The sequence below is a fragment of the Motacilla alba genome, chromosome 1 (assembly GCF_015832195.1).
Source record: "Motacilla alba alba isolate MOTALB_02 chromosome 1, Motacilla_alba_V1.0_pri, whole genome shotgun sequence".
NCBI classification, from domain to species: Eukaryota; Metazoa; Chordata; class Aves; order Passeriformes; family Motacillidae; genus Motacilla; species Motacilla alba.
Genome location: NC_052016.1, coordinates 30,758,299 through 31,307,801, shown reverse-complemented (window position 1 = coordinate 31,307,801; position 549,503 = coordinate 30,758,299). Strand labels below are relative to the sequence as shown.

At 43.7% G+C, this 549,503-nt stretch overlaps 18 protein-coding genes across 56 annotated transcripts; 7 read left to right on the top strand and 11 right to left on the bottom strand.

The window, feature by feature from the left end:
- Nucleotides 1-39,856: 39,856 nt before the first annotated feature.
- DRD3 (dopamine receptor D3) lies at nt 39,857-54,405 on the top strand. 4 transcript variants are annotated; one of them, XM_038156052.1, is made up of 8 exons: nt 39,857-40,120; nt 42,024-42,109; nt 42,374-42,665; nt 47,644-47,756; nt 48,973-49,115; nt 50,159-50,355; nt 51,235-51,580; nt 52,412-54,405. In XM_038156052.1, the coding sequence occupies exons 3-8, from the start codon at nt 42,384-42,386 to the stop codon at nt 52,606-52,608; spliced, it is 1,278 nt and encodes a 425-aa protein (XP_038011980.1). In that variant the 5' UTR covers nt 39,857-40,120; nt 42,024-42,109; nt 42,374-42,383; the 3' UTR covers nt 52,609-54,405. The 4 variants fall into 4 exon arrangements, with proteins under 4 accessions (XP_038011980.1, XP_038011997.1, XP_038011969.1 ...); XM_038156069.1 differs by having other exon boundaries at nt 42,024-42,113; nt 42,374-42,599; XM_038156041.1 differs by having other exon boundaries at nt 42,024-42,113.
- A 7,792-nt stretch (nt 54,406-62,197) lies between these two features.
- Nucleotides 62,198-75,910, bottom strand: QTRT2 (queuine tRNA-ribosyltransferase accessory subunit 2). Its single transcript, XM_038155172.1, has 8 exons — nt 75,610-75,910; nt 74,140-74,195; nt 72,813-72,889; nt 69,924-70,133; nt 68,779-68,978; nt 66,121-66,272; nt 64,551-64,668; nt 62,198-63,507 (listed from the first exon to the last, which is right to left on the bottom strand). The coding sequence occupies exons 1-8, from the start codon at nt 75,804-75,806 to the stop codon at nt 63,246-63,248; spliced, it is 1,272 nt and encodes a 423-aa protein (XP_038011100.1). The 5' UTR covers nt 75,807-75,910; the 3' UTR covers nt 62,198-63,245.
- On the top strand, nt 75,904-98,082 carry CCDC191 (coiled-coil domain containing 191). Of its 3 annotated transcripts, XM_038154206.1 has the most exons (16): nt 75,904-76,036; nt 78,130-78,271; nt 81,230-81,358; nt 82,283-82,461; nt 82,971-83,194; nt 83,996-84,143; nt 86,022-86,212; nt 86,940-87,186; nt 88,515-88,969; nt 89,481-89,575; nt 91,124-91,206; nt 92,253-92,354; nt 93,390-93,533; nt 94,600-94,752; nt 95,139-95,293; nt 96,771-98,082. In XM_038154206.1, the coding sequence occupies exons 1-16, from the start codon at nt 75,938-75,940 to the stop codon at nt 96,901-96,903; spliced, it is 2,679 nt and encodes an 892-aa protein (XP_038010134.1). In that variant the 5' UTR covers nt 75,904-75,937; the 3' UTR covers nt 96,904-98,082. The 3 variants fall into 3 exon arrangements, with proteins under 3 accessions (XP_038010134.1, XP_038010221.1, XP_038010300.1); XM_038154293.1 differs by lacking the exon at nt 75,904-76,036 and having other exon boundaries at nt 78,139-78,271; nt 81,235-81,358; XM_038154372.1 differs by lacking the exon at nt 75,904-76,036 and having other exon boundaries at nt 78,243-78,271; nt 81,230-81,341.
- A 3,048-nt stretch (nt 98,083-101,130) lies between these two features.
- Nucleotides 101,131-109,422, bottom strand: ZDHHC23 (zinc finger DHHC-type palmitoyltransferase 23). Of its 2 annotated transcripts, XR_005259153.1 has the most exons (5): nt 108,381-109,422; nt 107,472-108,167; nt 106,598-106,765; nt 104,730-105,786; nt 101,131-101,810 (listed from the first exon to the last, which is right to left on the bottom strand). XR_005259153.1 is itself a non-coding variant. In XM_038155296.1 (4 exons), exons 1-4 carry the CDS (start codon nt 108,485-108,487, stop codon nt 105,519-105,521), a joined length of 1,239 nt encoding a protein of 412 aa, XP_038011224.1. In that variant the 5' UTR covers nt 108,488-109,422; the 3' UTR covers nt 101,131-105,518. The 2 variants fall into 2 exon arrangements, 1 of the variants encoding a protein (XP_038011224.1); XM_038155296.1 differs by having other exon boundaries at nt 101,131-105,786.
- Nucleotides 109,423-109,573: 151 nt separating this feature from the next.
- Nucleotides 109,574-161,498, bottom strand: GRAMD1C (GRAM domain containing 1C). 8 transcript variants are annotated; one of them, XM_038154468.1, is made up of 18 exons: nt 161,210-161,498; nt 159,691-159,819; nt 143,568-143,652; nt 140,749-140,852; nt 138,863-138,958; nt 137,636-137,716; nt 131,152-131,270; nt 129,816-129,936; nt 125,876-126,035; nt 119,318-119,464; nt 118,419-118,537; nt 117,171-117,313; nt 115,510-115,613; nt 114,638-114,817; nt 113,083-113,140; nt 112,469-112,579; nt 111,527-111,632; nt 109,574-109,784 (listed from the first exon to the last, which is right to left on the bottom strand). In XM_038154468.1, the coding sequence occupies exons 1-18, from the start codon at nt 161,282-161,284 to the stop codon at nt 109,707-109,709; spliced, it is 2,016 nt and encodes a 671-aa protein (XP_038010396.1). In that variant the 5' UTR covers nt 161,285-161,498; the 3' UTR covers nt 109,574-109,706. The 8 variants fall into 8 exon arrangements, with proteins under 8 accessions (XP_038010396.1, XP_038010479.1, XP_038010900.1 ...); XM_038154551.1 differs by having other exon boundaries at nt 109,630-109,784; nt 119,318-119,461; XM_038154972.1 differs by having other exon boundaries at nt 109,630-109,784; nt 161,125-161,250.
- Nucleotides 161,499-161,711: 213 nt separating this feature from the next.
- Nucleotides 161,712-171,745, top strand: LOC119708713. 3 transcript variants are annotated; one of them, XM_038155555.1, is made up of 5 exons: nt 161,712-161,941; nt 164,250-164,351; nt 168,188-168,631; nt 170,192-170,333; nt 171,381-171,744. In XM_038155555.1, exons 2-5 carry the CDS (start codon nt 164,258-164,260, stop codon nt 171,388-171,390), a joined length of 690 nt encoding a protein of 229 aa, XP_038011483.1. In that variant the 5' UTR covers nt 161,712-161,941; nt 164,250-164,257; the 3' UTR covers nt 171,391-171,744. The 3 variants fall into 3 exon arrangements, 2 of the variants coding, with proteins under 2 accessions (XP_038011483.1, XP_038011403.1); XM_038155475.1 differs by lacking the exon at nt 161,712-161,941 and having other exon boundaries at nt 164,185-164,351; nt 171,386-171,745; XR_005259218.1 differs by lacking the exons at nt 161,712-161,941; nt 168,188-168,631 and having other exon boundaries at nt 164,185-164,351; nt 171,381-171,745.
- A 2,730-nt stretch (nt 171,746-174,475) lies between these two features.
- On the bottom strand, nt 174,476-204,464 carry LOC119702412. Of its 4 annotated transcripts, none has more exons than XM_038140456.1 (8): nt 200,875-204,464; nt 194,705-194,788; nt 189,132-191,255; nt 188,891-189,041; nt 185,556-185,829; nt 182,271-182,436; nt 177,773-177,879; nt 174,476-174,730 (listed from the first exon to the last, which is right to left on the bottom strand). In XM_038140456.1, exons 3-8 carry the CDS (start codon nt 189,182-189,184, stop codon nt 174,567-174,569), a joined length of 915 nt encoding a protein of 304 aa, XP_037996384.1. In that variant the 5' UTR covers nt 189,185-191,255; nt 194,705-194,788; nt 200,875-204,464; the 3' UTR covers nt 174,476-174,566. The 4 variants fall into 4 exon arrangements, with proteins under 4 accessions (XP_037996384.1, XP_037996395.1, XP_037996405.1 ...); XM_038140467.1 differs by having other exon boundaries at nt 189,132-190,965; XM_038140477.1 differs by lacking the exon at nt 194,705-194,788.
- A 144-nt stretch (nt 204,465-204,608) lies between these two features.
- Nucleotides 204,609-212,777, bottom strand: CLDND1 (claudin domain containing 1). 4 transcript variants are annotated; one of them, XM_038140501.1, is made up of 6 exons: nt 212,728-212,777; nt 212,153-212,329; nt 207,956-208,250; nt 206,644-206,751; nt 206,116-206,253; nt 204,609-206,022 (listed from the first exon to the last, which is right to left on the bottom strand). In XM_038140501.1, the coding sequence occupies exons 3-6, from the start codon at nt 208,242-208,244 to the stop codon at nt 205,802-205,804; spliced, it is 756 nt and encodes a 251-aa protein (XP_037996429.1). In that variant the 5' UTR covers nt 208,245-208,250; nt 212,153-212,329; nt 212,728-212,777; the 3' UTR covers nt 204,609-205,801. The 4 variants fall into 4 exon arrangements, with proteins under 4 accessions (XP_037996429.1, XP_037996458.1, XP_037996438.1 ...); XM_038140530.1 differs by having other exon boundaries at nt 208,147-208,250; XM_038140510.1 differs by having other exon boundaries at nt 212,700-212,761.
- A 7,335-nt stretch (nt 212,778-220,112) lies between these two features.
- GPR15 (G protein-coupled receptor 15) lies at nt 220,113-222,114 on the top strand. 2 transcript variants are annotated; one of them, XM_038138950.1, is made up of 2 exons: nt 220,113-221,029; nt 221,208-222,114. In XM_038138950.1, the coding sequence occupies exons 1-2, from the start codon at nt 220,151-220,153 to the stop codon at nt 221,385-221,387; spliced, it is 1,059 nt and encodes a 352-aa protein (XP_037994878.1). In that variant the 5' UTR covers nt 220,113-220,150; the 3' UTR covers nt 221,388-222,114. The 2 variants fall into 2 exon arrangements, with proteins under 2 accessions (XP_037994878.1, XP_037994870.1); XM_038138942.1 differs by having other exon boundaries at nt 220,113-221,395.
- An 11,821-nt stretch (nt 222,115-233,935) lies between these two features.
- On the bottom strand, nt 233,936-235,481 carry LOC119706202 (apovitellenin-1-like). Its single transcript, XM_038149482.1, has 3 exons — nt 235,388-235,481; nt 234,858-235,017; nt 233,936-234,223 (listed from the first exon to the last, which is right to left on the bottom strand). The coding sequence occupies exons 1-3, from the start codon at nt 235,446-235,448 to the stop codon at nt 234,124-234,126; spliced, it is 321 nt and encodes a 106-aa protein (XP_038005410.1). The 5' UTR covers nt 235,449-235,481; the 3' UTR covers nt 233,936-234,123.
- Nucleotides 235,482-238,768: 3,287 nt separating this feature from the next.
- Nucleotides 238,769-256,875, bottom strand: ILDR1 (immunoglobulin like domain containing receptor 1). The gene is made up of 8 exons (XM_038136986.1): nt 256,753-256,875; nt 253,685-253,855; nt 251,183-251,332; nt 250,434-250,553; nt 250,142-250,288; nt 245,702-245,833; nt 243,886-244,691; nt 238,769-242,829 (listed from the first exon to the last, which is right to left on the bottom strand). Exons 1-8 carry the CDS (start codon nt 256,805-256,807, stop codon nt 242,788-242,790), a joined length of 1,623 nt encoding a protein of 540 aa, XP_037992914.1. The 5' UTR covers nt 256,808-256,875; the 3' UTR covers nt 238,769-242,787.
- A 430-nt stretch (nt 256,876-257,305) lies between these two features.
- Nucleotides 257,306-301,399, top strand: CFAP44 (cilia and flagella associated protein 44). Of its 5 annotated transcripts, none has more exons than XM_038136857.1 (34): nt 257,306-257,773; nt 262,452-262,519; nt 264,239-264,410; nt 265,443-265,605; nt 266,609-266,711; nt 267,028-267,244; nt 268,671-268,785; nt 269,301-269,465; nt 270,558-270,713; nt 271,327-271,374; nt 272,156-272,255; nt 273,489-273,583; nt 275,245-275,451; nt 276,409-276,519; nt 278,156-278,308; nt 280,057-280,275; nt 280,725-280,867; nt 281,738-282,008; nt 283,924-283,979; nt 284,397-284,559; nt 284,894-285,024; nt 285,957-286,171; nt 286,561-286,726; nt 288,620-288,797; nt 289,843-290,328; nt 291,765-291,968; nt 292,397-292,592; nt 293,586-293,696; nt 295,187-295,317; nt 296,430-296,546; nt 297,113-297,314; nt 298,014-298,174; nt 298,950-299,084; nt 299,599-301,399. In XM_038136857.1, the coding sequence occupies exons 2-34, from the start codon at nt 262,477-262,479 to the stop codon at nt 299,731-299,733; spliced, it is 5,268 nt and encodes a 1,755-aa protein (XP_037992785.1). In that variant the 5' UTR covers nt 257,306-257,773; nt 262,452-262,476; the 3' UTR covers nt 299,734-301,399. The 5 variants fall into 5 exon arrangements, with proteins under 5 accessions (XP_037992785.1, XP_037992776.1, XP_037992795.1 ...); XM_038136848.1 differs by having other exon boundaries at nt 257,306-257,814; XM_038136888.1 differs by lacking the exons at nt 257,306-257,773; nt 262,452-262,519; nt 265,443-265,605; nt 266,609-266,711 and adding an exon at nt 264,650-264,905 and having other exon boundaries at nt 264,289-264,410.
- A 149-nt stretch (nt 301,400-301,548) lies between these two features.
- BOC (BOC cell adhesion associated, oncogene regulated) lies at nt 301,549-357,460 on the bottom strand. Of its 8 annotated transcripts, none has more exons than XM_038136953.1 (20): nt 357,023-357,460; nt 325,779-325,946; nt 325,136-325,414; nt 315,999-316,145; nt 315,562-315,705; nt 314,842-315,135; nt 313,428-313,700; nt 312,573-312,871; nt 309,703-309,865; nt 308,940-309,050; nt 307,957-308,034; nt 307,554-307,760; nt 306,549-306,730; nt 305,322-305,427; nt 305,015-305,137; nt 304,184-304,405; nt 303,572-303,798; nt 302,907-302,986; nt 302,100-302,293; nt 301,549-301,765 (listed from the first exon to the last, which is right to left on the bottom strand). In XM_038136953.1, exons 2-20 carry the CDS (start codon nt 325,861-325,863, stop codon nt 301,581-301,583), a joined length of 3,399 nt encoding a protein of 1,132 aa, XP_037992881.1. In that variant the 5' UTR covers nt 325,864-325,946; nt 357,023-357,460; the 3' UTR covers nt 301,549-301,580. The 8 variants fall into 8 exon arrangements, with proteins under 8 accessions (XP_037992881.1, XP_037992851.1, XP_037992830.1 ...); XM_038136923.1 differs by lacking the exon at nt 357,023-357,460 and adding an exon at nt 356,332-357,011; XM_038136902.1 differs by lacking the exon at nt 357,023-357,460 and adding an exon at nt 341,814-354,092.
- Nucleotides 357,461-402,372: 44,912 nt separating this feature from the next.
- On the bottom strand, nt 402,373-442,204 carry LOC119702863 (protein spire homolog 1-like). Of its 3 annotated transcripts, none has more exons than XM_038141515.1 (16): nt 442,073-442,204; nt 440,415-440,446; nt 439,802-439,966; nt 438,922-439,047; nt 438,570-438,635; nt 435,509-435,670; nt 433,223-433,291; nt 432,613-432,748; nt 432,048-432,172; nt 429,657-429,762; nt 428,959-429,107; nt 427,738-427,869; nt 426,350-426,414; nt 425,466-425,493; nt 424,909-425,051; nt 402,373-402,976 (listed from the first exon to the last, which is right to left on the bottom strand). In XM_038141515.1, exons 3-16 carry the CDS (start codon nt 439,859-439,861, stop codon nt 402,904-402,906), a joined length of 1,440 nt encoding a protein of 479 aa, XP_037997443.1. In that variant the 5' UTR covers nt 439,862-439,966; nt 440,415-440,446; nt 442,073-442,204; the 3' UTR covers nt 402,373-402,903. The 3 variants fall into 3 exon arrangements, with proteins under 3 accessions (XP_037997443.1, XP_037997432.1, XP_037997450.1); XM_038141504.1 differs by lacking the exon at nt 402,373-402,976 and adding an exon at nt 422,681-423,760; XM_038141522.1 differs by lacking the exons at nt 402,373-402,976; nt 442,073-442,204 and adding an exon at nt 441,276-442,056 and having other exon boundaries at nt 424,918-425,493.
- Nucleotides 442,205-442,622: 418 nt separating this feature from the next.
- On the top strand, nt 442,623-448,734 carry NEPRO (nucleolus and neural progenitor protein). The gene is made up of 9 exons (XM_038141491.1): nt 442,623-442,888; nt 443,047-443,201; nt 443,965-444,041; nt 444,149-444,280; nt 444,641-444,718; nt 445,570-445,931; nt 446,601-446,662; nt 447,118-447,368; nt 447,846-448,734. The coding sequence occupies exons 1-9, from the start codon at nt 442,735-442,737 to the stop codon at nt 448,234-448,236; spliced, it is 1,662 nt and encodes a 553-aa protein (XP_037997419.1). The 5' UTR covers nt 442,623-442,734; the 3' UTR covers nt 448,237-448,734.
- Nucleotides 448,735-448,871: 137 nt separating this feature from the next.
- Nucleotides 448,872-451,174, bottom strand: TAF13 (TATA-box binding protein associated factor 13). Its single transcript, XM_038141554.1, has 4 exons — nt 451,119-451,174; nt 450,916-450,994; nt 450,348-450,445; nt 448,872-449,516 (listed from the first exon to the last, which is right to left on the bottom strand). The coding sequence occupies exons 1-4, from the start codon at nt 451,143-451,145 to the stop codon at nt 449,346-449,348; spliced, it is 375 nt and encodes a 124-aa protein (XP_037997482.1). The 5' UTR covers nt 451,146-451,174; the 3' UTR covers nt 448,872-449,345.
- Nucleotides 448,880-458,124, bottom strand: GTPBP8 (GTP binding protein 8 (putative)). 2 transcript variants are annotated; one of them, XM_038141542.1, is made up of 10 exons: nt 457,776-458,124; nt 457,363-457,461; nt 456,755-456,885; nt 456,307-456,406; nt 455,777-455,895; nt 455,226-455,349; nt 451,119-454,641; nt 450,916-450,994; nt 450,348-450,445; nt 448,880-449,516 (listed from the first exon to the last, which is right to left on the bottom strand). In XM_038141542.1, exons 1-6 carry the CDS (start codon nt 458,067-458,069, stop codon nt 455,265-455,267), a joined length of 828 nt encoding a protein of 275 aa, XP_037997470.1. In that variant the 5' UTR covers nt 458,070-458,124; the 3' UTR covers nt 448,880-449,516; nt 450,348-450,445; nt 450,916-450,994; nt 451,119-454,641; nt 455,226-455,264. The 2 variants fall into 2 exon arrangements, with proteins under 2 accessions (XP_037997470.1, XP_037997463.1); XM_038141535.1 differs by having other exon boundaries at nt 451,119-454,539; nt 457,776-458,123.
- Nucleotides 458,125-486,698: 28,574 nt separating this feature from the next.
- CD200R1 (CD200 receptor 1) lies at nt 486,699-504,511 on the top strand. Of its 3 annotated transcripts, none has more exons than XM_038150918.1 (7): nt 486,699-487,136; nt 490,044-490,144; nt 498,026-498,340; nt 499,068-499,322; nt 500,115-500,220; nt 501,143-501,194; nt 502,479-504,511. In XM_038150918.1, exons 3-7 carry the CDS (start codon nt 498,049-498,051, stop codon nt 502,599-502,601), a joined length of 828 nt encoding a protein of 275 aa, XP_038006846.1. In that variant the 5' UTR covers nt 486,699-487,136; nt 490,044-490,144; nt 498,026-498,048; the 3' UTR covers nt 502,602-504,511. The 3 variants fall into 3 exon arrangements, with proteins under 3 accessions (XP_038006846.1, XP_038006856.1, XP_038006841.1); XM_038150928.1 differs by having other exon boundaries at nt 486,699-488,520; XM_038150913.1 differs by lacking the exon at nt 490,044-490,144 and having other exon boundaries at nt 486,702-487,136.
- Nucleotides 504,512-549,503: the final 44,992 nt, after the last annotated feature.

Sequence of the window (549,503 nt, the reverse complement as noted above, 5' to 3'; positions counted from 1 at the left end):
CAATGAACACCTTTCCCAGCACTTGACAATCCTGCTGACAGAAACCAAATGCAGGTAGAAAGGCCTTGCAGAGGGGCAGGTGCTGAAAATTCCAAGTGTCTGCACCATGGCCAGTAAGACAGAAAAGTGTATGGAGGTGGCCTGATGCTGGATACATGTCCACAGGGGCTGGTTCGGGCCATGCCAAGTCAGTGTTTTTGCTGCTGTTCACCTTATTTGTCATGCAAGAAGTAATAAGCTCTCAGCTAGTTTCCTTTAAAGCTACTTAGTGATCCAGTTCATTTCAGCCAGAGCAAAGGAGCCCCCATATTTTCACAGATCACTAAGCTGGAAAATGAGAAAGTTTTAGGTATGTGCATATTCTTCAAACTGATAAAACAAAAATGTGGGTTATGCCTTCTCTAGCATAAAACAGAGAAATTTGGTCCACAAGGGACACAACCTGTTTGAAAGAGAGGAACACTTAACTGTCTTAGACCTATTGTTATAAAGCAACACAAGGGGGAATCTTTGTTTTGTTTTTCTGAGAACATATGTAAATGAGAAACAAGATGTGTTAGGTATTAGTGTATATCCATCTAATTATCCCCAGTGCTGATAACTAATCAATTATATTAGTGCCTCTAAGAGTAGAGAAAATATTATGCTTTCATTGTTGTTATTTCTGCTCCCCCTCTGCTATAGATCAGGAGTACCTAAGGTGGAAAGAGCAGTTACACAAATGAGAAATTTTGGTGAACAAACAAATTATTTCCAGGATACTGTTAGATAATTTTAATTTTAAAATTATGTTCCTAGTGAAAAATGCAAAGTTAAATATTAATCTATATTTTTTCATTATATATTTAGCAGTGTTGCTGATTTTTTTGTATTTTAGCCTCTGCAGTAGCATTTGACTCACAAGCATTAAGAGAGAGTCCCAAGATAGAAGAAGCAGAGATTACTGATGTACTGTGAAGAAGATTGAAAAGTAAATTGAACCCATAATGTGCTTTAATTCGCTATTCATGCTGCAACTAAACTCAACTAAAGAGTTTCTAGGTTTATTTTAAAATAAAAGGAGTCAAATATATTCTGCACAACCTTCTCGCAAAGTGATATCAGGAGAAAAGTAAGACATGGTTTTTAAATGCCAATTTCCCCTAGAATTATTCATTAATAGCTTTTAAAATAAAAGAGGCAGGTCAAGATAAGCAGAACTCTGATATTCTAACACAATTCTTCATGTTACACATGATCATAGTTTCCACTACCAGACTTAAGTGAACTTCACTGGCTTTCCCCAAAGTCAGTGAACTGAGATTTTTGTGCACAGCTGCATATGCCCAAAGAAAGTCTTTATGGTTCCCATAGGAAAAGGAGAATCGCACTGAAGTAAGCAAACAATCATAGAACCATAGAATCATTAATGTTGGAAAAGGCCTCTGAGATCATCGAGTCCAATCGTTAACCCAGCTCTGCTAAGCTCACCACTCAACCATGTCCCCAAGTGCCAAATCCACACGTGTTTTGAATGCTTCCAGGGCAGTGATTCCACCACTTCTCTGGGCAGCCTGTTCCAGTTTTACCTCCCGTTTAGTCAAGAAATTTTTCCTAATATCTAATTTATCCTTCCCCTGGTACAACTTCTGGCCGTATCCTCTCATCCTGTCACTTGTTTCCTGGGAGAAGAGACTTATCCCCACCTGGCTACAGTCTCCTTTCAGGTAGTTTTAGAGAGTGATGAGGTTCCCCTTCAACCCCCTTTTTCCCAGATCCCTCTGTGGAGCCTCCAAATACTTTGTTAACTGTATTTTTACACCCCAGTTTACACATTTGTCGTCAACTATTTTTCAAAAAGCAAAGAACATTAAGATACTTCCTTGGACACCACAGCCTTGAGTACACCAGAGCCTCATAGACAATTGCTTTAAAACAGAAATACATCTGAGCAGTATGAAATGTGTTTATGTTTGGTATCTATAGCAAAGTTTAATCTAAAATGTTCCCTTCTTACAAAAAATGTCATGTTTTCCTCTTTGAAAGGGTAGGGAAGAAGGAATGTTAGTGAGGCATAGTGGTCTCTTCATATTGCATGGTGCTTTTCTGCTGTTTCTGACCATCAGTTACAGCTCCAAGTCTGTTCCACTTCCAAAGTGATCTCCTTTTGATTGGTTGGTAGGCATCAGCTCCTTGTAAAACACTGGAGGGTAAGTGCTCTTCCTAAATCAAATTAATAATATGGGGGCATGACTATGGGATTTGACTCTAGCCTCTCCAATGCCACTGAAATTCATGAAAGAAAATCCAGTGAAAAGCTACTTTCAAGGGACAAATTCTGTTCTGAATTTCCATCAGCGCGACCTATACTGGCACTTTTGGGATTGCATGCGTGTCACTGCAGATAAATATAGCCCCTTTGGATAGTTTAGCTATGATTCCTTTTAAGAAAAGCATATTCTAAAAATATCCTTTGCTGCATCAGTAGCATTAACACAAACAAAAGAGCTACCAATATCCCATCACTTGTGAGAACTTCTATCCAGTTCAGCCCAAAGGGGCATTCTTGTTTTAAATCCTCATGCACACTTTATTGGGACTTGAGCCCTCTTTGAGCTGCAAAATTTCCTTCACAGCCATGCAGCCACACCGCAGGCATCCCTCATAAAAGCTGTCTGTCACATTGGGCTTAGGTATTACAGTACCCCGTATGCTCTCATGAGTTCCCCACTGGAGCCTCTCCTGTTGGAAAATCTGGTACCACTGTAAGAAAGTGTTGCTTGCTCTAGGTGTTTTCCAGACAGAACTGCAGACTACTACAGTGTTCAGTCTTCCTACTGTAGACTTGTTGGTGATTTTTTTGCCAAGTTCACAGTAGCACTTGAGGAATGTGCAGAGCTCAGTTAGGTATTTGTGCTCCCCTGTCTGTTTCTGCAGTGTCCTGTTCCTACAAAACAGGCAGGTATCTTTCTGAGATATTTTTCCTACAAAATGGACAGATACCTTTCTGAGATCTATATGTTAAATAGGAACCTTTTCTATTTCACTTTGCTGCTTCTTTTTTTGCCACCTGGATATTGCCATATTCTTCATTAAACCATATAAAGCCCCCTAGAAGTTCAGCCCTCATGTTGAATATATACTTGATTAGAGAGTATCATCGCATTCAAGAAACAGGATTACATTCACCCAACTGCCCAACTTTCTTTTAATTTTTCCCATTTAGTCCTTTACTTTCATTTGTCACGTAGGCTATTGGTATCTATGGGATCTTTGAGTAAAATCACATTAAATTGCCTGTCTATGTGTGTGTGTGTGTGCATGCATGCAGTTGTGTCTGAGTGTGCATGTGGATGTGTGCATGTGCAAGGAGAGCCAGTTACCTGTTCCTGGCTTTACAGACAGCCTGTTAATTGAGTGTGTGGACATGCATGGTTTTGATGCAGGGAAGGCTTTAGATGAAACAAGGATTACAGCATTACATGTGGAGCATTGGCACATGACCAATAAAAAGCAGGTATACTACTTATACACTATATATGCACACATATATTCATAAAAACTAATCTGTTAACCAGATGCTCTTGGTTGGGTGTTTGCCCAAATTAGATGTTTGCCCTCATTAAAAATGTGACACCCAAATTTGGTCCAGGATATTTTTGTGAGTATCCATTCCGAAGGGAAGGCTGAAGTGTGCCTCCCAGAGCCTTATGTGGTCTTTCAGCTACCAAATAAATAAAACAGTCCCTCTCAGCAGGCTTCACTAGCAGAGAGAGGTATCCATGGGGGATGACAGCCCTGGAACAATACTGTTGAGTTCAGTCACTCATTTCCATTGAATTTCAACATGTTTACCTGACAAAGGAATAAAATCCAAGCAAAATAACCTGCCTTAAAAAGAGTTTTCTCCCTTAAAAAGAGCAGTAAAAAATTATCAAGCCTTTAAATAGTTAGCAGTACAATACATTGATAGGCTCTAAAATATTCCAGGTCTGGAGATTTTAGCTTCCAAAGCACCATGTCAAACAGCTCTTTCCCCACCTCAGGTACTCTGAAACATATTGATTGAGTAATCCATTCCAAATGTGCAGTCACTAACAAATAACAAGTAACGTTCTCTCCCTTGGTCTTTGCCAAAATATTTTCAGGATCATGGTTAGTGTGTCTAGATCAGTAGATATTCAGGAGTAGAAGAAATTGGTCAGTAAGATTATTCAGTATGTAATCCATGAGAGCTGCAGGATTTCTAGAACTCATTTTGCACCCATTTAGTTAGTGGGATGAATATGTTTAACTACAGCTGCCTATTTTGGTATCATGCTAGCCCTGAAAGCAGCATTTTATTCTTTTAAGTCTTTTGCCTGACTAGGGGATTTTCCTTGTTCCAGAAAGAGTAATTAGAGATTTAGTGGGATACTTTTTTTCTTTCATTTTCAGTCATAAAAATGTGAGTAAATATTCTTCTTAGATTGGTGGCATATCCCTTCCCCTTTTGAATAAGACTATAATGCAACATTTTTGACTGGTTGATTTTGGGGTGAGATTTTTATTTTGGTTTGGGGTTTTCCTTTGGTTAAATGTACATTGTCTCTCTATAGTCAAAATGTCTGTGATTGTAACAGTATGTATTTCTTTTACTGGAGAAAATAGACTTTTTGGTTTTTGTTAACAGTACTAGTGACTTTGTGGAAAATGACAAGTTGCTATTTAGACCTGCTTAGTTAAGTACAGTACACTACAATACAGTATTTCTGAAAGCTAGAACATACAGTACAGTACACAATATATATAGCAATTCTATATCAATATATATACATAGTATAATCATTTAACTTTTGCATCTGCCTATGATCATAGAAAAATAATTTTTCACATGTATCATTCACAACCCAATCAACTGCTGCAGCTATTTGAAGCATTTACCAATAACTATTACAGCTCTATTGTGCTTTTTCATATTATTGGCTTCTTTATTGTCTTTACAAGCATTTTTTCAGGCTTTTTTAAAATCTCTGTGTAGTAAGATGTAGAAAAGTAATTTTTTTTAAGAAAAGGTAAAACAGTATTAGGCTCTACAAAAAAATTAGAGATTGTTCCCTGCTACCCTTTCATATCAAAAGAACAATTAATCAAGACAAATATCTATTAGCTCTATTCTAAGATGTCCTGTTATTTCATTTCTAAAAGTATATGTCAGACTTTTCCTCTTCCATTCCTAGCCTTGGAGAAAGATGCTAAAAGTGGTCTTTCACTCCTTTGAAATAATGTTCCTTTAAAATTTTAAGATTTCCTAAAACTATCCTCTGCACTAGGGTGGGGTAGAAGAAACATTGTTCTCTGTATAGTTACACAGAATGTGGCCAGGGATTAAATAAGAAATACCTCCATCCATGACTATTAATATGTTCCAATTGGATCCTTATTTATCCACTTGATGACCCCTTTTTCAAAGGAAAACCACCTCTGAAAGTTTTCATTTCAGTTCATAAGTTCTTCTAGCTGTATGTTCCCTTTACCATATTCATAGTACATTCCTGTTGGTTTTGAATTTTGGGTCAGTCCCACTGGACTTCAGTTGTCACCACAGAACTGCTGAAAAAGATGTCACCAGGGATATGTCAACATCTAGATCCAAAAGCCCAGAAACAGCTGATTGACACCCAAGCCTCATGACTTTGGGTGTCCTTTCTGTACTCTCACCTTGCAACAGATGACCCAGGCAGCAAGCCTTGGTTCAAAATTAGTAAGAGTGCAAACTTATGAGAGTATGGAAATTTATCTTGGCTTTTCTAATTCAAGTACATCTAATTCAGCTGACGTTCATTCCTTTGGTGAATAACATATCACTCCTTAATAAAAACATTCAAAATCAAGTGGATGAGTGTTGTGGAGGAGGTATTAATTTTGTCTCCTTTCTATTAACTGTGAAGACTAGAGGAAGAAATGAGGAAGGAAATGAGAGATGGTCACCTCAGTTACAAACCATTTTCACTGACAATGAGCAAATCTGTGTCACTGCAAATCAATAAAGTTATTTTGGAGTAAGAAGAGAGGGAAAGAGTTACCTATGCCACAGCTTGGGATATTAAAATGAGAACTTCAAGAATGGGAATTATCAAGTGTCAGCGTTCCTAACAGTCTCCTGTCATCTGCCATTTAAGTGTACGTGGAGGCCACTACCACATTCTTTTTCTTTCTAGTTGCAGTTTAAAAGTTACGGTCTTCCAGCGTGATTTCTAAGTCTGGCTTTCCTCTACTCTTTGTATACCCATTTGCAAGGAAAGGAGGAGACTATCCTCTCAATATTAGTTATGCAAGTAACAGAACTAGATTATTATGTGAATGATGGGCTTTGTCCCATTAAGCCAAACAGGTGCCATTTCCCAAATTAATACCAGTTAGCTGCTGCAACAGAGTGCTGATTCAGTGGTCCACATTTTCTGACTATGTTCTTTGCCTTTTCCTTTGACAGAATGCTGAATCATACATATTTTTGTAGAGAGTGTTCTCACTTGACTGAGAATACCAGATCATTTAAATGGCTGCATACCCATTCCACACTTGCCCTGCTAATCCTTTGTAAGGTTCAGTAATTCATTTAGCATAAATACTAGTTTAATGTGTTTCTTGATTTAATTTCTTTGTTGCCTTTTCTTTTTCCTAATGCTTTTTTAAAGACCTCAATTCATTTTGCATGTTATACAGTTTACAGTTTATATTTTTAGGCTAAGAAGTGGTTTTACAAACAGGATGGTACCAAACAGGTAGATTATCCACACTAGAGATTTACTTTTAGAATGCAGTGTGTACAGATACAATTGCCTAAGGGAAAGTGAAACTAACAAAATAATCAGCTGGTGAACACTATTTTAACATATCTTCTACATAAAGGACAGTCAGTCATTTGTGATTCCAGAAATCTTGGTTTTTTTGAACATGTATCTTTTCTTTTTTGTTCTGTGAAGAAATACTCATCTTGAGAATTGTAGTATTTTAAAAAACTCATTTCATATGTGCATATTTTCTGCTTTTCTAAGGAGAAAGAAAACAGGAGATGGTATCAGTTTTACAGTTCTAAAGATTCTTGAATTGGCGACTTTCCTTGAAGAATATAAACATCAAGGGAAGACTCTGTCCAAATATTAGCTTTATTCTAGTATATGGTTTTCATTATTACTTTCATTTTCCATCTCCTCGTTGACCAAGTAGACTTCCAGGGCTAATGCAAGCAATGGTCTCACGTTTCAGTGGTCGGCAGCATTTATATTTAGCTCCTTTTTGCACTTCTTTTCTGTTTTGTATAGCTTTTGAGGAACACAACAGTTGAAGTAGGTAACACTGTCACCACGAGAGGGAGAGCCTTGTACTAAGAGCATGTTACTCTATGCTACTGTGCTGGGACAGAAAGAGATTTTAAAGTTCTTTGCTGCAAAGTTAAGTAAGAGCGGAGTTGCCCACTTTGGGGATGTTTGCACCAAAGACAGGGGGCCTCGCAGGAGAGGGAGAGGCTTGAACTCCATACAAGGGACTTGCTCTTCATTTGTTCCACTTAGAGGAAAAGACTGAATCTCCAGTATCTACTGCTGCTCTTTTTTTTTTTTTTTTAAGTATGAATAACTTGTAAACAATTTATAGTTCCTATTTATTGGTGAAAGAATTGTCACCACATTTATTGGAGTCAGAACTACTTCTTCACAAGTATCTTCAACAAGCTTCATTGTCTTTCGGGGTGTCCTGTTTCTTTTGTCCTAATGCCAGGATGTAGATTGGACTGCTGTGAAACTCATAGGAGTCCTTTAAATCTGAAATTTATTCCAAATTTTGTATGTTCTGAACAATCGTTCCCTAGATCCTTGCTCCAAAGTTCAGGTTCAAAGAAATTCTCCTAATTAGTTAAATTGAAAAATTGGTGGTTTCCCATTCACTCCACCCATAATGAGCTTTTGTTTGTCAAACAAAATTTAAAAAGGCTGCTCAGTTCAGGCAGGACATACTGTATGACTTTGCTTGCCAGCAGTGAGGTAAATGCTTAATCCTGAAAACTAATTGGACCAATATTCTGTGGGCCAAATTCTGCAGGCAGGACTCGCATGCCCTTTTGTTGACTTGAGTCCATTTTCTCTGACAAAGTATATGTAGTCCTACAGAAAGCTGTAGTCCTGAAAAATAGTTTCATGTACATTATTTAAGATGCCACAGAACTGTTACCCAAAATTTATCCTGTTTCTGCCCAAAATTTTTACTCCTCATGAAACTGACTCAAGATTTGATTTCACACTACCAGGCAGATTTTACCTGTGTTAAGGGCTATGCTATTACATAGTCTCATAGTCTCTCCTTCTTGCTGGGAGACTTAATTCAGAAAAGTCCTACAGAGCATGACAGTTCCTTCCCTTTATACAGGGCTTGGAACCTGCTTTCTTCATAGAGTCCTAAGTAGCTTTGAGTCTATCTTTGGGTTTGATTGGTGATTATATGTTTATTTTAAGTAATTAAATAGTGAGCCACAACAGGTAATGCAGATACATGATTCATAGCAATCCCTTTTCCCTAATTTACACCCTTGATGTGTCACTTTTCTATTGCCAGAACAGTGTAAAAGCATTTGGGTATTGGATATTTGGAGTTGATTCCAGGTTTCTGACTGCTTTACCCAGAATTGCTCTGGCCACACCAATGCTGTTATGGTAGTCACATATTTATGTGGGTAAAGTAAATTTGTTTCTTTATAATATCTGATTATGTAACTGCAAATTCAGACTATACATTAAACTTTTTGGTAGACTTTTTAAAAGTGCTACTGCATTGGGTGTGCAGGAGGATAGATAGCGTGAACAGCATTTCCACAAAAAGGTAGGACCCCCTTGAAGTGCATGCAGCTGAACAGCAAAAAAACTCATTGCTTCTGATTATTGTGGCTAAATTGAAGTTTGTAGACTTTACAGAACAGCTGGCAAGTGTTACTAATTTTGTGTCCCATGTATGCTTGGGCATGGGTTGCACCACTGTAGCTCTGCACCCAGAGACAGTGGGTTCAGATGCTGTCCCTTTGCAATGCCTAGTGATTCCATTATGTGCTCTTTATTTTTCATGATAGGCTCATTGGTAAAGATAAACAGCAAAAGTTCTTGCAGCCTGGCATTTTTCTGGTTTAGAGGTAGATATTCAGGATCCCTGCACCCCTATTTAGGTTATTTCTCTTAGGTTATTTCCTTGTTTCTATGCATGTGGATGAAACAGTTGCCTGGAGGGAAGGATGCGGTATCCTTGCAAGAGAAAGAAAATTGAGAAAATTGCTTCTTGGTTGTAATTTGGTGTATCTGTTGGTATTTGCTTTTGTTTACATTCTGGGGGGGGCTGCCATCTTCAACAAGGGACTGGGAGCGAGGGAAGAGGCAGAAGGTTAGAGGAAGCATGTCCTTGAGCCCAGATGAAGCATCATGCAGTATTCCTCCATATACTGAGCAATTACAATGAGATTAGTATAGCAGCAGCAGCATTGCCCTGTTGTGTTCCATTTTCCATACATTTCCCTTTCTTGCTCCTCCTTCCCTGTTATGGCCTCTTACACTGTTTTAGTGGTTCCCCACACTCCTTTCCTGTAATTACAAGGGTTTGATGGAGGCTCTTGTGGCTGTCCAAATTGAAGTTATAACCTCCAAACTGGTGAACACCCCAAAGTCTTTGCTGTGTTTTCCCAAGTGATATCTTAAAGAGTGGCAACCTCTGGCAGATGTGAGTTGTTTTTGTTTTTTTTTTAAAGAGATAGATAGGCTAGGGGAGGTATGATCTGACTGGGATTCAGTAACCTGCTCACCTTTGTAATTGGTGAGCTTTATTTTGTTCTCCTTTTAAGTTTTCATTTTGCCTAGATGGGCTGTGAAAAAAATACTTTATATATATAGCTATATATGTATATATATATATCTCCCCAAGTATTTGCAGGATGGAGTAAGGAGTTGTTCATTTACGTGTGTGCCTACGTGAGCAGGAGAAAACTGAAGTTAGTGTTGATCTGTCCAATTGTTTTAGGGTGGCCACAGAAAGCTGCCACTTTGAAAAGCTGATTGCACTACAGAACCTGAGCTTGGGCACTGTTAAAATAGGGACTGTGTATTTGGAACAGGGAAGCTTTTTTGGTTTTTTTACCCACACACATGCTCTTTGCAAGGTGTACCCTTGCAAAGTTTGCATCAGACAACTCTGTGTAAAACCACTACTGACCTTTTTTTGCTGTATCCATTTAGCTCGCTCTCCTTTCTGCAGCCCCCAAACAATAGCTTGTCTCCTTTCTGATTTCTGTCATTTGACTTTGTTTTTGATAAATGTCCTATCTGTTAATGAGATCTCCACATTGACTGGGAGGAGAGAAAACAAGGCATGTGAAAGTGTGGCTGGGAGACTGCAAATCCCCCTTTGTTTAGGGGCATTCATATACTTTTACTGAGAGCTGATTTCTTGGGGGCCAGGTGGGGTGGGGAGGGAGTTTGTGCTTTTTTGGTCTGGATAAGGCTTTTTATTTTTGCACTACGTATGACTGCACTGCACTGCATTGCACTACTGAAATGTATTTACATGTGGTGGGATTGGAAGGGGCCAATTAAGCAGGAAGGGAGAAGAGAAAGGGATAGGCACGGAAAACAGGATATACCATGAACCTCACCAGGTTGAAAGAGAAGTGAGGTTACCTTAATTTTAAGCAACTAGTCAGACACTGAGACAGCTGTATTGGATACCTTCTGTTAAAATAAATAAATAAAGCACTATAATAGAAACTGAAGAGGCATCACAAGTTTCTTGGTGCAACAGATCTTTTCTCCCCTTTTTATAGAGTGTTCTTTGGGGCTGTGAGAAAGTGAAGAGAACTGCTCATTGTGTAAACTAGCATTAGGCTTCACCATAAAGACACAAATTCCCAGTTCCAATGTCCAAACTTGGATTGTTGGATAGAATCTCTTCCAGAGGTTTCACTATGATTAGCATCCCTTCAGTAAAAGCAGGATCTCTCAGCTCAAGAAGGGAACTCACAAAGCAGACTTTATCAAAGGGGAAGATCACTGAAATAAAGCACGTCTTTCCGAGGCTGTTATGGGAACAGTGCAATAAACAGTCATTCTGAACAGTCAATTACAGGTGTTCCAGTCAAGCCTTTGGGGTAGAGGAAGCAGGAGGGACATTTGGGCAAAAAAAAAGGTGGTGTGGAATTCAGTACATACTGAAATACTCCTGCTTAGACAAAGGTGCTGCCTAGCATTTTAAGTTCTTCTCTCTGATTTCTCTCCTTAAACAGAGAGTCTAGCATTGTGAAGGCTTTCAGCTGGAACCAAATGGAATCCTAAATTGGAAAGTATTTTTACAGTCAAGATGCATGTTGCCTTATGCCTTGGTCATTAATTTTGTAGCAAGCATACTATGAGAAAAATGAAAACAGTAGCAATGTGCAGCAAGATCCATCTCTGCTGTAGCTCTTTGTGATCTATAAACCCTCAAAAGTTTGTGTTGAATCTCTTCAATAAGACTATAATTGCAACTTTAGCCAGACGGTAAAACAGGATCCTGAAAAGCGTTCTGTAGAGAAACTGGGAGAAGAAAGTAAAACATGAGTTCATCTGCTTTGGTCCTGTAGCGGAGGGATCGCCTGCCTAATCTACCACAGGGTTTCATGGACAAAAAAGGAGATTCCTAAGAAAAGAATTGCTAAGAAAAGGCTAGAGTAATCGAGGGACTAGAAATCTATTAATGCCCTGAATTTCAGCTTAGATTTGAAACTAAGGTATTTTGGCTTCATTGGTACCAAGACATGTAGTACAGACCTTTCACAGACTGCACAATGCAAAGCAGACTGCTGCTCAGTCTCTTGGGCTGCCTCGTTTGACAAAAGTGTCAAGAACTAGAGAAGGAGTGGTATGCAAGAGGCAGGTGTTGGGTGGGAAGGAACAAGTCTAGAACCAGGAGAGACTTTGGAGTTAAGGATGTGTTGTTCTGGTGAGCTTTGAGATTTCCACTCTTAGATTCCAGCCATCCTGGCTTGAAAGGACTGGAAGAGAAGAACTGGAGATACGCCCTGATGTACTGCTAGATTAACTACTGAATGACTCTTCCCTTGAAAGCAAGCAGGACAGTGGAACATGCAGCCTGTTTCTTTGCCATCTGCAGGAACCCTCTAAGATGAAAACCACTGGAAGGTCAACTTCCAGTAATGAGTCAGTGGATGCCCAACAAAAGCACAGTTCATTTGAGAGCGAGCATAATACAGAGGCAGGAGACCACCTTCATTTTGTAAAGTGGCATTTGCTTCCATCAGAGTAGTGACAGCTACAGAGCTGTTATATGGGAGGAAATGAAGTCTGTCTGCTGAAGTTAATTCATGTGATGAGCCAATACTCCAGTTTTTTGCTTAGGTGAGTTTTTCTTTGTTTCCTTGTTTAAAGCAGGTGAATTTATTGCTACTGTCAGAGTGGATTTGCATTGTTAAAGAGGAGTAGTGGACTGCTCCAAAAAAAAAAAAAAGTGAAGCTGAGGGTTTACTGAGCCTGCTGTGTCCAGAGTGCCTTTCCTGCTGTGGTAAAATAAAGAACTTCTGTAGGTTGAGCTGTTCCAGCTGACTGATTGCTGCATATTCCTCCCTTGTGGTGTGACCTGATGGCAACCATATTTGGACAAGGAGAGGAACACTGCATGTTTGCAATGCTGTGATAAGATGCCATTTGCACTAGTTTTTTTAAAAGTACTGCAACCTGAAGAAATGGGCTTTGAGCCATGCTCCAAATCTGGGTTTGAATTCAGCCTATTTAAACCTGATTCCAGCTGACTCAGTTTCAACAGAACTGTCTAATCCATGTAAACAGGAACCAAACCATTTTTTAAAAACCAAATTCTAGCTTATGTTCCCACTCGGTTACAGTGCTCAACCACACCAGTTCCTGGGCATAAGTGTGATTGTATAGTTTCAATGGCTTTTAAGAAAGTTGTTCCTTTTTACATGGTCAGTTTGAAACTAGCTTAACTGGAACTACATTTAAATATAGCACAAACTCATTTCTTTTTGTTCAGCATGGTACTATAGCCCCATGTAGACAGTGCTTGACGGAGAAACCAAGGATAACTTGAGGTTTATTTTAAGAAGCCAAAACATATGTTGCTTACTAGAGATGCCGCATAATTTAATGCCCTATTTTTCTCCAGATGGAGAAACATTAACTTCCGTAATTTTCCTCCATTTATCATCCTGCTTCATTGTTGCACCTTTTCTCCCAAACGAAAATCCCTTTGGCAAGTGGGCTAGATCCAAAACATAACTTCCCTGTACTGTTTGATCATCTTGTTTCTGTATGTTCCTTTCCTCAACATTGACAAGCACTACTGAGGATCAGCTTGAGTTTTTGCTGGGACTGTGGCATAGTTACGGTTCAAGAAAACACTAGTGATATTTTCAGCATTATGTTAATTTCAGATCTTACCCTTGAGGAAAATGTTACGTTTCAGAAGTTCCACAGAAAAAAGAAAATGCCAGGATTCAGGATGGAGCTTCAGCCACAGTGCTGTAGCCAAATTGGTAGGGAATGCATTTTTGGTGGCTGGTGATGCTGACATTTACAAAAGTAATTCAAAAGCAGCAGAGAACATATGCTTTCTTATTCCTTGCTGAACAAAGATAATTTATACTAATGGAATGATCCCAGGGTAACCTGTCAGTGTTCATCAGTTTTCCCTTAATGGAGGAGGCTAAGCAACTGTCACATCACCTTAGAGAGTCTGAGTTTGCTTCAGAACTGCTCCCCAATGACCTGCTAGCCAGGTGCCCTCTCTCACTGATCCTGGTATCCCATTGGCTGAGGATTTGTCACATCAGCCAAGGTGACCAAGAGATACACTTGTCCTCACCTAGGAGCCTTTTACCTTTTCTCTTCCTTTTGGATTTCTGTCAAACCAGGATTAGTGCATTTAGTGGTGAAGTAGATGTCAGGTTAGCTGTTGCTCCAGATGACAGGAATGGCAAAGCCACATGGCAACTGAGCTACTATTGTCCTCAAGGATATTGGTAAACGTGAAAGACCAGGCTCTAGTTGGTGGTGTAGTTGTAAACCTACATCTTCTGCTGCTTGCCCCTCCAAACTTGTTTTGCTCAGCAATGCTGTTGCCCTCAAATATGCTTTGTGTGTGAAAAACTGAATGCAGTTGTTCTGTTGTCTGTCTTCTTTCTTCTGCATCATGGATGTGGCACCAACTTACTCTCACAACAAGCTTGAGTTTTGTTTTGCTGTTGTTATTAATATGTAATTCTACTGTAGACCAAAAAATATGAAAAGGAAAAAAATCAGTTTCAAGACATAAAATACCAGTGAGTGAAAGGTAAAAAATTTAGGAAGTGAAGGTGTGAGAGAAGCAGTGGTTAACTGTGTTAAGTTAGAAATCTCAGAATAGCCTTACATATTTCTTAACCAATGCTTACCAATCATCCGGTAGTGGGGTTAGATAGCTTTCTTGGCTCATTCGTACCTGTATCCTAATATATATATATGAATAATTTTTTTAAATTTTTGTTTCTTTGGTATTGCTATTGCACATCATGTTGTCTTTTATAATGCCTGATTTTTATTGTATTGTACTTTATCAGTCTGTTTTGGTTTTGTTTCCTTTTGAAGGATGGGAAAGTAATGTTTCCTTTTTGTTTTGAATTTATGAAAAAAAAATGCACTGGAAGTAAACATAAACACATTTTGCCATTTGAAAAAAGGAAAACACAGCCACGCAGTGGAAAAGGCTAAGAAAAAGCTCCCTCTTCCTTCTTGTGATGGAAGCATCCTTTAAAAAATATGCTAGAAAGAAAACAATCTCAGAAGAAGAGAGAAGCCTTTTTGATCCTAGCTCTGCCATCTGGAGTATTCTAGCACAGTGTTCTGCAGGGTTGGGCTCCTACATGGCCAACAGGCATAAAATCCAGAACCACATGGGTCAAATTCATCCCTGGTGCAAGCAGATGTTATTGCAATGAAGTCAAAAGAGGTACACAGAGGATGGATTTAGCCACATGTGTGCCAATATAGCTGCCTTCCCCAGAGTACCCAACTCCCCACTGCTAGAGTTTATTGCTGTCAAAACAGTTTATCTTTTGGCTGTGTTAATTGCATAATATCCCTTGAATATTTTTCAAGGTAGGCAAAACACTTTCCCACTGAATAAATCAGTTCTGGATGCACCTTGGTGTGACACTTTTTGCCTACCAGCTTTCAGCTGTTACCCATTCCCAGCCGTGAACTGATGTGATCTATCTCTGGCTTGCCTTTGCCAGAAAAATGGACTTGACTATTAAGCATAGTAAAACCTTTGCATATTTAACTACTATGATCCAGAAATGGCCCTTGCACTTTTAAGGCATATGGAAACATCCTCTCTGTCTTTCAAAATGGAAAGAGTTCTTTGCAAGTGAAACGCCACGTGTGTGCACACACCCACGTGCGGTCCCTGGGCTCCTGACCTCAAATTCTTCCTGGACCTTTCTGTGCCCGGCAGTGTCCTGTCTCTGTAGTGTGTGGTCATTTGAGTACAGCAGGGCAAAGACTTGTGTTGAGATGAATTCAAAAAGCATACATTTTAAAAGACAGATGATTTTCCTGTTATGCCAGCATCTTTGAATCCCCATATCAGCTAATGGGTTTCCCTAACCTGACGACTTTCAATCAGTTGTTGAAACATTGGCTCTCTGTGTTTTGTTTTCTAAGGAGGAAATGTAGGGTGGGGAGAATAATGAGGTGTTGTTTGTAACTTCACAGTCCTGATAGTTGGTTTTTATCTTCCATATTTTATGCAAAAACAGACATTATAAGTCAATAAATAATCGTGCCCTAGGTTGAAAGTTAAGTGTTCAGGAAAGGAAAAAAATGGTTGGCGTTTTTCTACATTTTTGTGAAGACTCTTTTAGAAAGGAAGGGTACATATTTTTGTTGTGTAGTATTTTCTATTTTTGAATGCATTTTCTTGGTACAAGACTGTTTTGTGGATTTTTTTCTTTTTGGTGAACGCATTATTTAAAAAAAAAAAAAAAAAAAAGAAAAGAAAGAAAAAACTAATTGAAAAGTTTGCCCTTAAGGATATGCTGCAATTTTGAGGTTTAACATGAAAAAACATTCAAGGCATGTTAAAAGTTGGGGAATTGTATTGTTGGGAGTTTTTTTGTAATTGTTACAAGAAGAAGTTTGTAGCCACTGCTGTTTATTTTGTTTCAGATGAGTAAGTAAAGGGATTGTTCTTGTGTTATTCTTTTTTAAAAAAAATTATTTATGAAATGTCACAAACACTGGACTGTGAGTTTGTAGGGAAGCATTTTACCACCCTGTGTCTTCATAGAGCTGTTGGTGATCCTACTTCTCATTACTCTGCCTTATGATCTCCTGAGCAACTTTGGAAGGGGATGGCAGGAGGGGGAGAGAGAAACTGAATGCATTTTTGACTTAGAGAGTTGGGGGAAAATTAGGAAATGGTGTTTTGGAATTCTAAACCTGGACCATCAGCTCTACTCCTTCTCCCATCTACCACAGGAATGAGAAAGGCTTGCAGTCACTGGAGGAGACAGAAAACTTATGGTACCTGGATGTGGCAGTGTGCAACGGAAAAGTGACTGAGAGACATGATGCTCATAATGACCTCTGTAAATGACATCTGTTTCTCAGTCAACAACTCCTTTGGTTTGCCCTCATCCTGCTAGTGGCTTTTGTGAACAACTCACCAACCCCACTGAAACCATGAGGTTGGTTTGCATTTTCCATCAAGCCTTCTTGGGCACCCCAGCAGTGGGAGTGACCAGCAGGGAACACTACTCTGTTTGATCACTGGTCTGGATTTGAGGAGGAGTAGAGGCTGAGGGTGACCAAAGAGATGTGCCATGTTCTCAGTGTTTGAAGAACAGGCTTAAAATACTAAAGCAGTGCTCCAGGTGTTCATGGGACTGGAGAAAAGGGAAAGAGGAAGACACCAACAGCCATAACAGAAACTGGAGATATGTAACTGGGCTACATTTGAGACCAACCAGACTCTTTTCCTTCCTAGACAATAATGCAGCCAAATCTTGAGACTGTCAAGCAGACAGAAAGCTGAATGTGGCCTTCATTTTTCCTGCCTTTCCTTTTTATTCTCCCACTTCCTTTGCCCTGAGATTTCTTCTCAGTGAGCACCTGCTCCACTGAGCACTTTTTTGTCCTCCACCTAAACTGCCCTTGCTTTCAAAATGTGAGTTCAGTCAGGACTGAGTAAAATCATGTGCCTTCTTTTCCCCCTTTTGTAATTATACCAGCCTCCTCCCCTTGCCCAACTTACACGTATGAGAGACAACAGGAGGAGGCTCTTTAGAAGTGCTACTTGTGTATAGGTGTCCAACAAAACAGTAAGGTGGTGGTGAGAGGACGGGAAGCTTGGAGATACTATGAGCTCCTTTCCCTTTCTACACGTAGCAGGTCTTCCCAAGGAGACACCCACCACCACCACCTCCTCAGACACTCCTCTCTCCTACAGTGCAGCCGTAGTGAGCACATGGTGGCTCTTCTCTCCCATTTCAATCCTAGCTTTGTGAAGCACTCACTCAATTTCAATTCATGCCGTTTTCAAGCAGTCACATTGACAAGACAAATGCAGTTTGTGGCCTTATCAAGATGACTTAAACCACTAAAAGAAAAAAAAGGCAACTCATTTCCCTCCCAAGGTTTGTGTCACTTCTAAAAACCCAGTCCACAGCAGTTTAGACTCCTTTAATCTCAGTCCATTTTGATGACGGTGGCTAAAGTGACTAGCCTAGAACTTAAATGCTGGGCTGTCTGATCTCACGTTTTCTTTGCTATTACCCCTACTGTCTGCTTGCTTTTCTCATTTTCAACCATACTCTGCTTAATGAGGCAGCCTAGCCTTTGGTGAAAGGTGAGAAGAGCCAGTGGGATTCTGGCACAGGGAAGGTAGTTCATGGACATTTTAGCAAGAGCAGGATATATTAGCTGCCACAGCAAATGCACATTATGATGGGCTGACTGCAGTGTTTTCAGGGCAAATGAACCACCCAGTTACTGGACCTTGTTCCCAGGTCAGAACCATGGAGAGAAAAGAGCATGTTGGCACAATGGAAAGGCGGCTGACAATCCACAGCTGCTCATAAGCAAAGACAGGGACCCAAATGCCACCCAGCTTCTCTGCACACTTGCCCACTGCACAGTCAGTGTCCCTGACTCCACAGAGGAGCCAAATTTGCTGGAGAAGCTTTTCTGATTGTAAGAATCAATGCAAAGCAGCCCCTGTGAGGTGTCTTGTTTGTCTGGCAGGCAAGGCCAAGAGTGGGTGCTCACCTGTGCTGTTTCCCTGCAGAGCAGGAAGCTCCATGCAGGCTTTTTTGGAGCTTGCCCTTCTAGAAATCCACCTCCAAAACCTGTAGCACCTGGGTGTTAGAATGAAAAACCCCTCAATTGCTTCCATAAATGATCCAGTAAATGTAAATATTCTGGATGGGGTACTGGAAGTTTATTTTTAGGCTCAGCTCTAAAGCCTGGGAGGAGCAGCATGGGAATGGTGTTGTTATTCCCCCTCTCCCAATTAACAAGTCTGCATGTGTGCACATGCATCCAAGAGAAAGGGTGCATTCCTACCCATCTTTGGTGCTGATGGACTTAAAATATTTGTCCAAAGCCTACATTTGACACATTTAGATAACACAAGAATAGACTCTTAACACATGCAATATTTCCCCCCAGAAAAGGAAAGTGGGGAGAAGAGCAGTGTGGGCAGTTGGGATTGTTAGGGTTGGATTATTTTGCATCTTTTGTAAAACTGTAATTTTAACAGTGCCTTATTCCTAATAGATGCTGGCACTTGGGACACACACACACGATAAAAGTCAGAACTAGGGAGAGTCAGATGGGTACATCCATAAGACAGAGGTCATTAATCATCATAAAGGAAGCTGTATTGGGAATGACACGGCTGTGTCAGAATTGGAAACAGTTCAAATATTCAACCGCTAAAGCAATTTCCCTTCCACCACCTCCTGCCTTCCCTCCTTGCCAGTGGTGCTGCCCAAGAATAGCTGCCTTCACTGAGGCCTGTCACTGCCCCATTTGCTTTTGGCATTGTCAAGTCCAAGGAGTTTTGCATGGTCATGCTTTTCACTGCAGTCATTTTCCATGGGGTATGTGAATGCCAGTTATTTTGCTTTAAATGCACTTTAAAAAAATCAAATCAAAGCTCCAGACTGTTTCAAATACATAGGGGAAGACAGTGCATATGTGTTTGAACCCAGTTGACTTTATCTCCAGTTCCAATGTACTCCATGCAATGTGTATGTATAGAACAATGTGTATGCATACCAACACACATCAACCTTAAATATCAGCAGACTAACCTTTCTCCTTAAGCTCATGAAACTAGATGCTACACAAACACAGCAGCAGCAGAGGAATTATGGTTTGGCTCTTGAAACAGATCACAAAAAATAAAAACAAATACTTGGTCCTTTCTGTATGTTCAATAATTACAGAAGGAATTGGGTTGTAACCAGAATAAAAAGGAACGGTGCTAAATGAATGAATGGGCAAAAAAAAAAAAAAAAAGAAAGAAAAACAAAAACTCAGCCCAATAACACAGTTAGACTTTTATGCTAATTCACACATTGGGTTGGTTTGGTTGTTTTTGGGTTTTTTTTGTTTATATGAAAATAAAATTGCATCTAAACTAAACTACCACAAAGATAACAACTAAACAACAAAGCAAGCAAACAAAAATGCATCCTGCCCTGAAGAAGTGCTTATTTGTGAAGGATGTTAGAAATCTCAAAACTCTCGGCCTTGCTCTCACGTACCACATGCTCAATCAGTCCTTTTTTTAAAATGTCTGAAACTGAAAAAAAAAAAAAGGAAAAAAAAGGAAAAAAAAAAACCTTTTTGAAGCACCTTATGTGGCTTCCCATTCCAGGAGTGGGAGCTGCCTTTTTTTCTTTGAGCACCTTACTGATGTGTTAATGCTATCTGCTGTCTTTTTGTTCCCCGTGGGTCGAGTGGCTGCTGTGAGCAGGGCAGGGCGGTGCGGGGGCCGGGGGTGCTGCTGAGCGCTGCACAGGCACACCCGAGCGCATCCATCCGCATTCCCATTGCTCGCGGTGCTGGCTGGGACCCAGGCAGAAATTTCTCGGTTGATCTTTGCTCTGTGGTGTGGATGAGACCTAAACGGTGGAGGGGAGAGCACATGCTCTTGTGTGCGGATGTAAAAAGTAAAAACTGGACATTTTCTTCTTGGGGCCAAAGGAATTCCCAGCAGACAAGATGGGAGATGCTGAGTGAATGGGAAACTGCAGCCAGGCCTAAATTCTAAAGTCTTTGTACAGGCAACCAGTGACACTGACCTCGGGCACTATCCTGCCAAGGTGGAGACTTCAGGATTTGGCTGCAGCTGGCCGAGGTCCCCATGCAGGACCTGGCTCTCTGCCCGTGTGATGAGACAGCCACCCACCTGCACAGCCCTGCACGCACCGCTGTGCGCACACACACATCCCCCACAACTGTACAGGCATCTCTCCAGAAACACGGTTTGTGATGATGTGAAGAGCAGGTCGAAAGTTTTGAGGGGTTAAGTTCCTTTTTTTTCTCTCATTATACTCTGTAAATGGTATGTCAGTTATCAAAAACAAACAAATAGAAAATTGTTTAAAAAAAAAAATACCTTGCATACGCCTTTTCTATCAAGTGCTTTAAAATATAGAATAAATACACACATCCTGCCAGTTTTTTCTTACAGTGAGAGTATCCTTACCTGCCATTTAATATTAGCCTCGTATTTTTCTCACGTATATTTACCTGTGACTTGTATTTGTTATTTAAAACAGGAAAAAAAATAAAAAAAGAAAATTAACTGTAGCGCTTCATTATACTATATTATTATTATTATTATTATTATTGTGACATTTTGGAATACTGTGAAGTTTTATCTCTTGCATATACTTTATACGGAAGTATTACGCCTTAAAAAAAATACGGAAATAAATTTTACAAGGTTTCTGTTTTGTGTGGAAGAGTAATTGATGTTGCTAAGAATGATGTTTGTTTTTTGTTTTTGTTTTTTTTAATGTTACCAGCACTTTTTTTGTAAGTTTCACTTTCTGAGGTATTGTACAAGTTCACACTGTTTGTGAAGTTTGAATATGAAGGAATAATTAAAAAAAAAAGACAAAAGAATGTGGCAGGTGTCTTTGTGCATTTCTTTGTCTATGGAGAACATGGAAGGCGGATGGCAAGTGTCCTGTGGATTTCTCTTAGCTCTGATGGGGCATGGCAGGAGTCCTGCTGGCACCTGTCTGCAGGGTCAGCCACAAACATTGCTGTGTTGGGATCACTGTCAGGGCTGAACATGTTGGGGCCACATGCCTGACAGTCTGGGGTTCTGGTGTCCAAGATACTGCTTAGAGATAAAATCAGAGACTTTCCCTTCTTCTGATTTTTAGCAGTTCTGCACCAAGTCTGTGAATGCAGGACATTCCACTTGCTCAGCCCTTGCCAGCCCCCTCAGTACCAGAAGTGTGTTCTGCTGGTCAGTTCAGGCCCTGAAAGAGCAAAGTGCTCCTTGGGAGCAGTGGGATCCACACTCACTTTAAGGGGTCCCATGTGCCTTGGATTTCCACTTCCCAACAATGACTAGTCCTCAATCTTCCAGTTTCAATATTTTCCTTTCATCTATCACTGCAGCAAGTGCATTTTCAAGAAGTTACAGCAAAAGTGATGGGTGATGTGAAAACCAGGGTACAGACACTGCCAAGCTCGGGCTGCTGAGGCTGAGAATGAGCACTGTTGCACAAACCAGAACTGAAAATGCAGCTGAATGCTTTCTCACTTCCCAAACAGTGCTCCCACTTAATCCAAACCGTGTTGGATCCAGAAAAGCCCCTAAATTTGTTTCTAGGTCATATACTACAAACAGTTAGGTTTACTTTCGGATAATCAGTTTTGTGCTTGGAGCAGAGTGAGACCCCTGAGATGAGACCACAGTACCCTCCATTAGCTCTTTCTCCCTGTGCAAATTAAAACCAAATTTGGCTTTTTGTTTCCTGCAATGATCTTCTTCATTTTCCATAATGGATGAAGGACAACTATCCCAACAGTCCTCTGACCCATGAGTGTTAGAAGGGAAAGGATCCTCTCCCTTGGGAGAAACCATGTTGGATAAACTGTTGCATGAACAGCTACAAGGGAAGTTTTACCATGGAACTAAAATGCTGTTTGTCATCCCCATTAGCAGAAAAACCAAGTTAGCAGATGTCTAAGTCCTCACGCTTCCCTCTGAGTCACACGGGCAAATGCACAAAAATCAACTCTGGATACCGAGGTTTGCTGGGCCACAAGTGTCACAAGTCACAGCCTTCCCAGACACGTCCCCTGTGTGTCCCTGGCAGTGGCCACCCTGGGAGGGCTGAGACATCAAGAACCTGGGCTCAGTCCTACCTGAGCTCTTAGCTGAGAGACCTTGCTGTCACCTTTATTTGTGACAGACCTGGGAGGAGCCAGAGAGGCCCAGGTACAACTCGATCTAGAACAACAGGGCTGATCTCACGTTCACACAATGTTTGTTCCCTGTCAGCCTCACCTTCCTCCCTCTTCACCAAACCAGCTCATTTTTGTGGCAGTGTCCCCACTACTGACCAGAGTTTTGGGGAGTTTGGGAGATGGGCTGGTATGACCACACCAAGGGTCTTACTGTCTCAGGAGGAGGTTTGGGAAGGGAACTCAGCAGAGGAGTAAGAAGAAAATGGAGCAGAGGTGATGTGGGATGTGTCTCTATCCCAACCCCATAGGCTGGAGTGCTCCTTAGTGGTGTCACACACAGTCCATGAGGGAGAAGCTCCTACATGAAACCTGTCGCCACTCAAGGAAGAAATAAAGTCTCCCAGACTGTACCTTCCCATTTGGCCTGCAAGGGAGAGGTTGCTCCCCTGTGGCTTCTCTGTGGGACAGGGTCAATGCAGCTGTAGGATATTCCAGCACACTTAGACACACAAGATAAGCCTAGAATGAGAATCCTGACATGAACCTCTCCTCAGAATCACACCTGTAGTAGCTGGGAGTGGGAAAGCTGGGAAAATGCCTAGAAATAGGCTTCTGGGGAGCCACTGCATGTCCTCAGTAAACACTTAGAAGGATGCAAAACATCTCACATGGACACTTATGGGCATGCACATGCAGACATTCATTTCTGCCATCAAAGAGAGGTTCCCCCAGGGGACCCTGAGTCATCGCCTCAGCTCAGCCCTCTTGGGGACTTGGATCTCACACCCCAGATTGTATCTGAAGATGCAGTTGAACAAAGAAGCACAGCATTAGTGTGGGTTCAATACCATCCTTCAGAGTTGCTAAGGTCAGAAACGTCTGGCCAGGAGACATTTGTTTTAGTTTGAAATGCTCAACTAAGAGCCTGCTGGCAGGGCTTAGCTCCAGCTGTTCGTGAAGAGCTGGGATGGCAAGGTGCCAGTCCAGGGAGAGCAGCCGTGACTTGGGTGTGTTCAGCCAGGGTCGGTTCCTTGGCCCAGCCTGTGATGCTGGGTCTGCACCAGTTGTCCCCCAGCACAGTAAGAGCCAGGTGGCTACGTGGTCTCCTCACCTCACCATGCACTTCACTCAGAGGCAGGTGGCAAACAGTGAGCCCTATTAGTGAGCCCTATCCTTGAGTTATTTCTTGATTTTAATAATCTGAGATGGGCTGGGCTGTGGCCAGAGCTCTCCCTTACCTGCTGAACGACACAGTAGCCTGAATCTATCAGCAGTTCATATACTCCCTCTACAGACTGCAAAAATGTCAAAGGAAGTGCAGGATCACTTCCTCAAGCTGAACACGGTCCCAAGTGTGCTCCTTGCAGGCCTTTCCCCCAACCCTCGGGCTCCTTGCAGCCATGGAACTGGGCAGTGGGTGTTATTTGCAGTGGCAGCATCCATTCTTGAAACCTCAGTTCCCCGTGAGTGCCTGGCACCAGGCATGGCTTGATGGCACCAGCCACATGCAGGCCGCTCCATGCAGGCCTCTCTGTGCAGTCCCCTCCAAGCAGGCCGCTCCATGCAGGCCTTTATGCCCAGGCACACGACAGAAGGGATGGATGGCTCAGGGTGTTGAAACGCAAGGGCTGTACACCCAGCCACGTGATGAGGCTGGGGCCATGACAAAGAATCCCCCAGAGTCACCATAAGCAGCCAAGAGCCTTTCCCAGCCCACCAGCAGGGAGGTGAAGCTGCACTGTAGCTGGCAGAGAGGGCTGAGCTCTGTCAAGATCAATCTTAAGTTGCTGCTGTCGTTTTTTTCCTAAAGACCCCTCATTGCAAGAGTCAATAGCTAAATTGCCCACGCAGGAAAAAGATTAATCCTATTAATGTACAAGTGTTTACAACATTAAGAAAGAAATGCAAGAGCTATGGTACCACTCCCAAATCAGGATTTTCAGGAATGCATATTTAAAGCTTCACACCTGCATATCTCAGAGTATAGAAAACTAAACTTTTTTCTTTTCTTTTTTTTTTAAACAAAAGAACAGGAAACTCAAATTTTCTTGGACCAACATTCTCATAGAACTAGAAATGCCTCCTTGTGCCAAAACAAGGATGAATAATCCCCGTAGGAAAATGTGGAATGTGCAAGTAATTTTTATTAAACCTGCCACTTTTTTTAAGTGCTGATAAAAAAATTATATTAAATTACAGTCAAATTTCATTAAAAATAGCTTGTTTTTTTTTTCAGGAGGGCTGCACTCCTAATGTTCCTAGAAGATACCCATGGGATGCAGAACAGTTGCAAACAGTACCTCTGATTTCTGGAGCCCACACAGATTTATGAAGTGCCGCAAGGCCAGGTCCATGGGGATGATTCTGTGACTCTACCATAGCTCTGTTTCAAAGGAGGCAAAACATCTACACAGCTTCTCAGAGCTGAGCTCCAACCCCTTCTGAAAGTGGGATGTAGCTGCTTTTGCCTTGCTTGTCATTGCTTTCCTGCAATTTTCCTTGGCTGACCTATTCACTGGTGAGTCTGTGCACTGAAACCCAAGGCACAGTAGGAGAATGAGGTATCATTTCACAAATCTACAAAAAATGTGATTTCCTTCAGGAGACACAGGAGGATGCCCTTACACAACTGTATGGAGAGAGACCAAAAAAATATTGCCATCAGTGCCCCCACTGCACATTTTTTTGAGGATCAGACATATACCCTGTGGGCCTGGTGAAGTGGGGTTGACTATGCTTCAAGGCCTTGGCATAGGTGCTTCCTTTAGTAATGATCACTATCCTCCTCATCATCATCATCAGTGACGACTCTGTGACTCTCATACAAACATTCTGCGATGTATCCTGCAGACCAAGTCATTACATAAGAAGGAAGACATAAATATCATTAATCCAAGGAATTAAGAGTATCTGTAGAAACTCAGCTGTACCAAGAAAAGCTCTCTATGCCTTACAAACCAACAGACAAGGGGCTCCTTACCCACATGCACCCCACTATGGGCTTCAAACTCAAACGTGGGTGGAGAAAAGTATTCAGCTCACATGGCCTCTTGTGCCATTAGAAAATTGTAGGCAACAACATTTTAGCACCTCTTTCACCCAGGGACTGTCCTTGTAGCACAGCACTGACGAACCTCTCTCCAAAGCATGGCTGAGCCTTTGCCCAGTTTTAAATTCCCTGGCTGTTTCACAGGGACTTCATGCCAGGCTTTTCTGCCCAAGCCAGAAGAAATGCATGATAAAAGCACTGGCAATATTGCTGACCACAGTCCCAACTCTCTCATCTTGTCTCATTAAAATAAGCAAGCGAAGAAGAATCCTGCTATTCAGACAGATTCTATTTTCCATATAGCCACACTGTCCATCATCAGTTAGCCTGATGAATAAGGCAGAGCCAGCTGTTAGCAAAAGACTAAAAACAAAGCAATCAAAGGAAAGAAAACAAACAAACAATAAAACAACAGGAGCCAAACTTCCCCAGACAACAGCACAACCCTCCTTTTTTTTTTTTTTTTTTTTTTTTTTTTTTTTTTTTTTTTTTTTTTTTGCATGATTTTGAGGGCCTGTTGCACTAAGGGATGGACTGAGTGATAAAATCAACTTGTCCCCACTGCAGATGAACGGCAGCATTTCAGACAAATCCCAGGATTCCTCATTCCCTGTCTGAACCCCAGGAAAGCCATCATAACCCAGCACCCTCCTAGAACCATACCTGGACCAGCATGCATGGAGGTGCTGGTCACACACCAGCACAGCCCCCTTGGCAGAAGCAGCCAGGCCACTATGCCACCAAGCCATGAAAGCAACAAGTGATAGCTCTCACAATTCCCACTCCAGCAGACAAGGCTACAACAGAGAGAATTTAGGAAATTATTTTTAAAACTATTCTCTGAAATAAGTATAAACAAGCATGCTACCGACCTGCAGTCGGCTGCATCTGTCTGCAAATGCATTTCTAGTCCCCAGTTTAGCAGTTACAGGGAGGGAGACAAACCCTCCTCTATCCCCTGTGGTGGAAATAAGCCATAAGGAGATCACTCTGATGTTTTGCTGGGGAAGGAATAGTGGAGAAGCATCTGCAAGATCATTGCTTTAATGATGGTGGGAGGAAGAAAGTCTCTCAGCCCAACAGATCCTCATGCTCTGAAATTTATGACCTGCCACCCCATGTCACAAAGCTCTGGGTTTTGTGGCACCTCTATGCCCACCCCAGCTCCCAGCAGAGAGCAGCTCTGCAGTCCACAGGAGTTCAGCCTTCCCCAGGGATTTGGGCAGCAGTTGCTTTGCCTTCGCCTAAGTCCTAGCCCTATCAAGCTGGCAAGGCACTTCTAAAGTTTTCAGTTTCTTCTGTTTTCTTGGGTCTTGAAATTCCCTCAAAGCTTTACAGAAGAAAAGTTGTTAGCATGTCTCTGCTCAGTCAGTCACAATCTGAGCCCTGAACACTCGTGGCAGCCCTGCCCAAGGCCTGTGCTTTGAGTCCTGCCTGGAAAGGCTTGCTCCAGGCTGCCCGAGAGCAGCTCTTCCAAACTTTCAGGGAGTGACCACTGCCTTGCAGGATGGGCTTGCCAGCTGGGAGTTCTCCAACATCAGTCAAATTACATTTTTTCTTCACTCCAATTCTCAGTCTACATCTCCTTTTATGCATTCACCCCTTCATGCTGTCAAACAAGCTCCAGGACAGGAGTTTGAACAAAGCCATGACAGGGCCTCCTTTGGTCCTGACAGCAAATGCAGCTTGTGCTGCTCACACCTCTCACCACCTCCTTCTCCAGGCTTAACAGAGCCAAAACTTCACGTGCTATTAATTTTCCTGCTCTTAATTTTTTATCTCTTGCTTACACAAGCTCCTTGTAAAGCCAGACAGTCTTGCCTTCAAGGGAATTTACATTCCAGCACACTGAGGTCAACATCTTGACTTCAGGGCTGCTTTTGGCTTCAAGGACTACCCGTGGCTTTCACAAGCCATGGTGTGATGGCTCAGGGCTAAGGTGTCCCAAGTGCCCCTTCGCTCAGAACTGCATTAGCAACTTGAGCTAACCATAAATACAGGCTGCTAAGTTCACAATCTCATGCATGAAAGGAACTTCAAGTCCTTTAAATCCTGTTTCTTCTCCCTAGGTTTTAGATGACAACTACCTGAATCCATATATTTTCTCACCCACTCCTTTTCATCAGACATTTCTTTGGTCCATTTTCAATCTGTTTACATAGCTTTTGGGAAGATATTTTAGTGGCTGTGTTCCATCACAGTGCCCAGGCTTATTTGGGTTTATGTCTTTGGACAGTCTCCAAAGGACTTCATTCAAGCGGCTTAATTAGTAACCATTAATAAAATGTATAAACAGCTGCTTAGGAGAAAATCAGATCATAAGCCCAAGTATTTTAACAAGGCTGTTAGTCTGCAATTATATGTGAGACAGAAAAGTGTTATGAAACCGTCCTGCACCAGCCTGGAGTAATGTCTGAATAAACACCAAAGAAACTTAGGTGCTGGCATTCTCCTAAGCTCCTGGCACTGATGGTGGTACTGCAGAGCTGCTGCTCATCTTGGTGCCCTCTGCACCTTCTCTCTCTTGAGTGTCTGGAGGTAGGGTGTGTGCAGGGACTCAAGGGTTGCAAGCACACATTTGTCAGCTACATGAATGGCTCATAAGCCATGGACCCTGTGAGGCCTGATCTTGAAAGCATTCCTCTAAAAAATATGACTGAGTATGCTTTGGAGAGGACTCTTTGGGAAAGACCACCAAGACATACCTCTCTTTTTGCACCTACTCTCGAACTATCCTCCAGCCATAACAGCTATAGACCTATCTGGCCAGCCAATGAGAGTGATCTTCATTTGATGCGCATGTTGAACTCAGAGCTTTAATTCCCAAGTTGCTCACTTGATGTATGTGCTGGTTGGAGGTCTGGTGAGAGCCAGCAGCTTCCTCTTCCAGCAAAAAACCCAACAGGGCAGCAGCAAAGAGCCATGAGTTCATGGGGCAAGCTCCATCTAGAGCCAACTGGTGTGGCAAAGTCCAGCCTCATATGCAACCCTATCCCAGACAGGACCAAAGCACCAGCACCTCTTCCTGACAGCAACAGGGATGGGTCAGCAGCTTCTGCATGGCAGCATCCCATTTTGCCCCTGGAGGAGCCTCTCCTGAACCTAACATATATTTGTTATCTTTATCAACTACATCTCTGTGGTTTCTAAAAGTTTGTGGTGAATTCTCTAAAGTAATATCTCCCCTTTTCTTACAAATCCATGTCAGCAAGTGACAGGAGACCACCCCTCACTCCTATGCACCAAAGCATGTATTTCCTTTACTGCAAATGTCCTTAGTGCTTGAAATAATTTAAACTTTCCCGCTAATATGTTGACATACTTTCAGAATCTGTAGGGAAGCATAAAGATAGCAAGAACTTTTATGGAAATATTTAGGATCCCAAGGAAGGCTCAGACAAGAAATTAATTACTGTGCTCGGCCCACAGTGACAAGCACTGACCCATTGAGACTTAAGTAGCTGGCAAGCAGGATGAGTAAGGGCAGTTTAATTCTCTCCTGCCCCTCCCAGAATGAAGAACAGTCTTGCACCAGTGCTGCAATAAACTGTGGACATTCAGAAATTTCATAGTCTTTTATTTTATTGAAGGAATAGCTCATGTGAAACTTCCATTGTGGGGGAAAAAAATTGAAAAAATGAAAAAAAACCACCCAAGAAATAAAGCCCTGAGGTTACTGCCAGGCTTCTACTCTGGCATAGAGTAGGGACCTTGCTGAGCCCGGGTGTGACAGTCCCAGGGTGGGCTGCAGGACACCCCATGGCCTCCCAGCCTAGCTGTGCCCCAGGTCTCCTGCACAGCTGCAGAGCGATGGTGTGACACAGTGTGAAGGAGCTCTGACCCCTCCCAGAAGGCACACTGGAACAAACTCAGACACAGACACTTCTAATGAGGGACTGAGATGATTAATGTTCTGCATTGAAAGAGAAAAGGTTAGAAAAACAACTAGTTCTCTCATTGCATTTAGTGACTTGCCTGACTTTTTGGGATATATTTATAGTTAACCAATGTTGGAGCTTTTTTCCTGCGTATCGGAAAGTTTCCTTCCTTTGACTAACACATTCATCCCATAAATGCAAAGCTGCTCCAGGCAAACACACTACAGCTAGTCCACATCTCACTTGAATAGTAACATAAGCACAAGGCAACAGGGCAGGCATTGAGAAGCATTAATAGCATTTTGTGTCTCTCCTATGCCAAAGGCAAAACCACACAGAACTAGCATTTTTATTTCTTTTTTTCTGCCTTTTGGAGTGAAACTGTAATCACCCTACTCCAGAGCAGGAATTTAAACTGGACATGGGACTTCAGCTTGGGGAACTAGATGATCTTTAAGGTCCCTTCCAACCCTTCTATGATTTTAGGACTGCCTGGGAGGCCTGGCTGTTCTGCAGTCTGCTGGAGAAAGCCAAGTGGACAAGCCTGTGGGATGAGCAGCACCTGAAATGCTCTTCAGGCCCTTCATGTTACAAGAGGGGGCTGGGTCTGAAAGCACCAAAAAAGCTTGAGGTTATGTCGGCCACCAGAGACCAACCACAGGGAAAGTTTGTGAGCAGCTGCTGCACTGCATCTTCTCTACTCCCCAGGTGAGGGAGGAGACCCGGCACCGACTAGCCGACACAGCTGGCAGCGGGGGGGAACTCTCCAGATGCGCCTGGGCATCCAGAGGGCGCCTCGACTGGACGTGCGAGGGCAGCTACAGGCAGAGAAAGGAAAAGAGTGGACTCCACTCGGGGGTACAATCCAGAATTTATTCCAAAGGATCCAACCCGGCGAAGACAAAAAGGGGAGGGGTTACATGGGATTATAAAGGGTGAAGAAGGATGGGGTGTGGCTAACAAAACATCCAATGAGAGCTAAACAGGGGTGTCAACAAGAACTTGAAGGATGACAAAAGGAACCCATGAAAACATGTTGTGGGAGAGGCCCCAGCCCCTGAACCAATCACCAGGCAACCTGTGGGGAATGTTCTGGAAGAAAAGGAAAGGCCACCTGGTGATGGACAGGGGTCCGGGGGAGGGGTTGGGAAATTGATAGAATACAAATTGGGACAAACCAACAAAGGGGGACAGGTGGGAAAGGAAACTTGGGCAGAGCCAACCAGAGGGGGGAAACGAGAATACACATTAAATTCAGAGCACATCACAACAAGTAGCCAGACCAGCACAGGACCATGAATTATGGGATGTACTGGTTTTGACTGGGGTGCCGTTAATTTTCTCCACAGTAGCTAGTATGGAACTGGATTTTAGATTTGTGCTGGAAACAGTGTTGCTAGCACTGGATGCTTAAATTATTGCTGAGCAGCTCTTACACAGAGTTAAGGCGTTTCCCGCTTCTCACACTGCCCCACCAGGGAGTGGGCTGGGAGGGGACACAGCTGGGACAGGTCACCCCAAGTAACCACAGGGATGTTCCAGGCCACACTGCATCATGCTCAGCATATAAAGCCAGAGGAAGAAGGAGGAAGCAGTGCCATTAGGAGTCATAGTGTTCGTCTTCCCAAAATATGTGAGGGATCCCTGTTTTCCTGGGGATTACTGAACACCTGCCTGGCCATGGGGAGTAGTGAATTAATCCCTTGTTTTTGCTTTGCTTGCATATGCAGCATTTGCACTGCCTATGAAACTGTCTTTATCTCAACCCAGGAGTTTTCTTGCTGTTTTTTCTTCTGATTCTTTCCCCATTCCACTGGAGGGAAGAGAGTGAATGGCTGTGTGGGATTTAGTTTAGGCTGGGTTGAACCATAACACAGCAGTGAAAAAAAGACCCCTAACCACAGTCCAGGGATGACCTCTTGAGAGCTGTGCATAGAGAGCCCATTCCTGAGAAAGCCTCTCTTCAAGGATATTCAGTGGTATTAATCTTCCCTCATAAAAAGACAGTGAAATTAAAAGGGAAAACATTCAGCACTGACAAAGATTGTTTTCTAAACACCATCAATATCCTGTGTGAGTCACTGCCACACCGTTATCGTTGCCACCAAGAAGGTAGATATTGATTTTTTTTTTTTAATGTGATGTTTATATGAGTCAGAAGACTGTACACAGCTGTGTTAGACAGGGAAACCAGTGCAGGATACCTCTTTCTTTCCTTGGGGCATTGGTCATGAACAGGATTAGGAACCTCTTCTGTAATGCTGCATTTTCTGAGTTGCCCCTCTTGCTGAGATACAGGGGTGGTCACCGTGCTCCCACCCAAAGGGCAGGGGTTTGCTCTAGAGCAGCTGCCAGGATACAGCAGAGGTTGTTCCTGGGAGCACAGCCCTCATGTGGGGCCAGGCTGCTTAGACCCTCCTGGTGTCCCAGGCTGTCCACAGGCTGTGGGACTGGGCTGCTCAGACCCTCCCAGTGTCCCGGTTTGCAGCCATGTGCTGCAGATTTGTTCACCACCACCAGGACTAAGCAGAGGCACTGCTCCAAGAGGGAATGGGATGCTTGTCTAGGGCCACCCTCTGCTGTGGGATACAATCCAGCCTTGCCACTGGCAGGAGGGATAAAAACAGGAGGTTGTATCAAACACCAGAGAGCACCTGCTACATGGAAAATCTCTTTTCAAATACATTCCCAGAGCCATTGTGCATCCGTTCTCACTCTGAGCAGCAACACCTTGTCCCCTCACATCCCACAGACAGCCTTGAGGGCTGTCATCACTGCTTTGTGCCCTGTGTCATCACCCCATGTGCCCTGTGACAGCCTTCTGGGCTCCCCATCTCCCTTGCCACCAGCAGGAAGAAAGTCTCTGCCACTCTAGCTGCAGTCATGCCTTAGTGTAGGAGTTGCCTGTGTAGTGGGAAAGAGGTTCCTCTTACTCCCGGTATGCTCAGTGCCCAGCTCAGGATGGTGCTCATCTCAGCTGGCTCTCCTGGATGCTGAAATAATCCAAGTGATCTGTCCTGCTACTGCACAGGAGCTCAGCAGGGCCCATAGACCCTCGGGGCTGGTCAGAGCACTCAGTCCCCAAACCTGCTCGAGAGCTGTTACCCGTATGGGCAACCTCAGCTCTGAGTCGGGACACATCAAACTAAGCCCTCCCCAAGAAGAAGAGAGCTCCTCCTGCAGGAATTCCTTGACAAATTCTGAGTATGAGCTCTAAACCACAGGAGATTTCAATTTCAAGAAGCAGAGTTTCAACAAAGGCATTTTGTTCCCCAGTGTTCTAGTTCCAGTTTAACACTTCTGAAAATGTTCTGCAGGAATCAGACCACTGGCATGGAAAGTTGCTATGTGCAGAATAATTAAAAGGAGTGAAGAAGAAGGTCATACCTTTTGCAGTGGTGTTGGGCAAACCAGCAGTAAGTGCTGCTGCAGGAGGAGGACAGTGAAAGTATTACAGGCTTTCAGATGTTTGAAAGAATATCTGTTATTTATCAGTTCTAGCAAGCCAGATGCTCTGGGCTCTTGGCTTTCAGGCATTTTCCATGGTGAGATATTCCTTCAGAAAACCTCTTTGTTCCTCTTCACCAGACACCAGCCACAAGGAAACACTCCACGGCTCCAACGAGCTCTGGTGGCCCAGCTACCATGGCACCACAGCCCTGGGCCCACCGTACTCACTCCACAACTAAGCCCTGGCCCCAAAGTTGAAAATAACTGCACACAGGAAGTTCTGATTTCTGGCTTTCAGAGGCTTGGCTTAATAGAAATAAATAAATTAGCCGGGAGCAACATAACACTTGTGCAACTGCGAGTGCACTGCAGATGACTCTGATGAAGCTGTTGTTTGCTTCCTCAGGAAAAAGCACTTAGTGTGAGGTTTTAAAACCTGAGCAGCATGTAAATGGCAGTGAGACAGGAAGATGCTATTCTGAGCAACACCTTACATTGCTACGCATCTTCTAGTGCACTCCAGGGATGCAGGGGAGAAAACCAGGGAGGCAGCAGCAGTTCTCAACATTTTCTGTCCCAGCAGACAGCCCAGAATAGAGGTTGGCATTGAACAGTTCACAAAAAAACATAGGAAAAGCAAAGTTCACTGAGGCACGTAGATGAGTAACACTCAGGGCAGGTACTTGAGGGGGTGAAGGAAAGAAAGGGGAGGTCTGGAGGAGGTAAGACTTTAAGGCAGACAGAAAGCAGAAAAAGTTCAGTTCACAGCCAAGGAAATGCATAAATGCTGCTTCCACCCCAATTTTCACTTGATATCACTTCATGGTGTGTCTGTATATAGCAGCTGAAGTATCTCTGAAAGCTGTCATGAAGAGTACCAGAATGCAGCCTAATTTCTTGTCTTACTATTGGGGCTATAATTTTGTCGGCCTTGCCTCAGCTCAGCATTCTAGTGCTTATTAGTAAAACTGGTTGAGATGCTTTTAGCTTCATTGCTCTTTGAAGAAAACATGACTTGTGCAATTGAACTATCTCAATCATACTGTAGAGAAAACTTTGAGCCCAGTGACCCAAGTCCGATGGGGGGAGTAGCAGCAAACCTAAAGAGGATGACATTACTCCAAGCCCCATGCAAACCAGCAGCATGAGGAAGAAAAAGGCAGCAGCCCAGGCTCTGGGAACAACAATTTCTGCTGTCTTTCTTAAAATAGAAACTAAATCTCCTGGAGTGTTCTTGCACTAGTCATGGGTCATGCCTCCAGGCTAGAAAGTCAAAATTTTGGCAGAGGCAACACTCTTGAGTGAGACTTAAGTGCTTGGTGTGTGTTGTGGGATACACAAGCATCTCAGTCAGAGACAATTAGGACTGTCCAAGTCCATTTAGGAAGCTTTGGGTCTCCCCAGTGAGCATCCTCCCCAGGGACACAGATGTCTGCTGCTCAGTCACACCACCGCTGGAAAAGGAGAGGTGGCCAATGCCACTGCCTGGTGAGAACAGTCTGTGGGATGACAACACTGACAAACAAAGTGAAAGGTAACTCTGGGTTACCTTTCTGTCACTCATGGGCCAGAGGCCAATGAGTGACAGGAGGGAGCCACAAACACCCCTTTCATCTCACCTGCATGCCCATGTGTGCACACAGCCTCTCGCCTCAGACAGAAAGAGAGCATTAAAGATGTGAGGTGAGATGAGCGTATTCCTGTCACCAGCTGTGAGAACACCCCTGAGCCAGACAGCCAGGTTGGAGCAGGAACCCCAGATGTACAATAAAAAGCATCAGTACTGATGATGCCAAGACCACAAAAGCCCTTCAGGATAGAGGTAGTGGGAGGGAAGAAGAGGGGCACGAACACAACAGAAGGAGCTGATGCTGCAGCAGACTGTTGCTAAGGAGGGATCCTGTTTCCTGAGGATCCTCAGGCTGAGGCAGTGGGGAGAAATGGGGGAATGAAGGGCACTGGCTTGAGAACATAATAGAGTGTTAGCATTTAGGTTTGGCTTGTAGAACCTACCTCCTCCTATTCAAGTTGAGCAGCTGTTCCCACAACCAGCCTTGCTTCCAGGGTGCTTTGCTCCCTTCCAGGAGTGCAGAGGTGTCCTGTGCAGAAGGAAAAGAACACCCCCCCTCACTGCTCCCAGAGGTGTCCGTGCCAGCTGCTGAACCATAACCAGCCTCTCTGAGATTTAGGGCCACTTTGATGAATGACTTTACAAGCCCAGCTACTGAAGGGCTGTGCCTCACGAGAGGGCATGGCGAGAGCTCCAGCAGCACAGTTCCTCACAGAGCAGACAGGATCATTTTCTGGGGAAGGAAGGAGGGACAGAGGTATTGACAGCCCTGCTGCTCCACATGGCTTCTTGGCATGAAAATATGAATGGGTTCCTCCAAAAATCATAAGGGCACTTTTGAAAATTGATGCCCTTTTTCTCACATGGATGTTTTTCCTCTCTTATCTCCTGAAACTGCTTCATCTGGATAAGCCCCTTGGGCTCCCTGGGCATGGTGCAGTGTGAAGATTGTGGGGAGGTACCCCAAGGTGAGGTATGGCATTATGGTCCTCTGGCCCACTCCACAGCCCTTCCTCTGTCAGACATCCCTGCAGAAGTCACCCTCATCACTTGAAAACCCCCATCTCCCCTCCTCATGAGCAAGATCAATTGCCCAGTACTGATGCCGAAGAAAATGGTGGCAGGATCCATCCTTCCGGTGACACGCTGCAAAACTTGTGTTCTAACATGACCAAAATTTAATTAAAGCAAAACAGGACCAAAACAGTAATTTTAGAGAGGAATTTGGCAGGATGCTGGCTTTATCCAGTCAGCCTGCTTTATGGGATATGATGCCTAAAGTCACAATTCTGCCAGATAGAGAGAGCTCCTCTAAATGAGATTATGCCTGAGGTAAAGCAGGAGGACTTGGTTCTGAAAGTCCCAGTCTAATACCTAACCAGCAGATGAGAGAGTTCTTACGCTAACACCCACCCTTGGAGTCAGAATGTTTGCTGTAGAAAATCCATTGCAGATGTGATTTGCACGGCAAAAACTCCCTGTGGACTAAACCCACATCTCTGTGGGCTGTGCAGGTTTGGGATGCGCCACCTTTTTTCATACTGCTGGCAGAGGGGACAGGGAAGGTAAAAGCTGGACAGAAGGAAATCAATATCAGCAGGATCTGAATCTCACACGAATCTTATCTGACATGAGATGTGGTAGCTTCTCCGAGGAGTCTGTACTGATGCTGCAAGCTGCTGTGCACAGATAATCCTGAAGCTGAGTTCCATTTTGGCCACCACAGTGAAAACAGGGGAGTTTTGTAAAAAATTTAAAGCTACTGAGGCCAAGCAGGCATATCCTGCTTAGATGGTATGGGTATGAATTAAAGTTTTGTTGGAAGTTTGCAGGCTTTACCAGCCAAAAAGGTCCTGTTTACTTCACATCCAGCAGGCAAAGTTATTTTCATGTCAGTGTAGGATAAGGCAGCTTGGCAAGAGTACCCAGGAGGTGTCTAGTCCAGCATCCTGCTCCAAACAGGGTCAGCCATGAGGTCAAATTAGGGCTTTATATAGTCAGGTATTGAAAAACCCCATGGATACAGAATATTTTAACAATACTCTCATGAGGGCACCCTGGCTTGCAGGAAGTAGGATGGAGGATTTATTCCACCTGAGTGACACATTTTAGACACTGCACCTCAAATACTGGCTGTAGTGACAGCAACTGTGGTGTGAAATCACAATAAATACAATTTTCAAACAATCCTTTAAGCTGCAGGAGCGGAGGGCATAGCAACCCACCCAGAGATGGCAAAGTGAAGAGTGAGGAGCTTAGGAATCAGCATTAGTAGGGAAGGACAAACAGGTTTGGGAACTGGACAGGATGCTGAGACTGTTGCTGGAAACCAAAGGAAGAAACATGAGCAGGCTGGAGAGATGCACAAGGGAACAGGAGTGCACAAACCCTCACTGGACAAAGAGCACAGAGGAACATCAGGACTGATGGGCAAGGAGGTGGGGAAATATTAAGAGGGAATGCTGGCATTTATCCAAGTTATTTGACATTTTTACCTAAGAGCTGGAGGGCACATAGGACTGAAAAAGAGAATTAAGCAGTTGGTGCTGGAGGTGAGCGCAAAGAAACAGGCTAGGAATTAACCAGGTTTGGGAACTACAGCACATCTCCCCTTTCTGCACACGGGACAGAAAGCCTGTGAAAGGGCAGGAGAAACAGGAGGTTCAGCCATGCCTGTTGGCATATTCTTTCATTTTGACATTGTAACAACTTAGTACTGACCTGTTTCTCTGCTCTGCTCCAGTGATATCATGATGTGACAACCGAGGCCTGCAACATGTCCAATGTTTAACAAGGGCAAATATACACCACACACTTGATTTTGGGGTAGGAAGAAGGAGAGAATTTTATGAGAGAGACATTGCACTAACTACTGTATTAAAGAAATTGTACTGTTAATAAAACCCACTGAAAATATCACAATCTAGATTGCTTATGCAATTTTAATTCAGCCTTGCCTCTGTGTGTGGGGCAATCTAGTCTAAATTAAATGATCACAAAGATTATTATCTTGCTCCACAAGACCTCTACTGCAAAGCAGACACAAGAAAGTCATTAAGTCCATTCCCCAAAGAGCTTCTAGTCTTGGGAAAACCAGACAAGGGGGTGTGAAGGGAAGGAGGTGGGAAGGGAGTACTTAGGATAATGAGCTTCTACAGAACAGAAGCATTTACAACTAGATTATTTTTCGAGAATTACATTTGGACAAGAGAAGTTTCCATGAACACCCTGTAGAAGCCTTCTAGTGCCTAAAGGGGCCTACAAGGAAGATGGAGCCAGACTTTTTTTTACAAGGGCACTTAGTGACAGGACAAGGAGGAATGGCTTTACACTGAAAGAGGGTAGGTTTAGATTAGATATTAGGAAGACATTGTAAGGGTCATGAGGCACTGGAACAGGTTGTCCCAGAAAGCTGTGAATGACCCATCCCTGGAAGTGTTCAAGATTGTAACTAGATGAGTGTTAAGGTCTCTCCAACCCAAACCAGTCTATGATTCTGTGAGTCTATGATTTTTTTTTTTCCTGGAGTCAGAGTAATATTAAGAAATTAGATAAAAATAATTAAAAGCAAGAAACAAGTTTCAGAAGGAAGACACAACTAGGGGATCCACTGGCACACAAGGCAAGGCAAACTGAAAGTTTCAGCACTGGAAGGTAAAAATGTGAAGCAAAACAATGGTGATTTTGCATCTCCCTTACTTTCAAGGAGGGCCAGGCAGTGTCTCTTCATCGATCTGTGGTTAGCTGCTGCATCAAACAGCTGACAGCAGAAAGGCCTGTTGCTGTCCCATCACGCTAGAGCCAGTGTGAGCACTTTGCCAGCCACACTCCTTTGGGAATTGCCCACAAACAAACTGCATTTAAAAACTGCTAAAATGAAGTTAAAATGCCTCCAACTCTCTGCCAGCCCCTCTGTGAGGAGTCATGCTCACTGGGCATCCGCACCCAGCCTGTGACTCACACAGCCCTTGCCAGTCAGGACGAGCATCACGGTGTGTGCTTTCCCCTCCAACTTTAACCACACAAGTGTGGCTGTGTTGGACACTTTCCAAGCTCACAGCCAAAAAGCCTCTGTTGGACGTGCGTAGGAGGACTTCCCCTCTTCCTTGACTGCCCCAGGCACCGCTAGCGAGTGCATTTCCCCAAAAGAGAGCAGTATGGTTCAGCTGACAGCAGAAGTTTGACTGTACAAATCTAATGTAAGCACGGTAAATGTAGTCCATGTCAGACTGCGTTTGGGGGCTCCCAAGGGAACAAAGGGGCTGGAAAGCCCTTCACGGGTCATTTGGTCTCATAGACTGTAGACCAACAGCTATATCCTCCAGCAGGACACGTGTGAATGTGTCACCCTAGGGACTGGGCAGTGACTCATCACACTCCTCCAGTGCCATCCACAGCCATGGGGCAGTCACAGCCTTGGACAAAGGCCAGTGGTGCTGATTAGTCCCATCAAAGCCTGTAGGGGCACTTTCACCATCCCCAGCCAGTCTAAAGATGGTACTCTCACCCCTTGAACATGATGGGTATGAGGGCTTTCTACAGCACCTCTCCCTCCTACCACTCTCACCCACAAAGAGCTTAACCTGCAAAGCTGCAGGCAGGAGAGATGATCCAGGAAGCTCAAATCCCAACACATAATTTTGAAGTAAATTCTTAAAAATAGGTAGATAACCTCTGCTCTCCACAGGATCTCCTCTTTTCCTTGCCCACACACAAGGCAGCTGGTGGCCACTCTGAATTGTGGGTGCATAAAGAGGAAGGACACTTTGTCTCCTCCTGCTAGGGCCACAGGTCATACCTGCAGTGAAGGGAAAACTCAGCCCTGCTGCTGAGCTTCCTGCAAGCCCCATTTGCTGTGCCAGAGTGGGTGGTGGGCACAATCCAACCTCAAGAGAGAAGATCCACTGGCCTCACTCATACCCCAGTGACTACAGTCTGAGGAGAACTGTACCTCAGAAGACTTGATCTCAGACCTCAAGGGAAGCCACATCACAGAGATGCGGCAGGGTTTCTAGCCATGGCCTGGCTATTCGTGCTGTGCCTACTGTCAGTGGTCCCTGGAGAAGGATGCTTCCCAATATTAGTCTCCTTTCCAACTTCCTCCTCGCTTACCCGCACTCCTTCATCTCAGGTTTAAGGTAGTTTATTTAAAGATACATATTTTTTAAACCTCTTCCTTCTTAAAATCATATCTGCCTTGATAGTTTTTTTTCAACTGTTTGTTCTTTTGTTTTTGCTTTTTTTTTAAGCGACAACTTTCTGTCTGCTGGGCAAGCAGCTCCGGCCAAGGCATCTCCCCGCGCTCGGCCGCAGCACCAGCGCCCCGGGCTCCCAGCTCCCCGCTTCGCCTCCAGGCAGGAGCAGCTCCATCCCTCAGCAAAGCACGCCCTTGCTGCGGACCCCGCCGCCAAACTTCGCCCAGACGCCTTCCGCCGCGCCCCTTTGGCAGAAGGGCAACCTCTCGGGCCCCTGAGGAGAGCACCAGGAGCGCAGCCCGGGCCCCGCTGCCCCCTCGCCGGGCACCGCGGGGTCCTGGGGCAGGGGGCGGGCGGGAGGAGGTGGCCAGCCCGGTCCCGCCCCGCGGCTCCGCGCCGGGAAGGCGGCGGGAGGCAGCGGGTCGGGCCGGGAGTCAACGGGACCGGGGACCAGGACCGAGTTCTGCTCGGCGGCGGCACGGCCCGACGGGCCGGGGGTAAGTCCTGATTGCTGCCTCCCGCTCCCCCCCCGCCCGGTGCCGGCAGTCCCTTTTCCCGCAGCTCTGCGCCTCCCTCCCTGCCCGGTTTTCCCTAGCCCCCGGCCTCCCGCGGCATCGCCGGGGCACACGGCAGCCGGGCCCGGGGGCACCACGGGGAGCGGCGCAGCTCCCGCTGCTCCTCGGGTGCGGGAGCAGCGGAACAGCGGGAGCGGAGCAGCACCCGCAGCTGGAGACGAACCCAAAGCCACCGCCACACCTGGACCCCACAACCCTTTCCCTCACCTGGACCTGCCATGCGGGCCGGGACAGGCACCCGGACCGCTCCGAAGGGGAGACCCACGGGAAGAGCGTCCCTTTCCCCCCGCTTTCCCCTCCCCCTGCTCTTCCCCACGGCTGCGACCCTTGTCCCCATGGCAGTTTGTCACCCCTTTAGCCGGGGTAGTGGGTGTCCTGCCACCCCTCTTTGAGGGTATCCAGGTACACTGGTACGTGCCTGGATTGGCAGCACCTTGGCCTGGTGTGGAGTGAGCAGGACTGGGTGGTTGGGGTTGGGGGGGGTGTGTTGAGCAAAGTCCAGGGATGAGGGATCTTTCAGGGCTGGGAGGGATCTTGGCAGGGAAGACTGACTGGGGTGAGAGTCAGAAATAGTGCTCATGAATATAAGAAACAGAAGACAAGACGGGAAACCCACAGCCAAACTGTGTGTTGAGATGCCTTACGCCTTCTGGTTATGTATATTATTGGTGATGTTTTGTTCATTCCCTGTTCTGGCCTTGCTTATCACCTAGGCAGCTCTTTTTTCCAGCACTACAGTACCAGCCTTTCCTGGCTCCAGATAATACAGAATTCCCAGAGTGGGAACTGTGTCTGTGCAAGGGACACAGTAAAATGAATCCTGTCTTTGGGTGGCTGCAGCTCAACTGTTTTATGAACAGTCCTGGACCCAGCAGCAGCACTCATGCTACAAGAGATCTTCGTGATCCAGTGGAAAGTTTAACTTCTTTGTCAGGGTCAGGCAGAAGAAAGATAGAGGAGGCAAGCACAAGCCTTAAGAGATTGTTTCACTCCTGTTCTGAGTGATCTGTGTTCACTCAGAAGACATGGGGAAGTTCAGTTTCCATCTTATTCAATCCTTGTCCTCTCCCAGTTACAAAGCATCAGGGGAGAGTCGCAACAGTTTTAGGGATGAGTATATTCCAAGGGCCTGGAGCAATTTATACCCATTGCACAGCTGTGCATCACAGATGCTGCTGTTCAAGGGGTGAGGTGAAACAGAGTAATATTTATACTACTGGTATTGCAATGTTTTGTCCTTGCTTTTCATACCTGTCATACTGATGATGAGTTCAGCAACAGGAGCAGTAGGAAAGGAAAAAGAAGATACAAGCCATTAAATGTCATGGAACAACCTCGGTACAGCAGCTTTCATATTTCTGGAAAAAGATCCTCCTCTTAAATCAAGGAAGGGTAGGTTACTGAGAAAAGACTTGAATCTGTTGTAAGAAAAAGAAATGCGGAGCACTCTGCAAGCATCTTCCCATTATTTCATCCCAAACATCAAGCTGGTTTGCTTTTTAGCACAGGAAGCATATCTTCTGTCCAGGCATGGAAAACACAGAGCACCCTATGGATGGAATGGGAAGAGCACCAGCAGTCAACCCTTTACAAGGCAGGCAGGGCTTGGGACATGCTGCAGGAAAGGAGGAATTCTGCAGGTGGTGCTTGCTGCCAGGCTGCCAAGCACTTTAATGTGTGAAGTTATTGAAGACATTTTTTGATAAGAGAAAGAAGAGGATACTTCCCAGAAGAAAAGATACAAGTTCCAAATTTTGGCCAAGTCCTAGTATGTTTGGGCAGCTGTTCTGGGTCTTGTTCATCATTTCAAATTGTTGTCTTTCAGGCTGCACTCTTGCCCAGCTGACTTGTACTGTGGTGTGACTTTGGTGCTTCTCAAAACCATTGCCCACTTTTCAAACAGCTGCATTGGTAGGTAAGATCCACCTTTCACATGCACACAGGAGGTGAAGTCTTGCATTCTTCTCTTGGTTTAGATTCAGTGAAGAACAGAACAGGCCAAGCAAGTCTTTAAGCAACGCTCTGCCTGTATATGAGCAGAAAAAATACCTTTCTGATTGGCTTGAAGGAGAATTCATACAGAAAGTATAAAAATCATACCAATACCCACAGGGGGTACTGTTTTCCACAGTCATTGCAGAGCTCTGATTTTCTGTCCTTTCTTTCTCTTTGCAGTGGCAGCCCCATGGCCCTCTTCACCAGAGCGGGCAGCCATTTTAACGCAACAGACCCCATTCCCTGTGGGGCAAACAGCACCACAGAGCCTGAGCTGCCCCAGTCACACGCCTACTATGCCCTCTGCTACTGCATCCTGATTCTGGCCATCATCTTTGGGAACGTGCTGGTCTGCTTGGCTGTGCTGAGGGAACGCACCTTGCAAACCACAACCAACTACCTTGTGGTGAGTCTGGCAGTGGCAGATTTGCTGGTGGCTACTTTGGTGATGCCATGGATGGTGTACTTGGAGGTGAGTACCTCTCAGGAATGATCAGCAGAATTTAACCACACCACTGCATGCGTGTTCCTAATGAAGGCGGTAGCAACGTTTAGACTGACCCGTGTGGAACAGCCCTGGAGCTGTCCTGCAGGCTGTGTACTGCTTGGGTGTGCTACATGGCATTATTAAAAAAAAAAGGTATAAGAGTGTGTGTGTGTGTGTGTGTGGGAAGCCATCCCAGCAAGATAGAATTAGACTCTTCAGTTTGATTGCAACTAAAAAATATTAAAAGTCAAGTTTTATTTCAGCCTGGAATAGTCTATCAGCTCAAGTGCATTCCAATCCTTAATGAAATCACATTATGCTTTGCTTTAGAAAATACTTGGCACTCACTCTTGCTGTGGACAGGGTGGGACTGAGGCACATCTGTGGAGCAGCCTCTGCCCCATACAATGCCTTGGTCATGATTTGTGAGCACAACATTAGGTCCATTTCCTAGTTGTGTTTGTAGACCCATTCAAGACTAATTTCCATCTGTGGAGCTTGGATAATCAAAGCAGCTGCTGCAAAAGTCATCCAAACAACAAAGAAAAGAACTCATATACATCCCAAACCAAAACTACCAATCCTAGCATTACACAGGACTTCCTATAGAACTGGGCTGTAGGACTCCAGCAAGACTAAGATTTAAAAAACAGTCCAGAAACCCCCAAAGTTTTTTCAATATTTGCTGCTGTTTATGGATCAGTGATGCCATCAATGAAGCAGAAATGGCATCATGCTTCTATACACCATGAGCTTGGAAATTGCCAAAATACCATTCAGTCCCTAAAACTCTGTAGAATACCTATTCATCTACTGAAGGTTTGCCAAACCAGACTTCAGAACTGGCCCTTATTTATGGAGAAGCTTAAGGTGGATGAATGCCTCAGATTTAAATGCTGCTTGTGAAGTTTGTGCTTTACACTCAATTTTTAGAGTCATCAGTGTTCATGAAATATGTTATTTTATCAGTCATGCAAACCAGAACTGTCTCTTTCTGAGAAATCTTTTAGGAAGGCTGTGACAAAGCAGCAACAGGAACATTTTATAGCCTCAAAATCTAATCTCCTCTTAAGGAGGTTTCTGGCACAGAAGTGCTATTCAGCAGTGTGTCTAGCAGTCTTTTTGGGGGCCAACATGTAGGTCTGACACACCAATACTGCTGCCCTCTTCTTTACTGATCCCTGTGCTGTGGCTGCTGAAGCTCACCAAGTTTTCCAGGACAGTGGCATCAGGGTATCCCCCCCACTGGAGTTTGAGGGCATTAAACACCATCATGCCATGTAGTCATTGCGTGTAGATGGAGGAGGACATGCAGAAGCATGGCTGGGAACACCCTCCTCAGTCTTCTCACAACATCCAGTTCTATCTCCAAAGGGGCAGAAAGCTTCAGGAGAATGTTGTCACAGAGATCTAATCTGCTGAGACTGTGTGGGAGTCACACTGTCTCCTCATCTTGTCTCACACAGTAGCAGGAGACCTAAGCTGCTCTGTGAGCTCCAGGAGCTGTACTGGACTGGTGTCAGAGGGAGGACAGAGCTGAGTTACTGCAGCTCAGCAGTCCTGACCACACGAGTGCTCTCTGTACTCCCACTGTGCAAACCCATGAGCAGCCATCTCACGGCTGCAGGAGCTAGCAGCAGCCCCAAGCATCAGCTCTCAAGCACAAAACCCTTCAGGGAGCCTGCTCAGATGCACCACTACTTTCATGCCTGCCATTTCCTGGTGCAGCTTGGTTTCCTACTTTCCCATCCATGTGCTCCTCAATGCAGCATCACCATTCGTATCTGAATTGTGGAGATTCGGTTGTTTATTTTAAGAATTCAGGAGAGTGGTGGATAAGCTTAAGTTTAAAAAGTAATCATTGGGCATTCATAAACTGGAAAGCTTCTTATAGAGTCTGGAAGTTAAAAATAATAACACCACAATTCTGTAGATAAAGCAGACTAGTTGTCCAGGAAGATAAGGTGAAAACCTGATCTGAATAGTCTGTAGGGATCTTGAGCATTGTGTTTGATAGAGCCAGGATTTCACCCGGGATACTCTTCTGCTCTTCTGCTGCATAATCACTGAGTGGTAATGAGAGATTGTATCAGCTCATCTCTCTGTGGTTTGCTCTCATCAGCTGTAAGAGATTAATATTTGACCATCCACCTCACCGAGGCAGATGTGAGGATTCATTAAATTAATACCTGGGATATCCTTTGAGATTCCTGGACAAAAAGCACCAGAGGGATAAAGAAGAAGTACCCTGCCAGCACATAAAAACCAGGAATGCAGACTAGCAGGTTCTAGCTGTTGTAGCAAAGATGATTAGAACAGAGCAATAAAAGGAAGAGCAGAAATAGATTTTTAAAAATTTTGAACTAGGCATATAATAAAAAGGCTTCTTTTAATTGTTAAATTCTGGAATAAATTCTGGGTTCGTATACCCCACAGGTAAATATTAACTACTTCACCAACTCCAGCAGAGCCACTCCCCATTTCAGAAGTGGCAGGTGGACTGAGAACAGGTTTTCAGCCCAAATATTTTGATCTATCAAGCATCTTCTTACACGAGCTACAGTCTAGTATGCACGTGGTATGATCTGATAGCGTCATCCTGAGAGGGCTCACTTCTGAGCCATCCCCACCAAAACCTTCTTCAGTTTTAATGGTTCACATTCTTGAGCTCAGCATTTTAACATGCTCAGGACCTTGGAAACTCCCTCAGTTAAGTGCTTGTTCATCTGCTGTGTTAGCAGCAGCTGGCTTTCATGTGAACACCTGCCACTGGCTTGGTGAAATATTCTTCATACTCCACAGCTCACACAGAAACTGCATTGCTTTTTACCTCAAACTGCAGAAACATCCCTTACTGGGTCCCATTGCAAAGGCTTCCAGCAATTTTTAAATATATTTTGAGGTGGTCAAGCAGATCTCAAAATCTGAAACTAAAGTAAAACCAGTGTAGTGTTTCTTTCGGAGCTGAACCCACCTATTAAGGTCCCTAATCTCAGATGGACAGCCTTCAGACTGCATGTCTTGTAGCTCACCTAACTGTGTAGAAAATCTCAATGGTTTTGGTTTGACTTTTCCCCCTTCACTTACTTTTTAATAAGAAAACAAAGGAGCACCACCATTATGAAGAGAACTGGAGAAGAAAGCACAGTTCCCTTCTGCATTCTGCAAGCCAGTTCCCATTTCCCTCCCCTGCATTCATTCAGGGTCAGAGGGTCTAATGGAAGACTGCTTCATTCAATACCTGATTTCTGAAATGTAGCAGCTGGGTCCAGCAGAGAACACTCTAAAGACACAGCTCACCTCAGCAAGTTTCTGTGCCCATGTGTGGGAATGCTGCCACTATCAAAACCATTTTCATTTCTCAGGATTATTTCTTAAACAATTCTCACAGAATGAATTTTGTATTTGTACAAGTGCTTTTCTCTGCAGGGTGCTGCGTCCTTCCTAGGCATCAACACTTGCAGGGTTGGCCCACGGCCTGAGAAGCCAAGCTTACTTGTGGCACCCTCTCCAGTATGGTCTGGGATGGGTATTTTTGAACGGGTTTTGAAAAGCTCCAAGGATGGATCCTGCACAGACTTACCAAGCAACTGGCTCCACTGTCCCTTTAGTCAGGAAAGTAACCTTCATAACCAGTTTGCACCTTTCTTCCAGCTCATTCCTGTTGCCTCTTGTCCTCCCACCACACCACTGCTGTGAAAAACCCAGCTCCATCTTCTTAGCAACTTGCCTTCAGCCTTTTCAATAACCTCCCACTAGGCACCAGAGAGCTGTTAGTCTCCCACCCCTCAAAGCCATCTCTTTTCCAGACTGAAAAAGTCCTGCTCCCTTAGCTGGTCCTCAGAGCTGCCCCGGCCCCTGTGGATTGTTTTGGTGGCTCTCCACTGGACTCAGTCCTGTTTATCAATGTTTTTTCCTCTACTGATGCCTCAAAACCAGGTGCAGTATTCCAGATGTTGTCTAAATATGAGCAGAGAGACCAGAAACTAGTGGCAGTTTCTGACTGCTTCCCAGGACCCAGCTGAAACAGCAGGATCTACAGGGCTGAAGGCTAAAATCCAGGCTCTCTCCCAAGCATGGACTTTCCCCCTTTTTTCTCTCCTACTCCCCCATTCAGCACAGGACTGGGTTTGTTTGCAGCTGAACAAGGAGGCAGCCTGCCCTCCATCTCCTTCAAGGAGTGGGCACTGAGGCAGACCACCTCTCCCAGAATCAGGCTGTCATCCCAACCCCAAGGACAGCAGGGCCACACAGTGCTTGGAACATGCTTGTCAATCAGAAAGGTCGTTGTCAAGAACTTGGTGCCTGCTCCAAAACCCACTTCTCTCCATCGCTAAGACTGGCTGCGGCTGAGCTTTCACAACCACACACTTCAGATTAAAAATGCAAAACAACCAGAACAGCTTGGTAGCAACTCAAGCCCCTTTATCTGAGTAGCCTGTGAGATCTCACTCAGATCTAATAATCAAAATCTGTAACTGAGATAAGAATTCAAATAAGGTTTTTGAGAAGCCTCAGTCTCAGATCTCAGTTTCATACATAAATGCAAAAAATTTGCAGCACTTTTCCAGCTCGCTGCCTGCAAGAGCACTCTGGCAGCTAAGCTGAGAAAGACTTTCAGCCCTTAGATTTTCTCAGATAATCATTAATCAAAGCATAAATACAGTGATAGCAAATTTAAATCAATTTTTCATGCTAGGCCTTGAGTGAAGGGATAGCTGCTGTTTCTTCTCCCTGCCTCCCTCTGCAAGAGCACATAAAGGATTGAAATTTAACTGAGGCTCCTTCTTCACAACCTACTGCTGTGTTATCTTGCACACAACACAGTTGCCTCAGTTTCCCTCTGCACATCACTGTTGAGCTCCTCCAGCTGCTGAGATACTTGGAGGAGAGCAGCTCCTCACACATAACTTGTCAGGACCTGGTGCAGAGCAAGGCTGACAGTTTTGTGTCACTGTTGCAGGTGACCGGAGGTGTCTGGATGTTCAGCCGTATCTGTTGTGATATCTTCGTCACCATGGATGTAATGATGTGCACAGCCAGCATTCTGAACCTCTGTGCCATCAGCATTGACAGGTGAGACACAGCAGCATGCAGGGGGACAGCCTGGATAGGGGGGTCGGCCCTGTGCCCCAGTGGGGCAGGGACAAAGAAGTGGGGTGAGCACAGACAGCATCGGTGTCCTCAGGACAACAAACCCCTGAAGGTCTGTTCCTGCCACTACTGCTGTTAATGTGGCTCTGCTCACATTGTGCAAGAAGAGGTCTGCACTGGAGGGCAGGGAGACACAAGCAATAAAACATACCCAGTAGATGGTCAACCAGATCCTCATGCTTTTTAAAGACAGGAACCATAATTGGTCATCCAACTCCCACTGAGTGTCAAAGAGGGTTTCTCCTTCTGGAGATCTCACTCATGAAGCTTTAACAAGCAAAATCCTGCCATATTCACAGAGAGAGATGAAGATTATTGCTGTGTAATCTCGAGCTTTGCTCTGGTTTTCTGCATTTTAAGACTGAGCCTATTTTAAGCAGTGCTGAGGGCTGGGAGCCAAAACATTGGCACATGTGATCCTACTGGGACCAAGGAATGAGAGAAGGGAAAAATACTGCGTGCTGTACCTTTGTAATGTGCAGTTCAAGGATAATAATGCAAGGCAGCTCTCAGTGCTGCTTTGGTCTGGTGTTCCTCCATGGGAATCTGTATCCCCATTTCAGTTTGGCTCTGTCTGCAAGACACAGCCCCCAGGCTCTCCTAAAGATGAGATTCCTGTGCCTTCCAAATCCTTGCCCTGCTGAGCTGCATCTCCTGGGGCACCCCAGCAACTGAAGGTCCTTGACAACCTGCCCCCGGGCAACCCTCTGCCAGTCAGGCTAACACCAGACCAGGCAGCTGAGACAGAGTTTAGTACTTTATGGTTACTCCAGAGAGTGCTCTTTCATAGCAGTGCCCATATAACTCTAGGTCCTTGAGGGTTAGTGATTTCCTGGGGTTTCTTGATCCATCTGGTAGCCCAAACCTTGTGGCTTCGCATGCTGTGAATTCTGCTGAGCGTTTCTCTGCACTGCTGCCAACTAACTCTGATTTCCTCTGTTCCTCCCCCCAATGCCCCAATTACCATTTCTACAAATTGCTGATCCCATCATCTGATTTTCTCTACTTTCCTCTTCTATTTCTTTACCACATTCACCATCATGTTCCCTGTGCTGCTTTCACTTCTCCTTTTAAAAACCTGGTCCTTTCCCTCCCTCCTTCCTCTGTCTCCTCTTCCCGGAGCTGGTTTGGTCTGCAGATACACCGCAGTGGTGAAACCAGTTCAGTACCAGTACAGCACTGGGCAGAGCTCCTGCAGGAGAGTCTCTCTCATGATTGTGATAGTCTGGATGCTGGCATTTGCAGTGTCATGCCCTCTCCTCTTTGGCTTCAATACTACAGGTAGGTGATATCCTGAACAATAGCACGCAGGAGGGGTTGGCAGTGGAGCTGCCCTGTGTATGTTCAGGTCATTTAACATGGGTCCTGCAGATACGCCAAGTTACAGGAAATTTTAAGGAATTGAAAACCACACTATGAAGGGAGAGAAAAATCCCCGTGTGCTCTTGTCTACAAACTTGCCATTTGCTCGGGCAGACGCTGACTGTCGCTCTAAAGGGCAAATCTGCCTGCTCTACTGCCAAATCAATGCCCATCAAGGTGTCCAGATCTTCAGATTCCCATCACATAATCACTTTGAGCACACAGATCAAAATGTGCAGCACATACAGTACACACACACACACACACACTCTTAATGACATCTTGCCGATATCAACAGGTTCAGAAGCACAGTTTCAACTCTGATACAGAACACATTTCTAAACAGCAAGGATTGCATATTAGCATTGCTTGTTGGAGACCTCCTTCCTATCCAACTGGCTGTCTGCTTCCTTAACTACTCCCTTAAGGGGGGCAAACAATTTGGCCTCCACCTTGGAAGTAGGTTGGTCTTTTTCCTTTCCCTTAACTAGGGCAACACAATCTCCCTGGAGGAAGAGGAGCAGGGGAGCGTTCCTTCCCACTGAGCCACAGGCAGAAGTTTCTGCTCCCCATCCATCCTCTGCAGTGCTTAAGGCATGAAAGGGATGGGAGTGGGAATTTCTGCTGCCCCCCTCTGCCTGGTTCAGACAGATAAGAGTGAATGCACACTTTGCATCTAGACAGCTCAGGAACAGGAGAAAGGGTGGGAATAGACATGAGAGAAGAGAACAGAGCTGTTGGCCAGAAAAGCAGGCAGATGCATGCTGGCTAGTGCTAGATGGCCCTGTGTTGGGTTCATTTTAAGCATCACTTAGGTAATTGGGTAAGCCAGAGCATAATCTGCACTCCATAGACTGCCTTTGCCCCCAGCCACTTTTTGTCTCCCTTTGCCAACACACCAGAGCCTCCTTGTACTAAACTGAAATCAGCTCAGCCACTCATCTCTCTCTTCTCCTCCTCAGGGGATCCCAGTGTCTGTTCCATATCCAACCCTAATTTTGTCATCTACTCCTCTTTGGTGTCCTTCTACCTCCCCTTCATGGTGACCCTGCTGCTCTATGTCCGGATTTACCTCGTGCTCAGACAGAGGCAAAAGAAGCGAACCCTCAGCCGGCAGGGCAGCCAGAACGCCAGCACCAAACCGTGTTATGCACACCAAGTAAGAGCCACATGAACCCAGTAGGACCTGTCAAAAAGGAGAGGAATACATCATCTCTTCTCCCCAAAGGGTTAAAACACAGAACAGAAAGCATAAGGAGGGACATGACATGTTTTCACCCTATCCCTTGCTCATAAACCATATTTGTGGTGCAGAAGCTCCAGTTAAATCCTTTTCAGACCCCAAGAAAGAGGATATTCCCTGTGTATCTCTGCCCTCTAGAAGTGGCAAGTAGAAAAGAGCACAGCCTACTTCAGAATTTCTTCAGAGCAGGGTTTTTTCAGCCATGCATAAGTCTTCATTTTTTGCATAATTTCTTCATTTATTGATTTTAATGTCTTCATTTATTGATTTTTCCTCTAAGAAGCTTCACTCTCAGGGCTTCACAGGCTTTAACATCTGTTATTAAAATAAAAAACCCTCTTCATCTGACAGACTTTAGAGGTCAAAATACTCATGGTGTATGCAACATTTGTTCCACTGACCTTTCTAGATGAAATATCTGCAACCATAGGAACCAGCACAACAGTTTGAAAGGAATTACCTGGTCATGCATATCCACTCCTTTTACCCATTTTTGCACAGTGAAGCTACATTAAAAGCGTGGGGATGCTGAGGGGAGCAGGGCCAACACAAAAATACAGATGGGAGCTTAGCAGAGCAGGTATTCTTGCTCTTACTGTTCTCGTGCTTCTCCTTAGTGGGATGGAGGCAAAGTGTTGTCAACTGCTGGTTAACCCCCAGGTCAGTGCAGAGGACATGGTGCAATGTGAGAGGCAAGTGAGGCTAAGGACAACTCCTACAACTTCCCTCATCATCCTCTGGCCCAATGAGCAGTCTGGATGGTTTCCAGATCCTCTGTGGCATCATCTTTTGCAGGCACATATGGAGAGGAAAGCTTTGCCAAACAGATGCCAAGGCACCTTTTCCCCCTGTCTCTCGCTCAAATGCACAGACCAGGAGATATCTACAAAAAGGAGGTTGCTCGCTGTCTTCAGCTTGCAGCGGTACCGAAGCTTCTGCCACGAGGCATCCCTCACCAAGGCACCAGGGACTACCCAAACCAGCAGGTGGGAAGAGAGGAGGAGGAGCACGAAGCCAGCAGTGGAGGTACGGAGGCTCAGCAATGGTAGAACCATTAGCAGCTTGAGGTTGGCCCAGCAGCAGCCCCGACTGATCCAGCTGCGGGAGAGAAAGGCTACACAAATGCTGGCAATTGTCCTGGGTGAGTGAGAGCCATTCTGCCTGTGGGGTGCAAGGGGTGATGGTTTGGGACTTCCAGGAGCACAGAATCTCCTAATACAATATGGAGACTAAAAAAAGAAATACAAGCTGGGCCTTAGCTTCAGCTGTTACTGTTTCACAAACTCAGGAGAGACAGTAGTGGGACATTTAGGGATCTAGAGTAATGCTCCCAGATGTTGAGAGCCATGTACGTTAGTGTTTTATTTACTATATTTTGTTACCTTGTGTTTAAAATCAGTGGCCAACAAGCCCTACTAGAGGGAGCAACAGCCAATACCTTTGCTTTTCATTTTCCTTTGTTTTACTATTACAAGGCTGGAACAATCCTAAGTTTCCATACATGCAGAACCTCTTAATTCTGATTACAGAAGGGGAAACTGAGGCAAGGAGCTGCAGAGGAACCAGTTCATACAGTTAGGTAGAGAAGCCAGGAGTCTGGTGTGCCTGCGACCTGCTGTGGTCCCCAGATGCACTGCTCCCCCCCATTAACTCAGTAGTAGCATGGAAATAAAGCAGCCCTCATTCTAACTGATTAAAGCAGCTGAGGCTTTGCCTCAAAGTTGTGGCTATTTGCTTTTGTCTGTCATCAGACCACTTCTGAAGCCCCATACATTCACAAAGCTGGTCCCAAGGAACCCAAGTTTTTGTCAAATCCCTCTGTGTCAGGAATAAATGTGGCCTTCAGTGTTTGTGAAATACAGAAACATGGAAATAGTGAGGGGCTAGAGGGAGAGGTCACCAGTGCAGGCCCCTTTCCAAATACTTGCTGCTCTAAACTCACGGATTGTTTTCTGCCTCTCTCTAAACCCAGGGGCATTCATTGTCTGCTGGCTGCCCTTCTTCTTGATTCACATCCTCAATGCCCACTGCCCATCCTGCCACGTGCCTCCAGGGCTTTACAGTGCCAGCACCTGGCTCGGGTACGTCAACAGTGCCCTCAACCCCATCATCTACACAACCTTCAACACTGACTTCCGCAAAGCCTTCCTCAAGATGCTGTGCTGCTGACTGTGGGGCCACAGCGGGCTGCACGGATCTGCAACAGCCCCCTGGGAGGAGAAGAAGACAGGGACGAGCCAGTGAGTCCCTCAGTGCTGGACACAGCCTTGGGTGTGCAGCACATCAGCCACCACAGTGCATCACTCCTGGGAGCTGACAGGCTTGTAGGGCACATGCGACCCAAACGTAGATGGCATCCCTCATCTCTGCTGCCTGCATGCTGGAAATGCATTTGCCCTCGCACAGCTGGAATCTCAGCCTGCAGAAGGCACACAGCAGCCCTAGTAAGAGGACAGAACTTGACTTCTTTGATAAGGATCCTGATCTCTTCAGTCAGGAGCCAAGAGTGAAAATTGGACAAGGAAACTTAGAAAAGGAGCACTGATGGAGAAATAATTTTCCTGTTGTTTCCATCAAAAGGTTTGCCTGTAAAACTGGGTCAGTCTAAGTGCTTAAGAAAATCGCCCTAGTTGCAAATGAAATCTTCCCTTGTGCTGCCAGCTTGTATTTTACTGTTCCTTGCAAGGTAGAGAGGTGGCTGCTCTCCCTCTGGTAGGGTCCCCTCTCCTCCTGACCCAAGGACCAGTAATAGATTGGCCACTACTTAACTACCACACACCCCAGTGATCTACTGGGTCCACCAAGAGAACAAGGCTCTTGTTAGCTGCCGTAGATTCAAACCTGTTTTTTCAGCTGTTTGCATGCACCCTGTCTCAAAACTTGTTCACTTGATCTCCTTGGAACCAGTGTTCACATGTGCTCCTGTCCTGACAGGAGCACTGCTAGATTTGGGGTTTTGTACCACCTGGCTGCTACAATAACTCCAGTTACAGCCCATACCTGGGGGAGGGCTGTTTCACAACATTCATCCCAGTAAGAAGGGATGTTTGCCTTGGGATCTGCCCCAGGACTCTCCCTGACACCCCTTTCCAATACTCTTGTCATCACATATGGCATCTGTATATCCCAGCATCCAGGAGCTGGCCAAATACAGCCTGGCCATGGTCTCCTTTCCTAGCAGTATTTCACAAAGCCATCTCCAGTATTTCCTGGATGAAAAAACCAGACAAGTTCTGATGTACTGTAACCTGGTCTCGTGTCAGAGCATTCTAATGCTCTTCCCCTCATATAGACAAACCTGGCATGGGCCAGAGAGCCTCAGCTTGGTTCTCCCATTTTGCTCCCTTGCTGTACTGGATCAGAGGCTTCAGCTCTCACTGCTAGGACTTGGCTTAGTTGTGCTGTCAGCCATGCTCGTTTGATAGCTTTGGGCATAACTCTGTGTGCTGCTCCTGCCTGTGTCCATGCCACAGCTTCTCCATCTGGTAAGGGCTTCCTTTCGTTCCTAATATGAAGCCAAAGCCATAGTTCTCTGCCTCCAGAGCACGTACCAGAGCTCTAGTTGCTGCTTTGGTTTGTCTGGGTTTTGGGAAGAGGATCTTGTGGAGAGCATGTGTCATTTGCCTGGGCAGGTGCCCTCCATACTGCATTGTAACTGCCTTAACGCAATAAAACACAAGTGTAATTGGAAGTTTTGGTATCTTTGTGATTAATGTACCTCCTTCCATAAGCCTTTTGTCATCTGTAGCCCTCTTAACACTTTCCCTGTAAAAAATTATCATCCACCTGGACACCTGCAAGAAGTCTTTATTATTACTTGCATTTTCCTTGGGAAAGAAATCAAAGGCTGCTTTAAGCACTTCCAGCAGATGAATTCTGGAAATACAGTCACTTAGTTTCCCAGCTACGCCAGGCAGACATGCAGTAGTGTTACTCCATCTGCTCAAAGATGCTGGATAGCATGGGAGGCACTCAGCACACAGGATGGAGGAGGTATGAATCGAGTGAAGCAACTCATGGACAGATTGTCACTCAAGTAATTCTGATTAAGATGCTTCATAACAGAGATCACCAGTCCAGTTGCTTTATATAACAATTGTCAGAAAGAAGGAAATGAAAATAAAGATCTTTTAAAGGATGACTAGGTCCAATTCAAGACCTGGCCTAGCATCTCTCAGGGATCAGTTTGATCTTACTTGAATTTGAACCAGTTCTTCAAGGAGTGATCCCCAGGATGATTCAGGATAGAGGTAAGAACAGGAGGTGTGGCAGAAAACTAAGCAGCATTTTGGTGTCCACACAGCTATAAGGGATGGGGAAAATTCTGTTTCTAAACATATGGTCCTTTCTTTACTAAGATCTGAACTACCAGATCACATAACTGACTAGGGACAAAAGAAATTAAAAAAAAAAAAAAAAGGACAGCACAAAACCCTCACACAATTACAAAAACTCAACTTGGAACCAAAACAATCTCTGTCTCCTCCTCCCTCAAGTGCTGCTTGAGCACCATGCCCAGTTTTCCTCTGTCAATATGAACATAGGTGATCCCATAGAAAATGCCAAGGAACAGAAGCAATTAAAGGCACAAGCAGTTGATGCCTCTCCACCCTCTCTAGCAAGCCAGAGAGATTGCTGAGGACCCCTCCAAGACACACCTTCACTCGTTATTTACAGCAGAGTAATCTGCATTCCCCTTTTCCAGGTGCTCAATGTCTCCTACTAAGCTTAATTTTCTACATTTTCCTCCTTGGTGTTTTGTTTTCCCTGACTCCACAACTGTCTGGGAGAGGTGAGCTGTGACGCTGTGCTCTGCGTTCTGTGAGGACTCATTTACATGCTGATATTCGCATTAGAAGAGCCTTTGGATAATGCAGAAACCACCTCGGAGGGAGCTCGGAGGCAGCCACAGGTGGCTGTGGCATCAGGGCTGGGCAGACGTACAGATGCAGCATGGGGCCCTGCAGGGTGTGCTCACCTCCCTCCTGCCCCACCAGGCAGCTGCAATGGAGCACCTCAGGTCCCCTGTGCTGGAAGACATTTGTAAACGAGAGAACAGCCAGGACGCAGCTCCACCGCGGCTGAGGAGAGTTAAGACCCTTTGGAGATGAACGAGAGCTGGCAACACACACTGGGAAGATCAGCCCTGCTCCCCTACAAGGTACAAGGCAGCCATCCAAGTGCTGCCTGTCTAGACTCATTTACAGCGCACCTGAGAAATGGACTGAAAAACACCGTTTATCCCCTGCATCCGCCAGCTCACAGAGCCATGGGCTGTGGCTCAGCTGCAGGAACTCAGATGAATGAGCCACTGAGCCCACATATCCCACAGTCTGCTATTCCACTTGGGGCTCCCCATTTGTGACAGGTGTGCCAAGTGTTGCAAGTGTTAAACTTTGGGTCTAGGACCAAAAACACGGGTTACCCAAGTTACTAAAATCCTAAATGCTACCAGACACTGAACTGAAGCCACCCAGAGTTAAACCCAAAAGTTACTGAATTTTACACTGCAAAATACAAAGAAACCATAAAACACTCTACCTTGTCAGAGGCACAACAGGCACCAGATCATGCAAAAATCTTTAAGCAGAAGAGTGCAAAGGTCCACGGGGCGGAAGATAAAACAATGTTTCATGAGAAAAAAGCAGATTCCTGGAAAGGCAAGGAATTTATGGAGGAGGTAGGTTTCACCTGCCATCAAAGACCAATGGTCTGCAGGTGACACTGCTCAGTGAGTATTCTGCAGTACCTTGCAGCAGCTGTTGGACATGTTGTTTTAACAGTCCCAGCTGCAGATATTAAAATCCACATTTGCCAAACTACAAGGACAAAGCAAAGCCTTGCAGAAAAATTTCACTTCTCCAGGTAACCCTCCTTAGGTCTCTTAGGGGCTGGCCTGGCCGGGCCAGATACTCAGCTAAGCTTAGCTGGACTCCACTGTGGGGCTAAGCACAGGGAGCTTCTCCCTTGGAAGAGAAGGGAGTGCACCTGGAGTCTGCTTCTCTGAGGGGGATTGGAGTGGCAGGGGGTTCTCTGGTCCCAGCTGGGGCCAGCACAACCTGCTCAGGATGGCAGCTCCCCTGAAAGACAGAGCTTGGCTGCAACTTATTGCTGTTTCTGATATTTTCCGAAGAACGTCTAATCAATGCCAGCATTTCAAGGCAGGATCAACAGCCTGCAGGCTGCTGATATGGTGACACTCGGAAAACTACAAAGAGGAATTGTGGACAACCCAGAGGACAGCAGTAGCAATCTGATTAGTTTCAGCTAAGTGTGTGATGATTTGGTCACAAAGTGACAGATCCTGGCTGTCAAATACACCTGCAAATACACCTGGCTCATCTAAGAAGAATGGGCTCATCAGTTCTTTCTCTAACCAATGCAAGTATCCCAAATCTGCATGAACCTTTGAATGAGCCACTGAAGTGAGTTTTTCCTTATCTAATGATAATAATTAATTCTTATGACATAACAACGTCATCTCCTGGCAGTATTTTGCCACCTGACCTTCTGCCTTATGAGCAAAGGAAGGCTCACAAGACTGCAGGAATTTCAAGGTATAAGGGATTCAAAACTATACTTCTTCAAAGTCAGCATCAGCTGCTATGTACCTCTTGCTGAATGACATTGAACAGGATGTAGAAGATGCATCCCAGACAAATGCTGCCTTTCAATCTCCTGATCCAGTTATTCTCTGTTACTCCCCAGATAGTCAATCTTAAGACATAACAGTGACCTTTCTTGTTATGCCTTCCTGACATCACTCATGCCACCTTTCCTTGGCTCCTTACTGCCTCAAGTGTCAGATCAGGAGCCTACCAGCTCTGATGCCAACCACACCTTTCTTCAAAAGGGATACATTTTCTCTGAGGCCCAGGCCAGGAATTCTCCTGAGCTTCCTTCGTGATTCTGGGAGTGAATCTCTTCCTACCAGACACTGGTGTCATCCCTGAATGCCTCTGGAAATGTGAGGCAAAGAAAATCCCTGGGGCCAAAGAAGAAAATGAACATAATTAAAAATTAATTTCAGTATAATGATTTAAGCATCTCAGTGAAACAAGCATCGGGCTTGTTTTATCTTTGGTGATGTGGGGAAGACCTTTCTGGCTTCCTGCCCTGGGGACTCCTGTCAGTTTTAATAAGTTTTACTGCACAGCTGTGAGCATGGCAAATTGAATAGCCCAAATAAAGACAACTTTTCACCAGACAGAAGCACAAATACTGAGGGAATCACATTTCTTTCTGCCATTCCATGTCATGGCAGAAGGGCTGTGGTACTGGTGGACTGCTCACCTTGCTCTGCCTCAGGTGAGAGGCAGCAGCACTTCTGTGTCTCTGTGGGGGTGAGGTCAAGGGACGTGAGCAGAGGGTTGATGCTACAGGACTCCCTTGAATATTGGTGATGGCACTGGCTGTGGGCAACAGGGGAGCCAGGTACCAGAGTTGAGTCCAGCACTAAGTACCTCTGTCAGCCTCAGCTCTGAAGGCTACTAGCATTACTCTGTGGCCTTTTGCCTTTTTGCAGCCATTGCTGACTTCCCTGAACCACAACAGAGTGCTTCTTCCTCCTCAAGATGTGCACTAAACAAGGCATGGAAAAAGGCACGTGCCAGTGGCTTTTGCAACTTGATGTTGGCATTGCTACCCACGGACATACTGCACAGCTCCCACTCCTTTTTTTTGCTTGCCTTGCCAAATCCTAATCATCCTGTTTGCCTATGTTCCTTCCTCCCAGATGCTCCATCTCCTGTTCCTTTCTTGAAGAGGCTGCATCTCTTTAAAGGCTTCGGCTTCCTGCCAGTCTGTTCTCTCATCCCAGTTCCCTCAGCTTTGTCTGAGGAAAGCATCTGGCTTTCCTGAGGGCTGGTTTCTTTAGCGGTTTTTCAGCACATAGTACCACTGATGTTGGCATTATTTTGTAGATGGTTCCATTCTGGCCCAGCAAGGGCAGTATAAAAAAGCTCAAGACAGATTTGTAGCCTCTGCTGACTTCCTGCAAGATGCTGGCTGCATCAATACCTCCCCTGATTACCTCATCAAAAGGCAAACCAGATGTTCTCCTGTGGAAGGAGGGAGCAGTCAGCACAAAGCATTTCTACAAAGCCACCTTCTTGTCATGCATTGCAACACATCCACCAGCTCAGAAAGGCAGCTAGCTCAAGAGCATAAGGTGTCACACATAGAGCACAGCAATGGGTCCAGGAACTCTGGCCAAAGGACCTTGGAACTCTCCTTTCTTTGTGAAAGTCTGCACTGGGCCATTGCATATAAGGGCCATAGTTTTTTGGTCTTTTCTCGATCAGCACCCTGCAAATCAATCAACTCTGTGTATGGGAAGTAAGATACATCTTGTCCTGCAGAGCCTCTGGTATGAACCACTGTCATTGCCTCTCCCAGTGCACTGGCCTCTCCCTTGAGCAGGGAAATGCTTTACACAGTAGCAGAAGCATAGGGAAGACAGAAGGCTGGTTAATCCTGAGCTGTCTGGCAGATCCAAATGCCTTTATTTATAATTATTTTACCTTTGGTCCTCACTAAACAGATTCCTAGATTTTCAGGCTTTAGAAGCTTGAAATAATCCTGGTTAACCACCTAACCCCTTCTCATCCAAAACTGCTTCACGAAGAGCTCTGCAAGATGTCCATATACACAAATAGCTGAGAACAGAGCAGGCTTTCTCCAAAGATTTTGTAATGATGGGCAGTAAGCAAGGCCAGGAGCTGAAGGAGCTCTGTCAGCATGACAGAGCATCCCACTGTGTTGGACCTTCACATGACTAATGTAATTGAAACATACAGACAACAGATGTAGACTTAACCAAGCAGTTCATAATCATCTCATTGTGAGGCAGGAAAGGAGTTGCTTTTCCAAGTCAATATCTTCCCAGGGAGGAGACCGTGTACTGTGACAGACACCGTTCACATTAGCAACATCAACAGGGAAGCAAGAACATTTTGCTGCACCATTTTTGTGCCAGGACCAATTTTACCAGTCTAGATCCAACTTCTTGAAGTGACTTAAATTAATTCTCTTTTTGTTTGAGAAGTCCTATTTTGCCTACAGAATGTGCATAAGAAAGGATGGTAATGTGCTTGAACATCTTTAAGGAGTGCTACATTACCAGAAAAAGATGAGGTCCCTAGCGAATTATGTAGATCACTCCAGAGTACTACAAATAAACCATTAAACTGGCCTGCACCACCATCTGTTTCATGCTTGCCTTCCACATCACAGAGGAAACAGCTCTGACATTACTGAGAGAACGGTTTAAACATTTTATTGGAGCCCTTTGTCTGCCACCTCAGGTTGCGAATCAAAAACCAACAGGGTTTGGGATGAAGAAAAAATAAAGCTACTCAATGCTTAAAAGCACCTCTGAAACACACTTGGAACTAAATTTTCTATGCACAAAAATCCCATGATCTGAAAACCCGCTGGACCTTATAGATGTAGAAATAAATTGAACACCCTGCTGGAACATTTCCAGTCTTGGACAGCTCCTGTGATCCTGCAGAGCCATAGAGGAGCAGACCTAGAAACTGTCAAGAGAAGGCTGGATGTACACTGTGTGTGTCTTGGACTCTGTCCCAGTGATTTACAGGATGGGGTGGATAAACAGTGGCAGGGGGAGAAATTACAATCCTGAGGGAAAGAAGACTTTTTTGTAATAAGACAATTTGATTTTTTTTTCTTAATACACTTCAAAGCATACCTTTGAAAATGCTACATTAAAATAGCTCTGGAAGGAGGAAGTTACTGAGCAGAATACTGATGAAGTGGTCAGAAAGACATAGGCCTTAATATGAGGCCCTGACAGTTATTCTCATCAGCGTGAAAGGTTTTGCTTTATTAAGGGGAAGATTACACTAAAGGTTGCTAAGGAAAAGATATTCAAAGGCCTAATATTTTTTTAACACACGATCTCTTTTGTATTCTGTTCTGCTCTTTTATATTCTGCCCTTTGGGGATGGATGGCAGTCAAGGATGTTTTTGCAGTCTTCTGTGCTTAGTGAAGTTAATTTAGCACAGACATTTTTCCACTCCTTATTAATTTCAATTTTCACTTCTCCATGGAAAGTTTAGCTTTCTTCATGCAGTTTTCATCCCCATATTAGGGCAAGAATTCTGGTTTTGAAAGAAATTAAGATCTCTGCCTGGAAATAAATTTTAAAACTTTCCAAGTTAGCATGAAAAATGTTGCTGATTTTTTACAGTGTGAACTAAGAGGACTGATATGTTGAGAAGTTGTATACATACAACACATCAAGATGGTTTCAGAGTTAGTGATGTTTGCGTTTGTTAGATACTGAATGATGTAGCTGGTCAAATTCTGCCCAGTATAAAACAGTTTACTTTGTGCAGCCGTGGTACACAGGTGCACACACATAAAAGCTAACCCAAGAACTGTAACAGGAAAGCCTAATGTGTAGTACTGGGAAAAAAAACATAACACAGCAGTATGGAAGGACTGGAAAGCCAGAAGAGAAGGTTTATTGAGAATAGCATGTTACTGGCACTTAGCTTAGCAGGCCACTAAGATCCCAGTACAGCTATTTCCATCTCCTGAGGACATCCAGGCTGGGAGATAAAGAAAAATTAACAAATCCAAATGATTCACAGAAGTGGGGCAGGATGGGGAAACTGAGTGATCACAAGTAGCTCCCAAAAGGTATAGAACAGCAATTCCAAAACTAGCAGTAAGGTTACCAACCTAAGAAGTATGCAGGAAATGTGAGGAGGACACAACCACCTGCACCCCTCGTCCCGTGTGTCATCACAGAGCATCCATGACTGATCTGTTAGACACAACCATCCTGGTGCCCAAGTGCTGGGCTGACTCAGGCATTTCCGTGATTCAGTATGTTGATACAGGAGTGTCGGTGAATGAGAGGTTTCAAAACCTGTCCCCCGCCAAAAGATTCTGCACAGGCACTTGAAACATTGTAGAAAACAGGCACTGCAGAAACAAGCATTGCAAGGTCCCATGCACTACCACTGCATTCCTCTTGAAAGAAACATAAACCATTTTTGTTCCATTAGAATTCCTGCCCTTTAAGTTAGGCAGACCTTCTACCTCACACTGTATACCCAGGACACCATATCCAAGTTTCCCAGTGCTGCATCAATTTTAACCACAAAATACTACCTGGAGTGAGGACACTAATTCTGTATTTTATGTCGTTTCTGTGACTGAATCATTCTCTGTAATCTGTCTGAAGACAACAGAAGAACAGTATTTGCACCATTTCTTTAGGATTCTGTGGAACAGAAGTGTCGTTAGTGCAACAGAGTGAGTAAGGCTGGAACGGTAAAAAGGACTATGACAACGTTGTGTAGCTGCCCAAAGAGACAGGGAAACTAAAAACCCCTTATACTCTTTGGTAAAGTCATTCTGATGGGAGGTATTAAAATCTTAAAATATTGCAGAAATTGTGAAGAGCAAACTACAGATTAATCCTTAATGGCTTTAAGGCCATGAAGTGTAGTATTTTTTCAAGCCTAATTAAGGTAGTAGTTACCTTACCTCTTCTTATGGGGAGAAGTTACCTCTTATGGGGTGAAGGACAGGCAGCTGTATTCAACGCTCTCAAGTCTATTATGACATTCTTTTGAAGCAAATTACTTGGAAACCTGCTTCATGACAGGATACTCCTAGATAATGTCCTCCATCAGGCTGCTAGGTCAAGTTTCAGGAGGTATCTTCTTGAGTTCAAACTCTTTGGTACACCACCTCTGTCACACATTGAGGAGCCAGTGAAACAAATAATACATGTATTTTATTGTTGCTTTGAAATATAAAACAATTAAATCCATGATTCCACAGTACAGGGCAGTAAAAAAAAACCCAACTGGATAAGAGGAATGTAACACAATTAAGTCATATTCTAAAACAAGGACCCACCAGAATGTTTTCTCCAAGTCCTTTCCTATGACACTTCCCCTCCATAGCTCCATCTCACAGCGACATTTGTGTAGCCTGCTCTGTGACCAGTGCTAGGGTGGCTGGAAAGAATGGTATAGACATTGTCACCCACGCGCTAACACGAGAAGTTAAGAAAAAAAGCCCTACAGCAGGACATGGATTAAACACTTTCTTTTCTGTCTGGCTCTAATGTTACTGAATGGGACCCCTGAGGCAGGGATGTTCAAGGCCAGGCTGAGGTGGCAGACTTCTTCCAGGCCCAGAGAACATTCTTCACTGCAGGTGGCCTGAGAGAGAAGTACACACATAGTCCCTTGTGCCACTGGACACAGCAGCACTTCCAGTCAGTTCTTTCCAGGGACACAGATACTGGCAATGGCTACAAGGACAGTAAGTTAAGACTGAGGTGGGATTTCTTACTAAGGGGATACGTGATGAGAGACTAAGACACCACTAGGTTTTTCTAGAAAAATAATTACTCTTGGGTATGGAACAAGAGTCCCAAGCAGCTGCTGAGTCTCCAGGCAGCTGGATTAAGTATATGCCCTGCTTTATCCTCAATCACAAGTTCAATTACTCTGTCCTTGCACATGAGAAATCAACAGTGAGTATCTGAAAACAAACCCATCCATACTGCTCTTACTGGTGAACTATCCAGGCTCTTCCAGCCACCAAGAATGCACCAAGCCAATTAAACAAAAGAGGCGTTTGAACGAGATCATCCTTCCCCACCAGGAAGTGAGATCTCCTTCAAACGTCTCCTTCAGGTCCCTCCAGGGAGGAAAAAAAGGCATTTTAAAGGCATTTTACTATTGACAGCCCCAGGTGATACAGTCCCACTGGATGAGGATGCAGCCTGCAGCCTCCTTTGTCCTCTCTGAGCTCACTGTCTCAGTGTGGCACTTGCCGGGCCTTGCAGTGCCTGCCTGAAGACAAGCTCCTTGAGTTGGTCCAGTTTACTGTCCCTCAAGGCATCCCGAATGGCACTGAAGAAACCAAAGTAGTGCTGGAAGTTGTGCATCATGAGCAGGACACCAGCCAGCAGCTCATTGGTCACCAGGAGGTGATGGACGTAGGCACGAGTGTGCCTCTGACAGCAGTAACAGCTGCATCCTTCCAGCAAAGGACCAAAATCATCGTGGTACCTAAGGAAGAAGCAATGTTGGGTAACATCAGAGCTAAAGAGACCCATCCAAGCAATAAAGAGTTCCCCTGTAACCACCTGGCCCTTTGCAGGGACCTAAGCCTTAAAGTCCTGAGGTCCTTAATCCAGATTTGCTGACAACTCATACCAGCACCACTGGCACAAAGGACATCAGATATCAGAGGTGGTTTGGGTTGGAAGGGACCTTAAAGATCAGGTAACTCCCACACCCTGCCATGGTGTGGGACCATAGCTGCTGAAAACCCCAGGCCTCCTCATGCCAGAACTCACTTCGGAGCCCAAAGGCCATACATTTAAGTCAGAATAACTCCAACTACATCACAGCTAACAGCAGAGGCCCCATCTGTGCCTTCCCTGCCACAAAAGCTGCAGTGCAAGACAGCTATCACACAATTTATGAAGGAGAAAGCCACCAAAACCACAGATTTACTAATCCCACTATTCACAGAACAGTATTCGAGATGCACCATTTCAGACAGAGAGCAAAGCAACACAATTGTCCACTCAGACAGACTGGGAGTAGCTGTGACAAAGAGAAGGAAAGACAAGTGGTAACAATGGCCAAAGTTTTTGTGAAGTCTCCAGAAATGGCAGAACTGCTCTGCAGCTGCCCAAACTGAGTCAGAGAGTAGAGGGTCTCCATAGTTTAAATAAAATCTAGTATCTCAAGACAACCCAAGTTAGATGTGGAAGAACAAAGTGATTCCCAGACCACCTTTGTGAATCTATGGTCTTTGAGCTGAGACATAATTATAACTACAGAATGTTTGCTGAATAAATGATCAGAAAACCCCCGGCTCTAGGTCAGGCAAAAGACAGCACTTTCAGAGCTAGGCTATTGCCTGATAAAAAGCCAGAATGCTTGTCCAACACTATCTGCTCATTGTCCAGAAGTACTCTCTTCAACTTCATGTTTTATGAAGTCTCTCGTCCAGCTGCTGACCAGTTGCAAATAAATACAGAGGACTAAAGCATCACATTTAGTCATACAGCTGCAGGTACCCTTCTCACAAACTCACGTACTTTTTATCCTTCAGCGATATCTCAAATGGTGTCATTTCTGGGTCAGCTTTGAAGACTTCCTCCTGGTCTTCTTGAGCACCATTCTTCTCCAGGTCCTGGATCCCATTTTGTGTTAAAACTGATTAAATTAAAAAGACAACAGCCTTAGAGCAAGAGAAGAGCAAGGGTAGTGACCTTACAGAAGATACTTCCACTTTCTTGCCAGCTGAAAACTCCTGCCACAAGTTTCCACCTCTTTTTTCTAGAAAGCAGATATTTTACTTTAATTGCTCTAGGTTAGTTTTAGATGATCAAAACAGCAAGAGACAAGTGAAAACTTATCAACTAGAACTAATCAAAAGTTAGAGCTGAAACAACAGTATAACTTTTTGCTGCTCTACTGAGCTGAATTCTTTATAAAATGTCAAAAGTATTTTGACTGAACTGCATGCTGAATAGAATGCAATCACCTGAACAAATGGATTTTATTGAGATTTTGTTAGAGTAGACAGGCAACTCATCTGGATTCAGTCATTCTACTTTCCATGCTGTGATCATTCAGGGATTTAGACGCCTCTTGCTTTTTTTTTTAAAAAAAAACCCTGGAATCAAAAGAGGCCAGTAGTACTAATTCAGAAGAGGTGGGTCAACATCTGCCTTCTCAGCATCTATCTGAAAAATAAAGAATCATCCCATGTTTTTATAGGTTTGCATTTTTGAGTTTGTTCTTAAGGAGAAGGAGACGTATCTTGAAATAACAATATTACTGTTTGCATAATCCATGCTTACTGTGTTTAAAACAGACACGGGACAAAACCACTACCATTACCCAGAGCCTTAAAATTTAAGAATAAAGTAAGACAAGAGAAAGAACAACAAACAAAGAAATGGGTTAAAAAATAGCAGCCAGCATGAAGAAACAAGATGTTCTGCTCTATTTAACTGGCTCTGAATTATCCAGTCATGAAAAGTCACTCGGTTCTACCCAAGAGAAAAAATGTGAAACATTTCCCTATATTAAAAACATTTAATAGGCCAAAGCAAAACAGCTGTTTGAAACACATTTGATAAGTGCTTTAATAGGTGATACACATTCCCGTCTCACAGTATAATGAACAGAGCATTTTGGTTTTGATATAAACCTATGAATGCAAGGACAGAAAGGAAAACTGCCCAAATAAATGGGAGACTTCTGACAGCTAGAAAAAAGAACTTAAAAAAAATTACAACAGACACATAATGATTAAATCCTGGAGATCGCTTAATAGGTCCAGCCTTCACTGCTAATGGTAACAGAAAATTTGCCAACAGTGTCAAACTAAAACCCCTCTATTCAGGAGGTGTTTAAGAAATATTTAATCATCATATTTTGGCTAATGAGACATTCAGAGTCCTCCAGCTGTACTCAACAGATATCACACCAAAGCACCCTGCCTTCAAAAGCAACATGTGGTAGTGGAATCCCAGGTTTTCCAGTGGTCACTGCACTTACTTCAGGAATGAAGCCCTCAAATACAGATTGCTCCCAAGTATTAATTATGCTTACCACAATATTAAATGCAAAATCTATAACAACCATCAAGAAGCCTACCTGTTGCTTCAGGATCTGGATGGCAGTCGTAACTGAAAACCAAGGCACAGCCTCTCTCCGTCACTTGGAAGGGGAAGAAGCTCTCAAAAATGTCCACTCCCCTTTCAATGCACTCAAGCACCTCATCTGGTTTGCCTACACCATGAATGATTCTGTAGAAGACACACAGGAAGAAAAACAGACAATATTCTGAGTAGAAGCAAACAGGTACCTCAAGGAAAAGACCTCCAGGTCATGTGCAGCACATGTAGCTTATCTCTGCAACTGGTAACAGTCATCACTCAGAATTCCGTGTGCTTCCGCTTTCCCACCTCCCACATATCCACTACATAACAGGCTTTTGATTATTTTCCCTTTGGAAGACAGCAAAAATTCCTCATTTACTGTGGAAAAACCCCATTCTGTTCATTGTGTTTGAAGCGATTTGTATGTGATTTCTTTCCCATACACATAAATACCATTAGATTCATAACATCTGTGCCATAGAACAGATATCTTCCTTAACCATGTTTGTGACCCAATGAACTACCAATTCCCAGACACATGGACCCTTTTGCTTGTTAGCTGTTTAAAAAGAGTCTTAATAGAGACAGCAGTAGATGGCTGGTCAAAGATACAAGTCCTTCAGGTGACAGACACATCCTATAGCACTTGGAAAACTGCCTGGGGGAGAACACACTAATAAAAAACATTGTTAGAAAGAGGAAACCTCCTTGCTTTAATCTTCCCTTCTCCTTACACCCTATCTTCTCAAATTATTTTACCCAAGAACGTGGGCTGTAACATCTCCTGAGACATGGCATTAAGAGCCAGGAAGAGCCTGGCTGGATTGCCATCAGTGGTAATAGAGATCCTGCTGACAGCCAAATTTAGTTGGCAGCTTCACCGAGGGTGGGTGAAGTGTAAGAGAGTAGAGCAGTGTCTGCTCTCCTGCAGGTGCACAGGCTGAAAGCAGTAAAAGTTAATGTAGGGCAATGAGCTAAACAGATAATTAGGAAAATACACAGGGGCTGATAAATGAAGTAACAAGGTGCCATTTTTAGTCACTTTTCTAAGTACTCCAATTAAATTGATGAGCACAGAATGAGGAGAAAAGTTTACAGCATGAGTGTTTTATGTTTCAGGTTCCCATGACAGGGAGAAAATGAAATGCAAAAGTCAAAACAGTAGCTCTGCATATATGATCAAAGCCTTGCTGAAACTCATCTCTGCACAGGTAAGGACAAATATTTGTTCTTGCAAGGGTTCCTATGCTATTGGAAAGGAAAACAAATTTTATCAAGTGACTTCAGCCCCTTTAGGAACATGAAAGGATTCTTTATAAAGAGTACACTCATAAGATCATTTTACAATCACACAAAAAGCAGCCACTTCTTCAGTGAAGCACAAAAAGCGTTTGTTTTCGAGAGAATTTCATGCTGGGGTATAACAGAGATGGAGAACAACTTCTCCAACCAGAATGGCAAGGGTGATTCAGGAGCAAGGACTGCCTGAAATTCATGAGAGGTACTTCCAAGACCTGCTGGGGCTAACCAGCTCTCTTCCTATCAAGAGGTCAGAAACACTTGTCTTAACAAGACAAGCAACCTATTTGATGGATGAGGCAGATGCACAGGTAGACACTGAGGTTAGCGGAGCAGATTGGACTCTAATGCTCCCAGGGGATCTTTTAAGTAGCTCAACCACACAGGATAGCAACAACACAGCAAGCCTCCTAATTGTCAGGAAAATTCCAACCCCAGGCACCCCTAAGCAAGAACAAGCTACAATACCAGACACAGTGCTCTTGCATTTAATTTCCTTTTAAACACCATTAGGTCAGAGGAGGGAAGCAGGAACACAATGGGGCCTCAGTCATTCTCTTCAGGAAATGATGAAAAAAGCAACCATATTATTTCTGTAGCAGTTGCTCTGGTAAGAACAATCCAGTGAGCTCAAACCAATAAAGAAACCCCTACATTTCCGAACCACTAGCAAATATTAGCACACATTTTCAAGAAGTCTTTAGTTACTGTAAGTCAGTTATAAGGATTAAGAAAGCTGCCACTCCTGTCCAGTCCTTGGCATGAGTCTGACAGGCACAGCTAACAACTCAGATATGCAATAAGCCCCACACCGTCCAAGAAGAGAATACTACTGTTCTGGGCCAGCCTGTACCACCCTGGGTAGTGCACAGGCTCAGTGCCTCGGGTACTAGGACAGAGCTGGCTACCAAGATTGTGTAGCAAGCACTGGCTGGTTCTGCCAGCACCCCTCTCTGCCATCTGCCAGTTCAGGACAGAGAGAACTGGAAACATGACACTTTTACTGAGAAGAAGTCTCTGTAAAATACCTTGATAATAACATTTTTGTTCAAGATGAACTTCAAGTAAACCATGATCTCCAAATGCAAGTAACCCTGATATATCCTACCTGTAACTCTTCCTAAAAACTTTTCCTCAAACCCACAGTATGAGCAAAGCCTGGTGTCAGTTGCAGCTAAAAACTGAAACAAGTGTTGAAGACTGCAGCCTGACAATGGTAAAATTTATGCAGTCAGACACACAGAGAGCTATGCAATACAATGATTATTTCCTACAGAGAAACTGCACAGCAGCCTGTAGATGCTCCTCATAATAGGACAGATGGATTTCTTGGGATGTTGCCCACACAACTTACCTTGGTTTATCCTCTGGCAGCTCTGCTGTGACAGAAGCTATCAGTTTCAACTTGGTCTCCTTGGCCATGACACTTCCCTGGAAGCCATCTAGCAGAAAGCCACCCACGGGCCGCTTGGCAGTCTCCCTGGCTGATCTGAGCCTCTCTTCCAAGATATCTCCACCTTCAACTGCCCCAAACATTACACTTCCTTGTAGTTCCTGTCCCAGGAGAAAGCTGCAAGTGTTAGAGCATGCTCTGCCAAAGACATGAAAGACATCTCACAGCCCAGACTTCAGATGCCTGCTACTTAAGCCCCACATTCCCAGGAACTTGCCAGAGCCATGGGGTTTCATCTCACGCAAGACTATTCCCCACACAACACTGTGAAGTCCATGTGTCAGAAATGGGACTAGTAGAGACAAGATTCTGCTCCTTGCATTGACACTAACTCACTGAGAATTTTGATGCCATTCTTCCCACCTCCCTATACAAGGCAATAACCACACACCATCTTTGTACATGGCTTTTTATGAATGGGGATCTCAGCAATGGATGTGTTAGTGCAAAATAAAAAGCAGGTGCCATTATCCTGGCTCTCAGACACCTGATGTCACAGGGAAATCCCTTTCAGGAGATCCAAACACTAACTCCTGTCACCTGTTTTCCTTTGTAGTGCAGACTCAGATAGTATGTCTCCTTTCACTAAAAGGGAGGGAAGTTTCAAAGCTGCTGGAAGAAATAAAGAATAGCACTTAGTAATTCTATCAAATCCTCTCTCACCTGGAACCAAGGGGACTTCAGAGCAAAAAGATGGGTTTTCTTGAGCTGAATAAGAAGATACCACTTTGCCAATGCATCTAATAATAAGGTAAGTGAAAGAAATGCATCACAACCCAAATGCAGAAAGAAAAATCCTAAAATTCAGTTCTCCTCAATGAGTAGAGATGAGGGGTGATCCTGGTGCAGAAGATAATTTACTAAAGGAAGGAAAGAAGGAAAACTCACTGTGCTACTGGTTATACCCACTCTGGACTGTAAGCTGGGCATTCTCTGATATTCATGTGACACAACTTCCTACTACAATTTCCTGGGGCTGGTCCAGGATGCAGCAGAGACCAAGAAGCACTTGCAGTGATATTGCCTCAGTATCTTGGGGACCTTACCGGTGATTTTTCTTGCAGCTGAAGGCATATATCCAAGAAGGAAAGTGACCTATCCACAGACTTCTTGGCTCTTTTTCTGCCAGCTTCCCCAGAAATGGTGTCTCCATCAGAGATGCACTGGAACCAGTCTGGCTGGATGGCCCGCTGGATGTCCATGAACTTGGAAGCCGTCATCTCCACGCGTCCTGAGCTTCCCCACAGGGAGACCGTCTGTACAGGAAGAACAGGGATGAATAGCAGTTGCAAAGGACAACAGATCTTCAGGGTGAAAGGAGAGAAGGAATTGGTCTAGTGAAACACCAACTACTGAAATGATAGCTCATTAGATAAATTCCCCTGGAGCACGTCTCAGATAATCAGCTGCACTTGGCACAATGAATGAAAGGAGATAAATGACTGAACTGGAATTTCTATGATACTCTTTGATGAAACCATCCCACTCAACACTGACTTCTTCATATTTAAGAATCAAAGATAGAGCAGCTAGCCTCTCATTACACAAATTAGTGGCAGAATTGGGAAAAAAAAAAAGCTTGAATTACCACCAAACTTGTTTTCAAGTAAGCAAAAGCGTATAAAAAGCAGCAAAGGCTGCAGTGGCAAATACAACTTGCTAGTTTTCTGTACAAAATGCAAACCCAAGAAACTTTCTCTTCTGAGCACTTAAATCACACAACGCACGTGAATGTATGCATTTATATAAACCATGCAGTCTGGGAAGAATACAAAAGCTTGTTAAGCATTCAATCTTAGAACCCCATGTTATTTTAGGTCCCAAATCCAGCAACTCTAGAAGGCACTGAAATACCCAAACCAAGTCGATGTAAGGAATGGTTCATTAGGATTTCATACACAATCTTCCCTGTCTCTTCACATGCTTCCAATCATGCCAGCACACCTAGGACCCCATCTTACATCACTACTCTGTGGTACCTTCAAAAGAATTTATAGCAAGACAAAAGCACGTGGACAGGGAGGTTTTCTTACCTGAACACCTAGCAGATGTCACCATTCAATTCACTAAACATTCAGACTCATAAAATGTTCATATTTTAGCCTATTTTGCAGAATCTGTAATTAACCTGTGAGTGCAGCTTGACCATTGCTTTGGTTGTATTATTGTTAGGCTTGTGAAACTGCTGCTCCAAAACTTTAAAGGAGTATTCAAGTAGGTTAAGTAAAGGGCTTGAGCCCTTTGGAAGTCAGCTCTTTTCATCTGCAATTCTGTTCATGCCTTTTTAAATGAGAAAGGGTTTTCAGCTGTCAGAAACAGCATATAGCTTGGAGTGTTATGGGCACTTTTTGGGGCCTGAGGGTATAAACGCATTCTCCTAGCCTGTGCCAGACAGACAGATTAAGCAGAGCAGCTCTCATGTATACATGTATACTAATTTGCAAATTGAATTTCATCAGCAGATGCAAAAAATATGAGCAGAAGCTTTTTTTTTTTTTCCTTTGGTCTGGTCCCCACAAAGACCCAAAAGGACTGCACAAGTATACCACGTGCCTGTTGTCCATCCATCCATCCTGATTACTGCTGGCCTTATCAGTCAATTTCACCAAATTTGAATAAAACCAGAAGTCTCCAAAGCAATAAAATTATTTCCATATTTCCAATTTAAAAAAAGAGCAACTCCAAATGGAGTTCCAAAATTTGCGTCTACAGAGTAACTGAAACACAGCAGCTGTGTGTTTTTCTGCAGCAGCATGTTGTTCAGACAGTACCCACTGCCTCTTACTATGAGAGCATCAAGGAACAGCTGGTGAAGGCATGCAGAGGAAACTCAGAGCTGTCTGAGCCAAAGGGCAGAGTGTAATCACATCTAGTTACCTTCATTCTGTTCTCGAGAGGAAAAGAGAGGAAAAAAGCTGCTTTAATAAATAAAATAGCCATGCAGCTTAGAGAGCTGAGCATTATCCTGTGATTATTTAAATCCAGCCAGTGCCAGGCTTTCTGGCACAGAGCTTTCTGTCCCTTTGCTTTCAAAAAGCTTTTATAAATATTTGTCAGCATAGATCCAGCTGTGGAAGGCCTTACAACAAGGTGACAGATATCTTGACCAGCGTATTTAAAAAAACAAAAAAACTTCTGAATCACACTCCCAACACCCAGGTTTAGACTGCTGCTCTCACCTCAAAGCTGCACAACAGTGAGACAAGCTTCAGGTAATTCCTGCCCTGCAGAGAGACAGGACTCAGCCTGGATCCCAGCAGCAAGGAATATACATTGATAGCTGTCTGGCAGGAGTTATCCTCCATCACTCAGTGACCTTTCACCAAAAGTGGCCATACCCAAACAGCCCTTGGGACTGATGTATCTGAGCAGGTGCCAGGAGCTTCAGCATGAAGCTGTGTCAGGCAGCAGGCAGTGTGTGGATTTCACAGCAGCGTGTGTGCCTGTGGGGTGGAATATGCAAATGTCTGCAACTATGCACCCCTGGATTGCTGAGCCACCATCCTGCAAAAATGCTGATGTCCTTCCCCTTTGTGGGCCTGTAGCAGGCTGTATGTAAATACACATACAGGGGTTCAGATTTACTGCTTATCAGTGGCATAAGCACAAGCCTGTACAGCAAATATGCCAAAACACAGGTATTTTCTTTTACTGCCATTTAAACCACAACAGCATGGTAGTCCAGAGCTCTCCTTTCTACCTGAATTGCCACTTAACTGCTCAGGAACCATTCAGGAAACATGCTGCCAAGTAAGAACATGTACAGCTTCATTTAGTTGGAGGTATGAGCATGTAAAAGACAATCCTCTTTGTGCAAAGATTTATTTTGCTAATCTTATGGCTATCTGAGCACACCAACAAAGATGAAGAGAGGATTGGCAGATTTCTTTTGGGAACTTTAGGTGAAGCCTTTCAAGTCTTCATAGCTACTGTACCTTGTTAGTGTTGTAGCCAGAGGGGCAGGAAGTGACTGGGTCATGAAGGGAGCAGTAGAGCACAGCATCTGGCATACCTGAAAAGAGAGAGACAGATCCAGAGCAGAGTTTCATGAACCAAAGCAAAGCTAAGGCAAAGATGTGGCTTGCAGATCTGCGAAAAGGAACGGGGTATTGTCCCCCACACAAATACATCCATTCTGACAAAGAAGATACTGTTCATCTATCTGTCAGCACCAAAGAAGACAGACTTCTTCCTCAGCTTTACTAACTGCCTGGAGAAGAGTGCAGCAGCAGGACAAAGCATGAAACAACCCTCTTTGGTTCTGCAGCCTACATAGCTGCTTTGGGATTTATTTGTTACTTCTTGATTAATACTCCACCTATTAAAATTTTCCAGACCCAACAGCCGACTCGCTTGGCCACTCAACTGAAAACTGATACGTTGGAGACACCTGACACAATCCAAACTAGCAACAATCCCAAACCTAGAACTTTTAAGGAAGGACAAGGTAGAATCATAGAATGGTTTGCCTTGGAAGGGACCTTAGAGATCATGCCTCATGGGCAGGGACACCTTCTACTAGACCATGTTGCTCAAAGCCCTATCCAACCTGGCCTTGAACATTTCCAGGGATGGGATAGTCACAACTTCTTTGAGCAACTTGAGTGGCTCACCACCCTCACAAGAGTGAGAATAGAAGAGTTAGAGAACATATCAACTACACAAATGAGAAATTTATCATCCCTGCTGGAGGTTTCAAATGTCAGAGAGCTGGACAGTGTGTCTCCATGCTCTCTTCAGAGATAGTCACTGAAACTGGTAAAGCCTCCAGAAAGTTCCAGACAAAGACATTTTTAAATTTTTCTTGAAGGAGTAAATTGCTCCAAACAGGTGTGATTTATTGAAATTCGGGTGCAAACTTCCTTTGAAAAGACAAACCATAATTTTTTTTATACATCATGAAATGCAAGTCCCAAATTTTCATGTGCTTTTTAAAAAACTAAAACAAACAAAACAAGCATAGTAGGCAATAGCAGGCAACTCTTTTTTTTCCTTGCAAAATATGCTAGATTCCATACACAAACAACTGTCTGCAATTTATAGAAATTACAGACACATTATCACTCTGTAGCCTGATCGAAGGATTTTTGGCCATACTAGTGACAACATACAATTTTAAGTCTTCCTTAGTGCCACTTTGAGTGAGAAAATCCCTAAATGTGCAAAGCCTACATATTTCTGCCTACTATACTACCTGAACATGCTCTAGTGGGATCCACCTGCATCATGTCTCAGATATACAAGCAAATACTTGTACTTTACCCATAAATTTTGCAGCTCCTTCTTTAAACTCTTCCAGGACATCATGAATTTCTGCCCTGCAATCCAGATATAGGAACACATTAACTAAGCAGACAACTGTCTAGAGAGATTGGTGGTTTCATAACTAAGGCTTTTTTCCCCATACTTATGCTTTGTCTGACACTGAGCTGGTATTTGCCATCCAGCTGTCAGGCAGTGAAGCAGGGACAGATGGAATGAAATGCCAGAGTCACAGAGCTCTAGAATCACAGCTCACAACCTGGGGCGCTTATAATTCTGTGGCAAAAATGTAAAGCTTTCACGTGCACCGACCAGGGACCACTGACTTGATGGAGAGCATGAAGCTATACTGTGACTTTTTGGGGAGCATCGCTAATGTGTACACATCACTCAACAACTGCACAAGCTTTACCATGTTAATCTTTCCTTTCAGTTGCAACTTAACTAGTTTTGAGAGTTACTTGCTGCTCCAGTTTTACATTAAATATCTTCAGGTATGGAGTACTGTTGTGATGCACTAGATTGTTATTTGGATGCTGCACTGGGTGTTGTGTTATACAAATGTTTCCCCCCTTTTCTCAGATGGCGTATCCCTCAGATTCACCTGAGGTCTTGTACCTGTGGTCTTGTCCCTTGAAGCCCCTCCCTTCGCCCCTCCCCACTGGTGTGGCCTTCTGTCCCCGCCTCCCATTCCGCGGGTATAAATGTCCCTTGAGTTGGGCGTTCGCTCTCTCTTCTTCACCTGGAAACCCTACGATGCAGATGTCCCCTTCCAGCTAATAAACAGGACATCAGAACCACGTGGAGAAAGAGCGCTTCTCGTCCTTTACTTCGTCCATGTAGGATCCGTGCGGGCGTAAATCCCAAGCTAGCCGGGGGATTTACAGCCCGAAACCCACGGGTTCCTTCAGAGTACCTACCACCTCTCTGGGCAACCTGGTCCAGTGTTTCACCACCCTCATTACAAGAGATACCCTCTTACAGTTTAAACCCATTACTACTAATCCTACCACAACAGGCTCTGTTAAAAATCTGTCCCCATCTGTCCTATAATCCCCCTTTAGGTACCAGAAGCCTGGTAAAAGGTCTCCCTGGACCCTTCTCTTCTCCAGGCTGAACACCCTCGAATCTCTCTGCCATTGTTACAGGAACGATGCTCCAGCCCTCTGAGCATCTTTGTGGTGCTCCAAAGGACCTGGTCTAACAGGCCCCCATCCTTCTCACGGTGCTGGCTCCAGTGCTGGATGCAGCACTCCCGGTGGGGTGTTAGTAAAGCAGAGGGGCAGAATCACCTCCCTAGCCCTGCTACCCACCTCAGGAAGATGACTGTGAAGTCACCACTATGCGTTTGGCCTAAACACGCTAAAAATCACTCAGCCCTCCAGCTCCCTTCCCCTCACCCTTCCTACCCCGCCCTGCACCTCCCTCGGATGGGCAAGCAGGGGCCCCCGGCCCGGGCGCGGTACTCACAGGGCGGGCAGGGCGATGTGCGCCACGCCGGGCACGCCGCGCACCTCCCGCAGCGTGTCGTGGGTGAGGTGCGGCGCCGCGCCAGTCCGCGTGTACAGCAGGCAGCCGGGCAGCGCCAGCGTGCCGGCCCCGCCGCGGCCCAGCCCCGCCAGCGAGCCCAGCCGCCCGCCGCCCGCACCGAGCAGCTTCAGCCTCATCCTCGCCCCGCGGCGCCGGCGAGGGACGCGGGGAATGGGGAAGCGGAGAACGCGGGCCGCCCCTTCCCGCTCCGACCCCCGCCGGGCGTCATCAGCGGGCGCCGGCGGGCGGGCTCCGCCCTTCCGTTGCCATGGCCGAGAGGGGCGGGCGGCGGACGGCGGTTCCCGGCTCGGCCATGGCCCTGTCGGGGCAGCGGCTGGGGCCTCCCCGCGGCCAGCGCCTCCCGCAGGTAATGGGGCACGGCGGGGGGAGCGCGGTCCGCTCGCCTCAGCGGCGCGGGGGCCGCCGGGGGCGGGACGCTTCCCTGCGATCCCGCTTCCTTGGGGTCGCGGGCAGTTGGCACGGCAGGGTCAGGATCACGGATGAGGCTGCCCAGGGCCGTGCGGCCTGCCGGCGGGTGGGAAATCTGCGCTGAACTCGAGCGAAAGGCGCTGAAGCTGGCATTGTGCACCTTGGGTTCAGAAAGAGGCACGGGAGGTTGGAACGCTGTTGTTTCCCTTAGTCCCTGCCGAGGTTTGGGTAGCTTGGAACAATGGGCCAAGGCTGAATAACTTGCGCAGTGGCATTCAGGATCAGGTTAGACGGGGCTCTGAGTAACCTGAGGTGGTTGAAGATCACAGAATCATTAAGGTTGGAAAAGAGCTCTAAGACCATTGAGTCCAGCCATTAATTCAGCCCCACCGTGTTTACCACCAAACTATGACCCGAAGTGCCACATCCACAGGTGGTTCGAACACTTCCAGAGATGGTGACTCAACCTCTTTCCTGGGCAGCCTGTTCCAATGCCTGGTCTCCCTTTCAGTGAGGAGATTTTTCCTAATATCCAATCTAAATATCCCTAACAAAACTTGAGGCTATTCCCCCTTATCCTGTCACTTGTTACCTGGGAGGAGAGACCAACCCCCACCTGGCTACATCCTCCTTTCAGGTGGTTGTAGAGAGTGACAAGTTCACCCCTGAGCCTCCATTTCTCCACACTAAACAATCCCAGTTCCCTCAGCTGCTCCTCTAGACCTTTTGGAAGCTTTGACTTCTGAATACACACCTCAGTGTCTTTCCTGCATTTAGGGATCCAAAAGTGAACATACGACTCAAGGCAGCCTGACCAGTGCTGAGTACAGGGGAACAATCACTGCCCTGGTCCTACTGGCCACGATATTGCTGATACTGGCCAGGATGTCATTGGCCTTCCTGGCCACCTGAGCACACTGCTGGCTCATGTTTAGCTGCTGTCAGCCAGCCCCCCAGCTCCTTTTCTGCCAGGCAGCTTTCCAGCCACTCTTCCGTCACCCTGTGGTGCTGCTTGGTGTTGTGACCCCAGTGCAGGACCTGGCCCTTGACCTTGTTGAACTTCATGCAATTGGTCTCAGCCCATCAGTCCAGCCTGTCCAGACCTTCTGCAGAGCCTTCCTGCCCTCAAGTAGAGCAACATTCCCATCCAACTTGGTGTTATCAAAGATGTCCCTGCTCATGCTAGGGAGGCTGGACTATATGACCTGTAAAGGTACCTTCTAAGCCAGACTCTTTAACTGTTTGGATAAGGTGTTTTGTTGCTATGCATAAAACTCAACACAAAAACTTGCTGTTGAGGAGTGCTGCAGGTTTTTTGGTCAATTAATACAAGAGATTTACTCCAAAGTACTGTGTCCTGCACCTGCAACCACCTGACATCAAACAAAATGAATTCTATAAATAAAATGAATTTTAATAAAATAAATGAAATAAAATGAATTTGTTTTGCTTCCTTGGGCACACCCAGGCTCTCAACATTCAGCCTGCTTCTTGTGGCAGGTAGGAGTGTGTATCTGCTTCCTCAGGCAGTATCCTGGGTCTCTGGCAGCAGCATAGAGGGAAGGAGTTCAGAAATCTGGACTGTCTGGGGCACAAGTGTTACTTGTGAAAAGACAGTGACACGTCAGGACCATTAATATTTCAGAAAGATGAATATGGGACAGGTGTTTTCTCAGCCTGGCTATGACAAAAAGCTGATATCAAATTTCATATTTGCTGGTTGCTGGGCACTAGCTCAGTAAGTCTCCATCCAGCCCCCAGGGGCTGGGTGTTTCTATGCTCTCTGTGTTCTCTGTTCTCCAGTCTCTGTGTTTGGCACTAATTGCCAAATGAGTGTTAATTGCCTAATGACTTCTAAGTCCAGTTTATGCAATCAAGCAGTTGTAGAAATGCATTTCCAAAACAATCTATTCCTTTATAACAGCCTTGTTTTTATGTTACATTCCCATGGATGTTTGCTCTCTGGAGGAAAAATGTGGATACAGGAAGTGTAAAAATGAATATCCTTAGAAATGTTTTCTTTAATTTAAGAGAGTGGACCGAGCCTCTGAGTATGCTGTCTCTGAAGCTTTTTCCCTTCAAAAGTCAAGGTGTCCACAGAGGCCTTGGGGTCCTGTGACAAGTTTGGAAACTGCAGAACGGCTGCAAGTTCATCGTGAGGCCTGTGAGGAAGGTGAGGTAAAATTCTGCTTGCCACAAGATGCCTAAAATGAATTGTTCTTGATCCAGCTTTGTGGTTCTGACCTGAACAGGCTCTTGCAAAGCTTGAGTTCACAACAAACAGCTGATAGTAAGATGTCTTTCATCTAATGGAGAAAGGCATAAGAAGGATCAGTTGCTGGAGTTCAAGGCAGATCTTAAATGGCATACCTGAGAGAAGGATAAACTCTCTGTGTCCTGGAGATACCAGGTCAAGACAAGGGTAAGAACTGCCCTTGAAGATACACTGTATGGTCAAAACCAAGTTAGTGCGCTAGAGGAAACCAGGTGAAATCACCTGACATATTTATGATAGCAGATTAGTTGTGGAAATGGAGTTGCTCTGTGTAAATTTCACATCTGTGAATAACAGTGTGGTTTTGTTTTGATTCCCATGCAAAATTTTCCATTGTAGTTACTTAAATAAATATTTATTTTGTAAAGCCTGCAGCCAAAAGTGCTTGCTGAAGTTTAAAAGTAAAGCTGTGGTAGGTTTAAAAAACAAAAAGGAGGGAGATTATCACCCATCAGTGCTAGAAATATGTCTGCAGTGTAAAAAGCTGATGGAAGAGAGTATTTCAAAAACTGAGTTAACCATTCTTTTAAGAATCAAAAGCCAGCGTCACAGAACAAGATGATGACACATCTTAACAGCATCCACTTCAATCCAGGAAGTCAGCTTTTTCACTTGTAATCATCAAGGGTTCAGCTAACAGCATGGAATACACTTACCTGCTTACAGTGCCCTGTCTGAATGCATTACACAGCCAATGGCTCCAAAGGAGCTGTCTTTGCTGTGGTGAAGAGCCTTGTCTTTTCTTTGGTGGAAAGGTTGCTTGCTTTCCTCATGTTTCTTTATTATTTTTGTTTGCCATTTTCTGCTAGGATTTTCCTTTTTATAGCTACCAGTTCCTCAGAATTGTTCCTAACTCAACTGAAATTCTTTTACCTGGAATCCATTATTACAATACTTCGTGGTAGTAACTACACAAAGCTGACTTTGTAAAGACTTTTACTCTAGTTACAAGAAGATCACAAATCCCAGTGAAAAAATAACCCTTCCCCAAGTGGCAAGTTGTTTTCTGCTGTTCTTTCTGTTATCAGATATATTTCCCTGTCCCTGATCTGGCTGGAGAGATTATGAAAGAGAATAAAAGTGATTTGAAGGACAACAAACATTAGATTTATGTTTTCTTCAAAAAACTCACAATTTTCAAACAAAGTTTGAAACAAAGTCTGAAAAAGGCTTTATTGCCTTAGAAATACCTGGGAGTATCTTCACTGTGTGTTACGAGTGCATGTGAGGAGCAGCTGCTTGCTCCTGTCCATTGACTGTATGTCTTACCCTGTGTTATGACTCCTGCTGGAGTGAATGGCTGCTGGGATCCCGGCTCTTTGTCCATCCTCACCGCATGGATGGCTGAGGATGGTTCTGCTTCTCATGGGGCTGCTCCTGATGCCTTGCAGTTTGCCCTGTGTCCTGCTTCAGGAGCAGCTTGACCACCCATGCAGCAAGGCCAGCTGGTTTGTTGAGGCAGCAGACACATGAGCTGACCTTGCTTTTGAGAAGAAATTCTGAAAAAGGATTTTTTTCATTTTTCCATGGAAAAGAATGGAGATGCAAACAGTCCATTGAAGGACTTCATACCCAGTTGTTCATTAGGCATTTGAGCTTGCTGAGGAGTACCACATCCATCATGAGTGCATTCCTGTAGCTGCAGTCTTAACTCTGAGTCCCAGGTGAAGTTTGCCACCTGACGGATTTGTCATTAGACTCACCAGTTGCTTCTGTGGTACTTGCAAAGGGTGAACCTGTACACATGAAGCAAAAGTTTGTCCAAACAGTGGTTCTTTTGAATTTAGCATATGACAGCCTTGGCTGCTGTCCTGGTTCAGGGCAAATTTGGGAGAGAACCCCCAAAGGGGCTCCTCTAGAAAAGCAGATTCAATTGGGCCCTCTCCCCAACCGGTTCAGGAGAAAATACCTCCTTGGAGAAAAGTGAAAAAAAACCTGTTTATTAAACAATAAGACCTAAAAAATATTAAACAATAAAACCTCTTGCTGCTCCAAATGAGATGACAAACTCAGAACAGTCCCCTCCCCAGGTTGCAGCTCAGCTCACTCAGTCTCTTAGCAGTCCCTCCAGCGCTGGAAATGCCACGGCCCAGGCCCAGCAGGCCACAGGTGTGAGCTGCCGGTGCTCTTCTGGGTGTTCGGTCCAGAGCAGGTTTAAAGAGGTCCAAAGAAAAGGAGAAAAAAAACACAGTCCAGGGAACTTCTTTGCCTCAGCTAGCTAAAACTAAGTAAAACAAAGAAGAGCTCTGTCCTGTTGTCTGTCCATCTGCAGACAACACAGTCCAGGAGAAGAAATGTGGAGGAGTCAGTGCAGTGTCTGAAAACAAACTCCACGCTTCTTCTCTCTCCCCACTTCACTCTCTGGAACAAGTCTTAACGGTGCAAAACTTATTATTCAGCATAAACAGAACAAGATGACTGGGTATAAAAGCATCATATAGTCAACCCAGGACAGCTGCATATGTGGAAACCATCTAGGTGTCTGCAAGTGCAGTGGTAAAACATATGAAAGCTATCTAAATTATGTATTACATCATGTGAATTCCATCTCCTTGATAAATGCTAGAAAATAATCACAAGTGATCTAAATGCCTGCAGAATCATAGTTAAATGAGATGGAGAAGAGTTAATTTCTGATATACATGACAGGGAAAACGTTTGCCACCTTCTCTTCCTGTTCTTTTACAGATCAAGAAGATGAGAGCAGAACTATTAGCTTTATTCCATTTCCTGTTGCAGATCAGGTTTCAGTCATTCCTAGCATGTGATATAACTATCCCAACTATTGCTAGTTTACGCTTAGCCATATGGGTTTTTTTAAGCAAGTGAAGTCATCAGTCTCTTTCTTCATGGTAGCCCAGGAGCTGCTCAATAACTGGATGAAATCCCAACTGCAACTGGAGCTGAGCAGTGGAGAAGAGGAAGTTGACTCTGTCCTTCAAGAAGAGCCTTCTGCAGCCCCTCCAAAGTATGAGCACTTTGATGGTGAGAGCACTGCAAAGCAGGTCCTGGTTTCCTCTCTGAGGCTGTGCTGGGGAAGGAGATCAGGTGTTGCTGCAGGCCCCCAGCTGGGTAATAATTAATATTGACTCCATGATTCCAGAAAGGCTGATCAGTCACTTTATTCTACTATACTATATTATACTATACTTATTGAGAAGCTCGTAACCCTTACAGACAGTCCGATACCGCTTTGACCTTATTGGTCAATCCCCCCAAACACCATCCAGTGTTCAATTAAGAAATCGCCCTTTGGTAAACAATCTCCATAACACATTCCACATGTGCACAACAGGTGCAGCAAGTGGAGATAAGAATTGTTTCTCATTCTTTTCTCTCATCTTCTCACAGCCTTCCCCAGGAAAATGCCTGGGGAAGTCATCTGTTGCTCTCTGTGGCCAGAGAGCTGCTGCCACAGTCAGGCCTTAGGGTTTGTCTGAAAGATTGAAAGGTAACAGTTGTTTTGAGGTCAGGACAGCGGACTCAGTAGAAACAAGACTAAATGCGATGATTTTGTCCCCCAGATCTTTACAGCATCTTGCTGTAGGGCTGCATAAATAGGATAAAATGGCTGCATAAACATTCAATGTCTACCATAGTAAAAGAGATTTTTTTTTCTTTTGTGAATAGGTATTTTTGTGGCCTGTCAAGTTTATACAGCCATTTGAGATGCTCAGAGGCAAGACAGTAAAAAGTGGATGAAATGTTGTTACTGCTCTAGCATGTTCAGTGGGAGACTGATTAAGACTCTGGGGATAAATGGACTGCAGTCAGTGTGTCTGCATTCGTCAAAAATGCATTCACAGTCTGGGGAAGTGATCCCTTTAATTACATTAGGCTTTGTGATCTGAGACAGAAGGGTTTATTCATTTCAGACTAGCCTGAGATAATCTGAATTTCTCATTTCAGACTTGTGCAGCTATCTGGAATATGAAATGGAAAGGTCCTCTGTCCAGAAATACCTCCAGCATCTTTTGCAGAGTGAAGCTGTGAAGTGTGGGATAGCGAAACATCTTAGACTTGAGGAGATTAAGGAAAAAAACAAACTTGCAGATCCACGAATAATCATGGAGCTCAGACACAAGCAGGTGAGCAGGCAAGGCAGCCCAGTTAAAAGGAATAAGGTGGAGGATTATAGGATTAGAGTAAATGCTCAGTGATATCTCCTCAGTATTCTCTCAGAGTCTGCAATAATCTCTGACTTGGAAGCAACTACTCAAAGATACTCTTTCACAGTTCAGCTGAAACTTCACTGCATTTCCATGTGCATATCAGCCATTCAGCAGTAGCTTGCATAGTCAGCTTTCACTAAAACTGTTCAGGTTTCCCCCCTTTTTCTGAAGACTGACAGGAAGAGCTGCCACAGCCGTCAGTTCTGAGTTTGCTCCCATTAAGGAATATTGATGTAATTTCACTCTCTAGCATGGCGTGTTTAGCTGGTCAAGAGCACAGTCTCTCCAGTCAGCACTTGCTACAGATAAGGTTTCTTGCTTAATGTGAAAGGTGGATTGTGTCCCACCCTAGCAGTGTACAGTGAACTTCAAATTCTTCGACCTTTGGTGTTTGCTTTGACTTTTGCCAATTTTCTCCTGCCCAGGTGAAAGAAAACCGAATGAGGCATCAGAAGGCTTTAGAGCTTCAGAGACAAGAAGAGTCCCTGAAGAAAGCAATTCTGTCTGAGGCCAGGCTCCAAGCACAGGAGGAAGACAGAAGGAAAGCCATGCAGGCTAAGAAGGAGGAAGAGGAGATCCAGAGGGAAATAGTGAGGCTGAGAAAGGAAATGGCTGAGAAGAAGTACACCGTGGCAAAAGTTTGGAGAATGTAAGGAAGGGTGTGAGGGATGTGTAGATATGAAAACGACTTATAATGTTCTTTTGTTAAATATAAGAGCAGTGGTGATCCCTAACAAAACAGCTGTTGCTGACTTTGAACTCTCCCAAAACCTTTTGTTTTGGGAGTCCTCTGTTACCAACATCTGTGGTAAAGTTTTTCATGAGTGGGAAGGTGTGCTAAGGATAGTGGTATCCTCCCTTCAGCCATTATTACAGTATGTGCACTGTATCACAAAATAGCAGTTTGTTTGCACCACTGTGCATTCTCTCCATCAACTCAGTGGCTAAATCCAATCTTGTTAGCATCTAATGCCTCATGAATGCCAGTACACAGAAAAAAATAAAAGAAAAAAGTCTGTGTTGAAAGTCTAGCCCTTGCAGTACTTTCCCTACTATGAGAGAATAAAGAGCATTCTTGGCTGAGAATTCTGCAGAAACATTATTTTTTTTTCTTCTGCTGAGCTTGGATTGTCACAGAAATGTCCCTTATAGGGATGCCATTTATTTACCTAGGCAGCCCTGATATCCTAAATATTTTTATACAAATGCTTTAATGAAATATTTACTGACATCATTTACTATTTTCTTCTGCCTTCTATGTTAAGAAAATGCACGGACTGTGTAATCTCTGGGACCCCAAACCATTACAGAGGTGGTTTTTAAGAAGGCCAAGTTAAAATAAACAGCAAATTTCTAAGCTGTAGAGGTGGTTCTCTTACAATTGGTCAAAAAGAGAAGGTATTAGATTGAGTATCATGATATTAGATCTGTGTGTTTGTTCACTTTGCAGGGAGGGGAAGAGACAAGAAAAAACTCAGAAGCTGCCAATGCAGGAGGTGTCTGCTGTGTCACCACCCCTAAAGACAGAAGAGCAAGGAGAGGAGAAACAGAGAAAGACTCAGGAGTTGCTGCGCAGGATTCACACCAGTAAGCAGAGAGTGAGCATCATCTTTCTTTATCTGAGACTCTGAGCTACCTGCCTTTGACTACCATTTGCAAACCTGAAGTAAAAAGTCCTGGTTATACAGAATTTTTTACTTTTTCAAAGACTTCCTGATACCAGGAAAGTAGGAAAGCAGGGCCAAAAGTGTCTTACAAGACTAGGAGCAAGAAATCCTGAGGTGCTCACCCCACTGAGCCTGTGCCTGAAGTGTATTCAGTGGGACATTTCACTTAGAAATGGCTCTCAGGACAGATGAGACCATAAAGGCTTCTGCAATCAAGAAATAAGGAGATTTATACAAAGGAAGAAATGAAGTCAGATTTATTTTCCCTCAAGGAAATGAAGTGAGATTTATTTTCCCTCAAGGAGGGAAATAAAAGGGGGAAATGGCAGAAAAAAGGCCTGAGAAGCCCTTATTGTGTGCATGGGAAGACATTTTAAAGATTGCCTTGCACACTCTAGTTCAGGAGCAGGGAAAGGAAAGAGAAGTGCTGGAGCCTGGGATGAATTTTGAGCAGTGGCTCAGAGAGTTGATGCATGCCAGCACATCCACAGTAACAGGTTCCTCAAGGATCCCTTCCACTCGGTGCAGTAGGATATTGCTGTGTTACTGCAATAGCTCTTTTGATGCAAACCAACTTAAATAATTCCTAGTAGGAACCCCTTTGTTTCACCTTCATTATTCTGATACCATGGTCAGCTCTGGGTTAAATGTGTATCAAATATTCATAACCAAAGAGTGATCTTTTAGTACTGAATAATTTTGTATTATCTCAGCAGTCTCAGCACAGGAAATAAATTTCCTGACTGCAGGTATGAATGCCATCCATTCCATAATATTTTTAATTAATAGAGCAGTCATCATCGTTGATGTCTATATATCTGCATCTAGGGTTTTTTTCTGCAGAAGAATCCTGTAGATTTTATGGTGATTCTCAGCTCAATCCATCTGCCCATCTGCTGGATTTGGGCTTGGCTGCTATTTAGCAGTACACAACCTCTCTCCAGCACAATCTTAAGCTGTGAAGATAAGCCTGAATGAAACCACAGAACAATTCAGGATTGGCATAATGTAAGAAGACATAGCTTGGCTGAGCTAAGCAATAGTGACATTTTGATTACTTTCCTAAAACAGAAAGAAACAGCTAATGCATTGACTTTTTTGTAAGTCTCCATTTGAAGACTTCAGCGAGAGAGGAATGCAATTAACAAAAGGCACTGTGACAAAAGGGGAACAGCAGAGTCCTGTAAGTTGACCCACTTGGAGGATCAAAATGAACAGTGTCTGCAGTGACATGACTAGAATTATGGGGTAGATTAGACAGCAAATTGCTGCTCTGTACAACGTAAATTACTCCCAAAGGCAGCAAGTCTAATTACACAATAGGGGAAAGGTTTGGCTTCCTGCTGGAACGAGGATGAGCTGAGGCCATGTCATAAATTCACTCTAGAAAATGTCTTGATTTTTGTCTAAGCTTATTTGGTTTTTTTTTAAGCAGCACTTATTCACAGATGTGTTCTTACCTGTAGCATCTTAGAAATTTTCTAGATTTGAAGATATTTTCCGTGTCTCTAGAAATTTTATGTTCCTCACCCATTTCATTCCTTTATATTTGGTGAACTAAGTGCATTTCACTCCAAAGTACAGAGCCCCTTGATACGATGTCTCTTTCTAGACCCTTTCTGCTTTTTGTAGAAAACCTGCACATGCTCTGCAATACTTTTCTTTTTAATGCTTGAGATAGTTGTTGAAAATGAGGATTCTAAAAAGAATCTCAAAAAGGAAAACCAGAACAGACAAAGGGCAGAGAGGATCAGTATTTGTGTGACAGGCTGTATCTTGCTCATTGGTTTTTGAAACTCTCCCATGCAGTGCTTGCAGCGACATTTCTCTGCTTGGCTGAAAGTCATTCTGGAGCATAGAATTAAAATGGGAAAAGCCAGAGCCCTTGCTGACTGGAGATGCCAGCTGAAGGCCCTTCGAGCTTGGAGAAACTATACTTGGGCCCAGAAAGTAGAGCAGGAGACAGAGCAATTGGAAGTTCATCTCCAAGATCAAAACAGGTAGTGACCCTTTACTGTGGAATTCCTCCTACTGCAGGCATACTTGGGCAGAGCAGTGATCAGGGACTGTAAAAGGAGCGTGTCAGTTATCCAGCAGGAGGGAAACAGCAGCTTTTTGAGAAAATTGCTGCATTGCCTGCTGTCTGCCAGAGGCACTGTAGCACAGATGAAAAGGAGGACAGATATAAACAAGAGCTTTAGCACTTTCCAGCAAGCCTGCATCTCAGTCTCTGTAGGCATCTTTCCTAGAAAACTCACCCTGGCTTGCTCTGAACTCCAGAGAATCTGAGTTACCAAATTTATTCCTGATTAATATATTTGCTGTTTCAATAGATGTATAGCAGAGATGATTTTGGCCAGTGCCTTTCACTAAGGAGGCTGTTGGATTAATTCCCTATCATCCAGAGAAAATACTTCACAGGTGTCTGGCAGGCTGCAGTGATGAGACACTGTCACTTCCCCCTACACTGCTGGCCAGGGAATATGATACCTCTTTTGCAGCTGTCCTGCATCCCAGAGATGCCAAGGAAATTGCAAAGTGTGAACTAGTGAAACTTAATTCAGAATAGCAGACATCCTTTCTGCCCTCCAACTCCTCCTTGGAGGAGCTCTGTACAACTTCACAGGTCCTTCAGAGTTAAGCAGCAAAAAGACTCAGGAAGTGATGTGGCTTTGTGCCTGGGCAGAAGCCTCATTTCTGCCATAACACAAACACTTTCTCATTCAGGAAAACCCAACTGGCTGTGGAGCACAACCAGCGACACCTCCTGCGCTGCTGCTTTCTGGCCTGGCAGTGCTGGAGCCGAGCGGAGACGGAAAAGCGAGAGCTGCAGATGAAGACGGAGCAGACAAAGAGAAAGATGCAACAGCTGCTGGAGGCTGTATCACGGGGGACAGGTGGGGACAGGCCACTGGAGGTTAACAAGCCTGGGACAGCAGAAGTAAACCATCATCAAGATTTACAGCAAGACAAGGTAAATCCTTCTCATATCGTTTTGCCTATTGGCACAGCAGTACCCTTAGAAAGTACTTACTTTATGCAGTCTGAAATAAAGAGTACATTGTCCCAGAGGAAAGCTTTTTTCCCGGGATGACCCCCAAATACCTGCCTGCAACTGTTCAAGAGAGAAGTCTAAAAATCAGAGGCAAATGTGAAGGACAATGGATGTGTTTTAAAAATAATCTCTAGTGCTGCCAAAGAACAACCCTTCATGTACTCTGAGTCGCAATGAGCATCCCACCCCCAGATCACTTTTACTGAGAGATTAGTTACATCTTTGATGCCAGTTTAGACTTAAAAATAATTACTCGACTGCATGACAAGAGATACTTTTCATGCCAGTGCAGTTTTCCTGCTTTTAACTATGGGGGAAAAAAAAAAGTTGTCACTGGCTGTTTCAGGATAACGCACATCACAGGGAGGTAAGAAAAGAGAATCAGAGGTTGCTTCCTTAAATTGTCATTTGTCAGGTTGGATCCCCATCTTCTGTCTATAAAACCTGTACCACATCAGTGCTCTTATGTCAGTATTAGAGCTCAAACGCACATATTACAGGTCAAGCTTTCTGTTTGCTTAAGTGTAAGCAAATGTTGATTTTTTTTTCAGTGCTAATACTATCCTAGTAGGCCTGTATTTTTCTTCTGCTGTACTGGTAAAATTTGTGCACAAGGAATGAGACTGAATTTAGGGTTTGACCTTGGAATCAGAAAGCAGACCTTATAGCTGATGCCTTCTCAGAGAATGACCATGTGTCAGAAAGGTGGAGCCTCATTCCCCACTGTGCACGTGTTTTGTGCTAACATTTATCAAAGCTGGAAAAGAGGCATGAGGAAGCAGGACCTTGTAGACTTCTCTTCCATTTAAAAGGGGACTGTTCAGTAGATCAGCTGTGTAGATCACTTCAACTGTTTGTTTTTAAATTTATTCTCCATCTGAGCTCTGAACAGGGACAACACAGTCCAAAGGGGAGTGTGCTAATTCCTGAGAAATGAGCTATCCTAAGATGTGCTCCCTAACAAAATAGTCAGGATGTAATCCTACTAAAGCTCTTGTCTAATCGGGATTTCTTCCTCCTGGTGAAATGGCACACAGTTTCTTAAGAGTTCTTTCCCACAGCCTCACTTTGTCCATAATGGGGCCCCTCTGACCTGACTGGATAAGAATTGCATAGCTGAGATTACGCTACTTCTCAGGCATCTCACTAGATTTGCATTTAAAAAAACCATTTTGCAGGAAGGGCAGAAAAGTGTTTGGTTTTAATCAATGCCAATTTTTCCTCATTTCTTTTTGTTTTTTCCCTAGCCAACTGAAACTTGCCTCATACAGAAAGAGCCTGATCAGACCAGAGACCAGTCTTGTTGGGATATTTTTCACACATCTCATTTCTGCAGAAACCACAAATTTGCCTGGGAGATTACTATTAAACATGCAGCCTTGAGTGCCCAGGACCAGGCTATGTACAGGAATCAAATAGCCACAGTCCTCCAGCAGTTTCACACACCCAGTCCAAAGACATCACCTGCTTATGGTAGTCGTTTTGAGCACCGTCATGCCTTCCAGCAATGTGTGATTGAGGACCAGAGGCAGCAGCTTCAGAAACAGCAAGAGCTGATCCTTAAACTGCAGGAAAATCAGAAGCTGAGCAGAGATAAAGAAGAGGGAACACAAGCTATGGCTGTAAACCAGATGTTTAACAGTTCTGTTTCTCAAACAAGGGAGAAAAAAGAATCCAGATGCAAGAATACAACCCCTTTGAGGTATACACCCTCCATAAAGCAGGGTCAGTTAGTCATTCTCACTCAAGTTGAGCCAGAATTTGCCAGGCACACTTCAGTCATGCTAGTGCTATCTGCTGTTCCTCTCAGCTATGACTTAGCCTCAAAGGAAGTATCAGACTGGCCACAGTTCTCTGTCCTTCTCCCTCCCTGCACTGGCTCAACATCAGGTGATCCATGCAGGATCTACTTAGAAACAGCAACACCAGTGTCACCCATAGTAGCTGCAGGGATCTGTTTAGTTATGGGAAAAAAAAAAAAAAAAAAAAAAAAAAAAAGAGCATCATCCTCCATTATTTCAGACCATACAAGAGCCCTGGAACTCAGTTCCTTTGCAAGGGTGCATCATCAGTCCCATTTCAAGGAAAAGAAAAGTGTATCAGGGATAATGCAGCACAATGGGGAACAGAAACTACAAGGCCATAGGTGGTAGGTGTGAGACATAGTTTGACCACATTCGCTGAAGAATTTCCATACTCTTTTTCTTTCATAGCCCACCTGATTCTCATGGGCCAGAAAACACAAGGGCAGCAGTGCAAGGCAGGAGGCCTTCCAGCCGGCTGACCTCACCTCATTCCATACTGAAAGGTATTGTCCTAGATAGCAAATTACCATTCCAGACCACTTCTCTCAACAGCTTGTATGGAAATATCTGTCTTTGCCTCAACTTTGCTGCTTGATGATACAGTGCAAGTAAAATTCTGCACTTCCTCTTGCAGTCTGATGAGTGCTGTGAGAGGAGAGGGTGAGTTGTTTTCCTGTTAGTCAAGCATCTGTAAAACCCCTGACACAATGCAAACCCCTCATGCCCACACTTAGTACACTGTTTTGGCAGTAGTTGCAACACCTGTGGTTGCCTCTGCTGTGACAAGACTCAGAGAAGCTGTACAGGGGTTTTTTGCCATCAGGCTCATTCCCTTTGTTATGCATCCAAGTAACACTTAAACTAGCCCATCATTTTCATCCAACTTTGACAGAGGTGTTGAAATTTCTGAGGGAATTAAGTGCCTAGCCAAGGTTTTGTGAGACAACAATAACCAGGCTGAGGAAAGAACTCCAGATCCCTGCCTTTTGTAAGATATCTCCCTTCTCTGGCCACACTGGCACACAATAAACATGCAATATAGCCTTTTCATCAGTATACTAGAATCAGGGTTCTGTTTCATCCCTAGGTCAAGTTCTTCTGTATCAATGCAGGCTAGTGACACACTGCATGAAAGGTTTTCTGGAATATGATCATTGTGATGTTTCAATAGTTTGGAATCAGCAGACCTTTTTGGCCATGACAGTTGGGCATTAATAGTTGTCTTTCACTACCTGTGTTCATATCCAATGCTACCTACTCCAAGCCATTGTTCACCCTGATTTGCCTGAACTCTGTACACCTTACAGACAGAAAACGTATTTTTCAGAGCATTCAAGTAGTTGTGTTTAAAGATCCCAAAAATATTCAGTGAAGAAATTATCACTGAACAGTTTTCCCTTGGCCGAGAATCCTGGGACAGGTGAGAGGAGAAAAGAATCTGAGGAAACATACTGTGGTCAAAACACTTCAATGCCTTCCAGTTATTGATTGTTCCAGCTTTGTTTGCGCAAACACAGGTTCCCAACTCCTCTGCATGTTCTGTGTGTAACACCTTTGCTGATGGACAGCAAGATTCCATTGCAATTTATCTTCCAAAAGAAGCATTAAGCAGTAGTTTCTTACTAGTGTGACCAAGTACCTATATGTCCCTGTGACAGTGATGCTACCATGAAATTGCTTTTCAATAAGCTGTTAGAGCTTACTGGAGACCTCAGAGCAATTGCTGCTAAATCATGTGCCCTGAGCCTCAGGCAAGGCGGGGAGGGACAAACCCTCTGAACACCATTCTTTATAACTGAGCCTTGTGGTTGTGACTGTCAACCAAGGAGGGTGGAGAGAATGTAATTGCTGTGGTCCTGAGTCATCTCACAAAAATTTATAGATCCCTTGTTCATGACACTGCCAGCTGCAAGGGCCAGCAGGAAGTCCCTTTGTGCTGGCATTGCCAGGCAGTGGGGGCCTGGCTTAGAGTGATGCATCCTTGTTCACCAAACTTCTGCCATTACACCATAGGTCATTTCCACTAAACCTTATGTCCTTTGTTTCTGTAGGGATGGAGGAGAGAGCAATTCAGCGGGCAGAACAGAAGAAGAAAATAGAAGAAGCCAAACAACGAAAAGCAGAGGAAAAACTGGTAAGGGAAGCAGAAAATTAAATAAAGTATCTTTCACATCATTCCAGTTACAAGAAATGCTGATTTAACCCCAAAGTCAGGGACTGAGACAAGGCCCTTTATCCAAAGCAGGAGTTTTATGACTTGTGAAAAAGCAAATATCCATCACATATCAAAAGAAGTAATTACTGCTGTTTTTGCAGCACCAGCCCTCCTGTAGCATAGACAGATACTTCATCTTGAAGTTGCAGTTCTAGAAACAGCCTCCCTTACCACCCTCCAACACTTTTTTTCACACCTGCCTCATGACTGTAGCTTGTCTTTGCTGAGAATGGTAAGGGTGGAAGTGCACACAGAGATCCACTTGATGGGACCTGGCAATGGCGGGGTTCTCCTCCCTGCCTTTCCTCTCTGGTCACATGCAGCTTGAGGACATGCACTTTCACCTAGTAAAAATCTACATCTTTCTGGCAAATCTCTGCTGAAGAGGGAAGATACTGATAATGTTTGTATAGTTAATATACAAATTCTGTGATACACATACAACAGAGGAGCCTTCTTCAAGTCAGGGTATTAAACTGTTACTGAAAATATTGCTAGTAAATTGCATTAGGATTAAAAAGTGTGATCTTCAGTGTCTGGGGAAAGAAATGTTTGGGTACCTGTAATGCTGCTTTGCATGTGGAAATGAAACTTGAGAGCAGAGCCTAGGGATTCAGAACTTACTTCAGTAATCAAGTTCTCAATAAATGACTTGGTGTATGGTTTACATTTTTTTCAAGAAAGAGTGGACAAATACTATAACTTAGGGCAAAGAAGGATATACATGTACATACATAGAAAGAGAGATAGGTAAATATATATCTAGGCAGTAAAAAGGACAGCCATTCCTCTCTGTCTTTTCACAGTTCACTCTTGAGCACATATCATGTCTAGTATGTGAAACTTCACCTGCTGAAGTTTCAGGTGCTGGTCAACATTAGAGGAATACTAGGAAAGTTTAAAAATCTGTATTCATGGAAAAGGTCACATGAAACAAATTGAATTTCACCTTTCTCCACTTCAAGGCCCAGCTGAAGGCTGAAGAGGAAGCACGACAGAGGAAGGAAGCTGAGGAAAAGGAAGCACAGCGGGAAAAACGCCGGGAGGAGAGAAGGCAGCAGAAGCTGGTGACCAAATGCCTCACCTGTTTCTTCCCCTTTAGCAGGGATAGGGAAGAAGATCCAATACCCACTGGTACTCAGTCAGCAGCCAGAGTAATGTGAACTGAAGGTCTTCATTGTTAGAGCAGAGTTCCACAGCACAGCACCTGCAATACAGACTCACAGACTGCCCTCTTTCTGGCAGTGTGAGGGGAAGGGCTGTGTCCCAAATGTGCTATGAAGTACATGCTGTCTGACTCCTCAGCAGGACTAGAGGCCCCAGCTGCAGGACATTCTCTGCTGAAATACAGCCACATAAGCCCCTCACAGTGGCAGCATGTTCAGTCTACTCTCAGATTCCTTCCACTCTTGTCACCCCTCTAAATGTATGCAGTGATACCAGTCACAAACATGATTCAGAAGTAAACGAGCCTGACAGTTATATCAAGGGCACCTTTTCCTCTTGGAGCTAACCTAGAAATAGCTGCACTTCATTACTGTTACTTGGAAATGAGTTGTCCTAATAACCCAAATAGCCCATTTGAAATCCTACAGGAATTCAACCTACAACTACTGTTCTACTTGGACTGAGTGTTTTAGAACATTTGACCTTCATTTCTGAGTATCAGTCAAAAGTAGTGTTAGACAGTTATGAAATACCCACATCCCTCCCCTGCTGTTTAGGCCAGATTAAGTGGCAGGGTCCATGCATATAGTCAGAATCATTTTTGGACATGTTTTGGACATAAAAGAAGGTTCCTGCTACATCAGCACTTGTGGTAGCCACAGGTGACATGTCTGTTACAGTAACTTTAAACTGCAGTGCTGATACACAGCCCAAGGGAGTGTCCAGGAATACCATCATCTCCCAGGAGAAGACGGATGCTTTAGGACCCAGATTCTACTGCATGGAGTCATGTCTGGTCTGCAGTGCTAAAGCCGATGCAGATCCCTAATTCCTGTAAAGTCAGAACCTCCACCTCCAATATGATAATCTATTGCCATTGCTTAATATGCTCTTCATCCTGAGGGAATTAAAACTACTGCTTTTTGTATTTGCAGAAAGAACTGGAGAAGCAGAGAAGGCAGGAGAAAGAGCAGCAGCTCCAGAAAAAGGCTAGAGATCACTATGAGAAGGTTCTTCTCAGAAAGCTGGGAATAGTGCCATGGAAAAGGCTGAGGGAGCAAGCCAAGAAAAACCTAGTGGTAAGTGCTAAGGGTAAAGGAAATGACTGGTGCCATAGGAGGAAGGGAAAAAGTAGATGCAGCACTTAGCAGAAGCCTTAATAGGCTCTTAGGCCAGGTAGAGATGGAAAAAGCAAAATTCTCCCTGCATACTCTGCCTTATATTAGTTTTTAAATCACCCTGTCTGACAATAATAATGAAAAGCCATTAAAGACCTGCAGGGATAGCATCCCCATTTATAGCTGATTAAACAGTATTAAACAGCAAAAAGAAAAAATTGAAGTCATATGACATGCGCCTGCCAGTTTTCTTACTCCACAGCAAAGCTTATCAGTGAGATACCGCCAAGCAACTTTAGCTGCAGGAGTTAACCCCAGCCTATCATCAGGGCTTTCACTCTTTATGAAGTTGCTGGTACAGAGTTGGCCACTGCTAGTGGCAGTACACTACAGGTGATAGTCCAAAAATCTATTCTATCCTGACTCTGAGTGCAGAACAGCAAGTGGCAGCTTCCAAGACCTCAATGCAGGAGTATTGCTAAAGAAACAATTCCTCATATGACTGAGCCAGCATCCCTTATCAGGGAGAGACTGACAACACTCAGCTGTATCCTGAAGATCCAGCCAGAACCCAGGGCTAAGTTGGAAAGCTTCCATTTAAGTCACTGGAACTGGAGCTACTCACAGTGCTTGTCCAAATGCACACAGACCTCCAGCTGGGAAGAAGTAGATGGATACAAGCTGTTCCATATGTCCACCCTGCTGGTCAGCATTATGGACAGGCTTGGACTAAACTGTTACAGGCCATGCCTCTGCCCCATTCACAATCAGTTAATCTGAGCATCTCATTCAAAAGGGTATTCTCTACAAGTGATGCAGCAGTGGCCTCGTAGAGAGACTGGTCTTCTTCCTTATGCTGACCCCTCTTTGTGGGATCCTCTAAGTTATTCCAGCTGTCAGAAATCTGGATTTGGGTGGCCCCAAAAAAGCTGAGATAATTTTCTAGTGCATCCAATTTTCTGTGGCTTTATACTTAGGTAGTCACCAGTTCAGGTAACCAGCCGCTGTCTCTGCTGTCTTCACACAGGTGGCACAAAGGCACCACATCTTGGGCCTGCAGAGGAAATGCCTGATGACTTGGCTGCAGGATGCCCAGCAGAGTCTCAGGGAGAAGATATCTCAGGCTGAGGACTTCTATTCCCATATGTTACTGAGATGGGGCTTCAGGAACTGGCTAAAGGTTGGCCTGCACCACAGTGGAGAAACAATACCAAGAGAACTGGCTGCTGCCACACCTTCCTGTAACCACAGTGCCAATTCACTCACCTGTAGTACAATCTTTGCCAAGTTATGCCATCTCCCCATTCCAGCAACATTATTCCCTTTTCAAAGACCTTCTCTCAGCTTCTCACTCTCCATCACTCTCTTCCATATAGAATTTTCTCTTACACACTGCTCCTCCACTGTCTACTGTCTCACCCTGCTCCCTGTTGATTTTCCTCCACTCCTGTGCCCACCACCCTTCACTGCCACAGTCTCAGCACCGTTTTATTTATTGGGCCAGAGGTTGGGAGAGAAAAGAAGAAAAAAAGCCATTCTCACCTGTTTCTTTGTCCTCCTCCCCAGTACAAGGATTATCTCTCTGCTCAGGAGGAGAGAGCGAGTACCTTCCACACAGTCTGCCTCATGAGGAAGTGCTTCTGGGCATGGTTTGATCATATCATGGATGAAAAAAGGGCCTTATGGGAGAGGCTGAAGATTGCTGCTGAACACAGTAACAAGTGAGTTACTTACTAGCAGTTCTTTTTACTTTAGTTTCATATACTCTGTAGATTATTTTGGGGACTGCTTTTTGACAGGTCAGCTTGTCCCTAGGAACACATGGAACTGGTTCTATACTGCTGGTGATTTGCTTTTGTGATATGCACAGACAGCATCAGAAGTTTATGCTAAGTTTCCATGCAGCCTGGAAAAGAAAGTGTAATGGCACCCTTCACAGGACTTCTGAATCTGAAAAAAGAGAATACAGTGAAAGTTTAAGTAAGGATAAGAAGCTGAAACTTTCTAAGCTGATTAGCAGATCTGGCCATGAGGCTTCTGCTAAAACCTGCCTCAGGAAAATCTTTAAGTACAATTATAGCAAGCCAAATGATTGTGTAGGAATTACATAGTATTTTTTTGTCCATAGCAGATGATTTAGTTCACAAATCCAAAGTTGATCAACTAGAAATCCTACTTAAGGAGTCTTTACATTTATGCCATCACCAGCCTGACTTGGCAGCAAAAACTAGAGCAGTCAGTTCTACCAATCATGACTGGAGCTGGACATACCCAGTCCACTCCTTGTCCCCTAAAATGCATTCTAGCAGGAAGAAAAAACTATTGTCAAAGTTCAGCAGAAAACAGAAGTCTGTTCACCTGCCTCATCATGGAAGCATGGTAGCTGCATGCAGTCATGAATAGTCTGTGCCTGTGCACAGCCCCAACAGGATCTGCAGCACCTTAGAGGAAGAATGAAATTAAATTCACCTCTTATGTAGTAGAGCAAACCTGTTCTAGCTTGCTGTGTCAGTAAGGTCTGAATTGTGCACAGTTTCTAATTAACAAGCCAGCAAATTGGAGGAACCAGGGGAAAGTCAGACCCAGGAAGAGACTGGATTCATTCTATATATGACCTCCTATTAAGAGCATAATCACCTGACATTCTTCTTTATGTCTTTCTTGACTTGCAAAAGGCAGTTCGGACTTTGCCATAACAAACTCTTCTTTAGACAGGACTGTGGTTCCCTATTGCCTGTATGGGAACCCAGGGCAAGGGCACCTTTGATGGGGTGATTAAAATCAGGAAGAATTGGAGCCCAGCTGCCTGCACTCCCAAGGGGTTGGTTTGGACCAAATGAGCCTGCATTTTTCTTAAAGAAACTTCTTTCAGAGGCCCTGTCTATTCTTCAGAAAACCTTTTTCATCTTTAGAGTGTTAAGCAAACACCAGCTAATGAATCCTGTCAGAGAGAGCAGAATTCTTGGTGGAAAGGAATAGAAAAGGGCAATATGTTATTTTTCCCCAGCATAATTGACATTTCAATGAAATGGTCTGCATGTAGATGTTTAGTATTAAAGCCCCGACTAACAGCAAAAAGGACAAATCTTCAAGATCTGAATTTCCCCTTCAAACAGAAGTTCTCTTTTGATTGCCAGTTATGTCATGTACACATCTGCATGTTGTCACTTTGTTCCTTGTGTCCATAATTTCTTTCAGGAGAATTACACTGAATGCATTCAAGGCATGGAGGCAGTACCCATTACTGATGAAAAAGGAAAGGGAAAGAGAAGAAAGAAGAAACCAGCTACGCAGGAGAGTAGCTGAAATTCTCCCCAACTTCCAAACATGACAGAAGAGAGTCAGATGAGATGGGAAGGAGACAACAAGACCAGTTCAGTTCAGTGCTATCTCCCTGCTGACTGAAACAAGTCCAGGGTGAAGGCTTACAAAGTACAGAGGATCTTAGAGCCAAAGGGAGCTCCTTGTAGTCACTGTTGTAAACAAAGCAGGGGTGGAAACTTATCTGACAGTTCCATGTTGCACTTCATGGACTTAGTCCTTTTAAGCCTCTGTAGGGGTGTCTTGGCTGGTGGTTATGAAGCCCAGATAACCAAAGTGTAGCATAGGGTGTCTTTGAGGCCAAGGCCATTTCCATATGCAGAGCTAGCTGCAGCAATGACATTAATCCTCCTCCATCCAAGGAAGCACAGAACTGAACTGCACCTCTTTTTGCCTAAGCAGTAACCTGGTGCTTTTCTGTTGGCAGTACTCTGCAGGGTGACAGCTTGTCCAGAGGGCAGACAGACCTGACTGTCAGCTGACCCCTAACTACTGCTGTGAACTTGGCCTCCCAGAACACAGTTTCTAGCCAACTGTGCCAGGAAAGTTTGAATGGGAGGGGGAAAGGGAAGAGTTGTTTATGCAAACCATATTTGCTAATGATCCAGATCACATAATTGCATACGGAAAGTCTAAAACCTGAGTTCTTTTGCAAGAGGCTGCCTTGTTTGCCCACTGGCCAGTTCACAAGCACAGTGCTTTGATTTTGGTACCAAGCAGTGATCCCAAGTTTATGGGCCTCAAATGTCATTTAAACACTTCCCAAGCTGTTAAATATTTCAGGGTGTATTGTGCAAGTCTGTCTGGGCTGTTTCACTTGATCAGTACTTCAAAGAAAAAAAGACAAAACTCCAAGAAAAAGGCAGATTGTAGCTTTTACAGAAGGTAAAGCTGACATGATTAAAATGGAAGTTTCATACTACTGTTTAACCTTAACCTGATGCATAATGCAGACAGGGTAGTGCCATTCAGGTACACTATGTTTTAGTAACAACATAAGGCAGGAAGCTGGAATCATTTCCCTCTCACAGCAAGGTAGGCAAAGCTCTCCAGAAACATTTGGCAGTACAGGAAGTACTTGAGTAACACTAGAATTCTAGACAACCGTTTACTGTTGTAACAGTAACAAATCATTAATAAAACCCATATATGCACTGAAAGTTTCCAATAAACCCAAATCTGAAATTAATACAACCGAGCTGTTGGTGCAGATTGTGTCAAGCCAATTGAATGGCACTGGACAAAAGGCCAGAGCCAGGGACCTAGACCAGCATAAAGTGCTGCAGACGAAGTGGCATAGGATAGGGTGGATGCCCAAGCACAGCAGCACACTCCAGAGCTTTAGCATCAGGAATTTGTCCATGTGCACACAGGGATGTGGCCAGAAAATGGACCCTGCCCACAAAGCCAGGGTGCACCTGTTGGTGCAGGTCTAAAGACAGCTGTCACTCGCAGGTACCTCCCACAGCTCTCCTCTGCAACACCCAAACATTTCCCATCTCCCACAGGCACGGTGCAGACCCAACCAGCAGCAGGTCAGAAGAGCGTGTTCTCCAAGTGCTGGGAGCTGAAGGTGCCTGCATGGAGCGTGGGCAAGCTCAGACCATCTGGCTGCATTAAGAGGCAGATTGTGAGAGAAGCACAAGCTGGGAGAGGCTGGATAACACATGTAGCAGGGAAAAGCAGGGAGCGTTTTTTGCAGAGGACTGAGCCAAACAGGCAGGGAGGTGGGGCTGAGCTCCTGAAGTAATGCCCCAGTGCGGCCAGCAACCACGCTTGGTTCTAACAGCAATCCACTTCCTCTTGGGACATTCTTTCCCATTGGAAGTCTCTGCCATGTAGTGCCCAACAAGCTCCTGGAACTCCTGAACCAGCCCTTATACTCCCATTTTTCTGCTGGAATCTTCCTCTCTACTGGGGCTATACAATGAACACAGCAAGGGAGGCCTCTGGCCCACCCTCCACCTGGATTTACAGTGTAAGGACAATAGTGACCCAGAGGACAAAAGGTGAGAGAGAGAAAGCATCTCCACCTGGAGAGAAGGCAGCATTCTAGCCAGCCAGAGACCAGGACATGCTGCAGCTGTAAGGGGAGGAACAGGAGTTTGTAGCAGTAGAGTGGATGTGCCCATATGCAGCCTGGAATTGACCCTGGTATCAGGCTGGGCATGTATTGAATTTACATCTTGCACAGCTAAAAAGGTGCCTCAAACCACCGGCTTCTCAGGGGTGTATCCAGTTTACTAAACTGCAGATCCTTTCCCCAACAATGCATATTTTGTCCTCAAAGCCCACAGCTCCCACTCATCTCAGTGCCCACTCACCCTCCATGAAAATGCTGCTGCTTATGTGGGGCTTTGTTGCCTCCAAATAACTTGAAGTACTGTCAACACTTTGGAAACTGTCCTTTGCTTCCAATACTCTTACCTTCCAGGGTTTCCTTCTATTCCTAGTAGCTTTGAAAGATTCTCCTGACAAGATGCTCTTTGGTTGGACAGTTGAAGCAGCAAGACGCCAAAAAGAAGATCAGGAGCTGTGCTTTGACAGCCCTGGCCTACTGTCAGTGCAAGCACAGAGCTAAAGCCTCAGCTAGATGCAGCTGAGGGATAGGGAAAATGTTCAGGGATCAGGCAAATTCATACTGAACATGGTCTAAATCAACAGGGACATGAGAAGCCCCTTGACTTCCCTATCAATGCACACTTGACTGAAACAACTCATACCTCCTTGGCAGAAGCCAGGCTGTGCCAGATGATGCACAGGACACCCCTAAAGTCCCTGGCACAATGTTGGCGTTTTGCAAATTTAGGCTCCCACAGCAGGGAGAGCTTGTCAGACCAAGGAAACTGCTTCAGCCTGCAGTTGTGCCAGAGCATTCCTCCTGCTCCAACATTTGGCTAGATGCAGATGTCAGTGCCTGAATGCTGGTCATCAGCCCACACTCACAGCTCAGGCACACTCCTGCCTGTCAGCTCCTTGCTTTTCTTAGCAAGAGAGGGAGGTGGCTGCATAGCCAGGCTTTCATTCTCCTGCACAGGGGTGGGGGGAGAACTTTTACTGCAGTACAACAGCAAATACAGAATCTTGAAGTGATTGCAAACTCCCCATCCTCTACCAACACTCCTGTCCCTACAGCATTTTAACAGACTTTCCCAAAAACCTTAACCACAGAAATACCTTCTCATTAAATTTGTACACCAGTCACTTCCAAGTCCCTCAGACCCTGCACAAACTGGATCTGAAAGGGTGCCTGAAATATTAAACAATTTCCTCTCCTCCCCCCAGGCAGGGAGGAACAATAGTTAGCTGGCAAGGGGTCCATGGACCACTGCAGGGTGATCCACAGCCCACATATATGCAGACTTGTTATCCATTACAGGCACCTGCCCCAGCACTGGACCTTGGCCTTTCCAGCACAGAAGCTGCCATTCCAGGCATGGCCCTGCTCTGCAGGGCCAGCATAGCAAGCCACAGTAGGGGAAAAAATAAAAGGGAGAGACAGAAGTTTGTGTCCCCATCAACAGCACTGGTGTTGGGTGCCAAGTCTGACAACCTTCTGCAAACACCAGTCTCATCCAATTAAAACCCTACTGGAAGGTCCTTGTTGTCAGCAGTGCAGAGTTCTCTTCAAACAAACAGCTGAACAGCAGACAGAAGTCCACACAGGCAAATCAAAGGGGAGCTCTGGAACAATCAAAGGCACCTGTGAGTCTAGTCATTGAAAGTTATCCTGACTTTCAGCAGCAGTCCCAAGATACGAACAGAATTAAAGGTTACATCTCTTCCCACTATCTACAAGGAGAATATCCTATGTCATTTCCAAATATGGCTTAGAAAAGAGTTTAAAGCAAGAGATTGTTCTTTTTTGGGGTTCTGGGTGTATTACATGGGCAGGTGTCAGAGGGTAAGCAAAACACAGGATAAAAAGGCCAGGAACGTGCTCAGATACTGATAATGCATTGCTCGTAGGATAAATTGCTACCATTCAAATTGCTACCGTGAGGGAGTGTCTCTAGGATGCCGAGAACTGCCAGCAGGTCTCTCATCTCACTACCAACAAACCCAAAGGTCAACCTTTGCAGAACTGGAAGAACATTTGTTTCCCAAGTTTTCCTTAGCCGTTTGCTCCCTTATTGCCAAGTCCAGCTCTCAGCTGAATGGCCATGAGACAGTGGCAGCTTTTGATCATTCAGCTTGCCTGAATGCGTCGGCATAAATCAACAGGCCACTCCACAGATCATTTCCATTAATTTATTTTGATTCACTTGATACCCCTTTGGAAACACTGAACATGATGCAAAATGGACATAAACATACACATATCAATCTCTTGAAAAAAGCTCACAAATATTTCACAAAATTTCTTCCTAAAGCTCAGATTTAAAAAAATACCTTGCACTTTCTTCCAGAGCCCATCACGCTTCACATTATCAGTAGAGGAATTCCATAAAGACAAGATCTGGGAAGGCTCAATTCCCACATTTCACAAAGAACCTCACCTGTCTACAAACAGATTTTTGCTGCAGGACCCTCCTGGTAGTGGCAAAAAAAAAGTCTTAGGTAACTGTAGAATTTTTCACTGAAAGGAATACAGGAAAACACATCCATAATCACACATGCTTCCTGCCCTAATGAGGCAATATACATTCATATAGGAGGAAAAAACCAAGCACATTATTAAGACATTAGGCAGTGAGGCAGTATCCATTTTATCTTCAGAAGAAATTTTACAGCAAATGGTTTCATTAAGACACTTGAAAGCAACCTACTTTGAAGGGAAAAAAAGCACCATCATAGCATAAAGGCTGAAATGTGATTAGGAGTCACAAGCAGCACCAGCTCAGGCTCACCAATGACTTCTGTCATTTGAGGACAAGTTAAATGGAGAAACAGTTGACGTGGGGACCTGTGACTCGCCTACAAAAAAAGCACAATGCAGGAAGACACGGTTAAAGAGTGCCAAGCCACTTACAGGGTGTATCTAATGGTGCACTGTTCCCACTATGGACACCAAACAGTGGGGTGATGGTATTTGGACAGGAAGAGTGTAACACTACAACACCAGCAAAACCAGAACCCTGGACCCCTAAGAGCTGCCTGGTCTGCAGAAGTCCACACTATTTGTGAAACAGCAAATGCCTCTTAAAAGGTCATGGGTAAAGCAAGATAAACTAACTTTCCAAGTCTGGGTGGAAAAACATCAAGGCTGGCTATTACCAAAATCCTTCCTTGCTGTTGATCAGCTTTAGGTCCTCTCTTCACACACAGAAAAAAAATGTTCAAGAGCCAGCAGGGTACTGTTTTCTGCACTGCCAGGCATACAGCTTTACAGGTGAGACACTGGTCCTTGCCTGAAGGCCACACACAACCCACAAGTCCCCTGTCACATGCAGGCTGCTCCCACTGCTCCAACCCCCAGGCAGCATGGATCTAGGCAGCTACTAACACAGGGAGCCAAATGACTAACTCTGTATGCCTAGATTTTAACATTTTTCTACCAGCATGGTCAGTACCAAGCTCAGCAGGAAACAGCAAATAAACTGTTCCTGAACACACCAGATCACAACAGCTTGCCCTTGCAATAACTGGAAAGGAAGCATTACCCTCCAAGGGTTTCCTAATTCTCAGGATGTTAAAAGGAAGTTCCCACGTATGCATCTGAAGGGATTGAAACTCTTCCGCCCATTTAGATGCCTTTGAAATGTCCCGTTATTTTATGCTTCTCATCTCCCAACGCATTCATAAAGCAAATCCTATCAGGAAGAAGAGGTAAACCAATTCCATGCCATTAAAGAAACAGTCACCACTACTATGCAGATCACAGCCACCTGAACTCCTGTTCACTGAGGAACCAGCACTGCATTTTCCTCCTGAAAGGAGGAAAGAAACTCCATCCTTGCAATCCTTTAGTGCCCTGAATGGTTTCAGTTCCCCCTGGAGCCAGTGCAAAAAATGAAATTTACTTTAGCACTTTGCCCCCACTGTACTGGAGCATGTTTGACCAAGGTATGGAATGGTTACATTAGTCTCACGTCCTTTGTTCCCAGTCTGCACTCCAAATACCACACTGCCTGGGAGAACAGCCTAGAGAGAGTCTCGGTGTAAGCAGTTCAGATGAAACCTCCCACTCACTAAGAGACAAGGGACAAGGCTACAGTGACAGACAGGGGCTGCAAACGTGAAACCAATCTCTGCCTGTGCGACCAAGTGAGCAGTGAGCGCTGCCAGGGAAGCGCCCTGTGATCTGCTCTGCTTTCTCCCAGCCAGGAGTAGCAGGACTCGGAGAAATTACTCATCTCAAACGTGCAAAAGCTCCCAGAGCTTGTTCAGCCTGCGGGTGCATGACTGATGCCTGTGCATGCAGCACACACGGACAGACAAATTGGCTGTCTCCACTGCAGGGGTTCATTTAGCCCAAGAGGTAGGTCCTTCTGCCTTTATATTCCTCAGTGCCAGCAGGGTAAGATCTAAGAAGATCCTGCTAGCCCACAGCATCCTTATCTCCAGGGTTGCCAAGCTTGACATCATCTCAGCAAGCATCACAATATACATCTGTGCCATGGAAACATTTACAGACAACTCAAGTGGAAGCAACTTTGTCTCAATTTGAACTCCCAGGATCAGTCTTCAAGCCCTAAACAGAAGGTCATAAAGGAACACTTTGCACAGTCCAGCTGCGTACTTTTTTATTCACATTAGGGTCAAGAAAGTGGTCGGAACCTTCTACTGTGCTTGGTTAGAGATAGGAAACAAAAAAGCTGTCCCTTTACCTCCTTATAAAGAACTACTTACTGGATGAAAAGGGGAAAGAAATAGGGGAAATTCAGTAACTGTATAGCCACATTCCAAATGCAGCTGCTCCTCAATTATCTGCTGGTTATAAAATGTGCCACTTGAGGAAACCAAACAGTGCAAAGAGCAACACAGTCTTTACCTTAAACTGGGACATATCATGAGGACCACTCACAAAAAATATGGCAGGGATCCCAACGGACAGCCCCGACCCTGCATTCTTTTGGCACCATGCACCATCCATTTATTCTTCAAAGCTACTACACAGCGGCACAGTGAATGTGCATCACTTGCTCAACATCCCCCAGCTGTCTGCCATGCCCATGCACTCAGTGGCAGGCATGACCCACGCACACTGCACACATCTGAAAACACCACAGCTAGGACAAAGCTCTCTATCTCTGCTTTTGCACCTTAGGCCCAACCTGTAATTCTTGTGCCATGGTCCCCAGCTCTTCCAGCCAGACTTTTCCTATTACTGCAGGGCCAACAGCATACATAAAGGGTTTAAAACAAAAAACCACAAAAAATCCCACCCATGAAATCCAGAAACCATCGCCATCAAAACGTTGTTATTTTGGCTGAAGCTCGAGTCCAGGCCATAATACAGTTGCAGTCTGATGAGGAAAAAATTGCAGTCTTGCAGAGCACATTTTAACAGGTTCATTTACCTGCCAGTACAGGTCACCTATCCCAAAACCAAACACCTCCAACACATCCTCCACCTCTTCCTATGTACCTTAGGGTTAATCTGTTCCTTGGTTTCTTGGCTTGAGAAATCAGATCTACAGTCAGGCAGCTCCACAGTAACCAGGTTGAGAGGAGACAAGATCACTGTGCTAACAGCAACACAACCAAGATGCTACCTACCAAACATGCTGCTAGCAGAATTGCCTACGCTCCCACAGACTCTCTTCTCCCATAGACATAGGATGAAGGTAATTTCCATAAAGCTACAGTAATACCAGACAGACAGCACTCTTGTTTTGCCCTCAAAGTTCACTGTCACATGTTGCTACAAAACTCCTTACTCTGTGTATTTACCTGCTGTCACATGTCATAACCCATAATCAGAGCAGAAACACTTTGAAGGAGATGAGCAAAGCCTTCAAACCAATACAGCTTGCAGAAAGAACAGTGGAATCTTTTTTCACTCATTTAGACAGACAGGGATGGAATAACAACTTTAGGGGTCAAGAGGTGAAGGGATCTTGCAAAGTCCAACAGGAACATAGCTCACGTAGGCACTTAATAGAAGCATGTACACAGCTGGATGGAATCAGAGATAGTAAAAATAAATAAATGCACCAGAGAGGAGAGCACTGACCAGTGACTGCCTAGACAGTCTTTTTTAGCCAAAGAGCCCAGTTTCTGCAGGGGTCCATCTGTTATCTGCATCCAAAGTTCACTCTTCTGACATCTCCAAAATGCCACATGTAGGCACAAACCCAGGGATTTCTTAACCTTTGCAGGTACCAGTGCACTCTGAAGCCCAGCAGCAGGTTCCTCCTGATGCCAGTATTCACATCTAAGGAAAACTCAAGTTCTCAAAACCTTGTGCTCTTCTTGCTGTTTCCCATGGTGGAAAAAGGCAGCAGGCTCCTCCTCTCCCCACCTGCACATATGGCTTACTGCTTTCTGCATCCTATTGCTGGCTGACAACATGTGAAGAACCATTCCACCGGGGAAAACATCTGCTGTTGTCAGTAAGGGGATATCCCACATAATGACCACGAGGAAAGGTTGTGTGAGGAATCCTGGTGGGAGGGGCTTCTCCCCTGCTAAACAAAGTCAGCGAGCCATGACACTATGCCATCTGCAGAAAGAGGGTTGTCACACGATGTCCTCAGCAGAGCGCTGTGGAGGAGTAGACCCCAGGCTCAGGAAATGGCTCCAGTTGCATAGGAGTCCCCTGTTATACTGGCCAGTGTCTATCACTAAGCCGCCCAGCAGTCTGCGCCCAGTGTTGTCCCGCAGAGCCAGCCGAGCTTCCCTCTCAGTCACATTGTAGCTGATGTTCAACAGCTGGATAAGGAGGATGTATCCCATGCCAGCTGTTACAATGGCACAGTACCATACACAGGTGAACGACAGAGCAGAGCTGGCAGCAAGGAAAAAGATGGGAAGGAAGCCATTTAGTACAGGAGCAGCTGCTTTAAAGTGACTTTCCCTGGTAATCACTATCCTTTCAAATCCCTGTCTACATCTGCCACAGTGATCTCACTTTGCTGCTTTCATCAGATAATCCTTAAAGGCTTTCTCAAAATTAAAGCTTCAGGGTTTACTTAATGAGAGCTTTTACTGCTAGCAGAGCTACTCTTACACATTGCTGTCACACAACCTAGCTCTTTACTCTTTGTGTTGCAATAGTGCTCAGGCCTTATTTAAGGGCCCCAGGATGCTCTTACTCTACAGGTCATGAGATGGAGTAGAGGAAGGAAGAGTCGCTTGAGTCCTAGCAGTACTCTGCCCATCAGTGGTAGTGCTGGTCTCTGAACTCATGTCCAATAGCTCCCACCACCTTCCCTGACAGAGCATGTTCTAGGCAGATAGCCTGGAGGACATTCACTAGATAAATAGTAAGGAATGAGAGGGAGAGAGAACATGTGGATTCCATGCTGTCAGACCATTAAATGCATCAGGGAGGGCATACATATTTAAAAGCACATCTATACATAACACAATAAATACTTCAAATGCTAGCTCCTTCAACTTTCTCTACATAAACAGCGAGCTCTCTCCAAGTCTCAGGCTGCCCACCTTGGTGAAAGCAGAAACATGTCTTTGCTTTCCAGAGTTTTTTAGGGAACACTTTGTGATCAGGTCTGACAACCAGCAGAACAAGGAACAGGAGCTAAGCTGCCTGTGCAAACCTGCTCCCACTGCAGCTCTCTCCCAGACAGACATCTCACCTGTAGTCAGAATAGGCCCCGGGGCAGTAGAACAGTGCCACAAATGGACTTCGGCCCCTACAGATGGTGTGCAGGGCCAAGATAATCCCATACACAGAGGTGAGCATGAAGAAGGAGAGTGCAAGGATGAAAGCTTGATGGTTCTGCTCCCCTACACAGCTGTTAATCCTCCAAAAGGAAAGAAAAGATTACTTTGCTTAAAAAAAGAAAAGAAACTGTCTTCTATTTCTTCTCCCCCCCCCAGCTGTCAGAGAACCTGATTTCCAAGGTGCTTCCAGTCGACACAGGCTAAGAACTTTGAAAAATGTTCAAAGAAGCTTTATAACTTTATATAGAAAGGTTACAAACAGAAGACAATAGACCTGGAGGGTAACAGCAGCAGACTGTTTGCATCATTTTTTTAGTAGGGGCAGAGTATCCTTTGCTGAGATACATTTCACCCTACTGCCCCCTTGGTTCCAGCACCACAGGAACACCCAAAAGGTACCTTTGGTCCCCCTTGCCCCAAGAGACCGCTAATGCAACTTAACTGCAGGATTGCTAGTGCTCTACAGACCAAGTCTAAAGAAAAAAACCAAATCCAAGAAAACCCACAGCAAAAACAGTTCCAAACTGATGAAAAACAGTAGAGAAGTAAAAGCAATTCTGAAGTATGCTGTAGAAGCTTTCAGCTCAGCTCAACCCTCTTAGAGTAAACAGAATAACTGTTCTTTTAAAGAGTAAATACAAAGCTTTTTGTATTTAAAGAGTGTCATATGGTCTTGCACATAGCAAAAGCAACTCTATTTGCCAGGGACTGTAAAAAAGAAGCTTACTTTAAAAAGGAGGGAACTCAGAGAGAGAACACAGGGAGCCTCAGCCATGCAAAACCTACCAGACACAGTGATGGTCCAGTCTCCTCACGCACCTGCCACAAAGCCGGCAGTGCCCTGCTCGGGCTGGCCTGACCAGCTGGCATTTAGTGCACCAGTCCTTTTTCACACCTGCTGGCTGCTCAGCTGACATCCTGCAATAACCTTTAGCCTCCCCATTCACAGCACGACTGCTGGCAGCACCTGAGATGCCATGGAGCCCACTGGAACTCCCTCTAATACTCTTGTTGTGCAAACCCTGATGCGATGGCTTCTCATTGCCTGCTGGGATGGGAAGGTAGCCAGGGTCCTTCTTGGCTCGAGACAGGGCTGCAAGCATAAGAATTAACCCGCACGTGAGAGTGACCACTTGGGAATGCTCCACGTGGCCCCGGGGAACCACCTCACGGAGAAACACATAGTACATATATCCCAAGGAGAAGAGCCCCAGGCTCAAGAAGAACAGAGTCCGTTCCTTCCTCCGGTGGGTGAGGTAGTAATACCACAGCACCACAACGGGGAGGGACGTCAGGATGATGAGCCCCAGCAGGAAGTGCAGGGCGGCAACGTGGAGGAAGACGGGCAGCAGGACGAGCGGCGGCACGAGGCTGACGTTGATCTTCACGGCTCCGGAGAACCAGGGGACCCGCAGCCGGTCCGCGATGGTGTCGGCGATCCTCTCCAGCGCTCCCGGGGGCAGAGATTTGCACGTCAGCCACCTGCGAGCGCGGGGAGCACAGCGCCGGCTGGCACCGGGACAGCCGCCCTCCCGCCCTGTCCCGCTCCCACCGCCTCCCCTTTCCCTCTCGCCCGACGAGTTTCCCAGGAAGCGGGGCACGGCACCTCCGCCCTCAGGGTGGCAGACCCGCGGGGACGCCGCCGCCTGAAGGGTGTCCCGCAGTCGGCGGCCCCGGGGGTCGCGGAGCCGGTACCTGTCGCAGCCGTCGTCCAGCTCCTCGCAGTCGCAGCAGCACGCCGCCAGGTGGTTGCGCCGGCCGCGCCGGTCCACGTACTCGCAGCAACAGAGCGGCTCCTCCATCGCCGCCGCCCGCCCCGTCCCTCCCGCGGGGCCGGGAGCGGCTCCCGCCGCCGCCTCAGGTGCCCCGCGCGCGCCGCCGCACCCGCCCCACGGCCCCGCCCCCGCCGCAGCGCCCGCCCGCCATTGGCCGCGCGCGCCCCGAGGTGTGCGGGGGGCGGCGCCCCCGCGCGGACCGTCCACCTGACGGCGGCGCGCGCCAATGGGCGCGCGGGGGGCGGCGCCGCCGTCACGCGGAGGCACCTGTCTTAAAGGGGCAGCGCAACAGGTGGCGGCCGCGGAGGGCGGCGCCGCCGGCCCGGTCCGCCCCCGCTCGCCGGGGTTGGACACGGAGCCGGGGAAAGCTACCCTCCGCACACCTCTACACCGACCCTGCACCCCCTCCCTACCCCACACCTGTGTCTGCACCACTGCTCGACAAACTGTGCACCGCCCGAGCCAGCGCTGCCCTCCAAACACGGCCCACGCTCGAGGGAGGGAGCCCTTGCATTTTCGGGGATTTTCTTTCTGTATTCATCTTTCCCTCAACCTGCTTGGAAAACGCTTGAAGCACATGAAAAGGAGTTTCATCATCAGTGGGCACACCACGATGAAGCACAGCCCTTGATGGAGGGAAAACACCGAGGGCTGAAATTTCTCTAGGAGAGCTGGAAACATATGGCAGAAGGCAGCCTGCCAAAGCTTGCAGTATGCAAGAGATATCAAACCCTTTCCTGTTAATTAGTCTTAGGCATATTCATCCTTAAGATGGTGACTTGTTTTACAAGGTCCCCATGGCTAAAAAAAAACCTATAAAGATCCTGTGACTGTGAATCCACTAACAGTCTTTTTTCTCCAAAACACTCTTCACTGACCGTCATTTCCTACATTGACATAAAAAGCTGCAATTTTGTAAGAGACAAACCCAGTTCTCTGCTGAGGGTGTTTTTCCCCCTCTGAAATGTTCAGATCCATTCACCAGCAGTACAACTGCCCTCACTCACTCACCCCGGGATGGATCCAAGAGCACTGTTTGGAATTGAGACTCCCGAGGGAAGAAGGCTGGCAGGAGAGACAAGACTGCCAAGCTATGGCAATGCAGAACCCGACTTACTTCTTCCACAAACCTTTTATTCTGTGCAACAGTAAAGAGTCCAGAGGAGACAGTTACAGTCCCTACCCCACAAGTCCTCACACACACATCTGTTCTTCTAATGCCTTGAATGAAAAGCTGATGTGGCTGTTAACTCTCAGTCTTGCTGCTCTGTGTCCTGTTCAAGTGGTCAAAGCTTCTTTGGAGCATGGAAAGGGAAATCTTCAGCTGTGAAGATACAATCCACCCCCCCCACCAATTACTTAAGTCAGTTTTCTGCATAAGTAAGAGATATCAGGAAAAAAAGTCTCCCTCCTCCTTTTCTTTTAAAGACTTCATGTGATTTCCTCCTCCCTGTTTCCATAAACAGTTGGCTTACTGTGCTCTCCTAACAGCTACACTGTGTAGAGTTTATAAATACTAACAGTCCAGGATGATAAAGTCTTAACACCTCATCAGACAACAGCACAGAAGATAAACCACCCCACTCATTTTCAGTCACAGATAATGTTCAGTGCAAATACTCCAAGTAACATAGCAGCACAACATGAATTTTCTTTTACTACCTGGCCCTTCTAGTGCATTTTGGTGCACAAAACATGTTTAGATTATTGACAACCCTCAGAAAACACAAGGTATCAAGCATTAAGATGTGTTGGGACTTCCAGACAAAAAGTGTTATTCTGGATGAAAAAGGTGGGTAAATTCTCACTTTTCTTTTTTTGCACTGTGTTCAAGAAGCGCTTAACACTTCAGAATTAGGAATTGTTTGGATAGTAAGCAGAGAAAATAAAAATGGCAAGAAAACCAGAAAATTTCATCTCCGAAGTGAAACTTCCAGCACTCAGGCTTTTTCAAGTTGTGATCAAAGTGGTTAATTAATAGATTAATAGCAGTTGTGCCTGCAGAGACACCTCTAAACGAGGAGTGTAAGAAATGGCTTCTTTTTCCAACTACTTTAGTTGAGAAAATTCACATGGGCACTTACATGGAAGAACAAAGAGCAAACAATAGAGAAAGGTATATGTGAACTCCCCTTCAGCTTTCCTAAACTAATAATTTATTCCATCACATTTCAAGATATATTAAATGAAGTTAAAATCAGAACATTCCTGAGTAGTAAGTAAAAACTAAAATATGAATTTACTGTCTTTCAGGTACTGAGTTGAAATTTCAGCCTAGGGATTGTAAGGATTTAACAGTCATGGACTTCAGGATCAGAGAGACACAACAGTATTCAACATATTTCTTTTTTTTCCTCTGTGTGTGTGTGTGTGTGTGTCTGTAGTATACAAGAGCATGAAATCTTAAGTTACTGTGAAGGAGGATTATCTTCTATGGAGCCTCTCAGAAACATATGGTCTGCAGAAATACTTTATTTTTCACTAGAGATTAGGTGGCCCCTTGATACCAACGCTAAATGAAGCTCTTGCCAATATCTAGAAGAGTAGTGGGGAGCAAATGCCAGGATAAATCTGAATAAAGAAATTCCATAATAAGATGGGAAAACACTCCACAAATCTTAGTAAGTGTTCTTAGAAAAGGGAATCTGTTTTGAAATACTCCAGTCTTTGCTTTGTCATGATTCAGAACTGCATTAACACATCTCTTAAGCGCTTGACAAGTTTAAGAAAATCAACATGGGTACTTACATCTTAGTCAAATAAAAAATCCCAAACCAAGAAAAAACCAAAACAACAAACCCACCCACAAACAAACAAATAAACCAACCCAAACAAAAAACAAACAACAACAACAAAAAAACCCAACCCTCCAAGAAACAAATTCAAAACCAAAGCAACCCAAAACATCAGCACTGCCTGTTAACTAAACTCACTTAACTAACTGGGGCAAAATAGATCAAGAAAACTTTATCTAGCACCAGACCACATCAAGCTATGATAACATAAGGGAGTAAACTTGAGTTGTTGAGAAACAAGAACATCACCAGGAAAGATTTTCAGACGTACCTGCTCAAGCATTTCGATTGAATCTCTTAAAACTCCCTTCACACGTTTAACCTGTTCCTTATCATATTGAGGTATCTCCTCTTTTGATACCATTTCTGGGGATATGCTGAAAAAGATTGAGATTATATCAGAATCATGAAACATGCACCTCAATGCCTTTTTAAAAGCAACTGTTCTCTGCCACCATTGCTCTGCCATTGCTAAGAGCATCCTCTTACAAAAGCCACATACAAAGCTGCCTGCAGTTGAATTCCAATACCCGTTTTCTTGAAGCTAGTACCTCAGACCTTTGCAGGCAACAGCCACCAAGAAAAAACTCTGCTCACATTATGTTTACAATATTAAGGCCCACGCTTCAGGGAGCAAGATCCTTCTTGGGAAGAAAGTCACTCCAACCAGTTCAGAGACTGTCACTGTGGCAGACCCCCACACCCCTTCCAGACTCAAAATGAGGATATGGTTTTTAACTTTTTTGTTGATACTGCATTCAAGAGGAAGCAACAGTTTTCTGTGTCTGAGTACAAAAGGCAGCTAATATGGAAGTTTGTGAAGGAGAGGAGATTCAGGAGACTCACAGAGAGAAGCTAAAAAGCTAAATGAATCTTTAACATTCCATTTGAGAACATGCTGGTTCACACAGGATGAACACTTCAGTTCTGTGATCAGCACTATGATATTCACAGAAGATGAGTCACAGCAGGCTGATAAATGCAAACTAAGTTTAACATTTCTCCCAAAACAGCTTGTCAAAGAAGAAATTTATTACTTCAAGATGCAGTCAGACATGTCACTGGATTTCAGCATAGACCACAGAAGTACAGCAAGCCCCAGCCACTTCTGAAAACTTACCACTCAATTTCATTGTTCATAATTTATTTCTTTAGATCAGATTCTCACATAAGCTGAAGAAGAAAGCAAGCAAAGACTGTGAACTCAACTTACTTCAAAGAGCTTTCCTCCTGAAGCTGGACATGATAAAGGGACTGAGCTGCATGCTCTATCTTTGAGAGTTTGAGGAACAGTGTTATATTCAGCAAGACCAAGAGTAGCAAACTGTAGATAGAAGAGAACAAAAATCAAGTTTTGCAACAATTTCAGTTGCAATGCTACAAATGCAAGATCATGGCTAAAGACAGCTAAGGAAACAGAATCCTCCCAGCATTGTGGGAGAAAAAAGGTGTGGGGAAGCACTATACAGAAAATTAGTATCTATCCAAACAATTCCTAGCAGATACCATTAAGGTGGGTAAAAGCAAAAAAATAACAACAGTATCTCTTCTTGGAACTTTTAAAATTAGGAATGAGTAGATTCTAGACTTTATTTTTTAATGGGATCAGACCTAAGTAAACTTGTACGGTAGACTAGTTTGACAAGTCAGTATTTTCATCCCATATGTCATTTCCAAGTCAATTCATTCCTCTTTTATACCCACATGTTCCACTCAAATTAGTTTATCATGCTACATGCAATCTTAACATGCAAATGAGGAACAAATACAGATAAAAACCAAGACGAGCTTGAGTCAAGCAACACTTTAATGCAAGTGAGTACTTACAAGACACTCATTACTACAATGATGGTGGTGGTCCTACTTACTGCATCTCTTTTCCTTCCTATAGGGCATGGAAGAGAAGGAGGTTAAAAAGTGCTAAAGAATATTCCTAAAGGATGTCTGCAGATAGACCATGTCATTGCCTGGTGCTTCACACAGAATAGCTCAACTTCTGATGGAAAAAAAAAAAACAGGTCGTCTAGGTGCACAGGATCACCTCTAACATTCACCAAGGCATTTTTGCAATCATCTCTGAGAAGCTGGCTGAAAAGTCAGGCTCTTCCATCAGAATTCCCCCTACCCACTGTGCTGGGGAGAACACAATACTGGGGCATGGTCACATTAAACCTGAATAGCCTGAGAAGGTTGAAGTCCATCCATTACTAACACGCATATGTGCTGCTAGTCACACACAGCAGAGACAGGCTGCAAAGTGGCTCTCTCCTGCTTGTGCTCCTGCTCACAATTCATCTTTCTGACAAACAGTATCAGTCACATTTTCCTGTAACTTGTCCCATCCTTACTGGCTTAGTTTATCTATTGTCCTGAAAACAGCCTTTCAAGAGGCTACCTGCTATTCGGCAGGCAACAGGGATCAGACACTGAGGGACAGAGTGTACCTGTTCTCTCCAAAGCAAGCACCTATCACTGTGGGCACACTGATCTTTAAACATAATTAATTTTGCACATCCTGCCCTGCACAAAAAACATACATAAAAGCTGTAGTGCACACAGAGGTATGCTCATCTGAAAAGGTGGAGCAACAGTAGCACAATTAAGTAATTAGGAAGCAATTTCACGTAGGTAAAGAGTCCTTTACACATGCTCTTGATCCAAATATTCTCTCAGTGCTATCTATACCCAGTGTTGTCTCCCTCTTCAGGGAAGTGTACTTGCTCTCACCTCACTGTTTACAATTCAACTTCTGTCACAGAATCCACCATTCCCTGGTGCAAACTAGTGCACAGATGTTCCTCATCTCCCTAGGTGAAACTAATATTGCCAAGTCTGTCATGCCTAAGAGCAGTAGAACTGCAAGAAATGCTTCAGTGACCCAGAAATTACAGAAGCATATGGGAAACAGGCTTCTTAACATTAAAAATCAATAACCAAAACTGATATGACAGGGCCAAGAGGCAAGTGGCAACGTTCAATCAACTCATGATCTATGTGTGCAATTATTTGAAGAAAAAAATAAATATTTCAGAAACTTTACAAGAATTGGGGTTTTTTTTCCTGTTCCAATCTCATTTTCAAACCTTTGCAGATACAGAGCAGTATTTAATATTTTGGTTGATCTTTGTTTGTTTTAAAACTGAAGGTGATATTAGGTGACTTAATAGGATATAAGGTGACTTAATTTCATGAACTCATGATAAAAGTGATCATGCATGCTCCAAATATACTTTATGCAAGCTTGAAGAAGCTTGAACTTGTTAAAGCATTTGCTATCACACACAAGAGAAATATATACACAAGTGCTACTCTTGCACTATTTTAAGAGTTATGCTTTCTTGAACATACCTTTTGGAAAACACTTGATATAAAAGATTCCTACCTATTAAGCTGCCCTGGGACTCTACTCCCATGTCACCAGAGGAATGTTGGGAAGAGCGTTTGGGAAGGGATTCTGCCAAACCCCGGTGTAAAGTGCGTCGCCTACGTCTCAGAGCAAGTAATTTCCCAGAGTCTTCTATGGATTGATTAATTGCATATTCCTCCATTAGGAGATCTGATTCTGCAGTGGAAAAAAAAAATAAGGTTACCAAACTGCCAAAAAGAAAGCTGAAGACAAATTATGAGATATTCAAGGTGCAAGTGAGAGGAACAAGCATACTTTTCAATACATGAACTTAAAGCAGAGAATTGGCAAACTACACTCCCTGACTTCCACCCCTGTTCTGTTTTCTAGAGGGCACTTGGAACACTCTGCCGAGGGGGTGCACGCTCAGCCCAGGCAGGATTGTTCAATGCTATGCCAGACAGCAGTTGGAAGAGCATTGCCTGACACTGTTAGACTGAGGCTAAAAATTGAGTTAGACTGTGAGCCTGCAGCAGTGGCTGGCCAGGCTGTGAATAGACATTCATGGAGCCTGCCAAGTGCCACTGCTTCTCTTCTCATATGCACAGTAAAGGAAATTCTTAGAGATAAGCACATGCAGCTGAGAATAACAGCTTTCCTGCTGCTCCTCATGTTTCCTTCTGAAAGCCATTACAGCCAGGTATACAAGAGCCTCTTGTTAGACACAAGGCTTCTTTCATACCCTGGAACTGGCAGATGCACTGATGACAGGAAGTTCTGTCTTTAAGACTGCTTAGGTGTTGCCTTTTTTTCAAGCCATTCTTCGAGGAGCCAGGTTTGACAGACAAAAAAAACATACACAGCAAAGGTAGGCTCCTTACTCCAGCACAAAGAAGAAAATGCCTCACCAAGTTGTTTGAAGTTTTCCTGTATTCCTCCCCAGGTATTCTTCTCAATTACAGACTTGACAAGACCCCAAGGCTGTTTTTTGTACTTCACTTCTGCAGAAACCCTAGAAAACAGAATGCAATAATGGAAAAGTGCTCTTCTAGGTGGCACAGTGAAAGCAGAAATCTCTTATCAGAAGCAGCCTCTAGCTTACATCTAAAATCTGCAATACCAAATGGAACTGGCATCGCTCTTCAGCTGGGCAGCACTTTCAATGAAAAAAATGCAAGAGACAGACAGTGGCAAAGACAACATCTCTAGCTAAAGCATCAAAATCTAAGTGCCAAATTATAGGAAACATTTTGGAATGTTTTCCTTCAGGCTCAGACTACCAGATGATTTCTACCCTCTAAAGCATTCTCATTTTAACACACATTTAAAACAGGATTCAGGCTTCCAGATAATAAAGTCATGATTTTTACTTTGTATGTGTACACATGATATATTACATGGGCACTACAATAGCAGAAAGTGAAATTCTTCATCACAACTCAAGTGCTCACATCCTACCCTGAGTAGACAGAAATTAAAATCTGTCTTTCCATGAGCCTGACAGAGGGGAAAATGACATTCCTACTGTGCATTCCTTGCATTCCTCAGGTAAAGCTAATCAATACTGCTTCCAGAATAAAAATTAATTGGACCAGAATCCTTCAAAGGCATGCTTCTAACTGAGTGAATCCCACAGCTATTCATAAAGGACAAAGTCATTGATTTCAGTAAAGAAGACTGACCATCCCAGAACACACTTTTTTCAACTTTTTAAGTAATCTTCCAAATCAATGTAAGCCCACTGTGTATATGGTATAACAAAATAACTCCTTTCAAATAGTTTCTGAGCCATTTTAAACACAGTTTAGTAAGGCTAGCTGTAACATCACCATGTGCCTTCTGTTCTGTACACATATACTCTGTGCACCCAAGTTTTTGCTCTTATCCTAGGGCTGTCGCATGTCTCAGAAAAAACAAGTCTAGGTCTCAAAGAAGAACAGTGATTCACTCAAAAAAAAAAATCCAAAGCAGTCTTTCAAGGACCTTCCTTCCCTTCTCCCACTAGAGAGGGAGTTTTCAGTAGCCTAAGACTAGCCAGAATAGAATCCAGGCTTGCTAACCTTTCTTGAGTACTGAATAAGTTTGAGAAGAAAGCTCTTACTAAAGACAGCACCACTTACAATGTTTTCAACAAATGGGAGAGGAAATTCCATATCTAGACAGAGTTCACTTGAGTACCCTCCTTGCAAAATTAATTACATTCTATCTTCCCTGCACATTCCTGTGAAATCATTCTGCTCTACAGGCCCTTAGCAAGGATGTCTGGGAAACATTCTAATAAAACATCTCACTTTTTTCCAATTTCTCCCACTCACACAGCTGCACTCAAAAACACAAGGCTGGTCAAGACCCAGTTCAGTCTTGGAGAGGAGTTCTGTACCTCAGAGTCAACATCTCAGTTAATTTCTCACTGCATTAATGAGATCCAAGCACAGCATACATGTGACAAGAAATAAACTAAACTTATTTTTCAGAAGAGAACCCAACATTCTCTGTGCCGCTGGCAAATCTCAACTGAGAACATCCCTGCCTTGGCTTCTGCCCTCCCCCGTGCACCACGCAGGCTCACCGTAACCGGCACTTGTGACTAGACGTGCGGCTGATGCAGTATCTGTTCACAGTGTAGAAATAATCATGGTAGGGGACGTCATGGGTCAGGACCTCAGCATCTACCTGGTAAGACTGACCTTTCTGGCTCTGCTTATGGAGGATCTATCAAAAAAGAAAATAAAATTAAGAAGGTATACTAATGGTACAGAAATTTCCCCCGCCCCCTTTCAGTCTGAATTCCTTAGGCTGGATCAACCAGCTCCAAGTGAACTCAAGGAGAGAGAAAGCCTGAAGAACCACTATAAAAAACAGTTAAGAATATCAAGTATAGGTGGGGTGGGAGAAGAGAAGATGCCTCCTGCTAGAGACAACATCAGCAGCATCAGGACTTCCCCACTGCCCCCTCAAGTACCAGATACAAGGGTTGGCCACTGCCTCATGACCACAGCTTTTCTTTGAGACCTTTCCCAAAGCAGAACTACAAAGGGTTGAGATTGGAAGGCACCTCGGGTGCTTGTCTTGTGCAAGAACTCGGGCAGGACTATCTAGAGCTGGTTGCCTAGGTCCACGTATAGGTGGCTTTCCAATACCTCCAAGGAAGGAGGTACCACAACCTCTATGAACAACCTGCTTAGTTCCACTGCTTAGTCACCCTCACAGTGAAAAAGTGTTTCCTGATGTTCAGAAAGAATAATCTGTGTTTCAGTTTGTGTCCATCACCTCTGGTCCTGTCACTGGGCACCACTGAAATCTGTGGCCTTTGATGGCAAGGACCTGACTCAGAATTTTTTGCACCCTCCTTCAGATGCTTCTATAAATTTTAAGATGCTTCTGAGTCTTCTCTTCTCTGGGCTGAACATTTCCACCTCTCAGCCATTTCTCACATGGGATAATCCAGTCCTTTCATCATCTTAGCGGCCCTTTGTTAGGCTCTTCACCTCTCATACTGCGGAGTCCAGAAGTGGACACTGAAAGCCTTTAATTGCACCTTTCCAAGAGATTCCTAAGAGATGTTAATACTTTTCCCCACGAGTTTCATGGGAGTTTACAGCCATCTGTAAAGGTAGAAAGCCTCTCTCATTTAATAAGCATTGGTTCAGTAATGGTGAGAGACACAGCAAACCACCTGAGAGATGCTTTGTTTAAACTGCAGATGCACATTCAGTTCGCTGAACTTTAATCCACAGTCAGAACTCTGACAGACCACAGAGCTGATCTGTCCCTTGCTTTAAAGGACACCAGACAGACACACACATGCACACAGTACCTGCTTTTCCGTTGCAGTTGTGAACTTCCCACAAAGTGGATTGTTAATCGTTACAGTGTACGTCAAAGTCCTCAACTGATTGCCATTGGAGTCTCTATTCCAAGGGGTTGATACAGCATCTAGATGAGAAGTAATGCAAGATCTCACATAAAAATTACCTGTCTTATCAATGTCTTAACAGTTTGAGAAGAGGAGTAGGGGGAAAGACAGAAAACTGGTTCAAATTAATTGTGGGATTTTTCCAGGAAAAAACATACCCATGTAGTCTGCTAATAAACAAATGTGAGGCTCTGGATAGCTGAGCCTGAATCTACTGACACAGGGTCGACAAAAGAGTAAGCAATTAAATGAAAATATGTCATTTCCCATTTGCTTAGAGTTGAATAGATTCACTTAGCATTATCAAAAGCTTTTGCCACATTGCCTTCCCAGCTGACACTGAATAAATATTACCCTTTTTGACTTGATTTTTTTTGTTCTTACGGTCCCAGTGAATAAAATTTACTCATCCAGAAAATTAAAGCCTGTGAGTATCATTTAGGAGGATGCAGGGATTTTTGCCTGTGTACCAGCCATACAAATTTCACTATTTCTGGGACACAATGTAATCAGAAATACCCCACAGAATGCATCAACTTAATAACCTACTCAAAATTCAGGCATTAAGGTGCAGTTTTGTGGTGCACTGAAATGAGGTTTTCACTCCAAAACGTGCATACCTAGGGAAACAATAGTCTAGCTTTAAATATTCTCTCTCATAGTGAACCTTGAAAGATTAAAAATTCTTCTAAAGCAAGGAAAAACTTCAAAAAAATTCAACTTAGCTCTATTTAGCAATTCTCAGAGGTAAAAATTTTCAGGGTAGCTTGTAACAGACAGAAGGGAAAAGAGTTTATTACCTACTATACTCCTGGAATTAAGAAACCGCTGCATGAAGTGAGAATTGGTGAAAAGGATTTCAAACATCTTGTCAGCAGTGATGTGGAAAACTCTGTTTATAAAAAGTCTCCCATAGAGATCATTGTCAGAGACAGTCTCCTTCACTGCTAAGAAAGACAGAGATCAGGTTAAGAACAGTATTATGCATAACCTTGATAGCATTCTAGGTTTTATTACAGCTTAAATCTTTCTTAAGCTTGCATCAGCATTTGTTTCTCGCTCTCAGAAACCCAGTGAGGATAGCAGCAAATGATTTGGTAGGTAGGTTGCTTTCAGGAACAAAGTCCAAAGCTGATTTTTACATACACAGCACTACCACCAGTTCCCTGTGCAAATTGATAAATTAACAGCAAAAGGTACCATCTTTAATTTTGCCTTCATTATTCTACTAATCCTGCAAGAAACACTGGGGAAAGAAAGTTAGCATAATTTTCATCAATATGTGTGTCTATTGTACAAAAGACAAGAAAGAAGGACACTAAATCCATAACAGTTTTCTTCTTATGGCTGGTTTCAGAATTCTACTTTTAACAGCTGTAATACTGGTAATGCCCACAGTCTAAGGGACCAGGTAGACTTCCAAATAGTTCTTCCCTCCATACCTACTGAACAGGAACACAAGGGATACCCTGCTCCATTTTGCAGTTCCCAAAAACGCATGGAGAGGCTCAAATGCCATAATCTATTTCAAAGCCACCGAGCACCCCAGCGGCATTCTGTGGCTGCAGCACTGATCTTTGCTATTTCTGCTTCTTGGTGGTTGCTGGTATGACTCAGCTTTGTGGTTTTCTCAGCCATGCTTGCAAGAGATAAGGGATAGAACTATAATCCTGGAGGGCAAGCAGGTTCCTGTGCCAATCCCAACTCAATCTTCTTAGGGTTTAAAAACAAGTCAATCTTAAACTATAATTACCAGCAAGACAAACAAGCCCCCCCAGCACCACACATCATTTAAATGAAACATGCAGCCCAAAAGCAAATCTCGCAGCAGACTGACACAAGTCAGGATAGCCAACCTTTCAACTGATACAAATGAATGCTCAGGGCTAGGAAAGGTCAGTGCCAGCCACAAATGCAAAGGGAGCCTGAATATCACGCCGTAGTTCACAAGCTGCCTGCAGGCTAAGGTTACAGCACTTAAAACATTAGTGGCTTGGTAGCAGTCAGTATTGATAAGGCAAATGCACCAACTGAACAACCACAGCAGTCCCCAAGGAAACCCAGTTCTGACCGAGCAGACTGCCTTCTCTAGTGCTGTTCCTAGCCTTCCAGAACATCTGCCTCCAAAAAAGCTCTCCTTGATCTCATCAGGCTTCAAAGTAGCACCCCAAAAGTGAAGCACGAGTGCTGTATTTTTATGCTTGCACAAGAGGTTGACTTCCTCTCTATGCCGTGCTCTGCTTATGCAATTGTAATTCCACACAATTATAAGATGGACATAAAGTAAACACACATTTCAAGAGGCCTATTTAACCAGTCAATACGCAGTCATTACATGCAGAATATGAATTCTGCTGTGCTGAAACATTCTGCAGGAAGCCAGAAATTCAACCTAAGTTTTCAGCTTATGCTCACTGTATTTTCTCTCCTAGCTGAATCTAACTCTAACAAAAGGCAGGCCAAGTGACCTGTAAGTTTGACCTAATTTACCATGACCTCAGCATTACAGATCTGTCCTTTCAGAGTGCACTCCCCAAATCCTCTCTTTTGCTAAGAGACAGGAAGTTTCAGATACTGATGCTGACATCCCCCCCTCCCTACTGTGCATCAGCTAGCACAGTATCAGCTACCAGGCAATTCAAACCTAGTTACTGTGGTTGAGTTTTACTTAGCTGAATGCTGACATGCCCAAGGAATCTGCTACCACTTTAAAAAAAAATAAAGACACCCAGATACATGATCAAGCCACCAGATAAGCATCAGATCAGCTTTGTCAGCTATTTGTATATGTCTTAGCAAACACAAGATAACACAAGTTACCTGTGCCCCAGTGAGCCTGAGCTAAACAACTCAACTTCACGTTCACCTGAAATGCCTGAGGATAGCTACTATTCTTCTGCTGATGCAAGGTAATTTGGTAAGCCAGGGCAACTCGTGATATGTACAAAGCCTATGCTTTATTACCTTAAGGTCCAGATCTTGCTACCAAGCTCTATTACTCAGAGTCTGTCCTCTTTCTAGTGAGTCTGAACAAAAAGCACCCACAGGTCTATACAAAATGTCCCCTAAGCTAATTTACCTATACTAGCTCCATATGATCATGTCTCTACTAAGGAATAGTCAGCGAAGTGCCAAGCGCATGAGTATCTACTGAGAAATAGGTTTTCTACTTACAATCCTTCTCAGCTCTTGGAAGAAACAAAGGGGGTTTTTAAAATGATGTTAGCACACACAGCAGTAATTTTCAGAAAATCCAAGCTAAACCTGGGTTTACGTATCAGGCCCATCCGCTACTTTAGATGATGTTTAGATGTTTAGATGATGTTTAGATTCAAACAGCTGTTCTCCAGAAAAACTGTAAACTTTTTGGACAATGGGTCTGGAAGGTGCATGTATGCATAAATGCTGCGAGTTCCACATCTGTAGAACCAAGTAGCAGGATACACCAAGAGCTTGACAAGGTTCAAGTCACTTCCATCTGGGCTTCTCAAAATTTATCTGTAGAAATCCTAGATGAAGCAGTGAGCACAACCAGTAGCATAGCAATGAATAAGTGTACACTTTATACACTTGTAATTTGAACAGACTAGGCAGCCTTAACCATTTATCTCTGCTACAAGTAAAGATGCATGTTTGTCTACTGTTTCATTTCACACAGGTAAATTTGCCTTTGTTTTTCCCAACGGTAGGACAACACAAAGCATTTTACCTAAGACTGGCTTTGAATGCTCTTTTTCAGAAAATGTTTTGTGCAAATACAGAGATATCAGTTTAACTTCTTCACTTTCAGTACTGTTCTAACCCCTCAGCAGCATACAATTATCAACACTAACTTTCTTAACCTGAATACATTTATAGCTGAATTGGAGCGTGTGCTAAAAGAACATGAGATTATTCTGACTTTAGGTAAGGATCCCTAGGGATCCAAAAACACAGAAGTAAACATATTGCCCAGAGTGTTCTGGTTCAGCCTAACGACAGCAGATCTAGTCCCTCCCCCACTACTGGCTCTGCACTTCCTAAGGTCATTTTCATCACTGAAAGGCAAGCTGTGAAATACTGTTTGAATATAATACCGTTATGCAGCAGAGATGGCAGAGGTATAAGACATCTGCAGTGCAAAAAAAGAGACAGAAAATGCAGGGGGGAAGGGGCAGTAAGAAAACCACTGTTATTAAAATTCCCCTCAACAACAGCAAAAAACTTAACACATACCACAAGCAAATTAAGAAAGCTGAACTGTAAAGAGCAGAGGCTATCAAACAAATTAGTAAGAAGGCTGATTTTTCCACTCCACAGAGTTGGGGGAGGATCAGGATTTTTAAAAAGTATGTATGCAAATCTCGGCACTGTTGAACATTTCTATATCGCTGGGGATGGAGAAAAATTACAGGCTGCATGAAAGATATGTAGGTAGAAGCTTTTAACCAAATTCACGCGAAATCAAGTGAATAAAACCAATTCCTAGAAGTGAACATGTTCCAGACATCATCTGTTTAAAGACTGGTTAATACTGCTGGTACATTTTCAGAGAACTCTCCTATACTTTAAGTACAGAATTATCTTGGGGAGCTACTAAGTAAGTATTGTCACAATGCTCGCTTTTTCCAGTTCAAAAGATAAAAAATTTCCACCACTTTTTGCTTTCAGGTAACCTAAACATATATCCTCCAAACACCAAAGTAAATATTTTTTTTCAACAAAATAATGCATATCCAAAATTTTGTACTGGGGGAAGAGGGAGACAACTAACACAGGGCTGAACCTAATTTCAACTGTCCTGTATTTTAAACACTCTATGCCCTATATACCACTATCTGCAAGCAGTCAAGCCTCTGCTGTGCCCATCTTGCAGCTCCACAGTGCAGGCAGTTATGCTCTCCTGCAGATCACACATATAAGGTGGTTATTAGTACACACAGAAACAACACAGTAAGTCTGTCATGTTACACAAGGAGAACAGAAATTTGTGATCTCCCTGTATACAACAGAGCCTTCTAGCAGAAAATACCGTTCTCCCTATATCCTGCTTCCCCCTTCTTTCTTTGAAGTATTTGATGTTGCTGAACATGGTCATGAAAAACAAACAAACTATCCTATATACTAACAAGTCTTGAGGAAATTATAAAAATCTCTTGGCCCTGTGTTGGAAACATGTATTCTATGCTTGAACTAAAATCTGTTTTCTGAAATTCAGAATTCAGGCCACAGATATTAATGCTTAGCTTAGCCAAAAGTTTGTCATGGCTCAGGATTTATACTCTGATTTATGAAACTGGACAAAAACACCAAGATGCAGGTCAATAGGCCAGTGGTGCACAGAGGGATGCAGACCCCCCATCCCCAAGGTGAGAACTGCTTAGGACAAGGGAATTATTGTTGTGAAGAACAGTCTTGAGCTTGCCCCTCACCTTATTCGCCAGGACACCTCCATGGGCAGCCTGAGTATGAGCCAGAGGACACAAGAGAAATTAATCGCATGGGTAAACCTTTGCCATGTAGGAAAACTAGTTTCATTTGCGTGAAGGAATTCACCTTGTAAGAGTGTGGGGCAACTGCAACAGAAAACAGACAGAAACAGAAGAAAAAAAATTCTAAGCATGAAAATTCTGAGAGAAAAGATTAATGTTGTGAGTCTAGAAAATCCTGCTCCGAATAAAAAAAGACTAGTCTTGGGGAAGCAAAGAGAAATAAGAAAGGTGGCATGAAGTCAGTTGTCTTTTTATTAAAGAGACATCTCCAGTTTAATATACTCTGTTTATTCAACATCACTAATGCAGACATGACAGGGAATATTTACTGCTACTGTTTAGGCAACTAGCAGCAGGAAAGAAAACAGAAATACTTTTTAATCAGTTTAACTGGAGACCTTTGCCATAAAAAATAAAATCCAGAGACAGAAGAGAGATGTAGTAATAGAAAAATAGGAAAGCTGCAAAATATCTAAAACATCCAAAGGCCAGAACTTTCTGCTGCTCTAAGAGATACACCTGTGAAAGAGTAAATTAATTTGTGAAACTTAAGTGTGTAGGAGGTATGGCATAAACAACAGCCTCTTTAAGTAGGTATATTCACAAAAATGACAATGCCTGGCACGCATTGAGAGTTGAATCTGAACTCAAGCCAACACAGAAGGAGTATAGGGGAGCAACAGCAAAGTTAATTGAATATAACCATAACCCCAGGCAAAAATCACAACTTGGAGGCAGACAACTCAGTCCGTAACTCTGAAAGCTTTCCTGCACACCTCAATAATCCCCCTGTAATGACACCTGCAAACAACTTCAGTTGTCAACTCTGAAGCGACAAGACACAAAATTTCTCAGTGAGATTAAGAACTGCCTTCAATTAACTAAACTGTTATATTCCTGCCGATAAGTGATGAAGTAAGTTCTCTTTGCACATGAAAGAAATATACAGCTGCTACTGAGCACAGTACTACTGTTGCGGTTTTCTGTCTTTTTTTTCTCACCATGATACAACCTTGGAACCAATACAGGCTGTGCGCACTTCATTTTAAAGGTATTTACAGAATCCAAAATTCAGATATCACAGAATATCCACCAAAGTTCAATGAGCTGCCCGAACAACTACAGCCCTTTAGCACAGAAAACTTACCCAGGGTAAGTGAAAATCTCACCATAGAAAGTGAGAACTTGTCAGGGGCTACTGTGGGACCACAGGATAAGCACCCACAAATCTCAGCACAAGTCTGTCATTAAGGTACCTGCGCTTCTTCTATCTTGTACTGGGTAATGAGCTATGAGGTTGGAATATTAGGATCCATTAAGATACTGTTAGCACAGAGAGTGAAAGCCGCTGCAAGATATCCATTAAAGTTTTTCATCTTCAGATCAGATTCAGAATATGCACACTACTCTCCTGAAACCCTGGGTTTTCAGTAAGTTCCTCAGCTTACTCCACCAGTAACAATGAAGCCCATAAGCCTTAAGAAAGTGTAAGTGCAAAGAAGGGGGTTGGGGGAATCTTTTAGAAACTTAAGTACAGCCTGAAATGTTTCCCCTCAGTTTCCAAGAAATACAAACACAGGAAAGAAACATCTTTGAAATTAGCACCACCCCACTGTCAAGAAACTTTTCGTTTAAGCTGTTGGCAACTCTCTACCCACCAAAAGAGAGAGAGAAAGAAAACCACAATTTCTTTGTTTTCATTCTAAACACCCAACAACTTTTTTTCCCCCACAGAAACGAAGATAAAAAAAATGATTTGTTGCAATTCTGTGAAACAAATAAGCAAACAAGCTTCATAAGATCAGAAAGTTCTCTAACTTTCTCTACAAGTGAGATGGAACACCAAAGTCATGTTGTCTTACAGATCTCAACTGTTAAGAGATTTACCTTCTTCACTATCTGAAGCACTGCTCTTCCCTGGAAGATTTTCATTTTCATTAAGATCCAAGGACTTTTCTAAAGACCTGCTCCTAACTAGCTTAGCAGGTTTTCTTTCTGAAGATGGAAGAGGACTCTTTATTTGCTTCTCACTTGAGGACTCCTCCACCTGAAACAACCAACAGCAGAAAAAATATCAGCAATCACAGACCATTAAAAATAAAAAAAAGTTACTATAAGAGAAGACAGCCATACAAAGTAAGCCACAAGTTCTATCTCCTCAATTACCACACAGTCAAGCACTAATTTCCCTCTTGTTCCTCTACCCCAGCCAACCTCTTTTCCCTTTATATTTTACTAAACTCTGGTAACAGGAAACAGACTTATTTGTATGTACTGTTGGTACAAAGAGCTCCCTTTAATGGGACAGTCCTCTTGCACCCATCTGCACAGTTTGCGCCCCTTCCCTGCTTCAACATTAGCATTTATAAACTCATTAACCTTACACAGGTTTACTTCACATTCATCAGGTTAGTTTTTCCTAACAGTTTAGCAAGGGTTCAACAAGCCAGAGGGGAAGCACAATGAAACAGGCAGGGTGCCCTGCTTTCAGCAAGATTAGATTACCCCAATTAGATATTTGAAAAGTTCTTATTTTGTAGGACACCATCACACTTTGAAAAAAGAAGTTTTAAAATACTGTCTAGAGCCATCCTACTCATAAAATATTACTTCTCACAAACAAAACAGTGGAGTACCACTTGCCGTCTCCAATATGTAAGCAAGAAGGAAATCCCTCTGAACACCAGTCACTGAATCAGTGATGCAGCTCTTAACCTTAAACAAGAACTGTCACCTAAGCATGTATGCCATTGCACACTTAAAGAAGTAATTATCCAGGGAAACTGTGTGGACAAAGTTTGTGTATCTAAAAATGCCACCCAAAAAGTTTGGCTACCAGCTTTGAATCAGTTTTCATTCTAAACCTCTCCTCAAGGCCGCGCTGCCACCAGAGGAACACCTGGGATCAAGAGCAGCACAGCCCCGGAAGAGCAGTGCGTGGACCATAGTAAACATGATCAGGCCTCCTCAACTGAGTTGGTCTGACTCATCTGCAAAGCCATCATCCCTAAAGAGTATCCAGCATTGACTCAAGAAAGCAAAAGCATCCACTACTTTAATAGTCATCATGTACTTCCTGTACTTCTTGGATTTTTTAAATAATAAAAACCTGTTATTTTTCTTGCGCAACCAAGGCCTATTAGGTGGTGGGTGGCTGGAAAACAGAGACAGGCATAAATCTGACTGCATTATAAGCAGACAAAAGTACTCCTTTGGGGGTCAAAAAATTATAAGGGAAGACTGAATCAGAAAAACACATCAGTTAACAAATGCTCCTATTGAGAGAAGCGGCCATGTAAGTTATACCCAGTCACATAATAGGATCTAGGACAGAACCAACATTAAATGTCAAAATACCAAAACCGACGAAGTCCAAAAGGAGCTAGTTGCGACAGAACAGCCTAAAACTGACACACTGATCCAGCACAAACCCAAGGAACTGTCATAGCATTTTGACAGCAATCACGATCTAGTGAAGCAAGGTTGCCACCAGCAGCATAAGAGCAGCCCACTACGCCATGAGCAGAGCAGGGAAACCAGGCTCAAGTCATAGGACAAAAGCAACAGCTCCTAGAAAAAAAAAAAGCTTTTCATGTTGTCATGGAAGAAGAGATTCAAGCTGGAGCTTTTGTAATAACTGATTGAGTTTAACACAAATTTCATGGGGTTTTGGGTTGGTTTGCATTTTTTTCACACTAAAGAGTAAAGATTTTAAGATCTGTCAGCCGGAATTAAAGATGCATAATTTATTCCTGATTGTACATTTATCTCCTGAGCTAGTCCAGTAGTGCTAAGCTCTGTGCCTAGGGCTTTTTGGTTTTCAGCCTGTGAACAGCAAGATCTGGGACTGGAAAGCCTCCCTATAGGAGGAGGAGGGAAGATAATGGTTGCAAAAACAGGCAACAAGGTGGCTCCCACATTCACATGTACTGAGAGGGCAGATAAGCCACATAAACTTGAGTCAATCAACTACAGACAGCCATTAACAATATTTTGCTCAAGATGGGCCAAATACTAGACCCAACCCCTCCACTATTCAGATCTTCCTGATCTGATGAGAGCTTTGGGCCTTACTTTGTCTACCAGAGCAGTAAAGGGGAATTTAAGCCTGCTTCGCTCCAGTCTTTGGAAGGTGGTTAAGTGCGCTTGTGTCATCACTGTGATGACCTCTGATAAATACATTCAAGCACTACTGCCTCCCCCTACAGCCCTTGAGGTTCTACAAAATATGCTGCAATCCTGGGGCTGTGGCGAGAACATGGATATTCTTGAGTAATGCCTAGTGACACATACAGCTAAACAATATCATTGTGCATTTTACCTATCCTGAAACAGTAAACAGTTTAGTTACATATTTATTAAGACCGCACTTTCACACTATAATTAAAAGACTCTTCAGAGGCAGTTTACTCAAGGCAGAAGACTGGTATTTTTGCAGACCAAATCCCCACACATTCCTCCTTACCAAAATGACATATTAGATTTAGCACCTGCAAGAGACATCTCAGGGTGTGGCTTCTTTTCCAGGCACAGCAATTATCTTTAAATGGCTTGTTCTTGTGCAAATAAGATTTACAAGTGCAAACTAAGGCTACCTGTGTAGATTTTTAGTTATCCCAAACTCCAAATTCCAGCAGCACCCTCAGTCCTCTCAGGCCTCCCCTACAACTCTCCAAAAATCTTGTTTTATACTGCTAGGGTTTCCGTGAGGAGTACCCATCACTCAAGCAACTATGCTTTTAACATCTGAGAAACACCAATATTGTTTGCTGTATATGAGTCTCTAGCCATTAACTTGGCTTTTGGCAAAACTATTTAAATCTTACTTAACCTCCACATCAGTTTTAGCAAGTGACAAAAGCCAGAAGATTTAAAGGATAGGGTAGTAAAAACTATTAAAATCATCTCCTTTCTTCCTCCACCACATTCTCCTAAGCAAAACTGGCAATTAAGTGAAGCTTAATGTCCAGCCCTAGTGAAGCTTATAAAAAATGCATTAGCAGTTTATTTTAATTTCCAAGACCTTTGGAATACCTAATAACCAAGAGAAAATATCTGCAACTTTTTAGGAGTACAGCTGCACACAGGAGCCCCAGTGCTAGGCACTGTGCCCATCTTATATCACTACTAATGCACTTGCTGCTCACACTAGCCAAATACATTCACAAATTCATACAACATGAGCGAACACGAGTGATGCATTCATGCTCGTTAGTTGTACTAATCCAAGGCATCAAGGTCAAGGTAAAATTCATCCTTATAATAGCAAGTGGGGGGGCTTTCCCCTTCCTTCTGAAGCATTAAAAAAGGTTTCACATATTCACAACAGCAGACTAACTGACCATTGAAGGCAAGAAAGACAAAGTGTAACTACCCTTTAATATTATTGTATCTCCTATACATAAGGCTTATAAGAGGAGATATCTTTTTAAATGACAAATAAGCACAAGCAAGAAAGCATTGGAAGTGAAAAAGGCATTTCCAAAAGCACTTGGATAAAACACAAATATGGTCCCTTTGGGAACTGGATAAGAAAAACCAAGAAATTTTGTTTTTAAAGGAAAAACAAAAAAACAGACCAGGGAATAAACCTCAGCATTGCAGCCAGGCTGTGCAGCTAATTCATGACAGAGCACTGCTGAAGCTCATAGGAGCAATATTCTCTTACACAGAATTTTGCTCATTTTCAAATTTAACAAACATTCTTGACTTCTCAAAGACTTCTTTGGAAGTTACAATCTCCATTCATCCTACGATTACAGACATACACGTTAAGCACATAAGCTTATCAGTTACAAACAGCATGAAAGGCTGTGTCAGCACTTACTCCTGGCAACATGTGTCTGTTGAGTGACTCTCCTTCTGTTTGTAGTGTGGGCTCACGAACTAAACCAATCATTTTGGATAGTTTTTCATCCCTTTCTCCAGAATCATCACAAATGCTGGATCTGTCCAAAGCAAAAAAGGAAGATATCTTTGGAGATCTAAGCACTGAGAAATCTGAGAAAGTGTCTCATGGGATTGTTCAATTGAAAACACGGCTGTTCAGATAACATTGAAAACTACCAAGTCATTCTTCCCACACACAGCTCATTAATATGAAGCCATCCTTCTCATTTCAGCCACCTCTCAGAACATTCAGCTTCTGATCATAAGGTTAATAAAACCAAGGAAGTGAGTGCTGTGAGAAATGAGAAAACATACAGCTTATAACTAATTTGGAAAGAAAAAGCGTTAAGAAAGTGTCAGAAATTATTTTTTTCTGGCATCGCTTATTCCAAAGTTGCAAAGTTGTGACTTTCTAACAGAAAAAAACCCAAAACGTAACAAAAAAAAAAACCCCAAAAGACCCAAGCAAGCCTAAAATAGAAACCAAACCAATCAAAAAAAGAAAAAAACCCAAAAATATTTAATAGAATATCTTTTGAAGTCTGTAATGAACTCAAGACATTTTTCTCACAAACATACTCAGATAACACAGGATTGAAGGGACAAATTACATTGTTCAGTTTTGTGTAGTCATGCTTATTTACACAGAGATATGTAAAGTGCTGTTATTAGACTGACACTGGCAGGTCATAAATCAGTACACATTTGTTCAAAAAAATCAAGGAAACTCTTTCAAAAAACCCACATCATTATTATTACAACTATTCCAGCTTGTTATATTATTATTCCTGTTTCTTAATTCAAGCTGAGGATAATATAAAAATAAGCTAAGACATCACATATCAGGAGAACAAGGCAAAACAAGTATTTCAGTCTCTACAGAGGAGGGGAAGAAAGAGTCTGAACCATAATATAGCTCCATTCTATGCAAACCTTCCAAACTGTTGAAGGGCATAAAGGTGCTGACTAGGCACCATCATGTGAGAAGGCTGCTATTTAGGCTACCCTATGCTGGTCCCAAGCACTTCTAGGGAGAACAAGGTCTTCCTCTCTCCTCTTCTAAGGGGCCTCAGCTACACTGCTACTATTTTAGCAAATTCACACAGTTAAGTTCTTGTGCACACTCAATCTATGCAGTTCAGACCTTGGCATCCTTTTACTACAGGCTCAACCATTCTGGTAAGGCTAGAGCAGCTCTTTAGAAACTGAGTTTCTAAGAAAGCGGGCACTGCTTCTCCCCAGGTGTTTCAGTAGGCTGTACAGCTCCTCCTTACCGAGACTGCCCGTTGTCCTCTGACGATGAGTGGAAGCTCTCCATCTCCTCGCTGTTCAGGCCCAGCTCAGAGCCATAGCTCTGGTGTACCAGCTGCCAGAATTCCTGCTTGGTCAGCCTCTGAAACAAAGCAGGCTAGTCAAGAACCACAGTATGGAACAGTAAGCCACTGGAGGAAAAACTGCAACAAGTTTGTATTACGCCACAGCCTTTAACCTCAATTCTGACAAGGACCGAAAGCATGCAGATATCATGTTCCGAGATTGGGTTTCAGCATTTTGGGCAACTGTACTCCTGTCTACTCCACAGTCCCATAGCTGTTCAACCAACAATACCAGGCATAAGAAAAATCATCATTGTAAGAAAACACAAACTGGTAGTCACTACTTGCTTCTTCACATGTCACCAATATTTTCACAGATACCTTCAAGGTACCTCCCTCTTGAACTTCACTTGATATGGCACAAGGTAAGTAATTACCTTTTTGATTCTGCACAAACTGCTTAATAGATACCCACCTGTTTCCTGAGGATGCTCAGAGTACTTTACAAATTGTAGGAGGCTAGCATTTCAGTCACTACACTAGTGCTCGGGTCAGCCAACTGTCCACTTTGCCAAGGTGGGACAGGAGGTCCTCACTTTGTACCACCAGCATCCTCTTTATGAAAAGTAGTTGCTTTTCTTCAGAATTACCGTGACTGAGGACTAGCTAAGTCTTCTCCTTCTCTACAATATCTCTATCCTATTCCACGAATTTCCACACCTGCCAAGACATATTTAAGTTCTCTTAAATTGTCAGGAAAGCTTGGAGGTGAAAGTAGTATGACACACTCATATCTGCAAAGTAAGCAGTGAGTTTCAAAGTCCACCTTGGCTGTAAAGAGCTGGGGGGGGGGGGGGGGGGGGGGGGGAGGGAAGAGAAAGAAAGGAAATAGAAAGTTTTGGTATTTAACAGAGCTCAGAGAGCAATACTAGCGGTCTTAAAACAGGAAACACCACACTGGAAAACGTGCCTCAACCACCATCCATATTGATCAAGGGAACAGGACTGCTAATGAGGCAGTAACACAATTAGTGCTTACTATATGCATGAAATGATGACATTAAATACCCATGCATTATTTAAAAGGCCTTTAAATGATCTCTCCACCCGCTTGCTTCATCTGTAGAGTGTTACTTACACTACCTGCAATTTTAGACAGGCACGGAGCAGGTGACCCGCACTCAACATGTAAATGCGCGCCCGCAGCCACTCCGGCGCTCCCAGGGCTGCCGGCGCTCCCCGCGCCCCGTCCCTCTCCGCGACCCACCTGGCGCGTCCCGCGGGGCAGCGCCGCTCCCGGGACAGCCCCGCTCCCGCCGGGAGCCGCCACCGTCGCGCTCCCACTTCCTGCTGGGCGGCGCCGCCAGGGCCGCCCTCCCGCCCGCGCCGGGGCCGGGGCCGGGGCCGGGGCAGCGCCTTCCCGGGCTGCCGCCGCCGGCCCGGGCGGGACAGAGCCAATCTCGGCCGTCGCCGCCGGGCCGGGCCCCACGGGGATCCCGCGGCCCCCTCGCCCCCGCTGCGAGATCCCCGCGCTGCATCGCATCGCACGGGAGCCACTGCCCCCGAGGGCCGGAACAAATAGCCCAACTCGGGAGACGAGGAAGGGTTTTTTCCTCGGGTATTTTCCAGCACAACACGGTTTCGGGCTTTTCAGAAAGCAGCTGGCAACAAGCACCCTATTGGCAGAGATCAGTTTCAAGGTATTTAATCCTAGCGAGGGCAAAGTAAACATTAAAACACAAAACACACAGCTATAAAGCAAGGGTCATAGCAGCTAATGCCAGCCTCCCTCTGCACGGGGGTTTCTTCTACAGAGCGATGCAGTGCTGAAACACATGCATCCACTTACAGCTTGCCTTACTTTCTCCAGGCATTCTGTCTTCTGAAGCAATAAACTCATAACCACAAAAAACTACCGACAGCTGTTCTTATTAAATGGCCAAAACCAGGGGTGGGCATTACATGGTTTCAAAATATGATTGAGGTGAATGTTTAGCTAAGCACACCTTCCAACTATGAATCAAAGGACAGAAATAAAGCCATTTTCATTTCTGTTGCCCAGTACTGCCAGTGCCTTGATTTCCAGTCATAATGGCACAGACCTAACATTGCTAATTGAATTCACTGGTATGTTCTGTCTATGGGCAAATCAGTCTGCCCTTTTACAGTCAGCTCAATAGTTCAAGGAAAGCAGAGCAGCTTTTCAGCTTCCATAAAGGAATCTATAAAGCTGTTTCCTGTTGTTTTGTAAAAGCAATGTTACCAACTTCTGCTTCTAAAACAGGATTCTTCCACTCTGCTCAATTATTCCTAGCTCAGCTAGATATAGTAAGTTCTTAATGGTCACAAGCCAAGACCAAATGAGACTTGCTTTATTGTATCAGAAAGAGTTCTGAAAACAAAGAAGGGCATAAATTTTCTGCGTCAGACTTCTGCTTCAGAGAGGATGCCTTAGAGAAGCTCTGAAATTAATGTTTAGATTTTGCCTTTCAAGGGCAAAATCTAAACATTAATTACTTTGCCCATTCAAGGTAATGGTCTACACTGCGTTTTTCCTCAGTTCTCTTTGTACACAAAAACAAAGGCTACAAGAAGCAGCTGGGATACACTTTTGTCTTTTCAAGCAGAGCAGAGATCATCAGTACTTTGCTTCATGCCACACAAAGCAGAGTCATGGCACAAGCAATAGTACAGAGTACCACCGACGGAAGCAAAGCTGATGATTTTTACCCTCTATGGACAAATGCAGGAATAAGAACAAGACCTGCCATACAGGTTGACTGAAGAGACAACCCTCACCATACACCACACTTCTGCCAGGCAACTGTGATACAGAACTCTGTTTGCAGAACAGGGGAGGGAAACAGCGAACTCTCCCTCTGATCACCTAAACATGAAGCTCAGAATCAAACCAAGTCTTCTTTTGTCTCTTAAATTAATCTTGTTGTACGCAAAGGTGCAAATAAACATCTCTCTTTTCACAACCTTCCCCGAGAAACTGCTGGGGAAGACAGAACTGCTGTCCTGGGAGATGTTTGCCACAAGAAGCCCAGGTGATCAGAAATTCTGGTCCCTTCTCACACCTCTAGACTTACCTCCTACAATGTCTCTGGAGACAGGTGCAAATCTCTACCCAGCAAAGCATAAGAAGAACAATAGGAAAATAAATCCAACTCTAAGGTAGAGGACTCATGAGAATTGAGACTGATTAAGTTAAGATCTTGTTCCATTAGAAATAAGGAGCACTGTTTGTTTGGGATTTGAATGACCTGCCTAATTACATTTTAATTTGTTCCTTCTCCCTTAAACTTGAGGGATATTTGACACCTGTAAGGTTTAGGAAAATAAAGCAAAACTCTGAATGGCACTGCTCTTATTGTCAATAGCAGCCATGAATAAATTCGTTGTACCAGTCTGGAAAGCCCACTGCAAAATAGGATTTTTGTCTGATTTTAGAAACTGAAGTATTATTGAAAGCTGCAGTGGATGTGGAAGCAGATATCTGTTTTATCAAGACTGGTGTCATGTCTCTTCCAGACCTGCATTAATGATTCCTTATTTTCCATGATGCTGGGTCATTTAAAACACAATGGCAAGGTAAAAGCCTATAAGACTCACTCTGCACATGTTTTGCAACAGGGACAGGAAAAAAAATAAAGTGGAATTTTCCTTCAAAGAAAAAAGTCTTTGCATGGATATTTAAAGAATAAAAAGCCTAAGAAAGACCTATGTTAAGAAGAAAGTACCCACTGATTTGCAGAGGAACTAAAGTTGAAGGGTACCAAACACACGATAGTGTATTCTGAGCAAGGTCTGATAAAGTTATAAAGCTACAAAATTGTAACTGAACTAAAGGGGACTAGGAGTCCTATCAGAGTAGTGGTGCGAAGCTGGGGGAAAGCATCTTGATGGATGAAGTAAGTTTGGGCAGAGAACAGCATGTAACCTTTTGCTGGTTCTCTTGCACAGTGCAAGTCACTTCTAACAGAAAGGCAGACTTGTCAAAGGACTACTTGTTCAACCACCTAGGACATGCAATATTTGGGAGGTACAAGGCAGAATGGCCACCAGATGGAGACCTGGGAAAGGGTATGAGGCTGGCCCCACCGACAAGTTCTGCAGGTGGTGAAAGCTTAAGGTGTATCAGGTAAAGCAGACAGGTCATTCCTCAGAGGTGAGACTTCACAGCACAAAATCTATGCCCAGAAGTGCTGAAGAGGCCAGTGCTGAAATTTACTTCTGCACAACCATGATTTGAAGAAAATGTAATTCCAGTCCCCTGGATCCAAATCCTGAAAATTGGGGATTATTCACTGTTCGGTGCTGCAAACCAACACTGTGACACGTATAGTAACATTTATACTTCTGATGACAACTTTATTTCATAATTTAACTGTTGGATGTCATCTCCAAGTCTAGCAGATGTACTCCAGAATATAAACAAGCTATTCACAAGCTTCAAAACATTTAGCTATTGGCAGAGGAAACATTAAAGCCAGCTCCTTTTGGAACAGATTCCAGTGTGAGATTTGTTTTTTGTCAAAAGCCTTACAAATTCTGATGGCATCCCTTTGATCACTGAAGCCAGGAACACCAAACTCCACATATTCAGGCACTGCATAACATGGCAGGGCCTCAGGTATATGGGACATTTTCCAAATGTATGCTGTTCCTGACATTGGAGTGGTGGGAAGAAAACAGCAAAAGTGCTTGAAAACACCAAGGGCTCTCTTTTAGTATTAGTTCAGTAGACAGCTGCCATTCTAGTAGTGTCAGTGGATCCAGCTCCAGCAACTTCAGTTTCTACTTTCAACTCCACAGTCCCCCTCTATTGCTTTATCTAGTAAAGAGTATCATAAAGAAGGCTGACAGCTGTCTCAAACACATTCTAGCAGAGAATCAGAAGTGATTACTACGTTTCAGAAGTAGGAGCTCAACCTAACAGAAATCCTGTTTCAATAATAGTTCAAATCATACTACATTAAAAAGCCCTACATACATCTCATGACCATGCTCCATTTTACAACTGAGAACCCCAAGCAGAAACTCTCATAAACAGATTTCTCTTTTAACATACTGCAGGTAAGGATGAAAGCAAGCTAACAGCAAGATTTGATAGAAATAATAAGGATAGTTCCCAAGCTATTCTAATGCACTGGTTCCTAAAACCTGCTGGCTTAATTAATCTCATCTTGCATGCAGTCCATGACTCCTGCTTTCTTATCTATCCTTTAGCTACTGCTCTCAAGTGAAAAATTGATCCTAATGTGACACTCATTTCAGTGTCAGAGAAGAAATAAACAAGAAAAACTAATACTAAAAAGTAAAAAGCTTGTTACCTCTGTTCCAGCCCTAGGATAGGTTTGCCTGAATGTCCATACATTGACCCTCCAGCACCACAAACTAATCAACTGAATAACAGTAAGTGCCATTTCTGACAAACTCTGCACAATGAAAGAAAGCAAGGTTACTTCCAGTTCCAAGGTTACATTCCAGTCAAAAGGTGATGAAATACATTGTAGCTGGATTCAAGACAATTAAATAGTATTTGATTTGAGGGACAAGAGATTTGCAAGAAACACTGGTTTTGCCTTAAATAGCACTTCCCTTTATTTTCAGCACTTTTTTTTACAAAAAGTGCCTCTAGACTGCCCTAAAATTCATCCAACAAAACGAAAAAAGCGTAGCTACTGTATATAAGTAGTACAACAACTTTAAACTTTTTATCATTGCAGTGTTATATATGGATATTTCAGTGTGTAATTGCAACTGAATTGAAATATTTAAACAATGAGAGACATTAACAGGAAGGAATTGGTTTACAAAAACTGTCTTTTTTACCAAAAAAATTGTCTTATGTGTCTTTCATGATGTTCTGCAAACGTGTCAATCTATTTTTAGAAAGATTAGCTTAAGTATCCGCAAATTGCATTACAAATCAAGCCAACTAGCCAAAATTGCCAAAATACACCTCCATATCATACAGCCTGCCTTTGTTGCATTTATTCAAGGTCAGCAGAGTTGTAATGAGTGGGTTGGCAAAGGTTCGGCTAACTTATCTGAGAAGGAGTTTTGGCCTTTTTTCCTTGACGTTTTCACTGAGACTTTTTAATCACAAATTAGGCAAAGAAAATGTGAAGCAAATCCATATCAATTTAGTAACACATGCTTGAGCTCATAGTGAAGAGAACCATGCAACCTATATGCAAAGACAAAATGCTCCTTCAACAGCAGAATTGTAGGTGGCAGTCTGAGAAGGAAAAGATGAGAATTTCGTCTGTGATCTGAAGTGCAAGGAACCAAAGCATAACATCAGATTAGAATTCTAAGTCAGAAAGGAAAAGCCAGCTTCTAGTCTCTTATTCTCCAGAGGCACATCTGTCTACATTAGAAAAAGTTTATTTGGCTGCTTAACCACAGGTACTGTTGCGGACAAACTTACCTTATCCAGCAACACATTCTGCCACAAACGGAAGATACTGAGGTAGCTTCTGTCTCTTGCACTGAATGACGTGAAGAAAAACTGCAGAAGAAAACAAGGTAAAACATAAGCTCATGTGTGGCTATTTTCAGGAATCCCAGAATGCTTCTTTGTATCTTGAATATCCCAAGGTCATCAATAACAGCTTGCCTCATTTCACATTCAACAAACCTGGGGTCATATTCCTCAGGTTCCACAGTTTGCATCACTTTCAGTGATGATTTTCCCCAATGTCCACACCGTAAATGAAGATGCTGTTCTGGCCATGTGACTACCCTTGGTATAAAGGAAGAGCTCCTCCTCAACATAAACATACTTAAATTTTTCCCACAGAAGGTTGAACAAATCGGAAACACATATGCCGGTTTCTTACAGGCCACAGCTATTTCCATTCTTCTGCCACATAAGCCTTTTACAAACATTTTCACACCAGAAGATGTGAAATTAAAATAATTAAAATAGGAGATCAAATTATATGCATAATTTCAAGTATTAAAATCTTTCCCATTGGGAAGTTGGGGTTTTTTTAGCAAAGAGGTCTATCTTCCTTGTCAATGAAAGTTAATACTGGATGAATTGAGAGGGAACAGCCAAATATGATGAATCACAGTTGCTTCCCAAAGAACAGCTCCAGGTTCACTGTGGAAAGTGCTGTTCTTTGCCAAGAATTATTATTTTCAAGGCATTTACAGAAGAACTAATCACAAAGTATATTACGCATAAGACTCTGCATCATGCTTTTCAGTTTTTCAAATACACACTCAAAAACTTCATTTCCCAGCACATGTTCTGGGGTAAATTTCTCCATTACTCAAAACCCATGACATCACAGTCTTTTGTTTTCAGTAGTTTTCTTCAAGGAGTACTTGAAATCCAGTGACTTTGATATTTTTCCAGTATGAAGAATACACATTCTGAATTCATGCTTTGAATTAGTTTTCCTTTGAATAGGTGAGACAAACTTTTACTTTCTGTTTACTGTATCAATACCACTAAGGGATTCTGCAGTCAAACTGAAGATGAATTATCAAGCAAACATGCACAGGGACCAAATCTAAGTCTGCCTTCTAATCCCAATCACATTTAAACATTTGACAGGGAAGTTACTTATTCAAATATAGACTAGAATAAGTGCTGTGTTCAGGACTCTATCATTTAGCAAGAATATATTTAAAAACAGATTTTTACCTTCTCTCCTTTTGTTGCTATTTGTATGGCATTTGGAATGAGACGAGCAGTCTTCTCCTTTGTCATGAAAGTTATATCCTTCAAAGCAATAGAAATCTAAGCAGAAACACATTTAATAAGACCTATTAAAAATAACTTATGACTAAAAAGTTAGAAGTTACAGAACATGCAAGAAGAAATCAAACTAACCCCAAACCCTGGGATGCAATTCAGATGAGATCACAAAGGCAATTACTGTCTCCACTTGCTGCTTTAACAGCAAGCATTTCAAAGTAGAAGCTGAGGTGACTTAAGAGTCATCACCTCTTCTTTCACATTAGGACTAGGGAAGTCAGTGGTTCTTTCTGCTTTTCTTCCATTCCTCCAGTCACTATCCCAACCAAACACAAATCACAGATCTGAAAGTCAATCCCAATCAGAATGCTATACATAAAGCAGGACATAGATGAGAAAGATCTGGTAAAAGACTATCTCACAAAGGTTTACAATATAGTCCATTTTCAAAATTTTATTTGCAGTCTAGTCACTGCAAGAAATTCTTCCTGCCTAGGCATGTTTGACTTGTATATTAGTAGTTGAAATTTTTCTGTTTAGAAGAACATGGTCTGACTGGCTGCAAGAAGCAATTTCCTTCCAGCCTACCCCACCTCTCCTCTTGAATATAAGGCTGTACTGCCATTCAGCATAGAGAAAGGAGGAACATACAGCTCTAACTTTGTTTTTTCCGGTGTGAGCAGGAAGTTCTCCACTTACTCCCTCTCTCTTTACAACAACAGAGCCTGCTAATGAGGTCCCAAACTTGGCTCTACCATTTGTAGCTGATGAGCTCAGATTGCCTAAAGGTTTGCTGAAGATATCACCCTGCTAGACAGGCAGAAACAGGTTACCAGGATGTATGCTGTTTTGAATTAAAAAGAACCTAAATCAGTCTTTGAACAGTTTATATATTCAAGGGTATAATTCCAATGGGTTTATTTTTTAATTAATTTCACATCTAAAATAAGACATACTCAATCATCAAATCCATCTGATGAAATTAAATTTGGTTTTCAGTTAAGTATTTCTACAGCCCCTCACAGGCTTAAATACACAAGCTATTTGTCGTTTGTCCTGTGTATTTCAGAGCACTCAAATGTGAGATACTGATTTAAGTTATGAGCAGTCTCATAGTTCACAGAATATTTTGACATGTCCATCTTCTGTTTGCTAGGTCATCTTCCTTTTCTTATTCACTGCTTCATGCAAGTTCTACAGCAGATGCAACAACTGCATCTGAATGAACAAATTTAAACTCATTAACCTAATCTGACAGAAATAAAGGGCCAACATATCACAAATACCTACCTTTGCTTGTACTGCTCAAAAGCCACAGACCCCAATATGAGTCTCACAATATGAGAACTTGCGGAAGTCATTTATCAATTTCCTTCAGCTATTCTTGGATGCTGATACTTACATGTAAGGCTATGTCAAGTAAGTTTTAATGCAGGAGAGTTCTTGAATAGGGCAACACCACATACCATGTCATGCCCCAGGACTTACAGTAGGAGGTTATGCGTTACATTCCTTTATAGGACAATTTTGCATGGTAAGGAAAGGCAAATTGTCATTATCAGAAATGTAAAAAACCAGCTTCAGCACAATTCCTAAACTTCTTATGCTGAATGACAGACTGAACAGGCTTACTTCAGCATTCAGATGCCTCCATTGCTACTTTTATTTTACATATTGGATTTGAATTTCCACTCAGAGATGCAGGCTCTTTCTTCACAGCCCAGAGTTACTAGCATGAGATTGACAGGATGAGATATGAGAGACTCTAATGCTATATCCTGATAGGATAGGACATGGAAAAGGTGGGATTCAAGTGAGCTAAGAGATCTTACTGTGGTCTCCCATCGGAAAATGTTGCTGTGGAAGCAGAGCCAGTTTTCAGAGAGATACAAGCGTCCTTGCAGCAGGATATCCTTCTGGAGCGCACAGGCGTAATCTGTGTACGGAGAGCAAGAGCAAGTTACTCACCCACTGACTACAGCAGAGCTAACCCAAACCTGTTAACTAAAGTGAAATGGGGTATTACAATACAATAAAAAGCCATTTTTTCACTTTTAACAAAGGCAAACTTGTACTGGCTTGCATCCAGACCATTGCCCTGGGAACAACCCAAAGCCACAGCTGATGGCTTGTCCTCACATCCATGTGAGGACAGCATTCCATCTATCAATCTCTGTGCACTATCTTACGTTTTCAGAGAAGAGGTGTCAGGCAAGACCAGAAGTACATGGGAGAAGTATTCATTAGTTAAACTTCAAAGCATCTAAACAACAGAATACACAAACATTTTATAGTACAACAGATTATACTGTCAACTCCTACGTAACAGTAGTTCATATGTTGCAGCAAGATAATAGTTTTCTACTAAACAGATCCTATCACTAGCTAAAACTATCTGCGGAGTGAGACACTAAGAGGCAGATTGAAGCTATCCAATTCTTGAGGCAGGGGGTATTTCCTGAAGTTGACTATCATTTTTATTATTCTGTCTCTGATTGAAACACCCCTATTGAGAAATAGATTTCATCTACGATGTAATTATCCATCATCAGATACCTGCTAATTAAGAACAAGAGCAGAGGATTTAGTTACATTTCTTAAAAATCTCAGAGCTTTCCCAGTTTCAGAGCCTGAAGATTCAAACAAAAGGAATTTTCAGAAGAACTCTGCTAGATAATTAAGATGGACCTCTTTTGGGAGGTCCAACTTAAAGAAGGCTACCTGATGTACATAAAATATGCAGAATGAATGTATTGATGCAATATATATTAGTGATTTTACCCTTAGAGGTATCTAACAGCTTTATATCTGGTATTGTCTGAGCCAGAATTTTGATTTTGTGTACTACAACAACATAAAAAATACAGTTCTTGTTCATATATCAAGAAGTTCAGGAGTCCCCAACATCCTAACTTCAAGCTAAATCTGCACTTACAGAAACTTTTATTATGACTTTTTAAATTCTCTAGCATTTTCCTCCTCAAATATCAAGTGGAAATAAATTTTCTTGTAAAAGAAGGAGGCATGTATACAAGTCCTTGGAGATGTAACTACAAATAGAACTACGGAAGCTTAAATCTAAAGAACTAAGTGCATGTTTGAGAACTGTCAGATACCAAAATGCTGACAGAGGAAGGCAACAGGAGTTTGAAGTTAAGGACTTGAGAAGAGTATTACTAAGAAGCTTGCATCTGACTTCTGTGTTTTTTAGGAGAGGGATTCGGACCTACAAAGGTCATCACTGGGCAACTGACAAACAATCCCACTCTAACCTACCTACACAAAAGAGAATATGAAACAAACAGAAGAGATTAGAATTTCTCCTTTGAAGTTTTCAGAACCAGTAACTTAGTATGTTGCTTTAAGCTCCCATTTAGACAGTCTAAGTAATTCCTTTCATTTTAAGAAAATATTACTTTATATAATATTTATATACAGTGCTTATTACAGTGGAATAGTTGCATATCTTTAACAGATGATTTAAAAACAGAAGCAGTAACAATTCTTTTAATGAACAGCAGCAAGCAGTGGCTTCTTGGAGCACTGTAAAGCCTGTACCAAGTTTCTTTACACCAAGCAAAGGAAGAGCTCCTTGCTTGGAGGATGCAAAAAGTCCTTTCAAGGAAACACTGCTTTTTATGGGGTAAAAGAAATTTATATGAAAGTAGTGGCTTTGCTTCTTATGGAACAGATTGAGATTAACCCATTACTAAATCTTTCTCTAAATCCTATGCAGTCTCTTTGGAACTGTGCTTCAGAGTTTGTTCCACAGCTTTCTGCATCAATCCAGTGAAAGGAGAAACATCAAAACAATGCTTTGAAGTAATATCCTTTCCTTCTGTTTTATGTCCCTACTGAAGTATTTTAAAAATCCATAAGGTATTTCAGAGGATAACTGCCTCTTGAGGCTGGAAAAAGACACAGGGATTTAAATGCTTCAGAGCTGCTGCTTGCATACTCCAAGCATACACTAAACAGCCTCTCAATATTCACTTCCTTAAAAATTGCATAAAATGAAAGATGAACTTGAAACAGTCACAATGCCACTTTTGTATGAAAATAGACAGTGTATTTGTTACATAAATACAACACAGAGAGGTGATAAAGAAGGGAATAAGGTGCATCACTATGCAAAGGAGGTACAGTTACATGCTTGACTTCTTTGGATTCTGCAGTGGAGTGAAACAGAGCTGGAAAAGGAATATTTCAGTGCTGAGAAAAGTTATGCATTGTAGTTTGATATTCTCTGACACCTGCTTCTTTCCTCTCCCATTAATCTGAAAAATAGTCTTGTAAATTACAACCACCCACGTGTCATTCTGTCCCAGGAGTCACATGAATCAAGGTGCTTTGGGCAAGGGTATTAGCTCCAGGGAGCAAGAGGAAAGCTTTTTCTAAGGATGATCTACCTAGTTAACAGTGTCTCAGAAACTTAATCCCTTTTTTTTTTTTCCCACTGCCTGCTTTGTGGGAAGAGAGGAGTATGGACCTGGCTTTCCTTGAAGGTATTTCATGCTAGTTCAAAGACAGGAGAATAGGGAGTTATCACATGTAGTCAGAATTTGCCATAAAAACACAAAATACTTTGACATGACTGCAATCTGAAGTCACCAAACAGAAGACAAGGACTTTTGCTGTGATTACTTCTTACCTACTATGAGTCTCTCTGAGTCTGGCAGATGAGAAAACTGTCTCTTGAACTCCTCACTTCTATATTTGTAAGTAGAACTTGAGAGCTGCAATAAAGAACAGTAAAAGGTTATGCAAACAGATTTATTTTCAGCCATCAACTGTCTTCATACTAGATGTGTAATTTTATCTTGCAGAACAAATGAACCTCAGAAGAGCAATAAAGAATAGGTGGTATCTAAATGTGATCATCACTGTAACTTTATGCTTACTTATGTAAGAGTATTTATTTGGCATGGACCAAACTATTCCCTGTATCAGGCCAGATGCCAGTCACAAGGCATTACAGTGCTATGATAGCAACCTGCTCCACCCATAAGGGGATGAGAGCCCTTCTGGGATTAAATATTCTAGCACTAAGTGAAAAGGCAGCAAGGCCACAACACAGAGGTGACAGAAAAAAAATCAAGCCCTCGGGGAGGCCAATAGACCAAAAGGACCCAACAGAGAACATCAATGCCTACTTGGAGTACCACTTCAGGAATACTACAATGCACTGGATTTTTCAACAGTTGCTGTAACTAGACCTGTAGGAACAAAGGTAATAGTTTCTTCCAGTAACAGTGAATAGCAGCATCACCACCACTACTTGATTTTCTGTCACGTTCTACAGTTCACCCCATTTTAAAGAGATCACTGTCTATGATTTTCTTAAGATTCAAATTGGGCAGTAAACTCACAGCAAAGAGGACTATCCTGATGGACTTTAACTCATTACTCCTATAAACAAACATGTCTGCTCCTATTCAAATGAAGAGTTTGAGCACATTCTCCAGAAAATATTCTGCATAGAAGTCCTACTATTCATTTTCAGTTGTAAGAGGATCTTTTTTTTTTTCTTAACAGATATTGGACACTCATTTTAGAGGCAGTCTTAACTAAATGCTGTATAAGGCCATGACTCAGCTGGACTAAAACTATTACAAGAAGAAATCACTTTTAAGTGTTCCTAGAACCAGGTATAAATATATTACAAAAGCCTCTCTCACACTTCTTTTTTATTTTAACCTTTCTAAAGATCTTAAGCACATGGATGCTATTTTCTCCTTGAGTGCCTGTATTCAAAACTTGACATTCACCATTAAACCCATCTCCACCTTAAGATTAGTTGCTATTTATATTTAGGATGGGGGAAGAAGGAAGAAAGGAGGCAAAGAACCACTTTTGACTGTATGACCTTACTTTTGACACACTCCCGCAGCACGTTAGTTGGCCACTACCCTTTCTCTATGTTAGTGCTTGTCCAAAAAACCTCAGGACAAAACCAGATTTATCTTCAGCTTGATGGCCTTTTAATAAACTAGAACAAATACAGTGCTCCCACCTCCTCAAGATTCCCATATTTTGCTCTTTTTCACTGAGGATATTCCTGCTTCTTGCAGTTCAAAAGTTCCCTGAACACCACCCTACACTTAGATCTTAAAATTGTCTGGCATTTCATACTTGAGAACTGAGCTCCTAGGCCACAAGAAGTGCAAGTTGAAGTGCAACCTCAAAGTCAAGTGTTTAAGGGCATGTAACACATGAGAGAGCAAAGCTGCTCTGACACAGATCAGCTTCTTAAAAATAAGTCAATTTACCTTCTACTACAATGAATAAAAGAAAGCCTGTATGTTTGACCTCTGTTTGAGTACATATTTGCTGTCCACTGATATTCTGAGCATTGTAATGCAAAAAGGCAGCAAGGGATGGAGACAGAAAATACAGCCACCCCTCCCCTTTTGAGAAAAGTATACATGAAAGGTTTGGGTGTACCTAAACAGGAATATGTTAGATGTGTCTCCTCTAAACTGTAGTGCCTCCAGTTATATTTCAGTTAGTTCTGTGATTATAAAAACAATAATTGGAAAGTATGTATTCTGCTGAAGTAGGTGGGCTATGGTTTCTTGGCTTGCAACATCCAGCCCTGAAATGCACACTTTTAATTGATCATCCAAAAAAGGCATCCAATTTCTGCACTGCTTTGAAGAAATCTAGTTCTTTGCAATTACTCTGGAAAGAGACATAGGGAAAAATGAAAAATTAACTCACACCTGTCAAGTTTCCACCTGTAGTTCCAGAGTCCCTATGGTTTACACACAGTCCTACCTCAGCTGACTGAAGTCTGCGCTTGTATTGCCAATGCTGGCATACCAGGAATAAAAGAATTGTTTTGCCATGAGAGGAAAACGCAAGTCACAATTTGTGAAATCACGATTTAGGAAGCAATGCTTTTAAGGAGAAATGTAGTTTCTAAAACATGATGTATACGAGAGAGAAGAGCTACAATGAAGTTCAGCATCTTTGTGGTTATAAGACAAAAGGAATCAAAGAAAATAGGAGCATCACAGTGTCACAGACATATTGATGTTAGTGCCTGAATCAGCCAGTTCAACAGCTCCAAGAATCCAGACTCAGGATACTGAGTTTTACTTAGAACTGAAATTTTTCTAGAGCATAAAACCTGATACAGCTTGTCTTAGAAACCTTTGCTGGCATTTAAAAGCCTAGTCATGAGTGACTGGACTCTAAGAAAACCTTATTAATGGTAGATTTCTACTGAGCTCTTAGGACACTTAGGCAGACTGCTCTGAATCCTTATCTAATCAGCAGAAAAATGTGAGCACACTGAAACTTTTGAACCTTATCTTTTCCCTACTTTGCATGAAAACTAGCTCCGTTAAATATGTACTTTTTACCTACTCAGTAGGTGGCTTGGAGATTGAGAAGAGATCCCTCAACAGACTTGGGAAACAAGAGGGGCAATTTTAACACTATTGGCAATTTCAATTTCCTTAAAGTGAAGAAAACAAGACATTTCTATGAATACAGCATCTCTCCTAATCTCTACTATAATGTCCAACATGTGGCAGCATTTGAAGCAGGTTGCCACCTCTGAGTTACAAAATCTAGCACCAAAATAAAAAGAGGAAAGGCATAAAACAGCCTGTAGCATGGCACCCACAAGATGAAAACACCAACTTTTTTTTAATACATGCACATTTCTAAGTTTAAGTGTAAATCATCAGGCAAACATTTGGCCTGATGATAATCTTAGGCATTTATGGTTGTGCTATACTTAATCACCAAGGAAATTATTAAGTGCAGCCAACAACTTATTAGCATTTTTCATCTGAAGCCACAAAATATACCAGAAACCTGTAAAATAGCATAAACCATTTTCAGTGACAACCAGAAAGTTATACAGAAGACAGTTATATAAGAACCAGATATTGGAGACATATAACCAAATGATTCTCATACATTGTTTGGAAATTGACGGTTCAACTATATAAAATCATGTTCCAGAAAAAAAATATGTAAACTTAAATAGAATTAAGCTGAGTTATTTATAGGATAGAAGCCTGTTAAGAAACCAGATTCCCTTCACATTTACATATTCCAACTGCAGCCACTGCAAACAATTTGAGCCATTTAGCAAACTGCAGAGGAAAATTAAGCAACAGCTTTTCCCAGGAATACAACAAAAATCCTAATCATTAGAAAATTCTTTGATTGCAGATATCACTAAGCATGCAAATAAGCAATCAACTTCAGCAGAATGGTGTGCACATTTTTTAACAATCACTAATGACGGCAATAATTCTGCATTTTTTGTGAGTGTTTTCCCTTTGTTTTGAGACACCACAAAACCCAGGTAACCTGACAATTTGCATTCTACAGTTGTGACACGCAGCTATGAATTCAACAGCTAAGATCACAGGTAAGTTGAACTTATCACTAGGGTAATAACTCTCATATCACCTAATTTCAAGAGATGCCTCCCTCTGAGCTTCAGTCTCAGTATCAGTTATCACCACAGGCTCAGGGTCCCAGAATAAAACAAGCCTATAAGCAAGCTGCCCAAACTACCATTTCTTTTATGCTCAGAAGCCTCACTTAACCATCAAAATATGGCCCATGGAACTTAAAGCTTTGCTCCTCTGTCTAACAACATGGAAATCCAAGCCACTAACTCTAAACCCCAAATAAAAGATCACCTGACTGTTCCCCAAAGACCTGTACTTTCCTATAAAGTCTCTAGACATGGTCAAAACAAATTTGGAGGTATTAGTAAGGTTAAGATAAAAGTACATTTTAACCTTACATTAGTATATTAAAACAAACATTATGTATTCTGGCAAAAGCTGTAGCGTTTCCACTGAATAACAATTTCTTCCCTATTCAAATTCATATAAAACCCTTCTTATCATCAGGAGAAAGAAAAAGAACACAACACCCAGTCAGAGAGAAGTCTGGATTTTATACAAGACTCCTCTATACTGCAAATGTTCTTTAAACTTCCCTGATTAGATAAAAATAAGGGAAGTAAAAGTAGGGGAAAATATCAACCCAAAACCTACCAAAAAAAAAAGCAAACCACCAAAAAAAAAAAAAAAAAAAAACCCACACAAAAAAAACCAAAAACAAACAAAAAAAAGAACCAAAAAGAACCTAAATAAAACATACTAAAATCCCACTTTCAGTGAGATTAAAGCCTCATTAGGGGAGATGAGAACCAAGTTAACAGCCCTGAATAAAAGCCTCATTTAACAATATAAGGCAGACCAACTTGAGACTTCACATACTGCAAGACATATTCAGGCAGACTCCCTTATTAACACAAGAACACTTCCTATGAGGTGATCTCTCACCTGTAAAAGGTGCCAGATCTCACAAGCCTTTCCATCACAGAAATGTTGATCCCACTGCAGCTATTTCTTCAGTCCACCAAAGTTCATTAATCATACAATCTAATCTATAATACACAAGCCACAGTTCTCTGGCTTTAAAAGTAGAGCTGAAATGACCAAAGTTCTCTTTGAAACAAATAAAATATATATTTTGTCTTTTTAATTTAAAAGTTAGTCTGGATGGAAAAAATCCATCCTACCTATGGATAGTTCTTCTGATAGTATATTTGGTTAACTTTATCTTTACTTTGTGAATAATTTTTTGGATTGTAAGCAAGTTACTCCGTATCTCCTTCTGAGGCAGGGATTAAGCTTCTCAAACCTATCAGCAAAAAGACTGTTCTTTTTCAGACTTATTCTTCCAGCTTTTCTGAATTCTCTCATTTTCAGTGTCCTTCTTGAAAGCTAGATATAGCATTGCAGGAGTTACCGCAAACGTAAATCTGAATCACAGATTGCATTTAGGCACAGAAGCACAGTGAAAAGCTCACATCCATATGACTACCAGTCTGCCTTATCTTTTTGCAGTTACAGGGCACAGTTTCCCACTTCTCTTGACACCAAGCACTAAGCTGTATGTTAGAAGTGTCAGACTTCTTCAGTTCACCTTGGGACACATAAACAGTCCAGATCCACTCTGTTACAGTGACGTATTTTCACTAAGCACTTATTGACAAAAAATCACAAAAAAAACCTGTTTAGGAACAATTTTCAATCACTGAGTACTCAAAAGCTTTATTAGCAGCGATTTATGTTCTTTTCTCTCTTGAAGGACAAAAGCATTTAATTTACACAGGGAAAGAACCATTCACAGCACCATGACATTACTTGGGTGACTTACTGTACACTTTGTTCACTTTTGTTGGTTTTGGGAGGGGTGTTGTGTGTGTTTGGGAGTTTTTGATTGTTGTTTTTTTTTAATAAGGAGATATTTGATCACATCTGCTTATCCACACAGTTGTATTTAATTGATAGGTCATGAGAGGCATATCAACCCATAAAAAAAAAAATAGGAAAAGTAACCAAGCAACTGTTGCCAGGGTTTGCTCAGCCACTGTATTCCTTAGGAGCCTGCTTTCCAGAAGTTCCCATGCTCTCAAGGAAATGTGAACAAGCTCCTAGTCACAGTGGGAGGGGGAAATGTTTGGGGAGCTACAGCTATTTTCCTTACATTCGTTATATCCTTTTTTTCCTTCACCCTTACCTGTGGAGAGGGGAGTCTCATAAGCACAGGGCCACTGGCAGGCACAGTGCTGTGCACTAAAGCCATTATGTTCCCACTCCTGTGGTCCAGCCCCCCCTCTTCTTTGTGGAAGCTGAAGGAGAAAGGAACTCTTAACATTTCCTAGTGACTGAGCAGAAAAACAACAGCATTCTCCTTCAGTGGCACCCAGAAGAACTTTGGTGAAATTACGTCTTTCTTCTGTTGGAAATAAGGTATGTATAATTTAAAGAAAGGGATCAGGTCACTGGCAAATACTCCAGGTCACTGGCAAATACTCCAGCTACTGTATCTTCCAGGGGTTGGTTTGGTTGGGGGTGAGGAAAGTTGGGGTAAATAGGGGAGTGAGGGGTGGTAGTTGTGTTTTTTTAAGCCTACGAGACCCCATAAACAAGGCTGAAGACAGAGTCCCTAGTTCTCCCAAAATGAGTGTTACTATTAACTAGTTCTCACAAGTTCTCACACAGGCAGGAACACTGAATGTGTTAGGCAGATTATGATTTACCACTAACACCAGGAGCTTCCAAAAATCCACAGAGAAAGAAACTCCTCAGAACTAAACTCCTCAGAGAAACTCCTCAGAACTAAACTCCTCAGAACTATTTCATTATGGAGAGCTGCTGAAATATTGGACGCCCTCTCAGAAAACATTAACACCCAGTGTCAAGAAAGTGACTGAATGAGGTGCTTCTGAAAGGAAGACTATTTCCATTTATTTTGTAGACTGGGTATAGCACATCAAAGCACTGTGTCCCACAGGAGTAGCCCAGCTCTCACCAAGTGAGATGGTCATCAGTCTCACCAAGCCAGCATTGACCTGGCACGTGATGAAAGCCTGTTTTCCTGAAAAGCAGTTCTGGTCAACTACTGACCAGGGAGACCTGATCACAAGTGTTTCCCCATGTACAAAATAAACTTGGCTGAGCTGGAATACTGCTCACAGAAGGCCTGGTCATTTCCCACACCTCACCAGTCACAGTGTTCTTCCAAGAGTAGGAATGAAGGTCTTATGCTTGAACTTCACCTATAGAAGTATGAATATCAAAACACGGTGGAGTATGGCTTGAAAAACAGCCTAGAAAATCCACAACCAAAAGTTGTTACAATTATGATTTTGACAGACAAGAAAATTAACCATCCTATGAAATACTATGCTGCTACCATCAGGTTATATAATTATAACAAAGGTAACATTTTTGTGAAGAATTTTAAAATCTGGCATCCTTCCCAAGAAGAAAATTAAAAGACTTAGAGCTGAAAATATAAAGGTATTTCTTCAGAGAACTTTGAGTTGGAAAACCAGTTAGAGATTACATTCTTCATGTAACGAAAATGGAAAAAAAATCCAAAAGAAATTTAAAAAAACCCCCCCCCAAAAAAAAAAAACCCCAGAAAAACCAACAAAACAACAAAAAAACAAATGACCCAACAAACCAAAACAGTAGACCAGACCAGGAAGAATTTTGTAACAGAGTATTTCAATTTACAACATGTGAGGAACTCTCACAAATTTCTTCAAGGTCACACCAGAATTAGCTCATTTTCTTCATTTCACTAAAATAGGGTACAGCTGAAGGTGCTTGGGAAACAAACTGATAACCTTCTTATCAATTATAAGAAAGCCTTCTGCCATTACTAGTACTATATATTTTTCCTGAAAAACAAGACCTTGGATTGAGAATATCCTCTGCTTATTCTGAAGCAATGGTTCTGTAGTATTCAGTACTTTTTTTTCTGCAAGTATTTTAAAGCATTTTAACAGCAAAGCCAATGTGCTTTCATAACAACTCTGATTTGGAGATAAAAATCTCAAGCTTGCCACAGTACAGTGCAGAGCAAAGCGCATGCTCCATTTCAGAATAAAATTGGCTGAGGCATAAAGCTAATGTAAAGTCAAAAGACACACACCCCCTACACATACCTCCTCTAGCTGCCTGCAGCCTGTCCCAAACCATACAAATCCCTGGCCAAAGTCTCTACAGCTCCCCCCTCTCTCACCCACTTGCTCAGAGCTGGTGCTGGCCACCCTCCAGCTGTGCTAGCTAGCGTTCTGCCAGCCTTGGCTTGTATGCTGGCTTGGAAAAGAGGCTGAAACACCCCAGCCTTGCAGAACAGGCACACAAGTGCTGCAGCAACTGGGCAAAGAAAACATATGCAGGGGTGACATTTAAGAACTGCCCAGCTCCAATCTAAAACCACCATCCCCAAAACTGATTTTGGGAAGCAGACTGCAGTAGCATAAATCACTTCAAATTCACAGAAGTCCCAAAGGGAATAGCAGAGGAAAAGTACTATCACCAGGGAAACACCAGCTTGGAAAGAAGCCCTAAATGCCTAGCACCCCTCCTCTCTGCATCGCTGAAGGCTACAATCCATGAACCAGCATGAAGAGTACATCTGGACCTGGCAGCTCAGCATGTAGACAAATCTACTCTCACACAAAACTCAGCCACTGTCCCCTGTTTTAAGTCAAGCCCTTACTGAGACATCTTCTCAGGCTGAGGTTCAGAGCAGGAGCTCAGAACATAAGGGTATGCTTCATGTACACCCAAATTCCCCAAAATGGGTACACTACCAGCCACCCAGAGCTCAGCTCTCCAAAGGCACTTTGAGGCAAGGGACACAGGGTTCTGCATGCCCAACAGATCTCTGCCTGCTCTAAGAAGGGGACAGCAGCCATGAACCTATTCTGCTTTCTTTACACTGGCTCTCTCTTTCCACCTGCCTTACCTGTCTGCTACATTTCCAACACTAACTACATGGAGCCAGCAGCAAAGAAGAGAGCCCTCTCCCAGCACAGCCCTACTGAGGAAACTGACAGAAGAAATAGAAAAATGCTTGTCAAGGCATTCTAATCACTCTGATTTAAATCTGAAAGTCTGAAAGGAGAGGATAATGGAACAAAAAGAGGCTGTATTTAAAGTCATTTTGCAGACCCAGCTGCTGGCTAGGATAAGTAGCTGTCTCTGTGCACCTAGCTGGGTGGTGGCTTTGGAGGACATGAAGTTCTGCTGTCAAGATCAGCTACATATGTAAATAGCAGGAACTGGTTTCACCAGAAAAACAAGGTAACTCTTCTGCTTTCCGAAAGCAAAGACAGGATATATCATGGGGAATCTTCCTGTTCTGAAAGAGCAGCAAAATATTGGGAAGTATGTCCATATAAAAAAAAAAACATTCACTGGCAATTTATTTCCATCAGAAAGCCAGTGAGAGGATTCAAAGTGATCTCAGAAAGGCCTCACCAGAGCCTGGGTACCAGTGTGACTCAGGTCTCAAAAACAGTATTAGCACAGACTGTTTTAAGTGCATTTCCTGTTTATAAGATAACACTATCTGCAGCTGATTGAACACCTGCATGCGGACATTTGCAATTAGCAATGAGGCTGATTATTTCAGTTTCAAATATAATTATTTATATAACTGCCACCAAGCACCTCTGAGTTTGGATGAAACAAACACTTAGATTTTAAACATGAAAATTAAGTTCAAGAGCTTTGGACACTTCCATGGAAAAACATCTTCCTCAGTTCTGAATTAGAAATTAAAACTGCTTTTAAGAGCCAAGGTGTCCCAATCTCAGATTTATTCAGTATCCTCATCAACACCTCACTAGCTGGCAATAACATTTTTGAACCTGGTAGTAAAACCATTCCTATAATGCCCCTGACCAGAAACCACATCTCATGTTGCCTCCCCAGAACTAGCACAAGCCAAGTTCACAAGGTTCTTAACTGCCGAACTCCTTCTCATTTTAGAGGAAAATTGTGGATCTGTATCTACTTTCTTGACTTCATAAATGCAGCATTCAAGCATTCTATTTTAGTAATTTTGTCTACCCCATGAAGATTTAACAAAAAGGAAAAGGGTAAATCAAAATATAACCACAAAGTCCTGTGATGCACCAACTTCTAAAACACACTTAATACAAATAAACCAAGTGTGTTTGGATGAACTCTGCACTACCTTAACATTTAATTGTACTTGAAGTGAGTTTGTCATCCTCCAGCACAAAGTTACCCTTTAGCTCAAGTCAATCTGTCTACTCCCCAGGCTAATTTTGAGTCTTGTAACTATGTTGTCCAGGTTTCAACAGCCATAAGTGTACTAAGTATTATGATGCAATGGCAATTAAAAGCCCAATCAAGATTATTTCCTTTTGGATAACAAAATACATTCCCTTCTGAACAGCAGTTTAATCTGATTTACATTTGTTTTTATAGCACATGTATGAAACAAGCAGCCAATGTTACTGGTTAAGAACATCTGTATTTTCACCTGATCTTTCACTGCAGGCTGCCCAAGTAATATAAAAAAAAGTTCAAACTGCCTGTTTTTAGACTTATATGATCCATTTAATACACACAGGGAAAATCCAGATGTTTTCAGGGTGATGAAAAATGCCTTATACAATAAAGAAGCTACAAGACATAACTTCTCGACTCATCTTCCTTACCTGCAACAAAGCCCCACCAAGATTATTTGATGCCAAAGTGGCCAAATACAGAAGCAAATAAACAGCACCCTTCAGCTGAACATTTCCCTCCTTACCCTGCCAGTAAAATCTCTCTCTGTAACTGCATCTCTGATCTATATTTAAGTTTAGTAGCAGTGCCCAAACAAGGATCAGAAAACATCGTGAAGGAAACAATCACCATGGTAGTAATTCCCCTTGGTGCCATTTAGTTTTCAGCAACTCATACAAGGAGAAATAAATACTTTCAATCAGGACTACAGTGAAAACCTGAAGGAGCATATTAAACCACAACACTACATAGATAATAACGCAGTAGTGACTGTGGCCAGTCACATAAACTGCTCTGCTATAAATTGCTCTGGTCATCTCATTAAGCCTGCCAGTAGCACTACTGCACTTGAAATTCCATGGACAGTGGCACTTACCAAGCAATTGCCCCAAAACTTCTCCTGGCTGCTGCTAATGACTTTATATACCACAAAACAATCATATCCTGCACAGTTTTATCTACCTGTCTCCTTTCCTCTCCTTACACACGAGTGGTTCACCAGTGGCAGACCTGAAAAAGACAGTGCTACACCACTACCAGTTTGAATACAAGCTGTAATACATTACAGAAATACAAGCTGTAAAAGAACAGCTAAGGCCAAAAATAAAATTTTTAAAAAATCTTTTTTCCATCTCCTAGAGTTGACTTTTGAAGCTCTCATTCTGCTTAGGATCTTCCCTTTCATTAAAAGGATGTCACTATTTGAACTCCATGCAGGTTTCCTGAACCATGTTGCCTTTCTAATGGTTTTTCTCCCCGTGGCTAGAAAAAATAAGTACATCAAACAAATCTGAAGTATTTTTTTTTCTGACCTTTTATACTTGATCTTCAGGTTTTAGACTAATTTGTATGTGTATAGTAATAATTAATGTTATATAGAACTACCTACTGCTGCAGCTGTCAAAAGCTTATTTTGACAGGGCACCACTGGCAGTCTTTGCTTAGAACTAGTCAAAATTTTATGTCAACCAGATCTACCTCAGTGCTAAGTCTGGAGCTGAATCAACAGCACTAAAGACATTCCCAGCATGAAAAGAAAGGAGAAAACCCCTTTAGCCTCATGACCCCTGTTCAAGGGTTGGTTAGAACTGCAGTCTATCTTCCTACCAGGTTTAAACACTGCTGCTGTATAATCAGGGCTATCACAGGGCTGAAAAAAGGTACCTGGAATCTGGCAATTCCAGGCAGGTAAACAAACAACATGCCAGTCCTACAACTACAGCAAAAGCTGTTTGTACTAAAGCTAGGGCATTTTAAAAAACCAAACCAAATAAACAAAAGCCCAACCAACAAAACACCAAAATGCAGCATTAATGTGCTTAAAGGCTTTTATTCTCTTTGTAAACCTACAACAATTAATTTCACCAATTCTCAACCTCCTTAGTAGACTGCTTCATACCAGAAAATAAAAAGGAGACCAAAAATCCTCCTCCAATGTCAAGAGAATTGAGGTGTCTCCTCCACATCCCAAACATTTGGAGGCACAGATAAGAAGAAACAACATACCAAGTATATAACATAAGAGAGAGCTACTGTCACAAGGCCTTAAATATCAGCCCCCAAAAGAATTATCACTTCAACCAGCCCAGTAAGCCATTCCAAGAGTGGTGTGAGTCTTCAGAGAAAAGTGGAAGAAGGATTCAAACAACTACAGATACAATAAATATTTCATTTAACCCTACCAGTCCTGGGCCCCAAAGTGCCTCAATTTGTATCTGTGCTTCAGTAAGTTGTCTTCCAAATTGTGATACATATCTGCATCCCTCCTTGTGCAGGTTTGAGTCATATATGCTTGCTGTATTCTTGCCATACATACTGTCACACACTCACAGACTAGTTCTTTCTTGTAGAAATCAGATCCATGCTTGTAAAAATTCAAAATATTTTCTCCATCTTGTGCAACCTCAGTTGCTTTCATATTATGAAAAGCATAAGGCTTATTTTCACCGTATCAATTATTTGCTTCTATTTTCAATTTCCTTCAAACTGACCAACTCTTTAAACTGGCATCCAACTTACACTCCAATCAACTGCCCTTTTAAGCCTTTTTTATTATCTTCTTTCCAACACTTCCTTGACATCTCACATTTTCAAGTTCTTAAAGAAGCCTCCCAGATACAAGCAATTTTCTGAGATGCCCATTTGATTTCCACCTACCTTTTCATTCCAACGAAAGGACTTACTTTTTTGGGTTTTTTTTCCCATGGGCATTCTTCTTACTGTGGAGATACATGAACTTTCTTTGACTGTTCATTAATACAAACTAGAGTTCCCAGACACAACACCCTCACTTTTGATGCAACAATCCTTTTCATTAGCTTCCTCATTTACCTTTACCTTCTTCACTATGGTAGGAAAATACTTAAGGCTTTCACAGGTTTCTTCTTGCAAGAATATTAAACCGAACCTTATTTCAGTATGAAAGGCATAAAAAAGGATAAAAAGGTGAATTCAGAATCCTGAGATAGGGCTTCCAGATATAACATAATTTCCAATCATCTTTGACTTTCATCATATATTTGCAGTGGCCAAAACTAGGACTATTTAATCAACTGGATATAAAAGCTTTACAGTTTCCAGCGGAGAGAAAAAGCCTCGAGATTAAGTTTGTAAGCAATCTTTTTTTCTTCTTCCAGTGAGTTTACAGAAGTCCAGCTTTGTCAACCTCCAGGTGGGGGGGGGGGGGGGGGGGAACCCAAAAACAAAAACCAAATATCCCATGACACACCATCAACCCTAAAAATAGCAGTCAGTAAGTCAGTAATACGATCAGTTTAAGAATTGCTTACAGTAACAGAGAAAACTAATTATTTCTCAAAATTATCCAATAAAGATATCCAAAGTGTTATTTTTTTAAGAGATAAGAAAAATTCCACATAGCAGGATACTCTTCTTCCCTCCCTGATAATTTTTCGGCTACCCTTCCTTCTCCCCACTCACCATAGCCAGGAGATTGTGTCCCAGAGGCTGCCAGCCCTAGCCTGCTGCTAATTACATGTGCTCACAGCACCTATTGAGCATTCATGATAGCTGGCCTGACTTCCAGAGGCATGGCACAACTGCCTACTCCCACTCAATCCATGAAAAATTGAAGTCAAACCAGTCAGGCTGTAACATCCACATTTGGTTTCTATCATCGGCAAAACAAGAGTACATCACCCTCAGAAGCAATGAACCCTTGGAGCAATCCTAAGTTGCTGGAAACATGCAGCCTCTCCAAGCAAATAACCCTGGCAACAAAGCTGATCCCCGGATGCTACCAGAGGCTAGTTCTGCTGTTGTAGCAATCCTCCATTCTACTGACTCAAGAGTGGGAACGACCATAACAGGTTCAACCATAACCTGCCACAGGACACTAAGATCACCTTGGTCAAATGTTAGTGACACATACTTCACACACTGCAACAGGCTGCCTTCCATGCTGTCACCTACACATTTACTATGACTCAGAGTTCAAGGAGATTTAATAATTTGGTTTAATAGTCAGCAGCTGATCATCAACCATGCAAGTTATTGAAAGATTTTCTGTCAAAAGCAAGGAGAGATGCCAATGACATAACATTTTAAATGGAATTAATTAATTTTCACCTCAAATTTGTGACTTCCTGGTTCTTGCTGCTTTACAATTCAGTTGCCTTGAGGCTGAGAAAATAAGCACCATGGCTTCCTGCAACCAGACTGGCACAGGCTTTTAAAACTAATCAGCGACAGACAGTAAGGCTACATTTCCAGCCACAGCATTATCTTACAAGAGGGAAGTATTTGTGCAATTACTTTGTTTTAACTGCAAGGTCATGTTTGCAGAACCAGATAAACACCAACATCAAACACATATTAAGGTCTTGGAGTATAAATCAGACAGAAGATAATCATTTAATCATAGTGAAAAACACCTCACACAGCAGCTGCCACCGCACTGAAGGATCCCACTCTCCTGAAGTTACAGGCACACACTACTACAGGAAGCAAAGTGGCACTGTGAGGACACATAATATCCTGCACTGTGCAGGCTCAAAGTTCTGTACAAAGAAATTTCAAGCCTTCAGCATGTGTCTCAAACCTAACAGTGCAAAGCCAATAGCACATCTACATTCTCTATATAGAATACTCTAATAACTTTATTTTAAATCACCAGGCCTATCAAGGAAACACTGAGTTGTTAACTGCAGGTCCAACAACCCAACACCAAGACCTGAACAAGTTTATTCCTGGCACAAAACACCACCTGCATTAGTGATTGTATACAAACTATCGAGCTTAGTTTACACAATCTAATTTGCCACCTAAAAAGAACATAGCTGGCAGTTGCAATGTCTGCACAGCATGACTTCCTATCGACTCAAGTAGAGACACACAGTTGGGCACAGGCAGGACAGCCCTGGATCATCCTTGTCTCTGTAGGGATTGTGAAGAAAATACTGAACACCCGAAGAACTCACTCTAGCAACACAAGTCTATGACCTGCTGTGATTTTATTAGTCTTCCCATTTCCACTGGCTCCAGATTACTACTGCGTTTTTAAGAGTACACATGGATTTGGAGGGGATTTATCCTATGGCCTGAGATGCAAAAACAGATGTCCTGACCATTGGGACATCTGCTTGTCAAGAGGAGTGATGAAAACATACAAGCTAGATTTATAAACAAGGAGTTTGAAAATCTGATCCCCTGCTTCTGCTCACAGCTCTGCCATGGACTCCTCCTGGCCTTCACTACTTACTCAATCTTTCACCTGCTAGGCACACAATGAACACTGTGATGACCTCATCCGAAGGACACAGTGGACCAGATGATGTTGAAGCACACAGATGTACTGAGGACACCTGATACAGAACCTGAGTCAGATTGCCTTCCTCACAGCTCTGGCACTCTATGTCTCCCACAAGATCAGCTGTTACCCTGCCTGTGGTTCCATGCACACGTGGTCTCCTTCCCTATCCATGGGAAGTAACAATCCATGCACCAAATTAACAGCAAAACACACACTCCAAGTCTACACACACACACATTCGCCTTCTCTCAAGGCATTTAAAAAATCTACCAAAAGAAAAGTACTGAAATAGGCACTTATTATTTATTACACACTCTGCTTTCAGTCAGGCATTTCCCCAGAAAGGAAAAAAAATTGAAATACTTATTTTCTGCCTTTTTTATTCACAAAGCCAATTTTTACAGAAAACACAGGAAGTTTATTTACTCTTGTGGAAAACAAATGTGTTTATTTGACAAAAACTAACACTAGGAATGCAATTCAGAACCACCAACCACCACCAAGAATCAAAATTCAGCCCTTATGCTTAAAAAGCATCAGAGCATCAAAAATGTATTTCTATAGGCATAAGAAACACTGGATGGGTTCATGCCAGGACCTGGGAGATAGGACTGAGCACAGAAGCCACAAGATCTGTCACTAACTTGATCTGAGACATCAGATAAACAACTTCACCCCTCTCTCAGTCTCACCTTACACTTCAGTAAGCCAGTAATGATAAAATTACCTGCCTCACTACATGGGTGGAGAACACTTTAGTAATTCATGACTACAAAGCAACATGAGAACTGTGGCTATAAAGCTTGTACATACACACACATATGTAAATTACAATAGACATGTATTATATTTATAAATTAAAACCAAGTTAGCAGAGAGCTCAATCACATTACCCAAAAGCTCCAGTCAGCACTCCAGCTATACGGAGCAGGACCCTGCATTTTCTCTGTGCATGAATTAAGAGTCTCTTCTGAATCAGCAAGTAGCTGGTTAATAAGACCATGATCCACTTCATGAACTTCCTGTGAACAAAGAAGTAAGGTATGTAATCCAGCAGTGGTGAAGAAAGGTGAAACAAGATGGATAGTCCATTTAACAACTGTATATTAAATGAAACTTGATGTGGTAGTTTCACCAAGGTGAGTGGCATGGAAATACTTCCATTGACAGCTTTTTCATTGGTTGTATTTTGTTCCCCCTAGACCTCACTATATTTAATTATATTTTACTTTTTTATCAAAATATTTTATTTCCAGCGCAGCCCCCCCCAACTTGCATGCTGAAGCTGCACAGATACTTAGAACTCAAATAATATCAACACAAGACATCGGTGCTAACCACATCTCAGCAGCACTGGTGCCCAGCACGTCTCAGGAACTTGTGAGACCTTTGAGAACTTGAGAAAGGTCATACAGCATTTTTACCTGACATATACTATTATAATACTGATAAATCAAGTGTTTATACTTACTGTTACTTACACTATAAATTGTACATAAATGCAAACACTTCAGAGACAAATAATTCAACTCATATCACTTACTATTAAGATAATAAGCAGCACTCTTTTCTAATTCTGTAGCACTCTCTATTATTATCAGTATTCTTCGCTTTGGAAGTCAGTTTTACTTTATGAAGGGAAACTGTGCCACAGAATGTCACTTGTGCCATCCCAGCCAGCAAACGGTACAAAACCAGCCCAGGGCCCTAACCAGTAACCCCGCGCGTACTACCGGATCCGCCGGGATGAGGTAACGCTGGGTTTCAACTCCAAACCAACTCAGAACGAGACGGTGTTGGGCCACTCCCGGCAAGCGCGGGGTGCGCACCCCCACCCAGCGCTGCCGGGGCCGCGGCCCGGGCTGGGGACAGGCTGCGGAGGGGACGGCGGGGCGAGGCAAAGGCACAGACACTGTGCCTCCGAGCTACACGGTACGAGAGCAGAGCTGCCCCCGGGGCGCTTTTCCACGCGAACACCCGCACTCGCTGCAACCTCCACCAGTTGCTGCCCGCCCGCTCCTCCGCACCAAAACGCTGGGATTCAGCGGCTGCGTGGCAACCCCGCGGCCGCCTCCCCGCTGGCTCTCCCGGAAGCCCAGACCTCCCCACGGCGACCCCGCGGGGCGTTCGCCGCCGCCGCCGCCTCATCGGGGCGCCCCGAGGGCCACCCTGCCCCCGGCCCCGCCTCGGCCCAAAAACTCTGGGGAGGTGGGTGGGGACGGCGGAGCTTCCCAGCGCTGCCCGCGGGGCCGCCCCGCCGCCGCCCGTCCGGGGCCCGCCCGTGCGGCTGCCCAGAAAGAGAGCGGGGTTGCCGCCCCCACACCTACCTGGGTGGCCCTCCGCTAGCCCGGGGGGGCGGGGGCCGGGAGCACTGAGCCCGCCGGAGGGGCGGGTGGGGAGCGCGGAGCTTACCATGGAGGGGGGCGAGGGCCGCGTGGCGCCCGCCAGTTGCCTACGCGGGGCGCACGGCGGGGCCGTGGCCGCCATTTAAAGGGGCCGCCGCCGGCCCGCGGCGGAAGGAGGTTACCGGGGGCGAGCGGCGCCGCTGCTTCCGAGAAGGGGGAGCCGTCATGGGGGGCGGAGAGCGCTACGGCGCCTCCGATGCCCTCCTCGTCCGGCCGTGGCAGCCCCTCTGCGGCTTCCGCAAGGGTTAACTGCGGAGCCTCCGAGCCGGTGGAAAGTTTAAGGGCTGTAGTAGGAAAAAACTCCCGGCTGCGGGGGGGCGGGGGCGGCGTTCGCTGCCTGTTGCCCGAGGGAGAGCCCCGTGCCCGCCGCCCTCCGTCAGCGCAGCCGGTTAAACAGCGCCCGGGCAGTGAAACGGCTCCCAAATCCCGAGTTTGTGGAATTCGACGGGAAACACTGCCGAGAGGCCGCTCCGGGGGCACTCCTAGGGGGAGAGGGGGAAAGGCTGGCTGGGGGCGGAGCGGAGGATGAGGTGACATAAAGGAAGTCAGTGAGGGGGCTTTCATCCCAGGAAACCCTGGGTCTCATTTTTGAAGCTGCTGAGCAGCGCCGAATGGTTTCTGCCCCAAGCTCTGAGCGCCCGGAGGGCTCTTCAAATCAGGGGACTCAACCAGGGCGACGATGGTTTGCAGATTTGCACCCTCAGCTCACCTCACAGGAGAAAGAAGAGCTTTGTATGAGGTGCAAAGAAATCACATTGCTAGGTGTGGATGGATGGATGGATGGATGGATGGATGGATGGATGGATGGATGGATGGATGGATGGATGGATGGATGGATAAAGCATGGATAAAGCATGGATGGGTAACGCTGTTGTGTCAATACTACTACCTTCTGTTGTCCCCTTTCTGTCTTCCTCGGGAAATGTGTGGAGGCTCCCTTTGCACGTCTCAGGGCACTGTAATACCTGCTCGCTGCTACATTAGAAAATGTGCCTGAAGTCTCTGGGGGTGACACCCCATCCCAGCTGTTGGCCCAGACAGGACAGTGTTAATGCAAGCAACTGCAAATCTCAAAAATTTACAAGAGAGTGTAAAAAAGAATGTGTGGTTTGTTTTATTTTTGTTCCTTGCTTTCTTGATTTGCGCCTGAAACTTGAATTTTGGGGGCTTTTTTTCAACAACACTCAGGATACCGGTTTATTTTTCTTTTTGTCCAAAAATTGAATCATACTGGGTTATTCAAGTGGGAGAAACTCCACATTCAGCTAGTGGCTGAACAGCAACACTAACCATCAGAACAGCAACACTAACCAACCTCCTTTGTATTCCCTCAGTTAAAAGCTGGCTGACCTGGCACTTTGGCTCAGGCATGACCTACTTAATGGAGAATTCACAAGAGAATTGCTAGTTCCGGATGACATGAACATAAATAGCATTTGCAGGAGCAGTGGTGGTATGTCCATGACAACACACTTGAAGGGTTTTTTTGAAGCATACCAAGTACTTGGGTTTAAATCAGGTGGTGTTTTGTTTGCCTTTGGTTCAGATCCATCTTTGTGCGCTGACTCCTCTGACACGCAGTTGCAATCAGCACTCTAAACCAGTATCTCAGTCCAAAATCCTCTTGATCTGCCAGGTGCCTTCGACTCTACTGGTTATTCCCTCATCAAACTCTTCATTGTTTTTGACTCCTCTGACTTTTCCTTTCATGGATATTTTGGCTTTGCTCACTAACACTTTGGCAGTATTTCCTTCAGAAGACTCTCACAAACTTCCGTCTTCCTTTTGAAGTGCTCTGCTGCTCTGCACTTGGTCCCAGTTCCCTTCCTAATATGATTCCTGCCTGGTAATCACAGGCCTTCCCATTCTCCCAAGCCATTTCAGAGAAGTATTTATCTCCTAGGTTCTTTTAACCATACTCCCTCTAGCCTATCCTGCTTTTGCTGCTTCCGCTGCTTTGGGATCTGCACACCAAAGCTAAAGTGACAACTGGTGACTCCAGGAATGGGCTGTTCTTCTTAACATTGTTTGGTCAGCCAAATTTTGTGAATCAATTATGGGTTCTTTTTGCTTTCAAATGCAAAGAAAAGCAGAAATACTTATGCCTCTCTCAGCTGCACTGTGCTTTAAGAGTTATGGAATTGAGTCTTTACTGGATACTCAAGCACAATTCCATTACCTGGAGAGTTTTGAATATATGGAAGATCATTAGATAAAGTATGCCATAATCCCTAATCCTGCAGTTGAGGGAAGAGGTGTCAGACAGATTGTGACAGAAGCCCATGCTTGGTACAGGCATAGTACGGCTGGTAGGGCTGGGTGGTACAGGTGAGGCTTGGAGCTGCTGTAGCTCCTCTCACAGGGTCCTGCTCTGTGTGGGCCCTCTATAAACACAGACTAATTCAGAGCACACCTGTTGGTTTTGCAGATAAGCTGCCCTCTCCAGCAGTTTCCCCCTCCACCCAAGTTGCATAGACAAGCTCTACTTAAGTATAAGTGGAGTTTAAGGTAGTCAACTTTTGATGAAAAAGGATTTGTTCTGCACTAAAAAAACACTTTGGGGAATACACTTAACCTGTAAACCCCATGTGCACATAGCCACAAAGATACTGAGTTCCTGAAGTTTCCTTTTGTGGTGCTTTAGGGTGGTAATGTGGTGCATTAGAGTCTGGCTGTTCAGAAAATTAAGCCAATGCTCTTTGTGTTCTCACCATCACTGGGGAGGGGTTCAGCAGAAGAGAGGTCTCCTCTGGAGTATCTGGATATTCTATACTCAGCCCAAAGTTGTGGTTTATACAAGCCAAAAGCGAAAAACAATGAATTATCTTCCCTCTGCTCTCAGGGCATTTTCAACATGTTCTCAGAGAGACATCAGAACAGCCACTGGAGAAGTAATTGTTGTCACTTGCAATGTGGCTCTCATCCAGGGAGCGAGCAGAGCACTGTGAGCTCAAAGCTGTGGTAACTTTAGTAAGTGTGACATTCACTAGGCAGGATGTGAGGTCCTGTTGCTATAATACACACATATTTTCTACCTGTACTACCAGAGGGAGAGATGGCAAGGCCATGTACTTCAGCAACCATGAGCCAGCACATTGGGAAACTCTATAGATCTGCAGTCTCTTCATTCATCTTCTTCTTGGTGGTGGGTGAGTATTAAACCACCTTCCTTAATTAGAAGAAATACAGGTTGTTCTTGGAAGCTTGGCTTGAGAAGTTCTCTTTATTTTCACAATGCGACTTTCAACTGAGAGCTTACTCAGGGTGCAGGGAAGCTGTATTTAGTGTTGTGCATTGCATTAAAACATACTTTTGTCTTTAGATACATTCCTGTTTATCTAATATAAATGTTCAGAAAGACTGTATTTGCCTGTCTTTTCCCAGATGTGTCTCATCATTCCTAGAAGCTTCATTTCTACTTTGTTTCTCTGATATATTAGCCACCAGTTATTGTCACAAGGTAGTTATTCATATCCATTAGTGAGAGCCAACCTCAGCCCAGGGCAAAAGTCATATAAATTAAAAACAGCAATGTACAGTCATTGATCACTTAATCATAGATGTCTGAGAGCTGAATACAGCTTGTAAAGCACCTTCATGGCACCAGCATGGTATGAGTGTGAAGCTGAGATCTAAAGCACACAAAACCATCTGAAAGACAATAATTTCATCAGCAGAGGATTTTTTTTGAGTTGGAAATTGAGCCCTATTGCCCTCAACCCCTCCTCCAGCTGCTGAGCATGAATGTAGGAGAGGAGGCTAAACTGGAAAGGTAGAATTCTGCACTGACCCCCACACACAGTTGTGGTTCACCCATGCTGTTGGCAGCTGGCAGAAGAAGCTTGCAGGGCTGTTCGGATTTACTGCGGGCCCCAAAGACTTAAGTGAGGCTCCAGGACAGGAAGAGAATGCAGACGAATTTTATTCTTTCCTTTTGTCACCCCAGCACCTCTAGCCTGCCTTGCGTATTTCTCACTTACAGGTCTGATATGGCCCTATATGGGGAAGTATCGACCTGCAGGCTGGATGAAGGGGAGGCTGAGGGCTTTAGTAGGTGCCCTATTAGTACTGCCAAATGCGGAGCACATTGCCACATTGCAGGGAGTCCCTGAGAGCTTTCTGCCCCCGTGGCTGAAAACTGGACGTGAACTAAGGACTTCATATGACAGTGACCTATTAGATCATCTAATCGTTTGTCCAGGTCTAGACAAGATCATCCATGCTGTATTTCTCTGTACCCTGTTTAGCTCAAGTGCTTTCACGACAAAGCCTTGTATTCCTCTCCATGGGCTTGAGCCCCACAGCCCTCATGACAAGGGAGCTACACATCACTCTGCTAATGAAGCACTTGACTTTAAAAGAGCTTTGAAGCAGAGTCAGCAAAGCATTTGGCACAGTATCCTGCCAGATGCCAAAACGATAAGGGCATTGTGTAATTGAATACCAGTGAACTAATATGTTCCAGTCTTGCAGCCTTAAAAAAGAAAAAGAAAGAAAAGAAAGGCAGAAAAATAGAGGCAGTGCTGTGACCTTCTCAGTGAAACCCCCAAAGAGAGCTGGGACAAAACAAGATAGCCTACTCCTCTCCTGTTTTAATTTTCCTCATTAAACTCTCTCTCCTAATTAACTCTCCTAATTAAGTTACATGATTTGTATTGAATAAAAGATGTGGAAATAAAACAGATGACAGATGACAATTATTATATCATGACTATTATTTCATGATAGGAGAGGTGTATAAAACTCATGATGAACAGAGGCAACATCAAAGCACATTGTTCCTACTTAGTTACATTCTCTATGCCACTGTCTGTGTAAAAAGTATCTTTTGCATCATTAAAAGAAATAAAAATTACAGTTGTGTTACAGGGGTGCATATGTCAAGACTGGAATACTTCTAGCAAAGAAGAAATTTTGTGGCCATTCTTTGAAAACAACATAGCAGTAGCACACACTAGCTAAAGCAGCAGTTATCCTGTAGAGAAAATTATTAATAAACTGAGATTTTAAAAGAGTACCCATTATGAAACTGCTCAAATTCACTCTAATAAATAACCAGATAGATCACTTCAGAATATTTTATGCACAAAAACTGTAATATGTCAAGCTCTGTCAGTTATTTCAATTATACTTTATATTTCCTCAACATATCTTGTCAAGATACTTCAGCTTTTATGACTGCTGCCTCAATACACATATCTAACTGGGCAGGGAAGATCTGGACCTCACATTTCCTCAAGAAGCTCCAGTGAGCTCATTAGTAAGATTACATATGAACAGAAGGATAATATCTCACCCAGTACCTTTAATAAGAACTACTAAATATAGGGGACCAGATTCAAAACTATGTTTGGGTACCTAATTCTCGAGCATCCATTTCCTATGGGTTGGTGCTTCAGTTCTAAGGCAAAAATTTTCCTTTTGAGGAAAAAGCACAGAGGCCAAACAGTTCGTAAAGTGTTTCACATTCTCTGTTGTTGCCTAGTTTCACAGCCAGTTTTTAGTTCCTGTATTTTTGCATCCATGAGTTCTCTCTTTTTTCATACATAAACTGGAAGCTGTATACCCTAGCCTTTTGTAAGGTTCCCAGAACAACAGGGCCGTGCTGGCTGACAGAAATCTTCTACTCCCATATGAGTCATAAATAATAATAACTATGAATACAGCTGTGATTTTTGTGTACAAGCATGCCTGGAGGAGCCGTTCGAGTAACTCTCAAACTGATCATAAAGGGGTTTGGTTTTTCATTGCCTCGAGACATTTGTCCCTGAGCAGAGAGTGTCTATTGTCATTGTGATGCTTTACCAGACCCACACAATAGCGTTTCAGACTCTGTGGGTGGCAATGAACGACTCAAGACAATGGAAAATCAAGACCTTCACTCTGTGAAGTGTCTGCAGTCCTTGAGAGGACACCAACTCGCTCAAAGGGAGACTATTTCAATTGAAGAAAATAAAACAGAAGAGCCTTTTCCAAAAATTGGTCCGAACTCTTTCTTGGCAAAAGCTTATTTCTGGGTTTACTTTTCCTTCTTTTTGAGACAGCAACTATTCCTCTCATTTTCTGTGCCCAGGCTTGTTTCCAGAAATGGGATCCACTCTCACTACTCTTAGCTCAAGGATATGATACTATGATTAGCACCTGAGTATACCAAGGCAGGTTGAAATGTCTGCTACAGATATGTTCATGTTTTTCTAACAAAGGTTGGCTGGAGACAGTCCCTTCAGAGAGAGTAGCTGTCACCCTCAGCTTCAGTATGGGCATAAGGCTGATGTTCTGTTCCCCAGACTGCTGATGGGATCTGCTAGGGGTTCAGTCTCTGGTAATGGAGATTCTTCCCATGATTTCAAGATTTCCTGTGCTGTAACTGAAAGTGCATGCCAAAAATTTTAAGAATCACATTAGGTTTTGGGATGTGGGGAGTTGCAGTAGATGCACACTTATTCACTATACTTTCCAAAATAGAATTGCCAGTGCATAACTGTACATGCATTTTTTGCTTTGCCTCAAAAACAGTTGAAGCAGGACCATCAGGCCCTGAGACTTTTCAGGGTGGGAAGAAAGAGGTTAGTGTTGCAGATGGAAATGGGACCGACTGGACTCTAAATTTCATCCAAAGCCATTAAACAATGGCAATAATCTTCCTTTCTCTGGTATGGCAGTAGAAAGGAGCTGATATTCTTTGCTGAAGAAAAAATTGTTCTTTGAATAAAGCTGATATAGCTTTATTCTTCCTTTCTCTCTTCCTTTCTCTGGTATGGCAGTAGAAAGGAGCTGATATTCAGGAAAAGACCTGTCAGTACACAAGAAAGAAGCAGGAATCTAAGCAGGAACTAGGAAGAAAATCCCTATCATCATAACAGTGACTGCCCTCACGTGCTAATTCCAGGAGCCATTTTTTGTGTTGGTTAGAGGTCAGGAGCAGCAGGAACATTTATCATCCTATCACACTCAGCTGTCCTCTTCTCTCTCTTCCCTGGTACAGATGTAGGAGTTACTGGTGGAGGTACAAACAAGGAGAATGCAGCAGCTGTGATTCATGTAGCAGCACAGCCTTTGTTGTTGACACGTGAGCCTTGGAACCTTTTGGTGACTCAAACACCAGCCAAGGAGAAAGCCAAAGAGGGTGAAACTGTGGTCTTGAACTGTCATCTTAACAGTCCACAGTATCCCTTCCTGACTGACCTGATGGTGAAGTGGTACAAAGAAGATGAAAAGGGGCAGATGGACCTGCTAGAAAAGAATGTGACCATCCTGCCAAATAACTCCAGGATCTTCATGAGTGGAGACTTGTCCCAAGGGGATGTTTCCCTGGTTATCCTCAATGTGACAACCAATGACCATGGCATTTATTTCTGTGAGGTTACACTTCCGGATGGGAAGGTGGTGACAGGAGATGGCACAAAGCTCAGGATCAGGAGGGCTCTGGGTAATACTTGGAGCTATTTACTTTTTTTCTCCTTGTTTTTCCTCCAAAGCTGGTCTGCACACTGGTAGAAAGACAGAAGTTGCCCTGTTTGGCCTCTGGCAGTAAGGGCCTGGTGTCATGGAGTGTAATTGCCCTACAGTATTTTTCATTATTTTTGTAAGGCCAGCTTAAATACATTAGCTTGTCTCTATAAACAATCACAGGTATTATTATGAGGAGCATTTACACCACAAAAAGAAGGAGTAATGTTATCCATAAAAGTAAAGTCACTGCAGAGAATTAAGCAGTCAGACAAGTTCCCCTTGTGTCACAGTTCTGGCAGAGCACCCATGAGTGACAGGTGACAAGATACCATCTCAAGGAACAGCTCTAGACCTCTTTTCTTTTGATGTTATTTCTCTCCAACCCACTAACTTGCATAGTCATTCCTTAACTCTGAATGACATAAGTAATCCCACGATAACCACGAGGATCATATGTAATATGATTGTTATATAATTTCTGATTAACTTCATTCAGATTAAAGTAGCATTAGAAGTGCCATGCTGTGTTTTCTTAGCCTCACAGATACACACTAGGCATATTAAGTAAAGAGGTAACTTGCTATGTCTGTAGCAGGTGGAAATGAAAAACTTTCCTTTTATGTAGGCTAAATAGATTCCAGTCCCAAAAAGTCAACACATTAGAAGGGTTATTATTTTATTATCTAATTAACAAAAAATGCTTCCTTCTGTGTCAAGAGTACGTTATGCAGGTGCCATTATCCTCTTTTTCATCACCAAAGCTTCTATCTCACTAAGATTCACTAAGCCTTTGGCCTCTTGAGCCCAATTTAGTAATTTTTATAACACTACTCAGTTTAAACTGTAACACTAAAGCAAGCAAACTGTACCCCTCTGCAAGGGCTTTGGTCATGTGTCTAATGAGGTCTCCTGTTGGCTTGATCTCATAGTCTTGGTAGCACAGGTTACTCTTGAAATGTCTGCACTCTGGCCAGCATAATTGCCTTTCTGTGTTCCTGAGATGACGAAATGTATAATTTCAGCACTATGCCATCTCTGTCATGAAAGAGTCCCGAGAGCAACCAGTCAAAGAAAGGACTCCAGTGGAGCTCTCTCTGCTCTCTGGTGCTGTCTCCCTTGGAAGTAGATAGGCAGACCAATGGTTTTCCTGAAGTTGTCAGAATAATTTTTTTCCTTTCAAAAATAAAGTATACAGGCCTGAGTCCCATTAACTCAAGCAGCAGCTTCTTTTACCATCCCATAGTGTCTAGCCATTGAGGGAGATTTCTGGGGTGATGGGGCTGCCCTGTCTCTAAAGTACCAGATAGCATAGCAGCTTAAGAATGCTGCTTAGGAGTTCCTACACAGGAATTAAAAAAAAAAATCAGTTGCTCTGTAGTGCAAGTCACTCTTCCATGTAGAAGGGATTTCATGTCAGACAAGACATCAACATGATCATAGTAAGCAGCTTCCTCTGCAGCCACTGCAGAAAAGATGCTGGCTGCATTGCATATACTTGTCTGGAAAACATCTCTCTCTGCCTTCCTTTCTCTCCCAGGCTTGTTTGGTATAGAAGAATCCATTGGAACAATCATTGGGATTGTGGCAGCTGGTATTGGAGGCATAGTGGTTCTGATCGTTGTTTTAACCCCACAGCTGAGGAAGTGCATCCTCTGCATGAGACAGGAGTCTCACCAAAGGTACCTGTGTTTTAACTGAAAGACAAATTAGACATTTACTTACCTCTGGTCAGAAGTGGGATCTGGTTCAGAAAATAGGCAGTGTGAAGGAAACTCTAACAGAGCTGGCTCTATGTTCCATCACTTTTTCAAATAGTTTTTTGTTTATGTTGGGTAGAGCTCTACTAATGGGCCTAATGAGCTACCTATAAAGAGAATAATAGGATCTTCTTCAATTGCCACTTTGGACTAAGAATTTTTCAATGAGATGCTGCAGCTTCTTTTAACAAAGACCAAGGACTCATTCAGTTCTTTTATGTTTATACTGAAGGATGGTTCTTCCTCCTGCCAATTTCATGCTTACATCTGTATTCTTGCAATGCTTGTGTACAGAAAGCCTATGATGGCTTAGGTGTGTGAGGTGTCGTTTCTAAACCCCTACTCAAAGTTCTATCTTCTATTAGATCAGCTGATAACGTTGGGGAAACCAGACATTTTCACCATACATGAGGCAAAGAAATGCCCCAATAAGAGGCTGATGTACCCAAAAGCTCGCCTACTTTTTTCTGTTCTGTCAACTGGTCTAATTTGAGGAGACTGACACTGCATTTTGAAACAAGTTTAGTTCCCATTTTGAGCAACCCAAGATGTGGTATGCGTTTCAGAGCGAGCTCAGCTGACTTTTTGCATTCATTGAGGAGACGTGTGATTTGCACCTCTTCTACTGGCGCTCAAAAATCTTGCTCAGCCTGATAAAAAAATCTCGCTGAAGGGCTGAAGGAAGAACTGCTCCGGCAGTTCACTGGAGCGCTGCTGCCACCTCATGGACAGCGTAGTGGGGACAGGGACACCCCAGCTCTGCCGCTCTCTCCGGGAGGAACTTCCAGCTCTCGCTGGGAAGCGCACTCCCTTCCATGGGTTGATGCTGCCCACACAGCATCATCCCTCTACAAACGCTCTACGTTAAGAGTTCACAACTTCTTCTTTTGCCAGAAAGCCTCGGAGGAGTTTATTTTGTTGTCTTGACTGTGTAGCTCACTCATTCTCTCTCCTTTCCTTCTTGCTCAGCATAGCTTGAGGTACAGCATTACAGGAGTCGCTGGGATATGCAAAGCCTGCAGGTGGAACAACTTCTGATGCCCCATAAGCAAAAAAATGGAGTTCTAGCTGGAATAAAAGCCTTTGCCTCTACATGTTGACTTTGTCATTTTTCTATTTGTTAGCAAGCTTCTTTTTCCTGTATCTTTGTCAGCCACAGTGACATATTTACCATCCTCCTGCAGCAAGAAGCAAAGCAGCGTTTTGTGAAGAAATTCATATTATTGCCTGCAAAAACTCCACTTAGTTTGGCCACATATCTCTGAATTTAGACTCTGGTGAGGCACCCTGGGTCTCTTTGGGCCATTGATTCTTATTTTAAAGATGCAGTTCAAAGTTTGTCAGCTGAGTTTCACCAGACAAAAGGAGCTCAGACTACCCAGGTAGTCTGGCTATTTCATACCCAGGTGCTCCAAGGTGGCCATGTAGTGCTAGCACCTACCCGAAGAAATCAAAAGCATTGCTTCTGGGGATGCAGGAGTGGCTCCCACCTGTCTGTGCCTCCTGCCAAAGAGGCTCTTGTCCTGGTGGGTTGTCCAGCCTAAACAAAGATGCAAAGAGAGCCCAGTGGTACATAGCTGCTCCTGGCTGAAAGAATGGGATTTTGGTTTCTCCTGCCAGAAAGAAATGTAGTGTTTGAATATAAGCCTCTAATACTCTTTAAAAAAAAAAAAAAAAAAGAGAGAGAGAGATTAAAGATTTGCTTGACATGACTGATGTTCTGCACAACCTGTTTCCTGATGTGACAATAATTGATTCCCAGACAGTCAGTGACTGGGGCACATGCCAATATAGGAGACTGTGGTAATCACATATCCTCTGAACAGAGAGAGAATTTTCTCCCAGGATTTTCCTGAGAAGCTGTGAGAAAGCTCAGAGAAATTATCTTCACTTTCTGCACCTGTTGTTGTGCACATGTGAAATGTGTTAGGGAGATTGTTTACCAAAGAGTGATTTCCTAATTGGACTCTGGTCATGGTGTTTTGATTCATTGACCAGTTGGATCCACATGTGTATTGGACTGTCTGGCAAGGACGATGGGTTTTTCCTATGGTATAGTATGGTATAGCTTAATAAAGCATTTGTTCATCCTTCTGCAATCATCGAGTCAATGCACATTATTCCTGCATCGGGTCCGCCGCTGCTACTATAGGAGACCATCTTCTACATGTATCAGAGAGCAGTGTATCAGCTCTGAAGCCTGTGGAGCAGTGAGTATATTCTTTTGGAAAGTGTGGGTATGTCTCTAGTTAGCAGAAGTCAGAAATCCTTGCTGACCTTGCAACTGCAATAGCCCAGCATAACTCTGCTTACCCTTGAACACAACTCAGAAGTGTCTCTAGTGCTGTGATGCAGGAGAATGAGGGATAAGACAACTGGGTTCTAAGCAGCCTGGTCTGGTTAAAGGTGTCCCTGCCCATTGCACAGGGATTGAAACTAAACGATCTTTAAAGGCTCCTTCCAACCCAAACTACCCTATGAGTCTATGATTCAAAAAAAAAAAACCAAAAACAAAACAAGTGCTATTTGGTGACAGGAGATGTGTTCCCACTGCACCACAGACCAAACCCTCTGTTTCTGCAAAAGCAGATCTTGATCATGATCAGAGCAGGATCTTTCCTTTGCTTCCTCATATATGTTACATGTCACAGAATCACAGGCTGGGTAAGGTTGGAAGGGGCACAGTGGATCATCTGGTCCAACCTCACTGCTCAAGCAGGGTCATTCCAGAGCGCATGCCACAGGATTGTGTCCAGACAGGTCTGGAATATCTCCAGTGAGGGACACTCCACAAACTCTCTGAGCAACCTGTTCCAGTGCTTGGTCACCTGCACAGTAAAGAAGTTGTTCCTCCTGTTCAGGTGGAGCTCCTTGTCTATCAGTTTCTACCCAATGCCTTCTTGTTCCATTGCTTGGCACCACGGAGCAGGGCCTGACACCCTCCCTGCAGTTGTTCATAGACACAGATGAGGTCCCCTCTCAGTCATCTCTTCTCAAGGCTGAACAGACCCAGCTCCCTCAGCCTGTCCTCATAAGAGAGATACTCCATGTCGGAATCCAGAACATCCCTCTGGGTGTCCTGGATGGCCAGAGCCGCTGGCAGAGGGCTCTGAGACCCTGGCATGCAGCCAAAGACACACGTGGGGTTTTGATCTTAGCCCGTGGAGCAAATTACCAACTCTATGAAGAATTACAAGCCAAACACACAAGTTTAGATAGCATAATAGAGATAATCACGAAGTGAAGGGTAGGATTTTTGAGTGCTGTACAGGGGGCTTTTAAGCCTTGTATGCAGGGGTCCAAGTTTTGTACATGGGGGTCAGGGGATTCTAAGATGGAGGGATTTGGGTGTGCCCTGTCCTCTTTCTTTCTCCTTCCTAACCTCCATGTCTTTGGTGATGTTGGCACTCACAGATTGGTCTAGAGTAGAAAGTCACTTTTCAATATAGATAGTAGGCATTGGGGAAAAAGTATAAACATGTAACACGTAATATATGATATAAAAGATGGCACCAGCCCCCTGGGAGGGCAGTGTGCCTTTGTCTGACCTGCTGAACGGGCCACAGCAGTTCAGGAGAAGAATCTTTTAGATAACCAAAAATAAACTACCTTGAGAACAGACAACAGAAGACTACTGAGTCTTTCTTCGAAGGCACAGGTTGGAGGAGGGACTTTTCCATCTTTTGGGGTCACCCCAATCCAGGGGTGAAACCCCACAACTCCAGACCTTTAATCACTTTTGTCACCTGTTGTTTCTCCAACAGGTGTCAGGGTAGTTAAAGTCCCCTACCAGAACCAGGACCTGTGACTGTGAGGCTACTTCAAGCTGCCTGTAGAAGACCTCATGCACTTTCTCCTGTTCAGGTAGCCTGTAGCAAACACCCACAACAGTGTTACCTCTGTTAGTCTGCCCTTTTTTTCTAACCCATGAGATCTTGACTTGCTTGCTGTCCACCCAAAGGCAGAGCTCCATACATTCCAAGTGTGTCTCACAGAGAGGGAAACTCCACCACTGCACCTTTTTGCTGTCTCTCCTCCCCATAAATCTTGGACTGATAGAAATTCTCTCACACCATTGTTAGATCTGGAAAATGAGGAAAAATTTTATTCCACCACCTTCAAGTTCAAATTGTTCGAAGAAAGGTCCTAAAAAGACTATTCTGGCCCTCCATATCTGACATGGCAGGTGGGATGAGTCTGTCCACATAAAAAGTCTGGCCAGAGGATGAAGTGAGGATTGTATGGGGCTGCTCCCCAGCACTTGGCTGCTTCTTGGTCACACAGGCACACCATTTTTTCACATCGGTCTGTCAGGTTATCTGCAAAAGAAAATGTGAGCTGAGGATGAGAGGTTCTGTATCAAAGGCAAGAAACAGTTTTAGGAGGAAAAATCCCCTAAAAGAGCAGCCCTTAGGGATCAAAGTCTGTGGCAGCAGGATCAACATGTTGTGTTGTGGGTGGATTTGACCCTCCCCTGCCCTCTCTGTCAACAGGTCTGACCTTGACTGTGATAAAGAGCATCAGAAATTAGCAGCTAAATGTAGATTGGCGATGCTTATAAAAATCTGCTCAGCACAGAGCAATCCCTGCTTCTAGAACTGTGTGAACTATGAGGGTTTACTTCAGTAGTCAAATCTAAAAAGGAAAATTATTTAATCTTAGCCTGAGGTAAAATATTCCAGTGTTCCTCAGTCAGTGAATTTCCTTTCTAACTCCTCCCTCTGCAAAACAGACTGATTTCAAAAGAAAAAAACACTACTTTGAAAGAAAGAGCCTCCCAGAGGGATGTTCAGAAACTTGAGGGCATCAGAGCACCCACCAGGCATCCTTCACTCTTGCTTTATCAATTACTGCTGTCTCTCTCTGATCACAGCAGAGGAGCCAAGGAGCTTTGCAGCACCAGGTACCTGATTTTTATGAGCTAGCAGCTAACAAAGTGATCAAAGTCATACATGGAACTATACAGAATGCAAAATATATGACTACATGACCATATATAACATCAAAGCCACTAGCTTAGAAGGCTGCATTGCAAATGACTGAGTTTGGGTTAATGAGCCTCATCCCACCTATAGGTGGTTTAAATGCAGTTGTTGGGCTAATATTATTTTAAAGCACAGGGCCTTGCTTATTTGAGGCTGCTACCATGGGTTATCTAACAGCCACAAAACCCTGCACTAGGCAAAGTTTAATGTGCCAGTGCGCATGGGCTTCACTCCAAAACCAATTGGAATGAGTATAGGAATTTTTCCAGATTTCACTGGACTTTGATGGATCAACCCTGTATCTGAAAAATAAGAAAAGCCCTAGTTTCCTAAGCTGTTTGGAATAATCATGTATTTACTGCTAAAAGTGTTTTAAGGATCAATGAGGACTTGAGGCCAGTCTTCTCTTAGCTACCAGTCTTGCCTGATACTCTCCTTGCCCCTCTGCTCCTTGAGCTCTTCCTATGCTGTGCCAGCAACTGTTCATCAAATGTGAGTACAAAATCTGGCTTTGTAACATTCATTCAAGAGGAATGATTTTTTTGACCAGGCTTCACAACTAACAGCCTTTTCTATATTCCAGATATCTCTTGAATGGAATTGGCCTACAGGTGATGGCATATCTAGACTGAAGAATATGGTTTTGCCAGTTCTTTTCATTCCATGAACAAAATTACCTAATGGTAGCAAAAAGAGGAAAAATACCAAGTAAAATGAGTTTCTGTTTATTTTACATGAAAATGTCTGTATTCATGGTACAGTGTCCGGCAGTAGGCATCTAATTCCTGTTGCATTGAAATGACAGTGCAAACAGTTCTGCTTCTGACACTTCTGGACATCATTACCCTGAGCTCAGCAAGCATGCCTGGAAATTTAATTCTTCATCTCTTTTGTTTGAATGGGATCAGACATTACACCTTCACATCCCAGTAAGACCTGCTGTGCTGTAGCCTGGGGTAGGAAATTTGCCTTCAAAACACATTTCTATTGTTCCTCCTCACCAGGGACATCAGGGGGAATGTAGCCTGCATAGGGCTTGTGGAGAACAGTTGATGGATGCATCAGGTCTTCCCTGGACATCAGTTAAGGAATTAATGAAATTTGTTTAACTCATGCTTGTTGGCCAAGTCAGAGCAACTGCAGCCTGCTGGACTCCTATGTCCACTCCCATGGACTGAATGATACATCTCATATCTGCAGCTTGGATTGTTCCTTCACATCAAAGAGAAACAGGACTTTTTCCCTGTAAAATGACTAGCAGAAAATAGGAGTCAGCTATGGAAATATGCCAGGAAGGAGAGCAGTTGTACATTAAAGCAACACATTCCTTTGCCAGGACTTTGTATTTACTAGATTGTTCTGGAACTTGGAAAAGAGCAACTGCAGATGTGCTGTGCCCCATCCCCTATCTGCTGGCAGATCTTCAGCTGCTGGTGAGGCTGAGGATTGCACCAGTAAAATATGGTTTTCTGATAAGGTAGAAATAGTCTTTTAATATTCTAGCAAATAACTTTGATGATTATGGGGATAAGTTTTACCCTCACAATTTATTTTCGAACTTTCAAAGTCTTCTACAATGGATTTTACTACCAGGAGCTTTCTGGAGACTTAGAAAGACAAGTGACAAATTTGAAGACTCAAGTCATCTGGTGTATGTCAAAACAAACTGTGTGAGACACTGACGGGCTGTGACTGTGCAATTCAAACCCTCTTGACTGGGTACCAGCTGTAGAGCTGAGCACAGCCCACACTTGCTGTCTGCCTGAAGCACTTGAGAGCATTTGATTCCGCATGGTTCCAAATCCCTGCTGGAACCTCAAGACTTCAGGCTGGAGCCCCACACAGGGCAGAGGTGCAGGCTGGCATCCTATTTAACCTGTCTTGCAGCCATGCTAAATAGCCTGGCTCTTCTCTAGCAGTGCTTAAGGGTAGAAAAAAAGTGGACAGTCCTGCTGGAGGGAGGGCCAGAACTGCAATGGAAAGAACACCCCTCAAGACCCACAGCTGTAGGAAGAGGCACGCTTAATACCAGTGAGCAGAAAGTCTCCACAGAGAGTCATCTGCATCTCTGCCAAACTAAGATGGCTTGAGGGCTCCATCGCCCCCAGTCCTGCTCTTCAGCCTGGGTGGATCTCAGGTTACCTGGAGTGGGCTGTGCTGGGGCTCCAGCTTTCCTCCCAGCTCCTGGCAAGGAACAGGCAGGGAGCTTGGAAGAGAATGGACATTGCCTAAAGCAGCTTTGAAACAAGCTTGGAAAACACAAACCTGCCTCTGGAGCCCCCAAAGCTCTTTGGTCAGCCTGCTGCTGCCAGAAGAGGGAGGGAAGGAGGGAGGGAGGGAGGGAAACCCACGTGGCAGGATCCAGCCTTTCCTTACCGCACCGTACAGTGTTCTGCTCACACTCCCACTGGTAGCGCTGCACCTTGGGGTTGCAGCCTTCCTTCTCTGCCGTGTCATAGCAGCAGTCATGCCTGTGGCAGCACCTGGGAGACATAAAAAGAGAGAGTATGGGTGTCCTCCTGCATCCTCCCTGTTGGCACACACTCCAGGGGTGCTTTGCTCACACCCAGCTCTTGACAGCAATGTTCACCCCAGCCTGTCAGTAAATCATCTGTTGATGGTCCAAGTATCCTGGCATCTCTGGGAAAGCTCGCTTGTCTCAGGAGCTCATTAATGCCATATTTGCTGCCATGACCACTGTGCTTCTTCCTCTGAGCTTTTGCCCACATGAAAGCATGTGTGGTCAAGATATGGTAATCTGGCTGAAAGTGTTCCTATAAGTTGTACTATTGTGGCTCACTGGTTTAGGCTTAAACCCATCCCAAAACTTGGTATTGGGATGTTTCTTGCCTTCCTTAGTATCACCAAGAAGCTTAGTCTCTTCAGTTCACCTGCCATGTGCTCCTTGGCCCATAAATATTTTGAGGGCAGGCTACAAATTAATCAGTCTCAATGGTGAAATTCGTATGAGTTAACTTAAGAACCTTAAAAACCATCTACATCTAAGGCATTCACCTATCTTCCCTCTATGCACATCTGCACCACAGTTCACATTTTCATGCTGCAGAGATCTAACACAGGGTGAAAAGTATCAGATTTGAAAAGTACAGTTGTGTTTCACTGACCATAGAGGGAATGAGGATGAATAGCTCAGTTGATGACATCTGTCCCATGGACTAGTCAGTGAGATCATTCTCACTGTAAATTACTTCTGAATTTATGGAAAACTTGACCTCGCTTGAATTTTATTCTCATAGTTTAGAGATTCAAATTCCACCAAGAAAAGATTCAGCACTTAGAGAGGTTCTCTGCTGAATAACAAAAGTTGTTTCAGTTGTTTCAGTTGTTTCTGACCTTTGATGGAAGGTCAGACGCTGGAGCCAGAGAGCAGTGATCTCCTGTATTTCCAGAAGACATCCCTGCAAGAACTGTGACTCTACAGAGAAACCACTCTACTAACTGGGAAAAATTGAGGCAGGCTGATTTTACATAAAAAACCCTGAAGATGCAGCGAAGCCTAATCCATCCTCAGGGGACTGACAAGTAGCAAAGCAGGCCCATCACTAGTGTCTCATGTATGGGACACAGAGCACCAGAGGCTGTGGTGGAGGGGAGGGCCAGCTATAGAAACCAAAGGTTTGTGAGGTCTGGGGAGTGAGTCAGTAGCCAAATTGGTAAAGTTGGTGTGAGTGATGGGGGAGTACGGGGAAGAAGAACAATGTGAAGATGGACGAGCAAAGGGAGGTGTTAAGACCCTCTGTGCCAAGGGAAAGAAATTGCTCTTTATGAAGAGCCAGAGGGAGCAAAGAGAGGTAGGAGAAGTGAGGACAGATACTGTAGGGGGCAAAAGATGCTCTATGAATCAGGCAAGGACAAGCAAATGAGCCCTGAATTGGCACAAGCAAATGGTGTTCTAGCTAGCTGTGAGAACTCGCTGCTCCTTATCTGGCTTGGCAAAACTAGGGGAAGTTGCATAAACTCTGCAGAACCACAGGATTTGGGGCACAATTCTGCTTCTCCTCACGGCAGTTCCTCCTGATGGTCCCCACAGCTGCAACAGGGTGACAGGTAGCTTACTCCAACACAAAGCAAGAAGACTGTTGGCTCCTATTTTACAAACATCTGAAAGAACTGTCAAGGAATGAAGACTAAGGAATGCTATTGTTGTCCTTTGCCACCTTCAGATGGTCCCCTCCCGTCTGGAAATGTCCTTTGCAGTACCTGGGTCAGAGTGGTGCTAAGCTTTTAATGACCTGCTAACATTCGGTTACACCAACACAAACAGCGGCAGCCAACACCATGGCAGAGCACTGGTCATCAGCGGTGGCAAACAAACACAACTCTGTCACCTGAGCAGTCAACAAGCTGCTCTTCGCGACTGAGCTACGAGACAGCCCTAATGGCTGCAAACAGCTCCGACTGGTCCGCAGGGATCAGCTGGCCAGACCCCTGCTGTTGAGCAAATGCCAATAAGGGAAGAATTTGTCACGTTGTGTTTGTCACATCAACAGCACCATCATTGCTGTGTGTCTTTTCCTTTTGCTTTAACCTTGCAATAGAGGAGAAATCTTACTCTTCCTTACGAGATGGCCAGGATTTAACAGCTGGATGCAATGATCTCAGAGATCTTTTTCAGCCTTAACGATCCTGTGACTTGGATGAGTCATAGATGCACCCTGCCTTTCATGGTGTTTTCAGGGAAGTGCTGAGCACCCTTAGGTCCTACTTTACAACATAGGTGCTGCAGCAATCCAGGGGAACAGAAAGGAGAAGGAGAAACAAATCGACTGACTCTATGTGGAAGACGTGTCATTATGCCTTGAAGTGATGGAACTGTGAGAGTGGAACAAAAGGGGAAAGGTAATTTGTGACAACACCACATCAAAGGCAGTATGTGGAATAAACCTTATAAAAGGATTACCCACTCAATGGCTTTTTGTTTCTTTTTCACATAAAAGAGAGGTGCTTAGAAGCACTCTAGCCCTGTCTAGACAGATTGACTGAATTACACATAAGAAAATTACTCCTTTTGCAAGGGTCTCTGTAAAAAACCTAGAAGGTCAAGGAGGTGGATAATTTTCAAACAGTATTTGTCACTCACAGCCAGTAGTTTTGCCACTCTTTTTTTTTAGAATGGCAAATAGGGAAAATAATGTGGTCATTTTGACAGATGCGGGGTACTCAACCACACTAATCATTGCGGTAGTTCTTAGTAACATATATCAATATTTCTCTAGTAAACAGAAAATGGGATTTTTTAGGCCTAAATCTAGTGTGGCATTGCTGATTCTCCCTAGCTAAGAACCTAAATAAAACTCATAACTTTTTCTACAGCAGCCAAGCATTGCAGCTAAGGAATAATAATGAAGGCACTTAGAGGATCAAGCTTCCCTTTTACAAACAATCTCATATTTTGAGGCATTTTCATTTGCAAAGTCTCATTTTCTGCCTTTAGGATAAAATCCTAAAATACTCCGTGCAATTTAAACAGCAGCAGAAACACTGGCTGGTGAACACGTGGCTGTATTTTACTCTCTCTTTTTCAGGGGTGATGACTTACTTGAATCTCCCAGAGTCACATAAATTTGGATGTCACTCAGCCTCTATAGAAAACAACTTTTAAGTCACTGCTCAACACTTCAATAAAAGCAGTGCTCCAAATTAGTGAAGTCATGTTTTACTTTCAAGGCTTTATTATGAAATTTGTTAAAGGATAACAAAAATAATTCAACACCCTACATACACTGCTGTAGATAAGCACTGTGATAAGCAGGTCAAGAGATAATACTGCAGTTACTCATAATTTGTGAGGCCCATATTGACTGTTTCATAAATGAAATATTTCACAGAAAAATAAAGGGACATGATGAGAGGGCTTTAGGAGTGAAACATCTCGCTGCATTAATGAAGACAGCTCCATTAGTCTTAAGGGACAGACAACTTCTCGTTCATGCCCACAGAGATCTTTAACTTTGACTTTTTTTCTTCCTTCACTCCTCCCCTGCCCATTTTTTCTGTCATTCTAATTTAGCAAAATCTGGTTTTGTAGCAACCTGCAATGTCTCCAGCAGAAGGTATTCTGGAAAGCTCAGTTTCCTTCCCAGCGAGCTGCAGACTACCTTCACCCTGCTAAAAGCAGAGCTTGCTGGTAGCACCTGGTCTGCTGACTGTAGATAGACTTGTGTGCTTTGACTTTGATATTTCAAACCTGCCAAGACTGCAAATACCAGGCTCAGAGCAACAAGTGTCCACTATCCTCAGCTTTACTCTCATTTACTCTCTTTATGCTCATTGCACAGTACAGGAAAGAAGCTGATTGCGTGCAATACCTCCAACACTTGTCAGGAATAACAAGCCAAATATCTTTCCCACTTGCAAAGAAAAGAGGAAATAACACCATGCTCTCCCGTATTGTTCTGCCTTGATTCAGTGGGAACTAACAGCCAAGGAAGGCAACAGGTTGGATTACTCCTTGCAACTACACAGATTTCTTCAAGAGGATAAACAGTGATATTTCCATCACTTCCATTTTAAGGACCTAGGTGAAATAACACTCCTTTCGTCAGGCAGGGTGTGCTCTCTATGAAAAAAACGAACGGCTATTTAAAAAAATTACATCCTGGTTTCTCCTTTGCCCTCTAGCCCACATATTAGAAGGTCCTAAGAGCTTTGGTGTCATCCAGAAGGAGGTTAAGCCCTCATTCAAATCCCAAGTGATACATGGGTCATCACTCCCAAATCCCCAGTATGTTCATATATACTAAGTTCCCTGCCCACAAGGCAGCAAATGGGTCAGTAGAGTCACAGTAGCACAAACAGAGAAAAGCAGGGAGATCTGCACTGCTTCTGGACACATAGCTGAGGTTTCTCTTACCAGTCTGTTTTATCTTTAGGCCAACCTCGTCCTCCCAGTCCGCAGTAGCACCCATAGCCAATATATGCCAAGGGACTCCGTCCCGTGCCACACGTTATGGCTCCAGCCAGTTCAATGATTCCTCGAGTGTGCAGTGAATGGGACTTTCCCAGAGCACCTTTCCAAACTGCAAAGACAGGACACAGTTACACACAAGGATGAAACATGCCTGCTACTGATTTTCCTACAGTCCTTAAAGGGAGATGGTTTTGATTTTGACTGGTTGGGTGGGTGCAGCCCTGACAATCTAACTAGTCATGACATTCAGCTGGCCAAAAGGTACTCTGCAGGGAGCTCTGCCACTGTCTGGGATAATCAAAAGGTGAATGCAGAAATGCCCAAGCATGCTATTTCTTCCATAGGAGCTCAATTCAAGTGGGACTTACTAGTTCTGGCGTACTAGAGTGTCATTGAGGCTGTGTCATTGCACGCAGGAGCAGTGTGTGTGGTCTTGCTCATCACAGAGCCCAAGCTGTTAAGCTTTGCAGGGTCTGTGCCAGCACCATGGAGGGTCACCTGGGCTTCACTGTGTCCCAGAGCTCCCAAACCTGGGACAGTTTTCCAGCTATGCTATGGTCCTGACTGGGACATGAAGCAGCAGAGTACATCCAGGCAACCAGACCTAACCAGGACTCTGTGGAAAGAAATGAAGTTTCTGTGTTGCTCAAGATCTCTTACATTATCCAAGTTTCCCTATTATTCAGGAACTTTTAACCCATTTTCCAGGTGGCAAAATATATGGATAGTCCTATTAATCTGCACAGAGGGACAGCTACACACCCCCGAGCCTGCAGAGTACATACTTTGTCGGGGACAAAGTGCCTCCATTAGCCAAGATGTGTGTATATAACCGCTTTCTCTTGAGACTCTGGAAGTGCTGACAACACTTGTATCCCCTTCCGTTATTATGTTCCACCTAAGTTGTAACAGGTGGGCCGCACTTATTTGGGGAAAGAAGAAGGAAGGAGCTCTGTGTCAGCTGGAGTGTGTGGATGGCCACCCAAACCAGTCTGGAGGATTTGAGTTACAAGTCTTTCAAACAGTCTCGTGATTTCACATGTTAATTTGGAACTTTTTTAGAAGCCACAGGTCAGTCTTGCAGTAACTGTTATGGAAACCAAGAGTACCCTGCCCCTAATACTCAAACCACTGTGATGCTCAGTCGCAAATGTTGCTGCTTATCGCGCTGTAGTGACAAACAGGAGCATTTCATGCCTGGATTTACTGTGAAGGACCAAATGCACTTTGCACTGCTCTATCGGTAGGATCAAAATCCAGCCCGAAAGCCTTACCCATCTGCTCATCCCATCCATGCACAGCTGCTCCAAAATCAAACAAGGGCTATCCAGCATGCTTGGACGGAGAGGGAGGTGACTCCTGGGAGCTGGGAACTTCAGATGGCCACTGAAGTTGCTTTGCCACCTGCCCCTGGCTATTGCAGCACGCTTGACCTCTTCAAAGTGTTGTGCAAACACGGGCTAATTAATCCTCTAAACCACCCAAGGACTCAATACTATTATTAAAACAGTTGCTTTCCTTTTAAAACCTAGACTCTAATCCCCCTGCTTGGGCCTCTTCCCGCATCTCCTGGGCTAGCTTGCCCTCTGAGCCCAATCCAAATGCCAGTGAAGAAAAGGAGGGTCTCTTCCCATGAAGGACAAGGCAGGGCTTTGCTCCCTCTCCCAGCCCGACCCCCCAGTAGGAGCGGGTGTGACCATTTTCACCCCAGGAATCCACACCTCAGGCTGTCCAGCATAGACTCAGTCTGCTTCCTGGGGCATTCCTCAGGGATTAAATGCACATTCCTGAAAAAGTAAGCGCTGCTCAGCTAAACACTACTTGAGTGTTCAGGTTTCATGCTAAAAACACATTGGATGGGTTTTATTGAGAACTAGAGATCACTTATTTTCCTTGTCTAAACAGCAAGGCTCCAGAGTTAGAAGGGGGCTTAGCTCTCAGGGGAAATCACAAGTAGTGAGCTGCTTTGGATTTGGGGGTATAAATCATAATTTTTCAACCTGTTGCAGTTCGCTGACCCTGAAAATATTCCAGTGGAGACAAAAACTTCTTTGTAGGCATCCCAGCCTTCTGACAAACGGCTTGAATTCTTTTTTAGCTGTCTTTCACTGGCCTCTTAAGCCAGGACTGCTGGGCTTGGCCTGTTGGCCACTGGCTGAAAATGGTTGAGGCTGCTCTAAGGTAACTGTACCTCACCCAGAAGAAAAAAGGCCATTCTTCTTTTGGGGATATCTCTGGAGATCAAGGAACTGTAATTACAGTGCAGTGTTGCTATGAAAGTGGAGAGAATGCCCCAAAGGAAATTGAGTCCAAAAGACTCAATTGGTGTGCTTAGGGCTGCATGTTCTGCAAGAGGCATCCAGGCAGCCTCCGATGTTCCTGTTCTTTGAAAGCTGTCTGGGTTTTGAGCCAGCAGTGTGCTGCTGCAGCTGAGAGGTCAGCCCCAGCAAGTACATTTTTAATATTCAGGTGCACAGCTAATAACTTGACCAAGAACTGAAATGGCTTTCTCTATGCTAGGCAGCCAAGCCAACACAGCCAGGAAAGCCTTGAAAAAGTCTGAGTCTCCACAGCAGCCTGCTCCTAGCCAAGTGTCCCATTAGCAGCATGTCCAATCATTAGTTAAACTACTAATGGAACACCTTAGAGGAGAACATACCTACAGAGAGGTGAGCAGAGGTGAATCTGACAACTTAGCACTATTTCCTGCTTTAACTGGCAGCCTTTGCTGTAAATGAAGGCAGGAGGTTGTTTTTTTCTTTTAAAACTCTACTGCAGGTATAACCTCAGATGTGCCAGTTTGGTGTTTTGTTGCCTTTGTCTGTAGGGGCTTTATGTTAGCGGCCATTATGGCTTTTATAAACAGAATTTTTAAAAATTATTTTAAATTCAGATGTGTTAAAAACTGCTCATTCCATAGACACTGGTATAAAAAGAAGGTATTTCAATGAAACACGGACACTAACAATGCTGTAGCAGAAAACTGTTAAAAAAGAAAAAGACCTGTGTTTACACAGGTTATGCAAACCATAGCTGGGGCTGAGAAGTGAGGCAGGCAGGCAGCTCACTTACACAGTCCCTCACTGTGAAGCTGAGGATTTTCTAGTGACACTTTTTTCCCTCACTTGGCCACATCACACGGAGGTCCTGACACGAAGCACGCAAAGCTGATGGCACAGGGGCAGGGAGAGGCATGGCAGGGCAGAGGGACCGAGGGGCAGTACTCACCTGCCTGAAGCAGCACCAGAACCAGCAGCAGGCGGGGGCCCATCGGCAGATCGCTCCCGCACTCGGGTACTTCGGGGTTCAGCTGCCGGCACTCCGGCAGTGCCTGGCCGTGCTGCCAAGTGAGTGGAGGTGTGGTTGTGCTAAACAACCCTGCCGGGCTGCTGCCCCAGGCTTTATATCCACATGGCTCTGCGCCCGTTTGAAGCGGAACACCCTCTCCTGCGATGCCCCCGAGCCCCAGCGCGGTCCGGTCCGTCCCCGCAGAGGCTCCTCGCTGCGGGAGGAGAGGGCGAGGGCTGGCTCTGTTTGCCCAGCATCGCCTTTGGGAGGGAGGGGCTGCTGCAAGGGCATTAGGCTGGTAGGCTCTGGGACAGCCCAAGACCCAGGCACTAAGCCGGGCTCCTTTAAGCTGTTTGCTTACAGACCCTGGTTAACCTCAGAGAAGCTGTGGCAAAGTGAAGCCTTCAACCGGGCGTTCTGTGGCTTGGGCTCGCTGCTGTGGCATTCCCTTGGCAAGGATTTTCTCCTTTTATAGATCACTTCCCAGGGTATTTTTTATAAATTATTTTATTTTAAGACTGATTATTTGCATGTTTAAAAAAGAAAAGACAAAACTATAAAAAATCCAACAGAAAAAATACTGTTAAACACAAGTACCTAATTATAAACTGACCAAAAGAGCTAATTTAGCCCCATTCTGAGGGATAAATACCCTCTTGGCCTGTTGCTGCACCTGACTAACACCAATAGATTTCTTGAAGACTCCTCAGTACGCAGCTACCAGCCACGGTAGGAGACCAGCAGTTGGGTCCAGCCCGCTGGGGCTCTGGTCACAGCAGGCAGCCAAATACAGAGGTGGCCTCCCTGTCACACAGCCTCTGCCTGTATGAGGTCACAGGCAATGTAGGCAGTAGGAATGGCCACAGTTATTTTGTCTTTGGGCTTGAAACAGCTTTAAAACTCCTGCTTTCCTTGGTACAGCAGCTACTTGACTTGTTGGGGTCTGAGCATCTGCCCCTTCCTTGGTGTGAGCTTGGTGGGCAGGGTGGGCTGCTCTGCTGGAGTGGAAGAGGAGGGGAAGGGGGCTGCTTGCCCCTTCCTGGGCACAGCCCAGGACTATCATAGCAGCACCTCTTGCCTGAGTTCCCCATGCTGAAGCTGTGCTTCCCTTCTGAATGGCATGGGTTTAAATATTTGCTTGCTACACATTGGTAATAGAATCAAAGGTCATCAGCAAGTCGTTTATGCGGCTCCCTTCTGCTGAGACCTGCCCCAGTACAGCTGCTGTCACTCTTTGCCAAGCAAGTTTCAAGATACAGTACCTCCTGGGAGATGCCCTGTGATACAGGGCAAAGGAGACAGCAGGATTGAGTAAATCTCGTTACAATTACCAGCCTGAAATTTCCTGCCCACCACCACCCCAGTGATGGACCATGTGCTGGCAGTAGGAGAGGAAGGAGGATACCTTGAGCACAACCCGCACCCAGCTGTTCCCTGCCCTGTACTACCTCAGAGGGGCTCAGGAGAAACTGCAAAGCTTCTGCCCTTGGAAAGTAACTATTCATTTATTCAAGTCATAATGCCAAATCACATAGAATCACAGAATCACAGAATCATAGAATCATAGAATGGTTTGGTTTGGGAGGGACTTTAAAAATCGCTTGAAACCCCTGCAAGAGGGAGGGACACCTTCTACTCAAGTTGCTTCTAGTGCCATCCAGTCTCCCCTTGAATGCTTCCATGAATGGGGCATCCACAACATCTCTGAGCAAACCTGTCCCAGTGCCTCAGCGCCCTCACAGTAAAGGATTTCTTCCTAATATCTAATCCAAACCTACTCTTTTTCATTTAAAAGCCATTCCCCTTGTCCTGTCTCTACAAGCCCTTGTAAAAAATCCTTTTCCAGTTCTCTTGTAGCCCCATTTAGGTACTGGAAGGCTGCTATAAGATCTCCCAGGAGCCTTTTTTTCCTATGATGAACAGCCCCAGCACTCTGTCTTCATAGGAGGGAGGGGTGCTCCTGCCCTCAGATCATCTTCATGGCCCTCCCCTGGCCTCACTCCAGCAGGCTCACATTCTTGTGCTGGATGCAATACCTAATGTGGGGTCCCACCAAATTGGAGCAGAGAGGGAGAACCATCTGCCTCGCCCTGCTGGCCACACTACTTTGGATGCAGCCTAGGATGCAGTTGGCATTCGGGGCTGTGAGTGCTCATTGCCCGAGTGCTCATGACCCCCGAGGGTCATGTTGAGCTTCACGTCCACCAATGGCCCCAGGTCCTTCCCAGGGATCCTCCTGAGCCATTCCCCACCCAGCCTGAGTTTGTGCTCAGGGCTGCTGTGTGTGTGAGCTGTTGCTGGCAAATGTTTGACCTTAAGGATGAGAGTTTGCAGAAAGAGGATGCTGGAGAACAAACGTGCTGTGATCAAAGGCTCTATGGACACAGGGCCTGTAAGAAGTGCAACAAAGAAAGCAGGCTTTGAAGCACCATGTGGGTTCGGGCTTAACTACACCCTGTTAGAGTGAACTCCACCCCTGACAGGTATCTGGCTGGCCCAGTTCTTAACTGGGGACCAAGAGGGAGTTGTGAGGAACCTCTGCAGATGCTTTACAGGATTCCTGGGGTCCCCAAGTCCGGAGGAACTGTCACCAAAAGTATCTATTCTGATTTGGATTTATCAGAATAATTTGGATTTACAAACAGACAATCTTTTTCTTCCAAAGCCTTGCTGATTTAAAAACCTGATCAAAAAAGACATTATAAAGTTTCAGATCACAAATTAATTCTATTCTTCCTACTCTCACGGCACCCCAAATAACAGATTAGTTTTTTGTCCACACATTCAGCATCAAATACAAAATATAGAAATAGAGACTCCTGTCATAGCCAAATGTAGCTTCAATTTTGGAAGAAGACTTCTTCAGGGTATTAGGAAGGGATGCCCAAATTCAACTTTAAAATGCAAAGCAGAGTTAATATATCATATCCTCATGGTTGTTTCAAACCACTGACTGGCCAAGTTTGTTAATATGTGCAGGTACTGATTACTGTTGCCTAAGTTAATCAGCATATTTGTTAAATAGCATTAAATGCTAATCATGTTCTTACTATGTTACAACAAATACACTAGGATCATGAGGGTATTTCTAGTGCTGATTAGGGAAATAAAATTAATTCTCTAATCCCGCCTGTTCATGCGAATTTTGCATGTAACCTGTTTGAGCTTCACTCTCACTAGTAGCAAGAGGCAGCACATGAGAGTGTTGGATGTCATCTCATCAAACTCAGACTCACACTACTGTCTGTCCCAAACTGCATGCAAAATAAACTTACTTTGAGCCTCAGGTCACTTGTGTGAGACAACTGATCCATACTGCTGGGGGGCTGTTTCTTCAGATAAACTGGCTCTGCTGAAAACAGTTCCCTTGGCATGTACCACCAAACCAGCTGGCCCTCAGGGGTGATGGCACTGCATACTCTTGGACTTATTGTTGAAAAACAGTATTTGGGAAAAGTCTTCAGTTGAAGGGGAGAAGAAATTTGTAAGGAATTCACAGTTTTATACAAGGCTTACCCAATGAAGTTCAAAATATCAGATCTTCTTGTAGAAGATGGGCTGTCTTGCATCGCCTAGAGGCTGTGCTTCCTCAAATGAAATACCACCATTGTGGATGTTGCCACCAACCTCAAGAGGAGATCTCTGTTCAGCACCAGAAGAATCAATGGTGCTTTTGCTGTCCAGGCCAAAGGGTTTTCCTTGATTTCCAGGATTCTTTGAGTGGCAGAGGACTCTTTCTTGCAATACCATGAGCATTAGAATTCCCTAAAGGATCTGCCCCTGCAAAGACCAGGAGACTGGAGACTGAAGGATACAGAATGACTGTTTGGATAGTCAGAATTGGAAGAGAAAATCAGTTCTGAAGAGAAGCACACTCCACATTAGTTTTCTGGAGGAAGAAAAGAAAATCTAAGACTGCCATGTGACTTCTGGTGACATAATCAGTTACAGAGTTAACACAGTAATATAATAAGTAAACAGTCTTGCTTAATATTGTCTTAGATGGAAGGTCTGCACATATTTTAGTGCTGAAAAAGCCCTTTCAGTCTTTAATGAGGAAAGACAAAATTGTTGATATTATTTTTGTTGTTGTTGTTATTATAATTATTATTTCCAGTTTCTAAGTCAGCCCCAAAACGATTTCTGCAAGTGCCTCCTGGAGTGAGGTTGTCCAGTATGCATCTCCTTGAGTTTCACTGCTGCTGTGTGCTGGTCTGCTCTTGATGGTGTCATTTCTGAATAGTGAAGCTGGATGGCTCCAGCCTGCAGCATCCTCTCAAAATCAGTGCCTGCTTTTGTCTATAATCACACATCCCCCTTAGGTGATAAAAGTGAAAGGCCACCTCTCTCAAGATTTCACTGTCACAGTTTTCTCCCAGCAGTCTCAGAAGGCACTGTCTCCTGAGCTGACTGTGTGGGACCTTCCCCTCTGAAGTAATTTCTACATATGTCGTTCCCCTTTTGCACACTTTCTTTCACCCCTCCCATGAAGGAGTGGAGTCTGCATGGTCTCATGGTCTGCATGTATAACCTGCTGGGGTGGAAGGCAGGTGGAGCTGACAGGAGTCAGGAAATGACAGGGAGTTGAAGCAGGAGAGTAATATGATATGCTGAGGTAGCAGCAGCTTCTTCCTTATCAGCATTGCTGAATGTGAGGCAAACACTGTGGGCTGTGTGCTAGAGAAGAGCTACACCACCCCAGCAGGCTGCCTTGCCACCCTCACAGCTGCCTTCATCCAGCCCTCCTGAGGATCTGTGACCAGGCAAGGTGCATTCATTTCACACAAAACACGGCGTTGCATCCCTTCACACATTCCTTCCACAAGCCATGGAGAGAGGAGATGCAATCCACAGAAGAGACATGGGGTGCAGGTGTCCCATTGTTGTGCAGTCACTGCAGGTGGTGACAGGCCCCAGCAGCCTTCTTCTGTTGTCACTGGGAACATCAAGACTTTCCCAGCCTTCTTCTCCCAAGTGTTAGTGACACTCTTATGCTGAGGCCTTTGGAAGCACCCACTTCCTTGTTTGTTCTGCCCTTGTGCTGTAGAGCAGCAGCCGGTCGGCCGCCTGAGAGAGGCTCGCTCAGGAACAGAGAGGTTCTTGTGTCCTCCAGGAGCTGTTGGGCTTTGGTGGAACTCACATAACCCACTGCAACTGTCAGGGCAAGGGGGCCATGACTCCAAAAAGGTTTTCAAGACTGCAGTCAATGTCCCTTGGCCATAGACAGTCAGAAGTCAGAAACACAGCATGCCCTGGCAGTGCAGAACCTGCTGCCATCACCACCTGGGGACACTGCTGTTGATACAAACCAAAGACAAATGCATCTCCTTGGAACCACATTGAGCATTGCCTGTAGCAAAAGCCAGGAACACATGATCAGCTGAGCACCCTGAGACAGCTGGCTTTCAATTTAGAGCCCTGGCGGCATTTCCCACTAAGAGATAAAGTAAATGGGTACAAGTTGAATAAAGGTGTCTTTTTCCAATACCGACACCCCCTCAAGCTGCTTTAGCATGTGAGATCCACCAACAGGTTTGGCTGCTTCATCCAACAGGAGACCAGGGAACACCCACACACATACACGGAGATGAACATACAGTCTGGTCTCCAAAACAAGTTCCTGGAATGCTTCTAAGTTCCCTGAAAGAGAATGACTAACATAAATGCTTGTGCTCATTTAAAAGGAACCCCTGTTAGAGACAAAGCTGAAAGACCCATGAAACGAATTCATACCAATGACACCAAGATTCATGATACTAATCCAGACTCAGAAGCCCATTAAAATACTTGGTTTGATGTGTCAGTGTTTTGAGGTCTTGTTTAAATTCATGGGCAGTTCTCAACAGAGCAAAATGGTACTTTTTTCCTTTTCTGGTTGTAAAGTTAATATAAACAGAGGTGTGTTCATAGATCCTCCTGGAAGACAGAGGAAGGGATGGCCTTAGTGGGGAAGGTGTAATACCAATCAGCACATAAAATTCTCATTCCACCTTTGCAAGTACACCTCAACCTTGACAACTCTAGACCACTATCCTCACTCAGCTCTGCCAATATATTCTTGTGCTTCCTATCTAAGTAGTCTGGTGTGCACTCTGTCTGCTTTAGTTTCTCATTTGCCCACTGTTCAGGCTTCATTTTCATTTTTTTTAATTGCTAAAAGTTTTCCTGCTTCTACACTTGCCATCTCATATCTCTCTCCTTCTGCCTTTTGTTCCAATCTACAAATTTCATCTTCAATGTCATAAATAGCTTGGAGACTCAGGTTGGTAACTGTCTCCACCCTCAGGTAGCAAGAGACACAGAAAAGTGCTTTTTTAACTGAAGGCTTCCATTCATAACAGCAGTTGGTCCTGTTTAAATCAGGGAGCACTTGGGAGCTCTGAGTGTTCCACTTTTAAGAGGCAGGGCAATTAGAGACTTCCTGAAGAAAAGAGGATGTATGTCACACTAACTCTGCTCCATTATTCACGTTGCTAAATTAGGATGCATCAAGTGTACCGACTAATGTCTCCTATATTTGATACCTCAGTATATAAAGAGGAAGTCAATAATGGGCTAAATTTTGGGTGGTGTTGCTACTTCTACAGGAAATATGAAATCTTCCCCTGAAGATACTACTATGATGATTTGCTATCAGATTTCCTGTAGCCCTTCTGAAGGCTGGCCATGAGCTCAAGGTTACTGCTACAGACTTACTAGAAGAAACACTGCATAGCAAAGGTTTAGCTGCTCTCTTTTCTTGACAGCAACCAATGCTGCACATGGCAAGTGAAACCATGACAGCAAGCTTTTAAGCATTTCTGGAAATCCTCTGCAGTTCATCAGACCAGGATTTTGTTAACCTACATGGAGATACACAATTACACTTGTATTGATTAAAGTACCCTAGAAACTCCTCTTCACTACTTCCACAATGGCAGTCTGAATTTTCAAGCCCAAGTTCAAATACTGTACTTCACACAGTGGACTCCTTCCACAGGCCCTTCAAAACCTCTCTCTTTCTATAGATATGTACACATCTGCACCAACATTCATTTTGACTATTGCTACCTTGTTTTGTTACGTGACTCACCACCTCTGCTGCTTTGAAAATTGTTGTTTTCTGAGTTCCATGTTGGGTATATTAAAAGGTTTTGGGGGAAAAAATAGACAAGGAAAAAAGCATCAGGACAGTGAAAAGAGCTCCGCCCTTCAGGAAGAAGAGAGGAGATGGCTCTCTGATTTGTTCTGCTGGTACACAACGCTCTGGGCTGGTCACTATGGTCACCCAGTAGGTTTGTGGGTTTTTCCTGTCTGGCCAGCCCCTAGATGAGGGCATGCTGTCTGTATTACATCTCCTCTTCAGGCTTTGTCCTTGTAGCAGGTAAATGACCACATTTGCAGCGCCAGTGCCAGTCCTCTCCTCCCTTACATGACAAGGGTTTATCGGATCAAAGCACCTTTGATCAGGTTTGGTCCTGGGCACAAAAGGGTCCTGGGCACAAGAGGGCTGGATGCTGCTGTGCTCTGAATGCTGAAGAATTTAGTGCCTTGTGCCTTGAGACACAGCAAGGAACTGCCAACACAGGAAGTCCGCAGCCCCATGGAGATCTCAATTCTCAGTCAAGCTGCCTTATTTATATTCAGCAAATAATTCAGGTGAGGCATTTTGATGATGACTTCATGTAGCCTTTTGCTTACACGTATAGGAAATTTTCAATCTCTACCTTGCTGTCTTGCCTGTATCTCATACCAGATATAGTACTTACAGAAAATTTAGGACTGCACTGAAGAACACAGTGTATTCATAATTTTAAGTGCTAATGTATGATTAGAATGCTGTTGGTTGTGAGGCGGTGGAATGAGATAACAGGCTGTGCCTGATGAAATGTCTTATCACTTCATGGATGCCAGTCATCACTTGGGAGTTCAGGAGTTCACCCAGTTCCCAGCACACCAAGAAACCGCCTTCAATAAGAATGCTTGAATAGTTAGCAGAAAAAAGATCTGCAGTGATAAATTGAGTAAGTTGATCTAGGGTGTGCGGCCTTTTAGGCTGGGCAGCAAAGAGTAGGTCAGCTCCAGATAGCCCTAGTTAAAATGGCTATGTTCTACTTAATTTCATATTCTCACAGTCTAGACGCTCACCCTTCCCACTTTGCTCTATTGTATGTTTGGAACTTGTGTATTTTTTCTCTTTTTGCATCTTGTTCCTATCCATGCATATCCCCCTGGACATCAAGTCCCTGATCTCTATCACTGTCATATTTGCATAGTAAGCAGCATCCATGTCTGCCTGAAGGCATTCTTGTCATTCTGAACAGCTCTGATATGTGTTGCAATCAGCTCCCAAACTTTTTGACATAAGACTTATTGAAGGTTTCAGTATCTTCACAAGCAAAGCTATACTAGATACTCAATCCATTTGGGACCTATGAGAAGATGAAGCTTCTCTTTTAATCAGGCAGAAGAATGAGTGTGAGCACTGGTAAAGCTTGTGCCACTTCTTTGCCTACTCACAGTTTCTCTCTGGCTTCTGCCTGGAAATTAGCTGAGGGGCAACTCCATCAATATTTACTCCTACTTCTGTTGGATTGAGGATACAGATTTTTATGGTTCTCAAACTCCTCTGCTGGGCAGGCAGTGTATTACAATATGACAAGAGCTCCAAACATGGGCTATTTTGTGGGGACTTTCTGCCCATCCCTCCAACCCGTCGAGGTCTGCAAAGCTCTCTGGGGTATTGGCCAATCCTCCCAGCCGTGTCATCAATGAACTTGCTGAGGAGGCCTCTCCCCCTTCACCCAAGTCATTGATGGAGAAGTTAAACAATACTAGGTCCACTATTGAGGGACACCACTAGTGATCTCCAATTAGACCTCGTGCCACTGATTATGACCCTCTGGGATCTACTGTTCATTGAGTTCAATCCACCTCACTGTGCCCTCATCCAGCCCACATTTCCTGTGTTTGAGTATGAGGGTGCTCTTAGAGACAGTGTAAAAAGTCTTGGCTGAAGTCAAGGCGGACAATATCCACTGCTGCCCCCTCATCCACCCCGATGATTGCTTCATTGTAGAACACAATCATGTTTGTGAAGCATCATTTACCTGTAGTGAATCCATGCTGACTACTCCTGATCTTCTTCTCATCCATGTGAATAGAGATGTCTTGAGAGTGAGGTGCTCCATTACCTTGGCAGGGATCGAGGCACTGGTCAGTTGGCTCCTCAGCTTTATGTACTTCAGTACAAGGATTCTGTCTATTTGCCAATGTCTTCTATTACTTTAGAAATACAGCTTATTGTAGGTTTTTCCCTTCAAACAGAATTCCATCAAGCTCTGCTGGGCTGAGCGACACAAGCAGTCTAATTCTTCAAGTAACTTATCCAGAAGATGTTACTTGTTTTGTTTCCAAAACATTAAACTTTTCTGCAGTTTTGCTAGAGAAAAGCTAAAATCACATGCATGCTCTTCCACGAGCAATTGTTTTGTCTATAGATCTACCGATGGCATCACTTGCCACTTGTTTAGCAAGTTTAACTGTAAATATATATATATCCATCAATAAAAACACATTTCTCAGTAATCACTATATTCCCTGATATTTTAACCTTTATATTTTCCTTGGCATTGCACTTTGGCTTTCCCTAGCAGAGCGATAGTTAGGCCACTGTTTAGTTTAAATTTGGCTTGGCAAGTGTACTATCCTCTCTTGCATAGTGCTGAGCACATCTTCACACATTCCAATCACTGCCAAGTTATGTGTTTGGTGCTTTGTTTACTGTTCATACAGAGAGTACTTTTTCTGAGACTACTGCTGAATTATTTTTGCTTATCAGCTTATGTTAATGCCAGATATGACCAAAATATTGTTTTCTGAGTCACATTTTATTTTCTTTGAAGGAAAATATTTCTCTCACTTTTTTCTCTGCCAAACTTTTCTGGCTATAATTACTGTACATGACTAGTAAAAGAAGATTTCTGAATTTGCATTTCTTACTACCTACATGTGGTGAGAAATGCCAAGACTGATATCTTGCCCATGGCCATAATTGTGTACTCGTGTGTTTACTTTAACTTGTATATTCAGGGCTCCATTGTGCTATTTGCTCACTTGTCTCTGTACCATCCTACAGAGCTTTAACTGGAAGCCTGATATTAAGAGGCTTTGTGAAAAAGTAGGGAATGGAAATGTTCAACTGGCTGACACTTTCTCTTGACCTAATATTTTGGTAGGTCTTCATAGGATAATGTCTTAGACAAAGTAAATTTGTCGACCTTGAAGCAGTCTGACATTCTACAAAGCAGCATAATCCTAGAGATTATATAAGTGTTGATGCAGTGATCTCTAGGGAGACAGTTCTCTTACTAAGATTTTCTTTGCCTCAAAAACAAAGAAAACCTCAAAGAAAAGCAAAGCAAACCCCATGAGCTGAAAGCCACAACGTGGTTTCAAAATAAATTCACCCCAGAGTCTAGGCAAGCAACAAAGCCCCAAAGTCTCTCCTTATTTTTTCTATAAGTGTAGGGCAATATGTTAAACAAAATTAACATCTAATACTAAAATATTAAAATTTTATTTTAAACCCTTAAGTGTGTGATCAACTCTGGTATTACCAGAATTGAACTCACAGCATTTCCTTCTAAGTTTTGAATGCGAGACCTATTACACCAGCACCACAAATCCAAAGTGGCATTGAGATGCTTGAAACTCTTTTCAAATTTGATTCTTTCCAGCTGGACCAGTTCTTATCTCCATGGGCTTACCTACTCATGATTTTAATGTTTTCCTCTTGTTTGTTAAAATTTTGTCACTATGAAAAGATTTGTGCAGCTTTCGAAGACAAGAGCTGGAAACAGTTCAAAGGACTCATCTGAGAGAAGTCAGTCACACATTAGAAAGAATTTTCATTTAAAAATAAAGACACAGAGAACAAAGGGGAGCTCAATAATGAAGCGCACAATGACTTCAGATAGGGCAGAATCTCTTATTAGAAGAACAGTATGATGAGAAACAAGTTATTTCCTATTTGAAAGAGAATTCTGCCTTAGAAATCTGTGAAAAGGAAGAGACATCTATAACAAAGAAATCTTGCTCAAAAAACAACATTTTCAGAGGTAAGTTCCAAATAAGTTTGTGGGGAAACTGCTGATGAGTACTTCTGTGTGAATAAGCTGAAGAAGAATACTATCTCATAAGAGATGACTGTGTCATTAGTATGAAGCTGTCTGCTTTCCTGCAAGGCCAGAAAGATTGTCAGCTTTATTATTTACAGCTCAGAGTTTTTTCAAATTTTGCTTTTGTCTAGTTCTCTATCACCTCTAATTTCTATGGCTTTCCTTTGATCACTTTCAGCCTGACTCAGCATAACAAAAATCAAAAAGACATCTCACTGCATATCAAACATCTGCCCTTATTCTGCTATTTATGACATTTTTAATCTAACTCCCTGTGACCTACTCCAGCAATGCCTAAGGAACAGCAGTTCTCAGCTACAAATAATATGTGTGGTCTCACTTCAGCCCTACAGGAAATGCCATAAATGGGACAGGAATATGGTGAGATGTATCATGTAGAGTCAAACAGAGCTGCTCCATTTACAGCAAGGGACAGACTTACAGTGGTGCACCAAGGTTCCAAACAGTTATGAATCAGTTACTGTGAATTTTACAGACCAGATCTGCAAGGCATCACTCAAATGTCTGTAGGATTTCAAGGCTAGTCTTTTGTTTGTTCTAAACCCAGGAGAGCAAACCCCAGCGCATTTCTTTCATGTCTTGCAAAATCACCTTAAAAAGTCTAGATACCTAATACCTCTCATTTATTGAATTACAGTGACATCAGGGATTAAAAAAGAAGGGTAAAACAACCATGAATTGCCATCTAGACAAAGGATTATTCTGCTTAGAACATCTTAGTATGCACTCAGATGTCACCTTCAAGAGAGGCACCAACAGTGTCCTTGTCCTCCATGAGGTTCCTTTACTAGAAACAGAACCAGTATTTCAGCATCTCTGGCTTGAACTGGCCAGTAAATTCTAAAGGGGAAGGAAGGACAACATCACAAATACATAGACATCATTGTTTCCTCAGGTTTGCCTCACTGAGTAACTAGATCAAATAAGCCCCAAATTAAACACATCTCAAACAAATACAACAAACAAAGATTTTAGGAAACACCTATGTAAGTGACTTTTTGGAACACATCTTGAGACAGTGTATCAGGTAAAATAAGTAATTGAATCTTCATCAAATTTCACAACACTCATTTGAGGGTCCATGTTTAATTAGCGGTTTTGTATTTGTATTTCACAAATAATTCTGTGACAGAATTAAAGAAAGTCCCACAGAAATGGTGTCTTTCTCTCTAACACTCAGTAGATGAGCTCTTGGGTAGATGACACATCTTCCTGAAGATGGCTTGGATAAGGAACGATGTAGGGCTGAAAGGACAAATAATCATCCACCCAGAACCAAGCACGTCAAAACTGAGATTTTTTTTTGGTCCATCAGCTTAGGGTTCCTATACCACAGACTGGCTACCTCCTGTCCTTTCACCAGTGGATGTGGACAACTACCAGCAATCGTCTGTATTAATTTCCTTTGTAAAAAATGTCACATGACCCACACAAAAATCCTTCCTTCCCTATCTTGTAGGTCATGGTTTCTAAAAGTTCTAGAAGTGGTGTTCACTCCTCTTAGGCTACTCGCTGCATTTTTTACACATATTCCAATTTACTATGCCCCAGAATAGGAAACCTACAGAAAACATAATCTTTGTCTGAAATTCAACTTTCTCAATCTTCTTTTTCAGTGACTTTCTTTGTCCATTCTCACTGCTTCAGATAACCCTCATAATTTTTCTTTACGTTGAGGAGCTTGAAATCTGTGACAGCTTTGTTGAAAATATTCCCTTCCAATGAGAAGACAAAGGTGACTCCTCTAATTTCTAGAAAGTCTACCAATGAATCTAAAAATAACCTGCAATAGAGGAAAAAACCCAAGCTAAACATATACAGCTGCTGAAAACTGGGGGCGGAAAAATCCCTCCAGTCTTTATCTGTAGACCAGTATCTTTGCGTCGTGTATAACAGCACCATGGCAATTTTCTCTAGTGCTCCATCAGCTGATCTCTGTTTCCTTGACAGCCTGTTGAACACTAGCAATGTCCATGGATCAGGAAGCTATCAGCTGCCTGCTGGCATCTCCTGGGCTGAAGATGACCCAGAGCAGGGAGCATAACAGAAGCAGAGAGCCCAGACTGTACAATGCTTATCTTTCACTGCAAATGAAGCTCTGAATTCTCACTGTGTAAACACTGGATGCAGAGAGTTTAAACTGTAAACTTGAGCACCTCGCAGAGCAGAGCCAACAGCATCCAAGCCATGTTAAATTGAGTGCCAGTGGCTGTAGTTGCTTGCCCTAACATGTCCCTCTGCCTCACATTTCCAATTATCTGGTTTTAGGCTTCCAGATGCACCCAGCTGGGTGTGCAATGGGAATATACACAGATTTAAGGTCTATCCTTCCAAGGATGGCCCAAAGTGCTTCTGACCTGAGTAGCTAGTTTATTTATTGTGGTGAAAAGAGAGAGAACAAGGAGGGCATAATCAGTGAGAGAACATTCAGGAGCTGGGACAAGGAAGCAAGGAGATACAGAAGGGGAGTAACAAGTTTGCCACCTGGATGATGCTACTCCTGTCAGCTCACAAGGGTGGCTGAAGGTAAAGCAAATTTATCTGCTGCAAAACAGGTTTGGCTTCCTCTCCCACAATGCTGCACACTTCCTTGTGCTCCCAACAGAGGACAGCCCTGGCTGCTCCAGCCCCTTCAAGCCCCAGTGGGCATGCAGGGGAAATCCCACAGCGAGCGTGGTCCATGCTATCCATCTCTCACCCCACTGATGCAGATGTCCCAGTGCTGTTCCCAGGCAGGTCTTTGGTGGCTGAAGCAGAATGGTGAAGCTGCTCCAGAACCTGGGACACATTCTCGAAGGCTGCTCATTTTACACTGCAGCCTGAGCCAGTTCAGCAGCTTCTCCTGCCTCACTTCCCAGTCCTGCATAGGGACACTGGGGTGCCTCTGCCAGCAGCATCATGCTACTGCCACCGCTGGTGACATCCTCATTATCTGTGGATGGGTCACCACTTTCCAGAACTCCAAGACCTTTAGTGAATCTGAGCAGTCCCAGCATTGGGCAGACACCGTGGTTCTACACCACTGCTGCTGTTGTTTTGGGTGGAAGTAAACATCAAAATGCAAATTAAGGCTAGCTGGTTGAATGGGTCACTTCAGCACAAGACAACAGATCTGTTTGCAGAAGAAACTACTACAGCCCAAGAGAGCACTCAGAAAGCAGATGTGATTTGTGGGCAAAAACCCCATGCCTTTCTTAATTTCAAAGCAATTTTATCAGGGCTGGAGAAATTACTTAAGTCACTGAGACCACAGAATCACCCACATAAAGCTGTTTGTTTAAATTAGGGAATTAGCATGGGTAAGGGAGCACTGTCCAGTGCAGGGCTGAGACCCAGGATTTGGAAAGGCTGTGGAAACAGTTCTCTAGCATCTGCTATCTAAATCACCAGCATGTAGGAAGGCTCTGGCAGAGTTGAGGCACCACAGAAAATTAGCATCCACTCTGCACTGCCAGTCCAGCACGCTCCTGCTCTCACCCAGCCAGTGCTCCAAAACCCACCAACTCAGTGATCAACCGGTGGACTCAATCAACAATGAAATCAATGTTAGTGTAAACACTTCAGGTGGCCTTATACTTGGTGCTCTTATACTGTTTGTCACAGGCAAATCCTCTGAAAATGAGAGATTCCCAGGGAATTCACATGGAAACCATTTAATGTAAAAAGGTATTGTCATGGTCACTGAGCCAACAGTGTCAGCTACCTGGCTCTGTAGAGAAATTTCCCAAAAAAAATCCCATCACCTAAAGGTGGAAGCTGTACTTGGCCTCAGAGGATGAAAAAAGCCAAAAATTCACTGCAGGGCTGACTCTGTAGCTCAGTCCAAGAGTATAAATACTAATGGCACGTGGTGGATGGACACTGCTGGGACAGGCTCTCATAACACTCACCTGGCACAGAGCAAAGGACATTCCATACTAACACAGGCCATGCAACTCCTCATGGCTGAGCTTCCAGAGGCAGGAATACATAAACATATAGTATTCTAAAACATTTTAATATAAGACAGACTTTAAAAGAGGCACATGAAAGATGTGAAAAAGGTGGGGCAAAATAAAGACTATTAAAAAAAACCTTACCTTTTTAAAAGAGGATTCTGATTAAGTAACAATTCTCATTAAACAAAAGGTTCTAGCTTCCTTGAAGATTTCCAGTCTTCACCTCAGGAAACCCAATGTAAAAGAGATGCTTGGATCCCATACAAAAATCAGGCATTGTCTTTACCCTTGTCTGTACACAGAAAGAATGGAGCAGAGACATCTGACACTCATGGCTCTAACCTGAGGAATAAATAAAACACTGTCCCTGTGGCTATTTTTAAAAGGGGTAAATTTAGAAGGAAGGAGGAGACAAAGGAGTGGAATATATTATTACTTTCAGGTTTTTTTTTTCAGTGCTCATTGGTTTGTACAAAGGCTTGGCATGTACCAGTAGGCAGACAAGTGCTTGTTAAGTGTTAATTTTGCTGTTATTGCCATAGTCCAGACGCCTATGCAATCTTTTAGTTATGGAGGATTCACTCTTCCACTGCCACATACTGGAACCATGACCTGAACAAAGGCTTAATTTGTCAGTCTGTAGTCCTGAAAGCCACAGTTTAAAAACATAGGGCAATATTCTACAGTAACAGGAAAGTTAAGAGCAAGCATGCAAATTTTTGATCCATTCCTATTTGAAACCAGTTTATAAAGGTCTATAGCACAAACTCTAGCTATTCCTGAGGAAATGGGAAAAAAAAAAACAGCTTCAAGATGCTGTCCTCTCAGTCGAGACACACAATCCACTCAAGCAGGAAATACAAATAGCGTGTGGATAGTCAGTCTGAGATGTAATGATAACAAGCTGCTGACATTTCAGAATTTTCCTTTGAATAACAGGCGCTGGCTGAGTACACACAATGCTAGAAAGTGGGAAAGAGTTTTTCAGAAGTCATTGCCTTGAATCACAGAACAACACTGCAAGGGACTGACTGCAAGCTGGTACACAACTTGGTGCCAGCCCTATGCAGCAAAAATCAGAAGAAAACAAAACAAAAAAAACCCAACCAAAATCCAAACACCTTTCTCGAAAAAATACTTCAGAGCATTTCAGACGAGGAGAGAGGAGGCATTCATTATCACCATAGCAAAAAGACTGATCCAGAAGGAAAACCAGATCAAGACACACAGTTTCTGGCATGACAAGATTTAGAAAGGCCTCCTGGGTCATCCCAGACTCTCCTACCACTTGCACCCCAAAAACATCATTACTTTTGTATGTGGCAAACTGTCCTCTTTACTCACAAGCCAGTAATTTGTGTCTGCTCTATAATGCTTTATTCTTATACTCTCTAACACCAGCAGGAGTTGTCCTTACAGACACAGTAATAAACCCCCTCTTTGCAACTTCATTGATCAGTCCCTTTCAGAAGTGCTGGAGCATGGGGAGATAATGGGGAAAACATCCATTTGAAGGGAAAAAAAAAAAAAAAGAGGTTGCTACCTAGACTAAAAACTTAATTGATCTGTGAAGCTTTCTGCTAGTCCTGCTTTCCCAGAGGTTTCAGAGAGTTGGCAGGAAAACAAACCCAAGCCTGTGAGGAAGAAACAATGTCATACAGTGGCATGTTTGAAATGCAGCTTGCTGACCTCAGATTTGGGGGACAGAGCCTTTAGGAGCTTCTCATAAGCACAAGAGGACGATTCACCCACTTAAGTCACCACTGTGACAGTACTGTGAGTGGTGCAGGAGCAGCAGCTGATCTTTGCAATCCTGGCTACACAATACCACACGGGGAGTTCTTGCTGGAGTCCTGGGAGCTTGTTCCCATGTAATGCCTAGAGTCCTCAGTTCTTAAACTCATTCCAGATTCCTCCTCTTCTTTTTCCTTTTCCTTTGATATCGCTTCTATTCACTTTCACCAGCCCATACAACAGTGTCAGAGGTGTGTGCCTTTTTCCCTGTGCACACAGACACATAATAGCCCCTTTTTTCTCCTATTTTCATCTGACTGTATCTTTCCCATCCCTACCTTCAGCACTGAACCAGTATCAGCAAACATTCCATGGTCAGACCACAAAAGACTGAGGAATACAAATACAGCCTTTTACCCTCCTGAGTTGAAGCAATTCTTACTTTTTTGAGCAAGGGTGTCTGCAATTGCACATGTGTATGTGACCACAAACATACACACATGCCACAAGTTTCTCTTGAATGCAGCCTCTGAATAAGTCATGAGGCTCTGTCAGTGTAAAGGGCCTGTGTCACACACTCTGGGTCTCATTATTTGTTAATGTGCTTAATCACCTCTTTTACAGACTTACTCCATCTTCAGTATCTCCTATGTTGTTCTTTCATCCAATGCCATTTATTGGACTCAAGCCAGCAGTCCAAGAACTCTTTCTCCCTTTTGCTCACCTTGAGCAAAACACACAGCAAGACAGTGATACACATACCCACCACCCCAAACAGAGAGGGCCAGCCCTCTTTCTGGGAGAGATATGCCTCTCACCAAGACCCACTCTGATGAAGGAATTTTTACAAAAGGGCAAAACAGAAAATAACCCCCACCAAATCTGAAAGGCGACTCTCATTTTAGTTAAAATGGTCCAAATCAAGGCTCAATTAAAGCCTCTTTTTTCTCAGGCACAGACACAAGCAGGCAATCTTAGTTTTGCTGGTATTTAAAATTATGAAGAAAGAACTGACAGCCCCTCTAACATCCCCTTTTCTCCCTATAACAAGTCTTCTGGTAGCAAGAAAGCCAACATTTGAAAACTGAGATTTACACTTCAGAAAAATAAGTGTCCCATACAAGAGCAGAGTGAGGGCAAGGGATTTCCATTGCTCTGATTAAAATCACACAATACAATTATTCTTCCAGCTCCTGAAAAAAAAAAGAAAAAAAAAACACCATAAACTGTACTAGATAAAATCAGCAGCAGTGTTTCCTCTCAAACTGCAGAATAGCAACTTCAGTCCTTTTGACCCATGCTGAGGCTTGCATGCCCTACTAATTCTAGAAAATGAGGAACATGACAAGCTGAGCAGTTAGACCTTATCTATCTAAGTCAGGATTATTACTCTGAAAAAGCACCCTATCAGTACAGATCAGGTAGCACAGATTTTAGTTTACTCTCAGATACTGCACAAAAGTACCACACCTCCTCTCACGAGCTTACAACTGGCCCAGACATTGCAGGGAAGGAAAGACACTGTTTAAGGAAGAAAAACAAAAAACCTACTCAACAGCAGGAGAAAGAAGATTATCTTGAATGGCCTGCCACTGCTTTTTCAGTGATTCTAGTTTTCATCATCATCTCTGTTTTACTTTGTAAAGCCTTCAACAATGATAATAAAAGAATCCTATCACATACTTGAGAAAAAAAAAAAAAAAGAAATTACACAAGCAGTTATATCCAATCTTCAGAGAAATCATGACGAGGGCTGTTTGCTGACCCAGCAAACACAGCTTGGGTAGAAACACCTACTAGATAAAAAAAAAGCAAAAAGGCACAATAGACAAACCGCCATGAGATAAAAATGTCTCCTTCCATGTCCTTCTTATCAACCAGTATCCCACAGAATCCTTGCCATCACTCGTTTTGTCAGGAATTATTTCTCTTAAGGCACACTTCTTATATTAAGCCTCAAGTAAGAAAACAAGGCAAGCCAAGGCCACAGAATTAAACAGTTCAGTCTTGGAACATTGTTTTCTAGATATGAGATGTCACCCAGTCTGGCTAGAGTTGCAGTGATTTAGAATAAATATAACATTTTTGAACTAATTAGAAATTATGGGATGTTGTGACCACCAAGGATGACCAGGAGAAAATTTAAAGTTAGCAGGAGCTCAAGAATTTATTTTAAAAATATCTGATCTAATGTCATTGCTTCTGGTGACATTTCCATGAAAACAGATCTAGACACCGGTTCTTCCTTCCCCAGGTAAAATCCACTCTAGATCATTCCCTCACCCTCTGATCAGATTCATGCAATGTTGAAAATTTCTGAGTCTTTATTATTACTATTATTATTTAATTTAAACAAGATGGGAAAAGAGCAGCACCTTTTAAAAAACCCTGTTGTGTGCTATACAGGATAAAGAGGTGAGGTTTAAAAAACGTTAAGTTTATATATGTACATATACACACATACACTAAACCAAATTAAAACCAAAAAACTTGTGAGGAGGTAATTTTCAACAAAAGAGAAGAAAGCCTTATTCCACATCAAGCAAAAGCACCACAAATTAAGATTAGAGTGCACAATCACATGTAGTGCAGATACCAAACTAGCCTGGGTCCTGGAAGCAGTGGAGCTACAGCATGAGAGAGCTCCATGAGGGCCATCTCATCCCACTCCTTGGCAGAAGCAAGTCCAGAGTGTGCCTTCAGGAGGGTGTGCTGTACAGACAGTGCCACAGCTGCTCTGCCTCCAGCAGTTTTGGCAGATGCCACAACATGCAGCAAACTAGTGAAAACAGGAGATCCAGAGCCGAGCTTCAGACTAATTTAGCTACAGTATTTTCATAACAGAGGTTTCTGAATTCCCTCATGTCTCTTGGGCGCTCCCTGTAGGTACTGCCTGCTTCAGTCACACAGTAGACAGCTCCTGATTATGTATAATTTGTGCACTGAGGTTCCCATTCTTGCATACCTGCACCTTCTCTTGTCTCTCTTCCACCCCACAACACCACTTCTATTTCCTCCAGGCTGACAGGGTAATAAAATTAGGAAGGAGCATGTACACCTAACTAAGGGGAACTGTCAAGAACCAAATGTAGCTTTAAAAATAATCACAATTCTTAAAAAAAAACCATTAAAAAATCTGTTCAAGTTCTGCAGACTTCTGGCAGGCTTTGGTCATTTAGCCCAGAGGTCTTTGTCTTCAGGGCCTGCAGGCTAAATTGTCTTGACTGGCAAGAAGCATGCAGTACAGGATAAAATTCTGACTGAAAGAAAAAAGTAGTAAGGGCTGGGGGAGAAGAGGCTCTACCATGGAAAGCCCAGACTGCAGTAGCAGCACTTATGCCACACGGTAGGCTTTTAGGAGGGTGAATTCCTTCCTGTTGGTGCGAGCTGCCCAGATGAAAAGGGCGGCTGCCATGAACTGCAAAGGTGCTGACACACAGGCGAGGCAGAAGGACCAACCGAATTCACCCCTCACATCCTCGGGCAGAGGCAGCTTCCTATGGAGCAGCTCAATCCCAGCTACATAGCATCCAACGAGGCCCAGCGTACACAGCCCTGGGGAAGGAAGCAGCAAAGCACAGTGAGCTCACCCATGGAGTGCTCCAGGGCTACTCTTGAGCTTCTGGAGGAGGATGGCAGGACACTTACCTGCTAGGAAATGCAGGACTCCAGTGGCAATGGCTGGGTAAAGGCTGCGACAGGCACATGCACAGAGCCCAATCAGAGCCCCAAAGCACATGAGGCCGATGCTGACAAAGGGCAGGAGAAACTGCAACCGCCAGAGATCTGCATGTGAAAAAAACACATCACTCAAGTTTGCTGAAAATGGGCTAGAAAAAGATCTTCTCCCACCATCTTAACATTCCCTTCTACCCTGCTCTTTCTGCTTCATCAGACATTCTACATTCATAGTCAAAAAGGACTAAAGATTCCATTGAACTAGAAAGAACCTAATTTGTTAACTCACAAATCCCTGTACAGCATTCATAGGCAAAATCATTGCTAACGCATCTATGTCTTCCTTTTAAACTTTGACCTTCTGCCTGCACAACTGTAAAAACAATAAATGGTGAGCAAGACCAAGAGAGACAGAGGCCTTCCTCACTAGTGACTGGATTTGAGAAACAATTTTTTAAAATTTTACTTGTTTATCCACCAGAAGTGAAAGACACTTACAAGTCCGATTCAAATCCGTGCCACTGTTGTGATTTCCAGGCTCTATGTACTTTTCTACAAACTGATCAGAGAGGGAGAAACTGATGCAGTTTGTAGTCATATCAGTTTCTGGGGGCAGAAAAAAAGAAAAAGATGCCGTTAGTGTCTCCCCTCAACCCTCCTTCCCCCTTTCAAATCCTCCTTTCCCAATAATTTGAGCTAGAAAGCTCCTCAGAGTTCCATTTGTAAAAAAAAAATTTACCTCTCCAAGCAGATCTGTACATGTTTTCCTATGATGTAGTTGGCACAATGTGTCTGTTATGAGGTACTACACTAAGGGATAGCATTCTAACATGCAGAATCTTCAAGCTTCTATGGATTATCCACAGAGAATTGTGCCATGTGTAACATACTGGCAAAGTAATGTGGTGGCATATGATGCTCAACAATACTGTCACATACTCTTGAGCTCAGGGTCCTTTAACAAAGGTGGGCTTATCTCCATATGCAGAACGCGGTCTCATACTAACAGTTAAATCAAAAATGGGACAGAAAGGCCTATTTGAAGAACATGAAGGATCTGCTTCTTTACACTAAGTTTCTACCTCAGATTTTACTATTGAGCAGAACTGGTTTAACTGTCTTCCAAAATAAGTATTTTCATGAGAGAGGGGGAAAAAAAAAAGTATTTCACACATGTTTTTTTCTCCACAAAATGCAGTTTAAGTACATCTTTAAGAAGGTTCGAAATGAAGAAGTTCACACATATAGTAAGTATTCAAAATGAACTTTGAAGCAATTAAAATAATTGTTTATCATATATTTCATCCCCCAATGATGTAAAAAAATAATACAAATATTTCACTCTATATTCATTCAAGGAATCCAAGGTGTGCTGATGCAATGGTGGGATATTTGTGATGTGAAACAAGTGAATGACTAGCTAAAAGGAATGAGCACCTCCTTGATAAAGTAGTGTCTTTATTCCATTGCTGGACCCCAGGATCTGTTCTAAAAAGACAGTAACTGGCAGAGCAACTATTAAGGTATCCCCAACTGGACAGCTGAGGCAAAAGAAAAATCAAGCTTGTAAGACTAGATTTAGATCAAGTATCATGTGTCAAAACCAGGAAACTGCAGCACTGACATCCACAGACCATTCTGCCCTTTGCTTCTTTAAAAATCTGGACTGTCTTTATTAAAAACCCAACCAACCAAAACAAAATCTAGAAATAAGCCTTCTGGAGGAACAAAGTGGCATGAATCTGTTCTGAGAAAGTTAGCACACAGCACCCCAGGGAAGCCAGGGAAGTGATAATTGCTCTGGAGATACCTGGTGGGCTGTACCAGTGAGAGTTTTTGGGTACAGTGATGCACCTCCGCCACAGTCCAACTGTGCCGTTGCACCGGAAGAGCGCATCTGTGTACGTCTTCTCATCTGCATCTTTGCTGACAAACTCCTCCCAGATGCTTCTACCAGCCTCACTAACATTCTCGGCTGGGGACAGGGTGTGGTACTCGTACCAGAAGTCAGTGCCGATGGAGGCGGCCATGTAGATGGTGGAGATGAGGCTGAGCACGCAGGCGATCACCAGCGCTGTAGCAAACCGGTTATCCATCATGGCGCCCTGGGTGGGAACACAGGGACAAGTGAGCAATGCTACAGTGTTATCCCAGCAGTACCATACTCATCAGGACCCTTCCGCACAGTCCCCTCAGGATATGCAGGCCTTCCTTTTCCTACCTGCTAGAATCAAAGGAACATTGGGAAAATCTACAGTGCTGGCCAGCATCCACTAGATCTGCCAGTTCCAAGTAGGGATAATATCCTGGAGAGTGTGCTCTCCCAGCCACACTGCACTGGCTGCTCACCCTGAAACAGCATTGGACGGAAGACCAACTCGTCCCCAAAGCAGATGACACAGCTCACTGCCATTTGTGATCCTGATTGTAGGGAACGTCAGAGACTCCATCCACAACGCCCAGGAAGAAGACTTAGCTTTCCTTAAGAGATTACCAAGAGTAGAGGTTATTTTTATCCTGCCACCGCATATGGCTTTCACAGCTTGTGTTTACAGCAAAGATAAGAACCACAAGCATGCCAAAAAAGCCCTTCCAGGCTGCTCACAAAGGGCAGCCATGCCAAGGTGCTGGAATGCCTTTAGGGAAGAGAGAAATGTATCTAGGCACTAGAGACAGAACATGAAAGAAGCACTGGAAGACAAGTTTGGAGATTATGGTAAATGCTGCAATAATGCTACAATATATACCGTGGTATTTTTGAAGAGGTAGAACAACACAGCGGGGTGCCCTGTTTCATGGGAACAACAGGAGAAAACTGAAAGGCCTTCATATGTTCCCACAAGGCCTTTGCTCTTTGTCCCTCTCTTAGGGATCCTTTGTGGAGTCGTGCTCCCAAATGGCATAGATTCAGGGTCAAGGGAGGTATGGGGAAAATACAAATATCACACATGCTTATGACAATATCATGACTTTAATGAGTAACTGATTGGTAATAAGAGAAATGTTTTGTGGCTGCAATGCACCAGAGGACTCCTCTCAGATGCCAGTTGTCCTCATGTGTTTCTACGCTTGATTAAATTTATGGATTATTATGAATCAGGCTTGAGGCACTTGCCAGGAAAAAAAAAAATTGAAACTAGCTCAGCAGCTAGAGGTAGGCTGGTGGCAGGAGCTACTATCTAATCAGCTTGTCTCTTGCTTTTCTCCTCCCTTCTCCCACACACTTTGATCAAAATATTTTGCTCTACTTTCTTTGCAACTAAAGGAACCGCAACTGGAAACAGCAAGTGCCTTAAACCTCAGCATTCACAAGAAAAAAAAACAGTGAAGTGCCTCAAGTCAGACTTATCAGTAAGAAATTATGAACTAAGAAACAAACTGCAAATTAAAGAAGGGAATTTCAAAGGCATCAATGTTTGCTGTTAACAACGCCATTCTTATTTCTTTTCCTCTCCATCTGCTCCTCTATTTGTCTGAAACTGGCTAACAAGGAGGAGAAATTATGTGTTCCCATATAATTTCCTATGCTTCATTTCCATATTAAATGAGCCACACTCTCTGCAATATCCATCCTTGAACTGCATCCTTAGCAATGACAAAGAATAGAACTGATTTGTGGTGAACTGACAAGAAACACCCATTTAAAATACTGCAAAGTTTGCATACCACAACTTACTTAAATAATAATCTACAAACTGAACTTTTATAAGACAATAGAAATATTGAGAGGGAGAACACATCATACCCAGGTTTTTTTATGTGGAAAATAAGCTGAGACTTGGAAGCAAATTCTCTGTGCAGTATTTAATCCCTGGTTATGTACTTCCACTCTCTTTCAATATCCCAGTGTCTTGCTCCAGGTACACAGGATATGGGATAGGGAGAGCAAGCTGCTGTATAGATCTGACCTCACTATTCAACCCCAGCGAGTCAACTGAGGGATCCCTATCCCTTCACACACTGTCCTCGAAGCAAACAGGGCAAGTAGCACCTGCAGGGCCAAAGCTGCTGCCTGGCTGAGCTCAGAGCTGAGCAGATGACTCCTGAGCAAGCAGCAGAACAGGCTGCTGAGCAGGCTGGTCTGGATTTTCCACTACCTTGCAATCACATCTACTGCAAGAGGAACTCTCTGCAACAGACTCCTCTGTTTAGAAAGGGCTCTCTCTGGGTGGAAGGATCACAACAACCCACAAGTTCCATCTTCTGAGTAGTGTCTGGTGACAACAAATGTAACCAGGGCCACTGATCTGTTGTCACTAACTTTCAATATAAATGCTGACAATGACAAAGCCCTATCAAATTTATACCTAACACAGAGAAAGAAAAGAACTGGCCCAAAGTCTTACCTTCAGCTAGGTATCCCTGCTGCCACATGCAGAACACTGCTGCTGGCAGTATCCCTACCAGATCACCATTAAAAAACAACCACACACTTCTGGACCAGCCTTCTGTGTGCTGGTGTGCTGTGAACACAACAGCAGAGCTGATGTCAGCTGGCAACCAAGATCAGTTCATAAGCAAAATGAAGGCTTAATCACCAAACAGCAAATTAAAGCTTTACCTGGTGTTCATTATCCACTTGGTAAAAGGGACGTGGCAATCTACTGACACTCAGTCCTTGTAATGTTACTGCAGGCACAGGTAGAGAACAGCCAAGGGGGCTACAGACCCCAAAATCTAGCGAGTGGCTTTGTGTGGCATTTGTTCCAAAATGACTTTCAGTATGGACAGGGCAGTGACAAGCAAGGTAAGAGTAGACCCACAACTCTCTACAATAAAGGTCCCCTCAGTGCTTCTGCCTAACACTTCAACTACTTACAGAAAAGATGAAGAACTCTACAACACTTCATGCAAAGCTTGAACCAGCTTTTCCTGTCAGTGGAGAAGACTTGACTACCCTGCCCATTCACTGTGCATATCCACTGCATATTCATTTACAGGAAACAAGCTCTCCCTTAAATGACATGTCCTTTAAAACGGAGAACCATCCTGCCAGCCCCAGGCCGAGCTCAAAGGAAGCAGTGAGCATAGTCAGTAAGAAATAGTTACCAGAGAAGACCATGAAGAAACACACTGCCTGTTTATGGGATTAATGCCGCACTTTACAAAAGATTCTGTGCAGAACAACGTGCAGGAGGTGCTTTAGAATAAACTTATGAAAAAAAATAACATTACTAGTACCAAAGATGACACTAATTATAAAGATATAAGATTGATAACAAATAACAATGCTTTTTATCCACAGGCTGTCAACAAGAGCCATCATTTTTTTAACAGGTTTGTTCATATAACTCTGACAGCATGTTTTTGTCTAACAGGAGATGCCATTTCAGACAAATTACAGCTGAAACTAAGCTATGTGAGAATGTAAGGTAACACTATGTGGTTGTAAACAGACAAAAGTGCTTAATAAGATACTGCAATTATATTCATAAAAAAAAAAAAGTGAGACACATAAAAATTTTTACATTTTCAGAAAAGAAAATTTTGGAAAAAAGCTCAAAAAAGTGAAAGTAAAGGCCAAACTGGAAGCAATACTCAACAGAATGACTAAATTGCATGCACTTCAAAGATGGGAAAAACAAAGGGGACAAGTCAGTAGAGTTGGGGAAGAAAAAACAGAGAATGGAACAAAAGCAAGTATTCTGGCAAAAAATCAACTCTAAGACTGAAGACTGGACAGTCTTTGTAAGAAGTTACTGTACCATGGCAGAAGGGAATACAAAAACATGCATATTTTTATCTTCTTGCTGCGCTCACTCCTTCCAGCCAACAGTGGGTCACCACATTTAAGAAACTCCTTTTACATGACATCACAAAAGAGTCCCGGCTGTAGTCGCTGGCATTCTCTCAGAAAACATGCCAGCAATCAAAAAGGGATTAGGCAGAAGGCTGCAAGAGGGTGCAATTATGGGGAGAGGGCTGGAAACAACACCAAGCTGGATCGTCTGTTCGATATTCAGGGAAACAAAACGTTAGGAAAGATTGCTACCAAATACTTTTTTACCTTCAGAGATGCTCAGAATCCCTCAGGACACACGGCTCCGATGATTCCAGGTCTCTTCAGAGGCACAGCGTTGCTTATGACCTGTGGCCAGCGGAGAGCATGAAACGCAAACTTCCCTTTTGCCCTGACTCTTCCATTCATTCAGCTTCTTCCCAACACCAGTTCACAACAAGTGACCTACAAGCAAAGAGCAAACCGAATGGCTGCACATCATCATTTTACTCTGAAATTACTTCACAGACATCTCCCAGTGCTCTCATTAATGGGAAAAAAACCCAACAAAACAACAAAAACAAAACGACAAGATGGAGAGAGGAAATTACTTCAAGAGCCCTCGGGCCAAGAGCACCTGTCCCGCAGGATCTGCCCAGTACCGGGCCGGGCCGGGCCGGCCGGGCACCCTCATGGAGCGCGACCGCCCCCGGGGGTCTCGGCCTCCTAGGCGTCAGCCCCGCGCGGGGGGCGACAGCTGCGGGCCGACAGCAAACCCCAGGGCAACGGACCGACCCTAAGCCCCGTCCCCCGCCTCAGCCCAATATCCTCTCACCGCCGGCCCGGCCCGGCCCGGCACCCACCGCCCATCATCATCATCGCCGCCGCCGCCTCGCAGCCGGCCCGGCCCGGCCCTGCTTCCGCCCGCGCGGGGCACGCTGGGCGATGTAGTTCTGCCGCTCCCTCCCGGAGGCGCCGCCCCCAGCAGCCCTGGGCAGCCCTTCCCGATGGCTCCTCACCCTTCCTGTGCGGAATTTCCTGCTGAAATCGTGGCCAGCCTGAACCTCCCCGGCACTGTGTCCTCTCCTCCTGTCGCTGTTTACCCGGGAGAAGAGGCTGATCCCCACCTGGCTGCACCCTCCTTTCTAGTTCTTTCTGTTTCTCTTGATTGCTTGTAAAAAATAGTGGCATGACAGCCTGGCTGAATGACTCGAGAAAACACCAAGTTAGGGGGGAAAAAAAAATCCAGGAAAATTTGCAAAATTTGGCAACACTGGCTCCATTCCCCAAACTGGCCGTTTCCCTCCATCCCTGGTACACAAAACCACGGAAATTATGAGAGGATTCTTAAAAGTGGTTAACAATTCCCATGGCTGAGAGACCAGCCCACCCAGTCGTGGTTTTACAAAACTCCAAACCAGCAAATATTCAGAAAAAAACCCAGAAACGTCTGAGGCTTTCACACCTCTGAGGACTTCTGGGGAACTATCCCGACCAACTCCTCTGCTGAACAGCCAGGGAGCATTTTTGCAGCCATGTCAGAAACGAGGATGCAAAGGGGAAATGAGTCATAAAAGAAACTTCTTGGGTTTGATGCAACATAATTTTTTAATTTTAAAAAATCAGAAATTACATTTAATTTAAGAAATATCTGTCTATATGCCCCACTTTTTGGAACATGAAGCTTTCTCACCACCACCTCATAACGTAACTGTCTACAAAGGCATATTTTGGGGTCTGTCTGGGATTTATCCTGGAGTCTAAAATACTTGACATATTTATCAGTGACTTGAAAGAAAGCAGAATATTGCTGATAAACCTGACAGATGACACCAGGGAAGGGTAAATAATGACATGGAGAAGGCACTGGGACAGGGTGACCTGATCGTGTTGCAGCTGGGGCAAGCAAACATGCATTTCAATAAGGTCATCGATGAGCTCATTAATTTAAAAGCAAAGACTGGAGTCTATACTTACCTGCCATAAGATTTTATCCTGGGAAACGAAAAACGAAAAGGAAAACCGTTGGTGAAGTACTAACTGCCAAGAAGTGCGCCCCCCGAAAAAACCCCAACTTTCCTGTAACCTCAGATGTACAAACTGAGAAATCACAAGGAGGAAAGATGTAGTATCACATCTAGAATTGCTGCTGACTCCGAAATAGCATGTCTAATTTTGATACGTTGACAAAGTAGAGATAAATCTGAAAAGGGATTTGAAAATCACTGAGCAATTAGAAAATCTCTCTCGATGAAATATATCACAGAAGGTTAGTCAATTTTGTTTATAGAAGAGCAGTTTATTTAAGGAGTTAATTTATTGAACTAAGGACTTACAAGACTATAACATATGTGTAGTAGCAATAGGGAAGAAAAAGAATCAGGAACTTCTTTCTGTACACCTGGAAAATCTATAAAAGCTTGAAGCCAGAAAACATTAAAAGAAAAAAAAATTCAACAAAACTCCTGTGTATTCTAAGCTGTGGTAAAAGTAGAATCTGAACCATTTACTGTAAAGTGCAGTGAATTATCTAACACTGGCACATCTTCAGTTTTTCTCCAAAAAAATCTAATTTTGTAAAAAATGAAAATGAATTCTGAAAAACTTTGCAGCCACTGCTACTTCCATTATTAAATTAGGCTACAGTGACCTCTTCTTTTTCCTAATCTGCCCTGATCAATGTGAAGTGTGCAGCTGCTCAAAAGCATCTGGAGTGAAGATATGCATTTTCATTTTATTTACTCACAATCAAATACTCTCTACAGACTTTACCTGGATGTTTTCTTGCTGAAAAAATACCCTTCTATGTATTAAGAGTAAGCCAATAAAAAAATTACAAGTGAATGCATGGGGTCATTCTTTGCCAAAAACTATCTTTTTTCTTTTTTCTTTTTTTTTTTTTTTATACCTTTCACACCTCCTCAGTGTGCCTCAGCAGAACTGCTGGTTGATCTGTTTAGTTACAGAACAGGATCAGTTGGGAAGGTTTTAAAAGTAAAAGTTTGCTTAATTTACAAGCACTAAGGGAATAATGCTGAGGGAATAATTCTGAGGGCTATAGCATAAATGCTGTTCCTGCTTTTTGCAAAAGTTTCTGTGCTAGCAGACCTGGATCACAAGCATTACTAACTTCTCAGGCACGGACAGAGAATTTAACATCAGAGTGCTGCAAACAAACAAAACCAAAACCCCAATATGTTGCAAAAAATAATTAAATTGTTTAGTACAAAATGTCTGTAATTTTAGTTCTCGCAATCTAAGGGAATAAGTAAACATTTGTAGGAGGTGGCACTGTCTGTATTAAATGAAGCTGATATAGGATGGAAAAAGAACAAAACAGTCTTCATATATCACATTCACATCAGGAGGTATTGATTCAGACCTGAAAAGGTATTCAAAAGTCTGCCCATTTTTTCCAAAACTACTAGTTAATTTACAAGATGCCGCCTCCCACAAGAAATATTCTCTTTGCAATAATAATAAGGGCAGTTTTAGTTTTAGGTACCATCTATGAGCATTTTACAAAGCCTGAGTGAGCAGAAAATCCTCTGATTCCCCTCAGACCTCTCTATGCAGTTTGCCTGGTTTTATTTCTGCCTTCTTTATTTTTCTTTGATATTTTTATGTCACAGGACACAGTAGTATAATTTTCACAGACAGAAAACCTTCTAGATGTGCTTCTCCCAAATATCATGAATAGCACTGGGCATTATAATGATACTCATCCTTTATGTCAGTGGTCTCCAAACCTATCTATCATGTACCTTGTCAGTAAAAACTTTTTGAGCAGGCACTCCTAATAATGTAAATATTTTTAAGTATACACATGTATACTTACCACGCCAATATACAATGAACATTATAAAACATCCACAAAAATATAAACTAAAAAAGGATGAGATAAATGGCAAGAAACAACAATTAATATTTAAAAAGTAAGTGTACAAAAATATTTTCTTCCTGCACTGCCTTTTGTAGATCGCTGCTCTCAGCATGAAACTATTTCACTCTATCCTGATTGCCTCAGTAGCCACAATTTTACCTGAATAGGTTCCACCCTTTCCTATTTGTTGAGGGATGAAACTTCCATTGGTTAGCGTTCATGTGGTTGCCCCTGAGCACGTCTTTAACTAGCCATAGCATAATAGGACAGTTTCAGCCAATTTAGTGTATACTTTCTGATTTTTTCCTTTTCTTAATTAGGTCTGTTACTTACATGTTTTTTTAAGTAAAATCGTTCAGAAACAACTACACTTTATTTTACAGCCAAATGAACCTCTGTCCTTCTCAGCATTTATCACTATTAATAATTTACAGATATGCAGCTTATTTTATCTAGATGACTGTGCTAATATAAAAGTGCATGTACAAGCTGGAATAAAATGACATTTAAACTATCAGTAAAACAGAGGGTGTAAAACAACAACAACAACAAAGAACCATAAAAGAAACAACCCAAAAAACCAAACCCACACCTTGCTACCTGAAATGCTTCAATTGCAGAAATTTGTGAGGGGGAGGTGGTGTATGTAACAAAGAAAATCAGCAACACTGCCTACTTCCTGTGCAGATATTTTCCCCACAGATTATGTGGCTGCCTACCACAATACATGTATCGCAGGCAGTGCAGAACCATGAACAAAGACATGAAAGCTTTTCCCTTGCTGCTGTTGGAAATACCTCAGCATTCCTATGAGGAAGATTTGAGGACTGATGCAAACCTGGCAGATCTCACAGGTGCATTTGAGAGGGGCAGAACCGTCAGAGAAGCACACAATTCAAGGCTGATCTGGCCAATTGCAGGGCCACCATCAGAGCACCTGCCCTGAATGTCTGGTTACAAACGTTAAGTTGGTTCTCAGGTTCAAAACTACTCAGAACCCAGAACCTTCATTTTTTTCAGAGCTGTGTCAAGGGCTGGACAAGATAGGTATCCCAGATTGAAGAACATACACCCAAGCCAAAACAGTAGCTGGTTGCTTCAGCAGAGAATTTTTTTGGGGGGGAAAGGGCTTACATGTATCTGGTGAAGCCTGGGAGGAGGAAAATGCTGTGGAAATATAAGAGTAGGATGAGGAAAGGATGGAGTCTGTCCTCCTGAGCTTTCTGGAATATCTATGCAGGAGTGTTAGGAGAGGAATTTCCAAGTACTCGTGGAAATTTTTTTGTGTGTTTTTGATAGCTTGGCTCTGTCTCAGGAAAAAGAGATGTGGGAAGAGTAAGACCCTACATGATGCCCTAAGTTAATCACTATCACACATAAAACCACCCCAGACTACTGACAAATATGCCTGCTGCTGCTCCACTCAGATAATTATAGATCACTTTATTATTCATAAGAATGCTTTTGATTATCTTCACAACTCTTCTGCCCAGATAAGGAAATGTCACATGTGGAATATGGCAATATGCAATGACATCCCTACGTCTGCTTAGAGCATTCAAGAAATACACAGCAAATTCAGTAGAGAAGGGTTGGTTCCTGTTGGAAAAGGTTTCTTATTTAATTTTTTATTTTAGTGAGTAAGGCTATTAATCTAAAGGGAGACAACGTAGTAAGGAACCACAAACACAGGAATACACAGACATAAACGTATTTTTATGATGCCTTTAAGCTTTTTTAAGTTACTCATTTTTTGTTTGTTCTGAGATAGAGAGGGAAGGAGTGAATTTCAAGGAGTATGAAGTTGTGTGCAATGGAGGGAGGAACAGTTTGTGTCTGATTTCTAAAGCTTGTAACTGCTTGTAAGCTGTTATATTCTAACTGCAGAGTAAAATAATATGTAGATCCACCTTTGCAAGAGAGGCAGAACAAGTGTAGAATTGACTGTAGGGTTCAGCTGGTCTCCTGCCCCAGTACTAATGGAAAGAGAATGCCTCTATTTTCCAGTGCTTCTTGGAAAAAAACCAAAACAAAAACAAACAAAACAAAACCACATTCCTTGAAGCAGCAATAAGCAAAGATCACATAAAATTCACCTCTGCACTGAATTCATCAACCATTGTTTCTGTAAAATGTAAGCTACTTGGGCACTTTGACACAAATCTTGGCTGAAAACTCAGGGTATTCTTTGTACTTTTCAGGTGGTGAGAGGATGATTTGTAGGCTGTGTTTTCTTGCAGATTTACACTTGATGTTGCTTGCATGCAAACTGCAATGTCCTCAATGCAACCAGAGTTTAAGAGTTTTAGTCTGTGCTTCCTTCTCCCACCTTTGCCAGGGAAGAAGTAAGCTGGCACACACATCCATACTGTAACTGACTACAGACTAGTCTCTCATAAAGAGAAAGACTTGCAGCAACAGCACCTACTCTCTGTAATCACCACAGAAGAGACTTTTACTTTTCATTGAAAATAAGAATTGTGTTTTAGGCAATCAGGTGCAGGAGATAACTTCTAGAATAACAAAAGGCATTTTACAAATCTGTGGAGTTTTTTACTCTGATTCATGAGTGAACTGGCTAAACAGAGTCACTGCCTCTTGCTTAGAAGAGGATATAATGATTCCAGGGTGAACGCTAACAACCCACTTTGAGATAGCAGGAAGATGATTTTTAGCCTGTTATTCATTAGAGGTTCACATTTACATCTGTGGCATACAAATCAATAATCTTAGCCGGGGTGTTTTCCTTTTTCAGAGTTTGTGATGGCTGAATTACACTCACTAAATTAATGCTTACACATTCCATAAAAATAGTTAGCTGGAGTCCACTAGTGCCCTACAGCTAGGAAGGCAGTTGTGTATAAGTGGGTACTTATTAGATATCAGCATATCACATGAGCCAGTGCCCACCTAAATTCTCTTCCATCCAGCAGCCAGTCATTTTACAGCAGCTTCTGCTTTTCCAGGTGCCTGGAAGTCTACCAGGCACCTGCTGCACAGGAGCACATAACCTGAGCACTGGGAGAGTGAATCTGAGTGCATCCAGAGTGCTCTGGAGGGACTAACTCGCTGTGCACGCAATTTGGAGTTGCTCTTTGCATGTGGAGACACATACAGATGCAATCTGTCCGCCCAGGGATGGAGCATGCACCAGGAGGCGATTTCTTCAAAGCTTTGAGAATCCTGGAGGCCTGCCTGGTCTGTGAACATGCTGTTGGGTAGGAGAGGAAGGAGAAAATGAATTTATTTTTAGAAGAGAGGAAGGATGATGCAGACCAATAGTGCAGGTTTCAAATTAGTATGCACTGACAAAGCTGTAATGAATTCAGTAGTTTTAAAAATGAGAATTTCTGTTTGATTTATGCAATGCTGAAAGGGCTGTCTGTAAGGTAAGTCACAGCTGGAGCAATACTGATGCTGCAAATAACAGATGAAGGAAATCAGAGCTCATTAAGACAAGTGAGTACTGTTTATAAGAACAACTCAAGAGCCACGCAGGCTGTGCAGCCAGAAGGAGAAGGAACAAACCAGTGCTCTAGGGTCCAGGACTGTGGCTGATGATAAAGCCTGTGTGGGAGATGGGAACATCAAGTCAAGTTTCAAATGACAGAAGAATGTACAACACATTGGAACATTGTTCTTGAAGTGTCTAATACATTCCTAAAGTCAGGAATGGAAAGTCCAGGCCTAGGGGTATTGGCAGGGCTGCAGCGCAGGAGGGAGGCGCTGGCAGGACAGCTAAGAACCTGGGACTGATAAAGAACAACCAGCTACAGAATGGATAGGGGCAGAATGGATATAGGAGTTTTAAATGGTTTTCCCTATATATATTCATATAAGAGAATTGCTTTCACACAGAAAGCAACAATAATAAAGAGTCAAGTAAAGTCAAAACCTCCAAGCCTCAGGAAAGTCAGACTTGCCCTGACAAGCAATTTATACAAAATGTTTTGAATATAGATAAAGGCTGGGGCACCTGAATTCGCAGTTCTTGGGTTTCTTATAAGCTGGTACAATCTCAAATTTCTTCAAACTACCAACATACTTTCCTAAAAACCAAAAAGGTCAGAATCTCAAAAACTACCTTCCTTCCACCTGAAAGAAAAGCAAAACCTGAAGCTGGAAAATGCAAAAGGGAGATAGAATCAGTAAAACTAAACCTGATTTTTTAAAAAGCCACAATGCATTTATTCTGAAGGCAGGGTTTTGACTCATCAGATACTCTTGTTGCTTGTTCGTTGCCTATGCAGTTGGTTAAAAGCATACAAATTACCTCCCCACAAAAACCGCTTTTCTCCTCCTCCCTGCTCTCCACCTCCTCCCTGCTCACTGATAAAATATTTTTAAAGAAGACCTGGAAGGGAAGGGGGTAGGGGAAGCTCAAAGCCTCCCTCAGAGAGAGGATGAGGACAGCTGGGCCAGAAATGGAACTCGCCCCGCTGTCATCCATGGCTACAGTCACCTACAACTATGACTACTACTACGATGACCAATGCCAGTACCAGCACCTGCAACATATGTCTACTTTCCTGCCTGTCCTTTATAGTGTCATGTTCCTGGTGGGTATTGTTGGCAACTCAATCCTGATAGCAGCCTTGATCTTCAAGCGGCGGGTCCAGAGGCTGATTGACATCTTTATCATCAACCTTGCAATATCTGACTTCATCTTCCTCATCACACTGCCTTTCTGGGTGGACATGGAGGTGTCAGACGAGAGCTGGAGGGTAGGATCTTTCCTCTGCAAAGCTAGTTCCTATGTCATCTCAGTCAACATGTACTGCAGCATCCTGCTTCTCACCTGTATGAGTGCTGACCGGTACCTCGCTATCATGCACCCCTCTGTCGCACGACGGATCAGGACAAGATACTATTTTGGAGCACTCTGCATCTCTGTCTGGGTATTATCCTGCTGCTTAGGGATGCCAACCCTTTTGTCCAGAGAACTGAAGACTCAATATGGAAAGACTTACTGCACAGACAAAGCTGTGACAGAAGTTAAACAGATCATGTCACTGATGCTTTTAATCCTGGCCTTCTTCATCCCACTGTTGAGTATCTTAACGTTTTACTGCTCCATCACCAAGAGACTCTGTGTGCATTATCAAAAGGCTGGGAAACGTGATAAGAAACTGAGAAAATCCATCAAGATTGTCTTCATTGTAGTGGCAGCTTTTGTTTTCTCCTGGATCCCTTACAACCTTTTCAAGCTTATGGCCATCCTTTTGCGACTCCTAAAGCAGCCCAACTGTTTTTCTGGCACGGTTGCCCAGCTGGGCATGAAGGTGAGCAGCCCTTTTGCTTTTGCAAATAGCTGTGCCAACCCTTTCATTTACTTTTTCTTTGACAACTACATCCGCAGAGCCATGCTCCAGTGCCTGTGCCCACGGGTGAAAATGAGCAGCAACAGCTCTGATACCCTGGACACCCGCCTGAGCCATTCCTTATCCAATTTTGTGGCAGGGGAGTATGCCACCAGGAAGAGGAAGCGCTCCGAGTCCCTCTGACTGCGAGCTGGGACTGTGGAGGAAGGAACTTCTTCCCCCAAAGATGGCAGGAAAAGAAAAGGAGAAAAGCAACAGAGACAGGTGCAAGTGTAATGCAACCAGTCCTTCAGGTGGGAGGGATTTTGCTTCCTTTTAAATGCTGATAGATGGAAACCTTAACCACAGAATTACTTTACAAGGATTGCTGTGACAATGCATGGTGTGAATGTAAAACCATCATACCAAGAAATAGCTAGAAATGCTTATGCTGGAATGCCAGTACAAGTGCTACAAACTACAGAAAAGAACCGTATGATTCAGTCAAGGCCTCTCCGCGACAAGCTTTGAACTTATGCGTATATAGGTTTTTATTCTGCGCAAGAAAGGCAACCCAGGCGTTTCTTTTTGGTTCCTAGCTTGCCCACAAATAATGCGCGATGTACTCAAACCAACCTGATGAATTTTGGGGTTTTGGAGGTTTTTTGAACTTGAAAATCCAATATTTTATGAATTTGTGTGTTACCAGTTCTCATAACTCGAATCTTGTGCATTTTAACTCTCAGATTTAGCTTCTTATTACAGCATTAAATCTTTAGTTTTAATTGTAATAATTAAAGTGTTTAGCCCCTCCGATTTCAGAAAAAAACAGAACTTGAAGGCAGAGAAACCAGGAGACAAGCAAAACCTTACACTTAACCTTTCTCTTAAAGAAAACAAGACCAAAAAAGCACACTTGTGCTTTTTAAGACTTTTTTGAGCACCTGACACAATTTCTGTTTTCTTGGGTCAGAACTAAAGAGTCACTGCCTTCTACTAAGGAGTGAGTTCTAGAGTGAAAGGTTACACACATGCAAACCTGCTTAAAGGCTTCAAAGGGAAGACAGCTCATGAAAATCTTGTCCAGACAGTAGAGGAAAAAAAACCTGGACACTGGACGATGGAAGTGGCATTCCTCTGATGTTACTGCAGCATGTGTACATTCACTATGGCTTTTCTCACCTCTGTATTTTCTAAACGACTGTAAATGGAAATAACTCTTTTGAGTGTTACAAATAAATCCTGGTATTTGCATTTTGCATTGAACCTAGTTGAACAGTTGCGCTGTTTAATGTCTGCACAGAAACGAGAGCAGATCTCACGCAAGGGCAGCACAAACCTAGAAACCTGCACATCCTGCCCAGCTCTCCAGCCAGTTCCACACTGGACCACTGGCTAGCAGAGCAGGTGGGGAGCTGGCTCTGGAGGCTCAGGGGAGGCAGAAATGTCGTTCAGCAATTGCTGGTGGCAGAGTGCTCTCTGGCACACAGTGGGACACTAAAACAAGGGTATCACTGACACACACTCCCTTCACTGCATATGTTTGTTTCCTCCCTCACTATTTCTTCTAAAAGATTTTCTTTTTCTTCCTCCACATGACAGACTTTCCCTTCCACCCCCACCTAACTGCCAAACTCCTTTTTCAGGCTTACAGCTGCGTGAAGAGCATCAACTCTTCCCAGACCTGCCAGTGTTTGAGAATGAGGCCAGTGTCAGCTCTAATTTTAAAGTTATAAGATTTTAAATTTATTTGCACTGACCTTCAGAAACTGCTGTCTCTTATCAATCTCTTAGCTTCTTTCTACCTTTACAAGTGTATAACAAGAGACCCTTTTTTTTGGTAGAAAAATAAGCCTAAGATTTGCATTTCAACTAAAATATTATTTTTATTATAGGAAAAACCAATAAGTCAGACTTGTTCATTATTTCCTCAATCCCTGCTGAAAGCACGACAATACTTCAGAATATATCCAATCCACAAGACTTTAAATAATTCTAGTTAGAGATGCTGGTTTCTTTCTTTCTTTTTTTTTTTTAATACTTCAAAACACCAGATCAAATTGGAAAAATTACTGAGGAGCTCCACCAAGATCTCATGCCTAAAGATTTAGTTTCTGGAAAATAACAAATAAACTTGATAAATATTGTCAGGCTTGAGGAGAATCATGTACAAATGCCACAGCAAATGCTCCACATGAGCAAAGAATTAAAATATATAAGAGGCAACTAATTCAGCAAAGGAAAACTGCCAGTTTCTTTCAGTCTTTCACCTGAATTAGTGTAATTTATTTTCTTGTGAACCACAGGTCATTTGGTACTTTCATGACATGGTAAATATTATTTTCAATTTTTTTTTTTAATAGAAAAGACAACCTATACTTGAATACTTTACCTCAGGAACTTTACTATTCCATATTAACACTTATTATTTGTTTGTTGGCATTTACATATCTTAGGATGACACCAAAATTATTGCGATTGAAAGTATTTAATGTGGTAGACTTGAATAATGTAACAGGATGCCTGCAGCTAATAAATATGGTCTGGCTTTTTGTAATCTAACTTCTGTTTTCATTGTCATGAAAAAGTAGCAAAGCATTACGAGAAAATCTGTCAGTGAGTCTGGATGGAAACATTAATCTGCCCATCCCACAAACCTTTTCATTATTTCAGAGATGCTTTTGTATTGCCTTAGAATTAGATCAAGACCTTCTGAGGTTTTTAGTGAAAACAACTACCCCCCCAGTACCACCCCCAGTCTAGAGGTTGGTGCACTTTCCTGAGGTGGACACAATCAAAGCTGAATTGCCTTTTCTTCTTGATATAGATCAGGATCCTGTTAGATACATCTCTTGGTCTCCATTTTGGCTTGAATGAATCAGGAATTTTCAGAAATAAAGTATTTCATCTCAACACAAAGAAAAATTGTACCCAGACCTGATGCTTGCTTAAATAGGCAAAGAATTTTTGCAACCTTAATTTCAGCAGCAGATGTGCTAACACCAACAACTGCTCCACAGCTAAATGGAACCTCGCATTGCTGAGGACTGAGGAGAAAGTCACAGAGAGGAGAAAGCCTCAGACCCAGAATAAGCAGGGCAAACCTGCAGCCCTCAAAACAAAACTGGTGTAGACACTGTATGGACTGACCCTCCACAAGTAGTGCAGTGAAGATGGGCTCTTGGAAGCCAAGAGGAGAACTTCCACTGACTTAGATGCATCCAGATTTCATCTGCAGCTTCTTGTCCTGGCTCCTTTAGACTAGTGGGATAAAAAGCCCTTGCAGCCTGTCTGTGCCTCAGGTTTCTAACAGGGTGGACTATAAAAAGAATATTTCCTGACTTTGTAACAATGTTGCAATGATATATTTGTCGACTGCTACACAGGGACAGTGAGGTCCTTGACAAAAGAAGGCTGGGGTTTTCTCAGGTGCTTGCAGGGCATATTGTACAAAGAGATGTCAGCTCATGGGTGGGGACACTTACACATACTCCTAACACATACACTGCTACTAGTGGAATTCTAATTTGTTATCCCTGCAGGATCACGTACATTTGCAAGGTCGACAGGAACTCGTGAGTAGATTTGCAAACTTTGAGCGCAAATCATTATGTGTCCCAAAATGTCTAACTGAAACACTTGGACTCAATGCTCTTAAAAGTCTTTCCCAATTGAAATGATTCTATGATTCTTCTCTGGCTTAAAAGGCTTCACCCAGTTAAGGAGCATATTTTGGGGCAAGTGAAGAACAGAAAGCAGACACCCACAATCCTGCAATGGGAAATCCACCACCTCAGGCAGTTTACCAAATATGTCAGCATTCTGCATATTGTCAGAGAAAAGGAACAGCTCATGAACAGGAACAAAGAAAGAGCTACCTAAATCCACAACGGATGGAAACTGGCAGTGAGTTAAATGGCCTCAGAAGTAATTACAATACTACCAAATGTCACACACAGAGGTGGCTGGGAACCCCTAGAAAACCAGAAAGGGCCCATGGTATCTCATCTAACATTTTAATATTGTACCACAAAGCCTGCAATTAGCACACTCTAGGTCTCAATAACAACCCAAGCAGCTGCTCGCTTTACAGGTGCAGGTGTTCGGTACACTGCCGGAGTCTTGCTGCAAGTGACAGGAGGTTTTGGAATAGTCCAGTCTCACTAAATGACAAATGGGTTTTGGCCCCAAGCATCTGGGCAGCTAAGACTTGAGCTCATAATGAAGTAAGAGAATGCAAAATATGGGAGATGAGAAAGCAAGTGGATTAAAAACCAACAGCCTTCAAGAAGAAAGGCAGGCTTCGACGTCTGAGCTGGTACAAAATTGCTGCCCAAATCAAGGCCGTTTGTGTTCTTTTTTTTTTTTTTAATATGATTTGAAGTGTTGGGTTTTTTTTCCCAATTCACCTCACTTATCTTTCTGTAACAGATTGCAGAAGTTTTGGAAACTGAGGCCACTTTGGTTTGAGACCCAACATGGTCAATATCAATCATCTAAATAATGCATTGTGACCAAAATATCTATTTCCAAACTTCAAAACAGTTTCATTATTAGTAAGAGACCACATTCTTAGTCAGAATCTCCCACTAAATCTAATGAGTAAATATACACCCTCTGCTCTTTACTTCACATATTTTCTAGAGTACATGGGATTTTACAAGAGGCAACTCAGCAACAGATCTCAAAAAAGAAAAGGCAAATGTTTCTCTTGAAATTTGGACTAAATTTAGCTGCTTTGGGGACTAGAGTAGGTCACAGGGAAGGTAAGATGAGGTTCCTTTATCAAAGAAAATGCTTCCCACAAGGTAAATTCAGAGGCTTTCATTTGTATTAGCTTCAGACCCTTTGCAAAGCACTGATATCGAGAAAAGGTGACTACTCACTTTCTAAAAAACAGATCCTTCAAAAGCGAAGTGGATTCAATAATATCAGGAAATAACTGGATGCATCCAAAAGTTACTAGTAAATTCTGAAAAAAAAGCCAAACGAGCAACCCTCTGTCTTTCACTGTGCAATGGAGTTCCTAGAATCTGATGCCCCCTTTCTTTCTCCATTGATAAAACTAATTAATATGAATATAAAAGAACAGCTGTTTCACAAAGAATGCCCTTTCTTTAACCCTCAGTTTGAGGTGAGGAAAACCAGACTGTGAAACTGTGTGGCATCTGCTCAGAGAATGAAACTTGATCAGTGGTTTTAAAATCCATCAAAATTTTCAATCTAGCTTTAAAACTGTTACACAAAATGTCCAAAAAGTCAGATTTGAAATGCAAAGAGCAGCTTTGAGAAACACCATGTATAATTAAATACAGCACAAATGTTTGCCATATATGGAACCATGCACCTGACTTGACCACTCATGACTTCCCTCTGTGCACTGCCTAAACAACTGCTTGACTACAACCACCATTTCCCCTGTCACCCACTCCTCACCCCCCTCCTCAGAACCACAGAAACTTCTACCCATGCCTCACACGGAGAAAACATGCAAGCCATTACAAAACAACGAAGATTAAAAACAAAAGAGAGAATCCAGGCAGGTGTGTATTTGCTTTTGCCTGGGTTTGAACCTGTGGGAGTTACCCACCGTGGGTACAATCACGTCAACTAAAAGGTGTTGCAAGTAAGCACGGAAGCTCGGTAGCTTTCAAGAGACACATATACGTACATACTTCTGTTCTCCTCGTAACCAGCCAGGACACTATGGATAGAGAGGTGCTGAGAAGCAAAGAGGGCAACAAATGCACTGGAAAGTGCAGTGGCACGCCCAAAACCTCAGCTCTGGACAGGGTGTCAGATGTTATGAAATCTAGTCAAAGAACATGGTACTTCTGACCACTTAGGAACACCACCACCAAGTAATTTAAAAACTTCATATGCCTCACCAGAAGAGAGAAAACGGCTTTGGAAAAATCTAGAGCTACAGAAGAGAATAAACCTTGAGCAACCCTTATAATCCCCTAGCTTCCAGGAGTCATGTTTTGGCAACCGCATTGATGGTGCCGTGACACATACTTTTGCACAGCCACTCAGGAGGCTTCGACCTTCCTGAAGCTATTAAAATGTTTGAAACCCCTGCTGATTCATAAAAGAGAGATTACTCTCCTACTCTTCTAATTTTTAAGTACTTGTGCTACTAGACTGATGATGCTTATAAGTCCTTATTTCCACTGTTGTCCAAATAAATACTAATTACTGTCAGTATGGAAACTGCTGGTTTTGTTGAAAATCAACTGGAATTTTATATGACTAAGTTCAAGAAAGGTGGGGTTTGGCTGGCTGAGAAGACTAAAAGCCTAACTCACAGACTACCTACCCAGCAGTGAACCTAGCTGGATTAGTGTGTCTCCTAGAATTCATGCTAATGATTCATCTCCAAAAGCTCTGAAGATCCATGAAATTCATAATTCTGTGGCCTCACATAGACAGAGGAGCCATCCAAATAGTGCTCCCAGCTGTGCTGCTGGACTGGGTTTCCTGATGCTGCTGGCTGCGCCTTCCTTAAAGTGCCTTTAAGCAACTTGGATGAAGCATAGGGCAAGGTCACGGTGATTTAGGCATCTGTGTTCTCTGCTTTAGGAACCTCTGTTCCCTGCTCTTCTCCTGTGGCTGTAAGGACAGGATAAACTGTGGTATAAAAACACAACAGCTGAAATGTCTGCTAAGAGCTGCAGGATAACTACCGGGCTTTGACACAGAGTGTCTTGTGTTCATGGAGAGGACAAATAGTGACATGCATCTTCTTCCTTTTTATCTGAAAAAAGCAAGCCTGTGTTCTGACTCATGCTCTAACAAGTGCCATTACCAGCACAGCTGGAGTAGACTAGAGGCAATCATCTGGTTCACTAACAGCACACACTTAACAGATTATTTTCCACATGTATCTGTCAAAACCCCTAAGAGTAGGTTAGCTGTCCTTTATCCTCAGAACTCACAAAATTCACTGAAAATCATGAGATGTCATGCCAAATCTATTTAGAGGTTCCTGTTACTTGGTTTTGAACTTGTAGGTTTACCCCTTAACCACACGCTTTCCTTACATACACTGGAAGGGAAAATAAACATTCCTTTAAAAGGAAAGCTGAAGGGTTTTGAGGATATAACCACCTATTAGTATCACACACAGTCAGTACACTCAGGGAACAGCCATGCTGCCACATACCAATTTAGGTGCTTCAAAACCAGGTTTTTTATTTACTCAGTTATTTAAGTCAGGTCTGAAATTTGCTTCATCAAGGGAGTCAGTCGTAAACCCTGGTACTCTGTGGGGGAAAATGCATGTCAAGAACTGAAGTACTTTCTGCATTTGTGCTCCATATTTTGATTTTATGTGTTATGACATGAGTCTGCAATGTCTGCATTACCTGCCAGCACTCTATGGTGGATAGCTGCCAATGAGCTGCCCAAAAAACTTCTAACAGTGCCTACTGCTCTTGTCTTTTGATACAAGAATTTTTCTCTAGGTTTACAGGTGACAATTGCCTGCACCATATTTCTAACACTGCACATGAGCTGGCAAAAATTATTGACCTATGGTGAGTCAATTCAACAGAGAAATATTTCTTTTCCTCACTCCTTCAGCCCACAGTGAACCCTCCTCAATAATATGTGATGGAGCAAAAGGCACTTACAATTGAAGCGGAAAATTTTTAAACCTAATTGCTATTAAGAAGTCCAAAGAAGAAGAATGGAGTTTATATGAACAAAGAATGTTTTAGAAACACAGTTAATCAGATGAATGACTGTTTTGGATGAAGTATTGCTTCTCAATAAATAGTTAAGTATTACGTGTCATTTGTACATTTGTTGACATTATATAATAGATTTTATTTTTCTGGGGTATCAAAGTACTATTTGGAAAAATTGGTAACTCCAAATAAAATTATCATTTTCTCCCTCCAGCTAAATCTACCAGCTATTTTTACCAACTAGGACTTCTATCAAGTCAACCTTATCATTAGAATAATAAAAACTCATTTGAAATCTGAAAACCACAAGCCTTTTCCTAACCAGAAAAGGCTAAATTAGTTACTTAGATTGCTAAATAATTGTATGTAGCTCCAACTATTTTGCCACCCAAAAAGAAGAAATAGGAGACTTCCCACTTTCATGCTGAGCAAAGAAGCTGAGAAATATGGGCAACCTGAAAGGCTGAATAAGCCAACAGCCTCAGTGGCAGTTTAACTGACAAAAGGCAGAATTAAACTAAAGACAAAACAGCCAGTGGCCATTAAAAAGGTTTGATTTATGTGGGTTTCCTTCCTTAAAAAAAAAGAAAATAAACAACACCAAAACAAACAAAACAACAAAGTTTTGATTTAATTGACCACAGCTGAGAACAGATTACTCCAGCAGGTCACACAGACACGTTGGCTGTCTTACAGTCCTGTGCCCTCCAAGTATCAATTGCCCATCTGAGCACAGCATTTGGAAGCCGCTGCTGAAAGGAATGGTACCTGGGAGGATCTGTGCTCCACTCCAAAGAGAGCAATCCTTAGCTGGCAGGACTTTTAACATCAGGCACCCCCAAGAAATGCAAAAGACAATGAAGCCTTTGGAAAGAAGAGAAAATGTTACAATCAGGAAAAAATAACTGTCTTGAAGTATTTTTTCTAAGCAGGGAACTTAATCCACTTGTTTTCAAACACTGAGTCACTCACACGTTTTCCCTCACATCTGAAGTTTTTTTCTCTTAAGTGAACCGAGAATAAAATAGCCCCAAAACCAACATCTGAATCCATTTAACAAGGATGCTACTGTAAACCTGAAGATAGACAGCTGTGAATATAAAGGTGAATATAAATGATCTGTGCGCTTCACTGACATGTACAGCAGGTGTACTTGTAAATATTTCTTCTCTTGAGATCTTCAGGAATCAGTGCATGTCAAGGTTGATAGCAAATGTTCTTTAAACCATTTCCAGATACACTCCTGTATGGCAGTGAGCAGATTAATGTTTCTCCCACGAGGCACGGGGTGTACCTGATGTGCAAATCTGAACACCACCATGTTATGGCACTGGGAAACTTTAATACAGCAGTTTTAAGACAGCTACTGTCCAAACAGTTAGCTTGGACTTATGCGGCAATTTTCTAGGTTTTTAAATGGCAAACCCAGAAACACTTTAAGAAACATTTCACAAATAAACACTTTGAGAAGTGGCCTAATCGCATATCACCCCCAAATCTAAATATAAAGAAATCTGCAACACGGGTTCATCTAACCCGGCACACCCTTTCTCCCCCACAAAAAACTATCTGCAAAGCACAGCCGTGGTCACTACACACCCAGACGAAAGGAGTTCCCACCTCTCGGGTGAGCACGCAGGTAAGAGAGCAAACACATGCAAAAAACTTTCTGTGTATTACGGAAACAACATTCAAACCCTCCCCACCCAACGCCGGCCCAGCTGCAGCCTCTCAGCCCCAGCCCGGCCCACGCCGAAACACGCTTCCCCATTCCACGGGGTCAGGCGGCCACCAGGGGGGAATTTACCTGTCCCAGCCTCACCAAAAAGTGGGATTATGGCTGTAAAACTGCTCCTCCCTTCCTCCAGCCACACCTGCCCGACTCCAGCCTCCCCGAGCATCCCCTGCCGGGCCAGGGACCCCATGTCCTCCCCAGGAGCTCCCGCCCCCCGAGCATGCCTGCGCTCCCTGTGCGGCGCCGGGAGGACGCGGGGGATGAGGGGACCCGGCGACATCGCGTGCGAAGCGGCGGCAGCGGCGGTGGCGCTCTGAGTCAGCGCCCGCCCTGCGGCCGGCACCGCGGGCGGGGAGCGAAAGGGAGCGGGCGCTGACTGATCCCGGCCGGCACGCAAGGCTCCCGCCGTGCCGCCGAGCCCCTCCGCCCGGAGCGCTGCCCCGGCAGCCACCCGCCGCATCCTTGTGTCTGTTTTTCGTTACCGACTTCACGCACCCATGCACACACAGCACCCCGTTTGTGATTTTCGCGTTTATGTTTAAAATCTGGGAAAGCCTCTTGGCCAGTAACCCGGGGGGAAGGCAGAGCCGTCAGAACGATGTCAGCTCTGCTCCTTAGTGCGCGTCCAGCATCTCAGCCGGCTCCTTCCTCTCGCTGTGCCTGCCCACACGGCCCTCACCAGGGGACAAAAACTGCGGTACTGCGATGAAATGTCTGCGTGTGTGTAGGTGTGAATACCAGCCGGATGTTTCTAATATTTTACAAGATTTTTTCCAGTCCTTGCCTTCTCAAACATCCTGCGCTAGACTTTTCTGCTGCCGAAGGACTTGGGCTGTTCGTCAATAAGGGCAGCAACCACTGCTCAAAGCAGCACAGAGCCCGTGGCCTGCGTTCCCTTAGCATTAATTAGTGATTTTTCCAAGCGCTAAAGAGGGGAGGGGAGCTAGGAAATGTAAAAGCCATCAAAAATCCAAGCCGCTGAAAATGGTGTAAAGTACCCACCATAATAAATACTTTTCAAGAAATTGTGTTTTTTTGCAGAAATCATGAACACCTGAGGGGTTATTTCCCCGTCTCAGAAACAACAGAAATCTGACATTTCTTAAGATTAAGATTTCATGTTAATTGACTCAGTTGAACCAGTTACACCACAAGCTTTTCCAAATCTGCAAAGTGAATGATAATTACTCAACAAGAAAATTTCTATGACATGAATCTCACTGAAATGAATGCTTCACTTACAAAGCCTCTCCAAGAATCTTGAAGCACTCAGTGAACTCTGGAACAGACATCACATGGGAAGTGATTTTTGTACATATTTTAGAAAGAAATTACAGATTAACTTGTTTATTCCAATTGAGAATTGAGAGTAGATATGAAATATTTTAACATTGAGATATAAAATGGCCCACTCATTACATGTCCCATGAATTTGCCCCAGGGTCCTTTTTGGGATAAAAATCTTTTTTTCCTCTACTCAATCCCAGCCTGAATGCTGTCTCAGCTGCTAGTTCCTATCTTAAAGGATGCTGGTAACATCAGGGGTAGAAGTGGCAGTGGAAGGTTGTCTACTTTGCTCTTCATAGGCTGCCCTGCGTTGTAGATTGTACAAGAGATTCACTACCTGGAAAGTTTTCTACTTGTTTTTTTCAAGCATAAAAATGCATAGATAACTAACTACATGGTCAGGAGATTGAGTACAAACAAACACAGAGATCTACAGTCTGATTCTGTTTTGCCCATCTGCTAAAATCAGACATCAAACTGCTGTTCAGGATTCGTCTGGTTTAGATTTTCTGGAGGTCACATTGCAAAGAAGCAAAAGGATAAAATTAAGTGCACTTAACAAAATGTCAACATTTTAATGTTTTAGCACAGAATTCATACCAGCTACTGTGCTGCTCCAGCTGTGCAGTGATGCAATATAGAAATACCACTGGGTTACATTGGTGAAGTTACACAACAGGCTCAAAATGCTACATGAGGACCCCTATACTTTCCAAACTTTTTCCTACTCTTTTTGGTAGTGCATACAAGTAGATTGAAAAGGCTGAAATGCCAATTTCCAGGACATCAAATTCTTAAAAGAATATTCAGGCTCTTTCATATACTCATGACTTTTACTCTTTCAGAAAGAAGTACTTTTGAAATGCCAAAAGAACAAGCTCTATTCTGAGAAAATTCAGAATGGTGAATTATTCCTTGGGACAAGAGAGGATTTAAGTTGCAGGGCTTCTCCCTTTAAGTGTCATATTTAGGGGAAAAAAAAAAGAAAAGATTGAACAGACACATGGGAAACAAGCAGGAAGAAAGTCATCTCTGTAGCAAAAGAGCTAAAGGACCTGGCTTTTTCATGTGGTAAATATTCTTATCAGCAAAAACGTCTCCTTTTCTGAATCTCCTCCTAAATACAGGTCCATTTACATAATACATATGCATGTTTGTTCACTGTGGCCAGAGAAGCGCAGACTGTCTAAGGAATACGAGCAGCAATGAATAAACCTGCAAAACTTTTCTGCAGAACTGGTGAAGCCATGGGAGAAGGAAGAACTTGCTGCTCTGCATGGGGACACTGTAAAAAGTAGCTGCTGGGACAAAGAAAATGGAAAATGAGGGGATTTTATTCCAGGCAAGTGGTTAAGTGCAAGCTTATAGCTGATCTGACTGATAATTAAAGAAACAACAAAACAACAAAATAATGGGCTTGTTTCCCACTGTGATTTCAGAAAAATTGCCCACTTGCTTCTGCTTGCTTAATGAGAAAGAAGATGGATTTCTTTGTCCAGTGTGGGCATCTGGGCTGATGCAGTTACACAGGACTGATGAGGACCTGCCAGGTCTTCATACACAGTGCTGGGCATAGGTGTCCCTCTCATAAACTGGTCAAGATAGTGAGAAATTTTCCACTCATTTCTCCTTTGGAAAAGCTCATTCAGTAGCCTCTCTGGCTGGCCAATGAAACACACTTCCAAAGACCTGTTTAGGTTGATGGACAGTTCAATTTACTGGCACTTGTTTCCCCAAATTATCTGAAATCTTCAGACGTGATACAAGTACACGTATTTGCTTCCTACCTAACCAAGGAGTGTGCTCCTTGCACAATCAATTGTGGCTAATCTGAAAGATGCTCAGATAGTGCCTCCTCCACCCAAGAAGAATATAAGCTTAGTTAAAAGTGCCTGAACACTCAGGGTTTGTTAGCATTGCCCACAAAAACTTCTTGTGAATCACAGCTGCATTCTCAGCAGGATGGGATGCCAAGGTGAGTCAGATTCCATAATGGTCAATACAAACAACAACTTAAGGAAGTGTAACAACCAATGGTTTGGTTTTTTGTTTGTTTGTTTTTTTATTAGAGGGGCAATGACCAAGCAATTCAGGAGGAATTAATTTTCGAGATTTGGCTACAGAAATACTCTACAATCTCTATATTGCCTTCCCCATGCCCAGCCGCGTGATTTTTTTCCGGGGAGACTTCAGCAAATGCCTTCCATCTTTTGGTCTTTGAAGGTGGGTTCGCTCTAGTGGCATTAAGAGGAGCATCGATTCTGTCTTATTGACTGATCTTGGTCCGTAGGAGGGGCAGGGGGAAAGGACACTGCAGGGTGTTACACACTCACATCAGGAAATGCTGACTTGTCTTCATTTGGCTAATAGCCTAGGACTCTTGTGTACCACAGGTTCTTTATTTTTTCAATCAGCTGTTCAAACATTATACTGACTTTAGTTGCTTCTTTGGCGATTCTCTGTCTGCAGGAGACAACAGAGTACGTGGTAAGACACACAAGTATGTGAAGGTAATCCCCATCTGCTGTAGTTACCACTCTGCCTGTCACCAGGAGTGCAAAGCTCCTCGGCTGTCCTAGAGAGGCTTTCCTCAGAAGACAGGAATAGGCAGTACATGTGTGCCATGAGTTACATGAAACTGTCTCTAGGGTGATCATGCTTTTCTTTTTGTGAGGAAACTCATTCCCCTACCTTGAACAAGACATATGTACAGCTAGAGCCAGATCTGTGATTTGCATCAAGTGATCCTGGCTCACTGAGTACTCAGCCGCTCACAGCACTGCAGTACTCCAGAGGAGCTATTCCCCACCAGCCAGCAGCCTCCTCCCTCACTACCCATGGATAAAGAGCAGTACCTACCATCCCTGTGAACACTGTGTACAATGTGCCTCCCTGGGAAGAGCTTTCACCAGTAGATCATATCACCTCACCCCCTCCTTCCAGCACCTCCCTCCCTTGGTACATCAGGCTTTGGTTGCTGATTAATTTCCCCTCAGATCTCCCCACAGAGACAGCTGATGAGTTTGTTCTTTCTCCCACACCTCCCTCTCCCTTTTCACACATGGCTATTGGAGTGCTAGTACAGAGCTTTCCATACCTGGCCGCAATAACTGTTGGACTCTGGACAGTATCCAACAAGAACTGACTGACTTTCGGGGACACCTTGTTGACAGCTTCATAGAAGTAAGATGCAATAGTCTCAGGGATAGCCAGCAACTCACGACGGTCTTTCTCAAAGATGGACTTTGACTGCACTTCTGAGAAAAAAGGCAAAACCCCATGAGGTTTCTCATGTCTCTTGTGTCTCTGGTATCTTCCCCCAGCTGCAGGGGAAGAGATTTGAAATTCTGAGATTCAGAGCCTCTCCCAGAATTTGCTCTACAGCATTCAGCACCCTCTCTTCACCCAGTCATGGGTATCTAAGTCATAGACCTTCCATGGCAGAGTATTTGTACCAAGTATGGGCAGTTTTCATGCCAAGTGTCTATTCACTTGTTCCACACTGCAAAGCACTGTGTATTCATGGTCTTCAACTGAATTACTTCACTTCATTCCTACTTCGTGATGCATGAGAACCTGTAGAGATGAGCTTTGTCTCAGGTAAACAGCAAAGCTTTTCAGACTTACCGGAGAGAGTGGTGCTAAGGAGCAGAATCAGAGCTATCACCAATGCCCTGGATTGCAGCATGGTTTGAGTACCAGTTCTGCTCTCTACACAGAGACCTGCAGGAATCAGCATACACTGTTTGGGTTGTTTTCAGAGAAATAAAACATGTTGGTTAAACACCAGATTTTTGCAAAAAACCTAACCAATAAACGAAGACAAGAACAGAAAGATCATGTGCATTTCCTCTGAAGAAGTGAGGAAAAGGCAGTATAAAAATGTTGTCCTTTTCTTTGTATATTCACAAACATCCACAATAATAACTTTCAGAGATCAAAGAAATATGGGCAGTTAAAGCTAGTTATTTTATATGAGAGCTAAAATCCCGTTTTTGCACTAAGCAAACCAGTAAAAGTGCCAGAAGTCAGAATAGGTTTCCAAAATGCTTAAGTACAACTGAAAAATTCATATTGTGGGATTTCTTAATTTGATTTGTTTTGGTAAATTGCTCTAAAGAACATTTTGCTAGTTAGTACGTCACATACAATGATCATCTTAGTGATCCAGTGATCTGAGTACTTTCTCTTGCTTTAGTTGAGGAAAGTTCCAAGTAGCTAACTAGGTTCCCTTGTCTTTTTCACTCTGGGATTAATGCAGTAGACAGTAGCCTAAGCAGAACAAGCTCCCAAAAGTGAGTGAATGCAAAATTTAGCTTCATCCAACTTCCTTTACTTTTGTCTTTTAAAAAAGTCAGAATTGGAGAATTGAAAATTTGCTACTTGGCACACTGAAAATACGACATTATATCTAAACAAGCTTCCAAACATGCTGCACTTAAAAAGGTGTTTAGAAATTAAAATTTATTTATGCCCCAGTTAGGGGCTGCATCACTCAGAGGAACATGAACAAAACGTTGAACATAGGAATTGCAAGGCAAAATAGACTGAAAGTCTATTATATGTGAATGTTTTGCTAAATCCTGTACCAGGAGGTTATAAATCAAGTCAGGTATTCCATCTTATCCCCCAGTAAGGAGATTTCCATCCATTTTTATTTCCTTCTGTGCAGATTACCTCCAAAAGCTACCACCCAGTTCACTAGATGTTTGCACAGTTGCTCCTTTATTACCCTTCCTTGAATTTTAATCTCAGAGCCAGTTTTTCTCCATGTACACAAAAGGCAGAAATTTGCTTCCCAGGAGCATGAAGAGGTGCTCTTACCCACTTTGGAACCTGCAGTCCCTGGGGTAAAGGCACCTGGGAAAAGGTAACGTATCTCCCAACACTGAAATTCTGCAACTCCCACCATGGGCTTGACCCTCCTGTGTCTTAGGGAGCATCCATCACTCAGCTTCAGAGCAGGTGACCCCAGATACTCCCACCCTCCTCTATTTCAGCACCATTCCTGGCTACGGAGTGTGAGAAGGGCTCATACTTTGGTTCATAGTAGGAGATGGGGCAAAATAGAAGACTACCTCCACTTGCTTGTCTATGAGCTAGATACACCAGTCACAAAGTCCAAGCCACCCAGAACAGAGTTCAGCTCTTACCTGTCCTGCTTTCTTTCTTTCTCAGGCTGAGGTAGGTGCTCATCTGAGACCCCAGCATTTATGCAGAACTAATATAGTGGTAGCAAGGGGTCAAAGGTCCTGCTTTGTTTCCCCATTTGCTGTTTTGCAAGCACATCCAGCATAGTGGGACAGGCAAGAAGCTGTGGAGGACTCTGGACCTGTTATTGAGATTTGGTAATGGAGGGTCAGTCTGACCTGAGCCCAAGAGATGTGGAAGGCAGCTTCTGGGTCACTGAGTCCCCTACTTTTGCAGGCAACCATGTCATAGAGGCCCCTTTCATAAACTGACCAAACTCTACATTAATAGCAGCTAGAGCTGGGCTAAATTTTGCTCCCATTCTTCCTGTGCTCTTACCCCACTGCTCTGACTGTTGGCACTTACCTGCAGCTGTTACACCAGTTTCCTCTCCATTTACAGCAAATGCATTAACCAAATGGTGCACAAAGGTGTGTACCCCTCTCACGTTTCTTTCCCTGTGACCGACTCTTTTTGCACAGGCTGACTAGATGAGAATACACCTGAGACAGCTGTCAAAACTATGCGTTGGACTCCGTGATCTTTAAGGTCTCTTCCAACCTAGTCATTATGTGAATTTTGTGAACTTACCAGGAGGAACATCCAGCTACAGGATCCCCAGCCCAAGAAACACAGAGCCATTAGAGTAGATCCAGAGTGGCACAAAAAATGATCATGGGGTTGGAACACCTCTCCCTTGGGGAAAGGCTGAAGGAACTGGGGCTGTACAGCCTGGAGGGAAGGCTCCAAGGAGATCTTATTGCAGCTTTTCAATACTTAAAGGGTTCATATTAGAAACACGAAGACTTGACCAAGGCTTGTACTGACAGGAGAAAGGGAAACAGGTTAAAATTGAAAGAGGATAGATTTAGATTGGATGCAAGGAAGAATTTTTTACTGTGAGGGTAGTGAGACACTGGAACAGGTTGTTCAGAGAAGTTGTGGACACTGGAACTACTCAAGGCCAGGTTGGATGGGGCTTTGAGCAACCTGGTCTAGTGAAAGGTATGCCTGCCTAAGGCAGGGGCAGGGTGGAAGAGATGATCTTGTAAGGTCCCTTCCAATGCAAATCATTCTTAAGATTCTATGGTAACATCTCCCCAGTCCCAGTCAGAAAGTGGCTGCATTGCTGCTGTAGGGAATGTTTTACCATAGCCCATGTCCCAAGTGCCCTTGGGTCTCCAGTAGGTCCTGTCACCTGTGTTTGGCACATGTAGACAGGGGCAAGAGACAGAAAGGCTGCAACTCTGAACTGCAAAGGGCATCAGCTGGTGGAATGGGAGGACAGAAATTAAGCCTACTGTGTGAGACCAAACAGATTTCCATTCTTATATTGACTACTTATTTATTAGGTGACTCTCACATGTGGGAAGTGTGAAAAGCTCAACCAGTGCCTTCATTTATCAACCAAACAAGATTTCTAGAAGACTTTTCCTCTCATGGTGCTCCAAATGCTTTAGAACCAAACAGTTAAGTGTTGTCATTTTACAGATATGGCAGCCAAGCTACATTGAGTCACATCATTGAAGAGGGTTGCTAGTGGTTTCCAGACGTTTTTTGACTCTCTAGGTATTTATCCAAATGATCTTTTTTCTTAGAAAAAAAAAGAAAAAAAGTCTCCCAAAATAAGGGAAAAAAATCCCACTTACAAGCAAACCATTTTGCATTTTTGTCCAAAAAAAAATAACAACAGAAGATTCTTACCGATGTATAAAGAGGTTAACTCAAGAAGTAAGAACAGATGCTTTTCAGTTCCACCTCTGGTCCAAACACTGAGAAGGAATTTATGGCCTAGGAAGAATACACTAGAGCAACTGGTTGAAAGTTCTCTTATATTTCAATTATACATTTTACAGTCATTGAAGAGAATCTACACATTTATAATCTTCTTTTACAGCTGGAATAACATTCAGAAGACCAGCACAAGGCACATCATAGGCACTGCACTTAGCAGAAACAGAAATGAGCAGTCATTACTTGGAGGGGTTAATTTAAGATAACCTCAAGTGTCATTTATTTCTTATGTCAGGTCAACAAATGGGAGGCTCTGAGTGGATGTTTTAAACTGATGTGCTGCAGGAGGTAGTAACAGAAGGGACTTAGCCTGCCCTGTGTGGTGATTCATGCTGCTGCAGAGCTTTGCATTGAGGCTGTTATCACACAAGGCAAGTTCCCCGGCCCTGAAGTCAGCCTAACTGTAGGCAGTGCTATCATGAATACAATCCCAGAGATAGCAACTGGGTGTTTCAGCATTTTCTAGTGCCAAATGGGCAGCTGCCAAGACCAGATCAATGATTGCACAGAAGCAGCCCTTGCCCCCCATTCCTGGAATGGCATTCCAGAATGGCAGGGTGCTCTGCAAATAAGCCAGAAAGCCAGATATTCTAAGTATTTTCTTAATTGAAAGAAAATATTTTCTTAAAGAAAAATTACATGATTCTTTATCTCTCTTATACATCTCTTGTCTGAGGTAGAAAGCAGCTGACTGTAGCATGGATGACCTTATCTGGCCCTGTGTGGCATGGTCACTTACTCATTACATTATTTTAAATTAGGGAAACACCGGTGGCTATGAAGGCACTTTATCTAAGACAGAAGATTAATTCTGTGGGGGTAAGGTATATTCCTTGTTCTTTCAACAAGAATGGAAGAACAGAAGTTTAGAATAGCAATAATTCCCATATGTGAAATATTCAACTTTTTCCATCATGAATGAGGTGACATATGAACATCAGCTCTCTAGAATGGCTAAAAATTGAATTATGAATAAATTGCAATGTAGAAAGAATGAGGCTAGGGTATTTCCTACTGTTATTTCTTTCAGTGTGCTGTATTGGAGCTGCTCAGTTCTCTCTCTCTCTCTTAAAAAGTCAAAGACCCTGTGATCTTACTGGAAAAGGGTCCATGTTGTATTGTGCAATGCCACCAATGGGTTTCATTTATAGCCAATTAAAATCAGAAATAAGCATCTAAAGCTGAGCCTATTTCCTTCCCACTTTTCTATCCGCTTGTAGCTGTAAAGCACGCAAAGACAGATTTCCTTTGTCGTTATTTCTCAGCCCACCAGCTGGTGCTTTATGAACCACAATGGTCTGCAGACCAGTAAGCCTGGTATCATTTCTGCTTCCCTGCTGGATCACCCAATCTACTTCTGTCACAATTTAAGAAATTACAGAATTAACACAGAGAAACAATCAATTTTCCCTGAGGTGTTTTGTTCAATGTTTCTATAAACATGAACAAAGTGACTGAAGAGGAAATCAAGTATGACATAGATAAAACCTCTCATATTTCACAATTTGTGAATTGTGTTCACAATCTACAATTAGTCACCCTAGCTCAATTATAGGGACTAGAGGAACAAATAAAGATGGAGGGCTCCTTCATAATTGTGGATTAGAAAGCACCACCTCTGCTGTTAGTGTGCTCATACTCCAGCAGCTGCAGCAGCTGCTCCTGTTACAGAAAGAGTCATCTTGGTTTTCTTGCAGTGCGAGCAGCTTCTCGCTCTTGGGAAAACTTGCTGGATATGTATTGGCTTGTACACATTTGAATGTGAAGGAGAGTGAACTCCTTTCATGCAACTATCTTGGGATTTTACCACGGTCTCAAATAGCCTCTACTCTTTGATGGAGAAAGGGGCAGCCCTATCCTGAAACCTGGACATTTGGCCTAGGACAGGAACAAATTCTCTTGCACGATGTATGAACCTATTAGAGGCACAAGGAGAGAGTCAAATTCCGAGTAACCAATTCAGCTTCCAAGGGTAGAATCTGCAGGGCCCTTGCTATCTGCTAAAAGTCAGCAGAGGGTAAAGCTAATGTCAAAACTGGTTGCTAGTTTTGGAAGAAGCAGCCCCATATAATTTTCTGTCATTGCAGTCATCATAAATGCCTCTTAACTAATAAAAATACCAGACCATCATACAAAAAGGTAGTTCATAAAATCCTAAGCACGTCATAAAATTAGAAAAAAGCTATCCACAGACAGCTTTCCAAGTTCTGCAAATACTATTCCCTATATTTCAAATGTGACTCATGGGTCAATTCACATTGTTCAGTCTGGACCTAATGCAGACAAGTACTATGCTAATTACAGCCCTCCTTTCTTGAATTCAAACACTGGAGTTACTCTTTTAGCTCTTTATTAAAAAAAAATTGTGGTAGCCATCAGCTGTGGGCAAAAAAACCCTCTGTCTTCCAATGCTGAAACAAAGTCAACCAGAGAAGCTCCTTGGCCCTTCTGCTTTATCTCTATAGGCAGGAATTACAAATAAGCATGTTCAGCCAAGAAACTGTAGGAAGATGAGCACCCTGGAGTAGCCCTGGGTTGACCAGCAACTGTACTGGATATCCAACTAGGACCATTTGTTCAAAGTGTGATGTTTCCCATCATTGTCCAAAGAAAAGAAAAAAAAGGAGGTGGACAAAGTGAACATCTTTCCAAGTTTTCCAGGGAAAAGCATAAGCACATCAGTAATTAGGACATTAAAGAACAAACAGTAGCAGGGGCCCCATGTGGCACCGGCTGGGAAATAAGCTAGGCAAGACAGTCATTGGTACTGGCCACTCTCCAGAGTCTCTGGGTTACAAAATAATTCACAAGATTCTCCAAAAGCTCCTTGCCAAACTGGAGTCTCAAATCCAAGAAGTGCCTCTGGCAAGACAGTTTCTCCTGGAAGCAGCCAGCATCCACAGAGCTTCTCTTTCTCTAGCACATTTTAAATTAAAACAGTGGATTAATCTCATCAAGGAGAATGACAAGTTCTCCTTCACAACTGGTCTCAAAGCACAGAGAAATTCTGTATTCTAGTGTCAGGGCAAGAACTGAGGAAACCCTACAATCCAGCTCCAGATCAGATGCACCACACATGCAGGGTTGGTGTGTCAGGCTAAAGATCAAGGACAGCAGTAAAAATGGTGACTATAAGACTTCTTCAGAGTCCTTTATCCCACCCCATGTATATGATACATGGCATGGAGAGGAAAGGGAGAATATAAAATGTATGGAAAAGAGTACATGGCTTAGGCAAGATATATATGCACCAAAACCATGTTTCCTTGAGGTGAAGGAAAATCAGGTCCATGGTGTAAAGGAGAGTAGTCATACTTTGCTCAGTCCCTGTAGGGAAGAACAAATCTTGGCAAAGTTAGTCCTTTAAGTTTACAAATAAATTCAAGTCTGCATGAAAGGCTAGAAGAAGTATCTTTTAAGGCACTAAGGTCTAGGCCCAAAGCAGAACAGTTTCTTTCAGTCAGTAAAGAGCAGATAAGCTGACAATTTGCAGACATGGCAGTGAGACCTTATTACACCATGATCCTCCTGCTTGGGAGAGAGGCTTAGTGGAGACAAAAGGAAGCCACTGTCCCAGCTATGCTGAGCAGCCACGCAGAAGCAACAAACATTACATGTTCTGAAACACAACAGAGGGCCTTAGAAAGATGTTGTGCCTCCTGCCACAAAGCTCCCAGGGGACTGGATCAGATGACCTCCAAAGGCCTCTTCGAATCTGTATTATTTTACTGTCTTGTGACTTTACAACTCCATGAACATTGGAACCTGGACCAGCATTCTACAGATTGGGCTCATAGCAGTGCAGCAGTGCCACTGCATTTAATCAGGAGAACTGGTATCTCTCTTTAAAGACTGGAATACACTGTTTACTTTGAAAAATCTGTTGTTTCTACTAGAATGTTTTCAACAAACCTCAGCCCATTAGAACTTAGCCCAACCTTTTATTGCTGTTCATCTGCTCAATCAAAAGCAGCTATGCCAACCTACATAGTAGAAAAACTAGGAGGAGTCCTGTGGGAATCTTAGTTCTTCCAGTATTGACATTAAATGACTATGCTTCTTCCACTGTGGGAACTTCCTCTGTCCTGCAAGAGAAAATTAAAGATTCAGGAACAAGGAATGATGAAAGAAAATCCTATGTCTTCCTACCTGCTCTGAGCACCATAACAAAAACCATTTATACATATACACATTCCAGCTGGAACTAGAATTGCACTTCCTTCCACAACACAGAAGGGAAAATGGTAATATGCAACATACAGCCCTTCAAAATACTCCCACCTGGTAAAATTCTGCATATGTATGATAAGAGACACTTAACATTGTTTGATTTAAAAGAATCGTCATTTTTTCAGGAGGAATACACTGTCTAATTTGGAGATTAGCAATTGGATATGAAGCTTTTCACACTTATATTGCTACCTAAAGTATAATCCCAGTGCAAACTGACAAGAAGAGCTATGAACAGTAGCTGTTGACTGTCCACATAACGTATGTTCAGTTCTCAGGAGTCCCAACAAAGGAGTCATCCTCTTCCACCTGGCCTGGAGAATGACACATTTTTCATCCATGCCACCCATGACCTTAAAGCCACATTCATGTAGCTTTATGGATGTTTTCCCATATGTGCCATCTTAAAAATATCATGCACATTTTAAAAGAAATCAGAAGTAAACCAGCACCAGAGATGGTTACAGAGGGATGGATGCTGCTGCCTAGTCTGGAAGTGCTTTCTCCTCTGTCAGTATGAGAACAGCTATTTTAACACCAATATATAGCATGGTTTGGGTTGGAAGGGACCTTAACGATCACCTGGTTCCAATTCCCCTGCCCTGGGCAGAGACTCCTTCCACTAGACCAGGTTGCTCAGGGCCCTATCCAGCTTGGCACGGAACACTTCCAGGGATTTGACTTTTTACTTTGCCACTGAACACACTACATGCAGGCAGTGCCTGCCAAAAGGCAGCCTCAGCAGCCTGGGTACTCAGAAGTCTCTTCATAACCATGCTGTGCAGAGCATTCCTTGCTCCTTGGCCTCTGTTTAAAAGACAAAAGGCTACAGAAAGTAGAAAATATTCCCTCTCACTCCCTAAACCCCACCTTTTCCCTTAGATGGGAAAGCACAAAGGCAGCTGACTCACCGAGCGGGTCCCTGCGCTGCCTTTGTGTTTCTTGTCCTGAGCTGGGATAATTTCTAAGGAGCGGTAACTGGGGGGTTTCTCTTCTGGCCATTCCCGGGACCTGTGGTTCCTCCGCCTGCGGTTTGACACTGGCAGACGGACTTGCTCTTCTGAGGAGCTCCACGAGCCCCTGCGAGAAGAGGGCGGGGAGTAGCTGTGGCGCCTCTGGCCAGAGTAATTGCTCCTCCCAGCATGGTGCTCATATTCTCGCCTTCCCCCGAACTCCTGCCTCCCACCACGATAGTGGTTGGAGCGCTCCTTGGTCTCCTCTGGATAGAAACTGCTGCTGCCCTTGCCCCTCTCAGCTTGGCGTGGGGGTGACACATCCCGTCTGGAGTGCTGGGGCCTGTCATTGTAGCCACCTGTCCTCTGCCTCTGAGGATGATCCTCTCGCTGCCTGTCCCAGGGCTCCTGACTGTAGCTAGAATGAGAATCCCCACTGCGAGGCAAGGGCCACCTCCGGTTTTCCCTTCTGTCCTCTGCTGCAGAGTCCCAGGGCCTGGGGGCACGGGCAGCTCTTTGTGGCTGTGAGGAGTTGCTGCTTCTATGGATGGAGGAGATGTGGTCAGCAAGAGGAGGTGGCATGATGTCGGAGCCCAGTGAGGACAGCAAGCTGGGATGCACAGCCTGCCGCTGGTGGGAGGGTGGCCGCAGCTGGGACATGTTCAGGTTTTGGATTTCAGACTCCAGATAGTCCAAAACACCGTTGTTATGGGAAAGCTGGGCTTGTGGCTGCACCAGTGGAAGACTGTTCTGCAGAGACACATCTAAGGATAAAAAGACAGAAGAACACAGCAAGTCAACAGGAAACACTGAAGAGAAGGCCTTTCTGCACTCATGATCCTGGCTGAGTTGCTTCTCTTCTCCTGCTCCACCTCACTGCAAGAGCTGCACAAGTCTCAGGCACCACAACCAGCACATCCAGACCACATGAGGTATGGTGCAAAGAGTAGTAACTAATAAACTGCAGCATGACCTAACATGTTTTAGGCAGTACAGAGGTAAAAAGTCCAGCATACCTGGAAATACAGTCTGTGTATTTAGAAGAACATTTTTTTCCTACAGAACTGATACCATATTTTATTTACAAATAATCAGAGAAAGACCATAGTATTTCTTTTTGCTTTTGCATTTCACTGAACTGGAAGAAATACTGCAAAAAAAAAAAAAAGAAAATAAGAAAATTTTTATATGTATGCACGCATACACATACATATGTACAGATATAAGCAACAAATGGAGAAGAAAATTCTTCCTGGTTCAATAAAGAGTCCTTCATTTTTTGCTGCATGCAGGCTAGATCTGTTGCACAGAAGGCAGCTTGCCCTTAATCATTTGAAGACTAGACATTTGATAAGAACTCAAACAAACTGCACCCCACTTGTCATGTCAGTTTTGGTATAAGGAGTTGACCGTGACCAGCACAGCAGAACAAAGAGACAGTACCCTCCTCTGCCACACAAAGCAAGATAAGCTGGGTATATTTACCCTGCAGTCACTGGGATGTAGCACAGATACACCTTAGTTAGTGTTAAACTGCTTCACCCAGCACTGAGCCCAGCAAGACACTTAAGATAACAGGCTGGTTTTATGTACCCAGTCAAGTTTATGGTGCGCTGCAGATGTGGCAGAGCTGTCATTCTAGGACATGCAGTCAGGCTAGGAACATCTTTCTCTCTTTTCTCGTAGAGAGGCTAAAGCCTCAATGCTGAATTTCCCGAAGAAGTTACCCATTTCTCACCCTGATTTCCCTCTGAAATGATGCCCATGGTCTCACCTTGTTGCAGCAGGGGGTTCAGCTGGTAAGAGGAAAGTTTTGAGTTCCTGTCACCAGCTCCATAGATCATGTTGGGTGATAACCAAGGTGCAAGTGCCTGAGCCCGCTTCATGAACCTCTGCCGTTCCAGCACTGTAAAAGAAAAAGAAAGCTTACAGCACCTCTCCACAGGGCACGGCTTGCAGATCACACACCATTTTGCTTTACAGGCTGTAGCCTTTGGATACAGAAAGTTCACAAAATTAAAATCCCTCTCCACCCCATGACAAAGGTAAAACAGAGCACAGGGAATTCCAATGCAAAGTTGTACATTTTCAAAAAAGTACCTAAAACAGAAGAAAAGCTTTACTGCCCAACATTCTGATTCCAGTCCCAGCAACTGGGAAACAAATAGCACTATGATTAAGTATGCAGTACATAACTAAGTTAAAACTTCTACTTGCCTTGTCATTACAGACTGGAGCTGCAGAAAGGTGGGAAATAATGTTTCATACATCAAGACATGCATCAGTTTTCTTTCTCTCAAAATTCTTTCAGCTCATCACTGGTCCTTTCCCCTTTTGGCTTTGATTTCCCACTAAACAAGACCTTTCCTTGCCACCATTATGTGGGTTCTGTCCTGATCATATTTTCCACTTTACAGGTCATCATTTTCTCTCTGTTTCACAAAGACGGCACTCAGAGGTGCGCTGTCCAGCTTTTCCCTTTCTCGTCTTTTGACCACTCTTCTTGTCACTCCATAATTTACCTCAGAATGACTGCTAAAATTATATCCTCTAAGACAGTATGGTCAAAGTGGTGAACAAACTAAATTTCCTGCTCTCAACAGCAATGTCCAGGGTGCCAAAAGAGCAAACAGTGGAAATTTCTCTCTTTCACAGGGTTTCCACCGCTGCTAACTCCAGACCCAAATTTCACTTCCCTTTTTTCAGCATTTCTATCTCATCTCCTCAACACAGACAAGCTCACTTGCCTTCAGAGCATAGCTCATTGCTGCTTCTCTTGGGGGAATACCTAAAATCATCTTACAAAAACTTATTTCTTCTACCACAAACAATCAAAACTTAAGTCTACAAGCAAGTAAATTCTGCAAGTCCCTGACCTTACAAAGCCTGGTTTGTCTATTACTGGCTGAAGCTTTTCAGCAACACTGCCTTTAAAAATTTCTCTTTTATGGTTTTCTTGGAGTTTCAGAAGTGACAAACTTTTACTGCAGCCTCTTGTCTGGTCAGGCATGAACAAAACAGTACAGTTCAAGAAACAGATAGGAACATAATTGCCTTTGAGACTTTTACCCCTCTGATCAATCTGGCTGAAGCTGGCTGATGAAATTAAAAGCTATTGGAGGGAAAGAGACTAGGGATAGACAGACAAGTTGACTGTGTAAGATTTACTTCTTTAAGAAACCAGGCTACAGCTAAGCTCCAATTAATTCTGTCCCCTGGGTTCACTGCAGTAGGCAGCATTTAGACTGCACACTCTTTGAGACTGAACTCTCCACTTTAGGTAGCACTCCAATTATTAAACATGTCCTCCTTCAACTGTTTCACTGGATTTATCCAGAGCACCACTTGCAGTAAAAGGACTGACCATGCCCCTCAACACATCCTTCCTTTTCTCCACAGTTTTTCCAGCTCCACTTAATTCTCCACTGCAAACTCCCTCACTCTCCCCAGTCTGACTTCAGCCAGAGGGAACTACAAAGCTGGAAACTTCAGGAATTTTAATCCTAATAATTTGGTATCCTCAAAGCTGTGTGGTCTGAGGTAGCAGCTTCCAAGAACTTGTCAAACTTGATTATTTTTTTGTTTTTTGTCCCAAGGGATATCCTTCCAGTTTACATTTCAAATTTAGAGGATGAGAGAAAGAATACCAAGAAATGGGATAAACAGAAGGATAAATAGAAGGGGAAGGCCTTATCTCTCCCTCTCCTATTCCCCCAGTTATTATCTTGAGGATGTCCTAGAGCCTGCTGAGTGTGTGTCCTGGGGTTTTGACCTTGGTCTTTGCCTGAGGAGTAAGAGACCCAGCACCTGTGGGTACACCTGTTTAGCATTCTCCCTCTTAAGGTAGGAAGGCTGTCACTAGGACCAGTCATCCTCGCCCTGTTATTTCCTGATTTCTCCCTACAGCTGAACAAATCCAGAATTGGCCCTGGTCTTCCTTCATTACCATCAGCCCTTCTTCCTTCCCCAGATACTCTAGCTTCTAATTGGAATCCAATACATACTCTGATTTCCCATCTGCAAAACAGAAGTTACAGATCTTTTTGAAGTAAACATATTTATCTGAGGTAGGTCAGATTCACCCTAATTCCAAAACTCCTACCCTGCTTTGCTAGAAAGTTGTGTTGCTCCCTCCACTTACTCTCTTGGAAAAATCTGTTCTCCACCTTTGACCGACTTTACCAGCTGCTAGGCCAATTATAAAAATAAAATATTTTGCAACTTAGTGATACCCAGGTGCAAGTATATCCTATTTTTTCCTGATTCATTACTGGAAGAAGTCCACAGGAACAAACAGGAACAGAAGGAGGTCATACGTACATTTACTCTGAGGGGCTTTTCTCAGAGCTTTCCACAGGGAATGTAATTGGCTTGCTCCTGGGGCATTTCTAATACTTCTGTACATCAATCCTGAATTACTTAAACAATGCATTCCTTTTATTGCTCACTTCAAACCCATGCTCGTTAATGGCATGATTCACAGCACCCAGGATTATCCTGTGCCTGTCTTACAGGCACCTGTGACTGTTCAGCAGATCCACGCTGTCCTCTAGTGGGCAACGATGGGCAAGGAAGTGCCCATACTCACCCTGTGATCCTACACAGGTGAGGATTTCTGCCTTTCTCTTCAGCTGTGTGGAATGTTATTCCTGAGCACTGTTTTTAAGATGTCCCCTGAATCTATCTTCATGTGTTTTTTTAAGGCCTCCAGTTCATTTCTTGGAGTGCAAAAATAGTAAGTCAGAGGCAGGAAGAAGTAAAGAGAAGCAGTTTAGCAGTATTAGCGGAGAGGAGCAGGCACATGAATCCTCTGCCAAGTAGATTCAGAGGGCAGGCAGCTTGGATGGAAATTACAGACACAGAATCCAGCATCCAGTCAAGGAGGCTGGACCTGTCTATACCTTCTCTCATGAACACGGAGAGGTTTAGAAAACCCTGTAAGAATTCCTCCTCTTTAACTGGAGGAAATAACAGCAGCAGTCTGGACTGAGCTATAATCCGCAGCACAGAAAAACAGAAAAGAGCTCACACAAACTCTGAATCTCTTTTTTGCTGAGAAATAGGAATTCTGGAGGTGTGAGTCTCTCATCTCCATCACCTCTCTCCCCCTCCACAGAAATTGATTTTTCTGTCAGATTTCCATAGCCTTCTAAACACTACACATTTTACATGACAACCTGTAAGGCTTCCAGTGTTTAGTTTTGGTTTTAGCAATAGAAGGGATGTTCTGCTCACTCTATGCAAGGGCTAAGCAAATTAAGCTTAAATCTAAAACTCTCACAGTTTAAGTTTTTTTTCTTAACACCCTAGCTATAATAAATAGCTGTTTTGAGGGTAAAGGTAAACCTGAAACAGAGATTCTTGTTCATAAATCCTCTCCTTGTAGCATCTGGGGAAGAACCTGGGGATTTCAATGATAAATAAACTTATTTGTTGTATTTTGTTACTGTCAGACTGTATAAGCTTCAGAGGGACTAGTCTACTTGTTGCTAACCAAGTTTCAGTTGTAGGAATGCAGAGATTATATGAAATTAACAGCCAAAATTCAAGCAGTAGCCTTACTAAAAGAACAAGGTCTGGCTGCAGAAATTTTATTATTGATTAAAACAAAGACAACAAAATTTATTTTGACCTTCAAAACTTCAGAATGCACTCTCAAGGCTGACCAGCAAGAGAAACCATCTTTCTCCACTTTCTTCTCACTTCCTTCCCCAAAGAAAACCAAACAAAACCTTTTTCTAGTAGAAGGAACAGCTCTGAAGAAAACACGCCGATAAAAAATTTCCAAATTTTATGTAATTCTTCTCAGAGCAACATACTTGAAAGAAAGAGTAGTTTGGAGCCTAGTACCAAGGTATTTTCTTGCCTTTCTCACATGCACAGGCATATGAACCACAATACTGGAAAGAAAGTCCTGAGCTACTCAGGTAAGGGAACTGATTGTGCTCTGGATGGTGTGAGAGAAGCTGGTAACAAGGTGTGAGTGGGGAGAAACTTCTGATAGTTGGCACAGAGGAGCAAGATAGATTCCACGCATCTGAGATCCCCTCCTCAAATTTTAGATTAGCTGGTCTTGGAGGTCACATTGGCCAAAGAAATATCTCAGTTTATATAGATGCTAAGCAAAAGGAAGAAAGCGGAGCTCAGCAAGCTCCCAGCCAAACTTTTGTCTTGACAGAAGCCATAAATGGATGCGCCTTTGCTTGAACCTCACCTTTCTGATTACAGCAGCACCGTGTTGGACAGCAGCCACACTGGATGTGGCAGCAGCAATACTGGGGGCAACACTGGCACCAGCATATACCAATCAGGAGAAGGAGGAGGAGGCCACCGAGAATGATGAGGAGTACTGTGAGCCAATCTGTGGGAAAAAAGGAGAGAGAAAAAGGATTGATCCTGATGCATCTGGCCATGGTAGCTTACTGAGCACCTCTCCACTACTGGAGATGTCTTGGGGTGGAGGAGAACAGGAGGAGATATCTTGGCAACAAAGCACAGGCACTTACGGAGAACAATCAGCTTAACTTCTTTGTCCGCATCACCTGAGGTGTCTCCTGGTGCTTCCACAGTGCAGTAGTACATGCCATGGTCCCACCACATGACCTCACTGATGACAAGGTCTGCTCCTGTGGGAGAGGGACCGAGAGGTCAATGGGCTCTTTGCAACTGACAGACATTGCTTTCAGGCTCCAACTAGACCAGCCCTCTGCCTGCAGGAGATAGAGAATACTGCATCTCCCCTCTTCCCAAGCATAGCCATCACCTTCAAACTATCTCATTTGAGTCCACTGAGAACTCCTACAAACAGCATTCACTGCCAGTCCATGTTTTCTGTGTTGCTGGAAGCCAACCCTACTGATCTTGGAACACAGATCACTGTCTCTCTTAGGTCAGCAATCTCAATGGCTCTTCTGGCAGGAGCAGTATCTATTGCTCCATGGACAGCAGGGAGCATATAACACTCCTGGACAATTATGAAGAACTTGAAAGAATTAACTGTTTTCTAGCCTCTGAGCTCCTCAGCTGTTGTACTCTTCAGCAAAATGCTCTAGCATCTTCAGCTCAGCCTTAGGTTGTAGTGCCTCCAAACACCTTCAGGCCAGCTGGGGACAGGGCCCTTCACTGCTCTTACTCCATTACCATGTGCAGTATATAAGCTACAGATGACATTAGCCATGTTTATGCTTCTCTTCACTAAGCAGACCCAGATATTGGATAATTCCTGAGTTCACTGCCTGCCTGGGAGGTCACTCACGGTTCTGAATGGTGATCTTTCGCTGCTGGTAGTCAATGCCCAGCACAGGGTCCTTCTGCCCATATTTCTGGATAACAATGCGCACCTTCCGCTGGCTGTCATTGCAGTCATCTGAGGGGTCCTGGCCAAGGGCTAAACCAGCCTGGTATGCTACAAACACACATCATCAGAGATGGCAAAAGTTATTTCAAAAGACCAATTTATATCCTCTTGTGAGCAGTAGAGAAATTCTTGAGTACATTGTGTATAATTGCTTTGGTTTAGCAATACAAACCATGGCTTCAAACCAGTAAGTTGCTTTGGAGCACTCAAAAACAAACAGAGATAGAGCCACAGGAATGGCAGAGATTTTGAGAATGCAGGAGCTGCAGAGGAGATGCCTCCTGTACTCACAACTGAAAGAACAGTAGAAAGAAGCTAATGGCAGTAGGCTGGAAGGCAGCTCCCAGTATGAAGCTGAAAAGAAAAAGTCATAAAACACCCAGGAGTACTAGAACTAAAACAAAAGGGTTTTTATCTACCAACCAAAATCTCCAGACATACATGAACTGCTCTATGAATTGTCTCCCTTTCCCTCCTGTATCCCATTACATGTTGTGGAGCTCATAAAGACAGAAAACAATCCATCACCTGATTCCAGCCAAGGTTTAAATGTAAAGATACACAAGAGAATTAATGGAGGACTAGAGGCAATTTCTGTACAATACCCTTCTGACAGACTCACATCATAAACCAATATTGAATTTCCAAGTATTTAGGAGCTGAGGTTTGGGGAAACGGCTGATTCAGTCAACATTTTCTGTAAAGAGCTCACAGTGAAGAGAGATGAGGGTAAAGCTTGTCCAAGGCTCTTTCACTGATATACCTAAAATGGAGTATGAAGTCCCTTTTGGGGACTATTAGCTTGAGCCTGGGCCTAAAGCCCTCACATTCTTCTGGGATCAGCAGAGCCAGGGACCCACCTGCTTGGGTGGGTGGTAGAGCACTTGGTAACATGCCTACCCAACCCATTCAGACTACACAAAGGAGAATTTGGGCACCCAACACCCACTGTGAGCTCGGTTCTAAGTGTATGGTTATGCTATGACTGGCTACCTAAACATTCTGCAGGGTTTACAAACAATAGAACAGAGCAGAAGAGTTCAGTTGGCAGGTGTGGAGGATTTTGTGAACAGCTGGCTAGCTGAGAAAGGTCACGGCGGCATAATACCATTGGTTAAACAAGAAGGAGATAAGCATGGGAACTAGCAATTAGTGTGAGACAGGGATGCTGTGCCCTTGATACAACAGCAGGATAAAGAGGATGATCTTAGGTTAGAAATATGAAGAAACACAGAAAAGCTGTAACAGTATACCCACAAGAATGTAAAACTAGGTGCAGCTGGCTGATAAGCAACTAACCAATAATGAGCTTGCTTTTTGCAATATGCATTAGTCTCATTAACACCAATATAAATATGTGTGGCTATCAATAAAGTTTGGGATTTGCTGATCACTTAAGTGCCGCTTTTCTCCCACCGTCCTCAACAGGCAGGGACGTACAAAGGTTATCTAGTCCAACTGTTTGATCACTTTAGGATTGACTAAAATGTAAAGTAGTATGCTACTGATGTAGTATTGAGCCATTCCCACACATCCTGTCCCTGGATACTAGGGAGAGGAGAGCAGCACCTCCCTGTTCACTTCCCCTTCTCAAGGAGCTGCAGAGAGCAATGAGGTCACCCCTCGTTCTCCTTTTTCCTGAACTAGACAAGCCCCAAGTTCTTAGCTGCTCCTCACAGGATGTGTCTTCTAGGCCTTTTATCAGCTTTGTTGCCCTCCTCTGGATGCATTCAAGTACCTTAATATCCTCAAATCCTGGGACCCAGAATCGCATACAAACTCCAGCTGAGGCCACACTACCACTAAACATAGAAGGATCATCACCTTTTTGGACCAAGTCGTTATCCTGGGACACAGTTTGTGTACCATATTAAACCCCCCTGAATTAAGGCTGCCTGCACCAGAATGTCTGCACATGAAGTGCTCCCACCACTACTAAATGCTATTACTAAGAAGTCTTCATGCCCTTCAAAATGCATGTGTTTCTTCTACTTCCTAAAATCAGTAACATCTGGTCACAGGTATCCAGCTCCAACCACAGGACCCCCATGAAATTCTAAAGCCCACTTGTTGCAGACCCTTGCATTCAAACATGCTGAAGCATAAGACAGGACTTCCAAGACTGACTTGTGTCAACCACAGCTGAACTGTGCTGTATTCTGAGTTGATGACAAGGAGGACAAAAGAGCTACTTTGGTTGGGATTTCTATGATATCATAAGGCCTTGATATTTCAAAGGAAATCACAGACATGACCTGCATTTCCTTGGAGTGCAGGGAAATATCACAACCTGGTTTTTGCATAGGAAGGGGTCAAAAGGCTGTACTACCCCAGTGAGTCTACCTTCCCCTTTCTTCCCACTTGAAGGAGGATTCCTTGGAAGATGAGCCTGACACTTACAGGCTGAGTAGTAGTCAAAGATGGGGTCCTTGCAGAAGGATTTGAAGCGCCAGGTCACCACCACGTCTTGCAGTTGTGCCGAGGTGCTGTAGTCACACTTGAGGATGACAGTGGCAAATAAGGTGGTGTAACGCTCGACATCCTGCACTGTCACCAGGAGCGAGAGGCAACCTGCAAACAAGAGCACAGGAGGCCATCAGCCCACAGACTCCTCAGGCCTCCCATCACACCATCTGCACCAGAGCAACGACCCAAGTATATCTCCTCTGGCCCCATCCAGGACCTGCACCTACAGACCTCCCAGTGCTTCTGGTGAAGTCATACAGGGTTACAAACCCCCTGGTTAGAACAGGAGCCCCATCTTTCCCTGACAGAAGAAAGCTTCATTGGCCCTCTTTACGGACTGACTTATTTTCTCCAAAGCATGAGTAGCCATTGTGCAGCACATCACTCTGTGTTCTCCTTCTACATAGGGAAAACTGTCTCAGAAGCACATGGGATGGGATTTCCTTGGCTTTTAATCCTAATCAGAAAAGTTCTGCAATGCCTTATGTTTGTATAAACACCAAATGAATTTTATCAAGGTCTTGCTCAGACACTCACAAATGTTATCAAGTGGTGATCAGGATTAAGACAATACAACTTTCAGGCTGTAGCACTGCAGTTAATTGTTTATCACCACTTCAGAACAGCACACATCAATTATCCCCTTTTTTCCTTTTAAATTAAGCTATCATTATGTATTTGTTATGTATTCATTCTAACAACCTCCACAGCACTTTCCATCCAAGCAGCTGAACATACTCAAGGAGGATTTACAAAGTTTCTCATAATATGCTGTAGTTCAGCTATACTCCAGAAACGTCTCTATCTTATTTAAACTTTGATAGTACAGTAAGTTGTGCTTGTCATTAACAATGGTAAAGTTATCGCCAGTTGCCTTTGATAAGGGAATACAAACAGTGCAGAGCAAGTGTGGGATGCCCTGTTTGGAATGCATGCCAGAGAACCAGGCAGGGATTGCAGTGCTGTACTAGTTGCTTCTTAATTGCAGAGCACGACAGCAGGAAAGGCAGGAAGAAAAGTGGGATGCTTGAAGGTACCAACTGTACAGGTCTCCATGAACCAACACTCGATTTTTATCATATATTCAAGGATTTTCCCTCTAGTCCATGTTTTCAGGATGAGAGCAAGAGAACAAGTTGCTACTGCTATGTAGTAACATCTGGACCACAACTGCAAACATCATTCTTTGTCAAGCATCTTTCAGTGTCCTTTTAGGCTGCCACCTCCACACTACGTTACAGGCAAATATGAGCTCACATAGTTTCCACACTATGGAAAAGATGCTGCAGAGGTGCATGCTGCCTCAACAAGTCATTCTGCAGTAGGGTAGTGTCAATGCAGCACTTGCTCAGTTTCTGGTTTGAAATGGGACTCCTTATCGGTCAACTGAAAGCACAAGCAGAGAAAACTCATTTGCCTTAAGAATACCACAGAAATGCAGGCAAAGTCAGGGAAACCCTGGAATCCAAGGCTTTTCTGAAAAATAAGATATACACACATGCACTTAAATACAGAAAGACCAGCAGGTGTACAAAACCTCTAGATAAAATAAGTTTTTACAATGCTGTAGTGCTGCAAGGTCCAGACTGCTGACAGGTAGTTACAGTTGCTCTTGACTCTGGGGTCTTAATGAGGAAGATCACAAGAAAGCAATTCAAACTCTCAAGATTGGCAAAACCATGATCCCAGTGTCAATTAGATGAAACTCATATGAATTCTGACTTGTCAAGGCTCATGGGAACAGAACGCTTTCCATGGATTTCCTACAACAGCATCTCTAGTAAGAATAAAACATTCAAAACCACTGTGTGCTTTTTACTAACAAAACCCACATCTCTTTATGGAAAGGATGCTTTCTCATTACCTCTGTTCTGCAAAACAGCCAGAGTTGACGGTTAAGTTCCTTATTTCCTAAAGAGGTTGAAAACCTACTGTTCCTCCCCAGCGAACAGTCAGATGTTGCTGCATGTTCAATGTTTCTCATTTACCTCCTCCTTTAAAACTACCTTTTAGTTTTTAGAAAACTAAAAAGTTGTGAAATTAAGGCTGGGTCCAAAATGTGGACTGCATTACTTTACTGCAGGACACATCTTTCTTACCCTGGCTGGAAAGAACAAATATGGACACCACCAATCTAGTATGTTTTGGCTACATCTATGGCTTTGCAGTGAAGACACGAAGCTCAGGAGCCAGTGTAGCCAAGTTTTGGCTAGAGCATCTCCCAGGAACACAGCTGTCAAGCAAGACAATAAACAAGCATACCCTCCATACTTTTTGCTTCCTTCAGTGGTTCTCCATAAAAACCGAACTTAAAAGCCATACCATCAGCTAAGATCCAGGCATCCAAGAAGCAAAATGACTGCTTTATTTCCAAGGGGAGGTTAGAAGGTGTCAGGCAACCCGCAAAGCTTGGCAGAGTGAGCACTGCTGGCTGAAGGCTGCCCGTGGGCAGGGAGGTGAGCTCCTGCTCCCCACAAGAGCAGGTGCCCAGCAGATGCAGCAGCACTGCAGCTACCCCAGAAATCCCCAAGAGGTTGAGGCTTCCGAGCCAGCAGCAAAAGCTCGGCTGGGCGTTTGCGAGTGGCCAAAGGGGATCCCCCCCCCCCCCCCACCATGTCCACGATCCCAGCGCCCAGGTCCCAGCCGAGCTGGCCGCATGCGACCGATACTGGAGGCTGCCAGGAAGCAGGAGGCCACTTCCTCCTAGGAGAGAGGTCAGCCGCACCTTTGGGGAGCGAAACTTGTCTCCGCACGGCTTCGCGCCGAGCTCGGCAGAGCCCCGCGGGCGGGAAAGGGCATCGGGGGAGAAGAGGGTCCGGCCGGACAGGGCCGCTCTTGACCCTCACCACGGGGCCGCCGCCGCTCCCCCGACCCCGCGCCACCTTAACCCCGGGCGAAACCCGAGGGCGCCTCCCGAGTCCCGGCCCCTGCGTTGCGGGGGTGTCCCGCGGCAGGGCGGGCCGCAGGTCCGGAGGGGGCCGTAAGCCTCGGGCCGCACTCACCGGCCGGCAGCCAGGCCAGCAGCAGCGCCCACCAGCAGCGCCCGCGCGGGGCCATGGCGCGCTCTCCTCCTCCTCCTCCTCCTCCTCCTCCTCCTCCGCCCGGGGACGTCGCACCCACTGTCCCTCCCCTTCCGTGGCACCTGTGCCTGGGTCGGGCGCTGCCGCCGGTTGTAGTCCCCTCCCTCTGTACCTGTACCCTCCGCCGGATCGCCAGACAAAATACCAGCCGGCAGTTTCAAGAACTGCTATATATAAAATTAAAAAAAAAATTCCAAAACATGCATTTATTGTATCAAATTTAAAGTTTTTAATATATCTATATATCCTCAACACACAGGTGTATGGGAAGTTAGCCGAGCTGCGCCGCCCGGGACAGCGCGCCCCAAGCGAGGGGCGCACGGGAGCGCATGCTAAAGACTGCGGGCGGGAAGAACGCGTGGGGAATTCACGGAGTCACAGGATCGGTTCGGTTGGAAAAGACGTCCGAGATCATCCCGTCCAGCCAGTGACCGAACACCGCCATGTCAACTACACCAGGGCACTGAGTGCTTCGTTCAGTCTTTCCTTAAAGACCTCTGGGGATAGTGACCCCATCACCTCCCTGGGCAGCGCATTCCTATATCTAATCATCCCTTCTGCGAAGAAATTCTTCCTAATGTCCAACCTAAACCTCCTCTGGCGCAGCTCAAGACTGTCTCCTCTAGACCTGTCGCTAGTTTAATTTCATTTAATTTTCCCGCTGAGTTCTGAAAGGACCGCAACCGCGGCCAAAGCAGAGGTTACTTTAAAGAAAAAACCCGAACAACTCAAAGTAAAACAACCACCAGCCCCTGCAATTGGCCCGGTAGCGCCGCCGACCCGCCCGCTGGCTCCGCGCCCGGGGCGCTGCGTCGCCTCCGGGGTTGCCTGGAGACGGGAGCGCGGCCGCTCCGGGCCCAGGTACCGGGGCTGTGGGGAGGCCGCGGCCGCTCCGGGCCCAGGTACCGGGGCTGTGGGGAGGCCGCGGCCGCTCCGGGCCCAGGTACCGGGGCTGTGGGGAGGCTGCGGCCGCTCCGGGCCCAGGTACCGGGGCTGTGGGGAGGTCGCGGCCGCTCCGGGCACAGCCGCCCCCGGCGGGCCCCTGGGTGCCGTGGGTTATTCTCGGTAGACCCGCTCCTCACGGCCCCGCAGCCGCGGCGCCCCCGGGGCCCTCTGTGCCCGTACCCTTCCCAGGGCCCCGCTGAGGCTCCGTGCCCTGCCCGCCATGCAGAGCGCCAGGTGTCCCTTGCCTGCCCTCTGCTATCCCTACTAAACAGGAATGAATGTCCTGCAACAGGGATAGACTGTCCCGTACTTCATCTGAAGTGTTGGACTTGTTGGGTGTTCTTCACCATGTGTGAGGCAGTTAATTTTATTGCCTGTTGCATTTGTGGTACTCCTCTCATACTCATTTTTATGATTTTTCTTTACACTCTAAGTTAATAAGTAACTGGTGATGTCACCTGCTCTTATTTCTGCTTAGTAGAAACCTGGTAACCTTTATTCAAAGGGCAGGCTTTAATAGACTTGAAACTTTTGCTTGCATGTGGCAGAGCTAGGATATGTGGATCATACAGAGGGCTACTTTAGGTGTAAGATTGTAAATTAGATTTATTTCTCCTAATGAAATAGGAAACTACTTCGCATGTGTGCAACATAGTAATAGTGAGGAGAACAATAGCAGGGCTCCAGTCCATCTCTTTTTTTCTCTCTGATGAGGGAGAAGGGAGACAATGGGGCTATGATAATGTGTCTAAATCCTGCTTTGTGCCTTATCCTTGCTGTCTTGGTCTCTGACTAGTAAATAATTTGTATACTTAACTGCTGTGAGAAGTGATACTTTTTGTTATTCTCCTTGCTCTCAAGTCTTCAAGATGTTGTAAGAACAGCCATATTCTCTAGTATTTTTTTTTCCCATGGGATCTTGGGTTAATTGCCTAAACTGACTTTTGTTACTAATTTTCTAGTGCTGATGGATAATGATATACGGACAGCGTTGGTTTCTATGCCTGATTTACACTTGGATATTTTTCTTTCTGTATATAAACACTATAAGACTTTAATTTTCTTTTTTTTTTTAATGAAACTTTTACAAGACTCTCCTGTTTGCCCATTTTGCACTCAGCAACAGCCCAGTAAATTGTTGATCTACACCGATGTGGTCTGAAGGCAAAAATGAGTGCTGAGAGAGATGTTTGATGGTCTGCTGTTTTTCAAAAAAAATGGAAGATTTAAAAACAAGTGCTAAGGAGACCATGTTTGAAAGTGAGTTAAAGAAACAGGACTTGGTAGATGGGAAGAAACCTGACACATCCAAAGCAGAGCTAGACTTGAAGAAAGTTCCTTACCCTGGAAAGGAAAAAAATCAGTATGGAGTTCCTCGTGGCCGACACCCCTCATGAAACCCAAATGCTGCAGCTGTGTTTTAGACCAGTGCTACCCCCAGGTCAGAAAGAGCAGAGAGTGCAGCCTGGAAGGCTCACAGTGCAGTGCTAGGAAGAGTCAGGATTGGCAGTCCTGGGACAAACTGAGTTCCTTCATGTGGAATGAAAACAGCTAAAGAAAGAACACAATCTCTGCTGAAAGAAAGACCAAGTGTCTTTTATTTTATATATATATAATCCAAAGCCCACCAATGGGTAAAACTTTTCTACAAAAAAAAAAACAAAAAAAAAAAAACAACCACATTTTGCAATGAACCAAAAAAAAAAATCCTGCAGAAGTAGCCCAATGAAGAGATAATTTTTTAATCTCTTGGTTATTGCTGGTACTCATGGCATTGCAGTTTTATTCTGCAGTAATAGTTCCCTATTTCTACATAAACTGAATTAGTGGTCAGAACTGATGATCACTCTTCTGTGGATGTAAAAGCTGATAGGTGATGTCATTTAAGCACACTTAAACAGTTAATGATGGGGAGAGACAGCTTAAAATAACTGTTAGATATGTTCTGTTTTCTAAAGTAAAACTGTAGGCTGCATTTTGATAATTATTTAATTTCTTGTATTTTATGCTGTTGAAGTGTCAGTCACAGGGTTTATGAAGGCAAGAACTGCATTTATGAGCTTTACACATTCAAACACCTTTTTTCCGGAAAGAATAAAAGTGTAGGATGACAAAATAGAAAGAAAGTGGTGTCATCTCACTGAATTTGTTTATGTGTTAGCAAATGAAAACCCATTTGATTTAATTATGCTGTATTTTGAATAAATAAGACAATAAATAATTGTCTGAGATGAGAAAGCACTTAATGTCCAAATTTACTGAGAATTTTTGAGAGGCTTCCATACATAAATATTCTGTGTGGCAGCAAAATTGACAAAAAACCATTTAAGTTTTGAAATAACTGAAGTTATATACCCAAATGAACACATTTTTCCATTCTGTGGGTTTTGAGAATATAGCTAAGAAAAAGGCAATTTGAAAGAAAATAGAACTTTGTTGAAATTCCCACCTTGTAGCACTGTCCACTGAAACAAGGATAACCTGAATTCAGTTCTTGGAAATGATGGAACTGATATGGATCTGGTACAGTATTTCAAGTCAGTGTCTTGATTTATCAGGACTAAGAGGAAAATGTACTGCCCAGGCCAGGCATTGGCAGAAAAATTATGATTGCTGATTTTTTTTTTCTCACTAGACTTGTCACACCAGTTCTACTTGTCACTATCTCAGTTTTCAGTATCAAAAGGCTTAAATATTTCTGATTTAGGAAATCTGTTGCAAAAAAAACCTGCCAACTCCCTCCAGGAAAATAAAATCAACATTCAGAGAGTTGCATGCCATTGTCATGGTGAGCCTGCACAAGAGTTTTCAGGATCAGCCAACTCATGAAAGCCAGAATCTGCAGCCAAAGTAGACACATTATCCCCTTGAGCCTCTTCCGAGACCTTAAATTCAGAATTTACTTTGGCACAGTGCTTGAATGCCATCACAAAAAGGTGCCCAGAGGACACTGCAGTATCTTTCTTTAACTAGAACCCAGATATCAATGCAAGCGGAAATGTTCCTATCCTCTTTCAGCCTAAAGCATTTTCCAGATAGGAATTGATTTATAATGAAAACTATGAGAGTCTTAATTTTTAGAAGATAAATGATTGCTAATTAGTTACAATAATTTGAAATTTTATAGCTCTTTTCTCTGTGGATATCAAAACATTTTGCTAAGATGAGTAAGTATTATTATCTAATTTTTCACAGGAGATAACGGAGACAGCCAGAGGTGAAATGGCTGATACAAATTGTACACGTCATTTCTGGGTTAGGAATTAGAATTCAGGTCTCTGAACACTCCACTATCTATTTATGCGAATAGTCTATAACTATTCTTCAACTTCAGTGATGTCAGTTGTGTTACCCCATTAAAAACTCATTAATTTCATTTAAATATATTGAGATATATTGCAATTGTTTTCTTTTCATTTGTTTTCTAAATGTAAAACTTTCTGCTTGTGTATTTTCAAGTTTTTCTCAGCACTCCTAAAGGATAAAACTTTATTTGTAATTCTTATGTGAAATTATGCAGGAAAGTCAGATTCTGGAAGACACTCAGGACTTTTGGATGAAGATTGGCTATAGAACAACAAGAATGACATATCTGAAATATTTATTTGTCCTCTTTGTTCTTCTTGTGGGTGGCATTTTAAGACACTTTGCCTTTCCTGAAATATTGAAAAAGCCTGAAATTCCTCAAAATATTTTTTCCAAATGGATTCTGACCCAGAGCTGGAAACAGGAAATGCATTTTTAGGGACTTCTTAGCGGTATCAAAGTTATGATTACAAATGAAGAGGGATTTGCTTGCATCCTTCCCATATTTCCTATTCTGAGTATTCATGTTTCTTTATATACAACTTCTGAATTTTCTGATTTTGATTAGTTTTTTTCATGCTGTAATATTGATGCAAAGTTGTTCCAATGTGCATTTTAAGGTGTTTCATTTGAAAATGGAGAACACATATGAAATCAAAAGGCAGAATAAATTTAGAGTAAGAGCAATGCTTATGCTTTTTTGCTGCTTTTTGAGACTTCTGTAAAAATGGTCAATGTGTTTGTTTTTTATATGACAAATTTGGACCTTTTCCACTTCAGAGGAAAATAGTAACTAGTGAAAAATGTAGCACCCTGAAAAAGATGATCTGAAAGATAAAAATCATATGGGGGAGGGGTGTTATTAAACAGTTTAATTTTAAAAAATGGTGCTAACTTTTAAAATTTGTTTTTCATTATCATAAAATGTTTTGAAGAAAATCCATTTTTCTTAAAGAATAATCTCTCTTGCTTTTTCATTCAATATATTAGGTGGTCTCAGAAGGTCTATCTCTGGATATTTTTGTGAAGTCCACCACAATGGTGAAGGAATAGCCTTGTTGTCTCAAAAGCAGATCTTATCCTAGTATGTTAAAGAGAAGCTCAACACATTTAAATCATGTCAGTTCACACCATTACACAGTATTTAGATGAGTCTTGCTGCAGCAATTTATTCAGATCCTGGAGTCCTAAAACCTGAGCCAATGAGTTCACTCTACAAAGTAGGACATATATTTGGGTTATCCATATTTGTGTACAGGCAGAAGACAAATAGCATCTTTGGGAATCTCAAAGCATTTGAGAGGAAATCAGAATGGTCTAAATGGCAAATAAAGGCAACAATACTAAAAGTTTGTCTTTACCACTGCCAGGGAGAGAGAACATCCACCTTTTCCAATGGAACAGGAACCAGCAGAAGATGCAGAGGCAGATCCCAGTGGTGAGCATTTCCCTGTTATATCGTGATTTCAGTACTGAACCTACAGTAACTTCTGGTTTCTTCCACCATTTTTCCACCACCCCTTTCTTACTTCAGCTCCAGTTCCTGCTCTTGGTGTTGCCAAATTTTATTTTTACTCTGGTCATAGTGATGTTCTGGACTAAGCCTGTGCCTGCTGTTCCTGCTGTGCCTCAGCTCTCAAAGTCCCTTCCCTGAATTTTTTTGCTGCTAAGACCTGTCTTTGTAGCTAATACTTAAATCAGGTTTTTAACTCCACCAGACTCTTTCAGTCAGAGGTCAGTATTTTTCTTTTTAACATATTTTTCATCTTGAAATGCCTGTCCAGTGTCTATTTCAGGTGTCCTGCATGTCATCTAACACACTAGATCTGGGTAGCATGAATAACAAATCCACTTTGGAAGGATTTTTTTATGCATTGCTGCATTACTTTTGGCATTTGTTTGATCTTCCTCTTACACCTTTTTTCTATAGCATGTATTGGTTTCTTTCCTTCCCCTAAGTTTTAAATTACTGGTGTTTGGAAGTAAACTTCTCCTGACATTTAATGCTAAGCATCAGGAGGTCTGTTGTTGGACTGAGGAACTTCTTTTACTACTACAAAACTATATATTTATTTAATATAGCATGTGTGAGCAAATTAGTCAAAGGAATTCATACCTAAGAGAGTGATACCAATTATACTTTGCAAAAGGAAACAAAACTAGTGTTTCGATTAAATCACCAGCTGCAGAGGAACAGGAAGAAGAAGGGGAGCAAGTGGAATCAGGGATTGAGGGCATTGCCGAGAAGGGGTGTTCACTGAGGAGATGGTGGTACAAACTTAAAATCCCGTACTTTCTGGTTTTCATTTTTTTTTGCAATTATTATTAGGAACAGCCTAACAACCTAACAACAGCCTAACAGCCTAACAACAATAGACTGTGTTCAGTTACAGTGATTGAGTATTTCTGCTCCCTTTCAGTTGGCTTAACTTTGCCTGACTGGTCTCTGACCCCTTTGCTTGTTTCTCATGGCCCACCTAGGAGATAAAACAGTCAGGACAACATTAAATACTTACAAAATAGATTTAACCTGAGATAACCAACTGGAAACTACTTTTAGCAAGTGCTTATGACTAGTTGGAAGTCAAGTTGACAGTGTTGGGCATTGCAATCCAGTGAGGAGCTACACTGGGTCACACATTAGCAGTTTGCTTTGCTTTGTTGAAGACAGTGGTGTCTTCTGGTGGCCCATTATATGTGGTTTTAATAGTTGTTTTGTGTAACAATGTGCATTCAATAGCTACTGAAAACAGACACTTTAAAATTTGTTTGGTTTTTAAAGTGGAGACCTAAATGTCAAGCAAATCTCAACTGAACTGCTTTAGTAAGTCTTAAAGTTTTAAGACCAGTATTTTTCAAACAGTCTCATTTTTTTTGTTTGGTTTTTTTTTTGTTTTGTTTTTGTTTAAATTCTTCAGTTTGGAATATTTACAGTGAAGTTTTTAAAAGCCTGAGTATTTGTTGCAGACTGTTCCAGGACAAGTAGTTGCTAAGACACGGAACCCTTGCTTTGAGCTATGGAGTATTGATTGCTCTGTCAAATGGGGGCAAAGCGTTGTGACTCCTTCCCTTTTATGGTTAGGTGCAAATATCAGCAACTAACACAAAACATGTGGTGAATACAAATTTCTGTTATGTTCCAAATTCTGAGGTGCAGAAGACAATTTGGACAAACAAGATAATACTCAAGTATCCTCAGAACCACAAAAAAGGCCTGAGGAGGTAAAAGAAAAAATAGATGAAGCCTTCTTCTACACGTATGAAGATGTATATTCAGGACCATATGCCACTGACGACACTGAGATACCCATTGACCTTCTTATTTTTAAGTATCCTTTCTGTTGAGATTGTGCAAATTCAAAGCTAATGATATTTAATATACCTTCTCGAAATTGTATTGGTCAAATTTGGAGTAGCCTATGTGGCATTAGTGGGATACCTTTGGTTGAGACACAGGTAAAAATCCTGGCCAGTTATGGTTCTGGGTGAATTTAATCTTAAGTGTTTTCTTGACCTTCTACAGATTTCTTACTAGGCATAGTGCTTCCTATCATAAGTACTCCTGTAGAACTAGATCATTGAGAAGCTAATGTGACCAGGCAGAAGACTGGCATAAGAATACACCCTGCAAAGCTCTCCCTTTCTCTGTAACCACACTGATGTTCCCCAAGAAGCTGAGGGGAGAGCAGAAGAGCTCCTGTGTACCTCATAAGGGAGAAGTGAGGAAGGAACCAGGTAGATTTCTATTCTGGTGCTCAGGAGATCTGAACTCATAGGATGAAGGAAGTGGTGCCCATCAGTTAAGAGCTACAATAAACTCTTGGGTAGGTATGGCCAAGTTGGGTAGGATATGATATCTTTTTTATCTTTTGTATACTTTTGTATCTGCTGGTGGTTTTCTCTGCAGACACAGTTCAGTTGGTATTGAAGACTGGATTTTCCCTTTTTTACATCTGACTGTTAATAATTAAGAAGTGAGCTTGAAAACTTGCTTGGTTTGATTTCTTGTCTGTAGTACAGTTCCTGGTAATCTGATGCACATCTTTTACATTTAATTTGAAAAGAGAACACAGATAAAATATGAATTTCTTGCAGCTCCAAATGATCAGAAACAAGAGGTGTACCCATAGTGGAGACGAAAAGATAGGATATGAACTTCAGAAGGCTTGTGCCTTCCTTTCAGTCATAGAGTCAAGATATATTTTACTTTCACTGTATACTGAAGAAAATAATCTCCTGCCATCAGGCTTAGTCACTAGTTTCAGTATTCCCATTTCAGTTTCAGTTTACGTGTTTCTATCCACTTAGTAAACTGTCTAGAAAGCCAGTGTCTAATCTTTTCCTTATTGGACTGTTCCCAGACATTCTTTTGGATATGACTGTACCAGACCTGTAAACTTGATGATAATGGATAGAAATACTGTAGGTTATGTAGCAGGCAACCAGGTGATCCTCCAGAACCTGAAAACTAAGTATCAGAAACATGTCCGGAGCAGCCGTGGCGGTGGCATTGGGTTTATCACAGTATGCATTTTGTTTCTTTTTTAAGAACTTGAGTCACTTTCTAGGGAGAAAATGTTTGCTTGGTTGTGGTTGCCAGATATGGGAGACTTCTGCAGTTGCACTTTTATATATATAAGAAAGTATATGGTATTGATTAGAGGAATGTGTGCATCATGCAGCATAGGCTTCTCATCCCATCAATATAATTGGCAGAGAACAAGTATCTGCACACCTTAGTCCCAGGCTCAGCTACCTAAAAGGACTGACAAGTCCAGCGGGGATTATTTTTGCGTTCCTATTTAAATCTTTTGGCTCATAGCAATTCTTTTATTTTTTTCAACAATTCATCTGCCCTAATCACAACTGATACTAATATAGAGTCGTACTTGCAATTGAAATTTAGAAAGTCAAACTCCCACACAAATAAGGAGAAAAAGTATCTGGTTTCACTCTAATAAACTTGTCAAGAGCTTGAAATATCAAGTTCCGTCTCTGAATTTGAAGCACCTTACCATGTGAAAGCTCTGCTATTGCTCAGTTTTATTGCACATGAGCGAGGCTTTCAGACTACCAGCTTCAGACTGTCCTGCTTTATCGTAAGCAGCCTTTTCTGAGGAATCAGTGTACATTTTTACACCTTCGAAGTAGTGTCATTCAGGATAGCTCTTCTGCAGCTGTCTGCTGAAGTAGATGGCTGTGGACGCAAATGCTGCTATGGAAAGATTATCTAGTGGGTTGAGTGAGGTAGAAAGAGTAAAAGGATGCATCACAAAGCAGATTGTTTCACCATTTGTGATGATTCCACAATATATGTGGGATATACCATTTTGTGTGCATAGTGGCTTCATTCTGATATTGAGCAATAGGTTGACAGTTGTTCAGAATAAACACACAGAAAAATGCAATCTAGTATTTATGGCAATATGTTTTGACTAATGAGTGGGTGAATACAATAACTAAGTAACTATCAGGGTAAAGACAAAGGTGTTGTTACAGCATGGAACAAGACTTCTGCTTTTTCAAGGCACACCCTAGTAAGGAGTACTTTGCAGTAGGAGAAAAAGGAAAGAAGCCAAACATTGTCATCTACACATATCCTTCGGTGAGGCCCTACAGAATACTGAAAGGTAGTGTAAAACGTTCTATTTTTATTTTATACAGATGGACTAGTGTTTAAAGATCCCAGCAGATGGAGTAGTGGATAATTTTTAGTTTAGAAGGAAATAGAATCTTCTGGTCCTTCACAGCAAAAATAGAAAACATTGGTTTCAAACTTTTATTGCATGGGAAGAAACTTCTCTTTGATAGAGATAGCCAAGCTAAAGCCATTACCTATTGAATAAAAAATAATTTCAGTGAATGTTGAGCTCCTTCTGAGTAGATTTTTGTGTTGTTTCTACCTCTTTCTTGTGCATGTGTATTGGGGGTTGTACATTTCTTTAGGTGGAACAGAGGTAGCCTATGTTTTTGGCGATTTCAACCGTACTGGCACTTTGCTGGCAAGTGTTGGGAGCAGCCCTGACTACATGTTGACCATCTGGGATTGGAAACAAGAGGAGACTCTGTTGAGGTCAAAAGCTTTTGCACAGGATGTTTACAAGGTCATGTTTTCTGCTGAGAATGAAGAGCATCTGACTACATGTGGATCAGGACACATCAGGTAGGTTTGCTGATTAGGATTAATACATGACACCTCTGCAGTCATAATATGTAGGAGATGACTAACAAGAATGTATCATTAGCAAACACGTACCAATGAGGAATGCTATTTTACTGGGCCCATACAATTACAAAAATGAGGATTTCAAATTCTTCAGCCAGTCAAACAAATCTTTCAATATCTTTGCTGTCCAAATAGGATGACGCTTGATGTTAAATGTCAGTACCTCTGGCTTCATTCTTGTAATTTCAACAAGTGCTGGGAAGAAGTAATGCAAAATTCTTATATCTGCATGTCTTCTAGCTGGTAACATAGGATATTTACCTTCTGTGCCTTCTGGGCTTTCTGTCTTTGATTTCTTGAGCTCATCTGCTCCTTGGACAGCCATTGGAGCTCATTGCCAAGTCATGGATCAGAAACCCTCTGATCGCATCAAAAGCCTACAAAAGATGTCTCCATACATTCCCTTTCCTGCTAAGTTCATGGGTCCTTTTATAAAAAAGGGTCAAACACCCAAAGACTTTAAACTTTCTTTTTGTGTTCTGTGCTTATCCAGTACTCAAATGTTAACACAGCAGAGTCTTATGCTATGAGTGGGATTCTGTTGTAATAAAAATTATATCTTTAAAATTATAATGCATCTAAAGTTTCTTGGAATTTTAATGGGGAAATCAGATAAAAATCTGAGATTTGCTTTATAGCTTGGTTGCAAGGTGGGTCTGAAATAGCAGATGGTTTATTTAGACACAGAACAAGTGTAGTTTAGACTGCATTATTTATGGAAATCTGACAAAACAAAATCTCTTATAAACTTTCTTTTGAGCTTAAATACTACAAATAAACTCTGACATAGCTTTTATTACATGATAAATGCGACCTTTCACCCAAATGTGGACTCAAATTACAATTCCCAACAGTTATCTTAAAAGTAATCTCTCCTGCACACACAGGAGACACCAATACTTAGGATAAAACCTTTGGCTCAGTGAGATTTTATAGTACAGTTTAATTCCACAAGAGGACTTGGATAACATTCAATGAAGTCCTCAGTCCCTTGGGTTTACAAAACTGAGCATCATACACTCCACAGCAAGGATAAAATAGATATCCCTAAGTATGTGTATGGGTTGTAGCCATAAAGATTTAGCTGTGGATTTTACGCTTCTTAATTTTAAGTAGTAGTTTAATCTTCATTCTGCTTATTCCAAATCCATTTCCTAGCTTTTTCATAGGAGTAGGGTAGGGAAATGTTTGTGTAGATGTAAAGCTTTATGTCATTTTCAAAAGAAACAACCCCAAGTTCTCCTGCAAAAAGGAATAATACATGAGCAAGGCATTCCTGGTAAGAGTATTGCAATGTCTAAGAGGGATTGAACAGTCTTTAGGAAATCTTGTATCAGTGAGGGGTGTTTTTTTCTGTACTCAGATTCTGGAAGATGGCTCTCACATTAACTGGTCTCAAGTTACAAGGTGCTTTGGGCAGGTTTGGAAAAACAGCAGTGTCTGACATTATAGGTTTTGTGGAGCTGCCCGATGGGAAGGTGAGTGAAAAAAAGTGACCAAAAGAAAAAATATTATGTACCCTTTTAGGCTTTGATATGAAGTCTGCTTTGTAAGTTATAGAGCTACTATTTGCTTAAAAATGTTTTTAATCAGGCCCACGATGCACTGTTCTGAGAAGAAAATATTGCCATCAACTTGCCCAAAATCTCTGTCTTGCTTTGTAATAATTGGAAAAGAGTTAGTGTTGTAATTCACAGAAAAAAAGATCCGTGTTGGCTTGGAGCTGAGTGTCTTCTAATGTGAAAGCATTAGTGTACAGAAATACAAAGAGACTGTTGGTCCCAATCTTCACCAATTTCAGTGCATGCAAATTATGTCACATTGCTAAAAAGTTGAACCTCCTCACCCTTTACATCTTCTCTTGCAAATGTCTGTACTTTGCCATTGGTTTAATGCTTTCATGGAAGGAAGCCACAAATGTTAATTGGGTTCTTGCCTGCTTCTGCACAATTACATGCAGGTGCTTACATAATTATCTTCATTTGCATTGAAGGTTGTCTCAGGAACTGAGTGGGGCAATTTGCTGCTTTGGGAAGGTGGCCTCATTAAAGTAGAGCTCTGTCAAGTTGGACACAAGCCTTGTCATGAGGGCCCTGTCAGCCAGTTAGTTTTTGATGAAGGAGAACTTTACTCTGTTGGGAAAGATGGTGTCATTCGGGTGAGTTTTTCTTTTGCTCTGCCTTTAGGTGTGCAAATGTATGGTCAGCAGGTAAATATTACGTATTTCCTTTAGCAGATTTTTGGAGGATAGTTTCTTTCTGAAAATTATTTGGTATAACAAAGAAAATAGGAGCACATCTCCACAGTGTACATGTTTGAATTGGATAGCATGGCATGCAGTTTTCCTTGTTTAATAGTAATAAATAATTAAATAAATCAGCTTTTATTTTAGTAAATCAAAATAATCTTCAGTGGTTTTCTAACAGCTTTGTTCCTAACTACATTCTAACATTTTATAACTTCCAGGCTTATTAACACCTGGTGTTACCTAAAAGATAAAAAACAAGCTACAGGAATATCTGAAATTAATTTTCTGAGTGTTTAAAAGCTCAGATTATTAATGGTAAAATAACACAGAAATTAACTAGCATCTCAGAGATACATATCCTAAAGTAGGGGAAAATAAAAGAAAAAGCATCCTGAAGTTAACAAATAATTCTATAAATTAAGGTCAAAATGTTTTCCTTATGCATAACACCACTTTCTGATCTCACCTATCAATGATCAAGAATTTTGCAATTTTATTTCCCTGCTCTTTAAGGGAGAACATGATGTGTCTTCTGCTGATGTGTGGAATGGCTGAGATAATCAATGGTATACTGACCTACAGACAGTGAAGGGTTTCAAAGCCTGTTATTGTTGTTGTTATTGTTGTGTTTTATAGGTTGGTGTTTTCCCTTAGGAAAATTCACTTGATTATAAGCATGCTAACTGATATGTTGTCCTTATCCTACAGAGCAGAACATGGAAGGGTTTGACTTCCCCTTATTTTGTGCTGCCTCAGTATGAGCCATGCTGAGTGCCCACAGATACCATTTATTCTGCATAGTTCTGAAGCTGCTGTGTACAGCTCTGCTAGTGTCAGGGCTGAATTGAAGCTCCAGTGACTGTTCTAGGTTATGTTCAAAGCAGTGATTTTGCTTTCTTAAAATTTTGGTTTTCCATATTTATTGCGTATGAAAACAACCTGGTCTTACAAAAAAAGCTTTTTTTTTTTTTTCATTTTTAAAATGCTTCCAATGCCATGAAGATGTGGAACTTTGAGGTAGTGGATACTGCTGATCCTGTGGATGACACAGGCTTAGTAGAGATGGAGCCTATGAATGAACTTTGGCTTGGCAAGAATGTCAGCCTGAATTTCATTACAAAAATTCATGACCATGGACAGTCCTTCTGGTTTGCTCAGGTAAGACACACTCAGGTACATGCATCTCTGTGGAGAAACACAAAATGAGGAGCATGCTGGTAACAGCAGGACTCTATTACAAATCAGAGTGTTTCTTTTTAGTAGAATTCAGCCTTCAGGATACCGAAAATAATCTTCTTACCTACCTACCTACCTACCAACAGTTTTGTTGGTTTATTTTTTAAACACTGAAACAGGCTTCCTAGAGAGGTTGTTTAAGTTCCAAGTCTGTTAATGTTTAAGAGGCATATATAGAGGCATTTAATAATATACTTTAACTTTTGGTCAGGCCTGAAGTGATCAGGCAATTGGACGAGATGATCCTTGCGTGTCCCTTCCAACTGAATTATGCTATGCTATGCTGTGCTGTGTTTTTAGTGTACAGTAATGTGTGAGACTCTGGCAAAAGAATAGGAGAATGTGAAAAGGTATTGTCTAAGTTCTGTTACCTTAAAGTGATGAATGGGATTCATGAGAGCAACATCATTGCATTTAGTAATTTCTGTTTCACAATGATAATTGTTAAGGACTTTTTAAGAAGTCACTATATGCAGTTTTATTTCCAAATTGAAAATATCTGAAAATATTCAAAATAATGTTTTTTCTTCTTCAGGATACAAGTGGAGCAATATGGAAGCTGGATTTGACTTTTTCAAATATGGTACTTTGTTTTTTCTTTCGTCTGATTTCTTCAGTTCATTTGCAATAGGAACCATATACTCTGACATCCTGTAACTATACTGGTTGCATCTGGAATGAAATTTGTGTTTTACAAAGTTGCGCAGTAGAAAATTGTAGCATTGAAACAGATATTTTATTTCATAAAAATTTTCAAATGTAATTGATTGGAATGATTGTGCAGGATGGTAAAGAGGAATTTGATTTTTGATTCCTTAAATTTCAGCATCCAAATTCAATTTACTTTAAAGGACTTCAATTTTATAAAGTTGTACTCAAAGTTGCATGGATGCAGGAAATGAGTTCAAGGAGTGTTGTTATTTCCTCTATAGATAGGTGTTTGAACTGATCCTTGCTGTAGTCTTTAAATGACAGAAAGAGCTAAAAAAAAGTAAGAAGAAGATGAAACACACTTGAAGTGTTATATCCTACTGGTAACTATTGTTACTACTGGAGATGTTTTTCATGGAGAAACAGATGACAGAGGTGAAAAAGCGGCATTTAATTTTTGCTTTGGAACATATTAAAGTAAATAGGAACAATCCCTTGTGGGGAATAGAATTCTAATGTGAAAAGTAAAATATGTTCCAAGAATTTTATGGTAAATAAAAGACACAGACTATACAATCTAATTTAAAAAAAAATAATTGTTGCAAAGTCTGTAATTCCTTAGATGATGAAATTATTTCCCAGGCAGCATAAGCTCAAACTGGAGAGCACAAGTGTAAAATGCAGCATAATTTCTCTTCTGTTTTGCACTGCAGAGCCATGACCCAGAGCGTGTGTGTACCTTCCACTCTGGGGGGATTGAGGCCATCGGTGTGTCTCCCTTTACATGCCTGATGGCCACCACAGCGCTTGACCGTAAGTGCACTGTTCCTTTCCTCTCACACCACTGCCATTATTGGCTTTGAAGGGCAATGATGCTTGGTTTGGAGCTACTGTGTTTTGCATTTGTGCATTTGCTCTTGCAAAGTCACTTTACATGCAATTGTTATTCCTGGGATCAGTTCTTCAATAATTAAGGCAAATCATGAATGTTTTGAAACAATGCACAAGACTGCTTCATCCTAAAAATCTGGGATTTTAACAACAGAAGTTTCTAATGGGAAACTTTGTAAATTGTTTGTTCTGAAGGAATGGCTAGAAAGGTGAGACATCTGGTTTGAGTAACAGCACTTGTATTCAGTGCTGGGGTTTAAAAAGTGTTGGGATTTTTATCTTGTAAGGAATTACATACACCTGCAGCATTGTGTAAACCATTGCAAATATTAATGTTTGTGCCTTTGTTAGAAAATGCAATAGCCATTATGCTCTAATCAACAGATAACAAGCAATTACAGACATATTCATTTAACTTGTATAAATGTTGCTGTTTAGGCCTCTCAATGTTAGCTTTATTGTGCTTTGAAAGAAGAACTACTGGCCAGAACACTAACAATGTCATTTACACTGTTCAGAAAATACTACAAGGTCTTTTAATCAAATTCTTGTCAGTACTGTCTTGTAATTTGTCTGTGTTATACGATGCACATATTCTTCTAGCCTGAAGACTAACTCCTACCAGTTGAGCAAATGACATTTCACATAAATGCTAGTTGGAATGGAATTTTATGCAATCAGTATGTATGCCTATGAATCTGTTCATTTTCCCTCTAATGAAATTGGATCTTTTGTGGACAATCTCCTATGTTTTGCTCCCTTTAAATGTTTTCCTCCCTAGGCAGTCCCAAGTAGTAGCCTATCATCTTTTCCTATGTTGTCAGTACAGATTTTCCGTAGAGTGTGCCACAATTCCATGCTCACTTGAAAAATTACATGTAGATTGTCAGCCTGGGACTTCTTATTACAAACCTCAGCCTCGACAACTCTGTATAAGTTGAAGAGTGAAGAAATTATGTATTTTGTTCTCGAGCAGCATGTTAACTATGGTGCGCTGTAACCATCAGTCATCTTTCATGCAGGCATTTGCTACTCAAAAAAGAAAACATACATTTAATCCAGATTTTAACTGAAATAAATAGACATTTGTCCATAAATCCTAACATGTAAGTGACATTACAAGAAATAAATTCTTACTGTCTCCTTTCCACACAGGGTCAGTGCGCATCTATGATTTCAGCAGCAACAGCCAACTGAGCATAATCAAGTTTAAACAGGGAGGAACAGCGCTGGCATGGGCACCAGCTGTTGTGAGTTTTTCCTAGCATGTTAGCAAAAATTCATCAAGGAGCCTATGAGCCTGCCAGCATCCAGGAAGCTGCTCAGCAAACAAGACATTTGAGGTCACTTGTTAGGCCATGGTGAAATCCACTGTAGCAGGATGTATAGATATGTTTGTGGGGTAGTATGTTTGTATACAGTATGGGAACAGTTTAACTTTACTATGGGTTATCAGGTATCTTACTTTGTGCCTTCCTAAGATTTTAAAATCAGATTTCTATATGCAGTATGGAAGTAGTCTGAGTTTGTAGACTAACAGCTTCTATTTAACCCACAGAGAGCAAATGTCAATTAACATGAGTTAGTTAACACATTTTGAAGTGACAGCCCAGAAAAATCACAAACATTTGGAGATAAATCATTAAAAAGTGTTGCCAGAACTGATCATTTGTGCAGTGTGGAGTCTATCACTTGTAGACATATTTACTAATTTTAATTAAAGTAGTGTCTAGTTATGTTCTTGAGAAAACATAGCAAGCCTGATGGGTTAATTACAAGCAAATTTAGGAGGAAAATAATTACTTGAATATTCAAGGTGAGGGTTCCACTGGGAGAGTGCCTTTATTTTATAAAAATAATTATTTTATAAGAATATAATTCTGGCCATGCAGGCTTTCAGAGATGCTGTTAAGTGGTTACCTGTACCTTCATGAGGTAAACTGTCTGCTACAATAAATTGTGCAGCATCACAAAATGGACTCAGTTCAGTTGTATGAAAGTTATTACTAAACACAATCTGAAAAACAAAGGGCACTTAGTCTATCCAGCTGCATTTAAAATTGCATCAGATACTTGGCCACAGTTTAAAGTGTGCATATGTATTTTAAAATCTGTGCTATTAATCTAAGAAAACTTAGTCCAACATACTTTGAAGCATCTGTAGACCATAATCTCCTCATAGCTAAGCTAGCAGTGTCTTTGTTAGATAAGTAAACACTGACAAGTCATCTCATAATTGCCTTCAAGACATTACCTTGTATGGCAAATATCAGCTAAATCCACAAGGCCAGCTATATCTAGCTAAAACACAGGCCTGTTTCTGCTAACCTTTATGACCGTTTAAGCTTCTCTAAATTGTTAGCAATTGCCTTACCTACAGGACTTATGGTAAAGACTCCTCCTTCCTTCCATCTGAAGCAGCATTCTCTGTTGACTGCTGCACTTCCTATGGACTCAGCCAGACCCAAGCCTGTGCCCTGCCCTCTTAAAAAAATCATACTTTGGTTTGGTGCCCCATATTATATTCAGGGAAATACAATAATTTTTTTTTAGTTTCAGCTCTTCTGCTTAAGAAGCTACTGAAATATCTTTATGTCAGTATGAATTATCTCTTCCTCGGACATTACAACCACATCCTCATTAACATCTTCCATTTCAGTGGCATGTTATCACTAAAAAAACCAAAACACAATCCAAACCAAAAAATAGGCTCCAGTTCTGTCTCTTCTTTTGTGGTACCGTACTAGAGAGAATAAACAACATTTCCCATGTATGAAATATTCTTTATGCTTTAGCAACACTTCTGCATAAGGTGAGTTTAAAGGTAAACACCAGAGCATGTGCCATATGGATTATTCTTTGAAGCTCTCAAATGTACAATGTGATTTTTTTTTCTTCATTTCACTTAAAGGTAAATCCTGAGGGAGGTCTAATTGCTGTGGGGTTTGAAGATGGTGTTGTACGCATAATTGAAGTTTATGATCCCAAACTGCTGCCTGGTCATGCAGGACAAGCCAATGAGATTGCAGAAATAAATCTGAAACAAGTTTTCAAACCTCATGCTGCTGCAGTCACAGCCCTGGCATATGAGCAAAAGGGAGACGTGTTTGCCACAGGGGTATGTACCATTTAGTTTGGTTGGTTTTGTTAAGCCACAAATGTAGAGCCTTTTAAAAGAGATAGGGTAAAGCACAGTTTTACTTCTGTTGGTGCTGTTGATTGCTTGCTGTAGTTCTCTGTGCAGGGAGAAGGATCTGTTTGCACTCACATCTGTTCTTCTGAAGGAAGGCAGCCATGCAATTCACACAAATAATTTTTTGAATTACTGGACTCTTTAGTGTGAATTCTCTAATTCCCTTTGAAGATGAATTTGGTTCCTTTTGGAATTAGTTTAGTAGGATCTTGGAATTAGTAAAAGCAAGTCTGTTGGTACACCACATTGGCAGCAATCCAGCAGCTACCCAGCACTGCTTGGCCTTACCACAGGGTCAGTCAGTTATGCCTGGTAGTCTTTGAGATGGTTTCCAGTTAATGTGGTGTCTCTTTTTAAAAGCTAGTCCTTAGCCATGATCAGTGCATTTGTTGGTACATGTTCCTTAGCCTGAATTGCCATGCATTTCATTTAATGTAGAATTTAAGCTACAATGAATCACATTGTGCACCAGTTCTGGAACTTACTGTTATCTGGGGAAATCAGCTTGTGCTGACTTATCTGAAAAATCAGGCCTGAGCCTGAGATTTAAAGGAGCTCTTGGGGCATTGGGCAGAAAGCACATGGCAGGTGATGCCAAAGGAGGTCCATGAGAGCAGTTAAGAGCTATGGGTGCAACATGTTTCTTGGAACAGCATGGGCAGTATTTTTATTTTCTCCCAGTATCATCATGGAAATCCAGTCCTAAGTTCCCCTGTTTAAACACCAAAAAAAAAAAAAGAAAAAAAAAAAAAAAAAAAAAAAAAAAAAAAAAAAAAAAAAGATGTATGTGCCTATGTCATAAAGTGCTTAGAGTCTTTTGAATTTTTGGTCAGCTTTGATTCAGTCATCATCTTTGTGATTTGTTTGTTTGTTTGTCCTCAGAGTAAAGACAAAACAGTTTTCTTTTTTGCTATTGAGGATGAATACAAGCCTATTGGATTCATCTGTGTCCCTGGGCCTGTACAGGCATTACAGTGGTCTCCGCCTTCTCATGTGAGTAATGCATATTTCTTTTCTTTCCTTCCCAGCAGTGTTAACATATAATTTTAAAAAGAATTTCTAATCAAAATAGATGACAATCCATGACTCTAGTAATGTCCTCTATAGACAATACAAATAATGTTTTGCTACTTTGTTCTTCATGTTGCTTCAGCATGACAGATTCTAAACGGTTCTGTGTGGCTGAATCTCTACTTCAGTCACTGTGGACATATTCTGGGTTTTGGATAAGGCAAACTACAAGATTTTGTTATGCTTTTTGAGCCCTTGACTTGAAGAAACAATCTTATTCCTTAGCTTTTGGAAGAACTGATTCTCTTTGACAAGTTATTTAGGCATTACTGTCTGTGACTCTTGCCCCTATAAAAACAGGCTTTTGAAAAGCTTTTTGACAACATTAAGAGAGATTTTGGGTGCTTTTTGAAATTCACATTCTGTGTTTGAAATATGTCAGGACATATCAACATAGGTTTTTGCTAATATTTTAAAGTGTTCTAGGGTTAGGATAACATTTGAAATTTTATTTGGTCCAGTAACCTTATTTAGAGGAGAGACTATTTATTATATTTACATGCTAGCAAGATATATTTTATAGGTGCATAGTGGCGGAGTGTAGGTATTTCCACTTCTAAAAGCTGGCAAAAAAAGTCTTGTTGGTATGAGTTCTATCTTACTGCAGAAGCAACAGATCTTGATCTGACAGTTGCATTTTGAGTCCTTTCCTTGAAGACAAGGTACTCCTCCTTATTAAAAAAGCACCCATTGTGTCTTGGATATGTTAGATTCTACCTGAGTAATTTTCTTTACCAGTATCTGGCCTCCATTGCTAGATAAGAGTACTTGCTTAACACGGTGCCAGCATCTGAGTGTCACACTACTTCTTTTTTTTTTTGTTTGTTTTGAAGAAGCACTAGTGATTAAATACCTTACATTTAATGAATGCATTTTTAAACTGAGATCCTATAGACACAGGAATCATATCATTCCTAGTTAGGGTTTCCATAGCAACTCTAAAATGCCCTCTTTGCACATTTTTAGTGGTGGGTCAGATAAAATAAGCCTCTCTCTCTTTTCTCCAGATAGCTTATGAAAATTAAAACTAAATACAGACTTGTCTTTTAAAAACTCATAACACGGAATAATTATTACCTTCACCTCACCTATTCTTTCTAACTTCACATTTTAAAGGACTTGTGCCAACAAAAACCAAACAAACTGAAAGGTAAGTAGCATTTGGCAAGACTTTGAGCCAAGTCTTGATGATATAAAGGATTTATTAGTATGGAAATATATGAAATTATCAACCTAAAACCTACTAAGTCATGGGTCAAATCCATCCTTTAATTTAACCAAATTTCCAAAATATAATTGTGCTGCTTTCAAGCTAAGCAGTGTCAGAATTACAGCTGGTTTGGACACAGCAAGGATTTCTTCAATTCCTTAGCTTTGCCTAGCATAAAAGAAGCTCACTGATTTCTGATGTCCATTTAAAAGTGTACATAGAAATAAGAGCACAGGTAAGTGTGGCTGGAGTTTGGCTTTATGCCTGTGTATCTTCCTAACCAACTTTTCTTCCCATTTGTCTCACTTCCATTTATACATCTGCCCCATTCTTTGTGTTTTTATACAGGACAAGAGCATGCTGCTCATCCTTTGTGTGAACGGCTTTGCTGTCCAAGTTCCGGCCCCTCTCCATGGGAAGCAAGATACAGTGACCACCTATCACATAAAAAATCTGCCAAGCCAGTACTTCCATTTTTATAGTATTAAATCCCGAATCAAGGTAAAAAACTCTCCGGTGGCAGAATTTCATCTTCTTCATTGTGCCAGGTGGCCAAACTACCCAGAAGAGTTCCTAGTCCCTGTATTTCATCATAGGGATTTTGCTAAGCTCCTTGAAAGGGAATGGCAAGTATAAGCCATTTGTGGCTTGAAATTACAACTTGGTTTTGGTTTATTCAAACCTACATGACATTGAAAGCATGATGTGAATTTTGAATATAATTAGAAGACTGCATTAGAGAAAGGGAAATGTAGTGCATTAGTTCTCAAAATATTTTAATTTTGGTAATTTTCACAAAAAGACCATTTCTTGTGGTTGTTATTCACCCTATAGGAAATTTCTTTCAACAGTTATAAACCCACCAGGTAGTCATCATGAAGCAAATATGAAACATCTCTTATTTTAAAAGCCAGTGTTTCTGGCTTTTAAAAAAATCTTTTAAGTTTAAAGGTGCGCATTTCTGAATGGTACTTAGTATTTAAAAAGAATATGTGAGGCCAAAGGAAAAGTGTTATGCCAACTCACAGCTACAGTTAGTTTTGTGAAACTAAAAAGCAAGCTGATGTTAGGCTCAGAAGGAGAAATCCAGTGAGCAGGCTCTCAGTTCCATACTCAATCCACTACAGTCCAACAGCCTCTCTCGTTCTGTTGTTGACCTGTGATTTCTCTGCCTTCTCTTGTTAACTGCTCCTACATTACTGAATGTCAGGCAAAGCTTCATTTTGTGCTATAACTTGGAAGAAGTCAGCATTCAGGAGCAAGATCTCTAGATATTTTTTCACAGCAATATCCATAAGAATGATCACAAAGCATGCATATGAAAGAAAAGATTAAAATAATGTGTGTAGAGTTTTGTTGGTTTTCTTGGTTTTTTTTTTTTTTGTTGGTTTTCTTTTGGTTTTTTTAGTCAAATGAGAAGAATAAGGTTGAGAAACAATCACTAAAATAAAAAATGTTTCTACAGAGATTAAGAATATTAATGGCTCTCTTTTTACTTTGGAATTAGATAAATAATTAATAAGTTACAAAAAGGATGTTCTAATGCAAGGAAAGATTTCTCAAAGTAAGGGGGGGTGATAAAAAGGTAATTTTTATAGTCTGTAGAGTCCCTAGAGCAGGAGATTTTTTAAAAGGTATATCAGACAAAGATCAGCTGATAATAGTTAAGGGCTTCCTGGTTCAGCTATCTAATATCTTCTTAGGAAGCTACTGTTCTAGAGAATGTTTGATAATTGTTCGTGCACTGTTTAGGCTTGAATGGAAGAGAATTTTAAAGGTTTGATAAATCTTTCCTTTATTGTCCAGAAGAAGTTAAATCAATTACAGCTTCTCTCTTTTGCTCTATACCAATGATGCACTAGAACTTGTTTAAGTTCAGCTTTCCAGTTCTTTTCTTTCTCCAGGGCAGGCAGGGGACAGGACTTAGGATTTCTGCAGTAGTAAGCATAGTGGTAAAGATTTGGAATAATCTCTTTGAGGAAATGTTGAAATCTGCCTGTCATTCGGAATTATTTTGTTTCAAAGGACCAAGAGTAAATACTTCAGAGGAGGGAAAGGGGGGAATTTCACTGGAGAGTCCCATGAAGTCTGGTTGATCTATGCTAAGTTGACAGAAAAGAGATTTCTGTAGATATTCTGTATGTAAAATGCCAGGACCCCCTTGGATTTAATTTATGAGACTCTTTCAGTCAGTGATGTATGGAGTGCCTTGGTTTCATGTCTCAGTGTTTCTCTGCTCATTGTAATAGCTGGAAGAGGAGATTGCACGGAGAGAGAAAGAAAAGCAAAAGAAGGAGAAGGCAAGGCTTGAATGGATAAAGCAGCAAAAGGAGCTGGGACTTGAGGTAGAAGGAACTAAAGAGGAAGAACCTGAAGAAGAGCCATTGCCACCTATCTACATACCAGAGGAGGCCAGTCCCATCCTCTGTGGCTTTTATTCAGCACCCGGAAAATTTTGGCTTTCCTTGGTAAATGAGTTTTTACTTCATGTTGATTGGATTGCATTATGTGACATCCTTTCCCTTGGAAACCTGTCATCCCTAGGACATTCAATTCCTTTCATCCTTGACAGTTTCACTGGTTTTTGTGAAGTACACCAGTATGTCACTCTGATTCAGATGGTTTGATAAATACCCAGTAGGTGCCCTTTTTGGTGGTGCCTGAATGGGCACAGACTGAGCTATTCCCTCACAAGCAGAAGGTAGAATTTTAACGTAGTAGTAGAATGGCTTTTAATGCCAGAGATCATGACAGATTTCTGTCTATGGATGAATTGGATTTCTAGGTATTTGGAGGTGGCATTTTCTAACCTATCACAGGTCCTCAAGAAAGGAAGAATTATTCTGAAAGTTGCATTTTCCTGGTCAGTTGCTTCAGTTTTCTTTTGTCACCATTTCCTTATGGTCCTTTTCTTCAGGGTGGGTACGACTCAGGGTTTCTCTATCACTGCGAATTCTCACATGATGATGAAGAAGACCCTGAGAAGAGGAAAGATGAACCCTTTGAAGTGATTCCTATGGAGAACACTGACAACAATCCCATTCACCAAATCTCCTTCTGGTAAAACACTGTAATGTAACAAATAGCTCTGGGATAAAGCTTGATGAAATTTAACTTGGTAGGGAGGAGTGTATGCTCCTTTGTTCCTTTTCAATTGTGGCTCAGCTCCAGTATACACAAACTCTGTCTGGTTTTCCTGGCACTCAGTTTCATTTAAAATTCCTAATGGACATAGCTGAGCCATGTGTCTGACAGAATAATTTTAAAAGACCTTCAAAGACAAAAAAGTGGGATTTCTAAGTAAATACTGACTAGAACTCAACCACCCTAGATTGTAGAACTCCAGAAGAACCCTTAGAAGTCCCTGCATATAGTGATCACCAGAACAGCATTTCTATCATAGTTAACAAAGAGAATTAGAATGTGGAGCAGTCAGTCCATCCCTCTAGTGCTAAGAATATAGGCTTCTCAGGACATTCTGTGAACTGTACGAATGGAAAGGCTGGATTCTTTTCAGACTCCCAGTATTAGGTACCCTGTAAGAATAGGCATGTTCTGCATCAAAAGGAGGCAGGTTTAATTCAGGCTTTAATCTATTGCTGGCTGCATTCACCACCATGTGTACTAAATGGAGAGCAGGGGCTAGAAACTGCTTTTCTAGCTTTTAACTTGGTGTCTGCTACACTGCCCAGCTCAGGGCTAAGACTAGTTTTAAGATACCTAGCAAGTGCTGGAATGTTCCTTAGCAGCCAGTTAGCTGCAAAACATTTAACAGTAGAACCACACATACTTTAAAGGGTCCAAATACTTTGCTTTCAGCTTCCAAACTTGGGAAAGTGATTTCTATTAAGCTAGATCAGCTCTTTTCATATTTTGAGCTTGCTTGTTAGAAGTTGCTGCTATTACTTTTTCTTGTTGTTTATTTAACAGTACCCGCACCCCCCTGATGTTCTGTGGGATGCAGGATGGCTCCCTGCGTGCTTATCCTCTCAGTGAGGAAGGCCTCTCAGTGGGTACCCTGAAGGACTACTGGTACCTGAACGTGCATGACAATGATAATGGGCAGATCCGGGGGATCTGTTGTAGTCATGATGATGGGTGTCTGATTACCTGTGGTGGAGACGGAAACATTTTTACATTTGACCTCTTGTCAGAGGAAGAGCTTCCCAAAGAGCTAAAAGTTACAATCCCCCCTCCTAGGGTAAGTTGGTACCCTCTTTCACTGAATTACGCCGATTTGGAATGAAACTATCCAGATGGGCAAACATAGTTCAATTGTTTTTCTTAAAGATCTTTCACAGCAAAAGCTGAAGTTTCCCAAACTATTTAGAAGAATGGCTCTTGCAAAACGTTCCCTAATAAATGGGCTCTGGGACTGCACTCTTCCTTCTCAATGTTTTGTGTTTTCTCCAAATAAACATAGTATGTGTTATTCATGTCTAATATTCTGGCAGTGCTTTCCCACTCAAAGGTGTAATCATGCATATTCCCGGAATGAAAGAGTTGCAAAGATTTCTCATACTTCATACCTTTCTTGGATTTAATTCCAGTAAAGTATGATTCTACTCTGTATGGGGATTCTAGAAATACTGTTGGAGAATACCATATATGTAGTTTCTCCATACATCTAGTACCATTCATCTAAAATTCACAATGGATTTTTTACATTTGCAAAATAGTACAACACAATGCTGATGCCTTTGCTCTTTCACTCTTGGGCAGCATTAGTAGTAATGAATTTACAGGTGTCCTGTACTCACTGCAGAGCTGATCATCTCTAGCACATTTAAACAGATGTCACTGGAACTCAGAAGCAGTTCTACTGATAATGCACAAGAAGAGGGATGTCAACTAAAATGTTCAGACTTCATTGAATTTTTAAAAAGTCTTAGAAGTGTCTGAATTAAATAAATATAACTTGAAAGAAGCAGTGAGAGCTGTTGAGTAAAGAAGTGTCATTGTGCACAATAAATATTACAGTAGCCATACATTCAATAGAGTTTAAAAATCTTGAGAGTGTCAACATAAAACAAATTAAACTTTTAAATATGTTTTAATACTGGTTAGTAACTACATTTTGAAGGATGCTTGGCAACAGAGACAGAGGAAATTGTGATTTTGGTTATTCAGCTAAATTGTTCATGACTAGTTGGAATTCTTTACCAGTATGACAAGAATATATAGCAAGAGTTATTTTCTAAAAGTGAACGATTAGAACCTTTGATTTCAGAGCCTTACTAACTCCAGTATTACAAGAAGTTATTAATACACAATTATAAGCATATGTACAGATTTATAGTTTTAAATATGCAAGTAGCTCTATATAAAGATCTTATGGTCAGTTCTATTGTTCAGGCTAACAACATTTCTTAATGACCATTCTAACAGAGTTTTTCCCTTTTCAAAGTATATCTTCATTAAATATCTATTCTAGTTTTAATTAATGTGGAAAATTAAATAAAATTATATCTTCATTAAACTTAATGAGATTCTTAGATAATCAAATACAAATCATCTGAAACTAATTGAGTTAAATTACAGATCAATTAAGTACAACTAAATTGTTGGGTGATAGTCCCCCCTCTTTATTCAGAGCATGATTGCCTAGGGAAATGAGGCTTATGCTAGCGCAATGTCCATCCATCTGCCATTCTTCACAGCTAATAATTGTGAATCCATTATGCAGTTAGCAAAAGCCAACCAGGCTAATTACAGATGTAACTTGGAATTAGCCCATGACACACTGACTCTTGTCAATGTGGCTGTGAGGGGAGATGAGAATTGGGCTGGGAGGTAGAGAACCAAAGATGTTATGGGACAGAGTGAACTTAGAACAAGCAATGATGTAACAATTTATGCTACTGGGGAGGTTATAGGATTTGTGTTTTCTGTCCCTAATCTTTCATTAGTTCTTTTACATATAAATGAGCTTATTGCTTTTTCTGCTTGAAACATTACAACGTATTATTTAAGGCCCAGGTAGTAATATTGAAAATGAAGATTTCTTTTGTTTTTGTGAGAGGTGGTGAGAGCTCTGTCTTTATGTTTATAAAAGCTTTAATGTCTGTTGAAATTATAACTGCTTGTTTAAAGACAAGACAATGTTTTTATTCCAGAGAGGTCTTGAGAAGGAGAAGGCTACTGAAGACATTAAGGATCCTGATGTCCTCACGTAAGAGATGTTTAGATAATGATGAAAGGGATTTTCAAGTGTTGGTAGCTCTTTTCACATGTATTTCTTTTTGCCTACAAAGAGGAGGGACAAGTTGATCACCCTGAATTTGGGTCATTTATTTGTGAAACACACAGTTTTTTCAGCCTTTCTCTCCATCTGTTTTTCTCTGGAAATAATTCAAATATCGTACTATGAGGCAGTTAACTTCAGACTACAGAGACAGCAAAAGGTCAAAGCCCCTTGATGTTAAGAGTGTACAAATATACAGGAAGATGATTCCTTTTTAAGTTACCTTAAGAACCATTGAGTTCACTGCAAATTTAAGACTGTCAAGGAACTCTAAAAGGTCATACAAACTGTAACCTTTCCACTCTTGCATTGAGATAACATCATTTCCTTTTTATGCATTTTCAGTATTGAGGAATACAAGCAGAAAAAGGAGCATGAACGGAAAATGAAGGAAGCTGAAGAAAAGAAAAATAAGAAAAGAGAGGAGTTACGTGCACTGAGACAAGACTTTGTTTTTCTCCTTCAAAAGAATCAGGAGTTGCCCAAGCACATGCAGTTGCACAGAGAGGTACACCTGGCTTTTATTAAGGTCATTTACATTTACAGGCACCTTCTTCTAAAATGTTGCTACATACCATGTTGGGGCCAAAGATGTCCAGTGCTTTGGATTAAGGTAGTTTTAAGAATATATAAATTGCTGGACTTCTGAATCACTGCTGAATCACAGCTGATTATTTGTTCCAATTAAGAAGCACAGGAAAAAAATGTGGTTCTCTATGGAGGTAGCTTCTGAAATAAGGATAGTGTCGATGTGCATGCAACTGAGGCGCCTAGGTAAAAACATTTATTATGAAGACCTAGTAACCAAAATAATGTGATGCTGGGTTTCCATCTTTCTGCAGGAGTTTGAGATGGACCGCAGGATCTTTGAAGAGCTGGATAGGCAGACCCTACGGAGAATGCAGTTAGTGCAAAAGCAGCTGGCTTGGGAGCACGAGAAACAATTAATTGGTCTGCAGAAACTACAAACACAGTAATTACCACTTTTCTTCTACTTCTCTCCCTGACCTTCCATGGGCCTTATTGTCTATGAAGCTGTACCTCCCACAAGAAAAAGGAATGTGATTTTTTTTCTCTCTCTCATATAATCAATACTTCATCTGTTCTGTTATGATTCTGTTCTTATTTAAGAATCTTATTTATTCTTGGAACATACATAAGATTATATGTTCATATTTATGTGTAATTACTCTCTGGTAAAAATGCAGATAGTCAAATGAAGGAAATTACTTCATTTGGATTCACTTTTGTATGAAGAAAGCTGGTTGAGACTATTTGCCTGGTGTTTTGCTAGTAAGTTCAATAAGAACCAAGAACTCTTACTGAAATGTTGAAAAACAGCCAGGGAAATGAATGCCTGTTTTTAAGACATGTTGTGTGTCTGTCAGATATTTTAATGTCATTGCTAACACAATGTTCTCTATACAATTTGAAGTTACACAACGAACTTTCTCAAGAGCACAAGATTAAGCATGAGGTGCATTTTGAGTTGGTTTTGATAGATCTAGGTAAGAGCAAAAGATTAATTAATAAAATAAATACATAATTAAAAACCCAAATTAGGGACACAGAGTATGTGACTGGGAAAAAAGATAGGATGAGCATGTTTTTGATAAGTCCTTAAGGAAGATGAAATTTACTGTCATGAAGAACCAGGGATAAGTTTCAATATTGGGAAAAGTCTTCATGTGTTTATTCTTGATCATCTCCATTCCTAGATTGCATAAAAGCCAATAGATAGTGTCAGCTGTCATCATCCTAGCAATTACTTACTGACTTATGGATTTCTATGTAAGGATTGTATGTGCAATAAGTAAACTACACTATTCATGCCCTTTTGGTCAAGGTAAAATAGTATGTTGTGCCCACTGACATCAGACAGTTTTGTCTAATTTGTGATTCCAGGTTTCGGGACTCTCTGGAATTTACTCTCATTGTTCATGCTATTCAAAGCAATCATCAGATTTCGACCTACAGCCTTCTAACAGTGTCAGAGAAATATGCCCAAGATAAGAAACACGAGGACAGCAAGGGGGCAGTACTTAAAGAGAAGTGGACAGCACTTAAAGAGGCAGAACAAGCAGAAGAGATCCCCAGAAAGATAATCCCTGTGCATAGAGGTAATGATAACCATTTAAATCTTTCAGTAATATGGTTTCTGTCTTTCATCTCAGTTTGTGTTCCTGAGTCCAAGATAAAAAAATACACATGTAAGTGCAGGTAAAGAAATATAGCTGTAATGTGTTCTTTTTAGTACCTACATACAAAGTAACACTCATACATAGTTTTCCACGTTTAGATCAATGTCAGCAATTGTCTGTCAGCCCCCATGGGTAGAATGTGACTAAAAGTCAAGTCGAAGAACCTGAATACTTTCAAATCCTCCACTACAATGGAACTATCCTAATTGGCATCAGTTCTACAGGAGTTGTCTGAGGGAGTTTCCAGTAGCTGGGACTGCACTGTGCTGCATGGTATTGCATCTTCACATGGTTATATTTTGTTTCAGGAAGTGTAGCTTTTGAGAAGGAGGCTGAAAGGCTGAAGACACCAGAGGTCCGAAAGCCAACCACGCGTTATATAGAAAGCAGACGTCAGAAAATCAGAAGACTTGTTGAGAAATATGATGCACTGAAAGCCAAGATCATGAAGAGGAGGGCAGAATGGCATGAATTGTGAGTCTTGAACTGGACTCAACATGTTCCCTTTTAGTTCTGCTTCTTGTTTGAGGTCAAGTAATGCCATTTAGCTGTCATATGGCACTATAATCTCCCTGCTTAGGTTTTTATATTCCTAAGGGTTGCAATTAAAATAGATGAATTTTCATGTATCTCCAAGTCTCAAAAGAGCATTAGAATATATTTCGTTTCTATGGTTCCTGTGAAATATTATCAAATTTGAATCCAGCTCAGTAGCTGCATTTTCAGATAGGGAGTAAAATGTGTCTAAATGGACCATGACTGAGAGACACCTACGCCATTACAGTCAACTCAAAGTGAATCCTGCCAGCCCTTCATGGAGCAGGCACTGTAACAGCTGGGTTAGGTCAGCAGTCTTGGCATCTCAGCCATCATGTGAGTGTTTGTGATATGCCGTCATGCTCCATTCTGGTCTTTATCTTGAGCAGCAAGAAAGGGGGACAGGACATCTTTCACAGAATCATAGAATATCCTTAGTTGGAAGGGACCCACAAGGACCATCAAAGTCCAACTCCTGTCCTTGCATGTGGTAGCCTCAAGAGTCACACCCTGTGCCTGAGAGCATTGTCCAACCACTTGTTGAAGTCTGTCAGGCTTGGTGCTGTGACCACTTCCATGGGGAGCCTGTTCCAATGCCCAACCACCCTCTGGGTGAAGAACCTTTTCCAAATATCTAACCTAAGCTATTGGAATATTACCAGTATTGCTGATGGGACGTGCCTTGGCTTGCCTGACCCTGCGTCTGAACCAAATAGTGGCAACTGAGGTGTTTCACCCCAGAGACACTAGTGGCTGGGTAGATGTTGCAGCAGAGCACGTGAGGACAAGTCCAGGCATGCCAGAGCCCCGGTAGCAGCAGGATGGAGTTTTCCTCTCACAGAGGGTCCATTCCTCAGGTTCCCTGTGATGGAGATGCTTTAAGGTGATGGTGAAGGAAAGGAGTCGGTTCTGATGGAGGGTTTTAATCCAGAGTTTTTATTCTGGCCCTATGGCCCCTGAATGTAGCAACAGCTCCAACAGGACTCCCGGCCACGTGGTTTGCTTGCCCTTTTACCTGGGGGAGAGGGGGAGAGGATGGAGAGGAAACCCACCAACCAGGTATGGGAGAGGAGGTCCCAAAGGACAAAGGACACCTGGATTGTCCAATGCCCCCCAGGGGGTAGGAGGCATCTTTTGAACTTGCCGATCACTAGACGCCCTTCTGGAATTCCAGGATTGACAGGAAGTGCTCAGCAGGGGTCAGGGGTGGGGAAAGGAGAGGTGATTGACACACCTGGGGAGGGATAAGCCATATCTTTGAATGACCACTTTTTCAAGGCTGGGTTAGATGGGGCTTTGGGTGACCTGGTCTAGTGGAAGGTGCCCCTGTCCATGTCAGGGGCACTGGAACGAGATGATCTTTAGGGTCCCTTATAACCCAAACAATTCTATGCTCATGGAAGTACAGAAGTTCTTCCTTAGGAGATGAATGGCAGGGAATAGGACCAATGTAGAGTCAGAATGCAAAGCTTTTAAGGTTATTGAGTGTTTAACAATGTAGAGTAGGATCAAGTATTCTGTGCTACAGACTGGTAGATTGTTGATGTCCGGCTCCCTGAAACTGATAGCAGCATGTGCTCACTTAACCCAGAACTCAGTCTGTGTGTGAAGGTTTAGACTTTCCCATGGCAGAGCTGTTTGAAGAGTTCTTAGGGGATTTTCATTTAAATGTGCAAGGACATTCTTTCCAAAGTAGCCATTCTTTTCTGAAAGAGATGTATCACTCTTTCACCTCCCAAACTTTGCTGCAGAAGTAAGAGGATATGAAGTGACTGCTTGTTCATTTTATGCTTTCTGTCTTGAAGTTCGGCTTTATTTTGTACCTACTAGATACAAGAGCAAACCTGGACATAACCATGAGAATTCTAAAGATGCTGAGGAGATCAAAGAAGCACGGGAGAATATAGGATGTTACAGGCTGAAGAGTGCCACTAACTACATACTCACTGAAGATGAGTGTATAAGCACTGAAAAGAAAATGATGCAGCTTGCAATCCTGGAAGACTTGGTATGTAAAACTGTATATAGCCCCATTTTTGGGGGGGAAGTGAGGATAGTGTATTAATCACTGAAGAAATTTTTTGAAAGGAATTGAAAGTGAGTGTGGGAATAGGCCTTCAAGGACAGACAGCTGTTTTGAGTAAGCTTTAGTTACAAATCAGCCCTTCTCTTGTGAACTGTCTTGTGCTTCAGCAAACCCAAACCTGAATCATTCCAGGGTGACTCTTTATAAATGAGAAAGAGAATTTACCTTTACTAGTATTTCAGCAAGAACATCTGTCTTTTTTAATTACAAGTCTTATAATCTAGTAAAAACACTGAGCTAAATGACCTCTGCCATGAAATACCTTTACAAAAACAGGGATGTGAGCAAGGACGAGTGTTCTAGTGTGGCCTCTCTGTATTTGCACTTCAGCAATCACTGCTCCTGTAATTGGAATCTTCCTGAGAAACCGGGTTTTTTGGAGCCACCTTGCTATAGTAGGACTCCTACAGTTACCACACATCTTTCAACCTTGAAGACACAATAAGTTGCTTTCCCTGTGATTTTTCCCCCTATCCTTCTCATAGGAATGGTTTTTCATTGTATTTGGCTGGAGTGCAAAAGAGTGACACTGGATAACTTTGACAGAGAGGCCTAAGCATTACAGAAGCAATGCTGCAATCTCAGGGGATTTGTTGGATCATTTTAGTCCCATGCTTGGGCTTCAGCACTTCACTGTAGAGCTGATGCTACCAGATAGTGATTAACCCAACTCATTAGAACAAACAAAGGGAATAGTTCTTGTCATAAATTCTGGGTTTATACAGATGAGGAATTCCAGTTGCTTCAGGTGGATGGTGTATTATTTTCTTCTATAAAGATCAGAGAAGTTTCTGCCAAGTATATTAATGACAGATCACATTCAATTATTACTTTACATAAAAAGAGTCAACTAATACAGTGTCCGCTTATCACAGAATGATTAATTATCCTAATGTTAGCCTTCTTGAGTTGGGTAAGACTACTTCCTGTGGTGGAGAATCCTACTAAAATAGTTTTTCTTTTGCAGATCCATAAGACGAAAGTGAATATGAACAAAGAGATTGTGTCTTTGAGGGATCTCAAGGTTTCTACTATTGATGAAATCAAGAGTTTAGTGAAGGAAGTCAAATCCATACAGGCAAACTTAGATGTATCAGAACATCTCCCTATTCCCCTGATCCCTCAGTTACACCCAGATGAGGTTCCTGAAAAAATAGTTGAGTACAACAGTGACGTCCTCCTAAAGTTCAAAGAGGAGCAGGAGGCGAAGGCAAAGCTCAAGGAGCCACTGGAAGGGTGTCCCTCGTCTCGCGCATTTAGGCACGTGTTTCTTCAAACTCCTCCAGGGGAAGAGGGTGACCCCATGACACAGGCTGGAGGTGCATCAGCTGCGGTCATAGAGGAGCAGGAGGCTTTTGAGATGGAGAAAGCAGAGCCAACAGAAATGGAACTGGAAATTTTAAAGAGGGAGAAGATAAAAAATCTATACTTGCAGGAGACCTTGATTAAAAAGGTAGGAAATTGAAAGTTACTTTTGTCAAATTAAAAAATCCCACTGGTTCATAAATGAAACCAAAACCCCTTCTGTCTCTGGATTGCAGCTAGTCTTGCCTTTCTGCAGTCCCAGAAAATGCTAACTGTTGCAAATTTACAGTGGAAATCAGAATAAATCCATAACTATAAGCTGTGTTCTGATTGTTATCAAATGAACGATATCTTAGATTTCTTACTGATTGTGCCATGAAGCTGTGATCTTAGTGGCAAAAAAAGGGAAAAATAAAGACAAGTAAAATGTTAGACATAACTTGAAAAATTACAGAGTTAAAAAAGCAGCATCACTACAACTTAGTAGATTCATGTTCTCAGCTCTTCAATAACTGTAGTCTCAACTTTTTGGTCCAAAAATTACTTTGTAGGATTAGAAGAGGTACAAAAGAGAGTAACCAAAATGCTTAGTCATGGAAAAGATTATTTAAAAGGTACATCTAAGTGGATAATGCATCTTTGGCCTGCAAAAAAGGCAACTGAAATGGTTTTAGAGATGTGATAGAATCCTGAATAGCATAGAAAAGAAGTGTGGGAATCGTGTCTTAAAAGAAGGAGAGATATCAAATGAAATGGTCGCATAGAAAGCTGGAAGCATGCAAATGAAAATAGTTTTCCTACCCAACAACAAGCTAAGCTTTGGAACTCAGTGCTAGAATGTGGAGCAAACTGTAATTCGATAGTGTGGAAAAAAATACATTCAAAGCTGTTGAACACAAGTATACTGCTTCAAGCTCAGGATGTACCTAAGTCAGAGTTTAAGAGAGCTGTATAGCAGAGTTATGCCACTGTTCACTCTTTTGCTCCATTTCTTAGCATCTCTCCTCTAATTTCTGCTACTGCGAGTTGATTCTTTGGTCTGCCTCAACACAGACACCCTTGTGTTTATGTGTATGAAGGTTATGAGGGAATACCCAAATTCTGCTGTGAACATCACACACCTGTAAGTTAATATTAGCAGCTGCTAGTACTTATTTAGCTGTAAATGTCTAAGTGAAGAGCTGGCAGCTATTTCAAAAGAAGTATGTCAAGGCAGAAGAGTTGTTAATTGATGCATCTGGGATTGTTATATCCCAGATACATATACTGTATGTATATATATGTAAACTACAGACTACTCAAAGACATTCTCTGAAGAGTAAAATACTTCAGGGATGGAGGGGATGCAGCAAAAGATTCCTGTGAAATGCTGGTGATTCTTTTACTATCATGCTGAGTACAAAGACAAAGATTTGGGATTAACTTCGTCTTTCAAAGTGCATCAGTACTCTGTAGGAAATAGCACGTCTGAGTAGTTGATTTGGCAGAGAGAATTTTTCCCTTCTGCTCCCTTCTCTAGCTTTGGATGTTTAACTGCACTGGTAATACTTTTCCTGTTCCTGATTTCATGCTCCTTTGCTCCAGATCAACACACTGGTGATCAACTTTGATGCTGAACTTCGCCTTCTGCGGCACAAGAAATTGAAGATGGATGTACAGATGAAAAGTGCTGATCTGCGCTGCATCACATGCTGTGAAGAGCTGCTTATCCTGAAGAAACTTGAGATACATGAGGACCTTCTTGAAGAGCAAATTTGTGCCCTCATCAATAAACAGGAGGACATACGTGTAAATAGACCACATGTACCATTAATTTAAATTTAACAGTACCATTAATGCATGGCTTGAAACAAAAGTAAACCATAAAGTAAATGGTGGCATCCCTTGGCTTTGTTTTAGCACCAATCCAGTGACTAGTGCTAAATTTTGAAAAGCAAGAAACTCCTGATGATCAGCCTAATAGGATGGTCACTTCTAACTTCCAATACTTAATTTTTTAATAATCTTAACATCTGTATTTTAATAGATCCTTCATAATATGGCATAAGTGACTAATCACACAGTTTAAGAACATATTCCTAGGTGATGCTTGATTGAACCATGGCTTTAATCAAGAAAGAAAGACAAGTTCTGCATTTCCAGATCTTCACAGATGCATCCTATATACATACACATGGGCTGTACCTTTTAACTGAAATAGTTTTTTGTTTGTTTAGTCAAAATTGAAGAGCTACCTTGCACAAATGGAGGATAGAAAGTGTGAGATTGTAATGCTTGAAGAACGTGAGAAAGCTCTTTATGCCAGCTTCGAAGCATCCCTTGGAGAAAACAATGAATTCGCTGATGTTCTGACTGATATTTTAAAGAAGAAAGTTGAGTGTGTGGAAAAAGAAGAAGTAGGAAGAGAAGCAGGTTGGAGATTTTGTTCTTTTTGCTTTATGGATTTGTTATACATATTTCCATGTTTCGACATGTGGTCGAGTACTTGTCTCTCGGTCTAGCTGGAGCCCTGAGTACACACAACACTCCAGTCAGTTCAAAAACCCATAGGTCAGACCTACCCAGATTTGTTTATGGACTGACAATGTGTTCTATGGCTGTCATCTTGAATGATAACAATGATGTCATTCAGTTTCTAACATGACTGCAGTTGGTCTGATAACAGATCCTGCAATTTACATCCTGTAAGTCAATACCAAGGACTGATAATTGGTAAGAGGAAGAGGCACAGCTTTAAATAGGTGCTTCCCATGCTGTACCAATGGGAGCTATGGATAAGTGATTAGTCTGTAGCATTTGTGATATTCTGCTCTAATCTGTCCACTGACTAATGAGAGATCATAAACCTAATCTGCAATCATCACAGGACTAAACATATTACAAAAGGATTTCATTCATCTCAGGTGACTCAGTTTTAAGCTGTTAAAGCTAGGCAGTCCTACTGAGCTAAAATACTTGTGCTCTCTCTGACTTGACTTTTGATTTCAAGTGGGACATGATTAGCAAAAAGTGCAGACAATGGTGATGTTTTATGACAGATTTGTGCTTCCATATTCTGCTTGGTTTATGAATATCTCTGGTAGAATAGTAAACCCACACTGTTTAAGTTCCTAACACATATAAAGAGAGGAAATATGTTGAAGATAAGTCCCAAAAACATGGGCTGCATCTGTGCCTGTTCTACAACTAGGTCATCTCTCTCTCTCTCTCTCTTTTTCCCTTTTTTCTTTTTCCTTTCCGTGAAAACATCACATCAGATCAATGCAATAGGCACAAGATGCCTGGATTAACATATCAGCAGAATGATCTTTCATGGGTTGCTGTGCTTGTGTTCACCAGCACATTGGCTTAATGCATAGCTGGTGAGTCTGGAGAGTTTTGCAAGCCAGTGCCTGTTTCTTTCAGGTGAACAAAATGAGAATAAAGAGGAGGATGATGAAAAGCCTGACTTAAAGACTGATGAAGAAAATTGTGGATCTGAAAGCATAGTCTTTTATGACTCAGTTTGCCCAGAAGGTACCTAAGCTGTTAGTTCCTTGTGTTAACTTGTTGTTTAGCTTTAGGGGCACCATCATGTGTTTGAAAAGAAAACATAGATTTTTAAAATTATTCACTGCATGGTAAAGTCATGAAGGGCTGGAATGTGTGTAACCCTTCTGTGTGCAGCATTTTTCCCTGGGAAACTTGGGTCAAGACAATAAAACTGCTGGTTTCAGTTAGTGTAGACTACCCTAATTAAAAAAGTTTGGTAAAATAAAACATAGCTAAGCACTAAGAATTAATTATTTTGTGTAAAGAAGCCTTCACCATTTCACAGGTGTTATCCGGAGAGAAAAGGCTCCTCTCTGGATTGGAGCAGTGGCAAGGCTGTAGCTGATCTCTGGAAACCATCTGTGTTGCCTGGCTGGATCCTTCTCTGTTCAGGGAAATTCTGAGGGGATCCTCATGCTGTTAATTGAAACTCTTTGTTACCACCTCGTGGATTTATGCAGCAATTGCCTGTTGCTAGGCCGTTCTGAAAAGTTAGTAGCTTTATTTTGCAGAATCCTGTTCATTTGTGAATTCAAAAAAGGCAGGCAACCTCTCTCCCTCCTTTTCTTTTGTAAAGCTTAGCTAATTTAGGATGTTGTTTTTAAAAAAAACAGTCTTTGAGTGATGTGTCAGTGACCGTGTAACAGCACTGCTTCATTTTCAAGTTCTAACTAACCTACAATTCACCTTCCTTTTTTTTTAAATTGGCTTTTAAAATAATTTCCACAAATCAAATTTTTTATTAATTCCTTGTTCATCTTGTTTTTCAGTAGAATGTTGGGAAGAAATAAAGATTTTTATTTCTTACTTAAAATGTCCAAATTGCTAATTTAATAGGGTAATTACATGTTGCATTAGCATGTTTGTCTCTTTATGTGGAGATTTTTTTTGCCTTTATTGGGCTCTCTTTTTTATTATTATGCCTGCTGATTTGGGCATAACTATGCATTTGCTAAGCATTACTGAAATCGCAGTACTAGGTAGAAATTCACTGATCTTCCTTACCATGACACTGGTTCTATGAAATACAGCTTTGTTTACAAGTAGAGCTATAAATGATGCCTACAGCAAGTTCATAATTTATAGTGAAGGGTGCTACGGAGAAACAACTATGTGTTCACATAATTGAGGATTTTACTGTAACACGTATTAACTACTGAAATTGCATTGCTTACAAAAGCTAATTTTTGAGCACTTGCCTTTAATGCTGGCTTTGATGCATTTAATCTGACTTCTGGAAACAAGCTGCCTTGACTGAATGTAAAGAAGAAAGAGATCCATCCAAGACATTCAGCCTTTCATGGAGGCACGTAGCCCATGGTTTTATGTTTAAGGAAGCTCTAGGGAACCAAACCCATGGTGTTATTATGGGGAATGCTGGGAATGTGCACAGCAGGAGAAGGTACCAGCTCTACTCAGTAACTCCAGAGTAGTCACAGTGAAAGTAAGCTCTTCTTTGACCCTTTCTATCTCAGGCTGCAGTGAGGATCTCTTCCTGAACACCATCCAGCTCCGGCAGCAGCGGATAGGCATTGAGAAAGCTTTAGAAGAGGAGAAGAAAGTTGCTGCTGACCTCAAAAAGGAATATAATGCTTTGGCCATAAAGGTATTGTAGTGTTTTCTCAGAAAGTATCAGAATGTTCAATGTAGTGCTAGTGATTAGTGCTGGTCTAAGATTTAAAAACAGAATCCTGACTCTCTGAGAGGCCTCTGTTTGGGAAGAGGTATCTGTGGTAGCACAGAGGCAGGAGGCAGCTCAACATGGGTCACCTGTTCTCCTGAAAAGGGTAAATCAAGTTGGTCCAACCTTAGCTTTCATGGGCTGGATCCAGGGTTTAGGTCAGTTCCTTCCCCACTGTCTAACCTCATGCAGCAGCAGGAACTGGATTCTCTGGTTCAGATGAAACACATGGTGTGGTCTGGCCTATCCTCTCTGTGTGTGTATGGGAACAGAGATTGAAGAATACTAACTTAAATCCAGGTTAAAATAAATGCATAAAAATTCCCTTCTTCCATCTATTTCTTTTGCTTTTAGTTATTTTCCATTGCTCTTTGTCACAGGTAATCACTGAATAAACTTATGGTACAAATTTTCCATTTTACTTTTTTGAACTTCTGCATTCATTAAGAAATTTGATTTCTACTGATTAAAAATATCTTATTTTGAAGGGTTATCGGGAAGAGAGAGGGAGCTACCAAATTAACATTATGCAAGTCTTGTGCTTTTTTTGTCTCAAAAATGTTCCATCAAGCATGCTTATCATACAACATTTTTTAGTTTTTAAAGTCTTTCCTAAGTGCCAGCTGCCACATATTCACCCTGGGGCATGACATTTGAGTCTGAATTGTTTCTTTCTCATGCAGAATCAATAAGCATTTCCAGGCATAACACAATAAAAATTATCTTGCAGGCTCTGTAGATCTACAAGTGTTTTAGATGCTAAACAAAGCAGCTGTCTCTTGATACATACAGGTCAGCTCTAAGGAGACATTCACGAGTGTACACGTGTGCAGAGGTATTCAGGTTAGAATTTTGCTTGAATATATGTAGATAATCCTTGGGTTTGCCTGTGAAACTCACCTATTATATGTAGTTTAAAAAAAGCACATTTTTATATACTTCTTTCCCTTTGGATCAGGAACTCTAACAGAACCTTGTTGCCCTATGTATTCTTAGTATCACAGGATTTTGTTTGTCCACAATTTGTCCTCCTGCAGGCAAAAGAAATAGAAACCAGTCTGGACACAACAAACAGGGAACTGGAGGCCTTTCAGTGGGAAAAGCTGCACAAACTGAATGAGCTGGATGTAGTTGTGCCTTTGAGACTCCATCAGGTAATTCAAGATGCTGTGCATCTGCACGTGCAGAGTAGCCTGTGTACATCTAAACAATGGTGTTACTGTTTTTGGGGCCCTTAGTTCTTGATTCACTGTCTCTGGGAAGGAAGTGCCATTAACTGAACTTCATGCTGCTATTTCCTCTAGAATTCCCTTTTTTTCCCCTTCTCCTGTACTGACAGAAATGAGGTAAGGACAGGCAGGCTGGCCCATAGCTGAAATGTGCTTAGTCTTCAAGTTCTGAATAGGTTTGGCATGGTATTCTCCTTCAGGTCCATACCTACTGATATTCTGCTGGGGAAAAAAAAATGAAACGCCTCCCCTGAAAAACAAATTTAAAAAATCCCCCAAAAGTATTGAAACTAATGGGAATTCTGCCCAATTCAGTAATGTCAGATTGAATACAATGCATTCATTCACACAATTCCCTGGCCTAAAAAAAGAGTCGTGCCCATGCTCACCTCCCTCACTAATTCTCTATTGCTTACACATTTTATATAAAGAGATCTCCATCGCCCTTGATACATAAAGCCAGCCTTGCTTATTTCTGGCTGCTTTTGCAGGTGCAGTGCTTGGTTGATGGGGAGATGCCCCATGACTTCTCCCAGACTTTAGTATTTACCAACCAGTCCTTGCAGTACCTGCAGAAGAGAATTGTGGTCCTACGTAATGAAAAGATAATGCAAAGAGAGATCCATAAGAAGTCCAAGGAGCAACATAAGCAGCTTCTCCAGGACAAAAAGGAGATGGAGATGGAGATTCAAGGTGAGTAACAGAGACTCTGAACAACACAGCATTGCTAATGTTCCTTCTGTCTCTCTCACTGGCTGTGGGTAACTCACCACGTCTGGCTCTATACTCTATACTGGCTCTATACTATCACAGAGGGTTACTGCAGAAAATGGAACAGATCAAGGGCGCTGTTTTGATGGAGTAGCAGTTCTCCAGCATTGCAGAGTCATCAGGCTGTGTGAAATAATTTGGGAACTTAGTATGAGCTGAGTGAGATGAGACACTGGAAGACTGGACACATATTTGCTATTTCTGCTTGTAAACCAGAACTCCTCGGATAAAAGTAGTTTCTTCAAAGATACATAAGCTTTTTCTGGTAACTTCCTCCCTTTTGGAACATCTGAAGAAGGAAACAAGGCCTATTCAAATCAGTTTCCCAACAGCCGAACCAAAAGTTGTGTCTAGCACCCCCAGACCTGCAGAGGCCCTATACAGCCTGTGGTGTGAGTGGTTTACTAGGACCGGCTTAGAGCGTGGCTTGGTGACCACACAGGCATGATCATGGGCAAGGACAAGTGGCATGACTCAGCTGTGAGCTCTGTGTAGTTTTTTGTGAATTATTTATTACAGAGCAAATACCAAAGGGCTCAGACAAAAATCTGAGATAAGGCAGGAATTCTTGTAAACCAATGAATGACAGTGCTGCCATTTGTGCCAATGTCCCTCTGTTAGGACTGGAGGAGAGGTGCAATAATCTGATGATGGAGAAGTTTGGTCGGCTCGTTGATTTTGAAGCAGTTCAAGTACACTCTGTTAATATACCCATGGAGCAGATGAAAGTGAGAATAATGGAGAAAGAGTATGAGCATTTCGTGGAGCTCAAAGAATGGGAGGTAAGCAGCAGGAAGAGGAGGACACAACACATGTGTTGTGATGATCTGTTGAGGCTTCGTTTTCCTGGAGACTGAAAAGTTACACTAAAATCTTTTGTCAACTTGCTCGTTTGATTTTTTTCACTTGTCCTTAACAGACCATAGTGTTCAACTCCAATTTCCCATCATCATTGCTACCTCTACTCCAGTTGCTGGTGCACATCCTATTTTTCACTGAGGTAGTTGATCTCTCTGTTTTGCTTTCCTCAAACACATTGTCCTACTTCATTCCCTACATGAAGCTCTTGCAAAATGCTTTTCTCTGATTCTCAGGTGGCATTCAGCACCTCCTGCCTTCTCTCAGTGCCTCTGGTGACAAACTTTGAGTATGGGGCAGGCTCTGGCTCATGCGTGGGGTGCCAATCTGTGCAGTCTGAGAAGTTCATGTCTCCATTTGGTGGGGCCTAGGACTCAGCTGCTGCAGTGCAAGCAAGCAACACGCTTATGCTGCCTTTACAGAAGAGCACAGGAGGGTACCAAAATACTATGTACCTGATGGCTTTCTTTTTCTCACACTTTTGCCTAACTGCTTTACTTACTTTGGCATTTGTAATTTAGATATATTAAAACCAATAAGATAACACTGCACTAAAGGTACTGTGTGGCTGATCCTGCCAGGTGGTGTGGCAGGATCAGTCTGTTGTTTACCTGTGACATTTACATTGTGCTTCACTTCTTCCCCACTCCACACTTTTTGTCCTCTCTCATCCCAGATCAACTTTTTACATCTTTCTAGGAAAGAATTGTAGTCCTGCAGCATCAGCTAATGAAGCTGACAAGAGAAAACACCAGCAAGCTGCAGCAGCTGAACAGGTTTTGCCATGAAAAGCATCAGCTTGAAACTGAGCTGGAATCACTGACAACTGGTCAGGTGAGCCTTGTAGCCACTGCAGTGCTTGCAGGTTTGGCACTGTTCAAAAATGGGTAAGGGATCATCTGGCCCTCCCCAGCTCCATGGTCTCACATCCTGCTCTGTAGTCAACAGTTTAGGCTAGGAATGGGACAGGCTGAATGGCTGCTCCATACCTTACCATCTCTGCAATTTCTAACTTTGCTGCTTTCTAAGACTGAAACAAACTAATTTCTAATTAAACTATGCCTTGAAGGAGTTAAAAGAATATTTCTTTGTTACTTGTAAACAGTCATATTACACTCATGTAACAGCATTACAATGAGAAGTGGATTTATTGTTCTGTACCAGGGAGTAAGTCTAAGTTAATAAACCTTCACTCTTTCACATAGTTCTGACTAAGGTGGGGAAAAGTCATGGGTATGTCCTGGTTCTTGGAAAGCTTCCCTTTCCCTGTTTGAAATAAATTTCCACTGTTCATTCTCCATGTTTTATAGGAGCCATTTTTTTCCTCTCCATGTTTTTTTCTCTACAGGGTGGAGAATTTGAGGGCACTCGAAGTGCTGACATCAAAGAGACAGCCTCGCTGGAGTCACGGCTCAGGCACATGACTCGTGAGGTGGCCCTTCTGAGAGAGGAAATCAGCCAAGGCAGAGTAGATGAGATGTAGAAGAGCTCGCTTTCCTTAGCAGAAAATGTGGGTGTCTCTTTCTACAAGCTTTACCACAGGACTTCCTGTTCAGAAATAGTAACTAACAATCTAAGTCACCCTTAAAATTAACTGTGGCAGCAGTTATGCCTGGAAGTGCAAAATTAATTGTTTCGGCTATCCAGGAGTTTCGTTGTAAAGGGTTGCATTTGTTTTTTCTATCAAAATATGACTGTAACAACGTATTTAGAATAAAAGATAGTAAATAAAATGACTAAATACTGTTATCAGTCCATTGCAGAGGGTTGCACTGGACAAGGTGTGCGGTGTGTGTCCATGCGTGTGCATAATGTCTATGTCTGTCTTCAAACAAGTGGCTGTGGAAAGCTGGTTTGAAGTTTCCTTGGGGCAAATATTTATCCTCAAAAATGGTAAAAGAAGTCTGCCTCAAGCAAGCATTTGTTACTGCTGAGCAGCAGTGGCCCTGCTCTGCTAACTGAGCTAGTTAAGAGTCCAAGGATACACTACTGGCCAGCAGACAACAAAGGGGCCTTTCTCCTCAGGGAAGGACGTGGCATTTACAGGCAGAAGGAGGGTGTAACAATGCAAAGTCAGCCTGTAATTCCACTGGCTTGCAGCTGCCTGATCAGTCAGAGGGCCAAGCTCTGTGTGTTTTCAGGTGTTGCTCTTTTTTGCCTCCCTCATTTGGTGTGGTGGCAGTATGTGATCATTTACAGCACTTACTGTGCCTGATTGTGAAATCTTCCTTCCATCCCCAGGCTGGAGGGGTTGTTTTCTTCCCATGCAAGGCTCCTGAGATGCTCATTTATAACTGAATAAATTAAACAACCTCCAGCTGCTCTTGCTGTTCCTCCCCATTTCCCACCTCTTGCCACAGGTCTTGGTGTCTCTGTCTGGTGTATGCTCAGCAGGGATCCAGCCATATCCCAGCCAGGCACAAGAACTTCCTGCTGGTCCCAGCACAAGCGTGTGAATGGTGCTTGTGCAGCCTACCCTTACAGGGCGTCCCTGCGGAGGAATACACCTGGTGCTGGGAGCTCTTGTGCAGCTGCAGGTTGTGCCCTGGGAGGTAGGAAATGGCTGGAGCCCCAGGCGCGGGGCTGTCTGGCACCAATCCCTTGCCTAACAACGGGCAAGGACATACAGTGCCAGCTGGGTAACCACATTCCCAGAGACTCAGCTGGAGACATGGAACAAGACCCCAGACTCAGCATCACTGGTGACTATTTGGAAAACTCTAACTGCAGGAAAATGTCACCTTTCCTCAGGTGTCCTGCTTGCTGTATGTCTGCAAGTGAAAAAGAAAAGGCTCATTCTGGATGAGGAATAAGCTTAGAGCCAGGCACAGCAAAGACTAAAGCCTTTATTTTAGATGTTAAAGTGTGGATTTGTCTTTACAGATAGGCAGCTGCAGATGGCGTGTATGTGAAAGGTTGTTTAAGTTGATTAGGCAGAATGCATACTCCAGTCCATTCACAGGAGTGTGTTCCTGGAACAAACTTTCCTGTGGGGGAAAGGAAAAGAACTTTCGGGCAGCATTATTTGTTGTGTAACCCCCGCTGCAAGAGGGTGCCAGCAGCTCTGTTTGGACCCATATCCTGCAGTATCCCTTGTCCAGCTGTTTCCATCGTGTGCTTTGATGGTGCTACCAAGAGCTGCTGCCTTGTTTCCTGGGTCCTGTTCCTGTGACCTTGCTGAGGATGCCTTCTGTCTCCATAGGATTATAAAAGGCACATATACATCTATATACAAGTGCATAAATATATAAATAGGGGTGTTATACAAAAATAAATACCCTTTCTCTTTTTCTCTTTAGAATAAGTCTTTTGCAAAAGGCAGCTTGGTCTCTAGCTGGTGGGAGGATGAGTCTCTAAGGGTCTCAGTGGTGGAGGGCTGCTGTTCAGATGTCTTGGTAGGTCCTGACCCAAAGATGTGATCACCGGACTCTGGGCATGGAGATCTCCTCTGGACTGGCAGCAGTCTAGACTTTCTACCTCTTCAACTGGCACTAGCCCTAAGCAGCAAGGGCTTCCTAAGGGGGAAAGGAGCAAGAAATTATTACAATGCACACTGGAAAGAGAGATACAGTGGGAGGTTTCAAGTCAACAGTTCACTTTATGAGGAAGGGTACTCTGATCAAAGAGGAAGATCTGCATTCTGAAAGTCCGTGTGGGAATTCAGTGCCATGATCACACAAAATAAGTTTGATCTGTACTACAGGGGTGGATCAATGGATTAGGTCCTAGGGAGATGGATTCCTATCACTTGAATGCAAGCCATCAGAAAGGCTCTGCAGTGAGATTTCCCCTCAAGTGCAGCCTAACATGATGAGATGAAGGAGGCATGGCATTTTCCAAACCACTGACCTTGGTGGAAGAGGGTATCCCGTCGAGCATCCAGGCTAGGGCCTCCCACTTTGCTTCCTATGACTGGATGATGGAGGCCAGCAAAGTGCTCTTGAAGGTGAGGACAGTCATCTTGTGGCTGAAGCAGCTGGTGAGTGGAGTCATCTGGGACACTGTAGAGGAAAGAGTTGTCTTCTGTTCTGGAGCGGGGCAATCTGGGGAAGCAGGCAAAGAGGTTTAGTGTTCCTTGAAAGATATAACTCATGTCATGTGTCAGCCAGCTCATCAATGCTGTGACACAGAACATTCCTAAATGAAGGGAGGAGCAGAAATAGTGATGTACTTGTGGTATGGGAATGAGGTGATGTGAGACCTGGTATCCGTGACCCGACAGCTGGTGAGTGCCATAGGAGCTGAGAGGAATAGTGCCTCACAGGGAGCATGGTAATGAAGGATGTCTGAACAGTGAGACACAAAGCACTCACAGGTGGGCAGATTCTGGGGCAGCTGTTTATCAACATCAATCACAGATGTTTGCTTCTCTCATCCTGATCTTCAGTCTCTCACTTAGTAACAGGAAGAGGAAAAGGGGACAGAGGGGAGTAGGTTTTGGCCACCTCTACAATTATATTATTCCTTCCTGAAATCCTAAGAGAAATGAGTTGTGTGAAGAGAATTTAGACCAAGGCATCCTAGTGCTGGAGCATGGATTTGTTTTTCAAGAGCTGGGACAGATAGGAGTGTATTGAGGGCAGGCCTTTGTGAGCATGTAGTCTTATGGGTCCCAGTACATTGTTCCACCCTCCCTCTCCACAGGCCAGGACTCACCTGGAGGGCTGGCAGTCTTGCTGGGCACTCCCATTCTGCACCACTCTTGCCTGCAGCAAGGCGTTGGTCTCCTCGTTTGACTGAAAGGAGAGAGAAGGATTCTTAGCAGAGCAATGGCACACAGCAGCATTAAGAGGCAGGTGCTGATCTGTGAGCCAGAGCCCTGGGGCAGACCACTGAAGCTCTTACAACAGAAGGCAGAAAAAGCCAAAACTGTTTCTTTTGCTACTGAGGGCAGTGAAACTGAGCACTGAAAAACTCACGTTACAATTATTGCTGAATGAGTGGGGGATAAGCAATTTATAGTCTCAGCTCTGGCACTGCCTCTTACCCTTTTACAGACAGAGTCCTCAGCACTGTCAGTCCCTGTGAGCTTTGCTCAGGGGACACAGGAACTGTTCCCGTAAGAGTCACCTTTTCTCACTGCCTCCTCCATACTTAAGAGGCACCTAGCCCAAGAAACCATCACTTCACCTGTGTTTTGGAGACCTTCCTGTTCCCAGCATGTCTCGGACTTCACTACAAAGGGGAAATCTCTTTTGGTAAGCCAGCCTTGCCACTTCTACCTGCTGCAAAGTTGCCAGCCATGCCTGGAGAAGCCGTCTCACTGCAAGCGTGGCCTCCACCTCATGACGACCAGCTCTTGATTCCAGGTATGGACTCACCTGTGGCATTTCATCGGGGCTGTAATCTCGGGGCTTGGTGCTTGTGTACCCCACTCCTGCGGAGGTGCAGATGCCATTCAGATGTGCCCTGCTGGCATAGGGCTGCCCATTAAGAAAGGGATGTCCATTGGCACGAGGAGCAGGGATGCCTCTCAGAGGCACCATGGTGTACTGGCAGGAAGACACCAGCAGCCCTGCTCCTGGGAAGCTCATGTCAATGGTTTGCTCTGCAGAGGGAAGGAAAAGAAAGACTGAGGCAAAAAACAGAGGTAAAGTCAAACTTGTTGAAGCTCAGCATGTATAGGATTAGGCTGTCCTATCAGGCAGCTATTTTGGCACCCAAAGCACTCTTGGAGATAAATGGTGAAAAGGAGCCCTTCCCCCTAGTCCCAGAGGTTCCTTTGCAACAAGGCAAGCAGGACAAGGGACAAACAGTGGCCTTTGTCTATATGGGGTTCCACAAGACATCTGAGACTTGCCCTCTGTCCATCCCTTCCCTGCTTCCCAGAACTCCCTCACATTTTGGATATTTGATGCAACTAAACCCTGGGTCAGATTTGATCCACAGGCAAACCATATCCTGTAAATCAGCCCCCAAGAAACAACCCTTACTCTGCTTGGACCAAGCTCTCCAAAGGCAAAAGGGGATGAAAGCCACAATGAGGAGGACGATGGATCCCAGCACAACGCCTACAATCAAGTATGGCAAGTCGCTGGAACGGGCCACCATGGTTCCTGTCCCCAGGCCACTGTGCCCACCACTGAGTGGGGGACGCTGCTGAGGGGACACTGTGGAGGGTGGAAGACGACCTGGCAGACCAAGAGACTTCCGAGCTGTGGAAAGAGGAGAAAGAGAACGTTAGAGACATGGCAGATGGCACAGCAGTCCAGGGATGTTAATGCTGCTGTGGAGTGGCCAGACTTCTATGGTGGCTTTAAAGAAGCACTCCTGGATGACAGGAATCCTAGGGTGATGCATATGACAGTACAGACAAGGCCTCTGTGCCTGGCTCACAGCTCTGCCAGATCTGCTCGTGGACTGCTCAAGCAAAAGCAAATCCAAAATAGCTGCTCCAAAGCACACACTTGGACTTAATGCTGTTTCTGTCATGACAGTGCAGCTGCTTTGAAGACAACATGAGGCCTTCTTCTAACGCAACATGGAGTTCAGCACAACAAGGGAAAGTGAGCCCTTCTGCTTCCAGTCACCCCCTATGTGATAGGAAAACAAAAGGCAACTGCTGCTCTGAGGGACAGCAATGGACTCTGTACAAGGTGTGAGCACAGACCGGGCACACTGATCAATAGCATGGACAACCCTGTGTTTCTCTTCTCTCCAGTGCTGCCTCCACCACTTCACTGGAGCTTGGGTAACGCACTGTCAGGCAGGGATGGTTCCTGCCCTGCGCAAGGCAGGAGCTGTGCTCCTGGGAATCCACTTACCTTTGGTTTCACAGATCATCACGTTGCTGAACTCGCTTTCACCTCCCTCATTGAAGCACTGCATCTTAATGTCATACGAGGTCTCTGGCTGCAGGTGGCTGATGGAGTGCCAGTACCGATCTCCTGAGGAGGAAACAAACACATGGAGCTCTTAACTTCCTCAGGGAACAGGCAGTTGGCTCAGCTCTGCAGCAATGCCTCGTAAAGCAGCCTGGACAGCCGCTGCCTTTTGTGCACAGGGATCCTTTTGGCTGAGCTGTCTTCCAGCAGGGACCAGTGGTGGGACTGGTCTCTCTATTTCTCCTACCTTCCACCACGTCCTTCTTGTAGTCACTGTCATTGTCACTGTCAGTGGGGCGGTAGTAGATGTAAAATCCATGGATGGGAGTGTTGTTGTTGCTGGCTGGGATATACTGCAGAGAATGGGAGGGAAAGCAGAAATTAGCAGAGATGTCCATGTTCGTATTGTAATGGGTGAGGAGCAGCTGGGATAAATGGGATGGGACAAGAAGATAATCTAGCAGAGGGACCCTCCTTGTGTTGCCATTGGTTTGCACAATGAAGGCTTCCCTACAAAAGCTCAGTGCTACTTTCTACTCTCAAGCTTTGCTTCTCTCAGGTAACAGACAAGCTGTGAATCTGGGCCTGTCACTCCAGGCATCCAGTGCTCTGTTCCCTCTCAGCAGCCACAGCCAGTGATTCACGAGAAAAAAAATCCTGACCCTTCCTCAACAGGAATGAGTGACTCAGCTCAGTATGAGTAAGCACACCATCTTGACTTCGATAGGCTCATGGCTTCCAGACAAACTGGGTCTTGCCATGAATTGGTCGCTCACTGCAGGAGCACTGTGTTTCTGAAGACAGCTCCCTTCCTCCCCCACACCCAGGGCAGTACTGTCCCAGCTCCATGTGTTCTTGCTGTCTTTCACCCATTATTTTATCAGCTACTGTTTGAGCTTAAATGAACAGCAGTGCCCATCCTGCCTTGTGGCAATTTCTGGCTAGAAGCAGCGAGGAGAGCAGTGCATCCCTCTGAATAAGCTCTAAGCTGTTGAAAACACTCAGATCTGGGCTTGTTATCCAAAAGATCCTACCCACTCCTAAAAATCCTCTGGAGTGGACTGCTGTAAATGATTATCAACATTTAGGATTGCTACCCAGCAAATGAGAGTGAAGGACATATCTGCTGGAAAATACTAGGAGAGAGGAGGTGCTAATGGAGCAAGCAGCCACCCCATTCATTGTTCAACTGCTTATTGAACAAAATGGTCGAGAGCCCACAGTTATCCACTGAAATCTTCCTGTATACAATGTGGATTCAGATGGAAAGGGTTTCTTAGGCTCTGTGACTTCCCGCCCTTCTATGTGTCCCAAGCTCAGTCCTCCTTTGGTGGAGGCAGCTATTGGATCCCAGATCCATTTGTGCTGGTGACACGCTCCAGTGTGGTAACCTGGAGGATGTGTAAGCTGGGCAAGGAGCACCTGCACACCTGGTTCTTGCCCCTGCAGCGCTCTCCACCCCCACAAGCCTTACCATCCACTTGAGCATGATGGTGGTCTCGTTGATGGCGTCCGTGAAGGTGATGTAGGGCCCGGCCACGGGGCGCTCGTAGACGCGGTTACTGTACCCAGACACCACGTACGGCCGAGACGCCGCGCTGGGCTCGCTCTCTCCCAGGATGTTCAGCGCCCGGACACGGAATTTATAAGATGTGCCTATGGGAAAAATAGGAAATTGAAAGGTTTGAAAAATTGGAGTTTTCCAAGATTTCTACTGTCAGCATGGCCCTGACTGTGAAGAGGGGCTACATCTCCAGAAGGTGGAGAGCCTACAGCAAGTTTGCTGTGGAAGTACAAACACTGAATGGCCACATTTCAGCCATGTCCTAGGTGGAACCTGTTTTTATTTACCTTCCCTAATTCCCCTCTGGATGGTCCAAAGGTCAGATAGAAGTTTTGGAAGGTGTGCAGGGGGGTTAAGAAATGCCTGAAAGGATATCCTGATCTGAAAGCAAGTACGGAAACGTGTTCTTCCTCTACTCAATGGGAATTAAGTACATAAACATCAGTTCAAAACTCAAATCCTATGTAATTTTTACCCAAAGTTCATTTTACTGATCTTTAGTTTGGGGTAGTTATGTTCCCATTTTAAGCTGTCCAGCTCTGTGATGAAATCTTTTCTCGTGAGAAGTGCAATGGGATTTGTGTGCCCATCTGTCTTGCCTGTGACTAAGGAAAATTGTGTCCTGTCTTGTAAAAGGCAAAAGCAAATGCCTTTAGTAACTGTATCCTGTAATACAGAAAAACATGCCTAAGCCTCCCTGAGGGAGGTCAAACCTATGCTGGTCTCCGCAGCTAGAGAAATTGGAGAAGCATCTGCAGCTTTTTCCCTACACACCTAGGGCAGGAGTCAGGGAAGCTTTGTTTAGCTCACGCATGCCACAGCTGAGCAGGACGTGACAGATGGTTAACCATCCTACGGGGACCCTCCAGCCTTCCTGCAGACCTCCAGGAAGCAGGGAGGAGAGCACCTGCCTACCTTTCTCCAGGCCTGGGATTTCCACAGAGAGGCGAGAGGGAGGAATGTCACTGGTGGCCAGGACCCAGTCTCCCAACTTCTTCAATTTCTTATACTCCACGCGGAAAGACTGGATGGGGAACCCGCCATTACCACGGGGAATCCAGGTCACATACACAGATGTCTCTGAGGCCATGGAGATGGTTGGACGGTCCGGTGCCTCTGGAGCTGCAAGGGACCCAGAAGGACATCAGGATGTGAAACATATTCTTCTCCCCTGTCTGGAGGATCCTATGGCTCAGTGGTATGCAGGTGAAGGACTACCTGCACTGCACCCAGCCACATCCTCTGCAACTCCTGAATGCTCTTCATTAGAGCTGGCACCCCCAAATCCTCATGCCTTTCAGTTTGTGCCCATAAGCACCTTTTACTCCTGCTTGGATCTTGCTCCTTTTCCACTCCTGGCTCAAGTAGGATGACACAAGGTTTGAGGAGTGATCACCTATCATGGGAGGGAAAGCAATGTGAGGGGTAGATGCAGGGCTGGAGACGGAGCAAAAAGCCTGGGTGATGTGGAAACAGTGAGCAGTGGGAGACTGGTGCTGGGGACAACCAAGTGTAGGAGATGGAAACAGAAGAGATTGAGAAGGAACAGCTGAGAAGGAAATAAGGAAAAGTTCTTTAGTGTGGAAATGCAATTTGATAGGAAAACAAAAGATGGGAGGAAAAGAGATGAATGGAGCTATGGATATGAAAATAAAGACAACAAATGAATGAGTATGGGGGAGACTGAAGGATGGGACCTCACAGGATTAGTACTGAAGGAGAGAATTTCACAGAAATGATAAAGGCAATTGTAATGATAGAGCCAACAAATTAGATTGACCAGTAAGGACCTGATGTTTCTCCAGTGCAGCAAGATACCCAAATGGAGCACTCTGCACCTGTAAAATGGGAACTAATTGCCCCTAGCCAGGGCTTGGCTGAGAGAGGAGGATGCCAGGACATGCAGCAACTTGGTCCCCGTTCCTCCCTCACACTCCATCAGCACCCACTGGTGCAGTTTGTTGCTCCTGTGCCTCACACATTCACACATTCCAAGACAGGGCTTTCTGAACCCTCTGTGTGGAACTCAGAAAAAGGCAGTGTTGCTGAGATGTCCTTGCATTAAAGGTGGGGCCAGGCAGTGGGATTTGCCTGCTCTCCAAGACTCCCCTTCTGCCAAGGGCAGTAGCAGGGGTGTCCAAGAAGGACGTCTCCTTAGCAGAAGCCAGAAACCACCCATCCAGCACTGCAGTTTTGATTTACCCAGCAGAGACTTCAACCCCAGCATGGCCTGGCCACTGCCACCCACAAGAGACCCAGCACCCCTCACTCTCCCCAGTGCAAGTTCAGGGAGGGCCTTACGGGACAGACGGCTGTTGTCAGCCTGGTTACTGCTCTGGGTGCTCGTGCCTGGGTCATCCCTCTGGATCTGCTGCTCTTTGCTGGCAACAATCTCTGGTTTTGGGCGCCGGCCTGTGCAGAAGGGAGAGATGGCATCAGTAACAAAGAGATGCACTCAGAATTAACTTTTGCTGCGATGAGGAAAGCAAATAGTCCCAGACAGGATGTGGAGGTAAGTACCTCCCGGACTCTTAATGGCCCTAGGGGCTCAGCCTGCTGGCAGGAACGAAAGCTAAAGGGTCAGATTTGTTAATAATTTAATAATTTAATTAAATTTTCTTTAATAATCTCTCTTTTTTTCTTAAGAATTTAGTTTTATTTTATTAATGTTAATAATTTAATTTAATTTAATTTTCTACAACTTTTAATTGGCTTTCTTGAAATGTTGCTAGATTTCTGTCTCCAGGCAGAGGATGGATAAAACAACCTCTTGACATTTATGCTAGAGACATTTTCTACAGTTTTGCAGGTGTTCAACTGAGACACCAAGGGAAGAAAGGACTTATTCCAACCCACACAGAGGATGGGCTGGAATTTTATCATCCTACCCTCCACTTTCTCTTCTGATAGCTGCTCTAAGCTGAGGACAGATGGGTTTCCAGAGCAGAAACACTCCCATTGTCCAAGGGCTGGTGCCTTGTGCCTCAGGGCTGAGAAAGATGTCTCAGATGGCCCCTCCCCTGACTCAGAGGAAAGGGGAACCCAGGGAAGGTCTGTCCTTTACCAGTGCGGAAGGTCACCATGGCTGTCTGTCCCTCGCCGGCACAGTTGTGAGCAGCCATCTCCACCTCGTAGAGGCTCCCAGGGTCCAGCCTGGTGAGGGTCAGGCGATGCTGCGAGGCTGGGACATCCCTCACGACCCAGCTGTCCGAGGCATTGGTGACCTGCTGAGAGACCAATGCAGGTGTTGCAGAGCCTGGGGCAGGCTGGGCTTCTTGTGGGCATTAAGCTCAGAAACTTTATTAGTAAGTTGTGTACCAACCATATTTACCTTCCCTTCCTTCTCTGCAAAGGAAGGAGATGTTTCCAGGCTGATTTTGCAAAGCAATTCAGGTATAAGCAGGACAACTCACCCATGCCCCAGAGTGTTTTCTTGACCCCAGGGTTCAATCAGCCCTATTGTGTCCTCTGGTTCCCTTTGATACCACTACGCCTCTATGTGTGTAAATCTCCAGAGCAGGTGCAGCCCCCAAAATGCAGCATTAGCCACAGAACTGAGCTCCTTTAGGAGCCAAATCTCTCCTGCAGCCCAGCTACTGAGCTGCTCATTTAGATACTGGCTATTTCTGTGGGATGAGGTACCCAGACACAACTTTGTTTTAATGAGTTTTATCCAGCCTCACCCCCTGGCACTTTGGGACTGAAATGAAGAACCATAATGCTAGAGCAAATGTTTCTGCAGGGAAGAGACTGTGCATGGCCATAGCCCTCAGAAAAGCTTGGAAACACAAGGGGTTTTTTTGTGATACCCTGATGCCGAATGCAGAGGGGGAGGGAAGGTGGAACCTTGCTCCTTTTCCCCAGCTGCAAAGATAATATTTTTGCAGGCAAATAGGCAGGACATTGAAGTGACCCGGTGCCAAAAAGAGAATTAGTAATGCAGGCAACGCAACAGAACGGAAATGCCAAGACTCTGCTGTATCATTCATCTTCTCCAAGCATTTGACACTGACTGATTAATGCCTGCCTCATTTTATTTTTATTCCTGAGCCTGCAAAGTTGTGAGGCCAAGGAGGGGAGCCCTAAAGGGTGCTAATATCCAGGAAAGGGAAAGAGAAATTCTTAAGAAACAAAAATAAGGGCTGCATGGCATCTGACTGCTTGCAGGCTGCTGAGAGTTTGGGGCAGTGTAGGAACAGGGTAAAAAGAGACATTCACAGACATTTTCTAGAGAAGCACAACCTTGACCAGTACAAATGTAGGTCTCCTGTCAGTAGATCTAACTTTCTTTACAGCCATCTTCTACACAAAGAGCCTTTTCTTTTGTTGCTAAATTGATTCCTTCCCTCTCCACACACATGCTTTTCCAGTCAGAAATGTCAAAACCAGATCATTATATAACTTGATCCTAAGGATCTTGGATAGAAAGAGACTCTTTCTAAACAAGTTTAAGGGTTATTGGGACTAATTCCTTTCCACACAATCCTTAAGTGTCCCAAGAAAGAGTCTCCAGCTGAGAATTTGGACTACACTGAAAACATATCACTGCAAACTGCAGTGACCCATGGTAACCTTCACTGCCCCATGGCCCCTTCCAGGTGAAGTGCTGAAAAACAAATCAAATATGGACAAACTCCAAGGCTGCAAGTTAAGACTCCAAGCAGAATTGGTAGTTACATGACACACCACTGGAGAATAAATCTCTTCTTGGCAGACAACCAGGGCCTATAGTCTGGGGATGCTTTTAGCATCGTTGTTTTTTATTTAAGCTTGCCCTATTGTGTTCCTGTGCCGGCATCTTCTGCCTTTGTTTTAAAGGGCTCTTTAAAGAGATGGTTAGCTGAAATCCTCATCTTAATTTTTTAAAGAAAAAAATCAAGGATTGTAACAGTCTTCTATTACACTATATTTTCACAAAAGCACACAATTCCAGGAAAATAGATACATATATTCACATGTACGTGAAAACAGTGCCTTGCAGTGGGTGGGAGTCGCAAACATGTGATCTGGCATGTTTCTGGAATACACTCAAACCCTCTGGAGTTTGAGGCAAAACCTGCCTCTCTACTGCAACTCCCTGCCTACCCAAAGGAAAGAAAAGCAGCAGACAAATAAATTCAAGCCTCTTTTTTCCACTTATACCCAGCAAAATGGAAAGCAACACTTTAGACCTCAAAAGCAGAATTTTTCCCTCAACAATGCTTTACCATTCAAAGAAACTGCTGGGCTACAGTTGTGCCTGCACTGTTCCCATGGTGCTGTGAAGCATCCCAGAGGGAGGAGCCCTTGGGCTCCAGCAGGACTTGGCTGTGCACTGTGTGCTCACACTGTGCCACCTGCAAGTGATGTACTCCACAGTGCACTGCCTTCCAGCTTCCAGAATAAAACTGGGGAATAAGGACCTTCCCAGAGGACTTAGCATGGCTATGACAGTTCTCTGCTGGCTCCTCACACTCACTGAGCATGGGCACTTCGGTGCTGCTGAGCAGGGCAGGCACATGCAGCAGCTACTCTGCTGTTCTGTGTCCTGCAGCCCGTTCAAGGCAGAGGTGTCCCCGTGGCTTGTGCCAAGATAAAAGCATTCCAAGCAAGTAGTTGTGCAACCTGCCCTCGGGGTCTCCTACCTGCACAAGCACACAACTGGGAATTGGATGTGGAAGCGACTGGTGAAGTGTGTGCATGTGCCGTCTGCAAACTTAGGCAAGCAGGCACTGCCACTGGGCTCTTTCTGGGCAGCTCAGCAAACCTCCTGTCACAGCCTATATCCATCACACCTCAACAGGCTGAGGCTGCGGCTCAGGAGGTCCCACTAACCAGTGCCACCAGTGACTGATGGATGCCCCTGCCCATGAAGCATGAAACACGTGGTGAGGCCACCAGCCCACCCATGGAATGGTGCAGAGGGAAGATGGGAGCAGAGCAAAACAGTGATACCTTGCGATACTTCACCACGTAATAGAGAATGGGGGCTCTGCTGTCAGGCCGGGGTCTCCACACCAGGTCATAGCTGTCTGTCTTGGATGTCCGTGGAGAACTGAGGATGATGGGGGCTTCGGCTGGAGTCACCAGATCCTTGTTGGCTGCACACTGTGGAGATGCTGCTAGAGGGGTTGTCCTAGGCTTTGGCAGTCCAGCTGTATCCAAGGGCAGCTTTAAGGCGCTGTCCCTGGAAGGTGGTGTTGGAGGTTGAGCCGAATCCAGCTGGCCATCTCGCCCAGGGTTTAGTGGAGCTCCTGGGAGAAAAGGTGTCACAGCAGGGTAAACGCCCATCCCAGTCTGTGCTTAAGGCAGAGCTGTTAAGGCACCCCTTGTGTGGTGCTGCCTGCTGTACCACTCAAAAAGGTATTGGCAACAATCCCTCCTTCCTCTGCTATAAACCACAGGGTTCCCTGTCTCTCTGTCATCCCTCTTACCCTGTGTAAGTTCAACAGGGTCCAAGGAATCAGGGTGGTACCTCTTCTACCCCAGGTGAATTAAGTTTTTAAGCTCTTGCTCAGTGCAAGTTCAGAGGCAGAGCTAAGCCATGGGGTGAGGCACTACACCCAGATGTCTTGAGTCTCTTGTGTAGAGATCACCCAAATGTGCACTCATGGCCCTGCCCTTAGAAGCAAAACTGGTGTCATGTGTTCCCACAGGGAGATATGAAGACCTCAGGCAGAGCAGCACTTGCAGTGTAGGTAAAATAGAAAGCAAGGACAACACCCTGACTTTCTTCCCCTGCTTCCTCTGTCCTTGTTCTGTCTGTTAGGCTGTGACTTAATGGCCGCGACTTTGGGGAGAGGGGCTTACCTGGGCCGGCCGTCCTCAGCTGCACCATGGCTTGGGCACTGCCCACCTCGTTCTCGGCCATGCACTGGTAGATGCCCTCGTCCTCGGGCCCCACGCTGAGCACGCGCAGTGCCCGGCGTGACAGCCGCAGCCGGTGGCTGCCCGACAGCGGCACTGCGTTGCGCAGCCACATCACCGAGGGCTGCGGGTTCCCTCGCACCTTGCATGTGAACTTGGCACTGTGGCCCCAGGGAATGATCTGCTGGGACAGTTCCATGGTGACCTCCGGGGGTTCTGTGTGAGGAACAAACATAGACTATTGAGCGCCCCTTGGCTGGGAGCACAGCATGGTCATGGCTTTGCCATTTCCTCTCTGGCAGGGATGAAAGCAGAGTGATGGATCATTTCCTACTCCAAAGTCCCACTCCCTTTGTGGGGGCCCACATGGGTCTGCTTTAATGCCCCTCCCCTTCAGCATCCACATAAACTGCAAAGGGAGGTAGCCCAAGGCCATCGGCCCTCTCGCATGAAATCAGACATCTACAAGCTCTATTTTTCTGAGCAGAAATGCTACTCTGCAAAGACTGTGCTTGTGCCACAACACCACATTGCATTCATCAGGTGCCAATCTCTGAAACACGGGCTTAATCTCCCTAAAAACTGTGAGACTGGGAAGTATGTGTGGTAGAAATACCTAGGGTGTAGTATCCCTTACGTTTTCTACTCCACAGAGAGCTTCCCTACAACAGAACAAAAAACAGAACAAAACAAAGACACTCCAATGTCTTCCTTATGCCAATGTAAAATACCTCTAAAAAGCAACCAGGCTTCCACTAGAAAGTATGAGAACAAAAGCAGTGCCATAAATGACAAGAGAAGAGCTTCTGCAGAGGAAAGGAGGATTCATCATCTCCAGACCATGGTGGGAGCCAAGAAGGAAGAATTACTGTGGGGAGATAGAATATAAGAAAATAAAGATAGTGTAGAAAGTAATCTCACCCCTAAGGATTGCAGCTGGGCCAATTACCAAAGATTAGGAACAGGCCTGACTTTAACAGGCCACAGCTGTGACCAGTGAGAAGAGTGCTATAAAAGAGTGGGTCAGCTGGTTGAGAAGGGAACTGGAATCAGTTGGCTACTGTGTGAGGAAGAAAGAGTCAGTGCTCTGAGAAGCAGCCCACGAGAAAACATCGAGAAGGTATGAAACTTTTGCGAGAAGGAGAATACAGTATGGAACTTTTACATTAAGATGACAACAAACTACTACCCTCAAGAAGGAATTAGTCTGGTCTCCTGGAAACTGGAACCACAAGCATGGGTTTGCATTACATTGTGATTTGTCCAGGGAGAGGAAGAGTGCTTTAGTGCTAGTATCTTTCCCTAGAAAATGAGATGTCCAAGCCCTTCCTGAAACAATGGCTCCAGCAGCACTCACCAAACACCTGCACGTTGTAGAAGATGAACGCGGCCCCGGCCTCTCCAACACCATTGTCAGCCGTGCAGCTGTAGGTGCCTGAGTCCTCCTCGCTCGTGGGGTCGATAAGGAGGTTGCTGAGCAGGAAGCGCGTCTTGTTGTAGGCAGAGACACCGGAGCCATCCTTGGCCCAGGTGACCCGTGGTGGGGGGATGCCACTGGCCACACACTCCAGAATCAGGCTCTGGCCCTTGGTGACAATGATGGTCTGAGCCTCAGGAGGGTAAATTATCCGGGCTGCTTCCGCTGTGGAGCCTGGGGAGGAGAAATGGAGGAATGAGGTGCATGGGAAGGGAAGTGGATTGTGGGAGAGCACCCTGTGCAGTGGGTAAGTAGAGATAATGGTAGGGCACACTCTTTTCCAGTGCTGGGACACGTAAATGGCAATGCAGGACCAGAGGGACATTCTGTAAGGGTTCTGTGCACACAGCAAAGCCACCTTGCCAAAGGGCTAAGGGCCTTTGCCCGCTCAGCACCAAGAACAAATCCTAAGGAAGCATGGTAATCCCAGGGCTGCATACACAATACACATACTCCAGGAGCAGACCTTGGGGCCTTCTGCTGCTGGAAAGGAGTTTTCTCAGCACCTGATAATGGTTCACACAGAAAATCAGCTGCACCAGATAGCACTGATCAGAGTCTCCAGAGCTGGAGATGTGCGGTGAAGGGAAAATGGCTTACGTCTCACACGGAGCCTCTCACTGGAGACTGAGGTTTTCACCTCCTGTGTCACGGGGTTGTAGGCAGCACATTTATAAGTCCCCTCATCCTCCTGGCTGGCATTAACAATCTGAAGGTTTCCAGATGGCATAATAAGATAATTGTCTGTAGAGAGAGAAGAGAAAGTGGCACATGGTCACAAGATACGCTTCTGTCCAGCCTCCTGGAAGACGTGCAGTGTCCTGAAGAAAAGGTGGAGAAGAGGGAAAGACAAAACCATGATGTCCCAGGCAGCATGGACATGAGGGAGACCATGCCAGGATCCTGAAGTAACTTGTTCTCAGACAGGTGGCAAAAGGACAAGGAGGCAGCAGGTAGAGATAGCTACTGCTGGTAAGGAAGGGTGAAACTGAGGGTCCTGTGGCAGAACCTGTTGGGACAGACCCCTATGCACTCACCTCGGGAAGCCTCCAGCCACTCCTGCTTCACACTGTAGCGGACCTGAGCCTTGGGGTGACTTTCGGGCAGGTCGCAGGCAATCACGGCTGTGTTCCCTTCATCCACCTCAATCACATGCTGGCCGTCGAACTTGAAATCTTTGAGATCTGCAATTAGAGCAGAAGACGAGGCATCTCAGTGGCTGGCTAAACATAGAATCACAGAATCACAGAATTTCTAGGTTGGAAGAGACCTTTAAGACCATCGAGTCCAACCCATGTTCTAACACCTCAACTAGATCGTGGCACCAAGTGCCACATCCAGTCTTTTTTTAAACACATCCAGGGATGGTGACTCCACCACCTCCCTGGGCAGATGATTCCAGTATTTGACCACTCTTTCTGTGAAAAACTTCCTCCTGAATTCTAGCCTGTATCTCCCTTGGCACAGCTTGAGACTGTGTCCTCTTGTTCTGTCTGTTGTTGCCCGGAGAAAGAGATCGACCCCCAGCTCACCACAGCCACCCTTCAGGAAGTTGAAGAGAGTGATAAGGTCACCTCTGAGTCTCCTTTTCTCCAGGCTAAACAACCCCAGCTCCCTCAGTCGTTCTTCATACGGATTGTGTTCCAAGCCCCTCATCAGCCTCGTTGCTCTCCTTTGGACACACTCAAAGCAGCTCAACGTCCCTCCTAAACTGAGGGGCCCAGAACTGGACACAGCACTCAAGGTGTGGCCTCACCAGTGCCGAGTACAGGGGAAGAATGACCTCCCTGCTCCTGCTGGCCACACTATTCCTGATACTGGCCAGGATGCCATTGGCCTTCTTGGCCACCTGGGCACACTGCTGGCTTATGTTCAGCTGACTGTCAACCAGGTCCCTTTCCACCTGAGCACTGTCTAGCCACACCGTCCCCAGCCTATAACGTTGCAGGGGGTTATTGTGGCCAAAGTGCAGGACTCGGCACTTAGACTTACTGAACTTCATCCCATTAGATTCTGCCCATCCATCCAACGGTTCCAAGTCCCTCTGCAAAGCCCTCCGTCCCTCTACAGATGGATACACGCTCCAGCTTAGTGTCATCTGCAGATTTACTAATGAAAGACTCTAAACCCTCATCCATGTCATCAATAAAAATATTAAACAGAACATCTTAGTGTCAGTTCATCCTCTCCCCATGAACTCAGGGCTGTTTCCTTGTGGTGCTGGCAGAGGACCACTCTGACTCCAGCAGCTAGGGAAACTGGCTTCCTTTCACAATTCTTTCCCCCCTGTGCCCACCCCCCCCCACCCCCCTCCCCCCCCCAATTTCATAAAAATGAGTAACTTAAAACACAGCTTCTGGAGAAACCACCTGCTCCAGGGCTAGGAAACTAGGTGTGAAAAATCCTGGCCTGAGAGTAAAAAATAAGCCAACTTACTACAGCACTGAAGGGTGGCCCAAAAATGGTCCTTCTGCGGCCTGCTATTTCACACATGGCTGCTGTTCTGCTGCTACTGAGAAGCTGACTTTGTCAGGGAGCCTAGCCTGCTTCAAGGTTGTACAGATGTCAGGTGGGAGAAAGTGTGTGAAGCTCCCTGAGCTCCTCCCATGTGGGATTTACAGGGGTCCCAGGATGAGGGAAGAGATGAGAATCTTCACTCCATGTTTCAGAAGCCTAATTTATTATGTGGTGATATATATTATATTTAAATTGCTATATTAAAACTATACTAAAAGAATAGAGAGAAAGGATTTATCAGAAGGTTGGACAGGAATAGAAAGGAATGAATAACAAAGGCTCATGACTGACCAGAGAGTCTGAGCTAGCTGCATCCTTGATTGGTTATTAAGTAGAAACACCTCACATGGACCAATCAAAGAAGCACCTGTTGCATTCCACAGCAGCAGACAGTTATTGTTTACATTCCTTCCTGAGGCTCCTCAGCTTCTCAGGAGAAAAAAATCCTAGCAAAGCATTTTCATAAAATATCATGGCGACATTCCCACACCTGAGAAATCAGTGTCTGCTCCAGGCACTCTTGCTCCCATCAAATATCTCACAGCTGGAAGTTGGTTAACCAGGACTTGCAAGGAAAACCAGCTCCTTCCTCTATGTGGCACAGCTGCTCCTTCCCTAAAGCAGCTGTGAAAACCCTGTCTCACCACATCCCTCTGCCCATGCTGTGATGGGAGTTCCCACCCTGGCTGGGCTGATGTGGGCAGCAGCACTGGAAGCACAGGAACTAAGAAGAGGGGTATCTGACTTTTTATTTTATTTTCCCTGTTTTTTTAAAAGCAGGAGGAGAGGACTGCAGCAAAACCCCAAAAACCTGGAAGGGCAGGGAGCATGCCAACCTGGCCCCAACAAACTTTCCAGAGAGAAAACTGGTTTCCATTCTCTCTGGGCATGATGGTAAATCTTGTTGAGGCACTGCAAGCTTGAAGTTTGTCTCAGACAGCTAGTGCTGTGAGAGAGGAGGTTTTGTGCTAGGAAGAAAGTCCCTCGTGCATTTTTACAATGCTGTACACCAGCCCAGGTAACCACTAGTGAAAATGGCACATCCTGCAGTTGGTTGTTGTCACAGGTAACAGGTCACACTGTCACATCAAGGCTCAGGTTGGTGCCTCTTCCGAGGATCCAGGGCTAACAGATCTCCTGAATGGCATGCCACTAATTCTGGATCAGACCATACTTCCTTTGCAAAACCTCACTCTAATGCAGTGTGCTGCATCTGCAGCCATGGCACGGCCATGTGCTGTCGACAGCTGCCTCGCCCCCAGAAACCTGTCCCAGGACGTGGCACCCCTGACCTTGGGCAGTCTGGGGGCCGGGAGGCAGCAGGAGGGCTGGCGGTGGGCAGGCAGCCTCCCTTGGCAGCCCCAGCCAGCAGAAAAATGTGGGGCTTGTTCTCTGGAAAATGCAGCAGCGCTCCAAGAGCAAAAGACAACTCTGGCTCCAAGCTTCTCCCACCCACAGTCATGGAAAAGTGACATGAAATTTCTCATGCAGACTTTCTGATTAAAGCAAGATCCTTTATGGAGTTTAAATAAAAACCAGCTCTCTTGGCAAGGCATCGAGAAAGCCTCCCCGAGCGCAGTGCAGAGGGGCTGTCAGGCGGCTGCTGGGGGAGCCAGCGGTCCTGGGCCCAGATCTGAGGGAAGGGGAGGAGGTTGAAAAGAAAAGGGGAGGTTTTGCAATGTCATAAAAATGATTTGCAATGAACATGCTTAATACTTCTGGAATTTCTTGGCATTGTTCAGTTAAAAAAATAATAAAAAGAAGGGATACGGGTGAACTTCAGAAATGTGATTAATCCTTTAAGACAAGCTGAGGAGGGGAGCCACGTTTCCATTGGATATTAAAGCCAGATGAAAGTTAACTCTCACCTTTGAAAAGCTGGCAGTGCCTCACGCTCCTCCTCCAATGAAAGTTACTGCTGGGGCAGGGAACAATGATGGATATTTTCTCCTCTTTGCTTTTTATATTTGATCAAGGAATAAAATAGTGAGAGCCACAGAAATGGAAATAGGTGGAGATGTGGCGAAAGCCCACGGTCTGCCTGCCCACATTGCGCATGTTTCGCCGATCAACAAAATATAAACGAGCATCAGGAAAATTAATGTGCGTCTTGGTGGTCTGGACTCATCACAGCCAAATTAAGATTTTGGAGCCAAGGCACAGGCTCCAGCAATGATGGCAGGGATCTGCACACACACACACACACACACACACAAGCATGTGTACATGCACACACACCCTGAAGAGAAGGGGCCCAAGAGCCTGGAAAAAGAGCAGACCCAAGGTTCTGGCATAGCAGAGCCATCATGAAGATGGAAAATTATGACCCTGTGCCAGGGCACCCCCTGGGATGACTGTGGGCTGGGCAGACATGGAGACCTCTCACGGGCAGCCCCCCAGATGGTGGCTCAGCCCACATCTCACACTTGTGGGTGGTGCAGCCCCACAGTAGGGAGCTGCAGCTCTTCCTGGCTTCCCCTCAGCCCAGAAGTGAGGGACAAGGGGTGAAACTGTGGACAAAGGGGGAAAAAACAGAGGAAAGGAAGGGATCCTGAGGTGGCTGGGGAAGCAAGAACTAGGTGCCTCTGCAGAAGCAGAGTGAAACTGGCAGGGGAGAGGGGAAAAATAGCAGAACTGGGACAAACTACTTTCTCATATGCCAAGTGTACAAGCTTCCTGCCAAACTACTCTCCTAAATTCCTGCTTCCCCACAGAGAACAAGACTGGTTTATTTGCCAGTGGATTTTGGCCACAGGCAATCTCAACTGCCCTGCTCACCACTGGTATAGGCATCCTTTAGGGCTGATGGGTCAGCCAGAGCTGGTGAGGGGTGGTCAGGGTCACCCCTGTGCCCCTCTGTGCATGGGACAAGCTCCCCCATACACATCCTGTTGCATCTGCCCCCAGCACAGCAAAACAGAGGGTACAGTGCCAAGCTGGGACAACCAGCTTTGTCCTAGGGGGTTCAAACAAGCTTCCCCTGAGTTGTGGGGGAACCATGCATGTCCCCCCCCAGCAAGGAGAGCCAGAGGACAGGATCCATGCCAGGGGGATATGCAGCACTTGCCCCTTCAGCTGTGTAGCCAGCAGCAGCCAGGCCCCACATCTAACATGCAATTTGCACCAGAGTCTAACAACCACTGCAGCTGGGAGAAACCACATCCCCTCTCACTGGCTGCGTTTTCCTTCTCATATGGCAGCACCCAGCGTGCCAGCCCATGTTCTTGTCCTTAAAAGACATGCCTGACCACAGTGAAGCAAGTCCTCGTCTACCAGCCATTGTCCAGGAGATGCTGCAGACAGACAGACTGAGCACTGCCAATCCCAGCCATGCTGGGACAAGAGGGCTTTTTTTCCCCCCCTTTTTTTGTTTAGTAGGGAGTGCAACCAAAGGCCATTGCTTATGTCCATCTGCAGCCGGCTCCGAGGCGCGATGGGGTGAACCAGGGTGCAGCCCTGCAGCCAACTGTGCTGCTGTCACTGGGGAAGGAAACCAGCTGAGTCCCAGGGCTGGGGGCCAAGCAACAAGGCAGGCGAGACAGAGGCGGGGAGACCATAAATAAATCTGGAGAAGAAGCAACAGTAAATGAAATGACAGCCCCAAGGTAAAAGCTCTCCCTTTTACCTTGGGAGAGTGGAAAGAGGGAGGAGTGAAAGAGGAAAGGGAGGGAAGGGAAATAGGCAGGAATAGGGTGCTCCAGCCTGGGGGCAGGCACCTTCCACTGTTCCACCCTCAGCTATGAGAGCAGCCTAGGGCTATGGCTCTCACTCCCAATCCAGCCAGCACCACAGGAGCCTGGGCACTGGTGCTGTCATCACCAGATTCCTCCCACCCTGCTGAGACAGGCACAGCGCCCCAGACTCCTGCCTAATTCATACCCTCCACAGCACATCTCCCCCACCCTGGGCCCATCTCACAGTCCTCATGCCACAGCTCCGATGGCTCACAAAACACCACCTGTGTTTTCCTTCTCTCCCCTCCTCACATCACCTTTGCCCCCGGGACCAGAGACCCCATGCCTGCTCTGCACATGCTTTTCCAACAGGCAGCTATCCTCTTCCTTCCTTTCCTCCCTCCCTCTTGCCATTGCCTCTGGGGAGTATCTGTGGAGAGGCCCTGGAGAAGGAAAATGAATGGGGCTGTCTTTAGAAAGCAGCTGCAAATTCCTGGGGGATGCCCAGCCCAACCCCATGCAAGGTCACTGCCCACAAGCTCCACATGCTGAGGTCCAGCTTCCCATACGTGCTGCCACAAGGCCGAGGACTGACCTCACCAGTGGCACCGACAGAGGGAACAGGGCAAAAAGCCACCCTTGCCCACTGCATTCCCAGGACACAGGTACCTGCAATCCCACACCCCCAGCTACAGGGACACTGGAACGGGTGGAGTTTTTTTGCTGCACTCCTCATCTATTTTTCTGCTTTGTTTTCAAGTATCATGTCTATCCAGATCAAGTTTGCTGCTGTGTTTGATGCCCTGATTTTCCATGCATACAGATGAGTTCTGGGAGTTACACAGCTCTTGCTACCTCTGCTCAGAAGCCTTGCTCCAGCCCTGCACTTCAGTTGCCCCCCGTGAGTTCCACAAAGAGCTCCGGATCTTCCAAGCCTTTGGCTGTTACAGAACCAGCCCTCAGCACCATGTACAAGTCCCTGGTGGAATCACTCGGCCCCACCAGAGCCCACTGCAGCTGTGCCTTTTACATACAGCACCTCTACCCAGGAGAGAGGCTGGGGCAGGGCTTTCTGGCAGGATGGCAACTTTGCTACCTAGAATCGGGCACAGAAAGCATTTCTTTCTTCTTTGCAGCTGTCATTCATAGGAAGGCTTAAAGCCTGGCTTGGAAAACCAGGGATACTCCTGTTTTACCCATACAAGCTGTCTCAGACTGCAGTGCTGCCCTGGGGCCTGCAGGGCTGATCTTGTGCACCACGATCAGGCCAGCATCGATCAGCAGTTGTGACCTGCAGTGACCTGCAGTGATATGCCATGGGCTGCCACGGTTTGTGTGGAGCTCCAGTTCAGCTCTAACTGGACTCAATGGTGCCCAAGTAATGCCTGAAATGCTGCTCTCTTTGTCCCTTCATGAAATCTTTCCCTTCTGCAAATCCCTCCTCCCTCCACCTCTTCAACAGCTATTTTATCGCTGCTGGAGAAATTAAACGCAAGTTTCAACCAGCACTCTGAGCCAGAGGGAAGAGAAATGGCCTTGGCATCACTCTCATCGGCTACAGATGAGGAAAGGAGGTGCGAGTCCCAGGGCTACGCTGTGGCTGCCAGCACTGCAGTGATGCTTATCTGCTTGTTGACCTTCAGCAAAGCACAACAGGCCCCAGGGGACTGGGCACACAGAGCCTGGGCCATTCCAGAGTGCTTCCTTCAAACAAGGCCCAAAGAAAGGAGGGGAAATAGCCTAAAAGCTGGCCAGACAATTTTACCTATACTCCTCAAAACCTAGCAAGTCACTTCTTCCAATGACTGCAGGTCCTCTTCCAAAATAAACCTAAATCTTGAAAATATTTCCATCGCCCTCCTTCCCCCCACTGCTTTCATTCACACATTCCAGTTTCAACTTCCCCTCGCCACCCCAAAATAATTTTTGGATGGAACTAAGACTTTCAGAGGGTTTTCTTTTAGCCCTGAAGGTTATCTGGAGGAGATTTATCAGCCGCAAACTGACCTGCCAGGGGCTTTCCTCTCACCATGGTCGCCACTGAATCGGCTCTGAGCAAGGTCCAGTTGAGGAGGTCTGGAGCAGGAGGGAAAGCCTGGGGCACACCTGCTACCACAGCTTTCAAACTCAGTCCCACCACCAAGTGGTGCTCCCTGTTCTTTCAGAGCAGCACCACTGTTGCAAGCAGACTCCAGCTCATGAACATGAGACTGGTTATCTGAACCCCTCCAGAAGGCTCTCCTCCCATGGCTTCAGTCCAACACTTTTACTGGGATGCCCTATCTCTCTCTTCACTCACTGACTGCTATATCTTCCCCATCTGGGTACTCTCTATCACCCGAGGCTATCCAGGTGTGTGGGATGCAGCCTCTGCCATCCCCAGCTACCCCTGAGGATGAGGGACCCGTGCAGTACAGCACAGCACAGCACAGGGGTTTTCCACAATGGATTAACTGCTTGATCATCCAACCTCTGGCTCCAGTTTTGTGAGCTCCACTGAGTGGTGCTCCTGATTTCCTCTCAGAAGTGTGTTTGCCATGACAGGGACCACAGCAATGGCCAAGTCCTCCTCTTTTTCACTCACATCCCTAGTTGCAATCCAGTAGGCAAAGGTGATTTGGCTCCTGGAGAAGGCTGATGCACTACTCAGAGGCTTTGATTTGTCCTGAAGGACATGGTGGGGCCTTCTGGTGCCTTAGGACCTGTGCCCCATCCACCACTAAAGCAGTCAGATAGGTCAGACATACTTTTCCCAGGAGACAGAGCTGGTAGTGGACTGGGATGCAAGTAAAAAAGAAAAGGGGATCAGCTAAGCAGGAGCTGATCAGGCTGAAGAGCTGTGCACACCCTACTCTCCTAAATTCAAATCATGACCTTGGTAATCCCATCCACCTCTCCCCTCCTCTCCTTCTCTCTATCAGGCCACCAGCACACACAGCCCCCTTTCTGCTCTGGAATGTGTTCTCCAAAGCTTAATCTCAGCATGGGGCTCAGTCCAAATCCCCCAACAAGATTCGGCCTCGTGACAACCCCCTCCCACCCTGCCTTGGAGTTCAGCAACTCTCTCCTTGCTTTCCCTGGTCTCCTCCTCCTCCTCCCACCCAGCCTGGCCAAACATTTCACTCCTGATTAATGTATCAGTGACAAGCCAATAGTTCTTGGCTTTAAAGCAAATCCAGGCCCCACTTTGCACAAACATCTTCATCTCTTCATTTTCTTAAGACTTAGCCCCAAACTCCCTTTTGCTGGGAAAGATGAAGCCCTTTCTACACTCAGGGACTGTCACTGCAAGGCAGCGGCAGCCTCCTCTGCACACACTTGCTCCACCAAACACTGTGTGGATTTCTGAGAAGGTGGGGCTCTCCACTGCTCTTTCTCACATGCATGCAGATACAATCCCTTCTGGCCAAATACATACAACATCTGGCCAAAACCAGATGCTTGTAAGAAAAACTGCCCACCTAAGACACCTCTAGCCACACAGATGTCTCCCTGTGCCAGAGGGCAGCAGTGAGGAGCACGTAAGCTCAGGGATAGGAGCAAAGTCCCTTGCTCAGAGTTGTGTCTCAGGAAGGCAGTAAAACTTAGCACACACTGACTCTGTGCTGGCAGCAGTCCTGCAGCAGCCCCAGCAGCAGTTGGGCCATAAGCTCCAGCAAGTACTATTAGAAACTCCATCAATAAGTCAGGAACCAGAGGAGGCAGCCTGACTCTCAGGAAACCAAACCCCACAGCTCAGGTATTCCCTGGTCTTGCAAAAACTTCTCCCTGAAGGAGCCTACCATGCAGGAAAAGGATAGCTTGGGTCAGACTGGGCCACACCATGTCAGCCAGTCCACGATCAAAAATGCTACAAAAGGGCCTCTGCCAAAGGAGTCATCCCTTAATGCCAGCACGAGCAAGCAAGAATAGATGACCCTCTCAAGACCTGTGAGCGATGGCCCAAGCAAAGCAAGGGCTGTCGGAGAACTAAAGCTACTCACTAGCTAAGGTGACCACTGCAGGGACACTGGCAATGACTCCTTCAGGCACATGAGCAATGCACTGGTAGCGCCCCACGGTGCGGTTGTTGAGAGCCGTGATGATGAGCTTCCCTCGCTCCACGTGGATACCGAGCACCTCATCTGATTCAGCCAGCTCCTTCCCGTTCAGTCTCCAGGTGAGGTTCACTTGGGGGGGGTCCACCACACACCCCAGGCTGACTGGGCCTCCAAGTTTTTGGACAATAGAAGCAGGTTGCACGGTGACTTGCAGAGATTCACCTGCACAGAGGGAAAAAACAGGAGTAAGAAAGCTCTCTGAGACTCAGCAATAGAATGGACAGAGGAAAAAGCTTCAGTGCTGTACTGTTTGCATTCCCAATGGCCTCTCCTTGTGTTGCACCATCCCCTGGGCTCCTCATACACCCACCCTAATTATTAGAGATGAACCCCAGCCCCATTTCTTCCTGGCACAGCCTGAGAGAAATGTTCAACTCCAAATGTATCCGCCTCTGGAAGAGGGTTTGAACCTAGACCTTTGGTCAAGGCTACTCAGGGAACAGCAGAGAGAGGAAACCTCTTTGTGAGGCATGGCTATGCTAAACAGCATCGAGGCAAACCAGAATGTGTAAGAAAAGACACTCACTCAGTTTGGCAAAACAGCTGGCAGCCGCAAGCATGAGGCAAGGGATGGGGGACATGGGCCTCTTCCTTCCACGTGTCATTGCCATCCCGTGTGATGTGACCTGGAGTGCCCAGGGAAGGGTCCCATAAGCTGCCTCAGGGGATGCAGTGGATTGGTGGCAGTGGATTCCTGCAGATGACAAGAGACATGATGGATGAAATCCTCAGGCTTCCCTCTGCTTTCCAGCCCTGCCTGGCTTCTCCACCAACATCCCTAAACTGGCACAGATTCACCAAGCAGTGGCCTGAGGAGACTACAGATACTGATGCAAGCATTTTTCTTCTCCAGCCTCTCCCCCAGGCACAGTTGGGAGTCTCCCAAGACATCCCATTCTCAGTACACATGCACACACAGACACACACTCCCCTTCCCCATTTTGTACTTGGTACAGTGAATGACAGTGATGCACACCAGGCAATTTTCAGGAGAAAAACACAAACATTTCCAACAAAGTGTCACTGAAGGTATCCACTGAGTGCTGCTGCCACTTCTTCGCTATGTCTGGAATACATTCTATTTTGAACACTAAAGTAAATGAGCAGTACAAGTCCACTCTAACTAAGAGACAACCTATGAAAATACTTCAGATTAACTGTTCTGCCTGAAACACACCACCTATTTAATCTCTACGCAAACCACCAGGCTCATACTTGAAAGTGTCAACTAGCCCCAAAATACTAGAAATGTAAGGCCACCTGTCACAACCCAGGTTGCTGTGACGAGCTGCACACTTCAGCAGCTGCTTTGGAGACCCATGAACGAACACTACAGCAGACAAGCCAGGTCAAGGGATTAAAGACCTCAGCAGTTGCCCCAAGAGACACCTCAGATCTCAGACTAAGTTCATCTTCAATCAAAGGCAACAGACTGAAGTTAAGAGGGGATTTCCCTCTACTGGCACCATAATGCAGCTATAGGATTTTGAGCTCCCTTCAGCTGCAGCACTAAGACGACCTGCAAGCCTTAAGGCACTGCAGAATTGCTCTGGTGGCACAGCTACAGGGAAGAAGCCCAAGACCAAACCCAAAGCAGCCAAGGAGGTCAGCCCAAACAGCAGTTATACTGCCTGCTCCCTCTGCAGCAAACAGCTCATTAGCCACAATCACCATCCTCAGGATCACCTGACTCTGCAGGCTGGTATTTCCTACTTCCACCATGGTGACTGCTTGAGCCATCACCTGCTTGAGCATGTGCTCTCCATACCCATCTCAGTCAAAAAGAGGGCACAAATCCCTTCAAGTATAACCCCCAAAATTAAACCTCCTAATTCCTGAAGCAAAGACTGACACATACTCCCCCTGAGAAGCCTGGTGAGTTTTCAAGTCAAGGCTGATTACTGCTAGCAAGGAAACCACAGATTTGGGGAAATATCACACCAAGCTACTTTCAAATTACTTTGCTTGGCCTTTGGTGACAGCAAAGGTGCAGAAGTGCAGTCCATGGCCAGCCATGCTGAGGTCCACATCTTAACAGCAAGAATCCAGCAGGCTGGCTAGCACAACTCTCTGCAAATTGGGCTGTCCCTCTGACAGCCTCACAAGCTGTCCCTTTTCCTCCCAGAGATCTGCTTGAAGGAGAAATCAAGGAAGAGACATATAAAGTTGAGAACAGGAAAGAAAAACATCCTCAGAGCTGGTGATTTCAAAAGGAAGAAACACCAAGTAAAGCAACATGCTGCTGGAGTTTTGGAAAGCTCACAGAGAGCATCTTTACACGGCCCTTTGCCGGCCAGTATGAGTCTAGTGCACTGGCTGGCCCAAGGCAGCTCTTTACAGGAGTTACACAATCATGGGCAGAGTGGCTGTGAGGCCAAGATAACAAGCCCTGCTGAGAGACGGAATAAATAAAGTCAAGCTTGGCATGGCCCAATGTGGCTTCCAGACACCCACGAGCATGGATGGAGCTCAGACATTGGGCATATTCTGAAGGCATCCAGAGAGAACAATAGGCCATACTCCAGCTACTGCAGGCCACAGCCCCGTTACATGTGGAAATCCATGTGGGTAACCTCCAGTGCCAAAGAGACAAGACAGCAACTTCCCTCCCACACACCTCATCCTTCTTGGTGTTCACTCTCCTCACCTGAGAAGAGTCTCAAAATTTCCCCCACCAACCAGTGCATAGCGACTTGACAGCTCCAAGTCAATCACAAGATACTTTAGTGATTGACTTGGAGACACATCTGAATTGCTCAAGTTTATTTCTCCATGTAAGACAGCCACCAAAGCACCCTTCATTATGCCACAGCCACCACGGGAAGCCACCGCTGATGATGGCTATAAAAGTGCCCCGGGTCTGTCCATGCCAAAACGTGCAGCGTTGACACCACTGCTGATGCACAAGTTAAGGTCCCACTAATTACACTCATCTGGAGAAGACTTTGAGGTAGTTCAGGCTTAAAAACACCTCACACCCTAAGGTTTACTAGAGATGGAAAGCCTTTCACTGATGTAGAAGAAACATTTTGGGGTAGGACTTACTGTCTGATTCCTCAGCGTTGGAAGCCTACGGAGCAAGGCTGACTCACTCCCCCTATCTGGATGGGTTTGGCAGCAGGATGGAAAAATGTTGGACGCAAAGAAGCTGCTCCCTGGAGCCCAGGCTAAGGGAGGGGGTAGGCAAAGATGTTCCCAACCAGACCTCCCTGCAGCTCTGAGTTGCACAGAGCCTCTGGCCAGAAGGGCAAAGCCAAAGGCACAGAACTGTGCATGAGACCCCTCGTGAGCTAGGACCACCCAAGCACATTGATGCAGAGACTGAACTGGCTTCCCCCAGGCTTGTGAAAAGATGAAGAGCAATAGGTGGGGAGAAAAAAAAAGGGAGCTCAAAAAATTTGGCCACAGCACTAGGCAGATTGAACAGTATTGAGCAGAGAATGAGGAGAGGTGTGTTGCAACAAGTGTATGTATGGTACCTCCCCAAACCTCCAGGCAAGAGTACAAGCTCTAAATAGGGACATGTGGCCATTTCTTTCACAGCTGAGTGAAGTACAAAAAGTAAATGGCCAGCATAAAAATAATGAGGAAAATGAATGAAAACATCACTTCCAAAAGAACTATTAGGATCCAGGGTCAGATTTTGAAATTCTCAGCTTTTACAATTGAAGCCAGATTTTCAAAAGCATTCAGTTCTTGACATGCTGAGCTCTCCTGAATAGCAACCAACTTACTTCGATGCCTAAATGGGAGCCGACCTCTTTTGAAAATGCTGTCCTTAAGCAGCCTGCAATAGTGCAAAGCAAGGAACTTTACTAATCAGGCAGCTTTCGATCTGCCTCGTCTCCTGCCAGCAGCACCAGAGTGGACTGCAGTGGGAGAGAAGGCAGAGGTGGGGAGTGGAGAAGACCCCAGGCACCCCAGCTGACTTCCCAGAGGTGGTGATCCCAGGTAGGGGCTGCAGGCCTGCTGCATGACAGGGTCCTGCCCTGCTGCCTCCTGTCCCCAAGGCAGGTACCTTGTGACATGTCCCTGGTTGCCAGCACTTCTGCAGCCACCAATAACACCACTCTTGACAGCTCCTGCTTAATTGCTATCTAGGAAAAGAAAGAGTTAAAGTAATTTGAAGAGCTTTGAGAGGGAGGGAAAACAAAAAAAAAAAAAAAAAAAAGTTTATTTATTTTAAATTCTTTCCTCCCAGGTTAAACTAACAATTTCCTGTCGGTGCAGCTCTAAGTCCCTTTCAGACAGCCCAGTAAATCAAAAGAGGGGTCATTAACAGAACAAAATTAATGAGAGTTTAATCAGTTAAGGAGGGGTGGTCGGGGTGTAAAATCTGTCGTATTGGCTTCCCACCACACACCTAAGCCCAGTGAGACCCCTGCCTGCAGCCCCAGCTGTGCCATGGCGATGGAGGGCACTGCAAAGGCAGCGGAGTGAGAAAGGAAAACCAGAGGTAAAAATATAAAAGGGAAGAAAGGCCCACGCCTGCACAAGGCGGTGACAAATCTCGAAAGGAAAAAGGGATTTGAATTAAGCACAGGCCACAGGAGAGGTGTTTGCTGATTAGAAACTGAAGGTTTTACTGAGGAAATGCAGCTCACAGCCCCAAGCCCCCTCCTGCTTAACAAGGGCCAGCCAAGTGGCCCTTGTTACTGCCACACTGCCTGTAATTTTCAAGGCTCCCAAATAGGAACCAGCCTGTGCCCCAGCTCCGCGGCAGCATCCCGCACCACACATCCCAGGCAGGGATGAATGGGAAGGCTGTGGGAATGCTCAGGCAGACCAGAAGCTGTGTGAAGTCACTGAAGCACATGGCAGCGGTCCGGGGTTGTGTCAGGCAGACGGACCTTGCGAACTTCTTTCTGCAAGGCATGAACAGTGGGAAGGGGTAAGGACTGCTCTGCACCGAGGGAAAGGCTGCAGCAATTTCAGTCCAGCTACCAGCTGGGGACACCCTGGGTGACTCTGGAGAATTCACTGCAGCTGCTCCCTGTTTCCAGCAGGTCAAGTAGGGACAGTGATACTCCCAGCTCCCTGTTTCATACATTGAGACCTCAGCTTTTCAGAAAAAGCAATGTCATACACTGTATTATGAGCCAATTTTACTTGTAATCATTACTTTTTAATACAAGACAGTACTTTTTTCCCGCCTAAAGCAAAAACCACTGAAAAAGAAAACGTGAAAAATAAAACAGCAACAGCACCCATTTGTTCTACAAATTGAGGAATCTGAGGGCTAGAAGAGGAAGCAACCTGGCCCAAGATTATCCAGTAAAGCAATGGCAAGCAGCGCTGGAAATCAAAAACTCTCTGACTGGGACCTCCATCCCATCAAGCAAGCTGTTCTTGGATGCCAAATCTTTTCCATCCCCTCTGAAAAATCCCACTGTACAACCGTATAATCCTCTAGCTGCAAAAATACTATCCAGATGACATCTTTGAGCAGATCAGCTGCAAAGTTTCTGCATGATTCCTGGACACGGACAGCAATCTGGACATCCCTGACTGCTTCTTTAACCCATAAAATAGTAACATCCCACAGGGCAAAATTAACCTCTACCCAACCCCTGTCCCCATTTCAAAGTATTAATTTCACACTGATAAGTTAGGCTCATTTTCTCTGAAAGGGTTTGGGAAAAGGACAGGTTGGTGCAAGACAGAAGCTCCCTTCCCATGGAACATCATGGGCAGCTGATGGGGATGGGTGTGCAGGTACCATAGGGAGTGGCAGGATCATAAATGGGAAAAGGCTGGTATCAGGAGTGGGCAGAAAGGCAGAACCCAGTATTACACCACTATGTTTGAAGTCAAGGAGGTAGCACAGTATTTGTGGGAACAGGGATAAAAGATTGCCTGTTTTTCCCTCCTGCAGCACTGAGAGCTTCTGATTTCAAAGTACATTAGCTCTTTTAACATAGCCCTTGACTAACTGTATGATGGGGTTGCCTTCTCTCTTTTTTTAAGTGATTAGGCAAAAAGACTCTTTTAGTGGCTGCTTGTGAGCTCAGAGAGTCCGTCAAAAAGCCACAACAGAGAAAGCCTGGGATAAATTCATGCTCATAGTCAGAAAGAAAAATCCAGAATAAAATTTGGCATGGCAAAACCACCACAGATTGGTGAGTTTTCCCAAAAACTGCAACTAGGTGACCCTAAAAAGAACCACAGTTTTAATTCAAGCAAGTCCTGAGAAATAGCCACCTCTTTAAAAAATAAACTAAACTTGCAGGGAAAACATCTCTTTTCCTTGACCAGAACTGCTCATGCAAACCAAACCAGCAACAAACTAAACATGTAAACGTCTTTGTAACTTTTTTGTCTTCCTCAAGATGAAGCTACTTCCCTGAGCAGTTTCTTTCCATAACAGCCTGCAGCATCACCAGGGAGAGGACTGGGCATGCTGGCTTTGAATTAGCAACAAGATGCAAAGCCTTCTCATAGCCTGTCTGACTTTTGCTCATATCCCTGAGGACCCAATGCCTGCAGTTTCTGGCACCTTTCCATCCAACAGCTCCTCTGAACTGAGCGCCACTTTCCAGCTGGCATTGATCAGGCTGACTTTGCTGAGACCCAGCAAACCCCTTCACGTTGGCATTTCATCAGCAAGCAATCATGAGGCTGCTTGAAGAACGAAATGCCACCCTCATACCTGCCACGGGCTCCCCAGTGTCACCACGGCAGTGGCACTGCAGCATGTGGCTCACCTTGGGCGCTGCCATGGTGGTCCCAGGGCGATAGGAGCCACCAGCTGGGGACAGCTCTAGTGTAGGCAGGCCACAGATGCAAGGATGGCCCTGCCCCACAGGATACATGTCTTTTTTTTCACAGTTACTGGGAGAGGAGCCCTGTGCTAAAACAGAGTATACACACTGGCTTTTGCTGCCCTTTGGCGTGCCCTGAAAGCATCTCCAGTCCTTGAAAAGACAAGGCCAAAGTATAAGAAAAAAAGAAAACCCACCTCCTTTCTTCAATATCATGCTCCCCCCATGCCCTAGACACTTAATTTCCCTCCTTCATCCCCCCCCTCCCCCCGGCTTCCCCCTCCATTCTGAGTAAATTCAATTTGACAACCCTGCTAATTGGATAAACGCTGCTCCCTACACTCCTTTAAGGCTACCCGCTTTTCTCTCCTTGTTTTTGGAGGGTGATTGTGGCTGTTCTTTAACATGAATTCCATCTGCTTTATTTCTCCTCTGCCCATTCAAGACCCCTCCTGAATATGTATGAGGGGCTGCGGCCCCCCCACCCCCCTTTCTCCTCCATCCCACCTCCCTCCCTCATCATTCCCCCACCCCTCTCCCGGCCCTCTCCCATTGCCCAGGACAATAAACCCCAAAATGCCCCCTTCTCCCACCCGGGCCCTTTTTGCTTTAGATAAACACAGGCAGTGTCAAGTGTGAGGAGGAGGGGGGAAGGATGGGGTTCAACTGCCAGTCAAGCCTCGGGCCCTCAATGAAGCCCGGAGGCCTACCCTAATCTGCTGCATGCTTGCCATATGGGAGCTGTGTTGCCCTGGGAAACACTAACAGGCAGAACGGAGCTTAATAGAGTCCATATTCATTGTAATGCAGTGAAATGGCTCGAGGGACTATTGCCCCTTGGGTCTGTTTTCATTCTTCTGTTCCCCCTCTTTCTTTTCTCTCTCTCTCTCTTTTTTAATAAATTTTTTTCCTCCCCTCCTTCTCCCCCCCCCCCCCCCCCCTTTTTTTTTTTCCTTCTGTTTTGGTTCTTTTTTTTTTTTTTTTTTTTCTCCTCCTTTCTTCCTTTCAAAAGGACGAAGTCCCTGGAGAGCTCTAATCTGGAGAGGCTGGGGGCTCCCCGAAGGGCTGGCCAGCCAATGGGGCAGGAACGGGAAGGGGGAAGGGAAAGGGTGGGGGTGGTTAGGGAGGCGAAGGAGAGGTGGAGGGCAAGAGGAAAGTAGTAACTAATAAGCATGCAGCCGGCCAGCTGTCAAGATGCTGACAATACTGCTCCGGGTGCAAAGAGCCCGACAGCCAGCGCTGGCACGGAGCTGGCGCAGGGTCCTCCTGGGAAGTGCCTGCCACCACTAAGAGCCGCCCCGAACGCGGCACAAGCGGCAAAGCGGGAAAAAAAAAAGAGAAGGGTGCAGATGGAGTGTGCTGCACAGCCTCTTCAGAAACAAAGTACACCTAGGAAACAGATGTTGTTGCTGCAACAAGCCTGGAACTACTGGCTGCTCTCTGGCTTCTTCTCCCCAGTGTGTGCCGGGAGAAAGGGGCCCTGGAGCAGCTGCCAGGGTTGCCCCTGTGGCTGGGACAGGCTGCTTCTCCAATCAAAATCTTTCAGTCCAGAATCACTCCCACACTGGGCGAGCTGCCACAGTTTTTGACCAACTTTTCCTCAGCACTCTCCATTCTTCTCATTCTTGATCCACCTGTAGACTCTCCCGCCTCGCAGCTAAGGTCCCAGTTTAGGAAGCTGAGGAATCCTGAAAGGGGTGTACATCTGCAGCACTTACGGAAGGGTGCAGGCCCTGCATTCAGGAGCTTGATTTTCAAATGTCAGAGAACCAGCAGAATTGCTCCTATCAAGGTCATGCGAGATTCAAGGCCCCACAGAGATGCAGCTCAACCTACTCTCTTGCCAAGGCTGGTGTTAGGAAAAAAGGGTCAGGATCCCCTTGAAAACCACATCAATGTAGTTACACGCTTGTGATGAGTTATTTGCTCTGGAGTGTTTTCAGTTTTCCTCACAACTGCTATAAACTCAGCTGATGTGCAGTAACAAAGTCTTGCTTTTTTGAGGTTTTGCTATGGGACAACACTGAATCTTCATTGTAAGAAATATTTCAGAGGAGGCAGCAAGAAAGGGGTCACCCATTAGATACCAGTATGATGGAAAACACACCTTCAGTCTCAGAAGCAAGGGATTTAGTGCACTGTATTACTTGTCTGAAGCATTCTCTCTTGCCATATCAAAACAACACTTGCTTTATCATTCCCATCACAACTAAAGCTGGAGATAGTTTCAATGCAGTCAGATGCTGTACTAAACAGAGAAGAACAATCCCATGTCCTCTGGACTTCACACCATTCAGTAGAAGAATTAGTTACTTTAGGATGCTTGATACAACCACTAAAAAATTTACCTGTCCATACCTTTTTGTTCTTTAGACAAAGAGGAAAAGCATGTAGGAGAGAGCTGGGAATAAGTGAGAATGTACACCTGAGCAAGAAAAGCCCAGGGAATGGCTGGTGCTGGCAACTGATGCAGTGGGACCCACAGCATGGGGTAAGCGCCAGCTGATGCAGCTGGCTCTGATCTGGGCTTCACCACTCTGAATCCTACATCAACATGAGCCGGGCCTCAGGTTGTTCCCTCCCAGTCAGCAGCTGCAGTGGAGGAGGGTGCAGGGAGCAATGGGCAGTTCCCACCAGGAGCTATCATCACAGAGGCACAGATGTGCCTGTGGGTAGTTTACATCACTCAGGGCACTGCTTTTGTTCTTCCCTTCTCATCCTTTGCAAACGGAAAACCCCAAACCTTGAAATCAAATGTTGAGATTCTAATTGCCTCTTGGGTTAGGGAGAGGTCAGAGAGAAGGCAGGCCCGGCAGATGTAGGGGAATTGATGCTGGGCAAAAGCCCTCACAGATACTAAAGGGAAGTGTGGAATAAAAGTGACAGAAAAGAAAAAGCAGGAAAATTAAATTTAGATGACAGGGTCAAGAAAGAAGAAATAGAGGAGTTGGGATTTTGGCAGATTTCCTTATGTTGCACTTGTCCCCACTGCTTCAGGGCAAGCTCACCCGCCACATGTATATCCAGGCTCAAGTCCTTTTCCTGTTTTCCTCTGAGCAGGGGCTGTCACCTCCCACCATCACCTCTTGAGCAATTCTCCCTCCCCAGCTGACACTCTTCCACTTAATTTAAATGTAGCCTACTCTGAATAGCAGGAAAACCACTCCTGCTCTCCACCAGAAACTCCTTGCTGCTCTGAGACAAAAGCTTAAGACTTCGGCAGCATGCCCTGGTCTCAGTGAAATAGCATTTTTCCATGGAGAAATCCATGGAAAAATGGACCTCTAAATGTCCAAAATGGACATTTGGAGACATCCCCATCACCACCAGAAAGAGAAACTGCCTTCTAGTTTGCACTCCTTTCAGGATGCTCTTATCCAAAGCTGTTTTCACTCTCCATCACTTCGCAGCAGCTCTTGGGGAACACTCAAGAGTCAACTCTCACTCCCTGACTACAGGACATCAAGATGTTGACCAGAACAACTATTTTGCCACTGATGATGCAGCAACGCTAAAAAAACCCAAACCCTAGTTTACCTAATATCACCCTACGGCCTCTCTGCAGCCAGAGCAGTGGTCAAGAATGGGAAGCAAGACCACAAATCATGGCAAAGGTGTGACATGGAGCTGCCCTGAAAAGACCCATCGCCATTTTATTGTTTCTGTCACGTGATGGGGTCAAGCTTGCAACAGGACAGACAATAAATATCCCAGCATCCATTCATGCTGGTAACCACCAGCTGAAACACTCCTCTTTCTGTATAACATGAACCAAAGCACAGAGGAGCGGTGGACAAACCCACCAGTCAGCATCTGCATGGAGCACAGCAGGAGTGTTCGGGGACCAAGCACATTTCAGTGTCTGTCAGCTATGGCCACCTGCAAAATGAGACTCAGAAGCTCTTGTTCACAGAGTAGATCACAAGTCAGACACAGCAGCTATGGACACTTTTTAAGAGTAGCCCACATTTTCATATGCCTAAACATGGGATACCTTTCAGTACCAAACTAAAAAAAAAAAAATCCAAATAATCTTTGTCTAGGAACAATAGAAAAATCTTGTCCATGTCCAATTAGAAACAGTAATAGAGTGAAAGAAATACATAATAAAAAAACCCCAAACCACAAACCAGAAAAGTCCACAGAAACTGCCAGTGACACTGTTAAGCCTTCCTTGGGGCAAGCTGCTATGGGGAAATTTTCCTGTTGGCAGAGCAAAGACTTGGGTAGCTTTCCTAGGCTTGGAACCTTCTTCCAGTACGTAACCTGAAGAGCAAGGGTACCTACAACTGCTGCAGTAAAAAACTAACCAAGCTTATGATAAATCTAAGCCAGTGGCACAGGAGAAATACCTGCTAAAACAACACATCGTCTAGATTATAAGAGAAGACTTGATTCTACTGCCACGAAAATCAGCCTGATCTTTGCCATGACTTCAATGGGAGCAGGCCCAGAAACTGCATTAACAAGCACAAGGCTAGTTTAACACAGTTGACATCAAAATCCAGAAGAGCACACAAAAGAGACAGGACAAAGTACTTGCCAGTAACGTCAATACAAAGTTTAATCCCCAGATGGCTGGCTTTAGAGACATCCCCATCACCACCATAAAGAGAAACTGCCTTCTAGTTTGCACTCCTTTCAGCAGTGACTTGTTGCTGGGATGCAAAAGAGCACAAGCCCATTTTTCTTGTCCTTTGAAGACGGTATTTAAAAGTTGAGGATTTTTTTTCTTTCCTAAATTTGAGAATAAATGGGAGTTTTTACTCTCCATAGCTGTCACTAAATTGCTTTTCACTAACAATAATAATTTTTGTTATGGGAGCAGGTCAAAAGTCTCTAGAACTCTCTGCTGGGACAAATTTCCCCTGAAAGACACGTCACTACTCCAAAAAACACAAGAGGAAGCTCAAGGCTAGCAAAACAAAGGGACAGAAATGACTGTCCTAGGAAATGCTTGCTCTGGCTTGTGCCAAATGCCTAAGGTGGGGTGCGGGGATTAGCGCCGAGTGCCAGAACCCAGATGGACTGAACCAGAGCCCTACTTTGTGCCATGATCAGCAGCTGCCACACTGCTCCAAAACCCCATGGGGCCCACCCTGATGTGAAAAATCATGGGGGACACACTCACAGTGGGGTCTTAGGATGGGTGACAGATTTCTTCCCCCCTTCTCAGAGATGAAGAGGAGAGGGTTGCATTGCTTAGGCTTTTTTAAAGGTTGTGTTTGCATGTGATTTGTCCCATTTATCACCACAACAATAAACACACCTTTCCAAAAATAATGGTCCCACGGAGGACAGTGAGCAAAACATTGCAGGAGATGAAGCAAGACCTCAAGTCACCCTGCACAGACAGATGGGCAGGGCCACCATAAGGTTTCTCTCTGTCAACAAGGGGATGCTCCGTAACAAAAGGATGGCAAAATGCTGCTGCCTCAGAGCCTGGGAAGGGAGACTTACCTGCCTGCGCCCCAGCCAGCTCCTAGGACACACTGGCAAGTGCCACAGCCAGGCTTGTCAAGCAGCAGCACTGACCGTGAGAACCGGGCACAGCACAGACCTGCCGCTGGCTCCCCACTTGTCACTGCTGCCCGTTCACACTCGAACCCGCGCTAGAAGCACGAGCTCAGAGCCGAAGGCCCCTCCCCAGGCTTGTCACACAACAAGCATCAGCAGCAATTCCAGCTGTAAAGTTTGCTTTCCTTGACACACAGTTTACTTTCTCCATTACCCCGCATCCCACCCCTGCCACTTACCCCTCACTCCAAAAAGGCTCTCTCAAGCAGGCTTAAGCTTTAAACAAATAAGGGCTTGGCAAGCAGCAGCCTGCTCCCGTTTCCCTCCCCACCAGTCCTGCTCTCCCCCCGCCGCCTCCACCTCTGAGCCGTGGCGCAAGCGGAGCAGGCGAGCGCCGCGCAGGCATAGAAAACAAACACGTGGAGCAGAGCCAGCTGTGAAGTTGGATTTGGCATACGCTGTTTGCAGAATGAATCAAAGCACATGGGAAAAGAGGGAATCGGAGAAGTGGGACAGACTGGGGAGCCAGGGGTGCCCTGGGCTCAAGGGGACAGCGTGACTCCATTCCAAAGCGCTGGCACATGCCCTGCTGCAGGCTCTTGTGCCCCGTGTGGAAGTGGAGGGGGGGGACAGTCCTACAGCCACGTTTCCTGAGCTATTTGGCATCACACTTCCACACCCCTTTCCTAGCAAGCTGGACTGTTTTTGCATGTGCTTGCCCTCCCTCTGGGCAAAAATTAGTGTGTTCTGATGCAACACATGAAAAATAAATGCACTTTTACCCCCCCCAGAGCATGCAATTCTCCCCCTTTCTTTCTTTCTTAGGGTTTCTATTTCCCATGCACATTATGCTCCAGGGCCCCACAGCACAGGAAACCCTGACCCAACTGCCCCATCACCTTGGCTGAGATTACATACGTTGAAGGTCCACATTTACATTAATCCCCCTCCCAACTGTCCCCTAACGGAAGGGTTTCAGACAAAATATCCCTCCTCTTAAACCCAAGCTCCCAGGAGATGTTAGCTCGGGTATTATTTATTATTCTGCCTTCATCTGTCTGGTCTAGCCATGGGAATGGCACTGGAAGGCTTTAGGAATAGATCACCTATGGCCTTACATCAACACTGGATCCATGCAGGTTTTCCTCCCTCTCCCAGTCATCTCCAAGCAAAATGAAACAGAAACGTATGCACTCTGCCTGGTTTGGGGCAGAATCCAGCGATTTGACATGGTTTGCTTGTGGTTTCTACCCAAAACCATAAACCAGCCCAGGTTTGCTTGGAAGGTTCTCAGCTGTGTTTGGAGGCTGTAAGAAAAGCAGCAGTGTCCTACCTGGTCTTGGACCCTGTCCAAAACAGGCCAGCAGCTGGATGGATTAACAGCCCAGCCTGACCACCCAGACACCTGCAGACATGTTTTCACAAGACTCATTACCACCCCTGAAACACAGTAAGAACTTTACCCTCTCCGGGCCAGCCGTGAACCCTTGTCCCGCAGCATCGCTCCAAACCACCAAACTGACAACAAGAGACAGTATTTGGATAGTTTTCTTCCTCAGAACTACACTATGGACCCCTGATCATGGGTAAGGAAGGTAGCTACCTTGGAGAAATATTGCAATTGCTTTTTTTTTTTGGAGTGGAATTTACTGAGACTCTAAATAAAGCCCTGGATCACTGCAAATAAAGCATTGCTCAAAACCAACCATCCCACTACGATCTCTCTCCCTTTTGGAGGCAAATTAGCAAGACAGAGATGGATAGAAACTCATAGTCTTGGAGGTTATGATGCCACATTTCTGGAATTTCCTCCATTATTGTACAAAATATACCCCTACCCTGTGTCTCAGCTTTCCACGCTGCAAAAACAGGAACAGCAAACTCCAGCTGGTACAACCAGTAACGAGATGAACACGAGGCAGACAATTTCAGATTCTCATAAAAAGGTGCTAGACAGGTCTGTAGTGTTATTATCTCTACTGCTTCCTGGTAGCCCCAGGATTTTTAGATTAGCAAAATACAGATGTCAGCATCTTGGGGATACTGCCTCAGTAACTGAACCAAACAGGGAGCGGCATGCTGATTGCAACAATGGGAAAATATGAATTTGTACCGCACACAAAATATTGTGGTTAAGGGAGACAGAGAGATACCACTGACAACAGAGAACAGGATAATTCATTGGGGTTTGTCAAACTAAACTCTCTGAAATCAGAGACTTCAGGGAAAGTGTTTGTCAAGCAAACATTCAAACATCCAGCTGCCAAGAACTAAGTAAACAGAGAAAGAGAAGTAGCAGAGCCAATGTGGCACCATTTGCAAATACCCCATGATCAGCAGTCACAGGCCAGCGGAGCCCATCAGCAGGCACTAGTGAAGCCAAGGGATGAACTACTGCAGCTAGACCCACCACCAGGAGGGACAAACAATGAGCAATTCACACCTTCAAATTGTTTTCATCTAGAATAGAATTTGCAGAACTGGGCACGTGTGAGTACAGCAGTCTGTGTGGTTCAGTGGACACCTTCCTGCACCACACACATGCAACCACCTGGGCCCATGAAATAAAGACAAATTCCAGGCTGAAAGTAGTCCTGAAAGATAGTGACCAATACCCAAGAGCTATGGTACCATGCATTTTAGTCCCACTTCACCTGAAGCCTGCAGTGGTATTTACTGTGCTTATGAGGAGCCAGAAACCAGGGCCACAGATTTGAGGGCAAACCAGCTGATCCCACCGTGCCTAGTGGCACTGGGCAAGTGAGGGGAAACACTGGTCTCTGCTTCCCACCTAAGTGCCTATCCATCAGTCAGGGCTTCACTCCCACGGTTCACAAGACTGCTGGAATGGGTACCTGGATGACTTAAGGGATCCAAGAAAATGGATGAAAAATATGCAAGTTTAGACATGCTGTGCAGTAAGATGTGCACATGGAATTTTCAACCAGGTCTGCTGACCTCCCTGGGAAAGCATTCAAGATTGAACATGTCATAAATAAAGCTGAAACCCATCACAGGCAATCCTATACATGCATCTTTTGTCTACGTGACCCTATTCTTCTACCCCTCGTCCCAACAATGACACCAGAGTGGCATTATATTAATTTCCTATAGATCAGACCTCTCTTTACTGTCTGAAAGAAGTGTAAGAGACACAGGGCATATTTAAGGCCAGCACTGGATGCATCACTTCTCTATTAGTCACTGGCCATGGATGCACCCACAGCAGTGTTGGTATAACCATTCCTTGGCATGTTTGTGGCCACCTGCATTCTGCAAAGTGATCAAAAACTCTCATACTGCAAAGGTGCTGGGAAGAGGAAGTTTGTGGTTCTGCAGCCCAAAATTACCGACACCTTTGTACCTAGATGGCGTTTATGTGCAGGAGGTTCACAGGGGGATGAGGAAAGCTGTCATTCTCCTACCTAGAGAAGGACTGTGAGAGATCAAAGGACCCAGAGAGGCTGCTGGTTCTAAAGAAAAAGAGTCTTGCAAGTTTAGTTGTGGGGAATAGTGACTCTGTCTGAGTTGACACAATGGGATTTGATGCATTTTATGCATATAGCATTGGTTCACTCCAACTCTGAGGGAAGAGGGTGGCCTTCCACAGGAGAGCCCCATCCAGATTTAAAAGGCTGAACCTCCATACTAAGAAACAGTCCAGTACCAGAGACTCTTGAGTTTTTTTTCATCAGGAGATAAATTACTTCCTCTAGAGTCCTGACATAAGTGCTCCAAGTATTTATAACCTGAAAGAGGCAGAGTTGCTTTAACTTTCCCTTCTCTGCTCCCCTGCTGTATCCTCACCCTCAAATTGCTACTATGCAACAGCCCTTGAGCAGTTAAATCAGCAGCCTACACACACTATGCAATATTTAAAGCCCAAGAAGCTATAAACATGGCAGTAAATACATGCCTACAGAGATTTTCTGCCCCCCATACCCTCCAAACTTGCAATTTTCTCACATGGGAGACTGGCTTAAAACAGACAGGAGGAACCAGTGCTATGACCAGCCAGTGGTCCCTGCACAGCCACAAGCTACCTGGGGCTTGCTGCTGCTGCAGTCCCAGCAGTGCAGGGCTCCTTTGGTCACAGGACAAGGTGTTTCCCAAGCATCACGAGGCAAAAATGCTCCCTGTTCTGCAATGGGAACAGCTGAAGCAGAGTTCAGCACCATCCCAAATCTGACCAGGTACTTCTGGCAGGGCAGGAGGTAGCATGGCAGGCCTAAGCCCTGTAAGGAACATGCTGATCTCGTTTCTTCAACCACAATCACACTCACTCATAAACAAGTGCAGACTGCTCATCCACTCCTTAGGGTTTCCAACAGGAGAAGAAGCACTTGAGACCACTGACAGCATTTAGTCACAACAGCAGACTTTGGCTTGAGACCATTCATATCATCTGGGCCACGTAGCATGAAACCATCCCACTTTTGGTCCAGGCCTTTGCTGTTTTGCTGGATGGGAGAGACAGGTTAACAAAGGGTTAAATCTGGTACAGCCTCAAAAATCACTCATTGCTTTCTGAAGCAAGAACATCTTTGGCAGGGTCCCCATCTGGGAAATGACATCCCGTCCCCCCCTCGCATCCCCCTGAACTCAGAACAAAGCACTGCACTGCCCAACATGCTTCTCCACTGTTTTCATCTTGGTCCAAATGCTTCTTGCGTTTCAACTTCTGCCAAAAAGAAATGCTTGAAAAAATATAAAAAAGGCATGTGTGGGGCAGGGGACAGGAAACAGAGAGAGTAGAGGGAAGTCATTAAAACCAAATCTTGATTACCTACCAGTGGTGGGAAAAGGAAAGAGGGGAGAGGAGATTTTTCTGTTGTGATATGCATCTTGAAGCTGAAACCAGTAGGCACAGAGGAGACAAGACTTCTCCACACTATCTTCCACCTGGGACCAAAATTAACATGTGTTGCCTTTCCAGTCTAGCATGTGCCATGCCATCATCGTCATCATCGGAGGAGGAGACATCTGCTTCCTCAAAACAATTTCTGCCAATCACCACACACATTTTTTTACTACTCTCACAGCTGTAACTCTCACAGAATTTCTGCACCCAGCACTGAGCCCTGCTGGCACAGGACTGGAGGACACAGCACAGCTGGCCTGCCATTTCCACCTTGATATCAAACACAAAGGTTTGGCCATTGCAAAGCTGTAGGAAATCCTAGAGGAAATGAGCTTGGAGAAGATGGCTTGTGCATGCTTTGTGGAGAGGCTGGATGGGCCAAATGAAGAGTCCCAGACTGGCCCTGTCTCCGAAAAAGACAGAAAAAATAATTTAAAAAAATGCATTGGCTAAAGAAGCACTTAAAAGCAAAACAAGAAACCTAGTCTGGTTTGTAGTCTGTAACAGCTGAACCCAGGGACGTGCAGAGCATGTTTTTTGTTCCTTCAGTACAAAAGCCCTTGGTTTCCCTTCTTCCTCATTCCAGCATTTCCCCATCGGGGGTGTCAGAGACAGTTCAAGGCTTCCCAGTACTTCAGATAAAACTAGGTCTTGCTGCCCTGAGAACAAGTGGCTGGGATCTAATAGTACTGGGGAGATTTGGCAAGCTGAAGAGCTGCAAAGGCTAAACCTGCTGCTCCTGGAGGATGGCCAGATGGTCATCATCCTTGTGACCTGCCACAGGCCAGTGCTTCCCTCCAGGGTTTGGCTTCCCAAGGTGTGACTTTGGCTCACAGGCTGCATGGCTAGGCCACTTGGATTCCCTAGGGCCTGCTTGTGCTACAGCTGGTGCTCTGCAGCATGTCAAAGAGAGGGAGAGATTAACTCCTTTTTAAAGTATCTCATTACTGTTATATTTTTAAACACAGCTGGTTGAAAATTTTTCAGCAGAGCCATAAATAAATAAATAATTTGAGGAAATTTCCTGCGATCTGAAAACTTTACTGACTAGTCTGGCCTTTATCAGATTATGTTCCTTCTCCAGTACGAATAAGCTTGACTTGCTTCAGCTTTCTCTCCTGTAAGGACCAAATCCATTGAAACCTCAATAAAATATCAATATTTCAATGCCTGTACTGTTTGATATTTTAACAATCACCCTCCCGACCAGCACAGCAGTCACATATTCATTGTTGTCCCACCTGGTGATTTTTAATTTTCCTTGCAATCAGAGGTGTCACCTGCCAAGACTCTAAGATCCAGACATTAAAAATTTATTTCCTAACCCTGTCTGTAAAACACTTCTCTTCCTGCTCTTCAGGATGATAGAACACAGTGAGTTGGGAATTTGATGTCTCTGATAGGCTTTCTTCTTTCACAGATCATCCGGCCACAATGCCTCCATCATAGCTAGGAGGTTAGAAGCTAGCTAGCTAGCTTGGTTTAGAGAGCAGTTTCTACAGCTGAGGACAGCAGTCAAAATCACCATCTGTCAAGACATCCTACTTAAAATAAATAAGAAGGACAACACCACCCACTACCTCCTATTAGCAGACTGTTAAGGAAAGCAAACAATCACCCACTTCTGAAGAAGCCCAAGACAGGAGGAGCATTTCTCTTCCAGTTGGTCCCTGCCTGCCTGTGGCAGACAAAGCCTGTTTAGCAGTGTCTGTATGAGACGCAGCTATGACATAAATAGCAAATAAAGTTCAGCTGAGAAGAGGTGCCCCAAGCGTGAGGCTCTGCACATGGAGCTGCTTGCTCTAGAAAGACTGCCTTTCTACAGTACTTCTCATTTTAACAGGATGGTTCCCATTTAAATCCTCTTCAATCCTGAAAGAGATGGCTTGGAGCTCCCAGCCTTCTTACCCAAATGCTAACCCACTCCATGTAGCCCAAAAAAGGAAATAAATTCATGAACAAATCATTTCCAGTACTTTTTTTTCCAGGCTATTGTTATGTGACTGCATTTGGAAGTAAGAGAGAAAAAAAAACCAAAAAACAAATACATGACTGTGGTCAGAGTCTGGCCTAGAAGAGGGGAAAGAAAAAAAAAAAGAAACCTCAAACCCCAAACCCAACCTTTGTTTTGTATGTTTAGTCATTTTTGGAGAAAACTGTAAGCAGTAAAAAGACCAGGAATAAACACTGACACCAGCTCCTGGGCTTTGGGGTTGACAACAGGAGATTCTAATCTATTCTTCCATCTATCAACACATTGTGCTCGGCCTAAAACATTTTTAAAACCTAAGTCTAATATAATAATAATAATAATCTAATTGAAGAAGTCTAACTTGTCTTCTGCTGCAAAGGACTAAGAAGCTTTTGTGTTGTGAATTGCTTTATCATTTTAGAATGTCTTTTCAATGCAGAAATCACCTTTGCTTGAGAGGTTTTAGCAAATGTTTCACAGGAAAGATCAGATGGCCTTCTCCAAAGACTCACCCAGCAGTGTTCTGGGAGGACAGAGCAAACTCCTGACATTTGATTGTCTACCAGGAAATATAAATCTAGAACTCTTTGGATTTTCCAAAAATCCTTATATTACTGTCCAGTACAGGAACATAAGGAGGATTAGATTCCTTTATTGTACAGACTCCTTAAGAACTCAGGTGCTCAGCAAAAGCCATCCTCTGCCTCGAGGACATTTATCTCTAATTGCCTACAGGGACTGTCAGCAGTCCCTTTGAGAAGGGAAATCTCTAACTGTCCCACAGCACTAAATACCCCCAGAAAAACCTTTCACTGTTCAGTGCAAAGCCATCTGTTGATCAGCTCAGGCAGTACCTACCCTCCAAACTACATTAAATACTGCCACTTGCTACAGACCACAAATGCAGCATTAGATGTGGGAAGGAATAAGGTCTTTCCTCTCCCTCTAGAACTGTGAAAACTCACCTATCTAAGGGAAATACAATCTCAGAATTACCATTAGGGAAATCAATCACCATTTCTTAACTTGAAAAATATAATAAACTCTTTCAGGAAGAAGAGCACTCAGTTTTGTGAAAATGCCACTCCATAATTTTAGATCCAGTTGTGCAGCTGGCACATTCTGCCCTGGGATGGGTAAAACAAGCTGTTCTCATATAGTCACATCCACAATGTGCTGCAGGATTTAATAGTTCCTCATGAAAGAGATAAGCTATATAAACATAAAATGTTAAAATGCAGCTTCAAGAATTTGCTCTGCAAGCACAACAGGGAAACAATTATAATTTCCCTCTGCATTTCTTGCCAGCTGAAGTTTTTCTGTTTCTCTACTTTGCTTTGACAATAACAAACATCTGTTGGGAGCATCCTGCCCTGTGCAAGAGAGGAACACATCTATCGTGGCTTTTGGGGCTCTGTACTCAAGCAAAGCCTCTGGAGATCCTCCTCTGTAACAGCCACAGAAAACTGTCTGCTGATCTTACTTATTGACTAAAAAATTCTTCCATGGAAAATTAGTCTTTTTTTTTTTTTTTTTTGTAGCGCACAAGTAGTTCAAGTAGTTAAAGAGACCTTCAGAAGAAACACAATGAGCTCTAGCAGAGATGATCTCTTGAGGTCCCCATATGTCTAAGGATCTTTATTTTAGGGTCTTCCTTCCCAGCTCTTGCCTGCTACCAGCTTTTACTCATATTTCTTCAGCAGAAAGCTCTAGAAGCCCAAATCACCAGGCTCCAAGATAAAGCTGACCATCTGTGGCTCATTAACAGCTTTTGATCCTTTTTGGCCTGGTTCCTACACATCCCTTGCAGATGCTGGCACCTCAGCACATGCCATGTCTGCTGCTTCCTTGACTGCCTGTAAGGAGACAAGTCAGCATAAAACCCTCGTACCTGCAAAATGCTATGAGATCAAAAATGCTGGTGGGGACTTCAAAATGTTGCCTTTGAACCCTTGAGCCACAATCCACTAGCTGAGGGGAAAGAAGGGGAGACATGGATCTCACTTTGAGGATGGCGTTTCTCCAGAATAACCTGTAGGGAGGCAGCAGCCCTGCCTGTGTCTGCAGGCAGCCACCGTGCCTGGGCAAGGGCTCCTGAACCCGCTCCGACACGCAGCGCGCTGCACTTGCCTCAGGTTGGCGAGGGCTGGGAGCATCTCTGCAGCAGTGGGCTGGTGCCTGAGGAGGCACCCTAGTTGTTCCTTATCAGCCTTCCCCAAAACAAGTAAGGGCAGGGCACACAGGATATGGCCCAACAGGCCTTTTTCAGCCCCAGCAACTGCTGCTGGCAGCACTGGGACCTCAGGCAGAGAAGGGGAAATTAAAGTCAGAAACAGGGACAAAAGGGGGTGCAAGGACCTGGCAGAGGCACCTACATCTTTTGGGAGGCAGCATGCATGCAGGGAGCAGGGCCATGCTAGAATCCTCAGCTGCAATCCTGTTCTCCCTTCCCATTATGAGGTCTGAGGCAAAACTGAAAGGGGGCTGTGTGCTGGGAGACAGGAAGAGATTATTCACAGTAAGCATGAGGAGGGATGGGTGGCACAAACCCATTTTTAATGCCTTTTCCATCCCATGCCCTGTCTAATTCAGCTGGACAGCAGTGAGGGCAGCAGCTATGTTAGGGCCTCTTTGCAGTCTTTCAGGCACAGGGAGTGACCTGGGATCAACAGAGAAGATAACTGTGCAGCTGTCTGACATCTACCACCACTCTTCTACTCCTAAGGCACTGACTGCAAAGGCACAAACGCCTCATCTGAGATCTCTGTAATTCAATTATTTAGCTTGCAGAGAGCAGATCAAAACACTTGCCAAATGGAGAGTCCTACTCCAGATAGGCTCCTCTTCCTGCAGAGTAGAGCAAAGAGTCATCCCTTCACTTAGACACAAAGAGCCTCTGGCAACACAGTGCCATTAAAACCAGTGTTTCAAAGCATTCCTCTGAGCAAAAAGCCTCTGACTGCAGTTCAGGCTGTTAATCAGACAGCAGAAGGGCATGGCCATGAGCAACCCCCCAAGACAGATTGCCTGCAGCTTTCTGCAAATAGATAACAGAAGAGGATGCATCTGAATCCCCACCCGCTCCCCCAAACAGTGCTCTAACTCACAAGAAAGCAGGGGGGAAAGAACCTGCTCAGGTTTTATCAAATCAATCCTATCCTCTTTGAGAGATAGTTCCCAGTTAATGCATCAAGCCAAGTTTTGCTCATGTCCTGCCACTGGTGTCCACACAGCTGCTCCCTACTGGGCTGCCTGTGCCTGCAGGGGTCAGATTAGCACTCAAGTACCCCTGTATGTCCCCAGACATGGGCTCAGTGTACTCAGGAAGAGCAGCTCTTTGTAACCCTGCTGTCCCTCTCTGCTACTCCTGCACCTCCTTACAGTGTAAGGTACCTCTTTGCTGACCTGAACATCTCCTCTTGCACCTGGGCACAATGCAAGCCATGGACTTGGCCTTAGCAGCATCTGTTAGAGCTTATTCTTGGCTTGTGCACTGCAAGGCAATGCCTCCAGAGCAGGAGAAGCACAGTCCCAGACCCCCTGTGGAAAGAAGGCACACAGTATTTATGTAATGGTATGGTTTAACTCGAGATTGCACGCTGCAAGCAAAACATTGTTATTACACTGGCACTCTCCTCTTCTAGCTACCTTTCAAAGCATGATGCCGCAACTGAAAACTGGCTGATAGGAGAGAATTAAAGACATAACTGGCTCCTTTCCTTTCCCTTCAGCCACAAGCCCTTGCTCTCCACCTGCAGCTCCCCAGCTCCGCAAGACCCGCTGCCTGCCCCAATGTAAGGCATGCACAGAGGCAGGATGGTACCAACAGCACCTGCAGTGCCAAGTGCCCCTTTGGGAAATCACTCACTGGCTCACATGTAGCCACTGAATGTGAGCTGAAAGCTAAGGAAGATGAGACTCTGCCATGACAACTTCCAGCTTCAAGGCAGACACCTTTCAGTCAAGGTTTACTGACACTCGACGACTTTGACCTCTTCTGAGCAGGGCACAGTGGAAGATGGAACATGTGACTATCTGCCATGGTGGGGTCTGTACTTTGCTGCAGTCCTGACCTGCTGAGTCATTCTAAGGTACACGTCCTTTTCATGCTCTATTTTTATCTCCTCTTTCACATTTGCCTCACTGGTTTGAATGGGAATGTAGGAACAGTCTCCCACTACAAGTTAACATGGTATCTGTCATGTTCCAATCTTGGTTAAAACTTGTAGACACAACTGAAATACAAACAGCAATTTAGGTTTTGGAATATGGTGATGGGGGAAGATGGCATAGCAGGCCTCTCTCAGGGTTTAATCCAGAGAGTCAAGAAACCTGTACTTCAGTGCTAAAACTATGCTAAAACTGGGTTATACTCATATTTTTGTGGCTGATGAAATTTGCACTTGTTGGCTTGGTCACTAGTTTGGGAAATTTTTTTAAAGGTGGTTCTTTCAAGTGGCTCAGAGCTTAGGGATATCCAAAGCTATCCCCAGGGAGATTATAGGGCCAGGCATCAATGATAAAAACAGCCTGCCACTTGCTCTTGATGTTGGTCTCTTTGTGCTCCTATTCCCTTCTCCCCAAAACTGCAGCCCAGGCAATTGTGAGGAAAACAGGACAACTGTATATTTAGCAACTATGTTCCTGCCTAAATTGCTACATGATGTAAGTAGCAGACCCTTCCTTCCAGAAAAGACCACAGGCTTCATGATGCCATCAGCAGGATTCCACAGCCCGTATTGCACATTTCCCTCCAGGCAAGCACAGCCAGCTCTAGTGGGAGCTGGAGTAGACTGGTTCCTGTCCTGTGAGACACAGGGCTGGCTTGTCTTGCTGCGGCCATGTAAACCAGATCACTCTTCCCTAAGAATTCCTGAAACTGGCTCCCCATCCCCCTACCAAGAGGTGACTAGGGTCAGAAAACACACCCAGGCTCCAGCAGCTCCAGCTCTATATCTTGGTACCGACCTCCCTTTCCCAGCATCCATCATCAAACTAATGGGCTGCATAGTTGCAGTTGCATAGTTGCAGCTGCACAGTCATCTGGCATAGTTGATAAAGATTCCAAGACCTTCCTCCTCTCTGCTGCCTGGGCAGCCACCTCTGACAGGATATCGAGCTGGGGTGACAACAGCTGAACTACTCTTGCAACATTTACAGCACCTCAAGCACCAGAGCAGCAAGGTCCTCAAAGGCAACCAGTCCTTGTGTGGCCCTGGACTCTTTCTCTATGGCATTACAAAGATGTTCAGGCACAAGCTGGCACGGAACCAGGAGCTCAGCTCCTCATCTGCTGGAAAGCAGACACCTTTTCCCTTCAGACCAGTCCCAGACACCCCAAAGGTAAAGTTGGAGTGACAAAAGGTGATGATGGACACATCTAAAGCAGCTGGCGTGCCTCTCTGAGGAGTTCTTCATGTACCAGCTTCTCACAGGCTTGTCTCACCCTACAAGCCTCCAGCTGCAGAAATTCCTGACAGCTACAAGCCTGATACCCTGCTTGGCCAGTTGAGGGGTATGGAAGTCCCCAGAGGGACTCAAGAGCTAGTAGGTATCAAGCCCTCCTCCTGCAAGGGTCCCACAGCTCTGCTGTGGTCTGGCTAGCCATGCCCAGAAGAAGTTAGTAATGAGGTGTTCCTCACTGGATTCAAGCCCCATTGCCAACTGGACAACTGGGGCCATCTTGCCCTCTTTCTGCCCAGATGACTCTGGCTTAGAAGCTGCACTTCAAGTGCTTGCAAGCCAGGATATGCCTGAATAGCCCCTTTCAAAACAGGGTCCACTTCCATGCAGGAGTAGGTGGTCAGGGCTAATCTGGGTAGCTGTAACACTGGTGACAGTGGGACTGTCCCAAAAACCCACCAAGCGTGACCCTGTACTGAAAAGTGAAGAGGGGGAGCTAGTCTCAAGTCTCATTGACTCCCCACTGCATCATCAAATACTGCCCAGGTGTTTTTGAAATATTCCACCCAGCATGTTTCTGAAAACATCTCCTGACACTGGAATTCAAACCCAACCCTTCAATCTGACAGTGCTTGGGTTTGTTAAACAAGCAGCTTTCTTCTGGAGAAATAAAACAGAAAAATCATATGCCTATCACCATTCAGGGGTCCCAAAGAAATCTCTCACTGACAGAAGCAGGCTCTAAAGAAGCTGGACCAGACAGTTCTTTTTACCACCCATGGCCAACAAATAGCAGGAATCTTCCTGCTCCAGCAGGATGCTCTGCCATCCAGAGAAGTGCTGGAGCAATGAAAATGCTCTCCACATCAGCTACAGCTCGGGGAGCAACTTGGGACAGAAGGCACTAGATTAAATTTCTTCAGCATCCAGAACACTACTGGCTTCCAAATAATTGTCTATTTGTGTGCGTGCATGCACAAGAATCCTCACTCCATGGTCTGTCTTTGTGCCAGCATACTCCCAGCGCTGCGACTCTCTAGGGACAAGGCCCATACTTGTATTCAATCTTGCCTTTGGCTCCCAAACACTAAGGTTTCAGATTATGTTTTAAAAAACATTTTCTCTGGCAACTGGGCTGTTAATGGATGTGATGTTTTTGCTCTCGCCTCCTCCCCACCTTTAAAAGCTTGGCACTAAAGGGCTTCTTTGAAGATAAGGCCAAATTTTCAATTTAAGGGGAGGAACTTCATAAAGTAGATTTCAAGGGATGGAGAGGAGGAGGGGGAAAATAAGAAAAACAACCAACCCTGGAGCCACTTAGCCTGTTGAGATGTACACTCTACAGTACATAGGATTACAATGGCCTCTCTGTACCACCACTGGCTGGAGCCAGAAGTTCGCTGCAGCTGCACTGCTGCTACCTACGCCAGGCTCCCTGAGGGTCATGCTCAGAGAGGGCCTTTGCTGTAGCTGCACACCAGCCTGCCCTCCAAGTCAAAAGCATCCTGCACTGCACTCCCTACAAAGCCCCCATCCAGCTGGCAAGCAGGGGCATCCGTCCCCAGAGGCAACCACAGGAGCCGCCCACTGGGCTGTCAGTGCTGCAGGAGGCTCTCTGCTGAAACCAACTGTGGGCCTCATTTAAGAGGTTTTTGAGGGCTGGCAAATCTATGGTCTCTCTTGATCTCCAGCAGACCTATCCTCAACACCACAAGGAGGCAGGGAAGTGCCATTTAGTTTTGCAGGTGGAGAGCTGAGGCAAAGAGCAACTTGCCCCAACCTGGGGGGAAATCTGTGGTGTAGAGGAGAATCAAACATGGCTGCCCTCACATCCCAGGCTTGCACCCTAAAACACTGGCATCACTAAGGAAGGTGGCTGCTCTCCCTAAAAGTACCAGGATAAATTACAGTGACATTACCAGAAAAAGCTGAATTTTGCAAATAAATGCTCTATTCCAGGCCAGTGTATCCATATTTGAGGTGTATTTCTCAAAGACTATCTCAGTATGTCTGTATTACCACAGGCTTTCTAAACTACACTAAACTCAACACATTAATTCACAGGGCTCTGTCTAACCTGTCCTTCTGTCAACTAAAAAGAAAATAAAAAGTAACGTCATTCTGGTATTTGAAAGCTGATAACACAGTTCTGACAGAGATCTTTACACCCTTTTCCCCTGCACTCATGATTTAAAGAACAGCAGAAGGATATATTTCTGAATGCAGACTGATGCACAGTCTTCAGATATACAAGCTTGTTCAGACTCGCTGACATTACAACCAGTGAACACATCCCTGCACTTGGCAGGGCCCTGGCTCTATGGCTGTGCATGAAAGTACAACCTGCTAGCTATTCTCTCTGCCAGAGTGGACCTGAGAGAGCTAAAATGGTATTGCTGCTGCAGGGCTCAGGGTGAAAGATTTACTGCCTTTGCTAGGCACAGAAGTTAATGAAAAATGATCGCTTTCCAAAACACCATCTGGCTTTCACACACACATCTAGAGACACCACAGCCCAAAACCTCTGCAAACTTGACAACGGTGCGTTTCCATAGGGGCAACATGCTGCAGTGTGGTTTGGACTTTGCCCAGCAAGCCTCCAACACTCTGCACAGGCACAAGGTGCAGTCGCCATCCTCACATCTAATGGCTGCTCAGGGAAGATGACTGGACACAGGGCAGCAGCCTCTCAAGAGCAGCAGAGCAGAAAGCAAGGAAAAAGTCTGGCTCTCACCTCTGTGCTGGCACACTGCCCACAAGGAGGGCAAAGAAGCTCGAGCACGTCCCACACGCTCCCTGATGCACATTTCTCGCCATCAATGCCACTAGAGCCAAAACAAATTGGCACTGCCTCTTATACTCGAGCTCCTACAACACACAATGGCAGCCCTCAGAGTTCCTGACAGGCACCCAGTCCAGGTGCTCTGCTACCAACCCCATCAGGCTCCCATCCCATTTGTCCTTTTGCAGGGAAGAGAGGTCATTTTAGTAAAAGGAGCATGTAACATCCTTGGGGCAGGGATCTGTTGCTCCCTGTTTAAGCAGAGAGCAACAGCTTAAGAAAGCTCTGCACTGCCTGCAGCAGCTCTGGGACTGTGTAAGCACCAAGTGGTTTCTTTTTCCTGCAATAAATATCCTTCTGAGCTTTTCAGCCAACTTGCTTCCACTGCATCCATACTCCTTTTGTCTTAGCTTCCCATGGACACTCAGACAGCTGTGTTGCTGGAGCAAACGCTCCTATGGAGAGATTTTAGAAGACTTACGCACAAATATGCATACAAAGCAAATTTTGAAAGCTTCCCTTTCTGCAAGCATTCCTTCCAGAGAACTGGCTTCAAGCACTGTGTTCAGCTAGTGAAGCAGCAGATATAATATCGTATGATTTGGAGCCAAGGGGAACTAAACCCAGCATCACAAAATAGAAAAAGAAGCATGCAATACCTTGCATTGAACAATTTCCCAAAGTACTTTTAGAAACCTGAAGGATGATATTCACCCCCATTCCACCTAAGGACCTGCAATTCATTTATTCATTATTCACCTTAAATTGTTCTTGTGGCCTAGGAACTGGAATACATAACAACCTCTTAAACTGAGACTGACCACAGGAGCACCAGAACATACAGCAGCAGGTTTTTTCCCTCAGGACATCTTCAGTCTAACCAGAAACAGGAAGTCTCTGAAGATTTTGCAAGAGAACTTTTTCCTTCTGGGATATCCCATCCTAGCTGCAGAATTCACACTGCAGATTTTTAGCCCAGGAGGTAACGGTTTAAACCAAGAGATCTGCAAGCCTTGGTCTATAACATGCCAGCATTAATATATCAGAGTCACCTCTGCACATTAAAGAAGTCCAAGGGTATTGTGTCTCATGTCTCTGAGGCACTTGGCATCAGATATTAAAACGAACAACCCACCATTATTTACTGCTAAAGGAACTTTTGTTAACCTGGAGATACCTCAGCCTACTGCCGTTGCAACACCTTGCAGGCTGAGTGACTAAACTGAGCCCAGCTAGCTGAGCTCAAGTCTCTGAAAACCCACCTGCCGGCCAACCTGGGCTAAAACAACCAGCATGGTCCCAACACACTTCTTCCTGTCATTGCTCTCCTGCCCCATGAGGAAGACAAGGTGGGGTGCTGGGAGACAGCCTGCCTTTGCCTGGGAAGAGAGTGATTTTGGAGGCACAGAGGTGCTTCTCCAGCCCTGTGCCAGTCCTGAGGAGGCCCAGCACAACAGAGAAGGTTCTCCCCCGCGCACCTGAGTTCTGCTCTGAGAGACAGGAGGATGGGTACAGGTCAGCTGGCAAGAGCCAACATAGAGAGTAATATTTGCATACCAACCCCCCACCCCCCCCCGCAGCGCTCAACCCATCAGCACAGGGTCCATTTCCATTTTATGCATGGGAACAGTAAGGCACAGGCTGTGGAGAAAATTCAGGCTCACAACAGGGCATGTACATGGGCTGAAGACCCAATCCAAACACCTCAACTTCCCAACACAAGCTTCCAACTGAAGTGCCCTTCCTGTCCTGTCACCCATGGTCCCTCCCACAGCCCAGGTAGAAGAAGCAACAGTTGGGTTTTTTCCTATGCTTGTTATCAGATTGTAAGGTTTCTGTGCTCCTAAGGGCATCTGGTTCGGGAATAGGCCAGGAAACACTGGCAGGTAGATCTGGTGGTGTTTCAGCCGTGTTTCACTAACAATCACAAGAAACTACAAAAAATCAGGTCTGCCCTAAATTAATAACTTTTCTTAACTCAGTAACAGCACCTCTCTGCAGCACTGGGGAGTATGGGGACAAAGCAGACTGCTTGCTTCATAGCTCTACCCATGATGCTTCTTGCTCGGCAGGAGGCTCCAGCTGGCTCCAAAGAGGCAATTCTGCTGGCCCTAGTAAGCTAGGAGGAGCTGTACCAGCATCATGAAGGTACTGCAGGGCTGCAAGTTTGGTTCTGAAGATTTAGAGGGATCTGTCTGCTGTTAGTTTTGAGGACGTAGCAGAACTGCAAGCAGTGAAGTGGACTGAGCAATGATTCACCTGTCCTTCAATGGAGCAAACCTCCAAGCCAGGAGTCTCACACTCTGAGAGCTGGAAAGACCTCTGCAAACACCAGACACTGGGTTTCACTTTGCAATCTCAAAGAACCTCTTGCTCTGTGCTTCTGTATCATGTCAGTAGAAGGCACAGAAAAGCTGCTTTCTCCAGACTGCAGGGATACATAGAACTCATACAACTTACATGTTAGTTTGGAGCACGCACATGCAGAATCATGCAGCTCCAATGCTTCTTTGTTGTGCCAAGCAGAGAAGAAATGTGTGGATTCTTGTACTGGGATATCTCTCAAATAAAGGTCCTGTGGGTGTGTGTGTATAAGTGGAAGAAAACTGACCTTGCCTTTCCCAGCTGCACGGAACCTCTGTGCACTGCTCAGATGAACCTGCCTCACATTCCCCAGCAGGAAGCAGGGAGGACTGCACTGTTTCTGACTTCAACCCTCACAGCAAACACCTATTGGGACCTCTTCTGCTTGGTATATGCAGGATGAGTCCCTGTATCTGAAGGGGGGAATTAAGAAAAGGACATGGAACAAAACTCCATTTATTTATTTCTTGTAAGAGAATATCATGCACCCAGCAGGAAGCTCACAGCTCTTCCTAATTGTCCTACTTATTTCAGAAGATCCCCACATGACTCCTAGCAGCATGGGAATTTATTTCACCTTCATTTCTTTAGGTCACTTAAATAAACAGAACGAATCTTCACTACAAACCCATGATGTGTTTCTACTGAAATCCTTTCCCAAGACATGAAGCTCAATAGTCAATCCATTAATTCAAAGTGTCTGCCATTTAAGTACATAGGCATAAATATGGAGGAACCCTCGTCTTAATTGCAGGCACACTAAGTCAGTCAGTTTCAAAAGAAAACTAAGATAAAATTCTACTTACAAAATGCCCACATTTTTCTAATGTTTTCCATGGTAGTTTTTTAGCCCATGGGAAAATAAATTTTAACAGCAGATTGCAAATGGACATATCAAAAAGACACTATGGTAGCAATGTAGAAATTAAGAGAATTGGGTACCAAGAAAAACATTTAAGACATACTGGGAATTACATGAGGGTTCTGAGTGTATGTATGGGATTCCTGTTATCCCCCTCACATAATGCTGCAGAGAGATCAAGAGAGTTTCTTTAAAATAAGCAAGGACAAAAAAGACCATCTTTAATAGATGTGAACTGCCTTGCACACAATGCCAGTGAAATAACACTTGGGGTACCAGAATCAGTTGGGGAAGTGCCCAAACACAGATTTGTATTCAGTACCTTCTGCCAGGCGGGGGTATTGGTTAAAGTCTGCTATTTTCCAAAGTAAGTATCTTCAGAGCACTTGAAAAAGTCTTGTTTGGACACGGCTACAAATTCAGCATCCCACTTTCACCCCAACACATTTTCTATTTACAGGCACCATCCAGACGATCTGCCAAAGTTGCAGTCCAAGCAGGGAGGCATGCATGCACAAATCCTACAACATCCTACTGCCGGGCAGAAAATTACTTACCCTGACCCAAATCACTCTTCATCCTTGCACCAAGGTTAAAAACTCTACAGTCACACAAGAGGACAAAAATTCTTCTAACGGACAGAGTACCCACTCCCGCTTTGCTCTGCTGCAGCAGCAGCCCCTTCACAGAGCACAAACTGAAATGCCTTCACATCTGCCAGAGACAGCTCTTGCCTGTAAACTCCCAGCAGCTTTTGACAAGAGTTGGAGCAATGGAGGATGGATCTGCGGCTTACTTTGCACAGCTTCTCCTTCTCCCTCACTGCTCACCGCGCCTCCTCGCCCAGCCGGCAGTGAGGACGGGGCAAGGTCGTAGACCAGGCTGCTGGGGAAGTTCCAGGCGAGCCCAGGAGCGTACGCGTGCCCTGGGCCCGCTATTAGTTCTGGCCGAGCCGCCGACGAGGAAGAGCTGGAGGGAAACATGCGAGCCCCCCACATCTCACCTGCCTGCGCCAAAACAAGGGCTGTCCCGGTGGGGACCAGCGGGTCTCCACTACTCCCTTGTCACGTCTCCTACATCCCTAGGCAGACCCCCGTCCTCACATCCCCACACCAACTTCCCAAACTCTGCCGCTGCGTGAAGATGGATGGGATGAATGCCCTGCGCCCCATCGCCCGCCACCACCGTGCGTCCTCCCAAGCCCCTCGCCAGGGCCACCAGGCCCAGGCCCTCTTCTCTTTCACTCACCGCGGTCTCCAGTGGAGCAAACGGGGCGAAACACAAAGATGCCCCAAACGAAGGGAAGCAACAAAGAGGCTTAACTCCAGGAGCTGGGAACTTCCAGGCCGGATCTGCGGGGAATTCACTACACACACACACACACACACACACACACACACACGCACGCACGGACGCGCACACACACACACACACACACACACACACACACACACAGGAAAAAAAAAAGAGAGAGAGAGAAAGAGGGGCGAAAGCCTGTTTTGAGGGGAAGGAGAAAGTGAGGGGGCCCTTGGTTTGAGGGTTGTGCTTTTTTCTGCTGGTTGGCGCTGGGGATGGGGGGCCGCGCTGAGCTCAGGCGCGGCGGGAGGAGGAGGAGGAGAAGGAGAAGGAGGAGGAGGAGGAGGAGGAGGAGGAGGAGGTGGAGGAGGAGGAGGAGGAGGAGGGAAGAGGCGCTGGGATGCGGGAAGCCAAACCCTCCATACGGGAGACGACTTTTGGATGACTGAACTCCCAAACAATTCCCTGCTCTGGCTACTCCTGCCCCAAGAGCCTCCCTCCTTCCCCTCCCACTGAGGAGGAGGGAAGAAGAGGAGGAGCCAGAGAAGGGAGAAAACTCCAAGTAAAATCCATTCCCCAAAGCTGGGCAGCGGCCGGGCCCCGTCTACCCCTGCCCCATCCCCGGCCCCCCAGCACCGCGAGCCGGGAGCCGCGGGCCCCCAGGGCCGCTCCCCGCCGCCCCACGCTGCCGGGCCGGCGGAAGCGGCAGAGTTGCGACGAGAAGTTTGTTGTGGGCAGGGGAGGCGGCCCCGCCGGCCCGGGCTGCGGGGCGAGGGCTGCGGGACTCCGGGCGCGGGGGTCCTGGGCTAGCACCGCACGCTGGAGAGGCACCAGCGGCTCACGGAGCCCCCCGGGCGCCCCATCCTCGGCGGTTATCAGTTGTAATAAATACCAAAAGGATGAAAAGGTCTTTTCTTCCAGCCATCCTTTCCTAGCAGGTGCTTGCTCACACGGGAAGTCTCTCGGATCCAAATTTTCAGAAAAAGCAGTGCCGCCACTCCCTGAGATTAAACCCCATAACTTCCTCCTCACTGCATCTCCCTGTACCAAAGAGTGAATTCATGCTCCCAAACTTAAATTTACCCAGAGGTGCAGGGAAATCTTTGGTCTTTCAAGGCCCTTCAGTAAAGATTATCTTGAAACAATTCTGTCACTGAAAAGTCAGAATAGGTTTCTCATGTTTTTGCCATGTACAGAAGAGCATAGATGACAAACATCTATGTAGTTTCTAAATGTGAAGTCCTTCAGTCTTCAAAGAAGAAAGTGAAATTTTGTCATCATTGGGTTTCAGAGTTGTTCCTGTTTTGTGGTACTTTAGGAGAGTTCTGATCTCCCGGCTTACTCCTTTCTCATAAGGATGATGCAAAGGATTAATTTTTTTTTCTATTTATATTTGGGGTTCTTACTTCCTTGGTTTATTACATGGGTACTGAAAAGATTAAAACTGATTTTTCTGTAGGATTTTTTGAGCTCCGAGGGAGTGTGTGAAGATGGCTTCTTCAACTTTTATTTCAATGGGTAAGCTTATCAGGTTGAACACAAAGACTTATCAGGTTGAACAGAAGCTTCCTTCCTCTGAAATGTTAACTTTGCTCTCTAATTATCTTTTAAAGAATTGTTTCCAAGGTTCCAAGTTTTTTCCTTATATTGCTCAAAAAAACACACTCCTTAGGTGCTAAATCCATATGTAGACACTTCACGAAGCGGCCTAATTTTTAGTGCTAAATGCTAAGACCTCCAGCACGTGCCTTGTCTGAAAAACGCTGGTTTCTTAATTTAAAGCAGTCATAAACTCTCCTAAATTAAAGCAGGAATTGAATTAGCCCTGACTAGTTTTAGGCTTACAGAGGTGGGAAGAAAAAGGCAAGGGAGCAGAATTAGAGCTACCTTGTGCAAAGAAGTGCCTCAGGGTTTGTTAAAAAGTATGAAAAGAAAGATTGCAGCCCTGCAGGATTACATTCCCTGTTTATCCCTGGGGCTGAGGGAATAGATGAATGCAGCAGTGCCCTTCATATGCTGTTCTTCTCACCTGCCTCCCAAAAGAAATGCCTTGGGACAAAGCAGGGTGCTGGTTTGTGCAGCCATGTCCCCTTGGCATCCCCAGACAAGCCAGTGGCAGTCCTGCTCTCAGGAAGCTCTGTTGTTGCTCTGCTGGGGATGCCTGCTCTAGGCTGGCATGCATTTGTTTCAAACTCCCCGCCAGCACCAACTTCTGGACGTCCCTGGCTTGTCTGAAGCTCAAAGTAGTGTGAAAGCCAAAACCCCCTCATTAACCCCAGTTCCTCAGGCATAAAGAAACTTTTACTCTGGGTATTAACCAAACACAGCCCATGGCTGGGGGATGGGAGTGTCCCATCTTCTTCTGGAGATGTCAGAGCCCCCCTGATCCTTGGCTCCCAATTTGCCTGCATTGGCCCTGTCCCTTTCTGATCCCAGACAAAATTCCCACTGCTGCTGCTGTCAGATGCAAAGGTTTCTCCTTGGGGCCACTGAAACTCCAGCTGTTTGATATTGTGAGGAGCAAGGCAGGGGGCACAGAGGGACTCCGCATGAAAGGGCGAGCTCAAAGGAAACTGGACCCTGGCATGTTGGTGCGATACTCAGTGGGTGACAGGCTCAGTTAAATTTGCTCATTCAGCCAGTTAAGAGGGAGCATTTTCTCATCTGTCCTGCTATGTTTAATTCATCCACACATGCTTCCCAATTACAGCAGGAGTAATAAACAGAAAGGGATGTTGGGGGTGGGGGGAAGCCCGCCAGTCCCTAGCCACCAAACCTAAGCGCCCTGAAAAAATGTCAGCTGTGCACTGCTGGGGTTTGCTGTCCTGGGAGCTGCTCTTCAGCAGCTCTGCCTCTGAGTCCTTAGGAATTTTAGCCCAGATTCATACCTGAGTTGTGTTGTTTTGTCTATTTTTCTCCAGATATGTACATTGCAGGAGGTGTGTTGCAGAGTGCTGCTTTAGGTGTACCATGTCTGCTGCCTCAGTTAGGCAAAACTCTCAGTAAAAATCACCATGGTAAAAATCTCAGTAAAAATCACCTGCCTGCCTCCACGGAGGCTCCCAGGCTCACCACCAGGTTCCTCTAGCTCTGCATTTTTGCAAAAATGAAAATTTGATGGGGGGAATTGCACTGTGAGGCAAAGACAAGATGGATAAAATGCTCCATCATAGAGTGAGTTCAAAGTTGTCTGGCCATGTTGTTGTAAATTCAAGATAAGTTTGTGGAAGGATGGATGAGGAATTGATGACTAGCTCAGTTCCAGGAGTGGCCATGGTCCAAAGTGACCAGAAAGTCATCTTGTGTACTGTGTAGAGGAGAGGGGAAAGACTCGCACTATGAAGGGATGTGAATGGCAAGTCCCCAGTTCAAAGGAGTTTCAGCATGAGTTTTACTTTGTTTACCCTCTTGTAAAGCTATTTGTGACTTTGATAATCCATAGGAAATGGGATCATTTCTCTCCAGTATGTCAAATTAAATAAACAAATAAAACCTTGTTTGGCTGGTGAGAAGCTTAGAAAGGAAAGTGTATTTGTATAGGGATTCAGGAACTAAGCATCTTTCAGGAGCAGAAGATTAAGAAAGAAATCAGATAAACAAAGGGGGAAGTGATTCAGTCATCAGAACTCAGAGAGACAAATATAAGAGAGGGGTGGCATGAAAGGACAAGAGATAGGGCCTGCCTATATTAGGAAATCTCTGCTGGCGTAAACTAAACCAACTTGGTGTCAGTTTAGTTTTACCACTAGGGTCCAAGTCAGGGACATAGACTTGGTTGTGACAAGCTCATCCTGATGTCAGACAGAAATACCATATGTTCACTGGTGTTTCTTTTATTTCAGAATATATATGTTACCCCTCATGCATGAACACAAGCACACACAAGGGATAACATATGTATTTTGAGATAAAAAAATTGCAGTGAACCAGTGCTAGCTTCTCCCTCTGAGAGAGGGGTTGGTAGCAAGATAATTTCATTAGTACTGTTCCTGTTTCAAACATAATAAAAACAGTACAAAAGAAACACAGCCCCACAAAGGTATCATTCTCTTTTCTTGCAGTGATACATATATTGGTACAAAACATATTGGTATAAAATGTGTTATATATGGGTACAACTGTGCCTGTTCTATGCCACATACCCACAGGGGATATTGTAAAGAACTACCATTCTGTTTGTAGTCAGGTCATTAATAGGAAATATTTGGAGAGTTAGTGGGCTCCCAAGTCTATGAGAAGATTTGGTTCAGGTCCATTTGTTTTCTTGTCTTAAAATGTTCAGGGATCAGCAGTCAGAGAGATCCTCTTGTGTTTGGCAAATGTTTTACAATGTCACTGAACATTTTCAGTGGAGGACAGGGTCTTTAAGAAAATGTTTTGTTAATGGGAAATTATCAAAGGCAATCGGTAAAACTTTTTGTTTGAGTAAGGAGATCAGACAAATACCCTAAATAAATAGTCTTTTCCCCCACTCCTCTAGAATCCTGCTTTCCTTCCTCAGAACTTAGCAACTACTCTTCAACAGTTTAAAACTTCTCTTGCAGTGAAAGCCAATATAACCACATTTGTGATCATGACCACACACCTCACTGCTAGTGCTGGATGTGGGAAGTCCTGAGACTGAACACAAGAGAACCATGAACCTGCTGTGTGCAGAAAGAGGTAGGACATGCCCTCCTGCCTTTTGGTTCACTGCCAAAATCCATCTCAGAATAATGATAAGAAATGCTCCCCTGATGGACAGGATGTAAAACCAAGACCATGCATGTCATCTTTTCCAGTGACAGTGTTGCTCTGTGCTGTTAAATAGGTGCTGTATTTTATCCAGAGACACTGATATTTCAGTGGCAGACAAGCTTATTCTCATCCTTGTGTGGGAAATTATTTGGAAACTTTTGGATGCATGTACAGTGGATAGACAGGATGGGGTGCTATAAAGTAGTTCACCCTTCCAAGTGGAGATGGGAACTTGGGCAGTAGGTGCCGAAAACAGAACTTTCACGGATGAAAATCATTAGATAGAATGAATCATTTCAAGTGAACGTTGTGAATCTCAAATTAGAGGAATGATGTATACAATGTTTTAGCATATGCATTCAAATTATATGTATGTACATAAAACTGCAGCATCACCAGCTCTTTAAGAACCAGTTTGGGGTTTTTTTAGTGTGTGTGTACAACCCTTCAGTTGGAAATCATGGCAGAGTGCGAGATGTTTTAGTGGAGTTGGCTTGTTGGCTTAGGTGGCTTTGACTGATCCTTCCCCCCGGTATCCATTTTTAGCTTTGTAGAGGTTTCTTGGAAAAAGCAGGTTTTTTTCTTCTCACATGAGATTCGTTTTCTCTGTGGAGACTCTGCAGGGAAACCTGGTACTACAGTAGTTGATGAGAATCTTATTCTCATCAGTACAGACTCCGCTGGGTTTAGAATTTCACACTTTTTATGATTCCCTAATCTGTAGTAGGTTGTTGCAAGTTTACAGACAACAACAGTGAATATGGGGAGGAATTTTAAAGGTGTTCCAGGTTAATGCTGAAGACTGAAAAGATCCCTTTAGGTTGAGTGTAGTCCCTGGATCATTATATCTGCAGGAAATAGCTACCTGTCATGTCTGTCAACAAGGGAGCTTACCTTTTAAGGCACACAGATGTCCCTTTACATCACATCACATCACATCACTTTTTCACATGTCTCTTTATATCACATGTCCCTTTACTTTACATCACCTCTCTCTTTGTTGTAGTCCATTTATTCACCTATTATTCACCTATAATCTCTCTTCCCTTACCACTTTCCCACACATCTGTTGCCTTTCCATTTTTCTTTTTCATTGCTTAATGCTTGTGCTCATCCTGTCCTCTGCAACAGCCCTCAAACAAGTCCTTAACTTCATGAAGTGGAAAGGCTGGAGTTCCTCAGACTCCTGGCCCCCACTAGCTCTGCATCTGTCCCTGTGCTCCCCAACACCCCCTCTTCCCCCCCCCCCCTCCAATCCGTCGCCCACATCCTGAGCATGAAAGCCAGCCGGATTAATCCGGCACAGAGCACATTGTGTGTGAGTCATGACAGGCTCACTAAGGCGTGCAGTGCTGATAAAAGGCAGTTCTGATGGGCTCTGTCAGGGATCCTGGAGAAACAGTGTGGAAAAAATCTGCTAACCCACATCCCAGCCTGGCAGCCAGGGCCTGGAGACAGCCAGGCACCGAAGGGAGCGCGGGGAAGCCCCCGTGGCACTGGCAGGTCCCACTGTGGGCTCAGCCTGTGGGGAAGCCCCTGGTCCCAGGCGTGAGCTGGTGCTTTCTGGAGTCATCCAAGAGCTCATGAAGCCAGAGGAGGGCTGATGCAAGCCTCTAGGTTGTGAGGATGCACCCTGGGATAACCTTTCTCTCTCCAGCTGACCATCTGACCAAAGGATAGTCCTGACTCCCAATGTCAGAGGTGTCACTCTCGTTAAACCCTGCTCTGCCCCAGTGGCTAGCCCTGCTAGGGGAGCCTGAAGGAGACTGCTCTTGTCTGCCTTAGAGGACACGTCTCCCAAAACAGTGTTATTTTACCAACCTGGACTTTCCCATTATTTATTCCTGATTTTTCATATGACCCTTTTCATCTTCCTCAGTACCTTCAACTCTCTGGTGTTAAGCCTTGCAGACACTGATGTTTAAACCATTATGAGTCCCTCTCCTTTTGGTCAGCCTATGGTCAGGCTATGCATTGCCTATCTGCAGTATCCTCTTAATACTCTCTTCTCTGCTTGTATTTGGTGTCCACTGAATACCACCACCCTACTGCAATCTGAAGACTTAGGCAAGGGCAAAAAGAGAAAGAGCTGTCCTTACAGCTCCATGCCTCTGGGCATATATGCCCTGCTTTGTCTTTTCTTTAGCTGTGCAAAAATACACTTCCAGTGCATTTTTAAGAGCAGGATAGCAGAGCACCTAGCAATAATTTCTTCAAAACTTTAGGAGCTAGGTGTTCTCTTAGAAGAAAGAATCATGGCTGATGCCAAGGCTATAGTGCTCAGGAATTTACAGCCTAACCCTGAGAACAAGGGTTAGATGAACTTTAAAAAGTTATATAACTTAGTGTTTCTGATCCTTTTTTAATCCAAAGAACAAGCTAACCTTTCAGGGAGGAAAAAAGAAATCCACACATTCTTTCGTGGCATGGTACAATGTAGCAGCCAGTGGTTATAGGCAAATAAAAATCAGGCAGCTTTGAAATTCTTCATTTTTCATTTCTAGCAGCTGCTTTTATTTGTCGCCATTTCATTTGACTGCATGTGTTAGATATTGCATGAAGCATGACTGTATGGGTGGGAATTTGGAGAAGGATGCTGTAATCTACTTGCAGACTGCCTTCTGAAGTCTTGAAAGACACCAATGCTCAAAATACTTCCATTCTATTCTGCCTGCTGCGTGCCAGACCATGCTGAACCCAAAACCCACTTAATCCCCTTTTCTGACTGATGTAAGCCATACCTAGAAGCATCTTGTGGAAGGCAGAACACTTGGCTTAGGGAATGGATGTCAGCTGTAATATTTTCTTTACAATTTAAATTTTACTGTTGTATACTTATTTCCATTACTTCTGATTGTAATATTTTTGGACCACCCCTGCTTAGCATTTGCAGATCTTTAATCCTCTCTGTTGTCAGACAGATAAACTGGGTCTGGGCCCCAGTTCTCCTTCAGCTAGCTGGGTGTAAATGCCTCTGAATTCACACCAGCTAGATGCAATGTAACATAAGAAGCGTGTGAGGCCCTTTATTCCGTCAGCCTCCCCTCATAGTTCAGCTCCCACAGCAGCACCTGAAGTAATTTTCTCAAGACCAAAGAAAGCACGCATGGAGAAGGTTTTCTCAAGATCTTAGGGAGATCAAATGGTCTCAGAAGGTTGGCTGTTCCCTGCAGTTCTGCAGGCAGCTCAGCCAGGGTTGCTGAGTCTGAGGACCACGCACAGCATGGCTCAGCACCAGGAGGGCTCGTGGAAGGGGGACGTGAAGCCACCAGAGAAATCATAGTTGTGTCTTGCTTGTTGCAGTATGATCCCAATCAAAGAACCATGGATAACCCTGTTGCTGTTTCATCTCAGCTGAATACAGAGACAGTTCACCTGCCCAAGAGGTTTCAATTTATAGTAGCTTTTTGGTAGTGAAACTTTCCCATGAGACTGAACTGCTAAGCGGCTTTTTTTGGTAGCCTTTCTACAGTGTCTCCTGTGTGAGCTGGAATAAGAATGAAATTCCCTCCCACCCCAGTGTCTTGTGCAGCTCCTCGCCTGTGTCTCATGATGAGAGGGACCAAGCCAGTAGGTCCCTGGCAGCTCTTACAGTGTCTGTTTGAGGTATGAGCCAAATATTGGTCCCAGCATGGTACCATGACTCGAAACACACGACACCAGGAAGCACCAAAATTGCTGAGCGTGGTTATGCCATGGTGAATACACCACGTCTCTCACCGCAACTGCCACTCATCGTGTCCTTGTCCACTCTCCTTTCCCACACAGACTGTCCTTTCCCACACAGGGACAGTGCTCTCCCTGGCACAGGAATAAGAGAAGGGGCTGGAGGCAGATCTCTTTGTGTGCTTTCAGAGGTCATGATATCTACAGGGTTGGTCATACTGTATCCCAAAAATGTGAGAAATGGAGGAGATACAGCCAGATTAGAGGTACCTACACATGAGGTAGAGCAAATGGCAGTCCTGATAGAGCAAAATCACCTTTTGCTGCTGTTCCTTAGAGGTGTGTTTCTTGTGGGGTACTTCATATTTTCCAATCTGGCACCAAATTCTTCTTTCTAGAGTGCCTCTAAAGATTTTTACCAACTGAAAGCCTACCCAGACCCCTGCCTCTTGCTGAAGTGCTGCTAACTACTTCTCAGAGCAAGTCTTCCAATAGTTTTATGGCTTGGCTCCTTGTATAGGAAGTACAACATTGGTGTAAAACACAAGACAGCTTTACCAGTTTAGTTCTTGATATCACCATTATAATCACTGCACAAATAAATGCATCTTTACCCAAGAGATATTTGTGTCAAAGAAGATATTTTTAAAAATAATATATTTGGGGGAAATCAGAAGCTACCTTGCTTTTGAAAGACAAGTTTGGCTGGTGTCCTTAACCTGCCAGAGCTGTGATTTTCTAAGGACCCTGAAGGAGATGAATTTCCTTATTGAAGCTTAGTGGGATTTAGGGGGTGGGGTGTGTGATTCTTCTTTCCCTTGAATATTCAGACAAGTACTCCTCAGACATCTCTCTTCTGCTTGTCACTCTTTGCCCTGTTTGTTTGTTCTTTGCACTTCTTGCAGCCCAGACTAGGCAAACAGGCCAGTCTATTGTTGGTGTGCATCTCTTTCACTGCAAGATTTGTTTATGTCTTAGCATAGTGATGCAATATTTGGGTTGAACGCTTCAAGGGGAAATGTTTATAGAACTAAAAAAAATATTTCCATTTGATTTGTTTATAGGAAGTTTTTTCTTGTGGTTTTGAGTTTTGAAAAGGCCTTTGCCTGTTTTCTTTTCCACCTCCCCCACTCCCCCTCTGTGGATTTGAAGTTTGGTGCCAAATTCAGTCATGATAATGCCATGACTGACTCTTTAGGTATTTCTACCATGCTCAGCACTACACCACTGGAGTATCTTCATCCTGGCCTCCTAGATCTTCTCAACAGTGTTATCCTTCTTATGTGCTGAGGTTCCCAAAGCTTTTCAGCAGGGCGGAGGATTTTGCAGCCCCCCAGCCCAACAACTCCTCTTCTTTCCTGAGTTATCTCTGACCTGGGCCAGCCCTTAGGCAGGGCAGGCTACACTAACAGGGGAGAGTTGGAAGAGTTAAATGGGAGCATTGCTTAGAAGGAAAAACAAAAGACTAATAGGAAAGGCATCTTTGTGTGACCGAGGCTTAACCGAAACCAGGCCTTCTCCCTCTGCGTCAGCCAGGAAAACAAGAGAGGACGTGCAGGCAGCCACCGGCAGAGCGTGCATGGGTGTCCTCCTCTGCCTCCAAGGATGGAGGCAAGGCACAGCCACTCACAGCCAGAGGGAGGGCAGACACTTGCTCATGTGGCACCCCCAGGGCACTGGCACACATGCACTTCTTAACACCCTTGTACTCACACCCTTTATTGCACATCCGCTCCCCCTTTCTGCCTCTCTCCCGTCTAGAGTTGGTGTTTGTCACCCAGAGGAGACTCCCACACTATCCTCCAGGCATTGTGCATCTGCTCTTTGGGAAACACTGAGTACCACTGGGCTGCCTTCTTGTCACATTGGGTCAGTGAACAAGGATGCTGTGAAAGGATGAATGTCATGTTTCTACCATCCCTGACTTTGGCCACAGCTTGCAAGCAAGAGGCATAGATGGGGCGGGAGGATGCGCAGGCTTTCTCTCATGCAATGCGCAGGCTTTCTCTCATGCCTTGCAATTTTGCCTCTTTGTACAAAAAACAGAGAGAACACACACAGGGTCCTTCCAGCCAGTGTCCTTCTAACTTAACCCAGCATCATCCATTGCTAGCCTCCATTCTCTTGATAGGATAAACCATCACGACCTTTACCTTGTACCTACCGGGGTAACCAGCAGAGAACAGAGAATGTAACAACACGTGCCCAACTCTTTGAACCAACAAATTGCATCAGCTCTCAAACAAGGCACTCCCACACCTATGTCACCACAGTTTCAGGGCTGGAAATCTTCAGAACATGGCTGGCCCTGGTGCCCAGGTGCAGCTCACTTTTCATGAGCTCATTAACCAGCAGAGCCTCACAGACCATTGTCTGGCAACAGCCGGTGTAGGAAAAATTACTGTTAGAGATGTTTCCAGCTATGTCCAGCTGCTGCCTGCACAGAAATAACATGAGATCACTGGCTCAGAGGAAGCCTTGGCTTCCCCAGCCCCTGGCCATCAGCAGGTGGCCCCGGGCAGTGGAATGGCCTGTGCATGCTGTCACAAGGGGGACCTGGCATGTGGGCATGGGGATCATACACAAATGAGTAAATAAAAGCCAGCCCACTTGCTTTGCTGGCTGGTGGGCTCTCCTGCAAGAGATGACTGGGATCAGTGTTTGGTTTTCCCCCAGAATGGTCCCAGTTCAACACACACTGTTTCAGAGCCATGCCAGCCACCTGCTGCCAGCGGCCCCATCTCCCTCAGGGTCCTGTGCCCCAGCAGACTGCTCAGTCACCACAGAGGGACCCAGGACAGGCCCCAGGTCCCCCACTCCCACCCTGCCTTCTCTCCAAAGCCAAAATCCATCAGAAAGGAAAAGTGAAGGTAATGAACAGGCTGGCTTTGGTTCTCTCATTCTGACAGTCACCTTTCTTAATGGTCAGTAATATTGGAATCCCTCAGAGACATGCTGTGTGACAACATCGTTGTGCCTGTGAAAGAGCAGGACCTTTCTGGGAGCACAAAGGCCACACTTCGAGTATGTTTATTCTGTCCTGTTGTTTAGGACTGAGATTACCCAAGAGTCACAGCCTCCTGTGCATCTGTGCACCCAGGCAGTAACCTGGAGCAGGCTGGCAAGAGAGCAGGGGATGCCTTGGGTCTTTGCAGAGAGCAATGCCAAGGTTTTCCTAAAAGGTATCTACAATGCTGGGTGAAAAAAACAGAGGCAAATATATTTTGTACAGAATCTTGGTCTTGATGAGAATTGTTTTATCTAGGGACTGTGTCTACCACACAAACAGGCCATGATAACTAATACCTGGTAGTCTATTCACACATAAGATTCACCTGGTTGGCTCTTCACACATAAGACAGACACTACATCATCACGTTATCAGGAATTTTAATGCCCTCAGAGCCAGATGGAAGGCAAAGTAGACCAAGTCCACTTACAGATACCATAACCACAAGCCTTTGTTTGTGAGGGAAAACCAGTAGGGATATCACCCACAAGCTGTGGCTAAGTGCATACCTTCATGCTATCTCGGTACCTTCTGGATATGATAACCATATCCTCGAGGAGGGAAGGTCTATGGGTCACACCAGGTTGGTGCAGTAACTGTGTCCCCCACAGATGGTTATTGCATGTGCTCATGCGTTGCCGTTGGATGCTTGATGTGTGTTCCTAGGAGTGGTAGAAATAGCTTACTTATTCTGTTTGGCATCTATATCCATTCCCTCTTCTCCTCCCAACCCATAACCCCCTCCCCCAAACGCCAAGCTAATGCCTTCCAGATGAGGTGCTAGAAGCTGCTAATTGCACCCGGATCCATCCTGTTTTGTGCTTCAGTCAGCAAGGCACCTCGCTAATGGATCTGAGACTTGGCAGAGGGCCTGGGACCAGTGTCAAAGGAAATGGATGAGAGGGAAGGAGAGAGCAGGAGGACTAGAGGAAGAGCAGGGAGACCCAGAAAGGAAAACGATTCCTCCTCCTCACAGCAAGGGTCCAAATACTGATAAGGGCTTGTGGCTCTCCCCCGAGGCTAGGTGGTGGTGAGTGGGATGGAGGCGGCAGAGGCATGTTGCCTTCTCCTGTCAGAGAGCCCATGCCTGTGCTGGGGTCCTGCTCCCTGCTCCTGTGGGAAGGCTGAAGGGCAGCAAGGCACACCTGGGCTTCATCACTTCCCAGGCTGGTCAGGGCTTGAGCTCTCCTGATGGGAAGCTGGGGGCTGAGGCTGAGCCATGGCTCTCTGTGGATCCAGAACATCCATCTCACATCCCTGGTGGGTTCCAGGAGAAGAGGAGCCAGCTGGGGTGATTGGATGTGGATCAGAGGTGGAGAGGAGAGAAAAAGAATCAGAGGTGTAGAGGAGAGAAAACAAGAGGGAAGGAGGTTGGGGAGGTGATAGCAGGCAGGATAAGAAAAGAAAGAGGCTTGGAGAGGAAATAGAATAGTAGGTACCACAAATGGAAAAAGCAAGGGACAGAAGAGAAAAGGCAAGAAGGAGATGTGAAGTCTGGAGAATAAGGAGATGGTGTATAACATGTTTTCTTTTGTTCCTGTACAGCCTGCAACAGCCACACTGTGGGCTGGGGAGGCAAGCAGTCAGACAGGGCTGCAGCCTCTCTGAGAGCCCCAAAGGGAGCTGTGCATGCTGTCCTGCATGGAGCCCTAGGACCTCCCTGCAGAGCCTCAGGGATGGAAAACTTCCTATCAACACATAAATGTCTAGGGACTATTCCTCAATGTCTCACCAGGCTTAACTGCCTGAGGACAGGTCTGTTTCTGGACATATGGATGACACCAACACAAAGAGATTTTGCTTCAGCATTTCAGCCTGGGCCTGAGAACTAGGTTGCTGCTAAGTCCTTGGGAGTTAGCTTAAGGGTGGCATGAAGAAACCTCCTTTCTGTGGGCTGGAGAGCCCCAGGAGAACTGGGAGTGGTTCCTCTCTATTTTGAGATACCTCTCCAGCATTAAATCCAGTGTCTTTCCCAAATGGAGTTTATTACACTCATTTTAGTGGTGGAGAAAAGTGAAGTAACATTGCCTTGGGTTTCACAAAGAATCCAGTTCCCGCCTGGGAGAGGACTTGTGGTTGTCAGTCAGAGGGTACCTGCTCTGCTAGACCATGAAGGTCTAGCATGAAGAACCAGCAGGGACATGAAATTGTCAGAGAGGGGAGGAAGGTTCAAGGGCAGAACTGCACCAGACATGAACCCACACCAGTGATCAGGATAGATGGGCACTTGGTCTCAACAAGTCCTCTTCACTGAAGAAAAAAACCCCAAAACCAGGGAACACTGGGGTGGAAGGAAGACTGCAGATGCCAGGAGGGCCCTGGAGGTGTATTTCAGCATTAAGTAATCATCATGATAATCCTGGGAAAGATGCTCCATGTGGAAAGGTGCCAAGCTGAAAGCAGAAACAGGACAACCAGAAGCAACCAACTGCAATGGGAATCCAGTTGGTTGGAACTGGTAATACACTGTGCTAAAATGCCTTTGGCTCCGAGTCCCATTTTCATCAACTTTGCAATTCTTGGCAAAGATGGGAGGGAGTTTCCACTAGACTGTGATTCATTTAGTGAAATTTGATCATGGGCAGCAGGGGAGGGAAGTAGACAGACTGACAGAGTCAGTGTGCTTTGAGAAGAGGAGGCAAGACCATCAGGCCTCTGCAGAAAGGGCAGAAAGAGACCTGTTCTATCTGATAGGAATCTTGGTGGGCAGTCTTATGGGGGAAGGGGTAAGGAAGTAGAAGAGCAAACTAATTACAGACATTGTGTGTGCTTGGATGTGCCTACAGACTGATTAGCTCATGTCTCTGAAGCACTTGGAGATGGAAACCAGTTAATTATCCTTATTAATTTTTCCCCTTTTGTGCTCCTAGTTATTTTTGGAGACCATTTTAAGCACAATGCACCACCGAGGTGTTGGCTGCCCCAAAACCCATTGAAATTCCCTATTTGTCTTTCCTTTTCCTTACACAAAGGACAAAACAGTCCCAATGAGAGTGATTCCTTCCTTCTGAAATAAGGACAAATAATGAAAAGAAAAAAAATAAAAAAGAAAGAAAAATATAATATCCCATGCTGACATGCCCAAATCACATCACACTAGCCTGTTTCTGTGCCTCTGGGGGGCCAAAGGCAAGGGGTGTGCCTGTCTCTGAACTCATCAGTGCCTCGGGAAACTGCCAGGTCAGTATCCAGGTACACAGGAAACAAAAGTATACTTACTCTGCAGCTTGTTGCAGAACAGTTAGGACTTAGATTTAGGTTCTTTCAAATATTCTTGTTGTGGGTGTCCACCAAAGGACACTGGTGAAAACCCTTGTGAACATCCTGATGCCATTTCTGATAACAGAAGCATTTAAGGCTTCAGGAGTGCAATAGGAGAAGTTATTTTTGAGGGAAACCACAGAAAAACCTGGCCTTCAGTTTAATCTGCCACCTGCTTCCCTTGTTCCCAGATGGAGGCCATGGCCACTGGATAACATGTGAGCTGTCACCTTCTAACATCTGTGACCTTTTGGTTGCTGGGAGAATGGAGAAAGAAGCCTCAAAATGCTTAGATGTGAATGAGGACACTTAGGGATTGAGGATTTGGGGGCAGACCATGCTTTCGCGTCTGCAGTTGGTGTGCAGGCAAAGCAGTGTGCCTGCCATCCAGCAGCCTGTGCCCCAGGAGATGGGCACACAGCCTGATATGCCTCTGGATCCATGTGGCAATGGGCATGCCCAGCCCCGCAGCTCACAGTGCTCCTTGCTGGCTCTGTGTGTCCAAATGCTGCCTCAGCCCATGGCTGATTTTGCTTCAGGGCATGGGGGTCATGCAGTGGTGTTCTGGACTTCAGGTGCTGCCCTCCTGGGGCTTCCTGGGCAGCTCAGCAAGAAGTTCCCCAAGAAAATCTTGGCAAGGTCTGGCTTTGGAGAAATACCTGGCCCTTTTCTTCCCCTCCTTCCAATTTCTTGCTGCCTGGACAACCAGGTGGGAAGCCACAGTCTAAGAAGTGGAGAATTAACAGATTTTCAGCACTATGCCCAAGCAATAAATGCTGGGAAACCAGACCATGTGCACGACGTTAAAATAAAGGAGAGGAAGACTTCCAGACCATGACAGGTTTGATCCAGCTTGTTTATTTTTTGGCAGGAGGGACCAAGTGAGGCCACGGCAGGGACTGAGCATGTGCTTTATGTGCCAGAGAGAGCACATCTCCTCCAAGTCAGCTGTGTTCTGTCTGCTTGTGCACATAGCACATCACTCCCATTATGGTGCTGCACTTTGCCTGGTGGGCTGAATGCAGGAACCAGGTCCATGGCAACGTGATTTATGAATCCTCTCTGAGGTCCCATCTTCTTCTTCCTCCTCTTCCTTTTGGGGACTTGGGGATTTGGTTGGTTTTTTTAAAAAATAAAGAGCACTTGAAGTTCATTTAAGGCAGAACCCCTTGATTTACTGTGCTTTGGTTTCAGAAACAAAAGACTTCAGTGGGGGGAAGAAGCCATTTAAGTTTTTGAGTACTTTTTCTCTGTTACACCTCAGCTGCTCTGTAAGCACACAAAACGTGCTGTGGTACAACACTAGCACTTGTCTGGCACTGAGAAGGAACCAAATCAGTTTGGGCCACAGGTGCTATGTCAGAGTCACATTTTCTCAAGCAGGGAGTCAATCCATCAAGAGAGAAATCACTCCGCTGTGCTGCTTCTATACATAATGCATCTGCTGAGATTTGGAAGCCAGCAAAGTCAAAACAGGATTTTCACCAAGATAAAAGAAGTGATGTTTCAGATCTACAGAACAAAACTGAATGAAACTGAAGGACAGCCTTCAGTAAGGGGATAGACCAATTAGGAGCATGGCTGAGTTCTCATACTTCGAGGAGCCAAAACTGGTTGGTTTTTTTCCCCCTGAAGTCCAGGTTTGGCTTAACTGAAATGTAGACCTCTTTGTTTCTTTCTACTGCAGCATATCCTAGCCTAAACATCTGATATCTGCACTTTACACTCTTTTTATAAGTGAGAAACGAAGTGGTCAGATACACACTAAATTATGAAAAAAGCACACTCACACTCAGGTAATTTATTTGGGCCTCTCAATATCATGTTCACAGGAATTCTGAATGTCCAGGAAAGTATCGCTGATGAAACCTACGTGGACCTCTTGCACCTCTTGCATAAACAAAACCTTCTGCTAAGCCCATCCAGTGATACAGCTCAGGGTGCCTCACTATGCTGGGAAATCAGAGACCCAACTTTAACAGCTAGTGCCACCAAAACGTCAAGAGTAACTTTATCCCTGCAGTTCTGTGAGCAAGTCTTGCATGCTTTACCAGGAGCATGCATGACAGCTTCAGAGCAGAGTGGGGCTGCTGGCTCCTAAGTGGTGTCAAAATACTGCCATGAGGCACTACTTTACTTAGCATTCAAGGGTCAAAACCAGAATCCATTGGGAAAAACAGTTTGTGCCTATAAAAATCCCCACACTCAGACTTTCTTTGGCCACTGGGACACCCATAAAAACTGGAGTGCTGCTCAGGACCTTATTCAGAACACAGGTGATGGAGGATGGTTTCCACTTCTCACCATTTGCACTGGAAAGAGAAATATTGAGAGGGGATGCAGACAAAGGCTAGCAGCATGGTCAGGGGAAGACAATGCCTATCGGGAGGCAGGAGACTGTTGATTTATTTTGCCCAGTGAAATGCAGACTGAGAATGGATATGATTGTTCTTGGTAAACACATCAGAGGGATAAGCACCAGGGAGGGAGCAGAGCTATTTAAGCCTTGGAACAATGTTGGCGCAAGAACAAGTGGGCATGCTCCAGCCAGGAATAAATTGAGACTGGAAATAAGAAGAATAGTTTAAGCCTCAGAGCTGTCAAGTTCTGGAAGAGTCTACTAATTGGAGTAGTGGGAGAATCTTAAAACTTATTAGGATTGTTTGGATCTTCACATTTGTGCAGAAGATTGCATGATGTGATTGTCGACAATAGCAAGGGCCAAGACATGGTAAAATAGGAGATCCCTTCCAGCACTACATCCCCACTGCGAAGCACTTGGGTTTGATTTGTTTCTCATGTGTCCATGTTAAGGCAGGAGAGCTACAGGATCCTCTGCCATCCAGCCCTGCGGGGAGATTGCTGGCAAGCCAGTTGCAAGCAAGGAGATGAGAACACTTTCTCAGATGGCTGAAGATGATATGATGGTTGCTACTAATGAGCTGTGAGGAGAAACGTGTCTCTTGTCCCAGGAGGAAGATTGTAGGCATCACACCAGGCCACAGCCAGGCATCAGGGCAGAAACAAACAGCAGAGGGAAAGAGTTGAAATTCCAGAGGAGAAAACAAAGTCCAGGCATTTTCTCATTAGAGAGCAGGGCCCTTCATGTGTTCTTTGTCTTTTCAAAGTTAGCAGAGGTTGAACAATAACCAGGGAAAATTTACATAACCCATTCTGTCATTTGGAGCTGAGGCAGCTCTGCAACAAGCCCTAGGATCAGCTATGCCATTTCAGCCATGAGTTAGTCTCAGAAAAACCATGGGCTTATGCAGTCTTATACATTTTTCTCTTCTTAAGGAGGCCTTCTTTGTCTACTAACCACCCAAATCCATGGTCCTCCTTGTTAGAGCCTACTGCTCCTTTCAAGTTTCTACAGTGCTGGAAGCCTGTGGCAAACTTTGGCAATCTGACATGGTCCACCCCACGCAGGATCTGAGGTATGGAGTGAGGTGGCTCCTGACCTGTGGGAGGTCCCAGAATGCAGGAGCTCCACAGCAAGAAGTGATAACTCTGGGAACTACAGGCAAGGAGGAATCATCTAGCAAGTAGCTGCCTCAGTCTTGAAATCACTTGTCTGTGCTCAGCATGAACAAGAAAACTTGCTGGCCAAAAGAATCACCATGCAAGGCAGAGGGGTAAGACTGGGGTGTCCTGGGAAAAGACTGAGAAATATTTCTTCTCTTGTACCTGGGAAGCTTTACCTCTCAGCCCCATTGTGTTTCCCCAGGACTGTGTCTCCAGGCTTTCAGTGGAATTACATGTGGCAGCTCAGGAGAGAGGGTGCTGACAAACTGTTCAGCAAACTAATTCCTCTTAGCCTCCAAAACCAGTGGCACCTGGGCAAAATGGGAATGCCACAGCTCTCAGCCTCCCACTGCAGGTAACCCAACCCACTTTAAATCTTGGCCTGCCTTAGTTGCAGCCAAGCAGATGGAGGGGCTCGTGCTCAGGAAACAGCATCTTTCTCATCCTTGGAGACTCCACCTGAGACAGTGGGGGATTGAAAATCTGAGCAATATTTCAGTGTGTGTGTGTAAGAAAGAATAAATGTTACAGCAGCTAGTTAATGCATACCCTTCCACGTGAGTGTGGTAAGATTGAGTTCTAAATTCCCTCCCGTTAGTTCACTGCATGCACACATGCAAATTCCCTCCCTTCTCCTTAGGAAACTGAAAGAAAGGAAATGCAATAATAAAATATTTCAGATGAGAGAGAAAGAATTCTCCATGATTGAGAACATTTAATGGGAACCAGCTGCCTGAGCATGACCAAAGGCTGATCCTGCTGGGGGTCTGTTGACAGTGTCACTTTCCGTAGGTACCTGCTGAGGAAAAGGGAGGGATGCTCAGGAGACAGTACAGAGGAGGAGCAAGGTGAAGGAATGTGCTGCATAGTGTTTTACCTCCACGCAACCCCCTCTTCCACTTTCCTTCTTTTTCAAGAGACTCTCCAAGCTCTTGGAGAAGAGCCATGACAGGCAAAACAAGAAAGCATAAGTGAGTGCGGTATAAGCATGTGGGTGGCTGTATCTGAGCAAAAGACAGTGGGTGGAAGAAAGGAAAGAGGAGCCCGAAATTTCAGTGCATGAAACAAAAGCCAAGGCTGGCTCTCTGCTCCCCTTCCTGTTCTTCCTTGCAACCAGACAGCTGCAATTAAGATGTAACTGATACACCCAGAGCTGGTCCCTCCTGCCGGTGCTCCCTCACCTCCTCAGCGCCTGCCTGCCCATGGCGGCAACGATGCCAGGCATGAACCCAGCTGTGCAGAACTACTTTGTGGCTACCAAATACAGCCAGAGCAACCCACAGGACAAGGAAATTTAGTGGTGTGAAATGTGGGCTGCTTCCAAGTTCCCCATTCTCCCGTGAGGAATAACTGTCCACATGGACCTGCCCATGCTGCCACCTATGTGTTCATGAGGTGGTGGGACCTGACTCATGTCCTGCTCTGTCTGTGGCCCCAGCCCCTCTGGAAAGAGTCCTTACTCCTGCAGAACCTGGTGCACCCCTTGCAACTGGCCCAGGGCCTTGATGTTGATCCAGGCCCATGATTCAGGGTCCCACTTTTTGAAGGATACAGTTAGCCCTGTCCCTGTACCCAGGGATATTCGCTCCCTGTTCAAAGTTACGTAGATCAGCATCAGGAAAGCTTGTCAGCTTAGCCCTTGAACAGTGAAGCTTGTGTAGATCAGGGCTTCAAGTGTACAGAAGGATGGAGCAAACATTTACACATTGAAAAACATAATATGAATTGATCATGTACTCTGAGGTAAATACTGGTATGGAAACATAGTGCTTTGTTGGGCCACTTAGCAATTCTTTATATGAAAGTCATCTTTCAACTAGAAGAGGTAGGTCCTGCTGGCAAAGTTTTTGTCCAGCTTTTCCAGGTCTCTGTACTGTTTTCCATGATTTCTGTTCACAGTCTTCAATGGAATTGTACATCTTAAGATCTTCCTCAAAATTCATGAACCAGAATGCCCCCTTCCCCCAAATCAGGAGTTACGACCATCATGACGCATCATGCACTCCACTCTACATACTTTAATCAAGTGGGTTTGTGCCGACTTTTGAGCTTCAAGGATTTATACTTTCCCACCACAGGAGAAAGTCCCAGTCCCAGATATTTCACTGGTTCAAACAGGCAAGAACAGTCAGGGGAAATGCCAATGGAGTCAACACATGTACCGTATGTTCTGCTCTCTGAACACCTGAGATGCCAGCATTTAACAAGACAGCGCCTGCAGACCCTGTTCCCCTCCAGGAGGGCTCTGCCACCTCTATGGTGTTTTGTGAGTGTGATGGTAGAGGAGGTAATGCCAACCCCATCATAGCTGACACTTTGACACAGACTGTAAGATCTCAGCACAGCTGTAGCTGGTGACAGCACTACCTGTGGCAGAGATCTGAGGAGGAGACATTGTAACAGTCTGGGGCTGAGAAGAGGGAATGTGCTAGCAAGCTGTGGCACGGATCTGATTTTCCATTCAATAATCCCATGGTAACTCAAGAAGATGGTAAATTGCAGCTGCAACAGCTCACTAGCAGCCTAACATTTCCTCATGGTGCTCCTGAGGTGTGGAAAGATCTCTGCAGAGTGAGGCCCATGAAGGGGGGAAGTGTACAGCAAAAGTTTTGGAAAATTGCCCTGCAGCCTCCTTTGCCATTACCCTTCTTCTCAGCAGTGTGCAACCCCTTCTTTTCTGTTCACCACACTCATGCCTGTGGGGGGGCCCACAGCCATGGGGGCAGGAGCTGCTCCTTCTTCACCTGTAACTTCATCTGCTGCTTTTCTTTCCAAAGGAAGCTGCAATTAAACCCCAGGCTCCAGTGCAAGGAGAGTTTCCAGGCTTGGCTGTCCCTCCCTGTGGGCAATGCAGCCTGAGCACCAGGCTCTTGCCACGGGCCCCCGCTGCTCCCCAGGCCTGAGTGGGACCACTGCCAGTTTACATTGTTAGCCAAGTGACCATCTGGTACAAAGACAAAATATGATTATTATGTTTAGGTGCACGCAGTCTTTGATGTAGTGCCCAAAGGTAATAATAAAGGATTATTAAGTTTTTTCAGTTATGTGGATCATGACAATACTGTGACAAGACTGTTGGAAACAACCTTCAAAATGAGGTGTGGGAGGCTAGCAACACCCAGCCACATGTTGCTTCTTAATCCTAGCCCCACTGACATCCATGAAACTTTAGCTGGTGTAAGGGATACGTGCCACAGCTGCTGAGGATGCGGGTTCCTACCCCAGGGCAGCCTCAGTAAGGGGCTTTTAGCAGAATTCAGGAGATGAGGACCCTACCCTTAGCAAGCCCATGTTGCTGCCCTGCACATCGGTCTCAAGCAAGTCTTGCCTCCTCCTCGCACCTCGGTTTCCCCCTCCTGGAGGCAGACATGGATCAGTTCCTAAAACATGCTGCCGAGTATCCTCCCTCTCTCTGCTTCCTCTCTCACCTCCCTCCCTTTTTAATCGGGATTTTTATGTGGGTTTCCAGGCTTTCTGGCTGTCCCGTCTCCTCTTTCTCCTGCACTGCTTTGATGTTAATTGTCTCCAGGGCTGGAGCGCTCCTTGGCTGATTAAGTCCAAGAGTCCTCCCTGGTTTTGTTGACCCATGAATGGGGGCCTCTTCAGTGCTCAGTGGAGTGCGGACTCATTGCCCCTCCTCCTCCCCCCCATTCGGTTTGATGGATTAATCGTGCTGTGTAAAGGAAAGTGGGGTGGGAGGGGAAACTGAAGCAGCAGGAAAGGGGGGGAATGAGGACTGGAGAAAGGGAGCAAGAAAGAGAAGGACCTTCAGCAAATGCTCGACTGCCCTTGCTTAAAATAACACCGTTTATTTAAGCAGGTCAGGCACACAATGGCTTGAGAGGGGCTGCTACTCAGATCATGGGACCCTGCGTACACTGAGTAAGAGGCTGGAGAGGGTGTTAGCTGAACTCTGAAAGCTAGTCTGTTCTTACCCAATGTCTCCATCTCCCCCCAACACACACCACACACACACACACACACACACACACACACACACACACACACACACACACACACACATACAATACACAGAGAGGCACACGCACTTGCACCACCTCTTTTCCGTCTCCCTCCCCTTCAAACACTGGAGTCCTTTGCCTTTTTGGCAGTGGCACGGCTCAGAGCCAGGAATGGAGGGGCTCTGAGAGAAAAATGGGGCTCTAGCCACTGCCCTGGACCTGCTATACTGGCATGCAGCCAGGAGAGCAGAGGCTGCTGGCCCTAGTAGTGGGTTTCCCACAAGAGTCTGTGGTGAAACAGATGCCAGCATTTCAGAAAACTTGTCCCTCAGCCACAGCTGCCTCTACTGCCTTGCTGAGAGCCTAACTGCTCCTGATGAGGTAGGGTATCTGTAGAGCTTTTGGTAGAAAAACATGCCTCCTTCTCCTTTTCAAGAAAACAATTGGTTTCATTCAGAGGTGAGATTTGAGTAGCTGGGGCAAAAATAGCAGTATCAGTGTCAGCTGACTGAGCGGTCTGCTGACTGTGTTAGACTTGGTCTTTTCTCCATCAGGAATCTAGTACACCTCTCCATTATCCAGTTGCTGGGCTGCCCACAGCACAGCCATGCTCATAGCCTGCAGCATCCCTTGGTGTAGCAGTCCTTTGCCTCTTCATTCTGTCCCATCTAGGGATGTCTTAGCCCCTTCTCACCAGGGATGGCCAAACCAGGGATCAGGAGGCAAGGGGGAGCCCCACAAGTGTCCTGGCCCAGGCTGTCTGCATTGTCACTTGGAAATTGCCCTGGTCTCCAAGCCTGGCCAATGCTAGCAGCCTCCTTCCCCTGAGCAAGACTGACCCAGTGCCAAACACATGTACGAGAAATCCCAGAGCCACTGCAGTGGATGCCTCTTCCTTCCCCACCTCCCCCCTTCTCCAACCTCCCATGCTACTCCCATTCATAACAAATACAGAGTCAGGCTCAGGAAATGAAAAGGCTCTTCCCAAGAGGTACCTGTGCAATTTTCCAGTTTCTCCCTCCACTGCCACTTCCCCTTCTCCATTCCCCTGCCCCAGTTTTCCCTGGCTGATGGCAGCAAAGGGCCGTTGGTCTTGGCAGGGTGCTGCCGGCTGTCTGGCAAGCTCTCCCGGACAGCCTGCCAGGCTTTTCAGAGCTCATTCTCACTTTCCAGAGGCTGGAAGTGCAGAGCAGGAGACAGGCTGCCTTGGCAGCCTCACTGTTTCCAAACATTGAAAGGCAGAGAGAGAAAAGTCTGCTTCTCCCAGCTCACCAAAGCCACCACCACCATGGATGCTGGCCAAGTCCACCTGAAAATAACCGTGGTGCTACCAGACACACTTGCTTCTTGGGGACAAAGCAGGACAATGCATCATCCCAGGGCAGCAGGGATGGTGCAGAGCAGGGCGGAAGGAAAACTTGGGGCTTTTTCCTCCATCCCCCCTCTCACCAAGTAAAGCTGCCTGTGTTGTCCTAGCAGTGCTAGTCAATAGTGACCAGGGACATCTCTCTCAGTTTGTTTTCACAAGAGGGTTCCAAGCAGTACAGCTCAAAATAGCTGCAAATTGTCTTTTCCCAGCTGGGAATGCCTCGCTTCCTGTTGTGCTCTCCTGTGAAAGACAGCGTGGCTGGCATTGTGCTATAGGTGACCCTACAGCCCAGGGCTGCAGTTGCCTGAAGGTAAGATCTCCCTCACCTCCAACTCTACCTCCAGGACATGTGGGATCTGCTGGGATTGCCTCTCACGCTAGCAGCTGTGATCGCAACTGGTCCACCCAGATGTGACTGCAGCACATAATTAACAAGTGGACTAAGGAGAAAATGAAAAGTATGTGACTGGCACAAAGCATGACTCTGTCCTCTTGGGAAATGTGTCTCGCTAGCTGTGCTGCCCAGCTTCAATACAGGGGGTAGGTGTTTTTCATCCATCAGCCCCTGGCCAACCACGCTGATGCCTCCAGATCAGCATGTGGCACACCATGTCCTTCCCACACTCCCATGTCTGCTACTTTCAGTACAGCCATCAAGTCTGCCTTTGGAAGCAAGTCTGGGGCTCCCCTCCAAGTGCAATCCAGATGCACTTGGTGTAATGCAGATATCCTCTCTTTGTAAAGATACCTGCCATGTGTTTCTGCTTGAAACAGGAGAAGTGAGAGGAGATGTAAAAGCAGATGTGTGATCCGGGGCACTCTCTTACTTCCTGCTGTGGCCAAGACGTGTCCCAGCCCCAGCTGGAGGGTCAGGACAGACAAAATATCCAAGTTCCCCTCTTGGCAGGAGAGCGAGGGTAACTGGAAAAGCAAAGCTGTATAATACCAGCAGAAAAAGGCAAAGTCCTGAATGTTTCCGTAGTCTGGAAGAGGCTTCACCAGCCCAGGCTGTCAGTGAAGCTGTAAGACACCTTCTCTCCAGCCCGTGTGCTCACTAAGTGTTTATTGGTGGAGGAAAGCTGATCACAGCCAAAGGCTGAACAACAATCTTTGCTAAGTCTGACAGATATGCTGGGATACTTTTCTTTTGTAAAAATAGGGAAGAACTAAACAGGAGGTTGGGTGTTTCTAATCCCTGTAGAAAAGGATCCTTTTCTTTAAGTCAAAATAATTCAGCAAAACTGATTTCAGTTTGCTAAATGTTTCAGGTGACCGAAAGTTTTGGGGTTAGGCACAAAAAATCCTACCCCAAGAAAACGGTTTCAGCTGAAACAATTTTCCCTGTTCTAAATCTAGGGAGTTTTGGCTCTTTTTTTCTTTTTTTTTTGTGGCAGGAAGAGAAGAGTGTTTAAAAAGGGTTTGGCACACTAAATCTCAGTCCCAGCAGATACATACTTGTTTGTCTATTTACAATCAGGACAATCCAAACCCGTTAGCAGATGTAACTGAGTTAAGACATGAACATGAATTTAGAAAACAATGCGAATCATCATTTGTAAGAAAGGCTTGGAGGAGAAATCCAAGTAATTGATATCGTAAATCCCTCAAGACATTATTATGGGGTATTTGTCAGAAAAATCCAGGATCCTTTGCTTACGTACCTGCATCTACTTTTGAGGCAGAGCTTTGGACATTCATACTTCAAATGTCAATGTGTAAGCTAAGGCAGACATTGGCATATCTTCTCCTTCCGAGGTATTTCAAGGAGTATTTGCCAGATCTCTGAGAAACTACTACATGTTGAAGCTGCAGTGAATGATGTTTTAATTTCGTCTGAGGGCTTGAAAGAACATCTTGAAAGACTTAGAAAAGTCTTAAAGAGAGTATGAGAAAGAGACTTAAAACTGAGCTATAAAAAAAGCCCTATATCTGATGTAATAAGTTAATTAAATGAGGCATAAATTGAGCAAAGATGGTGCAACTGGTAATGTGCATAAAATGTTGAAATGTTTAGCTCTGCAAAACAGAGTGGATTTGTGACAATTTATGGAGATGATAAGCTGGTTTTGACAAAATTAATTCCAAATGCTCAGGGCGGGTCTGATTTTGCAAGGTGGCGAGCATTTATTTTTTTTTCCTCTCATCCAGAACAACACTTAAACACATGCTTGGTTGTGCTGATTTGGCTTGTTTGCTTCTGGGGTGGGATGCTACACAACACAACACCCAGGAAAGGTCATTTCTTGATGACACGATGACATGCCCCCTTGTAATGGGGACCCAAGGAATTTGTCAGGGAGCCCTCATTTCACTCACCCTCCATCTCTGCTCCATGGGTATAAAATAGGCACAGGTTTATATTTTTTTATATTTTTTATTTTATTTCCACAGCAGCTTTGGAAATCAAACATCTGCCAGTGAGGAGGTTTGCTGGGATGCCGTTCCGCAGGGGATCAGCAGCAGGATGCAGAATGGAGGTGTCCAAATCCCAAAGGGGCCATCGCGGCAGGGAGGGTGGCATGACTGGAGGGGGCACTTCACACACAGGGGCATAGCTGGGCTGGTCGCTGTGTGCGCATGCACTGCCTGGGCATCTGAGAGGGAAAGGGAATTGGGAAAACCAGGCTGAGACCAGGCTTCTGCTGCTGCCCTCCCCGAGACAAACTGACACAGCCTCCCTCACGCTGATGAATGCCAAATATAGACCACATAACACATGGAGCGTCCCACTGCCACTGCTGCCACCTCCTCCTCCCCAGCTCAGGGCTGGGATGGCTCATGACTTGTCACAGTCCCGAGAGGCTACTTTTCACATAAAATCAAGTACATGTATGTATGATTGCTAGAAAGAAAAACAACTTTCAAGAATGAGCCTGCAGAAAGGGAGAAAAACCACCCCAAACAAATCCTCATCCCTTATAGCATTACTTCTAGTGCAGGCACGCACAAGGGCAAGAGAGTGTTTAAGAGGAGACAAAGTCTCCCTAACAGGAGAGACTCCTCCCTCAACCCAGGTTTTCCTGAGCTTGTTTTCCTCCAAGCAGCACATCACAAAGCCATCTTCTCCCTCTTCCCCTCCTCCCCGGCCGAGGTTGTAAAATAACGAGTTTCTTGTTATTCTTGTTATTGCTGAATGGCAGAGATCTGGAGCTCTGTGAAGGGAAGGGGGCAGCCTAATCAGGGAAATGAGAGCCATCCTTAATGAGCACTCTTGACTAGGTGGGGATTTAAAGAAAAAGGAGCAGGCAGGGGGGAGAGAGGTCAATTCGTACAGCTTTCTCTTCCCTACCCCCAGCTCCCACCCCTGCCCTCCCCTCCTCCCTATAAACCTACCGCAGTTTGGGTTCTGAGTGTGGGGGCTTCTCTATATCCTTATCAGTTATTAAACTATATTTTCCTGTTTTGTCTGACTTCATAGGGGGTTGATTTCATTTCACCTCCTTTGATAATTTTCTCCTGTGAAGGTATATCAAGTGTTTGACTGTTCCTATTCCTGGACCTTTTGGTGTCCTTGGGGGTGCTCTGGAGTCCCTTCTGGTTGATATTCCATCAACAGGGTGGTGCCTGAGCAGAAGTGACAGCCAGTTGTACGAAAACCTTCCAGCAATCCCCAGAATGGTCTGCTGGTGTGCAAAACCTGCTACATCTGTGCACTGAATTGCTCCACATTCATGCTGAACCAATGTGGTTCCACTTGTTGTTCCTCTGGACAGTGCAGACATTGCAGTATTCATGCCTCCACCTTTTTTACTGAAAACTGGGCTGTACTTGCATGTGTGGGCGCAGCAGATGCAGCTTTGCAGCAAGATCTGTCACGGGTGTGTGTCTTTGTCACTAGGCACCATGCCACCAGGGCAGACAGCACAGCCTGGCCATCAACACTTGAGATGTCCCATGTGTAGTTTTGGTACCCTATAATTCAGTGCTAGTTGCTTGCTACATTCTCCCTTAGTAGGAATAAGCCTCCTGAGTTCCCCTGAGTTCATCCCTTCCTATATGTACATTGGCAGGAGCTGAAAGCCTCATGCGTGGAAATTCGATTGCAGAAACTTTCTCATTCCACACCCAGCTTCTTGGATTTCTGTCCTGTTCTGCTTTCCCTCGCTTCGCCTGAGCTGTAACCGAACACCCCCGCTCTCTGTGAGGCTTCAGCTCTGGAGCCTGTGGAGCGTCTCCTCCATCTGTCCAAGGAACACAGCAGATAGAGCGGGCTGCAGGCACACCCCACCTCAGCAGATGGCCAGGGGTGTCTCCCAGGGCCTGATGCTCAGAGGGGCCCTGGCAGAGGCTGGGAGCACACAGGGATGACTGGATTTCTCTTTGCCAGCCTTGTCCTCCTGAATGTGCCCCGAGTCGGTGTTAGGCTGTCACCTCCGGCAACTCCTGTGATGTTATTTGCAAAGATCTGTCAGAATCCATGCCCAGTTAAATCATCACATGCTGAAATGCTTAAACAGGCTTCCAAGGAGCAAACTTGCAGCCAGAAGCGTGGGAGGAACGTAGTCTGACAGAAAGGAAATAAGCAGGGAACATTTTACCCATAAAAGCACTTTGCTTTCTCTTTGCTTCATAAACCAGCTTTCTCTGATCTCATCCAAAAAAAGGCAGTTAATTCTCCACTTCTCCCTGCCTGGGAGATGTATTCTTTTCTGTATTTGGATCTTACTTCAGAGAAATTAAGAGACCTAATTGTTTCCACTGCTCCTTCCAAAATCAGAGAACAGAGTAACATCAGAACTAAGGCCCTGGGCCACACTTCCCAAGGTGCCAGGCTCTTTCCTTTGGGAGGCAGCGCTCTCCCCACCTGCCAGAGCCAGGTCTCCCGCAGGGGTCCCTGAACCTGGGGACGTTCTTGTCAGCACCCAGCACCTGGCACTGAAGCCTCTGGCCTAAGCATCAGTAGAGCCAGATGAGGGGTGAGCACCCCACTCTTTTTGGGAAGAAGTCACTAATGGGATATTCTTGCTGCCTGCAGTAGAACAGGTCAGGTGGATAATTATTCACCATTCACAGCTTTTACCAGGAGTAAAAGATTAATCAGCCAGCAGTGCATGGCCCCAGAGTAAAGACCTGTGCACAGCCATGCAGATTCCCTTCGTGTACTGAGCACACTGCATTCCTCCAAACCTACCAGAAATGTGGCTTTTTATCAGATCCATTTCTCTTCTCTGTTTATAGCTTGAGGATGCCAGGCCCTCTCTGGACTATAGTTTGAACTAATTTAGCATTTTTTTGTATGTGAATTCCTTGGATTACCAAGAAAGTCTTGGCACAAGGGCCAGTTCCTTTCTATTCCTGCCCTGACACACAGGCTTGCTGGTACTCTCTCCTAGCAGAAATGACCACACATCTCCAAAGCAGATGGCCTTGACTTTACGGCTGCTTCTGAAGACCAAATTAGAACAGAAAAAAAATAAAGTAAATTTTACTTCCATTGCTGGGTACAGAAGATGTTCTCAGCTTGCGCTCCTGTTATTCTGTTGATTCATGCTTTCTCTGCTTTGTCAGAGGCACTATACCCTATTGGTTAGGGTATATATTAATAATTTCTTGGTTATTCTATAGGAAAGCAAAAAAAAATTCAAAGAAAGTGTGGGGAGAGAGAGGGGACAGGGGCATTTCTGAAGCATTGATGTTTCACAGGAAGGCTGTAAAAACCAATGGCATTAGATGAGCACCACCAAACCAGTGAAAGGCTGAATTACAAGCTGAAGGAAATGTGCATCTGGAAGGTCTTGAAATAAATGCATCCCTTCCTCAAGCTGTTCCCCAAGAGCTGGCTAACTGGAGGTCTGCCTCTTTACCTTTCATCTATCTTAAGTCAAATACACTCAACTAGTGCCAAATTATGGCAGGGGACAGCATGCCTCTAAGTGTCCAAAAACATGCAGCTGTCCCTCAGGAGGTCTGACATTAACACTGACATGGACAGCATGTTCCCCTGGCATCCTCATGGCCCTGCCATAGTGCTCAGCTGTCAGGACATGCTCCTGCAGTGGTGGCATGCACAGATCTACCTCCTCTGGTGGTTTGGCAAGTCTGGAGGTTTGCCATCGTGTAGCTGCAGTTAATGTCCACATGAGAGAGACCCATTAACAATGTATCACCTTGGGCCTTTGTGCAGTGTTTTTCTAACAGGAGAAAGTTTGCACAGCTTGTGAGAAGTGATTTTAATAGAATATTAAACCACTGTTGCCTCTTCACCCCAATATGCAGTTGCTAAGTCTCTCGCCCTTTGGTTCCCTACCCTTTCTGGGCTCTGGCAACACCTGTGAAAGTATAGAAAATCTCTGCTACAAGCCCCTTTCTGTCCATTATAATGAGAGAGAAGCATGATGAGGGCAATGTTCACTTTAAGGGATTGCCACTGACCCTCCCTGAGACTGAGCTGGCACACTGTGCTTTAGAAACACAGCGATGGGCAGTAAATTGTTGGCATGAGCTCGATATCCGCTCTGGCCCGAGAGCCTCAGGTTTGCCTGGCTCTGCTCACAGGAGCCACACCACTGTGTGGGAACCCTTGGCAAACACTCCCCCCTCTGCAAACCAAGCAGATGCAGAGCTCAGAGATCACCCCACTGCACCCAGAGATATGCCAGCATGTTGATTTTGCTGGACTTAGGACAAAGAACATGGAACTGGCTTTCTAATGCTCTGACAGCACTGAAACTCCTGGGATAGGGGCCTCAAGCATAGCCTCACAGGGCTATAAATGACCACCACAATCATCTTTAAATCTACATTTACAGACCACCAGGTCAGAGAAACCATTTCTTAAATGTATGTCCTTGTTTCATGTTTTGGGGTGGAGCACTTGCTGGCTTCATTTTTCTGCCTGATATTTTTTCCCCTCATGAAAAAAAAAAAAAAGAGGAAAAAAAAAAAAGAACAACCAACATCTTAAAGGCTCATTTTTCTCCCCACCATGGAATGAACCCAAACAGCCAAACCTCAGCATTTTTCACAAAGTGTAAGCCTTGTTTTGCAGCCAGCCAAGGAGTGAGGGGAGCTCAGGCTGGATGTGTGGATGGCTGTGGAGGCAGGTGAAGGCACAGGGAGAGACTGCATGTGCATAGCAGGTGCACAGTATTGTGAAGAGAGGGAAAGCATGGATGTCATAGCATTGGGTATATGACATGTTTGCACATATGTGTAAGGGTACATACACACACACACACACACACATGCATATATAGATGCATATTCATTTTTGTGAATATCTGCCCAAGAGGACCCTGGGTGTGAAGGTCTGTGCAGAATTGGGTATGCAGAAGTGCTCCCTGGCTCCTCTCAGTTTAAAGACTTGGCAGGAGAATGGGGACAGTCACTGAAAGCCTCATTTTCTGTGCTGGGTTTTTCTGGGGGACTGGGCTGTAGGTGCTTCCGAGCCTCCCCATTGTACCTGCTCTCAGAACCTATTTTGCTTTCTAACTTTGCTCATATTTGCTATTTCTTCCTTTCTCTCTTTCTGACTCCTTTTCTGTTATTCCTTCATCTCATGTTTCCTCCCTCTGCCACTTCTAAAATGTTTTTCTCCCTCCCTTTCATTTCTCCCTTCTGTTCCTCCTTTCTAGATCTCTCCTCTCATTCCTCCCACATTGGCATCCTCTCATTTCTCTGCCTCTCTCTGCTCTCCCACTCTTGGTCTCCATCCTGCCTCTTACCCTCACTCTCCTGTCTCACATGCTTTTGTTTTCCCTTCCCTCTCCCCCTCTGCTTGGCCTCTCTCCCCTCTTCTCTCCCTCCTGCTTCCTCACTCCCTTCTCTCTCTGAAATAAACTTCCTCGTGTGAAGCCCCTGGCCACCTTCCAGCCTCTGGTGAGATGAAGGTGTCCCTGGCATACACTCAGCTCTGTGCTCCATAGGGCATTGTAATCACTGGTACCAAGGCTATAAAATCTTTAGTGTCTCTAGGAAAGATGACTGTAAATTCTTCAGAAGTCCCACCATGGGTGTAAAGATTCCAACCCCCCTTCCCCCCCCCCCCCCCCCCCGCCACCTCTGCCCTCCTTCCCTGGGCCTCTGTGAAAGAAGCTGTGTAGTAAAGCAAGGGTCTCACTCCTCCCCTTTGCTAAAGCTCCAGCTCTGATCAAGATTTCAGCAGAGCATGCCTCTCCCCATTGACTTCAAGAGGAGATTTCAGTACCCTGCAGAGCAGAGAAGCAGTTCTTGCCAATCTTTTGGTCACTTAGGTATTTGACTTTATAAACATGATTTTAAAATGCTAAGAAAGCACTGAAGAGAGGAAGACCTCCCCTCTAAATGTTGAGCAAACAGAAACACACGAAGCATTGTTCAGCTCTGAAAGATGAACCAGCCTCGGGCCAGCGAGGGAGTGTGGGGAAAGCAGGCAGTGCATTAAAAATAGGTTAATTCTCACATATTACAGATTTGCTGGAAGATCCCAAAGGATGTTTGTTTTTTTTTTAAACTGCTTTCCGACCTGATGAACACCAAGCAGAGCTTCTCAGGGATATTCAGCAGGGAATTTAGACAAAGCTCAGCAGAGGCAGCACAGATTCCAGCTCTTGGCCTCAGGGACCTGTGTTTAGCAAGAGTCAGACCTGGTTACTGTCAGCTGATGGGTGGAAGGGACTTGGATGTGCAGAAGGCCATCATGACACTTCTTTATCTAATGCATGGATTTCGTGGTTCTTGTCATGGGAAGGGGGAGCATAGGGTTCACATGTGAAGAGCCATATGGCAAAAGCTTTTTGGTTCTCCTACAGTATGCACAAAACATACAATATGCTCCCATCCCGTGCTCCCAGTCACTGCCAGCCCCAGAGCAGGACAGCCCCCTGGCACTGCCATACAGAGAAGGTGCAGCAGAGACAATATGCTGGCCATGGTGAATATACAAGGTGCAACAGCTTCAGCAGAAGAGATCCTGATTCATCTGAGTAATTCTCATTTTCAGTGTGAAAGATTTAACAGGCTTGCAAACACAAGGCCCATCCTTCCTAATGGGTTGTACTTCGGCATGTGGCAGGGGTGGTAAATTCCCTAAGGCTTCCAGGTTGGTGCTGGAGCTAACAATCCCATGTTTACCTTCTCTAGACTATGGGCCAAATTCATTTCAAAAAATTCAGGATGAGGAATTCGGGGCATTCATATTCTCATCAATGACTGTCCACAGTGTGTATCATGAAGGGGAAGAGCTGAGGGGGAATGGGGTGGCAGGACTGTATGTGTAGGAGTGCCCGTGACTGCAGCAGAGTCAGAGAGGGCAGAGTGGGCCGTGGGAAGGGGCTTTGACAAAATTGCATCTGTGAAAACTAGTTGAGAATTTTGCAGCTGAGGGGTACTGTGAAGTTGGCAGAGCCTTGTAGAAGACCATCCAAAGCACCTGGCTCTTTGGTTGCTGTTCAAATAGCAGATTTGCCCAAAATGGGGGAAAGCACTGAGTGGAAGTTGCATGGCTCTTTTGTTCTGCTTCTCCCTTTTGCTTCCCTTTGCCAAGACCTGCTCCCCATGCTTCCTGCTGAAGAACTGCAAAGCCGTTTCCCACCTCCTCACTTAACTGCAGACAGCTACAGACAGTTCCCTGCCTTTTCCTTTGCAGCCTCCTCCTCCTCCCAGAGTGCTTTAAGCACAGCCAAGCTTCCTCTCCAGTTATTGCTACCTCCACAACCTCTTCTGAGCTTTTGGTGTTTCTGACCTATTGTTTCCATGGCATTATGGGGATCAGCTCCACTCATCTCCAGCACTCGACTCATGTGCCAGTGCCTCCAGGCCCGCTGAAACCTGATGTGCTCAGCCCATTGTGCAGCAGAGGGCATGGACGTGCCCCACGTCTTCAGCTCTGGTGGTCTGCTGTCTGAGTCCTGGTGTGCACCACTACAAGAGTGCAGACAATAGGACCTAGGCTTTATTCCCAGCTATGCCACTTTTTAAAGTAGGATGCTTTGGATTGAGCCACATCTTTATCTGTGCCTCAATTTCCCCAGGCAGAAAACAGGGTTACATACTCTGACTGGTTTTAGCAATTGATCTCATAGTTAGGTATCTATTGATGCATGTCTGATGGCCTCCTCTAGATGAGCTCCTGCAGTTTGATGGTGATATGTCCTGGTCTGAAAAAGCTGGGATGTAACAAGCCAAAACAAAGAGGGAAAGTCATGTACCTGGGTGTTAGTACCAATTATCTTTCCCAGGGGGTGTCATGAAGTGGTGTTCCCCACCCATTCTATCAGAGTGATGTCTGGGAAGGGGCAACACCAGACACAAACCTCCAGCGGCTAATGTGGTGGACATGCCAGCTGGTCTGAGGTCTGGACTGGCTGGTGAGACCGTGCAAAAACCAGGACAACTGTCCCTTGTGTGGGGGAACTCATGGCATCAGCTAACCAGTGAGACAAAGGGAGCTGGCCAGGGAGGAGGGAAGTGGTCATGGGGCCAGGAGAGGAGTGGAGTGATAGCCCTGGGGTACCACGTGGGGTGACAGCCTCCACGCTGAAGGCAGTCCCATGAGAGGACTGGAGTGTGGGGTTGTGTGTGAGGAAATTGAGAGAGCCCCCTCCGTAATGCACTGCCAGTTCTGCCCCACTGTTTAGCCCAGAACTTGGGTAATGCTAGTGGGGGAGGAAAAGAGGGGCTGCGGGTTACAGCCTTCTTCACCCTCCAGAAAATCCATCCTTTGGGGTTTCTCCCTCAGCCCCTGCTTGCCAGATTATTTCAGCCATGCAGGCCTTGGAGAGAAGGTGCAGGAGGAGGAGTGAGGATTCAGGTGGCAGTATTTGTTCTGTGTCCTCCCGGTGGCCCTGAAACCCTCCAAACCTCATTTTTCAATAGGCCACCAAAACAACCACTAGATGTTTAATGACTTTCGATCTCTCCTGCCCCAGACTGGCTTTGAAACAGTGACTCAGATGCCAAAGTCCCAGTAGCGAAGTGGCTTTTTAATGACACAACTCGAGCTCAAATTCCAGGCACAGGGGAGGCTTTGACACTGCTGTTTGTTTTCTTCTTGGAGAAGTTCAAGAGAAGCTCAAGGCTTAAAAGCAAACCCTTGAAAGCAAAGCATTCCTAATCACATAAAAGTGTCTGCACAGGCCAGGGCTGAAGAGGGGCTTGTGACTTTAATCTTTGCATATCCCTTTCTTTCTTCAAGCATCTCTCTCTCTCACAGAGGGGACACACACACACACACACACACAAAACTCTCCTACACACCAATAATATAATGCTCCAGGAGAGGAAAGAGGAGGAAGAGGAGGAGGAGGAAGCCAGCCCGCCTGCCTGCCCCCATGCTGAGCCTGAGCAGACTTTGTGAAAAAGCTTCTCTCCATCTGCAGCCCAGCCCGGTGGGAGTCAATTAATTCTGAATAACCTAAACCGACAGAGGTATTTGCATTCACAACCTGACTGATGACCGTATAAAATTGATTTATGAATTGAAGTACTTTCCCTCCCCTTATCCCCAATTCAAGCCATAATTGATTATACGTGCTGCTGCGAAATTAAAGAAAGGAAAATTAAAAAAAAAGAAAAGAAAAAAGGGAGGCTCCACAGACGTTACTCTATATTCTCAAGGTTTCCCGGGATTAGCCGATCTATTCATCACTTATTTTTTTTTTATTTAAAAAGTTGCTTCCTTTACCCTCTTCACCAGCTTTTCCCCCTGCCCCCTCCCCTTCATCCCTGCCTCTCACCACCACCTCTCAGCCCAGGCAGCAACACAGTGGGTCGTACCTCAGGAGAGATGGTGGGAGGCACAGAACCCCCTCGGCAATATTCCCACAGTGTGCCAGTGAGGCGAGAAGGCTTTAAGCCTGACACCCTTCCAGGGCAGAACAGACCCTTCTGAAAGGAGAAGGAGCCTAAACTGGAAATCCTCAACCCAACACTGTCCGAAGGTCCAGCTTAACTTGCTGCCTTGTAACTGCTGCATTGTAGGCCTCTATGGGGTGGGGAATTCACTTGGCCCTTCCAAGCAGTCATCTCTTATTAAAGAGATGCTTTCTTATACTCATGCAATGCTCATACAATGACCTCCATGACCTAGGGTGAAGTGCTGTGTGAAAGCAGGTACTATTGGGCAAGATCCACTTGCCTGATGTCACTAGGAAGCATGAGAAATCTTGTTGGAAGCAGCTGAATTTTGCAGTTGCCACAGATTTTCTTCTGGCAGTTAGTATATTGAGCTGAATCCAGAAGCATGAGAACTGATGACCTTTTAAATCTTTTTTCCCCTCATTATCCACCTACTCCACCCTATCTGTCATCCAATTTTCATTATCTACTCATTGTTTTTCTTTGCATTTCACATATGAGAACACAGAGAAGCAGACTGGTGATGGGAACATAGGTAACCTATTAGTCCTGCTGTCTTTTTTCTTTGCTTTTTTTTAATTTTTTTTTTTCATTTTAAGGAATAGATATGTCTTCTTATTTTCTTTCTCTTGAGTGGGAAGAGACAAAAAAACCCCTAGTACAGCTGAACCCATGTATGATTTCACTAAAACTCATTTGCCCAGAGTGCTCTGTAAAGCTCACAGACTTCTTGAGCATGTAAGTTCAACTTCATATCACTTTGCACAGTTGCAATGCTTATTGTTCCTTTTCCTTTAGGAAAGTATTTAAACCAAGTCTTTCAAGCATCTGGACACAGCTCAGCAATGCATTCCACCTCCAGTGAAGGAAGAAAGACTGTGATCTAAGTGAGGCAAGGTGGGGATTTGGAACTTGCCCATTCCTGGTATCTATACTAGGATGGAGAGAGCTCATTTATTTCAACATCCACAAAGTTGTCTCTCTCCATTTGGGTAAAACTGAGAAGAAGAAAAGGGCTTGGTGAAAAAACATTAAACAAAACCACTTCCCTTAACTGTCCAAAGAGGCCTTCAGCAAGAAGCTTGTCCAAGGACTCTTTCACGTGGCAGCTATGGTGCTATCACGGATTTCAAGGTGAAACCACTCTGCTTTCTCAAGGAGAAGCTACTCTAACAGGCCCTAGAAGGATGAGGCAGGGGCAGCCAGGAGGCAGTGCTGTGCAGGGATCCAGCTGTGCCTCCTCTGATGCAGCTGCTTGCCTGCCCCTCAAGTCCCCGTCCCCCACTGCCTAACGCCTTTGTCCTTGCTCCAGGGCCATTTCCCTAAAAGTTCAGTTTTGCAGGTGTCTGACCTCATTGTGCTGGAAACAAGGGGAAGGCTGGGGGAAGGGGGCTCTGTGTAATTAATGCCAAAAGCCCTACACAGTGTTGGAAAGCTGAACCTTAACTGGCATCTCACATCTCTGGTGGAAGCTCTGGGCAGGACTTCAGAAAAGCTTCGGAGCAGAAAGCTTCAGAGCAGGATTCAGGAGATACTGCCAAAAATCACAATGGACCCAGGAGTTAGCACTCCACATCCCAGTGGTCAAACTCTGTGCAGAATAAAACCTGCTTCACAGCAAATAAGGCCTTTGTGCTGCAGCCTGGGACATCAATTGGGAAAAAGCTGTCTCTGCTTCAAAAATCTACAAGGCCCTGCTCCTGGAAATGGTGTTTTGTCCACCCCACCCATCAGCTCTGATGTGAGGTGCACAGCCAGGCTCTGCAATGGTCTGTGGCCCCCTTATAGCTGCAAGGCTTGTCAGACATTTGCTGTGCAGGGAGGATATCTTGCACCCTGAGGTAACACAAGGAGCAAATGCATTGTCATGGCTTTGGGGATGTCCTCCAAACAAGCCTCCCATTTCAAAAAGCAGCAGCTTCAGGGCACAACAAGGGGCACTGTATTTGGGGTGGGCTTTCTCACCAAGAATGCCTGTCCAAATTTACCTGAAATAAAGATTGTCTGTGTCTTGAGGAGGTGAGAATCAGCTGTGCCATGAGCAACTCAGGAGCTCCTGAGCCAGCAGACAGCAGAGGCTGAAGGCTGCACCTGCACTCATGTCTCATCTGGGAGCTGCAGACCAAAATCTGTGATTCTTTCATGCCAAGCTAAGGCACTGAGTTCTGGGATGGGGAGCCAGCAACACAGAGTGGAGGTGGGCAGAAGCCCTGGCAGGGGAGGGCACTACCCAGATCCCACATCTGCTCAGCTCCCTCCCATCTCCACCACAAAGAGTCTCGCAGATGTCGGCCCGGACAAAAGTACGCAAATGGGAGGGACGTCAGTGCGGATTTACATCCAAAGGTCGCCATGTCCTGAGTGGTAAATGGGTGGACAAAGAAGTTAATTGGGGAGTCAAAAAGGGCAACCTGAAGAGGAGCGGCAGCTGAGAATGTGGAAGCAGAAATCAAGGCAATTAGCAGGGAAAAAAAGAGGGAGAGTTTTGCATGCCTTTCTGATTTTTCCACCTGGAAAGAACAACACTGTGTTATCTGAAACTGAATTATTATTACTGTCAGCTGAGAGAGAGCAATCAGTAGGCTTGAACTGATGCCTCTTCCAGCAGTCACAGTCTTTCTTCCCACACAGACCAGCGACCCCTCTGGAGACAAAACAGCTGCCTGAAATTCCAGAGCTCCCAGGGGGAGAGCAGTGCCATCCCTGCTCACACCTGCACTGACAGGCTCTGCTATATCACTCATCTGCTGCCACAATGTGTGGAAGCATCCATCAGAAAACTGATACTGATTCCACAGTGGGTGCTCTACAAACATGGAGCCTAAAGATGCTCGGAGCTGCCTAGAGCCCACAGTGCGACTATCACAAGCAGCAACAGGTCACTGCAGCCTGCAGCCATTCCTGAACTATTGTTCCGGGTATAGACTAAGGTCATGTTCCCTTTTAAGCTGAGTCAATCTTTTTACCATGTTCATTGGGAGCTTGGGCTCAAGCCAGCGGTTACTAGATGGGCCAAACATCATCTTTCAGAGCTTGGACAGGGCTGTATTGGCCCCAGGGGTGTTTGGGAAATGGAGAAAAGAACACCATCACCCATGTGACTAAAAACAAACCAGAAAAAAAAGTTTCAAAAATATTGATAAATATGCTTTTCTAATAATAATGCTTTTCTCTACCTCTTTAAAAAAACCCCAACAACACGAGGAACTGCTTTTCTGGATAGTCAAGGATCTCTCCTCTTTCAACAGCACAAATTGATCAGCCACCTTTTAATACCATTAATTCAAATGAGCAGAGACACTAGCCAGCTGCTGGATGGGTACCAGAGAGGCTGGATGCTGTGAGCTAGCACAATCACCTGCCCAGGGCTTGCCCTTCTCCCTGCATTGAACATGCCCACTCTGGCTTCATGGAGAAACTTTAGCACACTGACCTGTTGCTAAGCAAAAAGGTGTTTATCATTCCCAGGAAATGCTGCTCCCATTTCCAGTAGTGTGTAACTCACAGGCAACAGAAGGAGTGAGGACTCATTGCTTCACTCATTGCATCAACAGTTTTGGGAACTGGGGTACTTCCAAGGGCCTCTGGACTTGACCAGGAAGATAGCTGGGCACCTCTCTCTTTTAGCCTAGAGCTGGGCAATTAGCCTTGCTCAGCCAACAAACATGTGAGGATCTGGCTTTCCCATGCTGTATTGCCACACGTAGGATCTAGCAAAAATACAGCATCTACTTAAATGAGGCAAATGCAGAACGAAAAATGCATTTTGCCAAATGCCCAGGAGCTCTTGACTGGCTGGGTCCAAGCATTTTTTGCATAGGGCCTAGTTGAAATAAAGAGACAAAGGGACTGTGACAAAGAAAAAAAAAAAAGTGGCTACTGGTCAGATACAAGTAATTTAGCTCAATATAAACATAATTTGGTATCATCCTGGGGTCTTTATAACACAGAAAATCAGACTAGCTGGTCTAATAATATCTTTTGGCCTTCAAACCAATGAACTGATGACTCTGCTTTCAAACACTCACTTTCTCTCTCTGAAAAACTGGGTACAGATTAGGTCTAAAATGTAAGTGTCCCTTGTTGCCCCTGCATTTGTGCTGGGCTTGCTTGGTAGTTGCACCCTTGCCCAGCTGCCTAGGGAGCTGTTTCTTCTACACTTGTCCCCATTTGGCTGCTTCTGTTATTAAATTCTAAAGTGACAGACCCCTGAGGAACGCAAGCGGTTAATATATTTCTCTCCAGCTGTAAATGTGCAAATACTTTTATCAGAGATTGTTTCTTAAAATGTCACAGACAATGGGGCATTTTTGCATGAGTCACGCCAAAGACATAAAAATGTCTCCCGGACAATATTTTGTCTGCGGCACTGGGACATGTTTGTGCAACTGGCTTCAGGACAAAAAAATTTAAAAATCTAGTCCTTCCTCTGGTGGGTATCAAAGCATCCTCAGGAAAGAGCAGAATGACCACAGGGACAAAGCTGCCAGGTTACACCTGGGAGGGGAGATTCCTCTGCCTGCTCCCCAAGCCCAGAAAAAAACACAGCGGGGATTTTGTTTCTCGAAGCTGCAGCTTGGCGGCCGTGCCGGCGGGTCATATTTTACAGTCTGGGCCAGGGCAGGATGAAAAACAGAGATCCAGTTTCCCGATGGCCCCGGCTTTACACCGAACCCTCAGCCAGCTCCCTGCTCGCAGCGCCGACGCCCTCGGAGAGCTCGGGGACCTCGCTCCTCGCGCCGTTTGGGGCTTTTTCCTCCCCCCCGCCCCTTTTCTCTGGGAGAACCTCACTTCTCCCGGCGGCTTCTCCTGGCGGCTCCCCCCGCGCCGCCCTGCCCGGCATCCCTCACCTCGCCACAAAACCGCCACACACACGCACGCACGCACTGCGGGCAGGCACAAAGGCTTTCAAAGCCGCCCTTTATATCCCCCACAGCTGCCCGCGCAGCCCCTGCTCCAGCGCTCGCCCAGCAAGGATGCGTATTCTTCGGCTCCCAAAGGCCCCCATTGCTGTCAATTAGTTACGGGACGCCACCGGGATTCAAGGCTGACAGCTCCAGCAAAGCAGGAGAAATGGACTCAGTGGGGAGCGAGGGGGCCCGCCCTCTTTCTTCCCCCCCCCCCCCCCCCCCCCCGCGTCTTTCTCCCCACAAGAAATACCTTTCTCAGCGAGGCTTTTTAAGCCGCCCCCCAATCCCACCGCCCGCGCCTGCATGCAGGGGCATGCACGTAGAGGGATGCATGGCGCCGAGAGATGCCAAACGTGCTGTGAAAGGGGCGCCGGAGACAGCCGACCTGCCCACGTAGGGGGTCAAGGGGGTCATCAATATTTCTGAGTGTTTCTTTCTCCCCCGCCTCCATCCTGGTCTCCAGTTACAAATCCCCCGTCTCTCCGCTCCCTGGGATGAATATAACATCTTATTTCTCCTCGACTTTCCCACCCAGGCTGGCTTTCTAGAAGGGGAGGGATGGGACAAGGTTAAAACACAATCCTGCAACAAGTGTGGGTTTCACTTGGCAGCATTTTATCTCTCGCTTCTGGGGATTCTCAGCTCATCTCCCTGTGTGTAACCTGGAGTGTAACCCAGCAAGCTCACAGAGAACGGGGGAGTAAAGCCAGGAGGGGGACGCTGACCCAGTGATTTCACGGCAAACATCGGTGGTATAAGATTTAGGAAAGAAACAAAGGCTGTAATGGTTTGGGAGTGAGGGACCTCTTTAGCCAGACCGTGAAAATAAGATATATTTCAAGAGAAGGCATTCCCACACTTTCAGCCTTGATATTTGGTGTGGAAGAAAATCCAACCCAGGCATTGGCTTTGGTGATTTGAAATGGGATGTGTTTCATGTGAACTCCAGCTTTGGCTCTTGTCATAAATTCCAGTTAGAAATAGGGATCACTCACTCCAAACTCAATCTTCATGTTTGTATTTTTCCTAGACATTTGGATAATATGGAGGGTCTTATGCCAGCTGTGGATTTGGCCCAGCCAAAGTAGTCTCTCTGGATCAAAGAGGGATAACAAAACAATATTTAGATAACTTTTTCCTTGTCTCTGCTATGGGCTATCTGTGTGTCCCTTGTCAAGTCACTTCATCATGTGCCCACCCGAGCCATGAGCAGCTTCCCTTACTATCCCATCACATCTCCCTGCCTGGAGCCACAACTAAGTCAGGGTGACTGCATTTCACATGCCTTCTTTGGCTCAGCCAATCCTTTCATCTGAAACACTTGAAGATAAGAGCAGCTCAGATTCAATTTCTTGGATCAAAATCTTCCCCTGAAGTTTGGATCCTGACTGGTCCCAACCCAGAAAAAAAGCAGTCTTTTGGTTTGGCTGCATCTGAAGGCTCCAGCTCAAACCCACATGGCAAAGTCTTGCACAAACAGCTCATCTCGAGAGATTTCTGCTTCCTGGAGAGATGAAATCTTTCAGAAACAGCATAAGAAGAGATTTCAAATCCCTAGGAAAAAATTCTCCCCTCCGCTCCCACCCACATCTTGGCATTGACATGGAACCATGGACCCTTGCCTAATTCAAAATCAGATTTAGACAACAAGCTCTGGGCTATTACAGTGGGAATGAGAAACCTTCACTCGCAGTGGGAAAACCCATGGACATCCTTGAAGGCCAGCAGAAGATGTTGGGAGAGTTGTGTGTGGCTTAAATTGGGTGTGCACTATTATTTTTGTGCTGTGGGGGCTGGGGAGGGAGCAAGGCAGCAAAATAACTTGGTGTTACAAAAGGCAGATGTGGTAAATAGTTCACAGGAGAGGCTGACAACATTCCCAGGCCACTGGAGGAATAAGCTGTCCAAGGAAGGGCTTCTAAATGAAACAGCCTCCGTGCAGTTTCTGCATCAGGACAAAAGATAGGTTTATTTTGGATGTGCTCGTAAAACTGCTGTCTGCGAGCCATAAGGTCATACAGCTAAGGTCTGGCTGCTGTCTGGTGAGGAAGCATTCCTCTGGGCCTCCTCTGTCAGCGAGCAAATGCAGGCCTTGTGAAAAAGCGTAATATAGTCCCCATTTCCCTACAGAGCAGTACTGCAGTGAGGGATCTCACTACAAGTAGTTCAAACCTACTTGTGAGGCACACAACAAGCACTCAGTAACAAAATGCTCTGTATCCTGAGCAAGGGATTGGTGATGGCCAAGGATTAGTCAGATGATGGCACCTGAGAAATGCACTGATCATGTCCTTCGTAGTTTCCTTATGCACAGCAAGGCAGAAGAAACCTGTAATCATGATGGCACCAGTTGGCTGCCTCGCTGATAAACCATCAAAACATGAGAGCACCCGAAAAAATAGAGTGCGTCTGAAAAGATGAATTCTCTTTTCCCTCTTTTGACATGATTCTGGTCCGTGTTACTGCTGATGGTATGTTACATATTTTACAGCCAGCCTGAGAAGGCACTGGCTTCCATAGCCATTAATCCAAAACTTGTGACTTTTGCTTTGTTTGTGCAATCATGTACAATGATCACACATTGCTCATTTAAAACAAGCTGTGCCAGAAAGGAAAAGTTCAAGGGATTTGTGTTTGGTAGATGAGTGTTGAGCCCAATTGACTTCTGGGCCATGGACCTCAACATGCCAAGCAAAAAGCAGTAAGAATGAGAAAGGTTGAGCTGGAAACACCAAGGGATGTCTCATAAATAATGGAAATGCATTAGCTGCACTAAGGTGGGAGGTGGGCTGGAGATGATGATGAAGGGTGGATGGTGAAGAGTGGCCAACTAGGAGAGTGGATCTCACACAGCACTTCCTGGGAGGCCACTTGGGTCATGGGCATTCTCATCAGGCTGACAAAGAATGTCAGGGCATGAAAAAGTTGAAATAGTCACTTTAATTAACACCTCTTCACTGGGTGAGACAAGAAGCCACCTCCCCTCTCTAGCCTCGTTTGCCATGCACCCTATAGAGTATCTCTTACCTGAGCTGCCAAAAACGGCCTCTGGTGAGAGATGCTTGTCACCATGTCTTAGTGCACCATGGACAGAGTCGACAGATGCAGCTCACCACTTCTAGGGTGTGAGCAGGTAACAAACTGACAGGGTTTTCTGCTGAAGTCAGTGTTGGGGAAGCAGTCAGCAAAAGGTGAAAGCAATCACTGGGATGAAATAGTCCCAGAAATGCTGTCTCTCTTCCACCTTGCATGCTAATGCTGAAACATGAGTTTCTCAGGCAGGGATGAAAGGAAAACACATATCACACAGGACCCTTGGGACTGGGACGGGGGGGAGTAGGAGGATTTGAGGCAAGAAAGAAGATCTTCTCCTTTACATTCCCATTAGCACTGAGCACCACATGGGAAGAAAAAGGTTTGATGTCACAACACCAAAGTGCTCTCTCTCTGAAGGAGATACAGGCCTATAGGAAAGATCCTACCAGTTAGCAGCCCAGTGGGATGGAGAATTGCACTGGTCCTGCTTGGGCAGGTGAAAGAGACTTTTACCATTTGCTTTAGATTGCAGAATGGGAGTTTGTAAATAAGTTAAATCTTCCTGAAAGGCGAATTCTAATCCAGGTTTTGATGAAAAATTTTCTGGTCTGCATTGGACTAGTCTGTTGTGGTGCTCTCCTGAGATACACTATGGATTTACTTCCCAGTCTCATCAGATGGGCAGTAAGGGTCTGATTTGCCCTCAGTTTAAGACTTGTAGGTCTGATTAAAATACACAACTGTGAGAAATTAATCCTATTTTTCAGAAATGCAGTCTAGTGGGAAAGACTGCCCAGATAGCTCTGCCTGATATAAAGCACTTGAGGGGTGGCCTCACCTGAGAGAAGGTTCTGTGATGATGAGCCAGAGTTAAAATAGCAGAGTACAGATACTGCTGTGCTACAGATGCTCTGGGTAATCTTTTGCAAATGACTTGGCCAAGGACAGTGGTTCATATTCCCCAGCTGTTGTAGCCAGCACTGGTTGTACCCAACTGGCTGTAATCTCAGCTGATGTTTACCCCAGGGAGTTGTGAGTGTGGTAGAGTAGCAGTGTCTCAGCATCTCAGACTCTGCATGTTACAGACTGTGGCACTCCAGCAACCGAGTGGAGGTGCATATGAAATTCTGCATGAGCTCTGGGCGTAATAAACATAGCAGTGATACTGGGCTGCAGAGCTTACAAACAAACAAACAAACAAACAAAAGCTCTCCTTTCCATTGCTGTCACAAACATCTTTTTATTGCAAACTGGGCAGGAAGATAGTTTTTGCACTTTGTGAGCTTGAGGCTTCATTCAAAACCTTTCCCACTTTTATGCTGTGTTACCACAAGAAGTTAAAATCTGAAAAATCAATGTTGCAAGCCAACAATTTTGTTTTCTCTCCATATACAGACTTCTGTAGCTAAACACCCTTTGAACCAAAAGATGAATCTGTTTCTCCAAGGCTGCTGGTACACAATGTGCTGGCCAGTTTGCAGTCTCACTCCCACTAGTACGGATCAGCCTCAATTGCTCTGACCCACTCAGCATGCCATGACTTCCTCAGCAGCAGACACAGGGGAAGATTTTATTTCATTCGTCCTTTGACACCTGAGGAGCAGCCCCTCCATGGCCAAATGCATCTGTTGGGTCTCCTCCAAATCTCTGCTCCTCTGTTGGTCCATGCATGGCTGTGTCTGCATCTTGAAGGCATCAGGCATCCCAGGCTGGCAGGCAGCCCTTCACAGTGCTGGTGAGGGTTGCAGGAACAGGTGTGGATGCCAAAGGATATTTAATGCCATATGGCTTAATCTGGAAAGGTTTGAAGTCTGGACAACCCACCCTACAGTGTGCAATTTAAAAAGGCACAATCTCCCTGGTCCTTCCAAGGAGTGATTTGATCTACAGGCACCTTAAGGAAGAAAGAGAGTCCTGATATCAAAGGGTTCTATAATCTGGCAGAAAAGGGCATTTATGAGAACCAGCTGCCAGCAGTTGAGGCCAGACAAATTGAGACTGAAAATCAAGGTGCACGTTTTCAACTGTGAAAGTAATTAATCTGTAGGGCACATTGCCTAGAAGGCCAATGGTGGCTCGGTCACCGGTAGGCCTGAAATCAGGACCAGATGTTTTCCTGGAAGAGATATCACCTAGCCAGTGATGGCAGCTCAGGGAAGGAACCGTGCAGGGTCAAGCTGGAAAGTCACAGTTGCTGCCAGTGCCCCCCAGCCTTACAGCCCATGATCCATGCAGGAATATGTTTACACACACACACACATAAATATATATATATAAAAATATATGGCATAGACCAGCATGCCTCAGCCAAAGGTCTGCTCTGTACACTCTATTTATTTACCCATTTCAATCGTATAGAGCTGCACAACTGCCTGGCCTGAGCTCAGGGGCCAAAGCCTCCACTGGGAGCTTTGACTGGGCAATAGGACTGGGAAAAGGGGTGAGCAGCTGGGCTCCCACTCACCTGGTGGGAGGGATGCCTGCCATTGCCTGCCTTCCCCCCACAGCACGTGAAGGTTCCTTTCTTCAGGCCAGTGCTGCCTCACAGTGCCTTGAGTGTTGCTTAGAGCCTCCATTGAGAATCAGTGGATTGGGCAAAATCCCATATTCAGCCTTCCTTCCCCAGCCCCAGCCCTTGTTGGCTGAACTGCAGCCCTGACGTCACGAGAAAAAAAAAAACAAAAACCAAACAACCTAAAAACTACAGACACTCATACAAAAAAAAAACCCCAAAAAGCCCGAACAAAACCAAAACAAATAAACAAACAAACAAAAGCAGGAAAAGAAGGCGAAAAGAAGAAGAACATAAAAAAGCAAATCCTGATTCTCCCTGCTGCCAACAATGACAACAAACAGGCCCTGGGCCCTATGGTTGATGGCATCAGCAGAGGGACCTACTTGTCTGGCTGCCTCCCTTGCTGCCAGCCCCCTTCCTGCCCAAGCCCCTGGTGTTGCTACGTCTATGCTCCTTTTTCTCCTCCTCCTCCTTTTCTATTTTTTTCCTGGTTAACAAGTGTGCAGTGTTATAGCTGTGGTCCCTCACTGCATCATGCTTTTTGCCTTTCTTATGACAGCAAGAGCTATTTGCTTGGGGCAGGGGGAACATGGGTGCAATTTATCCTTGCACAGGTTGATGCCTCTTTGTGTTGGCAGTGGAACACAAGGAATGGCTGCAGCTTGTGCTCCAGGGCTGAGCAACACAATGTTGATGGGCTGGGGAGAGGAGGAGGGGAGGGGATGAGTCAAAAGGGCCTCCTGAATCGATGGGGAATAATATGAAAGGGAAACTCTGGCAGGCATGGGACGGCCCAGATGGACAAAGTGCAGTGAGGCAGCTTAGTTAATGGGCTGCATTAAAATTAAACAGAGACAGTGTTCATTTTGAAGCAGCACAGTGGCCACAGCAGGGCTTTGTGGCCCGTGTGGGAAGGTGGTGTGAAACAAAAATAGAGAAAACCTTTCCCTCCCTTGCTGCCCTATCCTTGGCAGGTGTAAACTGGGGCAGCCCTGCTGTCCTCTCCCTGCCTGGGTTAACACAAGCCAGCTCCCAACATCCCTGCCACCAGCCTGCATTTCCATAAAAGGGATGATGATCTTGTCAATGTTGCTGTAAATCTGAATTTTTTGTACATGGTCATGTAGCTCTCAGAGAGGTGACAGCTGCTTACCAGCTGGTCACCAGCACAAGGAAGGACCTGGGCAGTCTGCAAGACTAAGTCAAGCTTTAAAGAAGAGGGTGATAATAAAACACATCCCTCCCCACTCCCACCCCTGTCAGGAGAAGGATTTATACTCCTCCTTACAAAGGACTAAAAGTAGTCATTTAGGCTCTGCTTCAGCAAAGCACCTGCCTAATTGCTCGGTTACTTCACTGTGACTGGAGCAACTGGAGCACATGGTTAAGAACACGCTTAGAGGCACTGCTGGGTAGGAATAAACTTAATTGTATGCTTAAACTTAAAGAGATGTTTAAACACCTTGCTACATCATGGTCTTGCACCTGAGGAAAGTGAAAGGGAAAAGCTGACAAAGCAGAACAGAAGAGCAGCTTTTGAAACAATGAACCATTTTAGGTTCTCCATTCTACAGTTACTGACGATGAATGAAAATCCTTTTTACTTGGTGACTGAAGATGAAATGATCAACCACTGAGAAAGAGCTATGTGGTGATGTATTACACAACTGAATACCTTTAACTGGCAAGAAATATATACACTTTCCTGCATTTTTCTTCCTGTTTCTTTTTTATATTGACTAGGATATGAAGCATATGTCTTTGTTCAGAAAGGCACAGTAATGTTTGATTTCCATTCTGCATACCTCAAAACCATAAACCAAGATGTCAGTGCAGATCAGGGCTCCCTGAGCAAATTTACACCTCTTCATATAAAAAGCAACCAGATCATTTAACCAAGTGCTGGACTGATACCCCCAAACCCTCATGTGATGTATTGTAGGGAAACTTCCAAAATAGCCTGTGTTTGGCACTACAGGCTGTAATTGCCCTGCCTCTTGTGGTGCTCCCACTAGGAAGGTGCCAGCAGAGTAGGCAGCAGCAATGGCCATAGCCTGCCCTACAGAGTGTATCTGTACCAGGAAGGTGGGTCGAGCTCCCTCCTCTGTGCCTGGCTGAGCTGTTGTGACTGTCACCAAAAGGTACTAGTCAGGTTCCAGCTCTTTTCATGGGAATACTTGCTCCAAAGAGAGTCTGGAAGATGCAAATATGACTTTTCTGCACTCCTCTTGAATTGCCATAGTTTGGACATTATTTAGGAGACATGTTGATTGCCCATGATAATGGACTCACAGAAATTAACTACGCAGGGAACATAAATTACTGAGTATTTTTTAATAAGAGAGCTCTATCAGCTCAGCTTCACAGTTCTTTATTTCAGAGACAAATAATTATCTACAAATAAGCAGAAAGAGATCCCAAATGTGCATAGCATACAGGTAACTGGGATGAAAGTGAAGAGCCTTCCTCAATCTTTCCACGCATTTCAGGGAGAACTGTCATGGCAGCCCTTTCTGAAGACATCCATTTCATAAGCAATACATTTTTTGAGAAATGTTAATTACTTTGGAAATGCAGTCCAAAGAAGAAGAAAGATGAGCTATAAACATTTTCCTCCCTCAGTTCATGGACCAAGGCTTCAGACATACCTGTTTCACAGACACATAAGCCCCCTGAGTGATTTGCTTTAACAGAGGTGTTTAGATATCAAAGAAATGTCACATCTAAATCAAAAGTATTAATAGCCCCAAAAAATGTTTTTGCACATGAATTAGCAAATATCTGTCTGGCCTTCTTTTAGGGTAGGATAGATCTGTGTAACAGAGATGAACACCAAATTATACTCATGTACCTGCAACAACATACAGGCATGATCCCAGCTGGACCTGTATCACATTGAGCCTCTAGAGCAGCAGAGCTGCAGGAAATCTTCCATACATGCTTAGTACTATGTGAGCCCACAAGCTGGGGATAAGTTATGGCTGGCTGAGTGGATGATTTGGTGGAAGAAATAACGTGGGATATGCCAGGAGCTGGAGGGACTCAAGAGGTGGCAGGAGGCAATCAAAGCCAGACAGTGACAGCATGCTCATGGCTTTGGGACAAAAGGTTAACTCTGCTCTTAACCAATCCCACCTATAAAATACTGTGTAAATAAATAGCAGCTGCATGCAATGTCTTATATTTGCTGCTCTTCCTAGAATTGTAGAATCACAGAATGGTTTGAGTTGGAAGGGTTTTTAAACCTCCTTCAGTTCCACCACCCTGCCATGGGCAGGGATACCTTCCACCAGACCAGGCTGCTCCAAGCCCCATCCAACCTTGCTTTGAACACCTCCAAATGAAGGCCAGGAGGATGGTGAAGGGTCTGAAGGGGAAGCCTTTGAGGAGCAGCTGAGGTTGCTTTGTTTTTTCAGCCTGGAGGAGACTGAGGGGAGACCTCATAGCAGTTACAACTTCCTTGTGAGGGGAAGAGGAGGGGCAGGTACAGATCTCTTCATTCTTGTGACCAGTGACAGGACTCAAGGGAACAAGATGCAGCTGAGTCAGGGAATGTTTAGGCTGGATATCAGGAAAAGGATTTTCATCCAGAGGGTGGTTGGACACTGGAACAGGCTCCCCAGGGAACTGGTAACAACTCCAAGCCTGACAGAGTTCAAGAAGTGTTTGGACAGTGCTCTCAGGGATATGGTGTGATCCTTGTGGGTCCCTTCCAACTCAGCACATTCTAGAAGTAGAATGTAAAGTATGCAGCAGGAGTTGCCTCCCACCTTTGGCTTCCTCAGGCTTAAACTCGGATACTCATGGGAAGTTGGAAGTTAAAGCTAAGGGAAGGAAATTAAGGGTGTGGCAGTGCAAACAAACTCACTGATGGGGCTGAACACCCTGCACAACTCCCTGGCATGGCTCCTGCTAAAAAGTCAGAGCAACAAGTACCTGCAGATGGAAGGGAGCATGCCACCTGTTGATCTTCTTTAATTTTTGTGCCTGTGGGCTTGTTATCTCTTTGTCTCTCCAGATCATACTGAAACAAAATTCTCCTCCCCAGTACTGCCCTGAAGTCTGTCCATGTCCTGGGCCCCCATGAGCCCTAGCCTTGCATCTGTCCCTGTGCCCCCTCCTCCTCCCCAATCCGTTGCCCACATCCTGAGCATGAAAGCCAGCCGGATTAATCCGGCACAGAGCACATTGTGAGTGAGTCACGACAGGCTCACTAAGGCGTGCAGTGCTGATAAAAAGCAGTTCTGATGGGCTCTGTCAGGGATCCTGGAGAAACAGTGTGGAAAAAATCTGCTAACCCACATCCCAGCCTGGCAGCCAGGGCCTGGAGACAGCCAGGCACCGAAGGGAGCGCGGGGAAGCCCCCGTGGCACTGGCAGGTCCCACTGTGGGCTCAGCCTGTGGGGAAGCCCCTGGTCCCAGGCGTGAGCTGGTGCTTCCTGGGGCTCTTGGGTCATCCAAGAGTTCGTGAGGCCAGAGAAGAGCTGGTGCAAGTCCCCAGGTCCTGAGGCTGGACCCTGGGATAATCTCCCTCTTGTCAGCTGGCCAGGGTATTTCAGTCATTTATGAAGCCATATAAAGGGAAGTCTGCCTGATCTTCTGTGCATCTTTCTGCCTGAAACTTCCCTCTGGATAATTTTTTCAGTTCAGTTTTTCACTGCTGTAGGTAGTTTTTTCTTTTTTTCCCAATTAGCAGTGCTGCTCCCAGAGGACCAGCAGGAGAGACCATGGCTCAGCAATACCCAGTGGCCTCTGGTGTGCTGCAAAAGTGCCTCATAAACCACCAGCAGCCTATGATGTGTGAAATCCTGCCACAAGCAGGTGTGTAGCTCACTGTAACACTGTCCCAAAAGGTTAACAACTGTGTTTGCTGCAAAAAGGGTTCAGCCCCAAGGCGATTCAACAGCTTGCCTGACCACAGAACTGGAGATAATAGCGACCACAGCATCAGGGATATTGTGGAGAAATCAGGATAACATTTATGTGCACCACTGAGCTGGGAGGAGTTGCAGCCATGGGGTCTGTGTGGAGGGCAAGGCAGCAGCAGCAGATTTCAAAACAATCTAGATAAATTGGAGAATTGATCTCAAATCAGCAGGATGGAAATCACACAAGAGCAGGCATAAAATACCACAGTGAGGTGTTGGAACTCAAATGTAAAATGGGGACTAATTGGATAAAGAACAGTGCTGCAGGAAAGGCTCCCAGGATTGCAGACAAAAAATTAGTCAACATTGCCATGCTGTTTCAAAACAGTTTGATAGGACCATTAAGGAGAGATTCATAGGGCAGGCATAGGAGAAAATGACTGTGCTGCAGTTGGCCCTGAGGACGCTGGGCACAGCACTGTTCAAACTGGGTAAACAAACTGGGGAGCCCTCTAAGGTGCAGGAGGAAGCTCCACAAAAGCTTTGGAAAACATAATCTATGAGGGCAGATTGAAAGAATTCAGTTTGTTTAGTCTGGAGAAGAGAAAACTAAGAGGGAGCATTAACAGCCCTTCAATACATAAAGGCTTGTCCTAAAGACTGCAGAGTCCAAGAAGGAGCATGAGGAGAACTGGGGCTGGTTTGCAGCAAAGATTTAGGCCAACAGAGCAATAGCAGGGAAACTTTGGAGCTGATGAGGGACACTGCAGGTTCTCATTCATGGGTGCAATGTAAGTGGAGCTGGAGATACACTTGTCAGGAAGGGTTCAGGTATAGCAAATCTTGCTTCAGAAGACGAGGGCATCTACGAGACTGTAACCAAGCAGTCAGTGCTGTACTCCTTCCCTGCCCTGTTCCCCAAGTGAACCTGCAGCTTTAATTACAGCCCCTTTCTGACCTCCAGCAAGGCAAGGGAATAGGATTACTCCAAGGAGAAGGCTATAAAGTGATTGTCCATGTCCCGTGCCTCCCCACTCCATTTGCCATGCATGTACCAAATAATAATATCTATCCCAAAGATCTTACTGTTCAAATAGATGGGACAAAGGAAAATTACTGCTCAGTAAGAGATGTGGGGACTACAGAGGAGTGTATCAGGAAAAGCTGAGAGAAAGGGACCTGTTTAACCTGGAAGAAAAAGGGAATCCTGGATATGGGGGAATCTACTTGCAGTGTTCAATTAGCTAAAGGAAGTTAAAGAGAAGAAAAAGCCAGGCTGCTCTTGGAGGAGGCCAGTGAGAGAATGAGAAACAACAGGCACAGGTTGCAACCAGAGAAATATTCATTGAGGCTAAGGAAAAAAAATCTTGTCTGGAAGCCTCTTTCCTTATTGGAACAGGTTTCAGAGAGATTGTGAAATCTGTATCCCTGGAGATCTTCAAAATTGAACTGGACAGAGTCCTGGACAACACAACCTAAACAACACAACCTGTTGAAAACAGCCTTGCTGTGAGTGGGGGCCAAAGTTGGAGCCTGCCAAGGTCCTGTCTCACCTGAGCTGTTCTGTGACAGGTGTACTGTACCACAGAAGCTACCTATGCACCTGAACCCTGTCACTGATGCTTCATACAGGATCCTCTCTGCCACACTGGACCCTCTTCTTTACAGGTATTTCTGTCCCCTTGCTCCATGAGCCTTTCTTTGGTCTTTGTGTTCTGCAAAGCTGAATCCCCACGATTCGCATCAGGCTCCAACCCAATGTAAAGCCCGATGTAATAACAACATTTCTTGACCATGACTCACAACAACAGCTACCACCCAAGTTCTTGGCTCGTTGTGTAGCCCAATATCTAATGGTGCTCAGTTCAACCCAATATTATCTGCATCTCCACCCCATCCCATTCCAGTTTCAGAGCCTGGCCAGCACTGAGACCATGCTGTTCCTATTCGCAAACCTTAAGCACCCTGGCTGCTGCTTGGAATGAAGAGGGAGCACTTGGAGATGAACTTTTAGCACTGCAAGCTGTAGGGAAAGCTGAGGTCCTTGCTTGTCTGTCACTGATTTATTGATGCTTCCCTAACAGTGGAATGCCAACCATACATGGAGATCTGCAGAAAGAAAGGACTTGGATTGAAGGAAAGAGAGGTCATTGCAAGCAAATCAGACACAGGCAGCACCAAGAAATTGTTTTGTTTTGTTTTGTTTTCTGTGCTGCTGCAGTGAATGTAATAAACGTGCATCTGCTGAGCTGTTTCTACTGACAGAGTTTTTCCTTGTTTCAGATTTGGCCTCAACTCTTCTCAGTAATCCTGATTTGCAGTGATCTGCCCAGGAAGAGTATGTGTGCATAGATGTGAGAGAGGGAGAGGTAGTGCTCATTCCCAAAGCAGGCATTTTGTTCAACCTCTGCCAGCCATTGTTTGGATGGAAGTATTTTTTTTCCTTCATTATTTTGGGTCACAGTGTAAGCATGAATTTTAAAATGATCCATAGAAGTAAGATTTAATGAGCCTGATGACATAGTAATACACCAAAATGACCAAAAAAGCGCAAAAATCACAGAGACTTTCTCTAGCCCTTCCTCCCTACAAATGTGAGTTCTTTTTTTATTGAAGGTAATCTCTAGCAAACACTAGAGAACAGCATTTGTTCATTTCAGGGACAGCAATCTGTAGCAGTTCTTTGTGTACCACACTAACATACATTTTTTGTGCCTTCTTCTCTTCCCTCTCTTGAGATCAGAGCTCTGGTTCAGCAGCCAGCATCTGTCATTGATTACAGTGGCTTAAGGTTTTACCCCTGAGGAGCCGAGGGGGAACACACTGGGGTCCCTGTGTGTAACTGCACACAACTCTGCTCTGGCACTTCACTCCACATGTCACTCCTCCCTTCCAGATTTGCTCTTCCAAACCCCCTCATAATAGCCCTCTCCTCCATTAGCCCTCTTTATACATCATGACCACAAGACAGATCCTGTTCCTCTGTCCCATCCCAGTACCAGAGCTGAACAGCTCTGACTTGATGGCACACCAGCACACCAGAGAAAAGGCAGTTTGCTTTATACTTTGCGTTAATCAAACTAATCCAGCACTTTGAATCTAGCCTGCTGTGGCATGGCCAAATGCAGCATCCATATTAGGCTCTACAGCAGACAGACTGTCGTTGGATTGAGGTTTCTGAGTCACACTATTGAAGCCACACTTGTGGCAAAGCATTTTATTAATAACTTTTGTTGCAGAACTTTATCCCAACAGTCTAAAAATGGTACTACTCATAATTGCACTTAGATCTTGAGCATGGGGTTATTTTGTAATTTATTTATGTCAAGTGGGTTTGTGCTGGTTTTTTTTTTTTTTCTATTTTAAACTTTCTTCACTGTAAGTTGAAGGCTTGCTCCTGCCCTGCTTCAGTTGCTGTAATACAGCTCTGATTACTGAAGCAGGTTTTTCCCAGATGTGCAGACCTGAGGGTTAGTTCTAGTTCAGGTCTAGGACAAGTTGGCTAACAGAAGCCAGATAAGGTGGAGACAGCAGGTCACAGACACAGCTGACCTGCTGAAGAGCAGAGACTCTTCAGAACTCAAGACACATTGGTTTGAGTATGGCTGGTGCTGAGGAGGCTCTAAGAAAGAAACAGCTTCTTGCAGCACAGCAGCAGCAGGCTGTGGGTGGCAAAGTCTGTGTAGCATCTTCCTGCACTAAACTTGGACCTAGTCTCTGGAAATCTCTCACATTCCCCTGGCAACGGATTCACTTTCCAAAACAACATGAACTCAAACAGAACCATTTCCTATGAATGAAGTCAGGATGGAACATAAAACATAGGCAGGGAATATATAGATGTGTGACATATTTGAAACAGCAGAGAGAATGATTTCATCCAGCATCCAGCTGACTGGTAAAGAGAGTCAGCCGCCCCGAGGAGAAAGCCATTAACACACAAACACATTTTATGCTGGCCAAGGTGAGAAAGAAAGGGCTGTAGGTACTGAGGTGACAGCTACTTTAGGATCAAAGGAGAAGGCTGAGAGGAAACTGTAAAACTAACTTCAGATCTGTGTGGGGGAGGCTGTGTGAACAGAGGGGGAAACAATTAAATGTGGCAAACAATGAGTGTATTTTCTGGGAAAGGAGAAGCAATTATTTCACTTCCAAGATACTACACCTGAGCAAACATTATCCAAAGCTGGCTTCAACTAGGGCTTCACTGCCAGTATGGTAATGCAGATCTAACCTTGACTTTGAAGGGTAAGAAAAGTAACTGAGTGGGGAGACTTTAGTTTGCCAGTGGTCCTCAGTATTCCTTCCCTCTCCTGTCGAGTAGCTGGAATGGGTAATTGCTGGGCATGGCAGGAGCTGGTGGATGTCCTATTTGTGCCAATAATTTCTGACAAGGCCTAAAAAAAGATAAAAAGAAGATGGCACCAGCGCTGAGGTGTGTGGCCCAGAACTTCTGCCAGGTGAAATTCTGTAGTGAATACAGCTCAGGGAGAGAACAGGAGCATCAACAGCAGAGGGTGGCCTACAGGTCACCAGGTGTGGGCCTCGTCATCGTGAAAAGTGTCCTGTCCCCTGACTTCAGGGGATTTTTTGCACCCAGATAGATGCTGAACTAGGAAGGCAGCGAGACAGGTTGTGCCCAAGCAAGCTTTACACTAGTGTAGAGAAAGGAATATACAAGAAGAGAACAGATTGACTAGAATGACACTGTTGAGCTTGAACATAAAGAAGACATCTATACAGAGTGCAATCTAGGTTGATTTACTAAGAATTAATATAAAAGGATAGCAAAATCCAGAGAAGTTAAAATCAAGAAGTCCTTGGGAAAAAATTTAAAAAGAGATGTAGAATTGTAGGCTAATTAATTCAATTTCAATTACAGGAAAAATTCTGGAATCAGTAATGAAAAAAGCTACTCGTAAGAAACTGGAATGTAATGGGATGAGTAACAACCAATAATAGCTTCATAGTCTGGTCTTGAATAACACATCTAATTTCCTTTTAAAACAAGCAGACAGACATCACAGGCCAGTAAGGAGAAGCAGATGTCAGTATCTTGACTCGAGTGGGTTCTTTGACACTGTCTTGCATGAAATTCTCATAAGTCAGGAAGGAATGTGTGGTCTATCTACTGCAGAGCAGACACAGCACTGGTACTCAGGAGGCTGTGAGCAGGACTTCCCTCTCCATGGACAGGAACCTGTTGAACAGAGGTGTACAGGTCTCTGTCTCCAACTGCAGTCTCTTGGTGACTTGGACTGTGGACTAGAAGATGATTGAATTTGCAGAATGCCCAAAGCTGGAAGGATTTGCAGGGACATCAAAGACAGGATTAGAATTTTTTAAAAAAGTAAACAGCAGCTTGACGAAAGGATGTAGTAGGAATCTATGTGAGGGTCCAAACTGAGGAATAGCTGACTGTACAAATATGGACATGGAACTACTGGAGCTAAGATTTAGGGTTAAGGTTAGGTATAGGGTTTAATGGAGATTAAAACCTGATGTGTTTGTCATCAGTACAGTACTCTTGTGTAGCAGGCACTGGCCCTGCGAACCTGCCTTGGTGTTCAGAGGCAGAATGCTGAGTCAGGATGACTGAACAATAGGAGCCCCTCTCTCCCGCTTTCGGACCCTAGCTTATCTCTCTGTAAGGCTATAGGTCACTTTCCTTTAACCCTTACCATTGGACAATTCTCAATCCTCCCTTGCCCTAATATAAACCCCTGTTCCTGCCTGGCTCATTGGAGCCGCTGTCCCTGAGACCCTTCGAGACACTCCGTGGAAGAGCTACGAAGAAGACCAATAAAGACATCATCTTGGAAACTCACACAACGCTCTCCTCTCTTTCCTGGTCTTCCGAGTGCCTGCTGCATGTCCCAGCCGAGCCTAGCAAGCCCACGAGCTGAAATCACTCATGAGCTGAGAATCACTGAGCTGAACATCACTAAAGGCTCGCTAAGGCATAGGCTGGGGGCACTGCCAGAGCTTGGGCTGATTAGCCCCCCTCAGAGCTGAGCTATCCGGCTTTGATGCAGCTCCTGGGTACAGCCCGTAGCCCAGCCAGCGGCATTACTCTTGGAAAAAGAAAAGGAAAAAAAGAAAAAAAAAAAAAAGTGGGCTAAATAAATACAATCCAGACAAAACCAAGAAGAATCATGAGAGTCTAGAGAATGTGATCTGGGAGGAAAATCTTGGTAAAGCTTAACCTTAAGAAAAGAACTGTAATAAGCACAGTAAGTTTTGTAAGTTCATGAAAGATTGCAACAAGTGGAGAAAGACCCTGCCCAAAACTGAGACATTCAGAAATAATAACAGGCTTAAATTCAAGCAAGAAAATTCGAACTTGATGTCACAAGAAAGTTAGGGCAAATAGATGGAGGCAATGCATAAAGTGTCCAGGCATTAAGCCTCCCTAAGGGGAGAGTTTCAAGAACATTGGGTAGCTGTCAGGAATGACAGCAGTGGACCTTGGGGGCCTTGGGGGTTTGGAGAGGGACCAGAGATTTGGGTTTAGGCTGCATCTCTCCTGGGGGAGTTGAGGGAGAGGGTTGGGAAGGGCCCACTGTACATGGAAGGCCTTGTTAGGTGTATTCACTAGGACAGGAAGGGAGGAATACTAGGATGTTTCTCCTTCTTCCTTCTTCAGTCTGCCCCCCAAATCTTCATTTTCCCTCTGCACAGGGTCTGTTTCCACTTATTCCACTTGCAGTCCCTCATCTGCAGCAGGTGTCACTGAGATTTCTGCACTTCTCCATCTGCTGCTGAATGCCTGAGGATCAGGAGGCACCCATCCAGACCAATCTTGTCCTGGGAAGGTGAAGAATGCAAGGCTAGATGGGAGAGCACTGAAAGCTCTGGAGACAGGGCTTGCTTCTGCCAGTGCCACTGGAGAGATGGGGTGAGGAAGCAGCTGTTGCTGCTGTAGAAGGAAGCTGCCTGTGGTCAGCATTGCCCGTGGTGACAGGAATGGAGGGATAGGCCTGCAGGAGGTGAGACACCAGTGATTTGCCTTCATGGTCCGTGTCACCACTGGTGCCTGTCCCTCTGGACTAAGCAAAGAGAATGGTGGCAGGTCTGGCACCTGAGCACTGCCCCTGCTGCCTGTGCCTTAGGGCATGTTATGCATCCCAGTGTGAGGAGCTTTCCCCCAATAACCAAGACAGCAGATGTCAAAGCCAACCTGCACCTCTAGCCTGATCTCAGCAAGGTTCCTACTCTTGGTACAGGGTACAGGGCAGCAGTGTCAACAGAGGATGATGCTTTGGGACCTTTAAATTGTGTTTCTGTTATTTGGGATCAGAATTTAATTGTTCCCCATTAACATGAAGGCATAGACTCAGATTTTCAGCTGGTAAGTGCCAGCTGAATCACTTGGAACTGCAGGTATATGCTATACACTAGGACCTACAGCACACTCTTAAAAACCCCAACTCCAACAGTGAATGAAAAGCTAGTCTCTTAAATATTCAGCTTTAATGATGACTCTGGTGATCAATAGAAAACTTGGAATAAGACTTTCAGCTTGTGTAAACTGTCTGATTTAGATTTTATTGAAAGTAACAGTGCCAGCACATCAACAAAACAACCTGGCCCTATGAGCTCACAAAATCCAATCTAAATTATTTACTTTCAAAGAAAGATTTGTTGTGATTTCCTTGCCTTCCGAGTGTTAACAGATTATTTGTTCCATGGCAGTTTCATGTGCATTATTAATTATTTCTAATAATTTTACATTGCGTTAGCAAATCATCAGAAATGCACTTGATAGTACATTAGCCTTCTCTTTCCTTGTGTATTTTTACTGGCAAAACCCATCTCAGAGTATTTATTTTCATTCAGCTCGACATTGGTGATATAAACAGAAGGACAAGGAGCTGCCCTAAAAGCTGCTATGTGCAGCATACTATATTACTATGAATCAAGTCCTCTCCTAATGTCAATCAACATTAAAAACAGAAGGAGGCACAATGTTATCACAGATATAGGAGCCTCATCAAATATTCTGTCCCACACTCCTGCCTTCCAGGCCATGTCCAGAGCACATGGCATAGCCCCTCCTGCTTCACCCTTGGCACCAGCACAGTTCACTTTGCTACCACGTGGTTTATGAACCTCGACTCCTGTTGAGTCCCCATCCCCTCAGAAAGGATGCTCTCCCTGTGTGCCAGGGAAAACAAGCACCTTCAGCCAAAGCTCAGTGCATCCAGGGAGAAGTGACAAATACTTTCTTGGTGGCAGAAGCAGCCCCATTGTCAGAAATCAGAAGAATCATTTCCTGGTTACAGTAGCCTTCAGATACATGGATCCAACTTCAACCCCCTAATAAAACAATGGGAGTGATATATTGGCTATTCTGTTTCGGTGACTGAGCACTCGAGAGCAGGAATGCAGCTCCCAGAGGCGCAACACAAGGACTTGAAGAGGTTGGCTGTATTTTCTTCCACTTAAAACTGGGAGAGGTGAATAGCTGGTGAAAGTGGGGAAGAGATTGATGGCTTTGGAAACTGCATGACCCTCTCGCTATATGGGACAGCTTTGGTAGAGAGAGTCAGCTTCAAGCCTGACCTTGCCCTCCCTGACCTGTCAGTAACCTCAACCCTGACCTTGGAAGCACCATCCTTCTTCCCTGGGGAAGAAGAGTTTGAGGAATAGTGGGAAAATGCTAGTGGTGATCAGGTCAAGATTATTTTATTTTCCAGGAGAAGACAGGCTGTGAGGCATGCAGAAGCTTGATGTCCTTCTCATACTTTGGTATTCAAGGTACAGGAACCTTGTGGTGCTCACACAGCATTAGCTCCAAACGTGGTCTACCTTATTACACTTCTCCATGGAGTGCCTTCCTGTCTGCTCTGCTGAATCCCCATCTTCATTGCATTTTGGTGCCATCACAGCAGTCAGACCACATCCCTGATGGAATTTATTGAGTCTGTCCTTCTTCAAAAGTTATTGAGATTCAAACCAGGCTCTTTCCAGACCCAAATATTTCAGCAGCATGAGCCCCAAACCCATCTTGTAGCTCTCTGCTTCCCCCTGCAAGATCACCCCCTTCCCTTGGAGCTGCCTCCCTGCTGCTTTCCCTTTCTCATAACCAGCCATCCTTCACCGTGCTGTGTCTATAAAACACTCAGAGCACACGGCAGCTGAGGGGGAGGGACTGAGGGACTGAGTGGAAGCCACTCAGATTTCACATTTATTTAACAGCCGTGGCTGTGCTTGTTTGATTTATCTTCACACATACGTTTGACAGATATGGTCTCATAAAAACTCCACAGAGTAAAAACAGCAGAAAGGCCTGCAGCCATACTGCGTCAGCATTCCATCTGGCTCCAGCTCCAGAGCTAAGCACAGATCAAGCTCACTGCAGCTGGCAGCATCCCTCACTTGGAAAACTTCTGAGTTTGCAATGAATATTTTGCCTGAAATGCATAGTGCTTAAATGTACCTGGTCCTGAGTTTCCCAGGTGTCTGGGCAAAAAATGAAAAAGGTGATGATTTTCTCTTACTTTGAAAAATCCTGTTGCATTTCACATAAATTGCTTTGTTCAAATAAGTTTACATTTAAGAGGCTAATCTCATCCTTTCCCCAGATGTGGTGGGATACAGCAGCATTCAGAATATCTTGAGAAAGTTGAGATTTTTATAGCACTTCCAAAAACAACTCTCCCAAACTGCAACAGCTAAGGAGTAAGCTTGCTTCACCCTTTCCTTGCAAGGGCCTTATAAGCTTGCTTTGTCTGTATTACTCCCAACATTCCCTTAAAAAATGAGGTCTTATTTAATGAGTCAGATTCATGCTGTTGTGGTTCTGACAAATACATTTTCAGTGGAGTGGCTTTGTAAAATCTGTGCACAAAGCAGCTACTATATAGTTTGGGATACAGGCTCCACAAAAGCACAACTCATGTCAACATATGCTTATTTCACAGTGTTTTTTTAAAAGGGGAGCACACCTGAAACTCTCATTCCCAGCATCAAGAGAGGCAAAGTGAAATAGCTGTAAATAAAGTCCCTGGCGTGCTAAGGCTGCTCAAAGGTAGGACTCCAGCTGCATTCAGGTGGCGTTTTATTACGTGTATAAATAACAGCCCTGCTGCGTCTGGGAGCTGGCAGCCCAGTCTGGAAGAAGGAGCTCAGAGCCGAGAGTGAAAGGCCCTGTGTTCTAACCTGCTGCTGCGGAGGCTACTCTTTTCTTTATATGTTACTCACATGTATGAAATAAACTTCTTAATGCTTGCCACGCAGAGATAAGACAGATCTTGTTCTATTAACAAAAGCAAATGTGAAGGCACCTGTATTGAGCCCACAATTATCTTGGCTGGTTAAAACCACTGGATAAGATTAGTGGGAGAAATTGTGACTGCTTCTCTGTGGGCAGATATTTGTGGTTCCCTCTCTCATCAGGGATGATTTTTCTCAGCTATAGAAATGTCACCTTTTCTGGTTTAGGTAAATAAGTAAGGAGTATGCAACAAAGGTTTGGAAACCTTGTCTTTTCCTGACTATGGATAACCTGTTTTGGTTTATGGTTATCTCCTGTACTGCTGATCCTCTTGGTGCCATATTCACCCGGTTTTCATGGTCACACTGAGTAGGGTCAGACCCCCACACACTCTAACCATGCAGTTCAGTGCCTGGTAGAGAGTTATTTTTCAAAGGAGAGGACTTTCAGGCAGTGGTTCCCTCTCCCTTTTGGGACAGTTTTTCCCAGCTATGGAAATGCCATCTTTTCTGTTTTTAGCAAAATACGAAGAAATTGAAGACATGCTGCCTTCAGAACACACTTGCCAGCTCTCCTGTGTTCCAGCAGTACAAGTCCAAGGACCAGATATTGCTCATCATGGCCTGATGTGTTCTCTCCCTCTTACTCTGTTGCTAGCAGATGAAAAATGTAATTCACCTTCATTAGTAACTTCAGGGGACCCAGGTCCAGGGCCAACTTCAGACTTCTTTCTTGAGTCTGAACCATTTGAATAGAGATCACTTGTGGACAATGTGTTAATTATAGTGCCTGTTGTTGTACACATTGTTACACAGAAGTGCCACACACCTTGGGCAGTGTCTGGGCTTGGACACTCAAACCTTATCATAGAGCCATAGAATTGTTAAGGTTAGAAAAGGCCTCTAAGATCATCGAGTCCAACCATTAACCCAGCACCACTATCTTCACCACTAAACCATGACCCTAAGTGCCACATCCACAGGGCTTTTGAACACTTCCAGGGATAGTGACTCTCCCCTTCCCTGAGCAGCTGATTCCAGGGCTAGACAACCCTTTCAGTGAAGAAATTTTTTCCTCATATCAATCTAAATCTCTCCCGGTGATTTCCTCTTGTCCTGTTACTTGTTACCTGGGAGAGGAGACTGACCCCCACCTGGCTACAGCCTCCTTTCTTGTAGCTGTAAAGAGTAAAAAGGTCTTCTCTGAGCTTTCTTTGGGCTATATATCCCCAGGTTGCTCAGATGCTCCTCATAAGAATTGTGCTCCAGACCCCTGTGACAAACCAACAGCAAAGGCCCATGGTCTGACATGATTCCTTTCAGAAACAGGCCAGCCTTGGCCAGAGGCAGGGCAAGACAAACTGCCCCAGAAAGCTGCAGGCAACATGGAAAGGCAGGTCCCTGGAGCACACAAAATGGAACACCTACATATGAGACTTGGCTATCTCAAGAAGGGGGACCATATCTGCTGCATATAAATGCAGAAAACAAGGGCACCCTCACACTGATGGCATAGCCACCAATATGCAGCATTTCTACCCCTTCTTTTTTGTCCTGTGTAGCTACAGAGCCACAAGGAAGGCACTGACAAGCAGTCAAGGAATTCAGCTGCTGGTTCGCTATGCAGGACTTGGGAGCTGGAGGGTGAAAGTGATGCATAGAAATTAAGTTAATTTTAAACCGCAGGCAAGAGAAGAGACTTCCTAGCAGTTACTTAAGAGAAGCTGCTGACTGTTTAAATACCATTAAGAAGATTAATGTCAGCCCACAGAACCACTGAAAAATTAGGGCTGAAAGGGACCTTGAAAGGTCAGACCAGTCCATTCCACTAACCCAAGCAGGATCACCTAAACCTTGGACATGCCTGACAGATGTTGCTTAACTTGATCTAAAAGCTCTCCTCTCCCTTGGCAGTCTATTCTTTATTATCCCTGTCATTTGAAAGTTTTTCCTAACATCTAAATTGAGCCTTTCCTGCTGTGACTTAAGCCTTTTTTTTTTTTTTTCTTTTTTTTCTCTCCTCTCCTCTCCTCTCCTCCATCACAGACAAGGAGCAATGATTGTGCCTTTTTATATGCTTAAAGACTTCAGGTCTCTCCTCCTTTGGGTTAGAGAATTTCGGTTCTTTCAGGCTTCCCTGGTAGGTAATGGTTTCTCCATTTCCGCTTGTCCTCCCTGCTCTCTGCTGGGCTGGATCCAATTATGCTACATCTCCCCTTAACTTATTTTCCATCACCTCAACACCATGACATAGCTGACTTGCATTCAGCTTTTGATCCTTTTCCTGAAGAATTGCTACTTAACCCATAACTCCCTCCCCTGTACTCTGGGAGTTCATATTGTTGCTCAAGTGTATGACCTTCCACTTCTCCTTATTCAACTGCCTCCTGTTTCTTCCATACCCTTTCTTTCCCCAATTTGCCCTCACAGTTTTAAACTCTAATCCTGCCCAACACTACCTCTATGGTTTTATTTCATGTGTAAAATGGAAGCCTTTATGTTTATCCTTTATAATAAAACATAACAAAAAAATTAAGCCAAACTGAACAAGATGTAAGGTGAAACCCCTCTCAAAGCCAACTTTAACCTGGACAAGAAAGTGCTGGCAGCAGTGCCCTAGGTAAGGTTATTCAAGCAGGTTTGTACCAAGTGACATCAGCCACTCCTCATAAGGCTTCCCCTCCAGATGCTCCACCATCCTCCTCTGGAAATGTTCAAGGCCAGACTAGATAGGGCTTGGAGCAACCTGATCTAGTGGAAGGTGTCCCAGTCCATGGCAGCGGGTTGGAATGAGATGTTCTTTAAGGGCCCTTCCAACCCAAGCCATTCTGTGATTCTACTGGAGCGTGTTCCCCCAGCTGGCTTCAAACAGCAAACACCAAACTGCTCGGACAGCAACACAAAGTTACTGCAGTCAGGCCTCTCCCACCTCTTCCCTCCACCTAAAACCTCCTTTTTGTGTTGCTGTGTCTCTGTCCCAGCTTTGACCCACACGCCCCCACCTTCCCCCTCACCCTCAGCCTCCCCACTGCTGTCACCCAGGCCCTGTGTGCCAGTAGGACCTTCGCCGCCTTGGGAAAGTGCCACGGGAAGGACAAAATTTAAAAAAAATAAATGAGAACGGTAAAATCGGTGTTATTTTAAAGGTAAATCTCTGTTATTTTTGAGGTAGCCATATTTTGTCGCCCCGGCTCTGGGCGGCACAGGCTGCGGCTGCCCCCTGGCGGACAGGAGGTGTCCCGGCCCAGCCGGGATGAAGACGGACCCGATGTCACTTGGGCACGGGGGACAGAGGTTTTACTGCCACTGTCCCGCGGCCACTGCAACCGCTGTCGTTGAGAGGAATGATGGGAACAGGGGTGTCCTCTCTGACGTTCCTGGATGACCCGGGCCCTGACCAGGAGGGTTGGATACCCTGGCATGCAGCCAAAGACCCCTGTGGCTTTGAGTTTGACCCATGGAGCCACTTACCAACTTTGTATGAAGAATTAAAGGTCACAAAAGTTTAGATAGCACAGTAGTAGTGATCACAGGGTGAAGGGAAAAAATTTGAGACTTTGTATATGGGGATCTAAGGCTCCAAGATGGAGGAATCAGGGCGTGCCCTGGCCTTCTTCCTTCCTCTTCTTGGCCTCCATGATTTGGGTGATGTTGGCACTTTCAGATTGGTTTAGAGTAGAAAGTCACTGTCTAAAATAGGTGATAGGTATTGGAACACAATAGTAAATATCAAGTACATAGCTTACAGTATAAAAGACAACACCAGCCTCGTGGGCGGGCAGTGTGCCTTTGGCTGACCTGCGGAACAGATCGCGGCAGGCCAGACAAAAAATGTTTTAGATAACAAATAATAAACAACCTTGAGAACAACAGCCGAAGACTTCTGACTCCTTCTTCATCAGCTGGGTTGGGAAAAAGACTTTCTAACACAATCTCGGGATCACCCTGATAGCAGCGACTCCCAGACAGGGGTTATCCCATCAGCATGCTAGATCAGGGAAGGTCAGGCTGCCCCTTAGCAGAAACTCCCCCACCCACCTTTGCCCGTCTGTTCTGCAAGTGAGGGCATTTCATCACCCCTGTCACAGTCACAAAGTAGGGAAAGGCAGTGAACCAAGCCCATGTGACCCCACAACAGATGTGCAGGAGACGTAACCAAGAACTACCTTTGCTCCACAGGTGAGCTCAAGGTCACCTCAATACCATATGGACACCTTCCCTCCCTGCTGCTGCACCCCGGCTCTGAGCATTTTGGCCTTACACATTACTCAAAGCAGGCTGATCTCAGCTCATTTCTGGCTCTCTCTGAACTACCCCACTCAGCAAGCATCTGAGAGTGCCTCATGCCCCTGGCCCCACACGGTGCCAATGGTGCCAGCAAGCACACCTGTGGCTTGGCTGCCATTCCCTGCAGCCTGCAAGGAGCCCACCTGCCTGATAAGGATGTGCCTCCCAGCAGCACCAGTGATTGGCAGATACAGGAGGGGACCTGGGCAGGCAGGCTGCATCCCTCCTAACTGAATGAAGGAAGAGGAACACTTGAACTTGCTCCAAAAGGAAGCTCAAGCTCCAGCTTCCCCACATTCATTTACTTGCAGAGCTTGCCCAAACCTGCAAGGAGGCATCAGCTTGCAGACAGGCAGTTGGAAGGAAGCAGAGTCAGGCCACTGCAAGTCAGCTGGAGGTATTGACCCTTCTGGCAGTTCGGATGCAGACTTTGGGCTCAGCTTAAACATGTCTTTCTTCCCTTCTCCTCTATCTAGAACTGGCCCTTCCCAGCCATTATTTTCTTTAGCATGACTCATTCCAGCTACAAGTCCATTCAACACTGTCTATCCAGGCCCTGCAAAACTCACCAAGGCAAACTCCATTAGGCCCTTCCATACAGGCAATTCCTGGGGATAAATAAATCTACTATCCAATATCTCATGTTTTGTTTTAAACACACACAAAAATTTATGGAATATTGCAACAGTCCAGTTTATTCCAGGGTAAAGGCTTAAGGCCAAGACAATGAGCAAGAATCACTCAAGAGCAACTCTATGCCCTTCAGGTGATGACAGCTTTGAAAGGTATTTCTATGAGATGCACAGAAAGGTCTGGTGTCAAAGCATGATAATGCACAGAAAAAAATCAAAACAAACTTTCTAATGCAAGTGGACAGAGCAGCTATCACTGCCATTTCACATGCATGAACGCCATAAGCTTTAAGTGCTATGAGTAGTAAGGAAGTAGTGTATGCAAAATGCAGGGTGATGTAATCACATAACTGAGAGCTCCACTTCCCGAGCCTCTCACAAATGGGGGTTTTTGCTTAAAAGTTTCTCTGTGCTCAGTACATTGGATGAAGTCTGCTCAGCAATGAGTGCAAAATGTGCCACAGAACAATGACAGCTGCAGGTGCAAAGAAATGCTAGAAGCATGATAATACTTCAACATTTATTTTCCCCAAGACACAGAAAGAAATACAACATTTCTAGAACCCACAAAACTTTAGAATACTTCACAATACAGAAATGCTAACTGTGCTTCCTGCTTACACTAAACAGAGCAGGGAAGTCTTTCATTCAGGCCTTTATGTCAGTAGGTGCATTAAGCTGTTTCATTTATTTCAGCTACATAAGGAGTGACAGGAGAAATGTATGGATGAATCATTCCAGTGTGGTTCAAGCCCAGGAAAATCTCCTGCGAATGACGCTGTGCTGTTGACTGGAAGTCACATTCAAGAGGTATTGCTCACACCATGTACAGATGTCTGCAGTCAGCCAGTTTGCTGTAGTCCCTGTGTAACAGCACAGGGGCTGTGCTAGGCCACGGGGCTCCAAAACAACAGGTACACTGGAGGGGCAGAGAAAATCAAAAGCAGGAAAGCTGACGCAGGTTTCTGTTAGAGGGCATGGTGCTCTTCCATCCTTCTCCCAGGCTGCTAAGTGATTTAGCCAAATGCATAGGTTCAAAAGAGCCATCAGCACCACTTAGGAAGGCTAAAAAGCACCAGAACAGCTGACAGCTTCTCTCTACGGACAGTGTATCAGCCAAAGGGCTAATAGATATCTGTGTCTGGTCCAAGGTTATGGCTGCATCCTCATGCAGTAGGATTTTTTTTTTTTTGCCATCCTGCAGTATGACAGTAATGCAGTCTCTCAGGCCTCTTCTGCAGCACTTGCATTACAACACAGACCAAACCACTGCCTGCCCCATGCAGGTAATTTCACACTACTAAATGAACACTACTCCTGATTTTTGGCAACTGAAGTATCAGCCTTAGAAGCAGAAACAATAGTGTCTTTATTCTGGCTACATTAAAGAATGGTTTCACAGGAAGAAAAAGAAGGTACCAGTTTGCCCAGTACAAATTTTAACTGCTTTGGAAAGAAGAGAACATAAATGTCTTCAGTCCTGTATACTGCACTTATACGCATGTTGTCTTTATCACCTGGAAGTGTCAAAAACTCTTTTTGGATTATTTAACTGTCAGGGGACAAAAAGGAAAGGGTCTGTATGTACAGGGAGGGACTGAGAAACCATTTGTGGCATCACTGTTCAGTCAGTTACACCTGAGCCACAATTAGAATATTTCATGTCTAGGTAGAAAGGGGCTACTCCTGGGTTGTAGTGACAGACCTTCAGCTGTGGGGGATAGAACATGATGGGGTCTGGAAATTCTCATACTAGAAGGTTCCTTGCAATAGCTTTATATGTCTGGGCTAATACAGACACTTCTAAATCCATGTCACAAACTTGATAGTTAAAACAGAAAAGGCATTTCAGAGCACCTACACTTCCTCCCTTTGGGTCATCTAAAATGCACAACACTTCCAGAGAACTGTGGACTAGGTTAGACCAGTGGCTAAAACCAGCCATTCAACAGAGCATTCAGCTGACCAGTCCAATATTACATACTGCTGTCTGCATGTTTGTAGCTTTGCATAAGTAAATGGTGACATCTTTCAAGGTAAAAATAGAACAACCATGTCCCAACTTACCCAAAATACTGCGGCTGCTCTATTTCATGTAGCAACTTGGAGCTCTTCTGTTCCTGAGTAGCTGGATCCTCCTCTCCAGGCACTCTCAAAAATTTTAGGAATTGAAGTGGGAGATGTACACATGTTCTGAAGGGCATGGACATCTAGAATCACAATACAAGTCACCTGAGTTCTCAGGGAAACACATCCTCCTTCTTATCAGGACAATTTGCATGCCATGCAATTGATTTATTGGAGCACTTAAAAGGTAGACATTAATGCAGTGAACTTTCTGACCCTTGTATAAATAGAGTCCCGTGTAATCCAAACCACTTTGCACAGGTTGAAAAAAAGAAGAACTAGAGTTGTTTTAGCTGAGTATGACAAGAGATTATCTGTGTCACCCTGGCTACTTTTACATGTCATACTATTCCCTCTTCTATTTTCTTAAAAACAAGCTAGAGGGTAGATTTGAGGTATCAGTGGCATGAAGGAAAGCTTCTTATGACTAGGTGAGGAGGAGGAGGAAAAGCAGAAAATGTAAAAATCCCATATGCTATTGTAAAGACTAGACTTGCCTTAATGCAGCAGTCACAGCACACAACCCTGAAAGACAAAAGTCTCCAGCATTATCATTTGAGTAAAGCCCAGCAGCTACCAATATTGCTACAAAGTAGCTCAAAAAGTAGCTCATTCCAAAGTACATCTGAATCAATGACTGCGGCAGAACCACTTGATTGCAAAGGGAACAAGTTGAGAACTCCACTATTCAGTTTGTCAGCTTTCCTATTTCTGGTAGTTTAAATAATCTGAAATGTATCAACATCCATAGCTTCAAGGCTTTATCTGCAAATGCTCATTACACTTCACGCAGCGCTACCACCAGACAGTTGCTCAATTTCCAGTGATTGTTTACTTACTGCTTATAATCAATTCAGTGCTTCACAACTGCTTCAAACAGATTTAAGTGAGCCTTAATGAGCCTGAAGTTCCTCTCTCACTCTCCCATGAACAGAAAGCCTCTGACAAATAAGTGGATACAAGTAGGCTCAACTCCTTTCCCAGTCACAAGGTCTGGAGTTCTCTTTTTCAGTCCTTAACAGAAGATTCTGGTGTAGACCCTCTCTCAGAACCTGTTCAAGCCCTGGGCTGAAGTTAGAGCAAACCTTTAGAGCAAAACGAGAAGGTGATCTCAGAGAAACTAATTTAATACTGGCACAGGAAATTTGGCTATTGCTGACTTAACATTAAGACTTAAAACTGAGATACTACTTCAGAGACAAGATTTTTCCACATCATCCCCAGCTGTAGACACTTCAGCCTGGCTTGTGCAGTAAGGCAAAGCTGAAGGGCTCAGCAACCTGGTCCTATCCAGTGGTACAGCCAATGAATATTGAGAATTCTCAGCACTGTTCTTTCACTTTTTTCTCCCTCCTCATTCAGTCCTTTTGTACCAGCTCACCTGCTGCAGAGGTAGCATTTGTAAGGCCACTTAAGAAACATCTGCTTATGGCAGCTGAAACAGATCTGTGGAAAGGAAAGTTATTCATGAATGCAAATGGGAAACATCTTTGTACCAACAGTATCCACTGCCTGCCAAAAAACAAGCACATAAACAAACCTTCTAATTCTAAAGGCTTTAGATTCATGTACAGCAACAGAGGTCCAATAAAGGATAGCAAAGACACAGGAATTAAAAGCTAAAAAAGAAAAAAAAAAATCTTACTTGTAGGCGAGTGTTTTTATAATGCAGAGGTTTGGGGCAGCTGCCAGACAACAGGATTTTAAAAAAAGGCTCTTGAGCAAACAACAGATGTATTGTGCAAGAGTGTAATAGTAGCTAGTTAAGAGAAAAGGAAGAAGAGAGACATTCTTTGAGGTAGACTGCAGCAATGTCAAAGAGATTAAATCAGGGCAAACTTGAATTCAATCCTGAAGCAAAAAATGAGTCATAAGGAAGCTGATGAGTTGCTTGAACTTTATAAAAAGCACATTCATACACAGCTGGCAGTCAGAAGTGATATTATCTTGAAAAGTAGAACTTGAGAAAGCTAAAAAAACAGCAGTGAGTATGCAAGCCATTTTAGAATAGTCACAGAGCAGGTAAGTTAAAGCAGGGTCAGTAAGGCGAGAAGAAAACAAGGATTCAGTCTCAGGAGCAGATAGCTGGTGGAAGTAGCATGGCTCTGCTAGTAGAACCTTTGACTCTGTCCATACTGCTAAATAAATGAGGGCAAAAAAGAGACAAAAGCCAAGAAGCACAGACTTCCTCGCATCTGTGTTGCAAAGGGCCTGTACTCAGGACATCTGCTCTGGAGAAGTGGTTGCCACACTCCCTCTAAAGGAGACTCAGGGATAAGGCAGAAGTTGATAAATGTGAGCAAACAACAGACCTGAGCTATACAGCTCCTTCCCTGTCCCCCTCATTTCCCCCACCTTCATGTCCACTTGGCAAGGTGGTTTGAGTCAGCACCAACTCTGGTGTGAGAGCCCGAGTCAAGCGCCTTTGTTTCACTGTTTAGGAATACCAAATCCCAGCTATTTACTTTGGGATTTCAGAGCTGATCAATAGTCATGGCAGTCAGCTCTCCTTGCATGGAAATCAGACAAGAAGCAACAAGCGAAGGCTGGGCTACCTTCTAGGCAATTTATACAGCTTAAGCTAGATTAGAAGCCATCACTGCACAAATACTAAAAAATTTTTCCAGCCCAGGGCCAAACTCACATCAGCTGTTATGAACAGCATAAGCTGAGGCAGAGGGTGCCTCTGCAGTTCAGCACAGAGGGCCAAGAAACCAGCCAGCTTTTGAAAAGGCAAGGGCAGCACAAAGAGAAGGAGGAGAAACATACCTTTACTCTTGGAAAGACACTATCACCACCTCCTTGGAAGAGGCCTAGGCCTTCGAGCACCATCATTGCAAATCTGGTTTCAACCAGCTCAGCAATGGTTGGTGATGGCCACTTGGTAGGAAAGGGACAGTCCTATTGAAAGAGAGAAGTTAAACATCAGATGAAGTTGAAGAAAGCAGCTATTTGCAGAGGTCTTCTCAAAATTGGGTCCCAAAGGATCAGGAGCATTTTTGTCCAAAATCCTGCTTTGTTTGTGATGGGGAGTATCAGGTGACTCTGACAATACCAGGAGAGAAACTAGTACAGGCAAGTGAGTGGTTGCTACAGTTTTCAAGCAGATTCTTTTGAGACATTTCACCCTTTCGGAACAGGCCACAGAACAGATGCCACCCTGATCTCTCCTGGATACAAAATTCCTTTCCACAGCACAACACTCTCTTGCCCTTCTCTTTCCCAAGACCTACTGGCCGCACACAAATGGAAGCTGTAATCTCATGATCAGCCAGGAGAGACAGCTGTGCTTTAACCCCCAACACACCAGCATCCCCCATCACATTACTGAACAAAGAGGCATCAGAGGTCAGAGACTTGCCAAGGTGGGGCAAGGAGGGATGCAGAAGGAAAGAAAGAGACAAGGGCACAACACACCTTGTCAGGGCAGAACAGGGTGAGGGCATAATTCAGAGGGTTGCATGGAAGCGCATAGACCCCAGTACTTCTCCCACAACCATCATTCAGAGCCCGATAACTTCAGTTCTACATATAATATACATTTAAAAGTCACTAATGCTGTGCTATCCACATCTTGTTAACTACTTATTGCCCCTTACTGCAGCTTAAAAGATACTTGTGAGCATATCAGAATCTAGAGAAAATGAATGGACATGAAGAAAGCAGGACAGTTCCGCTCTCAATTACAGTCTGCTTGAAGAAGCCTTGATAGACACATTCAAGTAAGGTCATGGTATTTCCCTCTTCTTGTATGAGAAACAACTTTATTTCATGTCATTAAAAGGGGGAAGCCACCACAAAGACACTACAGCATCCAGTCTTCTCTTAAGATGTCTCCAAGAAGAGAACAACATACCAACTTCAGATGGGTATACCATATGTCCCAAGACAAAAACCACAGAGCATGCTTATTGCTTTCATGAGGATCAAGGTGCAAGTCATTACCAGATGTTATCAGACCAGGGTTGCTTGCTGACATGTTGGACTTACAAGATCCTTGCTTTTAAGGCCTCTCTCTAAAGATCTGGACCTTCCTCTGTAAGGAGGCAGCTGCCATTGGCCAATGCTCAGAAAAGATTTAGGCTTAATGTCTCCTGGTGTGGGTGCGCTCATGGGAGGAGTGCAATTGGCAGCAAGACCTGGATAGGAAGAGATAGTTTTAGGGTGCAGAAAACCCACTGTCAGTTTCTAAGTATTCACCCTGAGGGCTGGACACTCACAAGCACAACACTGCCTTCTGAAGGTAGCAATGCTTACATCTCTCCCCCTCCAACCCATCTGCTCAGATCACATAAAAAGCAGAAGTTACAGTAATTATGCTTGTCAGTAGGCACTGATGAGGCTTCATTAGCACCATTTAGTTTAATAAAATGAAGTGCTGCACTTTCTACTTGAATATTCAAACCACTCATTTAGCTTTTACTAAAAATTTGAAGTCAGGCCTTTGGGGACATGCAATCGTTGTTTTAAAGCTGCAGGAGCTACACAAGCTTCAGTCAACTGCAGAGAAATTATCTTCTAAGGGCACCTTTCCAGATTCTTTATTTAGTATTGGAACTCGTCCTGCGAAGTATCTTCAGGTGATTAATAAAGTATACATTGAGCCCAGCCAAAGGGTTTGGGAGCCCATCAGGCCACTGGCTGTACTCTGTCACCTGGTTTAGATGTGCAGCCAGAAGTGCACTGACCTGTGCTGATGCAGGATACTCCTGATAGCCTGGTGGAGGAAAGGCAGGTGCTGGCAGGCAGCTTGGGAGTGGTTTCCTGTAGACCAGAGGACACAATCTTCATAATCTGCATGTAAGAGACACCAAGGCCACTTCATCAGAAGTCCTGCTGCCTAACAAAACCCAGGATACCCATGACTGATCAGAAATGTTCAAGACTCAGCCAGAAGTGGAGGAGAGTGAAAAATCAGTGGGGTACATTTAGAAATTTTCTGTTTCTTCTTGGACTATATAGTTAATTCCCCCTGCACTCCACAGGTAGGAAATTCCAGCCAAGTCAGGGAAGTTTCCAATTCACCTGTTCTCTCTCTTGCCCGACTCCAATAGTGGATACAAGTACTTAAGTAGCATCTGTTCAGGAACCAGCTTGGCATAAGCATCCCCATACAATCTATGGAATACATTGGAACCATTTTCTTGGCTCCAACTCACAAATAGCAACACTGGAGAACAGTTGCTGTGAGACTGTGACTAATCCAACTCATTAATTCAACTCAAATTCAATGCTTTATCTCAACAGCATTGTTTCTACCTTGCCTAGAAAAGCAAAGAAACCAAATTTGATTCTATTAGTTTCTATATGAAAGTCCTTCTAGTTTAGCAGTAATACATCAACCACAATGTTGAACATTCCTCCAAGTAGTTCAGACTGGGCAAATAAAGCTAAGATTTTCTGCTTTTATAATTAATATCTGTTTTCTTCAGTTAGGCAACTGCATTTCATGCAGAAATACTTACAGAAAACAGATTCCTGTTTGTATGCCAGAGCATCTGTGCTAGACATGATGTGTTAGGGCTTAAGTTCTGTTCCACGGAATTTTGGAATATGTTCAGACTGAATCCCAGAACCAAGCAGTCAAGCTTTTTATGACAGAGCCAGGAGTTAAAGAACCAAAAGACTCTATTGTAGTTTACTGAAGAACAGTGCTCCCAAAATAACTCCACAGACAGACAAGTGGGAATTGACCCACCAAGTTCCTTTCTCAAAATACATCATTAAGTGTGGGGTTTCACTCCCGGATTGGGGTGACCCCAAAAGATGGAAAAGTCTCTCTTCCAACCCGTGCCTTCAAAGAAAGACTCAGTAGTCTTCTGTTGTCTGTTATCAAGGTAGTTTATTTTTGGCTATCTAAAAGATTCTTCTCCTGAACTGCTGTGGCTCAGACAAAGGCACACTGCCCTCCCAGGGGGGCTGGTGCCATCTTTTATATCATATATTATGTGTTACATGTTTATACTTTTTCCCCAATGCCTACTATCTATATTGAATGGTGACTTTCTACTCTAAACCAATCTGTGAGTGCATACATCACCAAAGACATGGAGGTTAGGAAGGAGAAAGAAAGAGGATAGGGCACACCCAAATCCCTCCATCTTAGATCTCCTGACCCCCATGTACAAAACCTGGACCCCTGCATACAAGGCTTAAAACCCCCCTGTACAGCACTCAAAAATCCTACCCTTCACTTCGTGACTACTTTTACTACAATACCTAAACTTTTGTGACTTCTTGCTCTTCCTGCAAAGTTGGTAAACTGTTCCATGGGTCAGATTCAAAGCCACAGGGGTCTCTGGCTGCATGCCAGGGTCTCAGATGCTTTTGACCTGAGTCTGGAACATCCGAGAATGTCTGCGGAACATTCTGAGTTCCGACAATTAAGTTTTCCTTCCATGAGCTCAAATACCACATGAAATCAAAATACATCAATACATCTAGCATCAAATGCCTCACTGTGAGGCAAGAGTAGGAATATTCTGGTCCATGTTGGCCAGCCACCCATGCTATTATAACTTCTGCAGGATCTAGTTTTAAGAGACCAGAGCAGACTTCAGTTCTGTAGAATCATAGAATATCCTGAGTTGGGACCCACAAAGATCACCAAAGCTCAACACCTGCTCCTGCACAGGAACACCCCAAGAGTCACACCATGTGCCTGAGAGCATTGTCCAAATGTGTCTTGAATTCTGTAGGTTTGGTGCTGTGACCACTTTGCTGGTAAGACCGTTCCAGTGCCCAACCACCCTGCAGGTGAAAAACCTTTTCCTAATAACTAACTTAAACCTCCCCTGACTCAGCTTCAGGCCATTCCCTTGGATGCTGTCACTGGTCAGAGAGAAGAGATCAGTACCTATAGGCTGCAGCCATGTCACAAACAGAAGTGTTTGAGAATGAAATGAGCTTCTGTAGAGGAAAGGACTTCAGTGAACCCAGTAGTACCAGATTTGTTCACTTCTGAGACAAGATTTTCTACACCAGGATTTGTTCCTGCCCTTCCAGGCTATGTATATGCTTGCAGCTCTAATTCCTGAAGTATGCATGTCTCTCTATAGTCCTTCCACCTAAAGCCTTACCAGAGCTCCTGCTCCCAGCTGCTGTGTTTTAGTGCTGGCAGTTTTAAACTCAGTACTGGCATCTTGGAGATGTAAGAAATTGTCGCTTGCAGAGTTCAAGGCAGTATTTGATGCCACAAGCATTTCTGCAGGGGAGAGGGAGAACAAAAAACCCATACTCACAGACTAAATGAGATAGAGCTGGAACAAGAAAATGACAAATTTTGAACACACTGTAATTTAAGATTTAGCCAAGCTTTGTCCTGGTAGCTACATAATCTTTTATTCTTAGGTGATGGTCAAAGTCCTGTAATCTCACTTAGTGGACAGACAAATGTGGACGTCCATAAAAAGAAGGGCAAGTTGAAATATGTTTTGAGTCTTAAAAAGCCACAAACAAATTTTTTAGAAATAATTATTCTCATGCCATACCACCTCTATCACACAAAATTTGTATTTCTCACCACTCCTCCCATTACAAATGCTACTGAAAAGATAAGTGGGATTTTATTTCCAAGGCCATCTATTATTTTTAGCCAATGCTGACTTCACTTGCTTGCTTGCTAGGTCACTCTATAACAGGTACCTTTGGGCCTGCTCCTCTTTTCCTGTGCTTCTGCTGCTGCTGCCCAAAGCTTTGGTGGTGGTTTTATTTCCGCCATGAGCTGTTCATGCCACCTGGGCTCCTGTGGCATACACTGTTTCAGCTTCACCTTCAACATCTGCACGCAAAGCATGACACCACAATGAGCCATTGGACAGAGCTAGGAGACCCATGGTGACAAAACAACTGCATAAGCAATGGCACTGTATTACAAGTGCTTGTCACCCAAGAGGGCACTGGGCCCTGCACATGAGACAGCCTTCAGCACTATGCATAGTGAAATACTTTAGCGACTCTCAAATTTGAAATCAAGAACTCCAGGAGCTCTTTCAAGACCAAAAAAATGTTGCAAATTAAAGAAGCAGTGGAGGAAGTAGGGAGATTGATCATCTTTCTTCTACGAAGATGTCAACTCTCCTTTTTCTAGTGCCATGTTTGGCAGGAGGATTCAAAAGTTAAGTATGGTTAAGATAACCCCCTCCCAAATACAAACCAGTAGCTAAAGTATTAGTTTTATATTGCTTCAAAATGTCCTGTTACTTCCAGAATTACCTTGTTTAGCTATCATCAGATGCAGCACCAGGTCACCTACCGGCTCTAGGTGAGGCTTGAGAGCAGCTATATCAGCTTTGGGGGCACTGTGCTTTTGCTTGATGGTCACCTGAAAGAGCAGAAGTGATGCTTAAGAAATAGCTCTTTCTCTGCTCCTTATATACTCTGCCATTCAGTAGCACAGTGAATGATACAAGTCAGGATTTGGGAACAGGGGAGATGGGGAAGGCACTAGAAAACAAAACAAAACAAGCCCAAACCAAACAAAAATACCCCCAAAACAACAAAAAAAACCCACCTTAAAAAAACCCAAACAAAACCATAAAGACCAAACAAACACCCCCCACCTCCCCCCAACCACGCAAAACAACCAACCAACCCCCCAAAACAAAACACGGAGTTGGAAAGTGTGGACTAATGACGTTTCCTTACATGGGGTTTTGGTAGGGAAAAATTTGCCCGCGGCAAACCAGAGGCAATCTGAAGTACTGCTCAGCATTTACAGGCTTCTACAAGGAGCATAAAGCCTTCTACCCCCAACTGCTCTGAGAAGCAGCTAGAAAACACTGCACTCACATATTAATGTCAGGAGTGATCCCACCAAGCACCACGGTCACATCGTATTCATCAGTAAGAGCTCAGCTCCAGGGAGGAGAGCAATTGAACGGGTTAACAAGACTGTAACAGGAACTGTAGCAGCAGGCAGCTGTATGCCTAAACCAGAGTCCCAGAAACTGGCTTACAGCCCGACATAAACTAGGAACAATAGCAAGATAGAATTGCAGGGCAGATATTCATGTGAAGCATCAAGCCCTGTGCTTGCTGCATTAGGGAGAACTAACAAAAAAGTCAATTGCACCTGCATGTCTTTAGCTGCCTTGTTCACTTATTCGTATTTTGAGGCTATGCCGTTTTCTTTCACTTGTGTGTACAACTTCAGAACACGTGGGAGTGCAGGTAGAACAACATTACAGCTCTCCACAGTAGCTGTGCTTTCATTCATTTGCAAATTAGACCACTGTTCGCTAGAGAAGCTTTAAAATAGCTTTGCAGATGGAGAAATCCTCCTTTAAGAGCCTTCACAAAGACCTGAGCAGTAGCACTCTGCTTTCTTTCAGCATTTCTGACTATTACTCTTCAAACATACTTGAGCTTCTTGTGAACCAAAGAAAAAGTTACTAAAAAGAAAAAAAAAAAAGAAAATCAAGACCCAGATCATCCTGTCACCTTGAGTTACAGTTCTGTACTACACAGTGCACTGACATATAGTTCATTGCAAGGAATATAAGCTACTTATGATTCACTGTCTCCTTACCAATACTATTTATTTACATATTCATCAAGATACCATTTGCAAACACATGACATAGCATTACCTGGAGGCTGGAGCCTCGATCAAGGCAAGCAAGAGCTGGGATTTTCTAGAGGTGCATGGTTTAGCTGGAGTTTTTAAACCTGCTACACTCTAGCAGCACCAACAAAGAGGAAAAAAAGCTGATGTCTAGTGCAGTATGCAAAGTTTTCCCTTTTTGTAATACCGCTCTTTATTACAAGAAGAGTTGTGTCTCATCGTCTGCCAAGACGTCTGTTTGCAAAGCACACCAATGCCACAAGGCCTTGTGCCAATGTTTTAGATCTGCTCATCATTCCCAGCTCAAGCTGCAGCAAGCAAAGAGCATCACAAGCCTTTAGAGACACCCCAGATGTTTTTGTATCTGGTTATTGTCACCCACCAAGTGGTGAAGGTGGAAGTCTCTGCCCCTCGCTGTGAGGGGCTCAACATTTTTTACCCTGACTAAATTCCTGCAGTAGCTGAGTGCACTGCCCAGAGGCCTCTGCCTTAGTTTTCTGCTCAGCCTATCTCAGAAGTGCATCTGCACTTGCATACATGCCATGGCATCTGGGAAGGCAAAGCAACAAATAAAAAATTCCAGGTGCAGCTCTAAAGGAGCCTGGAGGGACAAAAGTGTCCAAGGTGGAAAGCACAAGGAAGCAAGAGTGTGTTCCATGAAACTGTTGTGTGCAGGGCTGAATAACATCTGCAGGGAAGCAAGCAGTTGACCCTGGAGGGAGAAGAGGTTTACTGTTCCGATTCATGAAACTGTGGCTACTCCTGACTTAAAAAGTTACTAGAAATTAAGTACTTGGGTGGACAAACAGGGTGATCGAATGTTGAACTGCAGCTGAGAGGGAGCCCCAGATGCTTCTGGACTTCAATGTACCTTTGAAAAAGACACACCTTTGGAGAAGAGGTCTCAACACATACTGCTCAGAAATGAAGTAGAGTGGATGTTGCCAAAGCTGTCTGGAGACTCTAGTCACTCACCTTCCGCAGGGTGTACCTCTTGTGCTGAATGTCATCCAAAAGCAGCTCATAGGGAGAGCGAATACGTTCCTTTGGAGACACACAACGCTGTGACCGCTCAGGAGCCTTGCGCAGCTTCACACCTGCCTGCAGCTCACAGATGACACTGGGCTGCAGGAATGCCTTGGAGAAACCAGCAAGAGCCAAGTCAGTAGCTGGCTAGAACTCACAGAACATCATCCCTTCCCTCCATGTAACAGGACGTACTTAGCAGCTGAAGTCATTCAGAAATACAGAATTGTGTCCTTAACATGCCCTTCTACTCACTTCCAGATCAGGGAGCAGTACCAAAGCAGAGAATTGCTTTTATTTGCAGAAGTTAATTTACAACAAGGAAACTTCTAGCTGGCTCACCAGGCTCATTCCCAAAATTTGTCATTAACTTTATGGATGTACTTCAGCAAAATACATATTTAGCTGCCAGGTAAATAAATAGACCCATTTTCTTTCTGCAAGTTCTCCAGGTGCCAGAGTGTTTTCATATTACTGGTTCCTAGGAAATACTGGGAATGAAATCCCAAATCTTACCATTAAAATCCTCCCAATTTTCAGAAAGCCAAGGGCTGAAGCGTCCAGAAACAAAAGAGGAAGGCAAGTAGGCAAGGGATCTCATACTTAACGTCAGCATAGCTTAGCAGTCTCAGCCTAGAGACACAAGCTGAAAACCCTGACATCTGCTCATCCTGTTTCTGTACTAGTATCTGAGGATGTTCAGGCATGCAGTATAACCCAACAAAAGCTAAAGACAGGAAAGAAAAGTAATCAATTCAATAGCACGTTTAGACAACGTTGTAAAGGGAGTGCTAAATCAATAGCTTATCTGGATCCCAGTGGCAAACTGAGTAAGAACAAATCATTGTATTATTAACAGTGAAAGGGAAGCAAAACATTTTAGAAAACTGCATCAGAACAAAGTATCTGACTTAGGCTCCTCTCAGTTTTCTACTTACAGCACGAAGCATCTTCTCTCTACTTATCCCTTCAGGTATCTTGGTATAATTACAGAAGTCTTACGCAAGTTCTGACTGATGGCTGCCCTCAAGAAGACAGATATTTTTGTTGGATTGTTTTAGCCTGGATTTGATAGTCATACCTCAACTCCAGAAAACTAGAACTCTCAAATTATGACCAAACACCTACTACCAAATGTAGCCGTATCTCCTAGGCTACATTTAATACTGTGTGGGAGAACATACAAAAGTGTCTGAGCAAACTCATCAGCACTAGAGACTTTTGAAATAGTTTACCCCAAGACATTTGCACTTTATAGAGTTATATTTCACATGATGACTGAACTTGACTGAGAGACATGACCTGGCTCAGACAGACTTCCATACTGTAATACTGCCACATTAGTTTGGGGACAAGAATTGCCTTCAACTGACCATTTCAGAGCAACTTACACACCCAAAACACTTTTCAGATGTTGGTGACATCATTAGCACTCATGCTTTTGTCTCCCTACTGAATGGATCACTGCAATTACTCTATTTTTGCCATCCGATGTATTGTCAAAAGCCACCTAAACTTTCCACAACCTATGAAGTACAACATAAAATGCTAAAACACTAAAAACCCATTACCTTGAGTTCAAACAGGTGACTGCTAAGACAGCTGTGTTTCTAACAGGTCTCACTGCTTAGATTTCAAGGTAAACATCAACTTGGGATGTGTAAGCTGTGCTGAAGCTGTACAACACTGCATGCTGTCAGGCTGTGGTCTGCATTTCAGATCTGTTTTTTATCAGTCAGCATGAAAAAGTGTGGTCCATAGAGCACATTACCTGCTTAGCACCACTCAAGACATCAGCTCTAACCTGTGGGACCCCACAGAAGCTGGCATCCTGGAAGAGATTGTCAGAGCAATGCAAACAGCTGGTGCTTAGGGACTTGGAAACTAGAGGAAGAGGATTCACAACAGACATCCAGCTTTTGGAATTCATGCCTCCTGAAGGAGCAGAGGCCAAATACACTGGTCTTCAGGCCACACGGCAAAACCCATGTTTTTATTCATGTATTCCCTGCAGAAAAGAGCTACAGCAGTTGATGAGTTTGTGGTTTGAGATAGCTTGCCAGTTTATTTTAATAGATCTCAAAATTGAGAATATGCCCAAACACACATTTCACAAATATTTTCATATGAATAGTTTGAGCACGCTTCAAAGCAAGTGCTATTTAGACAAAGGGAGCAAGGCCACAAGTCTCTCAGGGCTTGCTGTTTGTCTCCACAGACTCCAGACTACAGAGCATTTGTTTATGCTGGGCAGAGCTCCAGCCTGAAGAGTTATTTGTTTCTGATTGAGCCCCAACTTTGTAAGGCCTTGAAAAAAGCACAGTAAGTTGCCTTCCCTGCCCCAAACACACAGTCCAACATCTACAGAAGCACAGAAGGCAAAGACAAGAAAGGCAGTGCACAGAAGGTAGGAGTGACATCTCCTCACCCTCTTTCACTCCTTTATTTGAGCTGCTGGAGCTGCACAACCACAAAAATGGACAGTGCTGCTGGCCTTCAGTCCCTGCCAGTCCTGACCAAAAGAGATCCCACATAGTAAGAGTGAACTAGTCCACCCCACGACTATAAACAACAGAAGAGTTTTCCAGGAGTTTTCAGTCCAGCTATGGGAAAGGAGCAGATTGCTTTTGGCAGGTGTCAGTTCCCGCCAAGAGCTAGAATTTGGGGCTCATTTGTGGGAAGAAACAGCCTGCATAACTACTTGTGGGCATTTACTCCAAAGGCTGCCTCCAACTTCATTTTTAGAAGTGGTTTGAGTTGTACCACAAAGACAATCTTTGGGTAGAATAAAAGCCAATGTGAGGTTGACATATGAAATAGTTTAACTTCAAGTTCACTCCCCAGCTTGTTTTGCAAACAAGTCCTTAACTACTCAGGCTCCTGAACAACGCAAGTTGTTCAATTTATGTTCACGCTCCATTTTTCATAGAAAAATCAATGGAAAGCCTCAGAGAGCCAATGCTGACCAAAAAACCCCACTCCCCCATAATGACAAACATAAATCTCTTACTCCATGGGTTTTCTTCTTTTGAATGGGATTTTCCATCCAATCTTCCTCATCCATTTTTCTCAGTCTCTGAGAAAAGCAAGCATATGAGGTCATCACTCTACACTCCTCAGTGATTTCCTATCTATCCAGCATAAATTACTAATATTTATCTGAAAAGCCAAGAAGCTCCAAACACTGAAACTTTCAAATGCTACAATAAATAAAAACAGTTCAGAGAAAGCAGCTATTCACATTGTGAAAACAGAACTTCATCCAGGTGCTCCATTTCTAGTGCAATGAGAAGGTTACTTTAGAACTTGGTGAGGGTGTGAAGGTACAAGAAATAGCAGCTAATAGATAATCCTAAACGTACTTCTTTGGAGGTCTGGATGATGGTCACAAGCTTCTGTAGGTCCATGTAGTCAGTAAACAGATTCTTACAGGTCATTTCATAATGGCTGATAGCCTCAGAAGGCCTGGACAAGTGCTCCTCACAGGCCTGAAAGAAGTGCAGCTATTTAAAAAAGATCTTGAAGTTTTGAAAAAAACAACATGGTAGAATGGAATAAAGCAAGATTCTGTTTCCTCAATCCATGGTTAAAAATCATCTTCTTCACTGCCCCTTTATATTTTTTCCTATTGCAGATACAAAGGAACAAAGAAGGAAGATAGCCAATCTTTTATGTACAATAATGGAAGTAGCTGTGTAATTTGTTTATCTTGTTTTCCATAAGGTGTGCTTTGAAACAAGCACCTGAAAGGGGAAGCCTCTAGTTGAAAGAGCAACAACCCACAGCAGATAGAGTCACCTGCCCTGTTATTTTTCCCTGTTCTGATCAGACAGAGGGATGGGAAGTCTCTCATACCTTTAAATTATGGCTGAGAGAAAAATATCCATTTGAGTTGAGACATTCAAATCTCAGCCTTTGCAGAAGCCAAATACTGTGGAAAGGGAGTTTTTCAATATCCATAGTGTTCTAGGTATTGAATTTGGAGACTGTGTACAGAAGGACTTTGTAGACACAGCTGTGGGAAAGCCATACTCAGTCTTCCTTTTAATTATTTTCCATGGGCACTTAGAAGTATCTTAAATGGTTTTGCCTTTTCCCTCTGATGGGAAAGCTAATGTTCCCTCTCTGTCCTCCAACAGCCCACCCAGCTTCTTCCCAGAAATGGTCTTGCCTCTTGGTCAACAGCACTGTTTCATCAACTCCTCTAAAGCTGCTGTATTTACTAAGGGGGAAGAAGGAAACCTTGATAACATCCTGCAGGGTGACTGGTGGTTTTGTTGCCTTGTCATCCAGCTTCAACATGAGGCACAGCAGTTTCTCCAAAGGATCGCTCAGTTCTCGCTCCACTTGGCTGTCGATTCCCCAGTCCAGGGCTTCATAGATCACCCCTCCCAAGTACTCCAGCAGCTGCAGACAGAGACCAAGGAAGCAATACAGCACAAAGTATTGTGGAGAACATCACAGCTCTTATTTTCCAGCCATGTGTGCATACTCCTCTGCTCCCGAGGACTGAACACATCTCTCAGGATGAGAAATACCCCCATTTAAGCTGGTTTAAAGTTTTTAAATGGCATTAACTGACACCCCTAAGACATATGTCACTAGGACAACAAGACTGTGGCCTATGCCATAGTAGATAGCATCTGTGCACACTGTTTCCCAGCCCCATTGTCTTACTTGAGTTCAGTCCAAGCATTTTGTTTCCTTTTCCAGGTTGCAGGGGAGTCACTCTCATGGGCCACAGCAAATTCAAGCACCTTGATAATTTCCCAAGATATTTGCATCTCCTGAGCAGGCCTTCTACTACAACAGGATTGTATCTGCACACACAATGAAGGTTAAGACACAGGCTTACCTTGTCCTCTGACTGCTGAATGCTGCCGACATCTGAAAGGGAAAAACAAGGATTAGGGGAGAAAGACAGCTGTACAGGCATTGATAAACAGCATTTAGAACCCTTTTCAAGAGAGGGGAACAGGACACATTGTTTGTAATACGGTAACTAACTTCTCTGACTAAAAGTCAGTCCTACCTGGGGAAAGTAGGCCTGTATTTGGGGAGTCCTGACAAACACCATGGGAGACTCATGTTATTGTGAGCATTAGCCCAAAGTAACACCTACTGCATTTTGCTGTTTGCTAATCGACATCCAACCTCCAGGGGAGGCACAGGATCTTTATCTTTATTCTTTACTACCCATTCTAGTCCCTGAAGTGTTAGCCTAGCACTGACCTCTGCTGCAGCCCAACCCAACCCTACATAACACAGAGTTATTAACACTTGCTGGGCTACACATAGTGACCAAAAAAAGAGAAAGTACCAATCATAAATCTGCTGTGAGAGTTACCATAACAAAGGAACCATATGCTGGAAGATGAACAGAGCAGTACATATAACAAAGTCTCAGACTATTTATTTCAAATAACATAAGTGGTATAAGGCTTTCATCAAAGCAATTCCCTAGAACCAAATGACTCAATAGAGCTCTATTAGAGAATTTATCAGGTCATGCATCTGTATTATCACTCATCTACAGTCCTCTGAAATGAAGTAAAGGCAGGAGAATAGCTTAATGACAACATACACAGAAAAGAGAGGGGGAAAGGAAAACAAAAAAAAAAAAAGCAGAGGAAAAGAAACATCCTCTACTTTGTGCTCACATTGCAGCCTGTTATGGAAAAAAACCCTTGGCATCTGCAGGCACCTATGCTCTTACCAGACTTGTGGTAGACCTTAAAGGAAGCAGTACCATCAGCATGGATAAAGATGCTCTCAGAACCCTTTATGAACACAGAATGGCATGGTGGGCTGTGGGCCAACTGCTCTATTTTTCTGCAACACTGAAAGCAGATAGCCCAGGCTTGCTCCTCACTTAAAGGATGTCCAAAACACCTCAGAAGCTCAGCTAGAGAGACCTTTGCAATCCTCTGCTCACACCCTGGAGGCTCCATTTTCCCTTTCACCTCTAACCTCCACTTTCAGCCTAGGGAGCTTAAAACTTCCTTCCCCAGGCTGGGTAAGTCTTCACAGCAGCTTTTTATCGGTTCTAGCTCTTGGTTTGCTCTTATCTCTCTTCCCTACAGGTGCAACCATTAATGCCAACTTTTGCTCTGTCTTTTTAAAGGTACATGACTTTATCTGTACTTCTACAAGATTTCTTAAAAGAACAGAGTAAGTGTACAACAAAATGGAATCAAGAGAAGGTAAGAGTATACAAAAATTGTGCTGAATTTATCTCCCTTGTTTCTCACAAATGTATTAATTGCACCAATGTTTGCAAGTAGAAGAACACATTCAACTTCAGGCAGGGAGGGAAAGAGGCAGGAAATGTCATGTACTTGAGGGAGGAGAACTCAGAACACTACAAAAATCATTTTGATAGGAAACTATTCCAACAGCACTAATAAAATACAGCAACCAACTCCACAGGGTACCTGCAGTGGCCCCCTCCCATTGTGAATTCCAACAGTAGGGGCTGTGAGTATGGAGCGATCAGGATGGCCAGGAGGGTACCTGGTACATGGGCAGCAAGGCCCTTCCTTGCTCAGAACGCCGATATCCCAGAATCACAGGATCAGTTGGGCAAGAAAAGATCTCTGAGATCATTGAGTCCAACCTGTAATCGAACACCAGTGTCAGCTACACCCTGGCACTGAGGACCATGTCTGCTCCTTCCTTAAACACCCCCAAGGACGGTGACTCCATTACTTCCCTGGGCACTCTGTTCCAACGTCTGATCACCCTTTCTGTGAATAAATTCTTCATAATGTCCAACCTGAACCTTCCCTGGTGCATCTTAAGACTATATCCTGTGGTCCGGATATGAATTGCTCCTGGTGTGAAGCCGATCACGCCTCTTTTTCAGCACGTTTAGAGTTGTGTGCGACACGGGAGGGCACAGCTGCAGGGCTGGGGACTGGGGGCCACCCTCAGGACCACACCTGCACCGCCTCTCTGCTGCCATTGCGCGGGCTCCCAACGGCGACAACTCCCGAGGCACACAGTGGAGAATTGCGAGGTTTAGAAAGTGTGAATAACACTCATCATTTATAGTTATTTCCCTTCTCGCTTATAGCATTTGGGAAGGCAGTGCATCAGCGCCAGGGCCCGGGCCATGACGCACCCCCGCGGGGTGACTTGGTCCGGCCCGCGACTCTCCCCCCCGGCCCGCCCGGATGGTGCCGCCCACGCTGGGGCTCGCGGCGCGCAGCGGGAAGATGGCGGCGCCGATGGCGGCGTGGGACGGGCGGGACGAGCCTTGGAACCGGCTGGACGTGCCCTGGCCCGCGAACAACGCCACGGTGCCCCTGGCGGCCCAGCACCCCGCAGGTCCCGGCGCGGTGCCGAGGGGTTGGGGGGTGTTTGAAGCTGCTCCCGGGTGTTTGCGGTGGGTGGTCGGTCGGTGGGAGCCGGAGGAGTGGCCGGCGCTGAGGCGGGCGCTGGTGCCGGTGCCCGGCGCTGAGGCGGTGCCCGGGTCTCGCCCGCAGTGAGGTTGCTGTCGGCGCTGCGGCGGCGGTGCGACATCGCCGGGAAGCGGCTGTCGGGGCCGGGCCTGGCCGCCGAGGGACGCGTCCTGCGCGCCGTGCTCTACGTGTACCACAGCAGGCTGCTCCGGCACCGGCCCTACTTGGCCCTGCAGCAGGTGAGCACCAACCCCGCCGGCCGGCAGGGAGCCGGCAGCTGGGCACTCCCGGCCCCCAGTCACCACTCCCCGAAAAGCCTTTTGAGTAGCACGTGGCGCCCGGAACATCGTGCAGAAAAAGTCTGTGAGCAGGTGCATTTTTGTTCTCTCACGGTTGAGCCCGGTTGTTTTCTTGGCCCCGTGCAGCAAGTGCAACTTCAGTTTTCCTACCCTGGTCTCCGATACTCACGTTGAGACCTGAAATAGGTACAATTCCATACCTTTGTATACATGAATAATACAGGGACATCATTCTCAAATAATTGTAATGATGGGAGGGAGGAATAATAATCCTATCCTACTTATTGGATACTTTCTCTTTTAAGATGAAAAGTGAGCACCTTGCCAGTTTCCAGGAAAGGGGTTGTCAACATTTTCAAATAACTGTTTTGAAATGGAATAGAAATGGTGCTTACCTTCTTGATTTGTTTACGTGTTTTCTTTCTTGACATCCAGTAGTAAAGGCCCTTGTATACAGCAGGGAAATCATGAAGCACCAATTAAACATGGCCTACTCCAGTCCTTCACTTAATTCTATATTTAGAGCAGAGTGATGAAGGGATGTTTTTCACCATAGTGCAGATCAGAAATGTCCCAGAACATCCCATCACACAAAGCTCCAGTGTGGGCTGTTAAACTGATAACATAGTGACAGTTTAATGTAGTGTCAGTTCTTAGACCAGTCTCTCAAAATACCAGTCAAAGGAGTTTTCTTTTCTCCTAGGTAGAGCAATGTTTGAAGCGCCTGTGGAAAATTAATCTGGTGGGCTGCCTGGAAACTCTGGTAAAACTGATTCCCAAGTAAGTGTCATGATCCCATATCTTGTACTATCCATTAACTCAATCTGCAGAGCTAAAGGAAGAGGATGCTAGATCATAACCAACTCTTCATCCTCGTATCAACACAGGAAAAATGCATCCAAAGCCTACACAGACTGCTTGGTTCCCAGCCAGCCTATGCTGGAAACTGTGGCTTTGAAGGTATTGGGAGGCTGCAAGCTCATACTTCGTCTACTGGATTGTTGCTGTAAAGCTTTTCTGTATCCTTTTTTCACCACGAAAACATTATCGTAGAGTTCACCAGTAGCACCTCATGAGACCAAAACAAGTTTTTGTGTAGGCCCTGTATTGCTGATGGACTCAACTGTGCAATTCATATGTGCAACTTAAAGTCTCTTTGATAGCCAGAAACCTTCTTTTCAAGTTATTATGTAGGAACCTCAGGCTGTTTAGCTAGCAGCTATTCTGGCCTTGAGCCAGAACAGTATCCAAACAAAGTTTGGATACTCATCTCCCAGATTATTCCAGGATATTGCCTTGTGAATTGCCTCTAGTTGATGTGTTCAGCAAGTCTCATTACATGCTGTTTATTTTTTAACCTTAACTGCTGTAATCTTCAGCTTGTCTGTTAAACACCTCTGCTTGAAGGAATTCATACTCCTGAATACTGTGGCTTCAGGGCTCCTGAGCCGGCTCTGGTTTGTGTTTCAAAAGTCGGTCTTGTTTGTGTCTGTCTGTTTGATGTGCCTGTCAGGGAGAAGGGCTTGTAATTAGGCCTTGCTGCTAAGGGAGCTTTTTTCAGTTGGGAGTAGGAGAAGGGAGGTCCCTTCATGCCTTTGGACTTGATTCTAGCATCTGCAGAGTTGTACAAGTGGAGAGAAGCTTTTTACACACTCTTATGGAAGGCTTTGTTCTTGGATCTTAGCAAACTGTATGTACCTCTAATGAAATCACAGCGTTAGTGTCATCCTGCCACAAACACCTGGCACTCTGTGCAGCAAGGAGTAAGTCCCTGCCTCATGCTGAAATGGAAAGGCTGGGTTAAACATGTTCTATTATACTACTGAGTTTTCTAGGGAAATTAGTTCTGGTTTCTCTCAGTCTGGGAGATTAACTACTGTCTGTAGCTGAAGGAGTAACAATATTGTTGGAACAACTTTCTGTGGCACAAGAAATCTTCTAACTCCAGGAAACGTAGAGCAGGCAATTGTATGGCATCAGGCCTGAGTTGGTGCAGGGTGCTTTTGTGGGAAGACCTCATGGCACCTTGCATGTGACCCAAGAACCTGATGGGTCCCAAGTGTGGCACTCAGCAAAACTCTCTGGAAGTGGAGGGGCTCCTGATGAGGAATTTTCAAGTCACTCCTGCATTCTGATCTGGAACAGTTCCTTAAAGCTCAGACTTAAGGAAAGCAGGGTGATGGAGTATAAAAAGATAAATTTGTACTGAGGGGAAACAGGGAAAGGACCGTTGAGCTGAAGGTAGTTCTTCAGTGAGCTTCATGTTTTGGTAGAGGAGACTCCATTCCTTTTTGTCCTTTGTCTACAGGATTCAGTACAGGTGTGTATTGCAGACCCTCATGTCCTTGTACAGTGCCTTGTCAACAATGCTTCATCTGGTATCTGAGACACAACAGACCCCTTATATCAAGGGGTTTACCTTTCCTTCTGATATCGGCGACTTCCTTGGAGTTAATGTATCTTCTGAGGCAGAGAAGCAAAAGGCTAAAATGCTTACAAGAAAAAAATCTACCAGCTGGATGAAGAAGTTCTTCCCAGTAATGGCAGAGGCAGTATCAAAAGTTGGGAAAAAGAGAAAATCTGAGACCTGTACAAGTGCTATAAAAAGCCATAGCATCCTGTGCCCTGTGGACATTGGAGAGACAGTTGTGGTGCCCACAGCCAGGAGAGGTAAAGCCTTGTGCCAATGTAATGATTTCTGACATCTTGGAGACTGACTGCAACTTCTGTCCAACAGGGCCAAGCACTTCTACTGCCCACAGTGTGGTTCTCGTACAAACTCCCTCTCCTTGGAAGAGAATACTGCATGTGCCCTTGCCTTTATAAAGCTGTAGATAATGTTAGTATCATGATTTCTGGGGATTGTTCCTGTTAAACAGGATACAGCCTTGAGAGAAGCAGGTAATGAATGCAGTATACAGGTCCTGGAAGTAGTTATTTGTACTTTCCTGCTTTTGCATAGCTAAGAAGCTATGGGCACTGTCTGTAGCCCATACAAAAGTACATAAGGCTATAGGTACAGGATGCAAGTATCCTGTGCTTGTTGGTTCTGAACTGTGCCCAAATCTTCCTCTGCAGTGAGGGCTATGGCCAGTGACTGCAGCCATCCATGTGTTTGTGTGAAGCTTTTATCCATTAAGTTCTCCTTTGCAGCCATCTGTAAACCTCTGCTTGTTCTTCATTCCTTGTCAGCTGCAATGCAAAACGACTGTAATCCCCTTGAGTTTGCCTGGAAATGTTGAGTACAGGTGTGAGCCTGCTGCAAGCTCTGTGGCATCACTATGCAAAGAAATAAAACTATCTCAGTGTTGTAATGGGAACTCTCTTCTCTCTCTGTAGGGAAACACCCAGGGTTTGATGTGAAGAGCTTGCTTAGGCCATCCAGACATCCCACACAAGAGGTTTGTATGGTATAGTTTTACATGTTAGGTTGGTGGTTTGGGTTTTTTTTTACACAATAGTTTTTTTATATTTTAAAGACTCTAACACTTGAAACATGATATCCTTGATTGAAAATGTCCCCTTTTCCTGCCTTATTTTTGCTTGTGTAGCAGCTCAGGTTAGTGTGGAAGTTTTGCACAGAAAATCAACCACTGCCTATTTCTGCTTAGGAATTTGAGCATTTGTTCGTTTGTCAAGTGAAATGACCAGACACAAAGTCAGCAGTAGACAGGAATACAAATTCTAAATATCTGCCTCTTCTTTTTGTATTCCAGAAAGCAAGACTGCTCTTCCCTTTTCTCCATAGAAAATAAGGAATGTTCTCACAAAAGTCCCTGTGTTCTGCTCCCTTCCAGCAGAAAGGATCAGACACATCATATTTTTAAAACGGTGTTTCTGTTACTGTTTGTTTCAGGATGTAAGCGTTGCATCAACACCTTTTAAGGCAAAGTCATCACCACTTTCATCTCAGATACCAAAATCACAGCACACTGGATCTCTTGTACAGATGGTCCAAACAGCTGCATCATTTGGGGAGCTGTCAGAGGCACTCAGAAAAGCTATTCTGTGGTGCAAAACCAACAAATTCAAATCAGAAGCTTATTTTCTGCGTAACAAGTTGTTGAAAAGCAACCGGCTACACCATGTGGAGGCTCGAGGATGCAGGTAGTTTTGCCTTGGTGTGGGATTTCTGAGTCTAACACTTGTATTTTAATATTATGTATTTTGCTATAGTATAGTGAAACACAGTGGTCTAAGCCATTCTTTTAAAACTCACTATCACTAGTTCAGGTTACTGGGTGCTCTGACCATGGGCATTCTGTTTAGCTTCAGTTACTTGTGATTTAAAAAGGATTTAAAAGGCTAACAAATGTACAGTACTTAGGAGGGAGGATGAAAATGCAACTTAAGTCATCTGCATGTTCTATGGTAACAAATGTATGAGGCATTTGGATGCCTCAAATCAAGGATTGTGTTCATTCAGACTGCTTTGGCTACTATTGTGCAAGGTGCTGTTCTGTTTCCTTGGTATGATAAGGAAAATGATAGAGACGGGTAATAATGAAATCTCTCCAAACTCCAAATGAAGTGGCTCTTTAGTAGCTGATAAAGTTCTGTTTTGTGCACTTTGCTCCCTTTAAGCTTGAAGAAAAAACTGCGCTGTGTCAAAACATCTGTCCGTAAATACCTCCTGTATGGGTCACAACACACGCACTGGCCAAGGCAGCACCTCCAGTTCTACCGAAGGAGGATCAGATCATCTGCACTCTTGAAGACAGCTCCAAAGACTGGTGGGCAAAAGCCTCCTGAGCTTTTTGAGGTCTGTGGGAAAAGTGCGTCAGTCATCCTCCCAGCTTACCAAGATGGGTCTCCGAGTCAGGAAGAACATTCCAGCATTGTTACAGGACATGTCAGACTATGCACAACAGGGACCCCTAAGCGGCTGCTGCTGGAAGGAAGCCCTGGCCCTGTGTGGAAAGAAGCTGCTGAGAACACAGATATTGATTCTATTTTTGCAGCAATAGGTGTCTGATCCTGGACTTGAAGGAGGAAAGGGCGGGGGGGGGGGGTCAAGTCATTCTAGTTGGTTTGGTTTTTTTTGTGGTTTTTTTTAAGTAAACCCCTCTGAACCCTAATAGTGTCTCAGTAACTCACATCGTGAATTCTGTTAAGAAAGGAACAACCATTTTATTATGTTTTTGCAAACCAGCTGCTTTTTATTGGCTGATTTTTATACTTTTAAGGGTGTTTCAAATAACTGAATAGTTGCCGTCCTTTTACCTACCCTTGTCCAGGAATAGTGACTTTGTTACCCTTAATCAGTGTCCCCTCTCTATTGCCTGACCACATGTTAAATGCTGCTGTCAAATCCATAGTGCAAACAGTTCCCATCCATGGCAGAAAGGCTGCAGCTTGTCACTTACTGCTGCTTTGGACAAAAGACTTGCCAACACCTTTCCAAGCCTTGAACCCTTTTTTCTGTGCTGCTTGTAGAGGGAACAGCCTTGATGTGCAGTATTATTGCTGTTTCAGTATTTGTTATGCTTGTTCTGAAATGAGTTAACTGAACAAACCTCCCCATAGCTGTTCCTACTGTTCAGAAGTAGGGAAAAGCACAGCTGTGGCCTGTATTACCTGCCTTGTATGAACTGATCAATGTACATTTAGTTATGAAATGTGGGCACAAACATATGTTTTATTCAAAAAGCATATACAGAGCAAAAGAGCACAACTTTGATAGTAGTTTGGGCTTAAGGTCTTTATACAGATAACCAAGATCCATTTTCAGGGTTTCTTGTCACAGGAATACTTCAGTGACAACTGAAACAATTTTAGAGGATCATGAATCATCAGCCCTTGATGCAACACAGGCCTACTTAAAACAGACTCCTGCCATTGCAGGAATTTTTAGAGCTCTTTTTCTCATTTCATTAAATGGTATAAAAATACCTAAGTATACCACATACAATCAGGTAATGTTTCAGCTCCTTGAATATTTATCAGAAAAGACTGGGAGTGAGGGCAGACATCCCAGCAGTGACCTCCATCCTAAAAAACCCTTCCAAACAACACGCATGATCTTCCTTCTTACTGGACAGCAGGTACCCAAATAATGCCCCAGTGCACAGCTTGTGCACAGAATCAAGACCCATAGTTTGCTTCATCAAAGGCCTTTCTGGCCCGTTTCAGTTCTTCATTCATAGTTAGGAGGTCTTTAACTCTGGCAAACTTCCGGGGGTCCTTGCGTATTAGAAAGACAATGTCCTCAACCTGCACCCGACCCTGCCGCCCGATGGACATGGCCTTGTGTGTCTGTTGGAGGGGAAAAAAAAGTCAGCAGTATTCCTTTGCCACGGTGCTTTTTTTAAAGTCTCAATTCCACTTTAGTTCCTGTCATTTTATAATAAAAAAGTAAGCAATTTCATCTTCTGGGCACCATCATCCTAGTCACAAGAGAACTTCTCAGTAAACCATGGACTTACTCTACGGTCACTTACACCCCAAACATAACCACTACATATACATCACATAATGGTATCAAAACAAAGGCCAGATTACACATAGGACACCCAGCCTGCAGAATGGCTGAAGATTAGGCAAGATTTGGAAGCAGTTGGAGGTAACTGTATCAGAGGACAGTGTAGGGCATTTTGATAAGGAGAGGAAAGACCAGCATTTCAAAAGAAGGGAATGTGTGGATACTTAGACATGGTATCCAGGTTTGGAAGAGAAATGGCCTCAGGCCCAAGAATGCATTCCTTTTGTAGGGCAGAGCTAGTTCCCATCCATGTACAGACACTGGGCAAACACAAAAAGCTGACAGACTTTCAAATCTGAGCCGCATTTTCTGTCAGCTGCACATACAGTGATGCCACAGTGAGCCCCAAAGTCAGGTGGGTATTTCCCCTTCCAAAATACTAATCTCAACTGCTCTTTAAAGACTTGTGTTCTAAATCCACATGGAGCAAGGTGCATAATTTTTGCTTCAATCTTGGGAAAACAAAATCCAAGTTCATGTTTCTCCTACTAATGCCATGAGTTTGGGGCCTGGGATAATGCAGTATTTAAGTCAGAGGTATTCACCTTTAAAAAGCTGATGTTTCGGTGAGGATGTTTTGACCATGCCACTTAGAGCTGACTTACCATTTCAGTGATAAACTCTATTACCAGGTCCTCAAGAATGTCCACTGATTCTGTGTAAGGGTTCTGGTCGTCTCCGAATCCATACATCATGCACCTTACTGCACAAAGAAACACTCAGTATGCGGCTTTCATCCATTCAGTGCTGCATGCATCTAAAGCTCACCAGCCTGCACCTTCCTGCACCAGGACAGCACTCTCGTCTGTCAGGCAAGACAAATCTTGAGGAAACATACAGGAGATAAACAGAAGCCCTCCTGTACGGACAGGAGCTGTACATAAAGAAGAGCACGTCTGAGGACAGGCTCTCTGTATATTCATTTAGGCTGCAAAGCACTGCATAGTGACAGTGCAGCTGACTTTGGGCACCGCTAGGTCCAGAGGATGCACTCAGCAGTATTTTTGAGGGGGGTCTACATGGCAGATTTCTGCAGTTGCAGCAAGGCACACTATGAAACTCGCTGTTTTGCTAAGGAGAAGTGAGTTTTAAGACCCCATAGCTGTCGGCTCGGGATTTCAGCTGAGTGACCCGGCCGCGCAGGGCAGGGCTCTGTGGCCCGGCCCGACTTACGCTCTTTAGAGAACAGCCGCTTCCTCCTGCCCTGTCCGCCGTCCAGGCCCCCGCCGGCGTCCTCCGCGTCCTCTTCGAACTACACGGGCACAGCGGAGGGGAGGCCGCGGTCAGCGCCCGTCTGGCCCCGGCCCCTTCCCGCCGCTCCTCCGTCCGTGGCTGGGCTGTGGATCCCCGGGAAGGGCAGCCTCTCCACCACTCACCGGCACATCCTCCTCCTCATCGGCCATGGCTGCCCGGCGGCCCGGAACAGCTTCGACGGCCCGGCCCCGCCCCGCGGCCCCGCCGAGCCTCCCCGGGCGGGGTGGGCGGCGCTGGCGAGGCTGCCTGGGCGGAGGGCGCCGCCGCGGTGCTGTGGCGTAGGGCTGGTACCCCTCCCCAAACCTGGATATGACATTCATTGTTGTATTGCCGGATCGGGATAGCGTGGTTTTAAAGTGAGCTCGGGCGGTGTCTGTTAACCTCCCTGCTCGCAAGAGGGTCAGCCACGAGGTCAGAAAGGGTGGCTTTTCACAGTCGGTTTGTTCGGTTGGCAAGGTCTTTTCCTTCCCTTCAGCGAGGCACACGTGCCCATGTTCACAGAATCATAGAATGTAAGAGTTGGAATAAAGGCCCTTAAGGACCATCTAATCCCAGTCCCCCTGCCGTGGACACGGACACCTCCCACGAGACCAGGTTGTCCAAGGTTACTTCCCCTCTTTCAGTTTGTACCCGTTCCCCCTTGCCCTATCGCTACAGTTTCTGATGGACCCCATCTGGCTTCTCTTTAGGCTCCCTTCCCATACTGGAAGGTTGCTATGAGGTTTCCACCTTCTGGATCGCACCCGACTCTTACTAGCTTGTCTTTGTAGGGGAGGTGCTCCAGTCTTGTTGTATTTCCTACAGTTGCTGTCAGCCCTTTTGCTCCAGCCCTGCCTTTGATCATGTCCACTGTTCCCCACAGTTTTGTGCCCTAGGCACGTTTGATAGCAATGCACCTCCTTCAGATTACTCATAAAGATGTTAAACTAGACACATTCCAGACACATTTCAGAATGCATCCTTTGCTGTGTTCTGCTTTTAACTGCCATGTGACTGGAGTATGACCCACTGGCTTCTATGCTCTGAGCTCGATTGTTTAACCAGTTTTTATTGATCTACTAGTGCACCTGTTCAGACTGCAACGTTCTCATTTTGCACACTTGCAAAAATACTGCCTTTGTAGTGTCAGGGTTATGGCGACCAGACCAGATGCAAGACAGAGGAAGAAAATGGAGAACGTACTGCTGAAAGACCAGGAAGATACACAAGGTGAAATCCTTTTCCATGGAAGCTAATACTGAACACATAATTTCTTTAAATAACAGCTGTAGAATAGGCAAAGCTTTACCACATAACGACAGGAGCCTTAAGTAAAGCTTATGCACTGCAAACAACTAAAGACACTCGAATTTAAAACTGAAATGAGCTCTATTGTATCAGTGTGCTGCCAGGCCCACCCACCAGTCATCAATGAGGGGGAAAGAAAGGGAGATCTTTTGTGTCCCTGGCCTGAAAAAGTGCAACTCCTCACTCTGCAACTCATCTGGCTCCTTAAGAACCTGGCAAAAATATGTCCAGTAGTGTGTCAAGACACCTGCTTACCCAAAGCCTGTTTCCACAAAGGCACTTAAGTCCAAGTTTTACTGTTTAGGGAGAAGACTTGATTTTATTTACTGTTTTGTCACAGGGGCACTGTCACACTCAGGAATCAAACTGTAGTATTCACTCCTGCAAATGGCTGAGCAAAATGCAGGAGTTATTCTAGTATCTGAAGCACTTCTGAATAAAACCAAGATGTGTCCAGGGGTTAAACTGGTTCTTCTGGAGAAGATGGTAACTAATGTTCCATGCACACACATCCAGTTTGTTTGTACAAATGGATTAACTGGACGTATTTAAGTGGTTAGTAAAAGACTTCTTAGCACTGTAAGGGGTTGTAATGAAACATAAGGGGGTTTTTGTTGCAGTGTGTTTTCTTTAGGTTTTAGTGTCAGTCCCACTGTTTGTGATTTTACAATCCCTTTGTAGTGTCCTCCCCCTGTCTTTTGGAGTGGCGCAGGCTCCTCCTTTTGTATCCCATGTTTCTGAAATTAGACTTGCTCCTCATGGTTATTCGGTTGTCAGTCCTCCTGTCTGTTACCCAGCCACTCCCTGCCAAGTTTCAAACCCCTCCCCTTCCCAGTTGTCAATCCCTCCTATCCCTACCCTTTTCCCCAGAACCTTCCTTGCTCCTCCTCCCACTAGATGTCAATCCTTCCCCGAACCTGCCCTCTCTTCCAGAAAGTTTCCTGTCAATTTTGTACCCTTTAGAACCCTATTGGTTTCCTTAAGTTATTCCCCTCCCTAATGCTTCTGCTTTAAGTATAAAATATCCCACCTTAGACCCCTCCCTAACCATACTCCTATTGGTTTGTTATCTTAAACCCCTCCTCCCGAGAAATATTATAAAAACTCCTGTTAAGTGGGAGTTAGGTCTCCGGTGCTTTGAAGTGCTAGAGTCAGGGAAATCTACCTTCATATAAAACTACCCCGGTTCCACCCCAAGAGCTGTGTTGCTGTTTCTCTGTTCCTGTGCTGGACCATCACTGCTAGCTGGGATCTGCAGAGCTTGCAAGGGCATCTGTCACACCCCTGTTGTCGCCGAGTCAGGACATAGCACACTCCAAGAGATTTTGTTCTGAGAAGGGACTAAAACCAGAAGTGCACTTTTTTATATATTTGGGGTTATTTTCAGGGGCTCTTCAGTCAAGGCTGAGGCCCTGAAAATTACAGCCTTGAAAAGATTGATGTGTCTGGAAGATCCTGGTTTAAAGATACTACAAAAAGGCTCTTCCTGAAGTGTTCACTGTAAATGATCTGTTCCATCTGTATAGCTACTACTGCATTTCTAGGATCATGCATCCCTTGGGCTGGTTTGCCCTGAAGCATTTTGGGATTAGAGATAAAATATTAACAGAACTACAGGTTTGATCACTAAGATGCAGATGCTAGAGAGCCACATTTACTGCATTCGTCACATGCTGCTCTTCTTACATGTGATCTTGTCTCATGTCTAGTGTGTTACAAGAAACTGCATAGTGAAAGAAAGTGCTATTTCTAGTCCTTTTGCACTGTCAGAGTGGTTTAGAAAAGAACTTACCTTTCTTGAGGTTTACACACTAAATGCAAGTAACTCTGACAACTGCATAACCACATTTGGCCACGTTAAGACATGGCAAAGACTGAGTGCCAGGGTTTGATACAGGCACTTCATAGCTTCAGACTAAGTTCTTCTGTATGAGTGCTGCTATTGATGACTGTCCTTTTGTCCAGTTCTGCCTTGTAACTGGACAGTTTCAAGTGCTCTTAGACACAGCTGCTGTGGGAAGCAGTTCCCCTGAAGTGTACGGGACACATCAGTGTTGTGCATCAGCTGCCAGGGTAGAGCCGATACAGATCATGGCTGGTGTGCCTCAGATCTGGCAATTCATCCACGTGCAGCGGCAGAAATTCATGCTGGAGCTCAAAACAGAAGGTTGATGCAGCACTGACTCATGACAGTGTGCAGGACAGGGCTCCTCTAGATGTCAGTCTTTTATTCCACTCTGTTTCAAGCCAACACTCCTGGAAAAGCAGATTCCATAAAAGATGTGTTCTTTCCTTCATCCTTGTGGAACAGGGACAACTCAATGTCTGCAAGCAAGGCTTGCTATCCTGCTGCACTTACTGAACACAGGACACAGCAGAGTTACAAAAGTAAAATATACAAGACATTAAACACACCTTCATAGATAACAGTTTGGCTATTACCACTCTGCATAGCCTTAGAGCAGGTAGGTTGCACAGGAGGTAGTTTTTGGCTTCTGCTATCCTAACCCTAACCCCAGCTAAGAGAAGTAAACCTCTGTGTATCATACAGTTCAAGTGGGCAATAAAGTTTGGTTAATGTTAGGGCTGTAGTTTTTCCTTCCTAGAATAAATGCCTCTTTATTAATGATATTACTGACTGCTCTAGTATCCTAAATCTAGCAGAGGTTAGGCATGGAGTAATAGATTTTTGAACATTTCAGTGTAGGTAGAAGAAATGCTGTATTTCCTTCCCTTCTCTATGGAAGTTACCTACTTTTTTTTCTCCTTAGCACAATCATGTAGGTTTTATAATAACCTGGATTAATTCACACTGCAAACTTCTTGAACTGATGAACCTAGTAAAGAAATAATTTACCTTTATAAATAATAATTTATTCAAAAATACCATATAGTAACTTGGGTTATTTGCAACAAAAACCCCAGACCTCTGGTTTTGGTACCTTTTGTTCCTGATGAGCCAAGCAGATCAGCAGGACTTTTCAGCTGGCCTCTACAGTGAGCAGGTTTCCAGTTACATGGGCTACAAAACACCTGAGCAAGTGAACCCCCGAGAACTCCACAGAACTGTGGAAACAGAGGCATAGATGTTCAGTGCCACATATTGATGTGTCTTGGATTAATAAAGGCAAACAGCCACTGGTTGTGCTCAGTTACATGTCTCAGAGTACACCTTGGGAAAAGCCTGCACTTTGGCTATGTAATCCAACAATTGCAGCTCTTACTGTTACCAGAACTCCAAATAAAATGGGAAAGCCTGCTACCATGCAGCACAGGAACTGCTGCCCTGCTTTGAGAAAGGCCAATGGAAGAAGGACCCTTGGAAACAAACTTCACTCACTTGCAGAGAAGGGGGAAAAAAGGGAAGGGACATTTCCCCATCAGCAGCCCACCCACTATCCTTGGAGCACAGAGAGGTGCTGCCTCGAGAGCAGACAGACCCTACTGAACTCATCACCAGAAAGGCAACAGCAGCAGTGGAGAGGAACTTTACCTGACCAGGAACAGCTGAGGAAAGCATCCCTGAGTGCTCTCCTTTACAAACTCCTGGATCTCCAGTACATTCTTTAACAATAATCCCCTGGAAGCTCGGTCAATTTTTGTTAACACCATCTGCATGGATCCAGAAAGGGAGGATTCAGAGAAGAAAGTAAGATTATTTTGCTGTTAAGCTGGAACATCTGTTAAGAAAAGAATCCTAGACCATCTTACAAAGCAGTTTGAAAGCTCTCGTCATATCTAGGGGAAAAAATAGTCTAACACTGTTCACCAAAACTATGGCCTGCATAAGGAGCACTCCTTTTCAAGCTGCTCAAGCTGAGCACTGAAAAAAAACCAATCTATTTAATAAATCACATAAAAATCCCTCTTAAATCCCATTTGTCTCCCTCAAGACATTATGCACCTATTTTATTAACAATAAAGGGCTACTGCTTAGATAGGTCAACTTGCATAAGCTCGGGGGGGGTACCTTTCTAGATTACCCACACCTTATAACCAACCCAAGAATGAAGCATTACCTACCACATAAGGAATCCCAAACTCTTCCAGCATCTCTACTGCAATATGATCTGTTTTCTGGAGTCCAACTACACCATCAACTAATAGGAAAGTCCTCTTCAAGCTGCCAGAAATACAAGCAACAGTAATAGTCACCATTATTTCGTGCCTGCTCTGCTACTTCCAAATTCTTAAGCAAAAAAACAAGTAACATGGGATCTGGGGATAGGAAGAGCCAAGAAAAGCCATGTATGGAAACTGAGGGTCAGCATGGAGCAGCACCTCAATATTTCCTGCTGTTTTGACCTGTCTGAGCATGAATGAGTGACAAGGCAGAAGCTTCCAGAGAAATGATGTCAGAACTAATGGATGGAAGCAGCTACCCCTCTGCATTTTCTCCCCTTGTTACATGACGCTGTATAGGGGTGTCTGTCTGGTTTTCCCTGTGCTGAGGTACAGGTAGATCCCTTACTTGTGCCGTTCCTGCAGATAGGCCTCCACCATCTCAACAAAGTCCTGCGGGGCGCGATAGCCGTATCCTGGCATATCCACCAGAGTAAAGTACTTCCCTACTTTGAAGAAATTCATTTTCTTGGTGTGGCCCTGAAGAGAGGATTTGAGGCAAGATGAAGCACAGGGGTGGTTTCTAAAAAAGCTGCTTTAAGCAGTGTACTAGGAGGTGCTCTGCAAAATATCTCTATACCAGACCCCTGCCCACCCCAGAATGCTTTAAACTGCCCAGTCTCCTACCCATGTAGCAATCTTACACGGCTCTAATCATTAAATGGACTAAAAACACCTTAGCACATCTCTAAGCTTGGTTCTTATCAAAGGCCTTTACAGCACACGTGCTCAGGTTGTGCAGCTCCTTCATCTGCCTGAAGAGTTAGGCTGGGCTCCTTCTGCCTCTTCCTGGGCTAGAGCAAGGCCAGTGCCAACCATGAGGATGGCTACCAGAGCTGTCACTTTCTGTCATTTCAGGCTACTCAAGAGCTTGTTCCCTCCCACCGTTCTCAGCCCTATCCTCTGGACTGGTACCAGCTTATGACCCAAAGGAAGGGAAGATAAAAGGTCACTTACCGGAGTTTTTGACACTCTTACTTCCACTTCTGGAGCCAGTGAAAACAAGGCCCGGATTAAAGAGGATTTCCCCACATTGCTTCGGCCGATGAAGCACACCTGCAGGGGGAGAGGCAGAGAAGGCTCATCTACACCTACCCAGCTCTCGCTGCAGCCAGTCTTGGTCACTTTCCAGCCACGGCCATGTCAGGCTGCCGAGCCGCACAGCGGGTAACCACAACAACAAATTAACGATTTGGTAAAAAGCAGCAGTAAGTGTCCCACATATTGCGCAGCGCTCTGACAGAACTGCACAACCACTCCACCACCCCTTTACCCCCGCAGCTGAGCCCAGCCCGGGGTGACCCGGGCGGGGGGAAGGCACTGCCCTGGGACAGCCCGGCCGAGGGGCGCGGGGACAGCGCTCGCCTGACCTCGGGCAGGGCCGGCGGCGGGGCATGGTCCATGCGCACAGCGGAGCTCACGTAGTCGATGGGGTGCCCGCGATCGGACCTGAAGAACGCCTCGGCGCGCTGCAGGGCGGCGAGCCCGGGCTGGAAGAGGCGGAACGGCGCCGTGTCGGTGCCGGGCGCCAGGTACCGCTCCAGCTTCTGCAGCGGGAACACGATCGCGGTGCGGCGGCTCCGCTCCAGCCGCAGCACCTGGGACAGGGCGGCGAGCGGCGGCGAGACCCGACCCGCAGCACTACCCGCCCGGGGCAGCAGCATCCCAGCGACTGCAGGCGGGACCCGGCCGGCCCCGGAAGGCGGCGGGCGGGACAACGGGGCGGTGCTGCGGCTGCCTGGAGCAGGCTGGGGGCTGTCAGGGCCCCGTACGGCGGTACACTCGCCCTCCGCACCCACCCCCGAGAGCCGCAGGTGCTGCCCAGGCCCGGCTGTTTGTAGAATCACAGAATATACTGAGTCGGAAGGGACACACAAGGATCATCAAGTCCAACTCCTGGCCCTGCACAGCACCATCTCGAAATCACACCATGTGCCTGAGAATGTTGTTCAAACACTTCCGGAACTCTGCCAGGCTTGGGGCTGTGACCACTTCCCTGGGGAGCCTGTTTCAGGGCCCAGCCACCCTCTGGATGAAGAACCTGTTCCTAATATCTAACCTAAACCTCCCCAGACACAACTTCAGGCCATTGCCTTGGGTCTTGTCACTGGTCACCTCAGAGAAGAGATCAGGGCCTGTGCCTCGTGTTCATGAGGAAGTTCTAGACTGCGATGAGGCCTCCCTCAGTCTTCTCCAGGCTGAGCAGCCCAAGTGACCTCAGCCGCTCCTCATACGGCTTCCTCTCAAGGCCCTTCTCCATCCTCATTACCTTCCTTTGGACACTCTTTAACAGCTTTATACCCTCCTTATGTTATGACCAGAACTATACACAGTATTCCAGGTGAGGCTGCCCCAGCTCAGAGCTGAGTGGGACAATCCCCTCCCCTGCCTGGCTGTGATGCTGGGTATGATGCACCCACGACAGGGTTGGCCCTCCTGGCTCCAGGGCACTGCTGGCTCAGAGTCAACTTTCTATTGATCAGGACCCCAGGTCCCTTTCCATGGTGCTGCTTTCCAACTCATTCAATCCCAGTTTGTCCATACAGCCAGGGTTGCCTTATCCCAGGTACAGAATCTGGCACTTTCCCCTGTTGAACTTGATATGATTGGCAATTGCCCAGTCCTTTAATTTATGGAGATCTCTCTGCAGAGCATCTGCCTTTGAGCGAGTCAACAGCTCCTCCCAGTTTTGTATCATCTTTTCAGCTCGATGTCTTATTATGTCTGTTCTCAGGCCAAGCCCAGCCACACTGTCAAGCTGCTGAGGGCTCTGTGTGCTGATGCCCTGTTTGGCCAGTCCTATAGCACCATCCACCTTTGGACTGCAGCCACCAGTTTTCCAAGCGCTCTTCTGATAAGTAAAAAAATTAAGTTGTTTCAGGGGAAAAAATAAAACCACAACAAAACATTTTTTCAAGGACAACTATGTAGAGGTCAGTTTTATTTTGAATAAAATAAACCCAAAGCAACCATAAAACTGTTGTCACCTGTGTCCACACTATAGTAAGAAGACCCCTGAAGTTTTACTATTTAATTGATACATATCAGAGTGCTGTTTTCCTGTAAAAATACACATAAAGCTTTTTGCATTGTTCTCCTTCATGACTATAGTTCATAGGGCTGTAAAACCACAGAAATAAATGTATGTCCTTGAAACATTTCAGCTTCAAAGTACTGTAATTTTAACACCAAATTTTAACATCAAATGAAACTAAACTTCATCAGTATCTTCATAAAAGTAATACATGAAAATATCCTGCTGTTCAACCTTACACCCAGGACAGCCTGGACATCCTGTGGAACACTGCCTTTCCTTTGAGACAGAGACCCCTTTTTCTTCTGTAGTCACAGCCCTCTGTTTAAAGCCCTGTAAGTCTGGAGGGTTTCATTATTACAATGAATAGATTCAAGGCCAGGAAGGACTGTTAGACAATAACAGAGGCTATATCCTACTTTCTTTGTATTGACCTCAGTTACACACCTATAGGAAGAGAACTTTGATCCCTTAAGAAAAGGGCAGCCAACAACATACAAGTTTCTCAGAGATAGCTTTGAATATTTTCTAGTAAGACAAACTTCTACTGAAATCCATAAGCTGCTTCTCAAATTTATGATCAGTGAAAGTTCTTAACAGTGAGAGGTTAATTGGGTAAACCTAGGGAAAAACCCCTGTATTCTACCTCAGTCCTGTAAATTAAGTCCTCTTAAAACCTGCTTCGTTTCACAGTGAGACAGAGCTCAAATGTGCGTAGCTCAGGACAGATAGCAATCACTGGCTGCTACATGCATACTTAGAAGGGTGCTCTCAAATAAATCTACAGATGACTTTTATTTATACAGGACAGGCCTCTCTCCTGTCACTGCCTATGGCACAAATACTTATAAATGCAGAAAAAAAAAGGCTGAACTTTCAAGAATTACTTCAAGAACACTGCTAATCCTTTTTTGGGGGATGGTACTAAAAGCAGCAACTTAATTGAATTGAAGTCTGTGGTGAATCTATTAACAGAAAAAAATCACTGGCCAGAGAGAGACATCTCCATAACCACACCAGCAGGTAGATTTCCTCATTTCTGTGCCAAATTGTGACACATGAAGCAGAACAAGTGCTTTCAGCTACTTTTGCCTCAGAGTCCCACAGCTGCAGGCAGCAGACTTGCCTGCTTCAAAGCACCCTGCAACAGTTACCCCTGCCAGACATATGTTCTGCAGCACCTTACTCCCAGAACAGCTGGCCAGATGCAGAAAGGAAGGCAGCAGAGAAACTGATTGGCCCATTGAACACCACATCCTCTGGTGTGATGATGAGAACAGAGGTGCCCAGTACACTGGCCAGGGTCCCAGCCACTAATTAAGTCTTTTTTTAGTGTGACTACATAGGTAGAAGGGACAAATTAAGGTGGTATAGGACCTTTTGAATACTCTAATTTTTGCAGAGAGCATCCAGTAAAACCACATTTAAAACCTGGAGACTGGAACTGTGCATTTCATTTAATTTCAACACCTTCAGTAGAAGATGTTGTTTTTTTTCTTGGACCAAACTGCAATCTAGGTTCTCTGGGGCAGACCATATGGAGATGGAAGATGGCAGGTTACTGTGGACAGAGCTGGTAAATTACCAACATTTAAATCTGCTTTGTATCTCACCTGAAAGACTCTGCCTTTTATTGTGCATGTTATTGTCAAACATCAGGCGTTCACACTGACATTGCCTACGGCTTATGTCTGTGGCAGCAGAGGTCTCTTTTCAGTTGCTGGTTATGTAGTTCAAGTGTTAGGGAATTGCTACAAAAGTAATTTAGTCCACATTAAAAACTCTGACAATCATTCCTCTGGAGTTTGAAAGAGGGATCTATAATCATTGACACTGACCTAAATCCCAAACAATAGTCAAGAGCACAGAGCTGGAAGGAAGTGGCAACCCCAGTTGTCTTGTCTGATCCAATCTTGTCTATCCCAGCATTGTGAGACAGGTCAAACCATCATTCCTTTCAGATATCTGTCGGAGAAGAGTAGCTGTGAGACCAGCTGGAGTTCTGGGAGAGCAGTGAGGTGCATTTGGGACAGTTGGTTTAGGTCCTGTGAACCAAAACCAGCTGAGTTCTCGAGTTTCATTTTCCTCAAGAGAAACGTGGACCAAATATTGTCAGCAGGAAGCACACTGGAAAGGACAGGGTGAACACACCAGCCTGCTGTAGTTATGGTATTTTATGAAAATCCCTTTGCCAGGATTTTTTTCTCCTGAGAAGCTGAAGGGCCTCAGCTTCAAGTGTAAACAATTTGTTATCTGCTGCTGTGGAATGCAGCAGGTGCTGTCTCGATTGGTCAATGTGGGATGTTTCTACTTGGTGGCCAATCGAGGAGGCAGCAGCTCTCGGACTCTCGGGGAGTCACAGAACTTTGTTTTTCATTCCTTTCTATTCCTGTCTTGCCTTCTGATGAATCTTTCTCTCTGTTCTTTGTAGTATAGCTATAGTGTGGTCTTTTTAATGTAATATATATCATAATATAATAAAACAACCTTCTGAAATGGAGTCAAGATTTCTCCTTCCCTTCACCAAGTCCTAACTGCCCTGAAGACCACCGCATTAGCCTGCCTGCTTTCTTTTGTGACATTAACAGCACTAGTGACTGTGTCTGAATCTGTGCTTCCCCTTTAAAGTACATCTTGTCTTCTTTTCACTTGGAAGGTAGTTTAGGAACTGGAGTTTCTAGCATATGGAGTTTTAAAGGTCAAATTATTTGTATAAAATGCTAAGAAGCTCTGCATTTTCTTCTATGCAAACTATGCGATTGGGGGCAGGGTGAAGTGTCTCTGGTCCCAAGAAGGAAATCAAGGCCCCAGATGTCTGGATGGCTGGATATTCTGAGATGTTAACAAAAATAGTTTAAAAATTAAAATACTCATTATAGACATTAGTGTAAAAGATTTTTTAAAGGTTCTATAGTAAAGTAATGAAAGAGAGAGTCATTATTATTCATGTGGCAGCTAACACTGCTAGCCACAGCTGGAGTCGTTTCCACTGGTTTTACAGAACTGAAATTCTCTTTTCAATATCTGTGTTAAATTTGTTGGTTTTTTTTTTTTCTCCTGGACCCAAACTTACAACATCAGTACTAGGAAAAAACCCAATGAACATCTCTGAAAGTTAAATGTTTTGGGGTTTTTGACTGTTAAGTAAAGAGAAAAAGAACTTTTCAAGGTGAATGCTGTTGCTTGCTTTGAGCAGGAAATGAAAAAGAAAGCACAGCTATAACATGGGTCTGACAAAACCCCTTGTAGCAGCAGACACAGCGGCAGTAGCAGCAGCAGCATGAAGCCAATCTTTGCAAAACTCTGCTTTCTCAAGGGGTGAACCACTAATGACCGTTAGGAGGTTGCTCTGAAATGTCCAGGACGGCAGCTAAAATCAGAATTTGTTATGTCTGTTATGGGGGATGCAGGGAGTGGCTAAGACACTCTCTTGGAGATGTGATGTACATCCAGAGCCAGAAACAACATAAAGGAAACAGGATGTCATGGTGATTGTGTGCTATGAATTGAATTAAAACAGGGTCTCAGAGCACAGAAGCTTTCTGAGCTGAGACCCAAACAATCTAACAGCGAAGGACACTTGAAACCAGCTCCAGGGCTGTGCTGAAGGTGGTTGGAGAACCACCAGGTCCAGCAGCACAGCTGCTTGGATCCACTGCCTGGGACACAGCAGTGATCTTCTTAAAACAATACTGCCATGCTGTCTGGCTCCAGCTTGAGTGTCGGAGTGAGAGTTTGGGCTTTCAAAACCAAAAACCTCCCACCAGTCCTGCCCCTGCTAAATCACCCACAGACAGCCTTTCCACTGACCACAGTCATGCAGTAAGTTTCTGTGTTGTGGACAGACTGTAATCCAGAGACTCAAATCCCAAAAGGCTAACTAAAGAAATACCAACATGATTTTCCAGCTATCACTTTGAATATCAGATATGAGGCAGAATCTTTAGCAAAAAGCCCCAGACCCAAAACCATTAGGCCTTTCCCCAAAATAACCAGACCAAGTTGCATCCCATACTGCAGGGAATTCTCCTTATTTATCAGGAGTTTTCCTGCCTTAGTTCCTAAAATGACCCTACATTCTCCAGGTGTATGGGTCTGTTGCTCCTGATTAAACCCCCAGTGATTAGGACTCTAAACTCTTCTGATTTTCACGACTTAGACCATTATTTCATGCTGCCTCTGCCAGGTAGTTCTGAACTACCTTACCCACAGACCGTATGGTTAAAACTATGGTATGTCTCACACCACAGGGATCTACATGTGGTCTTTGCATCTTGGACCTGCCTTGAAACATGAGTAATGGTTGTTGCACTTCACTGCTAAACCACACAGCGCTGGAGCAGAAGCTGTGTTGAGGAATTTTTTTCAAGAGATTTTGCTTTTAATATGTTGAGCATACTTAAAGTGGTTAACTAAAAATATCCTTCCCCTAATTCAATGATAAAATCTTATGTGAGTGTTGAAAATTCTGTGTTATTTGAAATAGGTGTTTACTTGAAGTACACAGAGTTGTTAGGCTGGAAACTGAGCTTTATCTGAACTATACAAATATGTTGTGTAAATCAAAGATGGATTGTAGTGAAATGTGGAGATAATAATCTGAATATTCATGATAGTTATGACTGGTAAACCTAGGAGCTAAATATTACTGTAATATTAATAGCAAGAGTGGCCAACCCATAGATTGGGTGCTGGAGTGTGTCCAGAGCAGGGCAGCAAAGCTGGAGAAGGCTCTGGAGAGTAAGTCATGTGAAGGTGAGGAAGCTGGGGCTGTTTAGCCTGGAGAAGAAAACACTTGGGGGTGACCTTATCACTCTCTTTAACTATGTGGAAGGAGGTTGTAGCTAGATGGGGATTGGCCTCTTCTCCCAGGCAACAAGCCACAGGACAAGAGAACATAGCCTCAAGCTGTGCCAGGGGAGGTTCAGGCTGGACATCACGAAGAATTTCTTCACAGAAGGGGTGATTAGACATTGAATTCAACTGTCCAGGGAGGTGGTGGTGTCACTGTCCCTGGAGGTGTTGAAGAAACCACTGGACATGGCAGTCAATGCCATGGTGTAGCTGACAAGGTGGTGATCAGTCACAGGTTAGACTTGATATTGGAGGTCTTTTCCAACGTAATTGGTTCCATGATTCTGTGCTATGAACTGTAGCAGCCATATTACAACAAGGACTATGAGGCTGACCCAAATCCCCAATGACACCGATGTAGGAGGATGTGAAGCATGCAAGCTGGATCCTCCCCAACCCTGTCAGCTTTGTCTTCCATCCTCTCTCTAGTGCAACTACAGGTGCTGTTACCACACATGCAAGTATCAATCTTTTTGTATAAGGTCAAATCTAACATATATGCAATTGGAAATTAACTCATGTTCTATAAAATCAGGTCATTCCATATCGGGTACCTTGTATCCCAGTATTTAAGTAGCATATCTTCTAGAAAAAAAATAAAGAAAAAATGTCTGTGTGTAGTAATTGAGCAGCAGCTTTCCCAGGAGGACCACACAGGACTGAAGATAAATTTGAACAACTCTCATTTTTGCAATAACAATTTTGAAGTGTTTCACCACCAGCTTAAAAAAAGAAAAAAAAAAAAAAAAGAGAGAAAAAGAGAGAATCTTTTTGAGCTTAAGCAGTTATTTCTGTGCTACATGAAGCACAGAAATTATTCCAATCCTGGGATCTAAGGCTCACTCTAATTTATCTCTTTGCATTATCCAGAGAGCTGCAACCCACAGAACACAGGTCTTGAGTGTTAATTTATTTAAACACATTGTACTGGTCCTGTCACAAGGGAACCCTTGAGTTTAATTGCTCATCTGATGACATACTGCCATTGATAAGCCTCTGAACCATGGAAGAATACTTGTCTAAGGCTAAGTTAGTTTGCATGACAAGTGCAAGGAGGAGGAGAGGGCAGAGACCAGAGAAGCCCAAGCTGGAGCACAACCTAGATCTTTGTTGTTCTTTCACTGCTTCTACCCAGGCCGGACCCCATCTCTCAAGCTTTGTGATCCTCATTTCATATCTGAATCAGCTACTGAAGGAATCAGGAACAAACCCCTCATCTAAACACTGGTGATCAAAAAATCCTGCTTTTCAGCCTCAGCACAGTAACCTATGTAGTAGTTTTCCAGCTTTATACCTCAGAGGAAATGCTGTGTCACTGCACTCCCTCTCCTGTGCAGCTTTTCTATCCCTGCCCTACTGCCTCTCACCCTTTCATGGTGCAGCCAGTACACTGCTGTAAATCCCTGCCTGAGGAGGTTTCTGCAGGACACCAGCAGGATGCAGACAATAATTCTGCTGGCTCAGCACCATGAAACTGCTCCTTTCACATTTACAGACTCAGTTCCATTCTGTTAACACATCTGTTAACACATGAAGCTGTTTGGTCACAGCACAGTCTGCATTCTGCAGAGCTGACATGCAATATGAATGCACCCAGAGATAAGCACTAGAACAATAAACAATTCAGAAGCTAAAAAAAAATACTGGTGACCTAACTAACTGGAGGCCAGCAAGCAGAAAACCACAGGCACTTCAGCTGGTACTTGTAGCTGTCCTGTTGTCTGAGTTTCCATAGTTCTCATCAGCTGCCTGCCCGCAATTCGTGCTCAGCTCCGTCTCCTTTCTGCAGCAGCTGAGCAGCTCTGAGCACCTGCCCCTGCAAACCTTTGTGCTCAGAGCTTCTCTGCTCTCAGGCTCGCTCTGGGGCTGGACCATCCAAAAACCTGCAGCTCTGCTTGGCTCTCAGGGGGTGTGTTACAGACAAAGGGACCACACAGAGAGGATCATCTCTCTTCTCTCTCTTCACAGGCTCCAGGGCAGGTCGCAGTTTCAGAGATACCAACAAAGGTGTGACCTAGGTCAGCCACAGCCACCAGTGTCCACGGTATTCAGTTCTTTGTGAGCTCCACTTACTGTGTTTCTTTTCTCCAGATTGGCCAGGTCTCCAGCCTGAAAGATAGCTGACAGCTTTTGTTACAGTTTCCATTCAAAGAGGTCAGGATCTCTCTTTCCTCCATGAGGGTAAAAGATATCAGATTCACATACCAGAGTCCACAGGGTTCTATAATGAGCCTTACCCCTACTCCTTGCTCTATTTACTCTCAAAGCCATCCCAAATCCTTCTGCAGGAGGGAGCATATAACAACCTGAGCATTCTGAAGTCAGAGTTTCAGCGCAGGCTCCTGGGCAACTCCCAGAGCAGACAAGAGCATCTCTCCTTCCTCTTACTGAACACTGCCCTTCTTGCTGGTGTGTTCAGTACATGATGATGACAAATTTGGTTGGAATGTGCTAGATTAAGTTTATAGCTGTGACTGCTGTTCATCTGTTGATCAGCATGCAGCACACCCTGGGAGATATTTGGCATTATGACATTTGTCTTCCCAAGCCACTGTTATGCCTGATGGATCCCTGCTTTCCTGGAGACAGCTGAACACTGCCTGTTGATAGAAGGTAGTGAATTAATTCCTTGTTTTGCTTTTCTACACATGCAACATTGTTTTACTATTAAACTGTCTTCTTCTTCTCAACCCACAAATTTTCTTATTTTTACCCTTCTAATTCTCTGCCCAATCCCACCTGGGCAAGTAGTTAATAAGCAAGTAGCTGTTGGGGGGCTTAGTTGCTGGCCAGGGTTAAATCACAATCGCAGAAGAAAATTGCATGCATTTTTTTTGGTACTTGTCTTTTTTGTTGTTGTTGTTGTTGTTTTGTTTGTTTTTTTTTTCATAAATACCAGTATTAAACTATTGTCTTCCTCAAAAAAAGCCAAAACAAAATAAAACATAAAAACAAACCCAAACAAAAAAAACTATTCAAAGCCCCCTAATACCAACTAAAGGAAATAGGTTATAACAAATTTAGTGTTGTTGGCAAGAGTGATGCCCTGTGCTATTTCATCCATGACCCCAGTGGATTGACCTGTTTGGGAGCAAGGAGCTGTAAGAGCTGGAGGTCAGGGAAATGCATTCCAATTGCTTCTTAGCATTGTGGTCCCCACTGCTGTTGGACACTTGCATCAGAGCCAGGCTGCTAATCAGCAGCTCAGTGGAAAAATAAAAGAAGACTATTCACTGCAGGAGCTATGGTATAATGATATTGGCCTGTGTTCTCCAAGAATCGGAAGTCTTCCAGAAGAACAGGGCCAGTCAGGGGGTTGACTTCAGATTTCCTTGTCACAAGGCCACACTGCAAACTCACAGCAGAGAAAGTATCACAATGACCTTTCTTTATCCGCTCTTGGAATAAATGGGGAGAAAGGAGTGAATGTCATAGGGATTTGTTTTTGGGGCGACAGGTGGCAGGGAGCAGCTTAGGAAAGTGTTCATCTTTTGTTAGGAAAACAAGAAGCCCCAAATCTAGAGGTTTCCAGCTACCTACGCATGCATGCCAGTTGCTCTTACGTGACTTTTTGGCCTGATGCAAACTGATGATTTCTCTGTGTTTGGGCACTCATAATGAGATTTTCCTCAAAAAAATAGGTAGGCGAAAGATTCATATTAAGAAAATCTCATAACTGAAACTGCTCAGAGCAATGCACCAAACTGTGCTTTTTACTGACATGTAAAGTTGAGGAAAGGAGGTTGTTCTGGAGCAGACTGCAGATCCAACTGGCTGCTTGGGGCCCCTGCCCTATGAGACACAGGCCGAGTTACATGCCTTCAACAAGGCATACCAGATTTGGGTATCATCCAGAAAAACAAAAGCATTTTCTGGGGAAGACAAGGAGCACATTTTAAGTGAGAAAAATTGTGCACTCCAGGTAATTAATGGAGTTTACTTCTGTGAGGGTTTTTTGGTGTTTCATGGTGCCACTGCAGCACTGTCACTAGTGATAACATGGGCTTCAGCAGTGACTGTGTAACCAAGGTAGTGACTGGACCTGCTCTGGGCAGCAGGGAGAGCAGGCAATGTTGTATGCCTTCACCTAAAGATTTTTGGCATGATCTTCTACAACTTTCCTATGGACAAGTGGGAAAAGTAAGGGCAAAGTAAGTGCACAGTGACATTGATGTACAACTGCAGAGCTGGAAATACCCTTATGATGAATGTTGAATTCATGAATGCCTCAATTTGCTTCAACTGAAAATGCCTTAGAATTAAATATTCAGATTCAACATTTAGAAAGACCTTTGAATCTTCCGTGAAGTGACCCAAAAATAAAAAAATGCACAAAAAACCCCTACCCCACAATGAATCAAGTGCTGTTTTGGCTTAGTTTGAACTCTTTGTCTGCCCTCAAAGATAAGTGTTATTTGCCTGACTCATAAGATAGAGATTAAAGAATAGATAGCATATTTTAGAACTGTTACCTTGGTTTTACATGTAACAAACACATGAGAAAGAACACTGGCAAGTCTATGTAGTCTCATGCACCAAGATATGAATAACCAGATTAAAAAATATCTGGAGGCATGGCAATAAATGTATTCCCATGCAAATGTAAGATAAATAGCATTTTCAGTCCACTTTTGAAGCAGAGAAAAGGTTGGAGGTGAAAAGAACATAATTTCTCCCCCACAATCACCCAGCTGCTTAATTGTTCTGTATGTCAACTCATGATGCAGCAGCAAAATATTGTACTCATATAGCACAATTGGCATTATGCTGGTGAATGTAGTCCTGGGTGAATTACTCTCTCTGCTACAGTCATTCTTAATAATATTCTGATGAAGTGTACAGCCTGAGACTTGAGACAAATGAAATCGCCGTGTAAATCTACAATTTTGGAGTTTATTTTAACTGGATCTTTGCTTTTGTTTCTTCTTCAAACCTAGCCTTCACCTCATGCTTATTTCCAGGAATAAAGGAAACATATTGTAGTAGCCCTGGTGAGTGAGTTTTCATAGGAAAACAAATATAGCACAATGGAAGGCACTCAACTGATTTGAATCAGTTGAGCTTTGTACACACTGTCAGGACACATCTCATTAACAAGTGTACTTGTACTGAACATTTCATTCAACTTTGAGCCCAAGCAACTTGGTACAGCCCGGAGTGATCACTAGTCTGGGTCAAAACTTCCAAGTGCCGCAGAGAAGTTGCTCTGGTCCTTCCCTGCTAGGGCATGTCAGGCTGGGATTGCAGCAGTAACATCATCACTGCAGATGGTCAGAGCATGAGCGAAATCCAGCCAGAGCATGAGAGAAAAGAAAGCAGTAGCACCTCTTTTAGCAGCTCCTTTCTACAAACCCAGCTACAGGTTTTGCTTCTCTTGATGACAGCAAGGCTCAGCATTGCACCCTGGACACCACAGGACCACAAACAGACTTTAGAGCTTTGCCCATTTGCAAATAATCCATTCTTGAACTCTCTTGGGGGAGGAGAGAGAGAGCACCTCAGACCAGGAGAAGACAGTACTCCAAGTTCCAGCACGGTGTCTGTGTCAAGCAAATGAAAGGCTATCACCAGATCTAATAAAGCTGTTTCCCCTGCAATTTCTTTTCTACTACAGACACCATTTACCTCAGCTGCAGGCCATTCCAGTGAAGGCCCAGCCACAGATGGTCAAAATAACGAAGTCCCTCATAAATTCTTTCTGCATAGTGTTTCCCTGTGGTTTGTGTACACTGCCACATTCTGACTAATTACTGACTGTAAAATAATGCACATATGCTATGCAATGTTTGTGCCTTTTCTTACTGCTTCTAACTGCCTAATTTTCAAATCTTTAATAATGTGCATTTAACATATATCTTTCTTTGCTTTTTTTTTTCCTATCATCTTCTTGATGTAGAATGTAGTATGTTCTCAATAATGGTGCAAAGTGAACAAAGAGTAGGTGGAGTTTCTTGTGAGAAAACAAGCCATTGCTTCTAACTTTCCATTACCAAAACAGAGATCAGTAAGTTTCAAGTCTTCCCCTGCCACACATTCTTATTTGCTAGGGAGAAAATCTGTGATCACAGGTTCTTTAAAGTTTTACTTAGTGTATCTGTCCATCAAAAGGATTATGAAAAATCTACCCCCACATTTTCAGTGTGTGAGCTCTCCAGAGAGCTTTGTTCTATTTATCCTAAATTAGCAATACCTTGCTGGGTAAGCACCTCTTTAATCTTCAGCATGTTTACTCACACAATAGCACTTCTAATATGCATAGGATTATAGTTAGAAAACTACATGCAATTACCTGCTCAATAGAAAACAGGAAGTCTGAAATCTGGAACAAGGCTGAACTTAGGTTAGTCTACAGAGTGTGGCATCTTAATCCAGGGATCCTTTTCTTTTATGCAGTGGGCCTAATGGAAGTCATAGCAATGGCTTCAGGACCTTTTGCTTAGTGAAATATGTCACTTTGGAAAGGGATTAGATTAAAAAGGAGAGGCTAAAAAGCTTTAATCCAGAAAAGAACGCGCTGAAACATGAGTAGGAGAGAAAGCTTTTTAGTCTGGTGAAATTATACCTTGTTTTTTTCACAAGTAGGCTTTAGGCAAGTCTTGTGCAGAGTGAGTGCTTGTAGATAGGATGAGTACAATCAACTCCTTAGAGTGTGCAGCTGTTCCCATGATAAAAATCTGTTTTCCTCAGTTTATAATATTATCAAATGTTATGAGTTTGGGCTGGAATTTACTGTGGTAAATATCTGCCTCAGCCTGATTTTTTTCGTTTACTTTTTAATTTAGATTAATAATTCAATAACATTTTGCTCATACTAGAAAGTGTGAATAATCTTTCATCTGAAAACCTGAAGCAGTGACATATCTGAGATTTGGTGGTAAATGTTTTGTAGTGTTTACCTTTCTGTTAGTGCTGAGTCCCCCATAAAGGCCTGGCCAGAATTAATCAGGGGACAAAGATTTCATAACTGTACAATTCATATATATGCAGTGCACTATTCAGTGAATCTTTCTTCCCAAAGAAGACAGTCCTGCATGTTCCTTTCTTCCCAAAGGAACATCCAGAGAATGAAAGCACAGGTATAGTCCAGTGCTGCTATAAGATTTTATACTCAGACATGTGAGCGTAGACCTAGATCCTAGGAGTCTTGGGAAAAGCAATTATATAATTTTGAAAGAGAAAAATTACTAAAGACAGGAAGATGTCTGTATAAATTGAAATTCAAGCCAATTCTAAGCATTTAAGTAGGAGCAAAATAAAAAACAAAGGGCTAGGCCTGCCATTTCCAAAAAGGGAAATGGAGCAAGAGTGACACAGCCCTAGGTGAGTAGCAGGGCAGAGAACAAGACCCATTGCATTTCCCAAGTCAGGGGGATTTAGGATTGCTAGATTTGTCATAACCCTCTAGGGTTCAGATGAAAAGTCCCATAGGAGTATCTCAAGAAGAAACCTGTAACCAAGACCATCAAACCAAATCCCAAATAGTCATGAAGAGCAGCAAGGAAACTGGGGAAGAGTGACAAACAAGTGTCAGTCTTGTCGCACCATTTGGTCCACATGCCCCATGCAGAATGAGCTTGCTTTAGGAGCTTGCTTATAAAGTTTTTTTCCTTGTAAATCACATAAGCCTGAAAGAGAAGTCTGCAAGCCAGAAAGATGACAAGGGTAAAGAGCTGTGAAAAAACAAAGTTTAACTTTACCTGCCCTGTGGGGGTCAGTAGCTGTCCTGAGAGTCTGTGGCACTGAGATCCTTGGGTTCCACTTTACAGAGGTATTCCACATAGAGACACTTCCCTCAAAAAATGGGTCAAAACCAGCAGAGCCAGTGGTTGAAGCAGAAAGTCGTGAACCAGCCTTTCTTTCTGCTTTTTGCCTCTAGCTGTGTCAACACCATGACCAGTGGCAACTACTTCTAGGTGGTCCCTTCTAGCCATTGATGAGAAGGAGCACTGCACAGTTTCATTACTGGAATTACATGTGTCCAAAGTCCATGTGAAAACCTTTATTTCATTAAGTGTTTTGTATCTTTCTCACTCTCTGGGAGGCCATGAATCTGCCAGTGAGTGTGCACTTCCAGAAGGGAGACATTGCAAGGATGCTTTTTCTACAGAGAAATTCTATGGTTGTTCTTGCTTCTGGGATATAAATAAACCAAATTGTTCTTTGGAAACAAGCAGATGCTGTGGATAGGTTTATTTCTATTTTATTTTTTCCTGTATCACTGAGCCACATGAAGTTGCAACCAGCGTTGGGAATTTTCACTGAAGACATAATATGTCTGCATTGGATAAAACCTCTGTTTTGTTTTTCTTTTTGCATGCCTTGACATACCAAGCTCTTTTCTTATGACCAGAAGAATGACCACATCAATGACTACATACAGCAAGAGACAGAGACCTGTTATAGTCTGATTTTGGAGGTTTTGAGATTCCCTGTGCCCCAGACATTTCTTATGCTTTTTCCCCTCACAGCCACTCTGTCATCAGCAGTACATCTGAAGAACACAGGCAAAAGTAAGATTTCCACCTAATACAATTGGTAGGTTGACTGTTAGCTAAAAGAAGCTTCTGCACAGACCCATCCTGGTTTTATTAATACTTGAGAAATTATAAACATACTAAGAGGCACCACCTAGGCATGCAGGCATATATATGTGCCTGTGTAGGCACTAGAGTTTCTAAGCAATGTAAACTCTGTTTTAAAAAAGTGGTTTTTTGAAAATTTCTTGAAAAAAAAGACAGTGTGGTGTGTAAATCAGCTACCAGAGTAAAAAGAACATTTTCCTTTTGCACTGAGAAGCAGCACAGTAAGCACTTCACAAAACTAGATTGGGGCTGCTATTAGTTCTTTGTGGTAATGCAACTGCATGACTGAAAGCCACAAAGAATCCCGTAGCAGAAAGCTACAGTGCCCTGAATATATTTTTTAAATTAACATGAAGATCAAGTCTGCAGTGAAAGTGGTCTTGCTGCAGCAAAAAGGTGCTGGATTATTGTAAATGGGAGTGCTGATCATGTATCTAAGCAAGTAACTTTCTACCACTGAGATAAGTTATGTGATTGTTCCAGTATTTTAGAGATGGGGAGCAAAGAACACAAACCTAGGATCTGGAACAAGGCTGAACCTGTTAGGCCTGCGAATAACTGCCAGAAGTGGCAGGAGCAAATGATAGTAATAGAGGGTTCTTTCCAGCACAGCTTCTCATGTAGGCAAGTATTCAATGGACAAAGGCCTGACAAGTGCTCCAAGTTCCCCCAGGCTATGTGATTTTGCTTCTGATGATGCTGAATTTTCCAGAGATAGACAGTATGCAATAGAACAGGCATGTGGAAGAGGACTGGTACCAGTTGCCAAGATTGAGGAGAATGTGTCATGTCCATAGCCTCTGCTCCATTCCTTATGTTCTCTTGAAGTATCTGGGAGGCCTTCAGTTTCAGGACATTGGCTCAGAACTCCACTCTTGCTAATGCCTGAGCACCACTTCACTGCAAAATCATCAACGTCACAAACGTAAGAAACTGTATATTTTTACCATTTTGTAGAAGGACTGGGGAGAAGCTGTGTAATTTTCACATTTTCAGTCCTAAAGAAAGAATACGCTTTTTCCACTAGCTCAAAATAAGAAAACTCTCTCTGATATGAAACACAGACAAGAAGAAACTCCTACCCAATCTGAGCTTTGCTGTGGGGTTTATCAGCCACAAATCAGCCCCATAACAGAGGCAAGGCAAACAAGGTACAGGAAGCCCAGCTCTGCAAAATGACATGGGGTGGAAGCTGCCCAGCTTTAAGGACCTAATAATCCACCAGAACAATGGGGTGTCATGGCACAGAAGTGAAGAGAGAGCCATGACTCTGGTTGTTGATGATGTACTGCACAACAGGAATCTGGCACAAGCCAGGCTGTATGGAAGACCCTGAGACAGACAAGATCAGGCCTGAATATGAAGTGCAAAAGCTGCTTGTGCCTTGTGTGAGAGAAGCACAAGTGCAATGGGCAAGTCAGACTGTTCTTTGGAACTGCTCTTCCAGAGATAAACATGCTCCAGGACAATTGGATGATATGACAGAAAGAGCTGACTAGAGATCTAAGTTCTCTGGAATTTAATGTCTTCATCTGGTGTTAGGACAACTGACTTAAGGGAGGAGTAAAAACCTATGAGAACTCAGTATCAAACTTTAAAAACTTACAACATACTTATGAACTAAATATTAAACTTCTGAAAACTAAATACCAAATAAATATCACTGAGGATATGGAGTATACACAGTTTTTCTGTAAGTGCTTAAAATGCAGTTCTAAGGACTGCATCCCTTTGTAATACCTTTTTGGTTCAGTGCTGAAAATATGACAAGATTTTCTGAATGTGATACTTAAAAGGAAATGGTGTCACAACTCCTCAATGAGTTCTGCTCACAGCTGCATTGCATGGGAGCCATGAAATCTCTCAGACACATAATTCTAACAGCCAATGGAAACTTTTGTCCTAATCATATCAGTGATTTAGATACTTTTTTTTTTCTTTAGAAATAAAAAATAACTGCTGAAGAACTAATGACATAAGAATGCAGCCACCATCCTTTATTGCATTATCTGTGAAGATTTTAGCTACCATTAAAAGGGTTTTTATAGTGCCCAGCGTGGCAAAACAGCCATAAGGCTATGAGGTATCTATCAAGGTCTGCAGACACCCATATATCTGCCTTCATCTGGATTTCTCTCAGTAATGAGATTCTCTCAGTAATGATTTTAGTAGTAACACTACTAAAGTCAGATTTAGCTCCTGTTTACAACAGAGTAAAAGGTCAGAATTTCAACTGCAGGAATATCTGCTGTAAAAGGGAGTTAATAACAAATCTGAGCTATTTTTTTTTTTAAGTACAAATTGCTATTTGGAGGATCATAAAATGGGCTGTCACTCATAGCTACCACTGAGCAGGACATCCTTGGTTCAGAGGGCTGCATTCAAAGTGCACATAATGCTAAGGCTTCACATAGACTTTGTCAGCATCCAGACTTGTATTCACAATCAAATTTGGATTTTGCTTCAATTGGATTGTTCTTTGGATAATAATCAACCTGGAGAGAGTCCTACTTATCTCTCTGCAAAAGGATTTAAAAATCTACAAGCTCTAGCCTGACAAACAGTGCAAAAGATCTGGCTGGGATGATCTCAGAGATTTGGAACTTTCTGGTGTTAAATCCTCAGGATAAGATTGCAAACGCTCACAATGCACCTGGTGCAACAATACAAAAATGATAGTGCCTGCCTAATCTTCTCTTACTGCAGTCTGTCTTTCAGCAGTAGGCTTGTTGGCCCTTGCTTATTTTTACTGCAGCTGGTATTTCAACTCATGCATATGAACTTTTTCCTATTAAGTGATTTGCTTAATATCTTTATATCAAGAGTTTATCTTACATTGAATCAAATAAAGTTTATTCATTTCATGTGTTGCCTCATAATGTCATCTGAACACAACATGTTAAGAGACAGGGCAAGCACAAACAACCTTCTAAACCAGTGAGTCTCAACCCATTACACCAGGAAAAATATTGAATTATCAAACTCCTTCCTATATGTACCTTATCACGATAAAAAACTGTGCTTGTGTTCTGGCCCGTTTATTTAGAGGCAACTACAAATTCAATGTTTTATTTGAAAATTATTTAAATTACAGCTATCAAGTATATCAGAGACAATGTTCCCCTGATTCAATTCTGCTTGTTTCAGATCTTATGCCATGGGGTTGAAGCATGAATTCTTACAATGCTTAAATTCTTAAGTCTTTCGGCTTAAAGTGAAAAGAATTCTCATTAAATTATATTTCGGCACTTTTCTTATTCTCAAATGTACAGAAGAATAAACTTACTTTAAAAAGAATAATCTTCACAGGAGTCTAAATGGAGATGATTGTCAGTATGGATTTAAGAAAATCTAATTAAAGTGTTCCATTTAAATACTTTTAAGACAAAACCATATATAATGATGACCAATTATTATGCCATACCTATTCAAGCAATTACATTAGGTAAAAATCATATGGTGGTACATTCTTTCTCCTAAAGTTTCACAAAAAGTAGACCTTCAAAACTATTTTATCACCACATCCCCTTTGCCAAATTCTACTCCTCTGAACAAATAAAATTTAGGGCTCTGCGCTGAATAAAGTATTTAACTTCAATTTCATTTCAATGCATATTTGAAACAGGACAGCATCATCTGGAATGACCACAAGGTGGTGATGCAAGGGTAACTGGAGTGGGTTTTTTAATCTGCTAAAATCAACCACAAGTCAAATGTGTGTTTCCCAGGTGCCTGGTCTTATGAACTGAACAATGAGGAAAATAAGGATTACCAGACAACATGTTTTGAAACAGCTGTAAAAGAGACATTTTGGATCTCAGTGAATTCTGGCAAAACCCAAGGACTAAAACAGAGGAAAAGGGCTGGTTTTCTCCTCTAGAAGAAACAAAAGACCCATCCCTCATCCTGCTGCTACGATAGCTGAAAAGTAGGATGGGATGGAAACAGATACAATGGGAGAACTCTGCAACATAGATGATTACTTTTAAAGTAATTTCTGGTCTTTCAGTATTTCTGGTGAAACAGGGGCTTGTAACACATTTCTCAGCAGATATATCAAGCAAGGAGAAAAGGCAGCTGGTAAATATACAGATTCCTTCTCACATATTGTATGGGTGGTCAACTTCATCAGGTTAAAAGTCCAATGCAACAAATATTAGTTATTTCAGCTGCCTGGCCCAGGTATTTTTAAAACAGTTGCATGATCTGAGTTCTCAGATAATTTTTTTCACTCAAGACAGTACCTGTAAAAAGGTTTGATGCATCTGTAGGGCACAGAGCCTGGGCTGAACTCCATGTTGCAAGTGTTCTCCAGTGACTTTTGTTCTGTTTGTTCTGATCCTTCTGGACTTAAGTTTAGATCTTTGATCCTCAAAGAAATGAAATACTAGTGTGTGCCAAGAAACCTCTGTGGTTTCAAGGCATTAACTATCTATGCCATTTCATACACAGTCATTAGCTCTTCTAGGTGATATTACTGAACCAAGTCCTTTCAGGGAAAAGTTGGGAAGCTTGAGCTGGTCTAGGTAATGAAGTAAATGCATGTATCCCAACATACTCTGAAAGCAAGCAGAATATTTAATCACAGAAGATTTAATTCTCTGTTCAGACATTATTTGGATCACAATAACATATTGAAAAGGTGATCTGGGAAGAAAACAAAGCTGCCATGCTCTTGCTGCCTACTCACTGAAAGCCATGCAAAACTCATTAGAAAGCTACTGGTGGTATTTATAGCTTATCAGGGTGAACAGTTCATTTTGCAGGGCCCAAGTTGTAAGTTCCCATTATAATCAAAGGGTACAGGGTTCAGAAAGGCAGCCCAAACTGGGAAGCCTAAAATGCTCTGCTCAGTACCACATTTGTCTCATCAAAATTCATGTTGCAGCATTTCCTGAATTTTAGTGCTGTTTCATTCTACTTTCAGCATTTTTTTTATCTCAAAGAGTAGCTACAGCAGTTTCTAAAGAAAGAACAGAGCAGCATGAGGAAGCACATCCCCAAATGACAATTTTTGGGCTTCTGACTCACTGTCTTTTTCTTCTTGCTATTCAGACAAGTTTGCCAAGTGCTGGAGTGTTGAAAATGTCAAATGTCATCACTCATATTCACCAGTATCTAGTTTAAAAATTCGGACCTGATTAAAGCATAAAACCCCAAATTTATTGTGACTACCAGTACATAGTTGTACCATTATGTTCTTTTCTTCACCTGAAGTGTTGTTAGTATTGCCAAGTTCCCAAATTAAGTGATATTTGGAGTTTTGCCCCAGATAGAGCCATATGGTCCTCTGAACTCAAGTTTTAGCCATTGTTGTTACAGAGCAAAACCCAAGCCAATGCATTTCTTTGGCAATGATATGAATAGTGGACAGCAAGCTGAGAAATTGTTTTTCACTTTTAAGGGATATGCAGGCTCTATTTTCCAGATCATAGAAATTACATATACTACCAGTCTGTGCCAGATAGGCCTTGTTTGTTCTGCTGTAGCAAGCAGGGCTGATTTCTTGTTATACATTAGTATCAGAAAAAAAGAACTGCTGGGTTAGCAAGTCTGCTTACATGGGAGAAGTCCATGGGTTCTCAATTTCCAATTTTTGCATCCCCATCATCGCACAAGCATTTTAGGTATGGAATATATGTAGACTTGGGAGTGGAGCTTTTCTGAGACTAAGAAATGTTTACAATTCAGTATAAAAAGTAAAGGTGACAGACTGAGCCAGTAGAGAAACAGGAAGAGAGATCTTTACCTCTGGCCTATCCGGAACCCCCCAGATCAAGTCTGCTTTCCTCAGAAAGTATCAAGAACAGCACCATGAAATCAGGAAGTTCCATTCTACATATTAAAATAATTGAGACTATCAAGAAAAATCAAGACTTGATGAATAAACTGATCTTTCTGGAGTTATACCAGAGATTCTTTTGGATTTACCCATCTTAATTAAACCAACATTCAATTAACTATTGAACACTGAACACTGAACTATTTTATGCCTAACACAGCTGTGGCGGACTAGTCTCAACTCATCTCATACCAATTCAAGGCAGGAAAAGGAAGTAATTTTACATTAGCACATAAATGAGCTGTGTACATCCTTATCACCAGATATTGTTGAAATAAGAAAGAAATCAAGCCTGCATAAAACATAAATAATGAATTATGGTAAACATGAGAAATTAGAACAATGCAGACACAGTACTGAAAGAGGTACTAGGCTTTATGTACTGTCATTTAAACCAATACCTAACTCCTGAAGATTAGAAAGTGGCTTGCACCTTTGAATGATCTGATGCTGGACTTGAATTTCTTCAGTAGAAATAGATATGTCCATTCTACTAGAATCATCTGCTCTCACCCTTACTGCAAAATAAGACAGAAATAACTGTCCAAACCTGCAAAATCAGGCAGAAGAATGAGTCTCCTGCTTCTGTTTACATGTATAGCATCTGTAGCAGAAAATGAAATTAATACATCTACACTCTGCAAACATCTCAATCCACCAGTTTCTTTCCACTAACTTCCATTGACTTATGTCAGATTTCTCATGTTTTCTTACTCCGGGTGCTTGAAATAATGGAGGATAGATCACATATCTTAGTATTCTGTGCAGCCACGGTGGGGATAGTAGACACAGCACAATATTGAGAGCAGTGCCAAGGTTAGTCCCAAACTTGCTAAGCTAGCAGACTTCCAGGCCACATCACTGGAGTGCTGCAAAGGGTTTTCAAATGCAAAACTTCCTGCTTCATATCCTTAGCTTGCTTATCATGGGAGATTGATAGGGAGCATCTCCACTGGAAAAAAAAATAGCCCCACTCTTTGTTGTCAAGTAAAGATATCCTGTCCATCTCTCAAGTCAAGTATCTAAGGAATCAGAGAAGTGAAACATCTTCCTGTTGTTCAAGCAGAGCCTTAAAAATTCCTCATTTCTCTGCAGCCTCCTGACCAAAGAAAAGAGGGTCAGACTCCAGTGCTTTGGGCATCCAGAAGTGAGGGGAGTTAGGCTTCATCTGGACATGCCTGCCCCTTTCCTCTCTTGAAACATGTGCCCATTCATCCGGTCCTCTGAGCCACTTCCTCCTCACTTTTCAGTCATCTGCTCCCAGAGCCCTTTTGCAAGCAAGCCCAGTATTCCTTGCACAGTCTGCAGTTTTGCTCAAGGGGAGGCTTGCTGGGATGTAGGCTAGAACATAACCACAGTGTGTCACTAAATAAAGCAAAGGCATTGTGACCTGCTCTGGAGCCTGGGTGGGTGAACATGTTAATGCTGATTTCAAAAGAGCCATGACATTTCACCCCAGCAGGAGCTGTGAGCCCTTGCTGTGTGTCAGTGACCCAGAACTGGCTCCAAGAAAGCTGACAGGCCATTGCATTGTATGGGGTGGACCCTTTCATTCCCACCAGGTAGCACAGAGTTGCACACACAGGTTTCTGTGCCCTGGCTGGCTGCAGTGCTGTGCTGACTTCACTGCACAGCTTCTGTGTCTGAAGCAAGCTCAAAGGCAGCCCAGGAAGCTCTGCTCTGTCAGCACCTGCACGGCACGGATGTGGCCTGCAGAAGCTGTTAGGACAGGACTCCCAGAAGTGATGGGAAGTGGAATTTCAGACTCGGCTGCAGGGAGGCCTTTAGTACTTTTATTACCTACACTGAACCCCAGCAGTACTTTGAAACATAAGCAATATTTTATATACCTATACATGTGTATAAAGGGTTCCCAACAGCTCTGAATTCAAAGTCAGGTTCCCTGGTTTCAGTCTTGTTATTTAATGTAAGCTTCCCTGAACGGAGAAGGACTCTGGGAATGTGGGCTTCACCTCAGCCTTACCTGCCCTCCAGCAGGAGATGTGTAAAAGGAAATTTATTCTCATCAGGACTTTCAGGTGCGTGGGTGTTTCTAGGAATAAGCAACACCCAACCACAGAACAACTAGGATGAGGCTTTATAAGCATACTGTGCCACTTTGCTGCCACAAAGGTCATAAATTATATCTTCATAGCCAGCCTGATGGATTATGCCATTCTGCTAAGGGACTTGGCATGTGGTGGGACCCATGAGCTAGGAAATGATCGCTGCACATTGGCCTTCACAGCATGGGGAACACAAAAGCTCAGATTACAGAGTCTGCAATTGCAAACATTCAGGCAATCAAATCTGAGGCAGACCTGTCAATTATGTTACAGGTAGACTGGAGGAACTCTGTTAGAGTCAAGGAGTGTAATAGCTGGAGGAACATCAAAGTGCATCAGCTAAGTAGAAAGAGAAGTTTTGTATCTGCCTGCACAAAAAGAAGATGCAATGGATACTTTCATTTTCTCTTTCACATACCTCCATATGCAAAATTAAAGTATTTATTACAGAACATACAAATAAAACTCCCGAAATTCATTTTCTACCATTGTAGCAAGATCTAGGTTCTAAGACAGGTCATCAAAAGGCAGGAAATTCACTGACAATTGTGACAGGCACTGCAATCTCTGAAATAATTAAATTGGTTTTAATGCCCTATACCTTAAACAAGGCTTATGCATACTGGAATCCAACCTTAATTTTACCTTCTTGTCAAATTGCCAGACCAAAAAATTGTTAGGGTGAGCACTTTGTATCTGAAACAGATCTGTTAGTACACAGAGAATCATGATACTTTCCCAGAACCATTTCCTGCATCAAAGATTTACTAATTTATTTGCAGACTATCAAGCTATCTGAATCTTTAGGATTCTTAGCTGACATAGAAGGAGACAGCATGGGGAATTCTCACATGGAGAAAGTAATGGAACCTTCATGAGAAGTCAACAAAACCAGGCCAGCTCAAGTTTGTACCAGATGGGATTCCAGCACTGTGATATTCACATCATCATTGGAAACTCAGTTCCTGGACCAAATTTTATTTCTGTCTGCACTTGGTTTAAAGTTAAAAACCAGCTTTACAGGTTCTTGCACGTCTTGTTGAATTCGTTATTAACAAGGAATCTGCTGTCAGCAGTGACTTTAAGCTGAGTAAAACCACTTCAAACAGAGCAGATCACAGAGACTCACAAATAATATCTGATGACATTTATGATAATTAACATAAAATGGCACTGCAATAACCCACACTGAAAACCACAGGCAGAGCCTAGATCTGTTCTCTTAGAACTCAGAAGACAGGGAAAGTTCAGTCTCCAGCTAGGCTGTGAAGATTCTTCACGGCACCTTAACCAAATGATGCTTGAGTTTCTCTTCTGTTGCGTGGAAACGGGTACTTACTTGAAGCATATCTTTGGTTGCACATATTGGCAATGTCATCATCCTCTACTGTGTCTCAGGCTTCAGCTATCCCAGCGTCTCCACTTTTTTTCCTTTACATTAAATGCACACTATGTTTCTAATTAATGCAGCCAGCAAATCTTGACAACTTTCATTCCTTTACATGCATTACTTCTTTGTCTAGGTCATCTGTCCCACTCTCTCCTTTCTCAGATCAGATGTGGCAATCTGGTAAAGCTCCCACTGACAGGAAATGGGGAAACATTCCCCCTCCCGTCTTTTTAAAAGGAAAATAATGAAGACGCAGGGACACTACAGGCTCAGTCTCATCCTCTGTGCCTGGCAAGATCATGGAGCAGGTCCCCCTGGAAATTATACCAAGGCACATGGAAAGTAAGGAAGTAATTTGCAACAGCCAGCATGGCTTCACTTGCAGATTTGAGGGCCTTCCATGATGGGTGATGGCATTGGTTGATGAGGGAAGAGTAACTGATATCATCTACCTGGCCTTATACAAGCAAAGCACATAACACTGTCACACACAACATCCTTGTCTCTGAAGTGGAGAGGCCCAGACCACACCACCGTGGAGAAGGATTTGGCTGGATGGTCACACTCAGTGCACTCACTGGCTCAATGTCCCGGTGGAGACCAGCAATGAGTGCCATTCCCCAGGGGTGGGGACAGGGGCAGTTTGACCCTTTTGCTGGCTACATGGACAGTGGGACTGAGCTCACCCTCAGTGACTTTGCCCACAACACCAAGCTGTGAGGTGCAGGCAACACGCTGGAGGGAATGGATGCCATCCAGAGGGACCTGGATAGGCCTGAGGACGGGGCTTGCACAGACCTCATGGAGTTCAACAGGGTCCTGCACCTGGACCAGGGCAATCCCAAGCACAAACACAGGCTGGGTGGAGATAAATCAGTAGCAGGCCTGAGGAGAAAAGACTTGGGGGTGTTGGTGGATGAGAAGCAACATCCTCTTGCAGCCCAGAAAGTCAAACACATTCTTTTGCACACTTCCAGGATGTGCTTGGCTTTCTGGGCTGCATCCAAGGCAGTGTTGCCAGCAGGGCAAGCAAGGTGATTGTCCCCCTCTGCCCTCCTCTGGTGAGACACCCACCTGGAGTCCTGTACCCAGATCTAGAGCCCACTACAAAAGAAGGATGTGAACCTGATGGAGAGAACCCAGAGGAGGGCCACCAAGATGATCAGAGGGCTGGAACACCTGCACTATTAAGGCAGACTGAGGAGAGTTGGGGTTGTTCAGCCTGGAGAAGAGAAGGCTCCAGGGAGACTTTAGAGCAGCCTTCCGAATGGCAACCTGCTAGAGAGCTGGGGAGGGACCTTACAAGGGCATGTAGTTAACAGGACAACAGGGAATGGCTTTAAACTGAAAGAGGGTAGGTTTAGGTTAGATGTGAGGAGGAGATTCTGTTCTATGAGGGTGGTGAGACACTGGAACAAGTTGCCCAGAGAAGCTGTGGGTGCCCCATCCCTTGAAGTGTTCATGGCCTGGCTGGATGGCACTTTGAGCAACTTGATCTAGGGAAAGATGTCCCTGCCTATGACAGGAGGGTTGGAAATAAATGATCTTTAAGGTCGCTTCCAACCAAAATAAATCTAGGTTCCTATGAATTCTGTGTCATGGAATCCTGGCTCTCAATATATAACTTGAAGGAAAGTCTGCTGTGATTACTCATCACTCCTTGTGGTAAACTTCTGTTTTCTGTCATGACCTTCTACAGACTTCTCATATCTCACTTCCCAAATTCTGCTGCCCTCAACCAGAAAGTTGCTTCCAAAGTATCTTAATGACATCTTAAATTATTCTTCCCTACCTAAAGTATATAGCTGTCTAATTTCTGGATCTGAATGGAATTTCTATAGTAAAGATCTTCCATGATGACAACTTAAAGTAGGACTTTTCTTATTTAGAAGAGAGTTTGCCCTCTTCCAAAATCTCCTTTATCCCATTGCATCTCCTATTTTTTTGGTTTATACAGCAATCTTGTATCCAGTACACTGCAAGTCTGGACATTTTCTACATCTTAGTATCCTCTTACCTTTGCATCAGATTTGAGCACCACTTCTTTTACATTTGAGGCCTGACACTCCTTACATTTTGCCTATTTCTCTCTCCAGTCTTCTTATCTTTACTTACATAAACACATCTTCTTCCATGGTATCTGTTCACATGCCTTACTAATTCCACAGTCAGTGGTAAATACTCAGCAAATAAACCAGTGTTACTGCGAATAGCACATTGAAAACCTCAGAACAGTCAAGAGGAAAAATCCTATACTGAATGTTAAAAATCAACAGAACATGCTCCCACAAAAAGCAGTAGTCAATGAGATTTTCTTGCAACTGAGATCATCCATCTGAATTTGTGTTTTGCATTATTTTCTTTATATGATCATTATCAGTCTTTCTTTTACTTATTTAAATAAGACTTTAATTCACACTCCTCCGTTCCAGTGAACATCAATGCAGACCATTTTGGAACACCAGTCTGATCGAAGAAAACCGGAACACCAGACTGCAGTAGTCAGAAGAGTTTAAACACAGTGTGCATTTCAAGCACCTGAGCAGCTAATTTCCTGCCAACTTTAATCTGTTTTCTGTCTTTTCCTCTTATGTCTCTGTCCTCACTGCTAATTATTCTGACTTGTAGCTTTAATAGCTGAGGCCTTTTCTCTTCCACTGACCACAGAATTGTGCTGGGGAAATGCTGTGGCTTAGGAAAAGAGAGGGACCCTGGAGTTTAAAATTATTGTATCAGTGAGGAAGTGGAGAAACTGATACAATATTATTTTGAAACAACCCACACAAGAGTATTCTGGGAAAAAACAACCCCCAAACATATTTTTCAGTGAAAAATGTGGGCGACATTCAGTTTCTGGTGACAAGTATTTAGCACAGACTTTTTGTTCTGAAACAGCTTCACCCTTCCCCTTTGAACAAGGGCAAGTCTCTTCTTCATTCTGATTGCAAGACTAAATATTACCTGCCCTTATCCACAATAATTGTTTTTCCATTTTTTATTCCTAAACAAGGAAAAGAGAAAAGCGGTTTAAGACAAAGTTAAATGAAATTCATCACTTCTCTTTAAAATACTGATTTAACCTCATATTTTTGAGGTAGCTTTTCCTCAAGGGGCACCCCAATTTGTTATTCAAAGACAGTATTTTCCTGTGGAAATTTTCAGTAAAATTACTGCTGTCAGTAGCAGAGTGAGCCACAGGATTTTGCAGCTCTTAATTCAACCCATGCAGGATTAACATAATTCACACACATCCTTTACCTAAATCCTTCTCGTCTACACGCAAAACTCCTGTCTGTCCTATTTGTGTTCCCACAGTGCTCAGCATTTTCACCATGGTACCAACATTTATGCTGCTTTATGCATCCATCTTTTTGCTCTTACCGTACCCACGGGCTGGTTCCCTTCTTCTCCATGAAGCATATCTATTTTTGCTGGTACAAAAGTTATGCACTTAGTGAAAAAAAAAATGTAAAAGGAAGGAATCTTATTAAACTTTGAAAACAAGTCTCTGTGCACAAAGAGTGCTTCATTTCTTTACAGCTTCTAGTATCGACAGAATTTCACCAGATGACACAAACTTCTCCACTGCTGCTCAATGGATAGCCCATCCTCTGGGATAACACATTTAAGCAGTGGGGAGCAATAGCCAAGCAACTTCACCTGGCAAAAGGAATGAGAATGTGTGAAAGAAACAGCCCTGCAGACACCGAGGTCAGAGAAGGGGGGGCAGGAGGTGTTCCAGATGCTGGAGCAGACAGTCCCTGGTGCAGAGATTCTGCTGCAGCCCATGGAGCAGCCCCACATTGGAGCAGGTGAATGTCTGAGAGGAGGCTGTGACCCCATAGGAAGCCTGCATTAAATTAAGGGCACGTAATAGTGAATTGTTTTTTGTCTTTGTTGTCCAGAGAAAAATGTAATTTCAGCTGTGCAAAAAAAAAAAAATTGCTCAATATTTCAGCTTTTGTACAGATTTCTGCCCCCTTCAAATTAGATCAGTTTCTAAACAAAAGCATCATTTAGACGTGAAGTATCAGTGTTTCATTTTGGAAATATTTACTGTTTCCTTGTTTCAACCCTGAGGAATGAGACATTCTGAAGTTTTCCTGAAAACTGTCCCATATTCACAATTTTCTGCAGATTCTGCAAAAAAAGAGTTTTGGATTTGTAATATTTTAGATGGCAGGGATGGAGATGGAGTAAGGGTACACCTACAACTTATTTAGGAATTCACAAGGTCAGAACTTAAAAGTTCACATGAAGCTGTGTGTATATATGGGAAGTGTAGAATTCCATGTGCTAAGTAGATACTTAAGAGAGAAATAATTGAAATTGTCACTTAGAGAGAAGATTTAAGACTGTTTTTTGGGGTTTTTTTGAGGAAGACATGTGGAAGAATTTTCTTGGAGGCTGTGCCAAAGATGTGATAAAGAACCAGCAGAAGTAAAAGTAGAGAGAAACATGAAGTCTCTCTCTAGTTTCCCAAGACTAAGATTTCCTTTTTGATATTAAACTTAGCATTGAATGATCTCCTCTGGTTTTACTCTCTCTGAACTTTGCTGCAGGGCTTATCTTCACTCATCGGCCTCCTGAGGAGAGCCAATGAACGGAAGACAGAATTGCTCAGCCTGTTTTCTCAGTGTTTGCCTGGGTTCTCAGCACAGGAAGCTCTGAAAAGCGCTCTGAAAAGTCAGAAGGAGGAACCTCTCCAGTTTTGAGGAGCCAGTCAGTCAGGAGCATGCACAGCTAAAGGAGAGGCATGGGAAAGGGGGAGAGGAAACACTGGCTGCTGAGGATGTACTGGCAGGCAAGAAATGCTCCCCATGACCACAGTTAAGCTGGTGGAAGGATGGATGGAGTGAGGGAGCTGCCTGAGCCATGAAAGCAGGAACCAACATGACGATTGCTGGGAAGATCGTGTATGTTCTTCTGCTGCTCACCATCACCATGGTCATGAGATCAGCAGGTGAGTCTAATTTGGACCAGTTGGCCATTGGGATGTGAGAATGGGAAATGTGCACAGCTCCTTTCTTTATAAAAGTTATAAATAATTCTGTGGCTTTAATTAAGTGCTAAAAATTATGAAGCAAAATTAAGATATGCTTTCCCAATACCCACTCCTGCTCATCTTTTCTTAGAGGTCACAAGGTTGCCAGGTATTTTCCCTGTGACTTCCATGTAGACAACTATGTAGTGACCCTTAGCTGGGAACATACAATTTGTCACAAGTAGCCTTTTTGCTAAGACCTCCAAATGCACATCATCTGAGAAAATGAGCCTTTTGGCACCCTGAAAATATGCCTGGGAAAGTGTTTGGGAACTTGAAGCTTTTGGACATGTAGTTTCTGCTGAAGAGAGGCTGCAGGCACTTTAAAATAGGGCAGGCAACTTTTGGACCTTTCAGAGGAGAAGTGGAAGGTCTCAGATGTGCTGATAGAGGGGAGCAGCTTCTGGAATTTTGTTCCAAAGGGCATGGCCAGTATCAAGGTGGGAAAGGATTTTGTACTGAGGGCAATGGCAGTCCAAATTTTCTGTCTTTTAGTGTAGTTGACTTCATTTTAACACAGTTTAACTGCAGTTGTTAATGTTTCCCACATACTGCTCATTTGCATTTTCAGAGCATATGCTCTTCCAGACTCCATACAGCAATCCAGGGATTTGGTAACGGAACTAAGGATTTGAGGAGCAGTTCCAGAAACTTGAACTGTTTCTGTATAGGAGGAGGAAGGCAAATAGGTCCATGAGATCTAAATTAAACTTTGGACATCTCTGAATAATATGTAACATTCAGGTGTCCATTCTTTATATGGCCAGATAGAACCAAACTACATGGACATGAGTTACTTTCCTGTTGGTCATAAAATAAAAATATCTCCTTTGTGATGTTTTAAAGCAAAACAGATGCAGTCATTGTTGGCAGTGATGGAACACCCATGTATAATGTCTTTGGTGTGATGATGATGGGTTCTAAATGGTTACCCCAGTGCTACCCACTGGAAAAAATTTAAATACTTCATGAACATCATTAACATATATTTGGATCATTAACCTCACAACAGGCACACTGGTGTTAAAAGATCTGTCCCTATTCTCTAGGTAAGAACTATCTCAAAAGAATACTGGGGAACCTACTCAAGTTCATGCATATCAATTATGCTGTCATCACAGATAGTCTACATTTTTGAAGACAGTTGCTCAAAAAGTAAAGGAGTGTGGATACACCACAGAATATTGAAGAAAAAGTGGGGAGACAGGGGAATCCTACTGGCAAAAATTATTTTAAAAAATTCACCTTCCTGGAAATATTTTTAAAAGTCCAATGCCGAAAAGTGGGGAGTTTTCACCCTAAGGTATTTGGATTTTAACTTCTTGGTGTCTTGGTTAACCAATTATATTGCCCTTTAAAGAATATAGAAAAAGATTTCCCATTGAAATCTAATTTCACACCTGAAACCTCTTTCTTCAACCTGCTCCCAATAAAAAGCAGCCTACATTTGGTGGGAAGTTTTTAGCTAGCACTGCTCCTAAACTTGTTTCCTTCAGTATGAGGGTGGCTCTTCTGAGCAAGATCTAGCAGCAAGGGTTTTTCCCTTCAGAGATCACAGGCTAAATGTGTCAAGCTGATCTAATGTGCATATTCTGTCCACGTAATTTTAGTCTTCAGTGTTGCATGAAGCTCAGAAGGAGCTATGTCCCCCCCTTTTGAAGACTAGAGCAAGCTACTTTGAAAGAAATAAAGTCATGGAAAATTTGTTATATGTAACCAGACTTTATCTCCATTAACATTTTCCTTAAAATTTCCTCAGTGTGCTGTTTTGTGTGACTGGGTTAGTTTTTACCACAGCAGATGGGGCAGCTCAGAAAAAAGGCTGAGGTTGCTTCCTAATTGACCTAGATCTGCCCTCAGGTAGAGATTGATAATAAGCTACTGAAGCTGTTGGGGCATGATCTCTACTAAAAATCCTTTTGTGACAATCCTCCGTAGCAGCAGTGGAAAAGACTCAACATTAAAATATTTTTGGTAATGCTCTGAAGATTTCTTTAGTTTAGCTAAGCACACATGACACCTCAAGTGGTTGTGTATACTCCAAGGGAGAGTGGTAAAGACAGGCAAGATCTTCCATGAGAATTCCATGCAATAAATCTCTTTTTATTGAAATAACATTTGCAGCATTTGACTGGGTACGTACTTCCTCTGTAGTTTATCCTGTGACAATGGATATGTCCAAGTGCTTCACAGGAAGCTGCAAGAAATCCATTATCAGTAATGAGATGCGATTCCCTGTGGTTGTTCAGTTTTCTCAATAGTGAAAAACTGAAGTCACTGGCATTGTGCTGGAGTAATAGACTATGAGGTGAATGAAAGTAAAGTTGATTTACAGAGCAACAGTAAACAGTTCAAGTTTGCCTGCATATATAACTTCCTTGAATGCTACTGCTCTCATTTAGTTTCTTTCCTTAATAAAACCAGTACATTATTTTTCACTAGTGTGCCAGTGTTTTATTGCCTTTTGACTATCTGTGCCCTAGTATGTTTCACTGCATCTGTCTCTGTTGAATTCTGTTCTAGTTTATGGTGGAATCTTGCTCCAGATACAAAAAATCATAGCCTATTTAGAACATATCTAAACTGCCGTAGTACAATCTTCCAGACACATCCTTATGATACCAACATTTTACTTTGCTGTGGTCCAAATGCAGAGGGCGTTTGTGCCTGAATTTGTCTGCTTTCAAAAGCATGGAAAGAAGGAAGTTCAGTCTTCCAAATTGACCACATACTTCATGGCTTACAAAGCAAGCAGATTTTCTTTAACTGTGAGTGCACTTCTAGAGGTAGGTGCTACTTAAAACTCACAGCTGATATATTTTGTAGTTAGACGCGCAATCATTCTTAAGAAAAAAGCATAGAGGATTTTCTTATGCTGCCTTGGTGTTGAAGAAGACAATGCTGGGATGAAAACTGCAATGCTAAAGGTAAGCATTAAACAAGGTATGACTGTGATTTTAACCATATAAATGTGAGATCAGAAATAGGTTTTCATAGCATTTTGTTATCTGCTCTCTGCAAAGTATGAAAAAGAAGGCATACAACCTACAGTTTGCAGACAATGATCTATTTTTGTTTAGAATAGTAGGAAAACACTGCTTAAGCATAAGTGAAGAGTCCTTGGTTTATTTTTCTTCTCACGTGGCTGAGAGTAAAAGGCCAAGTTCAGCACAAAGAACAAAATATAAAACAATCTGTCTCTGTTTTTATACTGAGAACTGGAAGCACTTTGTCACGTGTGGTGTCACAGTGCTGCTCTGAAAGCAATATTGCCCAAGGCACTTGGACATCCAGTGCAAATCCCTTTTGCCCTCATCCATTCCAGCTCACATTCTGCAAGGAGGAAGATTTACTTACTTTGCACAGTTCAGAAGTAGCAAAGTTCAAAGTTCACAGCCAGACTGATATACTGTGTGACAACTTATTAAGTTCAGTGATGATTTATTATCAGCTGAGGAGTTGGCCAACAGTGTTTATTCTCTAAACTGCATGACTCTGGCACATAATTTAAATAACAATTGATTTCTTCATTTAAGAAGTGTACCCATCCTTTTTATTTTTCTACAGTCATATGATATTGAGACATAACCTATTTACATGGGGATAAATCACTGAATCACTGGATCAAATTGCAGGCATTGTATTAAAAAACACTTTTCATAAACAATTTGAGCACCAAAACAAGCACCCATTTTATTGAAAAGCTGGTTTTAATACTTATTAAGGCATGGTTCTATATTCTACTTTCCAATCAAAATTTGTTGTACTACCTGTTTTTTATTATTAAGACATTTTTAGCTGCTGAATTTTAGTACACATCTAACATTCTACTCATCAAGGTCAACTGGTTCTTCTTGTGTGATAGATCAATTCTTTATACTAATAACACTGTGTTCTTCCTGTTTTCAACAAATTTCCTCACACACTGCTGATACAGCCGATGGCATTAGTAAAAAACTTAAACAGAATTACGGCAAAAATCAGCTGCCGAGAAACATTATCAGCAAGCTCCCTTAAAACTGCCACCACCATTTAAATGCCTTTTCTTTCTCTCCTTAAGCCAGTTCCTTATCGATCCCTTGGACAGCTGTAGTCCCTGTAGTTGTCCCTTTATTCTTTCAGCTTAATATTTTTTCAAGGGGACACTGTATCAAACTGTCAGCTTTAGCATCTTTTCTTCAAAATCAGCTGTCTTGAGAGACTGCTTGAAAAGATACTAGAGAAAGCTTAAGAGAATTGGAAAGATCATAGAAAAATTACACACTAGGAACTGGCAACTGCAAAGGCATATTCCACCTTGAGAGGGAAGACTGAAACCTTGAGATCACTATTGACTGCTATCGGTGTCCTCAGCCCTCTGCAACATAAAATCATGTTGAAGTTTGCAATCTTAAAAAGTCCAGCCATTCTATGAGCACTTCATATTGTAAAACCAATGACAAATCATGTGAGATTACTATCTCAGCTTGCATGAAACAGCAAGAAAGAGTGATAATACTTTTCTTGGTGGCAAGAAAAGTACTGCAAGTGGCATGGTAGTGGTGACAGAAAAAAAATGTGTTAAAAGAAGAACAAAATAACAATTTGAGTATGAGGAAAAAAGGAATTTTGAAGATAAAGGTAAAGCCTAACTAGAATGAAATGAGAATAGGCCATCTTTTCAGGGAATAATGATAAGTATGGGTAAAAGAGTGTGAGTGTGATACTAGCAATAAAGGTATAAGTCTTCTAATGTGTCCTTTTAAAGATACATCCATGCTGAAAAAGCTGTGATCTATGTTTCAAGATACAGAGGCATATGAACTTAGGTCAGCTATTTGATGTGTTTCTATAATGAAATTTAAAAGAGTCTAACTACTTGCTTCTCACCTGCAACACAGGAGTGGTTTTTAGCCTATGCTCCATCCTGTGTTAGTGTGACTATTTCAAAGTCACAAAGCTACACTATATAAGAATTTGTCAGTACATCAGCAATTCCTACAAAGCACTTCTATTTATCTTTCATTTCATTCCAGACAAGCCTTGCTGGATGTCACAGGAACTCTGTGGCAGTAGAAGGGGAAAACAGATGCAGAACACAGACTTGTATCTGAACTCTTCTAAGGGTCCAGTGCTGCCTTTTTGATTATGACTTGCTGTGAGTCATATATTACATTCATTCCAAGATACAGTTAGTCATTGGCTGTGGTATGATCATTGTTTCAGTTCATTATATCCCTAAGTTTAATACCTACAGAGGGTATAGGGGGAAGATGCATCAAAATGCTATGGTAAATTGCTACTGTAAGAAATAAAGAATCAATAGGATATCTGAGAAAGCAAAAAACTCTTTAACAGTTAAATTTTGCAAGAGGCTGTCATGGAAATTGAGGCAATAAAAATTTCTACTGTGGTTTAAAACCTGCTATGAAGAATAACAGAGGCTGGAAATCCCTCATGTTTGAAAGCAGCCAAAAGCACTTTCAACCTGCGTAGCTGTCTCTGATTTTGCAGTGCTTCCCCTCAAGTTTAGTGGCTTTACAATCAAATGTTCCTGTTCTTAAAATCTTTGTTCTTTTAGTGTGAGAAAGTCTCTGAGAAATAAGAGAAATAACAAAATAAGTGATACTGAAAAGAAGCTGGTACAACTAGTTATTCATAAGAGCTTTCAAACACACTGCATAAAACACTGAAAAAAACAGAGCAAAGTTTTCCCCCATTCTTTTCAAATTACAGTAACCTTACAATGACAACAATAACCAGCACATTTTTGAAACACAAATGTGAACTCCTAAACTGAGTTTGTTTTTTCCATAAAAGGGGAATCTGTCAGTGCGTTGGAATGTGCACTCGGTGCACTGCAATAGAGCTTGAGAACCTTCTCAGACATGGCTTGAATCTTCTGCAACAGTCAAGGAGAGACAATGAGAGATGGCATAATTAGATTTCAGAGGCTGCAGTCAAACTGGAGAACCTCAGTCTAAAGGGCTGCTACTATCAGATGAGTCTCCAAGGTGAAACCTGATTACAGTGGATTTGCATTCACAACCAAAATAAAATGGTTCAGTCTGCTGCTGTACAGAACTCCCAGAACCTGACTCCTCTGTTTTCCACATTAGTGGGATGGACAGCACGTACTCCTGGTTTCCTGAGCTCTGCTCTTTCTGGCTAACAGAAAAAATGATTGCTGTTTTCCAGAGTCAACTCAATTGAGAAGAACATGACTGAAAATGAGATGTTATTTACAATAAATATGTGACCCTTTATTTCATATCTCTTGTGTGCAATGAAATAGTTAACAGTGCTGACATTTAATTACCATCCCACAGTTAGCACTGCATCAAGATGAGCTTGATAGCTCACACCTCTTCAAATCTCTTGTTTTCTGCAGGCCCACAGAGGATGAGGCCTTGCTTCACTAATTATCCCCCTTTTTAGCCACAGCAAGCTGCCAGTTCAGTTCAGCTGTAAGATGAGATTTCACGTCAAGAGCTGTAGCTGTGCAACGTGCTGGATTGTTTCTGAGCCTTTGAGCAGATAAATGCTGATGTGGACGCCATATATCTGCCTTAAAGCACTGGTCACAAACCAATTGGTTATCACAGAGGAAACAACAGCAAATGACTTTTAGCCACTTTGCAGCATGAAAAGACCGTTCCAGAAGACAGTGGTGTGGTGAGAGGTCTGAATTAAAACACTTGCAGCACTGAACATTTTCTCTTTAACAGAAATGGAATACTGTGCTGGTTTTTGGCAGGAAGAGAACTAATTTTCTTCATAGTGGTTTCTATGGAGCTGGACTTGTGCTGGAAGCTGTGTTGACATTACAGAGATCTTTTGAGCAGTGCTTACACAGAGCCAAGACCTTTTCTGATTCTCACACCACCACTGAGTGGACTGTGGTCCAAAAGAGCTGGGAGGGAACACAGCCAGGACAGCTGACCCCAGCTGGCCATAGGGATATTCCAGACCACGTGGCATCTTCCCCCAGCATGTAAAACTGGGGGAAGAACAAAGAAGGGATGCTTGGAGCCATGGTGTTTGTCTTCCCAAGTCACCACTATGCATGATACAGTCCTGCTTTCCTGGAAACCTGGCTGAACACCTACCTGCCCTTGGGATGTTTTGTTTTTCTTGTCTGCATAGCTTTTGCTTTGCCTATTAACCTCTGAGTTTTCTCTCCTTTCTGATTCTCTCCCCATCCCACTGTAGGGGGAGTCTGTGAGAGTGAGCTTGTGGCTGTGTGGGGCATTGTTGCCAGCTAGGATTAAACCACAAGAAACACTTCTGTTTGTTTAGTTCTCCTGCAGAGTAAACATACACCCTCTAGGTTTAGTGAAATTCCCAGAGGAAAGGGGAGAGTGCGCCTTCCCTCAGAGCCGATGAGTACATATCCAAGAGCACAGGCTGGGGCAGGCAGCATAAGGAGGACAAAGAAAGCAGATCAGGAGACCTTGGCAAAAGGCTTGATTGTCGCAGGCCCACAAGAAGTCATGGAAGTGAGGGGAAAGGAGCTCAGATGTGATCATGTAAAAAATGTGCAACCTGACAAGTCAGCAAGCGTGTGGAGTAGAAAAGAGGACTGAGGGAAAGAACCCATTCTTTAGAGGCAGAGGAAGCAGAGGAGATTTATTGTCATGTCTTTCACTTTCATGAATAAAGCCAGCAATTTTGTGTTCCCTGCAGACCTGTCACTTTATGATATATTGATTTATGTTCTAATAAAATATACTTTTAGATACTTTGATGGCTTTTGGTATGCTGATTAGAAAGAGAAAGCAGAATATGTCCAACTTCAGTACAATGAGAGGTCCAACGAACATCTTCAAAGTGGAGGAAATGCTAAGGCTGACCAGGAAGGATGGGATGGGGATGAGGAAAATTTCTATTTAAGGAACTGCCTTTGTGCTTGGGGATCTCATAGCTATTTACATATTAATTCTGGGAATATAAATCTTGGATTGCTTCTGAATAAAGCTAACTCTGTGGTAAGAACTAGCGAGTTTTGACATTTCCTGAGATTATATTTTAGTTTGAAATAGAAAGTTCATCAGAAACTAGTATGAAAATAGATGACATTATTCTTCATAGTTTGGAAGCTCCCCATCAAGTATCACCCAGGCCCAGTCCTATTTTGCTCGTGAGTCACTTTGAAGTCACTTCAGAAATAGAAATTAACCAAACCTTTAAGGATTTTTAGCAGACACATTCTTTTGGAAAAGAAATCAAAAGATCATGTTTCTAGCAGCACGTACCCAAAAAAAAGCAAATCAAGGAAGAAAATTCACAATTAATATTTACACTAATGCTGCTTACCTGCACTCTAGCAATAAAAGAGGGCAGTAAAGTGAAGACAATTTAACCTTTTATATTAATAAGACCGCTTTGCAAAAGTATAAAGCTGTGTGGATAGGATAAGCAAGAAGATTTTTACTAAATATTGTGTCATCTGGGGAAAATTCTTGTCATACTTAAAGTCTTCTGAATCAATAACATGATACAGGGGATTTCATAAGCCTTCTAAAAATTTTCTGTAAACTTAAAATTGTATTTATTCAGCAGATTTTAAGCTTTCTGATGTGGTTTCTTATTTGAAGTGAATGGTACCTGATTCATTCAGAGGAGAATATGACAGAAAGGCATAGCAAAAAGCACCACTTTCACTGCTTCTTTCTTTACAGCCTTGAAGCTTGAAAACCCATTGTATTGGGGAACTTTTACATTGCAATGAGCTGCTTAGGAGATGCTGAGTTGAAAGACAAGTAAATTTCTGCTGCTTTAATATGTAAATGGAAGTCTACCCAGTTCAATATGCACAACATTGCCATTCTTGATCAACATTTGCAAACATTATCCAAAAAACCTCCAGCTCCAACACACGGATGGTTGGAGTGCTTAGGTTTGCTTAGTCATTTTCAGATGAGTTCAGCCATACTTTGCATGGCTTGGAGCTCTGAGGCTCTCAGCAATGTTAAAGTGGGAAAGGAAACACTTTGTAGTCCAGTTCTCAGAGGCACTCCTTGAACTCATCCAGAAACTTTGACGAGACAAAAGACTTCTTTCAGTTTTGCTCCTGGTAAAATCATCTGAGTTTAAAACACATACTTCACATTTTCTTGGAATGCCATTAAGGAGAAAAATACTTGCCATTTAAAAACACCTCCAGAGTAATAATGCATCACAGAACACTCTTAACAGCTGAAGTGTCTTCACCCAAAGGATACTTAATGCTCAAAATGAAAAGACAACAACCTTTGAAGGCATAGATAAGAAGTTAAAATACAGTGAAGTGTGTTCATTTTGCAAGTCAGAAATAATTTCCCCAGAAAACAGTCAAATAAAACCAAAAGTAGCTGGAAGAGCTGGAATGGTTCATTCACCTAGATTCAAGAAGATAATGAGATTTCAGGCAATATTAGTAAGGTAAAACCAAATGTAGTTTTCTCAAAGAAGCTAATAGTAATGATTTGACTAATTACTTAAAGTTGATGCTCATTAAGACCACTTCCTATAGCATTGCGAATGTTTAAGAACTGGGCTTCACAATGTGCTGGACAGCAGAAATAATATAATTCCAGATCTGGGTAGGGAGTAGCAAAACCCAACAAAGTCAGATCTTGTACCACAAAGGAAGACTGACAAGGGTTTCACTAATTCATGAAAAAATTGAATCTTCTAATTCTTTGCATACTCCAGATGTACTTTCAATTGCTGCTTTAGTGTATTTGCTTGTAAGCTTTGGGGAGTGGAGTCAATATTTTTGGAATAACATGTGAAAAACTTATTTGTCAGTACCAATCAGATTGGTTAACTTCAGCTGTCTGTCCTGATTAATACAGGTTTTGAAAGTAGTACTCTAATTTTCTCCTCACGCACAGCTTTCAGAATAAAAAAATTACTCAGCCAAAAGAAAAAGCAACTTGTGTCTCACCAGTGATGCAAAGAACTGAGAGATCAGTGGTTTACTGTCCCAAAGTTTAATGGCCACCAACTAAAAGAGGATATGAGTGAAGCGCTAAATAGAGGTTTGTTTGGACTACAGCTATGGGTGTTATTCCTATAAACCCATTAATTGCAAAGTTTCATTCACATACATTGTGAAATCTAGGGATTGCTAGCTTTTAACTTCAGCAGAAGCCAGAGGACACAAAAGTCCCATTCCCTCAGCTACTCTTCACACTGGATTACATCCTGCGTCTCAGACTCTTTTTTTCTCTCGGTCTCACAAGTGCCTCACAAAAGAGGCTGCCTTTGTACATGTAAGCAACACTAAGGCACATGTAAGAGAACCCTGAGACATTAGGAAAAATCCTTCCCTCCTACACAAAGCTCCACGAGTGTTATGTGCACTTGTGTAATGCCTGAGAGGTGTAGACAAGGCCTTTGCCCTCAGTGTTAGATTTCACATGAATGCAGAAGTAAAAGTTGTTTACTTTGTTGGCAACAACAGTTAGAGAGAAAAGCCACTGTCATGTGGCCAGATGCAATAGTCATATTTCTGTATTTTAGGTCCCGTGGGCAACCCACTAGAGGATTTGCTCACACAAGCACAGTCTTTTGATGCGGAACTGCTGAAGACAATTGGCAGGAGTAGGGTCCTCCTCCAGTATCCAGTCTTATCCACTAAGATGATCCTGAGTGGCAAATCTGTATTGCAGGGGTTGGCCATGATAGGCCACTGGCTCAATAATACAAGAGCTGACAGACAATGTGCAGATGAGCACAGCCATGGCCTCATGCATGTTTGTAGCACTGCAAACATTTCCCTGTGAACTCCAGACCACAACTCCTGGGCTCTTTCTCACATATTCTCCTTTTTATCTCCTCAGGGAACAACTCCTCAGTGTTAGTGATGACTGTAGGCAACAGCTCAGTTCTCACCTGCCCTCTCAAAGGAAATATAACTATGCTAAGATGGACCATAACCCCCAAGGCTGGAGGCCTGTGCACCTTGGTATACAGGGTTGATATGAACATGACACACAGAACAACCTGCAGTGACAACATAAACTGGACATTCAGAGCAGGTCTGCCTCCTGCCCTTGAGATCCGGCAAGTGGGAATAGCCCAGGAGGGAAATTACAGCTGTGAATTTTCATCAACAGAAGGGAATTTCCACAAGATGTACCACCTGACTGTGCTGGGTAAGGAATGTGCAAAAGTGGAGCTGTTTTTTAAGTTAAACTAAAGAGGGTAGGGTTAGATTAGATATTAGGAAGCTATTTGGTATTGTGAGGGTAGTGAGCCACTGGAACACTGATTGTCCAGAGAAGCTGTAGACATCCCAGGCCAGGTTGGGTGAGACTTGAAGCAACCCAGTCTTTTGGAAGGTGTCCCTTTGCATGGCAGGGTGGTTGGAACTAGAGGATCTTTAAGGTCCCTTCCAACCTAAGCCATTCTACAGTTCTGTGATTCTTGCTGGGATAAACTCATGCATTTCATTGGGAGAATCTCTGTGTCTCCTTTCTCCTTATTTCCCATAACTCTTCTCCCTTCTGCTGCTCCCTTTTTCCATTGTCTAGTTGAAATGACAGGCGTGAAGCAATTTCCCATGTACACACAGAGGATATGAATGGCTGTGATGAGCCTCAGCTGGATGGGGGAGAGTTGGGCAAAAGGGAATAAGAGAGCTGTTCTTCGTCTCGTGTGTTTTGGGCCCACGTTGCTGGGTGGGATGGGATGGGATGGGATGGGATGGGATGGGATGGGATGGGATGGGATGGGATGGGATGGGATGGGATGACAGCCCCAACCTTATTCTCCTCTTTTCACTGGGTTCAGTTTGGGTTCATTTTGGGTGGAGGACAAGAACAGCCCAGTCCCGCTGTGCCAAACTAACCCCATGCATCCCCCCTTGCTGGTGCTTTGCAGCTCCCCCAAGGCTGAGCCTGTCCTGTGATGAGCAGGGCAGCCCTGTGTGCGAGGCAGCCGCAGGGAAGCCTCCGGCTCAGCTCTTGTGGGTCCCAGAGAGAAGCTCCACTGCAGATGAGAAGTGCCACGACAATGGGACAGTGACTGTTCTCAGCAAGTTCACAGCATGTAGCACCAATGTCACCAATGTGACTACCTGCATAGTGTCCCACCCAGCTGGGAACTGGAGCCAGACCATAGCCTGCTGTCCCTCAGGTGAGCTTACCTTTGGGCTTTCAGTGTTCAAACTCCTTTTCAGCTTTCTCAGCTCTTGTTCCTTCTAGGAAGGAAAGTCTCTAAAATACACAGAAACCTTCAGTGAAGTTCTATAGAGACAAGAGTATCATCCCTGACTGCCTTTGCCCAGAAACATCACCGGTTTGTTTGTGTTCTAGACATTATTTCCTAATGCTTTCTTCCCTAAGAGGGATATATATAAGTGTGGTAGTATTCTTTTGGTACTGGAAATGCTTTTGGAAACAGAGAGAAAGCAGTCATTATCTTTTGTATTCCAACAATCATTTGGAATGAGAATATTAGGGTTTGGGGGTTTTTTTTTGGATGCAAATTTTAATATCATGCATGGTAAGAGAGATGGAGAGCCAAGTCTTGAGTGGCTAGCAGAAAAAAAAAAATATTCCTTCATTCCAAATTGGGAATGTCTGATATTGTATGTCCCTTGGGTTCTGGTCTCTGGTTTTCCTGTTGCTTTTGAGAATACCTATGAACTACTGAGAAATAATGAGTCCTTGAGAGGAACTCAGGTGTGGCTTAATGAAAATATATTATGAATGGCCACTGTGACATTAGTGGAATCTACTTTTGCCTCTGACAGAGATCCCATTTGTGTTTCTCAGCAAAGTTTCATTACTAAATTTCCCTTCTGCTGAAGGACATTCGATTTGTTTTACAAGCATGCTGAAAATGCATTCATGTGCAACTTTATTCTTCTACTGAAATAATGCAGAAACTGAGAAGATATAACTGAGACTGTGTATTTATGTTTAGAGAAAATCAACACCAACGTTTTCCTGTATGCCTGCAGCATTACTTGTGTTCTGATGATTATCACCTTGCTGGCTGTCATTTACTATTTCAAGCTCCACAGTGATAGGTATGTACTTATGCTAAGGTACTAAGGAAAAATTTTCTAGTGCTACAAGAAATTTTAAAGTACTCTTTGTGTCTTGAAATAATATGATTCTGTCAGTCTGTGCTGCTATGATTAACCAAATTAACTACATCAAATATTTCTGTACTGCAGACACTGTGCACTGTGCATTGCACACACCTTCACAGAATAGTGCCCTGAGTAAAATACAAATGGGAAGAAGTTGGCCAAGGACCCTGATTGCATTGCCTTCTAAAGGGGAACACTTCATTCTGATAGGAGTCTGTGAAAGTAAATCTTCAGATACTGTCATAGTCTGCCAATATCTCTCTTGGTTAGATCAGGGCATTGGTTCTGCTGCCTAATAAGTTCCACTAAATGCCAGAGGACTGAGCAATGCCAGCCTGCCATACGAACAGAAGGGACAGCAGATTGTATCTGTATTTACTTAAAAATTCCTTGAGTGAGGCTGGGCTCTAGTCCCTTTAGGATTTCTTATGAAAAAAAAAAAAAAGTAGTTCTGAGGAATACCTACAGAAATAATTTGTGGAGTGGAAGGCTGAATTGGCGCCTCTACTGAAAAGCTCAGCTAGGTTCCTCATTTGCCTGTTACAAACTGCTTTTCTCTCAGGCCTCTTCCCTCAGAGGTGAAGAATTAGTTCAATACCATTTCACTAACTGCAAAATGTATATCCTTACAGAGGGCTTTGATTCTAATCTGCTTCCATGTTATGTATAAGCACCCACAAACATAAGAAAACTCTTCTTAAGAAAGGTAGGGTGCTATAATTTCAGAATCAAGTCAAGGAGACATGAGAAGGTTTTACTCTTGAAGACAAGAAAAAGAAATGTTTCATAAGCTTTTGATCAAAGAAACCAAGCTGTGATGCAGCCAAACATATTTTAATACTTTTCTTTTTCACAGATCATGCCACAAAACCAAACCTCCTGAAATTGCTCCTATACATTCCCAACAGGTAAGGAGAATTAAGCAAATTAGACCATCACCAAATCATGGTGATTCTGGTAGCCCTGGAAACATGATCAGTGAAAGGAAAACATTAGATTTTTACTCTCAGCTTTCAGCAAGTACTACTGTGTCTGATATATTTACCTTTAGCTCTTTATAGGACAAAATGAAGTTATTATCTTCACCATAACTTTGACTGGAAGCAAACACTAGAGGTGTGTTCCAACAGCAAACACTCAGCTAAAGCCATCCTTTAATTTTAACAAGGAGTCAGTCTCACCACATTTCCCTTGTCATATCACATACTGTGACCACAACTGCTCTCCAGATAATAGTCAGGAAGGGAGACAATAGCATGGGTTGGGGGATATTAAGAAAACTATAAGTGAACAAGACGATTAACAACAAGATTAACAGACACCAAAAGAAAAAGAATATCCCTTTTGGTGTCCAGAATGATAATTGTGTGAATTTTGAAGGCCACTTTTTATCTTGCATGGTCAATCCACAATCAAAGAAACAATCATACTCAAGAACATGGAAGGAGAGCTGAGCTGCAAACTGGAAGATATTTTTGGATATCCTATATTGGTAGAAGCTTCCTGTGTAACTGAGAAATTCACTTCTCTATTCTCTGTCTCTGTTCTCTGCTGCCAAATCCGAATAACAGCATCTCTACGCAGACAAGATATGTTACAATTATATTGTATCTGTGCACCTACAGTATACACTAGACTCAAATTCTGCCATCAATTTAAAAAGATGCTTCAGTTTCTAAAGAGACTTAGTCAATTCTACTTATTAATATTCCTGCTGTCCTGCTGCCCTCCCTCCCAGTTGCTGCTGACAGACACAGTTGCATTAATGTAAAATAATGGTTTAAGTACCAGCATTCTTGCTGTCATTTTGTTGGCATGTCTGTAGACTGAAATCCAGACTGATTAGGAATGAATCAAGGTCAAGACTCCAGCATATTATTTGCTCTTTCTAGGGAATCAGATCCTAATAAATTTTTTTCAGGCCAACAAATGTGGAGTAGAAGGGAAGATAAAGGAGGCAAGTGAAACAATACCTCAGCTTCACCCTCCAAATCTTTGATATAAACAGCAATCCACATTTCTTGGTAGAAAAAAAAAAAAAATAGAGGGTTTTTTTTTTTCTTTAGTTGAAGAGGAGTAAATATGAGAGTACTATTTCCCAGTTATTTTCTTCAGTCCAGATGAAAGATTGGCAGAGTCTTGCCAAGCCAAATTCCTCTTTGTATTCACAGTTTTTGGTTTTGTTTTGCTAGGATGACACAATGGAAGTGGAACCTTATACCACTTATGTGCAGAAGGAAAATGTAATTTACAACTCGGTGTCTGATCTGACAGTGGGGCAGAATCTTCCACAGAACCTGTGTCCAGGAACATGAATGATTCAACAACACCAGAAAAGAAAAGAGATTCTTTATAGAAGACTGGTTATAGAAAGAAACTTGGAGGATTTCTTCAGATTTTGGGGCATCATAGATCACTAGGTCTGTTCAAACATCTCTGCTTGCTGATGAGTCCATAGCTCTTTTTTTCTCCCTGTTTTGCCTTCTTCCTTGGGAAAATGTATTATTCCTTGGGAAGATGTGACAGACCATACACCATAGTTTTTCCTGGAAAAGAAGTTGTGACCAGTCTTCCCTTTGCTGTTGTTGCTGTTGTTCTGTCAGTCACTTGTAGTTGTTACTTTGATGCACTTGACACTATGATGTACACATTTGGGAGACCAGAGGAGTGTTCTGTGTGAACTGAAACAAAACACTCTTCCACCAACAGCCACTTTTTTCTAGTACATATGTTAGTAACACAAGACCTGATGACCTACTGATCATCACTGAATACCTCAAATAGCAGAAAATAATGGTAGGGAAGAATTAGTTCTGAAAATGGAAATAAGGGATAAATTTAGAAGGTCATCCACTAAGAAGGAGACTGCACTAGCATGACTAATTCACTTGTTAGGTTAATATCCAGTATTTCAAGATGCCATTATGGGGTGTCATCCAGAAGAATCTGGACAAGATTGATAAGTGGGCCAATGGGAATCTCATGAGATTTAATAAGACCAAGTGCAAGGTGCTGCACCTGGGTTGGGACAACCCCTGGTATCAACACTGACTGGGGCATGAACAGATTGAGAGTAGCCCTGCTGAGAAGGACTTGGGGTGGATGAGAGGCTGGCCCTGACCCAGCAAAGTGCACTTGCATCCCAGAAAACCAAACGTGTCCTGGGCTGCATCCAGAGCAGCATGGCCAGCAGGGGAAGGAAGGGATTCTACTCCTTTACTCTGCTCTTGTGAGACCCCACCTGTGGTGCTGCATCCAGCTTTGAGGTCCCCTGCACAAGCAGGACATGGACCTGCTGGAGCAGATCCAAAGGAGGCCATCAAGATGATTAGAGGGATGGAACACCTCTCCTATGAGGAAAGGCTGAGAGAGTTAGGATTGTTCGGCCTGGAAAAGAGAAGACTTTGGGGTGACCAAATTGTGTCCTTCCAGTACCTGAAGAGAACTTGCAAGAAAGATGGAAATGGACTTTTACAAGAGCATGAAGTGACAGGGCAGTGGGGAATGGATTCAGAATGAAAGAGAATAGGTTTAGATAAGATATTAGGAGGAAATTTTTTTCTTTGAGGGTGGTGAGAACTGGAGTAGATTGACAGAGAAGCTGTGGATGTCCCACCTCTTGAAGTGTTCAAGAACAGGCTGGATGGAGCTCTGAGCAACCTGGTCTAGTGAAAGGTGACCCTGCCAGTGCTGGGGGGGTTGCACCTTGATGATCTTTAAGGTCCCTTCCAACCCAAAGCACTCTATGATTTTGTAATTTCCACTAAATATGTTCATTCTGTGTTTCAGATCACGGTATGATTATTTTTCTATAAGATTCCATGAAAATATGGCATTCCTCTCTTTCTTAAGAGTATAACCATTAAGGTACTGTAAAATACTTATGTTACTCAAAACCCATGGGTTACTTTAACCAAAAACAAACATAAAATATTTCACAAAACAAAACAAGTACAAATATATCTTCTATAAATGTGCAATAATGTACAAAAAAGATAAAATGCTTGCTAGTTGTAGTAATATTTATTTTTATTACCAAAACTGAAGTTTTGTTTCATTTGTATGTCTAGGTATTTTACCGATATTCTTTTCAATGTACTTGCAAGTTCACTTATTTGTATGCAAATTAGCTTATGTATCTTATTGTGTCTCATTTTGAGGTGACCTATTCTCACCTTCAGAAAATATCCCTTGGAAATAAGTAAAATAAATTCTCCTGTATATAGTATAAAATTTTTTTGATTGATGCCTTTCTAGCATGCTAATTGACTTTACAGTAAGCATAAAGAAACATGTCTATAAGCCTCTGTTGATTACCTCTTATTTCAGTATTTTAAAAGACTGACTGGGTACTTGGTTTGATTGCAGCATCAGAAGAACTGGATTTTTTTTTTTAGATTTAGAAATATCTTTTGACACACATTGTTAGAGCTTTCTTTTGAGCTAAGCTCCCAAGGACTATGACACAGTGCTTGGAAAACAGACTTTTAAACTAAGTGCAGTTCCTAAATGTATTACTTATGTAAACTGATACCGTTGGTTATTTACTCTCACTCTAGCAGCTGTCAAACAGCCATTCTTGTCCAGGTGCTTTTTGCAAGCAAGTATTGCTTTTCTCCATTTTTGCATGTCATTTTAGAGTGGAAGGGATCAAAGCTGAGTATCAAGCAGCTACAAACAACTTTTAAAGGAACTTCAGTTTCCAGTGACTGACAAGGAAGAGAGCCAGTGAACACAGGCATAATCCTCTGAAATTCCTCACTTAAAATAGGTGTTATACTGACCAGTGATCTGTTTTTTCCACTTGAAAACAGAGTGCCATCACTTCTTAAGACTGTTTTTCTTAAGACTGGAAAGTGTTTTACGTTGTTCAGTGTTCATAAATAGGATTCATCAGCTCTTGAATGTAGATTGTTACCAGTTTATAGGCAATATATATTATATTTACAGAAGTGTATTACCTGCTAACCTACTGTCTAGCTGTAGGGTTTTATCATCCTTCACAGGCCTATTACACTGGACTATATCACATAAGTTCCAGACCTGGACACTGCTAAGTTGCTAATTGGTTGATTATTTTCTTTGTCCTTTACTTTGTTCTACATTCAGACCTGCTATGGGCAGAAAAACAGAATTTTAGTTTGTGATTGAGATAAATAATATTGAGTTAGGGGTCTTATGTATACACACATGCACAAGTATGTTCTTGGTCCTCAGCAGCACAGAATTCTAAAGCAAAGAGTCCCATTGTGCACTCCTCTCTCCCTCAGGGTGCTTGCTGCTCCTCTGTGCACCGTGCTGCTGTTGTGGTGCAGACATCCTCCACACAAAACTGCTGTGTTGGCTGACTCTTAGCAGCCAGGCCAGCCTGCCCTCTGAACTCCCCAGGATGTCGCAAAGTCACAGGAAGAAAGTCAGCAGCTTTTCAGCTCATCCCGTACAGAACGGTTTTGGCTTTCACCACATTTACCAATGATCTATCTCATGCCGCAACATTTAATTTTGGTAAATTTGCATCTTGCAGTTTTACTGCTGTTTTTTATCTTCACACGCATCTTTCAGTCTCCTGACAGGTTATAACTGCCATTCCTGCTCTAAACAAGCAGTTCATACTCACAGTTATCTTATGACTGTAGAGAGTCCTGAGCACCCAGCTCACACGCACAGCACGGCAGCAGATTCTCTGCTGCTGTGCATCCACAGAGGAGCTGCTCACCTATTATTTAGGATGGCAGTGGAATACTAAAAAATGGATGCAGCACAAATCCTGAGGCTGAACATAGCTTCTGTACATGCATCAATTTCTGGGCGTCTCTAACTGGAAATTGTTTCACGGGAACAAGGTCAAGCCCTTCACCACTGTAACAAAAACACCTAAGATTTGGTTACATTGCAAATATCAGCAGAAAGGTAATTATATCCTCACTTACCTGCTTCAAACAGCTTTCCTAATAACAGAATCCAGTAAAAGGGGTGTTTCAGACATTATCTAGTCCCTGAATCCCAACGATTTGCAGGATTTACAGCTATGTTCTCCTGCCAGTATCACCTACTCATATTTGATGGTTTACTACTTACAGCCTAGTTTGTAACCCTGCTGTCCATTGTAACCCTTTGGTTCAGTGTGTGACTGCTGAAGTACTGCTCAGCTTAGTTTCAGTTATGGTATAAAATGACCTGGGGGTCTTCTCTGCTTATCCTCCTGGCTACAGATATTTAAGTTTTCCTGTTAGAGCTGGGTGACTTTCACATGAGCATTCTCCCTCTAGATGTAGCAGGGGTTTCTTCATACAAATCTAAAGAATAGGTGTACTTACACAAATCTTGAGAATGCAGGTATTGGCAAGGGAATTAGAAATAATTTTTTTCAAAATGCCCAATTTATTAAAATGAAATTTGAAAAAATCTAAAATCCCTAGCAGAATAAAAACTGATTCAAATTTAATTGGTAGGGAAATAAAACTGCACAGTGCATTTAGTCATAACTAGAAAGTAAGATAAAAAAATACATTTGCACAGAAGTTATGCAGTCAGATCAAAACCTATTCACAGAAAATACTCGGCAAAGAATATTCACTACTAAATATATTTCATAATGGATATATAAGAAAGGCTTCCACATCCTAACTTTTTCTCCCTTGCATTCACCATTGAGAAATCTTTTCTCTCTGATGGACTAAAGATGACAGCTATTTTTGACCATGTGTTAAGTTTAAAAATAATCCACCTCATGCTTTTTGTCATTTACCTCAGATAGCACTGTCCTCAGTCAGGAAACTGCATAAACATCCAGAAAGGTACCTCATGATTTTTTTTCAATATCTTTGCTAAACCTCTTCAATGGCATCTGCTCAATAGCAATTACATTCTTAAGCGTGTGGGTATACTGAAATTACTTCTAACTACATAAAGACTGTCTTGTAATTTCCTTGTGGTCCCCATCATCTGCCTCTGTCAGTGTTGCCCTTCAATATGGCCTTAAAACTCGAAATATTATAAGGCAGATGATATCTTGAAGTTCTGAGTTTGCAAAGTACCTTGAATAAAGGGATCCTGATCCAAAACTAGGGATTCACCACCTTTTGAAACAAAAAATTATAAATAGAGTCTGAAAACCAAACTGGACAGGAAGCTTGTTTACTAAGTATTATGATTTATACTAGCCAATTCACTTCAGGAGATACTGTTTGTATAAAAGCTTCCTCATTCATGACTACAGATTAATTTCTCCATTAAAAAAATATCTGAGAATCACACCTGCTTCTGTCCACAGTATCATAGGTACTACATGCAAGTGCTAATGCTGTGGAGTAATATTCCAGCCTGAATCATCAAACTCATGACACTGCATTTTGCTCTGCCAATTTTCCTTTTTTTTTGAGAGCATATTCTTATTACATCATGTACAAGTCCTGCTGCTCCTCACATTTATTAACTGAACTCCAGTAGTTATTATGTAGATGTCAGATTACCTTTACCAATCAGCACCTGCAAAACACTGGCACACAAAGAAGCTCAAAGTGAGGAGATGCACACAGTCAGCTTTATTCTGATAGCATTAACATGCTTGTTGCAAAGTAGTTGAGACTGACCTGTAAAATGACTGTAGCAGGATAACTATTGAGAGGTTATTTTGAAGGCCTATTTTAGCTTCAGTTTTCTTGATCTTTAGCCTCCCACAGCTGTTCAGTAAAGCAGAAAGTGATATGTCACTAAGGTAAATTGTGGGAGAAAGAGGAAAAAGGGACTTCATAGCTTTGCTGCACAAAGTTATAAATTTGTTTATGAAAGATGCTAAGGTTTTTCACTTTACCTCAAAGCCTTTCAGACTATTTTTTTTTTTTTTTTGCTAGCTCAGTATTTTCAGGTATACTTCAGTATATTTCATCCTGGGTATAAGAAATATTCTGGCTATATCCAAATGAAAACAGTAATTCAGGAAGAGATTATGACCACTAGATGACAGTTTTACCTCACCCTGTAAAAACTGCCACAGAGAGGCATTAGTTCTCTTCATACTTTCTTATTAGATTTGGGATAGTAACTAATTTTTCTACATTTCCTACATTTTCCTACATAGAGCTTAATTTGTGGCAGAATGTTTTCACAAAAAGAAAAAAAAAGTAATTTTCTTGCTCATAACAACATTGAGAAATAAGAGAATTCAAAGGAAAAACAAGAGAAATAACATACTGTACACCAAGAAACCAATTCAGAAATCATTGGAGATTTCTCCATGATAAACACAACACTCAAGTGCTCAGTGGTAAGTAGATTCTGAGGGTACAGAGAAAAGAATAGGGAAAAATCAGTGGGATCTCTAGGGCTGGCATTGTAAAAGGCTAATGAGGGAGTGATTAATGAGACCTCAAAGGACTGAAGACATCAACAGGAGTTCCCTTCCTTTTTCAGCTTTGCAGTGGAAAGGCTCATTCTCCTCTATTTTATTTTGACTCTTCCCCTGCACCCTTATGGCTCTTTCACAGTGAGAACCAGGGACCAAATACTATTAAAAGTTCGCATCTTATCACAGTCACACACCTTAATTCCCTTCACATTTCTAGTGAGTGACCCCTTCATATCCTCAGTTCAACCCACCCCTCTAAGCACTCAGACCTCTCAGTACTGAAATGCTGATAAAAATGTTGGGTGCTGCCAACAAGAGGCTCCGCTATCACCACATTCCAGACACACTGTAGGTGTCTGATGACATGCACACTGGGCTATACAATGTGAAAAGCTGTTTTTCCAAATAGAAAGCAAACAGATGTCTGGGCATGGACTTGTGTGATCCATCATGCTCCTTGGCATGCTGTTTCAGGAAAGGGAAGTGAGTGGGTGTGAGGTCTCAGCAAAGAACAAGGACATCTGGGTTAGCTAGTCCTGTTAAAAGGTGGGACCAGCATAGATCTGCAGGAGAAACTTAGGGGAGGTTATATGGAGGTGGTTTATAGATGAATGACTGTAGTACCATGCTTTTTAAAAGTGTTTACTACTGTCTGGGTGCAGTACAGCTGCCTCTTTCCAGCTCCAGAACCTTTATTTGAGGAAAGCAACTCAGCACATTACAAATCTGCTATCAAGGTGAAATCTGATTGAGAGAATATCCAAACCAAGATGCTGCTGTAAATGTAGGAACTGACACTACCACAGCAGTGCAGCATGGGAGGTGAGAAAAAAGTGATTCTTTTAAAAACATAATTTCCTTTACTTTGTTAATCCAATAGGGCTCATGTAAGTAGACAGCATGGCTCTTTGGGTTTAGTATCAGTATTTCAGGAGCAGTCCAGAAAGTTGTAGCAGACGAATTATATTGCCTTGCCTGTCATTAAATGCTTCCGAGCTAAAGGTCTTGCAGCACTTCACCATTACTTCTAAATGTAACTTTATTAATCCACTTTGAATTATCATCAGTATTTTAAAATTAAAACCGAAATATCATCACTATTTTCAATAGACAAGAATATAAAGGGAAAGAAGGATTCAGTGATTTGCACACAACCACCAAGAATCACACTTTGCTTACTCTAAAGTCAGGACAGATCCACCACAATAATAAACAAAAAAATAAAAAATAATAATTATCATGCTCTAATCCTCCTTTTAAAAAAGTGCTTTATACGTAATACTTTAATAATCAAAAGCCATTTTCTTCACATCTAAAAGCCTTCTTTTTTCTTCGGGAAAAAGGGTAATGATACAGATTTATTTTGTGAAGTGCATTGTCTTCTACTTATGACAGATATTGTGTAGAAACTAAGTATTACTTTTATTATCACAGCACAGCAACCTCTGAGCCTAAACACAGAAAGCTGAGAAAACTACAAATTTATTTAAGAGTCCCAGACTAGAAAGTGAAAATTGTATTGGCAAACTGAAACTGGCAAGTCAAGTTTAGATGGTCAAAATTTCCTTCAGTCCCTAACATTTGCATTGTGTCATAGAAATGTGTATAATACCCTCACAGAGAGTGAGGATAGTGAGCCTTTAGCAGAGAGAGTTTTAATGTCTTTTGGTATTTGATTTAAGATGTCACTTAGCAGCAAATAAATCACTGTCTTTTGTCTGTTTGTTGGGCAATGCTTTCCATAGGACACTGGCTTTTGTTTGCTTGTGTGTTATCTCGTGGTCTCCTCACTTCAGGCTGACCAGTGCCCAGCAGTGGGTTAGCTGCACAAGCTGAGGAGCCCCCACCCTGGAGTGGAAAGGTTACACAAGAACTCAGCTGCTAACAGTCCCAAGGCTCAAAACCTACAAATACTGCCACGTGTATGTGGGGGTGGGAGTGTAGATTTCCAAAGAACTGGGAAAAAACCCTGCAAAACCAATGTACTGTATTGGCACTTTGGTTGTTCATCATCTGCTTTCGCTTACTATTTCAGGCTCTAGCCGAAAGTAAACAATTATTTTTTCCTTTTTCTATCTGTAGGGATACAACAGGACACAGAAAATCACTTAGAGGCCACATGACAGTGAAAGAGAGATTTAGGGAACTAAAATACAGTAGGACAACCTTGAAGATTTTTAGGTATTATTCCAAGTACATATATGCTGTCCTTGGTTTACTCCTCACACACCATGAGAAGAAGGAAAACTAGTTCTAGAAGTGAAAACATTTTGGGGGAGTAAAGAGGAGAGAAAGTTCGTAAAAATTTCCATAGTGATTTTTCAGCTTATAACCAGATTCCATTAAGTTTATTCATCCCATAAAGGGGGCAAATTTCAAGTCACATACAGTCCAACAGATGATTACCTAAATACTTTTAATGAAGGAGGATTGTATTTCCCATGCCCTGGCTAAAGATTAAAAGAACACTATTATGGTTGGAAATGGACACCAAAACTTTTTTTCATGCCTGCTCTTTTTTCAGACTTTCATCCAAAACATACTTAATTTGGCAGCCTACAGAGGGCTGTGAAATCATAAAGAGCCACTGTCCAGTTCTTACCTCTGTAGGACAGTGGACCAGATCTAATCCTTGCAAATTGCAGCTGTTTTGATCAAATTTTTTTTCCCAAACTAAACATTCTTTTCTTTTTTTCCCCCTGCTTTTCTGTTTTTGTGTTGTTGCCTGGACTCAGGGGGAGCAGATGACAATTTTTTTCCAAGAACTTTTGAGATTATTCTCTTACCGTTTTTTTAGCCACATAAAGAAAAAGTAAGAGATGGGGATTGCTGGGAAGGAGGAGGTTGAAATGTCTTGTGCTGAGAAAAGACTGATTGAATGGCACAAGGGATGATGAAGCCTTGCCTTTATGCTTCTGGTTCAAATCTGATGTGGCTAATTATTCCTAACTGCTTTGTTTATTATTGTAATGCCTAGGGACTAATCAAGATGGACAAAGATTTAGTAATTACTATATAAACAAGGAGCTGTAGACAGTCCTTGACCTAAGGAACTTACAAGTTAAACAGACACACTAACATGACAGAACAGGATGTTATCAGTGATTTTGGAAAGCAAGTGCAATTGTGGCAGTATGTTTCATACTTTAATGCCCAGTCACATCTTCCTGGATCAAAGAGAAAATTTTCCAAAGGGGTGTGAGATAGGCAAATGCATAGAGGAAGCTTATCTTAAATTACTGACTCTGTGAGTTAGTGAAGAGATAAAGTCTGCACTGAGAGTTTCCATTTCCCTTGCAGCCTCCTGTAGAAAAAAATGCTGGATCTTGTGCCATTGAAGTCAATAGGGCATTTTCCATTTAGAAGCTCAAAGCAAAAATAACAAACTATCTTGTTATGATGACTTTTATCAGGCAAGCATCAAGGCAGGTAAGTCAAAGGCATGTAAGCCTCTCTGTATCCCTATTGAGGACTGGGGAAATTAGACAGCAGATAAAATTTAAAGCATGAAAGATGGGACAAAAATTATCCTCAGATACACAATAATTTGGAATTAGATTGGTAGGCTAGACTTCAGGGTCTGTCCCATAATCTTGAACAAGACTGATCAATAGATTGTGTATTGTCAGAAACCTAATAATTGCAGGTACACCGAGACAGAGCAGAATTCATATGTAAGTTTAAATAGAATAATTCCTCCACTAATAATCCCCTGATCTTTGAGTGCATGAAATTCTCCCTTAGAAATTGTGTTGCAGTACTGGCAGTGATTTAGCATGGAGAAGACTGTGCAGAAGTTACTCATATGAGGATAACAAGTGAATTTCAGCTCCAGGGAGATGTACAGCACTTTTTCTGGCATCATATTCAAATTTAAATGCCTTATGAAGTCAAATTTTAGTCACTATTGTCTGCTAGGTGTTAAAAGACAATGTTGTAATGCATGTATGAATTGTATTCCCATTTGATCTGCAATTAAAAAACCTCTATGTGTCAGTAATGTGAGAATTTGATCTCACAAGAGAATTGAAGGGCAGATAAGCTAAAATCTAAAACAAGTAAATAATGTTCTTTGGGGAATAATATCTGGGAGTTTACTAAGGAAATTTAAAAGTATAAATATTTACAATAGGAGGTACACAGATTTCTCATAATAGTATAGCTGATTCCAATTTGGAATACATGCTGTTTTGATTAAGTTTATTCCATTTGCTTTTGAAATCTGATCCATACTCTACATATAAATGTTATTATTTGCTCATCCTTTTAGTCCCAGTGCCTGTTCTATTATTTTTCTAGAATTTGAATTTTATTGGAAATTTCATGTGCTTTTAAATTTAACCAAAAGATTGCCTTGATAAAAAGCTCTGAATAAAAAAGCGGAGTCCTATATTGATATTTACAAAACAGATTTGTGCTGTATATATACTATATGTATTTATAGATATATGTATGTAACACTACTATTGTTTAATGTTTATGCATTACTGGTATACTTAGAGATTCTAGTGAAAACCATGGATAGTTAACCCTCTGAATAGTCAAAATAAGTACAGTATGGAAGAAAATAATTTCAAGTCTTCATGACACGTGTATACTTTCAATCTATTTTACCTCATGCCTTTCATTCAGCTCATAAGGAACTCTCAAATTAAACACAGTGAGTTTTATAACCGTCATTAAAAAGAAAAGAAATGAACCAAACATCTTGTAATAAAGCAGGGCCCAAACAATGAAGCCATTGTCAGCACAGAGTGACCCAGCTGCATTAGGAGCCTGCAACAGCCCTGCCACCCATGCAAGGAGGATGAGTTAAAATAAGCTGCGAGGCTCTAGCTAGGTCGGGGCCGACCGCAGACTATGCAGAGATTTCCAACAGCTTTTAAATGTGAAGATGCTGTCTAGGCCTTTTTGAAATAAGCCCCAGAAGACACTGAGAAGTGTGACTCTGAAGCGTCCACTGAGAGCCTTCAGCCACAGGTGTAGGTACATTCCAGGGTCACAGTTGTGTCGGTCTGGTACACTTGATACAGCTACCCCAGAGATGTATGAGCAGCTCTGCCTTGAAAGCTCAGCCCTCAGAGATTTGAATCGGGCCTAGATCTGAAGGCCAAACACCATTAAGGTAGCAACAGTTGACTTAGGCTTTAAGAAATCAGAAATGTATCCTTGGTCCTGGCCTCTTTGATTTGAACTAATATAACTGTTTAATTGGACAGATCCCTAGATTGTTGCCAAAGGATTGAAATAAGGACATGTTATCCATTGAAGCCTCAGAGATACGGGAATGTAAGGAAAACTTGTGATTCTTTTACAGAGAGGGGATGGCTTTTCTTCCAACAATCTATCCAGGCCAGGCAGATTCTGCTCCACAGGGACCATCTAAGATAATGGAATGCAGAGGCAAGCATAACCAGGTAACAGAATCCCAAGGATTTAGTCTTCTGGGGCTACAAAATGATCAGCAGTCAAGTAGCTCCAAGGTAAGAATTTTACATTTAGAGCAAAGATCTGACAGCCCTTATCCCGCTTTGCTGGGAAGGGGAATGTGTATGATAATTCCACTTTGTGGTGCACTACTTATGAGCAAAGCAGCTCCCAGTATTGCAGTTTTCATATGTGACTGAGCCAGAAGGCATTTGACCACAGTGACAGCAGCCAGTGTAACAGTCCTACTCAGAAATTACATTCTCAGCCACTATCTCTAGTGTGCCTCATCCAGCTGGATGAACAACCTCTGGTTTGGGAGCATTCACAGCAGTTTGGAGTGGGTCTGGACACAGGACATAGCATACTGCTGCGATCGTGTCTCTGGCCTTTTGCTTTGTTCCTGAAGAAGTAATTCATGGGCTGTTTACAGCAGCAGTGGTTAAGGAATGACCTCAGCAGCAAGCTTAGGAATGATCCCTCTCCTGTGGCAAGACAAAGCTGCTTTACAGTTATACCACTGACTAATTAAAGCTAATTAAAGGCCACGGAAACCTTCATCTGACTGGAAAATGGAGACAAATGGAGAGTCAGAAACGTGCAACACATGAAACGATGTCCATGAATGATGAAAACCATGAAATGATGAAACCAACAAACAAGGATTTTGAGAGGAAGAGAGATATCTGTATGTTAAAATGCCTCTTGGAAGTGAAATCACAACATGGCTCCAAATTCTCTATCTAGGCTTAGCCAATTCCAATACAGACCTTTTTGTTCTAGGTGATGCCTTTGGTGTTTTCAATACACAGTGTATAAAAGGGGGAACAAACTAATTGTCTCTGTTCACCAGGGATTTTCAGCCGTTGGATATTATTTCTTTGGCCAGTTTTATCCAATGCCACGAGTTGGCCAAAGACTAGAGGAAGCCAAGAACAGGGAAGCTGTAAAGGATGCTTTAAAACTACCCATAGCTGTGTGTACAAGACAGACCCCTTTAGACTTCTGCCATGTACAGTCCAGGCAATCTGGAGACCTTGTACAGACAAGCTCTACAATGCATTCCTGTGGTGGTTTAAGACCTAAGGCTCATGAATACTGTGAGGTTCAAAGGGTGGCAGGGAGAAAAAAATCACACAGAGCACAAAGCAGTGTCTTTCTGTAGCTGTGAGTTCTAGACCCACGAGTTACTGCCTTGTCTCAAGCTATAACCTGGAGGCATAATCAGCTCTGATCTGTTTGCTTTCATCTCCTCCTGGGAGCTATTATATGATATTAACAAAATAAATCAATTTTAAATAACTGATTGTGTAAGCTTACAACAGCACGGTTGTTCCTGGCATACCTCAGGGACATTGCGCAGTCCACCACCATCATGAATGAATGAATGAATGGGCCTTAGCTCTACTGCAATAGAGTAATTTGTTTTAATAATGTCTGAATATACATTGAGGTAATATTTGTGCAATCCCTAATAGAGTTTTGGGGTAGAAACTCACATATTAAGAGAACAGTGTTTATTTACATTTAAAGAGCAGATACAGACAGAAAAGAGGCTTTAAAAATTACACCAGGAGGATCATATTTACTCTCTCCCTGTGGTTTCAGTTCAGGCTTGCCTTCTGCACAAGTCAAAGGTGTTTTCTTTTAAATGACAGTTACAGAAACTTCAGGGGATTTGAAAGACATCTGCTTTTTATTCCCATATGCAAATGGAGACTTTGCAACTCTATTTAGCTGAAAAGCTGGCAGCAAGGTGAGACACCAAATGCCCAGCATCTTTTAGTCCTTTCCAAGAGTCAGTCTTCCTCCTCTTAGAAAAGGAACAATTTAGTTGGTGGTAAGTGAAATCCATACACAGACTTGAAGCATCACAGGAAAAGCACTGTTTTCAGGTTGGGAGTGGGTTTTTTATAACTGTTTCCTAAAGTTAATACCTTCTCCCAATAAAAATATGGCAGGATGCTTGAGAAGGGAAGATCATACCAAGATTTTCAAGAAAGCCTTCTTGGGGAAGATTGGATAGAGACATACTGGTACCTTAAATAAAGAGCAAATATTGCATGTCTGTCACTTTTGATTCTCCACAAGTATCCCTCCCAATGGGTATCTCTTGCTCAGTCCAATGCAAAACCATTTTGAAGGCATTTCCTATGTGACTTTCTCTGCAAAGATTCTACATGTTTCTTTTTAATTTATGGTAGGTCCTTGGAATGTTTAGCTCTTACTCCAAGAACAACTGTTTTTCAAAAAACAGATGAAATAGCATTCACAACATGCAAAAATAAATTGCCATAGGCAATTTAAAGTCACAAATTCTCTGTTACTAGCCAACTATTCACACTCATTTGATAAAGGCTGACCTGTATTTGATTCTGGCAGAACATCTTGTTTGACCACACAAATCAAAAACTCAAAATCAAATTTAAAAAAAAAAGTTGCTGAGTTTTATGCACTACATTTATGTTTTTTGGAAGGAAAACTGATGACTGCTTTCTGTTCTCTGGCCTACCTGCTTGCTAGACTACTTATTTCTTCGTGTAGGGACTCGCCACAATTTCTGTTGGAGCAGTTTGTTTCATCATGAAGGTGGGTCTGCTGCTCCTGGACTGCTGCTTCAGCAGTGGTGGAGCTCTTGCGAGTGCTGCAGAAGCATGATGCTGAAGATAAGGTTGAGATGGAATTTCCAGGCTTAGCATGGCAATCAGTTATAGCTGTCTCTCTCTTTCCAAACAACAATATCCCTTCTGGGCAGCAGTTGTTCATGTTTTACTGTGACTCAGAAGCAAGTATTTCCAAGCTTTGGAAAGTTTGAATGTCATTTGGCTGCCTTGCAGTTATGTCAAGTGAACAAAAATGTTTTTCATCTGTTAGAAACTACATTCAGCTCAAGGCAGCTGAGGAATCATTCCAACACTCCACAAACCTGTGTGCTTCTCCCTTCAGCATTTTGTTTTGTCAGATTCAGGATGTAGACTCCAGAGAAACTGCTTAACAAAGTGAACAAAACTCAGATGCCTGATACTGCTGTGGAACTCAATTTCTTTGAGGGTGACAGCCCTGTATTTCATCTGCACCTAGTACACTCTGGTAAAGCCACCAGTGACAAATAAAAGTTCTTCTTGAGGAAAGAATACAAGGAACATGAGTAAAACCCTTAGCAAGTTGTCATTTAGAGGCAGAGGTAAATTGTTCAACTTATACCTGTAACAGAAGATCCATGACAACCTATGTGACAATCCCTATGACAGAGCAGTTTCATTAATCCACACTGACAGGAAAACAAAGGCCAAAAGAGGGGTTTTGAAAAGAATATTCAGTACATAAAAATACAGAAGAATGTAAACCAAGTTTGCTCCTTCTAGAAGAAACCTTGGCAATAATTGCTAAGTTACTGCATGAAATTTGCAATAAGCATTCTTTACTTCATGAAAGTAACAATGCAATAATTGGAAATCTTATCACAAAACTGTGATCCTGATTTACAACAAGGTTGTTTACCTTTACATCTTCATTTAGGAGTATTTTAATATGCTTACAGTTGATCAGAAGCACCAAGCACATTTCTGAATTTGAATTAGATCTCAGTATATATTTCCTCTTGTTTTAGAACAGACCATTGGAGAAGTTATAAAAGTGGACATAAATGGCTTTTGATTAGTTTCAATTGTTTTTCATTTCCTTATATCTGCGCATGGACAGAACAGCAGTATTTTTATGAAGTAGAGTAGCATACAGAGTCCTGATTTTAAGTTAGGATGGAAAAGAGCTGATCACTACATCCCTGCTGAAACTTGTTGCTAGATTTACTTCTGTGAAGGCAGTGAAATAGAGCCATTTTCATGAGAGCCAGGATCACCAAAATTGCTAGAGAGCTCCTGAAATACCCTAGTTATTTTCTGCCAAAGAGCCAACACAAGACCCATGACAACAACCCTGCCCTGGTATCACTTACCCATTATGCTTTACGCTAAATATCTTTAAAATTGCTCTCTGATCGAAATTAGAGGTTCTCCAAAGAAATGTGGGTTGTTGTATCTTAAGGCAGCTGTCTGGTGATGTGCAGAGAAAGTGCCTGAAAACCAATTTAGGGATACAACCATAGACCAGAGATATTTTTCCTAATGAAGAGCATGGAAGCAGTGAGCAGTGCCAGTCCAAAGGGGATAATGCTAACTTAATGGAGCTTTTTAGTACGTGTTAGTCAAAATTGTATGTACAAGGTACTATTAATACAGCCAGTCTGAGTATGAGAATATTCTGAAAGTTAAAAAATTCCTCCCTTTTACACAACATTATTTATGTCAGGTATTCTTTGACAGCAGTTAATTCAGGCTAGGCTGGCTTAAGGGTGTGTGTGACATCTTCTAAAAGGAAAGTTAGGAAGAGTAAATATACAGCTTTCAGATGTTTTTCAGAAAACTCAAGCAGTATTTATTGGTGTGATATTAGTAAATCAACATTCAGAATCTGAGCTAAACAGCACTAAAGTAAATCGGAGGTTTTTTTGGCTGACTTCAAGGGGCAAATAAGATACCATGTACTGAGGAGATTTTGTTAATATTACAGGCATAAGACATAAAGACCTGCCTATGATCTGCATAAGCACTTTAAAAAGGCTCTTCCAAGAAGATCAGTGAATTCTAGAATAATAGAAAGTGTAATTAAAAACCAGCAAGAGAGGAAGTAACATCCTTTAGCAGTTATTGTGTGTGAAGAGAAAATGCTGTTTCATCCATTGATGACAGAAAGCAGAGCTACATCAGGCTGCACTCTAAACTCAAATGATCTGAGAGAGAATCGGCTTTTCCTCTCCTTCCAAAACTACATATAAATCTAGTCTGCTTCACTGGAAGAACAGAGTGATAGAATTCCTCATTCACTGCAATCAGTTAGAATATGCCTTTAAAATTCTTTTCAAAGTCAATCTAAAGCATTTTCCACCTTTCGTCGTAAATTACAAACCCTGGAGTGGATTTTTGGGTTTTGATATTTTGTTTGTTTGTTGGTTGGTTTTTAACTAAAACAAGCTTTGTGGTTTATTTGTTGTTGGCTTTCACAGTCTGCTCTGGTCTGGAGGGATTAATTATGGAGATTCTCCAGATTATTTTTCACAGACCATGCATTGTTTTATACAATTCCTAGGACAAAATATTTCAGTCTAATGCCATTTGTGAAATGGCAGTGGGCTGACTTTTCCCTATCCTTTCTTCCTCCCCATTGCTTTATATTGAAGCACATTTCCCTTGGCAGTAAGCAGGAAATGAGTCACTGTCAGCATCTGAATCCTTAGGTACTAATCAGGTCCTAGCAATATCCAGCAATTAAATTGCTACCAATCAGCCTGAACTACAGAACTCAAACATGGATTCAAAATTTCACCATTGCTTAGGTTCACAGGAAATGGAGATTTGCTTCAAGCCCAACTCGATTCACACATTGCAAAACTACACTGCATTTCATGACAATATTTCATGCAACTGGGGCTTGTTTGTGTGTTAGACAATGAAATATAAGGAGCTTGTTGGCTCCAAAGACCAGCAGCCATGTGCACCAAAGCCAGGGCAGTCTCAGAAACAATTGGTTATACTTAGTACTATGCAGAGAATACTCTCATCCTGTTCCATTTGGTTTCTCCCTAAATACATTTGAAGACAATACTGACAAGATACCTCTACAGAAACACCATGAGACTTAAGTAGACGGCGACGAAAGTGTATGAAAGCAAAACTCAGTGACAACAAGCCCTACAAAGCAAATAAACAATGAGAAGTATTGCTTCCTATTAAAAAATGCCTGGTTAAAAGAATAATGAAATTCTGGTTTGCTAGCAATTAGAAATTTATTGTAATAGTTAGAAAACTAGATCTGTTCGTAAGACAGTACATTAATGCATAGCACACTTGTTCCAGTAGGGCTCTGATTCTGTCTAGGAACAGGAACTCTGTACTTCTGGAAGAAATATTATTATTATTATTATTATTATTATTATTATTATTATTATTATTATTATTATTATTAAAGGCACATGTCATTAGCCAAACTGGAGGCATCCGTGTGTAATATTAAAGTATAGTCAGAAAACCACAGAACCAAAATATTAATGTTGGATTGTTGGAGATGAAAGGACAAAGAACACAGGATGAGCACCGAGTCTTGTGTTAGGAAACACTACTCTGGATATACAAACTTTGGGAGAAGAAATATAATCTCCCTGAAAATGTGCTTATTTGTAGAAAAGCAACAAAGTAAACTGACATGGATTTGCCCTTGTGAAGAGTCCAAAGTGCCACATAGCTCTCTCCTGCTCTTTTTACAAAAACAGTTTTCACTCCACGTGGGCCAGGAATGTGGACTGGGTTTCCTGCCAAGTGAGGTTACACACCCAACCACCCTGCCACACATCCAGCCTCAGCCACTATGAGGTGGGGTATAGTCTGCAACAGCCACTGCTCAGGTAGCTATAGTCTCACTTCTAGCTGAGTATTTCCTAGTGGTAATCTATGGGAAGGGATCGAAAAAGTCCATCTGGGTTTTCAGAGGCATCAGCATTTGCCTCATTAATTTGCTTATCTGGATTTGAAAAAGAGTGAAATTAATGGAGCTCTTAAAAGCTGCATTAAAGTTCAGCTGAGTCCTTTGGACAAAGTCAATAAACACAAAGTCTTTAGGGAACAATTTATCAAAGTCTGATAACTAACAGTATGAGCTGATAGTAACCATAAAGCACAGGTACCTTAACCACCCAAAGCACAGGCAAACAAAAAGCAATTTGGAAACCTCAAACACATCAGCAGTTTGGCTTCATTAGATACTTATTTATATCACAATGGCATGCATGTTCTTTTGTGTATTAGAGCAGGGGACAGAGTTACTTAAGTGAGAACAAAGAAAAGAAACAAAATTCAACACTGAAGTAGTGAACATTTCACCATGATGTCTCTGAAAAGCTAAGAACTGAAAACACCTCTATTCCTACTGTGTTTGGGGGAATGTGTTCCTGGTTTTGCATATTTTGTAAATAGACAAGATGAGATCCAAGGTTTATAATCTGTGCTTGTATCATTAGGCAGGATAACGATCTCTTCAGACACAATGGTGTTTTGACACTCAAATCTTACTCATCCAAGTTCCATGCAGAAAACTGGATGTTGTGATATCCCCCTTGCAGGGCTCCACTGAAGATTTTGCTCTTGCAGGTTTCAAACAACAAGATGCATCAAAATTCTTAGTTCTTGGCAGAGTTTGGTACGCAACAAGAGCTGCAGCTCTGCTGGGTTCCACCCTATGGAACATAAAATTTGTGCAATACTAAAGCTGCAAAGCCAATGGCTTCCTTCAACGACATGCTTTAAAAAACAGGTCCAGCAGGCTTCATTCAAGACTGCATCTAAGAGTTTTCAAATATTTAAGACCTAAAGGTATGTTCTTAGCTCTTATGCAAAACTCATCATCATCTCTACTGTCCATTTCCATGGAGCTTTGCCAATGCAATTGTAGCTCCAGCTGGGGCTCATGGTGTCACAGTTGCTGCTGGACTGGATCATGAAAGCCAGGATTCCTGGACCACAATCTGACATGAACAGAGGTGAGTGAACACAACATAGCAAAAATCTTGTTCGCTGAACTCTCAGCTAGAGTGTTGAGTCGGCTGTTGGATACGGTGATGGAGCAGTTTCATGGACACACATCTCTAAATTTGCAGGAAAAGCCCTGATGTCTGCACCTGTGTTCTCACTGATCTTGCCATTCACTTCTGGCATACCTTCACACTTTGCACATCAGAAACCTATAAAGAACAAAATCAGCTTTTTTATATCCATTCTTTGTTCAAGTTCAATGCAAAGAGTGGATTTTTAAAAATTTTGTTATGATAGATATATAAAACAAAGAAGATTTAAAGTGCTAATTTCTCAGATAAACACTTTACTTTTCAGATTGCTTCATAATGAACCACTTTAAGCAAGCTTAGGTATAAAGAAGCACAAAAGGATTTAGGAAGCTTGCTGGGATTCTAATGTGTATATGCAGACATTGCCTTTCAAGGGAAAAATAGTCATTATTTTCAGTGTTGCCTTACTTCTGCTACAGTCCTGCTCTCAATGCATTACTATGCAACTTGGCTGAACAAATGATTCCACCATCTATCCCACGATAGATTTAAAGGAATTGAGATGTTATGGTGAGACATGTTCTTCTGTCTGTGGCTTTAAGACGTGGAGGACTTATTCAAGCCCAGAATAAACAAATATGTCAGGAAGTCAGATGAGAGACCCCAGAGTCTTCACTAAAGAAGAAATAACAAAAATAATCTCCTTGTGCTTAGAGGGGAAACCAGGGGCCCACACTTTACAACCAGCTCACTACAGACTTTAGGAAGGAATGGGCTTTCCAGTAAAGGAATGAATCAGTTTCCAGACAAGTTCTGCTTGCTCAGTGGCTGGGGATTGACAATATATCTGTATTAACAGTGCTGGGAACTGCAAGTGTGATGTGAAAGGAAATATTATGATGTTATTGCAAGAGCTACATACTTATAGACTGCAAATTCCTGTAACATTCACTGGTAAGCCTGTTCTTCACATAGTGCAGACTCACAAAGCCTACATGCTTCCAGGGCTACAGTTGAAGCTCCAGAAAAACAGCTTTTTGGCCTGGTGACAGACAAAAGTATTTGTAAGATAATGCCAATATTTTTTTTCTTATGAACTTAATGCGTTCTTGAGAGTTCGAAAAATGAAGTTCCTATCAGGAAAATATAGCCTCTCTCATTATGTCCTCTTCATCAGCCCTTGGCTAACATACAGAAATTTTAGTAAGGGGATTAGACACTAAGAGACAGCAACTGTCTGAGTCCACAAACCTCTGCTGGGAAATAGGAATTGAAGTCTTCTGCTGTAGAGATTTCTTTAGCATTACAATGACTGTTCTCTAGGCGTTTCATTGAAATTGATTCCTGCCATCCACAGAAACTTGGCAACAATCCATGCTGTATGTTGATAAGAGTAAACAAAGCTGAAGTTTGTTTATTTTTTTAATCTTTTGGACAGAGGTAGAGTCAACCAGTTCACATTACCAGTGAATTTCAAGCTTTTCCTCTAAACTCTGGGATGTGAAGACATGGGTTCAATATATTTCTAATCAGAAACAACATAAACAAGTTTGGGGATCACTGGGAAGGCATTCAGTATCCCAACATATTTCTACACTGCATCTCCCAAAGGCAATGAGCAGACCTGCCTCAACCTCATTGCCTGAGTGCATGGTGGCCCTAAGCCACTGCTGGTTCCTCTAGTGGTGGCCAATTCCAATAGGAATGCCCCACTCACACCTATTAGGCTCAGCTGGTTACAGAGGAAGTGCAGGGTATAAATTTGCAAATTCACCTCCCGGTTCTGAACCTATTTCAGAGCCCTCAAAATCTTGGAATAGTTTGTGGAATCATTTGTTTGTCTCACGGATCACAGTGCAACAGCCTCTTAAAAGCCAGGCCAGAACAACAGAAGAAGAAAGGATTGGAGCTGTGCAGTAAGAGTTGAGACCCCAGCAAACCCCTGAGTTCAAGGCATGTGGAAAGCCTGCCTGGCACTCAAAATTCTGAAAGCTGGAATTCAACATGGGCATTTGGAACTTAATTGATGAGCTCCTGGGGCAGGAATCTGCCTTTATTTTATTCTGTACAGTACAACACATTTTTATACATTGACAGATGCATTTTACTATGCCAATAAAGCCTTCAGACTCTGCTGTTAAGACTCTGTGATTTTCACAGAAGGTGGATGAATTAAATTAATGTTTGCAGAGTTCCTGCACTAAAGATCCATGGCAAAATGCATCCTAACATCTCACACCCAATAAACTGTATTTCCTCACTATCTCCCTCTAATCCTCCATATCACAATGTCCAGTCCACAACTTCTGCTCCTCCAGTTAGATCATTTGGAGTGCCTACATTTGCTTTCCATAGGATCAGCTGATTTTTTCCACCAGAAGCTAGAAAGGATTTACCTCATTAGTAAAGAGCTGGTGGAATGACAGGTTTCTAATAATTTGTTTGAGTTCCAGTGAAGCCAGGTTCTGACCCGGCCTGAGTTGTAAGAAGAGCAGCGCATATAGAAGAGTACAGAAGAAACCAGGTAAGTGTGGTGGGCATGTTGGTATGCAGTCATGACTCATGTGCTCATAGATAAATGTCCTGGGAGACCACAGACATACACATTATTTTTCCAGAGCTTATTGCAGTCACCAGCACCCGACTCTTCCAAGAGCATTCAGCAGCATGATCATTTTAGTCCTCCTATTCACTCACCACAACTAAAGACAGATGAACTTTCAAAAGACATCACTGCTTGCAACATAATTACCCTGAATATGTTTTTTTACTGTCAATTCAACACAATGGATTTCCTTGTGTCAGATAAAAGCTGAAGCATTTTTTTATTTCTGGGTAACAAGCAGCCACTTTGCTACAGAGGCTCGCACTGGTCTCTGCGGATCAAAGAAAGGTCACTTCTGCCCAGTCACATCAAGAGACCTAAGAAGTGAGGCAACACCAGGAGCTGCTCCTGAAAACTGAGCATCCACCCAAATATGTGCTGACTGTAAGGTCTAAGGCCTCAAAAAGCATCCTAAAATCTAACCTTTGCCAGTAAGGAAATTTACTTCCAACCATAACAATGGATTCATTTAGTAATGTGCTTCATCAAATGCCAGGCAGCAGGTGGAAATAGGTCAGGGCTCAGAGGAAAAGCTCTCAGAAAACAACCAAAGTACTTTTAAGTGAAAAAGTCCACAGAGGTTTGTGTTTTCTCTCTCCTCTCCCCCAGTCCTGTTTGTCATGGTTTGGGCTCACAGGGTCATCTCCCAGAAAAGACTTGAAAAAACCTTTCACCAAAATCTCTTTTCAAATCAAGTGAATTCTCTCAAGATAATGTCCGGGTTTTTTTCATTTCTGGATAAATAAAAATAATTTCAGAACTGGAGGGCAGTTTGCTTTATTTCTACATAGCTGAGAAGTTGAGATTTATTTGATCTGATCTCCAAGTGAAGTGTAGAGGGAAAACAGGATACTGTATCTGGCAGCAAATACGTGGCAGTCACACAAAGTAAACTCTTGATATATCTGTAGTCTCTTCTTTGGCTTATCCCTGATTCAGTTTAAGGCTCTGGAAAAAGCTACCAAACCTCTTCATGTGAAGTGTGAGATGGAACTTATTAGTCATAGCAATTTGCTTTGCTTCTTATGGGATGCTGGCACATCGTACAGCATACTGAAAAAAACAAACCTAGAATCCTGAGTCTCTTAGTCCTCCTTGGAGTTACCAGGGAGAAGAGAGTTCCAGGTTAGTTTAACACATGAAGGAAAGCATGAAGAGAAGTCGAACTTGCAAAGCTTTAGGGTTTGGCTTTTGACAATCTTTTTTGGTTTTGTTATCTTCAGCCCATAGTACACAAATACATTTGCCATAAACCCATTAAATCTGAGGCATGAGAATGATGGTTCCAGATTGTACAGGGGATGTAATTCTAAAAGGGTGCATCTAGAAAACCAGAGGTACTTCCAATGTCTCCTCCAGGCATCATTTTTCTTGCACCTTTTTCTTATTATATTTTAGTTCCCAGATGACAAGACGCTATTCACTGAGAAAAATACTCATCTATGGCTATTTATATTTTCAAAAATCAGACAGTGTCCCCCCTGTTCCTTCTACCTCATTCTAGACAGATGAAAAAAATCTTATTTTATGCAGACAGAACATATACATAGATGTCCCACATACTCACACATCCCATAATTTTTTGGCAAAAGTGACAGATTTCAGGGTATTTGTCAGACACCTAAAAACACTACCAAGGCATGGGGGGCTTGAAAGAAGCAGCAGGATGAACCAGGAGTTCCCTTCTCAGCCAAACAGCCAGAGCCTGTTTGGATCCCACAGGAGGTGTCCATATTGTCTGGCTGCAGGGCAGCTTGGCCACCATGTGTTAGTTTGGGCCTCTCTTCCCTCTTCAGGACAGCTCAGGTGAGCCACGGCCAACAGCTCTTACCTCAGCAAGGGCTGCAGGGAGTCCAGTCCCTTCTCTGTTCCTCAGGAACAGGTCCCCAAGTCCGTGCCTGTGCCTCACAGCTGCTCCCCATGCCCTGCCCATGGGGTGCCCTCCTCTCTTCTCCTCTCTCCTCCCCCCGCAGCTGTGGGGCCAGAATATTTTCTGTCCAAACACCATGAAATAACCTGCATATCCCCATGGGCTGAAATCTCGTGCAGAGACAGTGTTGCCCTGGAGTAGGGCAGAATGACCTTTTTTGCAGGACAGGAGGGTCAGGGCAGGGTTAGTGTCGTGTGAAGCCGTGGTTTGCTTGAAAGGAGTGCTTGAAACCAGCTCTGTTTCCCTCCCTCCCTGCCCAGTTCAGCGCACTCCATGTCAGCTCTGGTGTGTGGTGCACTGCTAGCAGTTCCACCCTACCCAGGCTGACAAAAATAGCCAGAGACATGTTTTCCTTCTTTTTAAATTCCTTTTTGTTTCAAATGTGGGGTGAAACACCTGGTATGACAGGGTGTTCTTTGTAGGGCAAAGTAAGGTAAAATTGCAAGTCATGAGGCTGAGCTGGGCCAACTTAGCAAGAAGCTGCTTCAGACACACCAGCGGGACCTTCACCACAAGCCCATTTCTCACAGTAAGATTACATCCATCATACTGCACATCTACATATTTTAGAGTGAAAAAAGGGCCAAACCAAACTTCAGAGAGATTTGGGTTTCCTCGGTTTCAAGTTATTTAGTAAAAATGAAAAAAAACTTGCAAGTTTTCATTTGGCTTTGTTGACCATTCTTTTTAGCTTCCTGCCTTTTTTTCCCCATTTTCCTTTAAAGGATAGGCGAATATTTTTTGAGACAGCTCACTTAGCTGGAAAGTAAAGGAAGAGTCAGTGAGAAATTGTAAGTTAAATGGAAAAAATATTTTTGGAAACTTTAGGGAAAACACTTCTAAATGCTGATCACTCTTTAAAGTGAATTCCTTTAGCTAATTACCTTAATTCTTTTCCTGAGTTATGAAGCAAATGCAGAAACAGATGGACAGAGGATTGTACTTAGCTGTATCTAGCATTTCTCTGTAAATTCTTAGCCCTCAGTTCCTGCATCTCCTTCCTTTTCCTCGGTTAAAATGATGCTGAAGGGGATATCAGACTAAATTGACAGCTCTGCTGAGAGAGCGACCACAGCCTATGCAGGAATAAGTATGGTGCATAACCAGGGGCTTTCTTATGTAGTTCTTAGCTCAGAGAAGATGAAGCAGATTAGACCTAGGAAAGAGACTCTGTAGAGTCTGTAGAGATGTTAGTCCTCACACACTTCAGAGTAGCCCATGAAGAGATGTATACCCTTGCTCCAACCTGGAACAGCCCCTTGGGTATGCTTATATTGAGGGCCACATTTTGCAGTTTTCTAGGAAGCAGAGCAGAGAGCCAGAATCAGCATCCCTAAATTCCAAAATGACTGTAGAGATATTCCAGTACCTCAGGAAGCTCTATCCTCCATAGCGTCCCAAGAAACAACAAATAAATGCTACCACGGCCTAGTGGAGGCTCACTCCTGACATCCTTTTTCAAGGAAGAAATTTAAGAAGGCAGAATTCTCTTGTATGACTTTCCTTGTCTCCCAGTTGTCTCAACACATTTTTGTTCTTCCTGACAGAAAAAAAAAAATCACTGACCCATCTGTCAGTGCCATCTCTGCTCCAGTGAGCTGCTTCATGCATTTGTTCACAGAGGGCTGAATAATGGATCAGCGCCAAAGTCCTAATCAAGAGAAAAGCTACTAGTAGTTACAGCTCCTCAGCATTATACATGTTTCTGAGTGTGACTGATTAAGACTGTTGTTTGGAACAGGGGAACTGTGTCAGAGGTGCCACATCCCATAAATTAGTTTAAGCTGAGGTAATGTATGCGCCAACATACAGCAATACGTCTGCTAGCTCAACAAGTTTGGCAAGCAAATGTCTGGGAAAACAAGACCATTTTCAGGCACTTAATCCAGCTAAGACAGAGTGGCACAACTGAGGAGACCCTTACAGGAAAAAACTTTGTATTTTATTTATTTTTTAAGGGGAAAGAAAATATCTTAGAAAAAAATGCCCGTTAAGTTAGACAGGAAGAACAGTCTAGTTCTCAAAGCAAGGCATGTGCCGCTAGGGACTCGGGAGTTTTAATCCGTCCCCTCTGCAACCTCTGTAGTGGTCTACAGAAAAGTCATTTAATTCTAGTCCAGACAGTGAACTTTGTATGCTGCTGAGCAGATTAGTCATACAAGTGTGTTCCTTTCTGTGGGACTACTCATGTGAGGAAGTTTTCAATGGGGAGAGGTGGAGCAAATCTGGCCCTCTGTATGGAGTCACACAGAGGGAGAAAAAGCTACCACAAGTTTTAATTGGTCTGACCTCCTTGGAGGAAAAACTATCTACATTAATGCTGGAAAAAAATCTAAGAAAATTAAGGGACCTTTCTGATAGGAAGATCGGTTAATCAGAACAGCAGTCTTTTAAGTAACAGAAGCTTTGTTGACTGTTTCAAATACAATTAACTGGACTAAGGAATTGCAAATGCAAGGAATCAAATAAACACATTTCACCAGAAATATTGAGAAAAAGAGTGGGTAGGACTTTTGTGTTTGTAGCACCCATCACTTCTTACAGCAGGTGACTGAGACACCATACTTGCTGGCAATGCAGCCAGAGGAATAAACCCGACCAAAAGTCACCTAGAAATGTCATTTTTCTTTTAAACCAGGGTTGGAGTGTAGTTTTGTAGGCTTGTGGTACCTCAAATAGAACTAGACCCTCTCAAAATTTACTTTAGTTATTTAGCAAGGGGAGGTAATATTTTCTGTGCCTAAAGCTCTGTTCCACTGAATCTTTTCCAGCAACTGACTGTTGTGAGTCAGGTGCAAGAAGTTAACAAATTATTAGTGATCTGAACTGAAACGGAACAGGAACTATTTCGGTTCCAGATTAACCTGAACTGGAAAGGAGGTGCAAAAGCAACTTGCTTGACCTCCTGATGTGACAACATCTTTGCTGATGCTACAATTTCCTAATCACATTGATATACCTGAGGAGAAATCTGATGTGAAGCAATCATAGGAAACCATGTTTTATTCAGAATTTATAATCTTTCTGTTGCTGTCAGTAGATTATCTGTGTCTTCACTACTTGTCTTTCTTGCAAAGGATCCCCAAATTAAACATTGTGAATCCAGGAAGACAGTGTTTTGTTCTTCTGTAAGAAAAGTAAGATACCATACAGAGAATTCAAAGCAGGTTGGGAAGTAGGATGTGGGAATCCTAGTGTCAAACTAATCTTCTGCCCTACCCTACCTTTACAGTTCAGTAAAGTGCTGGTGTTCTAGGTACTTGTAAAAGACCTGCAATGTTGTCCTCCTTAAGGAGCACAACAGGCAGGTCCTGAGTAATTCAGCCTTCAAGAACACTGTTTTCAAGAGCATATCTTCCTCAGCCGGGCAATACTCAGCTGTATTTTGTGCCATGTACAGGTAGAGGTTCAATTCTTTCTTCTTCCCTGACCCCTCAGATTATGAATATTACATAGATTTTCTGGATTGTGATTTCTCAGTAGTTTAGACCTGAGCTGGGCTGCAAAAATGTGTTTTTTGTGCCAGAACAGGAAAGTGTGTGAGTGAAACACTACATGGCTCTGCATCCCAGTTATACCTTGCATAAGACTGATGTTACTGTGGTATTACCAGGCCTTGATTATGACACCTGGATGACTCACTACCAATATTCTCATAGAGAAGTTGGGGAGAAGAACATGTGAAACTCGTCAATTAATTCATTGCTTTGTGCTGTGGACGATAAAAGCTGTTAGCTCACTTAGAAGTTAAGTGTACTGGAGGGCATGTATCGTAGTTTATTCATTCTTTCCATACCAGAGAGGCCTCTGTCTGAGCAGAGCTTAGTCCGTTTTCCATCTGGAAATATTCCCCTTTTAGAAGCCCATGACCTGGGAGGGTGGTTGTTCTCATTTGGGAGGAAAGAAAACCTCCATGAATTCCAAGGACTTAGTGTCACTGATTGTGTTACATTATCCAGAATCAAAGAGCTTAATGACCACTTACACTAAAGCCTTTAGCAGTGCTCAGGCAGAAAATTGTACTGTCTCCTGTTCTCATGTTCCTGCAGTCTTACATTTTCAAGAGCTTTAAAGTGCCTGGGAGAGGCAGAAGGGCACAAAGATGATGCAGTTTTTAAAAGCCTGTGTACAAAGGATAGCAGAGAAAGCCTCAACCCAGGTTCAGGCCTTGCCCCTAGAGAGTTATGTTGGCACTGTCCAGGTACCAAAACTACTTCAGAAACAGTTTAATGTGGAAATCTAGTTGGGCTAATTGACCTTGCTGAGAAGATGAAACACTTTCATACATGGGACTGGCTCACATTTCTCTCCAAAATACTATTCTTGAGGCATGCTTGTGCATCATGTGGCAGAAATTATATTGGGTTATTCAGTCCAAACTCAGATGGGGCATGAGGGACCTCATACCTTGTAAATATTAAGTCATAGAAAGACCACACATCCATCCAGCATATTCAGATATGCAGCATGTAATTAACACGTTACAGGAGACTGAGACTTACAAATGGAAAGGCAATTGCTGGACAGCCTGAAGAACAGGACTGTGCTTAGCAGTCAGAAGTGTTAGGCCTGCTTGGAATTTGTAAAGGAAAACGAGTTAAAGTAGAGGGCAACAACTGTGTGTTTTGTGCAGCACTTGGCTGTGCTGCCAGTGAAAGGAAAAACAGACTCAAGTTCATAAGCACTTCATGATCCCTTGCTTTGTTTTCCCTTCCCTCACCCTAACACCTTTCAAACTACCTTATTAATATAAACCACTCATTCATTACACAGAGGTTTAGTATTTGCAGGAGTTTTAGGGAGGAGTAATGGTTACACAATGGCATCTACAGCTGTTCTACATTTATTTATGCAGCAGTGTTTTCAAGTCTCTTGCCCAAAATCCAAACAGACGCCCTCTCAGGGAATGCAGTGTCTAAAGAATGCACACATGCAAGGCTGTCTGAAATTTTAAGTGCAGAAAGATCAGGAAGTTCAGACTGAAGGTTCGCAGAGCAGCTCTAACTCCTTCTCCCTGGGTGTATCACGTTGTTATAATAGGGTCTTTCATTACATAATCATGCAGGATGGGCAGCTCAGCTTGCTGTTTGACATGTAGAACCATCTTACACACTGCAAAGGGCTTCAACTCCTTTGCTGTCACCTCAAAAGAACTTCTTTATTATCTTTAATACTTCTTTACTACCTTTTGGAATCATTAGGAGTGCTAATAATGTTCTGAAAACCTTAAGAATTAGTTACAAGGGAGCCTGCACGTTTAAAGTAAGGACATAAATTCAACAAGGTGCTAAGTACATTCATATCTTGAAGAACAGTGGCGGACTCATTGTTTAATGCACTCAGTTGAGGTACATCTTTTAACAGTGCTCAGGTGAGTAAGAGGACCCCACATATGAAGGAGGGGATTGATTCCAAGTTGTCCTAATGGATGCACTGCTGTACAGAAGTCAATAAAATAGTTTGTCATGAATCACTTTTAGAGCTGACAAAATAATGTCAACAACTATTTTAAAAATGAGTTTGATGAGTTCATGAAGAGTGAAAAACTAGGGGATAACATAAAAACCCCCAGATTTAGAGAGTCTGCAAATCTTACCCATCACTATGGGCCTCTTTTTTCCTCTATACTCATTTGGTTTATGCATCAGTGACCCAGTTCTATAACAGCAGTTCAGGTGTTACTGCCATGTCCCAGCAATTCTGGATTAGTCACCAGGGCTGATGCTTTGTAAGAGAATTCAAAAGCTCTCATAAAAATGTGAATCATTTTATGTTGTACACCAAACAAAGCAAGCTTCTGCCTCTGCAGACAGCTTCAGTGGGTCTGACTGATTCACCTGGCATGTACAGAATGTACAGAATAATTATAGAAAGGCTTGAGTGCGAAAAAGATGCTTTGTTTTTCCACATGGTTAATGTATGTGCTCATCTGGGAAAGCACTCTGCCTCAGCTTAAAATATGCCAAAGAGGCCAGAGCATTAAAAACAACAAAAATACAATGAAAAGGGATACTCTCCATATCAGTGTCAGTGGGTAAGCCATCAGCTTTGATAAAAGCAAATCCCTGATCTTGAGTGGAACTTAACACAGTTTTGTTCCAGATTCAGATGTTGAACCTTTTCTTCCCCATGCGAATGTAACAGTGCTTTGATCAAGCATGAATTGTAAATGCAATACAATGGATGTAAAGCCAGATTGGATCTAATTACAAACTTCCCACATCCTCTCCTAGCTGTGGAGTGTTCAGGTACTGGCTTTACCTCTCCTCTCCCATCTCTCAGTGCTAAAATGTCTTGTCCTCAAAGACATTCCAGCACAAAAGAAAATAAGATAAACTGAATCAGAGGGAATGTTAGTCTACTACAGAATGATATACTAATTTTACAGTACACTACATCTCAAGCACTAAGCCAGGATTAATTTATAATAGTTGCTGATTAAAAAAGTGAGAAGGACCAGACCTTACATTGCACAAAACAAGTGAACAAATGACTGATGCCAGCCAGATGCTGGAGCAAGTGTCTACCTCTCCCATTAACATATGCTGCCTCAGACTTTCCAGGAAGCCTTCTCTAATGGCACTGCTATGGCAAAACAAATGCTTGGTTTATTCAGTCACCAACACCATACTCCTAGGATCTGTGGGGCGCATTCCTTACCTTCAGGATTCCTTGCAATATTTTCAGCAGTTAAGCACTGCATCATGAAGAATTTGTAGGCAGAGCTAAGATTCCAGATTTATGTTTGCATGTAACGATGTGATTCTGCCCAAAGCAGTATGTGCTTAATCCTAGCCCAGCTGCTTCATTGCATCTCATTTACCAGAAATCAGTGTTGAGGAAAATTTAGTTTCAAGATAATATGCAACAAATATATGTTGCATATTGCTCATTGTACGTGTTGCAAAGGGATGTCAACCTTTTGACTGGATGTGTCATAGTCTCTCCTTTGCTGAAGGCTTTGAGTCAGGAAGATTTTCTTGAAGGTAAGTGCTAGCTAGTAGAGTTAAGAATTATTGTGAGATAAGACAAGTAATGACCATAGAATTTTTTCTCTGCAAAACATCTGTTTACATAGATAGCAACTCACTGGTTGCACAGAATCCTGAGACTCTACAAAGGTCCACACAAACCTACATATTCCCACAAAAATACTGTATATACCAGTGTGACAGCTATTGATGAAGCATTTGTGTGCAGGATATTGGGGAAAATATTGATCAAACATCTTTGTTCTGACTAGATTGCTGTGATTAAATTTTACCTTTTTAATGATACTTTATTCCCTAACTCACTTAGGCCAACAGGCCATTTTAGCAATCCAGAAAAGTCACAAAATGTGATTAGAACTTGGTACAATAGAAATGTCCTTTATTTCCAGAAGAAAGAAGGGGAAAAGGAGAAGGGGGAAAAGAGAAATTCAGTGAGTTGGTAGAAGTGTCTCTTGGTTGAATTACTGAAGTATGATATAATGCACCTTGGCTCTCCCTCCCAATTTGGGAGCAGTTCAGGCTGCTGTTCCAGCCTGCAAATATGCAGGGCAGGTACCATGAAGGCATACCTGAGCTTATACCCAGGGAGAGGTTTTGGCTGAGGTCAGGGCTATGATACAGACTCCACTGCAGTGTTTCCTTGTTAATCAGGGTAAATCAATCGTGGTGATTGGAGCTGTGGAACAGCAATCAGGTCCAGATTATAACTCAGAAAAGGTGAAAGCCTGTCTACTTCTTCCTGGCTTTCCTTTCCCAAGCAATTTTAAATATACATTAAAATAAACACCAAAAGCGAACACTTTGTCTGTAAAGCCTGTCTAACCACCACTTGGTAAGGCAGGGGCCTGTATCACCTTGGCCAGGAGCCTTCTTTGACAGATCCCATTTTTATTCACACGAATATTCCAGGGTTCTGTAGTTAAATCCATAATAATTCAGGGGGAGTTTTTCCAGTGGTTACATTAGGATTCGCACTGAGGAGTAAGTGCATTCCTTTTAAGTTTTGTTTAACACTAGTTTAACAGCTTTCCATATGTTCCTTCCCCACTATGAGAGCTGCACAGAAGCAGTGTAAATCCATCTCAATGCTACTGTAAGTCTAGCTTTAGGCTTCAGTCATCTATAGATTGCACAGCGTGCCTTGTTGCAGAACAAGCTGCAGTTAGAGCTGTTAGTGCTTGTTTTGAAACAGGTGTTCACTACAGTAACAGGGAGTACAAAACAATCAAAGATAATTCGGGACTAACCAAGTTTTGGTTATCACAGATTAGAGAAGACTCCCTATGTTAGTAGTAATTCCTCTCATCCCTCCTTCCTTTTGATAAAATGTTCCTGTAATCTATTTTTTCATGGTGCTTCTGAAAACAACTGGGTGTTTCCAATGTTTCCACTTTTCCAATGGAGCATGGTTAAGAGACTTGGCTGCAGGAAACCTTCATCACCTTGGCCTTTGGCTAAATGAACAGCATTGAGAAGCTGACTCAGGCATTAGCCTTTTCAGACAATAAAGATAATATGCTGTCAGAAACTAGAAGCTCTGAAGGAGCAAATAAAAGAGAAAAAAGCCATCAAGGCTGGATAACAGACACACCAAAAGTCTTGATGGGACCAAAGGACAGAATGGATGAACTGCAAATGAAACAATGGGCTTCTTTTATGCATGAAAATTTCTGTGATGGATGACTAGAAGACTTGAGTATTGCATTACCTACTCATTTCCTAAGACTTAAAAATGTGTTTATTATGTCAGAATGAGAAATAATGCATTGAACTTTATAGAAGCATTATATGAATCAATGGCACACATTTGCCTGTAATACTGTATTCACCTCTAAAAGAGCCACAGAGGACTTACCAGAGTTAAGTAACAAATGTGACTAGGAGCAGTAAGTTTTTGTACAGGGGAGACTGAGGCTATTGAGGCCAGAATTAAGATGCTTAAGAAAAACCAGGAAATTATCCAAAACCATTACATTATTACTGAATACTGGATAACTGCCACAGAGGCTGTGTAAATCTGTAGCATCAGTTTTGAGTACCATGGAGTTAATCTTATTGCTGTCACATATGTGCAGTAATTTTGATGGGGAAACTTAGCCCAGATTAACATCAAACTGAAAAGGTGAGTAATATGCTGTAAAGTCCAGTTCACATCTCAGAGAGAAGAAAAGAAGAACCCAGGCAGCCACTACGACAGTCGCTGTAGCCAGGAATTTGGTAGCATACAGAAAGGAAATGAAAATTTCATAGGGGAAAAAAACCCACACAGAGGCAGAGGGAGTGACTGAGAGAATATACTATAAGGTATATTGTGCTAGGCGCAACTAATCCCTCAGCAGTGGAGGGAAAAGGGTGGAAGGACATAATTTCAAGTGACAGCGAGTATTTAGTCTTGACTAATGATATGTAGCAGCTTTCCTGAAGCAATTAATAGGGGTAATATATGGATACAAAGTATCAGAATAGGTTTAACTAATTCTATGTGTCATTTCTTAAATTTTTGGAAATAAAAAATTGCTTACAGAAGACAGAATGAAATACAACAAATGATGAAAGAAACGCACTTCCCGAATGGACTGCCATTGATTTCACATGTTATTTTGAAAGAAGTAAAATAAGCTAAAATTAAAGACAATGTGATAATTGTTGAAATCAGGTAAGTCCAATTCTGTCTTCAGTTACACCAGTTATTAATTTATTGTTATCTTCTTGTTGCTTTCTCCTGTGGTACAGGTATGACTGGAAAATAAATGCATCCAGCAAACCTTGTTTCTTGTCACACTTCTCAGTAGATGTTTTACAAACTTAACCAGCAAAAGGAAGAGCCACTGCAGGACGCAGAAGAGAAAATAAAGCCTCTTTTGGAACAGCTCACTGACAGCAGTGGAACAAGTTCAGCTGTAAATCAAAGGGGAATCCTCACTATAAAATGAAGCAGTGTTCTACTGCCCAAGCACAGCTGAAAGGGACTATTTTATGGTACATTGCAACGTAACTAGAGATGCTTAAGAAAAACCGTCACCCTATTTATAGCAACAGCCTTGAATATTGTGGTCCAAATTCTCTCATTTGTTGCATGTGCACAATGATTTTTAGGGCTTTAATTTGGGGAGATTTGGCCGAAAATAAGATTAAATGGATAACTTGATAATTTTGCCTTCTGCACAAAATAAATTTGCTCACTGCAAAGCAGCTGCCTTTCAAATGCCTTCACAGTTTAGGAGACATTCAGTAGTCTAATTCCTTGCCAGTGAAGTCAGGCTGTAACCATGGCAGCTGGGAGTGTAAACCTTCGATGTATGAAAAACGTGCAGGCTGATAAAGCAGATTGTTGTACAGGTCCATATGTGCTGTGCCTGTGTGTACATTAAGCATGAAAGCATGTGGCTTTAGGGTGGGAGCAAGGCAGAGGAGAACAGCCCAGCAAAAACTTCACCAGAGCAACTCTGGGTAAGCTGCCAGCTGAATCCCAGCACTGCAGGAACCCTAAGGACACTGCTGTGAATAGGATGAGGGTCACAAGGCAAGGAGGCAGACGGGATGGGAAGGGATAATCCAGCAAAGGAACTTCACCCAGTGCAGACAGGCTCTGGCATAATCCAGCAGTAATGTCCCTCAAGGGGAAAAGCACAAATGCCATCCTGACCTTGGTCTAAACACTGCATTTGTTGCACAAATAGCACAGAAGATGGCTGTTTTGCTCCAGTGAATGCAGGGTCTGGGGCCCAGGAACTGGCAGCACACCTATCTACAGAAAAGGGGAAAGGGACAGTCTCCCTTTAATAATTTTTAGTCTGGCATTATTTCAAGCTTTTCTTCATCCTTTTCCAGGGAAACTGGAGCCTTCGTTCCTTCCTTTCATTAAAATAAATGAATGTATGATTGATGATCCTGGAGCCTGATATCTTCCACATGTTAAAAGATTAGCTATAGCAGTGGCTACTGCCAACAGCACATGCTGATGTGTTGCAACCCTAATCTCCAGGGTGCTTTTTGAGGGCAAGAAGCCCATTTCCATGGCCTAGTCAGCCACTGGCCTCTTTAATTTTGTGAAGGTACAAGCACAGCAGTGATTTTGTAAAGATGGGTCTTCACCTACCAGAAAACAAGTTGTGACCCACCTGCTCATCCCAGTGAAGCTGCTGAGTGAGTAGGGAGCAGTGACAAAGTGATTTGCACAATAGTAGGTGCAGCAAAGCACAGGCAAAATTGAGGTCAAAATCCACAGAGCAATTAAAACCTTTCCTCTTACCATCCAGGCACACTGGTATGCTTTAAGAATGAGCGGTTCCTCCAGAGTGCCTTTTGGAGAGGGTACTGAACTGAATCTGAACAGAAAACCATTTTGAGCTACTATTTTTTTTCATCTTAGACCACACAGGAAATGATTATGATGATTCTGCTGAAGCTGAGCCAGGATGAGCAAACATTGACTTTTCTGGTTCAGAATAACAGAACAGGACTTGACAACTTCACCAGGGACCTTTCTGCATGAGAACAGCTTGTTTCTAGCAGGCCCTGAACCTCACAGCTTTAGGCATTCATCAGCTTTCCCATCTGCTTCACTCAAATGTGCACCATGATGCTGCTTTGTTCTGCAGGCCTTTGCAGCAGGCTGTTCACCACAGCAACTTTTTCCTCTGTCTGAATTGATGGTCCTCACTGGAGAAACCTGCCAAATTTTTTATTCCTGTCTGAAATGTCCTGTAAGACTGCTGAGATTCTTCTGTGTCTGCTCCTTCCAGTTCAAGCACCTGGATACAGCCTTGAGTGCTGCTTAGATCCCAGGTATAGATATGTATGTTCCTGCACTGTACAGGCATAGGTTTATCAGGGAAGGCAGAGAAGCTCCTAGTCTTTTGACACTGGTGAGCCAGATTTTCCTTGCCCTGATGAAATACTGTAACTTTCCTCTGTTGTGCTACAGCTTAGCTCCATTTTTTTTCTGCTAAAAAAGTTGGATTTAGAAAGGTACAGAGAAACAGTCATGCAGTAGTGCCAGAAATGTAAGTAGTACTGCAGCCCTAGCAGAGAAGCAGATGGACAAATTCTTCTCTATCTTGAGGCTTGGCATGTAAAGCCATCCTCATTGCAATGATGGCCCCCAACCTTTGTTGATACACTGATAACACCAGTGCAAGACAACATCTCTGTGAACATCATGCTATTTTGCCACACACATACTGTGTCATCTATATCCTGAGGTCCAGAGCAGCCCCAGTGGGGCCTGCTTGGGCCACAATGACTTCTTGGGCTTGCCTTCATCCAGCCAGACAGAATTTCTGACGATGAAGAAGACTAGAGGACCACAGTAAACCACAGGATGGAATCCATCCAGCTGCCCAAACCAGAATTATCCTTATATTCCCTATTTGTTTAGACCTGTGTCTTCTGTATGGCAGGAGATACTGCAGTAATCAGTGAGCCATCACTGAGAAGTCACCATAAACCATGGAGTTTTACACTGGGATGAGCAATAGCTCATAAGAGTTGTAAGAGTTGAAAGTTCTGGAAATGAAGCAACTTATAAATGGCGTGAAGCAACTCTGAATGGCTTAGTCTTAGATGTAGTTCCCAATTAACTACTCCTGAGGTATTTCCTTCCCATTCCCCTGCACAGAGAGGTTTTCTTTTAAGTAATCCCCATCTCTTCAAGTCAAATTTATTTTATAATGAGAATAAAATAGAAGCACAAAGCTATGTGCAACTGAAAAGACCAACAACTATGAGATTTGTTTACAGAATTATTTGATAAATAGTGAACTGCAAATTCAGTAGAGTACCAGCTTGCAACAGATATGCCCTTTACCAGCAAGAGCTGAGAAAGAACAATGACAAAAGGAGTCAAAGATGTGGATCTCCTGGACAGAGGGTTTCTGGCACAGCAGGGCAACATAAACAAGTGTGCTATATATAGGACTGGTCCTTAGGTGAATACCCAGATGTTAAAGATGACCTCAAACAGAACCCCTGTTCAGATACACAAAAAAATACATAGGATAGCTGTGTGGTTTGAAGCCTGGGCTGGATGCCAGAAGCTTCCAGTTTCCCTTTTTCTCAGTTCAGTGTATCCTGATGGCTCCCAGCCTTTGCTGACACACAGGCAGTGATAGTGAGGAAGTTATGATCTGCTGGGAAATCATGCACGGCTCTTTTTGTCTGCCAGTCGTGCCAGAGGCCCTAGGGACAGACCTTTGTCTCAGGCTGTGTGCTCCTCACAGCTGAGGCTGTGTATTGCTTTGGGCACATGCCCCCCCTCAGTGGGATATGTCTGCCAAAGTGGGCAGCTATGAAACATTTCCACACTCCCCCATGGCATGTTCTCCTGCCCCACACTAAGCATTAATGCACTCCTCAAATTTAAAGCATTAAACTTTGAAACTGAAAAGGAGAGGTTTTTTAATACTTTAGTTATGGGTCCTTTCTATGTTTATGGCCTAATATCTCCTATATTCTGATGCACTATTTTACTGTAAAAGTATTAGATACTTACATCTACATTAGATCAGGGAGGATTGGAGAGCTTTATGCAATATGTATTCTAAAACTGGCAGAAAATGTTTGGGGTTGGGGAAGAAAGTATGGATTCTGTGTTTTAGAAGTGATGATGTTGTGTCCTTGAGAGCTGAAAGAAATTAGGTCAAATTTTCCTCTTTAAATATCACTTCAAATGTTTTTCTGATGAATTGAATTAATTTTATTCTCATTCTTCTTTCTGCAAATCTCAAAAATAACTGAATTTGAACACAATTTATTCTGTCAGTTCTGAAACAGAAGCACACAACTCCAAAGACATGGACTAGGTAAATGCTATACTCTACATTTTCTTGGGGCAGGAGAAGGTGTTAGTATTTTTATAAAATAGTTGCATTTGCTTTGCCCAAAAATTGTAAGAAAAATAGTTACTTGGTGTCATGACTTTGTACGACTCTTTCCCCCTGCTTTCTCCCACTTTGGAAAAGCTAATTTCCACTCTATGAAAGGTCTGCTTGTGCAAACCCCTGCATAAGAGATAGCATGTCTGGTGAAACAAATAAAGCCTGCTTGCTTTCTGTCTCTTCTTCATAAAGGCATTACTTTGGACCTTTTTTTCTCTTGTTTTGCTCAAAACTTGTCGGAAAATAATTATCTTTGAGATTTCCATCAGGTTCAAAAGTTTACTCAGTGAAGATGGAAGCTATGGTTAGGAAAGCTAGACTGCTAACTCAGCTGAAAAAAAATCATCCTCCTTTTACTTCAAATGAAGAAAACATTATACTCCAGAATTTTTGACAGAAAAAAATTAGAGTGAGAGTAGGTTAGAAGCAATTTAGCCATTGTTTAAGCAGTGGGAACAAGATGATGAGGGCCTCCACGTTCATCCTGGTTTATTTATGTAATTTCTGATATGGACACAAATACTGCTGATATTGAGCCCAAAATCAGCATTCTTCCTCACAGACTTGTCTCATTCAGCTAAAGACTTTATGAAGAGATTAACAATTTAGCTCTGAATGCTGCATCCAAAGCAGAAATTCACTGTGAAGATGCCATTCTTAGTTCTGTAATTTCTTCATGATTTCACAAAAAATGATTTCTATTTATTTCAGTGCAAGTAAAGGCAATAAAACCGAAGGATGGGGTGATGTCTTCTTGTATGACTCAAAAATAGCTACACTTCTTTATTACAATAAAAATATTTCAAGCCACTGGAATGTATTGTAGTCTGGTTGCTTTGTGCATTTGGAATCATAAATAGCCAATATGTTCATTTTTAAAATAGCCTTCTATATTGTAGAGCTGATTTTTTTGCCTCCTAATAAAAAGTTAATTAAAGAGTGCTGCATACAGTTGGATTCATTTCATAACACAGCATGTGATGCACAGCTCTATCAAAAAAAACCAACCAAACAAACAAACAGAAAAAAACCCAAAAACCTCTGTTCTTTGTGTTCCTTTTTTTTTTTTTCTTGGTTTGCTTTAGCAAGGGAAATTTCATCATGTGAAATATGCACCAGGACAAATTCTGCCCTCAGCCCTTCCCACTGTTTCCCATCCAACCACATTCATTTAAAAGATGCGTGCCCATTCCACAAGGATGTTCCTTTCCAGCAAGCCAAACCTTCTGCTTTGGCACAAGCACAGTAGAAAACTGGGTGAGGAAGCCTAGAGCTGTGCTCTGATCTCACACCATTTGTTGCTTTGGAATATGTTCCCAAGAAACTCACTTGGCAGAGAAGAAGGAGACATTTCGTACCTCTGCCACATCCCAGGCTGATTCTCTCCCTCTGACCGGACTCAAAGGAGGACTCCACATCATAGGAAGATGCTGTCAAAAGATGCCACAAAACATGGCTGACATAATTTCCAACCTGCATGCTGTACCTAAGAGTAGATAGGAGCAGAGCAACAAGTTTCACTGAGTGCAGCAGCCCAATTCTCTACTAATATGTGCAAAAGACCTTTTTTCAGTGGAAGATTCATCACTCAACACAGGAGAAATTTAGGGTCCTCAGGGTAGAGCACAGAGAAATGTGTATGCAAAGGAAATAAAATATTTGTCTCACTGACATCTGCCAGCATTAGTGTTATAACTTAAGCCCCATGATTAGTTTGCTAAGTGGTTACAGTGTGACCTTCATATTTTTCAACCTTAGATGTCTAAGTTTGTAAGTCATAAATTTAAGAGAAAGAATTCTTTTTAAGAGCTCAAGATATTTTACAGAGGAAGAAACTGATGCTTGGTGAGATGTTGCAAATGTGGCGATCAATTTAGGCAGCAAGAGTGGGACAATTCTGAGAAGAAAAATCTGGTGGATTTCTTGAAGAGCAGTGTTATATTCTAATTGTTTTGAAACCAGAAAAAGGAAAATAGAAGAAAGATACTTTTTTTTTTTTCTCAGTAAACCCATCATAGGTCAATCAGTGCTTTCAGTAACACACACACACACACAAAAAGATCATCTGGTTCTTCATCAGCTGTGCAGTACATACTCTTCCAGTTACTGTCAGCTCCTAGCTCTTCAAAGGATTTAGTACTCTCTTTTTCACCCCTTCCAAAACAGAACAATAAGGACTGTAAAGACAAAAATTATTCATCTACATAGTACAGTTTCCTCAATAAAAACCAGCTGTTACTGCACAAAACAACAGCACAGCCATGGACTAGCTTGCTGCTTTGCAGTCCTGTGCTCTCAACAGTAAGAACCATATTGCTTTGTTTAAGCAGAATGCAACTCAGCATGAGCCACGAGATGAGAAAAATAGATAATGAAGACACAGCACCCTGCAGCCTTTTGCTGAGTTTTAATTCCAATGTGAACACTTGCACAGACTTAATTAGAAAATGACAGAGCACTGCTGCTAGAGAGAGACAGCTGACGCAAAGCATTCCAAGGTGCCTTGGACAAAGGTCAGTCAAAAACTCTATCATGCATAAACACCACAAATGCAAATTTCATAGTTTTTATAGAGTCAGATTTTCCACAAGAACACATGTGCTTTTAGTCATCTATTTGTTCACATGCTCAAGTGTGGTTGATACATCATTTGGCTAGGAGACCCTAAAGTAAACAACAGCTTGGGGGACTGAATCAATCTTGTTTCCTTGGTTTTTTTTTATATTTACCCTTTCTACAGAGTTATTTCTTCTTCAAGATAACTGCTTATTTACTAGAGGAAAAAAAAGTTTCAGATATCTGAAAGATTAGTAGAGACAGAGATTAAGCTAGGTGGGCTGGGAAAGGCTATCTCAATCCTGAAAAAAAACATAATTTTTAATGGAGGCTAAGCCAACTTATCTTGAATATGGAGATGTAAAATACAAGACCACTTGAGTAAACAGTGATGTCATCAAATGGCCACATGATATGTGCCAAGTGTCATTCTGAGGCCACAGCTGGTCATGAGATCAATAAATCCAAACGAAACCTGGAGGTCATTTATCCATGTTTCTGCAGCAAGAGAATTAATGCAAGGAGAGAATGTTACAAGAGCATTTTACATGTGTAGCCATTCAGCCACTAATTATGGATGAGACTATTGCTTCCACAAACAGCTAGCTACAGTGCCCTGCTGGGACTGGCAAAGCAGAGAGCTCGTTCTGCAGAATGGCTGCAGCCTGGCATCACAGTGTCAACATTTGGGGTTTCTCTGAGTAGAAGACAGCCTTCTGATCATGACAGATATTCCAGTTCTCTTAGAAACCACTGGAAATTGCCTCTGCTGCTGGGACCAGACTGTGGCCCGGGTGGCTGCATTCCACCTTCTGTGGGTAGCCTGGCCTCAGGTCCTTATTTATCTAAACCACCACAGTCTGGGATCCAGATAAAAGGTTTCAGTTTATTCTTATCTCTGTTATGAGAGGTAGGCTTAGTTTGATGTCCAAAAATGTCACCAATTTTGGTTTTGCTCTGCTAGTTCAGGCATGGGATGGCTTATACCAGTTTTCCTTTATGACTAAACCTCACTGGTCGGATGGGTGAGATAGTAACATCCCAATTTTAGTTAATTTCTGTTTATAAAACACAGATGAAACTGGTAGTGGCCTTTTACCTTAAATGATGCTAATTTTTGCAACTGAAGTGGTAGAGCTTGTCAAAAAGTACTTGAGGATCTGGCATTTCTGATGTTCTGAAATGAAAGCTATACAGTCTCTGTTTTTTACATTAAACTTACCAAGAATTTCAAACAGCAGAGAGTATGATAGAGTTTTTACTTTGCTTTTATGAAAAATACTCTAGTGATTTATTCTTTGTGATTTGCTGCAACATACGAAATCCTGTTGCAGTTTGCCTCTGTGCAAGCTCACTCAGAAGAAACCCACCAAGATTCAATTATCCATTAAAAGTGGAAGGGCTTATAACAGCAAAGTTTATCATAACAAATTTTATAAAGTGTGTAATAGAAAAAGCAAGAGGCGAGGGGCAAAATCCTTCTGATGCAGAATTTCAGTGTAGTCAGCTGAATTATGCCACAAAGCTCTATCCTCTTTAGAAAAGTTGCCTTATTCAGTGAGATGCTTCCCAGCATACCCAGTGGAAAAGTTGTTTTTGATGGGTTTTAACCAGTGGAGAAGTCATCCTTCGTGTGGCAGGCCCTCAGGACTTTGGTCAGCCACAGTTCTGAAGCCCATGCTTTCCCATGGTTAAATGATATAAATACCAAGTTTTAAAAAAGAGAAAAGTAGAGACAAGCTCTAGGTGCAGGGCTTAAATTTTCTATAAATATTCACCTAAATATAGTGCAGCTATTTCTAAAACACAGAACACAGATTTTAACAAATAGGCCTAACAACCAGAAAATCATTGGACTAAGCGTTGTAAAAAATTGTGCCCTGGCAAAATTTTCATTTTGTCATTTCCTACGGCTCTTAAAAAGTATTTCCAGTTTCTCAAAGATAATTTCTCTACTTCTGACAGGTTCTTTCACTGTTGACGTAGGCTACCACAGAAATGGCTATAAATAACCACGTTAAACACGGACAGGTTTACATCCGTAGAGCTCAACATGCTCAATAAAAGGAAGGAAAGAACAGATTTTCATCATCCAGATGTGGAAGATTCTTACCACACAGCAGACTTTAATATCAAGACAATAGATTTTACTGCAGCTAGCTCAAACCTCCTCTGCTGAGCACAATCTCTTATGAGAGCAGGCCAGTTTGTGTAGCAAAGCTCTGTTTATCACAGGCAAGGGCACTGCAGTCTGGCCAACTGGAATTAGTCTAAGCTGACACAGGTTTGTAGCAAAGACAAGTAGATGGATTCTTGAGATTGGCAGCAAAAATTCCTTAAGCCTAAGAAAAATTTTAAACTGAGAGTTTGATGGACATACAATTGGCTGTTGAATGAAGACAGTGGTTAAATAAAAAGTACAGATTACACTTGGATGTCCAGGGTGGGGCAATCACTTCTCTCTTTCCCACTGTAAAAGAGAATTGAGGAGACTACAGTGAATATGAAAGGCAGTGACTTAAAAACTACTGAAATTGTGGTTTTTCCTCACATTTTTCTGCTTTTGTCTCTCTGCAGTATCAGGTTTGGTGAATCTTTGGACCTAGTTAGATTGCTGTTGAAGGAGTTAGGAACACAGAGGAAGGTATTTCTCAGTGCAACTCTTTTACTTGCATAGGTCCTGTTAAAATGGGGAGAGGAATAGTGAAAACTCCTCTATGTTTCTTCCAACAGAAATATCTTCCTAATGCCTCACTTATTCACCATGAGTACTTAACTCTCCTTTGTTTTCCATCTCTGCTTAACATATCTGTATATCACACCGTTTCCTCAGCTGTATCAGCACCAGGAAACTGAACTTTCCCTCCCACTTGCAAACTGAATAGAATGAAGTCCTCGGGTCCACCTTTCCTCAGTGGTTGACCTGGCTGAGATACAGCTAAGTTGGTACCAGGCATAACCTTGGGTCATGACACACAGTCATGACCCAAGTCATATGTTCAGTCAACATACTGTGACAAGAAGCAGGAAATCTCTATATATCCCATTGGTTCTAGTTCACAGGCTTTTTCAACTTTCTTTCTCTCATATTAGTAACAGTAAGAATTACCACTTTACCCTCACAGACTTCATACCCTTATCCACCTTCCAGGAAAACAGTGTCATCCAAATCCATCCAAAGACTAAAAAGAGAACGGCAAAAAACACCTATTAACTTCTACAGAATGCAAAGCACTGGACTGCCTGACTTTGCTAAAACTTACTCATGTTATTTATCACCGGCTGGGGCCAATATTTTTTTGTGGAGCATTTGAGAAGGAGTTGTCATCCATAAGATCTGTCACTATAAGATACAGAAAGACTGCAGATTATAAATTGCGGTAATGGAATGACTCTGGTCTATCCTGTTTCATCCCAACAGGAGACAGTCTAGTTCAGATGGTCTGGTTCTTGCTTCCCAGTCAGCATTGTTCGTTTCCAGATTTCCACACAAGAACCCTTCTTTGGATGAAGTGCACTGAAATCCCCGGTGTTTGATAGCCAGTGTTAGAAGCTAGAATAGAGGGTGACCACAGTGACCACACTGTGAACTAAGGTGTGAACTGCATAGTGTAGGGCTGTAGCAACACACAGCAGAGGAGTCAGATCAGCTCGGGCTATAAAGCTGGCACGAGGCAAATGAGCCTGCTAGAATTGAAATCTTCCAGTCTTCTATACAGACATGGGTAGGACTCAAGGCAGACCAAATTAATGCTGAAGTGAAAGTGCCACCCTTTTCTTCATCTGCAAAATGAATAGATTAACACATTGGTGCTTTGCAGTGAGGTTACCAGAATTGATGCATTAGTGCTCAGCAGCTGCAGAAATTTTGTCTTTCCTCTAGCTAAATAACAGCAGCCCGTGAGGTGCCCCGTAGACTGACCATCTAGCCAGTGTCAGATGCTGGAGAGGACAAGACTGGGGATAGAGAAGTGGGGTTTTTCTTGCATTGTAATTCTCTTAGATCAATCATTTTCTTAGTCATGTCAGGCAAGTTTAGCCAGTGATATATTTGCAGTTGAAAGGCTGTGGGTTTTGTCTCCATTGTCTCTGTTTTGGCACATGGGAATAATGAGTTTCACTAACCAATAGTACATGTATTCATTAGCATTGGCTGCTGTTGACGATGGGAGTCGACCTGATTTCCTCATGCTCTTTTTTTGGAAACTTTCAAAGAGGGATGAGGAAAATTAGCTGACTCTCAGTAAGCATTTTAAAAAATTGTTCCCACTCCACTCTTGCCCCAAATAAACAGCAGAAAATTACATTTTGTCTAAGTGCTGAAACAGCCTTGATTTTGGTCAGATATTATGAAGGAACTTCATCACAAGAGAAGTAGAATTAGAATTAAAAATTACATTATTTCCTTTTTAATAAGGCATTGAAAAGATTAACACTGGCTCTGTCTGAGTAGAATTTAATGTTAGTATCTCATCATTTGAGCCAAGTGCAATGCTGACTTTAAGAGCAAGCTACAGTCTAAAAAGTGGCTCCTTGAAAGTGCTACTGATGTACTTTATGTTCACTCTTGTTTATCTCTAACAGAAAAGATTAAGGTTGAAACAGCTTATTCTTAATCTTTTCGCTTCCAGCATTATAGAATTAAAAATATTGGAAATCCTACAAGAAATAAACTAGAAGAGATCAGTTGACAGTCTGATAAAGGTGGCAAACAAATGCTAACTCATCTTCCTCTAGCAGGAGTGGCTGGATGTCACTAAAAGAAGAATAAAAACAACTTAGTAGCTCAATTTTCTCCTCATCATGTCAAAATCTGCAAACCCACAAGATTTCATTTCTGTCAGTGCCACCTTCCACAGTTAACTGATGTTAAAAATAATACATTTCAAGCAGTTTTAGAGGCACTGCCTTTCACCTTTACTCATCACCTTTTTTGTTTGCTTGTTTGTTTCTTTATTTCTTTCATTTTGTTGGTTTTGGTTTTTTGGGTTTTTTTGTTTGTTTGGTTGGTTGGTTTTGACACTGAAAGATGGGACAAGCAGTCTTTGTTCTGTGTACTGTTTGTCACTGTATTTAAAGTACCTTCATACCCAGCCTGGGGTTATATTTGACTCCACCCTTTCAAGGAGAAAAAGAGAATACGTAAGTTTTCAGATGAAAGGATTTTCCAGTCACCACCAAATAAAGAAGCAATGAAAAGATACAAAGTCTTTTTTCTTTTTCTCCACCACTCACATCCCCTCCCCAGAAGAAAGCACATCAGCCACACACAGCATAGTGTATAAGAGGATTCAGGGAATGGCTTTTATTTCATTAGTTGAAAAGATGAGGGCTATTTAGAAGTATTTTGAAGATGAGCTGATCACTGCCAGAGATGACCTTTGCTTCCTTTTACTGGGTAAAATGGCAAAGGAAAATGAGTGAAAATATTTTGTGGGGATGCTTCCTGAAATAACGGAGTTACTTGAGAAAGCGCTGTTAAATATTTTTAAGCTAGGACCAACTAATTAAACAATTAAAGGTTGCAGAGCTTGCCCTGAATATAGGGTCAGGTGCTGAAAGACTCTTTTGTAATTGGTGAACTGCTGTGGCTAGACAGAAAGCAAACTCCATGCATGATCACAAGCCCTCAAAAAACAGTCCCATGTAAAGGACTTTTAAAAAGAAAAAAAACAAACAGTGAGCCATTCAGCTTTCAAATTGGACAGGAACAAATTCCCTTACTTTTGAACATTCTTTTCCCTGCCAAAAGCAAAAGCAACAAGATGAAAATGAAAAGGGTCTAAACCAGCTATTTCAGATGTGCATAGGGCAGACCCAGCAACCTAGGTGAGATCAAAAACATGACTCCACAGGATACTTCCTTTGCAAGGTGACTGGAAAACAGAATGAGAAAACCCAAGACCACATTACACAACTTGACAAAACCAACTGTGATCTTTGAAAATGACAGTTTGCAAGAGAGAAGAGAAGGCAACAACAACCCAAGCTCCCAAATGAGTGAGTTCAATTATCCATGCCTTAGTGTTATGCTTAAACAGAAGACCTTGGAGGTAGATGATAGGAAATGTTCAACAAATACAAGTGCTGGTCTGCAATAACTCAGCACTCTGATGGAAAAAATGGGAAAGAAAAATAAACAGCTGTCTTGAAAGTTCTTGCCTGTGTATGTGGGTGACAACTACAGATGCCTTAGCATCCCATGGCAGCAGAAATTAAGACTGTACAGAAAGTAATTTTTTGTCCCATTCATCAATGCCTTGGTTGAAGGGGCAGATGCCTCCACTGCAGGTTCACTGATGACCCAAAGCTGGGAGGACTGGCCAGAGGGCTGTGCAGCCCTTCAGAAGGGCCTGAGGGCAGAGAGGGACCTCCTGAAACTCAAAAAAGGCAAATGCAGGCTCCTGCACATTAAAAGAGGGTGTCAAGAGGATGGACCCAGGCTCGGCTTGGTGTTGCCAAGCAAAATGAGAAGAGAGAATGGAAAGAAACTGATGTGCAGGAGATTCAACCTGAGCATGAGGAAGAATTTCCCTACTGTGCAGGTGACCAAGCACTGGAACAGGTTGTCCAGAGAGGTTGTGGAGTCTCCCTCACTGGAGATATTTCTGACCTGTATGGCTGCAATCTTGTATCATGGGCTTTGGGATGACCCAGCTTGAGCAGGGAAGCTGGACCAGATGACCCACTGTGGAGCCTTCCAAACTTACCCAGTCTGTGATTCTGAGATAAACAACTTCAAGGTACTTCCAATCTTTATAAACTGTCAAAGGACTGAACACTATTCACGCACCATAATTATTATTAAAACTTTTTCTCTCTGAATCACCAAAAAATTTCATTTTAATACCCTCTAAGTACTTCAGTGAG

Bases quoted from the DNA above. Each gene is read 5' to 3' on its own strand.
- DRD3 (XM_038156062.1), top strand. From the start codon at position 42,384: ATGGCCCTCTTCACCAGAGCGGGCAGCCATTTTAACGCAACAGACCCC. The intron at 42,666-47,643 runs GTGAGTACCTCT...TCACTGTTGCAG, and splicing joins CATGGATGGTGTACTTGGAG to GTGACCGGAGGTGTCTGGAT. The intron at 49,116-50,158 runs GTAGGTGATATC...TCTCCTCCTCAG, and splicing joins CTTTGGCTTCAATACTACAG to GGGATCCCAGTGTCTGTTCC.
- QTRT2 (XM_038155172.1), bottom strand. From the start codon at position 75,806: ATGAGGCTGAAGCTGCTCGGTGCGGGCGGCGGGCGGCTGGGCTCGCTG. The intron at 68,979-69,923 runs GTAAGGTCCCCA...CTCCTGGGACAG, and splicing joins AGCTGCAAGAAAAATCACCG to GAACTACAAGGAAGTGTAAT. The intron at 66,273-68,778 runs GTAAGTTGTGTG...TGTCTTCTACAG, and splicing joins CTGCCAGAGGATAAACCAAG to AATCATTCATGGTGTAGGCA.
- CCDC191 (XM_038154206.1), top strand. From the start codon at position 75,938: ATGGCCGAGAGGGGCGGGCGGCGGACGGCGGTTCCCGGCTCGGCCATG. The intron at 76,037-78,129 runs GTAATGGGGCAC...CTTTAATTTAAG, and splicing joins GCGGCCAGCGCCTCCCGCAG to AGAGTGGACCGAGCCTCTGA. The intron at 86,213-86,939 runs GTAGTGACCCTT...TTTCTCATTCAG, and splicing joins CATCTCCAAGATCAAAACAG to GAAAACCCAACTGGCTGTGG.
- ZDHHC23 (XM_038155296.1), bottom strand. From the start codon at position 108,487: ATGGAGGAGCCGCTCTGTTGCTGCGAGTACGTGGACCGGCGCGGCCGG. The intron at 108,168-108,380 runs GTACCGGCTCCG...CCGCGCTCGCAG, and splicing joins CTGGACGACGGCTGCGACAG to GTGGCTGACGTGCAAATCTC. The intron at 105,787-106,597 runs GTGAGATGTCTG...CCTTGCTGCCAG, and splicing joins GGGGCCTATTCTGACTACAG to CTCTGCTCTGTCGTTCACCT.
- GRAMD1C (XM_038154468.1), bottom strand. From the start codon at position 161,284: ATGGCGGCCACGGCCCCGCCGTGCGCCCCGCGTAGGCAACTGGCGGGC. The intron at 137,717-138,862 runs GTAAAAATCTGT...TTTCTTCTGCAG, and splicing joins TAGCAACAAAAGGAGAGAAG to TTTTTCTTCACGTCATTCAG. The intron at 131,271-137,635 runs GTAAGTTTGTCC...GCTTTGTTTCAG, and splicing joins AGAATGTGTTGCTGGATAAG to AGGCTGACCAAGCAGGAATT.
- LOC119708713 (XM_038155475.1), top strand. From the start codon at position 164,258: ATGGCAAGGCCATGTACTTCAGCAACCATGAGCCAGCACATTGGGAAA. The intron at 164,352-168,187 runs GTGAGTATTAAA...TCCCTGGTACAG, and splicing joins CATCTTCTTCTTGGTGGTGG to ATGTAGGAGTTACTGGTGGA. The intron at 170,334-171,385 runs GTACCTGTGTTT...TGCTCAGCATAG, and splicing joins AGACAGGAGTCTCACCAAAG to CTTGAGGTACAGCATTACAG.
- LOC119702412 (XM_038140456.1), bottom strand. From the start codon at position 189,184: ATGCAAGACAGCCCATCTTCTACAAGAAGATCTGATATTTTGAACTTC. The intron at 185,830-188,890 runs GTAAGTTTATTT...CTCCTCCCGCAG, and splicing joins CAAGTGACCTGAGGCTCAAA to CGAGGAGCCTCTGCGGGGAC. The intron at 177,880-182,270 runs GTAAGAGAAACC...TATGTCTCCCAG, and splicing joins CCTAAAGATAAAACAGACTG to GTGCTGCCACAGGCATGACT.
- CLDND1 (XM_038140501.1), bottom strand. From the start codon at position 208,244: ATGATGGATAACCGGTTTGCTACAGCGCTGGTGATCGCCTGCGTGCTC. The intron at 206,254-206,643 runs GTAAGTGTCTTT...TTTCACATGCAG, and splicing joins CACGGATTTGAATCGGACTT to ATCTCTGGCGGTTGCAGTTT. The intron at 206,023-206,115 runs GTAAGTGTCCTG...TTCCTTCCCCAG, and splicing joins AGTCCTGCATTTCCTAGCAG to GGCTGTGTACGCTGGGCCTC.
- GPR15 (XM_038138942.1), top strand. From the start codon at position 220,151: ATGAGGACAGCTGGGCCAGAAATGGAACTCGCCCCGCTGTCATCCATG.
- LOC119706202 (XM_038149482.1), bottom strand. From the start codon at position 235,448: ATGCTGCAATCCAGGGCATTGGTGATAGCTCTGATTCTGCTCCTTAGC. The intron at 235,018-235,387 runs GTAAGTCTGAAA...CTTTTTTCTCAG, and splicing joins CCTTAGCACCACTCTCTCCG to AAGTGCAGTCAAAGTCCATC. The intron at 234,224-234,857 runs GTATGGAAAGCT...TGTCTCCTGCAG, and splicing joins CCAACAGTTATTGCGGCCAG to ACAGAGAATCGCCAAAGAAG.
- ILDR1 (XM_038136986.1), bottom strand. From the start codon at position 256,807: ATGGCCCCGCGCGGGCGCTGCTGGTGGGCGCTGCTGCTGGCCTGGCTG. The intron at 250,554-251,182 runs GTGAGTGACCTC...CCTCTCCCACAG, and splicing joins AAAGATCACCATTCAGAACC to GAGCAGACCTTGTCATCAGT. The intron at 250,289-250,433 runs GTAAGTGCCTGT...TTTTTCCCACAG, and splicing joins AGTTAAGCTGATTGTTCTCC to ATTGGCTCACAGTACTCCTC.
- CFAP44 (XM_038136857.1), top strand. From the start codon at position 262,477: ATGGAACAGGAACCAGCAGAAGATGCAGAGGCAGATCCCAGTG. The intron at 276,520-278,155 runs GTGAGTAATGCA...GTTTTTATACAG, and splicing joins AGTGGTCTCCGCCTTCTCAT to GACAAGAGCATGCTGCTCAT. The intron at 293,697-295,186 runs GTACCTAAGCTG...TTTCTATCTCAG, and splicing joins TGACTCAGTTTGCCCAGAAG to GCTGCAGTGAGGATCTCTTC.
- BOC (XM_038136902.1), bottom strand. From the start codon at position 341,892: ATGCTGTCAGTGGTCTCAAGTGCTTCTTCTCCTGTTGGAAACCCTAAG. The intron at 325,947-341,813 runs GTGAGTGTGATT...TGTCATCTGCAG, and splicing joins CAGTCTGCACTTGTTTATGA to GAATCCACTGCCACCAATCC. The intron at 305,428-306,548 runs GTAAGGCTTGTG...CATTCTCTGCAG, and splicing joins CCATCATGCTCAAGTGGATG to TATATCCCAGCCAGCAACAA.
- LOC119702863 (XM_038141522.1), bottom strand. From the start codon at position 441,510: ATGGAGCCTCCAGGGTGTGAGCAGAGGATTGCAAAGGTCTCTCTAGCT. The intron at 439,967-440,414 runs GTAAGCCTGTGT...CTCTGTCTGCAG, and splicing joins TTCAGCAGTCAGAGGACAAG to CTGCTGGAGTACTTGGGAGG. The intron at 429,108-429,656 runs GTCAGTGCACTT...CTTCCTATCCAG, and splicing joins AGTATCCTGCATCAGCACAG to GTCTTGCTGCCAATTGCACT.
- NEPRO (XM_038141491.1), top strand. From the start codon at position 442,735: ATGGTGCCGCCCACGCTGGGGCTCGCGGCGCGCAGCGGGAAGATGGCG. The intron at 444,719-445,569 runs GTTTGTGTTTCA...CTTTGTCTACAG, and splicing joins GGGCTCCTGAGCCGGCTCTG to GATTCAGTACAGGTGTGTAT. The intron at 446,663-447,117 runs GTTTGTATGGTA...TGTTTGTTTCAG, and splicing joins CCAGACATCCCACACAAGAG to GATGTAAGCGTTGCATCAAC.
- TAF13 (XM_038141554.1), bottom strand. From the start codon at position 451,145: ATGGCCGATGAGGAGGAGGATGTGCCG. The intron at 450,995-451,118 runs GTGAGTGGTGGA...GTGCCCGTGTAG, and splicing joins ATGAGGAGGAGGATGTGCCG to TTCGAAGAGGACGCGGAGGA. The intron at 449,517-450,347 runs GTAAGTCAGCTC...CCCCTCCAACAG, and splicing joins TAGAGTTTATCACTGAAATG to ACACACAAGGCCATGTCCAT.
- GTPBP8 (XM_038141542.1), bottom strand. From the start codon at position 458,069: ATGCTGCTGCCCCGGGCGGGTAGTGCTGCGGGTCGGGTCTCGCCGCCG. The intron at 457,462-457,775 runs GTCAGGCGAGCG...CTCCCCCTGCAG, and splicing joins CGCCGCCGGCCCTGCCCGAG to GTGTGCTTCATCGGCCGAAG. The intron at 456,407-456,754 runs GTAAGGGATCTA...TATTTCTGGCAG, and splicing joins TATCTGCAGGAACGGCACAA to CTTGAAGAGGACTTTCCTAT.
- CD200R1 (XM_038150913.1), top strand. From the start codon at position 487,049: ATGAAAGCAGGAACCAACATGACGATTGCTGGGAAGATCGTGTATGTT. The intron at 498,341-499,067 runs GTAAGGAATGTG...GGTGCTTTGCAG, and splicing joins GTACCACCTGACTGTGCTGG to CTCCCCCAAGGCTGAGCCTG. The intron at 499,323-500,114 runs GTGAGCTTACCT...ATTTATGTTTAG, and splicing joins CATAGCCTGCTGTCCCTCAG to AGAAAATCAACACCAACGTT.